At 43.4% G+C, this 503,815-nt stretch overlaps 5 protein-coding genes and 5 long non-coding RNA genes across 29 annotated transcripts; 5 read left to right on the plus strand and 5 right to left on the minus strand.

Moving 5' to 3' along the window:
- Nucleotides 1–18,200: 18,200 nt before the first annotated feature.
- LOC137857783 (uncharacterized) lies at nt 18,201–20,908 on the minus strand. The gene is made up of 2 exons (XR_011097278.1): nt 19,904–20,908; nt 18,201–19,506 (listed from the first exon to the last, which is right to left on the minus strand). It is a non-coding gene; the product is annotated as an uncharacterized lncRNA (long non-coding RNA).
- Nucleotides 20,909–21,232: 324 nt separating this feature from the next.
- Nucleotides 21,233–45,407, plus strand: LOC137857781 (uncharacterized). Its single transcript, XR_011097275.1, has 3 exons — nt 21,233–21,432; nt 24,896–25,017; nt 41,346–45,407. It is a non-coding gene; the product is annotated as an uncharacterized lncRNA (long non-coding RNA).
- Nucleotides 45,408–52,716: 7,309 nt separating this feature from the next.
- TSPAN18 (tetraspanin 18) lies at nt 52,717–170,725 on the plus strand. Of its 11 annotated transcripts, XM_068684729.1 has the most exons (12): nt 61,565–61,671; nt 81,528–81,633; nt 117,184–117,314; nt 119,154–119,332; nt 147,394–147,483; nt 152,317–152,408; nt 153,172–153,366; nt 157,852–157,926; nt 162,675–162,773; nt 163,906–164,085; nt 166,335–166,418; nt 167,178–170,725. In XM_068684729.1, exons 6-12 carry the CDS (start codon nt 152,346–152,348, stop codon nt 167,223–167,225), a joined length of 744 nt encoding a protein of 247 aa, XP_068540830.1. In that variant the 5' UTR covers nt 61,565–61,671; nt 81,528–81,633; nt 117,184–117,314; nt 119,154–119,332; nt 147,394–147,483; nt 152,317–152,345; the 3' UTR covers nt 167,226–170,725. The 11 variants fall into 11 exon arrangements, with proteins under 11 accessions (XP_068540828.1, XP_068540830.1, XP_068540826.1 ...); XM_068684727.1 differs by lacking the exons at nt 61,565–61,671; nt 119,154–119,332 and adding an exon at nt 52,717–52,740; XM_068684725.1 differs by lacking the exon at nt 119,154–119,332.
- Nucleotides 118,355–121,650, minus strand: LOC137857782 (uncharacterized). Of its 2 annotated transcripts, none has more exons than XR_011097276.1 (2): nt 121,365–121,650; nt 118,355–120,250 (listed from the first exon to the last, which is right to left on the minus strand). It is a non-coding gene; the product is annotated as an uncharacterized lncRNA (long non-coding RNA). The 2 variants fall into 2 exon arrangements; XR_011097277.1 differs by having other exon boundaries at nt 118,355–120,748.
- A 4-nt stretch (nt 170,726–170,729) lies between the features above and the next one.
- Nucleotides 170,730–339,519, minus strand: TP53I11 (tumor protein p53 inducible protein 11). Of its 2 annotated transcripts, XM_068684736.1 has the most exons (7): nt 190,886–191,037; nt 177,251–177,654; nt 176,371–176,429; nt 175,844–175,892; nt 175,316–175,412; nt 174,525–174,626; nt 170,730–173,967 (listed from the first exon to the last, which is right to left on the minus strand). In XM_068684736.1, exons 2-7 carry the CDS (start codon nt 177,377–177,379, stop codon nt 173,834–173,836), a joined length of 570 nt encoding a protein of 189 aa, XP_068540837.1. In that variant the 5' UTR covers nt 177,380–177,654; nt 190,886–191,037; the 3' UTR covers nt 170,730–173,833. The 2 variants fall into 2 exon arrangements, with proteins under 2 accessions (XP_068540837.1, XP_068540838.1); XM_068684737.1 differs by lacking the exons at nt 176,371–176,429; nt 177,251–177,654; nt 190,886–191,037 and adding an exon at nt 339,514–339,519 and having other exon boundaries at nt 175,844–175,894.
- On the minus strand, nt 202,668–209,398 carry LOC137857775 (uncharacterized). The gene is made up of 2 exons (XR_011097272.1): nt 208,435–209,398; nt 202,668–204,156 (listed from the first exon to the last, which is right to left on the minus strand). It is a non-coding gene; the product is annotated as an uncharacterized lncRNA (long non-coding RNA).
- On the plus strand, nt 270,673–317,096 carry PRDM11 (PR/SET domain 11). Of its 5 annotated transcripts, none has more exons than XM_068684719.1 (8): nt 270,673–270,920; nt 285,442–285,560; nt 286,029–286,132; nt 286,529–286,791; nt 287,755–287,822; nt 303,345–303,532; nt 306,713–307,363; nt 308,221–317,096. In XM_068684719.1, the coding sequence occupies exons 2-8, from the start codon at nt 285,445–285,447 to the stop codon at nt 310,383–310,385; spliced, it is 3,555 nt and encodes a 1,184-aa protein (XP_068540820.1). In that variant the 5' UTR covers nt 270,673–270,920; nt 285,442–285,444; the 3' UTR covers nt 310,386–317,096. The 5 variants fall into 5 exon arrangements, with proteins under 5 accessions (XP_068540820.1, XP_068540819.1, XP_068540821.1 ...); XM_068684718.1 differs by lacking the exon at nt 270,673–270,920 and adding an exon at nt 271,009–271,452; XM_068684720.1 differs by lacking the exons at nt 270,673–270,920; nt 306,713–307,363 and adding an exon at nt 271,009–271,452.
- On the minus strand, nt 320,640–340,042 carry SYT13 (synaptotagmin 13). Of its 2 annotated transcripts, none has more exons than XM_068684723.1 (6): nt 339,368–340,042; nt 334,398–334,620; nt 332,321–332,461; nt 330,409–330,722; nt 326,124–326,253; nt 320,640–325,898 (listed from the first exon to the last, which is right to left on the minus strand). In XM_068684723.1, exons 1-6 carry the CDS (start codon nt 339,548–339,550, stop codon nt 325,594–325,596), a joined length of 1,296 nt encoding a protein of 431 aa, XP_068540824.1. In that variant the 5' UTR covers nt 339,551–340,042; the 3' UTR covers nt 320,640–325,593. The 2 variants fall into 2 exon arrangements, with proteins under 2 accessions (XP_068540824.1, XP_068540825.1); XM_068684724.1 differs by having other exon boundaries at nt 332,321–332,455; nt 339,368–340,041.
- Nucleotides 340,043–359,888: 19,846 nt separating this feature from the next.
- Nucleotides 359,889–373,124, plus strand: LOC137857784 (astacin-like metalloendopeptidase). Of its 2 annotated transcripts, XM_068684740.1 has the most exons (13): nt 359,904–360,562; nt 360,795–360,819; nt 363,989–364,005; nt 364,715–364,739; nt 365,709–365,780; nt 366,821–366,955; nt 367,592–367,709; nt 368,520–368,698; nt 368,825–368,909; nt 370,089–370,216; nt 371,073–371,188; nt 371,607–371,832; nt 372,635–373,124. In XM_068684740.1, the coding sequence occupies exons 1-13, from the start codon at nt 360,473–360,475 to the stop codon at nt 372,667–372,669; spliced, it is 1,251 nt and encodes a 416-aa protein (XP_068540841.1). In that variant the 5' UTR covers nt 359,904–360,472; the 3' UTR covers nt 372,670–373,124. The 2 variants fall into 2 exon arrangements, with proteins under 2 accessions (XP_068540840.1, XP_068540841.1); XM_068684739.1 differs by lacking the exon at nt 372,635–373,124 and having other exon boundaries at nt 359,889–360,562; nt 371,607–372,487.
- Nucleotides 373,125–377,555: 4,431 nt separating this feature from the next.
- Nucleotides 377,556–470,032, plus strand: LOC137857785 (uncharacterized). Of its 2 annotated transcripts, XR_011097279.1 has the most exons (6): nt 377,556–377,782; nt 378,668–378,825; nt 401,163–401,313; nt 404,239–404,324; nt 468,639–468,769; nt 469,406–470,032. It is a non-coding gene; the product is annotated as an uncharacterized lncRNA (long non-coding RNA). The 2 variants fall into 2 exon arrangements; XR_011097280.1 differs by lacking the exons at nt 468,639–468,769; nt 469,406–470,032 and adding an exon at nt 427,830–428,051 and having other exon boundaries at nt 377,557–377,782.
- The last annotated feature ends 33,783 nt before the right edge of the window (nt 470,033–503,815 follow it).

The following is a 503,815-nucleotide window of genomic DNA, read 5'->3' on the forward strand; positions in this document are numbered from 1 at the left end:
TCATTTGTGCAATTCAATTACTTCTAATCATTCCTGAGCACTTAAATGTATGGCCAGATCTCCACTGATGAGAACAAACACTAAAAAGCTACCTTTAAGTGTTTTGGTGTCACTAGTAGTAATTTGGTGCAATTAAAATTGCACCAAAATGTGTACTTTTTATTTTTTTTCTCAAGTCCTAGTATGACCTTTGACTGAGGTCTGCTTCAGGCCTGTGCCCAGAATAATGAGCAGCTGGGGGCAACCAGTCCTTGGTAGGGCAGGGAAGACAAAAGTTCAGTCTGATCCTTCCCAGGCCTAGCCTTTGTCATAGCATGGCTGTCAGGGAAGCAGCTGCAAGCTGTGGGTTCCTATTGCAAGTAGTTCTTTATCCGTGGGAGTCTTTTATGTGTAAAAACAACACACGTTCTTCTTGTTTTCTGCAAACCCTGACACATCATCATGACTGCTGAGAGTCCGCATCTAAATAACACCCCTGGATGCTGCTATTTTCTTGTTCAACCTTCAGAAGCCTCAAGGACATAACAACTGGCCATGTTCTTCACTTTTCCAAAAGCAAAGCCTAACCCCAAATACAGCTCTAGTGTTTAAGACAGTTAGAAGCTGCAGGCTTAACCACAAACAAAGCACAAGCCCAGGAGCCCTAGTGCAACAGTTCTTACCCTCTTCTGCAAATTTCTGGGATTCATCAGCAAAAGGAGCTCCCAGCTACTTCCTATCCATAATCCTAATTTTAATCAAAGGCTGCTGAAGCTCTGTGTCCCTGAAAGTAATCATGGCTTAGAGGAGCCTTCTCTGGCTTGAGGTCACAGCTTACTTTGGGAAACCTACATGCAGGAGACAGACCGAAACTCTTTGATGCTTATATTTTGGAAAAAGGAGGAGAATGCCAATCTGAACCCTGGAGTTCACTTAGCACTGAAACAGGCCTCCCTTCAAGCTAGGCAGAAGTCACTGGGTCCTTGCCACAACTCTCATTATGTATGCAAGCCTTCTGGTATTCCAGTAAAAGCTGTTCTTTACAGCTGCCTAATGCTAGTCTAAACTGTGGTCTGCTGAAGCCCAATGTTCTCAAAGCAAGCAGTGGTAGTTCCTAGGATGTTCCTCGTGTCTGCTCTTCAGCATTGTGGCTGTGAATCCAATTTAGGGTTGAGTAATCATATTCCTAACTCTGTATGTGAGAGCACAGTCATAAGGCCTCTTTGAAATTAAGTGAAGGCAAAAGGATGCTGAACAGAACTGTTCGGAGGCTTTTCACCAGAGCCAAGGGCAGGATTTGAGCTAGGATTAAGATTTATCATTCTGATAGACAAGAATAAGGGCTGCTTCCAAGAGCACAACAGATGTTCAAGTCCCAGTCAGGGCAGCTTGAGGCAAGGCTGGGGTTGGGTAGCACTTGAGAGAGCTGGGGACTGAGAGGGATTTTGATGATCTATTCAGGATTTGTAATATTAAGATAGGCTGATGAAAGTCTCAGCATATGCATGAGGCTTACTGTGGGAAGTGGTCACTGTAGCTAGTAGTAGCTACTAGGAGAAGAGACAGCAGGCAATCTAGAATCCTCTTGAGGCCTTGGATATACTCGTTGTGTGAACATGAGTCTTAATGTCTGGAAATTTTTCTTTCAGAAAACTTAATGGCATTCAGTTCCAGAAGGACCAAAATCTAAACTACATCCTGCAGTCTTAGCAGTTCATCCCAGGCGCCTGCACATTTCTCATCTTACATTTAGCCACTACAGAGCCTGCCTCTATATGACTCCCATGAAATATCAGAGCAAAGCTCGTCGTGATCTGAAGTTTCACTTCAGCCACAAGCTGATCTAATCTTTGTGTGGAAATTGCACCAGAACAGCTTAGCTGGGTTGCTGCAGAGTCATCAGCTGCTGCTCTGGCTGTCACTATTGTCCTGCCATAAGTACCTGAAACAGCTCTATTATATGCGAGTACACAGTGTGTCAGAGTGGCAGTTCTGCTCCTTGGAAATCAAGAGTTATGCTAGGTGATAACTCGCGGATTTAGTTTCTCTAGCCTCATGCCAATGCTACAGTGATATTTTGTGGTAAATCGGTTTTCAGTTTCTGCAAATGTCATCGCTTCGTCTCCTAGTTGTTTTTCCTGGGTTTAGAAAAATTTCTCTCTTCCTCACTTACCCCTGTCCTCAACCATTCTCAAACTAGGGGCTTGAAGAAGAAGGAGCATGAAGGCAGTATTGTTTTATATATCCCGTTTTGTCATTTATGTATTGTCATATATATAGTTGCAGAATGAGCAGCTTGAATTGTTCTGATCTCTTAAAAATGCAGGGAGTGGGGTGCTTTGGCAGGAATCTCTCTTTTCTCTTCTCAAAGGTCTCAGACTTCATTAGACCTTGGAAAGGAGAATGAATTTCAAAGGCCTCTGAGGAAGTTGCTTTGATACAAAAGGGGCTCAAGTTCCTGTGATCTTGTGTGTACGAGGATTGCTTTCTTGGAAGCAGTTCCTCAGGCCCATGTGGCAGGCCGCCTTGTCGTCTTAGTGCACTAGTGCTCCCTTCCAAAATGCTCCAAGGGGGGTTGTTTTGGTTTAAGGGAAAAAGGAAGAGGGAGTTTCCCTTGTGCTTGCCAAGGTAAGAGGCAGCCCTCTTCTGAAGCCCCCATTACCCCTGAGTGCTTCTTGTCATCACCTGCTATTACCAGAGAGTTTATGAATTTCCTTAATGGCTCGTTTCAAACTGAAGTACCCGTGTTACTTCTAGAACCTGCTGCTTACCGACTTCATCCCAAGTACAAGGGCATGGGAGAGATTCTCAGAGCTTCAAACTTTGCCCTAGCCGTAAGATCTCAGCATATTCCATCAAGTGCTGCCACCAGCTTCAATCAGGGAGCACCGGGTGCCTCTCAGTAAGAGAAGATGAGAAGCTGGTTTGATTGGGACATCCAAAGCTGTGGACTTGATTAGGCCACCTTGTTCATCTCACCCAGAGAATCGCTGCACGTAGCCCAGAGAAAGCTTTATGAGAACAGTTAAATATTTGCTGCTACCTCTGGTGTTTTCCCACACAGGTTGTAGCTCTTTAAACTGATGCTAGGCACTTTTTACTTTGCCTTTTTTTTTTTTTTTTTTTTTTTTAATCATTTACAAGAGCTGCTCCCAGCACCCCTCCAGCAGCTTTGTGCCACATGCAGCTCTGCTTAGCTGCTTTCCCATGGGGACTGTGTTTTTCCTACATGCAATCTGTGGCAGAGCGCATCAAACCACTGTTTGGGTCAGACACCTCATCTAAAGGTAAGGAGATTCCCAAAGTATTCTCACCCCCGGAAAAACTCAGCAGTTTTAGCACCTTCCAAAGAGGTAAACAGGCTTGTTTTCTTTTGTCATTTATTCTCCTTCTGGCAATAATCTGCAATCACTTTTACATTTAAAAGAAGCAATGTTTTTGACTGAAACACATACAACCTTTTTTGTGAAAATCAAAAAATCTGGAATGAGAAGAATGAAGGGGATGTGCATTGCAGATTTTTTTCTCTTTTTCTGTAACTTAAAAATCTTCAAAAGAAATCTGTCATACATTACTCTTTCTCTCTAAAAACAAACAAACAAAAAAACCTCTCTTGTTTAGTCCCTGTGTTTATGTAAAACACCTTGCCCTTCCCATCTCTAATGTTAAGATTTATAGGCCTCCTTCCTGGCTGCTGGCCTTTCAACCACTGAAGAAAATAAAAACAGCAATAAATAGATTCACAGTACTAAGCCTATAAATCTATAAATTCACTTGCCAAAACTAATTTATCATTTTAACATAGTCACAAACTCAGATAAGATGGGGATCTGCAGAATTCAGCACATTCCATGAATTTTTATTTAGTTACTGAACTTAATCCATTGTGAAAAATTTCCATTTAAAATAAATAAATAAATTGGAGGGTAATTTCCCAACTGACATTCCCATAGCAGTATCAGAGGTGTTACCCACCAGGCCCATGTGTCACAGAGCTGTGTCTCTTTGGAATAACTGTTCTGCTGCTTTTTATTTACTTCAAGTCTCAGTCCTGGGTATATAAATTTAGAGTGATGTTTCTCCTGTCTTTCTGTTCCCTTTTCATTTATATGCACTATAAAAACCCACAGCATATATCCCAGGTCCCAGTAAATATTTCACTGCTTTAGATCTACTACACAAACATTTGTGACGGTTTATACACATGCATCGTTTTCTTTAGCTCATTATCCTAACGGGTGCTCCCTAAATTAACTTCTATTACCCGAGTACTGTCTCGGTATGTATAATTGAATTCCTGCTTTCGAGAATTTTAAAGAAGTGGTAAGTCTTCAAACTTACAAACTTGAAAATGTATATTTCAAAAATGTCTCCATTAAATGTATGCATACAAGTCTGATTTGCATTGAAACTGCATGAAATACAGTATGAATGCTCTGTGGACCTCAGTAAGCTTCCTCTGTATTTAATTTCTTCTTTGTTAATCGACATTTAGCTTCCTAACTCCTGACCTGACCTGAGGTGGTATTCGCTCCTTGGCGACCATTTAACCTGGTATACTTTGGATTTAGCTAAAGGAGGAGATGCTTGCTGTTATGCACAGGGAGCTTCTGTGAAAATCAGTTAACCAAAAGGGCTCCCTCAGGGCCTCACCTCAGTGGTAGTGGAGAGGGGAGGGGAGGAGCAGGAAAGGAAGGGACCGTGACATTTAAAGAAATGTTTAAAAAGCTAAAAGTCCCCCCAAGTGAGCTTAATCTTTCTGGCTTTGAGGGTGTAATTGAGGTGCTGAAATTGATGGCCTCATCACAGTTGAAAACCTAATCTAATTTGGGAGCTGAGCCCTTCGGTAGCTGATGAAGAGAGACTCAGATGATAGATTGGAGGCACCACTACGGGGCAATTTGTATCTCCTTTTCCATTGCCTTTGGGGTCTGAACATGGGTGACTCCATTACACTTAGTGCACACTGTTACCCCGCTCTTTGATTAATCTCAAATTTAGCTGATTCTTTTAAGTTTCAGCCCTCAAGTAAGATCTGGAACTCCTCATGCGACGCTCATTGCAAACATGTGTTGGGGTGTAGACCACATCTGTGCTGGTAATGGGGGAGAAAAAATGGTATGTGGAAACTTCTCTCTCCACCCTCTTTGTCACCAATCTATCTCCATGGTTTAACATTTGTGATCCGAGGAATCTGTTCCCCAGGCCCCATTTCTGGCTCGCTCTGCAAGTTATTCCATTTTACAAGCCTTGCCAAAAGTGGTTGATGCTAGCATGAGGGAAATGTCTAATGGCTTTCAGCTACAATATTCCTATTGAGCCTCTGCTATAGAGCTGATATTAAGCGAAATTGCTGCTGAACTGGAATTGTCTTGTATTTTACAGAACCTGCTCTTACTGAGGTGTCGCATCCTTCCTGTAGTGTCAATGGCATGCCACGAAACTGTGAATATCTGCAGGTCTTCCCTATCTACAGGATCATCTGGCAAATAGTTTTGCTTTGCTGGTTATGCTAGAGACGTGCTGTTTCCATTTCATTGAACCTATCAGATCCCAGACTACTAGTTGTGGGTTTTTTTAATTTTACTTTACACTACGGTTGGCTTGGATCTGAAAACCTCAGTTAAAATCTCAATCTTCCTGTCTATGCTGCCTGACACCAAGCAGGAAAGGCTATTTCAGGCACTGTCAAGTAACGATGGTGAAGACAGTCCCGAATTCCTTGCTGAAAGCAGGCTCTAAGCCGCATTGGTTGAAACCAGAGAAATCTGTTAGAAAGCCGTGAGAATTGTTTGCTGGGAAGCAGAACGATAGGGGTGGGGACAAGGTCACGTAACCACTGCTAATGTCTCAGTTCTCGAACTTTTGGATGTTTGTGAACTCAATATAGAAATCCAAGGGTCAGGTTCAGTGGTAATATGTGACGTGGGAGTGGTGGGCTGCTCTGCCATGCCGTTGCTTTCCAGATCACTAAAATGAGCTGTGTCAGCATGTGATAGTGAAAGGGAGATGAATGTTAGAGCATCTCTGTGTCCTATAAATTTGACTAGTTCACCGGCACTTCATAAGCACATGGTTAGTTCTCATCTAAATCAAAAACTAATCACAGTTTTTCAGCTCCTTCCCCACTATGCATTGCAGTAGCTTCAGAGTCCTCAGTTCTAGAAACAGTTCTTATCCTGGCCATCCTGTGACCAAGGAGAGCAACGGAGCTGGTCTGGTAGGTTCCAGATCCTAGCTGCTGGCCCATGAAAGGGCAGAAAAGTCAAGCTTTACTTCAGAGATCTTTATTAGACTACAATTATGAGTAGTTGTTGCTGGACAAGAACACTAGGCTTATTAGAAAAGTCATCCTTTCAAAATACCCCCAGAGCTGAGCAAGGTAAAAAGAGCATCTACCAAATAGGGACAATCATCAACATGTAGGCTGTTGGCAACAGCATGCAGAATAGAGGTACATCCTGGTCCTGCTCCCTAATATTCTCCATTAACAGCCCACAGGCATCCTGGGGAAGGAAACAGAACAGACCAAAGGCCGGGGAACAGACAAAACAGGAAAAAGGACAAGCACTCAAGACCCCTTGCAATGAATCTGATTTATTGCAATGCATCCCACCTTCTGTCCGAAGTTTTATCAAGTGCCCCCCTGACCCTTTGTCCCTCTTCCTCTCTGCTTTGAACCTGGTTGTCCTGTATGTCGCCTAGCTGTGAGTTCTGTCTCAGCATTCATAACCATCCCATTTTATCAAAAATAAATAAATAAATGAGCTTGTTCTTTAACCAAATGTTTTTCTCATGCCCCTTCAGTTAGGCCAGCTGAATTCCCTCTCTGATTTTCCTTGGTCTCCTGTAACTACTTTTTTTCCTCTGTTCTCAGTTAAGGAATGGAGAAGTTTGCCTTCTTTTTGTCATTTCTCTAACTCCTTCCAAGCAGCTGGAATTTATTTTAATGAAGTTCATTTCAATAGAGCCTGGAGCCATAATACATGAGGCTGTGATCTCAGAAGAGCTCATAAATTAAGTAGGGTCAGCTCTGGTCGATGCAAGCATAGGAGACCTCCAAGGACACCCTGTGTGCTGATGAGCCTGTGCCAAGGATGTAGGAACTGCCAGACTGCGTCTGCCCAGTAGGCTGTCTCTTTTAGTATGCGATCTCTAAACACTGCCAAATGCTTCAGAGGAAGATACATGATCCCTGTGGTGGGCAAGTTATTCTTAACTGATCATATTATCTTCTAGTCGTTTGTGGCATGCAGCTGTTGGTCTGCTCTCTCGAGTGTGCAAAGGTAGTTGGGGGGCACCGGACCCTGGCTGCTTGCACAATGCCTGCTCGTACCAGCTCTCGTGGGCTGCCCCATCCCAAATTTCACTGCCTGGATAGACACGTTACAGTGGTATCTTGACCTCACAAGGAGAAACATCCAGCTTGAACATGCCAGCCCAGTAATACTTTCCCCTGAAACTAAATAGCAAGCGTGTTTTTGAAAGATTCATGGTCTTGTTATAAAGTCGCCAGAAGATGGTGACCTCCCCAGCTAAGCTGTGGCAGTTCCAGCTGCCCGTAAGACAGAAATTCATCTTGTTCAACTTCCAGCTATTGGCTGACATTACGTCTTTGTCAGAAAGACTGAAAAGCCTGCATGCTTGCCGCTTCTTCCTATAAAATGCTTTTTCTATGTGTAAGTCCCTATATTCAGCAATTATGTCACCTCTAAACCTTCCCTTCTGTAAACTGAATCGAATACATTAAGCCATGCATTCTAAGTCTTGTTTTCTAGTTTCTGTGGTCCGTACTACAGATAGCCCCACACAGTGATGAATCCTGTGTGCTTTGAAATCCACAAAAAGCACTACTTTTAATTTGCATTATAAAAAAATCCACAGATTAATGTTAAAATAAACTTCAAAGCTCGTTGACAGTTTTTCTTTATCAGTGAACCTACTACTTTAACCTTTTCTCTTCCAAACCAGGGAAGCTTCTGAAAGCACTACGCATTTTTTCTAGTGCATGTTAACTGCTTTCCTACTACCTTGACCTTGTCCAGGTGGTTGAAATCAACTATGAGGCACGGTCTGTGTTCTGTGGAGCAACACGGTGTGGAAAGCATTGCCCTCGAAGAGCAGGAAGGCCTCCAGGTCAGTAACTCTCAAAAGCTGTCCTGTGACCTTCCCACTGTAGAGGGATGTGCCAAGCTCAGGAGAACCCTCTTCCCCTCTTTTATATCCCTGATGATGGTGTTGAGTGAGATAGGGCTATTTGTTTTCCTCCTCTTGTTGTTCTAGTCCCTTTCCTCTTGCCACAATGTGTTACTACACCAGCCCTGGCATCAGATTTTACCCAAAGCTATTACTCAGCAAATGATTTATGTCTTATCACTGCTCTGCTTCCCAGTTGTCTGTCTTGTTGTGCTTTTGTTTGTTTGTTTGTTTTTATAGTTTTAGGACTGTTTAAACACTTCTAAAGCAGAAGCAGCAAGCTAGGGCCAAATATTGTTTAGAGATTGTATCAGGTGAGCTTTTTCCACCAACAAAACTTCTAATATGTTTCTCATTTCTGTCCAGAGGTTCTTGTGACTACCTTAGTTTTTTGGTTTTTTTTTCAGTCTAGGGTGAAAAATCTGCTATCTTGCTGGACTGATGGTTCAGTTTTTATTGTTTTGAATGTGAAACACATCAGCAACAGGTTCTAGGGAACAGGCAGAAGCTGATCTCCAGCTCTCGCCTGATTTTGATTTTGTTGGATAATGGAATCCAAATCTCTAAGGGGCTGTGACAAAAGGACAATGTTAATTGGTGTCACCATTTAACATCGTCTTCTGGGTGTCTGTCTGTCCCATCGCCTGAGTTATGGTGCTTGAACAACGTAATAGCAGCATAATTCAGAGTCTGCATACCAGTGCTGATGCATGCTCCTGAAGTTTCCTCTGAGCAGTGGCAAGGATTCAGCCAGATGGCTTTGCTTGTAGATGACCAGATTTACTCAGTAAGGACTGCATTTTATTTTCTTCCTGAAGCAAAGAAGATGTTTTTCAGTGTGCAGCCTGCTTTTCAGTTGTAATTTTTCATAGGTTCAGTTTCCAGGGTCTACAACACATCCCCGTATACCCAATATCTCTTGTATCTTGTGACATCTGTATCAGGAGGCTGTCCCTCAGGATCCCAAGGCAGCATTACACAGTTTTGGGTACACTGCAGGAGCCTTCTAAGTAGTTATTTGGTGATATGGATGGATGGGTTGAAGTGGCAGAGACTGTTATGCAACTTTAGGTGGTTGATGTAGGAGAAAGGTATACTTAGCCAAGTCAAACTGAATGGAGAGTGGGAGGAAATTGAATCAGAAATGCTAAACATGCAGTGAGAAGGAAACTTCAGGCATTTTTTCCTTCTCTTTTGCAGAAACAAATGTAATACTGTAATAACCTGTAACATGTCTTGTGAAAGGGTGTGGGTGCAGGTGTCCCTGTTTTGGTGCCTCTCCTTAATGCGCTGTTTCTTTCTCTGTTTGCGTGTTTGCTTTGGAGATTTCACTCTGTTCTGCTGCTGAACCAGTAAATAGAGATCTATGCATTGTTTTCCAGACCATGATAAAATTGCATTTCCTTGCTCACTGGGCACCCCTTGATGGAGGTGTAGCACTCACCTATTTGAGATATACCACCTCTTGAGATTAAGAAGATTAAATGAGCTGTGTGAGAGCTGTGTGGAGCCTTACCAGGGGTCTTCCCCCTTCTTTTCCTTGTGGGAGCCACGTTTTAACTCTTTGTCCTGGCCTGAGCTACGTTGCAGGGTGCATTAAGTTGGACCCTGACCCTGTGACTTGAATTCCAGGCTTGACTTCAGACCTGCCTCATCTTTGTGGACTTGTCTGGCAGTCACTGGACTGAGGCTGACTGGTTAATGTCACCGAACCTGCCCTGCTCTCCTGCTTGGGTACTGTGGGCCTCTGCTCTTGTTGGCAAGGATCTGGCAAAGCTGCGAGTGAGATATGCAGGCTGCCCCTCGCTTGTACTAATAAAATAAAACCCCTGCAACATCCTATGCCACAATGCACTTTTGAAATGCATCAGAGAGTTAAGTGCTTGATTTGAAATACTAATCATGTCCTTTCTACAAAGCCAAGATCTTTCGCAAATATCAGTTTAGCTCTTCAGGGTTCAAAGCCTACATAATAAGCATTGGGAGCCTTTTAAAACAAAGATAGGCTTTTCATACCTAGGATCACACATTTGAAGTCTACTGGCTAGCACTAGTAACACATGAATTATTGCAAAATAGCTCCATGGGCTAATATGTTTTGAGAAGTCATCTGTGCCTTTTGTGTGCCTGTTTAAATATATTAGATTTTTGGAAAAACAGATAACAGCTGACCCAGACTCTATGGATTCATGAACCGTATGCTGCATTTACGCAGATCCAAGCCATACAGTAGGTACAGTGTCTCACATGACTCTTGGCATGTATCACAGGGTTCTGCACCACACAGACTGTTTTCAAATAGGAGGTCTTTATAGTTTTTATTTCTAGTCTAATCGATGGTGCTGACAACACTTCAGAGGCTTTGCAGTTCATCTGAGTGAACCCTTTACCACACTTCAAGCAAACGGCAGGAATTAGTCTGGTCATCTTCCACGTGTGCTGGGCTGAGCTTGTTACCATGGCCTATAGGAAAGAGTTTTCCAGCTGCTCCTTTATTATCTAACCAAATAGACTGAGAACAGAGGCTGGGATAGAGAGCACTTACGGGCCCCTGGAGGAGATATGGAGAAGCTGTGTGAGGAGGGAGCTTTTGGCTGTGATTCCCTTTCTTGCTTCCAGAGCCTTTGCCACATTCTGCATTCCCCTTAATCCCCCAGATTTATAGGCGAGCATCATTGGGGCAGTCTGTGGGTCCTTATCCAGCTGGCAAAGGGAGCAGCTTGCTGGCTGGGGATGACTGGCTCCTCATTGCCCGGAGAATCTCTGACTGCAGGGAGTAACCACCGTGCTGACTGAATGCACTTCGCTTACCGTATCGAGTCCTGACTTCTAAGATGAAGCCAGTGAGGAACAAAGAGTACACCAGCCAAGCTGATCCCAAACTCCCCAACATGCAAGTATTCTGAACTTGGGGAAAAACTCATCCATGCTTCTTGAAGCCTCCACAATCCCTTCTTTGTGTCCTCTTCCAGGGCAGAGCAGACAGGAACTAAATGAGACAGCAATCAGCCTGTATACTTAATTAGTGCAATTTCCCTTGAGTGGCCTGTTGCTTTTAGGCACAGATATAATCTGCTGTGTATGATATCCATAGCATAGATATTAGAAGTAAAGGGAAAAGTAGGTCTCCTGTTATTTTATGCTACCTCATCCATTCCTCTTTGGTCATTGAGGGGTTGTCCTATACAGTCAAAACAGGACTGGGGAAAAGTAGTAACGGGATCTCAAAGATCCTGTTATATCCAGATAGATCACAGACTAGTAGACCTTGCTAGAATAACTACTTGAGGAATGAAAGAGGATCTCCTCTGTCTCTGTAGCCTCTGAATGCAATAGGAACTGGGTGAGTTGTTCCTTCAGTGTGATTAGATGGTCTGTGCTTGTGTCTACAAGAGGGTCTAAATAGACCAAGAACGTGAGCTGGGAAGAAGTTTTGAATTCCATAAAGAAGCTGTAGGACTAGCAACTCAAGGAGCAGTTAGAGGTGCAAGACTGAAGAAGAAAATTTATTATGCAGTAAGTATTGCTCCTGTGCAGTATTGCCAACAGAAGCACAGCAAGACATCTAGGCAGCTGAGATACCTCACAGATCATTAAACACACTTAGCTTTATCTGCATTTCTACAGACCATCACCTGTTCCCCTGGGCAGCAATAGAAGTCAGCAGGGGCACTAACGTGTGTGTTCCCTGCTTGGTTCTCTGCTTGCTGCCTCCTTGCCCTGGCTTTGCTACCAAAGACCTTTGGGATTCTCTTGCTTTTCCCCTGTTCCTTTTGAAAAGATAGCACCCATAGAACTTTGCCCAATGTCTGCAGCAGGTACGCAGCTATATTCTAACGTGTTTAATTTCTGATAATCTCCCTCTTAGCCCTTGGTCCCCATTTACAAGATAGTTGCACCAGGCTTTCTCTTCTTCAAGGCTAGTGATCTAGGATCAAAGCAGCTCAGATTCATTGATCTCTTATAAATGAGCTCCACTTGGTCACTGCTCAGCAGTTAGTTTATTCAAACTGCATGTGGACACAAGGAATAGCACAGCAGCTCCTGAATCAAATGTAACTGTACTCTAACATCATTTACATATCCACTTACTAGTGTCAGCAATGGCTAACCCTATTATATGGCGTGAATTGCTTCACAAATGTACATACTTCCCTTGTTCCTATCCTCATTTCAGAAAGACAGTTTCTTAAACCCTGATCCCACTCCTCAGTTACTACCATTTCTATTTCAGGGAGCAGCCTGTATTGTCTTAAGGAGCTGTTGAACACACACGGGGAAGCTTAATGCAAACTTTCATTTAGAAGCCAGTAAAATGAGTCATAGTTTTTCTTCCCCCAGGGGATGAGGAGTAATTAGCAATTTCAAGAAAGTAAAATAGTGATTCTAAACAAGGGTCTGCAGCCCTTTCAGACTGAATTTTTGCGGTAGGTATTTGGAATATGCTTCCGAGTAGCAAATTGGAAGTATTAACTAGTGGTTAATACTTTATGACAGTGCTAGAGGGCACTGTGCTGTTGAAGGTACTGTTTGTGGATCACATGTAATAGCTACGAGCGAGACAGTTTAATGGCTTGAGATTCCTTCGCACTTCTTGTTAGAGAGAGATGTTAATCCTGACAGCACTGTAAATCATAATAATTGCATTCTTCCTGTCTCAGACATACTGTGTTTAATTCTTTGTTATCCTGACCCTGTGGACTCCTTTCTCCTGAAGATGTGCAAGAAAAATGTAAACGGCCGCCCTTCCAGATAGAAAAACATTCTGCATGCAGCTTGCACCAGTGCAAATGCCTATATATTGTTCAGGCAACACAAAGTCTGTAATGTCTGGAAGGCCAATAGCGCTGGCTTGTGTAAGTACAACTGTGGGTGGCAGAGCTCCATGGAAATGAACACCTAGTTCAGTTAGATCAGCGTTCCCGCTGATGGATAACAATGAGATGTTCTCCTAACTCTTGTCGGTTCTGATAAACAGGACCCAGGACCCTTTTTACGGGATGCCACCGGTTGTCTTCTGACACTATCACAAAGCTGATGTCCACCTCTGTGACTTTAAACAGTTCTCACCTTGTGCACCTCAACGTGTTACATCTTTCTCTGGGAAAAATTGCCTTGTATTTTTCACACTTCATCTCCTCTGCTGGGTTTTTAAATTGAAAATAAGAAACAGTGTCACTATCTGCATAATTCATACCTCATCTACAAAGTTCTTAGTTTTTCCATGCTCTGTTCACAGTGTGTTTTCATGAGAATGTTGTTTCACAAACAAAACGTTGGTATGTTTGTCTAAAATATTATGATAGTTGTTTGTTTTTTTTTTTTGCCTCAGAATTCAATTTCAAAGGAAGACATGAATTTTCACTTTTGAAAAATTGTTTTGATTTTTTTTTTTTAATTCTCACTTCCATTTTTTCTTAGTAGAAAGGAAAAAAAAATGGGAATTTTACCTACTTTTAGAACTTTTAAAAAATTATCAGATTTCCTACAAGTATGTGCTTTCTTCTTAAAGTTTTGAAATCTGATGTTTTCACTAAAAAAAGTCTTGTAAAGTAATTTGACAAGTTCTTTTTTAACTTCAGTCAATGTTTATAATGTTTGTTCCTGTTTATATAAAATGTGAGGAAAACTAAGTTATTCCTATTGTTGATTGACATCTTAACCTGAAATATCCATCCCTGACTGTGATATCATGACGGCGAACAAATCTTGAGTGATGAACAGGCTGTGTCTTCACATGGCCCCTAATTAGAAATCCACGGGGTTAATGGATCCATGCAATCCACTGTCAGGAAGATCTGTTGTGATGGGAGAAAGTGCCCTGGGAAAGAGCCTTCTGGCTGCAAGTAGGTCTGTGGGTTTGGACTTGGGTCACTACCCCTGAGCAGCGCAAGGACAGCATGAAGCTAATGGCCAGGGAAGCTTGAAGCTGCAAGGGCTGGCACCAGATGGGTAGGTGCTGCCATAAAATCACCGTAAATTTTAATGCGGTTTTCTTTTTTTTTTTTTTTCCTTTCCAAATTGTGTGGATTAACTCTGAAGAAAACAGACCTTACTGGAGACCTGGGATCTTTTCAGTGGTCTTCCCTACCCTGCAGAATATGGATTCTTCCTCCATCTTGCATAGCTGTGCCTGCAAATCCCATCTTGCACGTTCCCAGGCGCCTGTTTCCAGTGCAATTTCTGCTTGGCAGTGAACTGCTATTTTTCCTGCTTCCCTTCCCATCCCCCAGCTCATGTTCTGAGCAGCTGTGAGGTGGGCTGATCCTGCCTGGAAAAAATTCTATCTGTTGGCCTGTCCTAGGAAGAGAATTAGCTATCCATACTGCTCTGCATCCCATGTTTCTTTCTTCTTCCTTCCCTTTCCATTCTTATCTCAGTTTCCCTTTTTACTCCACTGCCTTACAAACTATAGTTCTCCCTCATTTTAATCTCTCCACCCCACCACCAGCTTAGTGGATTGAAGACATCAGAATCATGTAGCCAATTATTCCAAGACCCAAGAATTCTTCCTGGCAGTGGCTGGGAAATTTTGACATGTTGGGGTTTTCCGGGGAAATATTTTGTGAACATGTAAAGTTTGATTAAATTCTAAAATTTCAGCTCATATCTAGAAAGTAAGAGAGACACCCGCACTGCCTGACAGTCTCCTGGGAAGGTAGTAAAAGAACTCGAACCTAGATTTTCAACATTTCTGGCAGTTTCTTCCAGACTGTATACATCTTCCTCTCCAAAATATAAGAAATTTCAAAGATCTCCACATACTGGAACATATTTTCCATACTAGATGTTGCACATCTGTGGTTGGTTTAGAAGGGTTTAATTTTGATCTTAGCTTCTTATCCTACAGTTTGCTTAAGTATCTGTTTTTGTTTGTTGAGTTTCTTTTCTGCTACATTGCCAGTGGCTAAAATCCTTCTGCACAAAATCTTTCTTGCAGGAGATCTCATCATTCTGTATTGCAGTGGATGACACAGCCTCGGGTGCTACAAAACACCACAAAGCTGCAAAACTACTGGACTAAGACAGAGAAGTTTTCTGCTCATAAGAAAGCCTCAGGTAACAGCACTTGTAAATACTGCTCATTAATGGGTATGCACTCGTGCTTTCCTGGCTTACTCAGTCCTCTCACAGCACAGTTGCGTGCTCCTGGGTGCCATTTCTGGTCTATGCTTTACCCTTTTTTCAAAACGTAGATTAAGCATGGGATGGTGGCCAGCACACAGGGAAGCAAAGTAATGGCTGAAAGCGGGAAATAGCCAATTAGAGCATCAAAGTCAGGGAAATTAAGCTTTGAGAGGAAAGGGCAGAAACAGGGTGGGGTTGGGAAGAGCAGGATAATAGCAGCCCTCAGGGGAGACACCGGAGTAGGAAATGGAACTACAATCAAAGAAGCAGAGGGAAAAATGCAAGTGTTATCCCTTGCAGGGATTGCCTAAGAAGGGAGAGAAGCAGAACAGGGAGAGAGAAGCACTACTGTATAATACATCCATTGATTTTGAAACTTGTTTAGCTACTGCACTCTCAGTGGAGCCTACCTGTAAGCAGGGCTGTGCAAGCAGACCCTCCAGCATGGTTCAGCAGCTGATTTAGCTGCTAGTGAGTGCTCCTGCTTTGCTTCTCAGCAGCCTCCAGGCACCACTGCAGCTGCCTTTCTTCCTCTTTTCCCTAGTTCTTCCAAAGGCCCTATCATCTCACCTCTTCCTTTGAAATAAAGCTTGCTAATATCCTAATATCCCAGTATGACTGTGGTTTTGATAAGTCAGATCCTTGTTTCCAAGCCTTGATTATGTGTAGTTTGAGACCCTGTATAACTGAACTGGATATTTTTAACTTGGTGCAGCATGGCAGTGAGGGTATACATACTTGGAAGTAGTGGAAACCTACACTTACTATGCTTAAGTCAACACAAGGTGAGTGAAACATTCCAAAGATAAAATAAGAGAGTCCCTTCAGAGGTTGTTGTGTTTTTATTTATTTATTTATTTATTTGTGGGGGGGGGGGAAGGAGTTGCCCAAGAGACATTTCTGTTGTTAAAGGTTTTACAAGGAAAATGAGATATTTACAAAACAGGGAAAATACTGAAATGTTTGTTTGGGTTGATTATTCCCCTGAATCATTTTAAATTGCAATATGCAAAGCAAAGTAATTTTTCTTGTATGTCACACTGTTTCATTAAGGCACTAACAGAAGACACTTGATCTAGAAATTAAGATAAGTTGCTTCAATCAGTACTAAGTAGCAGGTGCCCTTAGTGATTAAATGTAATAGAGTATTTCCATTATTCTATTAAGCTTTATGTCAGCAGTTGTCATAGTTCCTCTCATATCCTGAAATACTGTGAAAACATGTCCAGAACAACATTTCAGAATCTTAGAATTGTTGGCTTTGGAAAGTGAGAAATAGAAGTATTTTCACTTCATTGAAAATTCATAAAATTTGGGTTTGGTCTATAGCTGATTGAAAACCAGGAAATGAAACATTTTCTTTTCCTGTGAAGGACAAATCATTGGGTTTAATGGTATTGCTGACACAGTCTAGGTATTATTCTGCTTCTTTATTTGCTGCATTATTTGTGAAGAACATGAAAGCACTGTTCTGCTGAGTAGTATGCTCTTTCCTGCCCTTTAGTGCTTCTCGTGTATTGGGGGTGTTGGAGGGAAGAGGAGAAAAAAAGAAAGAAAAAAAAAAAACAACCCCAAACCCATTACATAGCAAGCTAATTTACTATAGCAGCAGATACAGAAAGAGAAAAGCAATGGAAAAAATACTTGAGTGATGATTAGGTCAGTACCCTGGGCTTTTAGCTGCCATTTAAATTTAAATATGCACTGCAACATGAGGTAAATAGGGCAAATGAGTCTACAGAGAGCCTTCATAATGTGCAGTCTGAGACACTCATAGCAACATACCTTACAAAAGATTATGGCATGGGTTGTTGTGGTCTGGTGCTGAGAGTGGTCTATATTGCACAATCCCACATAAAGCATTCTCTGGAACAAAATAAAACTGTAAAAGCTGATAAAACTGTAAACATTACCTTGAGGTGGGTTATTGGGGCAGCAGCAAGGGGGCTCATGCTTGGTGCATTAAGCTCTCAGTCCTCTCATTCACATCATGTTTGCATTTAGGTTTGACAATATCTTTTCTGGGTGTATATTATATTACAAAACTTGACAACTGCAGAATTCCTTGTCTGACAACCCTTGTAAGTTAATAATGGACTTTTTTTCTCAAAGTAACCAGGAGGGAGGCATAGACAATGACTTATCTACTTAATTGAAATCCGAGGAGTTCAGTTCTGTTTTCATTTCTGTCAGTGCAATTCCAGGGAAGTCAATCATATGGAACCAAGTGTGCAATTTAATCCTAAATTGTTTGTTATATTCAAGATGCCTGTTTCCACACAGGGTGGAATACTACCAATCCTGAAAAAATATATATTAATTTCTGTCTCAGACGTGCTTTCACTGATTTGTTTAAACTCTTTCTTGACAGCTGCTGCAAGAGGGAGAGGTGGCAATGGTGGGGTGGGGTATGCACCCTCTCCCCAGCCTACCATCCTGCAAAGTGGGAGAGAAGTTGGGAAAGCTTGGGATAAGGCATGGAACTCCTTTTGATTCCTCTCCTACCAACATAATAACGTGATTCTGTTAATTTAGATAAATCTAAGCGCCCGGTTCTCCTTTGTCTTACATCAACTGTTTATTATACTAATGCGTAATATAAATGTTGTCACTTCTGAGATAACAGCTCTGGTTCAGTGCCATTTTGTCTGCATTGCTGCCCTGAGAGACACGCTGTTTGCCCAGAAATGTTGGCGATAAAAACCCACAGGCCAAGAAAACGGCATTCTTTGAAATAGTTTCTCAGTTCTCCAAATAGGCCCGTGCTGACTGAGATCAAATAGATAAATTGGTGAGATCCTGGCTGCTGTTTCACATATTCAAGAGGCAAATTCATCAGTCATCTGATTGCAGGAATTAGCCCAGCTCCTTCACAGAAAACTTCACTCAGAAGGGACCTCAGGAGATCATCTAGCCCTGCCGCTCCCCCATTCCACGTGGGGCCAGCTTTGAGGAGGTTACTCAGGGCTTTGTGCCCACCCAAGTTGTGAATATCTCTGAGAATGGAAATTCCTCTGTCTTTTGGGGAAACAGTTTAAGTATTTAATTGCCCCATTATGATTTTTTTTCCCATAATATCTAGTTGGAATTTCTCTTCTTGCAATTTGTGTCCATTTCCCCTCAGACTGTCACTGTTTACCTCAGAGAAATTTGGCTCTGTTTCTTCTATGGATGCCCGATATATAATCAAAGACAACAATAATACATTTCTTTAACCTCCTTCTATCGTACTGAAGAAATTCAGCTCTCTCAACTTCTCCTTGCCCGTCAAGCACTCTGGCTCCTCTCTCAATTAACGTGGGCCTCCCTCTGTTGGACTTGCTGCAGAATGTCATTGTCACTCTTGTGCTGGGGTCACCGGACAGACACAGCACTCCAGGTACTCACAACCAATGCATGGGGTTCTGCTATGTCCTTTGCAGGACTTCAAACTTGTCTTTCTTGAAATCCCATCAGGTTTCCCTCAAACCATTTTCTGGCCTGTTGGTGTCTGTTTGCACAACAGCTCTATCTTCTTGCATACTGACTGCTTTTTCCAGGTCTGGCACTACCCACAAACTTGCTAAGGTGCACTCTGTCCCCAGATCCAGATCATGAGCATAGACAATACTTGACATTAAAAAGTATTATCCCCAGTATTGGACCTTAGGGACCACTAGTTATCAGGCATCAGCTGAAATATGTAGCAATGCTCACAACCCTTTGAGCCTGGAGGTGCATCCTGTTTTCTACATACTTCAGAGTCCACCTATTCAAATCAAAATCTTGCTAGTTTGACTACAAGGATATTATGGGAGGCTGTGTCAAAAACATTTCTGTACTCAAGGTAAACAATAGCTGCTACTCTCATCCACAAGGAGAGTTTACAATTTGCTGAAAAATGGTCACTTAAATTCCAGACAGCAGTCCTTAGGGAGAGGCAGTGCTGAGCATGTTCCCACTGTTCCCTGGCTTCTGCCTTTCTTCCCAGAGGTCTTCCATGTGTGAGATTGGTTCCAGCACATAACTGCATTCTTCCAGGCCCCAAAGCTGTGCGCTAGTTTCCCATGCAGAGCTCAGCTTCTACATGCATTCCTTCTCATGTCAATAAGGAAAGACGCCAAGTACTTGAGAAAGTGAGTCGCAAACCACAGTCGCACGTAGGAAGTCTCATTTTAGCATCTCTTGATAGTGTTTTGTCTCCATCCAGTCCCTGCACATGATCTGAGGATGACAATGTTCTTCAGTGGGGAAAGCATGAATGCTGTGTCAACCTGATGACCCCAGCTTATCCTGCACCCTCTACTAGAGCTGTTTGTCTCTATAATATCACCTAGCAGCCCTAAAAGTCTGCCTCTCCCACCTGACCCTAATATACTTGTCACTGTGATCTTTAGAAAACGCATTCAGTTATCTTAACTACCAAAGCATCTGGAGTCAATGATGAAGTTTGTGATGCTGCTATGGTAGGTGATATCCAAACATCATATACCCAGCCATTTTTTAGCTAACGAAGACAAAAGAAAAACAAGAGGAAAGCAGAGATGTGAACTGACTTGTACAATATTGTTCACATCAGAGGCAAACTCAGGATCCAGGGATTTAAAACATATTTGATCACCTGCTAGACTGGAGTTTCTGTAAATATGCTGTGGTTGTTTTCTGTGCGCTCCACACCACAGAATGCCTTCTGTATTCATTTAATCCTTTCTTCTTTTTTCGTGCCTCAAGGTTACCCAACTCTTCCTAATAGCTACCAAACCTAAGGTCACATAATTTACCTCATAGGAACACAGGAACTGTGTAAATAAGTCTTAATCCCTGCTCTTACTTGTCCTGTGCATACCAAACTTTATCTCTGAGTCCTTTTGTTTGCCTCCCTGGACTTCTAGGTTAGGGCTCCACACTGCGTGTCTCCACACTGTACAATACCAAAACTACCTCTTGGTCTCAGGAGATGCTGATTATAAAAACGTGTAGAGTCCCCAGCCTTTGGCAGGCCAAGTCTTCTTGCATTACCTGCAGAAGGCTGACTTCCCTTGCTGGTCCTGAGAATTTATTTTGCTTCCAAACCAAAATTCAAATTATTCTGCTAAACCTTTTCTCAGGAAAAGACAGGAATATTCCTGGCACACTGTGATTAATCCTAGGAGTTTTTGCTGAGGTGTCCTCTCTGATTACTTTCCTATTTCCCCTGCAATAACCAGCACAGATATTGCCATAAACTTAGTCTGCATTCAGCTGCTGAATTAGAGCCCATGAAAGCCTGGGTGAGGTGAGCAGGAGTGCTGGTGTTGTATGTGTGTTCTGGGTCCAGGCTTTGGTTGCTGCAGGATCTAGGGGCGGATCCTGGCTCCAGAAAACACAAGCCAAGAACATGCTTCTGCTGTTGCCACAGCCTTCAGAGGCAGGAGAACAAAAGCAAGCAGGAGCCCAGGCTGGCCTTAAAATGCTGAGTGGGGCTTTCGGAAGGAAAGGAGAGAATGAGGTGATTGGGTTGTTTAAACAGCTGCAGTGAATCAGCAGCTCCCTTCCCCTGCCCACCCCTCGCTGCACAGCAGCCCCCTCCATGCCAAATAAAACAAAACAATCCCAAAAAGTGCAGTCTACCACAGTGCAGCCGTTTCACGCTGCAAGACAGAACCAGCCCCTAAGCTAGAGAGAAAGGAAAGATGCAAAGCTTGTGGGATAGGGGGTTTCTTAAAAGGAACTGCAAAGAAGGCTTGTTCCAGCAGCAAAGGAGAAAAAATAGAGGGAAACACAGAAAAGGGAAAGGGCCAAACTTAGCTTTACTGTAAGCAGAGCCAGCTAAGCTAATCACAGTGAAAGTTCCTTTTAGTTAGAGAAGGATGAGACGTGCTACTGCTGCCATCTGTGACTTGTGGTCCCTGGTTTAGCTGGCTAGCCCAGCCTAAGCTAAGAAGCTGCTGTTAGCTTCTGTGGACAGCGAAGGCCCTAAATCAATCGAGCTCTGTGGAAACTTAGAGCACCTGGAGCTAAGCTCAGGCCACAGCTGAGAAGTTCAGAAGCTTTGAAGAATCACACAGATTAAAAAGGGAGCTTGGGGGCTGGTGTCCTCTGCAGATCAAAGCAGTGTTTTGAGGAGAACCCCAAAGATGACGATCCGTAGGAAATCAGTGCAAGAGACAGGTGAGTGAACATCACTAATACTTAGCAAACAGCAGCAGAAAGGCTTAGCATATAGCCACCCAGCATTTCTCCTTCACCCTGCCCCCCTTCCCAGCCGCTCAGTTCAGCTTTTTGTCAGGCTGCTGTGTGATCTGCTCGGCCAGTGCCCACTTAAGGATAGTTATTGCAGGGAGTGCAGTTAGAGTCTTTGTAATTGCTCAGCTGATGGTGTAATGGTCTCTCTGAGGATTCAGCCCAGCAACAGTAATGATACAGCTGGCCTGTCTTGTCTGATGGGATCATTTCCACTTTATTATAACTGTGATTTTCAGCTCAATAATTCCAGAGTATTTTTAGACCCTTTGAGATGAAAGAATGTGCTGAATTTGCTATGTGTTTTTTTTTTTTCTTTCTATTTTTTTTCCTGTTCTCTCTTAACTGGTGACCAAGAGAAAAAGAAATTCCCAAGCCAAGTTAATCAGGGATCCCCCAGTTCATTTTTTTTTCCTCCTGTACCCTTTCCAAAAGAGAAGGGAGCTCTCAGCAGGCTGCTGAAAGAGGCCTGGATGTTCCCGGGGATGAACTGAGAGCCTGGACATAAAGTGAAGAGGAATTTCAGCTGAGACAACCTTCCGCTCTGTAATCTTATGAAAAAGTCTCCCACAGAGTGGTGAAGGGTGAACTTTGCTTCTTCATTTAGAGCCAGAGCAGAAAAATCTCCAACTAGAGGAGTGTAGGAAATAACGCAGTCCTAATCATCACCATCAGCAGCCATCCCTTTCAGCCTTTCCAGTTGCTAGAATCACCTTGATAGCCGTGTCCTTCCTCCAGGTCATTTGTCTCCCAACATTCCCAAAAGGAAAAAACAAATGGTTGCCCCTTGGCAGCTCCCAGAAGACACTTCCTCATCCTTCTGGCAGGTGACAGAGCACGACAGCTCTAACTTGTTTCTCTTGCACCTCTTTCATGCGGGATAAAGCCATGCCCTACTACATCGAGGGGAGGGGATACAGCTGTGAAAGCTGCTCTACTTCTCCTTTGCCATGTGCAGATCAGCAAGGGATACCCTGTCAGTTGTCATTTCTGTGTATGTCTGCTTCATGTTCTGGTATTAAAGCCCAGGGCCTCAGGCATCTATTGGATTTTGTTTAAATGCTTTATTGGATTTTATGAACCTCATATACACCAGACAGACCGTAGGAGACATGTCCTGGTGATATCCACAATAACCTATTAAAATCCCAGCCATGTTTTAACTCCATTTTCAATGAACTATGGAGACACAACCCTTTTCTCTATAGGGTGAACAGAGATCTCATTAACTGCATTTAATTGAGAGTGGCAGCTAGTGGATTTTATACATTAGGGAGCACTTCTGTAGACATTGCATCTTTCAAATGCATACACTGAAAAATTATAATGAATCCCATGATCGATACAGAATCATCTTTCTTGTTTCCACTGATGCTTCAGTTCCAAGGTTACTTGAATAGATGAGCTTCAGTTAATAAAATTCACATTTTTTTCACTCTACAATATTTTTTTATAAACTGCTCCCTACTTTATTTTTTCCTGTTTCTTTTGGCATCATCTTTATCAATTGGTCTTTCAAAACAGCTTAAAATACTATACACACACACACACAACCTTCTGGTTGAGGATTTCAAAGCTCCCAGGAGCTGCAGAGAATGCTCTTTTAAAGTGTATGGTATTGTTTCTATTTTGGAGATTGAAATGAAGGCAGAGAGCAGCTAGGTGTTTCTCACACCGTGTGGCACACAGGAAGGCAGCAGCTGGCTGAGCTGTTCACAGAGCTTTGAAACCCCAGGCCTCAGAGCAGGGCACTGATGCTGAGACATCGCTCCTCCACAACTCACTGGAGGTTCCAGGGAAGGTGCGTGAGCTCCTTTGTGTTAAGGAGTGAGAGAACCAACCAAGAATGTCATTTGAGGTCAGTAATCCACTGAAAGCAACAAAAAGGTAGTGGGAAGAGCAGCCATGTGGCGTGCGTGCCCATATGCACACGCTTACGCCCACGCACACACGCTGTGAATGAGTCACGGTGGCACCGCGTGGCACCTTCTCTTGGAAACCATGTGAATGGGAAGGGATATGTGAAGATGGTGTATTAGAGGCTGCTCTTAGGGACCGTGACAGCCTTTCTTCAATGGACTGCACTAACCCAGTTAATTTTAACAGAGTCAAGCACTGTTTTGGTCATTTGGTGCATATCTGTTAGAGAATCATCTTCATCATCGTAGGTCAGCCTTACCCTGTGGACCACCTCTTCTTACTGATGTTAATTCCCTTCTGAGCTTGACAGCTTCGTGAAGGTAGTTGCACAGCTCCTCTAGGACTTCCTACGCCCCAATTTGATATATGTTCGGAGCTTTGAAAACATCTGCTTTCTGACTCAAGTGTTTCAGGCTTGGTCTCTGAAGTTTGATTGTTTTGGAAAGTTTAAACAAATTCTTTTCTTCTGTTCGTCTTTTCGGGTCAGGAGAAGACGAGTGCTTGAGAGCCTCTCAATAATAGCCACAGTACCCACTGGGGATGGGGAGGTGCCAGATTCTCCCCTGGTCCACGATTTACAGGCTGTTCAGGCCTCAGTCTCTGTGCTGGAGTTGCTGATACCCGGGTGTCTGCGTCCTCCTGCCCTGCCACCTGGGTGCCGTGGCAGGAGGCGCAGCTCGTGCTTAGGAGGAGCAGGAGGCAGGGTGGCTCCCTGGCAGGAGAGAGGCGTGAGGCAGCTGCCAGGCTCTCCTGCCATCAGCTCAGTGGCTAATTGTTTGCATAGCTTCGCCTTTCCCAGTGGTCTCCCCGTGTCCTGTGCTCCTCATGTGGTTTCCATTAAGGTCAGGGTGGGGGAAGGGAAGCACGTGAATTATTGCAGTATTTACTCTCACTGATCGTGCCAAAGCTGGGAGCATCTCTGGCACAGAGGCTGCAGGGAGCTGCAGGCAGGGCACAGACACAGACTTCAGTGTTAACTGCACTGTCCGAAAAGCAGAAATCTCCCTCTCCCATCCCCTCACAAAGACCCTGAGCACCCCCTTTTCTCAGAGCAAGCTGTACAATAAGGAACATGAGGTTGACTCAGATGGGAGTGAGAATAAATCCATCATCCAGCTGAAAAGAATACAGCAATTTGAGCAAAGTGATCAACCCAGGGAGTGTGGCTACCATTTCCAGGACTGGGACTGCCAGGAGAATTAGTGTAAATTCAACATCCACAACAGGGCAATGGGAGGATCCCTGCCTTCTCTTCTGTGTGTGCTCCGTGGCTGGCCTAAGGACCAAAGCGTTCAGCTGGACTACTCCTTACAGACTTCCCTGGCAACTGATGAACCTCTCAGAGTATCTTAGTTGTTGTCTAGCCACCTCTGTCGCATAAAATTAACATTTTTCAACCCTTCACAAAATAGTTTTCAGATAGTTCAGGTAGGTTTTATTTGTCCTTGTTTTCTTCTTTCTGTGGTTTCAGTATTCCTTGGTCTTAATGCCAGTAGCGTGGGTAACTGGCAAAGCAAGTTGAAATGGGGACTACGTGCCTTCTCATTTGGCACTGCCTTTTACTGGAGATGCTGCAGATGCTGGAGTATGAAGGTCAGTGCTTCTCTATTAGAAGTCTGTATCCCAGGAATCCTAAGGACATCCTTTTCTTACATTAAGCTCCAAAGGATGCTCCTCTCCTGGTGTTTTGAATGCTCTCTGCTAAGTCAACTTCAGATGAGCAAGGGTACTGGGTGCAGGTCAGAGACTCAGAGCAGCTTGATACTGATGGCTGTTCTAAGAGCAGAAGAGCTTGAAAGGGAGATGATTACAGCCTGACAGCTCCTGGCAGGGTTTCTCTGGACAAGCTCCTCATCCTCATGCTTGGCTTTTCCTTTGATGGGCAAAAGGGCAAAGTTACATGTCCAGAGTAATTTTCTTAATGTTACATGGATAGGTTTCTGATAGGGGTTCATGGACTTGCATGGAAGAAAAAGCTGCCCAGAGTAAAGAGGGTAACAAGAACAAAAAGTAGATCAAGTGAACGCTCTCCCCTTTGACTGTCTTCTTTGAATTGTAAACTACACCTTGTGATGGCAGGAATATCCTGACATTTCCTTTGGAGGCTGAACTGTTTATGCAAGTCTTCGCACTCTGAGGTTAGAGCAACGCAGTGCTCTTTGGAAAAGTGATGAACCTAGAAGCTATTCACAAAAATGGCAGCAAGCCCAGAACATATTGCTGCTACAGGGCTGGAGTGCATCTGGGACTGGGCACGTCGGCGCTTGTATGTGCACAACAGCTGTGTGCCAGGGTGCAAGCACAGGGGGGGCACAGGCGTGTGCATCAGCGGGGCTGTAGGTGTCAAAGCCAGCTGGAAGCTGAAGCCGTGCATCAGCGTTTTCAGGCTGTTGGTGGTGTTGATTTCCAAATGGACTGATGGCATAGTCTTCATAGTTTGGGCAGAGCTATCATCTTCGCTACAATAGCACTCACAGGCCCTGTTGTGCTGGGTAAGACTCAGTGTGTGTGTAAAAAGGGACCTGCTGTGAAAGAGAGCAGGTGCACGTCCAAAAGGCAGAAAAGCTGCTACAAAGGGGCAGAGCAGAGCACTGGGTGTGTAGAAGCCCGTATGCCTAGGCATTAGGTCTGACCATGTGAAGTTGCTTGGGTGTTCTCATTTGTTTGTTTGTTTTCAAATAAAGATGCATGCTGCCTTCATAATCTAAGAACATCAGTTTTACAGCATCGAAAAATGGCTAAAAATACATAGTTGTGTGAAAATCTGTTTTTAGTTAACATTACAGCTCTGAAAAGCAGCCTGATGAAATAAACCAACAGCCACGTGGACTACTGATGCCTGGCTTTCTAAGATTCTCACAAGATTGACCCCAACAGGGTCTGATGTGTGGTAGGATGTAAGTAACTTTCAAAGATTTTCCCACAATGGGAACGTTTCCACCAATATTCTCTGCCATGGAGTCTCTGGTATCTAAGTCCCAAGCTCACCCTGCAGCATTTTCTCCTGTGCAGGAGGGGTGCACAAAAGGAGGGTTTCTCTCCTCTACCCAGCCACTGATTTTTTCCAAACCTGTAGAAGCTGCATAGTTTGGGGCCAAGAAGCCCTCTTTGGTTGAACTTAAACTGGCCAGCAAAGTCAAAAGTTTTGTTGGGATAGTATGGATAAGTGACAAAAGGAGAATTGGGTTTCTTGTGGTTTGTTTCTTTAGTAAACTAGGCTAAAAACAACTCTGAATGAAAAATTCCATCCAGCTCCAGTCACTACTTGGCATGTTATCAAAGGTTGCTCTCTGGCTGGAGAGAAATAGGCTTCATGGCTTCGTGAAGCTTAAGGAATGGACTGTAGTCTATACTACTTAGGTTGTTTCAGATTTCTGTTTGCCAGGGTCACCAACAGTAGGAAAAAAGACAATAACTGCTAACAAGACTCTCTGGGAATCTCCCTCAGTCTGTGTTAGTGTGCTGGGGTGGAAGTGGGAGGGGAGGAAGGGGTCAATTTCGTGGATTTTAGTCTTCCTGGATACGTGGAAAGACACCTGCAATTTGTTAGCAAGTCAGTAAAGGTGGCCTGGCAGTTCTGACATTTCCAGGAACGTCAGGAATGAAACCTTAACTAGTCACAGTTTGCAGAGAGGACGCTGTGGTGGTTTGTCATTGACTGGGCCTGTGCCTTTTAGGAGGAGATTCTTCAACAACCCCAAATTCCAGCAGCAGGGCCTTCCATCTGTCTCACACATGACGCGTTTTCCTCCCACATCTCCTGATGAAGACTTGGTAAACGAGAATCTCAGAGGCAAGGCGTTTGCTTGCAGGTCCAAGCCCTCGTAGGAAGGAGCGCTCTGCTCTGCACATCATTAGCTTGCGGTGAGCTGAGTTAACCCCAATGGTATCCCAGTCCTCTTCCAGTAACCACTGGATTCATAGATGGAATCATTTTGCCATTCACCAAGGTTTCTTGTATCTCTTCTTGTTGCAAGTGGAACCAGGCCCAGTGGGTTTTAAGGGACAGTCTAGCATTATCCCAGGGCCAGGCTCCTTAATTTAGCAGTGATTCTACCCAGAGGGGCCCCGGTGCAGAGGTGACTGTTCTGGAGAGCATGTCTCAGCCTCTTCCCAGCATGTTCGGATGGCACCAGGCAGGCAGACTGCATGGTTTTGGGGTGCTCTAATAGGGATGGGAGGTCACTGGCTTGCTGCAGGTCAATTACATGCAGGTAGAGCTGCCATTCCTAGGATGGTAAGGGTGCTCGAAGGGCAACATACTCCAACTCAAGAAGAATAACAAAGCTGTACAGTCCGGTGACAAGTTTTTGATTTAGTGATGGACCATTGATTCCTGAGGGAAACACTCCATTTGCTCCTCAGCAAACTCTTTTGCCTTTGGTGGGTGCTAGAAGTTTCACGAATGCTGGAACCTTTTGGTGAAGTTAGAGATCGCCATTAGACACAGATCTGAGTAACTGTTTTTGCCCAGGCAGATGTAAGGCAAATTTCTCACATCATTTACCACCACCTGCTACGCAGGACCTTATTGACTCTTGCTAGTTGTTGAAAGTTGAATCACCTTCTCCGGGTCACTCAAAGTCTGTGAGATTGTCAGTAAGCTTTAATGGCAGTTTTTTTGAGCCATTCTCATTTCCATTTTTTAGAATTAGAAAATCAAGTCACATTTTTGTTAAAGGGACTCCTCCCTGTCTTTGTAGCCAGCAGGACTCGGGTTTACATTCTGCTCAGGAAAGGCTAACTATTCTGTTCCTTCCTTCTGGAGCCATGCACTCTCACTGGAATTCGGTCTGTCTGTAATTCCTCTGAATTGTGATTTGGGATTTTTCTTGTGCGAGGTTCTTGTCTTATAGGCTTGGTTTGAAAAGACGCATGCTGTGGGTTAAAGGAAAAATGACAAAAGCATCTATAGCCAGAGAGAAGCAAAAGAGTTTGGACAGAGCAAGATATTACTTTTCTGTGAATCTCTAAAGCTTCTCTGAAAGTGTTTCAAGCCATTCAAATGCCACTTAAATCTGTCAGTCCTGGAGAAATACAGTAGTCTGGTGCCACAAGCTGCTTCCTACGTGGTTCAAAGCAAGGGAATCTATGCCTTTCTCTGTGCTTTAGAGACACTCGTGTCAGCTCTCGCCCCTCTTCTCGTTAGTGCTGCATATGGGCTGAAGCAGAGCCTGTGCTCCCCAGCAGCCATCAGAAGCAGGTGCCGTAAGCCTCCCGCTGCCAAACCCAAGATGCCTTGAAACGTTCAGCTGGCAGGGAGGCAGTGGAAGTGTGAAGCAGCAATTCACCTCTGCAGCTCTGGGATTAGCTTTTGACAAGGTCGCGTCAAGAGTTTATCTGATCGTCTCAAAATGTCTTGCTGGCGCAGACTCCTCCACAGCCTCGTTCATGCAGTTTTGCTACAGTGAGTAGTTTTTACTCCTGGAGGGGAACAGAGGGCAGGTTGGTCCCAGAACAGGGGTCAGTCTGAGTGCATCAGCTGGGGCCCTGGTCACAGGGGGCTGCAGGGCTCTGAACTGGAGCATCAGAAGTTGCAGGGAGCTGAAATGAATCAGCTGAGCTGCAGAACAGAACCAGGCACCATCAGTCTCTGATTCAGCAGGGTGCCGTGCAGAAACTCTTCTTCCCTTTTGTTCACTTGCAATAATTCAAGGTTTTAAAGGAGAGTCCAGGAAGCCCCAGATCCTGGATGGACTTATGGCAGATGGCTGAACTCCGCGTGCAACTGGCAGCATTGTGCCCCAACAAACCAAGCCGTTTTGGTGTCCGGATGCTGATCTGATGTCTTGGGTATCTAAATACTTTGTGGGTAGTGCCCTGCACTGCTCTCAGCCTTTTGTCTGTGAGCACAGCCTGTACAGCCACTGCCATCCTTCCTTGGTCCTGTTCCCTGCCACATCCCCTGAGCCTCCCTCACCTCTCCTGCTGTGGACACCACAGGTGATCCCCTTGCTCCCAACCTGTTTTGCTGCAGCTCCCCTCAGAGCAAACCTTCTGCTAATGGCACTGCCTTCAGAGGAGCCTTCTCCTCTACAGTTACCCTCAGCGCTTTCAAAGTCACCTCTCCCCAGGCATGCTCACAGGACTTCCTTTCCACTCGTTTCCTTTATTTGGGGGAACAGCTGGACAATTCCAGCTGTTTCCCTCCACAAGCAGTTTCGGAAATGAGGTGATAACCTCAGCCCTTCTTGAGCCGTGAGGTTAGCTGGGGGAGGGCTGCAGATTAAATTAACAGCCCAAAATATTTGAGGTTGAGTGCAGAGAGGTGGGGAACCAGTGGAATTTTCCATCTTGCCTGGGCTGTATCCCTCCCACCCTGAGCTGCTTGTTAAGCCTCAAGGGCACGCAGCCTGCCTACTTTGTCCAATAATTTTAAACCTTTGGTAGTGTTAACACGGGAAGCCTCATTACATCTGGAGCCTTGTGCATGAATTATCCCTGAAGGTCAGCAGGAGGCACTGTCAGAGGTGCAGCACGTTCCTTGGGGTCAGTGGTGAGATGATCTTACACAAGCACAACCCTTTTGGACTTCCCCCAAAGTGCTGGTGCTGAGGGAGGGATTTGCAGGGTGACTCACAGTGCGGGATGTACAGGACAAAAGGGGAATTTCCCTCTGTATGTCCAAACAGGAAACACAAAGCACAGCCATGGAAATGGCCACTGTATGTCTTAGCCATATGTGGAAAAGACACAGCAGCCAACAGCCCACGTTAAAGCATTGGGCCTTCTGCTTTCTCTCTCCTTTTGTATGCTAAGAGGCGGTGATGAACAAGGCTCCAAGAAAACCATGGTAAGGATGAAGTCAGTCGTTTTGGGAGACACCTGATGCATATCTAAGATGTCACCAACAACAGAGGAGGAAAGTGATTTACTGTATGTTTGGTTGTTTCTGGCAGCTGACACGAATGTATTTCATCTTCTGGAGGTGTAGGAGATGGCATCACCTGCCAGGTGATATCCTGGTATCCTGCAGCACTGCAGTGCACGCTGTCACTGCTGGAGCAGTGGGAGCTCTGCAGGGTTTGTAGGACCTGGTGATCTCCAGGCTCAAAGGGCACGATCTCTATAGGCCAGGCTGGAAGCAGCCTGCTTCTTTGTCTTGACTGTTCATGACGTATGAGGGAGGTCTAATCTGGTTGGTTACTTATAAAAATAAAAAATAATAAAAAGAAAACAGCAGGTGACCACGTCAGCTGTTCATCAGGAGGGCCATGAATGACTGGGCTGTGGTTTTCCTGAGGTCCGTGCATACTTGGATTGTTATGAAAGGTAAGTAAGAAAGCAAGCCATCTGACTAACGTTTGCTGTGCAGGGAAATTAGGTAGGGGGCTGCAAATTAAAACATCCTTTTCTTTGGCTTTCCGTAATGTTCCTCACTAAATTTTCAGTGGAGAACAGGTCTGTCTGCCATGCCAGCCCTCTCACCCCTCTCTCTGAGAGTCTGGGGTAAGTGTCATGTTGGCCAGGATGCTCTCCTGCTTTTGGAGTGTATGCTTATAACCCAGGCTGGTGAATCCAGGCTCACAAAGAAAGAAAGAGTTGTTGGTTTTTTATTTTTTTCCTGAGTTGATGAGAAAAACCCTGCTTGAATTGATGGCAATGTTTCTTTCAGGCCAGTGTTATCATTACATTAGTTCAGTCCGATTTGTATTGTTGCCACAAATATACGAATTTATTAATAAGGGTGATCAGCAGGAAGCAGGACAGTGGAGGAGATGGGGAGTTTTTTATCTGTAACTTCCATTTCAAATCCAGTTAAGCTCAGCAGTGACTGGTAGTTATTAGTGTCTGATATTTCTTGGTAGGCTCTGCATGAAATAAATTAGCAGATCTTTCATTCAGTTCTCCCTCAGAAAAACATCAACCATAACTGACATTAATTAGATGCTTCATTTGCTGTCTTGCAGGGAGGGAAAATCTGATAGAGACCGCGCTCTCATATTTCCTGAGTTATCAACAACATTCACAGAAAGGGTCGTTGCTGGTCAGGCCGGGTGTATAATAGCATCCTGAGCAATAGACTGGAAAAGCTTATCCTGATGTAGATTTAAATGAGATTTTGACACCCCGTGCATTGCCTGTAATACACCAAAGGTTTTGTTTGGCTAGAGAGCTGGCGAGATATCCCACCGCAGCCACCTACTGCTGGTGCCAGCTCTTTGGGAGACAGGACTGTTATTCCAAGAGTGACTATCTAGATGGTGAGCATCTGCTTCTTCTGCAGGAATCCAGCTGGCTCAGAGTCTCAGCCAGACCAAGGGACCACTGAGTATTTGCACCATGGATGACAGGCAGCTCTCAAAGGAGAAAAGGATTTCCTATCAGGGGCCATGAGTGCAGCCTCAGAGGCTGATAAGAATAGGGTTTATTTTGTTATTGTTGCTGAAGTGGTTAGTGCATGAAGCGTGAAAGAGTTCTTCACCTCATAGCCAGAAAAGGTGGAAGTTCGGAATTAGCTAGGATACCAGCAAACGAAGACCATTTCTTTCCTCCTTATTGACACATTCTTCGTTCCAGTCCAGGATGGTTTCTTTGGCATCTTTTTTGCTGCAATTATAGGACCCCTTGGAAAATCTCCCACTTACACACCTTTTCCCCAGGATATGGGTCCCTGGAGGAGGCTTCCTGCACACTGTTTGCTTAGGCACCTGTGCACTATAATGTATGTTTAATTGATATTGCATTAATGGTATGATTCCATTACAGGCAGGCAAGATGCTTGCTGCAAGAACACTCCCAGTGGGCCCTGAATCAGCTGCAATAGATAATTTTTAAAGTGCTATGGATCTTCTCAAAGCTCCAGTGTTAAGTACAGGAGACACAGGGCTATTCATTATTAACAAGATATTATGCTTTTTGCTCAGCAAAAAGTGGGGGTCTGGGATGAGCTAAGCTCTATCAAAGGTGAGATTCGAGACTGCCAGTTTGACTGAGCTATTCCTCAGACACTGCCTCTCAGCCTGTGTCAGCTTTTGAACTCTATTTGAAAGATAAAGTTCACATTCTGTTCTGACCTGGTATTCTGAGAGTTTTGTCAGTTCTCTTTGGATTTGTTTGCTTTGCATTTAAAATTTTATGAAAAGGCTGTGAGTGAAAGGAACTACCAGCTGCTTTCAGGTAGGCCAGTTGAAAAGGAGCCAGTTGAACTTCTCTGAGCGCAGTCTTCAGTCATCCCAAACCTGGGTTTCTTTCTCCACTTCCACATTTCTGCACATATTTCTTAGTCTATATCTTCAACAAGCTTTTGCTCTCCCAGCTACAGGCCACCAATGTTCTGACAGGAAGAAAGATGTGATCTCCAGGAATGAATGTTCAGTGTGATGGGAGGGTGGTGAAAAGGTATTTGTCTTAGTAGGGATTTCCAGCCTGAGCTATGGTCCCACACTGTAGAAGTGCCAAGTAGGAGTAGGGGAGAAAAATGTGAAAGCAAGAGAGTGGCACCTACTTCTGAATATTCAGCTCATTGTTGCTCTTGCTTGCATCCTCCCTTGTCTCCAAGTCTCATCTCCTCTCTCTCCAGTACCATCGTTCTCAATCCACTGTGTTTTGTATTTTTACATGTGGTGGTGTCCTGTCCTCCTGCAACAAAGCACCAGCAGGGTGACTGACCCTTTCACTCTCAGCTCCACCTCTCATGGGTGTGTTTTACTGAAGAGTATAAAGGTGTATGAGCAACCAAAGCTGCTTCAGCTTGGAAATTAAAGCAAAAATCGGTTTAAGATGAAGATGAAGACTTCCCAGGAAAGCTTTGTGTGAGTCATTAAGGATTCTCCAGGTTATTTATACTCTTTTCAGTAGTTTGTGGGAAACATTAGATGTTTTAATCTTCTAAAAAGAGAGAACATTCTTTGAAAAATTTTCACCCTCTTGACTGCTTTGTAATTAGCTCCACTAGCAAGTCATTAGCAATTGTTATTGCAACGGAGTTTGAAGTCAGAGGTGGAGAATCATTATGACCTTATTCTTCACTCTTCTCCCTCCCCTTTACTACATGTGTAGTCAGAGCTGCCACCAATGTTATTAGTAAAATTTTATTTTTATCTGTGCATTTGAGAGGGAAGAAAGGGAGGTTCTTTTGGCACCGAATCTTCCAAATCTACGCAGAGCTTTGGGTCTCTTGGCAGGAAGATGTGCATTTTTAAGGGGTCACACATTGAAATTGTCAGTTGAAAGTTTCCTCTCTAAAAGAAGAAACTTGGGAAAAGTGTTTTTTTTCAAATTCTTGTTTCTTTAAAAATAGAAGAAAAGCTCAGGCTTCAGAGCTTGAGAACCAAGATCAGACACTCACCAGGAAGTGTGGCCTTTTCAGTTATTTATTGGGTTGCATTTTTATTCATAGAGCTTGATGGTTGATCTTTATGGACTCCTTGATGTGCAGCTTCCTCTCCTCCCACTGTCTTCTCTTCATTTGTCCTTTACACAGCTTGGAGATTTGCAGGGAGAAAGGGACACATGCATTTGATGGTTTTAGCAGATGAGAGTCTGATGCAGGCTCTATCTAAAGCCATGGAAGAGAAGAAAGAATCAACATAGAGGCCATGAGGCTGCAGATCTGTACCATGCCTATCAGATCTATCCAGCAACCTCAGGGACATACAGCTGCACCTGCAGAAACCCATCTGCTGGCCTCCTGACTCCATACAGACATCACTAGGGAGTCTGGCTCTACTGTGTTGGCTCTCTAATGTTGTATGTTGCTTAGCTTGCCAGTTTGCTGCTTATCACTCTGGTATTTTTTTAACTAACGGGTGGCTTTTGACCCTCTGCTTTGGTTATTCACATAATCTATCAACACCAGTAGGCTGAGCAATCAAAAAACCCTTAGTAAGGTCAGCACGGCCCTCCCTTACCACCTGTCCTTGAAAGGAGCCCAGATGGGCTGCTATCAGCACGATCATCTTCAGAGGCACTGTCTCTCCCCTGCTGAGCCGTGCTCATTTCCTCCCTCACCTCCAGGTGTGAACACGAACCAACAGGGAAATTAAGACAGGAGGCTTGTCTGCAGGTCTGCCTGCAGCACAGAACCCCGCTTTGGGGAAAAGGCTAACATCAAAACCATTTGTCTTCCGTGAGACCCAAAGCTGTACATCCTAGTGGTGCAATCTGAAAACAGCTAATCAAAACGCTTTTCTCTGAGTTTTTTTAAATGAAGCAGACTCATCCAAATGGCTCAGAGTTGCTATCGGTTTCCCTCCAGGCTTGCTGCCACGCAGCTGGGCTCCTAGCAGTCCTGGTTGCCCTGGCTCAAAAAGGGCTCCTTGGATCCCAGGCTTCCTGCCAGGGAAACCTTCAGCATCCCAGCTGGAGCTAGGTTTGCCAGGCTCTCAATTCTGCTCGCTGATCAGGTACACGGGAGAGCGTGTGAGGAAATGGGTTGATTTCTGCCAGAAAATTCAATTAAGCAAGTGGATTCCCGTGAAATGGTTCAATTCTGTTAAACTGGCATTTTTCAAATGGAAAGCTGTTCCATCAGAAAGCTTATGTCCAGCTCTGCTCATTAGTGCACCCATCCATGAACAAAAGGTAGGTTGTGCTGGAGACCGCGCTCCAGAGCTGTAATTGAAATGCCCAAGTCCCTTCCATCAAGAGCAGAGCACGGAGTAACGTTTTAGCATCTGACTCCATTTTAGCACTTGCATGTTCGCTGCAGGTACAAAATATTGCAAGACCCCAATTGGATAGGGATCACTGTCCCCATTAACAGATGGATACAGGGCTCAGACACAGGGCAGGAAACATCTTGGTCGTATAGTGAATCACTGGGAAATTCTGCAAGAGAGCTCATGACAGAGCCTTCTGCATCAGCTTTGCCTTCTTAGACAAACTCTCCCAAAAGCCAAGTGGGTCAGACCCGCTTAGGAGTCACGTTACAGGGTTCATGTTACAGGACACAGATCGGGTTCAATTATAACACTCCCACAACAAATTCATGCCTAATTCTTAGCTCAAAATAGCAGCATCAGAAGATCACAGGGTAGCAGACGGTATGACATGATGCGTGATGAGGCTGTACACCCTGCTGCTACTGTATTATAGATACCACTGTGATCTAATTTTTAAAGAACTGTGTATATTCAAGGTGAGCGTAGGAGCTAATGTAGGAAGGGTGCAAAACTGGCTGCCTTTGACTCCTGGCTCCTTACTGCACTCCAAGTCCAGGTGTCTCTCACAGAAATTCAGAGCAGTTGTATTCCTCAAGAACTAGAGCCTCATGAAGAGTAGTCATCTCTGAGTCCTGCTCCTCGCTCAGCTCAGGAGGAGCTGGAAGGCAGGTGGGCTCCTTGAAAGGCAAGATGCTAATCGCAGCAGATACAACAAACTCCTAAGGCTTTTGAGACTAAAAACAGAGATTTGCAGATTTTGTGGCAGACATTTTCTCTGCAGCTTGAGAGAGAAAGCAGCCACTGAAATTCTGTTGTATGTCATCACCACCGATAGTCTCATATTGATTTGAAAAGGAAGATGCTGGAGGTTGTGCTTTTAGGTTAGCCCTGGCACAGTCTGCCCTCTGCCCATTTTTTTCTATTACTTAGTCTGTAGTTTGGTTCAAATATGGTGTAAATCAAATGTTCACCAAGTAGGGTAACTGGGAAAGGCTGAGTTGAATTCAAAACCCAGCCCTACAAAACTGTATTGACACCATGCAACTTCAGCATCCGTGGCATCGTTTTGCAGTCCAGCCAGCAAAAAGCTAGGAAGCAGCCTGCAAAGTCCCTCAGTGTTGGGTAGAGACACCTGCAAGTCTGTGCTGAACAAACACTTGCATTGATCATTCAGCCACTGCTTTCCACTTTCAGCCAGCTTTAATGTAAAAAGCACAAATGTTTGCATTTTTTCTGATAACATTTAAACTGATTTTAATAAGAGCCATCAGAAGCACTACTAATCAGGGATTGTAAGCTACTACAGGTTTTTCTGGAAGTGGGACACTTAGGAAGAGGTAAGTGTCCTTTCAAGGGTGATGGTTGTATTAGTTCACCTGCTTTTAGACATCAGAAAATCCATATGAAGGGAGAATTTGAGGGGGAGAGAGAGATAAAAAGCCTTAATTAAAGCTGTAACCATGGGGAAAGCTTCAAATGCATCTTGAACCTTAGTCATGAAAGCATAAACCCCAAGTCATGACAGGTAGCCGAGCTTCTTCAGTTCTGGTCTCTGTGAGGAGGCCTTCAGCAAGGTGAGAGTCCTGGCACAAAATGATGGATGTGAACCTTCTGGAAGCCACAGGAGCTTTTATTACTAACAAACACATGCCTCTGGACTTTCTTTGAAGGTTCTTCAGAAAGACTTCTCGCGATACTACCTAGAATGGTGTTTTTCTTTTTATTTTGACAGTGGTATTCAGAAACAATCTTGCTTCTTCCATTTAGCAGAGGGCTGAAATTGGTTGTCAGACACTTGCCATCAGAATCGCCTCTCAGTACTAACTCTCCTGCCTGAATCTCTCCCAAGCTGCTGGCACCACTTGCTGCCTTTGCACCCTCCAGTGGAACTGGACCACATGTTGTCTCGTGATGGGTCCAGGGCAAGGATTTGAACGGGAATCAGGAAAGGCAGGACAAAGCTCCTGCTGACACCCCGCTCAGCACTTTGTCTTTCTTTGACTGATGTAAGTGCCTCTTGCTGGTAACCATTGCCTTCCAGATTGCAACTCTGAGAGCTGCCTTAACCTATTCTTCTGTTTCATCTTGATTGATGGAGCCTTGCAGGTGAAGTGAAGGCAAGCCATGGGAGGAGGGGTTTATGAAAAGGCCCTCAAACTAAATTGCATGTGTGCAGTAAAACTGTTTTGTTCTTCTGCTCAGATTTTATGCTGCACCAGTTAACAGTGGCATATGAATACCTCGCCGGTACGGAGAGATGAGAGATTTAGGTGTTAAAAACACCAAGACCCAGCAACATGAAAGATATAATTTAACAGGTTCTAAGGTAAAAGCCAAATTCATAGCTGTGATTGCAAACGGATGATGAGTGGGGCGGTTTCATTATTTAACACTGTGATTTTTACATGGATGCAGACTGCTACCGTTCTTATTTAGCGTCACCTCACAGTCACTTTGCAATGGGTGTAAATGACTGCTGACAACTGGTAGTTACACCAGTCACCCAAGTATGAGGTTAGTCAGAGTGGGCAGACAAGTTGCAAAGGATTCCCTTGGTTTCCTCCTATCTGGAGGAGAGGAGAATGAGGAGAGAGAGCAGAGAAAACTGTCAATCCCACTGCACATTAGGTATTGCTTTGTGAGGACAAAAATGTAAATGGATTTTGGTTAGCATGAAGATGATAATTTCTAATAAAGACTTATTGGCTGGTTACCAAGCTGCTGTTAGAGATCAAGCCATTTAGTTTGGTACAATTGCATTTTAATTGACTCCTGTTGCATTTTAAGTGGGCTTTAAGTGGCCTATAAGCCTTGAGTTTAAATTTCCTAAGTCGGATATATCAGCACAATGCTTTTTAGCAATAAAGCAAAGTTCCTGTTTAGGAAACAGGGCTCTGCAACATGTCCATAAAGCTTTGTTATCCCTACTACAGATCCCCGGGACAACTTTCCTTCCCACTTGCTGATGTTCTTATCCCAAAAGTTAGACAGAAATGTTTTGCCTTTTTTTTTTTTTCCTGCTTTTCCCTCATCCTGCTTATCTTCTAGGGAAGCTATTTTATAAACAGTAATAGAATAGGGCCGAGAGGCTTCTTCACACAGAGAGGCAGGCCCAGTGTAGACTGTCTCCTCCATATGGCAGCATATGTTTCTGTGCATTTCCTGATAGAGCAACCATCTCCCTGTGGCATTTGGGCACGGTATAATTAGCTGTGTACAGAAGTAGAGTGTTGATAACATTTTGCTGGAAGAGTGCCATCAGCGTGACTGTTCTTGGTATTGGTTGCCATAAGTAACACTGTCTTTAGAGAACAGGCATTGGAAATTTGTGGGCTGCTCTGCACACCCCGAGCTCCTTTGTGATTTTATCAGCGGTGGTGCCTGCTAGCCCTGTGAATTTTGAATGTTTAATAAGGGAGGTGCTGGCCTCTTTGTTTAGCTGTGCGTCTTCTTGATTGTAATTTGACAGATCTAAGTCCAACAGCACATGAGCATCACAACTGGATATACAGCCTACTACTCTCTGTTCTTACCTACTTGCTCCCTGCTTTCTCCAGCTCCTGTAGTCAGTCCAGAACATGACAAAAAGGGAAAAAAAACCTCCAGGAGTATTTCTCTTTACAAAGCTAGGTCCATTGCTGGGTCTGCTACCTGCCTTCCCTATAATCGAATCTTCATGCCTTTTTGACTTCTAATGCAGACAGAATCTCATGATTACAGTGGATTATATGAAAATGCGATGTATATATGAAAATAAGTCTGTCTCAGAGGGTACCCAACAGCAGAGCTTCAGAGAGGAGTGCAGAAAATATAAGATAACTACTGATGAGTAGAAGAGGACAAATTTCATCTTCCTAGAGGCAATTAAAGGATTAGCACTTTACGGGATTATCACTTCTCTATCCATTTTACACTGCTTGCAGTAACCTTGCAAGCACAATTACCTGTAATCTTTTGAATTCTTTTAATTTGCTGGTTTCTGTGACAAAAGTAGAAGTGAGTCCCAACAGTTAGTAATACAATGGTCAAAATATTTTCTGATCATACATGTATTGTCTTTGGCTTTCTCTTCTGCACCTGTAAAATCTCCTTCTATGTTTGCACAATGCTCAATTTTCAGCAAAGCTGCTGAGGCAAGCCTGTAACATCTGGGGGGAGAGAGGGGAAGATCTAGTCCTGAGTCCTGAACCTGTAAGGCTGTGCGATGTAGCGCAGCTCTGTGACGGCTTCCCACTGGGAAGGGACATTTCTGCGTTTTCCTGCCTTCTCTTGAAATATATCAGGGTGTCCAGTAGGAAGCTAAAGACTAAAAGAAGCTGTTTTGACTCAGAAGGGCTGACTGAGGTTGGAGAAAGGAATGCTAAGGCCTTGAGGTATGGTAAAGTGATACAGCCAAAGGGAGTTCAGAGCAGAGTACTCAAATGTATTTTGCTGAGGTACTTTGGGCAAAGGCAACAGCAGCTTGTGCTTCTTCACGTGTACTGGAAGAGGCTTTTTGTATGCTCAGGAGGTGTTTTTATGCCAGTTTCAAACAACCTGTGTATTAAACCAGAGCATGAAAGTTCAGATACAGATTGCATCTGGAAAGATGAGTGGAAGGGAGCATATGCTTACTTCTCTGTAGGTATCTGATTTGGGTCAGAAGTCAAATCCTCAGGGCAGCCTCTGTCCTGACATCTTGTTAGGTCTGAATCTGAAGAAGCTATCAGGTCAGAGCAATGGGAGCACTTTCCAAATTCACTCTCTGTTGCTTACTCCCCGCTGACTGGGCCGTTATAGCAGAAGAGCAAACCTTACCAAAAGTTTCACCTGAAGCTGGAGGTAGATGCAGAGAAATTTGTCTTGATCTTTTGTGTTTCTGCAGTGTTAATAATGGTTTCTTCACTGCTGTGTGTGCAAGTCTGAGTTTGATTGCCTTGTGTTCTATGTGGTAGGTACATTTGGTGGTGGCGTGTGATAATCCCAGAATCCGTGTAAATTTTTCACTTTATTCCCCAGCCCTCTCGTAACTCTAGAAGCTGAGCAAATTAACTTTTGGCGTAGAGAAGGATATGGCTGGAATCTTGGTAACAGCAGAAGAACAACAACAAAATCACTGAAGAGTTGTCTGGGATTTGAGAAGCCAGAAAAGAGAAAACCAATGTTTTGGGGCTGTGTGCTGGGACGTTCATTGGAAGGGTCAGAAAAACTGAGGTCAAGTCCTCGGTGTGTTCTGTGGCTGTGATGCAGGAATGCTGGTTTGCTTGAAGTAATTGGAAAAGCAGTCCCAGCTCCCACCCTCACCTGTGTCCATCTCAACTACTGGTGAAAAGCAGCCGTGCCTGCCCAGGCACATGCATTGGGCATGTTCTCCTCCCCACCTGATCCCACACTGGGGCGCAGGGGCTCTGGGGCTCGCTCTGGGCTTTATTTCTTGGTCAGAGTTTGGCAGTCGCAGAGGTACAAAGAGCTTTCCGGCTTTTCTGACCTTGCAATCTCGACAGGAAATACAGCGGAGGGAAAGATAAAAACAAGAGGGGAGCAAATGAGGTTTTCTCAAGCCTGGGCTTCTGTGCCTTGAATTGATGCAGATAGAAGAATGGGAGGAAGCCGTCTTTGAGGGCTGCTTGAGAGGCAGGCTTCTATTAATAACGTTGTTTATGTGATCCCAAGGCATTGTTAGGAGGAATTTCTGCAGCCTGCGAGCCTCTTCTCTTGTTGCTCAAGATTTACCCACCTTGACTTTTCCTTTTACTCTAAGCTGAATTTTTAGGGAGTGCTTTATTGGAGCAGACTGCCTTTATGCCCCCTTCTCACCCAACCTTTGGTGTCTTCCAAAGAGGCACAAAAATCCTCGCCTCACCTCATATATAGACTTAAAAGAGACTCCCTTTTTAGCCACAATCCCAGCTGAGGAGAAGATTCCCTCCTTTCCGCTGCAGAGCAGAGAATGCCGGCTTGTAATTGCAAAAGCCTTTCCGTGCCAGTTCTCCTCTCACCTGCGCTATTCTCAACTAGTATTTCCTTTAGGCTCTCCCTATTTGTTCCCACCATAGCAAACACTGAGAAAAGAAACGTGGTTGTTTGTTCCACATCCTCACGAGCTGCCATTGTTTGAAGCAGCAGTGGACAAAGGCTCGGAGAGTTTAAAAAAAGAACATTCAACAGTAATCTTTGGCAAAGTGATAGCGTTGGAAAGTATGTTTTTGGCAGTGGTATATATTTTTTATTAGGATATATTGTAAAGTAATGAGTTAGGGCCCTCTTTAGCACTCTCAAAACAAGACATCTGTGATAAACAGTCATGTGATCCCTCTTTTTCCCTTTTTCTGCTAGTTTCAGATATTTTCTGGTGGTGGATACTCTACACACAAAAAAATTCAGTGATACAAGGAGGTAAGGGGGGTCTCCAGATCACAATCCCCGAGGAGCCTGGGAGTGCCCTTTATACCCAGTGCTATCAGACCCATGCTTCCACACCAAATCAAAAGTAGTTTTAACTCTTCCCGGTGAGAGTCTGAAGGGATGTGGAGGGGCACTGCAGCTCCTGAAATTGAGGATCTGAGGTTGGCAACAGGACTGTAATATTCTAGCATTTGCTAAAGAACTTTGAACGCAGCTGGAGTGGAGGGAAAAGACTTACTTTTGTGCTGCTAGGATGGGAGAGCTCTCCCGCAGGGTGGTTTCTGTGTGCGTGTGTTTAAATCTGTGCTTTATATTTTATTGAGATACTTTCTATATTAAATTAAATGAGCGACTGTATTAATTCAGGCATGCAGCTTCCAGCAGCACTCCCATAGTCACAGAGGTTTCTCTTTGCATTAACATATCTGCGTTTAAAGCTAGGCCATCTCAGCAACTTGCAGAGTACAATGTACTGTATAATTTAACAGGGAACAGAAAGCATATCAAGTAAAGCCTTTAAAATATCACCTCTTCCCCAAAGTCTACCAGAAGAAAAACCCGCAAGCCCTACAGTCTGCTCGTGGCCCAACACCCAGCAGCCACATAAATCTGTGTCACTTTGAGGCCTACTGGTAGCAGCCTCCCTGCGGTTTTGAAAAATTCAGGAATCCAAAGGCTCAGTAACATACAGCTGTCTGCGAGCTGAGGGAAGAGCAAGCTTAAGAGGACAAACATTCGTGTGGTCTGGTGACCAGGCTGTGGTCTGGTGTAGTGTGAAAGGTGAAGTCCGTGTGATGTGAAATGAAGCCAGACCTACAAACATCACTGAAGTCATATGGGGAAGCAGATTTTTTGCCTCCAGCTGCAGACAGAAGCTTTTTGGAGGAAGACAAATAAGTCTGAATGCTGCCCTTAATTCAGTGTGGCAGGCGGGTGGCAGATAGCTTGGGAATCCTTCCGCCGTGATACTTAACATTAATTTAGAGTCCACCTGCAAAGATCTGGGGGAGCAGAAGTCTCAGGGTGTCTGCTCCTGTGGGCCTCCTAGGAATCCCCTGCACCCTAAAGGAACTGGCTGGCTGGAAGTTTTACAAAACATCCCCTTCTGTACAGCCTCTGCTGTTCTCAGCCACAGGGACTGTTGTGCTGGTATTCTCTGTGCCTGGGCCCACTGGGAACCTATAGGAAAATCCTGCCTTCCCCCAGCTAGTAATGACTAAGTGCTGGAGGCACTTTCCTGTATGTATTGACGCTATGTCTTTTGAAGCTGCAGCTCCCACAGCGTATAAAGGCTGTATCCCGCCCTTTGATGCCAAATGAAGGCCAGGGTCACTGTATTTGACCTCAGTAACTCAAGGTTTAAAATGGAACAAAAGAGTCAGTAACCACTGGAAGTGGCTCATGAGGTCTGATCTTGTGTAATACAATACTCCATGACAAGCGCTTCCAGTGTTGCCAGAGCAAAAGGAGTAGGACATGCAGTGTGGGCAGTCTCATTTCTTCACAACAGGGCGCTGGAGCACGCGCATCTCTAGAGCAACTCAGACGTAAAAATCTCATAGCCCATCTGTAAATCCCTCCAGTGTGATGAAATTGCCGCTACCGGTCCCGTAACAGAACGTGTAGAGCCATCTGGCAAAATTAAGATGAGTGGGATTTGCTCCTTTTTGCAAAGGTAACGTCCATCCAGCCAAACTCCAGGGTGTTTATAAATTACTTTACATGGGAGAGGGCTGTGAAGACTTCTCTTTTCCAGCTTGTGGTATAGTAACCTAGCAGTGCTGACTTTCGTTTCTTGAATCAATCATTCTCATCTGGGTGATGATGCTTCCTTGGGCTGTGGCATTATGCCATCACGTTTTCCATAAGCCAGCATGCAGACACAAAGAGCCTGGATTGCTGGCCAAGTGTTGAACAAGGAGAAAATCAGCAGGTCTAATGTTGAAATTATTGATATTGTTTTAAAGTGGTCTAGTAAATACAGTCGAATCAGCCCTGTCATCTCAGTCAGAGCAATCAAAACAATCATTAAAGCTTAATAAAGTTGAGTGATTCATCTTTTGCTGTAATATTTTCAAATAATTATCCTACTTAAGATTTCAGCTCCTTGAGAGTTTAAAATTTAGGCAGACATGAGGAGAAGGGCTGAATTTTAATCCAGTGCTATCTCCTGCCCCCACTATCTCCTAGACTTTGTACCTTCTATTCCTGCTAAGGCTGGTTTCAAGCTCATTGTTGATGAGCACTGTGGATGTTCAAGCTGTTGGATGATACAGATGGGTACTTGGACTAGGTGGTCCAGGATCTCATCTCCATCAAACCATGCATCCTTGTCCCTTGGCAGTGGCAAATGTCCAATACTCAGCGCTTCTGGAGAACCTGACAGTCCCATCTCGCACACAGTGATGCGAGGCACAATGCTGCACAGAGGCACGCAAATGTGGAAGCCAGCCAAGTGCCACCTAGAGCGTAGACTAATGGAGATCTTCTCATTTATTCTGCCTGGCAGTTGTTTGCTTCCAAATGTTGATTAAAGCTTGGAACAGCTTCCAGCCCAGAAGAGGAGATAGCTGTGCACCTTGACTCTCTGATGCGGCAGATGGTACCGGCGGCTGTTGTGGTGCATTCAATGGTTAGATGTTTCCAGAGCCTCAGGTTGCTGCTCTGCTTGGCTGAATCTCTCTTCATAAATATTCACTTTTGAAAGAGATTTATTTAGAGGGAAAACATGGCACAGATAACTATGGTCACCAGAAGAAAGGATCTCAAAGGCAATATTTCCATTGCAAAGGCAACCAAAAAAAGGACTCAGCAGGTTAGTCATTTTATGTGCATATTAAATAAAAAGCATTCACTGTGAGCAGAGAGTGCACACAGTTACATCAGTTCAGCTGTTATGCACTCATTAAGCTGTAGTGACTAATTTACTTGCAATTGTTTCTCCAAGCCCTAAATCAGAGCCTTTCAAACTGTGTTAATGCCCTACCTTCCTTTCCCTGGCGTAGAAGGAGGGGCCAAGACACTGATTTATTAGAGGTGAAAAAAAACAATCTTGGCTAAAACTGAACAAAGTACATGTTAGATCCCAGCTAGGCATTTCAGCTTTTTCTCAGCCCAAACAGAAACGTAGTTAGTAAGAAATTTTGGTCACGGGGTCAAGAAATACTTTCCAAGCTTTTCTTAGTGCGTTACCTTTTATCCGTGTTGATGGATCATTGTAAAATGTCCCTGTATCTATCTCGCTCTCAAGGAGATTTCCGCCAGTGGGAATCTCATGTGGTTTCTTTGTGTCTGTGCTGAAACTATATTTCATGGAAGGAATCTGTCAGGAAGGTGAACTTTCTGACAGTGAAAGTCTGCACAGTGTTTACGCAGCAGTAGGACCAGGCATCTGGAGGAAGAGCAGCCAGCTTATCGGCTACCCAGCACCCCGGAGTGGGAAAGAGTCAGGCGTATGTTTAGACCTTGGAGTGCATACCAACCAGCATTACACTAACACGTCCAGCTACTTTGATAATAGCTGTAGCATGCGAGGGCTAAGAAGTGACTGAAGAGGACATGAAGTGGATGGTTCAGACCCTGTCTCAGCCATTCTGCTGTCACGGAGGCACCAGGCTGACGGGGTGTTGTTAACCACTTAGAGCTCTCTCCACACACTGACGGGAAGTGATGCAGAACTGAGTTGTTCTCCTTTGAGTGATGTGGAGAAAGTGTATATGGAGAAAACGGGCACCGCCTCATGTTGCTTCTTGATGGCTCCACGAAAATTGAACTGCCTGTGAAAAATGCTCTGCTAAGGATGGGAGAAGATTTTTTTTAATTATTATTGTTATCTTTATAAGGTGCTTGAAACCCTAAACTAGACAGTCAGATGTACCTCCCTTACCTAGGGCAATCAGAAACTCAAATACAAGGTATCTTTTTTGAGGAGCTGTTTATCCATTCTGCCATTCCAGGATTGTGTCATGTTTGTGGTACTGGACTGATAAAACAGAGATGCCACTGATCTCTCACAGGGGGCATGTGCTCCTTGACCCTTAGCAAGATAACCTTGCTTTTCACTAGGGAAACAAGTTTACAGGTAGGATGGGAAATGCCCTTCTGGGGAAAAATGGTGCCTGGTTTCAGACCTTTGTGTTGGGACAGAGCTAAAATCCATCCGCTTAGTTCATACAAAAAATTAAGTGGTGCTTAAAAGAATTGTAGTTTTCTAGCTTTCCAGTGATGAGTTATGTTCATTTTCAGCAAGCAATGCATTCAGAGGGAAAGTCCCTTAAGCCAGCCTCTGAACGCATGCATTTCTGTATTTTCAGTGCTTAAATATTTGCCATTTCCAACTCAGGAATGCTGATATGACATTAAATTTCTGCAGACGTTCCCCTAAATGGCTGTTTGGGGACATCCACAAATGCTTATTCTGGGTTATAGAGCTGGGCATCCCTGTGCTCTGATGCTTGAACCAACAAAAGAAAGTTTAGGTCCATTGCCCCCACGCAATTTCTTTTTACTTTGTGTGGCATGTGTCTGCCAACTAGCTGCTGAGTAAACTCTGTTCTAGAGCAATTTAGGGTTTTCTCTTCATTTTCAAGTGTAAGGAAAGGCAGCAAAGCCCAGCTGAAGATAGTAGCCCAAGGTTGGAACTTAGGATCAGCTTCTCAGTTGATATTCAGCAGGAGGCTTTGCTGGGTAGCTTGTGTCTTTGGAACTCAATTTTCTCCATATGACAGGAGGAACACCCAGCAGCCCCCATAATTCTGTCTTTGATGTCCCAGCACATTTTGCTTTCTGTTCTCTCAACAGGAGATGGAACGTCTTGTAAAATGGAGATAACTGTTTTGGTTTGTTCACCTCCACTGGGAGGTAAGAGTTGGGAGGCTCAGCAGGAGCAGCAGACACCAACCCCCTTCCTCCCTGGAAGCCACCATGAAAGGGAAATAATCTTGATCCCCAGTTTGAGTGACTGCATTATGTAAAATGCCTGGAAATCGCTGGCCAAGCAACAACAGAAAGGTAGCATAGAAGCATTTCTGCTGTTCACTCAGAGCTGTACCCCGTGAGCTTGCCTGCTCTTTCAAGAAGCAGAGGCAGCTCTGTGTGATGCCAGAGAGTTTACCCAGACATTTCCATAAGAACAGAGACAGGTGGACTAGGAATTGTATGCTCAATATTTATATTCCAGTAAGAGATGGGAAGAGAAGCAAGAGCCGAGCAGTGCTCCCCAACCCTGCCCCTTCCTGTATCCTGAGCTTCCACATAGTAGTGTCTGTTTATTTGACACAATCCAGAAAATGTAAACAGTTAGTTTAAAATTAGATAGAAAAGCTCTAGGGGATCAATGACACAGAAACATGGTAGATGGCTGGGCTTACGAGATGTTTTCCCTTAGTGAAGGAGGCACAGAGATGAATGCAGTGGCTTGTTTTTCACCAAGTGTATACGAATAATGTGATGAGGTGATAAGAGCATGATGTGCCACTTGCTAGTAGTCTGTAGAGACTGCACGCTCTGGTATGCCTTGAAACCAGTTGTTTTCATTTAAGGGGTGTGTTGGATGCTGGATTGCATGGTCTACAAAGGCTTTACTTTTGTATTGTGGTGGCTTGGCCCCGGCTAACAGCTAAACTCCCACCCAGCTGCTTGCTCCCTCCTTCCCACTGCTTCCAAGGGGAAGAAAATTTAAAAAAAAATAAAAAAAAAAAAAGAGAGAGAGAGAAAGCTGGTGGGTTGATATACAGACAGGGAGATCACTCACTAATTACTGTCTCAGGCAAAACAGACTTGGGGAAATTTATTCATTGCCAATTAAAATGTAGTTACTAATTTGGATAGCGGAAAACAAACAAACAAAAATCATTAAAACAGCACCTCTTATCCCTGGCTCAACTTGACTTCTTCACTGGACTTCACTCCCCCAGGCAGTGCAGGGGGACAAGGATGGAGGCTTACAGGTCAGTGCTTAGTGGCTTGTCTCTGCCACTCATTCCCCCTCACACCTTTCCTCTGCTCTGATTTCTGTCAGGAAAATCCATTCCCATGTGGACCTTCCCAAGGGCTGCAGGGAATATCTCTGCTGGTGCCTCCTCATCTTCCTCCTCCTCTGACCTTGGCCTTCTCACTTCCATTTCTTCCACCACCACCACCCCCTCCTTCTACATATACCTAATACGTGAATGTTGGATATTTTAGATCTCTGGCCACTAGAAATGCCTTGATGCTTGCATAAGCCCCAGGAAAGGCAAGCAGCATTTGTCCTGGTCCTTCCCTGTTTGCTGAGGAAAAAATCCTTCCTTCCCTCAAGTCCTGTTGCAAGGCTATGTGTGGGAAAGAAGGCTGAGAGACTGGCCCTGGGACTCGGGTGAAGTCTTTGTGACAAGGTTTTCATTTTTGTTTTTCCATTCATTAACAATACCAGAGCCACCCTCCCTGTTTACTGTGTGATATTTTCATTATGTGAAGTCGTAATTTTGTGTGAGGAGTGGCCTGAGCAGTGAACCTTTGAGAGAAAAAGCAGAAGCCAAGGAAACTATGTGCAAGAGATGATAAATCCAGCGGAATTAAGTAGGCAGGAGACAAGAGAAATATGCCAGTATTGTGAAGGGAATGATGTCTGGCATCATACTTTTTTTCAAATTGCCTGGTAGCAAATGTGGTAGGAAGACCACAGGTGTTTGGATCTACAGGAGGAGAAGCCTGAAGACTTACTGGCATTGGAAACTTGGATCTCGGTGAGTACATTTAGAAGAGCAACCCAAATGTAATTTCTAAACCGAATGCACATTCAGTGATGCTGGCAAGAGAAAGCAGCCTGCCAAGCTGCAGCTATGCAGGTAGCAAGGGAAGCAAACCTGGCCCCTTTGGAACTCCCTTAGGATTTCCTCCCCACCCAAACCCCACAAACGCAATGGCATGTTAGTGGCAGGAAAACAGTAAATAATTTTTTTTTCCATTCAAGGCTCCAGGCTACAGCAACCAGACCCCCGGGAATTCAGACTTCTTCTCCAGCTCAGCTGGAAGGATTAATGTGGCAGACTTGAGGGGGTTCCGCTTCAAATCCCAGCTCCCTTGCCTCCCTAATTACTTCCATGTGTATTTGTGCAAGGCTGCGTGTTGTCTGGGGTCTGCAGGTGGCATAGTGACCTTTGGGCTATAGGTGGGTTTTCCATGCTTTGCCATATGTTACATGAATGAGCCAAGCAGGCAGAAGGCAATTGTAAGCATCCACAGCCAAGCAATCGCTCTCCTTGTACAGTGACTGATGGATTCTGTTCCTCTGCCCTCGCTTCTCCCTTTATGCTTTCTCCAGCTGTGACAGAAGAAGGAATTTCTGGCCTTAGATTATAACATTTAATTAAAAAGAAAAACTTCCATGCGAAGATAGCTTGTTTCCACAGCTTTGATGTTGGTGCCTGTGGGAAATAGATGAGCTGGAAGTGAATTGTGGGTAGCAAAATGTAAATGAGCAACTCCACGCGGTCTTCTGAGTTGCTGAAATCTCCAGATCAGCAGAAGCAGATCAGTGCCTTCTCCCAGTGAATTCCATTGCACGCAATGTGTTTACACTGCTGATCGTACTGCTCCCTCCAGCCCCCTCCAAAGGCCTTCCCAAAAGTCCCCTCGGAGACATCTCAGTCTGTTCTTGGTGAGGAGACCACACTGCTGCCTGAGTACCCCACTGGAAGTGTTTGCAAGGGAAAAAGAAGCAGCAGTGAGTGCTAAAACCCGCCCCTCGGTGTCCCTAGGGAGCTCTCGCTGGGGTGAGTTTGGGCTTTGCAGCAACTTCTTGGAAGTCACTTATGGTTCTTTGAACATAACTGGGCCATGCAACAGAAATTCCCTCTTGATTTTCTGACCTTTTACCTTCATAACCTTTTGACAGAAGAAAAAAAAAAAAAAAAAAAGAAAACACAACCAGTATTTTAGAGAATATGGAAAACCTGTTGAGGGCTTTGCAGCAAAGGAAGTGGCTCAAAAGATTAGCTCGTCTCGGACCTTTGGAGCAGTGGCTACTGGTTCCAGCGGGATGATCCATGGCCAGCACTCGGTATGTACGTCCTGCCTTACATTCCAGGCAGTCTGGGATAGCAAACATGGGAATCTCAAATTTATGCCTTTCAGTGGTCTCTTTGCATATACTTTACTAAGATCTCTGGTCTAGTTTCAGAGGATATCTTATTTCAGTTTTGTTAAACTCACCTAAGAAACATGTATTATACAGTGGAAAAAATGATAAATACAGGTTATAGAAAGGAAACAGATTTGCTGGCTTTGAACCCTCCTGGCCTGCTTGCCCTCGCACTTGCCTGTTTCCTGCTGTTTGGTTGCCACCAAGAGGGGTAAGGCTGAACAAGGAGCTGCTGAGGCAGGGGAGAGTAGCCTCAGTGGGCATTGCCACTGGAGACAGCTCAAGTGCCTTGCTGCCTCAGTGGTCAGGTGGAGGAAGCCTTTTGGGATGGGCTTTGTCAAACTCAATGCAAGTTTTCTTCCCTAGGGCTCCAGCTGAGGCACTCTCCCACTTTCCCTAAGGGCTAGACAGTGGGGCAGGCAGGAAACTGGCCCAAAAAGCAGAGCCAAGCCCTGCAAGGGGCTGTGTGGTAGAGCCCTCGGTCCGTGGTGCTCTCTGCTCTGCGGGGTCAGGCGCTCCTCTCCCCTTGCAGACCAGCTGGGATCCTGATGGTTCCCTGATTGCGTTTGTGGGTAGGCTGAGTCGGAGGGAACATGTGCAGAGGACAGTGTCTGAGTGGATTAGGGCCGTTTCAATCCATTTGTTTTCAAATATGCTATGTTTGGTTTGGGCCATGTGGGGTTTGTTTGATAAAGGAAGAACCATTCTAATTGAATTCGCTGGGTCAACTGCAGTTCACCCGGGGGGGAGGGCAAGGGCTCTGCCAGAGGGATCCGCTGGTAGGCAGGAAACTGCAAGAGCTTGGCCTTTCGTCCTGGCCAAAATCTCAAAATCATGGGTCCTGCTCCCCCGGTGAGCCTCCCATGGCAGTGGGAAGCCCACTGCTGAAGAAAGTCACTGCTCTGGGAAAGCTCTCTCCTGATGCGAGGATAAAGTGAGCCTTTGAGCTGCTAGTCCTGTTTGTGGGTGGTGAGCAAAGGACCCAAGCTAGCTGAAGAAATCTGCTTAACCATTTTAGAGCCAGCCCTTTCTCTGTGCAAACCTTATGAAAGGAGCCTGGTGAGCAGCAGCAGCAGCTCCCCTTCCAGCCTCGTAGCACAATGTCTTTCTATTTGTGCTACTCGTGGAGATTGTGAGCCAATGAACAGGAAAAACAACAGGCAAACAGGAAAATAAACGTGAATGAGTGTCTGCACCACGGAGTGGAGATGGGCTCGCTAGGACTGGAAGCAAGAAGTGATGCAAATTATAAAAAAAAAAAAAAAAAAAAAAAAAATCAATGAGAAGAGGAGCTTTCATTTATCTGCTGGAAATTGCCACAGGCAATGTACAAGGGCAAAATCCATAGCTGTGTGTGTGCATTCTAGTGGGGAATATTCCATCTGCCCCAGTAACCTCTCTTAATAGTCTCCACTGGCTGCAGGGGAGGCTGGCAGCACGGACTGAGCACGACTCTAGTCTGATGTGATTGCCCTACAAATGGGCGGTGAGTGCAGGAGCAACGGGGAGTCCCTAATTACTTCCACAGAATATAAATCCGTGATGGCTTTGACAGCTTCTGGAGCTGGGAGCAGCGTCCCGCTGCCTGACACACCTCACGTCAAGGAGCAGCTGGCTGTAATCCCACCTCCATCAACACCACCACCAGTGCTCCGGGAGGAAGGGGAGAAGCAGGAACACATGAACAGCATGACACTTGATAGAGGAATTGCCTATTAGCTATGGTGGAGCTGGCCTGGTAGATCCTGAGGCTCTGCCGCTACCTGGATGGCGGTGAATAGCTGTACCTTTCCTCCTTAGCCTGTAGTTTGTGCTCTGTATCAAGTGTTCCTGCTAAGGATGTGCTCTGATGTGTGCAGAAAGGGTGTCTTGTTATTGTAAAGTCACACTAGGGTATGAAGATGTTGGTCACCCACTCAGTGGGGACTCAGCTTCCTTAGAGCGGTGGATTCAATTAATCCTCAGGACAAATCCTGGAAGATGGCAAGTCATAACTCTGTACTCCTTTTCCTCCTCCATAATTGCCCTTTATTGCGATCCCGCTAAAGGAAGCAAGCTTTAATGAACATGCCTGATTGATGAGGAAACCCATTGTGAAGAGAAAAACAGTTCCTCCTGCCTACTTTGGGAGCTGTTTTGTCTTCCTCTGGTGCGCTAGCCTATTCCAGTGCAAATCTACAGGTAGGGATAAATTGCTTCGGTGTGAGTTTATTTTGTTTCAGGCAATATGTTATGACAAAGCATTTCTATCACCTGACACTGTTGGCAAAGCATTGTTGAGGCATGACTGCAATATGCACAGCAAGTGCTGGTATGGATATGGCCCAGCAGCTATCGTGATGAAAGATAGTGGAAATTGGCTGGTACCTGTTGTTTGGAGAGCACTTCAGTGCAGTGTCTGGGAGCAGCAGTTGTTTCCAGGTGATAGGATTGATGGCTGCTGGAATCTGAAATCAGGGTGCCATAGGAAAAGGGTTTTTGCTATTGTTCTGAATAAATAGTTTTAGTAACATCTACTCTCTGGATGCAGACAGGAGCGCTCATGTCATCCATGTATTTAACTGGTTGGTTGGTTGTTGTTTTTTCCTACAGTAAAAGAGTATTGGTAATTTCACTGAACTAAACCTCTGAATTCACACAGCCTCTTGAATACATATTTAAATCTCATTCTGAACCTCACGGTTTGGATGCATCTCTAATGTAGTGGAGTTACTTTAGTCTTTATTAAAATGCAGTTTCCTTTGAGTGAATCACGGTAGGCTGGCAAAACAGTGTTAAATGACACTCTGGCAGGAAGTAAAGAGGATAATATTTCACTGAAGGAAAATTGCAGGAAGTCAGTAGAATGTCTGTTATCTTAGCTGGAGCTGGCATTTGGCCTGGTTACTAAAGATAACACCTTTTTTTCTTTTTTTTCCTCCAAGACTTGTCACTTGCTGCTTTATAACCAAACATCTTGATTTACCTCTCACTCACAACACCTCCAGCCACAGAGCATCACCCGTGCCCAGGGATGACTCGAGGCTTCTCAGCATAGACAAAGTTGAATTTTTCAGCCCTCAAGATGAGGGACTGGAGCACGATTGCTTTTTCCACAGGCAAGGGAAGAGCAGCAGGAAGGGGTACAACTCTAATTGCAGGCTGAAGGCACTGAGGAACTGGGCTTGCTGCAGCTACCGCTGCTAGACACCTGGGAGAGATCAGGTAAGTGAGTGCTGCATCTGTTCTGAATAACCCTGACTTCTGTCCCGGCAGCCGCAGACACCGCCTGCCTTTCCAGAGCTCCGGCTGAGGTTAAGTAGGCAGCACACTGTCCCTGAGCATACGGCTGACCTGGGCAGCTCTCTGTTTTGCTTATTTCTGTGATTGGCATCACACTGAAATTGTGAATTCTCATCTGGCATAGAAGAAGAAAATTATATCTGAGTCACAAGCAAGGTTTGAGAGCTAGATTTATTTTCCAAGGCCTAGTCGGTGCTAGAGGCTGCTTAGTTTCCAGGTCTGAATGGGACTGCTGCCCCAAAAAGATATGTGCACAATGTGCATGACGATCAGTTGGATGTCTCTGATAATTGTTTATCAGGAATAGGACTTACAAAAATTGTTGATTATGGATGTATGTTTTGTGCCTGTCAGGCTGAGCACAAAGGAAATCCCACTCTTGCTTCATAAATGGCTGGCAGGGTTACCAGGGAAAGTTACATGTCAGGGGACATGCATTTACTCTACAGCTTGAAAAGCAAAAAGGTTATACCTCCAGCTGATACTCTTGTAAATCAATTTGTGACCGAGTCCCTGCTGACTTGGGCAGGCTGCGGCATGAACTTACAACTTCCCTTAGTGACTGAGGGAAGTTGCCTCATTTCTACCACAGACATCTCGTGTGACCTTGATAGCAGCTCGTCTCAGACGGATTTCAAAGAGTTCAGAGATAGATGGTTTGCTGCTTTGGCATTTTTGTTCACACTCCTCTTTTGAACTCTCTTCCTAGTCTCCTTGAACTTCTCTCTCTCTCTGCTGCCAAAACTTCATGTGTGCATCTGGGAGGCATTCCAGCTTCCAGTTGCAGAAGTGGGTCACTCCTCACACAGGCACATTTGCAGCCTTTTGCAAATGCCCAAGCTGTTAGCACAGCACTAGGAGAACCTAAGAGGTGCAATCCTAGCCTGTTGCTTTCAAAGATTCATAGTATGGCCAGTCTGCATTAACTCTTTTATGTGTTCTTTCTGTCTGTCTGTCTACAAAAAAAAGGATCTCGTAATGATCGCCTAACTAAAGATGAATTATTAATTTGAGATGCTGAAGGAGATTTGTGTCAGAGCCCAGCTTTGGATGAGTGACTTACGCAGAGCTTAAAAGCATCTCTAGCTCATCTCCCTGCCTTATTCTGTATTCTGTGCCATTTCTCTCGCCGCCTCGGGGCAGAATGTTTCAGAAAGTTGGAGTGGGAATATTTTTATTCATCCTGTTACATGAAGTTAATCTCGTGTAGCAAAGCAGCTGTGTAATGTTTTGTATTAAATCTCATGTCTTCCCTTGGGTGTGATTAAAATTCAGGTGAAGGTTTTTTTTTAATTTTATTTTATTTTCCCACTCCCCATGCTCTCAAGGGGCCATTAGGCTTCATTCTTAGTTCCTTCATTCTTCATATATAGGCTGCACACCCAACTGCACTTCTCTGACTGATGAAGGGTGAAGGCTCTTCAGTGGCTCGTGCACATGCTGCACATTAGTGAAGCCATTTCTGGCTCAGGTGAAGGGACGGCTGCTCCCTGGCACATTGAATAAAGCCTTGGTTGGCAAATTCTGTGTTTGCCTGATTATAGCCCTGGAACATCGAGAATCCCCGTTGGAAGGCGACCAGCTGCTCTATCAATACCCTGGCCTTCACAAAAGTATTGCTTCATTTCAGTGGCTGTTTCCAAGGAAGCCAGAGTTTCCGTTCTCATCCTTTCAGCATGTCACTGCTTTTGCTTACAACAGATATTTGCTCCCAGTCTGTCAGGTTAAAGAGAAAAGGACATCACAGGAAGACACAGAGGAAAAGAAAGCATTAGTGCAAGTCCAGTATAGAAAACAACAGGGCAGGAAACTGGAGGAGAAAACAAGCCCAGAGAAAGAAGAGGAGATGAAAGTCTGAGAGACAGTGAGATGTACTGAGAAGGCGAGGGATGGAAATGCACAGACAGTACTGCAAACTGCATAGGGGGGCTGACCTGAGGGATTGCACTGCTTTGTTCCCTCTGCATACGTCTCTACCAGAGAAATTTAAACCGTCTTAAAAGCAGTGCTGCAGAAGTGATTTGGGCAAGCCCCTATTCCCCTCTAAACTCCTAAGTCTTGACTCAGCTGTACTTCCCGTGATTTCAGAGAAGTCCAGTTAACATTTTCTTCTCAAGTTTTTTGCTTTCACGCCCACTTTTGCAATTTGTTATCACAGCCAGGATCACAAATGCCAAAGCAAGGCGTTAAAGGCTGCTCAAAGGGGCTGGATACGAGAGGGAGGAGCAGGAAGCTTCAGAGCTTCTGCCAGGCTTTCCTTACTTCTCAGGTTTCAAGGGTTTGCTGGATTCAGCCTCTAGTGGTCTGGAAGAGCATCTTGGGGATGTTTGAGAGCAGAATTTGGATTCTGGATCCTTCTCTGTGGGTAGCTCAGAAAAACAGGAAACAAGAAGAGGCTTCTTTTTTCTTGCTTTGAAAGCTTTTGCAATGTGTGTACAATAAGTTAATGTCATTAGGTAGCTAGGAGCTACTTAAAGCATGTGTCCTTGGCATTTTTTTCATTCAAATCAGTTTAGTTAAACCAGGGGTGAAGTTGGCTCCAACCTTTAATAAATCCACAGTTATCTCTTCCTGATAGGAAACAGCAGCTAGTAACTCACAATGTTGTTTAAAATATTCACAGCAGGAATCAATCAGATAAGGGGCTCACAGTTCCAACCCTTGTTCCACATCGGCCTACAATAATTCATATTTTTCAGTCATAAAATAACCGTATTTGCATGACACTCATTCCAACTAACGAGTGTCCAGCCAGTGAAAGGGTTTCCATCATCAGGTAAAGAAACCTCACGTCTGAAGTAGCTGAGAGAGGTGCGATCCCATGGTTCGATCACAGGTTAGGAGCCGTAAATTCTAATCTTGATGCCTCCTAGGGGAAATCACTCCCAATCCCTGGCATTCGTTCGCCCTCACTTGTAAAAATGGCAGGCTAATTAATTAGTGCCTGCTGAAGGATTCACAAGGACTGCTCATTTTATTACTGCACTTTTAGAAATAACTGATCCTACCCTTGCACAAAGTGTGCCTCAGTCCCACCACAAAGCATTCAGCAATCTCCCAGCCTCACACCCCGCAGAGGTGCCCTTTTCTCTTACAAGTCTCCTTTTGTTGACAGAAGAGCAGGGCTCCCTTACGCACGCTTACACGGAAGGACTCTTGAGACTGAGGAAAAGGAAGCAAAACTTGTGTGGTTCAGATTCTGCCCTGGCTGTGTGTGCTTGCAAGAGGGATGAATGACAAGCAAAAAGAGGTCTGCAGAGAAATATTATCATCTACTAAAGAAAGAAAGTGATGTAACAGAAACCAAACCAAACCAAACAAACAAACAAACAAAACAGAGAAGCTTCAGGGAACAAAAGGAAGGTGTGTGCATTTCGGCAGCTATTCCAATTAGGTTATGGTAGCATCACAATCCAATCATTGCTTCATGGACTTCATGTCAGGATGTGACACCTCCATCTGTCACTGGAGATCAGCTCAGACCTTGAAAGCTACACTCGACTCAGGGCACTGAACTGGACCATGAACAATTCTGGGATCACGCTTGATGTCCAGCAGCCATTAGACCATGCAAACTGATTGCCAGTCATAACGCCCCAAGTCACTGACACTGCGAGTGCTTTGCAGCCTTCCTGCGGTCATTTTGCACAGCAATGAGCATTTATCCCAGTGTTCAGACACCAAACAGTCCAACTCTCTTGATTTAATAAAGTTCTATTTCATGTGACACCAGGAAAAATTGCAGGACCTTCCATGCCAAAGGTCATAATTTCAACAGTCTCCCAATGAACTTGGTAGCGCCCATGGAAACTAATTTCTGCAAAATGGGGACAAGTTCTGCTGTAGGACACCACACTTCCTCCTTTCACTGGATGGCTGATTCGGAGTTCTGATGCTGTGTTATTTTGCTTTTCTCCTTAGCCATGTTACTTCATGTGCTTCAGAAGAACGCGCCCGGATAGGACCTTCTCCCAGGTTCAAGGGGAGCTATCACCACCTTTCTGGCCAGGGATCCCTTTGTGCATAAGACATCAAGCTCCTTTGCTTCAGTTGGCTCTCTGGAGGGGGTCATTTGGGGAGAAGGGAAGCCGTGCAATAGTTTGATGAATGGCATCAATTTACATCCCCCGGGAGGATTCCATATGTTTTTAGCAGATGTTTAACAAGTTATGGCAACACAACTGGCTGTGTTGAAACAAATTGCAGGGTGACCATCTAGCTGTTGTCAGAAGTGAAGTTTTCAACACTTCCATCTGCCCCTTGGCAGTTACTGCTTTTCTCTGCAGAGATATCTGTGAACTGTGTACCTTTTCTTTGTCAGAAAAAAAAAAAAAAAAAAACCTCTAACTGTCCAATAAAGTGTTACTTAATTGGAACATCTCAAGGAAAAATAAACCCTGAAGCTATGTCTGTTAGCTTTCTTTCTCTTAAAGGAAGAAGTAGGTGCTTCATAAAATCTGATGAGAACAAAAACTGTTTCAGGATTTTAATGTGAGACAGGGTTTTAAAATTGCATTTGAGCCTCCTCCCTTAGTGTTACAAGAGAAATGCAAATGCCAAGAAGTGTCAAAACATTTGGGGATACATGTTTGGATGAATAAGGCACTTGTCTGGGATCCAGGATTTCCTAGCTCATGTCCTAGAGCTGCCACAGGCCTCCAGTACTTTTTCTTCATTAATTCTTTGTGCCTTGATTTCCTCTTTGTGAACAGGGATGACCGTTCCCCTCTATTTGTCTTTCTTGTCGTATGTAGTCCTGTAGGGCAGAGGGACTGTGGGGTGTCTGGTGCAACGGGGGCCTCCATGGTGCTTGTCCTTAGTGACTGAAAATGACTAAAAAGTTTGTGGGAAACAAATTTTGTTTAGTTGTGATGTTCAAGAAATACAGAAAAAAAAAAAAAAAAAGAAAAAAAAAAACAGCTGCAAATTTCAGAGGAAATAGGAAAGTTAAAAACTTTTGCATAGGATGTGCAGTTGGAAATCATGGGGTTTTGGCATAAACTTAATTTTAGGAAACTTAAAAAAAAAAAAAGAAAAAAATGACAGTGCAAAGCGTATTTTCTATTTTATCACTGTTAATTTGTTTCCTTCAGTATTATACAGCTTTATCTGTTAGCACTGGAAACGGGTATCATCTGAAATATGTTCATTTTTCTTTAAAAGAATGCCTTCAGCGATTAATATTAAAATTATTATAAAGAATTCTCTTAATTCAGATTTTTCTGGATGGGGTCCAGAGGCTCGTTCAATTGTTGCTTCTGGAGTTTTGGTTTCAGGCATCACTGCCAGTTCTTTTGTACCATCCTGCTACTTCAAAGTGACAAAGAAGGAGGGGGATGTGCAGAAAAGCAGTTAGCAAAATTATGTCTACCTATTTGTGTATCTCAGTGTGCACAAAGTGTTGTTCACGGAGTGGGTAATCTTCAGAAGAATGTTTTTTTTTTGTTTGTTTGTTTGTTTTTTTCCCTAGAAGCCTGCTTCCCATCTTGTAGTTTGTGAGTCACCAAGGGTCTGCAACGTAAGAGGGTGAAATTGTGACAGGACATGCTTTTCCCTTTGGAAAAACATACATGTGTGTTAACGTGAGCAAGTAAACATGTAACTGAAATTGGGAAAAATAAATCTGCAAATGAATATTCAAAACAGATTAATTCCTGATTGAAAAAAAAAAAAAAAAAAAAGCATGGCAAAGCTGCGTGAGGGCCTGTGATATTTCTTTCTCCAAAATGCTCATTGTAGCTTGAGCAAAAACGATTGGGAAATGCAGATATTGACAAAGAAACCACGTTGTAAGCATTGTAGCTTCAGTTTTCCCAGCTGAGCCTGAGAAAGCAAAACTGGGTTGAAAAATATACTGGCAAGGTTTTAATTACACTTTTAATGATGAAGCTTGAACAAACCTCTCGCTACCAGTACGTCAACTGTCCCCTCATGCTGTTTTCCCAGGCCTGATGGAGGGGCCCTGGGAAAGCAGTCTGATAGCAGCTGATGGAGCATAATGATGGGTGGGACGAGTGCTCAACATTTGGGAAAAACAAGATCGCTTCCTTTGGTGCCTTTACCTGGGAGCAGGTGATCAGCTTCAGACAGTCAGTTTGTCATCTTCGGCTTGCTAGGGCTAAGGTCTTATTTACTTTGCGCTCTCGGAAGCGCCGTTCAGCCTCATGGCAGAGTTAATAACACTGTGTGATTTCTACTGAGCACAGATTGCTCCTGGAATGTGCCGCAGTTATCTGGAAATAGACTGATACTCAGGTTCCAGCATGCAGATGCCAGAGAGTTTCCTTCTGCCCATCTGCCGAGGCAACGAGCTGGGCTGCGTGTCGGTCCAGCTCTCGGAACTGCAGCCAAGCTGGATTGTGCTTGGATCACTTCTTTATACGCCTTACGGCAAATTCGGAAAAACACGAGTAGGACTAGTGAGAGAAAATAATCGGAAAAGAAAAGGAGATGTCCGGAGGCAAAGGAAGCGGGAGGAAAGGTGGGGAGGAAGCAGAAGGGCGACTGCAGAGTTGAGAAGTCAGGCGCAAAGCACGGGCGGGAGAGGGGTTAGAAGCATTGGGTTAGCTGCATGGAGTTAAACTCAGTTCTCTCCAAATCCATAGTTACACCAGTGAGGAACCTGCCCCGTTTTGTTTATGGCTTCCCAACGTGGCAATTTCTGCTTCTGAAGACTTGTACCTATCAGAAAGGTACTGGGAGAGGCTCCAGATTACAGTACGTGGGATGCGATATTCACGGGGCAGCCCTTCAGCTCTTGGCACTGCCGAAACAGGAGGAAGTGGCTCCAGGGCTTTGGGCTAAGCCACGGAACTATTTCCTTCTCCTGATTTCATGTCAGTGATGTATTTAGCAGAAAACAAGTAAAACATCCCTCTTGCAAGCTTATCTATAGCAAAATTGTTTTTATCCAAAGTTGTTGGCATCATGTGCTCAGTTCGTGGGGGTTATACTATGTCCTTCATACATAGTGATGAATGTAAACCCCAGCTTTAAGTGCAAAGCTCAGCTCAGCACCGGCTGGGACTCACAAAGCAGCTCCTTCATGATAGTGAAAGCACTATAAGCTCGGGAAGCTCGTTTTCGGCGGCGGCCCCTTAAATTGCACATCAAGCATGTAAGAGGACTATTGTGTCTACGCGAGCTCGTGGAAGCTTGGGAAGCTGGGGTCACATATAGCTCCCTTCTGTTCATTTACAAAACAGTTTCATGGAATCAGGGTGGAAAACAGAAAACATGTAGAAGTCTCAATACATCACCCTGTACATTTTTCCAGAATAGTTTCAGAACAGTGATGTCACTGGAGCTGGGGGGGGGCAGCTGTTGGGAAAATGCAAGGGTGCCCCTGAGGAGGAGGGGAAGTTTTCTATGGGACGTGGAGCTGTTTAAAACTGCAGTGTCTGGAGCATGAGCAAACCCACTAGAAGCCCTCTGCATGCGATCCCACATTTTCACAGCTTATTCACCGTATATATAGCAAAATTGTGGGGTCCTGGCACAGGCCTGGGGCAGAACAGGGCTGAATATGGGGTGCAGGCGCCGTGTCGGGGGGGTGCAGTGTGACAGGTCTGCTGGGCACAAATGTCACCGTGGCCTGAAAGAACTACCACAATCTGCTGCTCAAGGAGTATGACAAGCCAGCCTCCTGGAAAATAGCACTCCGAGTCCTTTGCAAAGGAATCAAATGAGGAACAAGGCTATTACCTCGTGTCAAACTGTGCCTAATAAAGAAATGGAAATCCCCTACTCAGCCACAAAGAGCAAGGAGAGGTAGGCTCATGCTGTGACACAAATAAATGAACAGTGAAACAGCAATGGAAAAACACGGGCCCAAGCATTATAAGAAAATATCAGACCTGAAAATGATTGCCTGTCTTAAGCAATAGACTGTAACAAAACATATGTTACAAATATGATCTGGTTGTGCAATCTAGTTTTGCTATTACAGAGAAATGGATTTGGGGCCGTAAGTGTTAGCTTCTGTGCGTATCTCCCTATTTTTCTATCACAAGAGGAAAAAAAGAAAGCCAACGCCAATATTTGCACCTGGGGAGCCCTGTATGTGTTCATTACCAGATAGAGGAGGCATTAGCAGATACACGGAGATGCTGGCGCTTCTTTTTTCCTTTGCACTGCACTGCTAGGCGTGTGTGTTGCCTCCTGTTCTTCCAACAAGCTGGGAGGATCCAGATCCGCATCCCCTTGTCTTGTAGGGCAGTGTGAACAGGGCTTCTTGGCTGCAGCAGGACCTGTCTGCATGGGACATCTCACAGGGGCTGCCCCTTGCACTGCTACCTGTTATCAGACATGAGTGCCACATCCACTTCACTAACTCCTTGCTCCCGAGGTGCTGTTACTGAGAGCAAGCGCTACTTCTGCACACTTTTTCCTTACCACCAAGGCAGCAAGCACCTCTGTGAGCAGCAGGGCCCGCGTAGCATCGCTTCCCTGGGGCACAGCTGGGTTATCAGCGAATCACAGCACCAGGTACGTTGGAAAAAACCCTCGGCTCATCGCATCCAACCCCTGTGTGCACTCAGGCTGCGTGCAGGGGCCGGAGATGCCCCCTCCTAGCCACCCGCAGCATCTCTGCCGTGCAGCATCTCACCGGAGGCTCTCGGCGGGCTGTCCCCGGGCTACAACCGCTGGGGCTGCCGACCCTTGGGGCTGCCGCCCCTCGGTGCTGCCGACCCCCGGAGCTCCCCGACGGCCGGGGCCGGGCGCTGTGGGCGGTGGGGCCGTGCCGGGGGCGGAGCGGGGGGCACGGCCGGAGGCGGAGCAGCTCCGCTGGCGGCTCCGGCGCTCGGCGGCGGCCGGGCACGGGGCGAGCACGGCAGCGGGAGCCGCCGGGAGGTAAGGGGCTGGGGCTGGGGCTGCTGTGGAGGGGCTGCGGGACTCGGCACCGGGACCCAGCCGAGCCCCCCAGCTGCTGTCCGCAGAGATCCCTCGGTTTCTCGTCCCCGCTCCCGGTGCCGGGAGGGAGCGCTGCGCGCCCCGCTGTAGGGCTGGGGTCGGGGTGCTGCAGCCCCCGGGGTTGGGATGGAGCAGGAGGCAAGGGGGGAGTTACCCGCAGTTCCCACTTGTGCCCAGCCCGGTGAGCTTTGCTTTGCTCGCCCGCAGCCCTGCCTGCCCGGCTCGGTGCTGCCCGAGGACGGGGGTTTGTAGGAGCCGGGTTTGTAGGAACCCAAACTTCTGCGGTTGGGTATTGCTCGCTCAGAGCAGGCAGCGTTTGCATTGCGTTTGGGTGGTTTTCTGTGAGGTCTCTTTGGTTAAGCCTAATTTATTTCTCCCCAATGCTGCTCTCGGCTATTAGCGAGCCCTGCGTGCTTGCTGCCTGTGTTTCTGTAATAACAGAAAATGCAAACGCAATTAATAGGCTCCGGGCACGTATTTCATTGAATAGCCAGTGGCTACCAGAGCTGGTTGGACAGGAGCGTGCTGGAGATGGCTGCGCGCCTGCCTGGGTGTTCTCAGGTCGTGAGCACGGGCTCGCCCTGCGTTTTTACCAGTGGGTAAAAGTGAGCGCCTTTATTCTAGAGTTGTCTTAGCGAGATGTGTTCAAGTGCCTCGTGGGCTCTGCCAGTGAAATGAGCGTTGTGGTGCTTGGTGCGTTCGTAGGGAGCAGCAGTCGCTGGGTCTCAAAAGTGAGCAGGCTGAAAGCAAATGATAGGAATGTCGCTGGAAGACATAGGTGTGTGCTTTCTTTTTCATAATGGGGGGGGGGGAGAGAGATTTTTTCAAATTTTGGCTGTGTAGGATGGTGTATATGCTTCTGTTGTCTGCTTTTTCTGAAGTATTTGTGTAGTACGGTCAGATGATTCAAGCGGCTGACCCTCCCTGGAAGGCAGTTAATATTTCTGTATTTGTTGTGGCCGCAGCGCTGCTTTTGTTGGCGTTAGCTAAAGAACTGTGCAGCGCAGTTGCCATGAATTTAAGTGGAGGGGGATGAGAAGAGGGAAAAGAGGAGCTTTAACTTTTCTGAGACAGCCCAGACTTGCCAGCGAAATGGGGATACAATTTCTGACCGTCCCGTGCTTCCCTCAGAGCAGCCTTTCCCACACGTTGCTTAGCTGGGGAGCTGTGTCCCAGCCCAGGAGAGGTGCAGGTGAGCGTGTGGTTGTCTCTCGAGGAGCAAAGGGAGAAAACATCAGCCTGCAAAAACATCTGCGCTGGGGCAGGACAGGACCGAGCCCTGGGGTGGGCTGGGGGGCCCCAGCTGGGAGCCCCCAGCCTTGGGGGTGATCCCAAGCGAGGGCTGTGCAGTGCCGTGGCAGCCCCGCGCAGCTGCTGCGTTGGTTCGTAAGGCAAGTATGCAATGTTTCCTTTGTAAATCATGGGGAAATCCCTTTATTTTCTCTGGGGCGTAAGGATATGGCATGCTGGGAAGAGCACCAGGCTTGCGTTTCCAGGCTCGCCTAAAAAGTTAAGAGTGGAGCCCAGCAACTTCGCGTCCCCCCAGTGGAAGCCGAGGGAGGCAGAGCGGTGTTTCCTTGTTTTTTTCTCCCTGCAAGAGGAGTGGGATCGGGGTGCTTGCGTTCTCTCCTCAGCTGATGGCAACGAATGACTATCCCGGCGTGATCTCACTTTTGGCTGCTGTAGCGTGTATTATACTTCTCAGGGTGGGGCTGGGCAAAAGGGAAACGGGAATCGTTGTGTGCGTATGAAAATGCTGAGCTATCCTCAATTCTTCTGCCAAGTTGTCTGTGCGTTGTTTAATTCAAATAATTTCGTACACGCAGCCTTGCAGGTCTGTTTGAAAAGGCAGAAACAGGATCCGTAACCAGGAATAGCCCTGCGGTTCAGAAAAACACGGCTAGCATCTGTTACCACCACTTCGGTTTGTTCCTCTCCTGGCATCAGCAGGGTGACAGGTCAGTCGGCCAGGTCCGACGTCCTGTGCCAGAGACCCTGGGTGGCTGGTGGTGACCCCCAGAATTGTAGCCCCAGCTCCTGCTCGGTGGGACAGGGGAAATGCTTCAGGCCACCTGGCTGCCCGGGGCTGGTCCCCGATAGCAGGCAGTGGGCGGCTGGTGTGGGTCTCTGCGGGCTGGGTCCGTCTCTTGTGCTCACTGTTTTCGGTGTGACAGAGCCAGCTGGGGTGTTGGTGCTCCGTGTGCTGTAGGGGCAGCATTTTCTCTCCTAGCACCTTTTATCTTCCCTTAATCTATCCCAGGTTGAATACTGTAGGCAGTTGAAGCAGAGCCATTTCATGCTTTGATGTGTGTTTATTGGCTCTAGCTTCTCATTCTCTTGCCTTTTTTTGCTTTCTTCTTTTTTTTTTTCTTTTTAATTAAATTAGCTCTCTCTTTCCCACCCCACCTCCCCAAACAAAAAGAACTAGAGCAGAGGAGGCAAAAAGTGAATTAAATGACTTTGTGTTTTTGTTGTTTTTTTTGTGAATGGGTTTTCTTGCCTTCCCCCTGCCTTCTCTGCTGCCTTCTGTAAGATCCCTTCTTAATTAAAATATTATGACTATCCTTATGGTAGCCCTTCACTAGTGGCAAGGATCCTAATTTGACGTCAATGCAAAAATACTAGTTTCTGGCATAAGGGCAGATGACATTTCATCAGCTAGTGCATGCCCATTTTTTTTTTTAAACCACAGTGCTAAGACCATATGGGCAGATAATGAGTTTAAGCTGATAAACAGCTTACAGATTTGCCCAAATAAAGGACTTTCTTCCTAGAAGACACGTTTTCCTTTAAAATAAATAATGCAGTTCCTGTGTTTTTATTTAATTATCTCTAGTCCTGTCTGTTCTCACCAGGCTGCAGGAAAACAGACACAACTGCCCTGGAAACAGAAGCTACTGGATTTATGGGGCCGTGGGTCTTAGCTCAGGAAGGACTTGAAACGAGAAGCTCAGATGCTACAAAATTGAGGCTTTAAGTATCTAAATAAACAGATGGTGGTCGAAGTTGTATTTGAAGAGTGTTGTGAGGTAGTGCATAGTTCTTGACATCTTGAAGATGAGTCATTGCATGAGGTGTTTGTAGGTCCAAGGTCTGTCTGGGAGCTATAATTAAATGAGATGAATATCTGTACTTCTTGCTGATCCTCTGAGGCTGCTGAAGCAGCCCTTGTTTGGGGGTTTTGTTGCAAGATAAAGGCTACTTTTGCTTTTTTTAAGAGTCTCTCTGGCTAAAGTTTATGTTGATCCTCCCCCCAACTTAAACTTAAGCTCTCATTAGTAAAATCAGAGAGAAAGATTTTGGATCTTTTTTTTTTTTTTCCTATTAAAAAAATCACAATAGTACAATGAGTGCTGGGAAGCTGAGGTCTCTAGTTGTGACTTCAAAATAGTAGCTCAAAACCAAGTAATGTATTTGCATGAGAGGGCACAGCCCATGTATCTGTACCCCAAAATGCATAGAAGTGAGCTAGTTAGGATCTGAAATTGCTTATTCCCTTCTAAGCTATTTCATAAGGTTTTTTTTTTGTTTGTTTTAAACTTGAAAATGATTGCTAATCTTAATTCTAAATATCAAAGGAAGGAGGAGGAAGAAGGTTGTACAGAAAAATGAGTCCAAGCAATGGTATTGTTTCTTATGATGCTTACTCCCTCTAAAGCTTCCTTGAATATTTTGTGTTGTCCATTCCCTCCTCTCCCGCCACCTCTCAGCACTCGGAAGATTGCTGGAATTTAATCGTATTTCATATGAGGGTATGTTCTGGATGTCCAGACTGGTGCTTTCCGATGGTTGTTTTTGGTCCTACCGCTGCTTGGACTGTGCCGTTCAGCATCCCTTGTGTCCGTTCCTTCCCTACACCAACCTGTCTTGCTTTCTCATCAAAGTGGAGTCCTGAGTTTCCAAAATGGTGAATGAACGACCCTATCCCTTAGTTCCTGGCAGACGATTCAAATGGATTCATCACCTGTTGAATACTTTATGGGTTGTTGTTTTTTTGTTTGTTTGTTTTTTTTGGCCTCCACCTCTCACCTTGGACCTAACTTACCCCTTCCCCATTGGTAAAGATCTGCCATGGGCTGGTGTAGTACAAGGTGCTGAGACTGAAAGTGGCCACAGGAAGGCATTGTGTTAATCTTATTTTTGTTAACCACACCAGCCGCTAAAACAGTTTGTCAGCGTGTTTTTATTTATATTTTTTTTTGCACAGATAATGCTTAAAGAAACAAATAATTTAAAGATGTTTTACTCTTACAAATTGACCCCAGATGGGATTTGCTTCTGTACCTCTGCTACCTTCTGCTTATGTGGGTGCTTTGCATTTGCTGGACTGAGACCAGACTTACAAGGTGCAGTGGATGTTACATGACAATTGAGGGTATTCCTGTGGTATATTTTTTTTTCCCTCACCAGCTTCAGTTAAAAAAAAAAAAAAAAGTTGTAGCTGTCCTCAGAGAAGACAGAAGTGGGTTTTTGACCACCACAGGTTTTTAGTACGGGTTCTATTTCTGCACGGGATCCCTTGTAATCCTTCTTGGAGGGACTACGCAGATACTACAATTAGAACATCCCTAGAGGTTCTTACCATATTTGTGTCATTTGTTTGTTTTTTTGCTGTCAGGATGTTTGCTTTGATACATATTTACTCCAGAAACTTGGTCTAAAATGGAAGCATGCAGCTACTTGATAAATAAATTGAAAGGTCACTGTGGAAATATCTGATCTTGAGCCCAAATGAAGTTCAGTTTTCTTAGACCAGTGTATCACTTGAGGAAGAAACAGAAGATGCTTTGGATGAGATGCAGTAGTAAAACTTCTGTCCATGTACTTGGTATTACTGGCCTTTATGGCCATTAAAAAGGGGCTGCGTGATCTCGTGAGTCAGGGCAGAGGTCCGGATTTCCTCTGCTCAGCTGTTGATTGAGTGTTTAGTTAGTTAAGCTCTGTTCCTGCCCTTCTCTCTCTCTCATTTAGCTGGCATACAGCTGTGTCAGGACTTCTGAGGGTATCTGCATGGTGCCTGATGTGGTCTGGGGTTTGTCCAGGTTAGTCTTCGGGAAGCGGTGGGAGAAGCATCTCGTTGATCCTGGGGAAGTGGAACCGAACCAAGCTGCTAATGCGAAAAGTCGCGTAGCATAGCAGAGATAATAATAGCTCTTACATCCCTTCAAACTTCTCACTTGAGTCATAAACAGCTTTAAATGAATTTTATGCCGTTCCAGATGTCTGGAAAGCCAGCGGAACAGCTGAGCGGGTCAGGGTGTGGGACCATATGGCCACTTGTTCTGTGTGGTTCAGTGGCACAGCCCCACAGGGGCTGGGGAGCGGTGGCCGCTCGGGTTGTGTGTGTTGTGCATTATTCCCGTGCCGAGCCTTTCTCCAGCTCTGCGCTTCTCAGAAGGCTCAGCAATGAAATTGTAATGCTAGCAGCTTTTTTTCATGGCCCGATGCCCAGTTTGAAGAAGGGTGATTTTGGTCATGTTGCTAGACGTACGTATTTATGGCCCCATTTTATCTGTTGAATTTAATCTGTTCGGGTATTTTTAACATTATTGTGGAAACAGTTACTATATTTACTCTTTATGAAAAGCGCAGTGTAAGACGGTCCACGAGGAGGGAGTTCGGAGTAATAAAGATTGCACCAAATGATGGTGTCTACGCTTCTTCAGGGAAAAAAAAATGGACTAAATGAGCTGACTGGCAGCTTGCCTGTTCGTGAGACATGGCCCTCGCAGGGCACTGAACTGGAACGCGGTATGCTGGGAAAGCAGCGATAGGATTTGTTCTTGGCTCGCTTGATGGCACATCTCGTTTTCTTGGGGAGTGAAGAGAACCAGATCTTCTTGTGCACGGAGCTGTTACGCCTGGCCTGGGCTGGTTTCTCAGACCTGCTGGGAACCTGTTTCTCATGGAAGTCTCTGGGACCTGTGGGTACCTTTCAGCTGAACTTGCCAAAGCCCGCTGCCAGGGTAAATGGGAGAGCAATACGGAAACTCAGGTGGCATCTAGAACAGACATGCATTAGAAATAATGGAGAATGAAGGACTCAATGTCCCAAAAAGCTCTTAAGAGGGCTGGATTGGGATGTGATGTATTTTTGAACCGCTGGGTTCTTGTTGTTCCTGTTAATGTCAAGGGGGATTCTCAGAGCCGCCTGAAACGAGGCGCTTATCTTGTGTTGATCAACAAAGCTTTTGCTTCCTATGGGAATGTGGCTGAAGCACAGACATGTGACAAGCATCTTCTGGAGCTGCACCGCACTGTTTTCCAGAATGAGATGCAGGAAATGCTGGGAGTTACTTCTGCAAATGCTCAAGGCGTGAGGCTGGAAGGACCGATAGATCTTTGACCTCTGTTTTCCTTCAGCCGCCTGAGACCCAGCTTGCTGATGTGATGCGTGACTGGGTCGGCAGGCCTGGAAAAAGACCTTCCAAACAGATTAGGATTTGAGCTCAGCATGGTGCTTTGCCAGGTTACCAAAAACAAAACAAAAACAAAACCTCTTCTTTTAAACATTTGATGGGTCACATCAGTCATTAGCAAGTCTGATGAGATTAAGAAGAAACAGGCTTCCCAAAGGTGGATGGATGAAGGTTGCTATTTTTTCTTTTTTTCTCTCGCTGTGCTGAAAGGAACAGAAGGTTTCGTGCTTTGCATTTTGTGTGTTCATATTTTGATACTGCGCTGGGGAAGGCTTGGCAGGAGAAGAATCAGTTGAGTTTACAAACATTAATTTTCTTTGTTAATGCCACTACAGGTACTGAAGCATTGCAGTAGCCTCAGGGAGCAGAGGGCATTGGGCAGCGAGTGGGACTCTCAAGTCCTCTCAATGATTTTGGTGCTCAGAACTGGGGAGTACAAATACCAGAACCACCAGTATCAGCCTGATGTGTAGATAAAGCCTCTTCCTATGTGGGCAACTTGCGTTGCTTTTCTGAGCATCTGTTTGGCCAGCTGTGAAGATGTAGACGGTTGCCTCAGCATGTGGGTGTGATGCATGTTCCTGTTAGCTAATCTCGGCGATGTGCGTTGGCGTTGAGAAGCCTCATGGCTTGCAGTTTGAAACCGTGAAGGTTTAAAGTGGTGTCAGCCACAAGCTTGCCTCCTTAGGAAAGAGAAGTACCAGCTTGTCGTCCCTCTGGAGCAACAGGAGCCAAGGGTTTGTGGGCTGGAAGAAGAATTTACCTAGGATGGAGGACGTGAGAGAGAAGGGTGCCTCATTCTAGCCTTTTAAACGAAGTCTGCATGGTTTTACGTGGAGCTCTGTGAAGATCTGTCTGGGGCTGGATTTCGCCCTTACACCACAGGGTGATGCAGTTGCATTTCCTTTTGTTGTTTTTCCCATCCCGTCCCGTCCCCCCCACCTCAGCTTGCTTTTTATGATCAAAGCTCCACTCTTTAAAGATATGCCAGTGCCATGTAACAGCGCGCAGAAAATCCCCTATGGGGAACAGTTCTGATTAGACATTGAGGAATTCTTTAATTCTCTTCAGACTCCTTACTATTAGGAACATCTTGTTGACAAAAGGTGTGGCTTTTCTCCTTGCTGTTGCTGCCTCTTCCTTGGCTCTCTTCCTCCCCAGATGATATGCTCATTCCTTTTGCTCTCCCGTTGTCTTGTCTTATATCAACTTGGGTCCTTGGTTCTTGCATTCAGCTCATTCTTTTATCTTCTACAGCACTCAATGAATGCTTAAAAATAATAAATATTAATAATAGAGTTCTTTGAACTGGCAGGTTCTTTAATGCTTAAGCTCACCTTTTCCTGCTGCTTATCCCCTATTAAAAGTTGCTATAATCTGCAGACTGTAACCGTAATAACTTCTGCCACAGTGGTTGGGTCTGTGACAAACGTAGGATTATAGCTCCAGGTGGGGAAGTGGCAGTGGGAGCAGGTAGCCTCAAAGGCACAAAGATGTTGTTTCAGTTGAAATATTCTTAGCAATAAAGGAAGAGAAGCCAAAAAACGTAGATAAATAGTTCTATTCCCACACTAAATAGTCCTTCTTACATAGGTTTCCGCAGAGTGTCAGTGACCTATATAGGATAATCCTGTATTGCACGTAAAATCCTGCCTTTAGAAGAGGAAAAGTGTTCTTTCTGGAGAATTTATTTTAAGAAGGCTGTACTTTTGGAGATGCTTTCAAGTGAGCTCAGAGGAAGCATCTCAAAACAGCAAGACAAACTGTGTCATTACTGGGTGTTTTCTTTTAATTCCCTCTCAGTCAGGTTAACCTCTCGCTAGAGCTACAGAGGAGAAAGCTGCTGCCTGCCCCCGTGCACAGAGTTGTCCACGTAACGTCCAGGCCAGGCTCCAAAGTTTTCACCATGTGTATGTACACACACACACACACTTTTGGACATCAGCAGCATTTTTACTGTCTCAGATCACACAGACGAGGGAACAAGTAAAGTAAACAGGAACGAAGTGCGTGAGGCTTTCCCACCACACCTCCTTTCCTCTGTTAAACAATACAGCTAGAAGAAGAGAGAATCCTGAAGCATCAGGGCAAGCTTCAGGAAGCCTTATTTGTTTCCTGGCGTGGTGTTGGAGTGCCCCTGCTTAGGGAAGGCGAGCTGTGCCGAGGCAGAACCTCTGTGGGGTGGGTTGCTTCCCGGCTGATGTCTTCAGCAGAAACCACACAAGGTACTTCTTAAGGCTAGGACTGGCTGGGAGTTTTTCAAGGAGACTATTTGCATGCAGAAAATGCTGATTTATTGAAACCAATACTGCTTTGTGGGAAAGGGCTGGTCTCCGCTCAGTTCTCCTTAGGTGAATTTCTTGGGTTTGGAATAGAATTTCTTAGTCAAAACACAGATGCTGGCTGGGAGGCAAGTGGTTTCGGTTTTTCACCTATGCTGTCACAGATCCAAAACAGGGTCCTGAAAGCAGGTTTCTTACATGCCAGATATGTATGTCCTAACCACAAGACTGGTGTTCTCGTGCACATGGGTTTTTGCATGATGAATTCCAAGGTGGTTTCCATAGCTTAATACCTATGGGAAATAAAAAAAAAAAATAATCTTAAAACCTCCTCCCTCCCCAAAAAAATGTGCTGGGGTGAGAAAATAGATTGCTGTCTACATGTCCTTGTGTTTCTCTGTGGCCTTGCTGTCTTTCTTCCCTGGTTCTGCAGGTTTGTGGCTGCCCTGGATGTTATCTTTGCAGGGTGGAGAGAGAAATCTCTGGAGACCTTAAAAAATAATCAGCACATCAGTCAGGAGAGGGGAAGAGTGACTGTCCCTAAAGCACTTCTGGTATATTTTGGCAGGGTCAAGGCTATACAAGTGAGAGTCTGGTTATAGGACAAAAATGCTCCTAAACCCCTGCCCTCTCCGTGGAGTGCTGTTAGAAAATGACCTGAAGCAGCCAAGGAAAATATAGCTGAACACGGCTGATGTGTTTGTGCCTGGGCCATTGTTGTTGGGCAGGGTATGAAAAAATAACGCTTAGGGCAGGAGAGGAGCTTCTTGGAACAGGATGAAACACTCTCCTGCTGGTTTGATTGCTGTGAGCTCAGCAAAGGAGGGGTAGCACGTGGTTTCAGTACGAGGCCTCTTTCTTCCAGTTTCTTCCCTTCTCCTATTTTATGGAGGGGAGAGGAAAGTGGTCCTCTCTTCGTACGTTCTTAATTCTCCTCAGAGTGAAAAGAAAGCCGTGTTGAGGTCTCCAGAAAGCTAGGTGTGTGCTTAACTGGGAGATTTGATCTCTGTGGTTGTTGTCTGCAGAAGGCTCCGGATGTGGTTGTTGAGAGCAGCTCAGGCACCTGAACGCGGATGTGATGCTTGGCTGCAGAAGGCAGCTTCTTGGGGCTTCCTCTATGGTAAAAGGTGAAGTTGCAGAACTGAGGTGGTCGCTCCAGCTCTGACTGTATGAGAATCCCACTTTGCCTTCTCTTGGTATTCTTTCTTCTTCCATCTTTCAAAAAAGAAAAGGTGGGACGTGGGTGGAGGGGTAAGCTGGTGGTTGGAGCTCCAACATTGCATAGGCAAAGGAGAAACACTCCCTTTTAGAGGCAAAATGTTCCAGGCTGTTGCTGTGTAATTGAGGTTTAAATAATGGCTGTTTCTGGAAACCAAATGCATCCTCACGTGGTCTCTGCTAACCTGTTTAAAGAAGACTTCTGTTCGTATTGTGGTAGATGAAGAGTCTGAGCTTGCCTCCTTGGTTTACCTCCTCCTTCCCCGTCGAGTTGAAGTAGGAGGCGCAAGGTGTGTTTGTACCACACAGTATCACGGGGCAGCAGAAGGCCCAAGAAGGTGACATCCAGAACCAGGATGTCCATACAGCTCTTCTGGCTTCAGCAGGTAGGTCTGGAACCCACATCTTGGCTCTGGGACCCCCATAATGTCAGAGCAGTCCTGGGTGCGAGATGAAACTCCAACCTGTGTGTGACGATGCAGAGGTGCAGGCCCCAGGTGCAGAGTGTTTAAAGGAACAAATAAAAAACCTCTAAGCCTTGCTCTTGTGTTTTTGGTGATAGACAGGCAATACTTCTAAAATATTAGGCGACAATTATCTTAAGAAAATAAAAAAATATTTGTCTTAAATTAATCAAGTCTGAGACTTCTGTCTTTGCCTGAAACATCAGCAGATCTCTGCCTCTTCTTCTGGTTACAATCATTGGAAAAAAACCTCTAAAGAAGCCTTTAAGAAGCTGATTGTTAAGGTTCCCTAGGTCCCCAGGCGGATGACGATAAGCTGCTGTTTTTCTTCAGAGGCTTAGACTGTGCTGTTAATGATCACTGGAGCTGGGGATGATGTGAGACCTTTTTAAGGATTAGACCACTTACCCACTAAAGTCAGTTTGCATCTTCTAATCAGTGAATGACCAGGCTTCTTTGCACCCACTGCATGTCTGTATTCTGCACATTAGTCAAGTATACAGTATACTTAAATTAATGAGAAAAGCAAGCTATTGATCTAAGACTTCACACTTTTTTTTTTTCTTCTTAATCAGGGATGAAGAACTGAAAAAAAATCAAGTTAGTGAGAAAATAGTTTCATTAAGTTGAGAACTTGGATGCGTGTCTCAAAGATGTATGCTGGAGCTGGGTTGCAAATTCATCCTGCTGAACTAAGGACAGATTGCACTAGGACAGCGCTGGGGAGGGTTAGCCAAAATCCAGACCAGGGCTGCATGCCCAAACTGTTCAGTGGGGCTGCCTTGCAAAATCCTTCCTGCAGCTGGATCTGTACTGCGGGCTTCAGTGAAGAAGCCATGTAGTGGATCTGTTCCTGATAGCATCCTATAAAATTATACCTGTGGACTGTCCTTTAATGTGAAGCTGCAACCTTCAGCTGTGATCTTTGATTCTTTATAAAGTGCAGCGGTATGGAGTAGGACCAAAGATTGATTTTTAAACAGAACGTTATTAAGTGTAAGAATGCCTCAGTTCGACTGTCTTGCAGCTTCGTGACTTTGCATGGACAAGACTTATCACTTCCTCCACCTTTCCTGTTCTGCTGTCCGTGATCCCTCATCACTCTGATTTGTGATGAAGCAAGGCAAGGGTTTGTCCAGGTACTCTATTGCTTAGCAAGGAGGTGGTGAATCGGATGCTGTTGTTGAAACTCGTGATAAGGTAATTTTCTCACCCTTCCAATAGCTGTAAATGCATTCGAAAAAAAATTGACATTGCTAGTAGCATGTGTTATTGTGTGTATACTCCTGGAAATAAATCAGAGATGGACTGGTAGCTAATGAAATGGTGCAGCATTCCCGAGTGAGCAGCTTGGGCAGGCACCTGAGCTATCCATGTGCTCGCCCACCAGAGTGTTGCTCAGAATCCTCCTGGCAAATGCAGCCTTTCTGTTTTGTTTCACAGTGATTTTCTACCACTTACTTATTGAGTTTCTGTGCAATACACAGCATTTCAGTATCTCCCAGTTGCAAATGGGCTGTATCTCTGGTACCTCTTCCAGGCAGAGTCCTCTTTCATCAGTAAAATGGGCAGTGGTAATGTCAAATCGAAATGACTTGCCGAGGGTGTCGCAGGAAACTTGTGACAGACGAGAGAATGAAAAGCCTTGTTTAGAAAGAGTCACAATCACTTTCTTCCTTAATAGCACCTACCCAAATTCTTCTCCTATGAAAGACATTTCACGCTTGAAAAATGGGAAGGGAGTATTTCCTGTCTTACTGGAAGAGTTTTCCCAGCTAAATAAATAGCTTTCTCCACCGCTCTCTTGGCTGCATGTCCCATGCAGCTCAGTGTTCTGCTGTTGCTCTTCTCTTGCCCATATTAATTGTGCGTTCACTAAATTTGGATAGGACGCCCTTCTTCCTGTAAATGAGTCTTTGGGGGTGTGTGTGTTTCTCACAGGAAAAACAAAGAATTTCTGAAGTTTAGGGAGAACTGAGGGGAGAATCTTATCTCAGCCAAAACAGTGCGCGTTTTGTGGTTTGGGGATAGGCATTAGAGCATGGGAGACTGGTGGGGGTCATGGCCCTGGGATCCAAACCTCATTTTTCCCCATCTAAGCACTGCCTCTCTTGCCTTCTGACTGCAAACTTTTGACCTGTTAACTTTCTTGGAAGCATGCACAGGTTCATAACAAGTGCTCTCCTTTGAGCAGACCAACGTTTTCAGAATGTTTCCCCCAAAAAATATTTACAAGGAGGATCTAATTAGGCCTAACAGTCCTTAACACGTTAGCAACTCAAGTCCTACCATTTAGTGGCATCTCAGGAGTGCTGTGGTCCTGAAGCATTTACCTGTTTTCACTGCAGAAATCCTAATCAAAGGCACGAGGTAGTGAGATGGCTGCTTTCTTCACCCCGAGGCGATCCTGGGTGCTTCCATGAGAAAGCAGTGGTGCTTTGGAGCTGTTACAAAGGCACTTGCTGTAGAAACTTCCCAGGCACAGATGGGGAGTTGCTAAGTATTAATGCCAGTTGTGCAGTTCAACATCACAGCTTTGTTCCTGAAATTGTAATAATATTAAAAAAAAAAAATCATCTTTGATCCTGATGAGGAGCTCCGGTCCCCGAGCTTGTATCGAATCTGGGTCAAAGTTTTAATTTGATGCTGAGTACCCTTGGTGGCAGCTGAAATTAGTGGGCGCTGTGTGTGCTCAGCCCTTTGAAAGTAAAACTGTGTGTGTACGTTGTGTACAGGAGCAGAGATCTCGGGGGTTGCAGTGCCTAAGATGTTTCCCCTGTAGTAGTTTCTTAATGAAACCCCAGACAGTTTACATGGCTTCTCTTGAACTTCGGGACTCTGCTTTTCTTGAGCGTATTTGAGGCTTCTAGCCTGGCAACTCCTCAGAGCTTTCTATTAAGGTATTAAGGGGCAGAAAACCAGTTGGTTGCCTCAAGCTGAGGAGGAAATGCTAGACTTGAAGGATTATCTCAGCGCAATGAATTTTAAAGACTTTTTGCTATACATGTGCGGAAAGCTATCAAAATGCTAATGGTTCTGCGGGCTTTTTTTAACCATTTCGGTATAGAGAGCAGTTGGGGTGGTAGTGGGGAAGAATGGTGCTATTTAATGGCAAAAGGATGATCCAGCCAGAAATTAAGTGTTAAGTGGTTTTTCGTCTCTGTTAGCCAGAACTTCTGCAGCGATAAGGAAGAATGATGCTCCTGGCATCAGGACGGGATCAGGCTGGGTGACTCCTGCAGCTCCTTCCCAGGCTGTGGGAGCAGGCTGGAGGCTCGGTAAATAGCAGTAGGGACACATTTTTGGGACACACACACCTTGCCCACAGCTCTGGGGATGCATCTGTTGTGCAAGAGGTGTGCACGGCTCTGCTGTCAGCACAACCCATCCAGTTGAGTCCTGGGACCAGGTGGGTCATCCTGGCTGCAAATCCATTGCAACAGTGGAGGCATGTCCTTCGTGTGCTTGTTTGGTTTTTCACCAATAAGACTCAATTCTCCTGGCTTTCTTCCTGCACTGTCTTCACCGAGGGCAAACTCAGGCTCCAGGCTTACAGCTGAGAGGACTGTGTGTGTTTGTTTCTGGGCAGCAAGGCTTGTCTCAGGGGGGCGCACAGATCCTGGATTTGCACCAGCTCTGTGCTGCTGCGCCTGCCCACAGCAGCTGGGCTGGGTAAATCTGCCCAGGAGGCCGGCGGGCATCCTCCTCTTGGGATATTAGCTGTATCTGCGAGGAACTTCTGTTCCATTTGTTTAGGCTTTTGGCTGAGGTTTTGAAATGTCGGGAATATCTCATTCAACTCTGCAGAGATTCTGTTAATGTTATGCTTTTGGAGCCAGGTAAACACTTGGATAACTGGCGATATAAATAACTGAAATTATGAGTGTTATTAAACCCATGAGATTCTGTCATTGCTTTAGCTGTCTCTGAAATATCTTAGAGCAATGGGTCTGTCTGTGCTTATCTTTTTAATCAGGCCTAAGCAGGCACTTCCAGCCCCCAAGAGAGCCTGAATCACTGAGCTGCAGGGATATCTTTGCCATTAAGATTGCGACTTTTAGGTTTCAATGAACTTTCAGCGTATTTTTTTATTTTGTTTTTAAGGCGTATTTGCTTTTAAATAGTAGCTCTCTGCCAGCTTATTTCATATCTTCAAAGCATCGGTGTTTTCCATTTTGCAGCTGTAATCCAGAAGAGCACGGCTGCCAGCACATACCACCCGGGGGCAGGAGCAGGGGCAGACAGTAGGGGAAGGATTGCTGCAAGGATCTGCCTTGGGGCTGGATCCAGGAGGATGCCAGATGAAGCAAAGGCAAGGCAGATGGACTGGATAGCAGTAAGAGATTGGAGTAGGCTTCTTTCCCTTTCAACAAGGGTGTCGTGAGGTATTGCTTCGCTTGGGGCGTCTTGAGCTAGATTGGGTAGGACACTGAGGAAATCAGCTTTAGAGACAACTCTTTTTTTCTTGGATTGTTCTCAGTGATATGAAGACATGGCTGGTGCATAGTGAGCGAGGAATGGGGCGTTGGTGAAATTCAGTCTGTGTGTTGACCATGATTTCCTGTGTGGCTTTTAATGAATTGATTATTTTGAGTGTGTGTGTTTGGGAGAGGGAATAGATTTATTATTATTATTTTTATTTAAAAATCTTTGTGCTTTGTGTTTTTCCCAGCATGGACAGTTACAAGCTATGTACCTAAAGGCTGTTTTCAGTGTACTCATCTCTGCCTGAGTCTTACATTTCTCAGTGAGTGGCTTTAGGTATTGCGAACAATACCTTTCAATAAGAAATTATTCCCCCTGAAATGTTTCTGATCACTGGAAAAATCTCATTATGTTTTTCAATTTAGAGCTACTTACTTCCTTGTACAAAGTATATTTTGATTAATGTTGAAAATTTAAGACTGCATGCATAAGGAGATGGTTTTTATTGTGTCTGTGGTTGTTTTGCAGACAGAAGTAAGTGTGCAGTGACTTGCTTTTCTGGCCCGGAATTTCTCTAAGTACCTTCCAGTTTCCATTTAGTTTTGTGTGTGTGAAGAGAGTGGAGCCTGAGCTGCATTCTCCCACCCACCACAACCCCTTCTTCCATGCTAATGGATGACAGTATTGGCAGTGGGAAAAGTAGGACTTGGAGGAATGTATGTACGTGATGTATCAGCCTCACTTCTGTGATTAAGTATGCCGTTAATCTCTGCAGATTAAATACTAAACACAAATGCAAACCCAAATCCTTTGCCATTTATGAAGAAATCTGTTTGGAGCTGGGCTTTTGCATGAGCCTGAGAGGCAGGATCCTGGGCTGGCTCAAGAGGGAGGGGGACATGCAGTCATGGTCTGTGGAGGCCGTGTCTTAGAAGGGAACGGTGTTTCTTGGAAGGTTACCATCTTTGATGAAAAGCAGTGCAGGTGTTCATTTTATTTACGGTTGCCTTGGGAGAGTAATTCTTGTGTAAAATAGAATGGGAATGTCTGGCTTCTTCCTTTTTTTTTTTTTAATTTTTTTTTTTTTTTAACTTGCCCGCATAATTGAAAAGCCCCACTTGTGTTTGCTTCTGACTGAATGCAGAAAGAAAGGGTGCTGAAGTGCTGATTGCCAGAAACAAAACCACCATCCTGTACCAGCCTGCAGCTATTGGCCTCGCTTGCTAGAACCAGTCTGTTTCTGAGGTGAGAAGGGTCACAGGAGATCCAGCCCATGATAGTGAGCAGAGAAAGTTTTCCCATTTTCTCAGGCTGGACAGATCAGTGTCCCAGACCAGATCTCCCATTAGAGGAACAGAGGGAGCTATTTATATGGGAGCTATTCTTCCCTGAGAGATTTTGGTATTTATTGCAGCAGGAATTCTTTCCAGCAAGAATCTTCATATCTCCAGACTCTGATTGAAGAGTACCCAGGACGTGCACCAGCATGGTGGATAGGATACCTTCTGGGAAAGGGAAAGTCTTCGGTTCAAATTTTGGCTTGAACTTTGGCAAAAAGGGGATCTGAACCAGTTTGCAGTATTCCAAAATCCAGGTACTTGGTCGAATTACCTGCTGTTGGATGAGCTGTGGTGGTTGTCCATGTGTGGTCTTAGCCCATGGCAACTGCAAGGTAATGCAATTTAGCAGAACTCTCCCACTGCTAAATTAAATTACCTGACATCAGCTTCAGGGGATGAGCGTGCACATGGAGAGCTACCACAGCTCAGTTGGAGCACAGCCTACTGCTACTCCACTCTGCCATGGCTTTACTGGGGCCTTACTTGGTGGCCCAGTGACCAAGCAATAGGTAATAGCCAGCTGCAAGGAGAAGGGAGGTCTAGTTGTGCTTCCAGCTAATGGATATTGCCCGTCAATCTCGTAGTATTTTGAGGGGTTGCAGTCTGCTGAGTTTGGGGTTGACGGAAGTAGTGGTTTCCAGCAATTACCTTATCTGGTTAAAAAAAAATAATAATAATAGCTTGCCTTTCCAGCAGATGTTGACTCCTCTGCCAGTAGGGAGGGCCTGTTGCCTGTAAGAGGTATTGTTTCCAGGAGAATAAGATGTGTTTGGCACCGTGTTTCTCTGAAGGTCCCTTTCATCTCCAGTGAATTCTTGTGCTTCAAATACAGGAAACGTTATTGTTGTGGTTTTCACCCCCCTCACTCTCTCCCAAATAACTGTGAGAACTTTCTTTTGGTCCCATTTGATAGTAGACTAAGCAGCAGTCTGTCCTAACATTCAATTCCTTTATCTCTAGGAATACGAGAATGTGCTGAGTGATGGGGTCTTGCCCGTGGACAATTCAGCAAGCCATGGCAGCCTGGAGCCATGCACAATTTGTCTTCTGTAATGAGATTTTGGAAAGGAATTGGAGTCAAATAGTGTTGGAGAGGATCTCGGATGGCACTTTGGCTCTCGTGTGCTTGCAGTAGGAAGAGCTAGCTGCTAGTGAAAGCTTCTGTAGCAAGTTTGTGTCTGTGTTACCTGAGGAGACCAGGAGCTGCCTTTCCTTCAGTGGGCAGCAGGAGGACCACAGCTCCGCCTGGCCCCATCCCCATGGGTCGGTGGCTGAGCAGCACCTGGCAGGATGGGGCTCAGGGCTGGCACCAGGAGTGGGGAGCCAAGGCTTGCTCCGTGGAAACCTGCAGTCCTCTGCCTCCAGAGCTCATCTTGGGAGGGCGAGCACAGCAGCAGTGGGCAGTGCTTTTGGCAGTCCTGGCAGTTATGGTCTGAGCTGTTGGGTATTGATGATGGACACTGGCAGCACCACGGCATTATTACAGATGCTTCTGTGTCCTTGTGATTTGGCTACGTGCACTGCTTTCTTCCAAGCCAGGGCTGAGTTCTCCAATAATTGGCTGCTAGAAGCTTGTTGTAAGCCCTATTGTTCCCATTGTCTCCCAGAAATCATTTCCATTTGGCCCATTCTTTTCCCCAGCTCCCATCTTTCTCCTTTACTGGGATTCTCTGGAAACCACAGTCAGGATGTATTCCTTAAACATACATGAGGTCTAGCATCTGTTGTTTGTGACACAGATCATTGCACATGGCAGAATACATGTGCAAATTCATGCACAGCCAGCTCTCACTGCACAATGAAGATTTGGTTAAATGGGAATTAGGATTAATACTGGATTTAAGTTTCTCGTAGTTGGCTGGTAATAACCTAATCTCCTCAAAGGCTGCAGGCAGGCTGGCAGCATTCAGCTCAAGGCCGTTGTCTGCAAAACCTGAAAGAAATTGAATTTTGATACTAAGAGAGTTTAACCAGAGCCTTTCGAAGTAGTACATACACTTCCTATCCCTGTCTCAAATGCAGCCTTTTAATTTCTTTAATATATGACATTCACCTACGCTTCTAGGTCTGATGAGTGTTTGACAGTAATATTTTTTTCATTCCCTTTTGTGAAAGCTTAGAGATTCTGATTGGTTTTAGAAATGTATAAATTGCGTTCTGAAAACTGATCTACCGAAATCTCTGTATAGGCAGAGTGACATTATGTCTGTGTAGGGCAGCCAGCACTCCCTAGTTTGACGTGTGAGCCTACCTCACCTACCTAGCAGGGTGCTGAACGTCCTTCAGGTAAGGAGGCCCAAGAGGCTGCAGAACTGTGGAGCTTTTGTTGTGATGTGGTCAGTTCAGTCCAGTCTGGTTTGATTGCTGCTGTGGTACAGATGACCCGTGAGAAATGAGTTGGTGAGTCTGTGCAGGTCATAAAATGAATCACTGAATTTGAGGGTAAGGACCATGATTGGAAAACACGTTCTCAGGTGAATTCTTGCTTCTGTTTACTGTGGCTGCAATGCAATTTTCTGTGTACCCGGTCTGGACTGAAAATCAGATGTTTAGTCATCTAGGTAATCAACCTTTAATTGTAGTTACTAGTTAAGGTAGAGTTTTTGCAGGTTTAGCCCTGCATTCTCAAGCAGGATGGAGGGGTAAGGTTTACCTACATATCTGCTTTTGATTGCCTGCTTCCAGCCTTCTCTTGGATGGTAGATTTGACTGGTTCTGCCTAAACATCAAGAGCAAAGTGTTCTTCCAGCTGCATCGCTGCTAGTGGTAGCCTGAAAATGTGATGTGCTTATTTACTCTCTCTGCTTTTCCTCTGTTTTAAATCAACTGTCTGTCCTGTGGTCATGTCCCCTTTGCAGAGGGTATCAAAGATCTCTGTAGTGTGATGTATGGCACCATCAATCAAGGCGTCTACCTGGGCTATTGAGGCTGGAGGGAGAAGAGACATTGACTAGATTTGTGTGGAAAGCTCGTCCTGACACTGCCGATACAGCTCAATATCTTTATTATCAAAATGAAAATGACTTATCTGCAGAGGTGATGATGAGGTGCCTTTATCAAGACCTGAATCCACTACCAGTGTGTTTTTTTTTTTCCTCAAGTCTACTAATTCAGCCCCTACCCTGATGGATTTGATTTTTTTTTTCTGCTGCTTTGTGTTGGTCCTCCTTGTTAAGGTTGCCTTCCTCTCATTGCCACCTTATTCAGAACCTGCTATGAAAAAATCCCCTTAAAACAGATAATCTTTAAAACATCAAACATAAAGCAGGACAATTCTTCTGAGGTTTCTTAAGTTTGCTCTGTCACTGTGTTGTCATTGGATGTGACGTTGAGAAATGCACTGAAGTTTTTCCTTCCCAAGGGTTAGAAGCCCACGTGACGACTTGATTAAGATTTGAAAGACACCGACTTAATTTATTGTTGCTAATACCTCTGTCCCCATTGTTTTCAAAGAATATGAAAGTGTCAGAAACACGAGTCAATTGGAATTCAGATCTATGCAGTGGCTTACAAATCCCCTAAAGCACAAATTTGTTGAAGGCAGGTTAATGGGAAAGTGCTGTTTTGGTTTGTTTTCTGGTTTGAGAGACCATAAGCCATCCTAATCTTTTGTCTTTCAGCTCTATTTCTTTTTCTTATCTTCCACAGAGATTAATGGGAAGAAAAAGTGGATAAAGAGGGAACCCGGAGGAGTCCAGCACCCATCAGTGAAGGTTAGTAGAGAGCTGCATGAACCGTCCCAGCACGAGAGAAGGTTTGTTCTGGCTAATTAAAAGCATGCAACTTTCACTGTCCCTAGGAGACCATAGCCCTCTCCAAGGAGCCAAGCACCTTGGTTTAAGTCATGCCACAGTTCAAGGAAGAGTCTTGTGAGCATCTTAAAACTGTTGCTTTGTTCAGTATTACGAGTGGTTGGAGGGTTTGCTCTATGGCTTTTCTGTGTGTGTTTGTGTGTGTAGAGTGTTTATGCTTAGAACAACGCTGTGTAATGAGACAGAGCCACTCAGGGAGAGCCCTGGGGCGAGTGAAGCTCAGTGATTTCTAAACCTGTAAAAACTCCGAGAGCATGCGTTAATGCAGTTCTAGCCTCTAACGAGCAGATAGGGAGCCATTAAACCCCTCTGAACAGAGCTAGGGATGAGGGGGAACATCTGAAACTTCAGCTTGCATCAGTTGTATAAATAACTTGGAGAAGAACAAGCCTGGTGATAAAAACAAATCAACAAGAAAAATCAAAAACAAAAATCCTCTTACATCAGCGGATGTTTCAGCCCTGAAACGTGAGAGACTTTAGTCAGCATGAGGCCTCGAGCCCTCTTGGTCCTGACATGTGCATTAGCCAGCGGTTTGTCCTGCCACTTAGGCTGAGCACTTCTTGAAGTCAAGGAATTTATGACTGGTTTGGCTGAAGCTCTTTGTATTGCAAAAAAGAAATCGTGCCGTGTCTGTTCTTTAATAGCTGGTAGAGATGGATGGGTGCGAGTATGCTGCTATCTTGCTGATGGCACCTTTGAGAGCCCAGAATGATGGGTGGTATGTTTTACAACTGCTCAGTTGTAATTCCTTGTTCTTTCTCCAGTTGAGTCAGCTCTGTACTCAGCTGTAAGACCAAGAGGTCTGACAGAGACCCTTCACCAGCACTTGAAGCTGCACGTCAAAGCTAACTCTGCTCGGAGCAAGTCTAACTGATGGTGTTGTGCTTTTCAAAGCATTTGCAGTCTTGCCTGTGTTAGGCCAGCCAATGTCACCACAGCTAGCACAGCTCCCTCAACAGTTTTCCTTCATGATTTCCCAACTGTGACCAGGAACGCACAGCCCCTGTGCTCTGACATGCCCGGCCATCTCCGTGTCTCAATGCAGATGAATGTGGTGGGATGATCTGTAAACATCACTGGGTGTTCTGATGGTGAACGTATGCAAGCTGCTTGCACGGTGTGACTCGTTTATTTCCCCCTTCCCCATGCTCCCTGAAAGCCCAGCTGCTGCTTTATCACTCCTGATAAGCGGGTGTGTGATCCAAGGCAGAGCCATCAGCCAGAGCTGAAGGCAGGCAGGAGTCCCGCGTGCATAGTTTGGGGGCAGCTTGGTTTCTTTTCTGATAAGCCTGTGCCTCTTGTGGCAGTACAGTGCACACTCCTCTTAAACCGTAATCATAATCCTCTTTGCAGCAGGCGCTGCTATCCCCACAGGAAGCATTAGCAATATCATGAAGTGCGGAGACTTCATTGTTTTCCCCTAATCTGCGAAGGGAGCTGAGACAAGACAGAGGAAACTTTAACCTATTCCGTGCCTCAGTGGTAAATAATTAGTTTTTTGGTGGGTGGGAGAATGGGGGAAGCCTCTTACTTAAGATAAAGTAAGTGCAAGGCTCACGGGCTTATCTTGCTCTGTGGAATTCAGGAAAGGACATGTCCTTGAATTCGCCTGTCTGGCATGCCCTGTTTTTGTGTTTGGGAGAAATGAGGTCTATTAGAGCCGCCCTAAGTGATTGCTGGGTGTAAGGCACCTCTTGCCAGGAAATGATAGCTGCGCTTTTGTTTGAGGACCTTGAACAAAAGGCTTTGGATGCGTAATAATGTGCAAATTTGGGTGGGTGGGAAACGGAGAAGGTTAATAGGGCAGGCTAACAGAGGAGGAGCTGAGCTTGGGAAAGGAGGAGAGAAACACTGAGGACATGGCAGCAGACAGAGGGAGGTAAAACAGGAAAAGCAGACCCCTTTTGTCATGCTAAAGTTAATTTAGTCACCAGCGGAAATTTTGGGGTAAGTGCAAGCTGTGCCTGCTGCAATAACGGTGCTTCCAGCCTTGGCAGTGTGAGAGGCCACAGTGGCTGTTAGATCTGGGGGTGCTGTGTGCGGGTCTGTGTGCTGCGTGAGCGCTCTTCAGAGCCACGTCTGTCCCCAGGGACAGCTTGCTGTGACAGTGCTTGTGGGTGTGAATTCACTTTGGGGCACTGCGTTGCATCCTCAAAACTTCTCTTTGCAAGCTGCCTTCACAAAACCTGTCTTGTTGTGCTCGGTGCTGCAGCTGCGGTGGTGCTGCGTGTTCCCTGGATGGGGTTGACATCCAGGCAAGTGCCAGGGCTGCCCCTGCCTGGTGCTGGGGGGCAGGAGCCCGTTGCACGTCTGCACTGTCTGTGAAAGTTCTTGACTCAAAACACCCCAAGGAGAGCAAGGAAACAAAAGCTTCTCAAAAATAGCATGAGATAAGGATCTGGAGAATTTGCTTTTTGTTTCTTTCAAGAGTCCCCAGAGACTTCTTCTTTTAAGGGAAGAAATGTTGCTTTCAAGGTCGAGCCTTTTTTTTTTTTTTCCTCCAGACTTCAAAGGCAGTCAGCTGAGAGCTTCTTAGGAATGTTACATCTGTTCAGAGTAAACATGGATCGGCACTTTTTCCTCTTCCAGTGTCCAAAATTTCTGCACAAATTTTCTTGAGAGTGCAGTAAACAAGACCCAGCCTCAGAGGGGATGGATGATGCACAGTAGTAAAGGATGGAAAACCAGCAACTGGGAGTAGCTTTCTGCAGAGGTATTTAGTTGAGACACGGGTTTTATTTTCCTGGTGCCTTAATAGAAAACCTTTTAATGTCTGTGCCTTGAAATAAAATTGATTCAGAAATTGAAACTGAACAAGTGGACTGAAATGTAAACTTCTAATGCCTGCCTGCTCCTCCTTAAACTCTTCTCTTCAGCTAGTTTTGTAGCTGCTGACACATGGTCTTTTTTTTGCTTTTTATTAAATCGCTTATCCTTTTGCTTTTAATCTTAATCTCCGTGTATCAAACAGTGAAATCAACCAGTTTTGCTTTCTGGCTCTAACGCTGAACTACTGTTCCTTCGTCGTCTGATCCAAAGCCTATTGGCAGCGAAGGGGCTTTGGATCAGGCACCTGACATGCTGCAGAAAATCAGCACCGCGAGCTTGGCGGATGGAGCAGGTGGGGCCAGGATTTCGAACTAGTTTAACACAACCCTGCCTGAAAATGGTAGGAATTTATTGCTGAATTGATGAAAGCTGGCGTGTAGCATTGCTGAGAGCGTTTGGAAATCTCCCCCTCGGTAGGGTGTGTGGACACGATCCTGTCTCAAGCAGCCTTGTTCCTGACTGCCTCCTTACATCTCAAACTGAACTGCAAGTGGTTTTCACACCAATTATTTCCCTCGTGCTTCTGAATACAACTGGTGCGGGGAGGGGAGGTGGTTGTTTATGCCATTTCCCTGGTGCAGCTGAAACTCAGAGCAGCCAGCTCACGCTGAAGCTGTTGTTTCCTCTGTGCGCTTCCCGTAACGAGGCCGAGGAGTGTGAGATGTGCGATGCGAGCGTGTGGCTTTGTCACATGCATGACGATAGAGATCTTGGTGCTGTCTCGCTTCGGGTTGGGCAAGTACGTTTCATTTGTCGCTTTTGTGTGTTTTTCTTTTAAACTAGGCTTCTTAAATGAAGAAGAGCAATATTTAAGCTTCAGAGTAAATAAGCAGAGCACCCTGGCTTCATCTTGACTAATCTGTTTAACCTTCATCAGCCCAAATATTTACTCTAGGCATTGAACATCCAGGCAGTGTAATTCTGATGCTAAAACTCATGCGCTGAGAATGCTGTAGATTGACTAATCCTGCAGAATTCCAGAAATCCCTGTCTGTATAAATAAACTTCCTATGTGAAGGATTATAACTAAATAAATGCTGTGAATTCAGATGAGCGAGGCAGAAGTATAGCAGTTGGCTCTCTTGTGCCTGCTCGCTTCTGTATTTTTTATAAGGATATTCATCTTAGTCTAAAGAGATGTGTAAAGAAAACTGCAAATACTGAAGCAGAGTGCTGTCATATGCTGCAGGGAGAAAGTTTACCCCTCTGCCTTTTTACTAGCAACTTTTCCTTTATTGATTTTGAGATTGCCATCAGCTTTATTTACCTGGTCTGTGATTTTTATTCTTTTTTTGGGTGCGGTGTTTCTGGTTAATCTGTGTTCTGTAGGTCTTTGTCCCCTTCCTGCAGCTGGACAATGTAAAGAGTTTTTGAAACTGCTGTCCTCTGGGTTGAATAGCAGAGCACACAGCATCTGGAATTACAGCAACAAAGATGGCATCTTTGGCAGGCTGCTTTGTGCGTCCAGTGCAAGGAAACCCTCAGGGTAAAACTCTTGGTACAGGTACAGTGTAGGCAAGTCCTGAGCCATTTGGCTTCTGTCCTGTTACTGTATTAGTTATTCTTTCATTGCAAGATTTCTTATAAGTACAGACTTATCTGGGATCCTTATCTCAGGGATGTTCTGTTAATATCCCTTGATGTTGCCCTCGCTGTTACTTGAGATCGTTCCAGAGATGTGAAGGCTGTAAACACCCAGGGGAGAGGGATTAGGCTAGCTGTTATAAAGGGAGTAACTAAGAAGACGGGAGTTAAGTTAGAGACATAAAATCAAAACTGTTTCACGAGAACTTCCCAACAGTGTTGTTTGTTAGGTTCATGGAAAGCTAATGCATCTTGTGCCATCTGAGAATTTTGAGAGTAGTCTGCAAAAACAAAATAGGAGAAAGCATAGCTGGAGGGAGTTGTTCTCCCAGCTGATCTCACTGCTTTTGAATTCTGAGATCGTGCATAATGGTACAAAACAAGAAGGAACAAATTGCTCAACTGTGTTTTCAGGACGGCGTCTATCCAGGAACCCGGTCACTTTGTCCTACCAGACAACTCTCCCTGCTTGAAAGGGACCAGTAGGGGAAGAATTTCACCTACTTAACTTGCCATCATGCTCTGTGGGGAAATTCCCTCTATCCCATGTTGCATTAGTCGGTCCTCCTAACACTCAATCTGAGGAAGAATCACTGCGGCTAGGCAGCTAATCTCATTTCTGTCCTCAGATAAGATTGTTATCAGGGTAATTGTCTGTTTGCTCCCCCTCCTGAGTCTAATCAGAGTGGATTGTGCCAGTACCTCCTGGGGCAGAGGAACTCAGACACTGATTGCCCTCAAAAGAAAGAGAAAATCCTCAGTGTATATTTAACGTAAACTTGAGTTTTGTTAGATGTTCACAGGAAAATTGTCTGGAAATAACTTGCTCAGACATGTCTTGCACATTTCACAGTAATATATTTTGTTCTGGTTTACAATCTAGGTTCAGACAGGCAAGTTCATGTAGTGCATGCTGTGGTGAGGCTTTCAAAAGATAGTGCTGTGCACCAGGGGAACTGGTACTTTCCCAAGCCTTGGGATAGAGCAAGTTCATGTCTGCAGAGAATGCTTGCTCTTAGATGTTGATGTTCCAGCCAGCAAATAATTCTGAACAATTAGTGCTTTCTCCCTTATTTCAAAGCAAATTATGGGGGTGGGTGGATTTTGCTGATGGGGATAAAGGAGGCTCAAAGATATTAATTTTTCATACATCCTTCAAGTTGGGACTAGAGCTTTTCTCTTGATGTGTCTACCCAAGGAAGCATACTACTTGGTCTCTTTTTAGTGGTGTGCAAACCATGGATAATGCAGAACACCATCGAGATTTGGAGATGCTGTGTGCTCCCCCTTGTTTTATGGATGAGAAAGCTGAGGCGCAGAGGCATCATGAGCTGCCGTGGGGATTGCCAAGGCAGAGTTGCGTGCAGCAAGATAAGGGAGTGTGTGCCAGAGCCAGTAAATCTCGTGGCAGCTCCCCATGCCTTGTTGGGGCTACCAGCTCCAACAGCCAGCCCAGTATGGAAAGCAAAACACAGTCCTGCCCTTAGTGGTGTTGCAGTTGCAGAGATATGTCTGGCTCTATCAGACCTGTACCCTTGGATAGCTTTAACGAAGCTCTCTAGCTTCCGAGTGTGATACCTAAAGCAAGCTTAAAGGGTAAGAGCATACCAGCGAGGAGAAGGGTGCTCATAGCTGCTGAACTTGCATGCCTCGTATGTGAGAACCGCTGAGACTGTCTGATTCAATCAGGCTCAAAAGGCGCTGAAAGAAGCGGGTCCTTTCGGGCACATGCAGCAGTCTTCCAGGGGACCTTGAAATCGGTCTGGGCACAGCTGCCTCTAGCCTAATGCACACGTGGTGTGCTTAGTGTGGACGTTCTCTAAAGCTTCCATTGCGTAGTTTTCAGCTTCCTGCTCCATTAGACCTCAAATCACTAATTGCAATGGTAGCTTCGTGGCTGTAGTGACCCTTTTAGAAGGCACCATAAACACTTTACATTTGCTGGGTGACTTAACTGATGTTACTCTGCTCTTTACAAGAAGAGAAACAGAAGTACAGAGGGAGGGGAAGAGAAGTGTAAAGATGTGTAAAAGCTATTTTTACCCTTGACTATATACCACACTGAGGAGATGCCAGCGACAGTGTTTAGAAGCCTGCTTCTGGAACTGGAAGTAACACAGCTGCATCAGGGCGCCTAGTAAACAGAGCCTCAAATAAGTTGGGTGCGGGTTCACTTAGCTGCTGGAACCTGGGCTTGCATCTCATACAGCACTCCTGTTTCTTATAAGCACATCACCTTGCTCAGAGCCAACTGCAGTGTGTTTGATTTGGCCCTGCTGCACGTGCCATGGATGCGAACATCCAGCAGTAGAGCTTGGGGTCCTGAAGGCCCCCTTTTTCCTCCCCAACCCTCTCTCCATTGTGTGTGGCTGATTCCTTGTGGCTTGGTTTCATTTTGGTATGTTTTTTTCTGCACTTGAAGAATGTTTTTGGCAGCTGTTGGTCCTTTAGTGGGCGCTCATGCCATCAACCACCACAGCTGTACATACACTAAACGTGCTTTGTTACCTGGGTTAAAGCACAGCATTCAGTCTTTGTGAGCAACTCACATCTCAAACCCTTGACTCCAGCTGTTCTTTTTCTGCGATGGCACCGAGGCCAGTGCTGTAACTCACTCTGCTGCTTCTGCTGGCATAGCACTTCTGAGCTGTCCCCTCTCACATGCGTTGCTGCCTGTGTTGCAGTGCTGACGGTGAGGCTGTACATGAAGGAGCTGCTGGCTGATGTACAGAAAGCACACTTTTGAAGGCTGAAAGCAACTTCATCTGGAGGGACTAGCAAGCAGCAGCCCCTGCCTGCTTCCCTTCCCCAGCACGAGCCCTGTGCAGAGCGATACAGCCGTGGGGCTGTTCCCTTGCCTCACCCAGATCGCGGCTGCACCCACCTGCCTAATGCAGCCCTCCGGGCTGCCACCCATGGGACTGCTTATTTGGTATTTTGAAGCTGTAACTTAAATATCCCTCTAGGAGCCCCTTCGTGCCCTACCTTGGATTTATTTACCCATTTGCACAGTGACGAATCGCAGTTACTCCCTAGAAAAATTACCCCTCGGGTCTTTGCATCCTTAAAAATAGCTGTCCTGGTTTAATCCCCCCTCTGCCCAGGAGGTACAGGACTTTGTAGGGGATCTGCGTGGGAGAGGAGCGGATGCTTCACAAGAGGGTGAGATGCTGAGCGCTTGGGTTCATCTCCCGGAGAGCAGAGCCCTGTAACCTGAGTGTTTTCTGGTGAGGGGGCCTGCTTTGAGAATTTATGAAAGTATGCCATTAATCCAAACACTAACGAAGTGAGTGTAGCACGAACATATCTCAAGTTACTATTATTGCTGCTGCCAGCTACCATAAAAAGCTTTTCTAGACTCTATTAGCAAGTGAACAGAAGGGATGTCACAGACCTGTCAGGCCCAGACTGTCATCCTGGTCTCACCACGCTCAGGAGTACATGACATGACTGAAACGTCCCTGTATCAGAGCCGATCTAAGGGTCTGTCTCTCCCTTGCCTCCTGACTGCAATGCCTTCTTTCAGTAGCAGTTGGAGATGTTGGGATTAGCGAGTGATCACCATCCACTGGTTCTCCTCAGCCGTAGGAATGGCCATGCATAGTGCGAGCAGAGGTAGCCAGTCTTGATAAATGATAGCTTTAGGAGAGACTACACTGAGAGGTTTATAGTTGAGGCCAAGAAGTAAGCTCTGTGAGAAGCACAGTACCCAAAAGCAGAAAATATTGAGAAACATTTTACTTGTTACACTCTTGGCGCATTGCAAGAAGGTCTGCTTCATGCTACAGGGCTTCAGTTACCTGTGACAGAAACCTTTATTTGGTTGGATTAATCCACAGATGCTCTGTGCAAACTATGGACACGCTTTGCATGTATACACCATTTCAATGAAGATCACTCCAACTTGGAATTTGGTAGAGGAAATCCAACTGCTTTCAGTAAGAGCTGAGTCAGGCATTACCCTGTTTTTGAAAGAAAACTTACATGACTTTGTGTAGGTAGAATAAAATAGTTCAGTTCTTCAAAGATCAAGTCCAACCACCCGACCTCTTTAGGACCAGATATTAAAGTATATAATTGAGGGCATTATCCAAATGCCTCAGACAGGCATTGAGGCATCAACCACCTCACTAGGAAGCCTGTTCCAGTGTTTAACCACCCTCACAGTACAGACATTTTAACCAATGTCCCATCTGAACCTCCACTGGCATGGCTTTGTGCCATTCCCAGGCCTTCTGACTTTGGTTACCAGGGAGAAGAGACTGGCACATCCATTTCTGCTTCCCCTCAAAGGGAAAAATCTTGAAGTACTCTTGTGCCTATCACAGAAGTGCTACTTAACTTCAAGACACAAAAGTCAGGAGAAAAGAGAAGTGTTTTGTTTGTTTGTTTTTTAAACTAACTTCAACAATCAACATCTACAGGAATCAACAGCACCTGAGAAGGGACAGTGAATGGGAAATGGTTGGGGTGATCTGAGGAGCCATGATCTCTTTGAAAGAAAGACAGGTGCTTGGTGTGAATTTGCTGGTTAACTTTCTGGTGTCACAGCCTTTCCAGGGTAGATGGTTTGTTCCTAGCCTTGTTTGCTGTTAAGCATATCACGTTGTGCATATATACAACTGGATCATGCCTCTGTGCGTTGCTCAGATGGCAGATCCCAAAGAAGCTTCCATTCCTGTGTTGAAAATTAGGAAGGGGCACGGTTTCTTCTGGTTTGTTCCAGATTTATTTCTTTTTGAGTTGCTTCCAGTGGCTCAGGTCTGTCAAGAACATCGTGCTGGCAGTGAAGCAGAGCAACGCCAATATTTTAAGCACCATAATTCACAGCTTGCTCATAGTGAAAGTGCTGTCCATTTACACTGTTCCAAGAGATTTGTGGTAGAGAAAGTCTAGACAGAGCCCTGGCCTCCTACCTGTCTGGTTTTGTAAGTGGAAATGTGATGGCTACCATTATAGCTTGTACTGGGGTCTCCATGGGTTAAAACAAATCTAAATGTGTTGGGTTCAGTCCTGGCTAGGGTGGGGATGGTCCCTACAGATGGTCCCAAACTGCTGGAGGTGCTGTCAGACGTCTGGCGTGTCACAGGAGCCAGAGTATCCCTGTCTCATGGGTAAGGGAGTGCTGCTCATGCCATAGTTGTGTACCTTCACAGAGACAGTAGTGCCAAATAAATGTGACTGCCTCCCAAAATCACATAGTCCTGTCTCGGCCACAGCTTCTAGGAGGATCCTTTGAAAGGGAGGAAAAAAGGAGAGAAGATTGGTGCTTTCCTAGCCCTGTGAATTAGCCACTCTGAACTGCAAGCTCCCCAGAAACTCTTCAGTAAGGACTGTTGTCAGTAGATGGCTCTTCCAGTTTTGCTGTGGATCCTTCAGCTCTCATTGCCTGTGATGAGATTTGTACCTGAACAAGGGCTTTGGTCACCCTGTTCAATAATAAAAATTGAAAGCTAGCTTCCTGATGGCTTTTTGCTTCATATTTGCTGCTGCTTCCCATCATTAACAGCAGCAAAGTGGCATGGGGTGAAAATCAGCACTAATTTGGGAGCTTGATTGCCTGTGTAATAAGCTTCTCTGTTATTCTTTGGCAGGAACAGCAGCTAATATAAATTTTTTGCTGTCACTTCTGGATGGGCCGCGTACCAGCATCAAAGTTAATCCCTCAAAATTATGTTCCATTATAAATCTCTCTTCACAGATGAAGTGGGTGCAATTAGGCATAGAGGTCCAGAACTGTTATAAAAAAAAAAAAAAAAAGAAAAGCTCTGAAGGACAAAAGCAGTCTGCCTGCACATTGTGAAGTGGTGTAGCATCTTGCCAATCACCTCCACAAAACAGAAGCTCTTTGGCCACAGTGTTCCTGGGACTCGCTTGGCAGTGACAATATATTAGGAGTTGACCAAGTAGATATTTCACCTTTTCGTACCTACAAGTCAGGATCCTAGGGGTCGTTTGAAGCTATTTGTGTAGGTTATCCCACATTTCTTTTCTTCCAAGTACACACAGAATATTTAATGTCATTATTCCTGCCTGAGCCCTGGGAAATCAGAAAAAGATCATCAAGAGTCTGGTAATAGGCTGACAAAATCCCCAGCATATTTAATTAGAGATTATTCTTTTGATGTTTGGGTTTATTTTGATGCTCTTTTTTTTATCAGGTTACTCTTGGGTAACCTTCTGTATACAGAACAACTTCCCTGCTTTCATGAATGTCAAAGACCCTCAAGGTTTAAATGTACTAGCATGGTTAAATTACTTTCATTGTTAAAGCTTAATGCTAATATTTGGGAGGGTAGAAAAAAATGGAGATAGTACCAGTGTTGTGACACTCTGCCTATTCTGTGGGCTGTAGTATGCCTGACTTTCTGCACTCAACTTTGTAACTGTAAGCTTAAAAGTGGAGCCTGCTGAAAGCCCATTCTTGCTCCTTTCTGGAAGGGGATAACTTAATTCCTGTTATAGCACACCCTGCCCATAGTGTACCTTGGAAATGCAAGAAACTAAGGTGCATTTCTGTTCTTGTGCAACACAAACTCTCCTTTCATCCCTGCCTTCTGCCTTTTTCTTTGGGGTGCCAAATAGATGTTATAAAGCCTACCCCGAGCATGGCGCAGGTTATGCAGAGCACTGCCAGCTGTGGCACTGAGCTGCAGCGAGAGTGAAATGCAGACTAAGGATGCAATGATGTTGGGTTTTCCTGATGTGACCAAGAGGAGATATAGTCTGCGAACACTAGCAGTAGAATAAATCACTAAATTGGTTTTACAAGCAGTGGTGATTTTGTTTTCTGAACTTGTAGATAGACAAAGAATGCAACACAACATCTTATTTTAAAATGTGTGACCAGGCAGCAACTGGGTGCTACAGGACCCTGGAGTCTACAGGATTAGAAGTCTTGACAAGCTCAAAAAACAATGAATTAAGGTCAGTAGTTGATGCTCAACTATGGCCGGTGTTAAATACACAAATGACTTCTTCCCTGTGATGTCCCGGAGCAACACCAGGCTGCTGGTTGGGGTGGCAGAGAGAGTTCAGCTGCGATGCACCCCAAAGGGGTTGAGCAGTGACTAGCTGTCATATACAGAATCTGTCATCTGTCGTGAGGGATGTGACTGTGAAGTAGCTGACTTCTGTAAACAAGCTTTCCACAGATACTTTTTCCCACCCAACAACAAAGGTCTTGTTTGGGAATGCTTTTTGGCTGCGGTCCTCGTGACCCCCCTGGGAAATGCACTGTGCATTTGCTTGCACTCACCAAAGGAAAAAGTGAAAGTAACACAGCTGTAGTGATTTACTACAAAGTTTTGAGGCTAATTGCCTCATATGTTTAATTAATAACTGACACATTCTGTCCCTCAAAGAGCTTGGAGAACTTCCATCTGGACCCCTAGTGATTACAGCCTGGAAGCCATCCTTGTAATTAAGGAGCAGGCTATAGGAGGCCTGTTCCCATTATGGGCAATTACTGCGCTTGCTACTTTTTTTCTTCCTTTCTTACCAAAGGACTGAGAAACTAGGGCTCAGAGGCTAATCTGACACAAAACCTCGACTGAAGAGGTGCTTTGTGCTAACCCATGGTGGAACGGCAGGGTTATGTTTTGGTGCCAGCACTCTTTCTTCCAGCAGGCGGTCAGGAGGCAGGTTCTCCCAAAAGCAGAACGTCTTACACCAAATAGAAGCGTTTGTTGGTCAATATTAATCAGCCATTCAAGGAGCAGATTTTCCCAAAGAACTGGGCAGGGGAATGTTTCTGCTGTGATTTCTCTCTTTCCCTCTCACTCCTGACTTGAAACTTGTGCTGGCTTTGACAGCTGCTCATCTGCAACGACTCTGGCTGGCTCCGAAGCCCTCGGAGCAGAGGATGCTGTGTCTTTAAGCCTTCCATACAGTGCTGAAATGTTATGACAGAGCATCTCACAGGGGGATGCGGTTTCCGTGGCAACCTCACACTGTAAGATAAGCAAACTGTTTTTTTTTTTTGGTGTTTTTTTTTTTTTTTTTTAACTGAGAGGTTCAAGAGCGAGGAAGGAATGAGGCGATCTGTCAGCGGGCGAGACTTGAAAAGAGGAAACCATGTCCATTAATCCTGCAGCCCTGGCTGCTTTGTGTTTTAATTAGCGAATGTTATTACGGCAGACAGCACGGGCGCCTCACCCTGTTGTGGGTTTTTGAGGGCTTTTTTGTTTGTTTCTCTTTTTACATCCCCAATTAAAAAAAAAAAAAAAAAAGGCTTTTAAAAAAAAGCTTTATTAAGGCTTTGAATGAAGGTCTGAAATAAAGAAGCCTCACGGTCTGTGTTCAGAGCTGCTAGCCCAAGCCAGGGATGGAAAGTGTAGCATGGCTGGTGGGGACAAATCTGCTATTCTCAAATTGAGAGAACCCCTTACATTTATTTTGCCTGTCTTGCCACTGGTGCCACTGCAAAATGGAAACCTCCCTTACCCCTGTTTCCTACATATCCATGGCAATGTGAAGTACAGCAAGGGAGTTAATCTCAGTTTTGTCCTCCATAGCCTACTCAGAGCCATTTCTTGTTACAGAGCTACAATGCCCTCCTCTGCCATTGCTTTAGGGCAGTCAATACTTTTGGGGTCATCAGTTAGCCCCAAAGTGAGAGCCACTTGAGCCCCTACAGAGAATGCAGGCTGTGACAGTCAGCGGTGTAACACCAAGGACAGGGAGTAGCAAGAAGACAGCTCCTGCCCGGGCTAGGACGGCGTCTCAGCAAACGGAGACTCTCTTGGTAGCAGCCAGTGCACCAGCTGGGTAGGAAACTCTGCTGGTCTTGTAAATGTGCTGTGAGTAGGAGTTTATTATGGAAAATATTTTGACAACCTTTATTATTTTCAAACTCGTCTACGTGTCACCAGAAAATTGAAGTTAAAGTAAATGTTATCTCGCCAGCGGTCTTCTCTGCATAGTTTCCGTGTCCATCCTTTGCGGAGTACTGCCTGCTCCTCGCAGGGAATTAAAGCCTGCTGTAAACCTAAATGTGGAATGAAAAGAAAATTACTCTAGTCCTATGAGAAATGAATAGATGAAAGACATTCTTGACTACTTTCCTATAAGCAGCAGTATCTTTGCCTGTGTTTCAGGGGCTGGTGCTTACAAGGAATTCTTGTAATCATATTTCCTTTTACTTTCCTGTCAATGTCACCTTCAATGCTCTTCTGCCAAGATTTATCTAAATATTTTGTTCTCCGAATTAGGGTCCAAAGCCCAAGTGCAATAGTAGAGGTGTGCTTTTCTGCTAGTTTGTATTTTCTCCATAGTGCATGAGGTGGAGAGCTAACCTCTGTTCCTGTGACTAGGTGTGAGATTTTTTATTTATTTTTTTTAGGGGAGAGGGAGAAGCCTGTGTCCGTTTCACCCTCTAGCCTCTCACCCCTCAAACATTACACTTGTTTGTTTTTATCTCTTTGTTTACCCTGTTTGACCAGTAGTTTTTCCAGGGATTTCACAATTCATAAGCCCAGCAGATAGCAGAGTCGCCGCTCTTTATCAGGTACACATAAGGGTTTGGGGATTTCCCTCATCCCTGCAGTTTTCTCCATTGCTGTTCTCTGCTGTTTGTTTCTCTCTCCTCCTCTGCCCAGAACAAAGCAGGTGCCAGCATATTGAATAAACCAGGTGATAATTTCTTAGCTAAATACTGAGCATTTTAGTTGTCGCTCAGGTGTCTTACAAATGGAAGAGCATCAGTAGAAGGGTTTGAAGGTAAACAGCATCATCAGACAGTGTTTGTGCTGGCATACCTTTCTGTCTAGAAGTCTGGGGCTTTCATTCATCCTATAGCAGCTGTGCTTTCATATGACCTTATTACCTGTGATTCTGGCGTTCTGACCTACTCAGGAAAAATCTGACCAGCCAAGGAGAAAATGATGGAAGTCACCCCTGGACACACGTGTTTCCTGCATGTTTCCAATAACTTGGGAAATCTGTGGTGAAGCAGGGCTCCAAACAGGCTGTCTCACAGGAGCCATTCTTTCCCACAAACCACTGGACTTTTCCCCTGCACCAAGATAAGCATCAGTGGGAGCAAATGCAGGAAAGAAAAACCCTCTGGTATCAGGTATTGCCCGGTACTGTAGACTGACTGAAGAGCCAATGTATTTCCCTTGATATTTGAGGTTGCAATAGTTAGAAGTGACTTCCAATGAGCCCATACTCTTCAAGAAAAATTCAGCAAAGCAAATTGCAGGTTGAAATGGGCCAAACAGCCTCAGAACCCCTGGTCTGGGCTCGAGTAATTCCTCCTGAAAAGTGCTTTCTCCTGCGTGTGCAATCCACGTAGCTAGAACAGCTGCTAGCAAAGCATAGAGTCGGAAGCCAAGGAACTGTCAATGGGAATTCAGGGCTGGGGCAAAGTGGTATTTAGCCCCCTGTCGAGTAAGTCCTCAAATGCTGTAGCTGACAGGAAGCAGTTGCAGTTTCATTTCTTTGGAGACCATTCTCTTCTTTTTCTTCCTCCTGAGCGTGCAGGTGAATTCAACACTTCGGTGGCCATCAGCTGTATGTAATGGCTTGATTTAAGCAGCCTCCACGTCCAGCATTTAATCTTTCAGCAATTAGGGAAATGCTCCTGTGTTTGCTCTGGCCTTTTTGGTTACAGTTGGTGCCCCCGAGCCTTGGGGTGGGAAGGAGCAGCTGGAGAGCATTAGGCTCTGCTCCAGCTACGATTTACAGAGGGCTGGTGCTCTCTGGCTAACGCCAAGTCATCACTTTACAGGGTTTCCTTCCCACCTTTCTTTTTTTTTTCTTGAGCCCCCACCTCTCTTCCTGGAGGTGCTGAATTGCTTGTGCATTTCAGTAGTTTAATCTTGGATTGAGAAAAGAAATGTGTGTGAAACAACAGTGACTACAAGAATTATCTATCAGTTGTGCCCAGCACCTACCTGATCGATAAGTGAATTTCTGACCATGAAGCCATTGAGACACAAAGTCTTCTAAATCAATAGTAACAGATGTAATCCATCTGAAAATCTCCGTCCTGTAACTGCTTGCCAGACAAGCTTTAAACAAAAGTTCTAGGAAAAAAAAAAAAAAATCAGGGACCTTAAGCTTCCCTTCTCATATGTTGGTGATCCCGAATTACATCCGTGCAGCTGCACACATTGAGGACTGTAAGCCTCGCTTTGGGTCTATCCCAGCTGATTCGGAGGAATTCCACTTGCTACTACACTTGCATGCTAACTCAGCCTGGAAGTCACTGAGGTTTGCAAACACAGAGCTGCTGCTAACGAAGAGCTGCCTTGGTGATGCTGGGGAGCGGGGCTGGTGGCCAGCACCGAGCCCTGGCAGCAGGGTTGCGCCCTGCAGGGCCACTGCCTCCGGGCACTCTCCTGCAGCAGCCAGGCTTGCCCTGGCTTACCAAAGCCTTGCAGGGAGAAAACACACGTGAGACCCCATAACCTTATCATTACGAGGGAGCGTACGATCTGGAAGCAAAATTATTTCGTGTAGCTTTGTATTTAATTTGCTGGTTCAGCACGGAGCGTGCTGGTGCATCCTATTTATGTTCAGCTCCGTTTTAGGTTTCCAGCATAATTCAAGAACGTTGTAACTATGAATGCTTGCAATAATAATTTTTTTTTTAAAAAGTATTCTTTTCTACAAAATAATCAGTGGGTGTGGAGCTTGCTGTTTTGCAGTAACTTCAAGGCTTTTCCTAATGTACAGATTTTTTTTTTTGAACAGTTAAAGATGGCTGGGAGCTGTATTTGCATTCTACAAGTGCTACTAATAATATAGTATTATTTTTTTAAGCCTCTCCAAGCAATTTCCCTCAAAATTTCCCCATTCAAAATAGGTAAAGCGCGTGCGTGTGTGTGTGTGTACATGTCTGCTCTTTACCAAAATATTAAAGAAGTCTTTTGATGTTACAGCAAGCCATGGCCACAAAATAAATGAGATGAAAAAAGCTAGGCTGATAGGTTTCATGACATAAATGAAAGGCAGTTTGGAGGTCAGGGAGAACAGAAAAAGGAGCCAGTATTCCTTCTGGATAAGGCCTCAACATGAAAATGCATACAGCAAATGAATTTATTATTGAAGCCACATACATCAAAGCCGAGGTGACCGAGAAACGCTCTGACCTAACCTACAGTTGTTGTCTTTGCTATTATTAAATGTCATCTGGGGTTGTGCAGCTAGACCAGGATATTTTCCCAGTCGAGGGTTTTATAAATCTGGTGAAAATGGTCTTGGTTTCCCAAATCCTTGATCCTTGTATTGAGTTTGTACGACTGAAGTGAGCTGCAGAGCTTGGGCTGGCTCAGTTGCACTCTTAGACAACAACAGTGCAGAGCCTCAGAAAGTGAGGAGACACCAGCTTGAGCAGAAAATGGCCTCACAGCCTTGGGCTTGTAATTTAGAGGAAAAAGAAAGGAGTATTTCTCTAATACAAATATTTTCTTTCGACTCTTACAGTTGATGTTGTTTGTAGGAGGAGAGGGGAAGCTTGCTTTGGAAAGAGCAGAAACTGAGCATACATCTCCATTGCTCTTTAACTTGCATAAAGATCTTTGAGGAGAGCTAACTTTCTGAAATGGAAGAAAAAAATTGGTTTGGGAATTGATCGTGAGTTCCTTGCTATCAAGACTACGCTAGAGCCAAGACAAAGGTTTTGAATTTATAAAATCCAAAGACCTTTTTTTTTTTCCACGAGATCTGTTTAACTTGAATTTCTGGTTCTTTGGGAGGTGGGGTGAGGAATAGTGCCTGCCCAGTCTCATGCACATTCATTCATTACAAGGCTGTAGTGCTCAGCTCTTCACAGACCTCTAAAATCATTGTAAGTAATTGGGTTAAAGTCAGCATTTATCATACTTAGTTACCCTAGATCTAATCGTTCTTTCCAGAATTGTTTGCTGAATTGCTTGGCATGTCTAACCTTATCGGCCCCGTTAACTTCTTATCCCTGTTTGACAAATCTAATCTCTGTTTTTCCTTCTGCAAGGAGAGAGAGAGACATTCTTAGAGGCTTCTGTTACTTGGCGTGCAGCTAGCCAACAGATGTCCTAGAAACTTTCAAAAGGATGGTCGCAGCTGCTAGAGAATACCTGAAAGGGTTTCAGGTTTAATGGGAATGGAAAGTAGGCTTTCGTGTCTGCATAGTTTTCTCACTTACTCAGTTTTGTCTGCTGTAAATTTTGTAAGCTGTTTTGAAAACAAAAATAGAAATTCTGTTAAAGTTAACTGATGTTAGCAGTCAGAGATTGCTAAAACAAGTCCGGGGCAAAGGGGGCGCGTGGTATTTTGTGCCTTGTGCAACCCGTGCTGTGGTGCCTGGCTTGAGGCATTTTCCTCTAAGCTTATAAAAACACTCTTATTTTCTGGGAGTATGCCTGGACTGCTTTACAGGAAAACAGTTGCAGTTTGGTGCCCCAGCTGCACCCTAGGGACCTGATTTTTCCCTCCATTTAACCAGGATTGGCACCACCAATGCAAATGGAGTCACGGGGCTGTGAAGCTGAAGTCAGCAAGAAGAAAGTCTAGCCTGTATGCTATATCATTCGCTCATTTAGAGCTATTCTCTCTGGACTTGTGTATCCTGTCCTTTGGGGATTTCAAGGAGACTGCAGGCACATGCGGAAGACCTTTTGTCTGCCACAATTGGGAGAAGTTTGGTTCCCTCCCTCTCCCCGTGTGTCTGCATGCATAATTTTACATAATTTCTGTCCCGATGCATAGTGCTGTCATTTGCCTCCCTGACTTCCAGCATGCTCAGCACAGCTCAGTGAGATGGATGATTTTTTGCTGCCATCAGAGGGAAAGGAGGCTCAGCCTCTGCACGCTCTCCTTGTGTCCCTTTGCCTCCAGCTCCTGGGGAAGGACTCAGCATCTGCTTCACCCGTGTAGTCCAGAGCAGGTAGGCAGTCCAGAACATACAGACCCAAATGTAAACCTTAAATCACAGCTTGAATATAAATTTCAGACCCTACTCTTAAGACCTTTGGGCCTGAAGTTAACCTCTTTGTGCTGATGGGTGTAGCAGCACTCTCCCCAGCCTCCTGAATGCATCCGGCAGCACCCACGACACTCATGTTTGGAGGAGAGGCAGCAAAAACTCTGCTGAAGGTCATGTAGGGTGAAGTGGCATAAAACTACAGCCGGGGCCAGGCAGTCTTTCTCACCCGGTGGTGATGTATGAGATGAAGGAGGTGGGAGACAGGAGGAACTGCCCTCTGAGTAAATCCAGTGTTTTGCGGAGAGAGTAAAAACTCCAGACTTTCTAGAGGATTTTAGGTGTTATGCCTTAGAAACTGAGGAATGAAAATATGCAGGGTTTAGAGCCGTGTTGATTTAGCATAGTTCTTAGCTTCAGCTGAATGATTACCAGGGGACAGGAAAAATGAACTGGAGAAAGACTCTGTGTTCAGGGTCAGCAGGAGGTTTCCATTCTACCAGCACCAGTATTGATGGATGCTTGTACCTGCGGCCTGTGCATCCAAAAGTTCCGTGCACAAAGGGCAGGTCTGGTTATTAGACCCAGGGAGGCTTTGGAGAACACTGTGTAGCTAGCTGCAGTGTGGATGGATATCCATGTGGATGGATATCTGCTGTCTCCAGTTCTTCTCAGTGGGAAACTGAGCCAGGTTCTCCTTCCAGTAAAGCTTAGAGCACTTCCCTAGGGGTAGATTTCCCACCCCCAGTTTTTGTTCTGGTGTGCTTTGGGAGCAGCACATGATTGTGGATCTAACAGCTTGAAAAAGCCCCCAAGTCCATGCATTCCTATTTACTGCTATTAGACTCAGGATAGCTTTTGAGGATAGCTTTAGCTCATCCTCACTTGTGACCAAGAAGCGTGACGTTTGCTTTTGTAGGATGGCACCAGCGTGGCCAACAATGTGGAGCAAGTTGCTGTAGTTGCTAGCTGCCTTGCAGGACTAATTTGGCAGGTGTGTATCCATCAGATACAGGGTTACTGTACTGCATGTCACTGGCTGGGCACATCAATTGCTACCCTGTCTGTGTCAGGGCAAATTTTCTTTCCACTCCTCTGATTCTATCCTATCCTATCCTATCCTATCAAATTAAGATACATTTGCCACTAGAATCCCCCAAGTTTGGAGTGCCGGGTGATCACACTGCACAGGGGTTCCCATCTCTAGTTTTGAGGTAATCACATTAAAAACAGCCTCCTTACCAAAGGAGAATAAACATCCTCCAGGCTCTTCTGGCTCCCCGTGAGCGGTGCTCAGTTAGCTCCAAATATTCTTTGAACATTATTTTCTTCAAAGCTCCTTTTTGAGTAGAGTGATTTGAAAAGCAGGGAGAATTACCGTGGAACATTTCTCTTCTCCCTCGTTTTGGTTGAGAAAGTTTGCAATTCAAAATGTTTTGACCAGCTTTGTTTTCTGAAAAGAGGCACCAAATATAGATGTATTCTCTCTAGTATAGGAAAGGTAAAAGGATGCAGTGCTTTGACAGCGATCCATCTGCTGATTGCTGCATGTACCAAGTGTCAGGATGAGATTGATGGCCTTAGAATATAAATCCACTGAGGCAGGAAGAGTGCCTTCCTTTGCTTTTCTACAGTGCAAAGTGTGTGTATTGTCTGTGCTGAGCAAGTGCTGAATAATAATGAGCGACTAGTGCTGGAGTCCGAGTGGAGGGAAGCAAGCCCTTGCCAGCCAGCCATGGGGTAGGAGCAGTCGTGATTATTCAGCTCAGTTTGAGCCAGTGGCACACATTTTGCCTAAACTGCTTCATCTTTTCTCCCCAATTATTTTGAGACCTAGGAAGTTGCAGTCTTTTCTGTGCAACCTCTGCGAGATGGATATTTTTAATTTTAAAGCCTGTACAGTGGTGAGATGTGAGCTGTAGTGTTTTGGCTTGGTTTTAGTTCTGAGAAGACCTTTTGGCTAACAAATATCAGCTAGGCTTGTCACTGGGGGAAAAGAAAAGTCATTATCACTAAAACAAACAAATAATCTCTCCTCATTCCAACTCTTGTTTTGAAGAGGATGAAGTGTGGCAGGACTTTGTACAACATCAGAAGATCAGAGCAGGAAAAAGTCCTTGCAAAAGCCTTGTTCCCTACCTCGGTGTGCCTGGATGTTTCCCAGCCCATCTGAGGCCTGCAGCTGTGCCTGCGTAAGACAGCAATGTTTGTCTGGCTCATCTCGGAGACAGCAGTGAATTTGCAGTTTGTCACCTGAGGCAGTGAGCAGGGTGAGGAAATCCTAATTTCCACCTCTTAGCTAGATCTGACTGTGGACTTGTTTGAAAGGGTGTCTGCTGCAGTTCATACCCCCAGGACCCAGCAGATGCAGGAAAGAGATGAGGGATTCTGCCTAATGCAGCTGGAAGCTCTTGACAGTACCCAGTGGCAAGAATTTCCTGGTTGCTTTTGCAGTCTATTCCCTGTTTATTGCAGGGATTTGTCCTTGGTGACTACCATCCAGTAGAGAGCTGGGAGTCTGACTGCAGATCACTGAGCAGTTCTGTTTCATGGGTGTTTGGGGTCTTGTTTATTATCAGCTGTGTTTCATTTTGGAAACGTGATCAGATCCCAGAAATATAAGGCTCCTGTTTCCTTTGGGAAGGAGAGATTTGTAACTGTACATGTGGTGGCAGGTGGTTTCTGGCACCATGTTTTTCTTTCACATGTTTATGATTTTGACCAGGTCTATGGCTGCTATTTGTAAAATCCTCTTCTCATTATGTTAAAGCCCTTCAGAATTTCAGGGCCTGCCACCTTTTTCTATTTTCCCACATTTATTTTTCTCCCCTGCCACCTCTGTAGTCTCCACTGTGTGCTACATGAACCCAGTTGCAGTTAGTTGCCTGCGCCAGGGAGCTGATGGGGATGTTTTGCTGGGTGCCCGACCTGGGTGGCTCAGCCTTGCTTGAGGGAGCAAGGTGGTGGTTGCTGATACATAAAGATTTCGGTTCTTTGGTTGATGAGGAGGTTGCTGCTCCGTGTGCCCTAGGTTGGACAGAACAGGCTGTGCTTGCAGACCTGTTGGGTGCTGTGTTTTCAGGACAGAAACACAAAAAAGAGAAAACACCTGCCTTTTGTTAAGAATATGAAGTCATATTTAGAGATTGCTTTTCTGTCTTGCAATGAGCATTTTGTGAGTTCAGAGGCGTTTGGGTGCCTATTGATGTTTGAAAATATGATGTTTTGTTCTAAAAACAATGAGGATAGAATGCAGTATTTAGAAATAAATTTTGAGGACTGCATGTCTAAAGGGAAACAAATTATTCTCTCTCTCGCTTTCTCTCTCGCCCCCCTCCTGTTTCTGTTGGACTCGAGAGACAAATCAAATTGAGACTAGACCATTGGAGTTGCAGTGTAAGGAAATGAGAAGAACCTCTTTGATCCCAAATGCTTAATCAAGAAACATTTGCTGGCAATGCCAAGTGGGATTTATTTGTCAAGTCCTAGACAGGCCAGCAGGGCCTGGAAGCAAACAAAAGGAGGAGGTACAGAGCCATAAACTTGGATTCAACGTATTCACTGTTAATCTTCTTTTACCTACATAATGTGAAGGTTATTAACCTGACTGCAAAAGGACCTACTGGGGAGTTAAGTGTCACGTGGAAGGGATTATTATATTTTGAAAGGAATTTGTGCTGGTGACTGTAACATAATAAATGTATTAGGTGCCTCTTTAGATCTTCACTAAGTGGTAAAGAAGCATTGATCACCCTGTGTGATGGGGGCTGGGGAGCTTGTTTTTGATGTTTTAATACCGAGTCAGAAATAAGAGCTCAGAGTTGTTAATGAGAGGAGCACGTGCCTTTTATTATTATTCATTTTTCTGTCTTAAGGAGACCAAGGGGGAGTTGTGCACAGAGGGGTGAGAAAGAAATCATTAGCCTCTTCAGATTTGCACTGCAGATTAATGTGGGGACTGAGGCTGATGCCTTTTAAGCCTCTTGCATATTTGCCAGGTTAACTTTTTAACTTGATCCCTCTTTTTACTTTTTTTTTTTTTTTTTCCTCACTAAAAAGCTTTCCACTTATGGATTTAAAAGGTCTTAAGGTTGGGTAGAAATCAGAAGCTGATTTGTCGTATAAGTATCCTTAGCAGGCATTTTGGCCAATGCTGTATTAAACTTATTCTAAAGTTAATCAATTTTTTCCTTCCATTTTACATCTGAAGAAATGTGATTTTTTGTCTGTCTCCACTCCACTTGCCTCTTGCTCATTTTGTAGCACTTCACAATGTTCGCAGTGCAAGACTGATCCGCTGATTGTTTCCAAGTATACATCCAGCTCAGAAGGCTGGGGATGGCAATTCAGGCATTATTTTATGCTGACCTTAGTATTCACATTTTGTTTCTCCTGCTGGTCGGTACATAACAGGAAAGTCTTATGATGATTGTCAGGAGCGGAGGGCAGATCTGAGCTTGTGCTGTGGGAGGGAAAGGAAAACGCTCGCTGTTGCGGTACAACATGGAGCGAGGGCTCAGGCTGGGGGAGACGTGTTAGATATTTAGAGATGCATCTTCAGTGCAGACACAAAACAGAGATCCTGCCTGCTTATGAACGCTGAAGATCTCCTAACACGTGTTGCAACAGCAAGCGCCTTAGCCGGAGTATCTGAGGTAATTAGTCAGTCTGCCTGCATTCCTCCTGCAGCCTCAATTAATTATGAGGCTCTCTTTAACTTCTGGTCAAAATCGTTTCGTCGTGGTGTTACATGATGTTAACCAGCTGCCACCTACTGCTTCCATCGATACTTTATAAATACTGTACAAAGGACTTGAAAGCAAGGTCTCTGGCGTGTGAGTGCAAGCTTTGCTCCTGCTGATCTCTTCCTCCCTGAGCACTTGGTCTGAGAAAAGGATGAGAAGATCCTGTGCTTACTGGTAGCAAATACAGAAGCTATAGCAGGCAAATGCCATAGTGTGCTACAAGGGGAAAGCTGCTGCTTTTGGTGTTTCATCCTTTACCAACTGAATTACAAACACAGGTCGGTCGGCAGTGAGAAATGCAAGCAGCTTCAGTGGGAAGAGCTGCTCTGAAACACATCTAGTGGTGGCAGTTTCTTGGGCAAGGTTTACAGGGAAAGTAGGTTGCATCTTTGATTAGGCCTATTGATACTGTTGGGGGAGGTAACCTTTCAAACATGCAAACGTGGCTTCTCATGTCTGAAATAGAAGCACAAGCCTCCAAAACTAAATAAATACATGTTGAGAACACTTTCTCTGAGTTTAGCAAAGTTATGTTAATCACTTCAACCATCTGTTGGAGAAAATGTGGTTGTGAAGCTGGGGTAGGTTAGGGGTATGTTAGTGGAGAAGAGGTAATAAAGCTGTCGGTCCCTTTAGTATAGCTTTAAGTGGCCACTGTCAAAGGTCCTTGGGAAATGGGTTTTAATTGCTTGTTTTTCCTAGTGATGTTACAGTTCCTTTTTAAAAGTAAGATTTTCTGAAAAATGTGTTTCCTGTAAGGCCCCAAAAACACGATGTATTGGCTCTGTATCCTCACGGCAGCAAAGTTCCTCAGCCCTTCACAAGGCCAAGGCTGGAGCTCCCTCGTCTGCTCCCCCTAAATTCAGTCACCCCCAGGACTGCAGCTGGTGCCTAAAGGCTTGCTGGAGGACCTTTCCAGCCTGGCGGCCTCTCCTGTCCTTAAAGACATCGTGAAATGTCTAAAAATGGCTTGGATGTCATTATGACACTTGGGCATTTCTCCGGGAGAAGCTGTTGTTTGTTTAAATAAGGCCTCAGAGGAGACGCTTGCTGTCCTCGGACCACCGGTGATTGGCGACCCCAACAGGAGAAGTGTCCAGGGAAAGGACACCAGAGACGTGTGGCAGAAACGTGATTAATCTTCACCAGGCAGCCGTGTCAGAGCCACCTCCAAATTGTTGGACTCCACACTCAATGTGTAGCGAGTATATTGTGACCAGCCTCCTGTCCTTTTCAATTACCTTCTCTCTGTCTCCGAATTGCAAAGACATCAGTCTTGTCTGAATGCTTCCTTATACCATGTGGATGTGCTAATGCAAGTTGTAATCTATCCTCATGACAGCATTTCCTGTCAGTGACTCTCATGCGGGCCAGAAGAGGTACAATTACAGGGAAAAACAGTATTCAGCAAAAAGTAACCACCTGCTTAGGTTGTCCCGCTGCTTTTCTGGAGTTATCCAGTGACACCTGAGAGCGACTTCTTTATCTGATCTTGTATCTGATCTGAAGGAAACAGTACAAGTATTTGAGGCCACGTACGAAGTATTCTGGAAGTATGTTAAGTCTCATGGTTTATAAACATCTCCCCAAATGTGTAGTTTATGGAAGGCTGTAGAGATGAGGTGTGCTGAGTGGAGTTAGGAGTCAGAAACCTTCCGGGGGGGCAGGTGGTAGAACCCCGAATGAATAAAGATGCATGACTCCATGAAGAATAACAAAGTTCAGAGTTTGGGAGGAAAATTGCTCTTCTGCAGATCAAGAGAATGAAACTATTGCCTGGTATGACCATCTGCGAGAATGAGATTGAATAATGACATTACTACACTAAAGTATGGGTTCATTGACGTCAGATTTTGCTCAAACTTGGTGAGAGCGAATCAGGCTACTTAGCCTTCAAGTTTCATCATCTTCCCTCCATCACTCACTAATGGCTTATGCCTTGGGGATCAGCAAAATCATAGCTAAAAATATTATCCTAATACACCTGATCAGTTACAGAATATAATACATGAAAGAAAATGCCTTTTCAACCCCTGGTATAATTACTTCTGTCTCTTCATGATGAATCATAAATGTTCTTGTGATAGCTACATGAATAATTTGTAGCAATTTTAAAATATAATTTTCTATGTAAGTTCTTCTGTTGACAAATTGTCTACAAATAGCTTATTGACTTCTCAATTGCATGATTTTTTTCAAATTATTCATGGATTGTTTCTTGTTTTGCTGGTTGTTTACAAGCAATTCCTTTTTAGTATTCAGTAGCTGGTATTCAAGTGTTCAGCTTCCAGCTGCACAATTCTGTTTGGATTTTGACATATAGGTCACACAGTAGTATTTCTGGTCCTTGACTAAATGCGTATAATTCGTAGGATTTAGCTTTTTGCACGAATATTTGCATTGAATTACAAAATTTTTATTCTGCAGTCTCTCTTCAACATTTGTTTAAAAAGAATTGTTTCAGTTTCTGCTGATAATCTTATTTAGAGGGGTATTTATGGAAATACTAATACACGGTGGACATTACCATAAATGAGCAAATTTGCTGTAAAGCTTCTGCTATTCGCTCAATTGCATTTTTATGAATTTAACTGTTTGCCCATCTTCTTACTAAGATATTAAAATATTAATCTTTATTATACTTGTTTTTTCCATATGCGAAAAAAGCAATTATATGAAAAAGATCCACATCAGTATTGTTAGTAGTTATACACATGCCTGTGGAAATTGCCTTCAGTGACCTCTCTCATCACAGCTAGCTGCCCACTGCCTTACCTGTGTTCTTCCACCTAATATTAGAAGATTTTTCTTTTTATATATACCTGGAACCCCACAGTTCTGTTTAAAGCTGCAGTACTGTGAATATAAACCAAGAGATGCATAAAATCCAACACTATAGACAAGTCAGGGCTATTAGCCGAGCAATAGCTGGGCACCCTCCTAAGCCCCAGTCTTTGGGCTGTTGTCTCACTTGACTCTTTCTCCCTTGCTGTCCGCTCCAGAGAGAGAAGATACAAGGAGCGCATGTTTGGAGACCTTTCGGTCCCCGGGTTGCGTTGCAAAGCGATGCCGAGGACGTGTTTGAAATTCTTTTACACATTTCTAAAGTAACAGTGAGAAGCATACACTCTTGCTGTTCAGAGATAAGGGAAAATTGCCCTTGAAGAACTAAAGTGGCCGAAATACAAAATATCTTAGTGCATTTTGAATCATTTCAAAAATGCTTCTCTCTTTTTTTTTTTTTTTTCCTCTCTTCACGTATTCAAATAACCACAATGTGAGGCATTGTGAGTCTGTCCACTCTGGATTATGTTTGCTGTACTTCCCTACACCTTTCATTGGTCCCTGGGGCTCAGGGTTGTGTTTATTAGAAATGAATGTTTAATGTCTGCCTTGAAGAGCTACTTGTCTGGCTTGAATATGCTGGTTGCAAGACTCTGGGAATGGCTGTACGCAGAGAAGGGCCCTGTTGAGTACTGTCTGAGTACGCTGTTGCATCTCGCAGCTGTTTTTAGTGAGGACTTTTGTGTTGTATTGGTTGGCAGCTCCTTTGGTAGAGGAGAATGTGGTGAGGAGATGACCCCATTTATTGTGTTTGACCTTCATTGATGAAGGAAATCCTTGACTTGCCTGGCCCTAGGTAAGAGCAGGACAGCATGCCCACCTTTCAAAGGAGACACTGGGGAAGAAAAGATCATGGCGAGCCAAAGCTTCCTCCACCTCTCCTGGTCCTGAGGATAGGTCCAAGGGGGAGAAGGGCTCTGCTTCTAGACACGCATCCTGTAGTGTTGCTCTTACCACTCCCATCTGCAATGGCAGCTGATGCCTGAGCCTTATTTGTACTTCTCACCTGATTTTCATTTAAATACAGCTGCTTCAGGTGGTATGTAGGAGATAGGGTGGGTTGAATGCTTTAACAACACATATCCGTGAAGTCCTGGCAAATTTACTGTGAGGTGTACTTAGATGAGAAATATGTTACACTTCTCTGCCATTACTATCTTGAGACTGCGTTGCCTGTGCCTTGGAAGAGGTGCCTGATGCTTTGCCTAGATGGACTGAAGCTGTGTAAGTGTTAATGAACCTCTCAAAGGTTGAAACCCATCAGTACTACTTGGGCTGCATGTGTGCAAAAGAGGGAGGCTTCACAGCCTCCCTCTTTTGGGAGGTACATGGGCTCACTTCCTATGTACCAGAAGACATTTTTCAGCTGGTGGAAATTATTTATTATTATGGACCTAGTTTGAGCTCTTTGCAGACTGCTGTATCTTGCCAATTGGTAGCCTTAAGTAATCATGGGTTATAAGCAACAACTTTCACCAGGTAAGCCAAAGGGAACAAAGGTTTCCCCCTCGGGGAGCTCTATTCAGCTTATTGCAGCTAGAAGCTGCTTTCTGAAAGCCTTTAAACACCTAGCTCCATCCAAAATGGAGTATAGCTGTAGGAAGCAGGTAATGCTCTCGTAGCAGCTAAGCTGTAACCATGCTGAGAGCCTTTTTGTGTGCCCAAGAGTCCAAAACAAACAATTCAGCAGAGAGTTTTTGTGCAGTTGATACTTCTCTTGTGGTGTGGTTTGCTGAGGGCAGTCCCTGCCTAATTAGCCTTGATGCTGCCTCCTTTAGACTCTTGCAGAGTTGTGCAGTCAGAAGCCGAGTGCTTGTAAAAGCTCCTGTCGTTAATTGTAAGGCCAACAGGCTGTTTTGGTTCACACCCTTTCTTAGTCTTTTACAGTTAGTATTGGTCTCTTTTTTCCCTATCTCACTGTTTCTAGTCTGATGCAAAATAGTGAAGTACAGACGTGCCATTTATTAAAATGCTGAAAAAAGTTGAAGTTGAAATAAAAAAAATCAGAAGAAGGGTAAGGGAAAGGTCAGGCAAAGGTAAGTCCGTGTTCGTTTTTAAGAAATAGCTTTGCAGGCAGCTCCTAATAGAAAAACACAATGCACAGTCTTGGTTGGGAGGAATAGTTCCTACAACAAGCAAAGAGTATTTGTGGTCTTGTTGTCAGGAGCAAACCTGAGACTCAGAAGCTTTCCACATTGTACAGGCTGATAAAAAAATGTGTTTTGGCTTCCACAGCCTGTTACATGACCAGGCTCCAAGAATAACACAGACAATAAAATCAGCATGTGTTTTATTTTGGAAACCCTTTAAAATTGTGGGGTAAATCAGCAAGGCAGAAGTCCCGCCTTTCCAGAGATGTCTAAAAGTTTTTGGGAGTGCCGGAGGTTTTCGTGCTCCATTATTTCAGAGGGCCAGGTTTGTATACTGCTAAACATTTCTTGCCTGAAGACTCTTGGATAGACAGCTTGAGACGTTTTTATAGATGAAGCCCCCCTGAGCCACTTCCAAAACCTCTGTCCTTCACCGTGAAGCTTTTCCACATCCATCTATTGGGATCTGGCTGTGTTTCTGTTGCAGACATAAGGGTTTTGTCCTCAGTTTCAGTGGAGTTGTAGTTTCTTTCAGTCATCCCTCCTCTTGTTTTCAGCAGGGTCAGAAGCACTCCTCTGCTAACTGGCTAACAGACTTCTCCAAAAAGGGTATTCTCTGACAATTTAGTGGCTTTTACAGAATAAAACATTGTCTTACACTTCAGTAACTATGGGAGAGCGAGGAAGCAATGTTCCTGTGCTGACACACAGTGACAGCGAGCCAGAGAGCTCTCTTTGTGTAGCTTTTAGAAGGGTGGCATCCTGTTTCTCAAGGATCCTTTGGGAACTGGGTTTATTCAGCATTGTTACAGAACATGAAGTGTATTTAGTTCTGCCTATGCCCTGTAATAGCAACAATAGCTCCTAAACTAAGCTGCCTGACCAGCTCCACGCTTGTGACTTCCATTATGCAATCCTGCTCTCCGTTACTGGCTGCTTGAAGCTGCTGAATGAGAGGACAGAAGAGAGCAACAGTGCGATGGGTCGGGGGAAAAAAGAAGTTGATGAAAAACATTTGCAAATAGGGGATGTGCTCTAGAAATGAAAGCTGGCAAGAGTGCTCAAGACTTCCATCATGAGAAAGTACCAGCGAAAATTAAAGAACTGCCTTCTCCCTGCTCAGTCCTTTCTGATGTACTCTAATTTTGCCATGCAGTACAAATGGCTTTAAGCTGCTTGTACAACTTAGATAAGGAAAAAGTTACCTCACCTCTATATTTTTACCACGTGCTTGAATTGCTAATTTACAAGTAGTCATATTTCTTTTGGACCATTGAAAAGTTTTGACCACTTTTACATTGCACTCCAGACAATGTCTGTTAGCTCTGGTCTTTCCTGAAGGATTGATGATCAAAAATTATTCCTTTTTTTCCCTTTCTTTTTTAAACATACAGGGAGTAGAAAGTGAGAAGAAAAACATGGCTTTTAAAGTAATCATAATTTTATATTTGTATTTTCTGGGAGAAGAAGAAAAGAACAGATGCATCCCTTTGCTCCGCTAACCTGGTGTTCTTCCTTATCTGCTGCTGCTTGTCTGGCTGGCTCTGGATGTTGTGCATCCCTCCTGGTGACAGGCTTCCTGTGCTGAATGGGTGCCTTTCTGTTGTGCAGACAGAGTAAATCCTTTTGAGGATTTATCTTGTTAAGGGTGTTTACATTCTAGCATTTGATTCTTGGTTCTTGAAAATCCATTAGCTGCTTCTTTAGGGCTTGGCTCTGCACTGACTACAGTTTCCTCCCATGAACAAGCCTACAGTGCCGTTTCTGACCAGGTCAGTTAAAATATACTTCCACGTGTGCTACGTGTCGTGTTCCTTACGTGTTCCTCATACAAAGGAGTTGATTTTTATTGTGGTTTATTTGGATCTATGCACAGCTGGAGCCACCAGGAATTCTGTGAAGAAGGTAGCCGAGGACAGCAGAAGAAAGTTGGACATTGAGTGATGAAGGCTGGGGCAGCGTAGCATGTGGGCAAGGAGACCTGACCTGCTTGGTGCAGAAGCAAAACAAGGATATAAGTGTAGAGGAAGGTTTCCTCCATATCTTGAAAAATCATCTTCCTTTACTCTTTGCACTTGGCAATCTGATTTCATGATCACAAGACTCATTAGTCTGAAGGGCTGAAACCTGTGAACCCTGTGCTAGATGCTTGGAACATGATGAAAATGCCAAGAAGCAATATGTAATAGCTTTGTTACTGTGGTCAGAAGGATTTAGACTGAGTTGCAGGCATTGGAATGGAATTTCACAAGCTTTTACTCTTCATTTCAAGAGGATAATAGAACTGCATTGCATATCCTTCTCCATAACTGCCTATGACTTTCTCCTTGGCCTTTCTCACTTGATTATTAGTTTTGTGTGTGTGTGTGTGTGTGCTTTTTCCTCTTGAAATACTGTTACTAAGTCCTTTAAAATTATTACGTCTTCAAAGAAAAACAACCAGGTCTTAGGAGGCATTTTTGGAGGTGGTGGGAATCTGGAGTTTGTTTAAAGACAGGGGATCTGGAGAAGATAAAGCAGAGAGATCAGCTATGCAGAACTAATGGTGCATTCCAGAAGAGAATTGAAGAGCTGTACCGCTCGCTCCGGTCTGTATTAGTTTTATTTCACTCAGAAATCTTTTGAAGCGCCAGAATCGCACGCACCTATATTACACATAGACCTGTGGAAACTGTAAGCCCTTCCTTGGAGTAAGAAAATGATGCTAATTCTTGAGCAGGAATCAAAGGTTTTCCAGACTAACCTCTCTACCACCACGTGCTTGAACTGCTAGTAATAGACACACGCTCTCGCTGCACAAATAGCGTGTGCTGCTTTCAGTGCCTGTTTGCTTTGCACCCTTGGATGTTGCCGTAATTCTGGGAACATCCAGCTCAGAGGTGTCAGTGCATCTGCTCAGGTGAATCTGAAGAAAGAGTTCTGAGAGGTAGATGGGAGCCTTTGAAAAATCTGATAGAAAACAGTTGGATCACCAGAACTAAAAGAGCGATGGATCCAAGTGTGAAAACACAAGTGCTGTGCCACAGCATCCCAGGGAACAGCCAGACCTTTAGTTAAGGGAAGAGGAGAGAGCTGCAAAAGCAAACCTAAATTATAGTTCAAGCTGACAGAAAGCTTTATTTCTGCATCAAACAAGAAACAATGACTTGAAAAACAGTTAATTATACACTATAAATATTTCAAACGCTTATTATAAGGAGATGTAAAAAGAATAGAAATTGATATTAATAATGCAAATGCTTGTGTTAGGCAACCTGCTTCCTCAAAGTAGGTAATTTAATCCTAATGCTCAGGAAGTGCCATTGGTTTCTTTTTCCAATAGGTTTATTAGGCAAAGAGGGCATTTGGATTAATGAGAGGCAGAGTTGGTGGGAAAACACTCAGTTATCCTTACCTTTTGGGAAGCCTGGGTAATTAGTGAAACCTTTGCAAGCACTATCTTTCATTCAGCATAATTGCAAAGCAATTCTCTGGTAGGGATAGCATCTGTGTTGATTGATAACACACAGGTAATATATGAAACATCTGCTTCAGAAGTGTATGTGCTAGCATGGTCCAAACTGAGCTGGTCAGCTGAATGCCCCACAGTAAGGTATATTAAAAACCTCCACGAAACAGCACATACCAGCATTTGCTGTTCATTTTGAGGGGGGAAATTGGCCTCTTTAGGGCAGTTTTTGGTTGCCAGCTGAGAATTCGTTGTGCTCATTTACGTCAGAATCCATAAACCTAACCCCTGGAAATGAGAAGCAAGTCAATAGGTTGTGGATGAACTTTAGAAGCTGTAAAAGAAATAACTGCTGGGGAAAGACATGAGAATGGGAAACGAAGAAACAATTGTTTTTGTACTAAAGGGATAAACTTAAGATTGAAGATGTTCCCTTTCCAGGTCTGCCACTGGTTTCCTATCTGAGTTTTCCAGTATTTCTTTGGGTTTCTACTAGCCATCTGCAACAAGGGAGATACAAATTATTCCCACTTTGTCTTTTTAGGCAGCACCATTATTTATTTTTTTTAAAGGAACTCCTTTACCTTAGTAGCCAGGGGAGATAATTAATGCATTTCTGCAGTGCAGCTGTTAGCAGCTTGGTGTGAGGCTCCATGGCTGTTCACACTCCCCCCAGCTCATTGAATAAATACCACCCACCCTTAACGCGGGTTTCAGAAGGGTGTCAGCTCAACCCGGGGCTTTGGACGTCATGATCCCCAGTCTCCCTCGGTGTAATTTCTGTGGGAAAAAGTTACTTTGCTAGGGAGGTAGGTACTTTTCATTTCCAGCATCGTGTTGATACTGTTCGGCAGGGCGAGCTGTGGTCTGGGCTGCAACTGGAGCTGCATCTGCTGCTCTGGGAATGCCAAGCCTTGCATCTGATCTGGAATGCCAATGAGCCCATATAAAGCTGTTAATGTCTGTGTGAGGTTTTTTAGCCCTCATTACCAACCTGATAGAAAGATAATTCCTCAGCTGCTGTTCCAACCTGTGGGATTTTACCCACTTAATTAATTTTCTTTCTTGTTAAAGAAGATCTTTTTTTTTTTTTTTAATGCACAAGAAGCTGTGCTCGACTTGCTTTTGAGGGACTCTTCTCATGTCTATATCAAAGGCACTGAGGCCCCAGAAACTGGTGTATGAGCCCCAGGGGCAGCGTGCCTCTGCAAGGCTGAGCTGGGAAGCTTTGCCTCATGTGCCAAGGGCGGGATGCAGCAGGGCAGCCACCTCCATGCAGCAGCGGGGACCCTGCTGCCCTTCCCGGCTCCCCCCTTTTGCCACCTCTCAGCAATAAAATGGAAGCTTGTGATGTGACCCAAGGGTGACAAACTGCACGCCGAATGCCCGCTGAGAGTTAAAAGTGCCAGCCCACACCACCCTCCCCAACCTTTCAGCATGTCAGCAAGCTGTCTGTGTAAATAAATGTACATATCAAACAATAAGCAGATGCCTTTTTAACATGCACTGTTTCAGGCTGAGATATTCCTTTCTGGTGCTGCTCATCTCTGCATCTGTCAAGTTAATGCCAACTCCACAGCTCCCTTTCAGTTGTTTTTAATGCACAGAGATTTGTGTTGTGGTAAGTGTAAAATATAATGAGGAATTGGCTTGTTTTACATCTGTTTTGGTGTTACTTGTGATTTATAAAATGTTAAATGTGAACACTTCTGGGTGCCTCCCATCTCTGCATAAGTAAATAGTGCAAACTCTTGTTCCTTATGCTCGATTAAGTAGCTTTCTGCAAGGATACATATGATTATACAAGTATATGGGGATGGAAAAACAAAAAAGTCATTTGCAAAACATACCACCTCTAGGGCCCCAAAGTGAACAAACACTGAATTGGGGAAAAGGTTGTGATCAGGGTTGGATTGGAAAAAAAAACAAAACAAAACAACCCAAAACTTCATTCCAGCAGAGTCTGTTGTACTCCTTAAATCAAACCAGACTCGGGAGGCGCAGAGTCCAAAGCCCCCAGGCTGTGTCTTAGTGCAGTGCTGCGGAAGGGACACCCAGGAGCTGCTAGACTGGGTCAGATCCTGCCTGATCCAGGGTCCTGCCAGCAATGACGAGGGAGAATGGAAGACCAGGGCAGATGATCAGGAGAAATTTCACGTGAGGCTTCTGTTTTTGCTTTCATATTAAAAATGCATTGAGCCTAGATGACCCATAATCTATCTCTGTCCCTCTGCACCAACCTCAGAGAAGGTCCCTGGTTTTTATTGTCCCTCCCCATTTCTCACACATGCTGTTGCTTTTGCTGTAGTCAGATGCAAGGGAATCATGCTAATTAAAAAAGAAAAAAAAAAAAATCAGACTGCTTATGCAGGCACCAAGTCTTGAAGACAGCTTTGTCAGGATTTTCTGGGGTCTGCTGAGAGAATGGGAAATATTCCCGCTGCCTGAGATGCTCCGAATTGGATTAGATAGAAACAAAGCCGGGGGAGGGGAGAGGCACGATCCTCCTCTGGAGACGAGGATTTAGGTGACCTATGATATCTTCTTTTTCTTACTGCTCCTTGAATAGGGATGATTGAAATCTCTCATCTGAGCATGTATGCACACAAGACAAAATGCAATATTAGCGACCCTAAATGTATTAGAGCTCTCTGCTGCTGCTCACAGCGGTACGTCAGCTGGAATAGTAATAGGGAATGAATGTTTTTTGCGTACAAGGAAAACACTGTTCTTCCATAATAGAAAGGCAAAATTGGCACAAAAATTGCCTTTGAATCACATTTTTGATGACTCTTACTAGCTTATGCACCTGCCTGTGACACTTTCCATCTCGCGGTTTCAGAACACTGTACAAAAACAAATAAATGAATCTTCTTTTTCTGCCTGTCCCCACAAGCTGGGAGTTACTGTCCAATAATGTCTGAAAGGACTAGGACCGAGTTCAGTGGGAAGGTTTCTGTTAGGTTCCTGGTGGGCCCATGCTCAGCTCAGCAGACCACACTGCTCTTCTGGCACATGAAGTGAATTCTCAGGGTGCAGAGTGCCCTCGGCTGTAGCTCTTGGGCTGGACGCAGCATGCTGCAGCACTCCTGTGTCCCGCTGAGCCCTCTGCCTTTTCTGGGGACGTGCGAGAGAGCCCTGCAGCAGAGGGCTGATACCCGCATGCACGACAGGCGTTTCCTGCCACGTGCTCTGGTGTGACATTAGCACTTCCCAGCCACCTTGTTAGTGGCATTGTAATCTGCGGGATAGCCCAAAAATGCTAGCTCAGCTCAATGTGGATGTCTTCTCCAGACAGTACTACAGCGAATGGCACCTCGAGGTGTCTGGCTGCGGCCTGTCTCAGCGTCTCATGGGACTGCCGGATGGACTTGCTGACAGGACCTCATCCCCCAGCATTTCATCTCCCCCTGCAGCTGCTGTTAAATGCTGGTGGAGCAGCTGGTGCTCCAGGTGTGCATGCACACAGCTACCATGGGCTTTGGGATGTCGGAGGGGCTGGACATGGCAAAGGGCTTCATTTTCAAAAGGGAGCAAAGATGCGAGGTAGACTGGGGAGGAGAGGAGAGGTGGTGCTATGAAATGGATTTGCGTGGCGCCAGCTTCGTATCTGAATTGGAGCTGTCAGGGAGAACGAGATCCAGACTCGGTGCTGTTCTCTGGAGAGAAGCACTTAGGGAGAGATTGCTCTGTTAAGCGCTGGCTCCACCTCTCTGCCCCACGTCTGGCTGACTTTGGCAAGGGGAAAACTGACAAGATCTGGCACGAGCCATCCTCCCTTCCCGCTGGCCTTCCCTGCCTTTCTCCAGGCTCTGATTTGCCTTCTCTTGCTTACTGCTTTTACCACCTGAGCATCTCCCCCTGGACCCTCCTCCTCCTGGCTCTGTTGCTGTCTTGGTTCCCCTCACCACATTCAGGTGTGCAGGGAAGAGATAATCTTTAACAGGGTAGGAAGAAGCGATTAAGGCAAGGTCACAATCTCCTCCTTGAACCCGGTATTGAGGTATGTGTCTTATGTGTGTCATTGCTGTTTCTGACAGGTTGACCATCCTGGATCCCTGCTCTAGGGACTTCAAGCAAGGATCCTGACTGATGCGTGTTTCATACGACCCGACTTCTTGAGGCAAACAAGCAGTGCTCTGAAGGCCTGTCCCCTCGAAGCAGCACACAGGTAAGACAGGCGGCGCTGATGATGCTCAGACTGCTGCTGCTGGGCTCTGGCCATGCTGGGGCTTGCTGCAGTGGAGTGAGCAAAGGACTTGTTCCTTTCAGTTGGCTCAAGAGAGGTTTTGTCACCTCTGCCTGACATGTCTGTAAGGGTGAAACCTTACGTTGTGTTTACAGCACAGGGAATGTTTTTCATCAAAAATGTACTTTCAGAGGATCAAGACTGCTCATACAGTTGAGTTAAGATTTTTAAGAAAAGGAAGAAAGAAGCACGTATGGGGGAGAGGGTTTAAGTAAGAAATTAATTAAATTGTTTAGTTTTTGACTGGGCAAGATGTCTCAGGTCAAAAGTGAAAAGAAAAAAAAAAACAGATTGCCCCTCTAGTTCTGATTGCAATGATTCATGGCAACCAGATCTAGAAAAGCAGAGGCCCTTTAGTCCAAACCCTTAATCCCCTACTAGTATGAAACATTGTTCCCAGCAGTGCCTACCAGTCCTGTTTTAAATGATGGGATTTTTCCCTTGTCCCCTTGGGATACTATTCCACAGTCTAATAGAATTAATCTGCTTACTTCTCTTTCAACCCCTGACCACTGCAGATGCAATTAGTAGTAGGCGATGGGAGGATTCTGTTTCCTATGCTGTATTACGAAGGCTTAGGGCTGTATTGTGTTAAACCAGACATCAGTAGCAAGCATGTATGCAAGAGTGTGGCTTATCTGTCAGTACTCATTACAGCCCCATAAACGTCTCTGAACTACAGAGTTCTCAGACTCACAGGAGCTTTTCTACAGTCATAATTCAGGATCTGATAAGGCACAGACTAATGTATTTGAATGCCTGTGAGAAAGACTGTGTGATTGGAAACTGAAGTGAAATGCATTCATACGCTGCTTGTGCTAGAGACTCTCTGAGGCAATTTAGGTGTCTATTTCTGGAGCATTTGCTGGCCTCGCTCTTGATTTCTCTCCTGGACTAGCTGGTAGGATCTACGTGAAATAGCTTTTTGCTGTGTACCGTGCTGCTGAAAGCACCACTACACCTTTCCAGCTGTGAATTTCAGGACTTCCTTAGATAAACATTGTGGGCTTCTGCTGACATTTACTGAGAGGCTCTGGTTGAATGACTAGCTGAATACAATGTCAAATAAATTGGAGCTGGAATATTGTAGCTTCTCTTATTTAGTCAATATCTCTGCTCATCACAAAGTTGAGCTTCTGTCTGTAGCAATTCACACATTTTTCTCCTTAAATTTGGAAAAGTTCTAGTAGCAAGAACTGTCATTTATTTTCCAAAGCACATGGATGGGATTTGGACCTGTTTACACATAGAGGCCATGGCACCAGCTGACCTGTACAAACTGTTTGGGTGGACGCTTGGATTCATCCACCCCAAAAGCGAATTAAAACACACATAGTAATAGTGTAAGTTGCTACAGTGTAATTGCTGGTGGATGTTTGACCCAGACTGCAATGTGAAGCAAGGCCAGGGGTTGTGAAAAAATGCTTACATGCCAGCATTCCACATGGGCTGCTCCAGGGTACTGAAGGAGACATTTACAATCCTGTTCCTCCTCCCTGCCCATAAATCCCTGATTTTAATGTGCCGTAGCTTTTCTGGACTATTCCTCAAATAGAAAGCTTAAATATAAGCATAGTCACTGGACCGGCGTTTCATCATCAAGATAAGTTAGTTAAGCCTATTAAAATTTGACTAGGTCACCTGTGTTTGTCAGATCAGAATTTCTTAAACACCGAAGATCAAGTCGCAAAGCTTTGATGTGTTCAGTGAGTCCAGTGCTAATTTGCCCATTGTTTTTAATCAGTTGAAATTCTTTTCCAGCTTGGCGCTTGGCTGCTTCATGTGGTTTTGTAGCATACTTCAAGGATGGGGAGGTGGTGACTGAAGCAAGGTGTAATGATCCATAGCACATTAGATCATCCGCAGCTTATGCTCCCTGTCCCTGCTTTGCCAGGCAAGCTTTATTCCAGTGAAAGTGTCAGTAAACCCAAGGCAAAAAGGTACCATTTCTCCTCCACTCTTCCTTTTTTCTTTCCCTTGAAAGTTTATCTTGCTGCTTGCTTTTTAAAAGCTCTGTGTTAGCTGGGGGGCTGTGAAGTAAAAGGCATGCTTTAAATACAGATGCTGGTGATAGTCCTTTCAAAAGCTGCATTTCTCAAGCTGGGAGCTATTGACCCCTTTCAGTGCAGTCACAAAGAAATCCAAGAGGAAATGGAGGGTGAGGGCCAGCAGGGAATATATATATATATAATTTTTTCCCCCCAAGTTGTCTTCTTACTCTACCCCCTGCCAGACTGGCTATTGTGTGAGACTCCGCATGGGATACCAGTTGCCGAATAAGGAGAATAGCATCATGCTACATTCTTTCTAAAAATTGATTTTTTACAGTTGCCTTTTTTTTTTCCCTTGCTGAAAGTGTTTCTGCTTTTGTGGAAGATCTGGGCAAAAGGACAGCAGTAGGCTCCAGAACACGTGTATACAGTCTCAGACTCTGCAAAAGATTTTGCTTTGGCTTTTGTCACAGCTTAGGTGATTAGGCAAAGCAGCAACAGCAAATGAGGTTCAGCTACTAAGAGAGCAGAGGATGCTAGGGTGTATTTTCTTGCATCTTGAATGCAGTAATATTCCCCAGTAGTTTTTTGATTTTTCTTGCTTAAGAGGGTGCTCAGGCAGTGGGACGGAGTCTTCCAGTGTCTCCTCTGCATCCTTCTTCAACCACAACCTACTTTTTATCGAGTGTATGCTTCCAGTCCTGATGCAAACACACAGACCTTACAAGTTGACCCTACCTTTTGCTCCCATGGTCCTCCCTGAAGAATTTCAATGCTTGAAGTTTTGAAAGGTGAAAATGTCTTCCCACCAGAATTTTGTGATTTGGGACAAAAACGGCACCACTGATCTGGGGATTCCGTTCCTCCCTGTTGCATGAAAACATGGTTTATGAGCTAACCCTGACTGCACTGTGTTAGATGAGGACATGGGTTTTGTTTCCTGGTGCAGCAGTCATTTGTTAATGAACAGAAACTATGTGCATCATGGAAATAAGTCTCAACTCCAAACAAATCTAGTAAGGGGCTTGCACAAAGGAACAGCTGGAGCAATGTGAGCGTAAATCCCATGACTCCAGAAAGCAGAAGCAGGGTCTAGAGTGGGAAAAGCACAGCTCCAGGAGCTGGGAACAGAGCCAGCTCCTAGAGAGGAGTGTGGCTTTGTGCGTGCACATAGGAGCTGGCGACTCATCTTCTTGTATCCTCTCCTATCAGTAATTGGGATACAGTCTTTAGAGCTGCTCCCTGTGGTTGCCAGCACTTCTGGCTCCCTGTGATGCCCTATAAAAATCTGCTGTTTCTCCTATAAGGAATCTGTTGATTCTCCCTACAAAAATCTGTTCAGCAACCAGTAATGTAACAGACTTCCTAGAAAATAAAATTAAAAAAAAAAGAATAAAAGAAAAAAAAAAAGCAAACAAAAAGAACACTCCCTCTTAGGAGCAGCAGCAGCAAATCTGGGGGCTCATTTACCACAGTCGTGTCATGATTCTCAATCTGTGTTATGCTGAAGTGTGTTCACAGCAGTAGAAAAAAATACTTTCTATTAACACTTTCTCTTTTTCAGAAAATTAATTGTTTGATATCAGCAAGGACTGTGTATGCATTGGAAACCAACTCGTTCTTTTAAAATGTTGAGCAGTTGGACAACTTTTAAAGAAACTGCAATTTTGCAAAAATGGCATAAGGACTTTTTTAAAGATTCATTGTTTTTTATAAAAGCCTAGAAAATGGAGCTGTAATGACCAAAGAAAGCACATGTCATATTTGGGACGTTCTGATTTTCTATCATTTCTCTTCATCCTGCCAGCTGAATTGTTTGCTCACATGTCTTTGCAAAATTAGTCTCCCAGATATTCTTCCCTTAATTTGGTGGCTCCCAAACGCTGCCCACTGAGGTATCAAAATGAGATATTGCTCTCAGTGAACGGCGTGCTCAGTTCTCAGATTACCAGTGAAGCAGCTAATGATTTTTGACACTTACACGGTTGTCATTGTCCGCTCGAGTAGACGCCGTACCGAAAACCAGGAGGCTCCTCGCCCGACAGCTGTTGTCTCAAGGTCTCTGCAAGCTCCCCGGCCTCATGGTTTGGTTCCAGTTTGCTGACATTTATACCCGTGTGCTAACTGCTTCAGCCACAGACAGTACATCTGTTGTACGTACATTTATAGGTGATGGGCAAGTGCAAAGGGCAAGAGTCAGGCCCAGAGGGCAGAGCACGTTACCCCCACAGTGGCCAGCAGCAGCTGGCCCAGCTCAAGAGCTGGGCTGAAGTGGCAGCAGCTTTAAGCTCTTAATTTATCCCTGCTGCCTGCCCTAAGCCACACCACTGTTGCAGGTGCTGTAAGCTAATTCATCAGGCCGTGGGTGGCTGCTGAAGAGGCGAAGTGTGTTTGTTTCTTCTCTCCCTTACGTGTCTGGAGGTGACACGCGTGGCCAGAGGGCTCAGGCGGCTTCAGTCACCACAGGTCAGTCTGCCAGAGGGGGATTTAACTTCTGAGAGGGATTGCCAGGCTTCTGGTGCTAACTGTGGTGTGTATGACATGTGGCTGTGCCCGTCCTCCTGAGCTGGGGGCTTATGTGGCCTCCAAGTGACAATGAAGAAGGAGGGAACAAATTGCAACTAGAAATGTACCCCTATCAGTTACCATCACTTAGTTCTAATGCTATAGTGGTAATGTAAAGCTTTTTTCCTTCTTTTTTTTTTTTTTCTTTTTTCTGACTATATCATGGGTAAAGTGCTTTGTCAAGGGAAAATGAGGTTTCCCCGATGTGCCAGGGCAGGGACCCAAAGCTGTCTTTCATCACTGTGCTGAATCCTGGGTGGAAAGTCTGAGACGGCGTCGCTCAGAACAGCAAGAAGGGCTTTGCCTCTGTTATTCTGAGACCTCCAGAAGTACATTTGCGTTTGATTTGTGAATTTTGAACAATATTGACTGAGGCTTTGGTTAAGAGCTGTTGGAATTATTCTCTGTAGAGATTTCTCAGGCAGCAGATGCATGAGAGGGATGTATGTGCGTGTATTTGCAGCTTTTTTTCTTCAGCTTATGAATAAGAGCTGGGATCATGAGAAGTGATAACTATTAAAATCAGTAACGAAGACAGTATTAGCCTATAAGAGGTGAAGTGGGTTTGGGGAGTTTTGCATGCATTTCCTAGCTTTGCTCCTCTCTTTCTGACAGGGAGAAGTAGCTTGGTTCCTGTCTGCTTTCCTCTCCCATCCGTATAAGGATAGTAAGAGAGCTGTGAAGTTATCTGTTATAGAAAATAGTGATTAAAGTATTTCATTTTGTGCAGAAACTGGCATTGTGAATCTTTGCATTCATTTTCAGAGAAACCTGAAGATTAACAAGTTTTATTTCTTGTGCTTTTTCTTTTTTTCTTTTTTTTCTTTTTTCTTTTTTTCTTTTTTCTTTTTTTCTTTTTTTCTTTTTTTTCTTATCATGTTGCTTGTCCTTTCTGTGACAAAATGGGAATGGAGAAGGGCAGGAAAAAAGAAAACAAGGTGATGCAGAAATTCTCTCTTCTCACATAAAAACTGCCCATTAAAAATGTTTGTACATCTTGCATAAATTGCAAAACAGATGATTTTTAAACTTTCAGAATATGAAAAAGTTATTGCTGTTGAATGCTCTGAGTTGTTTTAAAGGTGAGGTTTCTTGCTTGCACTGCTGTGACTAGGGCAAAACCTTGAGACCTCTCTGGCAGGAGGAACCTAAGTGTAGGTGAGCCACAGCCCAGACTCGTGCACAGTAAAGCTACTGCTAATCCAATGCTTGCTTTGGCTTTGTAAAATGACACGTTTCCCACCTCGCTTGTAATGGGTGTGAGCTGCATCCTTGGCAGATGTTACACTTGCTGACAGAACTGGCAGATTAGAAATGAGGAACTGAACGGCCGTGGATGTGCTTGTGCTGGATGTTTGGATGGTTCGCCTGGGTAGCACGTGGCAGGAGTGGTAAGGCAGATACGATGTGCAGGCATTTTGTGCCTGGATAACGTGGAGTGATGCAATGGCAGTGCTTTGCCTCTATTTTAGCTTCAATGCCCAGCATATGGAGGTCTTGAGCTGAACAGAGACCTGTCTGCAGCTGTTTCTTTTCTGAAGAAGCAGTGCGCGGCACTCGTATGCGCAGACCCAACTCCCCCAGTAGCACATTCAAAAATAAATACATTCCAAAGCAGTATGTTTAAGCAACATGAACTTCCTTTTTTGATCGTGTGTGGAAGGTTTATTTTCACATCCTCCAACACTCGGTAGGTGCTAATTTTCAGATTGGTTTGAAATGTCAAAGTGTATAAGAGCTGTAGCGGACCCGGTCCTTTCATGCTGTATGGCATGAAGCAGCCCCTGAGCACAGGAGGGTAGGAGGAAGCTTCTCCTGGGAACTGGCTGTTCTGTAATTGCCATCTTGAACTGTTTCTGGCACCTTTCCCTGGCAATTGTCGATGACAGGATGTTACAGTTTATGGCTGTCTGACCCCACTCGTTTTCTCATGTTCTGCAGCAGGGGTTTGGGCAATCCTGCTGCCTGTCCAGGTAACCCCTGCAGATGCTAGGGAGATACAGGTGGACACAGTGCTATACAGATGGCATGTATTGCAGAATTTATTACCGACTCCTCAAACTGACCTGTACCATTTATAACCTTTGTGGCTGCAAAGTACATTGAAGAGTACATTTCAGAGGAGCTAAAAATAATATTCCCAGTTTAAAGCTATTTCTCTCCCAAGCATTCAGTCAATAAGAAGACAAGGAATCAGTTTGTCCTTTTTTTCCCATGCTTAAATGTTCAGCTTTCAGAACGGAGCTGTAAGTTTATCACAAGTTATTGGCTTGTTAGTGGAGTTGGCTTTAGAATATGGATTATGTTACTGGAAAGTGTAATCACTTGCCAGAACTGCCTTTGCTGTTCCATTTCCCTTTCCATGTCCCAATTTTGTAAGTTATCTGGTAGCTGCACTGAAGGCCAAACTCTTACTGAACTGATTAGAACCAGGAGTTGGCATTCTGCTCCTCTGTCTCCTTCTGCCAAAAGCCAGTAGGCAAAAGAAAGAATATACATTTTTTACTATGTACACGAATACAGTTTACAGTCATTTAAAGCACCTGAAGATGAGTACATCAAAGCTCTGATTCTCCTAGTGTCACAGTGTGACCACACTGTGGATAATATTTCGTACATTCAACAAGCCTCCATCCCAGGAAGGGGATAAGTGATGGTGGCTTTTAGAAATGAGTAATTAAATGCCTTTTTTTTTTTTTTTTTTTCCTTTTAAGATGTGGTTGGAAATGACTCATTTGGAAAACTTCAAACTAACCAGATACATGTAAACCAGAATTCAGATGTTTAGGACTAACAGTATAAATGCCTAGGGGTATTCAATAGTCCTGAGTATTAGGTGTACAATACTGAAAGAGCTGCCTTAGTTAGTCCTCTGCTTGAGATCTCGGTCTTTTACTGTGTGCATTTTTTATTGATCAAGAATAATGGCAATTGATTAAGTATGCCAGTCTGATGTTTCTTCTCCTGTGAATAGAAAACCAGCTGTGTGTATCAAATCTGTGAATCACACCTCTGAACTAGATCGTTTTTAGAAAGGAGAGAATAAATTACACAACCTTTTTTTCCAAAGTCTTCATAGAGACCATAGATCTTCAATAAAATCAAGTTGAAATTAAGCAAATACTTTCAGTCTGTGAAAGGGTTATATGCAAGTTTGTAAACATCAAGATATTTGATTCCAGAATTTCTTCATGGAACGTGATTTTGTTTTAGAAATGCAAAGCCACTCCTTTCAGCATTTAAAAACTAAAACCACATTGTTCTGTTAAAATTAGATCCAAACATTTTATAAAAAGAGTTGGGTTTGTTGGGTTTTCTTTTGAAAAGTTAGGAAATGTTAAAAAAAAAAAAAAAAACAAAAAAAACAGGTTAAAGATAACTTTGGGGCATTGATCTGAAGAAACATATTTGCATTGTTTTGTTTCATGAAAAAGAAATCTTCCAGTTCAACATGAGGCATTTTTTCCCTTCTGCTTTTTGGTTTTCTTTTTAATCATAGTTGTTTTGTTTCTGATTTGTCACCAAAACTGCAAAATCTGCTGGTCATCTTGGTGTGTTCTTTCGGATGATACTGACACAGTCACTCTTCCTGGTTTATGCTAACGTCATGTGTGTGATTCCTCACTGGAGGAGTTTGGGGTTTGTCTGGCAGGAGAATGACCATTAGGGCTTCACTACCACTGCTGCGGCTGAGCTGCTTTTGTCACCTGCAGGTGCAGGTAAGCCTCTTGTTGCTGTTTCCCCATTTGGCTCCGTAGTTTCTGAACACTCTCAGCTGCAAGTTAAGGAATTAAACATGAGCGCTCACGGTTATCGTTAAACATTTTATTTCCTAAGTCTCTTTGACTGTGTCCCGGTGACTGCAGTTGAGGATTAAGAGTAGTGCCTTCAGCACCGTCAGTAAGCTGTGTTTGAGACCTCCAGCGACAGTGTTTATATTTTCCCTCTCTTGCCTGCATCCCTCGCATGATACCTTGCTCGGTGAGCAGCTCTCTCCTCCCCATCCCAAGTGATGCTATTGCTGAGGAATGTTGGACGGAGACCATTATACACATACTGGAGGTGCTGCTGGATTTGGGGTTTGAGCTTGATTTCAAAGGGAGGAGATGCAGGAAGGAAATGTTGTTTTTAGTGGGGACCCAGGCCTTAGCGCTTTGCAGAACTGTTTTAAACACACTCCTCAGGCAGGGAGGTCTGTGAGAGCAGGGGAGGGCTCGGCGAGCTTTGCAAATGTTTCCATGCGCCGCTCGAGGCTGTTGTCCCAGGCACGTACTTCATTAATGCTGCTGGGGAAGGCATTTTTGAAATAATCAATCAGTGTCGTTCTGCATTTCTTCTCTGTTGGCGCTGCTCTGTCTTGTTTCAGTGCTGCTCATTTTGGTTTTAATTTCTGAACGAGGGATCGATCTGCACAGACCAGCACCAGGCAGAAGAGTTTGGTGGTGCGATGGGCTAAGCCACCTTGCCCCTTGTCTCTACAGCACTAAAACACTTGTTTGGAGTCATGGGTCCTGAAGAAGCCGGTGGTGCTTGGGCTTTTCTGAAGTGTGCTCTGAGCATCTCAGTTGTTTCCTAGGTCAGGATGAAGTTGTGCTCCTGGATGCTGTGAGCTCTCCTTCGGAGCATTCCTTCTCTCAGTTCTGCAGGGTGTTAGATCACAGACCTGCCACTTATCACACCTTCCTTCTGTCTTTCCTCTTCCCTCTGCCTCCACATTCTTTGATGCAACTGAGCTCTGCTGCAAGTGACTGCTTGTTGTTTTGCTTTGCTGAGGTGATGGCAAAGAGCTTTTTTGCTGAAAAAAAAAAAAGAAAGGCTTGTAAAGGAAAAGGCTGTAAAGAAAATTTCTGTGATGCATGACAGTTTTTGCATGTATAGGAACGGAGAAGATTTAGTGGGATAGCTGCTTTGGTGTAAAAGATCAAGAGAACTTTGCCTTTGCTCCGAGTGAATCAGTGGCTAAACTGGGATTAAATGGTAGAAACACCTGATGCCCAGGCAGAGCCTCATGCTTCTGTCAGCAAACTGTTGTAGAACTGGTGGACTCGAATGGGCAGGACACACCGTGTACTGCAAAGGATCTGGCCTCCTGGCACTAGGGCTGCACTTCACAGCAGTACTGGGGTTGCGTGCTATGAATTAATCATCTCAGGGACACCGGTATAACGTGCACTTTGGCCAGTCCCTTCTGATGCTCACAAAGGAGCAAGGAAGGATTGTACTTATTTTTCCCCAGAGTTCAACAGGAGGTAATGCTATATTACAGGGAGGTAGTTCTTCACCTCCCTTAATGAGTAACTTTATACTGTGCTGTCTCTTACAATAACAGCTGTCGCTACCAAAAGGCAAAGAAGCTATTTGACAAGCCGGGGAGGCTGCAAGAATTGTTAAGAGAGGAGGGAGGGCACAGGCAGGGAACTAAGCTCAGCACAAGAGCCATGAGAATTCCCAGGCTCCAAAGAGTGCTGCTGATTTTAGCATTTCACGGGCTCCTACGTAGTGTTTGTTTAACATTTCTGGACAGAGTGAATGAAAGCAAAATCCCAACTGAACTGCAGATCAGTACGGGGACAGCTAGGAAGGTCGGACTGTGTTATGTTTGCTGAGCAGTGTTGTGTCATGAACGATGCTTATAGCTCAGATCCTCAAATACAGACAGCAGCGAGTAGAATAAGGTGGGAACGGGCTGCTGTGACTACTTTTATCCTACTCGACACAGGGTTTCTTTGAGTTGAATCTGGTTTGAATCAGAGCATCTCGGTGCTGCAATTTGTCATAGATTTCTTTGTTCTGTTCCCGGTCATTTTTCCATGTTTGTTTACAATGATATAATGTCCATGTGGCAGCTCCAGCAATTGTTTGGGAGGCAGCTGAATACTGCAAAAGCTACATGAATACACTTTCATTTCTCTTGCAAACAACTCCATCCTCTGCAATTTGTTTTTGATTGCCAGTGGCCTGTAGATCATCTGTGAATCGAAGATGCTCGGGGAGCAGGCTTGTGTGGCTTTTAGCTCATCTGTTACTTTCTTACTTCATGGTGTTCTTTGGTCTTTCCTCAAATACTGTACCTCTGCCAAAGTAAGACCAGTTCAGACTCTGCCAATGTCAGTTGTTCAGGGGAAGAGAGCGGTGCCTGCCCTACCAGTGCTCCTGTGCACAGCCGGGGCTTGCAGAGCCTCAGTGCTGCCCATTGCCTGGGTCCTGGGCAGAAGTGGGAGGCTGCACAGGGAGAGGGGGATCATTAAGCCCCGTACACCTGAAGGCAGGGGCAGTAAACCCACCTGATGCAGCTGGTAAGCTCAGGGTTTCCTTTTACTTGCTATCATGATTATTATTTATCACTGTTATTGACAGAAGTGCAACCCAGCTGCTCGGTGCCGAGCTCGGAGGGCTCCTGCAGGGTGAAGTGCTCCGCACTGCTCAGAAAACCAGCCATTGTGCTGCCTCTTGAATAAGCGTTTTATTTCACATGCTCGTTCTGAGCCTCCTGCTGTCGCTCACACTACAACTGCTGACAAGTAGCCGTCCTGGCAATATGGCATCAGAGCCCGTGAGCTGCCTTCCCTCTGGCTGGGACTCTGGGAGAACAATATGAAGAAGACAAATGGCAGCTGCATATTTAAAGACAAGTATTTCCTCTTAAACATGAAATTGCTCTTTGCACTCCGTACGTATCCCTGCTTGGTGACAGCTATTGGCCACGTCGTGCATAATTCCTGTGTTGGGATAGGAGCGTGCTGGCTGTGCAGCAAAAACCTGCTCCTCGCTCCTCAGCTGAGCACTTGGAAAGCTCATCCATCATTAGCAGGACGTCCTGGTGTATAGTACACAGGGAACTGCCTATGAGCTTTACTAACTGAGGTCAGTCAAGCACCATTTTTAGTCTCAGTTACTTTAAATTTAGGCGAGTTCATAGTGGAACAGAACTGGTTTTGCTATGTAAGTCTGTAGAGCACTGTGCTCTACGGTATCTAACAGCACTTGGTAACTGTGTCAATGAGCATTAGTAAAGTAATAGAAATTAACCTTTACATTGAGGTAGTTGATCTCTAACAAGGCACCAGGGCCCCATTGTTATAAGCACTGTAAATTTGCATGACAGAAATACTTTCAGATCTAAGAACACGCACATTTGGCCGGACATGTGAAAACAACCAAGTGTGGTGCAGCAGGGGCAGGGGAAATGAACACCTGAGTGAGGCCACAGAGAAGTCGGTGGCCTTTCCAGTGACTTTAATAGCCACTAGGTTGGGTCTCACATACCTTCTGTGCTGGGCTTCTAAAACACATTGCCATATTCTCTGAGAGATCACAAAGAATCACACAGAATTTCTAGGTTGGAAGAGACCTCAAGATCATCGAGTCCAACCTCTAAGCTAACACTAACAGTCCCCACTAAACCATATCCCTAAGCTCTACATCTAAACGTCTTTTAAAGACTTCCAGGGATGGTGACTCCACCACCTCCCTGGGCAGCCCGTTCCAGTGCCTAACAACCCTTTCAGTAAAGAAATTCTTCCTAACATCCAACCTAAAACTCCCCTGGCGTAACTTTAGCCCATTCCCCCTCGTCCTGTCACCAGGCACATGGGAGAACAGGCCAACCCCCACCTCGCTACAGCCTCCTTTAATGTACTTATACAGAGCAATAAGGTCACCCCTGAGCCTCCTCTTCTCTAGGCTGAACAAGCCCAGCTCCTTCAGCCGCTCCTCATAGGACTTGCTCTCCAGGCCCCTCACCAGCTTTGTCGCCCTTCTTTGGACCCGCTCAAGCACCTCGATGTCCTTCTTGTAGCGAGGGGCCCAAAACTGAACACAGTACTCGAGGTGCGGCCTCACCAGAGCCGAGTACAGGGGGACGATCACCTCCCTAGCCCTGCTGGTCACAGTGTTTCTGATACAAGCCAGGATGCCGTTGGCCTTCTTGGCCACCTGAGCACACTGCTGCCTCATATTCAGCCGACTGTCCACCATCACTCCCAGGTCCTTCTCTGCCTGGCAGCTCTCCAACCATTCCTCTCCCAGCCTGTAGTTCTGCTTGGGGTTATTGCGCCCCAGGTGCAGGACCCGGCACTTGGCCTTGTTGAACTTCATACAGTTGACCTCAGCCCATCGGTGCAGCCTATCCAGATCCTCCTGCAGAGCCTTCCTATGGATGGAACTCATCTATGGGAATTTCATGGGAAGACTGGCTCATTCTTAGTGCTGAAGGACAAGAGCACCTTACTTTGACGGAGCTAATATTAAAACCAAATCTACTGGAAGACTGAAAATCCGGAGGGTTTCCAAGACCGTGGAAGCTCAGGAAACTTGGAGCAATTTTTCCTAGGTCTTTAGAAAACATTCTTTATAAAGGTTTTTGAATCTCTGCAAAATGAATGCAGAGCGATCGGTGACGCAAGCAGGATGTTCTGATGTTGGAGTTCATGCTTTGTGTTTCTGTTTAAACGTGCATGAAGAAAGGCAGAGGGTGAAGGATACAGTTCACTGCGACTCTTGGTGAGGCAGCTGTTGAAAGGCCAGGCTAGAATCTGCTTTGTCTTGGCTTTTCTGAGGGGAAGGGAAGAAAACATAATATATTCATAGGCTCTGTGTGTGTGTGTGTGCATAAATATACATACACATATATAAGAATGAAAATATGCACACAAAGCCACTGATTGTCAGCAAATAACACTATTCACAGAAGCTTAGTGTCTGCTGTAAGCAGAAATAAAAAGTCCTTCCCTCTTCTACTGAAGGCAAAGTTAGATATAAAATTGCTGTAGACTAGTACAAGTTGTTTTTTTTTTTTTTTTTTTTTAAATAGGTGTATTATTCCTGTCATCTTCCTGTCTTCTTAAGTGAAATTGTTAGGTGTTTTGCCAGCTCTTTTGTGTTGGTAAAACAAAGTACACGCTAACTAAGGGTAGCAATAAAATCCTAAGTCTTAATCAGAGTTTAGTATTAACATCCCTCTAACAGGTTGGATCAAGCAATTTATACCATATAAATTTTCCTTTTTAAAAGCAAAAGCACAACCCCTTTCTCTTGAATGTTTGGTGGGGTTTTTTGGTTTGGTTTGTTTGTTTCTTTTTGTAGAGGTGATGGTGTGGTTTTGTGATGGTTTGTTTGCTTTTCTTTTTTGGTTGGTTTGTTTTTGTTTTATGTAGACAGCAGGCAAAAGGGCTGTATCGTTTCTGGAATGAATGAGGGGGGTGAGAGGAGTGAATGTGCACTCTGGTTTCTGCTGAAATGAAGACAGAAGATTGGATTAACATCCTGTGATTCTGTGGGTTTTGCAAACCATATTATCATGAGGGGTTTTTAAAGGCAATGACCAGAGTGAAGATGAAATTCTTACATTCGTAGCCAGATCTGTGTGAGTGGCAAGGCTGGGCTCTCCTTCACTGGGAGAGTAAGGAACAATCTCTACTTAACTACCTCTTTACTGGAAAAAAAAATCATAGCTCACAACATACAGGAGGATAAATTGTCGTGGAACTGGAGCCAACTCTTAAAAAGCTGGTTTTAAACTTAAGAGTTTAAAAGTGGTGGTAAATATTCCACACAACTGTGCATCCTCTTCTCCTAGCAAGCTTACAGTACTAAGTGGCCTGATGGTAATTGAATTGAACTTACGCAGTATTGAACACTGAATTAAAATAAAGAAGTGCCTGATTTCAAGTTTTATTCCAAAGAAATTGGATTTTTTTTTCCTAGTGTGTTTACAACAGGTAGATCTGAAGGATGTCAAAACTTGAAGACTTGTCTCATTTTTATTTAGCAAATCCACAGGTGCGGTACACACTAAAGAATTTTTCAGCATGTGGAGCTTCAAATCCTTTGGGGAACTAAAAATAGGAAACAGGCAAAAAGGCAGCACCAAAACAGGCATGATTATTTTTGTAAGGTTAAACAATTAACCTCTCTTTCTTGATTCAACACTATCCAAAATTCAAAAGTGAAACTAAGGGATGGGAAATGGTACACAATTAGTGGACTTTTAACTGCTGATGTAGGATATCAAAGATGTACGAGCCTTCATTCTTTATGGCTTTATTGAAAATGCTCTTTTATCCTTCTGAGTAACGTGGAAAGAATGGGATGTTGCAGCTGGGCTTGGGCATGGCCTCAAAGCATTTTGCTGGTCTTTCATGACATTGCAGAAGCTTCTTTTGCCCATTACTGATTTCTGGTTGTTGTTCTTTTGGGACAATTTGCCTGGAAACCAGATCTCAGTTGCCCTCAAAGTGTTTATGTGATGATGATGAGTTAATGTAGTGGAGACATCATTTACATACATCTGGAGTTGGGTAAACTAAACTAAATTCTTTAAATAAATAAGACACGGTGTATCAGTCTATCAGAACCAAACCCACCTTCAACTCAGTAATTAGAGGAAAATGATTAGGAATTAAATGCTAAATTTAGATTTATCTGTACTTTACAGGAGTGCTTGTTAAAAGAAGAGCCAGCACGAGAAGAGCCAGAGCCTCTTGGCTCTGAGGATCACCAGGAAAAACGCCTCTCTCTATATTTTGGCCATGTAGCAAGCAATTCCAGCAATGAGTTGCTGGAAGTGACACGTCTGATTTATTGCCTGCTGCAGCTTTGAGAGTGTTTGCGAGCTGAAGTATCTGTTATGGTTAGGATGATTATAACTGTGTTCAATTTTATTTTGGAGAGAGAAAGAAAATAAATACTTTTTTTTTTTTTTTTTTTTTGTGGATTTTGGATGCAAATGACTTCTGTGGTTGCTTTTGGTCCTTAAGCAATGCCAGCCTGGACTGTTTGGTGCCACTTGTGCTTTCCCTGCAGTCAGGGCTGTGGCTGGGCAGCTGGACGAGAGCCTGAGCACGGTGCCCAGCTCTCACTGCATCACAGCATCGCAGCAGGGCTTTGCTGTGAGTGCACGGGTGGGTCTGGCAGTGCAAAGACTTGTATTGTCATCCTGGTGTGAATTGCTGAGCCAGTAGTTGGGATCCTTGCTAAGTCTTCTGCTGTCTCTGGTATATCAGTAAGTCTGCAGATGGTTTTGGTTCTGCCTGTTAAAAACACAGACATGTCAGTGCATCAGAGAGTATCTCCCAGCATCTGGCTGGAGTGCTCCGTGGAGGATGCTAAGATCTAGCCAGTCAGCTGTTTTGTATACTATTCCCTCCAGTGCTATCTTTCATCCATAAGTTCCCAACACATTTCCTAACCTGTACAAAACAGAATTGCAAGTAGCCTTTTGAATAGGAACGTAAGCACAAAATCAATGCCTCTAGCTGGAAAGCATTGCTTTGCAGACCCCAGAATCTAGAGCCTTTAATCCCTGTAAAACATTGCATCATCTTTAAGTTAGGCTCATGCAGAAGAGGCGTGTTTCTGTTTCATCTCTTCCATGAGCCAGACGCCAGGTTTTGAAGTTTTGGGGACATTCTCTCTGGTTGTGGTCCAAAAATACCAACCCTTCTATAGTTCTAAGTAAAGAAACAAAACCCAAAAATGTAGGTCTCTGTAAGAACAAGATGCCTTCTCCAAGAACCACCATGGTTTGGCCTGGTGGAGTGTTTGGCTCAATGGCCCAGCAAGGGAAATGTTAATTCAGTTCCTTGCTGAGAGCTGGGCTGACCAGGAACGTCAGTCTTAATCCTCTGTATCCCAGGTTAATGCCCCGTTGGCAGCACCTGGCTAGTTAAGACTTTCTTGCTAGAGAGAGAGAGTGAGAATATAGCAACAACAACTCTCTTTCCCCAAACTGAAATAAATTCTTAGCTGACAGATTCAAGTTTTATCTGGAAGATGCAAAAAGCTGCCCGGCAGCCTGTGATGTTCCATCGTGCAAAATGATGGGAAATGGGTGAGGAGTCCCTCTGAACTTGCTGCCACTAGAAATGCTGCCCAGGTAGCTGCATTTGCAGAGTTTTCTTCTGTTTTGTGTCAGAAACCAGTCAGCTGTTCATGTATCAGTAGTTCAGTGCACTCACATGCATCTCATACTGGAAGACAGTCTCTTCTTAGCTAGGACAGAAAACCCATAAAGGTGAGGTGGGCAGTAGAAGCACAAAAAGACAAAGAGATGTCAGGAAGTTGTGAAACACACCCTGGAGCACGTTTTCAGCTTCTGGTTAAGCTATTGTACCACAATCTGTGGTTGTGACCTTTTTCTATCACTTCTGATTTTGTGTTCAGGGAAAAGAAAAATAGTGAAAGCAAATTCCTACAGATAAGATCTATCTCCTTATATCACCTGTCTTGCCCATATAGGTCTGTGTTTTGCACAGCCCTGAAGAAAATTAAATGGATATCCAGCATAAGCAGGGAACATCCTAGCTAAGTTGACTCATAATGAAGAAAAGATGAACTGCCCTCTTATAAACTGACTGTTCACTGCACTTGGCTGATTCCCTCCTGCTCTCCTTTAATATCCTTGTCAGTCTGTTGGCCAGGAGCTGAAGCCACACCAGCCATGCAGTTAAAAGACGGAGTAGCCAGAAGTTTCAATTAACTCCCATTTCCGTGAACACTTACTGGCCACTCGTTCCAATTCCTATAAAAATGCCTGGGCAACTCGTTGCTTAGCATTTCACCTCGTTTTGTAGCCGCCACTTTACAGCACTCTGATTTTAAAATGTAATTTTACAAGTGTTACTTTTACTGACTATGTTTTCTGCTTCACTTTTAAATGCCAAAAGTATGAGCAGGGTGGAGAGGGGGCCAGTTTTGCAGCAGGTAATGCTGAGGTCTGCTCATTTTGGGTTCTGCTGCTGCTAAATACATTTCCACTGCTTCATCTGATTGTAAAAAAAATACTGTATGATGAGTATTCAAAATGTATTTTAAAAAGCAACCCTTTGTTTGCTCTGTTTAGTAAGAACATGGCTAAAAATGTTTGCTGGCCAAGTATCTTCCTGGACAGAATGTTTTTCCTCTTCTGAGAAAAGTTGTGTGGAAAGGTGCCTCTGGGAAGCCACACCTGACCAAGGGAAAGTTTTTTTTCCCCTAGGCACTTCTGTCCATCATGAAGCTGTGGGATTGCAGGATTCAGCAGCACGGTGGGTGCTTCAGCACAAGACACAGATAGATGGATCTTCAGAAGCATCTGGTGGAGCATGGACTAGAGAGAGGAAGGGAAGCAGCATGGGGACAGTGACACCATAAAGCAGTGCTTGGGTGCCCAGTGCAGGGCACGTCCTGGCAGCTGTGTGATGCTCTCCTTTGGTAAAAGGGACTGAGAAGGGAATGGCAAAGGGGCTGGTGTGTTAGAAGCATCAATGGCTCTGTCACTGTTGCAGGCAGCCAGGTCCATGCCTTCTGTGCTTCTATTCCTTGCTTTCCAGAACAGTAGCTCCCCAAGTTCCCCCCTTTAAAATTATGATGAAAAAATGGGGAGCAGGATGATTTAATGAAAATCTTAGTTGGAATGGAGCTGCATTAAGAAGCCAGCAGGCCTGATAAAAAAAGCCTCAACATGCTGAAAAATAAATCCCACTGAGTACTCGGCATCCTGCCTGAGTCACCAATTCCCCAAGGCAGAAAACAAAGCAAGGAAAAAAAAAAGTTTGTTTTTACACAGCAAAGCTAAAACACGTCCATTTCTGATTTAAGATGAGTCCTGGGGGACATCTCTTCTGTAATGCAGCATGGGGTCAGTGTAGGTGAGCTGACAAATGCACAAATTGATTTTTTTTTCCTCATCCTTTAGACAAAGCACCTACTAATTTCAGTGGGACTCATGCCCGCGTGCATTTTGTGACTGGAGCTATCCCAAAGCATTCAAGGACCAGGGATTGTTAGCGCTAGGGCACAGGGAGGGCTTAGATGCATGAGTCAGATTTTCCACAGCTCCTCCTCTGGCTCCAGTGGCAAACATCAGCAGGACTTTGTCCTGCTTCTTCCTCCTGTCCGGGCTCTTGCACGGGCTCTCTGCGTCACTCCTGCTCTGGTGCTTCTTGCCCCTTCACGAAGTCCCTGCAAAGGCTTCAGCACCGTAAGGTTTCTACAAATAATGTCTGCAACTCGTGAGGAGAGAAACAGCAAAGTATTTGCCTGGTTCCCTGAGGCTTTTATAAATACTTGCCCAACTAAAGGCAGCTTATAAATCCGCTCTGCTTCAGAATTGCACAAGTTGGATGGAAATTCTCTGCTTGTGATGGGATGAGAGGGCGGAGAGCGAGACTTTGTGCTACCAAGTGACCCCTGGCTGGCAGCAGTCCGCTAATGCTTTTAAATGAACTGCTGCAGAGCTGAGGGCTCAAGGCAGAAGCACAATGGAAGGTGCATTATTATCGCTGCTCTGATTATGGCAGATAATTCTGCTGTTCTCATTTACAGATTTAATGGTTTGTTAATAATGTCTGATTTGGGAATATGGTATAGTCTATCAAGTAGGGGTGGCATAATAGCATTAATAAGGGTAATTGAGGTTGTTGCTATAATCTTGTTTGCTCTTTGGTTTGTTAATTGAAAGTGACTTATCTTAATATGTGATAGAAAAATTGTTGCTCCTCTGTGCAGCCTGGGCACCTTGAAGGGAAAGGGATGTGTCAGTCCGCACTGGTTTTGTGTTGTTGTGGGATATGTACAGCAGTAAGCATCCAGAAGTGAATCAGCATCACATGTGTCAGGTATTGTGTGTCTGTGTTTACATTCTGTATAAATAACTGTGTGCTGTTACTCGTGACCATGTGTGTCTCTTTTTGCAAGGCTCGCTGTGTAAGTCTGCCCGCAACGCATGCAGTTGATTAGACGGCCTTTACAGGAGGAGCTGGAAATGAGACATCCAGGTTTTGAATGTTTAACCCCGGAGAAAAAACTTGGCATTTTGTCTCCCATCAGCGTTTGCCCGTAACTGCTATTAACATTAATTATGGAGATACTTACGTGAACACCCTGTTATCCCTAATTAGAGTTAATGGAAGATACGTGTGGATGTTAACAGGACAAGAGACAACCAAGCTTCCATTTCTAAGGTTAAATATTCAGTAGAATATTCCTCTTAGACACGTCCAACATCCTATAATCATGCAGTCAGACTTATGCAAAAGCAGAACAATTTCACCTTTTTCTTTTTTTTTTTCCCCCAATTATGGCCACCTTCCACTCTTTGGTTAAATTAAAGAGCAAACAACGATGTGGCAGTTACCTTTACTAATGTAATTATGCTACATTTTCTCTATTCATAGAGTACCACCGAATCAGACTTTGTAGCAGACCATTTGCTGTCCCTTTCACTGTCCTGGTAAGGAATGAATGCTGGCAGAGGCAGGGGAGCTGGAAAGATTTGGCTTTGTTCTGAACCAGCACCTTGTGAGAAAGAGCTCTTGAGTAGGTCACATTATAGTTTGTTTGTTTGTTTGTTTTTTCACCCCAGATGATCTGTAATACAATTATGGGGTTGTTTGTTCATCCCTGCCATCCCTTACTGCCACACAAGCTTGGTGCTGGGCCCCTTGGGTGCTGCGTGGTGCCCACCTTGCTATTAGGCAGCTCGCAGCTCCCCAGTCCTCCTTGGCTGGAGCTGGGGGCTGCGTCACCCAGCTTTGCAGCTGCTGCTTTCCGTGCAGCAATTCCAAGTACAAGAACTTGGCTCGGGTCTCAGATTCTCCCATTTCCAGAAACTGCACGAGAGCCCATTGCTGTCTGAGGTGCGTAATCGCCAGCAGCGTGGGGCAGCAGGCTGGCGAGGGGACTGCTGGGGACGTGACTGAAGCACTTGACCTTTGGGGCTCGGTACGAAGTCAGTCTCTGCTCACATTTTCCCCAGAGGATGAGCCCGGGGACAGTTGGTAGGTTTTGATTTAGCCATTTGTTTGTGTGTTCTGTTGATGTTTTTATGTGTTTGTTCAATCCTCTCATTACAAGTGCATGTTCTGTTTTTTTTTGGCGGTGTTCAAAGAATCCGTTAAGCTTTGTAATTAGTGGTACTTCTTTGATTTAATATATAAAGTAATGCTTTCACAGGTCAGATCCACATGGACCTTCTGTCCTTTTTCTTTTTCCTCTTTTTTTTTTTTTTTGTTCACGGACGTATATTTTGACCGGCTGTGTAAAGCTTAAAGTGCCTGTATTTAAACTGGTGTGAGCAAAAGGCTTTTGATGGTATTTTGTTCTGGGATTTTGGAGTAAGCTGTATTGGTTTGAAAGCTCATGCTGGACATTGTTTAAAGTGGACAGATGCTAAGAAACCTTGCTCTGTACTAAGCAGGGTTGCTAATTTAGCTGCACTTGTGTAGTTGAAGTGGCAAAATCCCCTTCTGTGGTATGGCTTATCCTAGTTTATGGGAGAGAACAATTTTTTTCTGGTGTATCTGCATTTAGATCTTTTAACAAAAAGGATACATCCTCTTTAAAAAGGCAAGTGCCCCCAAATTTTAGCATTTCAGTTAAAATGCCTGCTAAGCCTTCAGATGCAGTAGGAAAGAAATTGATCCTGTAAAGGGAACGCAGTCGTGACATACCATTTTATTTTAGCTAGAAAAACATGGCCTCGCTTGGAGCAGAAGCTGGCTCTCTGTTCAGGCCATGGTCTGGTTGCATGGCTGGGGAGGTGAAATACAGTCAACCCAAAGATATCACCATACCCATGGAGGTTAAGGGCCCTTCGCCCCAGGCAGATGCCTTTGTTTTTATAAGCCACTACAGCTAGGATGTAAGTGGGGGTCTCTTAGCAAGGCTAAGGTAATAACCTCAGGTGGTAACTTCAAACTGGCTTCATGAGCTAAATCCTGTATTTTGTGTCTTTAAAATAAAGAAGGGATGTGTGAATGAGATGACATTAAAAAAAAATCCTGTCTCCAGAGGGATTTATTTATTTATTTTTTAATCTCTAGACTGAGCAATAGTCCAGTTGAAGGGACTGATTTTGGATTCATTGGGCCAGTAGTAAAGATTAAGCAGTGGGTAAGTCATTATCCTGGGTGTTTGGTATAGGCTTAGCAGCATTACATTGATTTACAGCGTGAATCCCCCCGTTGTGTACTGATAGATTCTGTAGTTATCTGGTCACCTCTGACTTGCCTTTTTTTACCAGAAGGATATGCTGGCTATTACCCCAAGATGCTTTGGAGACACCTAACTGCTTTGTAATCCTCCAAGAATAGCAGGAAAAGCAGCAGATAAGTATTAGCTGAGAAACCTGAGCAGTTTTGCCCTAGGATAATTGAAAGATAAGGTATTATACAAGGACATGCCATCTCAACAAAAAATGAATTTCAGAAGCTGGTGTTTCCGTACAGAATAGGTGAAGTGCTTAACTGAGGGCTTGCTTGGCATTCCCTTTTACACTTTCATTCATTCTTTTTGACTCAGATTTTTTTTTTTTTATGCTTCTGAGCAAAATCAGGTTTGCCAAATGACAACTTGTATGCATGAATCTGATGACAAAAGAAGTATCATATGTGATATATGATGCAGATAACAGTATCAAGACAGTGCATTGCAGAAGGGAGGGGAAGTGCGGAAAGAAAGGATATCATGTAGCCTCTCAATCAACATTTGAGCTGATGGGGAGTGGTTTTGGTTGGGTCTGAGTGAAGCAAGCCCATGCTTGTTTCACCAGCTTCAAAACTGAGGCCACCCTTAACCTCTGGGTGTTCTTACACTTTGGGGGCCAAGTCTTTATAAAAACAGGAATTGCTGGACCAGATCTGACTCCATTCTTGCTTCTTAGGGGTGCGAAGGGCAAGGCGCTGTGCTGCCCAACCACAAAGTAGTGTTTGTGCTGTTTGAAGGCCATGTGAGCTGCTTCAAACTGGTGTTTCAGATCATGCCTTCGTCATTCACTGGTACATTTGTAATTAATCCACCATTCTGATTTGGATTAGAAGAAGTTTTGTCTTCAGTTACTAAATCGTGAAAGGTAAAATATCAACAAAGGCTGAGTAAAAGCAAATTCATCAGCATCCAGAGTATTTCCATGGTTAAATTTGCCGTTTCATTTTCGAAAGAGTCCTTATGACACCCTGTCAGCGCACACCGGTTCTTACGTAGAGGGATGATTGATGGTGCTTCAGGTTTTGCCCCAGGCTATTCCCAGCCTGCTTGCAAGCGATTCTGGTAGTGAAGTTTCCACTGCTGTGTGTTATTTAGATTAAATGGAGCTAAAAACACGCTGGCCCTGAACCACTTCACAACAAGAGATACAATCCTTTCTCCCCCTCAAAGCTTGCAAACCTTAAAACAAAGCCTGCCTGGGGAGACTCCTTGGCACTGTATTAAATATCCTTGCTGAGCAATGCTTTCTTATAATTATGGCCTTCCTAATAGGCACCGTGGGTAGTATCAACACAAAGCTATCTGTATTTCATGGTTTGACCTGCTTTAACCCCAGCCGGTCTCCTGGAGATGTAGCAAATCTCTCTTCCACACAAAGGTCTTGTCTTTCAGGCAAAGCAGAAGCGGTTACTTACAGGATGAGCTTTTTAAGAGCAGATGTGATACTTTTTGGGGGCAAAGTTCACCCCACGGGGAAGGCTGTCTGAAAGCCCCTTCATCCACTTCATCAGCACGTGGGCTGCGGTCCTTATCTGCCAGAAGGACCTGCTCCCCGCGGCTCTCCACTGAAGTTCCCCACAGATGCTTAGGAGTAAGGATACTTGGGGGAAGTATATAATTGTGCCTGGTGTTCTCTTCACTACGGGGAAAATCAGAGGCTCTCCAACACATGTAGCCCTTACTGCCTCGAGTTCCTGCCGTGTGGCAGGATGCCTTCTACCCAAAGTGGGACATGAGATGCCCAGGTCAGCCGTGTGGCAAGGACAGGGCTCCCAGCTCTCATCCCGCCTGCCCGGCTGACGGGAGCTGCAGCGCACATTTCTCCATGTCGAGGCGTCAGCGAAGAGGTTTAATTAGCCCTCTATTATTCCTTAATCCCTGGAAGTGCTGAAGTGTGCTGGCCTGGCCCCAATGGCAGCGGGAGCCGCCGAAGCGGAGGTGACGGTGTTGCCATGGCACTCGGAGGTGTCCGAGCCACACGGCTCCCAGCAGCATCTTCTAATTGCGGCTGTGCAGCAACAAAACAGATACGCGCAGGTTTCCATAAAGGCTATAATCAAAGGAGCATCCTTTGCTTTTTAATACGTGCTGAATGGGTTCATTTGTAAGCTTATTACGACTTCAGAGAGAGGAGCTATTAGGGCGATCATTAGCTGCCTGGGCGAATAGCAAGGAAAACCGTGACACGTTCCAGAATAACCCTTCTTTTAATGGCTGCACTTTGGGATGCATTAACAATAACCAGCCATGCTCTCTTTCATGTTTCCCTCGCCACAAGTAAGGACAAAGGAGAAGGGGACAGTGAACTGCGCGCTTTCAGAATAAGTTCAGATGGGGAGAAAAATGAGGTGTTAAGAGAGCAGCGAATTCACTAGCATGACATTGTGTGTCTTGATGCAGTATCTGTTATCCATTGGGAAAGCAAAAGCAGCTGGGAGCCAGCCTGCAAGTCTTGGCTCGTACCTCACTTCGTCCTGCCGCTCCTGTCATCTACGTATGAGTTGTGCCGAGGGTCTTTTGTCTGCCTGGAACCTGATCGCTGCTGGAGCCGTTAGATTATACATCTTCTGAAGGCAGGGGGAGAGCATTTAGAAACACGTATGCCAAGATTATGGGATTTATTAACTCTCATTTATTTTCCCGTAGAACATCTGAAGCTCTGTTGTGGGCTGTGGTCGCGGTGCTCTCCCTGCTCCTTCGCCTTCTTATTCGTTCTTGATCAGAAATACCAATAGCAAAAGACATCAGATGTTTGGGTGTTCGTACCGTAATTGGGGTAGGTGTGGTTGAGATCCCTCGCGTTGACCTGTAACACCACATTAGCTACAATTTTGTGTCCTGGAGTGAATTACAGGTACTGATTGCAGTGAAACTAAGTTCAGATTTACGCACGCAATATGTGCTACATGCATCAGTTTGGCTATTAACAGGGGAACTTAGATTCCAGGTTTGCTCTTCTTCCTTGGGCTGTTTCTCACCACCTCTGTTACATTCAAGTTTTACTTAAAATATAGCCCCTATAGCTTGTGAGATTTATATATTTCCTAAAGGAATAGATCACTTTGAATTGTGCAGGATAAAGAATCTCCTACTGTATGTAGCATCCGTGGCACTTTGGGATGTGTTATTCTTGTTTACAGATTTAAAAGAGGACCAGGATTACATAAATGATGCCACTGCTCAGATTTCCAGTAATTTTGTTTTATTTAGAATTACTGAAATCCTTCATTTAATATCATCTGTTTTTACAGGATGTTTTTCCTAACCTTTGCTTTTCTAAACTGACTAAACTGAATGTTTCAGTTTTGCATCTGTGTAGGCAGCTACCTGGAACAAAGAGAGATTATTTTTATTTTTTTGTGAGATAATTAATGCACTCATAGTTCTGTTTGGGATTTTTTAAAAGCAATTACGATTATTAGTCCCCAGTGAAATGGTGTTAAAGGGCCGGTTTTGTTCCCCAACTCCTCCTTAGGAAAAGGACAACAACAACAAAAAGTTGTTAACCTACTGATCTGGAGCTCTGTTCTGCGTTAAAACAGATGATAAAAGCACGGGTTTTCAAATTGCCTTGCCCACGGGCCGTTGCCTGTGCCTCTGCACAACTGCTTTGACGCTGTTTTTCCTTGCCAAGAAGAGATCATTATCATCTTTTTGATAGGCCAAGGCCCAGTGGCTCATAGTAATCCATTTTGATTGCCTCCTGACCTTAAAATCATTCGTTTTTCTCCACTGCATTGTTTCCCTCAAGCCTGCAAAGTATCAGGGAACTTCTTAAAATACTGGAAATTGTGGTCTGAGAGGACAAGGTTGCCACAGCAACTGCCCAGCATTTTGGAGATGTGTTCCTGCATCTTTCCCAGCAATCTCAAATGCCACAAACTGCTGAGGCATTTGCTGCAAACAAAGCAAGGCTATAGAAAAAGAGTGGAAAAGAGCACCAAGGAGTCAGTTGTAAAGGTGAGATGTGTCAGGCTAAAGGAAAAAGTGTCAGGCTTTTACACTTCATGTTAAATGCCCTAACCATCTGGAGTGCCATGCGAGTGTATGGAGTGTTTCAACACTTGACAGTATCTGACGTGACAGCAGGTAATGTCACTCGGCTTGTGATGCAACTGCACGATCCACTCTGGGGGTGACATTTATTCCATCTGAGGGGAAATATTTTCAGACATAGGAGGCCAAAGTTAGCTGCCTCCCTTTTCGTATGCTAAGTAAGCTTCTTTCTGAGATAGAAGATGCCTTTCAGAGGGTGGAACTTGTCAGCCAGAAAGAATCAACCTTTTCATGGGTCTCAGTATGGACTGGGGAGCAGAGTGCTGTCCTGTGGGTGAGTCAGGAGATCTAGCGCATCCATTCCCCTTTTTTCCTTGTTTTTTCTTATTTCTTAAAATGAATTAATATTATTGTTATTATCAGTGCCTATAATCTTTGGGATGTCTGCTTAGAAAGATAAGCTGTACCATGTGGTTCCCTTGTACTGTGGTTAGGATGAGGGAAGGTATACCTATGAAGCTGTGTGAGGACTTTTTTTAATTTATTTTTTTTTTTAAGGAACAGAACTTAAAAGAGTTGCAGGCTATCAGACACGTTGGTTCTGAATGCAGGATCTTCTTGTTTAGGGTGGCTGGTGTCTGTGTGTGAAAAGCCAGACATTATTTATTGAACTCAGCTTGGGAAGGAGCCAAAGAGAGCAGTTCATGTTTGGAATAGTGCTGTAAGCACAGCTCTACTAAATGAAGTGGAGTGGCTTGTGGCCTCATGCTATACTGGTACTTAAAGCATGTGCACTAGCACTTCGCCAAACGTTACAGCATTTGGGAGAATACGTTCCACTCTGGCACTTCTGAGTTTCCATTCTGAATTTTTGCATATGTGTGGGAGAGTTTGTGACCATATGATTTCATGTATTCTGTGCGCACATTGTGCGAAGTTGCAAATACAAAACGTAGCTTCTGAGTGTTGTATTATTGTTCTTGTTGCAGAGCTGGTGGTATTTATGTGAAGCTTAAAGAGGCTCAGTCCAGCCTTCTTTTTCCTCTTGTGCGTGGCTGATATGCTCCTAGGCACATTTGCTTTGTGGCAGAAATGTGTCTTCATTAAAAATAGACAGATGAGAGTCAGCAGCGGACATGGTCCAGTTGTCCAGAGTGCTTTGCTTGGCCAGAAAACTTAGGGTAGTCGTAACAGCAGCTCAGATTCATGTGAACACCATCCCCAGCCTCGTGCAATTGCAGCATTATAAAAGCCGATCTGGTTATTGGTTTAAGGAATAAGATGTAGAAGGGCTTTGCAGCTAAACTGTACTGAGGAATTAAATGCTCCCAGGCAGTGCACCTTGTTCACTCCAGTGCTGCATGGTAAGACAGTCATCGTTGGTAAATAGGCCCATATTACAGTAGCATTAGCATTTTAATGCAACTAAAGAGGAGGTAGATTGACTGTAATTTAGTATCTAGTTGCATGGCCTTGTGCAGGTCCCCTCGTCGCAGCTCCGCAGGGGCCGATTGTAGCTGCACAGTGCACTTTGGGATCTAATTGGATTTACATGCGGTAATGGAGTCGTGTCACAGCAATGACTCTGCTATGTAAGCACTATGAAATTCCAGGGCAATTAGTTATTTATTTAGAAGCTGTAGTTACAGGATAACACGTGGGGCTGACAGCTTGTGCCAAGCTCCAGTTCAGGAGTAGTAAATGTTTTACCTTCTTCTGAAGCTGTTGCACAGGAATGATGTTAAACAGAGCCTGCTTCTGCGGAGACGTTTCTCCTTACCCTGCAGCAGTAAAGCTGTGACCTGTTGCAGAGATCCCACAGGATGAGACTTCTGTCTTCAGCTTCTCCTCTGGCTGAATATCTGGGCTGGCACGTGTTTCTGTTTCTCTAGATCCTGCAAGTATGGTGAGCAAAGGGGTCTGGTAATAGCTAGGGGCACTCCTGAAGCAGAATACCCGTAAGCCATTCTTTGGTTGTCTTCCTGCACTGGCTGACATACAGGAGACTGAATTTCTCTCCTAAACCAGATGGATGTTTCCCCCCTCTCACACCCCCACTCCTTTCTTCCTTGCCTTGCAACCCGCTGACTACATCAGCTGCCTCTTGCCTCCCCTCTCTTTGCTCTGGCTCTCCAGCTTGGTTCCGTGCAGCGGGAGACCAGCAGGAGCCAGGAGCTGAGCCGCTTTTCCTTCATCAAAGCCTGCTCCCCACAAAGGGCTGCTCTGAAGGCGAGGAGAAGCCAGCTCTTTCCAAGGAGGCTTGCCATGGCGGAGGGAGGCAGGACGACGTGTGCCAGGCGCAGCTGCCCGGCCCAGCTGAGGCAGCGAGGCCTGCACGAGCCAGCCCCAAGGAAGGCGGCTTGGCCTCGGCCCTAGCTCCAGCTTCCCCCACATTTCCCCAGCGACTGTAATTAAAGGCATCAGCTTGCTCAAGTCACAATTAGGCACGGTGGTTTTGCACTTTCTGCAGTTCTCCCTAATGACAAAATTGTAGCTATTAACCGAAGAGAGTCTGTTTGGCAGGGACTTCCTCCCCTTTAGGGCCATAGAGTAAGATGGAGAATTGCTATTGTTTGGCACCAGACGTGCTCTTTCATCCCTTCTGACACAGCACCTGCTGGTACCTACTGAAGCATTTAAGCTCTTCCTCTCTGTGGTGCTGTAATTTCTTTTAAAATATTGTGACTTAAGAGGAATAATAAAAAAAAAATTCCTCTCCCACGCAGACCTTTAAGGGCTTGTATGGATGTAATTATATGCACACGCAGTAGGAGCAGGAATCCTATCATTCTGGTTATTTTCCTAATGATAGGTTTATGTAGCACAGTGTCATTTCTGCTTTAAAGTTAGAGCCATCTTCTCATGGCAGCAGCTGTCCCAGGGCAGAGGCATCTCAGGGTAGGACAACTGAAGAAATTGTCTCTCGATTGCATGTGCAAAACACAGGACAAAGCATTCCCCACACACAAAAAATAAGAGGCAAGGGTGGGTAGTGGGCTCTGAGTGTCAAAAAGGGGCCCTCTTCTGCAGGGCAATGACAGTGGCTCTTGTCCCAGCTGCAACCTCTGCAAGCCCTTCTCCAGAGGTTTCTGCATCTGCTGCAGCCATCTCGGCTGGCCCCGTGGCACCCTCTGACACCTGCACCACCAGCCTGAATGCGGTGTGGATTTGGGGCTGCCTTCCCACACGGCATCATGAAGGGGATGCTCAGCTGGTACCCGAAGGACTTGGCAGTGGAAATGGGGCAGTTGGCTGAGGGTGTTTGCACCCTGCAGGTTTCCCAGGGAGAGCCATCCCTGCCCGTCATTCAGAGATGTAGGTCCACCGTGATGTGACAAAGGACATAAAATAAGAGGGATTAAAGCAAAACAAAAGCTCTATGAATATTCATTAAATGTTTTATGTTGTACTAGCTTCAGCCACCTTGAAACTCTTTGTTCGCTTCCTGCCAACAACAAACGATAGACTTTTGCTCACAGAAGTCTTAATGGGAGGCAATTTTCAAAGGCGCATTCACAAATGTTTGTGGAAAACAGATGTTAAATACACCCTACCCAGAAATCACGCTGAAATTCTGGCACGCTTCTTCCGTGAGGGAGCAGGGCGAGACCCAGGTGACCTATCTGATGGCTCACAGCTAAGCAGGGGCTTCAGATTATCTGCGAGCATTCAAAAACGATGTGAGGAGGATGAATTACTCTCTTGCAGAGCACAGCAACCCTACATGAACATCGGACCCTCTGTGTGCTGATCTGTGGTCTCACCTCATCTTAGGTGAAGGCTGCCATTAGCACTGTGCAGGCAGAAATTAAAAGGGTACATCTGAGGAAATTGTTGCTGTTCACTCAAGGGCAGCATCGGTCTGCACCCAGGGCCCTCTGCCGGCACCAGTTTATCTCTGAGGCTTCGGGCAGGTGGTGCTGCGGCTTCGTGGCTCCTCTCTCGCTGCTCCACAGGCAGTGGAAATGAGGCAGAGGGAGAGGAAATAGTTTGCTCGAGTTCACGTGAGAGATGGCAGGGAGGACGAGGGGAAGCGCCCAGCGTCTCAGGCCGTCACTCCTTACGGCTGTGCTGCACCTCCCAAAGACACATTCCATCTCCATTCCTCTGCCTTTTCCATTTTCCCAGTAAATGGGCTGTAAAGTCACAGCAGATTAAAGTTTGTCTAAACCTCCTATAAAATATTGAAGGTGCAGCTGCTATTAATCTAGCACTGTTGTGGTATGAGGTGCGTATGCAATGGGACTATAGATTTACATGTGGTCTGTGGGCATTTAAAACACCCCAAATGTTGTTAAAGCGATTCTGAGGAATCAGATCCCTCACTGGGTATTAAAACCTCTTCATTAGTGCTAATGTACGCTAAATTAAGGTGGAAATTAGACCAAGCATATTCATCAGGATGGTTTGTTTTAATAAATTGTGTATTTAACAAAGTTGTATTTTATTCACTTCTGCAGTAATTGCATGTTTTTCTCTTACAGGACAAGCTTGGCAACAAAGAGATATATGGGACACACAGACGATTAAAGACTAGAAAAGACACTCTGCTACAAGTCCCAAGATTTCCAAAGGTGAACCTTGTTTGTGGTTCTTTCTTTCTGCGTTTCAGATCTTTTCTGCATTTCTCTGTGTCTCTGCCAGGGCTGGTTAGATGTAGCTGTGGTGTGCAGGAGTGGGGTAAGAAGTGCACAGCTCATCTGCTGTCATGTCACCTGTGTGGTGTACTTCACCAAGTGATCCCTCTTCAGTCTCCCAATTAAGTCTGCCCCTATCTCTGTTCTCTCTAGAGGGGCAGACTGTGTGGAAGTCATACTCTGAGAGGGTTTTCTGGAAGGCACCATCTACTATATAAGTTCTGTTAGCAGACTCCACTGCTTTGGTTTAAAAAGAAGCTAGGTACTGCTTGCAGATACTGAACGTAGAACTGCTTGCCTCTGTGAAGGAAGGGAAGCAGCCTGAGCCAAGTCCCCATACCTTCAAGCCAAGGGGTGTGTGCTGTGTTGGTGGGGAGAACTTCAAATATATCTTCTGCTTTTACTTGGTTGTGCTACGTGTAAATATGAGAGTAAGTGTGGGTTAGCAGCGTTTGCTCTTCAAGCCACTGGCTCATATTTTGTAGGAGGTGCAGCAGGGCTGGTTCTCAGGTCTTCAAGTAAGCAGTGGGATCAGTTCAGTGGACAAGGTCATCGTGTATGATGAAGGCAAGGAGATACTTATGTGAGAAGAAGAAATATATGGACAATGTGATAGAAGACAAGAGATTGAAAAAGTGTTTTGTGTGAGGGTTGGACAAGGTGACCTCTAGAGGTCTCTTCCAGTCTTGGTTATGCTGTGATTTCTATCCAGTTGCAGAAACCGTGAGACTCTGATGAGCCATCAAGCAAGTGCACAATGTCTGAATTGTATGTGGAAAATGGTTCACACACTTGTCTTTGTAGAGGGTAGGAGTAGTAACAGTATGGAAGAGGCAAGAATTTATACTGGTGATGATAAGGTGCTTCTGAGAGTTATGGTAGACTGCCACATCGGAGGAATGCTCTTGTTCTTTTTGCCACAAGGTAACTTGGATGCTTTTTGAACAGCTGTTGTGAAAAATATTTTCTCAGTGAGGGTGGTGAAACCTTGGAAAAGGTGCCGTGGAGACTGGGATATCTCAGCCCTGGGAGATACTCAAAACTTAACAAAATGTGACCCTGAGCAGCCTGCTTTAACTTTGAAGTTGGAACGAGCCCTGGAACTGGCCCAGGTTGGAGGCAGTGGGTGTTGTACTCAATGACATCCAGAGGTCCTAGCCAACCTACATTTTTCTGTGATTTCATTGCCAAGGCAAAGGTGGAAGAGCACTTGAAGGGAAACTGCAAGTTTCAGTCCAGTGTGAAAGGGGTTTGGGGGCAGAGGGAAATTTCAGTGGTAGCAGGGAAAAACACGTAAGCGGTTTTCAGGAGAATGGTTGAGCAGCTGCCTTGAGATAAGAGAAGTTCAAGGTAGCTTCAAGGCGTGCAAAAATGAATGTCAGAAGGAAGGAAATAAATGGTGGTTGTAGGACAAAAAAATGCATTGCCTTGAAAAATTAGATTTTATTCCTAACTGATTAGAGCAGCTGGGGCGTGTTTCCTGGCTACACTGCTGGGGTTTTTAGCCTCCCCATCACTTTGCCGGATAAAATTCATATTAGGGGGAAAATGTTGAATAAGCTGCCTAAGAGAAAGTGGAACATTTATAGCTACATTTCAGACAAAAACAAATGCATCTCATATGTCTCACAGGTCTGAGATGGGACAAGCCAGGGAAAGCATCTGTCAGCCGCTGTCTTCTGCAGTTCTGACTGTTAATGTTTGCTTAGCATTAAATGTCTCCTGCAGAGGAGAACTTAATCTGTCACAAATTTGAGGCCTGGAGGAGGGGAGAGATGATATTTTTAAAGGGTAGATTAAGACGTATGCGTTCAGATTTTATCTCACTTGCATCAGTGTGCAGTAAGAGTAACAAAAAAATTTGCCTTTTGTTTGTATGGATTAAAAGTGGAAGGAAAAAGCAGCTCTGTAGGTCAGGATTGTCCTTCCATGTTAGTTATTTTTTCCTTGCAGCCTGTGATCGGAGATATTTTCAGCTAATTAGTAAGGCAGCAGTTGCCACAAATGGTTTAGTAATGACATTGTTTGTAAGGAACATTATTTGCATTTTGCTTGTATTGTTTGTAAATAGCATTCGTTATATGCCCTTCCAAGTCTGGAGCACTACTACTTGTACAAACTAGATGGGAACGCATTTCAGATACGCTGAAGTGGCTGAGCTCTGACTTGGAAGAGTTTTAAGTGCTGTGTAAGAGGTCATATCACGACCTCAGATTGATCTGCCCTGTTTTAATCGGCGCAGTCAAAGGATCCAGATGGTGAGCTTTCATGTGCTGTTTGGGGATCTGTGTGCTCAGACGAAATTGGAAGGGGTTCATCCTGCTGCTCCGTGTGGATCTCTCCGAGCTGTAAGTTCCAGTACCGACAAAGACACTCAGGGCTCCCAGTTCTCAGATCAGATCAGTGGGTTGGCATTTTTTTGAACGTTTGTGTGCAGCTCTTATGATGTGAATCTCTGAGAAGCTCTATTCCAGGCTTCCCAGCCCAGTCCTCGTGCTGTCACCGGTGACACACTTCATTTGCACATCCTGAGCTGGACGGCTTGCGGGATTTGTGAGCCCACTAGGAGTGTTCCCGGCTTGAAGCACAGCACGGTGAGCTGGGTTGCACTTCTTTGTTTTGCTGTGTGAAGCATGGTGATTTTAGAAATCACAAATCTGAACCCAGCAGCACCACTGCAACAATTTCTGGGCCAGGCAAACAGGGGAGCCCTCACTTGTCAAAGCTGAGGGTGTATTTGTTTCTGCTGCTCCCAGGTCACTGAGGCTGCATGACCCTGCCAGCCCTGGCAGTGATGTTTTCAGGACCTGACTGCTCAGTAGATTTAGAGTCTGTCTCCCTTCCCAGCTCACGCCTAGAAAACATTTTAACATACCGAGTAGCTGCATGTGAAGGAGTAATGCAAGGAATTGTAGCTTAGGTTTGTCTTTCAAAAGAAGAGGAGGCCTGTGCTCAGCTAGGGTGAATCAGAGCTGTTCAAGGAAGCCTGCTCATCTTGCAGAGGAAGCAGACCCCAACACGGAAGGTAAAATAAGACAGGAATGTGATTTATCTACACTGTAAAGCAGCAGGACATGGCTGGACTCAGGAGTTGCTGCTTCTTGGCCTGTTTTTCCTGTGGGTGCCAGTGCAGTGAGATGAGGGTGCCTGATGCAAAGCGGCACAGTACAGCTGAACTGGTTTCCTTTTTATCCTTTTTTTTTGCCTAGGACAACTATGACATAGGTCGTGTGGGTGGGTGCTCAAGGCAGCAGGACTCAGAAGCTTCTCTGAGAACTTTCAGGCAGTGGCTGACAGAGTGGGATTTCGCTATCCTTTGTTCCACTGGGGCATAACTTTTTGTGTGTGATGATGGGAACATCTTAGCCCCTATTCTGGGGCTCTTCAAGTACCGATACTCTCTTCATTTGTCCATCTTCTCGTACCCTCTCTACCATAGCTTCCAAGTTCATGGGTCAGTGAAACTTGGAGGTTCACCTTTCACATTAAAATGAAAAATTCCCTCCCCAGCTCCTTTCCCTTCTGTTCCTCTGGATCTCCTCTCTCTGTAAGATTGGCAGACATGGCTTTAAACACCCTCAGGAAGCTGTGGGCATCTCCTTCAGGCCCACGGAAGAGCTCTGCACCCCATTCCACCTCCTGTGCTCACAGCAGCAGCTGTGAGTCTCTCTGGGCAGAACAGTTGGGTACAGGAGCTCCTACATCACACCACTCATGCCTCTCCCCGTTTTGCCACTAGGAAAGAACTGTTTTGATTTTTAAAGTAAATCAAAGAAGTCTGGCAAACACAGACACACTACGGATCTGGCTGTTCACCTCAGCAGCCCCTGGCTGGGAGCGCTGCCTGCCCTGGGTTTTCTCAGCCTCTTGGCTAAAGCAGAGCGTGGCTGCAGAGGGAAGGACCGCACGGGGCTTGACAGCACTCCTTCATTTTGTGGATTAACAGAGCAATGAAGGAAGAGTTTTGTTTCTGAGCTGGTGAAAACCTTGGATAATTTCTGGTTTATTCTTTCGAGTGGATTGAGTATACTTTGCTAACATCATATAATTGGGTGTAGGTCTGTTTTGGGAAAGGCATTTGTTGTGGCCAAGGGGGAAGAGATAGGTTAAGAAGCATGCAGGCTTTGGCAGGGCTTCTCTAGAGAGCTTAGCAAAATTGTGCCTCTGTGTTTGCATATGTGAGCATCCATCTGTGCAAGGTGCAGTGACTGCATTAGCTTCTGTTTCAGTGAAAGTTTTACTATTTTATGTATTCGTTTGTCTGTCCCTGTAGGGTGCTTGGTGATATAATTGCATATTGGGAGACACAGTCAATTCATTTAACAGCAAGCTTTTGGGGGCAGAAACTTTCTTCTAATGTTGCCTCACCTAGTGAAAATGTGTTGCTGCTCTTCCATTACAAGTACTGTCCTAAGCAGTTTGTGGTCTAATGCAGGCATATCAAGATGCAAAAATGACTTTTTTTTTCCCCCTGTGATTAAAAGCTTCCCAGCCCAGCTCCTCTAACCATCTAAATGTTTCCCCTGAAACATTTTTCTGCTCTTTCTTCTGTTGCAACCTTCCTCTTCCCATCTGCATTCTCCTCTACACCTGGAAGAATGCAAAGGGAATTAGCAGTGAACTTTATCTTTTATTAACCTGTGCTATGGTACCGTGTTCAGCTAAGAAATAAGCCCTTCTGTACAATGAGCTCCACAGGGTCTGGGGGGAATACAAATGGAAATTATCCTGTGTCATTCAGTGTGCTAAGGGAACTCTGGTGTTTTGCAGGAAGAATTGGATCAAGCAGCCTGAAGACCATGGAGGGAGACTGTCTGAGCTGCATGAAGTACCTGATGTTTCTTTTCAATTTCTTTATATTCGTAAGTATTTGGAATCAACTTTCTGTCCTGCATCCTCGTGTTTCCAGCAGCTTGCTACTCCCCAGCAGAACACACTGTAATTTGGTAAAGTTGCCAGAAGATGCCCTCAGCTTTGCACTAGCAACCACCAAGGTTTTTTTTTTTTTTATGACAGCCAAAGATGCTCAGGCATTCAGCAAGGCAGCACAGCAGTCACTGTTGTCTGAGTTATGTCCGTCCTTGGCAAGGGAAACCAGTGGAAAAGCTGTAACTAGTGGTGTACGTGGTCTAACCTTGAACGGCAGAAGAGGTTTTGACTAGGAAACAGCCATTATCCTACCACATGTAGAGTTGTTTTTGGTGACCCGTGTTGCTGCTGCCTTTGGCAATAAGGGTGGGAGCACCCAGCCACCCTGCCCAGAGTGGGGGCAAGGCGTCCCCTGTGTCGGGGAAGGTTCTCATGTGCTGCTTCACTGGTCTGTCCCCTGCAGACGTGGCAGCAACCTGAGATGCAATCTTTCAGGATTAGGCAGGGAATCGACAGTCGGTAGAGTGAAGTGTCGAGAAAGAAATGTGCTTTTACTGCAAATGTTTCATTTAATGAGTTAGAGACAGTAGGAGCACCATGTCAGCAATCACCTGCTCAGCAGATAACGTGTGTCACAGAGAAACACAGATTCTCCAGGACACCTCTGATCAAAAGATACTACTGAACCCAGTCTTCCCGCAGCAGTTGCTTATGTTGACCTGTCTCCCTCTCTCCCTTCTCGTTGTTCCATGACAGCTGGGAGGAGCGTGCCTGCTGGGAGTTGGGATCTGGGTCATTGTGGATCCAACAGGTTTTCGAGAGATAGTGGCTGCCAACCCTCTGCTCTTCACCGGAGCGTACATCATGCTGGCCATGGGAGCGATGCTCTTCCTGCTGGGTTTCCTCGGCTGCTGCGGCGCCATCCGTGAGAACAAATGCCTCCTGCTTTTTGTAAGTGCCCTTGCACCTTCTGCTGGCCTTTTGGTGTTTCCCAGGAACGGGGGTGACTTTTTCATTGAATAGATGATGCTGTGATAAATGCATGAATGGATGTCCATTATTGTAGCTGTTATTGCCTTAGATATTAAATAGACTTAGGGCACTTTTACTAGTGAGGCAGAGAATTTGCTGCTTCCCTGCACCAGGCTTGAGTCCAGTGGGTGCGGAGTCTGGGAGCATCTACTTTGCTCCTAAAATGAACCACATTTGTTATTTTCAAGCAATTTTCCCCTTGAATGATAGGGTTAAATTTCAGCCCATGTGGTCCTCAGGTAATATTTACAAAGAGCTAGCCACTAAAATAAGTCTTTTTTGACCTCTGCCATAAATTCTGATACTACACGGTTTCCAGCCGTTATCTCTGAGCTGAAGACATTGCCAATTATGTGTCAAAACACAAAGCTCTATAGTTTTATTTCTCACTTTTGTCAAATGTGACCTTTTGTTTCTCCCTCTGAGTCTGTTGGTTTGTTTTTATTTGTTTGTTTAAGTCTCCCTCTTACAGTGTTTTGTTATGATTGTATCTTGCACAGCTGCTTCACAGTGTGAAACAGGCTTGTCTCTTAACAGAATAGGAAAGTCCACTTTTTTAAAAAAGAGAAACATTTTTTTTTCTTCGAGGTCAGCCTGGCTCCACTGAGATTAATTCTTTCTGGCATTTTGCTCACCCACCCTTTGAATTCATGACCTGCACACGAGAGCCTTTCTCCAGAAGCCATTGTGGGTTTGATCCGTGGTAACTCATCTCAGAAGTAAATCAGAAAACTAAATATATCACCTGTGAAGTCAGGGAAATCTGCCTAAAGGAATCTCATAAAATGTGAAGAGTCAGGCCCAATGAGCCTGACGTTACTCCAGAGCCTGTCCCAATCAGATTAAAAACTAGCAGTTATGTTTAAGTATTGAATATATTTAAGTATGAGAAATACTGATTGAAAATGAACGGGAAAAAAGTATTTTCAGTTTGGACCACGTAAGCTGCATACAGATTGAGGAATCTGGCTAGAAAAGGGGCTTCTGAGCCATGCTCTTTCCTGACTTAGCATCGCTGAAGTCAGTAGCGTTACACCACAGTTTGAGTGTTCCTCCAGGTGTTTTAGTTATATTCCAGTAAACTCAATTTTGTGGTTATTACTTTTCTGACTCATAGAAGTAATTCCGAGCCCTGCTGCTTTATTTATTTATTTATGTTTTTATTTTATACTTGGGATGTGAGAAATATGTGGGCTGGAAGTAATGCCTGGGACTAGCAGGAACTCTAAAAATAATCACTGGATGAGGAATTGGCATTCCAGCCTGAGCAGGGCTTCTGGTGTCGAAGTCAACTCTTGTAACCTGCCATCCCGTGTCCAGTAGCAGCAAAGCACTTGCACAAAGACCTGCACAAGGAGAAATATTTTGCTCATTTCTGCTTTTTTGGGACCACACCAGCTGACCTTAAAAAGCGTGAAAGATCTGTGAAAGCAGAAGTCTGATGGGAGTAAGTTTCAGGCGTCGGAAAGGCAAACCATTCACGAGCGTATGCCAGCGAGACTGGAAATACCGTGGCAGAACTGAGAGTGTTAGGCTTCAGAGGTGGTGCTTGGGGAGAAGTTGCCTGATCAAATCAAGTCCGCTTACAAAGTTGTTAAAGAATTGATGAGCCAGAGCTGCTCAAGTGAGATTTCACAGTGATGCATAATGTATATCTGAAGCTTTCAGTCTAAATGTAAATAGAGGATAGAAGGGACGAGACAGATGCACACATGCATGTTCTCTAAGTTCTGGCTTCTGTATTTGCAAGGCCATTTATTTTACCTTAAGCTGCTTGTCTTTTGAGGAAAAAACAACACCCCACCACCACCACCACTGAAAAATCACAGTGGAGCCTAGCATGCTGCCTTAACCACAAGGTGGTGAAGTGTTTCTAGATTTCCCAGCATTTGAACCTGACTCACAAAGCAACAAGCATTGTGCTCTAAACTGAAGATTGAGTGAATTCTGGATTGTCCTAAAGACCCTATGGCTGCAAAAGAACACCATAAAAATCAGAATCCAGAATGCTGATGAATGTACAAAAAACAGTGTGCAAATATAAATATATTTTTTCATTTTGGCACAATTGCATTCAAGTCTGCAACAAGAGAAGTCTGTGTTAGCTTGATTTGGCTTAGTTGTGAGTGCAAATGTCCTGTTTTGCACTCTTATAAAATAGATGCAGTAGTCCCTAAAACTTTTCAGCATGAAAATATGTCCTTTAGATTAAAGGACAGTGGCAGCTCTTTCCAGAACAGCATTGCTGAAACTGGAAAGGCAGATGTGTTGTGAAAAACAAATGTGAAATGCTGATTTGTAGAAATTTCTGACAAATGTAGAGGCATCACCAGGAGCTGAGGTGAGGTTTTTGACCAAAATGGGAGACAGCACTTCCAAGGATGTTCAGGCCCTCACCTTGGATGAAGAGGGTACCTGTATTCAGGGTCTCAGCACCTGAATTTGAATGTGAGGCTGCAGTGTCCCATACACTGCACTGACCAAGTGGTTGTTTAGTGCTCTCATCCATCAGTAATTGCTTAATTTAATTCTGGGAGGCAAAACATAATAAGCAGATTTAGCCCTTCCTTAAAATGCAGAATGAGAGCAAGTTCTGAAACACTGATGATCCATCTCCTTTTTCTCATCAGCCCTAATGGCTGCTCATGTTTTTTCTACAATAACTATTTCAAATCTGTAATGGTAATGCAGACTACACAATGTAAGTGTAAATCAGTTTGGGAATGATAATGAAGCTTATCAGACAGAATCTGGGAATTGGCTGCTTCCACTTCTGCACAGACCTGTGCTGGAGCTTGGGTGAATGTGTGTCTCCTAGTAATCAGTAAATGAAATGCAATTAGCAAGGTGATGGGATTAATCACTTGATCACCACCTTAGACCTCTTAGTGACTATGCTGAGATCCCTTGATGGGTGATGATGTGGATTTGCAAAGCGTGGTTCATCCTCATCACTTGTTCTTTGCCCTCCTATGGTGAAATTAAAAACAAAACAGTCTCTGAGCAGGAAAAAAAAAGAAGCCACACGTAAAACTCTAGCAGAAAGAATAAATTATAGTTAACTAGTTCAGCAAATCAAGCCATGGTGTTCTGTTAGCAGCTGAAGTCCCTGTCCATCTGACTCGTCTTGTTTGTCATTTGAGCCTGGGAACCTTTTCTTTTGTTTCCATTGCAGAGGCAGGAAGACAAATGGGACAGGGTAATGTGTGCATTTTTCCAGTGGGGAAAAATCACTTACAGCTCTGATAATTGACACCAAAAGAACATTTTCATGTTTCAATTAGGTGGTCTGAATTTTCTCTCCATTACCAAAATACATGGTGCACAGCATTCCAGACATCGTTTATAAATCATTGCTTGGGGATCTTAATAGTACTTCTGGCCCCATCTGCCTTCCTTCTGTTTCAGAAGGACCTTCAATAGCCTTCTTATACAGGAAAAAAATTAAAAAAAAAAAAAAAAGAAAAATCAGAAGTTGTACTTCAAGTTGTGGGCCAGCTTTCTGTGCTGCCTCCAGGCAGGAGGTCCCAGTGTTCATCCTGGGCAGGAAACTCTGCAGCACCTGAGGGATCTTGGCAAAAAAGGTCCTGGGGATGCTTCCCTCCCAGCACAGCATCAGTCTCTGTGGGGATGAGGCCTCATAGGTCTGATTTACTTCTGTGGGGTGCGTGAGGAAGGCACAGTGAATCACTCTGGCCTGGTAACAGGAGAACAGCAACTGAGTGACTGATGCACCTAACTCAGTGCAACCCCATTGTGTGGATGGGGAGGCTGTTAACCAAGGCTGATTTTCTCCTGAAATAGAGAATGCTCCAAAAGGGTCCATTTTTTGGTCATAGGTGTAACTATTTCAGTAACTGCCTTCTTCCACACAAAATGAGCAGTGGTTATGTTACAGGACAGCTGTTTATGTTGTGGTGAGCAGGGCTGTGTGTGTAGGTGTGTGTGTGTGATGGGCTACCTGCATCAACTCCCCCCACTGTGTCAGGACAGCTTAACCCTATATGAGCATCTACACAATCACGTAACTTTTTCTATTAAAATAGGCTTTCCTGTTTTAACCTGGTGCAGATTTATCAGGGGATGATAAGGATCCTTAGCAGATAAGCCTTATCTGCTGTACCCATTAGAACAAGCCAAAACGTGCTGTGAGCTCCCATGTCCTGTGATATGATCAGAGGAGGGGCTACGACTGCCCCAGGTTATAGTCTCGTAGTTTTGTTTGTGTGTTTGTTTCTTTGTTGTTGTTGTTTTGTTTTGTTTTGTTTTTTAATTGGTAGGAAAATAAATTTCCTCAGTTATATTTTCCATGTCTTTGGTGACTTGCAAACTTTGTGTTCCTAATGCCTTTTGCATGCACATTAATGGTATGTCTCTTTTTTTCCTCTATCTTCTCTCCTGTAGTTCTTCATGTTTATTTTGTTAATCTTCCTGGCGGAGCTCTCAGCTGCAATCCTGGCTTTTATCTTCAGAGAAAATGTAAGTATCCTATGGTGGGCAAAATATGAACCTCAGTGGGATTGTACCCAGCTGGAGCGTGGTGTTCAGATGGTGGCTGATAGTGACTGTTTGTTTCAAATGCCAACAAACCTGCTTCATTACTATCTTCAGGCTGCAGAACTGCCAGCAAGCCAGCGAATGCTAACTAGTTTGGCATGTGCAAGGTGGATGGTTTATGTACAAAAGATATATATGCTGGGGGACCACTTAAGTCCTGGAGTTTTCAGTCTTCTCGGTTCTTTCACAGCCAAACCAAGTGCATGTTCCATCAGGGAGAAGCTTTATAATGAAGTCACACTAAGGTTAAAAGCACTGTTTTCTTTTTTCAATATAGCATATGTTTAATATTAATATTAATGGTGAAACCTCCCGTTTCCCCAGCAGAGCCAATGCTTGCTCTGTCTGCTGTTCCAAAAACTCTCTTGTGCATCTTTTAATATTTGTTTTGAATTTTCATCTTCTAATACTTGCCAGATTCCTCTCAATGCTGCTTGTAAGACACGCCCCCTAGCCTGCTCTGACCAAACCTCCCCATGTCCTTTTTTGCGTCCCATCAATGGTTCTCTTGCATGTTGTCTTGCTTACAAATTTCGAATCCTTCTCTCCACAGCTTTATGTGGTGTAGCCTTTCTCTGCACTGCTCCTGTGCATATTATTATATGCCCATCACCCCCCCCCATGCTAGTAGTAAGCGTCACCTCATTGTTTCCCAAACCTGCAAGAGTCTCTGCATTTTTCCACATCCTCACATGTACAAAGAAGAGCCTGACTGAAGTAGGTCCGTCCTTCTCAAGGCAGTCCATCTTTGAAATGTGACTCTGAGTGATGGCAGTGACAAAATATCAGCTAGTGATGGTGGTCACTGGTTAGTGACTGTTAGTTTTTATCTTGTTTGTTTGGCGTCTGCCAGCAGTAATAGAACTTACAGTGCGTTTCCTGTATTGATTGTCACAGAGGTGTAGCACGAGCAAGTAAGGACCTTTAAAATGATGATCATATTTTGATTTTCTTGAGCCAGGATATGCTTTTAGTTTTATTCACATTAAGAGATTTTGGTAAGCAAAGAATCAATACTTAAAAAGCTCACGGCAAAACAGTGCGGTGTTTGTACAGTAGGATAATCTGGGGAGAGGTAGTGGGAGCATTTTTTTTCCCCTGTATAAGCTGGTGGTCTTTTGTCTTTGCCTTGGATTTGAACAGTGGGGAAAAAAAAACTCACTTCGTACACAGTGTGGGCGCCCCATTACAGCCTAGGCTTTGAGACCATGCCTTTGTGGGAATAGCTGCAGCTCTGTAAATAGGCTGCAGCCCGGGGGGTCTGGTGTGTTCTGGTCATTACAGCTCTGCTGTTAGGAGCTCTGAGGGAATTCCTTTGGTACGGCACAAGCAGCAGACCGCACACGTAGAAACGCCTCGCGCCCGTGTGCTGCCCTGCAGGCCCAGGTACGATCTTCACAGAGGGGAGATAATGCACTTCTTCCCTCAGCCATGAGAGTCCTGCAGAGCATCAGGATCTGCCATTCCTTGGCAGCCGTGGGATGCGCGGGGATGTGGCACTCGCCAGATAAGATCGCAGTGGTTATTCTAGACTTCTGTGACATCTGGTGATGGTTCGTGAGGCAAAACTTGCAGGGGAGCAAGATATTCTGCTGTCTCTCCTGAGCTTGTCTCGTTTGCATCACCAGCTTCCCACTCTGTCAGAATGACTGACAGAAGAGGCAGAAAGGGGAAGAAATGAAGGGTGTCAGGATCCCAACATAGCTGCAGATAGCTCTATGCAGAAGTTAAACTCAGTCTGAAAATTCTTGTTGTTTGTCCTCTTTTAGGGTTTCTTCTGAACAAATAACTTATTTTGCTGTTGCTGTATGTTTTGGTGGTAGCTCCTCTGGCTGGGTAACCACTTGCAGCTAATTTTGCTGTTATCTTTGGGTTAGCCAGCTGGCTGGGCAGAATGCCCGTGGGGTGATCTCCCAGTGACCCTGTGTCAGGAAGAAGTCTTCACAGTAGTCATTTAAGGTCAGGTTCAGATGTGCTTTTCTCTTCCCTGTGAAACAAGAAGTTACTTTCCAGGCTTGCAGTGGTAAGAGCACATTTGGGCAACCAACATTTCCTGGAGGCCTACCAGGTTCAGTGATGGTCGTTGCACCAGTCCCTATGGCTGTAGCCACGCTGGGTGTAGAAAATGAGACAAAAGAAAAGGGCACGCTCTATCTGCTCGCTTTCCAGATAACATTTGGTGCAGTTTTCTCTTGTATGGTTTTACATGCAAACCAGTTCCCCAGCACGCAGCAGAGTTAAATTATTAATAGCTGTGGGAGTAAAAGAAATTTAGACGCAGAAGGAAGGGAGAAAAGAGATGTTTGCTGTTGAGATTGGCCGTGAGAGGAAGCGTCAGTGAAGCACAGTGTGGTGGTGACTTAGATGTTGAACTTAGTGATATGGTTTAGTGGAGGACTTGTTAGTGTTAGGTCAGAGGTTGGACTCGATGATCTTGAGGTCTCTTCCAGCCTAGACAATTCTGTGATTCTGTGACTTCATTCACTGGTGGTCACTTCATGCACTGGTGTGTAAACATACGCGCTGTTTCTGTACAGGAGATGTTCTCCCCTGATCAGCTAGGAAGGAACACGACTGAGTGGCTCTTTATTGCTTGCGGCTGTGGCTAATATATCTGCTTTGTCAGAAGCGTGTGTGGAAGATGTCATTTTATTACTAGGTCCTTTTCTCCCTTCTGAGCAGTGCTTGCACAGTACTCCAGTGTGCGCAGCCTTGGCTTCAGCAACAGGAGGACCGTGGATATGCGAGTAGGACTGTCTTACTGACTGCTGTCCTCCTTTGTCAGCAATTTTTTAACAGAATAAAGACACTTCTGCTGATCGATTTTTAACGTTTTTCTGAACTTCAGATGTTCAGGACAAACCATTTAAGAACAATGAAATGGAATCAGTTATTTTCCTGGCAGACTTACCCTTCCAGCACTAGGCTTTGTTTTGGGCCAAGTCTCGTAAAAATCTCACACAAACTCTGAACAATTTCCTCTGGGATTGCTGCTGTCAAAATAAAGGTTTCACTTTATATTTAAATGACTCTTTTGTTTTAGACCCGGCCAAAGGCAGCCGGCTGGGATTATTACCAACTGTAATATCAGTTTCAAAGTCTGTGCTTCAGAAACAGACAAGCATCAGAAAAATGTGCTGCTGTCTCTGCATGCGAGGATGCTGGGTGGGTAAAGTATGCTGAGAGGGAAGGAAAGGAGAAGACTGAGGGCATGTTTCTGCATCTTGAAGCCTGGCCTCCCCTTACTACACCAAATTCACAAAGGAAAGTGCCAGTCCTCTATGATCCTCTGGTATTTGAATATTTTGGAAGCAAAAAAACATGAGTTAAAAGTGATTTAGGAACTTTTTTTTGAGACAATCTCATTAAAAGGTAGTGAGACTTAGCTCCCTATGCCATGCAAGTTGTTGTGACAAAGTTTTACCCAGTGTCTATGTAGTCATTAAGTTTTGCCTTAGTTTGTATCTGTAAAAGAGAAACAATATTAAATGGTGTTCTGGGTCTTTTAAAGAATGACCACAGCCTTTTTGGCTTTCCTTAAGTTTTGTGATATAGTTACAAAGGGAACAGCCAAGCTTGTGCTTGTGCTTTTGTGCCCACCCTATACATCTCATGCATATGTATGCGTATGTGTGGTATTTCACGTTGCATATCAAGAACCTGAAACCAACTCATTGCAGATGCACTAACACATACTGCTACACTGTGTGAACAACAGGAAAAAGGAAAAAGAAAAAGAAAAAAAAGAAAAAAAGGAAAGAAAATATAAAAAAAAAAAAACTCTATTTTGAGCAGCTTAATTCCCAATCCTGCATGTGTGTAACACTGAGGCTTTGCGCTGGCATAGGGATGGTGTCTGTGTGGATCAACTCGGAAGGTATTTTAGCCAGGGGCCCACACAAGTCAAGGCCTATTGGGAGCCTGAAAAGGGGATTCCTTGAAGTTTTCATCCTGAAGTGATAGAAAGGGCCCAAGATTGAATCAAAGTATTCAATTTAACGAGACTATTAAGTTTGAATATTTACTAGTCCCCCGGAGAGTGATCCTACGTAAATGTAATTTCAAGGTGTCTAACTTTTTGAGGAGAGTCTGAGCAGAAATGTTGGCTTGGTTTTTCTATTTTACTATAAATGTAAACAGGAGTAAATGAAATTCCATTAGTTTTTATTGTTGACCTTAGGAAAAAAAAAAAAGTTTAAATTATCTAAACACTGGAAATATAAAAAGGGGATTTCTTTTTCTTCACATGTGTGGGTGAGTTTAGATGACCTAAGGCATTGTCAGGGAAACGGTCTTTTTTTCTGATTTGTAAGTTGACTTGAACATTTCATATTCATTCCATGTGTTTTAATTCATTTTCATTCCCAGCAAGTTTGGTATTAGGGCTTGATTCTCCTTTCTCACACATGGAGTTCCCCTGATGCTAGTAGGAAGATAACTGGTTTGAAATGAAAAATGAGGGGAAAATCATGCCTTGATTGCAGACCTTGAGTAATATAGTAAGTTAAGCTACTATTTGGATGTGGATTTGAAGATCTCCCTAAAATCTGTTTTAGTCTTGTTTTAATTTCTGAAATGCTTTCAAATAGCCCTGAATGTTAAAAGATGTGCTTTAAAGAGAGAAGTTGGCAGTAACCCTTTGCATTTCTGCCTGTGTCTGTGTGTTTCAGTTGACAAGAGAGTTTTTCACCAAGGAGCTGAAGAAGCATTACCTGAGGAACAATGACACGGATGTCTTCTCCGCCACCTGGAACTCTGTCATGATCACGGTAAGTCAGGCCACGCCAGTCCCATGCTGCTGGTGGTCAGCTATCAGTGCCGTGCTCAGCCAGCACCCTCAGCTCGCCTGGGTTCAGCCTGCCCCAACCACTCCATTGTGTCAAGCACAGCACCAGGGTTTGCGGTGGCAGCAGTGGGACAAAGGTGACAATTCCTTTGGCAGACAGGCTTTCTCTACACGAGCTGCCGTTGGTACTGTTCCCAGCTCACAAAGCTAGAAATAGTGCTTATTAAAGGTTTCTTACTACAGCCTGTTAAATGAGTTGGTAGGCGACCGATGAGGCAGGAGTATGCCTAATGGAATATTTTCAAAGCAGAAATATTTGCAATCAAAATTGACTTTGTTACTACAGTTCTAATCAGGCGGATTAAAGATTGGCTGTGTCATTGGAATTGGAATTTTTCTTATCTGCTACAAGTTGTTCCTTCCTGTCTGCTGCAAGAAGTTGTGTGTGCTTGTGTCTGTGTGTACACACATGAACTTTGGGCTCAGTACAGCCCACGTTGTATCTGTTCAGGAATGAAGAGTAAGATGTCAGGCTCTGCAGATGAAAAGTCAATTTTAATCTTATAAGAAAAAGATGATTGCTGCCCTTCATGCTGATTCAGGATTTTAATGAAGACATTTCCTTTTGCTGACTGAAAGGAGACAGACTATGACTTGAATCCTTAAAAAGGACCTGACTTGAATCCTAAAAAGGGAGCTTTCTTGGATCACCTAGCAGTGCCTTTGAACAGCAACAATCCTGACCATTATCTATGGGAGAACGGGCAGTCGGGAGCCTGGATTGCACTGTTGGCTCTTTTACAGACTTGCTGGGTGATCTCAAGCAAGTCATTCTGGATGTGCTCCAAAGCCCTGTGTAGATCATGGCAATATTCCCAGCGGTACCTTAGAGTCCACAGTGTGACATGGGAACAGTGGGACTTCATAAAGAGGCTTTGATGAAACAGAAGCTCCGAGGTACAAGCACAACCCACTTCTTTGGAAACAGCAATTGTTTTGTCTCTGCTTTGACTAAAGTTTTGATCCCTGCAAAAACAGGTCTTTGGGAGAATTCCGGTATCTCTTTTCAGGGCAAAGCATAAACTGTCTTCCTTTTTTTCCATGCCTCTCTCTAGTTTGCCTGCTGTGGAGTGAATGGACCAGAAGATTTTGAAGCTGTCCCCCATCTTCCAAACGCCTCTTTTGAAGAGGCAACACCAGAGGCTTGTTGCCAGCGAGAACTCCAGAGCCGGGAAGGGATGTTTATTAACAAGGAAGCCTGCCTCACAGGCGTCGAGAGATTTCAGAACCGACAGGTAAGGGGTGCCAAATGCCAGGAAAAGGAGTTGTGGGAGCCGTGGGTGGGTTGTGAAGATAGCAGGTTGTGCCATTCTGACTTCAGGTCAGCTTGCAACTGTGCTTACACTGGTAACAGCTTTTGAAGTCGTGGATATGTCTGATTCTGAACATCCCCCTTCATTGTGTGGACTGCTAAGTCCATGCTGTGCTGTATCGGCAGAAATAATGGAAATTTTCCCAGGGGATTAAGAAGTGGGGTAGAAGTTCATGTCAAGCTTTGCTGTGGCTCTGAAGGTTAGTGCTGTCTCTGAGAAGAAGTTAATTGGCAAGCCAGCACAGGTCAGTGATGATGGGATGAGTTTGGCTCTTATAGGCCGTGGTAGGGGCTCCAGTTTAGTTCACAAAGAATACTCATCAACACCATATTCAACTCAGAGATTGCGGGTTAAACAGCCACAGAAAACCATGTCTGCTTCCCAAGGAAGAGAAGTGTTGGAAAGCTGTGTTTCTCTGCCCTTTTACTGATTACAGTAAAAAGAGGGCTTTTCTCTGAGCAGGTCTCTTGACTTAGCAATTCTTTTCTATGCTAGACTAGAACAAGGCAATTCAGAGTAAAGTCGTTGACCCTGATACCACCAGCCGTGTTTCTTTATATTTTCCCCAAGACCTAAAGTTTCAAAAACTTTTCTAGGAAAGTTCTTGACTGTGTTCATCTCGGCATTCACAAGTCAGCTGAACTCTGTGCTGACTGCGTGTCTAAGCCTCCTTTTCTCTCCGGTCTAAGCAGCGGTCCTCTTTTCAGCACATGAAAACAGACTGTGAAAGGGAGTAAAGGAGTTTGGAAGCAGCGCATGAGCTGTTCCTTGTCTGGCAGCTGGAAACTGTTGGCAAAGGCACGCTGGGTGAGAGATCACAGCAGACAGCACCATACTGCATCTGCCAGGTCTGATTGCCACGAATAGACAGGGAAGAGAGAGAGAAGGAGAGATGACAAACAGCAGGGAGGAGAAAGAAATGCATTTTGAGAAACAGGGATAAAGCTGATTAAAAAAAAAAAAAAAAAGCTAAAATAGCTTTTCCTAAGCAGTAATGCTGAGGCCTAACACTTCTATGGGAAGTTTTTCTGTGAGCCCTTGTCACTACAGCGTGGAAATATGACAGGAACGGAGCTGCAGCTGAGCAGTCTCGTGGTGACAAAAGAGTGATTTTAATAGTTTGGCCACTGCCCCAAAATGGCCTTCAGTCCCTGGGGCTGTGTCATGAGTGGGTCCCCTCCATGCTTTCCCTTGCTTTCCTCTGTGTTTCGCTCCTGGTGAGTAGGGTCTGGGACGGACATCAGCATGGAAGTGTCATGCCATTTTTGCAATTCAGACATTTTCTTTTTGGGTGAAAGCAAAATAATCAGGTGATTGAAATGTGCCAGATATATGGATGGGACTACACATCTGTGTTTGCATGTGTAAGTGGACAGGAGAGGTACTTTTTACATTGGAGAAACTCCAATCTACTTCTGTCTTTATACGTGACCTATTTGCAGAAATTTGCTGGTGGGTTGGAATTTTAGGCTGGGAGAACTGAGGCCAGGATAAGCTGATGATTTCCAGAAACACCCTAAAAACTTTTCAGAGAATCTGCCCGCTGTTAATTGTGTGAGCAGTAACAAATGACATTAAAGATGATGGTAGCTCTGCTGCAGAAATGGAAGGATTACAGCAGTGCGTGGCCATGGGTTCTTAATGACTAATTCTCCTATATTCAGGAATCAGCAAGTGTTCATCCATGCTCCTGCTGGGGGAAGGCACAGAGAAAAGGTCCCAGGGTGTGAAATAGCTGCTGGCTGTGACTGAAATACAAGGCAAGAATCTCTTGCCTTGGCTTTAAATAAATAGCCTGTATCCCTCCTCAGCCTCAGCTGCCTGTCATATGCCCAGAGGGCCCTTTCCTTTGTGCTCAGTCTCTCCCCTCTGCAGATGAAATGTCTCTCCCCTGCTGCTCCCCTCTGTTCTGCAAGAAGTCACAATTCCTCTTGGTCAGTGAGGGATTGTGTGTGTGGATTACTCTCATTCCACTGCAGCAAAACCTTCCCCTCCCTGCCAATGTCACGCTGGTTGCTGCCTCCCTTGCTGTGGGGCTGGGTGGGGGAGTGAGAGGGAGCCGTGCTTTTGGTGTCTGGGTCTGACAGCACCTCTCATACACACAAGGGCTGTGCTGCGAGAGCAACGCAGTGTGCTGCTCCATGTTTCTCACCGTGTTTTGTCCTTCCTAGGGCTGCTACACTGTGATCCTGAACTCCTTTGAGACCTACGTGTACCTTGCGGGAGCCCTTGCCATCGGCGTGTTGGCCATCGAGGTACTGTTGTGTGATAAGGAACACAAGCGCTGCCAGTGGATGTCTGGCTGTGAGGCAGGGAGCTGCTCCTGTGGACGGGTTATCAGCTTGTGGTTTTTAATTGCCTGGGGAGAGACGGGCACTTGGTCCCTTGCCACAAGAGGCAGGGAAATAACCTCTGCTGCAAGCCTGCAGTGCCGCCTCGTGTTGGCCCTGCCGCAGTTTGCAGCTGTGCCGCGCTGGTCACAGAGGCTTTGGGGACCGTTATCCAGCATTAGCATCTGTCTCTTTGCTGGTGTTTCTGCAGAATAGGCTTCCACCAGACAGGACCTTAGCCCAGGAGTGCTACCCGACAGCATGGCTGGGACAAAGCCAGGTGTTTTCCCCAGCCCCACATCTTGTGCAAAGGAGAGGGAGCTTGGCAGGGCCCCAGCAGCCCCCCACGAGTGCACCCTGCCCCTAGGCAGTGGCAGTGGGGCGCAGAGCTCCACTGTGACACCAAGGGCAGCTTGGGAATGAAAGCAAGCTGCTGCTGCTGCAGCCAGCAGCAGCTCCGCTTGGAAGGGAGGGAATCCCCTGCAGGCAAAAAACATTTTCCCACAGCCTCCCCTGGGTGGTGGGAAGAGGCCTCTCGACACATCACATCGCTGACGGCTGGGCAGGAGGGAGGGATGGGAATGGTCCTGAGGCTGGGGAGGGCTTTGCCGTTCTTCTCGAAGACGCAGCTGTTTCTTGTGGTTCCTCATTTTGGTTTTGCCCTCTTCTTTCCCCCCTTCCCAGCTGTTCGCCATGGTCTTTGCCATGTGTCTCTTCCGAGGGATCCAGTAAGAGGCAGCCTGTGAACCGACACATTCCCCACGTGCTCAGAAGAAGGAAGGAAAATCAGAAGAAACAAAACCTGAAAACATCCAAAAAACTTTATTTTTTTTAACAAAACGGGGTAGGGGGGAAAAAAGGAAAAAAAAAAAAAAAAAAAAAGAGGGTTGTAATATATGAATGACCAAAAGGATTGTACTTCAGGGGCTGGAACTTTGAGGTGATGTGCACTACACTGTACACCAGACCCTTGCCCAGAGCCACCCGCAGCAGCCGTGGAGCAGGAGCCCAGCGCAGCTGATTGCACTAACGAAGGACAGAGCCTGCAGAGGGGAGCGGGAGGAGGAGCACGACTGCCTCTCCCACTCGTCAGCGCAAGGCTGTGCCTGCTGGTTGCAACTTTATCATGCTTTAGACGCAAAGGACTGAAGAACAGCAGCGCAGGGGCTGGATGAGGCAGCAGGTTGGCCGAAATCTGTGACTGCCCAGGTGGGTTTGAAAACAAGTGGTGGTGGTGGTGGTGGTGGCTCCTCTGAGGAACAGGCAGTTGTTGCTTGCACGATTCTGGTTTTAATTCCCAGCCACAAAATGAAAACACACGTGCTTCGGTGGAAGCTTTGCCCCTATCACCTGAAACTTGTCAGAGAAGTCAAACACTTCAGTGAGCCTGGCTTTTCTCTGGAGCCTCGAGCAGGGGCACAGTGGTCTCGCGTAGAAATGGGGCTTGTCTAAGGCTGGCTGATGGTCAAGAATTTGGTGCCTACCTTCCTGGTTTTTTTAGATTTACTGTTTGTTGTTGTGAAAGAGAGAGCAAGTGGTTACCTGCTGTGTTCCCGTCCCCTGGGAAAAATGGTGGCTCTGGTCAAGATTAGCTGACACTGATGCCTTCCTGAGAAGGGGAGGAAATAGCATTTAAATCTTGCCAGCCTTTGCCTTTCACTTTGTACTTGCAAAAAAAAAAAATAAATATAGTTTGTGGTGCTCTGTTAGCATAGATCCATGCAGTGGACTCCTACATGCTTTCCTGCCCCAAGGGGAGTTCCAGGCACGGTGCTGGATGGGAGAGGCTGAGGTTTGTCTGCCGCTCCCCTGCTGCTTGCCTTAAAATGCCTTGGGGCATCATTTCTGCTCTGGGGATTTCCCCTGAGGTTTTCCCATGGGCTCACAAGGAAGGCATCAAGTCAGAGCTGTTCCAGCCTGTGTGTTAGTCAAGAGCATTTCCTCACTTGAGATAGTTGTTATCTAACCGATTTGTTTGGAAGTGAACTTGAGAAACGTGCCTGGGAGTGATTTGTTTGGAAGTGAACTTGAGAAACGTGCCTGGGAGTGGGTAGTGGTCAGAGGCTGAGGTGGTGCTGAGGTCCCAGACTGTGCCTAAGAGCACTTTGGGAAGCTTCAGCCCCTGTTGGCTTCATTATTCACGAGCTCGCTCCCTGACCTCAAACGCTTTGGTCCCCCCAAGCACAGTGAGGCTGTTTCCTTGTTTAGCTCAGGCCTTTTCACAGTCGAGGAGTGCTTTTAGAGTTAAACCAGCCCCTCGGAGGGCTGTAACCACCGGTAGGGCTTACAGAGGGGGAAGGCAGCAGGGCTGTGTGTCCTTGGAGCCCTCCCAGGGGCACTGTGCCGATACACCTGCAGAGGCTGCAAGGCAGGGCGGCAGGCAGCTGAAAGACTGGTCCGTAGTAAACAAAGCTCCTGGCTAAACATCCAGGCTGGGGAATTGGGGATACGAAGGAAGAGGAAGGAAGTGGGAGAGCTTTTCCAGGCTTCATTTGAGAACAGCAATTTGCTCGGCAGCAGGAGAGGGCCCGGGCAGGTAGAGCAGCAGCCCCCCCTGCGCCGCCGTCAGCAACAGAGTGAGGTCAGGGTTGCTGAGTGGCCTCAGATGTTGCATTAAACCTCATGGAACGCTTTTCTGAACAATTTCCCTCTGGACCTGTTTTTAATGATGCATTTTAGCATTAAATTCTGGTCTGTTGGTTAATGAAGGAAAACAATTTCGCTAGCCAAAAAGCAGCAGTGTTCGTACCCGACAGCAGGTGCTGCTCTTAAGATAGGGAAAAATCTGTTGCATATACTGATCTTACAGGGCATGGGCTGCCACACGAGCCAAATTCGAACAGAGGCAAGCTTTGCTGTTCTGCTTCTGCCTCAGGAGCTAGTTAGTGATTGTTCTGGTAGAGCAATTCAGAAAGGGGGAACAAAACTGCGAGCAGAGACAGTAACTTGGATGCAGGTGAGCAAGAAAAGCAAAAACACCACCCCATCACCCCTCCAGGTTTTTTTTTTTCCCTTGAGTTTGTTTTGAAAAGTTCTGGCTGTCTCAGGGCAGAGCCTGGAAGGAGAACACCTTGATTGATGTGGGGGAGAGGGAGGGTGAAGTTAAAAACCAAAATCAACGCCCTTTTTTTCATGACCAGTGGTATGGGGGATTAACTCTCAGAGCAGCCAGCGCACTAAGGCATAAATATATCAGCCTGAGGTAGGATCGCTGCAGGCTTATTTCTCTTTGGCTTTCCTAATTCTGTACTATTTCCTCTGTTTTTAGCTCTTTCACATCTCCTCTCTCCCTAAGGGCTGTCCCTCTGTCTTCAAAAGATCCTTTGTTCTTCTACTGTTCTGGCCTTTGCACAGTTTCCCCTCTCTTACCTTGTCTGGTCCCCCTTCTGCTTTTTTCTGGATGAAGAATTCGCCTCCCCTCTGCAGCTGGCTGGCGTGCCCCTGGGAGCACAGCTTGAAACCAAAGGCCAGGCAGCACATCTTAAAACAAGAGGTGGAAATTGCTGTAAAGATCCATGCAAATCCGAGAGGACCTGTGCAAGTAGGTAACGGGTGGGAGGAATTTCTCCCCGGGGAATTGAATGAACAAGCAAGCCCAGAAACCAGCCTCCTGTTGTACGGCAAAGCATGTAAAGTAGTTGGTTTTGTCCCGTGGTTACGTGGCTGCCCCCTCTGTTGTACAGTAGCTTTTTCTCTTTTCAGAGCAGTAGGCAGGAGAAACATCTGTATTTTTCTATCTGTTTTTAACAGCTACGGCTGAGTTTGGTGGGAGCAGGGGCTCAGGCGAGCATCCCTGCTTGCTGGAGAGCTCTGGGTGGGCCGGGGACCGGCGGGAGCTGCTGGCTCCTTCGCTGTAGCACTGTGACCACAGCCCATGCACCTTGGATGTAATTCGTGGATAGCAGCCTGTGCCTGCCAGCCCATGGTCCCCGTGCGCACCCCCTGCCTCCCGGCTCTTATTTAATGCTCAACCGACCGTCACAAACGCCTGGGAAAGGGCTGCGTGTGAAATAATGATGTTTGAAATCTATTTTAAAGAAACTGTAAATGTTCTTTTTATTAGATAGTGGAGCTTATTTATCCCGTATTCCCTACTGTAATGCTTTTTTTATATTGAAAGGATTTTTTTTTTTTTTTGGTAATATAAACCAGAACACAAGCCTGAAGCACTCTCTGCACGGTTTTTGTGTGCGTTTCTTACAAAAAAAAAAAATAAAAAGAAATAAAAGAAAGCTATTGTGACAGTGAAGTGAAACGGCTTTAATTTTCACTATTTGTTTGGTGTTGAGTACAGTCACTTTCTTACTAAAGGAGGAAGAATAAATTCAGGTACAGCAGCCAAAATGAGGTATAAACTGAAGTGTCCCCTTCTCCCCTTCCCCCCAAGTAAAAACCCTTGACCAGAAAGAATTGGCCAGCTTAGGACAGACAGACGGACAGCCTCTCTTTTATCACCAGGTCCAGTTTGCCAGATGTTGGTTAGGCGTAAATACGGCGATGCAGAGAGTTATATGAACATGAGCTTTCTTCACCCTCAGATGCGAGAGCTCCAGGAATGCCAGGTTTGGGTCCCTCGCTGGCAGGAGATGAGGAAACTGAGTCCTGTGGCGATAGAGCTCTCTCAGCAGAAGGGCCCGAAGCGCTGTCTCAGGCTTTTGATCCCAATTTATGTGCACAACTGCCACCTGCAGCCACAAGCCCGAAACTGCTGTCCTCAGGGACACGTTTCAGTACAAAAGCTTCATCATCCTCCTCCCTCCTCTCCCCTGCTCACATCAGAGTGAAGACAAACAGCCACAGTTGGTTGCTGGCAGCGCTGCAGACAGACATCAAATGGCAAAAGGAGAAGTGGTTTGCTGCTCTAAGTTTTGCAGACAGCTGCTAAGCCGGGCACTGAAGAGGAATCTCACCTCACTTGATTTAAAGCTCCATTGGAAAGCTTTCGTTGCCCACCCCTACCTGATTTAACCATCAAGAAGTCTTCACAGAACTGTTCTCATGTAGTGTGCTAATTTTTCACCTGCTGGATGGCATTTTAAGGTACCCTACTCAGGCAGCCCTCTCTACAGCCCCAAAGTCATGGCTTAACTAAGATCCTAGGTCCTGCAGCCACCGCGGGTGGGAGAGGACAGCACTAAGGTGGCCCTTCATCTCCTTCTGTCAGATTGCTTTTGGCTTGGTCAGTTTTACTTGTCTTTCCTAGAAACAGTCTCCCCCCACCCCCAACCCTCCGATCAGTCTGTGTATACATTCATGTGACCCCCAAAACACAAAAAGAATCACGCTTCACTTACCTACACCAACACTTAGAGCTGCGGGGCTGCACTGAAGCCACGCACCCCCCGTGCTGCCCATGCAGACGGTGTGCAGGGTGAGAGCAGCAGCCAGCTCCCACATGCAGCACCCCTTGGTCTCCTTTGTGATATTCTGTGGGCTGCACAGCATCAGTTCCTGCCTCACAGGGAAGACGTTTCCCTCCCAGAGCCCAACTCCTCCACCTAAACAGGAAGGCTCCTCTTAAAACATAAATTTCAGTCGCTCGCTGTTGTAGTTTGGACATGTTGAAAGCAGCTTGGCAGGGATACGTGGGGAAGCTCCAGCATTTAGTCTGCTGTTGGATGTTGCCTCCGCGGTGGATTTATTTCATTGAGAAAATACTTCCAGTTGCAGGCTGAACCAGCCTCCTGGTCCCACTACTTCTGACCTGACACACATTTTGCATGGCCAGTGGGTGCACTGCACGCAGTGTCCCAAGTTGATGCAGCTGCTTCTAAGCGCCAAAAACACTAACACACCATACAGTAACTACCCGCTAGCTTCTTCTAACTACACTAAGGTATTAAACAGCAAACAGCCATGGATCCCAGTCTCACCAGTGGTTTGAGGTCTGTTGGTCACACAAGCACTTCTGTTTGCGGAGGCAGCTTTCTACCAGGATTTTGGGACAGCTCTTCTCCAGGGCATGCTTTGATCCCACCAACAGTAGCGCTTGAATAAGAAGTCCATACCTGTACACAGCCCTTCTGCCTTTAGGCCCAGAGAGAAAAGTGCAGCCTCCAGCTGTGGACAGGGATAATCCGCAAGGACAGCGCTAGGAAAATGGGCAGCCAGTGCTGCTAAGCCCTGTAGGTGTTGGAGAAACTGGCCAGTGACTGGTACAGCACATACATCCTGCCTTGATTGAGCTAGAGGACAACAAAGCCTTTGTGTCCCCTCATGCCTTGCTGTTCTTCATCCCAGTTAAGTAGTGTCCTAAGCATTGTAATGCTATGAACTTTGGTCCTTTACTCCCAAAACCAGAGACACCACAAGCTGTAGCAGAGCTGGAACACTGTCTCCTGCAGCAGGACTCTCACTGGAGGCTGCAGCCTAATCCAAGCAGCTGCACTGATGCTCACTCTGCTCTCAACACTGCAAACCACAGCAGCCTCCAGCCCCTATTCCACTAGGGTCAGGCCCTCTGCCTCACACCTACCCCTGCTGTGACCAGCAGTAGAGCTGCAGTTCTAGCAAATGTTCTGGGGTAAAGGGAACAGGAGCCCAGCTTAGAAAAATCACGGAACGTCCCAAGCAAAGGGACGTCTTTGTGCTCAGCATGCTTTTCCCAATAGCTTCCTTGACCTCTCACATACTATAGTTCAAGCTGCACACCATCATTCCCAGTGCTGTCTCTGCAAAGGGAACAAACCAGGAGTTTTCGCTGTCTCTCCTGCCAAGAGAGCAGCACCCACTGAAGAAAATAAAGCTGGGGTGGCACCTCTGGCAGCAAGGTAAACACAGCTGTTTGTGAATTCAGACAGCACTGAGCTGCTGTCAGCTCCCGGCCAGGTGAACAGCAAGTGCGTGCTACAGGGGACAGGCTGTACACACAAGGACACCCTCCAACAGGCAGGTGCAACACTTACCAGGGGGAGTAGCCAAGTCCTTCACTGGTTGCCTTAACTCCCTCTCTCCTCAGGGATTGTTTCTTTCTTGTTTTGTGCTTTTTATTCTCAATGGTTTCAGAGCCTGTGATCCCATCAGCCAGTTCCCCCGGGAGACCAGCTCTTTTCCCTGAGGCTGCCAGGCCTGTGCACCTCCCTGAGCCTTCCTCGTGCTCTTCGCTTGCCTCCCGCAGAGGGGCTGGTGGGAGGGGACCCGCACGACGCTGCTCTCCCCAAATTTTCACCTGGCAATGCCACCAGCATCAGGTTACACACTGAGTCATGCCAGTAAGTGGAAAAGGAAACCATTTTAGAACAAAAAGGGACTAACAAACAAAAAAAAAAAGTTATAATTATAAATGCAAAATTACCAACACAACCCCCCTCCCACCCTTCCCATGACAAAAAGCCCAGGAATTAGACTTTCTTGGGACGGCGTCCAACTTGGTAATAATAATAAATGCTGATGAGGACGAAGAGGATTCGGCTGACCAGGAGGAGCACAGCACCCGTGGCTATCCGGCTACTCTCAACCAAGGAAACCGTGGTAACTGGAGGAGAAGGAGGGAGATAAGGCAGAGGTTGGTGACGAGAAACAAACAGATCTGAGCAGCACAGAGCTGTTTTCTGCTGCCCTCTAACGTAGCTTTTTGGAGGGACCAGCTGAGCCTTGTGAATACAAAAGCTGTCACTGCAGGCCCACCAGTCTCACACTCAGCAAACCTGCAACACACAGCTCTTACACAGCTTGATTTGACAGCTTCAAAATTAGGCACAGGGCCTGTGGGTCACAAAGCTCCTATTTATAGAAACGCTTCCCTAAAGGCAATTCTGCCTTCAGGTAGCCAGCCTGAAACATGAACTCAAGCAGGTGTGAATTTCCCATTTGCTCAGGTCTTAATTGTGGAATCTGCATGTTGCTTTGTGGCTTAACCACTCCAGTGCTGATAAATATTTGTCAAATGCAGGAGCACGAATGAAAACACATAGTCCACTCACATTACCTGTTTTCTGAGCAGCTCCCTTTTTGGTTAACAGTGAGTGAACAGCTCCCTCCTCCCCACCCTGAGCACACAGCACACACCTCCTGCCCAGCCCAGCTACTCACCCAGGAACTGCACAGCGAAGTAGCACGCCTCCGTCAGCAGGGTCCAGCGGATGATGACTTTCTCAGCTGTGTACAGGGCGTTCCACATGATGAGCGAGATGCCTGCGGAGGGACAGCAGCACAGCTGCTCTGAGGGAAGGCGAGGACCACCAGGAAAGGGCAGCCCACCTGCCTGCCCCCCAGGTGAAACATTTTGGCCTCCACGGGGGAGGCAGAGGGAAGCAGCGCAGGCAGCAGCTGCACTTTTCCCTTGCCTGGTGTTGCTGCTGCATTTCCAGCCGTCCCCACGAGATGCTGCTGCAGCCTGCGGGAAGCAGCCAGCCACCAGCCTGCCAGTGCAAGGGCATCCCACCCTGGCTGCCTGCCCTCAAGACCAGCCACCCCTCCAAAAACACTCCCTGCGCATTCCCTTGCAGCCTGGGAGCAGCAGTGGCTGCAGCACAGGGTGCAGAGCTAACCAACCCTCTGCGTTTTCATTCCTCCACTCATTTTCTTTTCCAGAGGGTTTCTCCAGGCTCCCCTCAAGCCCCTCACCCTCCCATCTGGCCCCATCTCTTGTGCCATACGCGAGGTCCCCCCCAGGCACCGCAATCACAGGATGCGGGAGCCTGAGACCTTGCTAGGAAAAAGCAACAGAAGCTGAGCTTTACAAGAGACCCATAAAAAAAAAAAAAAAAATTCCAACAGCAGCTGTTTCCAAACACAGAATTTGTCTGCTCCTGCCCTTTTGGCCTCTCGCCCTATTGCTCTACAGGGCAGCATCACACCCCAGATACTGGCACAGCACTCACTGAGGAGGGCTCCTCCATAGAGCCGGATGGGAGTCTTGCTGCTCGCCGATTCCTCGTTGAAGACGGTGTCGTAGAGCTGGTCAGGGAAAGCGAGGGCCTGGCGGAGGCATGGGAGAGACTCAGCAGCACTTTCCCAGAGCCATCAAAACGCGCTGTCTCAGGCAGGGGAAAGTGGTGCTCTGACATTGAGACATGAGGTGACCAGAACCATCGGCCAGGAAATTGGGAATTAAGGAGGCGCGAGAAGTATCAGCGTGTCAGCTACTGGCTTCAAGGCCGGTTTCTGTGACCGAGGCTGCCGTGCCGTGTGTGGTTTATGAACCTGCTAATGGAAACAGACTCTGGCAATGGGAACAAACAGCCAAGGACACTGCTGGCGAGCCCATTACAGAGACGCAGGGAGGGCAAAGGGCTCTCACAAGAAAGCAGCGGCAGTTGTTGAAGGCAAAGGAGGGGGAATAAGCGGCCAAGGAGCCACGCTGTGGCATCCAGGAGCTGGTGGTGCCCAGGACTGCAGCCCTCACTTACCATGATGGCCACCCCGGAAAACATGACGGCGGAAACCAGCTGCCAGACCCTGCACAGGAGGGAAAACAGAGGGCCCAGAGTGAGCACGGGGGTGAGCCTGTTGCCCCTGCTTCACAATGCACTCCCAGCTGTCTGCATGGATATTAGCCTTTGTCCTCCCTCCTCACCCAACTGAGGCAGCCGTGGGTCTTCTGCATGAAGACGTGGTTCCCCAGACACTGCTAGCTCGAGCCTCAGTAGCAACACAGAGCTGAACCCCCCCTCACCCAAGCAGAGGAGAGAATTGGACCTGCAAAGAGGACAGGGAGATCCTCTGGCCTCTGTGGTTCCCAGCACCTGCCAAGGAACTGGAGCTCATGGCCCTCAGGCTGGTTTATGAGGGAAAAAAGCAGAGCCAGGATGGTCCTGCAGCTCTGAGAAGCTCTTCAGGGAGCAGTGAGGCTGGTGTCAGGGACAGAGCTGGTGTCAGAGACACTGCGGCCAACAGCCCTCTGATGGACCTGCTCTAAGGTGGCCTCACGTCTTACCTGAGCCCCAAGGGTTCCCGGACAGCAAACTTGATTTCATTTCCCAGGACTTGGCTAATCTGAAATTCAAACAAAAGGCACAAGGTGACTAGGCAGACCCTTCCCCAGCCTTTAGGCAGCATACCTCAGACCAGACAACACATATCTTAACCCCATGCAGCAGTTTATCTCCAAGACTGCTGAAAAGAGGATGAAGATGAGCAATTTCAGTGCGGGTTGGAATAAGCAAGCTCCATGTGAGCTCTCCTGCAAGCAAGCATCCTGCCAGCGACCTCTCCAGAGGGCATGCGGCACAGGGCTCCCAAGGGACGTGTCCTTGTTCTCCAGCACTGGTATTTTGCTGAAACTGACTGCGTGCCTTTGTTTGCGATTTGGGTCTCTTCAGAGAGGTGCCGCCGTGCCTCTTTAATTGCCACCCCAGATTCCAGGGCACGGTGCTGGAATACGGTGAGCTTTGAGCTGGTACCATGAGCTCCAAGCTAGCTAATGGGCATCTCGACAATAACATTTCACCAGGGGATTAAAGCAACTTAAAGGCAGAGCTCGCTGTGTTACTGTGAAAAGTGGTCTCAGGCAGCTTTTGTGCCTCCACCACGCTGCACAGCCCGTCTCTGCCAAAGGGCAGCATTAATCTTATCACAGCAGCCCTTGCATGAGCCCGGCAGAGCTGGGAGCTCTGGTGTTGCCAGAGAGGCTGCAGAAGGTAAAGGCTGGAAAAAAATTAACTGGGTTTTATCCAGTGGCCTGCCACGTGCCAGCAGGTGACACTTCACAGGTTTAGTGGCCATCCTCCCACAGCAGTGGTCTCCTGGCTGCGGGACAGCAGCACGGAGGACCCCGAGGCGGGATGGGGAACACGTCCCTGCCCAGCACAACTCACCTTGGAGCGATGGACCTCGCCGTCGTCGTCCTCGCCGCCGACCCCCAGGATCTTGCGCGTCTTCAGCCTGCTCACCAGGTCGGTCTGGCTGTGCTTCTTCATCAGCGGCGGCGGCTGCTTGGCCGCCATGGCGACGCGCAGGCCTCTGCCCCGCCGGCGGGACAGCTGAGGGGAGAGGCCGTGGGAAGCACTTCACATGAAACCTCGCCGGGTACAGAGCATCAAGAGTTTGTAAAAAGCACGGAGATCTCGCTGCTATGCCAGCAGACAGCTCCTCATCGCCCCGGCGCGGGTTGAACGATCCCCTCTAGGGCAGGGAGCTGGGGGCCGGCTGCAGGCAACCCATCGTGGGCTGTGGGGAAGCTGTCCCGGTCCCAGAGCAATGCACCAGCCGTCACCGTGACCTGCCAGACAGGGAACGAAACCAAATCATCAGTGTGGGGACAGAGGCACCGAAATGCTCCCCACCTTTCACCCTGGCTTTTGCCATCAGCCCTGCGAAAGGGGCAGGGGAACGGTGCAAGCACCAGCTTTCCACCCACCAGCATGTATCGTGTGTGTGTTTCCATGCTGAGAGCAGCCCTGAGCTTCACCAGAAGGTGCCCTAAGTGGGTTTGACCTACAAACCACGCTCCAGCCCGTCCCAGCATGAGGCAGTGTCCACGTCCCATTAGGAGTGTGGTAACTCTTTGCTGCTTCCTAGACTAGGGCAATTAAGCATCATTAAACGCTTCCCAGACAAGAGGAATTGAAGACAAAAAGCAGAGCATCATTTAATGACTTTCTCCTTGCCATACGTCACACCCTTCGGTTGCCATTTCAGGCAAAATGCCATGCAGATCTCAGACATTTGTTTGTCTTTCCCCCCAGATGCTGCAGCCCCTGCGCTGAGCCAGAACACACCAGCCCTACAGCTACAAGAAACCAGAGGCAAGATGCTCCTTGACAACATGTTGCTTCCTCAGAAACAGAAGATGACAGCAAACAGAGTACAAATATTGGGAATACTAGGAAAAGAACAAGCTAGAGGTATCTGACAGAAGCTAAGGTGGAAAAGACAACTTTCCTGGACACACAGAGGTGTCAGGAGTCCCTGAAAAATCCCTCTATATCATTATCCAGTCATAAAACCCTGGAAACTCTCGGTTCACAAAGTCCTTCCCCCCAATTTGTCTTCCTTTCATCTCGGCTCAACTGAACACAGAAACATTTTTTTTCCATTTGCTATTTCACCCTCCAAGAGACCCATAAAAATGTCCCCCTCGGGCACCAGACACAGCTCCTCTGGTCCAAACAAGGCCAGGGCTCAAGCACAGACAATCCCTCACCCCAGCTGCACTTTCCCATGGCTGTCCCAGGGGAACAGAATTTATGCTCGTGTCTAAAGGGTTCACAAGGCTCCAGGGAGTAATGAAGTGAGAGGTGTCAGTTATTTTGGCATCACGCACACAAGCGTTCTCCCGCTGCCTTGCAAAGGGTTTGCATCTCCCAGGAAAACTTCTCCGTTTTTGTCCACGCGAGCAGCCAGTCAGTTCGGCAGGCTCCCAGAGCACGCCAACATAAATCTTGCTGTGATGCAAATCTGAGAGGACCCGCTGTGACAATGCAACGACTGAATCCCATACTCAAACATTTACTAAGACCCTTTCGGATAGGGAAAAAAGGAAAAAGACATCTTCAGATCTAGAGCATCCCGAGGGCATGAAGTAACGGAAGGTGGTAGGGCTCAAAGGAAGGACTCACAGGCTGAGAGATAAATGGCTCTGTGATTACAAAGGCAGTTTTGCAGTTCTGAGCACAGGCAAACAGATCAAAATTTGGCTTCATCAGTTGTGTTTGCCAGTTGCCTTCGGGGCATGAGTTAGTAGCGATTTATCCACATCATTATTAACATCGCTCTCCCGTTCAGAATTTCCACTGATTTGTGGTAAACCGGCAGCCAAGAACTGGGACAGGATAAGCCAGCTAGAAACACCAATAAAATAATCACTGAAGGCCATTCTGCTACGTAAAAACCATGCTCCCACTGTGCTAAGCACAGCTATGGCACAGCCCTGCAGCCAATCCCACGTCTCATTATCCCCATCTTCCAGGGGAAGAGCCAGTCTAATGAGTACTGAATATTAATGAATAATGAGCTAACAAATGCATTAGCACTAATTCAATGACATTTGGATAGAAGATGCTGAGCGTTTGAAAGCATTATACTTACATTAATGTACCCTGACACACTGAGAATTTGGAGGATGTTTCCTATTAGCCTGTGCATTTACAGAATGGGAACCTCCACCTCCTCCTGTCGTGATTTTCTCCTCAATCCTCTTTCTGAGCATCCCAGTGGCTGCGTACATCAAACACTGCATAGAGGAAATTCCTCTGCCCCTCCCCTCCCCCCCCATGACTGGAAATGACCATGTGAAGCTGAAAGATGTTTTTTTATTATTTAAATTTCAATATCCCTTTTCTTCACAGGCTTCTTTCGGAATCTGTCCCCTCGCATACTGTACTCAGTGGTGACAGCTACTGCTTAGTGGTGCAAAGAAACCTCACCGGTGCCACGCTAAAGATAGCTCCATCTCTCCCCACCTCCACAGCTCTTCCCCCAGCATCTCTGCTTCTCTTCCAGCAAGCGGAGAGGATGTTTGACGATGCTTCAGCAGCCAGAGCTGCGTGCCCATCGAGGGAGGTCTGGCAAGGAGCAAGGTGCAGCGACAGAATGACCATCCCCTGTTCCTATGGCTTCAGCACGCTGCTGCTGAGCAGCTGAGAGAGCTGTCCTGCTGCTTGTGAGGGCACCACAAAGCTCGCTGCAAGGGTCTGAGGACACTCCCAGTCTGCCAGCAGAGTAAGTGAAAATAAAAACGAGCTGGAGTTGAACCACGATGAGTGAGAGTACAGTTTTAGTACATTTATCCTGACCATAAATTTGGTCTGCTCTGCCATGCTGAGGCCGGGGAGAAGACTTGCTCTGGTTTCAGAGCTCCCAAACCAACATGCCAGAGGCAACGCAAGGCCTTGAGCCCACCTTCATTTATAGATGTTGACCAAGAAGTTATTATACTCCTGTAGTGGATGTATGCTCTTTCTGACCTGCCATGCCCAAGCACCTTTCACGAAGCACAGGTTGAGAGACATTGGTAAATACGGAGATGCAGCACTGCCCCTGTACAATACCACGTCACCACTGAGCTCTGCAAGCCCTGGGTGCTCTTCACCCAACCTGAAGAGGCAAACACTGCTACAGGCATTTCCCAGGTGTGGGCACTGAGCCACGAGAGTAAAACCATGCCTTCTTGCGTCAGGGGAAGAGAGAGATGGCAGCAGAAGTGCCAAAGGGTTTCCCAGTCAGCAGCTCCCACAGAAAGGCCAGCAGGCTGAGCAGGACAGATCCTTCCCCGCTCCCTCCCATCACACCAGACAGCCCTTCAGCTGCTCCACTGTGCCGGCTTGTCGGGGGAAGATTGAGGCAACCGTGCCATATGGAGCAGCTTTTCATCCCTGATGCCACAGGAGCAGCCACAGTGGCCAAGGCACCCAGTGAGAGAGCACAGATGTTTACATCCTAATTACTGCAATTTTGGAACAGATGTCTCCAAACAAGGGGCTGTGGGAGCAAGAGATCCGTCTTTAGGGCCAGCAGCCAGCTCCTTTCCCGTGCTGAGCTGTGCCAGCTGCCCCATCGCCCAGCAGAAAGCAAGACCCAGGGCAGGAGGCCCCAGGAGAGGTCTCCAGGCACCTACATGGCCAGGGACAGAGACAAAGTCTGGGCTCAAGCACAGGGGCAGGGCAAAGAAGAGACGCAGTGGGTGCACAGGTCAGAGCAGTCATGCAAGAGCAAGGCCAGTCAGAAAGGGAAAGAGCTGTCTGATGGAAAAAATGTGCAAAGTCCTCTCTTCCCTCTTCTTTTCCAAGAGGCTTATTACCAAAGTATCTTAGTGCCTCCTGATTTCGCCTCACTGCAGCCCTGCGCCCTTGGGACAGATGGCATCCCCGCTTTGGAAACACCAGGAGACTGAAGACAGGATCCAAAGAGGTACTCGTCACCTTGGCTCCTGCAAACCTTTGACTTGCCTCATCAAGCAGGATCTAAGACACCTTCCCCACACACATATGAAGGCACAGCATGCTCGCTTTTAAGTGCAGAAAATCTCTTGGTTAGCAAACTGACATTTGAGGACTCTGAAATCCTAAGGGACAAAATAAATCCCACATCTAACCCAAAATGCACACCCAAGAGCCACAAGGCTCCTTTATGGATCCTATCCAAGCAACCTCATAAAAGTTTCCCTGGGATATCCCTACTGGAGCAGACCCCTGAGCCAGGGGTACTGAGGTACAGCCATCCCATGCTGTATTTCTGCAGCTGCACATTCTGAGTCCGTGCTGAGCGAGCCAGCCCTTTGCCTAGACTTCTCTCCAGAGCTGGGATTGGGATGATTAAGACCTCTCTGCCACCAGCCAGCTGAGGCAGAGCATCCCTTTGCCCACCTCCCAGTGGATATCCTCCTTGCCAGCTGCGGCACAAGGCTTTGCTACCAACATCTTCAAACAGTAACAGCATCGTTTGCATTTTTTGCAGGGAGGAATACACAGCAGCCCTTGCCCAGGGTGAGGGGTATGAGCTCACCAGCCCAGCAAAAAGAAACTCCCCAAACCAATTCTGCAGGTCAGGAAGCCTCAGAGAGCTACGGGGAATGAAACTTGATCTAGCCGAAATAATCGGATGCTCAGGCAGCAGAAACAATTAGCACTCAGCCGCCGTGGCAGTACGATGTGACTGCTGCTCCTGCCCAGTCTGGCACAGTCCGTACACCCACGCAACAGGGATACTGCAGATTCCTCACCTGCCAGGTACATAGGACTCCTTTCCCACGTGAAAAGCTGCCCTTTAAGTCCAGAAGTCCCTCTGCAACGCCAGCAAGAAACATCTCTTGCCAGAGGTTCATCCCCTGGCTCTGCCACAGCCCTGCTGCTTCCTTAAGCAGCTCCAGCAGGCACAGGCCCAAAGGCACGTTCGTTCAGCAGTGCCTCCGGACCATCTCCTGCAGAGAAGCCAGAGGAAACCTCGAAGCCCAAACCACCTCCGTTGCAGGCTGCAAACCACACAGAGACACCTCAGACACACGCACACACACAGGGCTAACCCCAGCTAATCCTTCGCTGAAGGGGGATTTTGCACAGAGCCAACAGGGGGCTGCCTGCACCTGGGTAATGCCCATCTTTGTAAGGAGCGGGGAAGGAGAAATGTGGGATCTCAGACACGCAATCCCTTGGCAAATGGACGGGACAGGGGCTGAGAGAAGAACAAAAGGCTGATGAGGCTCTGGTAAGGCTGGGCAGCATGGAGACAGAAATATCCTATCCCAAGGAGTACCACAAACCGAGGCCAAGCCACAGCCTGGGGGGTGCATCTCAGCTCCAGGATCTCACTGCCCACAGGTTTCCAATTTCCTCTCGCAGAGGGAACAGGAAAGTTTCTTCCCATGTCATGGGAAGTGTTACACAGCAATCAAAAGCTGCGAAGTGCTCGGTTTCCCCAGCAGAAGACAGAAACGCTCTGTTGCTCTATTAGTGTCTCAGACAGGAGCTATAATTAAACCCAGCAGCCCCGGTCCTGCTACCACCTGCAGCAGCACGCCAACGGCAAGAGCGAGCAGCTGGGCTCACCTCGGACAAGAAATGCTGTCCTGCAGCCAGCAGCAGCTTGCTGGGCTGTCTGACACATCCAGCACGCTCGGCCAGGCACTCCTGGCTCATTTACTCCTCTCTGGGTAACTCAGACAACTTGGGCATCATCAGCTGAACATCCCGAGCACTCGAGTTCAGCAGGACACAAGGGAGCCAGGAGGATGTGGAAGGAAATAAGATGCGTCAGGAACAGGCGCCGTTTTCCTTTAAGAGCAGTAAAAGACAAAAATTCTTCTTTTGATTTCCCAGCTGCCTTAGACAGGTGTTTGTGGGAGACAGCCCCAGCAGCTTAGTGGGCCATCTGTCCTGCAGATGATTTCTACAGGGAAGCGTTAGAAGCAGAAATAAAACCTATATATACACACAAAATGAAAAAAAAAAGAAAAAAGCACCAGTTAAAAATCATCCCCCCACAAAACAACTCCAGCCTCAAACCCTCAACAATTGTCTTTTGTGCACTCCCCAAAAAGCCAATGCCCTTTCCTCCCAGCCACCCTACAGCTCTGCCTCCTTCCAGAACTCAAAAGGAAATAATAAAAAAAAAAAAATTGCAATCAGGAAGATCTGGTCCCCTCCGCCACATGTGAAGGCAACATCTCTCTGCATACCACCACCGAGGACTGCAATTTCAAAGCCGTTCTTGATGGAGTCTCCCTCAAAAGATGACAAACTGCATCTACACCAACATTATTTCTGCATCTGCAGTCCAGTAGCTTACCCCACACAATGTAATAACTGCAATTTAGAGGCTACGAAAATGGCCACAAACATGAAATGGAAGATGAAATCAATCCGGCTGTACTACGCCTGCATCCTAAAAGCAGACTTTTGACCTGTGCTGCACATGGATTTGCAGCCCTGGCCTGGGAACAGCTTTTTCAAAGCATCCCAGCACCAGCAGGTTTTTATCCTGTTCTTTAAAAAAGGGCTCCTCTTCTGCCACCCTCTGCCACGATACGCCCAGATGTGCAGTCAAGGCATACACAAGCAGGGAAAAACGAGCAGAATAATAAATTTGCATTAAGCAGGGAGATTGCCTTTTGGTCTGATCAGGTCATTTTCTGAGCACCACACACGCAGACCCTCTCAGGACTCAAGTTTCCCATTGAGCAAGCAAGAAAATTTGCTCCTTGTCCTGTGAGTCAGGCCTGATAGGGGATGGCCTCGGTGACCATCAGTCAACAGCTGAATTCTCATCAACCCTATGTTATAGGGCATCTCATACTACACGTTCACATCCCATATCCAGTTAAATCACATTGCTGCACAAGAGGCAGATGCCAGCTCTCATCCCTCGGCCTCAGTCACCCTGCGCACTGCTCAGAGCCCTCACCTGCAGCTTGGGACCACATTTTCACTTCCTCCCTCAGCAGTTTGCCAACGTTAAGCCCTGCTCATCTGCACACAATTGCAACTTCAGGTTTATCGCTCCCTCGTGGCTCCTCAGACTCCAAATTAGCACAGGCAAGACTCAGGGAGTTGCTTAGCAAATAAGCAACGGGGACGGCCTCCCAGTACAACACATACTTCAGCTACTTGGTAGCCTACCCCCGAGTGGCAAAAATCTCCCTCTGACACCTTGCTGGTTTCTATAGCAACAGGTTAATGCTAAAAATGTTCGATGCAGAACTCCCCGTGTTGGGCAAACAGGGGATGGGACCGATTTAGACGAGGGAAACTTCTGAATAATCGGCTACATGGGAAAAGAGCAACCGCAGGCTTTGCTAACCCTCAAGCTGGCACTTGCTGGCCCTCCATGCAACCCCGACTCAATCATTTGACCCCTCTCTCCTCCATTTTCCCATTTTTCCTGGAAAAACAAAGCCATCGCCCAAGTTCTTCAAGGAAACTGCCCTTGCACATGTGCCAGAGGCTCTCGGCAGACCCTCCTGGCAGAGAAAACCCCTTTGCAGAAGACCAAAGCAGCCTCAACTCAGAGCAACGCCACAGGAGGAGGACAAGGAGGGCGGCCCCAACAAACCCGGAGTCTTCCCACACAAATGCTGTTTCACCCCCCAGCAAGCAGCTCATACAAGCCTGACTTTGCTTTTCTTTGCTGCTAAGTCAGGGGAAATCACCCTGTGCATGCACGCGTGTGTGTGTATGTGCACACGGTTGTTTATGCATGAGCTGTCAGCCCCCAAATTGTGCACAGATCAACAAGACTCTGAATTCCCCGACTGTGAAGTGCGTGACATTTAATCTCAACCTTCCTTTCAGATTTCGTAACGTGCATTATCAGCAGTGGGTATTCAGCACACAAGTACCCTTTCGAAAGCTTTCGTCGGAAGGAGGAGACAATATAAAGAACCTGCAGACTGAAAAAGAGACGATGCCTCGGATGTGAGAACGGTTCTCCAGCTTCCACAAAAGGCCAGCATGTGTGTGCTGCGAGGATCACGACGAGGTGGTTTGTCCCTGACACAGAATAAATACATTTCACAAGTGAAGAGAGCGGGGCTGGGAAGCATGAAATTTATCGGGAACCTATGGTTCTCTTCACCTCCCTATTTTTGGCTATCTGGGAAACAGGCAGGGGGAGCCATCCCCCAGAGGTGCCTATTTTAGGATGGGCTGCATCAGCTTCTGGGAAGGCTTATGCCACAGGCTATGAGTTAGACAAGGGTTTTCATTGCTTTTATACGTATGGGCAAGGCAAATTCCTCACCCTAGCATTCAACTTTTCAGTACACACTCCCAGGAGACACCACATCACTTCTGCACATCTCATACCAGAGTCACACTTTGGGATTACGAAAACCTGACAACAACCTCCCAGCTGCCGGGCATGGAGAAGCTACATCCTCAGTAACCCACTCTTATTAGTCACAGCCACGGAGGATGCACATCAGTAACCACACAAAACACAGCACTGCCACATCTCCTCTGTTGCTGAGGCAGGTTCAAAGACCTTCCCTTACTTCCACAATTTTAACTCTCAGACACGTGGACCCAAAAAGCCCCAGTAATACCAGCATCACCCATCAGCTTGTGTACGCACACTTACTGCTTTCCTGGTGTATCTATCAGCAAGCCTGTAACGCAGCCTCCAGCTCACGGCACAGAAGTGTCATGTTTTAGTCAACACTTTCCCATTACCTTACCCGAAATGCCACTCACTCACACGCAGCAGTGGCTCTGGGGACGGCAGGCCGGTCTCTCCTCCCCCCATGCTCTTTGCAAGCGCTGATGAAAGGCACTCGCTTTGCCCGGAAATGTGTAGCAGGGAATAAATGGGCTGGAGACGAGCTCAACTGCTTTACTAATTCCCCATGCACCAACCCTAAATGCAAGCTACTTGTCCAGAGAGCTGAAGGGCACACATCGACATGGCTCATGGAAGGGGCTTGTTGAACTCATGGTGTGCAGCACCTGGGCTGGTGCCAGCAGACAAGGCTCACACACCGCAATGAGCAAGTGACTGCACTGGGCACAAGGGGAGGAGGATGAAAGGGTGCATTACAGGTGTCTGCTTTTCACAAACGTGCACTCTCAGCCACCACAAAAATGACCTGGGAAGGAGCACACAGATGGTCCCAGTTCTTCAGCCCCATCAGGTGTAGCCTTTGGCTCCTGGCAGACTCCTGCTTGCTTGTGAAGCAAAGTTTGGGTGCTCTTGGTTGCTGCTAAGCAGCTTCTACAGCAGCTCCTTTCCCAAACACAAAGAAAATGTAGCTGTTTTCACGTGTCAGATGCCTGCTTGTGAAAACCCAATGCTGCCTAGCTCTGTTGGACTCAGTGCTGCTGTTTTGGAGTTCCCTCTCCTCTTCGCAGGAGGCAGCTCGTGTTTCTGTCTCTCAGGAACATAACCCTGAATTAAGTGCCAGGCAGCTGAAATTAAGCGTTCGATAACAGGATTCAGAGGGACTTAAAAACCGTGAGCCTTTAAAATACCTACTTTCCTAAGTGAATAGCCTGCTTCCTGAGGCTCCTTTACTGCCAGCGGTACCGAGTGCAGTTTCTCCAAGCACACCCCTGCCTTGCAGCTCCGTGCAGCTGGGCAGAGTGGCCAGGAGGGCTGGGCTCAAGGCATCTTCTTGGCCACGATGAACACGGGCTAGGTAGCACTGGCTGAGCTCGGGAAAGCTGCTGGCTCTTTGTCACAGCAATCTGCATCGCCAGCAGGCCCAGATGTGAGCCCAGGAGACTGCAGCATCTACCAAAGGCTGGAGGATCTGGGGGCTCAGCAGTGGGATTCCTGAAATAACCTCTGTCAGCTGGAAAAGCTGCTCGAGTCTTTCCATGACCACAAAACACCGAAGGCCAGGGGTTTGTACTTCACTTGTGAGATGGCACCAGCACAAAAGAGCACTCCTGCTGCCATCATGGGTTACTGAATGAATTCATACTCCGACAAAAACACTTGGCTGAGTCACCCACAGAGTTTCCTGAAGATTTGTGGGTTTTCTCTGTAGGTCTCTTGTTCGGCTGCTGACATGGCCTCAAACTGTTTACTTTCTCAACCCGGGCAGGATACAGCTAAAAATGACACGGCTGCAAGCCTTTGTGTACTGCTCTGCCTGCACCTGCTTTCCTCCAGGCCCTGCACTTTAAGTGCTGCCTGATTTTAATAAGAAAGGCAGGGATTTCTCTCCTGCAGGCAGCAGCAGCCAGCTGCAGTGGGGACTCTCTCTAATCTCCCTCTGAACACAGGATCCCTTCAGACCTGGCACTCCGGCGCACACATCTCCGGCGACATCGACTCGTGCTGCTAATGCCACTCCCCAGGGGACCAGGCCACTGAATCACTGCTTGATTTATTCCTAACTGCTTCTCTCCCCGTGCTCAGTGCCTTCGACGATCTTAAATCAAATCCCTAACAGCAACTTCGAGGAAGCCCAGCAGCCAGGAGCCAGCTACCAGTCCTCCTGCCCAGCCTTCTGAGCCTGTTGGGCCAAATCCAGGAAAGGAGCACGGGGCTCGCCACCATCAGTGGCAACCTCTCAGCTTCAGTGCTAAACCCTGCTAGCAATCATTTCGATTGCTTCCTCCTTTTGGCGACAGATCTCTGCTCCTTCATCCCCTGCAACCACAGTGGCTGTCAGGGTAAATCTGGATCAGAGCTTCCTCACAGGCTCTGCTTGTGTTGGGTCCCTGGTTTTGCCCTGCAGAAGGAGCTGGGTAAAGCACTGCGCACAAACCAAGGTCTGGTAGAGATTATTCATGTATAGCCCAGGCAGATTTCCCCATCAAAACCAACGCTCAAACATGCTAAAGAAACTCCTGCTTTGCATACGTAGGACTAGAGAGACACCTGTGGATGTACCTACCAGGAGCACACAAGCACTTTGCAGGACGAGAGCAAGAAAGGTTCGCACCTCATGAAACCAGGAGGGAAAGTTTGCTGCAGGGTTAACCCCTGGGAGCCGGGGCTGTGGGGCAGCACCGACTCCAGTGGGGTCATCCAGCAAGGCCCCACACAGCTCTTAAGCCTCCTGCTCCCCATCTGTCAGGCAGGGGAAGCCGCACCACCCAGCGCCACAGATGGGCAGTGAAAGGCACCGAGATGCATTAACCCTTGCAGATGGCAGAGCTTCACAGACAGAAGAAACTGAAGAAGGCCAGCAAGTCATCTGTCATTTCCCTTCGTGTTTTAACTCCAAAGCTGTCTTCAGCTGTAGCTGGAGCTGTCTTTGTGAACATCTTTCAGCATCTTGAGCAATAACCCTTCAAACACAGAGCAAACTCACGCGAGCCTGTGATCTCTAGGACAGAATCAAAACCACATTTTCCAAGAGAAGGCAGAGAGCGACGTCAATGGGGAGCACCTGGTCACCTCTTACATCTTGCTTTTGCTGATCTGGAGAAAGACCCGATGTATTTGGGGGCCAACACTGGGTCTTTTTCTCCCATGACTTTTTTTTTTTTGCACTCCTACGTCAAAAACACAAAACCCAGATGATCTTTCTATAAATAACGTCCCAATAGTGCCGAGGTCACCAAACCGTTCCCCCTGGCACGAGGCCAAAATCACAACATAAACAACCCCAACCTCTTTCTGCTGCACGTGTGCCTTTTTTATTATTATGACTATTTTTTTCCCCGTGACAGGGGATGGCTCGAAACCAAAAAACTTAGCAGCAGGAAGACGCAGACCCCCACCCCTGGTCCCACTTGTGCCAGGACAGCCCGGTGCTGCGAGCACCCATCCTGCCCGCCGCAGAGCGAGATGCTCTGTGCTGTGACAGCATTTTGAGCAGTTCTCATTAAAAGTTTGGGTGCTGAACTGATGAAGCATCGTCAAGCACACACATGGGACGGAGCAGACCACTATCCGGGCAGCTCCAAGGAAAATGGGTGGAATGGTCCCTCCCAGGGGCATCCCCTGCTGTTAACTCCAACCTTCAGAGAGTTGCAGGACAAGCAACCACCAGCTGAGGATGTACTCTGGGCATTTTGCACACTGTAGCACTCAACGCTCATTGGGAATAGAGAAACACCTCCCTTTGGATCAGGCCCCAGCCTCCAGCAGCTCCAAAGAAGAAGACCCCAGGCAGAGCATCTCTCTGGTTTATTCTCCCACAGATCTATGGCTCCCCCAGTCCCACCCAATACGTCTCTGGAGATGCTCTTCTGCCCCCTCCTTGCTGCAAATCCATGAGCAGGAGGGATAAGTTTGAGATTTTGAGTTTGGGACCATATGGCAGGCACCATCTCTTCAGCCTCCTGGCTGGGACAAGCCACCCAGGCAGCAAAGCTCCCTTTGCCTCGCTCTGCACAAGGCACAGAACAAGGAAGGAGGCATCCAAAAGCAACCAGATCCCACTTCTCCCAGCTGCCATCAGCACCCAGCACCCCTGCTGAGGGCACCAGGGCCCCTTGGTGGCTTCCCCCACAAAACCACCGTGCGCTCACAAGGTGTATTTATGCATCCCAGCTAGGAATGGTCACAGCCAGCTAAGGCACCTCCATGCCCAGCCCGAGGATCTTGTTTGGTTTTGGTTTTCACCACGACCTAAGACAATTTCCTCCCAGAGGAAAAGCTCCCCTGTCTAAAGGGTAACTGCTATTTACTTAAGCAAACACTTTCCTCATCCGCGGGCCCTGGACGTCATTACTCAGCAGACTGCTTTAGCGCAGATAGAGTTACCGAGCAAGTTATTTATTTTAAGTCCAGAATAGCCAGTGCTCCTGCATGCTCTGTAATTTCTCATGGCTCAGCTGTACCGCCGGTAGCCCTAATGTCAACAAGGCTTTGGTCGCTGCTGGCGTTTTTACCTCGCAGCCCGTGCAGACAGAGGGGATGGATCAGACGGTACCCATTGAACCACCAGCAGCTGGGGCTTGGCCCTTGGGCAGCTGCCTGAGGACTCGAGCTGCAAGGACTGGGCGCTGGATTAAAGTGCTGCTTCCTTCTCAGCCCAGTTTGCTGAGTTGGGGTAGAAGACACCTGGAGAGCCCGATATCAGCTGGGGGACAGCCATACCCACAGGTGGCACGGATAGAGCCAGACGGGGACGCAGAGCCCATGAAGAGCTGGCTCTCCTCACCTTCCCCTCCTGCCACGGGGAGCTCTGCCCCATCTCACCCTCCTCCACCCCCAGCACCCTACAGGAACTCAGTGATGCCAACATCCCAACCCACACACAGGACTCGGGTCGCAGCCTCCCCACCCGGGCACCATTTGGGGACCGCAGTCCTCTCGCCCCTTTACCAGCAAGCAAGAAAGGACGGGCACTGCTGGGGGGAGCAGCAAGGCAGGACCCCAGCCTTCAAGAAGCAGCGTGCATGTCCCCTCACTGGTCCCACAGCCACCATCCCCCCTGCATCCCACCTACCCACCACCAGCGCATCTCCCTCCTCCTCCTCCTCCTCCTCCTCCTCCTCCTCCTTCAGCCCACCTCGGGACCCTCCGCACCCCACGCCCCCCAGCCGGGGCTGAGCGGGGAGCCCCCCAAGCCCCTTCCCTCTTTCCCCCCGTCCCCCCCTCGCCGTCCCCGCACTCACCGGCCGGCCGGGGGGCCCCTGGGTGGCTGCCCCATGGGCGAAGCGCAGCGGCCGGCGCCGCGCAGCCCCGCGCACTGAGCCCGGCCCCCGCCGCGCCGCCGCTTTACCGAGACCGCCCCTCCTGTCGGGGCGGCCCCGGCCCCGCCCGCAGCCCCTGGTGCTGCCTCCATCACCCCCCTGCTGCCGCCCCGTCGGGGGAACAAAGGCAGAGGGGTTGCAACCCGCCGGGGGAGACCCCGAGGGCGCAATTTGGGAACCCCCCCGTGCGCCCGGTGTGGGTGCGCGACCCGGCGCACCTCGAGCTGGTGCCACGCGATGGAGAAGGGCTGAGGAAACAAACAGGCAGGGTGGGGGGAGAGGCTTGGAGCTGGCTTGGACCCCACGGGCGAAGCGTAATGGGGAAGCGCATCCCAAAATGTGCAGCACGATGAGGTCATCCCAGGCACAAGGGGGTCCTTGTAGGAACAGAAGGGTTGGCCAGAGGGAACCGGGGTGAAAACTCGTTTCACAGAGGCCAAGGAATGAATCTGGAGGAAACAGAGCGTTTCTTTGGAGGGAGTGTCGTTTCAGCGGCTGGGTTTGCTGCATAACATGGGAAAAAAAAAAAAAAAAAAAGGCAAAAAAAGAAAAAAAGAAAAGCTAAAGATTTTATATTTTCAAAAAAAAAAAAAAATTAAAATTCCAAAACAAATCCAGCCCCGACTTGGAGCTAGCGGAACATTTCACTGTGCTAGCGTTCAAAATTTTCAGTGCGATTATGCCAAAACGTATAGAGGAGCTGAAATATTGCATGTGCTCCATCTGTGCTCTGTGCTAGTGAAAGATCGTAATGTAATACAAAAGCACGCCGAACAAAGTGAGAAGGCAGAGCTGAAACAACCATGTTTCACTTTATTGAAATGAAATAACTACGATATTGTCAAACAAGGCAAGTCAAAATATGTCATGTTGACTTATTTAAATAGAAATTTGCATTCAAGGAAATCGCTCAATTTTTTTTTATTTTTTTTTCCAAAGACCTAATGAGCAAACAGTTTTGAGGCAATAGGTCCGGCTATTGCACTGGGGCAAGCAGTAAATAGCAAGTGTCATTTTGCAAAAGCGATTCAAGCATTTGTGCCATCATATGTCACAGGGAGCTCCAGTGTTATTTCTGAAAGCGGCATAAATGTGCTCTGGGAAGCGTTACCCTCAGACAAGATTTGAATTCGTAAATTGGAGCCCGAGGCCTTCTGCAGTGATTGCTTTGTCCAGAACCACCCAGCCCTCCTGCCTACCTTTTCCTCATTCAGGGAGCGGGGAGCAGCCTTTGTCCATGCCGCTAAACACGGCACAGCAGCAGCCCAAAAATGCCCTGCGAGGTCTGCCCCCATCCTGCCTCTCTTTGGGGCCGTGCGCTCAGGGCGCGCAGTCACGGCATTAGCACTGGGCCATGCAAACCAGCTTTAATAATTAACCCCGGGCTTTCGTTTGCATTTGGCTCCAGGTCCCCAGGCGACAGGCTGGTGCATGCAGGATCCGTGCCAGAAACCTCTCCCACGGACCCACACATGAGCTGCGGGCCGCTGGGTGCAAGCAGGAGCCTGCGGAGTCCCAGGATGGCGAAACAGCCGCCTGCCTCCTGCACCTCCACACAGGCCAGCCTGTGAACCTCCATGCCTCTGGTATGCCAAGGCAGAGAGACCAGCAGGATCTGTTCTCTGCAGCGCTGAGCACACTAAAACACGTCCTGGGAGGAAGCCGTGCAGGACCCTCAGTTCTGGGGGGGGCACGGAGGGCAGAGCATCTTCCTCAGCCCCCAGGGAGCGAGGCGGCCAGCTCTCACGCAGCAGGCAGCTGTGTGCAACAGGGAAGGAGGGGGAAATAATCAATAGTCCGTAGGTGATCCTGGTTTTGCTGTTATCACCTCTCACAGCTGGAGCCAGACATCTCCTTGGGTCCCCAGGGCACAATCCCGTTCCCCGCAGGCCCTGCTAGACAGCGCACAGTTTGTGCTGAGAGCGTTTCTTGTGCTTGGACCTCCTTCTGCCACCGAGGTGGGGCTTGGAAGGTGAAGATGATGACAGGGATGATGTCTTAACCCACAACAAGACCCAGGCTGCTTTCACAGCAACATCAAATTGAGGATGGGGAGGGAAGCACAAAGATCTGGTGTCCCCACTCTGCTCACATTTGGGGATGCTGCACAGTCAGACAGACAGATGTCACGGAAAAAAGCTGCAGAGCAAATTGTGCTTTCTGATCTGTGAGAAGTGGTGAGGCCTAGAAAGAACAAGTAGCTTCCAGATTGGCATGAGCTTTCTGTTCTTTTTTTTTTTTTTTCTTCAAGAAAATCTCAAAAACTGTTGTTTCAGGTCAAAGCATTTTGATTCAGTGCATGCAAAGTGTTGCATTTGAACATCTGTCTTTTAAATAATTCTGTGTTTACCCAATTAAGCAGAAAAATCAAGTGCCATTCAAATAAAAACTTAACAGTCTCTTCTAGTCTCTTCTATTTTTTCCTGAAGCAGCATAAGACATTCTCAATTACATTTTTTTTTCCAAAATGGCATTTTCAGGGGGAAAAAAATAAAAAACAGTCACCCAGCTATTCCAAGGGCATCATCTGAAGGACTCCGAAGGTGTCCTTGTGCACCAGAGATCACCAACAGGGGCTCCAGCACCTGCAGAAAGCTTTGTTGTCTCAGCAGGATGGGCACAAACTCAATCAACTGTAAAAGGCCACATCAAGAATGTTTTCCCTTTCTCTTGCCCCTTCAGCAGCCTCCCATACTCCTACATATTTTCAAAATACGGCTTTTTCCCTCCGACCTTTTAGCTGCTTTTGCCTCTGCCTACTCTCCACATCAGCTCAAGCCTCTCTGAGCACCCGTAAGAGTCCTCTTTTCAGCCCTTTTGGTCCTTTTGTGCTCTGTATCCAAGATTGTCTTGTTGTCCCCACAGCATGTCAAGATACTTGCTGACATCAATTCTCACCCTTTAGATAGTCATTTTCTCATCCTAGAAAACACTTCCTGCTGTTTCCTTTGAAAGATGCCTCAGAAAATGCGCTGAGTGGTAATCTGTAAGGTGTAAAATCAGAGAAGATGATTAAACTGCCCAGTCCAACCTCCTGTATCCATCACAGCTTCTCACATCGCGCCTGGTCAGAGCTGTATCGAGCACCACAACTCGTGCTTCTCCTCGGCTGCAGCACACTTTCCAGAAAGGCAGCTGGGACCAGTTTTTAAAGCAGCTCTGCAGAAGCTGCTTTAGCATTCCTGAATGCTAAAGGCTTCTGGTCAATGCACAGGGGAGAAAGAAAATGGTTACAGAAAATGGTAGAGCTCCTCCACAGGTGTTCCCCTCTCTCTGGACACCTGGTTTCGGCACCAGGTGGGTCTTGTTCTTAGCTCGAGGAGTAGCAGCAGGGTGGCTACTGTACCTAACGGCCCTACATGTGGTCCTCACAGAGGGCTGCTCTGGGAGCGTACATATGTTAGCACGAGATCTGTAAATAGATGGAGCCCTTTCTCGACATGCATGGCAAGGCTTTTGTAATTAATTTATAGGAGATGTACAGCCAGCCATGCTCGCACAGCGTACTACAGATTAAATTTAACATCAAAGAGCAATCCTGAGGCTTCTTGGCATATATAGGCCATCACATTTAACATCTCCGACATCTCTGCAGTTAACTGCTTCAGCCCCTGGACTCCGGCCATGGGCTGAGGGTTTCCAGCAGGAATGTGGACGATGTGTTGTTATACAGCACCGGTGAGGACACTTTGCCTTTATATCCTGTGCTGTACACATGTATTTATTTCTGATGCATCTGTGCTCTACTTCTGTAGCATGGGACTGGACAAGAAGAAGAAAAGGCACAGACACCATCTGACAGGTGTTGGCATGCCTTGAAATCAATCTGCAAGCAGCCCAGCATCAGCACCGACGGGGAAGCCTTATTGCAATTTAGAGATGCATATTTATTTTGACCTAAGTTCATTGTTGTTACGTGGAAGCAAGGCATGGAAGACCCATCACTGAGGTCTTTAACAATAAGGAAAACCCGTGAGGCTGAGCAAGGCGGGAGGTGCTGGATGGTGCCCAGGTGATGACCTGTGCAGACATCAACGCGTTTAGCCCGGAGCTCTTGGCAGCTGATGGCTGGATGCTGAGGACATCTCTCCCCTGTAAAGCAGTGCCTTGGTGACAACGTAGCGGGATGGAAATGTTCCACGGCCTGCTAGCTATGCAAATATCGTGCTTGGCACCTCTACTTATATACTTTTAATGCCATGAATGCGTTTGCCAGCTCCCATATTTTCCAGCATGTTGAGCTCTGCTCTCAGTATATTTTGCCAATCTACGAAACATGTTTTCAGTCCCATTAGGGTAAATAGAAGGCTTCCTCCAGCTGGACTCCTTGCATCCTTGGGCAGTCAGACAGCCGCCCTCACACAGAAAGGGAGCCAGGTCTCAGGGCGGCCATCCCCGGGGTCCAGGGAGCGAGGAGAAATGGGCCCCTTAAAAGTGGGAGCCAAAGTTAGGGCTAAGTTTGGGGAGGAGGGAACAAAAGCTAGCGCTGGCAGGAAGCATCGGGCGGATCCCACAGCGTGAAGTGATGCAGACTCGGTCCTTTCCCTGCCCTCCGCCCCGTCCCCAGCTGCAGGGATGTGCCCACACCCCAGAAGGAGAACAGCAAGCATAAGCAGTGAGCAAATCCAGATGAGCACCTGGCTTGAGTTTTAAATGTCATGCCTCCATTGAGAGCCAGGAGAAATTAGATCCTGCATCAGCTGGCCATGGGACTGTGGAAAAATGTTTTTCTTTTGAGATCCACAGGTTGTCCCCTAGGCCAGGCATGGCTCAGAGAAAGACGTTGGATTCTCAGATCGGCAGGAGCCTGGGCAGAGCGAGGCACCCACTTTACACACTTTTCCAGTGTGCCTTTGTGGGCAGAGGTGCCTTTGGCTCCTCTTCTCCAACACTGACCTCGCTGAGGTGCAAGCTGACCTCGGCCCACACTTTCTAGTAAAATTGTAATTGTATTTTTTCTGAAGAATGGAAAAATAGAATTTCTCTGGGACACTTGGAGGTGAGTAGGGCCAGGTAGTCAAGGAGACAAATGGCATAAAATTAGAACAAGCACTATCAGGGAGATGAGAGCCTGCTTTATGGGGAAAACTGGGAACTTTTTAGGGGAAATGCAATTAGCAGGCTACAGCTCTGCCTTGGTGGAAAGGACACGTGGGAAAGATTGAGAAGTCCATCATTTCAGCCCAAACTTGCTTATGACAAGTGTGAGCTCCAGCTTTTGTTTAGAAGCGGATGCACAAAGTCTGTGCACTCTCAAATTATACTGAAGTTAAGCAGAGGCCAATTAAAGCTTAGCAGCTTTCCTAGGATCACACCTGGCAGATTGCACTCTCTTTATCAGGAAAAATCCATATGACAAATTAAGGAAAAACCCACTCTTTACTTCTGAAGCCCAAAGTGATTTGCCCAGATAACTTCAGCCCAGGTTAGAGGAAGCCCCTTAGCTTGGTGCCCAGGGACCTAAGCCCCTTGCTATGTTCCCCCATATCTTTGTAATGCTTCTCTTGTCCAAGGCGGTTTTCTGTGTGTTTCTTTAACATGTGCATTAGTGCAGAGCTCTTCTGATGATACAAAGACAATTAACTCCATCCCAGCCAAAACCACGACCAAATCCATTTCCTCAATTGTGCTTTATTACGGTGAAACTACCACAGCAATTCAGCCTTGCGCTTCCTCATTCAGCTGTGCTGTGTGGCCAGATGCTCCACTGCAGCAGAACAAAGTCCCTGCAGGCTGAGTCCTACAACCCAACCCCATCTGAGCGCATCAGAAAAGCTGCTCAAAAGCTGCTGTGTGAGCACAAGCTGTGTCCGCTCCGAATTACCAAATCTGAGATGTTCAGACACCCAGGTCCCTGCTGCACTGGGTGATTTTGCCTTTGGGGGTGGGGTGAATGGGTGATGCCAGCAGTGGTGGGGACAGCCTGTGGTGGGAGGATGCTGGTGAAAAGGATTTGGGACAGCCGTACGCCCCGTTAATCCATCCATGAATTAATGCCAGGTGGAGGCAGAACCCAAAAGCAGCTCCAGCATGTGGGTGCTGGTGCAGGTTGCTCCTGCAAGACACCCCTGCTCTCACAAGAGGACGGGCTGAGAAAGCATCCAAGCACACACAATGGGATCACCAGGACACGTGTGACTCCCTGGCTGCTATGCTCAGATTTGCAATTTTCTTTTCTCCTCTTTTATTGGGTTTTAATGCTACCTGCAAATGTGCTGTTAGGTGAATGCCTGCCAGCGAAACGACCCCTCTGACTGTAAAAAATCTTAGTTTGAGTGGCCAGAAAAGCCTGCGGGCACTCAGGAGAGCATTTGCCTGGGTTATAGCAAACAGCAATCATCGTGATATTGTAAGCTGTCTACAGCAATGTATACATAAAGGTAAAAGTTGTGTGCTTTGGAATGGCTGAGCGGGCGTTTGTTAAGCCTCATATATTAATGCACTGCAAGGCTGGCACGAGCAGAGGCAAAGGAGAGGGACAGGGGCACGGCAGGGTGAGAGCAGCTGGGTTTGCTCCAACACCCCTGAAACTGCCTCCTGGATAAACCAGTGCTCATGGCAAATCCCAGCAAATGGGCGTAGCTGGGCTTGGGCAGGCTCCAGGAGGCTTGCTCAGGGGAGAAAAGAAGAAAAGGATCATTTTTTCTGCTAAAAAGCAGAGAGGAGTGGGAGTCAGGAGGAAAGTAAAGACCAGCTTGAATTCCATGGGGTCCTTGACTTTTAGAAATACTGTAGGTTGCATCTGTTTTCTTGTGTGTATGTGTTTTTTTTTTCCTGTTATACAAGAGAGAAACCAATTTAATTCCACTTGTAGTGAAGCATAAGATTAGATGGGACTAAATATGTGTGTAGGCTGTTTATTAGCAAATGGAAGAGAGCAGTGAAGGAAAACAAACAAGCTTGTTTCAGGGAGACTTTGTCACTGTATCACCGGTCACAGGGTTCCCAGGGGATAGCATGTACATTTCTAATTGGACTTGGGCAGCGACGAGCAGCTGGGGAAGAGCCTGGTTTCAGAGTAGGAGAATTGCAAAATTCTGCTCCATTGAAAAAAAAAAAATCACCATTTTGCCTAGTGAGGGCAACGTCTGAGCAGTTTGCACGCGTTGGTCATTTGGAGAGTTGGTTGCCCAATGCTCAGTGGGACCTGTGTGCCCAAAGCAGCAGAGAGGCAGCTCTGGGGCTGCTTGTGTAGACATAAACTGCAGCTGCTGTGCTTTAGAAGGCCTGGAAGCCCCCCGTGATGAGACTCCCCGGTCTCCCGGGCAGTTTGTGACAGTGCTGAGTGGTCCCTGCAGCTGGAAAGGCTTGTGCATTGTCTGGTCTGAGTATCTCTTGCTGTCCCTGAAACAGGTTATGCCTTGTGCTATCTGCTGTAAGCACAGAGAATGGTTTATTGCTCGTCCCGCTGCTTAAATTCTCAGAGCTGTTTACATCCTCTCTCTTTTGGGGTGAATAAACCCAATTCTTTCCTCATGGCTTGTGTTTTTCAGACCTTTTAGGATTCCTCTGGACTCTGACACTCTGGTCCACACCTTTCTGGAAGAGCTTTTTTTACCCACACTGGTAGGAAAGTTTTTCTTGGCCAAAGTAGACTAACTTCATTGTTTTACAAATTTTATTCATACATTCCAATCTCATTTATTTTTTTTCCATCAAAATGTAACTACGTTCTAAAGTCTGCATCTGTGATCCTTTATAAGCCCTTCTTCTTCCAGTAAGCCTGCTACTCATCCAGCCATCTCCACCCTGTATTTAAGAATTTGGTTATTCCTTCCTAAGTGTACTACTTTGTATTTGTCTTTATTGAAGTGTCTCCTCTTATTTTCAGGCTATTTCTTTACCTTATCAAGACCATTTTGAATTCTAATCTTATCAAATGTGTCTGCAGTCCCTCCCAGATTAATACCGCCTTCAAATTTAATGTGTGTTCTCATTCCATCATCCAAGTCATTAATGAAAACATTGAATAACATCTGCTACAGGAATGATCACTGCAAAATCTCAGCTGATGAATCATTCCAACCTGACAATTAACAGAGCAGTTTTAAGACCTCCTTATACCCAGTCTATAGAAGCTCTCTTTGGGCCACGATTCCCTAACTGGCTTATAAGTACGTCATATAAGACTGGTGCCATAAACCTTGCTGAAGACACATGGCATCGTCTGCTCCTGCCTCATCCACAAAGCCTATTATCCTGTCAGGGAGGAAATTGAGTTCTGTTGATGTGATTTATTCTTGACATCTTCCTATTAACTTCAACTTTTCTCAGCTTTATCACTGAGGTGCTTGCAAAAATTTTGTTCGATTATCTGTTTCATGATTTTTTTTTCCCCTGAAACTGAAGTTTAGCTCATGACTCTGTAATTCTCTGACTGCCACCACTTTGTTCGAATGAAGGGCTCTCTCTGCCTGGGGACAGGGTTGCAAAAGCTGTCTGTGGTGGCTGTTATCTTTGGAGATTAGCTTTAGTTCAATGTTTCCTTCGGGCTTTCCAAAAATCTCTTCTCCAAAAGACTAAGAAAACCAGGGAAGGTGCTGTTCCTGCGCTGTCTTTAATGTCATCCATCTTCATGGTACACAAGACAGGAGGGCTCTCCCCGCTGCCCTGAGCACCCAGTGATGCCTATTGCTGCCAGAGGAATGGAGAGGCTCTGCCACAAACCTGCTGAGCTCTCCCATCACACTGGGCTACAAATGCATGCGTTGTGCCTCAGCAGGCTAGCCAGCTGTGCTTGGGCTCATCAAAAACCCATGGGGCTGGTTGTAGGGCAACCCTCTTATCGGTCCGCTTCTTCTGAAGAGAGCTCTGTGGCTGAGAATCAGCAATAGGCGATGCCATCCGCGTCTTTCAGGGGGGACAATGAGAGAGGAATCAAAGGCGCCGGGATACCGCCAAGTATTATGATGCTAATTTTTCATATAAAGGGTCAGAGGGCTCGGGGAGGCTGTGAAAGGGGCTCTCTCTGTTTTCCCTCACCTCACTCCCTGCTGCATTTTAATCAGCAGAGCTCAGCTCCTGTGGGTGCTGGGAGGCCACCACCTTCGGGAGCGGGCTGTCACCCACCTTCAGCGTGGCACCGAGGGGTGGCCCTGCAATACAGGTTCACAGAGCCTTGGAAACAGCCTGACACGAGCAAGCTGGCAAGGCGGTGGGGCAAAGAGCAGCAAATCCATCCACACAGTGTGACGTACATCGGGTCTCCAAAATAAACGTGGTATGGGAACAGAGGAGCAGCGGAGAATGCAGGCAGAGGAGCCCGTTGGAGAGGTTTAAATATCTTCCGAGGAATCATACCCCTGTGCATGTGCATCCACCCGAGACCCTTTCATGCTAGATGTGCCTTGAGGAAAAGGGGTTTGTGAGAGGGGCTTCAGGCGGTCACCGGCGTGTGTGAACAAAGGCCCAGACGCTGTGGTTGAAATGAAAGCCTTTATCAATCAGCACACAGCTGAGCTGCTCCGGGGTTAGTCGCTGAAAAGTCCCTGGCATATGGGGAGGCCAAGCTCTTTTTTTTTTTTTTTAACCCTTCCCCAGCCTTCCCTGGGGACCCAGCGCTGGTGTTTGTGCTGGAAGGGGTCACTCTGAGCCACGCTTGCCATTACTGCTGGAGAGAAATGGATTCTCTGCGCTTAACCGAAGCCCTATTAAGCTGATCTGAATAAGATCCAATAAATGATCCTAAATTAATTCGGGCGATGGCCTCTGTATGAAAAGCCCAGCTAATGATGGTGAGCGTTGTGTCCAGAGGGTGGGTGGAGGACGGGCTGTGCCCTGCACAATGCTCTTCGCTGTCATATCCAGCACAGCGGGGATTTTTATTTATTTTTCTCCTTTTTCGTTAGGGGATGACACAAAGGAGGAGAAAATAACTCCTTTTCTACCCCCGAACTGGAAATGAATGTTGCAGCTGTGCAAGCAGCGCCCGCCCCGATTTGTCTGAGAAAGGCCCCAGCTACGCGAGGGGAGGCTCCCAGCCGCTGGCAAATTATATTACAGGGGAAGAAAGATTCCAGCCTCTCTTGTTTGATGCCAGTTCATTTATGGAGCAGCGTTAACCCTTCTGTCTGCTGCTTTGTTCGCTCGCTGGGAGATAGCCCCAGCCGGCCTCCCCAAAGGAGGTCGCGGGAGCCTCATCCCGGCGCTGCCTCCCTGAGGGTCAGGGGGTCACCGGCGACCTCCCGACAACCCCAGCATCTGCCACGCAACCTCGTTAGGGGAGCGATGCTAATGCCAGCTCCTACGTGCCCTACATTTGCAATTAGCCTCCCAAGGGGAGGACGGGGACCAGCTGAAAGAGGAAGACCCATCACAGGCAGGGGCTACCTTCCACTGCTGCCCATGCTGGCTTCCTACCAGATCCAGCTCTAACATCTTCATTTTGATCTTCTCCTGCTAGCTGAGCTTGCAGAGATTATTTGTCTCCTGACACTTTCCACTCTATCTTTGCTGTACGATGGAGCATGAGATGCAACGCTTCGTCAGGTGACTCAGGGGGGCACTGGTATTTCTGCAGAGGAAAGTGTGAGCAAGGTGAATGTTCCTGATGAGCAGACAGCAGCTCCAAGCTGGGGATGCAGAGGGATGTGGAATGCTTTTGTTGTTTTGGGCTGGAGATGAGCCTCCTGCATCCCAGAAAAAAAGACAAGATCTGGACAAGACGGGTTAAAACCAAACTGAAAATAGAAATTACTAAAGTGCTTACAAATGAAAATAAATGAGGATATTCTGTAGTTAAAAAAAAAAATAAAAATGAATACGAACATTGAGAAGTAAAATGTAGAGAGGCATGCATTATGGAAATAAACAGAATGAGTCAGGGTTAAAAATAGGTAAATATTGAGAGCACACAGTGTTTAACATGTACAAATTATAAGAGCAGGAAGGGATCCAGACATAAACAGCAATGAAAGAAGAGCATTTTAGGGAACAGCAACCTTACCTCCCCCCTAGTTAAGCAGCTTTAGTGAGGGGGTACAGGTGGGACGCTGAATGGCTGGGAAATAAACAGGAGATGAAGGATTGGGCGTATTTGGAATCGGACTTAATTGTTACTTGAATTAATAATATGCCTCCAACTATTAGGTCAGACCCTGATGTTTGTATTTTCCAATTTTCTCTCCTTAGGGAGCAATTGCACAAGTCGGTGTAAGGGTAATGGCTTGCAAACCTGAAGTCAGACGCCACGGTCTGCCAGCCGCGGGGATGCTGCATCCCTCCCGCCTCTCCCCCAGCCCGCATCGCTTCTGCTTGGTGCCCAAACAGCTCCGCTGGGCTGCGAGCTGCTCAGAGCTCTGCAGATTTGTCTGTACAGCCTCTAAGCTGCCAATGGAACAGCAAATCATATGAATTACTGGTTGGAGACAGCAAACTCGTCCTTTGTGAGAGCTAACGTATCCTCTTGGATTTGGGGATGCAATTACAGAGCTGCATACAGCGAGGAGGGTTGGTGTTCATATTGAAAGTAGGGGAAACCACAATAGCAGGACTGAATTCAAGAAATTTGCTCTGTTTTTTGATTTATGAAAGTGAGAACAGCATTCCTGATCTGTAACTCACTTCAGGGATCCTGAGGCTTTTGTCATATTCTGTAGTGTGTGTGAGGGATTAAAGAGGTTTTCCAATATATTAAAGATTATTCTCCTTCTTTAAATAAAATTGAAAGAGAAATAAAGTCCAGCTGCACCTTCTCTCACAAGAAATGAGCGCGACATGCTGCGATGGTCCCTGCTTTGATTTACGTGCACCAATCCTGTCCGAGGGGGAGCACAAAGAGCACTTGGCAGGCAGGGCCCGTGGCACATCCACCTCTCTCCTCATTATTGATCCAGCGGACAGAGAGACCCTGTCATTAACCTCCACAGCCTCACAGCGTCCAGCTCAGGGACTGCCTTCAGGGAAGAGCTTCATCGATCGGGACCAGACCTCTTGGTGCCTCGGGTTTGTGTGTGCCAAGCCTGTGGTACACCACACCTTGCAGCCATTGCCCAGCAAGCTGCTAAATCTCACCCATACTCCCAAAATAGTGCTAACATCACAGGCAGGGGCATTTCAGGCTCTAGAAATGTGACCAGAAGCACATCTAGAGCACCAGTGCCTCTTGTTTCTACTCATCTAGCCCCTTATACCAAGGCTTTCTCCACAAAACAAGTATGAGGAGAGTCAGATGTTCAGGCAAAGCTCCTGTTAGATTTTCCCTCCCCAGTCCCTCCACTGAATTAGTAAACTTTTCATTTTAAGAGCTATGAAATATTCTCATTGTGGCAGGAAGGTTTTGGAAGAGGGCTTCATAACCTGCAGTGGGGAGGGTCAGACCATTTTAGGCTCTGTGAGGAACACCATGGAGGAATCCAGTAGTTCTCCAGCAGGAAAAGATGAGATTAATTACCTGATGGGAATAATATGTGAATTTTCTTAGAGAGACAGAAGACTTCCCACTTTGAACTCATTTAGTCACAGGGTATCGAGTATTTTAATGTGAGTCCAGAGAATCTGGGGCTGGAACTAAAAATCAAGAGTGTGTCCTCACAGGCTGGTTAGGATTCAAAAGCTGAGGTCAATACCTGTCTTGAACTCAGCTCCGTCTGTGAGAGGACAAGTTGTCCTGCACAGCATTATGTTGGCTGTGACGGAGGGAGAGTTTCAAGGACACGGTGAGATATATGGATGAGGTGGGGGATGCAGACCCAGTAGATTTAGATTCCCGTATCATCTTAGCCAAAAATTTCTTCAGCATTGCAGCAGAATGGCATCCGCCCGGCACGAAGGCTGCACCACTCCTTCAGCAGATGGCTCGTGGAGGCAGAGGAGAGTCCTTTGCCCTCACCAGCATCATCCCCCAAGTCAATTGTCTCCTTCTGTGTTTGTGTCATTCCAATAGCTCAGCTCTCTTCCTCATCATAATATCGCATTTTTGCAGTGCCTTTATCCTTGTGTTTGTTTTCCTGGAGGTACTGCCTTTGGTGCCTGTTTCTGTTGGCTACGTAGATCTGCTCTGCTGGCTGCCCGATCCTGTTTTGGCCTAGTCACAAACTCCAGGAAGCTGCCCTGTATAGCTGTTGTCCGTGTGAATTCCTCTGCCACCCCCTGGAGATGTGGCTGTGAGTGCAGCAACCAGCCCCAGCCAGGGCATCACACGCAGCTCTCGCATTTCTTCTAGAGGCCTCCACTGCCAGTCATTTCGTCCACACCTGCCCCAGAACACGTAAAGAAACAGCCAACCTCAGAGCTGGAGATAAAGATGATTCAGGCTTCTGCAGGCCTGAAATCAGGGTGATCTTACATCCTACATAAAGCTGTGAGCAAGAGAGTTTGGGAGGGAGCGGAGCACCTGCCATGAGATTCACTCCTACAGCTGGGAGAAGTCAGCAAACCTTTTCAGGGAGGTTTAAGTTTTGAACAAAAACCTAAGTCATGTCAATGCGTCTCTCTTTCTATTCTTTATGAAAATATCATAGGTTGCCAATTAATTTCAGTGTTTTGGACTTTTGTTTTTTTTCTGGGGGGAGGTAAAAAGTGGGAAGTTAGGATAAGCCGCCCTTTCAGGTGTCATTCAACCTGCTGAAGCACATTATATCTGGGTAGTACCACATAAACACCACTGAATCAAACCAGGGATTGTATTTGGTCTCTGACAAGTCTGTCTCATTTTCTAATTTTGTGACATGAGCTACACTGATGCACAAGTGGGAAGAAAATATGGTGAGTATATAAACAAAACAGACAATATGAGTCAGATCCAGCATTCAAGACACTGGAAAGATGCCAGGTACTCTCAGGATTATGACAGTGGGGATCAGCAAGTTTTGGTGGACCCTATGCTGGGGGTTTGGCTAGTAGAGATGAAGACCTCAAGTCTTGCGTGTTGGTCAACAGAGCAGAAGCCTCGGGCCAGTATGATCACTAGAAGAAGGCTCTGCCCTGTACAGAAAGGACAAGAAATACATCGCCTTTTCAAAATCTAATAATGACTTCTTCTCCTCCTCCCACAAAATGCCCTTTGTGGGACACGCAGTCACAAGCTTCGCTAATTGGCTTCGTCTCGAGGATAAAGATTTCCTTTTTGGATTCAGTTGGCAAATATACTCCTGCATCTGCCTCCCTGGTTTGCACAAGTGACCCTTCCCTTGTCTCCAGTTATCAGAGCTATAAGTTCTGCTACTTAGCCCTGAGGTTTTTAGCAGCTTTTAGAGGCTTTCTTTGTAAGGAGAAGTAACATTACAGGGCATTTTAATTAAAGAGAGATAATAACCCAGCAAGAGCTGAGGCTGGATTCCACACTGGTTTTCAGCCCAGCTAATGACCAACCACCACCCTTTTTCATGCTTGCGGGAAGGAAATCACGGTTTCTGGAAACTGGCAGACCAGGGGCCCTGAGATCATAGTGGTGAGAGCATCTTTGGCAAGTTAGTCTCATTTTCTTGGCTTCCGACCGAAAATTGTGTTCAACATTCTTGAATAATGTTGCTAGCTGACCAGTTCTTCTCTTGACACTTCCTTTCCTTTTTATTTATTTATTTTTTTTTTCAGGGAAAACTCAGCTCTTGGCAGTGATTGTACAGGAAAACAGCATTTGTAAAGGGTTCCAGACAAATAACAAGCACACCCAAACCCTATCACAGCTATCAAACATGATCCCTGCATTTTGCCCCCTTTTTGGCTCGAGGAATGTGATAAAAGGTAAAAAGGCATTTAAACCATGGACTACAGCCTATGCCTAAACCAGGAGGTACCTCTGGTGTCCTGGGTTCAGAACAGCTAATCTCAGACAGAGCAAGGAGAAAGCAAAACCGAACATTGCCTCTCATTTTGTTGCCTCTATGAATCTCACAAAGTCCATTCCAAGGGGCACACTGGGATCTCTTCCCCATCACTGCCACCCTTGAGACATTGTTGGACTTTATTGCAGAAGACTCTACGCAGACGGTGAGCCCCTTGGCTGCTTCCCCTGACCAAGTGCACAGTCCTTTCATACCGTTCTTTTATTACTTTATGGCAGCTCCTATCTCTCCGGGGAACGGTGCTTCTTTGATATGGGATTAATATCAACAGTGACAGTTATGATGACCGTCCTCTCTTCTTTTGATAATTTATATTACTCCACTGTTTATTCACCTGTCATGGCTTACAGATATAGTATTCACCTCCTTTTTGGGTCAAGTCTGCTTGTCTTCAGTCCTCCTCTGTGATCACTACAATCTGTCTTGATCCAGGTTTGAAATGTGTAATGGAAGTTCAAGTGGGATTTCTGAACACTTCTTTCAAATCACATTTGTTGTACTTTTACACAGTATAAATTAAAAGAACAAAATAAAATAAAATCATCCAAACCCAGAGTTTGTCAGGTAGGTGGAATATGCAAACTAAGCAATTAGAATAATTAACACAGATGTCCCAGGCAAAAGTCAGATTGACTTTGTTTAGCTTAGCTCTACAATGCAAAGGGTTAAAAGCAGATGTTCTTCTTGAGCTAAGTGCAAGTTGTGGTTGGAGGGAGCAGCAGGTCCTCTGTATGTCCCGTAGAGCACTTGCCAGCGTGTCACAGCAGGAGCAGGGAGACCTTATCGGAGCTGCTCGAGGAGGAAGGCGATGAATTGCAGGGTGGGACCAAGGATGCTCTGCGATCCTGTTTTTATGTCCTTGTTTCTTTTAACAAAAACATGCCCAAAAAATAGTATTAAAAAAAATGCTAAGAAGGACAAAGAGAAAAATGCCTAGGAAACAGGGAGTGAAGAGAGACATGAGAAAGAGAAGAAGCCAGGCCTGTGAAATGCGAATCGTGCGTCTCAGAGTGATTGCAAGGTGTGAGGAGAGAGACTTGACGGGAGATTGTAAATGCTTCACAACAGAAGCCGTGAGGGAAGGGGAATTAATCACACAGCAGACCATAAAACAGAAAGAAAGAACTGGTGCTAAGGAAGGAAAATTGAGAGCAATATTTACTGTAGGAGTAGCTGAGCACTGGGAAAATCAGGACGCCGATATTACGAACTCTCCACCTGCATCCCACTGTCCTGCCCCTCTGCTAGCAGAGGGGAGCTGCAGGCTCTGGGTACAGACACCAAGTGGGCACCTCTGCTCATTTTAGGGGCTCTGGCACTGCTTCAGAGCCGGCGGCAGCACAGGGACATGCTCCCTGTAATTGCATTCGGCACCAGAGGAAAGGCAACTTGACTTCCCTCGCAATAACCCTGTGTGCAGCTGAGGACAAACAGAATAAAGGAGATTATCTGCCTCCAATTTAGGGAATACAGAGTTAGCAGGCTTCTCATATAGACTCAGCAGGTGAGTTTATCTGCTTCCATTTACTACTGTGCCATTTAAGCAGCGCAGTGATGCCCCCCTGGACATGTCCTGGCACCCTGCCTGGAGAAGACCAACCCGACCATCATTTCTCTGCACCACCACAGGGGGATTTTGTCTTGGTCTGACAAGGTCTCTCAGCCATAGAAAAATCCAGTGGTAGCCTGAGCAATTTGTCTTTTCTTTCTCTTTGTCAAATGAACATGCCACAACATCTAGGATGAAAATAAACCCAGTGCTACCTTCCTCTAATTAACACTTCATGGAAGATCTCAGAACATTTGCAGGCTGTAAAACAAATACCCAAAGCTGATTTCCTCCAAAACTGTGGAGACAGGATTCTTTCCAAATGAAGCTGAGCCACGTTACAAATGCCCTCATCATAACACAGATTTGCTGCAATATCTGTCCCCCTCACAATCTCTCAGGTGCAACCAATGAGCTCTGCCATAAACTCCTCATCATATGAAAACATGAACAGCAGAAGGTAAATAGACCTTGACTGGGCTTGGGATCACCTCCCAGGCACTTGCTCCTTGTGTCACCTGTCCCTGGAGGAGTCCCCATGGTGTACACAGCCCAGGAGGATGCTCCAAGAGCAGAGCAAGTGGCCAATTCCCAGATGGGGCAGGCTCAGCACTTGGCCTCCCTCGCTTCATCCTGTGCACAAGCCAAGAGGCAGCACAAGGCTGCAGAAAGGTCCTGCTGAGCCCTGCCTGTGAGTCGTAGCACAGCTGGTACTGCCCTGTTCCTGCCAGTGCAAACCAACAGTACCATGCTCCAATAACGCCTTGGCATCTTCTGTGAGTGAGTGTCCATACATGAGGCAAGGCACCCTCATTCCCCCCAGCATGGTTTTATTAGCATTTATTGCACACGTACAAAAGGCAGAGTTAAATTAATCTGAGAGAAATGGATGATGCTGCGATGTGTTTATGGCTGGAATTAGTCACTGGTGCCTTTACTTACTATTAAGCAACAAATGTTTTAGTGTTTAAGCATGAATATTAATGCTTTGGGTTTGATTTTTTTTTTCTTTGAGGGAAAAAGAAAATCACGGTGTTCTCTAGCTTGCACAGAAATCACAAATCGTTTCTTTAAACACATCACCTCTCTCCACACCTTTGACATTCAAAAAACGCACGCAAAATTCTGCCAGACCTTACCTGTGTTGTTACCCACCGAACTGGGTACCTTTGCCCTTGGAAGGTGCGGAAGTTTTCCATTCAGCCGAGGGGATGAGGATCCTCGCAGGAGGGCAGAGGCAGGTCTGCATGCAGGATGCAGCCCCTGCCTTCCCGTGTGTCCAGGAACGGCAGCACAGGGCTGCTCTGGGTACTTACAAACAACTGGGAAACTGCAGAGCAAAGGTTTATATCATATAATAAGTCCCAAGTGGTCTTAATTGGCAGTTTTGAGACATTGTTGCCTCAGATATGCATCCTATTACCACACAAGCACACAGGTACGGGAAAGACATTTCTTGTGTGTTTCCTTGCTTTTCCCTCATCATTTGTAAGTGGTAAGTGGTGAGAGCGTACTCCAGCTGTATTTAATGAGACTGATCTTTGACTCATCTGGCTTTGCCTAAGGTCCCTTCCCACCCCCAGCTCTAGGTGAGAGGTAACGAAGCATTTACCAAACCGCTACTAAAAGCTGTATTGATTTCCACTAGACAGTCCTATTCATACTCCTCATTGTATGTGTTTTTTCTCCTTTGAATTAGAGCCTGGCCTGAAGCCACATGACAATAAGCAATGGAAAATGTTCCAAGAATAGATAGCTTACTATTTCCCCTTTGTCAAACATTGCCACATGGGGAACAGAAAAGTTGAAAGTAGCAGCAAATTATGCAAAACGCTCGAACAAGAATTACAAGATGTGCCCAGATAATGATATATTTTTTGTTTGCAGGCTTATTCAACTATGGAGCATTAAAATGAGCCTTTGGTGGTACTTTCCATCTTAGGATGGGGCTTTCTCAGCATGCTAATGAGCCCAGCCCCGTGGTGCTCCACCACAGGGGCCACCATCATCCTCATCCTGATCAAACCACTGCAGCCCTGGCTGAAGCCACCGAGCATAGCAAAAGAGGCTAGGGACTGTTTTGGTTGGATCAAAGACAATGTGCAGTATGTTCTCTCATTATTATTATTATTATCAGTCATGTGTTAGAGGTCTGACAGCCAGATTCGATGTTATCTAGTTTGAGCTGCTTGCACAATGCATAGATTTCTTTCCTACCCCAGTATGAATGGATTTTAATCCCTGAGGGATTTTGGAGCTGGCTCTACTGACATGACAAATTGGAACATTCTTGGGACAGGTGCCATTACAATTACATAGATAAATGTGCAGAGGGATAAGGGAAGTTTATCCACTCCTATGGATAGGGGATGAGACAAGGAGACTTTCACGTATGGTGGATAAGAAAAGTGAGTCTGCAGTTCCTAATCCCTCACTGTTACTGTCATACAGATTCATCTCATTACTTCTCTGTAAAAAGGAATTAATGTGAAAAAAGGGTATAAAAAGGAATTAATGTGAAAATAAATGCACACCTGCATGTGTGTGTGTGCACAGCCATAGAAGAGTTTCACATCTGCACATCTCCAGATCAGCCCTTGATGCCCAACCTGCCTCCTCTCCCTGGCCTTCAAGAGCATCTTGAAAGGCCTGTGCTAAATCATGAAGGGTCGCACAAGTGCTTGGGTTCGTGTCTGTAATGCTGCAGCTTTCATCTCTCCATGAAGCACTTGGCAACTGCTGCACTTCTGCCTCTCTGTAGAGCACCAGGTGTCGACACACTCGAGCTGAGTGCTCAACCATGCAAAAGAAGAGACCTCTCCCCTGAGCTGGCAGAGCGCCGGTCCCTGGAAGGGCAGAGGGTTTCCTGGGACAGGAGGCATGCGGTGACTTTGGGCTGGCCAGGAGGGAGCCATCGTACCCTTTTTTGATGGCTATTCTGAGCAGAGACACCACACTTCCAGTCCCTCAAAAGACAGGGAACAACGATCCTCACTAGAAATGGCAATTTTGATGTTCGTTTTCTTTTCGTTCATTTTCTTTTCGTTCATTTTCTTGCAACAGCTGCTGGCCTGTTCCTCACCTTGTGCTGTACCTGGCAGGACCAGGCTCTGAACTACGAGCTCTCTCCCAAGGCAGGTTTTCCCCTCGCCCCAAATCCTGTTCATCCTTCAGCTGATGTTGATTTCTGCCCGTGTTCTGGCTGGGAAACAGCAAGAGTTGTTCCTTGTGCTGGGATTCAGGAAGGCAAGAGGCCCTAGTGGCAGCTCTGTCATTCTGCACACCTCCATTTTTAAATTATTTCTGTGTTTCTAAGCTGTATTTTACAAGGATGGGTTTTCAATACAAATTCAGCTAAAAGAGTCCACTGTCACAGTGAGACTAACTGTACCAATTAACCTAACACAAGGCATCCCCTCCCTTACAGTCCTTGCCTTGTTCTATTTACGACCTTCCTTCTTGTGGGTGATGGGGAAAAATGAATGTACAAATGGTGCCAGAACAGAGCAACCATTTTGCATTTCACATATATCACACAGCTTTATTTTTCTCTCACTTTTCAGCTGTTATCACAGCATTTATGGAGGGAAGAAAATGTGTGGATGATTTGTGGAGGAACAGAATGTGCCCTGAATAGATATGAAGGTTTCCAATGACTTGGGAGCTGTAAATGCTGCACGTGAAGTCACGCAGGGCAGTCAAGTTTAATCATTACCACTTGGGTAGAGGTTAGAAGGGCTTTATACACTGCCAGGGCTCTTTGAGCTTTGCTTTTTAAGAGGTGGTAGATGGGACCTTATGACTCTGGTTTATTCAGACTGAGGCAGTCTGGCACAATAGGCGGAGTGGTGTAGGGAAGGAAGAAAGTCAGCTCTGAGCACCTAAAGCACAGGGTTTCTGATGCTACTCCGTGGATTTGGCATGTCTCAGCTCTGGGGACACATCCTTCCATGTGCATCAGCTTTTCTGCCCCAGAGCTGAGCCAGCTCGTGGAGTTCCTGCAGGGATGCTGAAGAGGTTTATGAAGAAGTGGCTGCATGAACCTGAGGGGCGTGTGACACCATGGTTTCTCCACTACACAGCCTCTTGCTTTCCAAAATGTTTGATGGGCTATGAGAAAGGCACAATTCAACCTGCTGGGAAGAAACAAGCAAATGATTTGCAGTCAGTAAGGGCTTATTTGTTTAGTCTCTTCTCCCTTGACTCTATATTGTTGCATATTCTTTCATTTTGCTTGTTTTTAGACATCAAACGATGTTCACAGCTTTCTGTTTTCAGTCCCCGTTGGGCCACTAACAGCTCCCTGCAAGTCAAGCTCTGTTACTGAGACCGTTCAACAAAGCCACACTGCACCAGTTTCCTGCTTGGTGCTCCCGACATAAACACTCCTGTGCATAAATCCAGGGCTCCTTGTTTATGAATAGCTGGGCACACAGCTCTGCCAGGCCCATTCACAGCCCCCCCTGTGCCACAATAACTACCCTCTGCGAGCATTCAGAGGAAACAAACCCCAGCGAGAAAACAGCAGGTCAAGGCAAGTTAATTTAAATGAATATTCAGGAGGCATTTTTTGGCAGTAGCAGTCCATCCTAAATCAAAGGTGAAAGGCTAATTGAAGACAATTAGCTTCCAAAAGCATTGCTTCACACTGGTCTTGTTGCTGCCTTGCCTCCCTCCCCTCCAGCCCTGCATGCGCTACTCTCTTCCTCGTGTTGTTTTTGTACATGAGAACAGGCACACTGGTCAGAATAAATGCCCGGTTAATGCTGTAGCCCTTCCAGAAACCTGTAGTGGGAGTTCAGAGAACGTGCATAACATTGTCTAGTCCTATTCCCCACTGAAAACAGGGACAGCTTGGATCAAGGTGAGAGGGGCCTACTAGGCCTAGACAAGTTTTCAGCAGCTCCAGGGGTGGGGATTGCTTCCAAGAGATCCCACAGGTAACTGAGGTTTGGCTTCCCTAGGCAAAAACCCTGGTAGTTCCTCTTCCCTGCACCGTTCAACATCTGATAGTGTGGGCAACACAACTGCTGGTTTATGGTTTCTCACATCATCCCTTGAGTTCTGGCCTGGAAAATTGTGCCATGGTTCCCACTTCCCGTTCTTCCAATAAAAAGTCCAATTTAAGCAGCAGGTTATATCCCAAAATTTGTAGTTCAACCGTGTTGTATTTACACACCATTTAAGGGCTGGGTGAAAGCTGGTCATGGTGATTTGTTGCTGCTCATTGCATTAGTTTGTTCCAAAAATTTCCCTGCATTTGAATCTGAGAGAGTTCAACTCAGCTCCTGTTTAAAGTAACTCTGCTGTAGGAGCCTCCCTGAGCTCCTCTACCATAAACATTGATGCAAATCATTCCTTTTGTTTTCTTCAATTGTTTCTCCCCTGAAGTGCTCCTTTGACACCTTCATCATCTGCTGGACCTGGCAGCTCTCCAGCAGGCGGGTGAGCTCCGACAGATAACTTCCATGAGTGCTTTTTTTGGAGACAGAGCTGATTTTCACCATGGACCCATCCGATCAGTTCCTAGCACAAAGGATCTCAACCTGGATTCCAGCTCCCAGTGATTACTGCTGTTAGCTAGTCACTATTATTTACAACTAGCTTTTGGAGTTCTTGCTAAAAAAAATAAAAAAATAAAAAAAAAAATAAATAAAACAGTACCAGTTCTGATCCCCTGCAGATGCTGGATTCATACACAGCAGGACAGCCTGCTCTGGGAGGCTGAGTGTTCATCCAAAATGTATTTCTCAATGACAACAACTGCTTTGGGGAAATGGCTGTGTGCTGTCCCGCACAGGTATCATTTTCTTTTGTGTGAAAACAACTGGAAGCAATGGATCTGCAAACACAAAGAGCTTTTTGTGTACCCCTCTGAATGAGCACATGCATTAGAGGAAGGTGATGACAATAAACTTGCTATTACCTGCCCATGCAGTCCCAGCCCTGCCCTGCACACATGAAGCTCAGATCTAAGCCCCTTTGGCAGCCGTGACAATTAAGTTGCAGACGCAGCAAGGGCACAGTTTTTTTTAGGTAAAATGACCATATCTGCATGTTGTGGGAAGGGAGATGTTTAGTCCTGGCTGGGTTTGGAAAAACTGCTCCTGTTATGAATGCTGGAGCAAGGTTTTGTGGTCACTGGGTCAGCTGCACCTTTCAAAACACCTCCGTGGAAGTGACACCATCATATTCACAGCTTCAGAGGCAACCTAATAAGCCAGTGGGCACAGGTTGGCAGGCAGTGGGTGTTACTACACGGACTTTCAGTGAGGGATCTTCTGGAAATGCATCAGTGACCGAACCAGACAGAGCAGTTCATCGGGGACAGAAGCTGCTGCCCTCCTTCACCGACTAAACAGAGAAGTCACAACAGTTCAGATTCATGGATGAGTCCATTTTAAACTCATTTAAAGAAAAGAAAGCTGAATTTGACAGTTTAAGCGCTAATTCAACCATGCGCGTGACCATTTAGCAAAGAAGGTTAAAGGAAGATGAAAAACATAATAACACAGGCAAGGGAATTCTGAAATCTCATAGATTTTGTGAGACTGCAGAGGGATCAAAGCAGTAATTCTTAGTACTCTGACAGGAGAATAAACAGCCTTTTTTTTCGTGTCTTGATGAGAAAGCAAATGGGCAATTTGCAAAATAGAGTGTTTGGAAAAGCAGCACCTTGTCACTCCGCAATCAAGGTTTAACCCTTAATATCACAATATTAAAACATGCCTACGCAGTAAAGTCATCTCCACTAGGTTACACAGTGTGAAGCAACATATGCCTCTACAGCATAATGCAAGAGAAATGAACGTGCAGAAGCATCGCCAGGTTTCTGAGCAGTGAGCACCATGTGGTGCCACCAGAAGAGCTCCATCGACATCAGATGTGTCGTAGGGATACACATGAGGACCGAACAGTTGGGAAAGAATCAGAGAACTGGGATAAATGCTAGCTTTTATGAGGCAGGTTAAATTTCAGAAAGAATAAAAAGAAAATGGAGACCTATTTAAATAAGACTAAATCCTTTTGCTGGATTTTGGGCAGGCATGCAAGTATGCACCATGCCCCATAGATCACAACCACTTTTGTTATTAATAAGGCATTCCAAATTTGTTTATAAGGACTTTACCGAGTTTGTGTATACATAAAAGAGGAGCTAGATACCAAGAATAGATCGTACTAGAGATGACATGTCTAACTGTGCAAAAATAATTACTCTAGAGCATGAACCCTGGTTTCTGTCAGCTCGATGGATGTTACATGACCAGGGTGTTGGAGCTGCTCCATGCTATTCGTCACCGCTGGGCAATGTTGCACTTTTTTACTTGCACATTTTCTCATGTGCAGTGACACAGGGGCAGTACAGAAAAGACCTGTTTGGGTTATCCTATAACTGATCTGGACACTGATCTGAAGAAATGAGACGTGCTCTACTCGAATGGCATCATCAAAGTGCCCCTGATAAATGGATGCACTGCCTTCAAAAGAAAGTTATCCCTGAATGGTTTCATTTTTCATACTTTCATTTAAGTGTAGGTTTTGGATGATTATCCCTAAGTGCTAGAGAGAAACCTATCTCACATTTTCATGCATGAAATTTACTTTGGCAGGGGAGACGAAATCAGCAGAAGCAGTGATTTCCCTGCCTCTGAAGGTACTGTGGCTGAGTTGGATGGAAAGCTGAGACCATCACTTTGGGGAAGAGCAGGCAGGGCGACCTGTCACAGCTGATGGCCATCCCCAGCCTGCTCCCTCCAGCCTGTGCAGTGCCCACCCGTCCTTCCCCCACGGCCACGTCACCAGCATCTCAGATGGCAGTCCAGCAGCAGCAGGCTGGTAACGCAGAGGCAGGTGTGGATGCTCTGAAAGCTGAAGCCACAAAACTGTGCCGAGATGGCTCGGGGCCCAGAGCTGTTTTCTCCCAAGCTGAAGAGCAGAAAAATCTGACAGCCCTCCCAGTGACTGAGAACTTCAGTATGAGAGAGGATTTGGGAAAGCTGCCCTAAAAAAAAGTCTGTTTCATCTTTCCCAGAACTGACAGGAACCTCTCATAGATGAGATGAGTCAAACTTTACATCGACATATAGCATAAGCACGCCTGAGGACAGGGGCTCATTCAGTAGGTGCATGACAAGTGCCCTCCTCTGTAAGGAGCTAACGTCAGAGCACCACCAGCACTGGCAATCTCACCAAGGCTGTGGTGTGCTTGTAGCTGGTGGAGGGCACAGAGGGCAACACAAAGCCAGCAGTGGTCCTGAAGGCTTTGGATAAAACCAGGTGAGAAAAGAGGCATTGATCTTCAAACAAAACTCGGGGCAGCTTAGGAGGTCACAGCTGTATCAGCTCCACCTTGTGCAGGCGGTGACAGGGTCACTTGCAGTTGCCACAGTGAGGAATTGAGTCTTTTCTTCCTACATGTTTCAGAGAAATTACAAAACTCAGGTGAGACTGGCACAGAGAGCTGCAAACGAGCATGATATCAGCTGGAACAGAGGTTCAGGGGAAGAGGCCCACCTGACCTGTATACGCCTGGTGTGACATTATTGGAATTAAGTGGTGACAGCTCTTGTAGAGACTTGTCTTACAAGCTAAAACGTTCAACCCCCAAAATGTCAAATTTCCACTGGCATACTGTTGCCAAGATGGTTAAAGATGATATATGATGACCTGATTGCATTCAAAACAATCATTAACTCACCCCAAAAAGCCCAGCTGCAGGGCCAGCCTGGTTCCCTGGTTCTGTGCCTGTGGAAGCATTCATCACCACGACTGGACTTCATGCTGGAAATCACCATTAAATTAACATGGAGAAGGAATTGCTGGACAAAGACAGAAGATCACTAAAGATATTAATTGTGTCAAATACCAAGTGTGGTTAATAACATTTTTGTTTTATTTTGTTTTGTATTTCCCAAGATGATGAGTAGCAGAACTGTAATGTTTAACCAGGGCTCCTCTAATTGAGCAGCACACATTGTGAATAGCCTGTATGAAGCTTCAAATCTTTCAGACATAAAAAGTAAGTTTTATCTGTTGATTTTCTAAAAACTGTAGTTAAGCAATCGCTACTTTCATGAATGACTGGTACAAGGAGTCAAACTGGGCAATGGCAGAGATTTGGAGATCCCAGAACCATCCTCATTCAGGAGCAGGGCTGGACAGGAGGGCAGGTGTGTGCTTTGGCAGCCTCTCTTGGTCTTATTTGTTCAGTGCTCTCCCACCCGCCCAGCAGGACAGGGCTGAGTGGGAGCTGCACAACCTGAGCCCTTCTTTGCTTTTGGGGAGGGTGGGAGGCCTGCCTGGCTCTGCCTGCGAGGTACTCAGGGTGTTCCCCCCCATACAATACTCTCTCTCTCCTTGGGTCCTGCTGAGCTCCTGATTTAAGCATTACTGAGTTTCACGAGCTGACTGTGTGCTGTGTAATTTATTTTTTTTCCCCTGGTTTCGCATTTACCAAGCATCAGCTTCACTGAATTACTTCTTGTTTTTCTACTAGGGGACAGCATTAAGGATTTACTCTTTCTAACCTGTCCATACTTCACACAGTTGCAGTGCATCCTTCTTACTCATTTTCTTCGTAAACTGAACAGTTTCTATCTTTCCAGTCTGTCTTCCTTTAAAAGCTTTCTCATGTCTTTAACCAGCATTTTCATCCCTCCCTATACCCACCTCATTGCTCTACATCACAGCAGGAAGCAGCATTCTCCTAGTTAAGGCTGTGAGGGTTTTTCAGCTTTGTAGCTGAATTTTCCAAGGGCTCAGAAGCACACACATTTACTCGCATAACTCCCAAATTTGTCATGAATCACAGAGGTGCAGGACAGCACTGGAGGTCCAAATGTACAGCCATTAGAGACAAGGTTTGTAAGATCTAGTTCCTGTTTGAAAAAAAATAAAAATAAATCATTAAAAAACAAAAACAACAAACAAACATTTCTGTTTTCCTACTTAAAGAGTCTTATCTCTTGTCCAAAAATGTCAGGAGTTCAAGACATACACCAGCCAATCTTCCTCTGGATTTACATCCACCCAGACACCAGCCTGCCTTTATAGGTTTCATGAAGCTTTTTACCCCTCTGCTAACCAAGCCATTGCACAAACCTTTCCTTGCCAGGTTTTTTGAGCTGGAAACCAGAGCTGCCTTCATGTGTATAAAACAAATCTCAAAGACTAATGTTAGAAAATGTTTTGCTGACGCATATATTCTTAACTTAAGGACTAAAGAGAGGTGGTTGCAGATGCTTGTGTGAAAATTTGGATTTTAAGGGATGTCAGAGTAGGAGTGAGGAGGTGTTGGGAATGTCTGTGGTTTGTACTGATCTATATAAAAATGAAGTCAGCCCGGTAAGTCAGAAAAGAAGATGCTTCTTTTTGTCTTTGTTAGAACAGAAATTTTCTCCCCTCTCCAGTTTGAGATTATTTAAGTGTTTTCTGCGATGTGATGTTTCTGCTCAAGTTTTAACAAAGAACACTCATTAATAACTATCCTTTCCTGCTTATGGTACACGCTACTTGCAGGTGAACTATTCATCGATTTTTTTTTTCTCTGAGCAGTGGGAAGAAGAAAGGTGAATGCTCCCTCTCTCTCTCCTTGCTTTCAGCTGCGGTAATGACAAACTGAGGTACTGGGAGACTCATCAAGACCAACTCTGCTGACATTCCTGTTTGTTTTCTCACTTAGAGTGAAAGGCCATCATTTAGAAATAATTTCATATAATGGCACAGAATAAAGAGAACTTCTCCCGGCTGCCCTTTGCAGGAGTGGTTTCTTTGTGCTGGGATGCTTCAGTGTGTAGTTTATCAGAAAATCCTCTTTTTTTTTTTTTGTCAGGAGCAAAATGCTAGCTTAGGTCATTTAGAGGGATGAGGGAATGTCTGGAAGAAAATCACAGGCCATAGCAGCTCCAGCAGTTTTTAGCTGGTAGGGATCTTATCAGAAAAAAGTTGTTATAGATGTGTGTGTGCATGTGCATGCATGCAGATAATGTGGTGGAGGTCCAGGAGACCAACAAATTGCAAAGCACAGCCATTACAGGTTACTCACTAACAAGATAATACCAACACAGTGGGAATATTTTCCTCTGCATGTCCCTTTTCACACTCAACCCAAGTTGCTACATGCCTCGCTCTTGGAAATTGCCAACCAAACCCTGACTGAGGGCTACTGCAGAAGTGCACAAGTGCATAAGAACTCAGGATGAGAAGTTGTTCTATCTTATTACAAGTCTGAAGGAGATTTTGTAGTTACCTTAGCTGCACAAGACAAGTAAGTGAATCTCCACTGAGTTATGCCACTTCTGTCTGTCACTGTTGAGAAAGAATGACAAAGAAAAAAATTAACAAAATTTATACATTTCCGCAGGGTTTCTCCACACAGCCCCAGGACAGGTGCTCTCTGCTTTCCAGTGAAGGGGGGATTTTTGTTGTTGTTTGTTTGTCGTTACAACCTGGTGTAACCTGGTCTGTTCCCAGGGACGAGAACAAATTCTCTGTGACAGCTGTCTCTGTCACTGGGAGCTGTGCTTCAGGAAGCCTGGAGCAGGATGACCTATTTGGGGTATATGGACTTGTACTGCAACTCCAAAGACCCGTCTGCCATGCTAGCTGCAGTACAGCCTGGCTATCTGATGTTCACCGAGTTATTTCATCTGCCATTGTCTGTATTACGCAGTTAGGCTGAAAGTCATCCAGGTCAAGGCCTGCCATTTCCTACCGTTGCACGGAATATCTTGAATGCCTACAGGAAAAAATGATACTTATGAAGAAGACACCAGAGCAGACAGATAATTCCTCCCCAGCCATGTAGAGTTTGGGTGGGATAATTGTAAGAAGAGGTCCTGAATATAGTAGATTTTCTTATAGCAATTATCTGGCTTCAATTTTGTGTTGATCTCCTACATCCTGGTGCTTAGAGATCATTTCTCACTTTCTGCAAGTGGTATTTGTAAGCCATCCTCCTCCACATAACAAGCTGGTGTGGCTCCAGGTTTGGACAGAAGAGCTGTGGATGGACCTGTGGCCTTTCCAGCTGTGCCCACGCACACCGGGCTGCTCTTTCCCCTTTGCTCCAGATGACAACCTTCCCCATTCTTCTCCTCCAGCATCTGCTGCCTATTTTGATCAAGCCAAGCCTTCCTCTTCCTTTTCCTTGAATTGTGTTGAAGAAATGAGAAGCATTTGGCTGGGTAACATTTCCTCAGAAAGGCAAAAACATGTTCCCGTAGCAATGCTCAGCTTTCGGCTTCCTGCTCAAAGCAGGACAAGATCCTTCCCTCTTCTCCCACCCATCCCTCAGAGGTGATCTGAGGGCAAGGTGCCGCAAATGATCAGTCAAAACCCCATCAACTATCCTCTCCCCTAGAGACCTATTTACAACTGGAATTTGAGAAATTATCATTTTATACAGCACATATGTCTAGTGCCATGGGTCATCACCAGATTTCACTAATTCTCCCTTCCTCCATGTTTCACAACTTCTAATAAATTATATTTTCAGATTTTCCACAGACAGCATAATAATGCCCGGGAGGTTAATTAAAGTCATCTCTTTTGGATATTTTCAGGTTTCTTCATTGTCACTGGAACTGTGAGGGCATGACCATCAAGAAAGGATGTATCAATGTCTTTTGTTTTTCTCCCAAGGCTTTGTTTGTTTCCTTGCTTGCTTTTGGGAGTGTTTTGCTGATGTACTTAGGTCATAATATTGCTATTGTAGGCATAGATGACTAATTAGCCAAGAATTAAAAGAGCATTTGCGATCAAGGTCATGGCCTCACACCAGCCCAGGCTCTCTGCTGTCTGTCTGTGCCCTGGTGGGATGACCCCTTCCCTCTACCTGCCCTCAATAACACAACCCCATATTTCATGGAGGCCAATATTATTCCTTCTCCTAATCCTAAAACCCAGCGGCCACCTCACAGGCCCTCCCTTGCAGTCTGGGTAACATCTCCCACTGAAGCACAACAGCAGGACCTACCAAAAACAGGGGCCTTGTCTCACAACTACCTTCTTAGCTCAGCCACAGCCACCTGCTGTGTTTTGGGGAGGGCTGTTCACCTGTCACCTGAGGTAGACGCTCAGCTGGTGAAACACGGCAGGAGAGGGATGCACGATGCCAATCGGCCCCACAGGGTCTGTTTTCCTAATCTGCAATGTAAGACAACACCTGAGACCTTGAATATCTGTGCCGCTATTTGAGGATTGATGCCTGAGGCATCTGAGATTTGCTCAAAGGCCTGTGTTTATCCACTCTATTTACCTGGCAGCTAGATATTACCTGCCCCTGGAAGCATGGTGTCAGGTCAGTGAGGAGTTTGCAGTTCCAAGAGGGGCACTAAGCTGCTGTATTTTTGACAGGGTTAAAAGGTGGAGAACAGCTGGGTAAAATCCACAGAGAAAATGTGTGAGAAGAAGCTCGCATGCTTCTCCTTGATCTTGCTGCTCCTGGACATCTTTGCCTCAAGAGCTGTTTCTCATTGCTTTGATTCCTGTCCAGAAAATGCCTTCATCATGTATATGCTGTCTGTGCAGCCATCCAGGCAACAGCAGCAATACCTGTCAGACGGTGGGATCCGCCGGGAAATTGGTTCTGCACGTGCAGAAGGAAACAAACTGAAGAATGTGACAAGGCTCAGTGAAATGGAAACTAGCTGAAGAAGGTAAACCAGGAGGCAAGGCTAACCTGCCTGTGAGCCCAGAGCTAAACAGGGCAGGATGGCAGCTTGCACCGCCAAAACAAGCAGGGAGCTTCTGTCTTCCCTGTTGCCATCAGGTGGCTCGACATGGTCCAGACTATGGGTGTTGGGGTCTCCAGGTTCTCAAGCTGCTGCATCTTTCATTAGTGCAGTGGTAGCAAAGTGCAGGAGGCTGGCAGTGCTGTGCCTGCCCTGGGTGACATGCCACCAAGGGCACGTCCCAGGAGAGACAAATTCCCTAAGGACTTTGCAAATGCACTTGATAGATGTACACAGAAAGGTGTGCCCTCCCCAGAACAGTACTGGGGAAAAGGAGAAGGAGAATCAGAGGGTTTTCCTGGCTGTGAAACTGATGAGGAGGAAATCAAACTCGTGGTTCTGTGCCATCCTGCATGCCTACGCCCTCACCTGGGTGTTCTTATCAAAAGGATGTTCCTCACCTTCCCCTGTCCTGTGCAGCTTCTGGAATATATTTTGCCTTTGAATTCAGTCATACAACATATGAAATGTTACGCTAGCACAGCCAGCTTCCCCTGATGCATCTGAGGATTTCCTGCTGGCTGGGATTGCATTTCCCTGTTTTGTTTGTTCTATATATGTGTGCTTTTGTAGTGCAGGGTTATTTCAGGCAGAACAAGACATCTCCTCTGGAGGATGGCATTTGTGGCTGTCATTCGAGAAGACTGCTGTGAGTATTCATTAGGGCTCATAACATGCTCCAAAGCTAGACAGCGTATCAGTTAATACTGCTTCTGGATCTTCCCCTTGCTTTTCCACATTGGCCCCTGCCTTCCATTCACACAAAATTTGCACAAAATGTGTTTCCACCTGCTTGGCTTTGTGGACGTGTACCCAGTTTCCTTACCCTTGCTGAGCTACAGCAGCTCTCACTTAACCTGTAACCAAAATCTACCTCCTCCTTCTCCATAAGCTGGCCAAATAACAGAAGCTTTTAATTTGCTGTCTCTCCCATAAATACTCTAAAATTTTGCTTGGAAACAAACCCCTGCAATTTCAAACATTTTCTTCAAATCCAGAAAGTCCCAACACAAATATTGCTTCTCCCACATAGAAACATGATAACATCAAATATAAGTGATATTCCCAGCTCAGAAAATTGAGTGATGGCCAATTCAACTTACCTCTTTCCTCTGCAATTTGCAGGCAAAGGAAACTGAGGGGAGCAAGGGCCTGGAGATGCTGCTTGCTCATTGTGAGGTGTGGTTGCTCACTATTAGTTGGTAGCTAATTAACTTAGCTCTGCTTCTCCGCTCCTTCCCTGGGAAATGCTCTGCAAGGCACTGAGAAAGCTCATCTGTTCCAGTGATCCAGACACCCCTGTTAGCAAGGAACTCATCTCCTAGCAAGACTGCTCAAGTCAGGCAAAAATCACCGTGCAAACCAAATGACCTCCGGATTTGCACTGTGCGGTGCAGCAAGGAGTTAAAACCAGAGCTCTGCTTTGGGAGAGTGGTGCCCAAACTCAGTGCTATGGAGGGACAAGGAGCAGCACGCTTGCTGCCGGGGCTGTCTGCTGGCTGCTGTGTCCCTGCTAGCTGGGAGCTGGCCCTGCAGCACAGCAGCCCTGCCCCATGCACCCCACCAACTCCCCAAACCCACACCGACAGGGGCCAAGCACTGTGCAGGGCCACTGCAGTACTGGGGCAGGGAGTGGGAGATAAGCTGCTGGTTGTCCACTTCCAGCAGTTTCATCCAGGATTGTTTCTCCCTCCAAATCTGCCCCCAAAAAGCACACTGCTGATGGCAGGATATTAGTTCTGTGGATGGCCACATTATGCGTTGACCATATGTGTGGTGTGAAGCCACCTGCTATCTCTCGCTCTGGGAATGCAATCATTAAAATAAGGGCGGAGGGAGGTATTTCCTGCAAAGATAACCTCGCCTCCCTTTTAAGTTGCAGCCTGATAAGCTGCAGAACAGCAGGCACCCCTTCCCTTGGGGCTGCCTTGGGGCCATGCCTCCTGAAAGCATGGGCAGGGGGTCCCCCACTCCTTGCCCTGCTCCGGGATGAGGTCTCCCCTTCAGGGACACAGCCCAGCCTTGGCTGCTCTCTCTGTCACTGCTCTGATCCTCCTTGCACCCCCAAGGGTGCAGGTTGGCGTTTAGGTACTTCCTTCCCAGTTCCCAACCACGTGTGACCTGCAAGCCTGCAGGCACCTCTGTACCGCTACCCTGCAGCATGGCACAGCCCCAGCCCGCTGTCACCACTGTCCCCTTCCCATGCCCGCTGCCACCACCACAAAGCCTCCCTGATGCGAGCCGGAGCCCTGTGGCCGGGCTGGCTTGCTTGGGAAATGGCTGGTGAAAAAAGGCGGTGTCCTCAGTGGGTTTTTCCATTGTCAGCCGAAATGGAAAATATTTAAAATGCAAAGAAAACCCCAAACCGCAAGGCAGACTGAAAGGAAACAACACGGCCAGCAGGGTGAGTTTTTTTTAGAAGTCGAAAACTGCACAAATATAAGAAGGCTGCACTCTAATATGTCTGCGTTTTTTCAGTCCAAGCTGGTTACATCAGCTGATAAGTCCTCAGATGTGACTTGTCGTATTTGCCTGCCTTTTCCTGCATGCTGGACAGGGCTACATCCAAATGCTAATGCCATGTGTCAGCTCTCCTCTGACATGAAGAAAAAAAATTAAATTGATTTTGGTTTTGGTGGGCTCATACCTCATGTGTAGCAGGAAGTGGCCAGTAATTTACCTCTTACATCTCCCCTCAGTGCAACCAGAAGAGCACTGACAGGAGAGCTGGCAGGAAGCACCCTGAAGGGTAAATCCATTTCCTCAATCTAAGTCTTCTGCCAAGAACATCATGACATGGCTTGTCACAGGACATTTGCCCACAGGACCCGTATCTACCTGTATCTATCTACCTGTCACTATTTTGACCTTAAAATTTTGCTTACGGATTCCCTCATGATTAGAGATTTCGATCTATTTCTGGTAGAAAACACCGTGTAGGTAGGCAGTGCTGTTTTAACAGATTCCTTGTCTAATCAGACACAAACAATGTTGTAGCAATAGCGGCAGCAGCAATCCTGGACATGGCTTCAGACCAGAAACATTAAAGCCCTTTGATGCCCATGGTTCGGCAGTCAGCATGGAGAAGAGTTGCTTGTGTCCAGAGCAGCAGAAGTGCTCAGGGGCCACAGCAGCAGCAGGGAAGTCCCTGGGGAGAACTGCTTGCCCTGGTCTTCTCCCCACCTGCATCTTTCTGGCCCGGGCACTGATGCTGTCAACTCAGCTTAAGTTCAAAAAAATCCTCTCTGCTTCCTTCCACAATGGGCCACACGTGCTACAAGCTGCCAGGCAGAAAATAACTGCACAGGCCTCAGAAAGTTCCCTCAGAAAGGGCAATGGTGACAAACACACTTGTTCCCAGCCTGGTAAATTGGACAGGTCCAGCCCAGAGTGTGATCTGGGAGTGAATGGATGAATGAATGAACGAACCTATGTCAAAGCAGGGTGTGCAGGGCACCAGGTTGGCAGGGCATGAATTGTGGCTGCAAGGTTCCTGTGGGATAAATTTCCCAGGTGAAGCTATGAATATGAATGAATGAATCCCTAAAGGCTTCCATGGAGAAAGATGAATGTGACCGTGCTGGCAGAAATGCCAAAGTGTACTGCCTGCCGCGCTGGAGTCTGCTCTTCTTGTGCTCCCAGCTGTGTGAAGCACAGACTGCTGGAAAGCTGTCAAGACCATTCTCCCACAGCCTCTTTCAGACTCAGAAAGCTTGAAATAAAGATGATAAGATCTACTCTCTGCACTGTCAAGGATCAAAGTCTATCGTGTTCCAACAAGCTTCTCTAAATCTTCATAGATCTGTGGTATCAAAGATGCTTGTCTAAACGAACCTCTGAGCTGCGCGGAGTGCTACCCGACACCTGGTGGGCAGAAAGGAAGGAAAAGCATATCATTTTGAATTCTGGTTCTAATTTACATGATGTTTTATAAGTGAGCAAAACTCATTTTCTCCACGGATGTTATTAGATCTGGGAAATATAGACGACAATTTAAGGGAGTGGGAAAATCAAATTGGTGCGTTAGAGGCAAGCTAGAGAGGTTTTGATGAACCGATGTCTTTATCTCTTAGGGCAGAGATGGGGCACGTAACTGCATAAACCACTAGCCTGATCTTCTGGGCAGATGCTTCCTTCTAAGATGGTTTGGAGATATGATTTACCACTCCTTTGAGACAAGTGTCTTTCAGCCCAACAGAGGTGGTACGTACAGTGAATTTTCAGCTAAAGTATGCTGCCTAGAGCTAAGTGCCTGCAGTTTTGTCCGTTCCCACCTGTTTCACAAATAGCTTACAAGTATAGCCATTCATTAAATAGATGACTTCCCCTCTACAGCACTGCAGTCTGCTCCTGCTGTAATGTATCACATACTACAGTGGTGAGCGTACTGAAATGGTGAGTCCCTGTGGCCCACATACAATTCCTTCCGCTACAGCAAGTGACAGTGACAGGTTGTTTAAGATCCATCAGCCGCACTATATTTAGCATTTTTGGGATCGAGATTTGTCATGGAAGAACAAATTGTGTCATTCACTAGAATAATCTCTCCCGCAAGGAGACACTTTGCACAATGGAAATACAATGAGTGCTGTAATTACATAAACCGCAAACAATCAAATCACATCATATCGTTAGCTAAAACAATTTGTGCTAAATGACAAAGACTTAGGTACAGGTGCATATAGCTAAGCATCTACTGAGAATATCTTTTCCAAAGTTGATGTTTTTTGCTTCCTGCCACGCACACTTTGTGCCTTTTTTTGTTGCTTTGAAACCAGCACCGGCCCTAAACTAACCCCCACAAGGACTGTGCAGGATGAAGAGCAACACAAGCTAATTGTACAGAGATTTACCCATCTTCTTGGTAGGATTTTGCTGACTGCTGGGAATTTGGAGTGGACAAATTGTTATTCGGAGACGGTTACATAATTTCAATTTAACTGTAGATCAATTAATATATAATTTCAAGTAGAAATTTAATTATAATTTCAATTAAAATACAATTTCAATACAAGCCATCTCCACACCCTGACTCTATATTTTAGCATTATCTCTAGCTTCAGCATGTTTTTTTTTAGGAACTTTTATTCCAGACAGCCCCAGACGTGTGTCACTGTGTCTCTCTCAGGCATAGGGGTATCCTTTGCCTTCACATACATGTTTGCTTCCTGAGGAGGATGAAAAATTCTAAGAAACGAGCAACAGAAGTTTCAGTTTATTTAGAGAAGCTAAATTTTATGCTACCCATCTGTTTGCAAGGAAGCTGCAGGTTTCAGGGGCTATTTACAGTCTGCAAGGAGGGAAAATTTGCTGAGGTCTACCCATCTGGGACAGGTGCTATTTTTACCTGAAAATGGCAAAACTATGTCAGGCAGAGTACCACCAGCAGAGCAGGAGGGCTAAGTGGTCCCCTTGGCAGACCCAGGGCTGCAGCAAGTCCCAAGGGAAGGAATACACTCAGCAGAAAGCCTGCTGGAAAATGCTCGGGGGGATATTTTGTGCTGCACAACCAGAGCTTTAGGTAAGGCAAGGAAGTGGGAAAAAAAACAACTCAGCACAGGAATAGAATTCAGTTTTTAGAAGAAAAGACTTTATTCTGAGGCCTTGTGAGTCGGAGTGAGTAACTGAGTGAGGAGCAGAAGTGCCTCGCAGTGAGACCTGAGTCAGAGGAGCTTGTCTCTAAAAATACCAACTATTTCATTAGGCCCTGCTTTGCAGTAAAGCCAATGTGATTTTTCACTTAATGCTGGTTTATTGCTGCGAGTGGTTTGGGAGACTGGCAAAGCATCATCTTGCCTTTCTGCTGGGAGCGATAGGCTCAAACAGGGCTAACGCTGCATGCCCAGTGCGAGGCCAGCAACACCCAGCAGCCTGCAGGCTGTTCTGCTATCAGTGAGACTGGCTTAAATATAGCAGAAAATGTGGATTTGATAGAGCCCTCTCCCCAGAGGGAGTAAGCACCTCCTGATACAAGCTGGCCAGGGAAAGGCAGCTTAGATCATCAGGTCTCTCCCTGCAATTTTAAGAGTAAATATATTTCCAAGCCTGGTTTAATAAGTTTTAAGGCTTAGAAAAAAATTTTTGTTTGTTTGTTTTTTAACCCGAACTTTTTTTTTTTTTTTCCAAATTCAATGAGAAAAAAATTGAACCAGACCAGGCTTGGTGCCCAGAACCACTTCTGTGCACCATCAGACTCTTTTGGTATGAGGATGCTGGGGTTTCTAGCCTGATGCCTCCTCCAACCAAAATAGAAGAGCTCACACTGGCCCTACTCTTATACCTGCAACTGATGTAGGAACAAGTCGGGAAACACAATTGTGTTATGTTTCCTCAGAAGATATAGCACCTGGACAAGGATCTTAGGAAGATGGATCTGATTTCCTGCTCCACCACAAGCTTCCTAGGAGACACTGGGTAAATCCTGCAGCTTCCCTGCAGCCTGTCTGCCATCTGTGAAACACTGCTTTTGTACCTTGAAGAGATGTGAGGGCAACTATGAAAAGAGGTCAAAAGCACGGCCTCTGTGATGCCGCTATAATGAGGGCAACAACAATACATACAATAGAGTGTTCATTAATCATAATTGCTTGATGCTGTAATGGGGAAAAGCGTGTTTCAGGAGACATAAAAATATCTAAGGACAGCTAACTCAGATACACATAAGCAAGGGATGGAACAGATAGAAAGCGTTAGAGATTTACAAAGAATAGTGACATATTAGAGAAAAACAATGGAAACAGGCAGGGATAAAAGCACTGTCTTAACTGATGTGATACCTTCCTGCAGCTTCATGCTCCCCAGATGTATAAACCCCACCTTAAGGTCATCTCCAAGCGCCTCTGGATTGTAAAGTAAGCAGTTTCCAGTACAGAGGATGATCAAGTATTTCTGCATTTATGATCTGCTTTCTAGGACCCCAGGGTACTCTCTGGGCTTGCTTCCCCTTTAGAGTATCTCTGGGGTTTGAATGCATCTTTTATTCTTATATGCAAAGATAACAGCTGCTTTTCCCAGGCTTTCTTCCTCTCCTTTGTGTATGTGAAATTATCTTTCTCCCTGAAGAATTGCAACGAGGAAGAAAACGGCAAATTTAGACTCCTTTCATTTTTTTTTAACCCCTACATAGAAACAGCTTCCATCATTCCTGCCACACAGTCATGTTTCCCCTTAATGTGCATCCTCGGAGACATGTTTGTCCTTTTGGTAGGGAGACAGGGCCACGAACAGGAAAGGCATCCTAGCAATGACCTTTAGATAGAGTAGATTTATTTGCATGAGCGTATCACCAGCTACATATGAAGTGTAAGATATATGTGTGAGCAAACTACCAGTGGTGAAGAAGACTTTCTCAAAACTGCTTAAAGCACCTTCTGTTTTGAGGAAAAAACTTCAAAGGCATGGAGGAGGCCCTGCCCTCTCTCACGAGAGCTCTGTGAAATGCCTGTGCTAGTGTGACAAAGCAGCACGTGTCCCTGCAGTGCAAGCAGCTCCAGTCAGGATCCAGCTGCTGGCCACCAAATGGTTCTTCCTTGGGCTCAGACACGGGACTCTGATGCAGTTAATGTATTGCTGCTGTTCATCCTGGGCTGATTTTGAAGGAACCCTCTCTAGATAAAAAAGCTTTTGTGGGTCTCTCCACTGCTGCTGATTAATAGCAAGCCAGGAAATACACTGGAGTGAGCAGAGCTCAATACCACTTTAATGTTGTGTAAAGAAGCAAAGCTACAAGGGACAGGACTGGCAGGAAACCTAAGGCTTCCCAATATACAAGTCTGTTTTGCCATCTCCTGCCATCTGGCCAACTTCTTAGCTTTTTCTGCAGTCACAGATATCCCAATCCAGGATACTCTTTTTTGTCAATCTGCACGTTTTCCTTTTAACTCAGTATTGAATATTCTGTTTGTCACCAGCAAAGCCTCTGCAGGATGGGTTGCTTTACTTAGAAAATCTTCTGGGAGACAGAGACGAGAATTATTTTTTGTGGTATCCAAACTGGTGTGACTTGTACTTTAATCATAAGAAAACAAACCGGTGCTGATGGACAGGAAACCGATGGCTGAAACTGAAATGCTGCTGACTGGGCAGGCTCCCAGATCCCCCAGGTATGAGTCCTCTCCTACTTTGCTCAGCATGAGCCCAGGGCATAGCTGTGAGCTGTACTGCTTCATACAGACTCAGACCCAACAGGGGAATCATCAAGCAAAAGAACACGTGTACCTAGAGACTGTTAGTGCTCATCGCTTTAAAATACCATATTTGAGGAAGGTAGTGAGTTTTTTTATTATTATTATTTTTCCTGAATGCCAAACCTGTTTAAAGGTTAATTACAACTTTTTTTTTTTATCAATCCCCATCAAAAATCCCTTGACAGAGGACAGAATGCCACCAAAAACTTGAAGAGCACCTTTCCCCTCTTGTCCCTTCTCCACACTGTCCTCACCGGGACCACCAGGACATCCCCAGCAGGGACCTGGGAAGCAGCTAATGGGGTGACTTCAGTGGGGGACTTTCAGCTGGAAGCTGCTGAATGAAGATCAACAATCACCCTACAGACTCATATCTTTGGGTTTCTTTTCTTTTTTTTTTTTTTTCTTTTTTTTCACCTCTCAGTAACACAAGAGAGAGGGTGATGATACAAAAAATGAATGAGAAAAATAGGTGTGACCAAAGTATCCCAAATAATTCTGTAAGAACATGCCAGAATGGGATGGGAACCATCAAAAATTAGTGAAGGAAATTAATATTTGTCCTCTGGGAAGGTCCTGCCTGGACAAGAACGGCATTATAGGATGTCTGTGTCCGGTGCATGGCCTAGCAGCTGACCACCCATTCTCACCTCTCTGACACATCTGACGGACCCTTGTCAGTTCCCCAGGCACCGGGGTTATTGCTCGGTAGCTGAAGTTGGCTCCTGAATGGGCTATTTGGAAGAAATCTTGTTTCATAAATCCACCGTGCAGGCAAACGAGAGCAGCGGATGCTGAAACCACCACACTGCCTGGTGACACCACACGGTGCTGCCGCAGCAGGAAATTACAGACCCTGTCACTTATTCAGATTTTTAAAAGGATTAAATTATATTATTATTTTTGTATGGATGGGATTTGCATGTGAAATGATACTCATTAGGAAATAATTATGAGATAAGGCCATCATTTTGCTTCCCAGCAAGGCTGCTTCCATCTGCATCAGGAAGAAATCCATGCCTTCCCTTGCCTGGAAACACTCTTTGCTGGCAAGGTCATGATTTTTGCTACCAGGCACCATGACAGGGAGGGGATAATGACCCAGCAGGACCCTTGACCTGTCCTTTAATGGGGTAAGACACATCTGTGAGGGACCCTGCATCTGTCCAGGCTGCAGCCTAGTGCGTGGTGGGTGCCTCACCTGTGGTTTTTGCCTCCCCAGGAGCTCCTGAGCAATGCTGGGTGCTCGCAGGCTGTCAGCCTGAGTGTTTCTCCCCAGAAGCTCTCCCTGCCCACTCTGCCAAGGGTTTCATGGTGCTCCTCCCATGGGCTGTGCATCAATGGGGCCTGCAGAGAGGGACAACGGGGACGCAGGGAGCCCGTGTGTGCTGTGAGCTGTCCTGGAGGCAGGAATAAGCCAGCAATGCCCAGCCTGGTGGAGCCTGGTGTCCCTCCAGGTGAAGTTGTTTTGCTCTGTCTCATCGAGAGAGCCTTGTGCCACTTGAAAATGTTCTTTCAACTCAAAACACCCAAACACCCTCAATTTTTCCAGCAAGAGGAATAAAAAGGAAAGAGGGAGAAAAGAATGGCCCTGTGAGTACATTTAGAAGTGGAAAAGACCGTCTCTGTGAGAAACAGGCATCAAAACACTATGAAACCTAGTGCTAAGAGCACTAGAGTAATGCTACCTTGGTTGCACACTGAGCTCCTGCAGAGTTTTTAGGAGAGGGCTTTAAAGAAAACAAACAAACCTTATTGTGTCTCAGCCAAAATGCAACAACTCTAAAAGACCAGAAGAAATTATTCCAATCCAGCTTGTTCCCTGAAAATCCAGAAGATTTGGAGATTTTTTTCTGCAAACACTTACTTGGAAGCAAATGAGTGTTTGGCCCAGAGTCACTGAGTTTCACATAAGACACAGACTGGCAAGATATTTCTATGTGTAGAGGAAATCTGTGCAAGACAAGCTAATGTGCATGTGCATCTCCTTTCCACGTGCAGAGAAGCCCTGGCTTCTGAAAGAGCTTGCAAAGGTTGGTGTGGGCTTGTCTGCAGGTGTCCCAGAGAGAATCCACACAAACGGTATAGAAAGGAAGGTAGAAAGGAGAGATGCAACCTCCTGCAGGGGCACTGGCACGAAATCCATGTGAGGGGAGTACCGTCATGGTACCCACCTCCCCCAGGGCAGGGTTAGCACCAGGGTTGGCTTCCCATCAGAAAAATGATAGAAAAAAATTTCCCATGATAGAAAAAAAAAAAAAAGAGAGAGAGGGAGAGATAAAATAATGTCCTGTTCAACAACACTACAAATGGCATTACTGGCAGTGCACAGTTCTCAGGGAAAGGCAGAGACAAGGAGGGGCTGCAAGCTCCTCCGCTTTCCTCTGGCAGAAGCGATTCGTGCCTCTTCAGCAAGGTGCAATTTAGGTGTAAAATGTTTCCTCTCTCTTTCAGGTGGTAATGCGCGGAGTGAAGTGATATGGAATTTGGCCCGGAGAATTCATTCAGTAATAAATAATGGATCGCTTTTCATTTGAAGTAGACACATTACCATGACAATGCAGCGACAGAGACAGGGGTGTAGGAGAAGCCTGCCAATGCAGGGATGATCTGTCTCTCCGGAGTAGAGCAAGTCAGAGCACAGGGGTGTGCAGTGCACATGAAACCCTGCTACCCGAGGGTCAGGACCACTCTCAGCATCCTCCAGGTGCCAGCAGCCCCCTTCCTCTCCTTGTCACCCCCTTTAGATGAGCCTCACCTGCGTGTGCTGAACTCCTGATGTCTACCAAGGAGTGCTCACGAGCAGAAGGTTGGTCACCAAATGTACTATACCTGCTGGGAGACATGCAGAGCGAGGCCAGAAAAAAAATAGGATGCCCTGTAATGAGAGGAAAGGACTCTGGGGAGAACTTATGTCCCAGGAGGGAGCTAACGTGAAGTGCTGGGGACAAGTCGCACCTATTTGAGACTTTGCTGTGGATGGGAACCTGCAAACAAAGTCTGAGGAGAAGTAAAACAGTTAGGATGCCTCTGAGAGAAAGGCAGATCACAACTTGGCACAAAGCTGCCTTTGTTGGCAGTGCATAATTGATGTGAAATAAATTACAAGCCAAAAAAAAACGGAATCAGGCTGTTCTTCGGGGCACTGCCTCTAATGGGGGTTGAACACTTTCTATTTCTGGCTGAATTATTCTGATGTGTGAAGCGTGACAGATTGAATTGCTGCCCAGCATCTTATTAGGTTTATTTACTAAAAGGCAAAAAGCACGGGAAGACAAGATAATCATACCCGATTCCTGCCTCTCCTCCCCACTGTCACCCTCACCCAGGAGTGCAGCAGCACACTGCTAATTTTATTAGCGATCCCTGAGAAACACAGGTGGCAATCAGAGGCAGGGACCCTCGACTGTCAGGACGTGTCACCACACAGGGCATCGCTGACAGATGCCCTGCTGCTGTCCCAGAGGTCAGAGCTCTCGGTGGGACACAGCTTGTACCCTGTGGGATGATGCAGGAGAGGCACAGCCTGGATGCTGATGCTCTGTCCCACTCACTGAAGCCCACGTAGTCACCATGGGGGAGTCAGAGAATAGGGAGAGGGCTGGGAGATGGGCAGCTTTTCTCCCTTTTCATGTCTTTGAGGGTGAATCCAGACTAAATCCCTTCTAGTGGGAGGCTGTTCCGCTCTGTACCCAGGCTTCCCCGTTCAGAGAGTCCCCAGGTGCTTGAGATGCATCCTCACAGCCACACTCCACGGATGAAATTACATTTGTACGTGAACCCAGAGCTCCCAAAATGAGGATATTTGTTTATTAAAAACATATTTATTACTTTAAAGGAGTCCTCGAGCAGCATTATTATTAGCTGGTAATATTGCTGTTTGCTCCCCGTTGCCTGTAGCGCTCTTTCAGAAGTCTGAAAAGAACATTTCTTTCCCTGCCAATTTTCTCTTCTGGCTTCACTACACATTTAATGGTTAGTAGCAGTGCTGTTCACGACTGTTATTTTTGAGGAATTCGGCGCTGTGACAGGAACAGGAACAGTGTATGTACAAGCTCTCAGGCAATGCTTTTGCAGTTTCATTACATTTCGTACCTAGATGAGGCCCTCAGCCTGCAAAGAAGCGAAGACGTTCTCCTGACCCTGAACAGAGTCCTTCCCCATGCCAGCAGGAAGGCACCCAAGGACAGCTCCTGGCAAGGCATCCACCTCACCCATGCTTTAATCCACAGATGAATTGCACAGGACCTGCTACACGTGTGCAACCTGCCCACAGAGCTCCCTGCCCAGCAGAGAGGGCAGGAAGCAGGGAGCACACATCCTCACAGCCCCAGGCAGCAAGAAGGAAAAGAGCAGGCAACACTCTGTCTCCAAGGAAAAATTGAGGACCCTTTCTTTAAAATATCAAACAATGCATGAGCATGTTTCATCTCCACTCCAGACTTGCACCCCTGTGCTGTTCGGAAAAGATTCCCCGCTTTATGTAGCTAATGAAATTCTGCCTGTAAGCATGAGCTTGTCTCAGGGAGACAAATGCATTACCAGCATAACCGAGTTTTCTGCAGCTCTCTGGCTCATGGGCTCAGATCCGTCATTTCATTCAAAATACGCCGGGTACAGGATTTAAGGGAGTGTGATTTTGGGTGAAGGTTAAAGAACAAAGCTGGCGTTTTCCTCCAGCTGTCCTTCAGACCCTGATCCTGGAGCAGAGATTGGATCTCAGGTTGCACTCGGTCTCTTCTATACCAAAACAAATGTAATTAAAAACATTGGCCATGTGATGAACCAGAAAGGGCAAACGTCTTAACTCTGGTTTGCCCATACCTGAGATAAATGTTGTAACCACTGGGCTTTTGGATATTTCTTCAGGATTTATAACTCCTGGCTGTGCACTATGTGTTTGGAGGAGGGGCTGGTGTTATGTTTTTTCTTCCTTTACATTTTTTTTTCCATCTTTAAACAGCTCTTTGTTTGATCCCATGTGAAACAAATAGATTGAAAAATGAAAAATATTTTTTTGGTGAAAAGGCAGGTCTAGTGGGTGAATTAGATTTCTTCACTATTAAGTTACAGGGAAAAAATAAAAAACAAAAACAGAAGAATGAATCAAAGGAAAGGCTAAGTGAGCAGTGAAAGGCAGTGATGCTGTTAAAAGAAAAGACAGCCCATTTATATCGGTGGCTTTGGGCAGTTTGGTGACTTTCATTTGCCTAAAAGGTAGGAACTGAATTTTATGTGCCCATGTTCAAGCATTTTGCCCAGCGTGCTTTAGGAATATTCCCAGCTCGTTCAGAAGCCAGGCCACCCCAATGTTATCCCAGAGGGTCAGAGGCCAGTATAGGTTGGATGGGACCTCTGGAGATCACCCAGGGCTTAGGTCAGGTTTCAGGGCCTTTGTCCAGCCAAGCTGTGAGCATTTCCAAGGATGAAGCTCTCATGACCATGTCAGCTGGGCAGCCCGATGCAGTGCTGCACTACTTGCCACTCCCTTTGTGAAAAGACCACGACAAACAGAAGCTGTCCATCTATCAGAGAAATTCAGCTCTCATGCTCTAAATGTAAGTCCTGTGGCTAGGACCCAGCCACTGCTCCCTCCCCTCAGTCCCAGGAGCCTGCTCTCCCAGGAGACTGCCCTTAAAACACCTCTGCTGAGGCAATACCTCAAGCAGGTACAGAGAAGGATGTCCCAGATTGTAGCAACGTGTTGAGATGTGTATGGAATGCACTGTTTTTGTTTGGTTTTGTCCTACCCCTGCTCACCTCTGCTAGCAGCTGATTCAGGAGCAGGGGTGGTGAGGGTCCCGCTGCCAGGGGGCCGGACTCTGGGCAGGGACGGTGTGACATTTGCCTATGGCCCGTTCCCTCAGCAGTTTTCTGGTTGTTTAAAATTCCCTGTGGAATTCTAAATTCCAGCACTTCGATGAAAGAATTTAGCTGCAGGATGGCTTTGGTGCCCATCATCACCGCAGTATGTTTAGCACGATGCAGGAAGACATAAACAAGTGCTGTTTAAAATACTCTGCTGTCCTGGGTGGTCTTCATCTTTCCAGACAGAAGGCACCAACTCAGCAACCAAAAAATGCCCAATAAATTGCGTTCCGCATTGTTCTCTAATTACAGTTAAATATAAGGTCTGAGGGAGGAAAATTCCCAGAGATTAGCACCCGCTGCAGCAAGTTCAGCAGCCAGCACCCCTGCTGCGCCCGGCCAGCCCCATCATAACTAAAGATGACTGATGAACAAGCCAAGATCTCAGGACCGTGGGAGCTCCTGAACTGCATCTCCAAGTGTTTGGGCAGCCACTGCAGTTCAGAGAGGAGGAGGTGATGCTTTGAGCCTTTGCAATGCAGGACAACCCCTGCCTCCCCTGCTGACTGAAGCTACTGAGGCATTTGAAGTCTCAGGTTGGGTGCAATGTATTTACACTGCACCCCAGTAGCCTATGTCAGCCTCATGGCTCTGAGGGACAAAACTGATTTGGGAACAGAAAGGGACCATTGAGGGTCTTCGCTGCTCAGTTTCCATGGGTTTCTAAACTTGGAAAACTTGATAAATGGCCTCCAAAACATCCTATTCCCCTCGTTTTTTGAAGAGAGAAGTACAATCACTTTTGCATGTGTAGTGATTGCCATGCAGCCTTGTCTGTGAGAGCTGGAGACACATATCTGGACTAATTCAAAACAGTTTTTTTTTTTGCCTTAAGCTTACATCTCTATTGCACTATAGTCTACCCAGACTATGGGTGACAAGGCAGTGTTAATAACTCATTTCAATCCTCCCATCCTTCTTCATATTAATGCCTCTTTTTCTTTCTGATAGTATTTTACATGCAGAAGAGATCAAACATAGGTGTGTAGCCATGAAGCTAAAAGTCTGCAGAAAAAAATAAAGTCCATAAAATTAGATTATGTCTGAGAAAAACTGTCCTACTTACAAACATTTTCGCTTGCTGGTTTTGTTGGTTGCATATGCAAAATGGTGGGATAGCAAGAGGAAGAGGAGGGCCGTGTTTTTTGTTTGACTCACTTCTGTGCAGGACAAAGTGTCTGTGGTCATTTGTCTAAATGTCTTTCATGTGGACAAAGCAAGATCAGGACTCAAACCACAACTCCTGCTATATTCATTCGCATACAGTTGCATGGGGAGCCAGCCATTGAGGGACTGCTCTGCCAGCATTTCCCAAAGGTCAGGGTCCAAGCCCTGTGTTTGTTTTTTTTGTGTGTTTGTTTTTTTTTTGTTTGTTTTGTTTTGTTTTTTTTGCATGCTGGCACATGTAGTCTTTAGACTACTTTTCAAGCCTAAGAGCTAGCTAAGATGTTGAGTAGAGGCAGCCAGTGATATTTCTCTAGGGAGGTTCTGCATTGGATTTTCCTGTGCTATTTGTGAGCCTGGAGAGCTGCCGCCCTCCCAGAACAGCTGCTATTTCATACACTGGGAAATATTTCTTAATGATTTAGCTCAGTTAATGCAGCTTTTATAATAATTGAATGCTACAGCATATGTATCTACCTGAAAATTATGTTCACTGTGGGTCCACCATTGTATAGGCCAATTCCTCATTAAAGAAAGGAGCTAAAGGAAAGCAAGCACCAGTGGCTGGTGATTGTGAGCAGTCAGAGCATAGTGTAAAAAAAAAAAAGCAGTGTTTGTAATTACAGTGCTAGCCTGCACAGCTGGGGAAAAATTGCTGCCACTGCAGACAAATAACATTAGTAAAATCTCATTTCGCAAAAAACGATGAAGACTGCTAGTGACGGAGAGGAAAATATGGTTAAAGCCTACACTCAGTCTGTCCTTTATGACCTATCAATAGCACAGGTTCTGGTTCTCAATACCGACATTGGGTATATCAACTATCCCGTGTATCCTTGTCAGAGACCCAGATTTACCCTGGCTGAAACTAACAATTGTGTGTCCTGTTTGCGTCAAAGGAGAAAACCTGGATCTACTGAGGTCATGGAGCAGTTTTGTGCCTAGTTTCAGAAGTGACCGATATTCACCCCATGCCTCTAAGTCCTTCATTCACTCATTCATTCATTCAGGCCCACAGTCTGCTGACATCTTGAACGTGCTCTAGTCTGCACCCGAGTGCTGGCACAGTTCTTGCAATGGGATTTGAGGACATGGAGAAGGGAAACAATTAAATGCACTAGATCTCAAACAGGTGTTTGCTGGTCTGAAACTGAAATTGTTGGTCAAGACAGCCTGGCCAGACAGCTAAGCAGGTGGTCATGCTGAATTGCCATGTGCCTTCTGGTTTTAAAGGCTTAGAGTCTATAAATACAGAGGAGAAAATGGTGTGTGAATTATTTCAAAAGCATATGACAAAATTAATTATCCTTGAAGCAGAGCAATGCTTTGCATATCTTATCTGCCACAGTCTAATCAGATTACTTGTGTAAGAAACCGGGCAGTAAAATGGCACAGGCAAGCAGGACCCAGCATCCTGCAGAACTGGATGCAGAAGGACATTAGGGCTAGAGCCAAGCACCCTGATTATTAATGCTGCCATAACTTTTGCTGAGCCTAAGAACAGCTCCAAGAATATACCAGGCATGTTGGGGTTTATCTGCAGTGAGGTAAGAGACTGCTTTGAGCTCTACTTGTCCTCTTTCTGAAGCATGTGCTAATCAACTGCAAGCAGATTTCCCTTGCCTGGGCTTAGTTCTGTCCTCCTTGGTCATCTCGTCCTGAAAGGCCTCACCCTAGGGAGGCATTTCTTGCTTTGTCACCTAAATCTGTTTCTGTTGCTGTGGTTCTTCCCTCACGCATTGTGTGCTTCAGTCAGTGTGCTCTCCCTCTTCCTTCCTCACACCCCATGACTTTGCCAAGGCACATTTCTCCCTCTACTGTCCTCAGAGTCAATTAGTCAAAGTCAATTGCCAAAGTATTCTGTTAGCTTCTTTCATCTTTCTTTCAACTTTCCCAGCTCTCTGGTCTTTGTCACTGCTCCTCTCCAAGGGGCATGAGAAAAAAACCTGTTCTCTGACAGCATCAGTATGAGCTACTGTGAAGCGTATTCTCTTTTTAAAATCAAGAAATAATTTTCACTATTATATATATATATATATTATATATATATATATATAAGAGACTATATATATATAAGAGACTTCCAAGACCAAGGCACAGCATTTACCTCCTTTTCTGGGCAGTTTTCAAAGTGATAGCTGTTTAAAATTAGGTGAGAAATCCTTTTGATAAGCATCTGCAGAAACAAACCTTTCCATGACCAGTAACTGCCTTTTAAAATTGTTTTTAATAACCACGGGAATAGATTTTCCTCCAGAAACATACAGCACTGAGCACTTATCCTGGCTACATGGAAAGCAGCACTCACCTTCCCGGGCTGTCTCTGAGCATCAGGGAGTAGCAGTGCTGTTGGGTTGATCCAGGAGAGCCCTGAACTGATTGAACCACCTGGGAAAAGATAATCCCTGCTGCTGCCCTGCAGCTGGGATGCATTGCTCAGTGCACTGAAATGCATTCCTGGTAGAGAGCCCAGCACAAGCTGTTCTTCCCTTTGGGAAGTTGAGGAAGGGGAGGAAACCTTTGGTGTTTTTGTTGTTGTTGCTGTTGTGTGTTGTGTTTTGTTTTGTCTTTTTTTTTTTTGTAATATCTGCTATTAATATTTTAATATATTAATTGATGCTACTTGCTATTAACGATGGCTGATTTGTCAAGGGTGCTTACCCCTGTGCAGATGTAGTGCATGCAAGCTGCAGAGCAGGAGGAAGAGAGGCTATCTGGAGAGCAGCTGAGAGCTGACACGCTGGCTCTGCGTGGTGACAGAACTGAACTCCCTGATTTAGATGTTCAAACTGGAGCCGAAGCAGTAGTTCTCCAAATGGAGCTGTTGAGGCAGATGGGATATAGAAATGCAGAAGGGAGCACTGGCACGCATGAAGAACGCAATCCCCTCGTCCATAACTCATAGCAACACAAACAGGGAGCAACTGCAGAGGCTGAGCAAACAGCAAGCTGTCAAACGGTGCCAAATTTTAAGGCTGTCTCCTTGCAACTCCATCCCAGGTATCCCAGATGTATCTCTGCCCACTCCTTTGAAGAGCATTCAGCACAGCCAAGCTGGGGCCTCATTAATCACCTCTTCAGCTGCTGCATCCTCCTGTATGTAAGGAGCTGCTTCAGCACAGCTCATCTGCCTAATTTTAAAAGTGATGCAGAACCTCATTCCCCCCACATGCATTTATTTCATGCTCAGTCTTCTATTGAATTAACCTTTCTGCTGGATGTTTTTAGGATTGTCAGGGTAGCTCATTCTCGTAGGCGCCGTTTTGCAAAAGCCACCAGCACTGTTGCTCCTTCCTAGGTTGATGCTGAATGGAAGGCTGTGAGTAAAAGCAGCAGCAGCTGCACCAGCTTAGTGCTACATTGATGCTGGTAAAGCACATAGAGGACAAAACTGAGAGTTATCGGTGCTCATCATTAAAGAGAGACCAGGAGGAACTGAAGAAACCTGCCATTTGCAACCAAATGGATCCTTTCTATGCGTGTGGCCCAGCTTTAAAGGTCCCCAGAAGTTTGGCAAAATGGCTCCCACCCCTGCAACCCACAGACATGTTCAGTGTTTTACAGGCAATTTAAAGGCAAGTCTTGCTCGTTGAGGTGGCTTTTCTCTGATGAAGGCCTTCAAAAGCTTATCTTTAGTCTCTCTGTCCCTTGGTAGAATTGTAAGGCCCCTCTGCTGCTCCGATGCTGGAGATAAAATCAGCTGCTGCTGAGACCCAGTGCAGAATTTGTTTCAAGTTCTTCTCTGTCCTTCTGCCAATTTTAGTTCCCAAAAGCTCTCACAATCCATGGTGATAGGGAGAGGAAAGTAATGTAAAGAAAACACTGCTCCTTAGTGGTAACACACAGGAAAGGTGCAGGCAGTCTTTTTCTTTTCTAACTACAGCAAATGCAATGCAATGCATTACTGTATTCACTTGAAATATAGCGTTTATTGAGCATGCCAGGATGCTGTGACGGTTCAGCACTGAGGTCCTGCCCAGCTCCCAGGTGAAGCAGGGACAATGTTGTGCTCCAGCAAAGAGCAGAAGAGTCCAAACGTGGCAAGTGTTGGCCTGAGGAGGCCAAAGGAACTGACCTGCATTACTGGGATTGCAAGAAAATAAACAGAGGAGGCAAAAAGAGCAATCCTAAGCCACGCTGCTGAATTCCCCCGGTGATGACACACCTCCTCAGGAGAGCTGGGCCATAAAAAATGTTTTGCTTTTTTTTCTTTTCCAGAAGGTACCAGCTAACATTTGCTATTGGGAAGGCAGCCTCCCAAATAATACCACAGCCCAGGTTCGCACACAGAGTGGAAGCCCAGCTGGGTGGTTTCCCTTTTCAGCAGATTTCTTTAACACATGGGTATTTTTTCACCACTATCATCAGTGTTTAGCAAATGACAGATCTGCTGGAGTGCCTTGCAGACGGTTTTGATTCACTCAGGGCCCAGCTCTGTTTCCCTGAATCATAGCTGCTGGGGACAGAAAACACCATTTCCTCCATCTGTCAGGCACAGAAGTGCTTCTTTTCCACCCAAGAATATATTTTTCCAACATTTGGTTCCTCTGTTTAAAAGCCTAAACTGAGGAGGCTGTCCCTGTTCCCCTGTGGTCTTCTACCAGCACCTCATACACATCTGGTTTGGCCCAGCCCTACCATTTCTGACCTGAGAGAAGTTCCTCAGCCACATGTTTGTGTCTCTTAATCCAGTGCTACTCTCACCAGCTGCAGTGCTAGCAGCTTTAAGGGGTAGCTCTCTGATTCTGTTGCACCCAGTACAATTTCGAAATGTTTGCTGGCCATAAGGACCCCTCGTCAGCTGTTAAAATGAGCGTAGATCTTTTAGCTCTTCCATAAAAATGTTCTCCCGTATGTCCCACCTCCATTTCAAAGGAAGATGAGGATCACCAGCCCTGTAGGTGGGGAAGCTGATTCATAAGGACACCAAAATTATTTCCCTGAAATCACAGAGCCATAGCCAAAAGCGGACCGGCCCCTTGAAGCCTCTGACCATGCTCTGTCCCTCAGATCCCTCCCCAGGACTCAGGGACCTGCTTATTGCTCGTGCTAGGCTGCTGTACTCTTCCATCTCCTCGTTCTGTGGCGAGTGGTGTCGATCTCTGGTGCTACCTTTGCCCAAGTCACATATAAATTTGTCCCAGTATCAAGCCTGCTGTTTGCACAGGCCATTCATTAGGGATAAGTAGAGCAGGGAGCAATGAATGTGACTAATTGCATATAATTATAGATCCCAATTCTCTTCCTATGCTGTATGTGTGTGTCTGTTTATAGGGCAATTACACAGTAAATAGGATGCAATTAGAGTGATCTATGCTGAAGGGCTGCACTTGTATCACTGAGTGCTGAACTGGACAGACTCCAAAAGAGGATGCCATTGCCTTTCACTGGAGTTCCCCCAAAATCAAGATCTGGAGTCAGGTTCTTCAGTTTCAGCCCAGACCCTTGAAGGTAATTTTCACAAGTTTTCCTTGTTCTACCACCCCTGCTGCAAACAGATGTCTCAGTAATGTACTGCTTGGGCTAATTTTCCTCTTCTCCTAGTTTTGCTTTTTCTGCCATTCCTTTCCTCCAGGTTTAAGCATATGTACTACTCAGAAAGAGTGGAAGATGCCTTGGTCTCCTGGCCCTGCTTGCCAGACTAGAAGAGGCCATCTATTTTTAAAGCAGTCAGCAGAGGGTATGTAAACTGGTTGGAGCTCCTAAACACGGCTTCGCTGTGAATGTCAGGAAATAAGCACGGATCTAGGAGAGTACTGGGAAGGAAGCATTCCCTGTGCTGTCTCTTGTCTCTGTTCAGTGGAGAAACAAACCTCAAGTCCCCTCAGTTGTCAATCCAGCACTTTTTACCATAACTAGCATCTTGAGCAGTACAGATGATGTTAGGTCAATAAAATCTCTACTAGGAATAGCTCTGCAAACATCGCTTTGGGCCCTCTACAACATTTACTTGTGAACTTCCCTTCATAGGAAGGAACTTGAAAAGGAGAATGGTCATGGGGATGTTAGCCCTGGCAATACTGTTCGACTGGTCTGCATTTGCTGTGGGGAGAAAGCAAAATGATAACACTCAGAATGGTACCCATGCTCACAGGCAAATCCAGGACTTAGGAAAAGGAGCTTTTCTGTGAGAAAATCTGTGAGTGATCTCCAGTGGAAAAAAAAATAAATAAATATCTGAATGACAGAGCTCTGTCCAAGTCAACTTAAAGCCCAGAGATCAGCTTTAAACTTGGGTCATGGCTTGGGTCACGTCTTGGCTCAGCCACTTCATCTCTGGAAAAGAGCTGGAATGATGTATAACACCCAGCAAGCATAAATTCAAGATTTAATCACGTACACATAGGAGCTAGAGCTGGACAAGACTAGCAACCACATACTTTCATAGGCTTGATCAATCTCAGCTTCTGGGAATGAAAAATGAAGGTTTTCTTTCAGTAGGCTGCAGTTCAGTGCATAGATAATGGCTTTAACAACAAAGTGCCCTGTTTAGGGATGTTTCTTTCCCTCCCCAGCGATTGCTGTCTGATGGAGCAGTTAAAGAGTTTGGCTTGGGTAGGCAGCTGAGAAAGGAAAAACAACCCCGATCTATCTATCAGGAGAACCACAACAGCCAGAGACACTCTGTAGCCCTGCCACGGTACTCACAGGGGAGAAGATTTGCTTACTGTAGAGGAACCAACAGAACAAAAGGATGTGAAACTGAAATGGCATTAGGGCATCAGAATAATAATTGCAATCATTTTCATTGTCAGACTAAGTAGGGATAGAAGTGTTAAAAAGCAAACTGTAACTCGCGCTGAACTGCATACCCATTGCATTAAAGTCCCCAAATCTCTTTGACTTCAGAGGAAGTTCAGAATATTACGCTTCATGTCAGGACTGAAATTTTTGAAATTACTTCAAAACCACTCCTGAAATGATACTATTACACAGTCAGAGGCTTCACAGCGGCTGCACAGGCTCGTGCAGAATCCTCTGTGGCTTCGTTCCAATCCAAGCCACAGCCAGGACAGGACTGCTCCCCAGGTACGTGTTGTTTCTAAACCGAGGTGATCAAAAGGCATTAGTGACTTTGGATGTTAGGTAAACCCAGTCTCTGAACATTTGAAAGCCGGGCACTACTTTGAAACTCTGCGAGCTGTGAACCACCTGAACCGCAGAATGCACAGTGACCTCTAACGATGTGCACAGGCTTGACCTGAGCCAAGTCTGGCACAGCAGGTTGTCATCTTAATTTGTGACCTTCTCAGCCTGTTCTGTCTTGTTCCCTTTTCAGAAAGGTTTGTTGATTTCAATCCACCTACCTCAGATGGCTCAGCATGTCTGGAATCTTCTACCACATCCCCTGCCAGCCCCAGCGAAACTGCCTGACATGCTGAAATTACCTGTGAAACTGCTTCTTGGCACTAAATGGCAAACCCCTGACTGAAAGATGATACCTTACTTTCCCCAGGGAATATTTCTTTTTTTTTGTTATATAAGCACTGAATGGCTCTTGATGATCCTTCAAAGATTTGCATAGCAGGAAAAAAATAAAGAAAGAAAGAATGTGTTTGCCAAGAAACTGACAAAACCTTATGAAAGAGAGCATGAGAGCACTCAGAGGGACTCTAATGTGAGGTCCTCTGCAGCTCCTACCAGTGTGTATTCAAAAATTAAAAAAAAAAAAAAGGATTACTGTCACTTGTTAGACCACATTTTTAATTGAAACTCTCTTGGCTAGAGGTTTTCTATCCCCAGCCCAGGTAGAGCTGTTGTAGGGAGTGCTGAAATTCATCCCTATGACAGTCACACCTAGAAGACCTGGGTGTATGCTTTGTGGTTGTAAAAGATTTATGTTCTTGCCAGCACATGTCCAGTTAGAGGGCTATCCATGAAGCCTAATGAATCTAATGTCTCTCCTCAAGGAGTTTTTTTCAATGATTATAGAGGGACCCTGAAGAAATCACCTTTCTTATCCCATCTGTAGAATCCACGCTGTCATGATTGCAGCGATTCAAGCAACTCTTCCTGTATTGCAGTGATCAAAGTGACTTTGTCACAGCTCATCAAGACTGGGAGTGGCAATCTAGAAATGAAAGATTTCATCTCTTGTGCCCAGCAGCACTACTGTCAGTCCTGGTGTGCATTTCAGAGGTGCCCAAATGCACGGGTAATCAGGGCAGGCTGGAGCAGAGAAGCTCAGCAAAGAGCTGCAGCATTTCTGGGATGACATTTTTCCTCTGAAAGGAGTGAATTCCCTGCCATGGCACTCTGGATATGTTTTATCTATTTCCCACAAATATTTGAAGAAAGCACATAAAGGAAAGCTTGCACAGAGAAAATGTCATGCATCTGTTTGTGCAGGGCACATTCTCACAGCTATCCCAAAATACTGGAGGGCAGAGGGGGCAGCGGGCAGTTGAGGGATGTGGGTATCATGCTTGCCTGGGAAGAAAAACAGCAGCATACCCACATTCCCACAGTGCAAGCATTTGAAAGTCATTAATCGGCACAGTTAGAGACTGTCCATTTTGAGAGTGTCCATTCTGAACCATTCACAGGACCCATTTGGCAAGCATTTCAAAAAATAAATACATATATATTATATATATATAGTTTTTGGTGCTTCACAGATTCCAAAGGAAATGAAATCCTTCTAATAAATGGATCTTAGAAAAGAGTTCAGGTTTATTATACCAAGGGGTCAGAAAAACACCTATGAATATCTCCATTTGGGAGATAGATACTAAAATAGGAGATAGATATTAAAATATGAAGATAGATACTAGAAGCTATATTATCTTTTAGTAGGCCTAAAACCAGTTGCCTGTAGCTTTGTATTATAGAGGAAAATGTTTATAACCACTAACCAGAGAATGTTATACGAATATGAGTAGTAGTTTAGCATAAACGAGAAGCTGTAACAGGCATCTTTGTTTTAATTAAGCAAAGTGGAATTTAGGCGATGGACAAATACTGGAGGTGAGAGACAGAGATGAGTCAGGACTTTCCAGGAGAAAAAGGTCAAAAGAGCCAAATTGCTGGCAAGTACCAATAGACATACTTTTTACCTTAGTTAGGCTAAGCCAAGATGGTAGGAACATTATTAGCTCATCTGAAGTTCAATATTTTATATTATTGATCAAGATCATAAAAACAGGGTCTTGCATTGAAACTGAGTTCCTCTGACCTTGCACCTGCATCCCTGAGCAGGTCCCCAGCTGTGGTAGCTGAGCCTTCCTCGAACCTAATCTCTGAGCTTAGGTGAGGTAAGGCTTCCTTCTCAGTGAGGATTCCCTACTACTGCACTGAATTAATCTTTTATTTTGATTATTTTTACATTTCTTTCCTACTCTCCTTCTGTAACCACATCACCTCCACTTCTGCCAATTCCCACCAGCCCAGCACATGATCCTGATGTGTCACACCTGCAGTGCCTTACTCTCTGCCCCTCAGCATACCGCATGGCCAGATCATTGGGTTATCTTCTGCTTGCCTGTCTCCATGAAAGCCAGCTCTCTTTGAGGGGGCTCACCTGAACCTCTGTGCCTTTTCAGCTCACGTCTGGGGGTTAACACATCTCTCCTCTTGACTGTCACCTTCCTTGAGGCAGGAAAACTTTGCACTCTGTCCTTTTGGCATTAGGCAATTACTACCCAGCTCACTTCAGAGGCTTGTGTTCTTTTTGTATAGCACTGCCTCACTGATTTCTCCTTGCATGGAGCATCAATTATACCTCCAGCACATACCTTTTAGCTCAGGAGCCCTCTCTTAAACCTGGTGCTTTGTGGCTGCCTCCGATACGCACATTTAATAAATATTTAAATTCTGGAAGAACTTTATACTCTGTGCACTTAATCTTTTAAAATCACGTTGCTGTCAGAATGCCCCTCCCATGAAGTGCTGGTGGCAAAGTGCCTTATCTCCTTTGAAAGCTTTTTTGACTCCCAGCTGTACTCTCGCTTGTTTTTTTAGCCAGGCTTTCAAATGAAATACACAAACAACCAGCTGCTAGATATTTATGTGGAACATTAGCCTTGCAATTAAAGGGAGAGAAAAAGAAGCTCTGTGTTGGGGTCCTTCAGAGTTTCATTACTGCCTGTTCTGCTCCATTACTGCACTTCTTTGGGAAGTGAGCTGCATTAGGGGGCCCAGCTGCAAGCAGGTCCCATTGATCACCATCTGCCTATGGAATTACCCGTGCTAAGCCGAATGAATAAAGTCACACTGAAGGTTACAAGTGTTGTCCCAGTCCTACCCCCAGCTTCTTCCCCTGGTCAAATGAGCATGGTGAAGAAAGGTCCTGGGCTGGAAGGAGGTGGAGCACTTGTACAGAGACAGAGGCTACACTGACATCATTGCCCAAGCTGTTATCCAGCTTTGGTGTCTCCTTCTCAGATCAGACCAATCTGTCCTTCCAGTCCTGCCATTTCAGCCTGCACTTCTTCTGGACAGAATTTAGCCTGCCAAATTTCAGCCCACGCTGCTGGGAGCACTATTTAAGCATTTATCAAACCATCCTAACCAAGTCCTTGTGGGCCCAGCAGGCAGAGGTGGAAGGAATGAACTTTGAGAAAAAAAAAATGACTAGCAATAAAATGCAGAGCAGAAAAGCCTATAATCTGAACCATATGCTAAGTACCTAGGGAAGAAAAAGGGATTTTCCTGTCTCCCACCAAAGGATGCTTGAAGGACTCACTGAGGGCAGCCTTGTGGACAATGAACTGCAAATGAGATGTTTCCTTAAGACAAGAGATTTGAGAGCCATTCACTGTGGTCAGTGGAGAAGGGGAGCCAACACGAAGCTGCATGTGGGGAAGGAAATGTTTTCCTTGCAGCCTTCCGAAGCATTTCACCACAGAAAACTCATGATGCTCCTGCAGTAGCTTTTAATGTTCCCATTTCACATAAGAGGAAAATGAATAACACAGTGACATAACACAGTGACACACAGAGGGAAAAATAAGTTTTCTGGTTTCTATTTCTGGTGCTACTTTTGGCTATCTGTGTGATCTCCAAACTAGACATTTATCCCAATCAGAAACACTTTTCTGCAAAATAGGAGCAAAAAAAAAGAGCTGCTCTGTACGTCAATTGTGAATGTTCCCTTAACTGCATTTAAAGCATTTCTCGATTAGTTTTGAACAGCTCTTTATATATGAAAATAATTTAATTATTACGAATTTGTGCTTTGTAAAGACAGAGTTCACACAGCAACTAAGTGCAGTCGGCAGTCCTCACACCTGCTCTCCAGGTCTCATGCCTGTTGATGGGATGATCTCTGCCTAGACTGTGACACAGGGGGTGTTAGGACTCCAAAAGCCTTGCCATCTGGCAGGATTTAATTAAAATCAGGTTGCACATGTCAGGGTGAGACGTTCCCCCCATGGCTCTGGCAGGAGACCTCTGTGCTGGCCCATGATAGGGCTGGCCATGGAGGTGGAGGTCTTGGAGGTCTTTGGCTCCCCTGTGCCTCTGAATCTTCTTCCTTGGTTGAGGGCCAGGACACCTCCCAAAATGCCTGGCAAGTGCAGGGGAGGTTCCTCGCCTGCAGCAAGGCTGGCAGGAGGCTTCGCTCAGAGCCTGGTGGCCAAGCAGTGATGAGACCGCATCAGAAATCACTGACTTGTGAAAACTGGGATAGCTTGTGGGAATAATTCATCTCAGTTCTCAGAAAAATGTGGATTGCAAGGATTTGATAACCAACTTTCTGATTTCAGTGAGTTTTGATTTCTGTGAATTGTTTTGCTGTCTTTTCAAAGAGATTTAACTATAATTCAATTTTAATTGTGCATGCATATAGCAACACATATGAAAATTTGATAAAGAATGACACATCACATTTTCATATATACTGTTGTAGGTGTTTATATTATCAAAACAAAGTATTTTAAAAAATTAAAATGTGACCTAACTGTATATATTTCTGTGGTTCTAAACCTAATTCCTGGGTTTTGCCTTTCCATAATAAATTTTGAAACGATATTTTGCTGTAACTCAGAAGCCTGGATGTACGACTATAGACCTTCCTCTGCTCCTGGCAGCCTGGCATTCAACCCTTTGCCATCAATGGGAGGGTCTTTCAAAAGTGATCTGTGATTGCAAAGGTGTGGAAAACACAAATCAAGTACCCAAACTCCCACAAGTTTTACTTCCAGCAACCCAAGACATGTTCTTGGTATCAAAACATTTGGTAACACTTTGTGATGCATCTGCACCCCCGGCCCACCACTTGTTTAGCTGGGACGTGGAGAGTGCACAGGCTCCAAAGCAGACTTGAAAAGCTGAAGGAGTTTTTAGCAAGTGAGTTTCAGGACAGACATTGTTCTGTTTGGATTCCTTTCACTTTCTTTCAGAGTCATTATCTCCAATTTGTGTGTGGAAGGCAAAGCTTCTAATTATATACTGCAGAGAGTGCATTTTTTTATAAATAGCAACAATTGTTCTGCAGGGACATTCAAATCTGAATCAGCTCCTCTTCAGTTCTGCAGCCTCTGCCTTCCATGTGCAGGGAGGTATTTTTTACTAACAAAGCCCAAGTGGATCGTGTGTGACACAGGGGCTGAGGCACTAGAAGGGGATTTGGGAAATTTGGGTTCTGGTGTGGGCCAGTGGTGGTTTTATCTGCTGTGTGACAAGAGGCTACTTCACTTTCTTGTAATTCTTCCCCTTTATCAGCCGAGTTCTGGCTACAAAGCTATCTGGGTGAGAGATGCTCTTGCCACCACATCCAGTCTCACTGCAGATGGAAGCATCACTGTAATACCAAGAAAAATAACAATTTCAGAGCACTCTTCCCCAGCTGTTATCTCCCACAGCACATGCCCATATCAGGATTTGGAAGCACCAGCCCTCAAAGATCTGAACCGTGGGGTGCTTTGCTCCTCACTGTGCAGGAGAGAACACTTTGCATGAGCCCTTGCCAGTCCTGCTGGGTGATGAGGGAGGGATGCTGCTGGGCTGGCAAGAAGCTCTGATGGTGTGCAGGAGAGGTGGTGACCTCCACATGCAAGGGTAAAAAAGGTAGGAGAAAGCAGGTCTAACCAAGACTGATTTTGGAGATATTTCAAGGCCAGATGACAGAAGTCTTCATACTTGTGTTTTGCATTAGCATCTTCCTTGCCTGCTATCTTCTGTTTTAACTCACTGCATCCTTGGCTGTCCTCTGCTTTCTGCAGAAAAGCCTCATGACCCCACACAGGTAAGAGGGAGCTCTGGCCACCCACAGAGGGCTTTGTGGGTGCCCCCATGCGTCCCCCTTAGCCACTGCCTGTAGGGTGGTGGGACTGTCCTGGGCCAGGGCTGTGCCCATCTGACCCCAGCAGGTCCCCTCGGTGGCTCTGCAGAGCCCTACCCTTGCCACAAAGCCAACCCAACCCCGACGCAGCCCGAGGTGCGTTTATATGGCAGTGAATATGTCAAGGAGATGAAATCTCAAGCATGCTCGGGGCGAGTGATTCACAGGCTGCTCAGTTTATAAATACAGCTCAGCCAGGAGTGTATGTTTAATTGCTCAATGTACTGTAACACCCGTCGCTTCCTGCATTATCCACTTGCCCCAGCACCAGAGCTGCCACCTTCTCAAAACAGTCATTTCATGAAGTGAATTTCCTTTCCACGATTATCTTTTTTTATGCAATTAATATTTCCTCGGCAAATCACAGATCACTCTGCCTCCTCAATATCTAAAGCAATTAATGAGCCCCAGCTGGCAGCCATGGCTGAATGAGTCACTCTGCTGGAGGAAAAGATATCACTGTTGCATATTCTCTCCTCGTGCTGTCATTTGCCAGTTGGTATTTTGGATTGAAGGTACTTGTCAGTCATTCCCAGGACAGAGCTGGATCGGCTCTCCAAAGCTGCCAGGCCATCAGGCTCCAGGGAATAGGTGGGGAAGACACCTGCTACAAAATCACAGCCCACCTCAGTCCTCCAACAGGGATTATGAAGTTCAGAGAGCTCTTGCACCATAATTTGTGAAAGAAAGCACCTCTGCAGCTTCCTGCAGACAGCAAACAGGGACATACCTGGGGCAATTCATGTGCCATTTTACACAATGCTTTCAGAACATTTATCTGGCCAGACCTGCATGTCTTTTGATATATTTGTCACAGGCATGTTTCAGCACATTTCTCCATCCTGCCCCATTCATGCCCTCCCACAGTTAGCTTTTCTAACTGAAGTCAAAAAGTCCTTTTATGAACTGTCAGCAGTGATGCCTTGGTACCTTCCCTAGCTGACAGAGCTAACGTGGAAACTTTTATAATGTACAAACAGTCAAAGAGCCTTCGTGCATTGAGCCTTTAAAGAAAAGAAAGAAAGAAAGAAAAAAAGACATCGAATTTCTTTTGTTGCCATTTACCCGTCCAATCCTACATGAAGCTGCTTTGAGTCCCCTTTGATCTTTATGACTAAAAGAGACAGCTTTCTCATCAGCATATTGTTTGGTCTTTCTGTTCACTTTGCCGTCTTTCCAAACAACAGGAATGTGATTTGTAATGGGACATCTGAAGGAAATGAAGGCTCCTGGCTTAGCTCAGGAAAGCAATTGTGTATACATCTCAAGAAAGCTGGAGTTATTTTAAGTCTACAAGAAAAAGAGAAACGGAGTTTAGGCCAGCATCATGAGCAAAGAGGCAGCCTAACATGCCACGGTTGCCAATGAGTGGGATAGACAGAAGTCCTGGAGGCAAAGGTGGCATTGGAAATTTTATATGACACAAAAGGGGTCCATGGAAGAACTTGGGGAGAAGCATCATGTGGGCATGAGGAAAGCTGGGAAAAGAAAAACCAGCACAAAAAGGAATAAATTTCTTGGATGAAAATTTAGCTTGCAAGCAGAGGAAAATCCAGAACTAGAGAAATTTAAAAAGGAAGAAAACAAAAATCCAAGCACTGGCAGTTAAGATTCCCTTCATGACTTGGTTTCACATAAACTTTCCTCCTAATGTTGTAGTGTCACCTCTCCACATTAAAAATGGAAGCAGAAATGCACATAAGATGAGGTAACAGTGGGCAAGGGACCCTCAAAATCTACCGAGTCACACCATTGACATGTTGAAGTTTTGGTTTCAGTCATGAGAATATTCCAGGTCTGCCAGATTGTCATGTGGCATTTAGTCTGAAGCTGTTAGCCATGACTTCAGGCAGGAAGGAAAACAATCCCTCTGGACAGTTTTTAGATTATTTTTGTAGATGGGATTAGTGGTGAGCCCATCACTATTACAGTTTCTTTCACTCAGGAATTTCTATAGATCATCTCCCTGCCCCATACAAAGCAAGGCTCAGGAGGCCTTGTAATGCCCTTCCCTGGCTGCCTTTACCACTGGCTGTTAAATCAGAGATGTGTGTTAGAAAGATGCAGACTTTGCATTAGCTTCCTCCTTTCCCCAGCTTTGGACAAGATCCAGCAGAATAATACAGACTTGTACTTCCCACATGGCCCTTCCAGTTAATGTTTCTTCTGGGAGGGGAGAGTCAGCCCACCATTATTATTTATTAACATTTTCTTTATTCCAGGTCTGCATTTCTGACCTACATTTTGCTTGAGCAAAACTTTCATTGAAGGAGAATTTTGCCTGGAGTAAGGACTTCAAGTTTAGGTCTATTAATTATTAATTGCTGTATTTATTTATTAAAAGCCACTGGTGAAATGGGAATATGGGAATATCCTTCCTTATGAACTCATTCTCTCTCCTGGTCTCATCTGGCTTTGCACATGTTCTTCCTCAAAGAAATGACTCAAAAAGCGTGTGTGTTTGTGGAGGGAGAGGGTCAGATTTTTTGGCAGGCAGGTCAGGGTACAGTCACATTTATTCTTCTTACATGTTCCTTTGTAGAACAACAAGCTGGCAGATAGAATGAAATATTAGCTTCATTTCCTGCAGATCTGAGGGAAAAAACAGCCAAGGATGGAAGAGAGTGAATTTAGAACAACAAAGACCAAAGCCACAGAGACTGCCAAAGGAAATCTTTCACAGTGGTGATTTATTAATTTGGAAGATGCTGTAGAAGATCCTTTCCATTGAGAGCACGCACCCCTAAGATCATTTGGTTGTTCAAGGTTTGGAGGGTGTATCTGTGCCAGTCAGACACTCTTAGGCTTTCCCGGTGTATGCTGACTACATCATGCTTTCAGTTTCCTGTTAACCTAGAAGAGCAGGAGCGCATAACCTTCCCTTTTGTGCTTTCCTTCACATGATCTTCAGCAGGCTGTTGTGTCCTCCAGCCAAGCCAAGGAGGCAACATTTTCTAATTTAGATCCTTGTCATCTGCAGACGTTTCCTGGGGCACAAGAGCATTGTATTCGTGTGCTGCTTAATATCACCTACCAAGCTAGGAAGAGTAAAGAAACCTTCCAGTGTCTCCACTTGGGAGATACTTGGTTTATCTCCAAGACAAACCATCTGCAGGCTGCTGGCCCTCTGGCACTTGTGAGGTTGCAGGCATCAGTGTTAATAATCCTCATCTCTCCCCTCCAAACAGCACCTGAGACATTGTGCAGCATTTCAGCCCAATATCATGTACAATGATACTCTATGCTGTGTTCAGGTATGAGCTTTTCTCTCTCCCTTTCACATCCTGCAATGTTTGCTGACCCCAAACCCCACCAATTGTTCTATCAATGAGCTGGTAGCTGCCTGTGGCACAATGTGTCACTGCGCTGTTAGGAATAAAAGGCCACACATCCCTTTGGCAGTCTGCTTGTTTCATTTTTTGAATTGTGCACAGGGATTCCCTGAGTATGTTAAGGGATTATATCCACCCACAGTGTGAGCTGCAGATTAAGACATAACTGCAGGTAATGGCCATGCATAGAGGTGCAGACAAGGACACCACTGAGGACTCTATTCTCTGAAAGCAAAGCAAGGGAATAATCTTTCAGCTCTAAAAATCTGCCTGTTTGGTTTCCAGGCACAGAGCTGGTTCCCTTCCTCATCTCCACGCTCTCCGCCCCAAACCAGCAAGGCTGCTGTGCCTGGGCATCTCAAGCTCCTAAAAGCATGCTGAGATAAAGCAGGAGGCTGTGGAGAGAGCAGCTACTAACCAGCCAGCACCCCAGTGGCTTGGCATCACCTTCACAGGGTCTTCACAGGAAGGACTGAAAATGTCACGAACCTTCACCCATCGCACTGGCTCTGCAGAGCTGGAGGTAAAAATAACCAGCGCTGACAGACTGGAAACCCAAATGCTAAGAGCACTGCATTGGTACCTTCTCTCACTTCTGCAAACTCACTTTCTCTCTCAGAAAGTGTGATTTCTCCCTTCTTCCAGAGGCAACCCTCTGACCCAGAATGCAGCTGCTGGCAGAAGGGAGCAGGCACTTGCCTGGCCACGCAGCCCTCCCACAGAGCACTCAGTCTGTAATAAACTGCAAAGAAAGAAATGCGAGAGGCATCATCCATCACAGCAGACAAGCCCCTGATGTCCTGATCCAGGTCTGCGCCATTATGCTTTAACCCAAAGGCAGATGGATAAAACAATGTGATGTTGCATACAGCTCCTCTCTGACAATAACAGCACTCTGCCTAAATGTTGGGCTGAACAATTTCCAGCCCATCATTTCTTTGCTGATTGTTTTGCCTCTACATGTCACTGTTCGTGCCTGTGGATGTATAGCTGGTCAGTAGGCATTGTTTCCTCTCTCTAATTGTAGGCTTGAAATTTCTAAAGTGGAGAATAATAACTAGCAGAAGGTGAATATTGAATCTCATGCCCATGGTATCAACTCCCAGGTGCATAATAACTCATGTTAGATATAGTGGATCTCTAAGAGTTTCTGAATACTTTCACCACATTATGCTCTTTTTGTTAGGAGCATATTTGTTTTTAGTATTTCCTTTTATACCTGTGTGAACATAGAAAAAGCCAAAGCTGTGTCCTATGCATGGTATAACCACACCGGACAGCACATGTGAGGGGCAGGGGAGCACTGCTACTGCTTTGAAGCACAAAGCTCACAGCCCACGCTGATGAACAGGAGTGATGAAACCTCTTTTCAGGGATGCAGCTCTATGCTATCACTGGCTGGCTTTGCTGGGTGGCCCTCAGGGACTGGTAAGGAAGACACCAGGCTATCAGTGCTCAAGGAGCAAATGCCCTGCTCCCTAGCCTGTTACTTACAGCTGCTCTTGCAGGAAAGAGGGGCATATTGCTGGGTTAATGGCCAGAATAACGTTAGATGTGATGGTGCTGGAGCTGTGGATGCCAGCACACACAGAGGAGAGAGCACTGAGCAGAGAGTTGTTAGACGGGATGGCAGCAGTGGGAAAAGAGTGATGCCAGGGCAATGGCAAACAGCCCCTGAGCTGCACACAGAGCTGACGAGGTTGTGAGCATGAGTTGGAGGACTTGTGCTTCCCAAGGTCCTGGAGCTTCCTCTGCAACCAGCTCCTGAAGGCAGGGCAGGCAGGGGCTGCCTGGGACCCTGGAGGTGTGGAGTACTAGTGTCTATTATATTGCAAGTGTTAGCTGGGAATGGAAAAACCTCCATCTAGCTTCCCCAGAGGAAACCTACCGCATCATCGTACAGTCCCTCTCTGTCAGGAGTGAGAATTAAACAGCCCTAGTAGGTCCCTTCTGGGCCATTTCCCTGAGAAAAGCCGAGGCGGGGCGGGGGGAAGATTATCTCTTCCAGCTTATCTTTTTCTGTCACTTCTTCAGCCTTATTGAAATCTGGCTTCCCACCTTATCTCTGTGACACTGTCTCACAGCCACACACACAGAGCCCATATGTTGCTTCCTAAATCCTCCCGCCTGCAGTGCTGCCACTGCCAGACAGAGGTGCCCTGGGCCTGTTTGCTCGTGTGTGATCTGTTCAACACTGCGAGACCCTGCAGCAGGAGCACCTTGCCTCCCTGCAGCTCAAGGAAGGGGCGTGCTGGCATTTTATGGATGAATGAAGGCCGAAACTTTCAAAGCTAGCCACGAATGTAGCTGTGCCTCCCTCATGCAGCAGTTTTAATGGCAGCCGTGTGGATAAATCCCCTGGACTGCTTTGAATCCCTGCAGAAAGATCTTGAAGAGTGAGTCATCAAAGGGCTGCCTGTATTTCCCACAAGAACTGTTGTCCTGAGAGTATTCCAGATCAAGAAAACATGTTTGGCTTCCACCTTTCATTTCAGCCGTGTGCAAGATCAGACACACACCCTGCTCTGACACTGTCGGGTATTGCTGACCAGCCCCTGGGGGCCGCTTCCAAATACCCTTCCTGTCTGTGAACATGGATCAGGTCAGACAAAGATAACCCTCCTCTCCGCCACTGAGGAGGGAAGGGTGCCATCCTGCAGATTGGTTCCTCCTTGCGGTTCTTTAAAGCCTCCAAGAAAGGAATATTTTCCCCTACTTTCAACCCAGTGCTTTGTGGCTTTCCACCAATTTTGGTCTGTGGCCTCTGAATATGTTTAGCTGCCTGGGCAGACAGACAGCTGCACAGAGGATTTAGGCAGGGCCTTGGCCTAGTTTTCCTTTGCTTTTCATGGGTACCACAGAAGCAGCCCATAGATTTTGGCCTGCAGACCAGAGGCAGAAAACTAAACCAGCAAACGCTGCTCTGCGTCATATTTTAGCAAGCCTTTTTCACACAGCATATCCAAGCCTCTGTTCCTCAGAGAACAGGGAACTGTAAAGGCCAAAATGTGTTTCCATTTTAATCGTATCATAATTTCAGTAGGTGCCTGTGAAGCAGAAAGGAATGTCTCTCTTCCCATTATAGAGAGCTGAATAATTCAGACACCTTCTCTAGGCCTCCTCCTCTCTTCCAGGATAATAATCGTCCCACATTTTAGTGCTGCAACAAAACCAGCCACACAGGACTTCACCGTGTTCACTAGGCTTCGTACTGACAGGAGGAGAAAACACAGAAAAAAGAGTTTTATTTAATTGCTGGAACATGAGGCCTGGGTCATATCTGCACGTCTGGCTCTCTCAGAGGACAGGCAGTGCAGGCACCCACACATGTGGGTACGCGCTCACACGTGGGAGCGCATTCAGGAGGATGTTTATGCAGCCCAAGACTGGGGATTTGGCTGAAATGGGAAAAATCTTGCTGCAGGTTTTCCCTGTGGTTTTGGCCACATCACTTTGTCTGTCTGTGACTCATTCCTCCACCTGCAAAGGGAGCAGTGAAAGCTTCTGCCGATGAGCACAGGTGGATTCAGCCGACTAAATGGAAGTTCCTGGGCCATAAAATTATACCATTATATATTGTATATTGATCAGAACCGGCGCAAATTTGTAATGGCTGTACAGATTATGGTCCTTACCTGACCATGTAAAACAGGCAAGACCTCCAAGATAAAGTAATTATGAGGAAAAATGGTCAGGAAAGGAAAAGTGGTAGTTAAAACAAAAACCAAACACAAGAACAAACAAAAAAATCACCTCCCGTAGATACAAAAGTTACCATCATTTTTCAGTAGCTAAAAATATGTGTTCTGTTAAAAATATCCTGGCTGAGGGGAGCTCTGGAGACAGACAATTTGAGTAACATGCGTATAGGCAGACTGTGAGTAGCTGTGCAAATGCATAACAAAGAGAAGAAGAGGAGGCTCTAACGGGAGTTGGAAGAAGTGGTGGCAAATCTATGACTCAACAATATCAAGATGGATAAAGTGGATAAAAATGCTCTGAGAACAAAGGAAATCCTGAACTTGTTATAGAGTTGAAGATATCTTCTGATAGATCTAATATTCTTGTAGGGGAAAGAAAAAAAAAGAAAAAAGAAAAAAAAAAAAGAAGAAGCATCGAATTAATCTCTATTTTTGTGTACTTATAGAAATAAGGTAGTATATTAGTATCCTATGAGATTAATGAATTATACTACTCCATTATGTATTAACAATCAAAGTTGTTGAATATAATTTTCTAGTGTTAAATATTTCAAAGTCAGGACATTCAGATAATGTTTAAAAGGTTTATAAAAGCTCCCTAGACACCTCTCCATATAATTCACGCCAATTTTTAATAAAATTTGGAAAAACTGAGAAATGGCTGCAAACTGTCATACTATTAGCACTTTTAAAGTATGAACAGGACAAAAAGGGTGCCGTATCCTGCTAACCAGAAACAAATTCTAAGCAAAGCAATGAGCGATACAACACAGGATGTGGTGAGCACAAAACTAACCAGTGGGAGTGTGAGAGCATACACTTTGAATAATATTGATACCAAAACAAGAATAGTCAGGGTGTGAGGTGGCAGTGGAGGCTATGCACTTTCTCCTTCCTGCCCCATTCCCCTCTCCAGTTACCCCAGTGCTGCCCACAAGCACATTCCCTTTCCCAGCCCCCTTGCCCCTCTACACCCAGCTGCTTGGCTCCAGCACTGCAGTGGATAGCAGGGCACGCTGCTCAGCCAGGGGACGAAGGGAGGCAGGGAGATAAAGGCTGCCTCCAGCCCATTCCCTAGGGAAAAGGATGCAAAGAGGAGGCAATGACATGTGGGTATGTGTTATCATGGTGCTGAGCAGAGTGCAGAGCAGAGCTTACAGATACCGTGATGTTGTGGTTGTGTCTGAAGTCATCTGGAGCAAGGAGAACTGCAAATGTGCTGCTGGCCTGGAACAGTGCCCATCACTAAACTGGCTAAATTACACCAGGTCCCTGGGGTTGGTATTTCTTGCATTGCAAATTGACTGATTGATAGACCTAGGAGCATATTCGCCAACCAGGAGTCATCAACGTATGCCCACTATCTCACCAGATTTCGTAGAGGCGCCTTCCTGTCCCACTGCTTTCTCGTGTTCCAGCAGTCATCTGGAAGGGAACTTAAAATCATTGCCAGCAAAGTCCTCAGCTCCCACTGCTTGTAAGTAATGAAGAAGGCTGTGTATTTGCCCAGGTAAATTTTGGTTACAGTGACAGAGAAAAGACTGCGCTCTCTAGAAAATTGCATTTCTGAACAGCGCTGTGGGAGCACAAGCACACGCAGCACAACAGCTATGAGCTGCCAAGAGCTGCTATGGCCAGAGGGAAAATTTAGTCTTTGATACACCGATGTGGTCCTGCAGAGCAGGTGCCCTGGCTGGATTATCCTGCATACAGCTGTGCGAGATATTGGCCAGACCTGCAATTACTGGGCAATGTGGACATCTAAAAAGCCGGCAATTTTTCTGCAAGAGCAGCTCTTCAAAAAAGCTCACCTTGTTTCAAGACATTCCTGAGATGCTGAATTTGGACAAGGCAGATCTTCTGAAGCACTGAGTGACTGAGCCAGCTGAGAAGCATCCTGAATCCCAGGAAGGACATGGGCATGGTGAGCAGCTGGGATTTGGGTTCCCTATCACGTAGCAAAGCCTATGCACCTAGCACCTTCACGGATGCAGTCTGTGCTGGCAGAAGAGGAGCACAGCCTGGGCATGAACACCTCCGGGAATGGCCACAAATCTGGCATTGCTTCATCCTTTAGTATTAAGGCTTCCTCTGGTTTTGGATACTGGCTGTTTCTCAAGGTGCTTTGGGGTGTTGACCTTCCCACATGGCTCTTTTCTTCTCCCAGGACCTTCCTCAGGTGTCTGATCTCGCATGTTCCCGTGTAAACTGGAAACGCCTGGACATGGCCACCATGGCTAAATCCAAGATAAATACAGATATGCAGAGGTTATCCCTGGTTTTACTGCCCATGTTGCAACTCCAAACAGGTGAGGTTAACTCTTGCCTGCCTCTTCCTCACTGTTTGGGCTGAAACTGTAGGAGCCATCCCCTCTTTCTATTCAAGGTTTCTTAGGTAGCTTATGAGTATCAGGGATTCTGTTACAAAATAAATAAATTAAATTAAAATGAAATGAAATAAATAAAATAAAATAAAATAAAATAAAATAAAATAAAATAAAATAAAATAAAATAAAATAAAATAAAATAAAATAAAATAAAATAATAATAATAAGAAGATGGTCCTCCCCTTGTTTTTCCATGATGCTGTCAGCAGCTTTTGCTAATGGAGGAGGACCTGGGCACTTAAAGAGGCTGCACCTAGAGGTACGCTAATGCACTTGCTCAGAAGAGAGAAAACCTCAAATTTCTAAGGCACTGGGAGGGGCATAAGGAAGTAATCTCTGTGTGTTTGTGTGTGAGGCACTGCCAGAGAAGATACAGTGCTTTCTTTCGTGTATTTGAACACTTCCTATTTCTTTTGATACCTTGCTCTTGTCAAAATTTTCCCTTTGCCTGCAGATTCCCTGCTCCCTCCTGGGCATGAGGGCTGACTTATCTACCCACTGCATCAGCTTCTCTAGGCAGAGAGGTAAACACAGGCCCCGGGACAAAAAAGCTTTGTCAGCTTTTGACAGGAAGATTAAAAGCAGGCAGTTACCAAACCTAAGGCAGCACCAGTGCCCAACGCATGAATCTCAGTAAACACCACAAATCCCTTCATTTCAGAGGCTGCAGCAGAGTGAGAAATGTGCCCCACTTAGCTGTGACAACCCATCTGAGCCCCAGGGAGCTAAAGCTCAGTCAGCCATGGTGCTCCTTATTCTCTTGCCGTGATTATTGCTTTGCCTGCGCTACGCCAACACACTGACGGTATCGGCTGAGGATGTGCCATCCTCTGCCAACCAGCCTGGTGCTTCTGATGGCAAGGTGGGCCCTCCTGCAGCTCCTCCATCATCACTTCAACTGCATCTGGGCTTGGACTGGACACGCAAAGTGGCATGGACAGAGGCAATCAGCTGGCAGGTAATGTATGCCCATGTCCTCAGATGTGGTGATGGTGTTTTCCAGGGCAAATGCATCACTGGGGAGCTAGAGAGACATGAAGAGAGGGAAAATGGAAATGATCTTCCTGCGAAATATTGCTCAGGGCTTTTGCAGCGTTCACTGATACCACTTTGGGTGCGATCACAGCTGCTTTGAGGCTAGAGGGGTCAGCTGGCTGTTCAGAAAGTGAGGAAAGGCATCATACTTCAGTGCAAGGGGCTGTGAAACTGTATCATAAGACACCCACTTACAAAACGTGATGTGTTATGCCACCACGACTATCCAGAAAGACTGCGTGTGTGTCTACAGTCATGAGAGAGGAATATATTATTTTCCTGTCTCCTACAAATGAACCCACATTTGAATGGGCTCCTGATCCAAAGCGGTGTAACCGATAGCATAGGGGTAGTACCCGAGATCAGCCTAACGAAGCATCTTGAGAATTCATTTCATGCAGCCCTTCTGGGTGGCTCAGACACACGCACAAACGCACAACCTGGACTTAAGGAGCAGCTTTGCACAAAACCCACGCGGTGAAGCAGCTTCAGGCTTTAGCTGAAGATCTCTCATGCCCCTTGGTGGAGAAACTGTGCAACGGCAGAGCTCCTGACAAAGGCTGGATGTGAAGAAAATACAGCAGAGAATTACAGGCAGGTTTAAAAAATATATATAAATAAAAAATCGTGGATACATAGGTTTCCAGAAACTCATTTACAGAAGTAAACACTAACAAAGAAAACCACACAACCAAGATGTAAACTGGGACATGCCTGCCACATTTTGGCACTGCGTATCTGATGAAACAGTGCGAATTCTCATGTTTTTAAAACCAGAAGGAGTGATTCAGAAACCTGGAGTACACAGAAAATTATATTAGATGCTTATAAGAGATTTGGCATAGAAGTAATTTGGTTGCAGTGTAAAGGTATTGAAATTAGCTTCAAAATAAGTAGCTGGTGCCCTGCTAGCAATTTGGCTATCAGGTGTCCTGTTAGTCCCTGCTGGGCTCGGCATTGCCCCAGGCTGTTTCCATTGCTCAAGTTAGCAAGTTCCAGGCCAGCTGGGGAGTCTCTGCTTGGCACCGCTCAGAGTCTGTGACTTCAGCCTGGGCACAGCCAAACTGCCCGAGCAGCTCCTGCACACAGACTGCAAATGCCACGAGAAGGGCATTAACTTAAAAAGAGAAGTGGTTTGGATTTGTTGCAGTTATGTGGAAAAAGGAAACGCTATAAAAAGTTCCTCAAAAGTCAGTGAGACTGCTGTCCCTGGAGGTAGCTGGGGCTTGCTGCTGGTGGAGGGATCAGCAGTACTTGGTGGAAAGGGGCTTTGCAGGTTTCAGCATCACCATGTGACGAGGTAGTTGCATTTGCATAGTCGGTCAGCTCCTATCAGTGCTGTGTTGTTGGTTGTTTTTTTTTCCCTTTCCACTGCTCCACTTTGTTCTGTCCCACGTACAGGCTGTCCCAATCCCAAAATACCTTCCTGCCAATTTCCTCTTGCTTTGTCTTGTTTTCCATCCTCAGGGAGACACCTTCCTTGGAACTGAGCTTGCCTAGAAAAATGGGCAAGCCCTTGTAAGCAGAATCATGGCTGTGTTCACAAATCAGTTTGCACTGACGGATTCAGGAGAGGCAAAAGTGGCACCTGGCTTCGAGGGAAATACAACGCTTTCTTTGCTGTGCATCAGGTGCAGGAGCAGCACCAGGAGAGCCTTGCAGGAGCCCAGGCTGAGGCTGTGGTTCTGCACACAGTCTTTGGGAAGCTTAAAAAAAGCCCAATTTGCTTTAAAACAGCCTTTATTATTATTGTTATTATTGTTGTTGTTGTTGTTATTATTATTATTATTATTATTATTATTATTATTATTATTATTATTATTATTATTTGGTAAGGATGATTGTGGTTGTTTGCTATTTAATGTGTTCCTAATGGAGCATAAAGTGAGTGGACTCATCTTTTAACATTTCATTTCCTCCTTTCTGCTTTGTCTCTTGGTAGTGACAGTAACCAAGCAGCCCAGAGGGAATTGCTAATGAAATTTCTGTAGCAATCCAAAACAAAATTGTTTTTAATCTAGGTCCTGCATAAACAAATGACTAATTTTCTGATGCGCTTTGTTTTAATTTTCAGTTTTCCAAAGCTAAAAGCAGCAATAACCACACATTTCTGATAACTGCGAGGGAGGAAAAGGATTTTTACTCTCAAAAGGAATTCCTGTGTCCTATGAGAAACTCTCACATTTTCTAGTTTTATCAAATAACAAAAACGTTGATAAGGAAATAGAATCAGAATCTGAGTCTGGAAGATGTCTGTCAAGTAGGAAATTAGAAAGGAGAAAACAAGGTTGAAAATGGCACTGGGAACCAGTCAGAAACAAAGGAAAGAAAACAAGAAGGAAATACTTAGGAACTGCCAGAGATGTCTCCTGTACAAGTTGTTTTAAGTTGTGCATGTTGACTATGAGAGGGAGAGATGCTTTTCCAAAACACTTGGCGGTATAACATACCCCATCGCTCAGAGCTGTCTCTTGGAGACAAAACCCCTCCTCTGGTAGCACAGCTGAGGAGCTGCATGCCCCAAATCACAGCTACAGAATCCAGGTCCTTCCTCGTGTTCTGTCCCAGGCATGTAGAAGTTACAAGATGACTACATCTGCTTTTTGTAAAAGAAAAACAACACCAGGCTGAGCTTTTGCTCCCACTTCAGCTCTGCTAAGCCTCTTGTCACCATCCCTCCTTGGCACACAAAGCGAGGGTGTCCCTGGCTCTGGGGTTATCTCCGAGCATTAGAGGTTTGTGGGCGCCTGTAAGGATGATGCTTAGCCTCTGCGTGCAAACAGGAGCGTGTAGCTCCTCACTGAGTACACCATGGGTGGCCCTGCTTTCCTCCTGTCACCCAGGACTGCCACCATCCCCATGAACTTGCAGGCCAAGGAAAAATAATGTGCAAATGCAAAAAGCTCAGCCACGGCCGGTCTAAAGCCGGTAAAGTCTTCCGCCTGCCAGCGATTGTGGGCTTGCTGTGACATTTTCTTGGTCCTTTTTTAAAGACCCACACAAACAGGGGAAATTGCCTGAGTGCCCGTACTGGGGGAACAATGAAAGGGAATATACACAATGCGCTATCATATTCACAAATAAATTGGAAAAAGAAAAAAAAAAAACACACACAACCCACAATATTTTTTCCTCCCACTAAGAAGGCCACTTATAAAAACACAAGAGAAACAATTTTCAGACAAGTCTGGACAAAACTGATAGAGCCAATTTAAAAGAAAATGAAAACTCTTTCAGATGGAAAGTCCACCAAACCCACTCCATACTTCTAAGGCATTTCTTTGCCCATGCATTATGTGAATTGACTAAAACATGAAACTCCATTTTAGTGATTTTTTTTTAATGAAATGAAGTTGCTTTAATCTCAAAACAGGAAAAAAAAATATAATAATAATCCAGATCTTTTACTGGTTTTGTCTCCATTTCCATCTATGCTATTGAAATAATTGTTAAAAACACTTTTGACATTTTCTGTTAGACAAACACTTTGTTCCTTTTATGAGCAAATCCTTAACAATGTTACTAGTCAAAAGAAAATAGCATCCAACTTTTTGGGGAAAACTAAAGCTTTCACCTGGTGAAAACACAGTGTTTTAGCTAAGAAATTTTAATTGAAACAAATCAAACCAGCTGACATTTTCCTCTTTCCAACACAGTTTGAAAAACACACCTTAAAAATTAAGCTCATACACTAAAAAACAGAAGGAGAAGGAAAATGAGAAAAGAATCTTCAGGTATTTTTTGAAACATGTTGCAATGCAACACTTCCCAAAGAAAGCCACTGTTTTCAGTCATTTTTGTCCTATTTTCAGCTCAGTGGGACTTTGATGAAGGTCTCCATCTTGAACAGGATCTGTACTGTTAGTGTTAATGCTTTTGATAAAGTCATTTGATTAGCTTTGAAAATGCCCTGCACCCCAGTCATTAATATTACTTGTATTAATGTAAGATTTAGAGACTGTTAGAAGCCCCCAGTGCTGCACAAACACACAATACAAAGGTGGTTCCTGCCCTAAACACAGCACAGGAGTGCTGGCAGCATGGAGACAGAAGAAGAAAATAGCCAATAAATAAGCAGCCAGAGCTAGCTTTAAAATTATGGCATGCAAAGAAATAAAAATTTAAAAAAAAATATATTAATAAATAAATAAATAAGTTGCCTTTTATTTGCTTCTGGCTTGGGAATCTTTAAATATTTTGTGTATAAGCTCAGGCTTTCTGCAACCTCTTAGCCAAAGGACAAGAAAGCACTATTTTTAAAATGAAAGCTGAGAAACCCAAGTAATCAGAAGCTTTAAGGAAAATACCAAGTGTCATGAGAGTTGGCAAAACTCTACCACTGTTGGTTTTGTTTTTGTTTTTGTTTCCAGATACTGTTTTTAATGCAAAATTAAGGCTGTTTTCCCCTTACATTCTTCAATACTATAGCTAAGGGTAATGTGTTGCCCTTTAAGCAAACACTTCCTTAAAAAAGCAATTTGATTATCTTCAATTATGCTATTATCAACAGCTGAGAGCAGCAAAATATCAAAGGTTTATAATTATATTCAATTTTCCTCTCATTACAGACAATGAAGTCTGGATGGTCGTTTTCCTTTTTGTTTATAATTAGTTTCCAGTTACAATTATTTTCAGACTGTGATGCATTAGAACAACATGAAATAGTTTGGATGGCAAAAAAGCAGGAGACAAACTGCTTGCTACAAAATCTTTTTTTTTTTTTTCTTTCTCCGGGACTTCAAAACCACACGGAAGTATTTATTTGACACAGACAAATGCTTCCTTTAAATAAAACTTTAATTCAAAGCTAAATTTGATCTACACGTCTCTAACTTGGAAGGGAGAATCCTGAGGTTTATAGATCATGTTCTCATGATGTAGTGCTCGTAACATAATACGCCGGGGCAGCAGCGAGCGGTGGAGGCTCCGTCCGCGAAAATCTGCTGGAAGTATTTGCTTTAGTCCTCTGGTCACTCAGCTGAATTAGCTTCTTTTCGTAAAGTAGCCTGTAAGGGATAACACACAGCTAATAGATAACTGTTGCATAGACAGTCCGTAACGCGCTGTCCTAACAGCTGTGGAAGCACAACATTCCTGCCACCCCTGCAATAAAATGAATTATTAATAAATGATGTGTGTGGGAAGCACTCGGTCTGGCTGCACTGTCAAGCTGTAAGAAATTCCTGACCAGTGCTGTCCCCTCACGGTGCAGCAAGCCACTAAGAGGGTCCCCAGCCCCCCAGGGCAGCAGTCAGAGCAGAGCTGCCACAACCTGGTACAAGGAGTAGGTGGAAGCAGAAGGGTCAATGTGCAACAAAGCTATGGAACATACTGCAAAACTTGGGCTGGAGCAATGACAACATCTTGCAAATTGTGTCCCCCAGTCAGCAGCTCAGCCTCAAAGGTACAGTGATAGAGAAAATACTGGTGAGGAACCCATAAATATCCCAAGGAGAGGAAATGATGCAGCAGCATAGATGATGCTGTGGAGCTGAAAGCATTCCTAGCTCTCTTCTCAGTGATGTGCTCGTCCCACGGGACAGAGGAGCAGGGGGTATTGCATCCCACACTTTGGCGTGCAGCTGGAGGGAAGCCAATGCAAGGAGTTTGTACCAAGAAATCCCCTGGGGTAGGAATAAACTGCACATTACCACCATTACAGAAACCTGGTAATGTAGTGCTGATGACACTTTAATTAATCCGGAATAGAATGATTTATATTAATAATGCACCCATTAACTAGATTAAGAGCTCGTTCCTTTTAGATCTCAAAACTTAAATCGTCGACGGAGAATCCCCAGCAAACAGAGACGGTGCTGTGGTGGGGTTTTTAAAGGTGGGGTATTTATATCTAACCTATTCAGTATTTTAACCGGTACCAGAAAGTTAAATATAAAATCACTGCTGATAAAATTCAGAAGTGACATGCAGATGTGCAAGCTAGGGAAGAGGCAGTGTTATGCTATCTGATCTGGGAGTGTTTGATTTAACGAGCGTGGGCCCATTCACAAAACAGGGGGGTTCCAAGGGCAGTGCCATGCCCAGTGGTGCAGGCACAACCCGTCCCCACAGCGTGATGGACCATCCCCTGGCAGCACCGACTCTGGAAAGGGTGAAAGGCTGAAAAGGTCACTGGGAGCTAGCAGTGTAATGGCGTGACAAAATACTAAGGTGACCCTGGAAGCAAAGAACAAAGAAGCCATTTGTGTACACGTGTGTTTCAGGTTAGGTGGATCCTAACCACGTTTTAAAAGGGAAGTTGAAAAACTGAGCAGAGTTCACAGCAAAACCTGGAAAGCAATACAAAGACTGGTGAAAATGTCTTGCCATGAGAGCTTTAAAGAGATCAGTTTGTTAACTTACCCAGAAAGAAAGACTTTGTGTTCACTAGAACACAATTACAGTCTAGATATATATTCCCAAGAAGAAGGTACCAAGACGGTATCGAAGAATAAAGGAAAGCATCAGAACTGATGGCCAGAATGTGGACGCAGTCTAAGTCATACAGAGAATTAACACCCATGTTCATAACAGGGAGGGGGAATGCATAGGGAAAGAGAGGTTATTTGTCTCTTGATTCCTTCAGATCAGAACTTGGTGCCTTCCCTAAAGATAGCTTTTTAGTTAAATGCAAGTTATTTGGCTGAAGTCTGGGTAGCTGCTTGCGATATATAGAAATGCACATTCCTACGGACTGCCAAAACATGTGACAGATGCCTAGAAACAAACCGCTGAGTTTTTAAGTGCTTGTGAGTGGAGACATTCCTCACTCTGCAGCCTTTGGGGGAGCTACAGAGAGAACATTTCATACCAAAAAGCAGTTCTGATCATTTATTAAGAATACACCAGCGCAGATTCTCAGGCCCCAGTGTTTAAAAAACGGCATTATTGGTATGTGTCTTACCTAGACTAAAAGATTTCAGGACTGACCTCGGTCATCTCTTCTCTGGGTCTTTTGCTTTGGTTTGAGTGCTCGCTCCTGCTGCTGTCCCCGCAGCCCTGTCGTGGAACCATGCTGAGAACAGGATCTGGGCACCGATCTGGGTAAAAGGCAATCTGCATGCATACACCAATACTACAACAACTAAGGAGAATATTTTTTTTTCCATGGATTATTTTTAACCTGGTCCAGCTCACTGCTCCAGTTCCCGGCCTGCAAACAGCTTTGTCAGCACTGCCAGGGCTGGGCAGAGCAGAAAATCCTAAAGCCAGCACTGCCTCGGGGGCACACAGATGCTGAGGCTGATGCTGCCATGGGAGAGGTCCTGCTTTCCTCATCTCCTCTGACAGCAGTCCCACCACCACTTTGCTGGTGTCGGCACTCACCCGGCTAGCTTTCTGCAGGGTCAGCCAGCCCTTTCAAAGAGGACGGTAGTGCCAGTATGAGGGACCGGTCCTGCTGGAGCAGCTCTCCCTACCTGCAGCATCGCTCCAGTTTTGACAAAACCACAGCTCCAAATTCCCATACAGCTCTACAGTGCTCCCAGAGAGGGCTCCCTGGCTCCATGCACAGATCTAAACCCCAGGCAGGATCATCCCACCCTGCTCACTGACCCTGTCAATGCCTCGTCCTCCTCTCTTAGGTTACGAGGCCTCCAGGTGAGCAGGCTTGGGTGGGCTCTCAAGGTGGGCTCAGCAGATGGTGGCACAACTGCCGGGGACCAGAGGAAAGAAAATATTGGAGGGGGTTGCACCTATCAGTCTGAACTGAGATCAGCAACCTGGCAGCTTCTTGCTTTGCTGTTGAACTCAGCAGGATTTAGTGGCCTCCCAGGGGCCTGTTCATCAGGCTTAACCCGGAGTCATTCATAACAACCCTGCAGGGCACTGCATTTCCAACACATTCATACACCTCTGCCATTAATGGGGAAAGACTCATACCAAAGAGAGGAAAAAGACGCAGCCCTGCTGGGTACGGGTGCAGTTCTCCACAGACACCTGCTTTCAAAGAGCTCTTCCCCACACCTCCTTCAGGGCCTGTCCCACCCTGCTGCGGTCCCTGGGAGGTAACTGGGAGTTTCTGGCTGGGTTTCCTTCTTAGTCATGTAATTTCCTTTTTCTGCCTTTTTTTTTTTTTTCGTGGGACTTTTTCAGATTTTCAAAGGGAAAAACCTCTATTCTGATTCTCTATCCAACAACCATTAGTGTAGAAGAGAAATGCCCTTAATTTTCGTGTGGCTTCTCCCTGTTGCTTCTAGAGCTAAAAGCTGGCTGGCAGACTCACCAAGCAGCTCATTTTGCACTTCATAAGAGCACCAACGTGACAGTCCTGACAATCCGAGCCCTTTCCATGTGAGGAAAAAGCGTCGTTTAGTTAATGGCTGCACAATTTTCCTTTCCTTTTTCCTTCCTCGAAGCCTGGAGAGCAGACGTGAGCCCCCTGCTATGGACACCATGTCCTGTGGTCACATAGCTATGTGATGGACACTGTATGTGGACTTCTAGAAGAAACTGAATGCTTTTCGGCCTCTCCCTGGGTCCCCTGTGGTTGACAGCCAGCAGGAGGAACCCCCCACCCAGCCTGGCATCCCCCCTCCTCACAGGGTGCCTAAAAACCCCGAGGGTTTTTAGGGAATTTTTAGGGAATGCTGTGGTGCACAGAACATCCAGCAGCTCGCGTGGCAGGGGTCAGACCTTCCAGCTGAAAGAGGTCCCCACCAGCACCACAAATGCTGACGGACATTTAAACACAGTTGTTGACAAGCCAGATTCTGTTTTATCCACGTTTGTGCACAATATTTTTTACGCCATAGGCTAAAAGCTCGGTGTCAGTAAAGGAACCCTTTTGTCTCTCTGGGAGACCATCCAGCAGTTCATGAAGGAAGAGATCTGACGGTCTAAAACCGAAAAATTGACACCTAATTACCTCATTCCTAACTGACGTTGCCATTTATAATACTTTTATTTCCTGAGAGCGCAGCAGATGGAGGGGACTTGCGGTGGGTGGCAGAATGGGGTCTGAACACTAGTGAGTCCAGCAAGGAGAAGTGCTGAAGCACATGAATGCAAAAATTAATCCTATGTCTTCTTAATGAGGGAGGGGGCAGTTTGCAGAAGAAGGGGGGTGCCTTTCCGAGCCAAAAAGGTAGTTTTTTTCCAGAGATACCTCAGTCTGTGGTCCTTATGTGCCTAGTTTCTCCACAGAAAAGATGCAAAATCTTCTTTGCGGTGATTTTACTGCCTGACTATTAAACACATAGGGACACACTTTAAGACAAGAGAACTCCCTCCCAATAAATTAGCGTGCCCGTGTTTGCAAGGAGCCATAATAGCTGTTATTTATATTGTACTTAAATATTTAATTTTCTTTGTAAATAAAAGCTTTATGCCTCCCTTTGAGCCTGCTCTTACCGCCTTAGACTGCAACAGTTATGACAAAACTATTACTTCAAATTAACATGGCATTCAGCAGGCATTTGTATTACTTCCATGATTTTTATTGTGTTTTTAATTATTATTTTTTCTCGCAGTTCATTCATCAGTCATATTTACAAGCCCATTGTCCTCCTGGCTGCCAGCGGAGTGTTCTCATACATTTCAGCACATAGACAGAAACTGCAAACTAGAGCAGCTCTGCTAGGATCTCTAATATTTCTGAGGAGTCTGAAGGTGCTGACAGCTTATGGTATGCCTGTCCCAGGCAAGTGCAAGTGCCTCAAAGTCCATCTATCTGTGGTTACTGGTAAGGGTAAAATTACACAGCACGTTTACCCTTTGAGAAGGAATCCTCCCTGGAGAGGTTAGAAATGGGGAACAAAAAGCGTACCGCAGCTGGGGACCTGACGAACAGCACTCATTTAAACTTCAAAATAATCATCCGTGCTGCTGCTGTAAAGCAAGCTCGTTCTGCACTTGTGTTGATTACTTTCCTCATTGTTTGGCCAGACAGTATCTTTAGCCAATTCGAGTAACATACCACGACCTGGTCCTGAAGCCCTGCCACCCCCAAGCCCTCAGTGACAGCAGTGGAAGCAGCTCACGGGTGGCAGGAGCAGGCCTTGATTTTGCTGAGGTTATGTCCTCGCTATTCGCCATTCCACACCTCGTCCCGTCCCTTTACAGCAGGATGGCAAGGATTAGGGAAGATCTGTATTTCTTGGGACTGCAGACAAGGGTATTTCTCAGGGCTGCAGAAAAAGGGAAGTAGCTCCGAGCACCGGAGCATGTACATTGCCACCACAGCCCTGTTCACATACAAGCTCATTGTCAACCAAAGGAACTGAAAAATTACGGCCATTTATCTATCCCTCGCTTTACCCCCCACTGTGCCTCTTTTGGCAAAGCAGCCAGGCAGTTCGCATTGTTTCAAGTTTAACGCTCGCAGATGGTTTTATTTAGAATTTGCTTTATTGGTGAGACATGTTTCCTCTCTTTATTAAATTATGCCTACTTTTTGTCAGTCATCACGCTGCCCATGATTTCTGCGCAGAGCTCGGGGGGCCGGGTCCTTCTTATTGCTGTCGGGTGGGTTGTGTTTTGTTGGTGGTTTTATTTTGAGGTGGGGGGGAAAGGGGGGATTAGAAACGAATCCCTAGGCTCGCCTTTTGCCTTGCGGGGGGCAATGACACCCCGGCAGGACCAGGGGCACCCACAGCCCGCAGGAGCCCGCAGGAGCCCGCAGGAGCCCGCAGGAGCCCGCAGGAGCCCGCAGGAGCCCGCAGGAGCCCCCTCGCTGCGGCCGGGGGCCGCTCCCCCGCCTGTCCCCGAGCTCCCCGGGGGGGCGGCCCGGCGGGCCCGGCCCGGCGGCAGGTGGTGGCCGCGGCGGCGGGCGGGCAGCACGGGGGGAGCCCGGCAGGGCACAGGACGGGACGGGGCCCCTCGGCCGCCGGCTCCTCCGTCCTTAAAAGCCCCCCCCGAGTCCCTGCCCGGCCGGGGCGGCTGCGGGCGAGCAGATCGCCGCCGGCTCGGCGCGGAACTCGCAGGCTCCGGAGCAGGAGGTGGGAATTGAGGGCGGTTTGGGTTTCCTCGCTTTATTTTTTTTTTTCCTGCTTTGTGCATGTTTTTTTCTTTTTTTTTTTTTTTCTTTTTTTTTTTTTTTTTTCCCCCCGCTTCTCGCTTCACCTCGGGCGCCAAGCACCGGGGCGGGCGTTCACAGGCACGGCCCCGGGAGAGCCCCAGCGGGCCGGGCCGGGCCAAGCCAAGCCGGGCGGGCCGGCGGCGCCTCCCCCCGCCGGTTCGGGGGGTCCCCGGGCTCGGCCCCCGAACGCCCCTCTCTTCCGTTCTCCATGTCATTTCCTGTGCTAATAAGATGGTGGTCACGGCCGGGAGGGAGGGAGCCGCCGCCGCCTCCGCCGAGCCCGGCCCGGCCCCGGGACCCGTCCTCGCCTGCGCCTAGCGAGCGGGGCCGGCGGGGCGGCGGGGAGGCAGGGCGCAGCCAGCCGGGCCCCCCCACACCCCGGTGCGGAGCGGGCACCCCCCCCCCCCGCCCCCGGGACGCCGAGGCGGGCCCCCCGCGCCCGCAGCGCCGAGGTGAGTCAGCCCCGCTGGTAGCCAAGGTGGCCACGAAAATGGCTGCGGGGGACGGCAGGGAGGGAGGGAGGGAGGGCAGCAGCGCGGGGGCCCCGCCCGGGGGTCGCGCCTGGGGGTGGCCGCGGTGGGGCGGCGGCGACCCGTGGCCAGGTAGCGCCCCCTGCTCTTCCTCCTCCTCCTCCTCCTCCTCTTCCTCCCGGCCCCGCCGCTCCCCTCCCGCCCGCGCCGCGGCGGCGGGCGCGCGTCCGCTGAGTGACAGCGCCGGCAGCCAATGGGCGGCGGGGGCGGGCGGCAGGGGGCGGGGCGGAGCGGCCAGGGGCTCCCCGGGGGCCGCGGCCGGGAGCGCCCGGAGGGGAGGGGCTGAGGGGAGGGGAGGGGAGGGGAGGGGGGGTGCTGAGGTGGGGGGCTCCGCGCTGCTTCAGCAGCAGGAAATGTGTAAAGTTGGGGATATTGGGGTAACGTCATTAAAGTGGTCGTGGTGGGGTTTGTGTGGAGGCTTGTGTGGAGAGGCTGAACGTCAAAATGAGGGGTTTGGGGTCGGTAACCGAGTTATAACCGAGTTATAGCGCCACAGATGAGCTGGGGGGGCTCCAGGGGGAAGAAGGCAGCTGCTGGAGCTTGGTGTGGAGCCCCAAGGCTTGCTCCCGGTGGTGGGGGGGCAGGTGGGAGCTCTTGGTGTGGGTTCCCAGCTTGGCGTTGGGAACGTGCATCCGAGCCCTGCGAACAACCAGCCTTCCTGAGAATGCCAAAACAAGCAAAAACAGCTTTCCGTCCTCGATTTGGGTTGCAGCTTTCTGGCAGTTGGAGAAATCCGGGCTCTTTAACGGGGTAGGCTTGAGGTTCTCCTTACTGCAGCCTGGAGCTCTCCGAGCACTGGCCCTTCAGCCGCAGGGCTGAGGTAGGGACACGTCTGGTGACCAGGAGCCAGCACGTGTCCCCACGCTGTCACAGAGCAAGTGCCAGGGCCACGAGCGTCCCTGCTCAGCGTCTCCCCCGTTGTGTCTCTGCTTCTTGAAGTATTTCACCTCCAGCACTTCTCTGTGGCGCTGCTGCCTGAAGCCCTGCGGTGCAGGGGGAAGTGGCGTGGAGCAGAAATGCCGTGCCGCTCGCTGCAGGCAGTTTTAGCGTCGTCGTCTTCTGCGCTGACCTCCTCTGCAGTAGTCGGGTGAAGAAGGCTTTAATTTCACAGGCGCTGACTCTTCCGTTCTCCCGGTGACCTCTTTTCTGCTGCTGAGGGTTCTCGTAAATAGGAGAAAAAATAAAGCCTGTGGAGCAGTGGTCCTTCTAAAATGACGCTGTGAAATGTTGCTTTTCGAGGATCCCTCCTGGCTGAACTTGCCGGTGAAAGTGGATTCCAGTAGCGAGTCCAACCTCCTGAAATAAAAACAGAGGACAGGGCGAGAGGCGGGCTCTTGCCTTGCTGAGCAGCATCTTCAGAAAGAAGGTTAGGGAAAAGTGCTCCAGAAACAGAAAGTTTGCAGGTAGAAGAGGCTGAGCAAAGTGCTGTGGAAAACACAAAACAGTTGCATGGCTTCTCGGGAAGGTGAGGGCAGGCAAAGTGGGTGGAGGAGTGACCTGGTGAGGAGGGCAGCACGAGCATCCCACGTTAGAGATGTTTGTCTTTAAGATGCCCATCACGCGGTTGGCAGGCACTGCACTGATACCAGAGAGGATTGGGAAGGCTGAGAGCAGGGAGGGAAGCAAACAGAGGGGAAGGGGTGCAAATTTTGAGTTGTCGTCTAGAGTTGGGTTTGCAGTGTGGATCTTCACACATCTAGTCGCTGTCCTTACCATGTGGGTTTCTGACTTAAGCTAGAGCTGGTGAGGGTAGCACTGGCGTTTTTCCTCCTTCCATCCCAAACTGCGGACATAATTGCAAGAACCTCTATGTTTCTGCCGAGAGACAGTGAAGCAATTCAAAATATTGACACTTAAACCTTTGCCATTATGCTTCCTGGTCAATGCTGTGCTTGTGTGAGCAGGATAGCCTACATCCCCGAGAGCTGTTGTTCAAAGGGCTCCTCTGTCCGCAACACGGGGAGGCAGCCGTCCAGCCTTTCATACTCGGAACAGCTTCTCTGCAGTCAGAAGGTAAAAACATTATACATATAATTTAAGGTTTAAGCTGCAATCTGCAGAATCTGGCAGCCTCTGGAGAGGGATCGGTAATGCATACTGCAGAGCAGCGCTTCAGCACAGTCCCTCGGTCGCAAACAGCCATCAATAAGGGGCCCATCAGAAGGGTATCGTAAGGGAAGTCGTCCCATTTGAGCACGCTGACAAATGGATTCGTTTATTTGCCCCTTTTCTTTTTTTCCTCCTTAGGCTTTGGCTTTTCAGCCAGAATAGTTTTACTTCCGTGGTCTGATCAGTGAATCTATGGTTTCTGTTAGTGGGCAAATTGTACCATGTCCCACGCCGTGGTAGTTACTTGTAATTCCTGCATTTTCTGAAATGTGCTTTAGGCACTTGTATGAACGTGAGGATTACTGGTGAAGGAGTCTAAGCTGGTGGATCTTTAACATTGAAAGTGAGTGTCTTCCCTTTGAAGGCTTTATAAAAAGCGTAGGTGCCTCGGGTTGTGACTGTCAGAGGGAGGTGGAGGCAGGATTTCCAAAATTCAGCACCTCTCTCAGGAGCCTGCTCTCCAGTACTGTGCTGGCAGCGGTGCTGCAGGAAGGGTTAGCCCGAGGGGGCACTGAAATGAGCTTCAGCAGCGAGGCCAAGCACTGAACATCAGGAGCACTGCATCTGCGGGCAGGGCACACCTGGGAGCAGTGCTTGCACCCTTCTCAGCGAGCATCGGAGCGCTGCGGGCACGCAGCTTCGGAGCGTATCATTTTGAAGGCCAGTAATTGGAGCTGATGTTGGCCAGGGACATCAGCTGTTTCCAGGCTGATAATCGACTTGAAATGTTGTCCAGCGCATTCCCACTCCGTACAACGAAGCTTTATTTTGAAAATGTGTCGTGTAAACTATATCATAATAAACTGAGTGCAGTGAAATGCAGTCCTACACCCGGAGCCTCAAATAGCTGAGCAGACGAGGTGTACATACTGTATTTCTTGAAAGGTGTCCTAAGTTTGGCTGGGGTTACCTTTTCACTCCGAGCACATCCCTCTTCACACCTTTCATTTGGATAATCCTTGACTTGCTGGCGTCTGTGTACTCTGTTCTTGTGGTGTTTGTTTTGATTTTTTCTTTCCCAAGCTACTAGGGAGTACTTCATTAGGTCTGCTGCTCTCCTTCAATTGGAGACATTTTGCTTGGAAAGGCTGATGCAGAAGTTAAATATGCCACAGTTTGCAGAGCCCAGTCTTTTCATTCAGAGGAAATTAATGAAAGCACTTGGAAGCTAAAGGAAAAAATGGTATTGATGACATACTTTTGTGAACAATAACATACATTCTGGAGCTGTGTACTTGCCTAGGCATGCAGCGTTTGTTTTTTTGATTTTTTTGGTGTTGATTTTTTATTTGAGCCCATATGAGGTCAATCAGCTTTTGAAGAACAGAAACAAATCACTTACTGAATTTTTGTTCCCCTTACAAAGAAAACTTTATGTACAGTGTATAAGTTGCATTGTTCCTTAACAATTTTTTCCTAAACCACGTAGTGTCGGACTGACTGAAGAAGTCAGCAGTACCTGACTTCTTGTGCAGAACCTCGCCAGCCAGCGCTGCGTTGCTGTTGCAAGGCCAGCACCTCCAGAAAGGTGGATCCACTTACTGCGCCTCCTAGACGTGTTGAGAGCTAGCACCAACTAAATCAGATGTTAACGTGTGCTCCTTAGGTCTGAGGGACTTAACTGGTGGTTGTGTTTCCTTTTAACCAGGTCTCACTCGGTCGTCAGGTGTTGAAATGTTGCCTTTGAGCTCTCTTGGTGTAGTCAGTGAATTTTTGTAGCATGCCAGTGACTCGCGTGCATGAAGTCACGGTGACGTGCCCCCTCTTCTCTTTGGACGGGAATTGAATGAGCTCTTCTGTGCTTCCACTAATCAGCGTTTTAAAAATGCCCGTAGTGTAAAGGATTAGCTATTTCTGGGCAACCTGACACCTTTACCTCGAAGACACTTGACGGGGGGGTGTTGAAGGGGGTAGACCAGAGGCGCTTAGCTCCTGCTGGAAACTTTTTGCTGCATTAGGATAGGCAGGATCTGAACACCCCTTGCTCTCTGTATAGAAGGGAATGTGCAGATCAAGTGGTGGTGGTGGTGAATTCAGCACACGGATATCTGATTTCTTGGCAGATCTGACACTGGGAGTATCTGGACTGCTGCCTGCACCAAGGAAAGAGGGTCGGTGTGACCCACGCTCAGCCAGTACTCATCCAAGCGGTGTAACATGAGCCCCTAACCTGTAGACAGATTTACCAGCCCTGAATAATGTCTGTTGTGCTGTGAGATCTTATCTCCCTAATGGCCTGCAAGAGGGTACGAAACGAGGAGAAATAAATATGGCTTTTGCTTTTGCTTTCCCTGCATTTTGTAGAGCCGTTGATTGGTGCTCATTCTGCTCCGTGTGTTCATTGGTGCCTTTCATGGGGTGAGTTAGTTTGTTAGTGTTTTAGAAACAGTTAAGAGTACGATTTACGGGTATCTTTTCACTTTCCCACCAAGTAGCTTGGAGGGGATGGAGGCAGAAGGCTGAATCTGTACAAAGAAAGGAGCTGCTTGCTGTGTCCTGTAGCCCAAGGAGGGTGACACCACTATAACAAGCATCCAGGAGCTGTCACGTAACATCCTTCAACAAAAACGTTACGGTACCAAATGGATAAATGGCACCAGAGCAGGATTTCATATTGACATTACATCCCAGCTGAATGGGGACCCCCCTTGCGGCTGAGACAGCCTGCCTGGAGGTGTCACTGCTCTGGGCTGCAGAGGCTTTGGCAGCTGGTTCCTGAAGCTTTTCCTTGGGGTGGTGGGAAGGAAGGGGTCTTGCACAGTGGCCAGAAACCTACTGGAAGTCCTGAGGGCTGATGGAGGTGGGGGAGGTGTCTCACCTGCTGTTAGGGCAAAGAGCTGTGGGTTGTGATCTGTGAGTAGTGCCGGCTGCTCGAGAAACTTGATGTCACGTGGCCGTATCAAGGATAAAATTGTGTTTTGTGGCTTGTGCTTTCCATGTGACAGAATTTAGGGGCAGTTTCTCAAAAATCGCCAGCATTATTAAGGTGTGTGTATACACTGGTGTGCATAAAGGCGGACGGGGGCTCAGTTATTGCTGCCTTGGTGCAGGGACAGGGTGCTCTGCTGACATGCACTGAGCTTTCTGGCTTGATGGGTTTGGATTTCGTGCGTAGCTTGGCTGTGCTTTGCACGCGTGTGCAAGCCTGTCTGTCCTGCCAGTCCATCCCATCTACCACCAGTGGAAGAAAAAAAGGCAGAGTACTTCAGGTAACATTTTAAAAAAAAAAAAGAAAAAAAGAAAGCTCCTAGAAAAGCGTTGAGTGAAAGGCTGTGTTGTTGTAAGATGGATGTGCTCTCCAGAGGAGCTAATTTAGACAGTAAGGAAATATATGTGAGGCTGATCGCTGGCCGGATGCCAGTCACTGAAGGGCACCGGAGGCTGAAATGCCAGGCAGCGCTGGTAGTGCTGGCACTCCAGCCCGTGACGGTTGGGTTGCATGAATTATCTCTCTGCCTTCCAGCTAATTTTATCCTGTTGATTTTTCATGAATCATTTCCCATCTTTGTGGGTTAGAAATTGAGGTGGAAGTTTGCTCGCCAGAATAGCCACATCTGCTATTTAGAAAGCAGCGACTTGGGTTTGCTTCCTGCCCGCCCCCATGCCTTCCCTTCCCTTTCCTTTCCCTTTTTACCTCGCCAGTGTTAAACTTCATGAAACGCTGGTGTTGCTGACCCACGGGAGGTTTTGGGCTGGCTGGACACTGAGCTGTGGTGGCTCAGCCTGGCACCGAGCGTGGCCTCGCTCCAGCCTTTTTAGTCTTTCCACGGATGAGAGTAATAGAAGGCCACTTGAGCACCTTCCTTTGAAGCAAAGCAGGCGCTGTGTTAACGAGGGATGTCTCGAGGTTGCTGATGATCATATTTCATCTCTTTTTGTGTATCACAGAAGGTCCAGGAGACTGGAAGAGTGATTGTGTTGGGACGGTTCTGAAAATGGCCATGCAGATGGCCAAGGAGGTGATGGGTTGGATAGCGTGCTGTCAGCCCTGGGTAAATGTAAAGAGATTAATTAAACTTGACTGAAGTTCAGCTGAAAGTGATTGATGTTACAGGGAGTGTCTTCTACCCCTCTAACAGGTCAGTTTTTATTCTTCAAGAAACTTCAAAAAATTTGGTTTAAAGAAAGCTAAGTAGTCGTGATACACTTAGATACTACATAAGGCAGTTAACTCGGTGCAAGAGAACCCAATTAATATCCGATGCCAAAGAATACCAGTAAAAATACAAGTGGCTTAGGAACTGAAGGTAGTGACTGATAGAGAGTCAGCATCCAATAAATAAACTGAAGCGGCAGTATAAACAGTAAGGAGGATGAAGGATACGCTAAGCTGAAGGACAGCATTAGCACACAAATAAATCAGCCGTTTGTGGTTTAACGTTAAGGTGAATATAGAAAACGGTTTTTCACCGCTGAAAGATCAAGCCTGGCGTTGCCACCTTAGACGAAGGGAGCAAATAATTCAGCTATTTTAAGCTAGAGCTTGATCGTTTTACAGAAGAGTCTCCGCAACGTGATACGCGGAGCCTGCATTTTCAAAGAAGTAGACTTGGTGACCCTTCCCTTGAACTGAGGGGAAGAAAGAAGCCAATTCTGTTTGACACCTACTCAATGATGCAGAAGACAGCGTGACTCATCACCGGTGAAATGTGTAGCTGAAAAGAGTTTGGTGAACTGTAGCTATTGACAAGGGCAGGACAGCTTTGTGGAGTAATGAGTTTTGGTAAACGGACCCTTATATATAAAGCAAAAAAACATACAGAAAATAAAACCATTTTCATATAGACAAGTGGAGAGCTATGACCATGGAGAGGAACGGCCTGAACACAACCTGTGAAACGGGAGGCTGCATCCCAAGCCATCCCTTGCAAGAGCAGAGGGGTCAGAAGGGGCAGGCAGCTCTGCGGAGCTTTCTGTGCCAAGTCACGGCTGAAAAAGACTACCGCAAGTCTGGGCACACCGGCGGGGAAGTAATGAATAGGGGTACGGAGGCAGTTTTATGTCTGTAGCCCTTATGTTTACTTCAGATTCACTCTTACATCAGCGTGGCTTTCCAGTGCCAGCATCTTAAAATAACGTACAGCAAATTGGAACAGTGACACAGAAGAACGATGAAAATTGTTGGAAAGCTGAGAATGCTGGATGGGGACACGTACTGAACTGAGCCACCGATGTGTTTTTGTTCAGTGCTTATCGCTGCTGCTATCCAAACACCTCCCAGTAGTGCCTTAAGGAACAAGGCTTACATCTGCCACTTGGTTGTGTTCTTTCTCTGCCCTTGGGGAGAAAAATGTTGTTTGAGTGGCATCTTGTTTTAGTACCAGATTTTTGTTCCTGTTTGTTTAACTTCGTACACGTACGTATATATTATGCTGAGGAAGCCAAAGGCGAAGAAGTGCAACTGGCACTCCTGACCAAAGATGGTGAGGTTTCTTACAGCCATTAACCCTGGAAGCAAATCTTTCTGTTTGCTCAAAGCAGCCCCCCAACATGCTGGGTGTTTCAGCCTTTTCCACAAGGTTGCAGGGCCCTTTAAAAGAACTGCTGACTGGTGCCCAAAACTTGAAAGATTCATATATAACTTGTCAGCAGCAGTGATTAACAATTGAAATGAACTTCTGTTGGCTCCTCTTCCCCTAGCCAGACTCAGATGGAGATTTCGTCCCCTTTATAGGCTAAAGGTAAGGGCATGTGACTTGGAGGGGATCAGTCAGGTTGACCTAATTCTCCCTTCTGCCCTTAAACTATGAATCATGGAGATCAGTGCAAAGAGCCAAATACACCAAAAAGAGAAGCTTTCAGTTGAAGGGAATTTTCAATGTACGTTAAAAGTGCAAGTCCCTTGCAAATTCTTCTAGCTGCAGTGAGCAGCTGTCTTTACTCCATAGCGTGCTGCACTGTTTGAGAGGCTTAGGTTGCATGGGAGCTTTACTTTGTCAGCATCCTGCTGTGCAAATATCTCCTTACTCAACACTTAATGTGCAGAAGTTGCGCCAAATAATCCAGTTTGCAGAGACTGCTGTTGTGCCGTGATGCTCTTGGACCAACAAAGGGTAAACGCTCTGAACTGACCATACTACAGGTTTTTGTGGTAAATTCTGTAAAGTCAGCGGTGTTTTCCACCTTGACTAGGAGCAACCATGGGTTCAATAAGACAAACTAATTCAGACTAACTCAGGGATTATTGTAGACATTTGTTTTCCTTCTTAGTCCTCCAGAATTTGTCTGTCCTGATGTAGATCATGGCACATTTTGTTAACAGACCTTACAAGAGTGACAGTGAGAATGTGTCTTGGGTCTACTGGAAATGAAAGGAGGAGTTCCAGGCTGGCAAACAGGACTTTCCCTGTCCTTGGCCCTTATGCAGTGAGGATAATGCTGGGAACTCAGTGTCACGGCACCCAAATGCTGTTTGTCACTTCAGATGCTGGTCTCGAGCAGGTTGCTGAAACCACTGACAACTCTCAGCCTTCCCTGCTGTGAAACTGTTTGAAGTCCTGTGGTTTTGAAGGTTGTTCTTAAAACTTCTTCAGAAAACTGCAGCAAAATCAGTGGTGTTTCCAGTTGTCTTTCGTGCAGTCCTGATCTTCTTCAGTGTTTTGAGAGTTTAAACTCAAACAAAATGTGTCATACTTCTCTTCAGTGAGTTTATGGCTACCAACCGTAGTGAAGTAATTGGCAATGTTTAAAACAAGTCATGTTTGCAGCCCATGCTGCTCAAATCCTACATCGCCCATGCCACTATAATGTTCACAAAGTTTGAATCTGCGAGTGCCCCAGCTTTCAACCTTGTGCAGCTGGATGCATTTCAGCCCTGTTCTGAGGAAGAGCCCGGCAGCAGGTGAGGAGGCAGGTCACCGGTGTCACCGTGTCAGGACATTACTCAGCTGTGCCACCGGCTGCAGGACAGCTTCTCCCCCAACATCATACTTCAGCAGGGGGATGTTAAGCCAAGGCTGTTGACTTAGAAGCAATTTTCCCGTCGTAGCATGGGGTTAGTGTCCTTCTGTGGACAGGGACCTCCTCTGAACAAAGTGGTTCCCACTCTCATCCTGCGGGATCCAGTGGTGTTTACACGGGTTGCGGCCGTGCGTGGCCAGCTGTGTAGCCAGCTGATGCCTCATAAAGTGACCTGAAACGGTTGGCATGGCCAAGGTCCTTGGTAAGTGAATGCACCTTGAGGAAAATGGTCCTCATGGGTCATTCGTGGCTGTTGGGGGGAGCACAGAGCCTTGAATGCAGTGCTTTATTCCCCTTCTGCGCTCGTCAGTAGCCAAGTGTTCTGGATTACTATTTCTGGTAATAATATGCAACTGTAGAAAAAGCATATGAATTAAAGTCCATCTTTAACCATGGGCCCACACTTTAAAATGTTACACTAGCTATGCAAGATCTTTCTTAAAAGAAGAGGCGCTGACCTCTAGAAGGCCAGCAGTGAGAAATGGAGGGAACGAGCTGTGTACTGAGGAGGGGATGGATTCCTATATGGCTGTTTCACATGCAAGAATGTCCAAATCTGGGAAATGCGCCAGTAAAACGTAAAATTAAAGCTCTGTTTTGGAGCCTGATCCACACAGATAAGAGTCTGTGGCTGTTAACTAATAACTACAAGAGGGGCAGTGATAAAGACGGCATTCTTGAGGACAGGAATTCACAGGTTCGTTCATGCTTAACCCCATTTGGACTTTTCTTCGCACATTTGAGGTTAACAGCTCAGATGTGCTTGTGCCTTCTGTTTCCTTTATTGTTAGCGACATGGTAAAGCCACTGAAGATCTTTATGTGTGTCTAGCAGTGATGTTACAGGTTCTTGCTTGCTTTGTAGTGAAAAAGGGAGAGATGACATGGCACTGCCTGTGCCTGTTGGGATTTGCAGCAGCCGTGCTGGTGTCCCAGGCCTCCTAAGGGTTGTTGTGTGTCATACCATGACTGTCTGCTGTCCAAAGGACTTGGGATTGTGTGTAAACAGCAACTGGATATTCACAGCATCCCTTTGACCGAGGGATTGTCTTCCCTAACACACTGCTGGGATTTTGCAGTAGGCTGTGTGCGTGCTGACGTTAAGGGGACTGAGAGTGTTGATGGTGACAGGGACGTGTACATCCTGGGAATGCCTTCAGCAGTTAACCAAAGCAGCCTGCTCTGAATATGCATTGCTTATCTACGTTATCTGAAACACAGCCATAAAAATTGCCCAAAAATGAAGTGGAAGAAGGCAGTGAAAAGTGAAGAATGTGAATTGGAATCTTGTAATTGTGGAAAACTAGGAAAGAAAAAAAAAAACAAAAAAAACAGAGGGCGGTAGAATTTAGAAAAATTAAATACAGCTTTATATACATCAGGAACTTGAGGAGTCCTAAAAGCATGGTCATCTGCTGGTACCTGTAACTGGCGAAATGATGAATGTTTCTTTTCTGCAACCCAAGGAAAAGCTAGGTAAGTTGGATGATGATACCAATTACAGCAGCAGCATAGTGCTTTCTGTTGTAATATTAGCTTGGGAAATTACCAAACAACAGCTACTAAAGCAGAACATTTTGGCTGTTTTGGCTAACTTAAATTGAGGGATTTTAAAAGTGCTGGCTGAACAGCTCTCTGTGGGCTGTAAACGCTAGAAACTTTTTTTAATGTATCCAAAACAAGTTAGACTGACAAAAATAATGTTCTGTGCTAGTGATTTAAGTCATAAATAAGCAAGCTAATACCAAGTTTAATCTGTTCAAACTGGGATATTAGGCTACCTTTGGTCTGAAGTTGGCATCCAGTAAAATAATATGATAGCTGATAGGGATTTGATTGGCTATGATGAAAGGAAGCATTATTTGTAATAATCCATCGGTATAGATTTTTGGAAAATAGATCTTTGCAAGCCTGATGTCATCTTGTGATGCTGCTTTATTATTGCTCAGTAAAGGTGAAAGCGGTGGTGTGTCTTAAGTCTTCAATGCACAAAGTTGTACCACAGGTCGCTGGAATACGCAGCTAGAATGATTCAGCCTGTCACACTGAATAAACAGAAACCCAACTAAACAAAAGGTCACAGTATCAAGAAGAGAACCATCGAACCCATGCTCGATCAGGTGTATTTCTAGTTGTGTCCGCTGGGATTCAGTTTTTTGGCTCAATGCTAATCAACAAGTTTATTGGTGTCCTGGAAGAAAACACAAAATTAGTGTTGGTATTTGTGGACAACGCAAGGCTTGATAGAGTCACTAATGAAGAAAAAAAAACAAGTTACTGATAGGGGTGTGGTCTCATGCTTGCTAGGTGAGAAAACAGCAAGTTACATGAGTATGGTATGTAAAACCAGGCACCCAGGAGCAGTGACAGTAGGTGTGCTGGCAGGGGTGGTGTTCAGAGAGCTTTGCAGGAGCTAGGACTCTTACAGCAGCGCGGTGCTTTGCTGAACACAAAATCCCAGCCGGGCACGGTGGCCAGAAAGTAAATGTGGGACTTGGACACAAACATGGAAATCTTGAGCCGGAGCAGGGAGGGTGTTATCTTAGTGCAAGGTACTGCTGCAGTCCCTGCAAGAACATGGCTGTCAGTGCTGGGCAGGAATGTTGCTGATAAGTTGCAGCGAGTTCGGGGGGGACCATGAGAACAAAGAGCTGGAAAATACACCGTATGGTGAAACAAGGAACCTCCATTTGTAAAATCAATGCTACATTTCTCTTTTTTTTTTTTAATTTTTTTTCCTTGCTCTTCTTGGAGATACTCTGTCGTTTAGCCAGGAATTCACTGAAGGAAGTGCCACGGCCTGCATTGCGCGGGAGGTCAGGCTGCACAGTCCTGAGGTCCCTCTTGCTTCATAACGCAGGAATCTCCTCAAGGAAGAATGGGAGAGGAAGAGCCATTGTCTGTTCGCAGGGGCATGTGTCTGCAGCTCTTCCTACTAAAAGGCCTTGGGGTTTGCGGGCAATGAAATTCCTCATGCCCTGTCCTCCAAGCTTCCCGAATGTGTGATTTTTTTTCGGACAGTGTTCACTGCAGAACATCTGCCCCACCGCCAGCATCCGCCTCGCCCGCGCCAGCACAGGCCCCGCAGCTAGTCAGCTCTGGGGCAGCACCCATCTATTTGTTTCTTAAGCAATGCCCCACATACACACAGCTGCTGCTTTTTTCCTCCTGGGCTGCAGACTTCTCAGGAAAGACCTTTCCTTCTCCTCTGGTAGCCTTGGCTGTGGAGAGGGGACCTTTCTCTTTCCTCTCTCTCTGGAGAATGCAGACCAGGGGCTCAGCCTGATGAAATTACGTGTACCCCTGTCACTTTCTTTCTGACTGTCTATAGTAATTCTAAAAGAAAGTGTATCCTCTGCTGGATATGGTGTAAAGGCATAAATTGGGTGTCTGCATGTATCTGATTGTACTTAGGTTGAAGCTTTGCTTTCAGTGTTGTATGAACATTAACCAGTGCTTCCTTGATACACACATGATAAAGGTCTTTCAGGCTGCTCTTTGGCATGTGAGAAGTTGGGCTGGAAAAATTAATCATTTGTCCCTCGGCACAAAGAAGAGCCACAAAGGCTGGGAGTAGAGTTCCTTCTTATTGTAAACAGGGTACAAATGCAGACCAGATTTCCATGGTGCTCAGTCGTCCACAAAGCGTGTGTGGCATAAGAAAATTCCTGTCCTCGGGGATTTGTGACCTAAGAACACGAATTTCAGGATGTCCAGAGCAGAGTTGTGATGGGGATAGGCTCTTCCACCAGCTTCCCTGACAGAAGGGAACTGATCAGCTGCTGAGGCCCGTCCGCTGGGCGCTGCTCATATGCAACGGGTCATCGGGCAGCGGATGTGGAGAAGGGGATCACAGGAGACTTTGGGGGAGCAGCCGTGAAGCCTGTCCAATTTGGTAGCAGGCCTGAGAACAGCCAGTTTATGCGCTTTAGAGGAAATCTTGAGACAAATATAGCAAAGATATGAGCAACCCTCTGTTTTATTCATTGTCTCAAGCTCTGATGCTTAGCGGCCCTACCAAAAAAATTTAGATTAACTGAACTAACTCTTAATTATCATCACTTGCCACACCACTGTTTTCTGGTCAGCAGCACCCTGTGGCAAGTGGTGTGAGGGGTTATTGGTTTGACGCTTGCTGTCTTTAAGTGTCATTAAGTAGTTCCTGGCTCCTGTGATGGGCCACAGGAGAAGCATTTTTGTTACAGTGACCTGTGTCTGGAAGGGTGGTGATAGCTCAGCTCCATTCACTGCGAGGGACAGGAAGATGGAGAACACGACCTTGTGCAGTTTTGTCAGAGTCCTGCAGGGCATTGTTGGCACTTAACCTGTTTGTTAAAGGTGCCCAAAGCATACAGAAAGCTCCATCTTCAGAGCTGTAATATACCTTGCTCTGTTCCCAGAAGGATTCGGATGTGTTATATCCATCGACAGGGCCTGGTTCATGCTGCCACCTGTATTCCTTTTTCTTGGCGTTCTGTCCCCGAAGACCTGCACTGAAATAATTGTGCCCTGCCTTTCAGTAACACGTCCCATCAATCAGCCTTAAATTCTGTGTGCAACGTTTTCAGTGAGCACGGTGGAGCATACTTTGCATTCCCTGTGCCTCGGGTTGCTCCATGGTGTCTCACATTTTTCACCTGACCTGCGACTGAACTGCTGCTTCGTCCCCACTGCAGGAAGGGGTTTCCACCTACGTATGCATGTAGGTGCCCTCGTTTCGGCATGGTGGCTGCTCTTGATGCCCAGGGTTATGGGGGAACCCGCTGGCTGGGTCCTCACCTCAGGAAGGAAGGTTGTGATTGCCTGGCTGCTCACTTTTCTCCTCCTTTGCCTTCTTTTTCAGAACATGAGTGAAAACTTGAAGGACTGTTTGAACCAGACCCAGGCTTCCTTAGGGGAGATGGTGACAATAAAAACAGAGGCCTGCTCTCCGCACCGGGACCAGGAGTATGGACAACCTTGGTACGTGGCTGAGCTTCAGTCAGATGCACCCTCGCATCTTCTCTCCACCTCCCCATTAGCTTAAAGTTTGAGGGGTATGCTCGAACCTCATGAAGGTGCTAAAACCCTCTCTTGTGAGATCTGCCTCACACCCAGCCTTGTGCTGGCTTGGATTGAGGGCCATGCCTTGCCTTTGATCAGCACATTTTGGGAGCTGCAACAGAGCAGCTCAGCCTTTTCTGCCAGTCTCCAGTGGGTGGGACAGGCCAGGTGCATGTCATAGGTGGAGGTGCTCTAGCTGAAGCCACTAACTCCTGTAGGTTTAAGCCATAAAGCCTCTCAAGTATTGACTTTTGGCAGCTTAGATGACAAACTGAATCTTTGACTAAGTGTTGTTTAGCCCCCATGGCTTGATTGCCTCTGTTTCTCTTCGTTTAGTTTCCCAGGTCTCAGTAACTTAAAGTCATCCTCCTGTTGTTTTCTCCCCAGCTCTGGAAGGCCTGATCCACAGTCCATGGATGTAGAGCCCAAGAAACTGAAAGGGAAACGGGATTTGATCGTGACCAAGAGCTTCCAGCAAGTGGATTTCTGGTGTAAGTGTCTTGATGGTGGGGGAAAAGTAATGCCTCTTCTTATAGAGAGTTTAGGCTTTCCTAATTGACAACCTGTTGGTTTGGGGCAGGAAGTAAGGGCTGGTGCCTGGCGTGCCATGTCTCTCTGCAGAGCACAAGATGAAGGCTGTAGGTGAGGATATTGGTTTTCATTTCCCTCTGGTGTGTGGGGAGTCAAGAAGCTTCTTGGGTAGAGAAAGTCACTGCTAATGGGTAATCTGCAGGGGTCTCCCTGCAGATTACCCATTAATTAATGGATTTCTCACTGCATTGGTGGCTCCACTGTTGCTTGCCTGAGGAGCTGGGAGAGCATGTTGTAGGAGCTGGTGTGGGCATCCCATCTGCCTGACCTAACCCCTGCTCCCCTCACACCCACAGTCTGCGAGTCCTGCCAGGAATACTTCGTGGATGAGTGCCCCAACCACGGCCCCCCAGTGTTCGTCTCCGACACCCCGGTGCCTGTCGGCATCCCAGACCGGGCGGCGCTGACCATCCCACCTGGCATGGAGGTGGTGAAAGAGCCCAGCGGGGAGAACGACGTGCGCTGTATGAACGAGGTGATCCCCAAAGGTCATATCTTCGGACCGTACGAGGGGCAGATCTCCAGCCAGGACAAGTCTGCAGGATTCTTCTCGTGGCTGGTAAGTGAGGTGTCTCCCTAACAAAGTGGCTTCCCAATATCACAGCTCAGGGCTGGGACTTGGGGGCACATGTAGCCAGAGCTTAGCCATCTTCCCCCTTTACCAAAGCTCCTCTGCTGACCCATGTGGGCTACGGGCTAATGTTGACTTGCCATAAGGATTAGTGGCTTAAGGGCAGAGATAAGTGAAAGCAGATCAGGTGACATGAAGCCTGAGTTCAGTTCACAGCTGTAGGAAGCAGAGCTTGCTTCTCTCTCTCTTGCCATGTTTTTCTATCCCCACTCAGTCTTAAAGACTTCTCCAGTACCTCCTCTGCTCTGATCATCACTTTGAGGAGAAAGGAAAGATCATATTTAGAGCTTGCAGAGCTCACTCTCAGGCCTCCAACATCCCTCCCATCCAGCTTGAGCAGAGCAGGTGGCCCAGGGGGCCAGGAAAGAGGAGATACAATTCTCCCAGTCCATCAGGAACTGATCTACAAGCAGCCTCCAACACTAAAAAACATATTTTTTACCCTAGTACTAAAATCCTATATTAGTAAGGTAGAAATATCACTAGATCAACAAATATTAATTATTGTTAAAAATAAGATGTGGGACTTGAAATGTAGGTAGGAAAAAAGGAGAGCTTCTTGTATGAAAGGCTGCTCACACTGTGAAACGTGTGTCTCAGCTCTGCCCTGAAAAGGACGTTTTTTGTATCTTGGGACTTAACCATTTTGTCGGCTGCATCCATAGTTCTGTGTTACAGATATTTGTACGTAGGAAGAAGTCACCAGACTAGCTACAAGTTCCAAGTAGCCTCCACACAAATGCCCCGTGCAGCAGTCTATAACTATGAAAACTTAGATTCCAGCATAGTTTTGTGTCCTGACCTGAGGCTGAAACTGAAACAGATTTGGAAGTCAGACTTCCTTCTGTCTGAACCAGCTAGTTCACATGCTTGCATCTCTCTTTTCTGCAGATCGTTGACAAGAACAACCGCTATAAATCCATCGATGGGACAGATGAAACCAAAGCAAACTGGATGAGGTGAGTCCAGTTCTCTTCTACCTTCGCTTTTGGGGCTTTGTGTTCCAGAGAGAGGCCATCAAACACTCCTCGTTTTGTGTGACAGAAAAACAAACCAGAACGACACAACCACTTCCATAAAGGGTTTGCTTGTGCTCTTCAGCATTTGCTGTGTTAAGAATCCTTCAGAGTCAATGACAGGAACTAAAACAAGGATGTGTGTAGAGCATGGCTATTTTCTGGAATGAGAACAAATGATAAAGACCAAACTTATTTATCTGCTCTTAGAAATGCTGACAGATCTCACTACATTTTTTGTTTTCCTTACTTTATGTTCAAATATTTGCAAAATGCTTTGCATAAATCCCCGAGGTAGTATTTGTTCTGTTTGTTTTTTTTTGTCCTTTCCTAATTGACAGACATTGAAAGAGGTGTGTTTTTTTTTGTTTTTTTTTTTCCTTTTCTGGGCTTCACTTGAAATAGTTGTTTGTGGTGGCTGTCACTGGTAGTGTCAGCTCTGCTGTATTATGAGAAACGTGGAGTGAGTTGCTGCAGCTCCCAATGTAGACATCATGAGCATGCTTGTGCTCCCTCTGCCGGCCCAGGGACTCAAGAGAGCAGAACCCAAACACCAGTTAGTACTGAACCAGGAGTGTGGCAGGCTCTGGTTTGTTGACCGCAGCAGTAAGAGAAAATGTTTGAAAACAATGCAGTGCTTCGAATATCTGCGTATGTAGGTCACTCTTGCAGCCTCCTGAGGCAGAGGCAAAACACTGATGTGCCCTTGGGCATGTGGCGAGTCACTGGAACGGGACAGTGCTGTGTACTGTGGCCTGTCCCATCTCGGACCAATCCTGCCTTCAGGGGTGAATTTTGGAAGCGGTTGTTGTCAGGAAGGCATTTTGTACAACAGTTAGTCTGGGAGTTAACTGGATTGTTGGCCTGGATGCTGGGGATTTTCAGTTGTTGGTCACTGCAGGAAGCAAGAGCATGAAGTACAGACGTAGAGATGTAAAACCAGTGTAGCTGATCAAAGCTGGTAGCACAACATCTTGCTCCATATGAGTCCTTGCTTGGATAACAGCTGTTTTGATACTTACGTTCATGAAGTTCTGCAAATGATCTAATTTTTCTGTAAGAATTCCAGCCATTACAGTTGTTCACTGCTGGATGAGAGAAACTGCCAGTCCTGTGCTGAGACTGGAGTCGTCGCTCCCAAAAAAAGCAGTGGTATCGTGGACAGTTAGGTAGGAGATGCATATCTTGAAGTAAAGAGTGTGAAGTTCAGAAATCAGTGAGACTTTTCTGCTTGGATTATATCACCTCTTTACGTGATCTGGATGACAGTGAAAGTGGGGGAAAACAGTCTTGGAAAGCAAAAATCGTGTGATGAACTCTTCTTCCTAGTACCACCAACTTGGATTTGATATCTGGATTTATATGGGCATTACTCATGGTTCCAGCACCAAAGAACAGAGTGTTCTTGTTTAATCATGTATTTGTCATGGATAAGTCTTAAGACGAATGTGGTCTGGGCCATTTTGTACAGCTTTGAAAGGCAGGGAGGTTACAGTTTTGTGAGATGGGTAGGGAGTGTAAAGGGGTATTTGCAACTTATTTATATTTGCAACAGGAAGAGGACTTGTGCAGGCTATATTTACTGATTTTTCTGTTTTTACTCTTGGAAAATACTTGTAATATCAGTACCACTTGGAGTCTGACAGATAGTACAAGTGGAGATAGAGGTCCTCAAAAAGAGTCGCTTTTGTATGTTGCTGGCCTTCAAACAGAGATGCACTCGATATCGTGCACTAGGATATTGCCTGTCACGGAGATTACCCACAGAAATCATACTTCCAGGACGCTGTAGACAGCGCTCTTTTTGTTTTTCAGATGGTGCTCTTTGCCATCACTCACAGATGGAGTGCTTTGCAAAGCAGATCTACTCACCCTCTGGGTAGGTGGGTATGGCACGGGGAGGGCAGCTTGGGCTGACTCCTCTCTCTTCTTGTAGATCTGGCGATTGTTTTTGTTGTTTGACTACCACATCTGAGTCCATTTTCATGTTCCCGCTGAGAACAATTTGTACACCACAGCACTCGCTGTTTTAATTTCAAGTCCCTGTTTACCCAGGGCAGCGGAAGGAAGGAAGGAGTACAAAGCATAGCAGATGACATGGCAATGGCAATATCTTCTTGCCCTTTCCCTCTTCAGTCAGTCAGGATGCTCCTGATACTGCAAGCATCTTCCCCTAAGCTGGCCACTGGCACAATAACACACCCTTATCTCTGTCTAGCGTAAAGTGCTGTTGTTTCTGTATGAAACTCCACAGTTTTGAACTGCAGGGGCGTGTGTAAAGCTCTTCCTATGTTTTTTTGTTTGTTTCTGGGGACTCAGTGACCGAATACTGTGAATCACAGCAGACATCAAAAAAATTGTTGCTTTCTTGGACATAATTTCTTACGCTGCTGCTGCTGAGGTTAGGTCTTTGAAGGCTTGCACAGAACCAGCTGTTGTTCCTGTTTACTTCTGAGGAAATTCTGTTATTCGGTTGTTGGGGATCCTACTTTAAAAAAACGGATCTGACTGAAAATTGAAAGTCGTTCAGAAGGTCCAGGAAACGTGCCCCTGTGTGTCTGTCACTTTGCTCAGACCGAGGTGCAGGATAGGAAGCACCTGCAAGCTGGTGGTGCCTAAACGAATTGCTGGAGTGCAGTGCCTCATGTGGGGGGTCTCCAGGCTAATTTTGGCATATATATTCTCTGTCCATTCTTACATGGGACTGTCTCAGTTCTCAGGTTTTTAGTACAATTGAAATTCATCCTCTCCCTCAGCCCTTGTGAAAAGGCTACTGCAAATTTCATTCATCTCTTTCTCCGTTGCCTTCCTCTCTGTTCCCTTCCCCCTCTAAAACATGATGACAGAGAGGCCATGGAGAGCAAGACTGTTTTATATCTTCCTTATAATGGAGATGTCTGCGGGTTGATCTTCGTTCAGCACTAGAGCTTGGAAGGGACCTCTGGAGGTCATACATTCCAGTGGCTTACTCAAAGCAGGACAAACCCGGATCAATACAACTTTAAGCAATGAGTTTCTGCTTTGATTTTAAAGGACCTCTTTAAAAATACATATATATATATATATTATAACCAGGGTTAGTGTCATTATCCATGTGTTCAGGAGGAGTGAAAGCCACAAGTCATTTTGTTGAGCTTCATATACTGCTCTCTGTTACCTTCTTGCAAGTGGTGCAAATGTTCTTACGTGCTACAGACAGAGTTATGCAGAGCAAATGGATCCTAAACTAAAGCACTGCAGGACTGTGAGCACTGTAATTTATTTTTTTTCCCCAGGGTTCTGGAGCAACTACATGCTTGCTTCTTAGAGTCAAAGGTTTGTTAGAGGCTTAGAGTTGGTTGATGTCGTTGTAAGGGTGATCATTAAGTGCCCACTGCTCATGTAGTTCACAACTTCACTTTGCGTTTTAAAGAAACAGCTGTGAAGTCTTACACTTTCAGATTGACCTGGGCTACAGAGCAGATTAAAAGCCCCACAGCTGTGCCTCCTCTGGAGCTTGTAAAACCCACACAGCATCCCCAGAGAAGTACTTGCAGCTGACAGTGACTGCTCCTAGTGATAACCTGCATGTTAGGGGAAATGCATGAGCAGAAAAATCTGACAGAAACCAGTAATATTGTCTGCATTTTTAGGAGGAAGAGGTTAATATGCCTGCTGGGAACCTAACATTAGTTGAATTAAGTGATCAAAACTGTCCAGAACTCATTGCTCTTTGTGTGGCGAGTTTGCTATTGCAATACTTACGTTGTCGTAAATAGTTTTGAGCAGAGTCCTGCTGGAGCAGATGTGAGGAAACCCTGAAACCTGGATAGCTGGGTCTGCTAGACGTTGTGCTAAATGCACTTAATGGGAAGATTAAATTAAACGCACTGTCTGGGAAGAGTGAAAAGGGGCTCTAATTCCTCATTGGTGCAGTTGTGCTGGTGACAGCAGCCATAGGTGCAGCAGAGCAGAAAAAGCACAGATTTCCTGACCCCATCAAAGGCTCTGAGCAGCTCCTGAGAGAATTACGTACTGCAAGTTCACCTCTACCAGGACACACTTAGCGAAATAGCGTTACTCCTTTTCACCTGAGCAGCTTGTCAGTGTAGGTTTGTTTCCACTGCATGGAGGCATTGATGGTACTGTGCAGCTGTGGGTACTCAAAGAAAATGCACACGAAGCTTAGTTTTGCTGGATATGATAAAAATCAAATAGTAAACGTTCTCTTGCTCAGTGTTTCACATAGCCTTTCTTTCAGTGTTCAGCTGGGAAAACTCCTTTTTCCTTTTATTTATTTATATTTTTTTTTCCTGGAGATCAGTGTCCCAAGTGCTTTGCTGGCTCTCCATCATTTAATTACCATCTTCCCTAAATCTTCCTTCTGGCCCTACATAAATGAAGCTTCACCAAATCAGTATCTCAAGGATTAATTTACAGTTGTCCCAGTGAAATACTTCTGTGCACTTAGCTCCTGGCTCTCCCCATGTGTGTCTTGGGTCTGAGCAGCATTTCCCACTGGTGTTTCAGCTTCAACCAAGGTTCACAGCTTCTGACACTCTCCCTGATGGAAGGCAGCAGTGTCAGCAAGATTTGTTAAACAGAAGTGTAACAGTGCTAATAAGAAACTAGGATGATGACTGATGAGAGTGACTTTACCTTTCTGTGAGTTTTTCTTAGTCTGAAGCCTACAAGCTCCTTCCACATGAGTGTACCCCAAACCACCTCTCTTCTGTTGGGCCATGGCAGCGCTGAAAGGCCTGGGGTGCCAGCAGGGCCATCACCAGTGTGGGACAAGTGAGGCCTTTGGCTCATTCCAGCTTCCCAGAAAGTAATGTGGGGTGGCTAAAGTCTGGCTGTGAGACATGGGACATCCAGCCTAGATTTTAGGATTAAATGGCATTTCTTGGAATGGGAGGGTCTGAGCTATCCCAGTGAGATTTTTTTTCCCCCTAATATCACAATAATGCTAACAACAGCATTTTTGCTTTCATTTAATTTGGGACCAAGAACAGAAAACTTAGCATACAGGGAAGCCAATATGTTTTCCCTCCCACAGTGTCACTTTAGAGCAATATTAAGGTTGTTAGGTGTCCTAACTATGAAGATGTTTTACTTCTGTGTTACATCTTGATATCCTTTTTAAACATTAGTTTGCTAGGTTTGTAGTAATGGTTTGGGGAATGATTTATATTAAAGCTGAAGTCTTTTACCTCGGATGTGTTGTGTTCTCAACAAAAAGTCCACGCCGACGCAGATTTCTGAGAACTTCCTTTTCAAATACTTAGAATTATATCACATGAATGCTGAAAAAGTTGACCTCTCTCAAAAAAGTCCCCAGCATACCTGTTTTTAACTGCTTGAAGAGAAGAAAAAGCAATCTTTTCTAAAGTGTATAACACTAGAGGAACCGTTTTGACCTTTTACTTCACTCTGTTATAATTCAGATCAACACATGCACTAAGATATCCCAGTGGTTCTTCTCATCCACGGCCGCCTGATCCCTTCAGTGCTGCATTGCATGCTTACACACAGGTTCCCATTGCCCAGGCTGCGGATTATTCCCCTATCCACAATCCCACCCTGTTTACACACAGAACTGCATATTCACACAATCCGTTTCCTCCTTCCCTAGGGAATAGGTAAAGTGTTGGTTTTTTTTCCCCGATTAAAAAAAAAAAAACATATTCAGGACTAATATTTTGCTTATTTTTTAAAGTTTCCTTTGACTGTAGCTGGAAAAATGAATGCTCCCGACCCCCCCTTGGAGGCGCCACACAGAATTGCTGGTTCTCAGAATGGCTGTGGCTCCTCAGTGGGCTGAGGCTGCTGCGTGTTGTTCTTTTGAAGCACCAGAGGCTAGGCGCAGGATCCTGTCAGCAGCAGTGACAGCAAAGCCTAGCCAAGAAAAGCAAGTGGGTGGCCTCATTCCTTTTGAGAACAATAGGAAATGGCAACCATTTCTGGGTAAAACAAAAGCTTACTGTGAAGCAGACAGACGTTGGAGGCTCAGTGCTGTGGTGCTGAAGAAGAGACTTTTCCTTAGGAAAAACAAATTACAGAAATTGCCCATGAATCTGCTTAAAATCTCTCTCCCCTGAAAACAAAAATAAAAAAAATCCACTTTAGCGTAGCCTCTGCATGAGATCCTGTGAGTTTTAACAAAAAGGGTAGTGTAAAAGTTTCCATGGTATGTTCTGCCAGGCAGAACAATGAGATATGTTTCAGGCCTCTAAATTTCCTCAAGAACCTGTTTTCAAGCAATGACACCTTAGAAGCCAAATCATGAATATGATTGCGAATCCTCATGCTTTCTTTTTTTTCTGTATACAAACTGCAGCAACCGATACGAGGCTGTACTGAAATTCTGCTATGTAAGCCAGGGCATCAGGCTAAGTGTAAAATTTGTTTTTAACTGCTAAGCTGAGAAGGCTCCTTCACACTGCTCTCGCTTGGTGTTTGTCTTTCGTTGTTTGTTTTTTTTTTAAGCTTGTAAGTTGCCTCTTAAAAACAAAACGACTGCCTTTTCCTGGTGCGATAGAGGGAAAACGGAGAGGCTGTTGAGGGTGGGGGGGAGCTGGATCCCACCAAACTCCTCTGCCCAGGAGCAGCACTGGTCAAGTGGTTGGATGCAGGGGGATACTTTGCGCTGATTTCCTTTTACCCAATTGTGCTTTGTGGGATGTTCAACCCAAGGAACATGGCTGAACGAAAGAGGAAGCCCAAGTTTTCCAAAGAAGAACTGGACATTCTGGTCACTGAGGTGACCCGAAATGAAGCCATGCTGTTTGGGAGGGAGACCATGCGTCTATCCCATGCTGACAGGGACAAGATCTGGGAAGACATAGCCAGGCAGATCACATCAGTCAGCCAGGTCCCCAGGTCTGTAAAAGACATTAAACACAGATGGGACGACATGAAGAGAAGGACCAAGGACAAACTGGCATTCATGCAGAGGTCCCTCTCTAGCCCCAGCAGCAAGGGGCGGCCCTCGGCCATCGTCCTGACCGCCCACGAGAGAGCCATCGAGTCAACGCTGCATTCATCACGCCAGATGCACGGCTTCCGGAGAGCGGATCTGGACGTGGTTGACAGCCCGTCAACGAGCTGTAAGTATCATTGCCTTAACACCTCTCTGTCTTATGCTTGCCTTTCTCAGTTTGACACTGGAGGAGCGTTGTGTGTTTCTGTGAGGTGCGGGGTTGCCCGTCAGGCCAGGTCCTGCTGCAGTGTTCGGTTTCGAGGCAAGGCTCTGGTGATCGTGGGGTGATGAGATGGATTGAGGGAAGGTTGTTTCTGAGTTAAGATCATCTCCTTTATCTATTTATCTAGTCCTTTTCCATTCTGTCTTCTAAGGGTAGACATTGGATTACACTTTCTTAACAGGTCATAAGCCTGAACTAATCCTACAAGTGAGGGAACAGCAGTAGTTGAAGTGCAACTGCCTCCAGTCCGTGAAAGAGCGTTTGTGAAGGATTAGGAGTTCTTCATCTTGCATGCACCCCAGTAAAACTGCAGAGCTGTCAAGCTGTGAGCCGTGTGCCTGTCACTAATGGATCGCTGCATGGTAACCATCTTCCTTTCAAGAGGGCTCTTGGGTGTAGCTCAGTCATCACTGCCACTTGTGGCAGGAGGCCAGGCCACCAGTGGTTTCTTACTAGTGGTCTGAAGGCTCAGTGCACGTGCTATGAAAAAGGTAGATGATAATGGCTCCCTTCTCCACTCTTTTTTAAGAAACTACTGGCCCTGCTTTCTGAGTTAATCTTCCTGCATCACTACTCTCGGATACCTTCCAGTGCTGAACCACGAGCTGCTTTTTGCAAGTCTTTCCCCAGTTGCATATATATGGTTTTCTTGTGTGGTGGTGGTGGAAACTTCTTGGTCTGTGAGCTTGTAGAGATACACAGCAGAAAAAGAGGAGATAACTTCCTGGAAGTAGGCCAACTAATACATCACGGATGGCACTGTCCTATCATGTTAGGTCTTATCTCGTATCTGAAGTAACACTGTTAGTGGGAACGCAAGGACGAAAATCTTTCAAGTACTGGTGAAGTGGGACTTGGTCATTCTTTGCATCTATCTCGGGAGCCAGTTGTGCTATTTCAGAGGTAAAATTAATACAGCTTGAGCAAGGAGATAGTGGACAGTTGCAACAACTGAAATATCATCTCTTCTTATACTTGGCATGCCTCTACCCATGAACTGGCACATCACTAGATATTTATCAGACTAACAAGAGCTTTCTGGTAGTGTTTTGCTTTGATTTTGTTTTTGCATCAAGTGTGCTTGCCCGGTAAATATGAGGTCCTGTTGCTGCTATGCCTGACTGCCTGTTCACCTTACCCAGTGGTGGCAAGCCACATAGTGGCCTTGCAGTACAGACTTTGTGAGCAGCAAATGCTACATCTGTGTCTTTCTTGATGAGGAGGATGTAAGAAATAACGTGGGAGCAGGGGTCTGGCATGAGGAACCAAATGTGTCGGGTATTTTGAGGCTCAAACAAAAGGCCAGGCACCTTTGTCTCCCCAAAATACTGGAGTGTTCTAGCTAGTTGTGATTTTGCAGAAAGTGAGTCGTTGCTATGGTCTGAAATTGGTTGATCTTCTAGTAATGAATAATGCTATGTAGAAGACACCGTGGCAGCTTGGACTCCTCCTCAGTTGGCTGGGTTTGCCCACTCTTCAGGCCTCTTGTGGCTAAGCTTGTCAGCCAGCTGCTAACCTTGCAGCGCGTGCATGTTGAGTTACACACCAGCATCTACAGGCTGCAGGGGTGGGGGGGAACTCTTTTTCCAAACGCTTGGAGATACCTTGAAACAGAAGTCAGAGTTGTGAGGGTTTTCGCGTTAATAATTCATGCTTCCTTTTCTGTTTAAGCTGAAGATGAAGAGATGCCAGGCACTTCTCGGGAACACTGCTCCTCCTCGCTGAAGAGGGCCAGTGCAGGAGTCAGCCAGCTCTCTGGGCCCTCCTTCCTCCACACCTCCTCCTCGTCGGAGCACTCAGAAGCTATCAGCCAAAGGCAGGAATTGCACCGTCCATCACCACGCACCTCCTCGTCCTGCAGACCCCCACGCCCCCGCACAAGGAGCCCGCCCCTCTCCAGCTTCGATCGCCAGCTTCTTCATTCCCACTCGCAGCAAACAGAGCTGTTCAGGCAGTTCTGCCAGGAGCTGGTGGCTATTCACAGGGACATGGCAGAGAGCATGCATGTCATCGGTCAGAAGATGGCTGACCTCACCAGCCAGGTTGGCCAGATGTGCCAAACCCTGTCAGAAATCCGTGATGGGGTCCAGGCTTTCCATAGGATACAGGGGCCTAGTGTCGTGCAGGGATCTCTTCTGCAAGCAGCTTGCACAAAACCAGCCCCTGAGCCCAGTGCAGAGTCTAACCAAACCCCCTCAAAGCAGACTCCTCCTGCACGGACTACCAGGTCACGAAAGAGAAAGCACCATTTTTAGTCTGCTTCTTGTAAAGAAGGGTGCCCTGTGCTGAGCTGCTGCATGCTCGCGTGGCCTCTACATGTGTATTAGTACTATGTGGGGAAGGTCAACAGCCACCCCCAGCCCATCCATCCCCCAGCTAACATCTAATAAAGCACTGTGAATTATGGCAGCTGAATAGTAGTGCTGTCCCTCTGCAGTGGCAAAGAGGAATCTCAGACCTTATAGAGCTTGGGATGTAGGGCATCTTTCTATTCATAGAGATTAGGAGATTTCACTGTTTTCCCCATGCTTTAAACACTCTGTAAGCTAAGAGATACAGTAGGGAATCATTATCTTGATCTCTTTTTGTGCCTGTGAAACATTATTTACTGAGGCAGTGTCCTAGAGAGCTCCCTTTGCAATCAACCCACAAATCTACCCTAATACAGCCTTCCCCATCATCTTCCTGTGAATTAGTGTATGCGCTCTGCAGAGTCTTAACTAACAGATGCATCCTTACAGCTCTAAAGATTTATTGCTCATTATTTTTATCTTGTGTTCAGCAATAATGGGCAATTCAGGGCTTACTGTGACTGTTAGGCATAGGTTTGGGAAAAGGTATACAAAAGCAGAGCATATGCAGGGAAGGAAAAAAGCTCAAAGCTGAGAGAGCTTTCTGCCATCAGAATGACAGGAGAAAAGATCTGAGCTCTGTGTGGCATTAGACTGCTGAGAAGGGCTGCTATGGCATGTGCCTGGATGCTGCAATACCACGTGCATTTATATCAAATAGTTTAATCTTTGTCTCCTCCAGTCTTATCTGAAACCCTCACCTACCTTTCACAATTGCACTTAAAATACGGTTATTTCGTAATATGACAGATCTTAAACGAAATTGTATCATATTATTTCCTTGCATGTTGTAATCTTTAGTTTTGAATCACCTCTCCCTCCTCAAAATGTGAGAGACTGCACAGAAACAAGGGAAGATACAGGGCCTGCTTCTGACCTCAAGGACAATTTGGTTTTGTGTCACTGTAACTCTGTCAATTTCAGTACAGCTACTTGGGACTTGCTCAGTATTACTTAGGGTGGAATCTGTACTGTGTTCTTCTATCATGAAGAGTTTACAACCTCAGTTCCCAGCTGTATAGTTTAAGTTCTTGAACATGTTGGTATTATACTCCTTCCTTTTCCCTTAGAGATGCAAGAGAGAACTGTTAAAACATTTTAATTGCTTTAGTGCTGCATGAGGTTTCCATGTACAATCCCAATTCCTAAACTAATCTTTAATAATGTCACCTCAGGTGGTGATAACATATTTGGCAGCTTTTTTACAGCATCTCTGTTTTCCACTTGATTTGCACATCTGCACCTACTGTGCTGCCCCCATCTCCGGATAAATCTGGACCATTATCGTGTCATGCCTCAGCAGGGAAGAGGGCCGAGGTGTTATCCACATACAGTTAGCACACCACTGCTCTCTGGGCTGTTCTATTGTGGGGAAAGGTGGGTTGCTGAAAACTGTTAAAGTTAACATGAATGCCCATCATCACGTAACGTGTGGGCTACAGGCTTAGCCAAAAAGTTGTATAAATTTCAGCAGGAATGGGACATAGACAGCACAGAATAGCAGAAGGATGGCTCATTTTATGTCTTCTTGAAGGATCTTTTTCAATCTGTTGGCCTGTCCTTTGAAAGCATAGTGCACTAGCTTCTCTGATGGGAAGGTGACTGTATGTCTCCCGTGTCAGGCATTCCTGATGTTCTTTTCCTTTTTTTCTTCTTAATTGTTCTGTAATCCTAATTCAAGTAATTTATTTTTAGTGGTTTGGTAAAAGGCCCTGGCTCAAGGAAGTAGAGGTCTGGTAAAAAGAAAGACCTCCTTTCTTCTGAGGAATGACCCGGTTTGGTTTTGTGCAAAGGAAGTTCCTCATAGTGCTGGCACCAGACCAGGGCACTTACCTTCCTGTGAGGATGTCCTTTTACTTCTGTTGTACCGTTTGTGTTCTGCAAAACTCACAGTCTCTCTTCAGTTGAAGGGAAGATTGGGGAAAATGGTCTAAGTGGATCTAATAATATGAATCACAGAGAAATGAAAAATGGTGATATGTTTTAAAGGCTTTCTGAGTCAATACAGTGCTGCTGCTATATATTCGAGGTAGGATTTTATATTTTTATAATAAATGGTCCCTGCTGATGTTCTCCCATGGATATACTGATAGGATTAGTTCCTTTGATGTTGTCTGGGGGGATTCCATGCGGGAACCCTCAGGTCAGCAGAGGAGGAGGCTCCTGCCAGTGCTGAGCGCTGGAGGGAGTTAGGGGTGCTGTTGGCATCGTCACAGCCAACAGTTTGCCTGCACAGATGCCTTGAGAGAGAGAGAACCCGTTGTCCTTGCACAGGAATTGCAACCTTCGTACAACCCCCCAGAGGCTGGGCTCTGGTCTGGAGAAGGGACCTTGTACTATGGACTGCCTGAGTTCTCCCCCAGTTTCCTCTGTGGACTATTACAGATTGGCCCAGCTCTGGGGACCTGTTGCCTGCCCTGTGTAGACCCCTTGGTGGAATGGCTTTTCTGTACTGGCTCGCAAAGGATACTTCCTCCTGCACACAGCATGTTAACTGAAGTAAGTGCCCGTGTTAAAGCAAACTGCTGTGCTCAGCCCCGCTGTCTCCATGTCTTGTCCATGCTGAAGAAATCCTCTCTCTCAAAGTATTTTTGTTAAGATTGCAATAAATATATAACACTTTTAACACAGCTGCTGTTGAGTCATTTGTTTCTCTCATCAAATTTCTGCCTGAACACGTTACACGTCGCTCCAGACCCTACCCGTCACAGATGCTGAGTGTCCTCAGGAGCGCTCAGCATCGGAGAGCTGGGGCGGTGGTTGAGTGGTGGCCCCTCATGGTACCTGCCTGGGCTGCTGGCAGCTCTACTGCTGTACCTCCTGCCACGGCAGCCCCGTGACTTGACCCACCTTGACTTTGGAAAGACCCGTGGCCTTTTCCTGGTGGTGCTCTGATGACAGGCTATCCACAGGGCATAGCTGGGGCTAGCCAAAGGATGAGCAGTGGAGGGGTCAGCAGGGAGGGGGAATGCATGGGGCAAATCTTTGGGAGAGGAGCAGAAGCCTGAGCTGCTGGCTGCAAGGTCTCCCTTGCACCCCACCATCTCTCCCAGCGGCTCCTGTTGCTGCTGAGGCTGGGGAGGAAAAGGCCTTGGCTGCCAAAAAATAGTTTAACTTTTAAGTGTGCTCACTGGACTATCCTAAAACGTGTGACAATTTGGCTTTCTAAAAGGGCTGTGGCTTAGAAAAAAAGGATTATGAACACAGTCACAGACGGGGAACGTACCCCTGTGGAGGTGTGCTTCCACCAGCCATGGAGTTGATCCAAGCCTCCACAGCAGCAATCAGAGCTCGTAGATGCTCTCCTTTGGTGCCAGGACTGTCTCAGTGGCTGGTGCTGAGCAGCCTGGGCAGAATTTGTTGTCCTCAAGCCTTGCCGGGAGCCTTGTCCATCCCAGGGCCCAAGTGGATGGGAGGTCTGTGCCTCAGGGCAGATGAAGCGTCCTCCTTGGAGTTCCAGATGGCTGGGCCTGCCCCAGCAGTGGTTCCACCCCTGCTCCTCCTCCAGGGATCACAGTCCCACAGGAAACCTGCTGTGACAGCGGTGCCATTTTTGTCCCAGGTGTCTGAACAAAGGTTGTTTGTTGCCTTAGTACCAGTTGCGTGTTGGGCATGGGGTCTCCTCAGGCAGTTTGTGGCCCTGCCTCTCTGAGCAGACTGGGGTTTAGGAGTGGCTCAAACCATGACGTGCAGCAGCACTGGGCATCTTAGCCCAGCAAGTGGAATTTGAGTTTTATGCAATCCTTCCTAACCTGTGTAATTTGTGCCTTTGGGGCTGCTGGAGTAAGGGCTGGGCAGCGTTGGTTGGAAAGCATTTTGTCTTTGTGGATGATCTCATCCGCATTCACATTACCTCAGGAAATTATCGCGGATACAACCTTTCTCTCTCACAACGTAAACCAGCTCCTGGCTGCCAGCAGCCATGAAGAAACGTGTTAATGACCGTATTATTCCACAACTGTCTGCAAAGGGCTTTTTTAACCTCTCAGAGAGAGATCTCCAGTGCCAGTCGCTGCTGGGCAGCAGCGCTGACAGACTCTGGGAGGCAGAACCTTGGAGGAGCTCAGGGGCGGGAGGAGAGCCAGCAGGAAAAGCACGCTAATGCTTAATAAAATACTTCATAAGAAAAGTGGGGAGTGGTTTAACAGTCTCTCCCCTCTATGTACAAAATGGTGTTTTAGATAATTTTCTAACCCTCGTTGCTGGGAGGCATCCTGGCATTTTGCTGGTATGGGGGAGAGCAGCTCTGAGGATCACCCACACAGCAGAGCATCAGACTGACTGTGGAAAATGGCTGCATCTTCTGGGTGCGGTGGCAGGTCTGTCTGGATGACCACCACAGCTTTTGTGATGACTGACATCCAGAAGTGTCAGCCTGGCAGCAGCAGCTGAGCACCTTTGCTGGACCTCCTTCCCACCACACTGCTGCAGGCCTCTGCTCCTTCTCAAATGCATAAACCAGTGGTCTAAAGGTTTATTAGTTTTGTCATAAAAAATACATAAAAATAAGGGTTAATAAAAAGTCAATGTTTGGCTTATTTTGGCAATGTCAGAGCCTGTTTAAATAATTGCTGAAGACTGCAGAGCATCCCGGGTAACACAGCTGGGAAAAATGCAGCTGATTCCAGGCACATGCACAGTTGCTTAACATTAAAACCAGAACTGCTGCAGCCTTGGGCGGTCTGAGACACTGCCGACTCATTTTCTGTGTTTTGTGGGAAGTTTGACCAAGTTTATGACCTTATCTGTGTGGGTGAGCGTGGTCACATGCATGTGGGCTGGTGTCTTTATCTGTGCATGCACGTGGCCAGAGAAAAAAGGGCATTCAGAGAAAAATTGACAGCTTCCTTAAGCCAAGAAAATGCCCGTGAGCTAGAAGGGAACGTTTGGGCAAGGGCTGGTAGCAACACACTGCTCGTCTCCATCAATGTCACTGCAGCAGGGAGTGCTGAATAACTGAGGCAAATGGCATATGAGAGGAAAAAGTTTTCAGCTGTGAACCAGTCAGGTCTGCTTGCAGTTCTTCTAGACCTGGGCAGTTGTCAGGTTGTACACAGAGGCAGCTAGAGCCATTATTACCAAGCCTTTTCATGAATAGTATGATCCTACCTATAGATCTCGGTCTAACCAAGTTGCACAGGGTGCCAAGTGGTTGGAGTAGTGAATTAGTATTGCTGAGCTGAAACTTAAATGTTTTATATCTGGAAAACAAACAGCATGCTCAGAAAGCAACTTTTCTGTCGGCACTGCCCAGAGGTCCCCACAGCACGGTGCTGGCATTTCAGTTAGTGTTTCCCTAGACTTCAGGGCTGAATGTCGAAATGCAAAATCTTACAGTACTGGCACGAGCTTGGTTTCCTATTGGACTACCAGCAAATACCCCTGTGCATGTTGGATATCTGTCTTTCTCTCCTGAGTTATCTCATTCTGCTTGACCAAGAGGAGAGAAGCAAGGAAATCTGGTTTCTACTAAAAAAGAAGATAATGTTGGGAAAGACACCAGAGGAGTGGCCCTGCCATATTCAGGATGCCCCTAAGAACAAGGGAGGCCCTGGGATGTGAAATGCTGGTAGGGAATCTAGAAGTCCTTGTTTCCATCACCAGGCAAAGAATCTTCTGCCAGTGAGAACCTGCATCACCATTGCTGGCAGAGATACTCCTTCAGGTGGGATGTACAGTGTAGTAGTCACTTCCCCAGCAGAAATGGACTCACTGGTTTAGTGCTCCCTGGGTGTCCATGCTCGTTGTCCTGTACCTCTGGCAATTTGCACACCATTGCGTATAACTCCATGCTTTCCAGTCTGGCTGTGTCGATGGCTCTCTCTGAAGGTCATTCCAGCATCATCACAGTTGTCATCATGGTGCAAGGGCTGGGGGGGCGCAGGAGAGAAAATGTGTGCTTCACGCCTGCCTTCTCACCTCGCCCTCAGGTATGTGATCATCTCCCGGGAGGAGAGGGAACAGAACCTGATGGCCTTCCAGCACAGCGAGAGGATTTACTTCCGTGCCTGTCGTGATATCCGTCCTGGGGAGAAGCTGCGGGTCTGGTACAGCGAGGACTACATGAAGCGGTTGCACAGTATGTCCCAGGAGACCATCAACAGAAATCTCACAAGAGGTGAGTCCCTCTCTTTCCACCCTTTCCCCAGTCCCCTTTGGCTGCCACGTTGGTTGCACCAAGTGCAGTGGGTGAAGTAGGTGATGCCCAGGCTGTGCGAGGAGAGCTGCCCTTGTACACGCAGCTCACATCTGGGCAAGAGTCCCCGGCTCTGCGTGCCGTGGATGGAAGTTGCTGCACGAGAAGGACAATGTAAACACTGTCATGGGGTCGTAAAAGAAAGATTTGTGTTGTGTTGTGTCATGTTGTGTCATGTTGTGTCATATCGTGTTGTGTTGTGCCATCTTGTGTTGTGTCGTGTTGTGTTGTGTCGTGTTGTGTTGTATAGTCTGTGTGCTACCAGGGCCTGATGCAAAGCCTAGGAATCCCCTGTCACAAAACTTTCTGGCCTGAGGATCACCAAACTGGTGGTCCCAGAGACAGGCGCTGGGTTTTTCTTTGAACATACCACTTTCTCTGGCTCCCCTGAGCAGCTTGTTCAAGGGAGCTCTGGCTGGTTTTGCGTGCATATGAAAGAGAGATTTCCTTGGTGTGTTTGTATGTCCATTTTCCTGGCTTAATTTATCTCCTCTTTCTTCAGAAAGATAATTTGGGATCGGCGCGACATCAGCTCCTTAGTCTTACAACCTTAGAGTGCTTGTACAACGTACAGGAGGCTTTGTACTTGTCAGATTGATTCTTCCCTGGATAAAAATTGTTATCTTATCTTAGCAATAGTCATGCTGGAACAAACCCAGCGGTCCTTTAGGTCAGCGTAATGTCAGCACTACAGGAAGCTTTAGAGGAAGGCAAAAATTCTTAATGCATCTATTCATCTGTACAATGCTGAGACCTGAAGTTAATTAAGGGCATTTCTTTCCAGGCCTAGCCACAGAACAGCAGGGCCTCAGAGGGGCAGCCACACTAAAAATAACTTTCTAATTAAAATTCCCGTGTATATTATTACACAGCTGCTGTTGCTGCCTTGACTTGGTAAAAGGTGTCTCCTCTTTAAGCATGGGGTGGACAAGATGTCCTGAAAAAGCTGGTTGTCCTCCATCACCTTGGAGTTCTTATGCACTTGCAGTTGTTACATCTTGATGGCCGTGCTTGGGCAATTCCCACGTCTGAATTAACACCGGTATGAATGTGCATTTCTCTGTTAATGACCGTATTAATCACTGAGTGATCAGGTACACGCCGCAGTGGTTTTGCTGCATCCCATGCAGATGTTAGCTGTCCAGATGGCTTAGTACTTTCTGAAAGGACTGCAGCAGACAGGCTGTGCCCTGAGAGGAGCTGTGTTGCAGCACTGGTCTGGAGGGGCTCCAAGGCTGTGAGCTCTGCCCTACAGACTCGCCTTTAGTCTTGATTCATCATGGTGCTATGGTTTGTGTCAGCTGAAATGATAACAGTGCTGTGAAGATCTGCCTCTGAGCTCCTCAGGACCTGCCATATCCTGCCTCACACTTGGGCAGAAGCTTAGGTGGCTGTGTATACCATCCTAGAAAACTCCTGACATCTCAGTGAGCCCATCCTTCGACCAGCTGGGCTCCAGGCTGTGTTCGCAAGAGGAGCACAGGAGTGTTGTTAAAACGGAGCATCACTTAGGGCCACTGCTGGACTTTTGAGACATCGCATCCTCAGCTGGGAAGGCACTTGGGGAGGCGATCAGAGAAGGGCACAAAAATCTGCTGGGCTGTTTCCCGTTTAAAAGATTCCAAATTCCCTGCAGATGAACCAGTAAAGTGAAGTCACAAGCTTTACTAACTCACAGAAAGTAACATGGTTCCTGGGTTTTGTTTCTATCAGTGGTTTCTGACCCGCCTCATCACTGGAGTTGATATCAATAATATGAGGGATCGTCTTGTGATTTCTGGCTTTTCCATAGGGCCAAATCATTCAGTTGGCTAGGGGAAAAAATCACCAAGAAAGAAGAAGGATCTATTCTCTAAAACCCTACCTCTGCCAATAGTTCTTAGAGTCCATAACAGAGAAGATGTTAGGACAGAGACCCAAAGCTCTGCCCGTATAAATTCTCCAACAGGATGTGTTGCAAACATGGGCTGTTGTTATGGATTCACTCAAGAAGTGTCTGGAGTTCCCAGCCAGCATCAAAACCCAGTACAAAACCCCTGCCATGCAGGCCAACCCTTTTTATGGTGCCTTACTCTAACTGTTTTTGAGTCTTGCATCTTTTCTGCATTCTTAGCATTGCTCTCCTTAGAGAGGGAACGGTAGCTTTTACTCCGTAACTCTTATGAAAGCATGAATACACTTTAAAAGCAAACAAAACCAAAAAGCAGCATAAAGCAGCGTCTTGTTTGGGAAGCCATCAATGCTTGAAGTTATTTACAAGATAGAAGAATGATGGAAATTGAGCCAAACCTATCGTCTTTTGAATTTCCAGGTAAGGAAATCTGGCTATTCCCTTTATTTTAAGCAATTAATAATTTGTATGAGGTTGCTTTTATTAATGTGTTTTGTTTTTTTTTTTAATCACTGAATGGCCATGCTCTTAGACTCCACTGGCACAAGCTAGGTACCCCATCCTTGGAGGGCATACACCCATTGTAGCTCAGTTGACAATGCGTACCTTGGGCTTTAAGACTGCAAGTTATTTTTACTCCTTTGCCTTTGCATTTCTGGAGCAGCCTCCAAACTGAAAGAGAGTAAAGGGGGATGCAACCTTTGTGCTGTGGCGTGCACAGATGCTGGGGTTCTCGTGAAACAGTCTGAATCTCTCGCTGCACTGCTGTACACTCGATACCTTTTACCAAGTCAAAACAGGCACAGGTCTTCCAGCCAGCCAAAATGGCATTTGGGCTCTGGGCATTAGGTTCCACCATGATCAGTGATTTACCTCATAGGCTCCTTCCACCACAGGTTGGTTATACCGCTAGGTTAAACAGGCTGCCTGTAGTTTCTCTTCTCTTTAAAGTGTGTGGGTCCTACTCCGCTGTGGCTACCCAGGACTGTCTCTGTTTTTGCGGACGTGCCCATTAGCAGGGCTCCTCCTCTCGCGAGCCTCGGTTTCCACTGAGTCGTGTCAGTTCCCTGGTTTATAACGCAATGTACAGACCTGCAGGGATTCAGCCTACCTTTTTGTTCTTTTTTTTTTGTTTGTTTCATTCAAGTTTTAGATTGAGGGATGTTGCTCGGTTCCCGGTGATAATCCCCACCCCTCATTTTCCTTTCTAGGAGACAAAAGGTTACAGAGGGAAAAGTCAGAAAAGAATGTGGAAAATCAAGAGGACATGAGGGGGCCACTCCAGCTCACTACATTAAAGCAAGGGAAGAGCCCCTACAAGCGCAGCTGTGACGAGGGGGAATCTCACCCCCAAACAAAGAAAAAAAAGATTGACCTCATCTTCAAAGATGTCCTGGAGGCTTCATTGGAGTCTGCCAAATTTGAAGAGAACCAGTTAGCAACAAGTACACCACTTTCCATCAGAACAGCATCTAAATACCAGGCTGAAGACATTTTTGAGAGGTGTGGCACTGCCATGCAGCACGGCTCCCTGAACCTCAGCAGAAACCGGAGTGAAGAGGAGTGGAAGATCCCCCATGGTTCCTCTTTTAGTGCTGCCAAAGAAGTGGGGATCCTTGATGACGATGAAGAAGAGCCTCTGTCTCTGAAAGCAGACAGCCCAACTGAGCTGTCACTGGCCTCTGCGCAGGGCAATTCCCATGAAATCCCCACCACTTCCTTCTGCCCTAACTGCATCCGCCTGAAGAAGAAGATCCGGGAGCTGCAGGCTGAGTTAGACATGCTGAGATCTGGGAAGTTACCTGAGCCACCCGAGCTACCGCCCCAGGTACCCGAGCTCCAAGAGTTCTCAGACCCCACAGGTAAGCCTTGCCGAGTATCAGCCTTCTCCAAACCCTGCCTAAGGAAAGTAGGGAGATGCCTGTGTGCTGTGTACCCATCTAAAGCGTTTTGCTCTGAGTATTCAGGTGAACACGTGGTTCCGTGGAAGGTTCGTTGTCAGGTTTTGTGAACGGGTGGGACAAGAACTGATGCTGGAGGCACAGTGGAAGACACTGTCTGGGAAAGACTCTGTATGACGACTCGCTCTATTTGTTGCCATTGTAATCAATCATGCACTGCCAATAAAAGAGACATTCCATTGCAGACAGTTTGTTTGCTGTATTTTTGATGCATTCTCTTTCAGCGCAAGCCCCTCCCCAGTACCTTACATGCTACCAAGAAGCATTGCTTGAAAGTCCGAATGACTCAGTGGCAACACTGAAGTTTGCGCTCTTTGTGTATGAAATAGTGTGTGCCTGGCTGTGTCAGGAAGGCTGTGCCTTCACTGGAAGGCACTCTCTGTTTTCTCCACTGCCTTACCACAAAACATGTGCCCCTTTCTGAAGGTATTTCATTTCTAACAGGAGCATGCTATTGAGCAGCCAGGAGCCTTCACCAAAGGAATATTTGGGTCATATCATGTATTGTGCAAGTAGCCAGGATGTACTGTCATTTCTTGCTGTCCTTTGTGGCATGTTGGAGACAAAGTTCATATGCAGAAACGTTGATTTATTTTTCCTTCTAAGATGTAATTCAAATTGTACCCATAGTGTACTGTGGGCAGGGTATGTCCAGCTCATCAGGCAGTGCTCTACTGTCACAAATAGTATGCTTCTGTTGCTCAAAGTCTTGTTAAATACCTTATTTTTTCCTCCTTTTCTTTTTTTTTTTTTTCCAGCTTCAGAAAGCATCATCTCTGTTCCCACCATCATGGAGGATGATGATCAAGAGGTGGATTCTGCTGATGAATCAGTTTCCAATGACATGATTGCTGCTACAGACGAGCCTTCCAAGATGTCTTCTGCAACGGGCCGGAGGATACGGCGGTTCAAGCAAGAGTGGCTTAAAAAGTTTTGGTTCCTGCGGTACTCCCCGACATTGAATGAAATGTGGTGCCACGTCTGTAGGCAGTACACAGTGCAATCCTCTCGGACTTCAGCCTTCATCATTGGCTCGAAGCAGTTCAAGATACACACAATAAAGCTTCACAGCCAGAGCAACCTCCACAAGAAGTGCCTGCAGCTTTACAAGCTCAGAATGCACCCAGAGAAGACAGAAGAGATGTGCCGAAATATGACCCTGCTCTTCAACACGGCCTACCACTTGGCTCTGGAGGGCAGGCCCTACTATGACTTCAGGCCTCTGGCAGAACTACTGAGAAAGTGTGAACTCAAGGTGGTGGATCAATACATGAATGAGGGAGACTGCCAAATCTTAATCCACCATATCGCCCGGGCTCTTCGAGAGGACCTGGTCGAGCGCATCCGACAGTCTCCTTTCCTCAGCATCATTCTGGATGGGCAGAGCGATGACGTGCTTGCCGACACAGTTGCGGTTTATGTACAGTACACAAGCAGTGATGGGCCTCCGGCAACCGAATTCCTGTCTCTTCAAGAACTGGGTTTTTCTACAACAGACAGTTACCTCCAAGCATTAGACAGGGCCTTTTCCAGCCTGGGAATCCGACTGCAGGATGAGAAGCCAACTATTGGCTTGGGAGTCGATGGTGCTAACATTACTGCCAGCCTGAGAGCTAACTTGTTCATGACAATCAGAAAGACCTTGCCGTGGCTTCTCTGCCTGCCCTTTATGGTACACAGACCTCATTTGGAGATTTTGGATGCAATCAGTGGGAAAGAACTGCCGTGCCTGGAGGAGCTGGAAAACAATCTGAAGCAGCTGCTCAGTTTCTATCGTTACTCTCCCCGACTGATGTGCGAGTTGAGGGTCACTGCTGCCACTCTGTGCGAGGAGACTGAGTTCTTGGGGGACATTCGAGCAGTGAAGTGGATCATTGGGGAGCAGAATGTGCTCAACGCTCTCATCAAGGATTACCTTGAGGTCGTGGCCCATCTCAAAGACGTCAGCGGCCAGACCCAGAGGGCAGATGCTTCCGCGATTGCCTTGGCCCTCCTCCAGTTCCTAATGGACTACCAGTCGATTAAACTCATCTACTTCCTGCTGGATGTGATTGCTGTGCTTTCACGCCTTGCCTATGTCTTCCAAGGGGAGTACCTTCTTGTGTCGCAGGTGGACGATAAAATAGAGGAGGCTATCCAGGAGATCAGTCGGCTAGCAGACTCGCCTGGGGAGTACCTGCAGGAATTTGAGGAAAACTTCCGTGAAAGCTTTAATGGCATTGCTGTGAAAAACCTACGGGTGGCTGAAGCCAAATTCCAGTCAATCAGAGAAAAGATCTGCCAGAAGACCCAGGTGATCCTAGCCCAAAGGTTCGATTCCCGTAGCCGGACATTTGTGAAAGCCTGTCAGGTATTTGACCTTGCAGCTTGGCCCAGAAGCACTGATGAGCTCATGAGCTATGGGAAGGAGGATATGGTACAAATATTTGAACACCTGGAGACGGTCCCATCATTTTCCAGAGAGGTTTGCAGAGAGGGGATGGACACCCGAGGGAGCTTGCTGATGGAGTGGCGAGAACTCAAGGTGGATTATTATACCAAAAATGGTTTTAAAGACTTACTCAGTCACATTTGTAAATACAAACAGAGATTCCCCCTCCTAAATAAAATAGTTCAGATCCTCAAAGTCCTTCCCACCTCATCGGCCTGCTGTGAGAAGGGGCGCAACGCCCTGCAGAGAGTGCGCAAAAACAACCGCTCTCGGCTCACACTGGAGCAGCTCAGTGATTTGCTGACGATTGCCGTTAACGGGCCGCCCATTGCCAACTTCGATTGCAAACGGGCGCTAGATAGTTGGTTCGAGGAAAAGTCGGGCAATAGTTACGCACTGTCAGCTGAGATGCTGAGCAGGATGTCGTCCCTCGATCAGAAGCCGATGTTGCAGAGCATGGACCATGGCTCTGAGTTTTACCCCGATATTTAGAAAGGAATGCCTCAGATCAGAAAGCTGTTGAATAATTTTTTTAATCTATACTCTAAACTTTGATATATTATATAAAATATATATATATATTATATATATTAAGGAAAAACCCACACTGAAAATTTAAAAGTTAAGACGATGTGCGTCTGATAGAAGCTAAGCAGAATTTTAAAGATTGAGACAATGTTTAGAAATTTACTGGTGTCTCCAACCATGGCAGCTGCAGTGTAGGTGGCAACATTTCATTCTTTAGAAGCATGTGCTGGGGCCATACTCTACATGTTCAAACCTAACAATCTATAAGCTAGATGACGGGTCTTTGTCAGCCTCCTTCTCCCGGCGGTTTCCTTTGTATGTGTGTTGTTGGTTTGTTGGGTTGATTTTTGTGTCGTTGTTGTTGTTGTTGTTTTCCTCAGTTTTAATCTCTGCCTCTCTTTTCGTTGTTCAGTCCAGTTATTGAGCCATTTGAGCCTTTTGTTGACGACCGTCAGATTTCTGATTTCCGACAGAGCATCCTGTGCGTTCGTGTTGTCCCTGGCTGCCCAGCTCCACCTGGTGCTCTCTGTTCGAGTGGGAGCTTCTCGCACTCACAGAGGTTACTGGGTGGAGGGAAGGGCTGGGGCTGGGTTTTTGTTTGTTTTTTTTTTCAGAAACACATGCCTCCACTAAACTGTGATGCCCCTTTCTCAGTTCTCCCTACTTTTGGGCTGTAGAGTAATACTTGGCTTTCAGCTCCTTTTATGATAACCATAGTACCAGTCTATCATACATATATTATAACATGATGTCATGTGCAGACTATAAAATAGCAAAATAGAGAAGGCAGGGGGAAATTTTTGCATTTATATTTTTATATTGTAGGAAATAAATATATATATATATATATATACAACTATTCATTCAAAACCAGGGCTGCTGTGGAAGCTAGACAGCCAATGAGTCAAGAGCCATCTCTGGGCAGAGATTCAAAGGCTTAAAAAATTATATTCTAATTTACATTATTTATACTATGTCTTTATAATCCTAGATTGTTGTGGGGTTTTTTGTTTGTTTTGTTTTGTTTTGTTTTTGTTTGGAATGACTGAAAGAAAAACCTGCTGCAGTTTGGTAGCAGGGGCTATCAATGCAAGATTATCTTGGATTATAATCATGTGATGATGTCCTATAAAGGTTCACGTATTCTCTTGTGACCAAGGTAACATGTTCCACAGCACAGCAGACTGATGACAGCAGGAAGAAGGGATGCTCTACTTCTTCCTGTGAAACATTTCTTCCTTTCTTGAAGGGATGCGGAGTCCAGCCGAAATGTGAATGGGGGACTTGCACCTTCTATCACAAAAGAGATTGTTCTGTGGGCTTGGGGTTCTTCTTTGTTTTATTGTTGTAAAGTAAACGAGCTCCACGCTTTCACAAAAATATCACTTCAGGTTAGAAAAGCAAAAAAAAAAAAAAAAAAAAAAAAAAAAAAAGAAACAAAAAAGGTGCAAAAACTCCACAGATGCTAGTGCCTTGCCCCGCTGATGTGGCATGGACAGCACCAACCTGACCAGACCATCATGGGAGTGAGAACCTGTTGTCCAGAAGGTCTCCGAGCTGACAGGTTCTCACTTCCCAGAGGGATGAGCTTTGTGCCAAGCTGTGTTGTTTGGAAACATGATGGTGGTATCAGCAACACTGAACCTTTCCTTTCTCCTGTTACCCCCCTGCCCTTGGTCTTGGTGCTAAGATATCTCTAGAACCGTTGCTGCTAGTTGATAGCTTTTCATTTATATAAATATATATATATATATAATATTATTTTATTTTTTAAACTTTTTTCGTTTGTTTTCAATGGAGATGTAGCATGTTTGGAACCGATCTCTCTCGGAGTCACTTTCACTGCCAGGGTTCACACACTGTCTTCCCCAGGAAAACACACACCTCTACCTAGATCTCACTCACCTCCCACTAACCCGTTCGCCCTCAGCAGACCGGCACGGTTAATGTCGGTGGGCAACCAAGCCACTGCCTACCGGCTCAGCTCTCTGACCCACGGACACAGCCAGGCTGGTGTTTTTGTCCGAGCTTTGGAAATGCTTTCCCTCTATCCCCATGGCGAGGAGGAGAGGTGGAGCCTGGCTGGAGCTCTTGCCGTGGCCAACCCTTGCCTCCTCTGCCCCGACTCGGCCCCGGTGTGGTTTGAGAGGGGCAGAGCAGCTCCCGCACATGCCGCGGGATGGCCAGGCGGGCGGGCTGCAGTCCGTAGCACTTACTCCCTTTCCCTCATACCGTACCTCAGATGACGTGTGGCCTGCCGCGGGCTCGTTCGGATGGGGGGGAGCAAATGCGCCGGGGCCCCCCGTGTGCCTCCGAACAGTGGGTGGGCACGGACACTTCTCCCCGCTGCCTTCTGGCACGTTGCGGGCTAGGTTGGGGCATCGCTCTGTAGTGGTGCCAGGGCATCAATACACAGCGCCTAGCAAGCAGAAAATTGTTTCATTTGCCTAAACTGTTCTTGCATTTTTTTTCCCTGCCTTTCCCAGTAAATGATGTGATCAAATTGATCCATTTGCCTAAAGGCGTAAGAGTTAAGCCGGAAGCCCTCCGGCATGGTACAGACTCAAGGCAGCTCTTTGTGTGACCACAAAATAGGGATCTCTGTACACGAGCTGTTTGTGGCCCTCCAGACCCAGCAGTTGGTTTTTGCTCATGGTGCTGCCGTAAAGCTGACGGATCTGTTTCCTTCCAGGGAGATGGCAGGTCTCCTCCTTAATTAGAATTTGAGGAGGTGGTAAAAGCAAAAAGAGAGGCCCTGTAGAAGAATTGCTGCTCGGTGGGTCCCTGACCTGGAGATGGGCGAGGTAAACTTAGATGTTGGAGACAGGCAGATGTGGGAGAGTCTTCCTGCTCAAGGTGTGCACAGATGTCTAGGGAAGTGTGGCAGCAGGAGCAAAAATAACAAAAATATATATATACTTGCTGTGAGCTGCTGTAAGAGAGGCCAGCAAGACAGTTTCCCTCCTCCTCTTTTTTAATTTTCCTTTGCTCAACTCCATACCTCTTTGTGGGGGAGAAAAAAAAATCACCTGCCTTACTGTTTGCAGCACTGAAAACTCCTTGGCATGGGGCTTTTTTTCACGGAAGCCTACGTGAGGGAAGAGACACTTGGGAACAGGCTCCAGGCACCTCTGTAAACAGGAACAATTCCCCAGTGCTTGTGCTGAGCCGCCTAAAATGCCTGCATGCAGCCTCCACTCCAAACCTCTTTGCTTTTTTTGCCACTGGGGAAAAAAATGGTACCTTGCCTTGGTTGGCAAGGTAAAAGCTGCCAGAGACTTGTTCAGAAATGATTCCTGTAATTTGCCACTCCTTCCTTTTGGTTCATTTGCAAATCCCACTTTCATCAGCGACATCTTTCACTGGGTGCTCTTATTCCCAGCGGCAAAGTGAAACGTGCAGCGGGTGGCTTTTTCTCCAGGCAGCCAGCTGAAAAAGGGAAAGCGTTTGTTTCTTTTGCAAATAACTTTGCGTGTGTCCGTGAGCAGGGTCTGTGGGAAGAACAATTCCCCAGGACTGGATATTGCTGATACCCATGAGCGGGAAAGGTCAGAGACCCCTTGCATTGGTCATGGGGGGGAAATGAGCACTCGGTGCAGCAGCCGCAACACAAAGAACTCCCCATCACCCCCACATGAGAAAATAAACCCAGCCTTTGTACTAGACAAACGCAGGTGCTTTGCAAGTTTTCCCTCCAGGTTTATCCACCTATCTCAGATCTGTAGCTGTTACTCACATGGATAGTCCTGTGGATGGAAACGTGACTGCCCGCACGAGCAAGACTGGGGGGGGGGAGAGGAATAACAATGCAAAGCGCCCTTGGCTTTTCGGCACCCTGCCTGGCCAGCCTTTCCTGAGAGCAGGTGCCTTTCTGTGCCCTGTTTGCAAATGCAAGCAGCCGGCTCGAGGGGATGCGAGGCCGGGCAGTGGCAGTGGTAGGGAGGTCACGGTGCAGGGCAGAGAGAGGCCACCTTGGCTGGGAGGTCGCCGTGCACCGGCTTTAATCAGTGCCCTTCCCGCTGCCCTGACCCAAGGGGAAGGTTGTTTTGAGCATATTGCTCACAGCATCTTGAGCGGCCGCAGCAGCAGAGAGGAGGGTTTTGTTTTTCTCAGATGAGCTCTTTATCTTCTCCTCCCCTCCCCTTCCTAGCTAGGGCATCTGACTGTGAATAACACGCACCTCTTCAGACCCCCAGGGTTTGGACTTCTAGCCCATGGGCTTTTTGGTTGCCAATTTTTGCTCAAGCTCCTTGACTCTTATCACCTGCTGTGAAGCAGAACCCCTTAAGCACATCCTTCTGCAGGGCTCACCCGTGGCTGCGGGATCCAGGGCCCTCTGGCCACGAGACCGAACTCAGCAGGGATAATCCTCACGGAACAAGAGACCAAAGCTCTTCCCATACCAGCAGCAGCGCGCGGGAGCCATGGGGAGGAGAGGCAGTGGGCAGGGTCCCGGTGTGTTGTCCATGCTGGGGTTTGCGCTGACCCCAGCAATGTCCCCCGTGCCAGTTGCGCTTTTGCTGATAGGAATCCTCAGACGTGATTCAGGCTCCGTCTATTTCTTTCTCACAGCACAAACTCAACCAGGTGGCCCGCAGGGTCTTCGGTGTCCCCTTTCCTTTTTATCTCATTTGTATTGCTGTTTGACCGATGGGTAAAACACCTTAAACAGCCGGCTTGCAAATAAGCAGCAACATGCTCTGCTTTTGCAGATTCCCCTCTCAGCCCTGTCGAAAGAGGTCTTAAAAGCAGAGAAATGGTACGTTGCTCCCCCAGCCATTGTATTCAATGCAGTAATGCCTATGCAATTCCTGTCTCCCTTGGAGACATGTATGATGTGTGTGCATGTAAGCTAGTGTATGTATACAGTACATATGCATACAGTCTATATATTGTATATACGCACATCCCAGTACATATACACACCGTACAAAAGATAAAAATCACATGCTTATATATCTATAAATAAAATCCTATATATTTATATATTTCTATGTTTTCGATAGATATAAAGATATAATATAGAGATAGAATCAACCACCCTTGTGTAAGGCTGGCCCTGTGTTCTGGCACAAGGCATGTAACACTGAAGACTTTGGACTTTGGGACAGTTTTAGCCATACACTGAGGCCTACATTTACACATATAGCACTCTACAGAGAGGGGCTTTGCTGTGGTTAGGGCAAGGGGGCTCCTTGCTGGCATGTTCACCAAGTGCTCAATAAGGTTTGTGTAACACAGGAATGTCATGGTGTGGGAGCACACTCGAGTGTCCTTTTCTTCTGAGTAAGCCTTTGGTGAAGGTCCTGTGTGCTCACACTTGGACAGACGTGTACCCCACCCTCGTATGCACTTTTCTGTCTCTGCATGGATGTGGTTGGCAACTGAGCGTACCCGTGCCGCAAAAGCATGGCTCTACTTTTCCCACCTGCTGTCGCTAGCACAGCACGGGGCAAGAGAGCGCGTTTGCACAGGTTATCAGTCAGTCGGTGATCAGCGATGTAGCTGGAATAAAGCAAGGAGAGCCGATGCGTTGTGAGTTGAGGGACGGTCACACGGTCAGAGCTGGCAGGGACGCTCTATGGAGCCAGAGTGGCAAGCAAGAAGGGCTTGCCGCACAAACAGACCTGTGCTTACGTGCCCAGCATATCTGTGCTGGGACTTGGGGTGGGTCCAGGCAGTGGCTCCCGTGGTTCAGCTCCTCCACCTGCCCCCGTGCCTCTCTCCTCAGGCAGCAGCTGTCGGCACGGGCCCAGCAGTGGGTCTGGCGGTGACAGGCCACGAGCAGAGGCCTGGCTGGGCCTGGTGGCCACCTCACCGCACGCTCGGTTGTTTCCATTTTCACCTTCTGCTGGGAGGAGGGTGGGCGATAATCCCGACAGTTGGCTTACACTGGTATCGCACGAGCCGGCGCTGTGCAAGCTCCCCCCAAACTCCACATCCCCCCCCCCCCGCCATAACAAGGCCTCTCGCCTCCACACAACTGGTAATCCACCTCAGCCCGCAGCGGGCAGCTCCCGGCCCCGCTCCTCACCAACCTCAGAGAGGGTTTCCTCGCTCCCGGCCCCCTCCTCCGGATGCCACTGACACTCATGCAGGCTCGGCCAGCGGGCACGCTGCCGCCGGGCCACGGACTCTGATGCACTGCACCTCACGTTGAATAAGCTCGTTGGGCCAGGTGGGGGAACCGCGTCTCATAATGCTGTAATGTCCTGGATGCTACGGGAGGGCTGCAGAGCTTTCTGCCAGTCGTGGCGTCCTCACGGGCTCACCCGACTGCTGGCGAGATGCATTTCTCGTTCTTACTTCCAGAAAACAGAAGGTTTTGTCCCAAACCTCTCCGTACCCCCACCCAAGCACAGCCCTGCTGAACTGTTTCAAGCTATCTCACACCCACCCACCCACCACACACACACACACACACACAATGAGAGAAAAATATCTAGAAGTCTATTACTACATATGTATTAATATGTTAATATCACTCTTTTGGAGAACATTAAAATGTTATTACTTTACAGACTATGCTTTATAGTACCTGTGTGAAAGGACCTAGGACACTGGATACGAATAGAGCTATGTTGATATATCATAGTATGTACACGAGAACCTTCCTTTTGTCATATTATCCTTGTAATGTAAAATGATTGTTAATAAAAAAAACATTTAAATTTATCAAGTCGGGTTGCTAATGCTTTCTATTGTTATTGTTAACGTGATTTTCCCAAAACAAGGGCATCCAAACAGATGCACCCCCTTATCCCCAGCCCATTTTGGTGGATGGTGAGTGTAAGGCACGGGTCCAGTGATCATTCATCCAGCAGGGTAAGCTGCAGCCTCCTGAGCTAGTGGTAGCTCTCCCTCTTAGGTGACCCATTCCCAAACATGCTGTTTGTAATTGCAAAAATCCCACAAAATGCTCCTGCCAGCTGCTCAGTGAGCAGGTCCACCACCTCCTGGGAGGGAGCTACATCATTTTACAAAGGGCAAGCAGGAGCGTCCATGGATGAGCACTGTGAGTTGTGTTTCCTGAATTAACAGCTGTTAAAGCTTGAAGTATAATCTCCTCCCCTTGCCAGCTCAGCCTGGTAGCTGCTGGGGACTGAGCCCCCCAGGAAGGTGCAACGGGGCCCATCCTTCCTTTGCTTTGGTTCAGTTTTGCACGCCAGCCCTAGCACAGGCTGCCAACATCTGGTAGACAGAAACGTAGGCGGGCAAGGCCCTTCCAGCTCAAACAGTTACTCTCTCAAATGTAAATGTGTCTGTATGTCAGTGGGAGAGAACCAGAAAACACAGGAGGAGGGATACTGTATGCAGAACTACAACTGAGAGGGTTGGTACAGATAATATTGCTGAGCCTCAGTACTGAGACGTGAAAACTGTTGTAAACAGGACTGGCTGTTTAATTTAACTGGGTATGGGTGAATCTTGAGTTTTCCAGTTAATCCTGGAAATGGATACCAGTGAATCAACTAGTGTTACATGAGGTAGGCAAGTTATTTAACTGTTAGCAAACTTAATACAATGGATGTGTATGGTTTAGAAAGGGGGTTGTTCCCCCTTAGGGAATCCATAGGAATATAAATCCTCACAGTCCTGGGCTTTGACCTGTTGACTTGCTGTGTCTCACTGGTGCTGAGCACTTTGCTAGTCCTGGATGGAAGGAAACATGAGTACAAATTCTGGCCTTGAAGGAGGTTAGGGCTTAGAGGGCTCACAGGCTGTAGCTGATGGGAGAGCTGGGCCTAGGGGGAAAACGCACTCAGGAGCACAAATGACTGCCAGTGAGTAGCTGTACATCGGTTTCAGAACTCAGTGTCCCCAGTTTTAGCCAAAGACAATGACAGCCGTAGGGACTAGAAGCGAGAGGCAATTTCCAGACTGAAGTGAAAATAGCCAAAAATTAGTGTTCACTTAGGAAAGGTTTTTCTTAGTGACTTCCTTGAAGACACGGAACAATCCAAGTATTACAAATGATTTGCCATTTTCTGGCAGCTTTCACTGCACTGATTAAACTCGTTTGTTTCTGAGCAGTAAATAAGCCCAGCTAAACCCTGCCAGCGGCCAGGGCTTAGCTCCAGCTCCATGGGGTTGGGGTTTGCTGGGCACTTGGCAGCCAGCAGTGGAAACCCTGTCCCTGGGGTTTTGTCTTTGCTAGTCAATTGATAGCACACCAGGCAGGGTGATGCTTCACTTTCAGCAGATCAACCATGTGTGAAGAGTAAGAGCAGCATGTAAAATTCATTGCTGATTTGTAATTAATTTCCTAGAAGTGGTTTTGTGCTGCGGACACTTGACTGCTGCTGTTGGCAGTGATCGGCCTCCTTGCTGATAACTGCAGATTGAGGACTTAAAAGCAAGATTCCTTCAAGCAAAGTACACGATCTGAGTCAATGTAAGGAAGGGAAGCTTGCACGAATTTATCTGGTCTAGGGCTAAAGGTGCCCTTCATTTTTAGGACCACTGATTCCCATGTCAATACGAGCGAAAAGGAAATTGAAAAATTCCTCGGTGATGGTTGTCATAGCATTAACGCCTGGCATGCTCTTCCCCAGCTCTGCTGGTGTCTTGGCCGTGCTCCACAGAGATGGCTGTTGTTAGCAGCTGGCACTCAAAACTTAATTTAGCCAAAAAACAAACGTGCTGTCCCTTCCTGGAAACAGGAGGCTTGTAGGGGAAACAGGGTCCAGCCCCACGGCAGCACACAGCAGTGGGCACAGGGGAACAGATGCAGCTGCTCGCAGTGCTGTTGCCACACAAACAGAAGCACAGCTCGTTTACAAGGGGCTCTAAAAATATCCGACGGATAATCAAAGGCTCCTGCGGAACAGCATCTGCGCTAACGAGACTTCTCAGCTCTCTGAAGTCCCTCGTTTTAAGTTGTTTTGATGCAAGGGGAAAAACAAGCTTTCTGTCTGCACTGCTGTCAGCTGTCCCCGTTTCTGGGGAGACGGTGCAGGGTGGACGAGCCACGTGGAGGCGGCACAGCAGGCATACCAGGGCCAGGATAGGATAGAGATGGGGCTGGCAGAGCCAGCGGGTTTGTGTCAGACCTGAGGTGTCTCTCCAGGGACATTTGGGGCCCCTTCCTTTTTCAGTTTATCAGAGATCAGCAGTCAAGGTGCAAGGAAAGGGAGGAACAGGCTACAGACCTCTATGCCCAGCACTTGCCATAGCTGCAACAAATCCATTGGGTTAGGTGCTCCTCTCTCCTGGCACACAGAGGATTAAGGACCAGCCCCATTTTAAATATTTTTTTTTTAAGGACCAGCCCCATTTTAATTTTTAAATAATGGTGGCAAAAAAAAAGTTCTAATAAACCCAATGTGGCAATGAGCAGTAGGGGCAGAAGGAGGATGGTTCTGTAGAGGCTGTTGCTGCTTCTGAACAGGCTGGGCTGGCAATTACTGAGGAGCCCAGCACTGATCCCCTGGGCAGGGAGATTTGTCCATGTCAAACACGCTGCCCCTGTTCAATGCCCTGTGGGGCATACATGCAGCTCCTTTGCCTCCACCTCTGCGGTGAATGCTCCAGCAGCATCAGCTCTGTGGTGCAGCTGACAGACGAGCATCAGCCCTCTATGTGAAGCCAGCAACAGCCTGGAGCTCCATCAGACTCCGCTTTGCTGTTTCTTCTTGTGCTTTAACACTGACTGTGATGGGTGACAGATTGCCCCCAAACTGTCAATGAGGTAAATAGCTCCCACTCCTGCCCCCCAAATCTGTCTTCAGTTTCTTTTATGTGTAGTTTTTGATCTTTGTGTCTTGTTAGGAACCAGCTAATTCTGGTGATAGTATTAGGTCAGTTAGGCAGGTATTTGCTCCTATTGGTGCGTGGTTTGCAGAGTATCATCAGCACCCTCTGAAAAGTACTGAGATCAGCAAGAAGGCTGAATCCAAGTTCACTTCTTAGCTTTGTTTCAGAGCTGGAGCCTGTATCTGAGTGGAAGCTGACTGCCATTCCCTAACCTCTTCAAGCTGCAGGAAAGTCTTTACAGCTTTGCCTAGCTACCACCCTGCCGAAAAGCCAACAGCTTTCCAATGTTTGGCCAGAACAGGACTCCACTCCTGGCTGCTCCCCTTCTCATCACATACCCATCCCTTGGAGGTACCATTCAGAGGACCTCCTGTGGACTTATCCCAGTAGTTTGTACCTCTGGCTTGTGAGCCGCACGCACAGGGGACTTACCCTACAGCAAACAAACAGACACAACGCCAATACAGTTTGGAATTATTTACTTGTGGTGATTTACATTTTGTGCTGTAACATTAGACACAATGGTTGAGTCTCATGCTCTTGTTTGTGCTTTGGACTGTGCGTACAATATAGTCTTGACAAACAATATCTGCTCTGTACAATAAACACATTCAAACACTGAAGGACTGAGTAAGCAGAAAAGCCTTCTCATGCTGGAAGGCCACAAAACACTATTTCACTTTGCCGCTATTGTTGTAGAGTTTGCTATTACCAACACAAAATAAAACAATATAAAGTGTCAAGTATTTATATTTGCTCATCATGCTTATCTTTCAGCACACGAACCAAATTCATTTTGAGACATAGTTACATTCTGAAACACAAAAAAGATGCTGCCAAAGCTCTGCCCTTCAATCCAATCAAACTTCAAACTGAGCTCCTAAAGAGTGCAAGAAGCGTGGTCCAAGCTACCTTGGCTCCCGGATTTAACTAAACGTCATTGTGCTTAACTCAGACCCCTGCTACTGATACAGTTTTTAAACTATTTCCCACCATATTGCTGTCTATAAATCATGTGCTTGCCAGTGGTGAAGAACAGTTGAGCTGTAACGCATAGTATGCAATTTACAGCTATTGTGTCTTTATGCTGCAGAGGTGGCAGCACTGATGTGGGAAATAACTACACGGTTTGCCTTTTCAATGGTCATCACAGGAAGCAAGTAATTAAAGTAACATCCAGTTTCCTGCACACCATTTGATGAAGATCAGGTCCAGAATCTCAGATTCACACACATCAGGAAAATTTGGGCAAACCTTGAGCTGTATTTCTAGAGCCCAAATTACAACCTCCTCCATTCCAGTAAAAAATGTGTGTCTTGGGACACTACTCCCACAAAGTACTGATGACAGATGCTAAAAAAATGCAGAGTACCAGCTCCGAGGGCAGGCCAAGGCAAGACAACATATGGCTATCTTCTATGTTTTGACCAAATAGCACCTTAATGTAGCCACAGGTTACTTCTTCTGGCCTCTCAGTTCCCTCCTGTGAACAGGTCTCAGCAGAAGACCAGCTTTCTCCCAGGGGATGCTGGATGCAATACGGGAGCTGCGTTTCTCATTCTGTCTGACAGCAGTAGTCTCGTTTGGTTTCTGCGACTGGATGAGGAATAGTGAACCCCCATCCTCAGAGTCCCTGTCCCCTTTGTGAAAAGGACTGCTCTTTTTAACCAGATTGACTGCATTTTTTCCTTCCTCCTTACTTCACTTACAGCCATACTTGCACATTCATGTTAGTGGGTTATAGTAGGCAGAATGATCTGTGCAGCCGCTGAATCACCACTGGGGAATCTAAATACCTGGCTGCTTGGTCACACACAGAGCTTAAGAACATTAGTTGTCATAACTGCTTTTTTTTTTAGCTTCTTCTGGTACAATGCAGTTTATAAGCAGCAGCCCTTAATTTCAGACATGTCAGTCATGCTCGCTGATATTCCTGTATTTACAGCTTCAGGAACTGAAAACCATGGAGCTGTCTGCCTCAGTTCTCTGGCAATTTTATGCTGAAGTGATGCTTTTACTGCTCGTATTGCTGAAACTACTCATTATGATGACACTGAGGATTTCCAATACTTTTTGTTTATATTTATAATAACAGTAACTGCGTAATTCATCTGCCTGGGCCTGTCCAGCTCCTACCGTGCCAGGGCTCGGGGACATACAAGCATGGCTAAACATGTGATACAGGCAGTGGGTTACCTGGGATAAGGGCAGGGCCCTGGACAGGTGCAGGAATGTGATGACAAACAGCCCCTATTAACAGAGTTCAAAAGGGCCCGGGCTGGGCGTCCCTGCCCCTCCAGTACCACACGTACGCAGCATTCCTTCTGCTCATGGGAGCCAGCACCCTTAACTGCACTGCCTTTTAGTCCCTGAACAAACGGCACTCATTAAACCAACACCTGGCAGGTTGTTAAGACTGTGGTGAATGCAAAAAACATTCTTCCCAGGCTAAAATGCCAGAAAAACAGAAAAGATCGAACCAGAGAGATGCATACATTTGTACTGCTCTTCCCCATTTCAATTCTGATGCAGCAAAGGAGGGAACAACACCAGTCTTTAACACCAATGCCACCACTTTGCCCTAAGAAAGTTTTGTATTCATCTATATATACATCTTTTTCTGCGGTAGAAGAGGACATTATTCTTTTTCACAGCAAAATCAGATTTCAGGGGGCTATTTCTTAGATGCTGTAGGATTGCTATCTAATTACAGGGTGTGCCAAAATCACCAGGGGCAGAGGCAGATAATGCTGTTTACAATCAGTCACCAAGACGTTATAAAAGGCTCATTAAAATAAGGAGGCAGAACTAGAGAAATCTCTTGGCAGCAAGACAAATATTTGGCCCTTCAGGCTTTCAGTGCCAGCCAAATAGCACCATACCATGAAGTTATCCTTCTTATCATTATCCTAAAAAGAAAGAAGAAAACTGCAGCACTGCCAGAAAACTACAGGTAGAGCAGGCCAACATGACAACAAATTTTGCACTTAAATGGAAAACATTATTCCAAATCTATAGGAATACATACAGACAAATCATGAACATAACTAGGATTGTGTTGAAGCAACTAGTAAGAATGCTCTATCAACTAAATCTCTACTGTGTCTAGTTTATTCACAGAATCCTACATCTTTTTCTTAATAAATAAAAGCCCATAGAGCAAAAAAAATAAATCAATTCTGTTTTTGTTTAAATCCCCCCTAGCCAGTAGAGCAATATCAGAGATGAAATTATTAGTTATGAGTCACTGACATATTTTGCTTTTCTGTGTGTTTGCTTGGTCAAAGCTGTTTTTACCACTTTCTTCAAAGTGCTCCTGTAACTTCTGGCTACACCACCTATAATGGGAATAGCAGTGTATGGATAACGTTTTCCAGTGTACATTGACCTTGTTGATTTGTTCACAGAGTTACATCACTGAGGTTGGAAAGGACCTCTGAAGATCTCATCTTGTCCAACCCCATCCCTGCTCAAGCCAGGGTAAACTACAGCAGGTTGTCCAGCACCATGCCCAGTCAGGTTTGAGTGTCTCCAAGGATCAACAACCTCTCTTGGAAACTTGTTCCAGTGTTCGATCATCTTCACAGTAAAAAAGGATTTTTTCCTTCCTTCCTTGCTTCCTTCCTTCCTTCCTTTCTTTCTTCCTTCCTTACTTACTTACATGTACTTCCCTCTCTCTCTCTGATCTTCTCCAAGGATCAAACTCAGCAAGCTTGCTGAGGGTGCGCTCCATCCTGTTGTTCAGGTCATTAATGAAGATGTTAAGCAGAGTTGGTCCAAATACCAGCCCCAGTCAGTAACAGTGAGTGGCTTCCAGATGAACATCACCCACCCCTCTGTTCATAAACTTCTGTGCCTGGCTCTTCAGCCAGTTTTCAGAGACTGATTCTGGTTGTTTTCACTTTCTCTATTTATTTCTATTTGAAATAAATTAATTTATTGAAATAAATTTATTTCTATTTGAAATAAATAGAGGGACCCTCTAATAGCTGACCCCAGGGAATAAAATGTTCTCAGAGTTTTTCAGTGTTACAAACCATATGATTCTGTTCTCAGATTTTTAGATGTTTTGTCCCCATGCATGACCCTCAAAGCCGTGTCTACTACTTGAAATAAAGTGGTAGAACAAACAGTGTGTATTTGAGGTCATAACATCATTGCTGCCAATTCCAGCTTTTCAGTCCATCTAGACAATAAAAGGACAGTAAACAGTAACATTTAAGCCATGTCAAATCTTGAAAGTGTACACACACCAAAAAAAAAAAAAAAAAAAAACAGCCCTAGAGAGTCTGTCTGGTCAGTGAATTCCTTCTGTCTGAAAGTGATGAAATAGATGTCAGTTCTTAAGGGTTGTCTTCAAGTAATGCTGGTATGAGGATTTGAGTGTCATAGTTAACTGTCAAACCAAAACCATCAATCATCTGCTAAGGTATGAAATGATCCCACTTATTTTGTCTAGTCTTAGATGCTGCCTGGAATATAATTAGTGTATTTGAGACTTTTCCAGATCAGAAATTCACAAACAAAAAAATAAATGTCAGAAAGCAGAAGGATTTGGTCCAAGATTTTGGAGGTAACATCCACAATAACTGTTTGTCCATGTTTAGGGTCTTCCTGGGTGACATTATAGAAAGATAGAAAATATGGGTATTCTGTCATAGGATCATGAAACATTCATGCTTTCAACAATTTTTATGAATCTTAAATCTAAGATATCAAACACTTTAGGAAACAAAAGTGAAGGAAAGTATTTGACTTCTTATTTGGCAGTGTTTGCTTCAAAGGTTACACAGGATGATAGTATTGCCTGTCTCTCTTCTTCCTCTGTTTTCTCTATTTCTAGATATCCATCTACAGTAAATTGGTCTATGCTTCCACATGGCTTCTCTCTTTCCTTCATACTATTACTTTGGGTCAGAAGTCAACATTAATGTCGTGATCTTCATTTCTTATGATCTTATATAGCATTATGAAAAACTGTGGCTGGCAAAATGGCTGCTGCATGTTTGTAATAATGGAGCAGGCCCTCACCAGTAACATGGGTGACAGTGCCAGGTGCCAAGAAGCAGCTTAAATTTCCATGATTCCTCTGCTTCCCTCTGCTCCTCTACAGAAACAGGGACCTCACAGAAATGACAATGGGCAGGCTAATAAAAGTAATTCAAACCATCTAGACAGCCAAGCCCCTGTTTCAGAAGACCACTTGATTGGGTGAGAGATGGTCCTCTAATTAGATTTCCAGACATTTCCCTGGGCTATCATGAGGCATTCTTTTGGCAGGAAATCAGGGAGGGTGGCCTAAGAAAAATGCTGTGCCAGGCCACTTCGTGGATGGGAAGGTGGAAGGTGAAATGCAGCTTACTCCTCCACGCTCAGAGGCTGGGTGGAAATCTGGTTGGCAGTAATCATAGTGTACCTACATGTGGAGCTGGTGCCACATGGCAATTTGTCTCCTGGGATTTCTCAGCATTTCTTCCCAGTGGTTCCTCTCCGTTCCTGTGACGTGCAAGCCTAGGCTGCACTTGCCGAGCACATGGCTCTGCCCAGCAGCATCCTGGCTCAACATTTCCAGCTCCACACTGGAGGCACGCAGCAGCTCATGAGGCACCTCAAACATGATCATCTCGTTCCAGACAGGGTTGATCTTGTGTTTGGCACGTTTGGTCTGCTTCTTCTTTAGCTTCAAGGACTGATGCCTCAGTGTCACCTTGACAGAAACATCTGTGGAAGAAGCAGAGAGAGATCATGCAATAGAATGAATACAAGGGAAATTTAACTGATGACATCAGACTGAGTGAGAGAATATGATCTTGGGGGTTTTCGTTTTCACTTTTAAAAAACACTAAGTCTCTTCAGCTTTCTAAGCCATCCTCCCCACTTTCTTTGTAGGCACAGCAGAAAAAAATAATCTCTGTTTAGTGCTGTTCCACTCACTATTCCACTCACCATTTCCAAGTAGATCTTTCAGCTGCTTGGAATGGAGATTTTTAGCCTTAATAATCACCACAAGCAGGCGGTTAGCTGCTGGCAGGTAGCTGATTGACAGCAGAACCTCTCCATGGCCTGTAGATGGCTCCTGGAAATGGAGATACGGGAAGGGTTAATTTTTGATACAATCTGGGCCATAACAGTAAGAAAACTGACTACTAAAAGGGGATGAGAGTAAGGTCATAGACTGACCACGTTGTCTCTCTATCTCTACAGGAGTCTTTTCCAGTTAAACAGGATGAGAATAAACCAGAAAACATGTCTGAGAGGGATCCTTCACTCATAAGGCCCAGCTCACGTGGATTACCTCCTTCCGCTGCTGGAAAGCAACTGCTTCCCAACAGCTACTTTTTGTGTCATATTTAGTAAGAAGAAAAGAATTTGGGACTGAACTGTTGTGTATATAGGTGGATACTTGTTTTAAGAGAAATTATCTAGCTGTCCTTTATTTATATCCCCTACTTCCATTACTGCTTTTCATCATTCACTTGTCATTTGTGTGAGGGGGCTCTGACCAGACATGGAGGCAGGTTCCAGTAACTAACTGCCAAGCAATATCTTGGGGGTTGTGCCACACAAACATACTCTGGAGCCAGTGTTGAATCTTCTTTAACCCTTATCTGGTATTAAAAAAAAAAAAAAAAAAAAAAAAAAAAAAAGAAGGCCTAAAGCCCTCTGTCAGTTTTACCTTTCCTTCCTGGCCTGTCCTCCCTCAGCCTGTGAACAGCCCTGCTGCCCAGGTAGGATTTCCTCTGGGTCAAATGCTCTGAACAATCAAACATTCACTTCAGGAGGCCATGCTTTGTTGTTGTTGTTGTTTTGTTTTGTTTTGGTTGGTTGTTTTTTTGTTTGTTTGATTTTGTTTTGTTGTTTTGGTTTTGGTTTGTGTGGTGCTGTTTTTTTGTTGGCGGTGGGTTTTTGTTTGTTTGCTTGCTTGTTCTGTCCTTTTATTCCTTTCCTCCTGTCAGCAATTGGCCTCTTAGCCTCCTGACCTTTCTTCCCTTCACTCGCTCTGCACAAGTATCGCCGTAGGCAGAGCAGGAGGGAAACGATCGCGCCGGCAGAGGCTGCGGGCCTGTGGCGAGGGGCGAAAGGGAACGGCTGCTCTCTGGTGAGTGCGAGCTTGTGACAGAAATCTGTTTTAGTGTGTGGTTAACGACCCAGAAGAGTCACAGAAAGGCAATGTCAACTCAGTAGACTCCCTTTGGACTCCTTAGCGTGATCTACAAGCTTTAGGGCAGACAGGCCTTCTCCAGGCCATTTCTGTGCTCTCCACTTGACGTTTTAAGTGAGCCATAAATATTTCAAATTAAGTTTTCACCGGGTTTCTTGCAACAGGCAAGGACAGGCCCCCTGTATGCTCCCTGTGAGGTGATTGACTCTCCAGAAAGCGTGGCTGTCCTCAGTGTCTGCTTTGAACGATTTATTTGTCCTGCACAAATCAGGGGGGAGGCCATTAGCTGGGAAGCCTGAAATTCAATCCCAAATCAGCACAAGTAAATCTTCCTTCATACACTCAGGTAGCAAGGAAAGGCTTGTATGTGTTTCACTTACTGAAATCCTGTCCTAAATGCAAGTGAATCTAAAAAAAAGAAACACAAAAGCAGAGGCAGATTTAAGTGGCTCTGTGTCCACGACAACAGAGTAGGTGTTTGTACATGGAGGGACCAATCCAAATACCACCTCAATACAAGAACACAGTTTCAGGCAAGTTATAAACTGCTTTTTTTGCTTATGTATCTGCCCTGTTATCTCACCAAGTCTCACTCTATAGCTCTTGGCTTTAATAAGGTTCTTGTAGCTCCAGGAACAGTTAGATATAGTAAAGGCTGAAGGGTAGAGAGAGGGTGGCAGGGGGCTGTGAATGCACACATGTACACACACATATTGTACACACTCATTGCACACACACATCACATGTTGTGCTTATGGCTTTTTAGCCTCTAATGTTCTGATCAAGTTCTTGACCAGCCTGTATCCACATGAAACCAAAACCTGTAATGGTTGGTTTCTGCTGGATTTTTGCATGAAGAGACTCAGCCACAGGTACTTTTCCTTCTGCCTCTTTCTGTTGTGTTTGTTTGTTGTTTTTTTTTTCCTTGTAAATTCATAACCAGCATTTTGTGCTACAGCCTAGCGAATTCACACAACTGCCAGAGCTTCAGTCTTCCTTTCTGTGCTCTGAGGATAACAGGCATCAGGGGGTCATCAGTGAATTACGTGTGCAAGGCACCATGAAATCACAAAAGGGAAGGTGCTATGCAAGCAGCCGCTATCATCACTGTCATTAGCAAAGCAGTGGGAGGGAAGGAAGACAAGATAAGGATATCAGTCTGCAGTATCTATGTTTTGCATTGCTCACAGCACTCCATGAATTCCTGAATACTAATTGCACTACCTGGTTAGCTGTAAGCTTCCCTCTGAGCTTTTCCTTGTGTGGGAGAATTACCGGGAGGCTAGGAATAAAAATTCTGCAGCGCACAGCTTTTCAAGGAAATGTCAGACTTTAAACAAAGCCCGGTAACTTTGTTCCTGGATGGATGCTGTCAAAAATAGCTGCTCTTTTTTGATCAGCTCTTCCTCACTCCCTCCCGCTCTGGTTCTCAATGAATGATTCAGGATCTGTATATAAGCTATCTGTGCAATGGTTGGCTCTCTCAGGTCCCAGATGACGCAAATTCAGCTTTCACTGCACATCCTCAGCTCAAACTGGGGCACTGTTCAGCAGTACAGTTAGTGTTAACCTTGTGCTGTCAGCCTGGAGAAGTAATGAGTGTTGTCCTGTTTCTGTGTGTACCCTGAGTACCCAGTATGTCAGGACTTTATCAGGAGTACGAGTGAAAAATGACCATTGCCATGGACTGGCCACTTCTTGAGTATTGTTTACAAAGCAGATACTACAGTAGATTAGGGGTCTGGGGATTAAAATTCTTATGGTTTATATTGGAATGGGTTTGTTTTGGTTTTTTTTGGACCTATTTCTTGAAGCAACAATCTGGGATCTCAGTTCAACTTACAGCTAATAGGTACCTACTTAGCCTTGTGCTTTATGAAACTGATTCAGACCAACCATTTATTTCTTCTGCCCCTTTCTCTGCCAGAGTTTTTTTGTGGTTTGTTTGTTTTTTGTTTTTTGTTTTTTTTTTTTTCAGAATAGGCAGCCCTATTAGCATTCAAGTAGTGATCAGATAAATTAGCAAATCAGAAACAGTCTACTCTGTGACTGAGAGCTCTCATCCCCAATGGTGACCAGCAATATTTTTATTATAGCAGGGTTAGCAACAACGCTAACATTATTTTGCATCGCTCACCTTGTGCCATACCAGAGTACAGTAGGTATCTGTTTGTAGCCATGTACTATAAGCAACAATAGCAGTGTCCTGCTGCTGTGTTGTTAAGCATATTGCTGCTGTTAGAATAATCTAGTTCACTGCAGGGAAAAGGTTCCTGAGGAAATTTGCTTGTAAAATGTTAATACAAACGAGGCACTCCCTGTACATACTTCAAATACTGTTGGAATCCTTTCCCTTATTTTCCATGTCCATGCGACTGGGAAGATGTGGATAACAAAAGAAAGACAAGTTTTGTCATAAAAACAAAACAACAATGCCCACCAAAAAAATAAAAATTAAAAAAATACAATGCAATGGGTGATATTTTGACATCAGCCAGAACAAATAGTGCTGCTGGGCTGGTTGTACTGAGGAGCAACTGCTCCTTGTCTTCAGTTCAGCATTTTGGTCCCATCAATGTGTTTCAGTTGTACAGCTGAGGGCTCACTCAGTTGCTGCCATGTACCCTACCCCACCCAGCGCAGCAGAGTCCCTCCTTCCTGCTCTGTAGGCTCAGTCTGGTCGCTGAACTTTTGCTACCACAATCCCTGCATCGTTAACACACAGAAACTCACGTAACTTCTGTAACTTCTAAACACAGACTTTGAATTGCAGATATCAGTGTCAGATTGCCATGTAATTGAGGGAGGGGGAAAGGGAGCTTTGGCACACGTGCTGGGAGTTGTAGATGCAGGGACTGGGTTGATGGGCTTTTGACTGCTTTCTGAAATGGTGAGGTCAACACAGAGCAGTGCTAAGTGACCTCTGCAGTCACACATCACCTGGCCAAACCTGGGCCCAAATGAACAGAGCCACCCACCCAAGGACATGCAGCTGTTTTGGAAGAGGGCATCTCTTCTCCAAAAAAAACACTAGAGTTTCCGGTCTACCAACACAGACTTAGTCCGTACCTTCTCTGGCATCTTTAGCCTTTCCCACTGGGCCATCCCAAAGGAGTCCTCTCTGTCAGCAAGGCTCAGTTTGAGTTCCCCCACAATGCTGTGTCTGGAGAACTTGTCGCAGTTTCTCAGGGTGAGAGTCAGTGTCCCCTCAGGCATCTCCTCCTTGGTTAATGGGAACCGCAGGACCTCCTCCCAGAGGGTGTGCAGCACCTTCTTCTTCAGCTCTGTCTGGGCTTCAGCAATGCCAGACTTGCTCACCAGCGTGCCCAGTATGTAGCAATGGCAGCCAGCATCCTGGTCACCACTCATTCTGCCATGCATAGCTGGAAAGGAAGGATTGACTTTAAGGACCTCTCATAAAAGACAGCCCATAAATATTGGTGGGTAAATTGCTTATTTTATAAAAGCCATAAAATAAAACAGCCACATAGACACTGACTCCAGTTCCTGCTTGCACAGGGCAGACTAAGCCATGAGTCCATGCTGTAGTGTTTTCCTCATGGTGTACAATGTCTTTGTCCTTCTGTTGCTGCAGAAGGATGCTGTTGGTGTTTGGGAGACCATCAGCTGAGCTCAAGGAAACATGCTCTGTTGAAGATGCAGAGCAGCAATGAAATGAGACACAGCATGGCACAGAGACAGGGAGCTCCCATTTACCTTTACCTTGGCGCACCAAGAAAGCTTCTTAAAAAGTTTTAAAAGCAGGATTGTCACTCATAGGTGTCAGAGATGGGAGAGAGCTCTCTCCTGGCACATATCCACACCTGCAGGCCAGGGTGGGATATGCCTAAGGGTTATTACATTCTGCTTGTCCAGCCTCTGGCAAATAGCTCCTTCAGAAGCCACCCCACAAAGATCTGTGTCCAGAGGCATTGATCCCTAATTTTATATCCCTTTTATGTTGAAAAGTCTAGACTGAGAAAGGCATCTTATGCTCCTCTTCTGCATCAAGAGAATTACACTGCCTTCTGTGCAGCAAGAGGAGCACTCCTTCCCCAGAGGGGTCATGGAACAGCAGGACTCCGTGGGCTAAACTGAAGTCCCTGCTGCAGTCAGTCTGAGGAGAGCTGTTCCCGAGCTGCCAGGCCCCACGGAAAACTGGAGTCCCCTGATTTCTGGGGGAGAGGAGCTGGAGAGCAGAGCAGACACAGCTTGGGTGGCACTGGGGCACCCAGGGAGGAGGAGGCTTGCAGGAGAGCCATGCCAGCAGCCCAGGGCATCCACCCTTCAGGGCAGCAGAGGCTGTGGGATTGCTGCTCCAGTCACTCCACAGCAGCAGCCACCGCTTAGCACCCATTCGATTCTCGCTTCAGAGGGTGTGATTTGATTAGGCTTCCACAGAGATCTGCACTGTGCATGAATTATTCAGTCAGCTTATTTTACTTTCCCAGAGGAACCGATGATGCTCCAGCCCTGAGCAGGGAAGCTGTTACGGTTGTCAGTCTCCACTTCAGAGAGTGTCGCAGAGCCCAGCCGCCCGGACAGAGGGACCTGCCTCAGGGGCCTACAAGGTAAGTCTGGTGTCTACAACTCACCTTCTGACTTGGCCTGAGCAAGAGGCAGTAGGGAGCGGGTCATGTTGAAGATCAAAAGTCACAGAGAGGAAGGAGACAGCAGATCCCCTCCCTTATCCCCAAAGTAAAAATTAAATAAGAGGTGGCTTTCTACCAGGGCTGGGACTAGAGGAGTCCATCCTGGTTCCTGCCTTCTGCTTCTGAGCTGTGCAACTGATTGTTCCCAAGCTGTGCCCTGCACTGACATCTCGAGGTATTTCTGTTCTGCAAGTGCAGCTGCCAATGAAACATCCAACAGTTCTGGGGAAATATGTTGATTTTAATGTGTGAGGGGGAACTCTCTATAAAATCAGGTATCTTGTACCTTCCAGATAGGGAATCACTCGTAGCAGATCTCAGCCCCTTACCTTCCAGAAGGGCCACACACAGCTCAGCTTTTTGTTGATCGTACGTGAGGGAGTAGCGCAGTTCAGGGACCTGGTTACAGCTGGCTGCCCTCTCGGGGTTCAAGTGCTCCGTGACACACACATCTTTTACCACACCTGAAACTGAAGTAACCCCATTAGCAAGCAAGTCTTTGCCTTCCAAGGAGAACAAACCCGCCATGTCTCGACTCAACTCTTCTAAATGTCTTACTATGCCTGCACTTTGTATGCAGGAATATCGCTTATATTCCTTCTTCCCTCACCGAATCTCCTTCTTGCTCTCTCTTCGTACACTTTCAGGTCTTCTACAGCACCTGGACAAGCTTTCTGCTCTCTTCACCATTGCGTGCTCTAAGTTGCTTCATATGTTCGCTCTTTTACCTTGTGCCTAAGTCAAGGTGCTTAAACTACGCTCTTGTTTTATATAGTTTTTTGTTTGTTTTTAACTACACTACTGTTTTTATTGTTTTGTTTTGGTTTGTTGTTTGTTTGTTTGTTATACACATTGGTGAATTGCATCTTGTGTTCTTCTCTGCATTAATTCAGACCTCTATCATTTATTTTTTTTTAATTTAACTCTACAGTCTGTCATGCAGAAGGCCAATATGACACTTATTCAGATACCACTTAACCAAGCTGAAGATTATGAGCTTGGGAAGCTTTGAGGCAGTTTCTCCACATCTGATTTTGAAGCTGGGTACATACTTCATATTGAAATAAAGCAAATGGCAAGACCAAAAGGGGAGCCACCGCTTTTTGGTATCAAAATCTATTGTCTGCGAGGTCAGTTGTGACTCACACAGACAACAATAATGGTACCAGCACATTTCCTCTTAAAAGTCTCAGCCATGGTCTGTATCTGTTCAACGTGGCACCAAGGAGACTGCAACAAATCTGGCTTAATTTCATCAATACTTGAGCTATGAAATCAGGCACAGAAGGAAGCAAACTTGTGCTGTTACCAGCGCAGAGAGGCTCTTAAACCAACACACTTATGTAAAGCTTTATTCTACATGCAGCAATCATCCTTCAGGCTCTCCACCCTGTAATATTCTTCCTGACACTGAAGGATGTGGCTCAGACAGTCTTTTCCTCTAATGCAGCTGCTTCCCATGGTACTCCTCGCTTTTGCATACTCATAAGTCTCAGGGTGGAGGGATGCATGTGGCAATCCTTTTCCCTGAAGGACAAAAATATAATCTCAAGCAATTTTAAAAAATAAATGCTCTAAAATAAATCATGACAGATGGCATTGTGCCTCTGGCAAATCTTCAGTAAGGTTTTATTAATGTGGTAACACGGTAACCATAAGAGTCAATTATGCTGTTAAAAAGACAGCTGTGAAGGTAAAAATCAGTATGGAAGCAACCCAGACTAGCTGCCAGATGTATACAATTAACGTTGCATTTTCTTGTATGCTCCAGGAATCTTATGTTCCAGGCTTTGGCATGCTACCATTCGGGCTGGCTGGAAAACAAGAATTCTGTTTGGTAAAAATGTCTTAAGTGTCAGCCCTTGGTTTCACTTCACATTACAACAAACCAAGACCATCTCACAGAACTGGTGGAAGTAAAGGAGCAAGGAAACTAAAGTACAGGTTTGAACCAATGCTGCCGATGTCCCTGAGAGGGACAGTTGCTGGACAGCTAGCATTTCTTCTGGAGGAGCAATTCTGCCTAATTTTGGCCAGGTATTCCACCCATACTGTGGCAACTGCTCTCACTAAAACTTCACACTAAATAGATGTTTTTCTACAAAATGCCTGCTTCCATTAAGACAGATTCTTCAACACAAGAGTGCAATTCTTGCACATTTAGAGAAAAAAAAAAAAGTTTCAATTATGTCAATTATGTCTGAATGTCCTGATGTGCTTCATGATTACTTTCTATTAAACACATATATCTAAAATAGAACTCACAATGTTCATGATAAGAGTGAAAAGCACCCTATCTCTTCATTTCCATGTTTATTTCTCTAATTACAATCACATTATTCTCAAAAGTATTACAGATCTACACCCAGAAAAGCAATCTGTAGTCTGAAGACCAAATGTTCTTACCGTTTTGAGGGAGAACAAAAAGCTCTTCATTGACTTGTATCTTCATCCTGTTCTCATCCAGAACAGTATGTTTTCCAGTAGCTGGTTCTTCTGTTGTCTTCAAGGAATATTGTGTGTAGTTAACAATTTCAGGTGAAGTTACCACTGGTTTGGGGCCATAAATGTTGGGAAACTTCAGGAGTGGTCGAGGCTGGACTGGCTCTGCCGTTTTCTTAACATTGAACTGAAAATCAAAACGTTGTTTATTACTTTGCACTAATTCTTCTGATTCTTTCAGTGTTAAACGAGCTGAGACAAAGGGAGAAAATACAATGCCCTTGGTCATTCTTACTGTCATTATTTCTTTGGTTAGAGAAGCTGCTGCCCAGATTTTCTTGCCAAATCTGCTACCCTTCTACTTGGTGTACATCCTTTCAGAGTCACTCCTCCACAGATGTTTGGTTGCAGTAAGAAACATCTGTTGTTTCTAAGGACCAGAGCCCCACCTGACCCTCAGACACACAGTTCTCCTTTATTATATAGGAATCGACATTTTGATTTGTCTGAGTTTCTTCTTAACGTTTTATTTCCCTGTTGATTGCTGACCATGGTATCAATGGAAGAGCTTGAAAGATGGTGTAATGCCCAGGCAGACTGGAAAAGGTTGGCACAAAGAATTATGTTCTCCTCAAACAATGAAAAATGTTTTAGTGGAATGTAACAGTCATGTTTTCGTTATGTCCCAGGAAAGAATCCCCTCTGCTCACAACTGAAATCATTCCTGATTCATTTATATTTGAATTCGTCAATAGAACAAAAGCTGACTAGCAAATGGCTGACCCTCTCATCAGATTTTAGTAATGTTTCCAAAGCATGAAAGACAAAAAGGAGAAGTAAAACTGCCATTTTGGCTGATTACTGTGCAGAGGGATTCACTCCAACCCCACTGCCTGCCAACCTATTCTGCACTAAGTTTAGAGTGAGGGAGAGCCAAAAGGCATTCGTAATTGTAATTAAAGTTTTTCATTAGTCTCATTGTTTCCTGTTAATAATGAATGTAGATGATGCCCTGAGGCACTTGTCTGTGTTGGGACTTCGTGGTCCCAGTTCAGATGTCCTGAGGGAGCATACCTATTCCTTAAGAAACAGAGCTGAAGAAAGAGAGCGGTCTTGGACTGTAGCTCTTTCGTCATACCTTTTTTTTCGTCATACTCTGCTTGGCACTACAGTTATATGGACTTGACAGTGGTAAAGAGCTAATTAGGTCAGAGACGCCATCTTCTCAAGACAGCTGGTACGCTGGTGTTTAGGAAGTCTACTACATAACAGCATTTTCTCTTGTCTAATTTCAAGGACTCTGAAATAGGTGTTGAAAAAGAAACACGTCATTGCGTGCAGATCCCCACCTAGCATTCGGCTGAGTTTAGATATTATGTAAGTCATACAGTGCTGGTCTATAATAGAAATGTAGTGAGATCCCTCTTTTAGAGAAGTGAGCCTCATCAGTACTAAAATACATAGGAAGTTTGAAGTTACTTATCCGAATTTCACATGCTGTTTTCTATTCAAAATTAAAACAGACCAACCAAAGAAAAGTATGTTAGGAAAAGATAGAAAATAGCTTGAAAAAAAAAATAGGTCATTTTTATTCTGCAGGGACTCCTAACATGCACAAAGTACATGTCATTGGCAGCCAGTGCCTGCTGTTCTTTCTCTCCCAAACCCTCTGTATAAGCGTGCTGTCCTGCTAGCCACTGAGCATCACACCAGATCAGCATGCCTGGGTAGCTGTGTGCAGGAAGCACTTTGGGACCCTTTGGGATGAAAAACACTATACAAATGCGAGGTATTGTTAATATAATCTTTTCTCCACTTACTAAAAGCCAGACATTTAGTCAGGAAATCCATCAGCACAGAGCAACTAAGAGCTCCACTGGGTCTAAATATTCTTCTAGTCTGTCTGCTCTGCAGAATTAGAGATGAGAGACATATGCAAGCACAGTGGGACTAGCCCACCCGCTCTTCCAACTGCATCTGCTTCTGTTTATTATCTTTGCTGCCAGCTCTGTACCCAAGCGCTGTCTGCTAATCTAGTTACAGAGCAGTGTCCTATGGAAGTTCCCTTTGCAAATCAACAGCGATATCTTTAATAAAGAAAAACTCATACGGTTCTGCATAAAACGTGTGAAAGCAAGGAAAACAAAATTAGCTAGGAGGCTCCAGCTGACCCTTCTGGTCCCTGCCCAGCATCACTCAAACAATGCACTAGGCTGCTGCCACTGCTGGATGTTTTTAGGCATGTTTAATCTGCACCCATTGCTGACACTTTGCAAATTTACAGCACTTATTAATTGTTCTGTAGATGTATCTTTGTGTTTGAACTCTTCCTTCTCAAATATGCAGGGCATGTCCATGGGGAACCTCTATCTATAGCAAATACAAGCATCAGTGTCATGGGAGACATGCCAAGTGGATAAAACGCAGTCTTGCTTCATCTTTCTTTTGTCATCTCTGTTTATCAGAATCAGTGGCCCTGACAGGCTTCAATAATTAAGTATGCCAAACACCGACTAGGACATACAGTGTACTAATGCAGTTGGAAAAAAGTCCTGACAGGACAATTTATAAACATAGACAGAGATGATAAAACTGAGACACAGGCTCAGAACTCAATTTGAGATTCATTCCTTCAAGGAGTATAGACTAATTCTGAATCTGTGACAGGAGAATGAATGCATGTTCCTGGCAACAAAGCTATTTTAATTGGAAAGAATTGTTAAACATACAGAATATGCAAACTAAGAACATTTTGCACTTTCTCTGACAGAATGTTCATTCGGCTGCTATAATTTGACCAAATTTCTTTAAAAAAAAAAAAAAAAAAAGAAGACAAAACAACAAAACAGTAACATTAGGAGTCGTGCTTCGAATTAGAAAGTCTACAATACTGAAAGCATGCAATCATTCAAGAAAGAGTGATGCACTGAGGGTATGTTGAATAATTTAATTCTATATTGGTTAAACACTGGATTAAGTTAAGGCAAAACTTGACGAGTGTAAAAATGTTGTGAGGACCATAACCTATGATGTGCTGGGTACTGCAGGTTTAATTGGACACGAGGGCTTAACTGGACTTCACGGTGACTTAGTAGTTATTTCAGTCATGCAAGAGAGATGACAGCCTGAAGGACAAGCTCCAGACTGGATTAATACTTTACTAAAATATTTCCCAAAAAGCTGTGTAAAAGAAAACGTCCATTCCAATGATTGAATTAGGGTAAAGATTTAAAAGTTTTTCAAGCTCTTTCAAAAATATCATGTAGGAAAAAAAGGTGGAGAAGTTATCTGTAGGTAGTTTTGTCCCAGACACTAACAGCTAGAAAAAAATGCTATGCAAAGTGATGTGACTGTCAAAGTTACACATTTCTCATTCATTTTAACAGTAAACATGGAAAATCTCAACATTATTGTGCATCCTGCTTTATACAGGAGTACACTTGTATGGGTTAAACAAGAAAGGAGGCTAGAAAGGACATGACAAAACTATTAAAGAAGATAGACAAAAACTATTGAAGAAGACAAAGAAGATAGCAGGTTAAATTTTCCTAGGAAAATGCAAACCAGTATTGGCCATGCTTGTGGATGAATGCTCAGAATTAGCAGCAATTTCTGGAGAAGTCCTAAACTCAGTGCAGATGTTCAGCCATGGCCAGTGGAGCCTACTCCCATGCCCAGTAAATAGAAGCTAATGTACTGCTATTCTGCGCCAGCTTTTACAAATACAATTAGTAGACTTGGTCTTCTTTCCTCAGAACAAACTGCAACAGGAGCATGAGGATGCCAGGGCTCTTTGCTGAGAGCCTAAGAGCAGTATCAAGAGAGAGACTGAAAATGTAATTATAAGCATTACAGAGAAGTTCAATTAGGACTCCCGCTACACTCCTTAATAATACAAAAATAATAGGCACCTCAGATAATTAAAAGGCAAACAAAGACTTTTATACAATGGATCATTGGCCTTTGGACTTGGCTGCTCTGGCATAACATTTGGTTGAATGGCTAGATAAAACTGAAAAGGATTTAGGCACATAAAAACACCGAAAGCAACAGCCAACAGGTAATACTTTCAGAGACTGCCCAGTGCTATAGCTCCTGCTGAAGACCTTAGTCAACCGGAAAAATCAGTCCAAAATTTCCATTTGAAGGACAGCTTCCAATAATAAGCATACCAAAAGTGTCCTGTGATTCCCATTGCTCTCTCTTTCAGTAGGCTCAGAAATAAATCAGGGGATTTTTTGGATTATAACAAGACAGAAAGACACATGGGGATGCCTGACATTACTGGTCCATCACATTGCTCTTACTGTAAGTAAAAAAGCAATTCAGTGTGATGAGATCATTTGGTCCTCACACTCCAGATTCTCACTAGTGTTTTTATTATCATTTCAATGCCTGATTTTAACTTCACACACAATTAATTCCCCCAGTTAGAGGGGCAGAGGGAGGAGAAGGGACGATTTTCAGAAGAAACCAGCTGTTGACAGGGAACTATCCTGCAGGAACCATAGGATAATGTGAATAGAGTCAGAGAAATAGCTGTTACAGGAGATCCCAGCAGGAGTCATCTCCTCTTTACAATGCTGCGTGCCACCTGGTAAAGTCCAGCCTTCTCTCCTCAGGAAATGATTTCCCTTGTGATCTCGCTTGACAGCTGAGCAGCATTTCCAGTCCTCCTCCCCTATTTTTGCCATTAGCAGCTTTCTCTTTGGCAGTGTGGCAGCTGTCTCCTGCTCTGGTAATTCTGCGGGTCACCCAGCCCCTGTCTCTGTGCTCCCCTCAGTCCTCCCATTAACCTGCTGTTACATCCTGAACCCGGTAAGCAGATAAATAAGCAGAATAAATCACACGCTGAGTAGCCTAAGAGAGAAGTTGCATTCCCACCCTCTGCATTTAAAGAAAAATCACAGAGTAAAGAAGAGATCGTGTCTTACTTGTTGGGCTGGCTGAAGCACACTGGGCTTAGTATTTTCCATGTCCTCATCTTGGTCCTTTTCTGAGAGTCCTTTCCCAGGTTGCTTGCATTTGCAGAAGCAGGTGAGACCGCAGAGTGCAAGGATGCTAGTTGCAGTCCCTAAGGTAGCCCCAAGGGCTATAATTGGGGCAGATAAAACCATTGTCCTGAGCTGCACAGAAACAAAAAGCACAGAAAACCTGTGACTCCTTCTCTTCCCTGGGAGAGCAGCTCTCACACATCCACTGTGATTTCTAGCCTGGCTTCATTCTCCTTGGAAGTCTGAAAACAATTCTCTTGTGCAGCAAAGAAAAGGGACCAATCTAGAGACAGAGATAAATCATCCCACCTTTGCTAGGCAACAAGGCTACCTTTCTATCCTGATGATGGAGTTTCTGCTCCAGGTCAGGTGGAGGAAATAGTGATTGTGGTGCCTGCAATCTCCATATAGCTGCAAACAGGCAGTTTTCATTGAAGCCTGTTCTCCAGCTCCACTGGGAAAAGTCTGATGTGTGATAGAGAGGAAAGACGTCAGCAGAAGGGGCTGGGCCTTGCTAGCTAACTCACAGAAAGTGCATCCAAATGTTTAATCTGCTCTCTAGCTATCCTGATGTCTAGCCTGCTAATTTGCTCAAAAGGTTATTTTTTTTTTTTGCTGTCTTAAGGTAAAGATAGTGATTGCCAAAAGGTGCTGGTCTGAGAACCCCAGTTAGGATTTCACTGCATGATAGCACTACATAGTCGGAGCAAAGCCTGTGTGTATGTCAGGCAAAACTTTACCACTCTTCAGAGGCTGGGGAATGAACAGCTGCAAGAATTAAGCACCGTCCCACACCCCACCATCTTCCCCTCACAGCACAGGGTCTGCGCCGTTTGGAGCTGCTTTCTCCAGCATCAGTGCGGAGCAACACTTCTATTCAAAAAGGCAGCTGAAAATCCGATCAAACAAGACACACTGGCACATATGCTGCTTCCTCTGGAGAGGATGAGAGAGCAAACAACATATGCTGCGTATTAGTCATACCGCTTACTACACCGGTGTGAGGCAGTGGGCTGATGAGCAGAGGAAAGGAACCCACTTGAATAGACCTGAAGGGCCACACAGCCCTCTCAGGCAGCTTTCTCTTGAGGTGAGAGGGTGACTGATTTTCTTTGACTCATTTATTTTTTCCTTCCATCACAGCCTGCCTACATGTAAATCGGGGAAGAGGCGAATCAATGCCGTTTCTCAATGTGTTTTTTGTGACATATGCAACCATTTTCTGGGTCAATTCACAAGGGGTACCTAGTGGCCAGAAGATGATCATAATTCTGGGTCACTATATATCTGGGCCAGAGTGGAACTAGTAAGCAAGAAGCAAAATATTCCTTATATGGCTCTGGAAAAAGTAACCAGTTCTGCTGGGAGTTTCTTTGTCTTTCTATTTTGGAATGCAGCTGCTGCCTGTGGATCAGGGGAAAAAAAAAAAAAAAAAAAAAGTGAACTACATACATAAATATGTTTAGAAAATCAGTTTTTTGGATCTTTCTGCAGCTCAGGTTTTGACATGAATTTTGTATGATTTTTGGTTCTTTACACCTTAATCATTACCACTCACTCGGCATTTGTTCAATTGTAGATGACATGTTCACCTCCTCGCAAAGCTTCCCTCACACATCCAACTCTCCCTTTAATTGTTAAAGATTCCTCTTTAACACTGCAACTCCCTTATGGATATACTGCACATTGCATCATCTTGCCTCCTGCTTGCCCTACAAGGTTTGCCAGATACACATCTTGCCCCCCACTTCCCACCTCCTTTCAAGAAGAGAATCACGACAGACTCCTTAAGGAGAGACAATTCCCTGCTATGCTGCTGAGCCTGTGGAAATTGGCTTTTCCAGCTCAGCCCACAGCAGGAAAACCTTGAGCTTTGTCTTCTGTCTATAAGAGAACATAAAAGTGGTCACACCAGGCCAGTAGTGGGAAGAAAATCACATAAAGGGGATGGAGAAAGTCTGACCAATGCTTTCTTTGCTTCCTTTTCTTCTTGGCTCAGGAGCTTCCAAAGCCATGAAGAGCATCCTCATGGTCACTCTGCAGATCTGAACTTTCTCTGACACAGGAAGACTTTTGCAACCATTTGCTGACTTAACTAACACATGCAGCTACTTCATTCAGCCCATAGTTATGCAGGTAATGCTGTAATCATAGTACAATGAGGTCTTATCTTAAAGAATATGCCATGTCATCAGGGAGTTCTACCACTGATGTAGAGAGGTAGAAGTAAGGAGTCTGAAAAGGACTGGACACACTGCTTAGATGCCTTTGGGTACTTTCTCAAGGTGCTAGGAAATCTAACAGAGCTAAATCAGAAATCCCTGAGATTTGGAAACAATATGAAAAAGAAGATGCTGTTAAGGGTAGAAAATGTTGACAGAGTGGAGAAGCCATTCAGCCCATCCATGAGATGCATTTTTCATGTGTTTGCTTCAAGCTGTTCTGAGAATTATATAAAAACTGCTTGCAACAGGCTATGGAAGAAAGGCCAGATAAAAATCTCTCTGCAAGATAATAATTTAATAACATAGCTCTCCAAGATGTTTTCTAGCAATTCATATATGAAGTTTCCCTTGCCAGAGATTATATATGGTGTGAAATGAAAACAAGGAATGAAGATACCATATTTTAATAAATAATAGCCATGCAGCAGCCTTTTGCTGCTATTGCTAGGGAAAACAAAACAACTCTTGCTAAACATTGAATATTAACAGTATGCGAGCTCTTACAAGCCAAAAACTGAAGAATTTTTTGTGTGCGCTGATGGATGTAACTGGTACAGATACATAATTTAACTGTAGCCTTGGCACATACAGTCACTGCATCTATCTATAATCATTGCTTATTTTCAGCACATGCTGTTCTAAAAAATTTGCACCATAAATGTATTTCAAAGTCAGGTTTACACTTGCTGCTTGTTTCAATACCAAATAATACAGTTGCTCCTTTTTCTTTAAGGCAAAAATAAGCTAAAATAAGGCCAGGCTAGCAACCTTCCTTGCTGGCCATTCATGTTGCTGATGCCCAGAATCACCCTGCGTTTTTATTTGTCATCTCTGCCTTTGGAGAGAGACTTGCAAGGTGGAAAGATGAAAGCTTGTATTTGCAAGCTAAACTTTATGGGCAGATTCAGGACTGAAAACATATTTTACAGTCACTCTGACCATGTATTTTCTCCAGATTTTGGTACAAGAATACATATAAGAAGAACAAAAGCATATCCATGATTATAAGCTGGACCCCAGCTTATGACACATTTGTATTACTAACATTTGCCCGGGCTAGAATTATTAGTACAACCAAAGAGATGTAAGACAAGGAAAAAAGAGCACAATTCTTGGACAATGGCCTGCATCTTTATAGACAAAGCAAAGAGAGATGTGGCGCTCATTAAAAGAGAAATTGTCCCATTCCACCTCCAAGAGGCACTGAAGGAATGAAGCAGGGCTGGTGTGTCCCACCTTCCACCCCTGCACACTACAGCACTGACACTATTCTCTTCCGCTGGAGTCCTGTCAACTCCGGGACCATGCTATGGGATTGATAGCTTTGTTGTTGCTTTTTATAACCTCAACCTTTTTATAACCTCCAGAGCTGCGTGAGAAGTGAATTGCCTCAGGACAACATCAGTGCTGCCCACCTGCTCAAGAGTCCTCATGTAATGGTGAGTACGTATAAATCCAAGGATGTTCCTGTGCTAAAATTATGATTAGAAGAAAGTACGATTGACTTCCTTAGGCTTATAGTGCTAACAACAGAGAAAAGATGAAGCTGACTGTAACTAGTCCACTCCAGTTGTTAAATATTTCCTTAGCATGGTTTTCAGCTCCTGATACTTCAGACATTAATTTTTTTTTGATGACAAAATGTTAGGCACTGGCCAACCTTTTGTGCTTATAGATTCTTTATTCCTGTTTAGAGCTTTTTCACTGATATTTTTTGGGGCTTTCTGTGCATTGGTTATGTGACAGAGGCTTTCTCTGAATGAAGAATTGTTACTACAGATCACATGGAGAATTAGAAGGGCTTTTGTATTGCCTGGGTGCAGTTCATGCCTTACCACAAAAAAGATCTTTAGTGCAATTTCCAACAATTAAAATAATCAGGTGTAGGATTTGCAACTTCTATTCTAGAAATAGAAGACACAAATTAAACTTCCAGAATTCCTCACTATCACAAGGAAAAGCCCACATACTTCTGAATGAAGGATGGTTGCCGACTATTTTCCCTGACTCAACCCACTGTCAGGGGCTGGTATTTGGCAGATACTTTTACTGAGGCATTTCACAAGGCAGAGGTGTGAGTTAACAGAAGGAAATTGGGAAGAGAAATCCTTTTACAAGTCAGATTTAGCCTGAAGGTGTAAGCTCATGTTTTCTCTTGTATCAACTCGTTTTGAGAATCTGAGATTCTGTGCTACAGATACGGGACAGTTTGAACAGGATGGTGGTCCAAAAGTGCTTGCTAGACAATGGCAAGGTGTTTACACCACCCAACCTTAGGCACTGAAACTGTCAATTCATGACAGAGTGCCACATATGGCTGTCATGTGTTTCTTCAGCAACAAAAAGAAGCACAGCAAAAACAAAAGTGAAGGAAAAAGGCTTGTGCTTACAGTGACAACATCCACCTCCTCAAGCTTTTGTATTCTGTGGCCTCAGGTTGTAAATGCTTTAAGACAGGGGTTTTGTCTTCCTCCAAGTGAAAATACTTCAACAGATGGTGAAGTCTTACAGACCACTGAAAGAATCTTTCGCAGTGCTATTAAAATAAAGCAGTTGTCTACATTTTTATATGCAAGAAAGGAAGATTTTTGAGAGGAATGTGGGCTTGGCACATCCATCACTGTCACTGAAACAGACCTCTACATAAAAATCAAGTAAATGAAATAATTAAGAGAAGAATGAAGAATTATTTTCTAAAAGGGAGATACATGATGACCATCCTCAAGAAAAGTGGGTTTCAAGCTGTGGTGCTTCAGCTGGTGCAAATGGAGACAGTGGGATTCAGGAGATCTATGGAAGAAATCTGTCTGGTCCCTATTTCAGAGACTGTCACGTGGATTCTGCCACCAGCACCCGCTGTGAACCTGGTTGCAGTACAGCTCTTGCATCCCTTGTGGCAAGTTGGGAAGCAAAGTTTCAAACCCTACCGCTCTGCTGTGATTATGGAATTAAACCATACCAGATAACCTGGGACATGCTCTATACTTTCAAAGCTAATGAAGTGAGCACGTTTGAAAACACAACTGTAAGAGCAAACACCATCGAGCAATCTGCCCCTCTTGTATACATCTTTATTGGTGCCTGGGAGGAAGTCTAAAAGTGCCAAGTTGTATGAGTTACATGAAAACAGAGGGGTGACATTAAGGAAACAAACAGCCAGACAGGAGCAAAGAGCAGTGACAGTCTGATGGCCAAATGGAAAGTCTGATGGCGGGACAAAGAGCATGAGCGGTGCTCCCAGCATGGGAGGCCCAGCATTAGAAAGAAGAGAGAAGGAATCAAAGAACAGAAGTGGTCAGGATGAGTAGTGTGTGACCCACAGGAGAGTGAGAGGAAAAACACTGGGCAGAAATAGGAAGGGCCTGTAACATCTGTATCTGGCCTTGGTGGGACTGCTGTGGAGCAAAGCTGCACCCCACTCTGTCAGGCAGAGCACCAGCTCGCTGGGTAATTTAGAGGGCGTCCATGAAAGAGCTACATGAATGGATAGAGGGCTAGGAGGCAAGTGGATTGGAGTGTGGCTCAAGGTCAGTCTGTGAGTGGAAAGGCTAAGGGTTTACCCAGACAGAATCCATAAGTACCCAGCTGGGTAATAAATCTTTGATAACAGAGGTCCTCTTCTGTCAAGCAAGCAAAGCGTTAACAGGAGCTAATGGCCAGAAGCTGATGACAGACAAACTCAGGCTAAAAGCATGCTGCAGATTTCTAACAATGGGCATAATTTGTGCAGGAGCAATTTCCAAGGGATTGTGGAGGGTTCTCCATCGTGGGCAGTTTTGAAGTCAAGACTGGTTGTATGCAGCTTGTTTTTAAGGGATCTATTTTCATTCAATCACAAGTTAAACTGAAGAAGATCAATGGCCTGTGTGGTACAGAGGGTCAGACTACAGGACCACAATGAGTCCTCGTGGACTGTTCACTCACAAATTTATCCATCTGCTTCATATAACCTCCCATAAGGACTTTCCTGTTTACTTGTCAGTCATCTTATTCATGCATTAAAAAGACCCAAACTGGTTGTTGTAACAACTCCCTGGAAAACAGAATAACCGAAGTAACTGTGAGGAATTCTTTTTCTTTCCCTGTGCTATTAACCCATGAAGTTAGAGCAACTCACGTTGCTGAGCTGATCAGAAGATAAATAAGGACTCGATGATCTTGAGGTCTCTTCCAACCTAGAAATTCTGTGATTCTGTGATTCTGTAAAAGCTTTGTACATCAAGCATAGACAACACCAAAGCTGAGACTGAGGACAACTCACCATCATGAAAACTACTTAGTTTCTGAGGTCTGCAAAAGATTCAAGCCACAAACCAGCCTGGACTCCACCGTTGATCCATGTTTACATTGGGCCCACTTGGGATGTTGTAAGAGTATTAAAGTGTGAGGCAGATTAAAAAAAAATAAATAAAAATCACAAATCCTCTGAGAGCACCAAGAGGCCATCTCCAGAGAGAAAGGCAGCTGTGCCTCAGCAAGTCACACCACAAAGCCCAGCAGGAAAACAAGGTCTATGCTTCACCAGGTGAACTGCTTTAGCATGAGGTCTTAGCACCTCAGTAATAGTGAAAAGAAAGAAATTGCCATCTCCAGGTCAGGACAGAGCTGGGTGAAAGAAAACCAAACCACCGCAAATGCAGCTGAAGGACCTGGTTTAAGAAAGTGGCATGTGCAAGCTTAAATATGTACACATTTAGCAGGTAAGATTAAGCAAATGAGCAGATGTTTTCCTAGAGAGGGTATCTAGTGGAGAGCAAAGGAACAACCCGAATATTCTGCTTTTCCATCAGACTCTGCTAATTTGCTATTGAAAACCTAGGAAAACAGGAACCCAAGGAGTACATTTTATGCCTGATTATTTCTATTTCATTCTCTGGTTGGTTGGAGAAGCAGAACTCATTTTCACACATACAGCTCCATTGCAAGTGTAAATGTTTATTTCTTTTCTGCTATATATATATTTTTAATAATCACAGGAGATTTGAAAAGCCTGAAAACCTTCTGAAGTGTCAGGCACTAAATTATATGATAAGTGTATTTGCAATAAAATGCTGCCTCCTAGAGGCAACAATATCTTTTCTTAGACTTCTAAGAGTTGGTTATTATGCCAGATACTCATTTTTTACAATGCCATTGCTGTAAAGGACATTTTGCAGAGAAAAGCATCAAGATATCATGCTTTTAGCTAAAATGATGTCTTTAGCTATATTAAGGTCACAAAACCATGAAATTCAAGAATAAATGTTGGCTATAAAGTCTTAGTTCTATCCACTTCTTTGGCAGCCTTGTCTTTAAATAGGATAAAGCGTACAGGACGGCACACTATTTTATTTCCAAATAATATATCCAAATAATCTCTGGATAATTTGCTGATAAGATGCACCCTCTCCACAAATAAATCTGTGTTTTGTACTGAAAGCAGCTGTTTTCTAAGCTCCCCTCCATCTCTGTGAAGAAGTTGATAAAGAAATATACAATTCCAATTGCAGGCTGATCTTACAGTTTATGCAGCTAGAAATATACATGATGTGCTTCTTTCTCATTTTCTCTACATCCAACCTGATACCTCGTGGTCTGATACACTCGACCTGAGCGTTTGTATCTGCAGCAAAAGTCTGTGGGAGCCATGCCCAAGGAAAGTGCAGCGTGGAATTAAGCATTCTGAACAAAAGAAGCAGCAACAGGTCTTTGGGAGGTGTCATTGTGCCCCTAAATCAAGTAGGTGGATTCTGCTGCCTAATTGCTTCATAATTCAGTTCCCCATAAAAGAGGAGAAAATATATAGCTTGATCCCAGACAAGTGGCATCTGCATAGATTCAAAACAGGGGAACTGGAGAAAGGCCAAGGAGGCAAGCCGTCCTCCAAGTAGGACTTGAAGCCTGCGTCTCCATCCCACAGCCTCTCATATTACAGATACCACTGTCACTGCAGAAGAAACGTTCAGGGAAAGAAGGGGAAGATTCATGAAAAAGGCTGCCATGTTTTTCACTGCAGTGCAAGACGCAAACAAGCAATGTAATGGACAAAGCTGCATCTGCTTTTCTGTCAGTTGATTCTGTTTTGGGAGCAGACTGCCTTTCCCTTAACCATTAAGCGTCATTCTGGTCTCTTCAACCTAAATAAGGATGTCGCCAAAATGAAAAAAGTTCATAGATCAAAAAAGATGATCAGATGTGTGGAACAGCTTCTGGGTAAAGGATAAACAAGCCAGCTCTCCAGATTGGAAAAGAGATAGTGAACAGGGAAAACAAAGAGGTCTCTTAAATCCTGAGTGTACTGGGGAAAGTGGTTACGGATCAACTTCCCAATTTCAGTATAAGAACTACAGGGAAGATTCAGGCAGGATCCAGATTCAAAAGAAACGAAGGGGAAATATTTTATATACTTGCCCCATTCTTACATGCTTTTCTAGGCAGCCACCTTTGGCCCTTGTCAGAGAGAGGAGACTGGGTCAGAGGAGGCCATGGTCCAACCCTGAGTGGCTATTCCAGCAGATGCCACTGTACACATTTTATTTCCTACATTTTTAGGTAAAATCCTGAAAAAAATAATCAGATTCTTTTCTGGAAATGTTATTTTGAGTCACTGACTCATGTAAAGTGGCAGTTTGGCAGCAGTTCTTGGACTTTTATAATTTCTTTTCACATCTCCTTTGTGCCTCGGTCAGAATTTTCATGTAGTCCCTCCCTTTGTCATAGAGGCATGTATAGAAAAGCACATTAGACAGACTGTGAGCCGATCTGCTGTCTAGTCACTCACTGTGTTTATTGGGGTCTTTTGCTAGGCACTCCCATCAGCAGAAGCTGCCGGTACCTCAGCAGTCATTCTTAATGCAAGATTATGAATCAGTTTGCAGTGATTTTTGTACTATTATTAATATCAAGAATACCATAGGAGATATTTTCCCTAAGATTGCTTGATCCTATTTGTTGATACAGAGATAGAGAAAAGAGCAGAAGAAAACATTATAGATATGAGAGACTCTCAGATTCTAGTTCTTTTTATTTATTTTTTACTATCTTTTTATGTTTTATGTAAAAAAATATGTTTCTGTTCATGTTCACCTCAGGGGATTGCTTTTGACCCACATTTTTTTCTGTTTTTGAAATATTTTCTATAACACTGCTGCTATACAAATTTCAGTCAACACTGATATAAATAGTTGGTGCACATGATCACAGACCCAGACATTCCAGTCAAGAAACAAACAGACCTTAACAACACTTTGTACAAAAACAGCCTTTTCAGAAAACAGCCTTCAGCTGTCAGGATAGATATTTTCTATTGAGTTTATTGACAGTGAGTTAAGTGCGAAGAGTGGCAGGAGTCCATTTTTATGATATCCTTCCTGCTTCACTGCTGTGACACCTGACCTCCATGCCTTCCTTTGAAATAGTTGAGACTGGGAATTGTTTTGTTGTCTGCAGAAATATATCTGCTATTTTTAGCTTTTCAAATTGAGATCATAATGCAGATCTGGCCTTGTCCCGGTCAAATCTGACAGGTAATTGCTACTCAGAATCAATGTTGTCTGGTGTGAAACAGGGCAATAGGTCTTTCACACTTCACACTCCATCAGCACCATTAGGGACAGCCTTGCAGTCCCGCCTAATCTACATGATTTTGAGATAACCACCAGCTTCAAGATTTAGGCATTTCTGTGGTGGAAAGCAGAGGGTCATGCCTGTGATTGTCCCAGAGGACTTTACTTGCTTTTTACACAGTTTTTAATCTCCAAAGGAGACATGGCAGAACCTTCCTCTAACATGGGACTGAAAAAAATAATACATCCAAATTTGAAAGGATGCCTCCCATGTCTGTTTCTTTCAGTAGATCTGGGCAGTTGTTACCTTCATTTTCCCAATTGTCCAAAATACACTTCAAAGAGGACTAGCCTTTCCCCGATGGGTTCCCTGACTTGCAGCCCTGTGTCCTCAGCTGCATCATAGCCCCTCTCAAAACTCCTTTGGAGCTTTCAAGCTCCAAAACTGCAAAATTGGTCAGAGGCTCTTTGCTGGGTAAAGTAGGAAGAAATCCAACAGAGTTATGACAAAGAGTAAAACCCTTATTGCAAATTCTCTTTCTCAGTTATTTCCACTCTTGATTCCACAGTCTTGACTCCATTGCTTTGCTTACGCAGGACAGTTTACTCTGTCCTTTTTTTTCTGAACACATTTGTGACCTTTAAAACTCATTTATACCCTCCCTTTACCCTCCTTCTGCTTTTTCCTTTTACATCTTCTATCTGTTCATTTTGTATGTCTTCTCTTTCCCTCACTATATGGGAATTTATTATTTATTAAGACTAAAGTCTGTTCCATCTGTATTTTATCTCCACCTGACCTTTTCCTAATCCATTCCCACTGCCCTATTTCATCCCATTGCAACATCTGACTGATGTGTCTTTTTACAATGTGAAATCTCAGGTTAGCACCAATGTCTTCTCCCAAGAGAGATTTCATATGAGCTTAAGTTTAACATAGCCATATTAAAACTCCCGATTTTCTCATCCCAGTTGCCTTCACCATCCAACATCTGTCACAACATCAGTTATATATCAAAAGTCTTCATCACTTGAGCCCATACATCACTGATCTCTCCAGCATGATATGTGCTTGTCATACCAGCAGCAATTTGCACCTTCTTGGACAACGCCAGGCTCTTCTTGCTGCCCATACAACCTAGCTCCTCTGAAGTACCAATTCCACTGACAACATTTTGTGAGATTACCGGATCAAAATTTGTGGCTAAGATGAAATCACCCCAAAGCTGTGATTTAGGAGAGAAGACTGTTACAACAAAGTTAAAGTTTTGCCTTTCACCTAAATTGTGGCAAAATACGTGAATTCTGTGTCAAAATTTCTGCTCAAAGTTGAGACACACTTGGTACCAGACAGGAGGAGGGAAAGGTCAGCTCCTGTCTGTAGAACAGGAACAGTTGTGTAATCTTGTAATAACATGGCAAGGTAGATAGGAAAGACTTCTCCCTACCACTTCTTTTCCCAGTTTGGCTAACTCTGCACAGATCAGGACACAGAAATGTTGGGGCACATAAACCACGTTATGATTAGATTCAGAGGCTACTTCTCTATTTAGAAAAGAAATATAGATGGACTAAATATCCCCAACATCTTGTTAGGGTCATTCCAGCCATGGTGGAATAGATAGTGCCATTCTAATGGACCCTGAGAGGAAGATCCCAAACCCTCTTCTTCTCATGTCAGAGACATAGAAAAGGCAAGGCAAAAAGACCTTAATCTCCACAAAATGTAGTGCCATACCACATCCAGTGGCACTATGGATAGGTAGGACAGACTGCAGAGCTCAGACCTGAGTGTAGGAAGTAGGTCTCCTTCCCCATGTCATGAGCATAAAGGAAGATGAGGAGCAGGAAGGAAGATGAAAAGCAGCAACTTCCAAGCTGCAGCTAAAGGGAGGGCAGTGTCCTGCTTTTTCTTCAGCTTTTCTGTCACTTCCCTCCAGACCTAGCCAGGTGAGTGCACTACAGAATCACAAAATGGTTGAGGTTGGCAAGGACCTCTGGAGACCATCTTGTCCAACCCCCTTGCTAAAACAAGGCCACCTAGAACAGGTTGCCCAGCACCATGTCTAGATAATTTTTCAACATCTCCAAGCAGGGAGACTCCACAAGCTCTGTAGGGAACCTGTGTCATTGCTCTATCACCTGCACAGTACAGAAGTGCTTCCTGCTGTTTAGCTGGAACTTCTTGTGTCCCAGTCTGGGCCTGTTGCCTCTCTTCCTGTCACTGGGCACCACTGGAGAAAGCCTGGCTCCAACTTCTTTGCACCTTCCCTTTGGATATTTATAGACATTGATAAGATCCTGCCTGAACTTCCTCTTCTTCTAGGCTGAACAGTCCTACTCTTTCAGCCTTCCTTATAGGAGAGGTGCTCCAGTCCCTTAAACATCTTGGTGGCCTTATGTTGGGCTCTTCCCTGTATGTCTAGGTTTGTCTTGTACTGAGGAGCCCAGAACTGGACACAGTACTCCAGCTGGGGTCTCACCAGTGCTGAGCAGAGAGGAAGGGTATTCTCTCAGCCTGCTGGTGATGCTTTGCCTAATACAGCCCAAAAAGCTGTTAGCAGTAAGGGCATGTTACTGACTCACACTGAACTTGGCGTCTATGAGGACTCCTATGTCCTTCTTTTCCAGCTTTATATTTCATCAAGAGTGCTCAAGACTGGAAGTTTTTCACACACCTCACCTTCCTTTGGCAGACCCTTTGCAAGCCCAGTCACACTGAAGCTCTGTGATTTCTCTTTCCAAACCCTAACTGTAACCCCGTGACCTAACTGTATCAGTGACCAGGTCCAAAAGTCATCCGCCTGTGACTGCCAGAAAAAATGACCAAGACTGGAAGCTTTTGGCACACCTCACCTTCCTTTGTCAGGTGTTGCCGTTCCTTTTGGCACACTTCACCTTTCTTTGACATGTTGAGGGCTGCTAACCCAGACATTTATTCAGTGTATGGAACAGCCTGGTGCCTCCCCAGTTGTAATTCACAGAGGGACACAGAACCATTATATGGTCTCCAAATGTACTCAGACCTTCATTCCCAGCAGCATTTTGTTCCACTATTAAAAAAAATTGCAAGTCCATTGCAGCTTCAATGGCACAGGGCAGGAGAAGCCCTGGAGGGAGGTGATGGAAACCCTTGACCACCAGTGGGAACCCAGGCTGAGACAGGAGAGTTGCCTGCAGAAGAAAGACCCTGTTCTGGTGGGGTTGGAAGGGAAATGTACTCAATGTGTCAGTGCCTGACTGTCACTCTGGAGAAACACCACTGCTTCTGTATTCCTAGAGTTGGTTTGTTACTGCTAGCAAGCATCTGGAAGCAAATGTGTATGTGTAAGCGGCACAGTGTGAGGAATTTCAGTACAAATAGTTCTTACTGAAAGGCTTCTCTAAATCACCCTAGGCTAGCAGTCAAACCATCTGCTAGAGTAGCCATACACTGGAGTGTGGAAAAGATATTGTCTCATAACTGCTCATAATTTGGACTGACTGCCTTGTCTGACAGCAAAGGGCATCCCCATTAGTTTCAGTATGTGAGTGCTTTTATCAAGCACAGACATCAGCAGAGATGCGTGTGCTCTGTTCCTGTGGGGACTGGTAGGTCATCAAGACTGCAGCCCATTTAGTGGCATAATAAGGCAAAAAACAAAACAAAACAAAACAAAACAAAACAAGATTTTACTGGATAGTTCAGTTAATTGTTTAAAAAGGTTGACTTGATCATTTGATATGCATCTTCCTCTTTTTTTTTTTTTCTTATTTGTGTATTGTTTTGTTTTTGTTTAGTTATTTCATTATAAAATCCAGCACCTTAGTAGTGTGATATTTCTTCCTCAGACCTCAGGATACCAGAATTGAAGTGGTCTGAGGGAAGCATCATAATTCATTTAATGACAGGCCACAGAGACTGCCTCTATGGCCCTCATAAATTCTTGGACAGATGAACTCTGGAATTGTCTTCTCCTTTTTTATGATGGCTCAAAGTGAGTAACATGTGGGCCCCTCTCTCTTCTGGGTCAGAAAAGATTATCAGAATAAAGAAAGGGATAAATACTCCACCCTTCTTTCCTTAGCCAGAAAGCAACTACTTTGAATATTCCACATCACCAATTTCTTCAATTTCCTACAAGAAGAATTTACTTTTTCAAAGGAGGAATACATATATACACCCAGATTCCGTTTTTAATGTTCCTTATCAGAGGTAGAAGGGAGATACATATGTAAAGGATGTGAGCAGACCTCCACAGAAGCTTTTTCAGAGTGCCTTGACCTTGATTCCTTGATGAACTCACACTGTATCATTTGCAGATCTGCAATAGATCCAGCTGTAAGGAACTGGATCTTCAGTTCAAATCTTCCAGTACAAAAAAAAAATATGTTTTTCCTGCATAAAAGCCTGGAAAGCCAATACTGAGTCCACTAAGGAGAATCGTAACTACAGCAAAGATGAATTTGAAACCAGAAGGCTAGACTTGAAAGCCCTCAGATTAAAGTTTGGCCATGCAAGCCTCTATCAGCTGATTACCTAAATCTAAAATAAATGAAATAAGAAAATATAGCCTAACTTTTCCCTTCCTCAGGAGGCTTCAGGACAGCCTCTCTAATTTTTTCATGTCAGGTTCTTGAAGGAGAGGGCCTTCTCCATGTGTTTATTGAGCAACAAAGAGTACACTGGTGAGTGCTTGAAAAATGGCAGTCGTAGGTCATTTGGCAATGTCGCTTTAATGCATTCAGAAGCCAGTAGCAGAGTCTCCACAGATGAATGGAAAAGAGAGGCCCCGTGGGAAGCTTTTTATTTAATGCAATCGCAGCTGTAAGCCGAGGTTAATGTAGCCACAATTTCCCTGGGCAGCATCACGAACAGCTCGGTCACGGCTCGGGTGGCAGCCAGTCCCTGTTCCCTGGAGCACCCACCTCCTCTGGGGCCCTGCCAGGCCTCATGGAGAGAAAACCTGCACGCCCTGGAGAAACTCAGGCATGGGGCAGAGAGGGGTGCATGTGCTCAGCTCCTCCTGCTGTGAAAAGGGGGACAAATCTTCTTTCTTGTTCAGATGGGAGTGCTGGAGGGATAAATCTGTAAAGATTTATGGAGCTTTTGTGCATGCTGATAGCAGGTGCCTCGACGCTGAGCAATGAAAGGAATCCTTTACTCCTGGAACAATGAGCAGCCCTCGGAAACTGGAAAAGGACAAAGGGATTTCTCTGGGACAGACAACATGGTTAAAATGTGAATGATTTCCTTGCCAAAGCTAGACGTCAGCAACGAGCAGTGATGGCAGCAGCTGGGCTGTGCAGAGGCTGAGCATCAGGCAGCGAAGATGTCAGCCTCCCACCTTTCCTGCCTTCCACACTGCAGCCCTGTGAATGCTCCTCCATCACTTACAGCATGTCCTGTTGTCCCCAGCTCTGTCTTAGTGAAAGGGAGCCATGAGCAAACTGTGCCATTTAACAGTGTAAGGTTTATTATCAACCAGTCATTCCAATGTCAATATTTAGTCGCTGTTACCTGCTCTCTTAAAACAAGGCAGGGAAGGTTAGACTTTAACTTTCCCCAGAGTACTTTCCTGGGGATCTAGATAAAGTCAGAGGCAGCAGGGGAAGTGTCCAAACTCACCTGCCCAGGAGGCATGAGAGAAATGACAAATTGCCCTCCCCAGAGAGGAAGCAAAGCTATATACACTAAGCTGGTAAATGGGCGTAATTCACAGTGAGGCTCGCCTTGCGAAGGGAATCTGCATTCAGAAAAAACACTGACAGCACCTTCTCAAGATTCCCATTGAAATACTCAGAAATTCTGGAGAGAGGACAGTCAGGAAGCCACTAGGTGAGAAGCAAGCAGATGTATTGAGATAGATGGTACGGGCAGCCTTTCTGCTGAGGTACGGTAAAAGCAATCTGTGAAGTGCAGCTAGCTGATGCTGATGATCGTGCTAGGAACATACTTCTTCCAGGGTGAGAGATAATGTTTAGGATTATCAGTAGATTCAATCAGGCAGATCTAGGCACGGTAAGCCAGATATCGGTGCTTTTCACTCACAGCACACATTGACAGCTACCGTGCACTCATCTGAGAAGCAGACGTGAGACAGTGTTTTGATACCCATATTTAAAACATCAAAGAAATGCTTACGAAGGTAACTTTCATGTCACAATTAATGTAACCAAAAGCTCTCAGTTGGTAAGAAAAGACCCTTTCTCACAGAAGATGAAACCAAGCAGGGGAGCTGGCAGGCATTGCACAATCTGTCTCAAGGAGATAGAGGCAGGAGAACTCCCCAGTGTACAGCTTGGGCAGCACTGTGTGATGGCGTATCCCTGCAGAGGGCAGAGACCAGAGATAACCCCAGGCACTGCTCCAACAGCTCTCACCTTACCCCATCACATGGATTCCTTTGCAATCAGCCTAGCATTGTTCTGCAGGCTGGAAACATCATGTAAAACCTTTGATCCCTCTGCTCCTCACCTAAGGGCAGCAGACAAATCAGATGGCTTCTCCTGATAAAAGAAAGGAATTTGGTGTGTGTGTGTGTGTGTGTGTGTGTGTTTTTCAAGACAATCAGAAGTTCATTACTAGAGTTGTCCAAATTAAAGTTCCAGTTTCATCACCTCCCTTCTCCTCCCCAGCCCTAAATAATCGTCAGATCATACATCATTTCAAATGCTAATTTAATTACTGAATTATATGACCTTGAAATGTGATTTTGAAATGAAAATCAGCTATATTTATGCATTTATTTTAAAAATTACAATGCTTTGACTTTTTCGATTTTTCCTCCTTTTTTTTTCTTTTTTTTTAACTGCATATTTTTCTTTCATAAAGAACAATCCCTCACTAAAAAATCTTTTTCTTCATCATCCCTCTTTTTCTGATGACAGACTGAAGATCAAAGTTTCCAGGTTTGGCTCATTGAATAGAGAAGTGACTAATCAATAGCAAGCAAACATTCATCACTTAGATTCGCAGGAACACTGCTAGGGCTAGAACTACGATTGGAGCTAGTCATTAATATTATGGAGTATGTGCAAGTGCTCTGCTAAGGAACCTGCAAACAATGTAAAATTAGGAGCTGCTGCAGGTGGTGTTAGCAAGGACAAGGAAATCAGGAGCCTCTCAGAAACTGGAAGCATGACAGAAAGTGGAATAGGAAATGGGGTGAGGAACTGCAAGTCTTCTCTGGTAGGAGGATACAAAGGAATGTGGAGAGGGACATGAAGGACAGCTAAATTTTTTTTGATTCAACTAGTACGCTCCCTGGTATGAAAAAACACACACTTTGACTTATCTGGAGTTGTCTATTATGACACATCAGTCTTTTTCTGTACAAGGACTTGAAGTCTATGCTGGCTACCTATGAAACCCTCAGAACCTGCCATGGTTTAGTCTGCCATAATAGTCTGAACCAGCAAAGTGCAGTACTGGCTGGCATAAATTCAACCAAAATTATCCACTCCTAATCACTGCATTACCAGAAAGGTATGAGCAATTTGGAAGGAATTCAAAGACTATCAAATCTGACTGCAGAACCAAGAAGATTTTAATTATAAGACTAAAGGGCTTAAAATCCTTTAAGCCAGCCTAGAAAAAACTTGTGTGAGGACTGATTTATAGCTGAAAAGTATCACAGCTGAAAGGTAATAAAGACACTAAAGAAAAGGAAGCTAATTCTGTGTGACAGAGTGTTAAGACAGCTGCAAGTAGAGAGAGGGAAACTAAAAAGCATTGAAGTGGAAGAAGTGCATAGGAACAGACTTCCTGGCCAGTGGACTTACATTTAGAGTGAATGAGCCCAGAGCTGAGCTGCAACTGGAATTCCTATTCCAAAAAAAGGGTGAACCAAAATAATGAAATGCCCAACGTGGCAGACGTTCCAGAGAAATGATATTGAACAGTTCTTTCTAAAATAATACATTATTGGTTAAGACCTGTAACTAACACTGAACTGTATATGTAGTGGTGTGGTGTTTATTTAGGTGATGCCAGTAGTCCTCAGTAATTTCAGTTATGTGTTGTGGACCATACTATTGCTTCAATGGCTGGTTTTGGTAATGTCAGATGATTTAAAACCTTTAAGATCTTTTAATATTTTAACATTATTTGGGTAAGGTAACTACCACATAACCTCCTTTAGCAGAACAAACATATTTTTAAATCAACATAAAATTGACTACTTTCTTATTTCATGGAATTATTTTTCCTGCATTTTTCTACATCACAATTAGTAGCTAGTAGTTATACTAGTTAGTAATTAGCAATTACAGACATCTGATTTCTTTTATGTAACTGTCTTGATGTTTTACACTGTATTTTGGGAGCTGTTTACAATGAAACACTCCAAAGAGAAAAATAACTGTATAATATATACGCCTAAAAGGTACACAAATGAGCAAAATCTGAAAGGTGTCTACAGAAGTGTTGCAACTTCTGTACATCTGCTGTTTTGATTTTGGCTACCTATACTTTACAGTGAACTCCCACATGCAACAGAAAACTCTTTAATTTCTATGTCTGTAAAGTCTTTTCTTGCTTATGCATGCGGTTCTCTGCAGATCGGCATATGTCCTCAGGAATAACTCCAAGTTTTGTAGTGGTCTCTCAGGAGTAGTGCTCTTCTTGCTGATGGATGTCTTGCAGGTAACGTCACTTGTATTTTGGTATAGTACTTGGTATTTTATTGTTGGTTTTGGACACCTGACAATCATTTTTCACAGTTGCAAAGTATATGTCATTCCTACTGTCCACCAGAATCTAGGATATATGGACAGGAGAACTCAAGTCCTGACAAAATTTCCCAGATGCATTCCTTCCATACATGCAAAAACAGGCTCGTCTTTGCTAAGCCCTAGCTTGGTTCCTAAAGGTTCCAATAAAATTTCTTTGGCACCTTTTCTGCTAGAGGTACCAGCTTTACTGGATCAGGTAAAAGCAATAGTTTTTGCAGTATCTTGAAAAATTAGATAGTTTTTTGATTAGCGTAAACAGGACTGCTGACAATTCCTCCCCCGTGAATAAAGCACGTAGGAAAACAACCAAATACTGAATCCAAATCACAGGGACAAACAGAAGCTGATAGGATCATTGAGATGTGCAGCAGGCATGATGCGTCAGCACTCCCCCTTGCTCTGTTGTGCGTGCTTTGCCAGCTGTAGCATTCACAGCCACATTCTTGATTGTAACAGCAATCTCCCCCATCATCACTAGTGTTAGCATATGGAAAAGGTGGCATGCAGCAATCTGTCTGACAAACTACTTAATATGTCAGCATATTAGCAATTGGCACGTCCAGCACAAAACCTGCAGCATCCTTTTTGCCAGCCCAGTTCCCTCACCCTTTCCTAAGCACAGGCAGTTAACCAGTTACTTGGGAGGTTGTAGTGTTTTCCCAGCAAGAAGCAACAAAAATGCTGTTTACTGATCTTCCTGCCCTGCAGTTTAACCCCTTGCTTTATTCCTTCAGTATCTCTGATCTGTCCTTTTGCTTCTGGACTGGTTTTCCCTGAGGGGAATCTGACCTTTCCTTTCTTCCTCTAAACTCTAATGCAAGCAGATTATACACAGGTCCCATTCTGTGGTGTCTTTTTGATACGTTTTAGCATACCAAGGCATTTGTAAGCAAGGCCATCCATCTTGCCCTTGTATTGAGTGAGAAGCCTGGGGAAATCACTCCAGGACTGCAGACCAGAGTTGCACCACTTCGCTTCAGCACAAGGAAGATTTTCATCACTGAAAGCCCAAATACAAAGCAAGGCACTTAGCATTGCTTAGTGCAAACGCTTATGCACACAGAGGGACACAAAGACTGCCCGTGTCAGCAAGATCAGCATGCTGACAGTGCCTGCTTGATCTTTGTTCTTCCACAGTGACAAGGGCCATGTGCTACCCTGCTTTTTACTATCAGGTGTCTAGGGCACGCTGTACTTCAGCCAGAGAAGGAAAAAATAGTATTCTCCTGTGCTGCCTCCCTGTGGAGATAATGAAGGTTTATCCCTGGACTTTGTCAATACAGACTCTCCTAAAATAGCCAGCGGTGCATAACTGTGACCTTCCATCCACTAAAATTAAGAGTAATCCCTGACAACGCAATTCAGATTACATTTCCCTGTAACTCCTAGCCCTGGCTGGTTTTCATTTGGTGAAAGTTTTCTCCCACTCCACCCCTTCTTGATTCTTTCTCGGTTCATTCACCAACATGGATAACTTCTAACAACAGATTATTGTGGAACATCTTATTTAATACAGAAAGAAACAGTGAAAATGTGAGTGCATTTAAACTCACTCTGAAGGTATCTGAGCACTGGCATGGTCTAAAGATAGAATCTCTGCCTTTTTAATTTCAGTTTCTTTCTCCACGCATGGAAAATGTACTCCGTCACAAAACAAGCATGCATTAGAGACCAGTCAATTCCCCAGGCACAGCACTTTCAGCAAATATTTCAACAAGCAGCACTTTGCTGCAATAAAGAGGTCATGACAAGATGTCGCTGTGACAAGAGTTTACCTCCTACAAGCATTTCTTGACAGGTCTGCTCATTGCTTCCTACATCCTTTTCTGGAAGTGAGCTCCAGTAGGCAGTGGATCCGTGAATCACCCTCAAAATGTGAGAATGACAAGTGCTGCTTCTGCTGCTGTTGTCTTTCATCCCCTCTCTGACTGCTGGTCAGAAGCCTACCGGGTACCTGTAAGTGTCAGACTGACAGAAATTATGGAGTCCCTATAACATCAGGAAACAGTGGAAGAAACAGAAATTCTACTTGTAGATCTATAAGCTGAGAACATGAAGGAAAACTACTCAGGGAAGATATGGACATGACCACACTGAACAGGGATTTCTTACACGCTCCAAAGCAGCATAATACTGTTGTGGCCTTCTGTGCTTCCTGTGACATAAAGAAAAAATCACCCACCATCAGAAATCTCCAGAATTACTCCAGAAAGCAATCCAGGCCTTCCCAGGTGGTACCAGTTAAACTGAACACTTAAGGAATGCTCCTCCAAGAAGCAGAGAAAGTGCATGGCAGCACAAGCACGAGGCTGATCCAGGTCCAGAGAGCAGTGTGAATGGCCATATGAAGACAAGGGATGCTATAGATCACCCTGACAGCAGTAGTGCAGCACTGGGAGATGCCTTGAGGCTAAATTGGCTCTTGAGGCTACAAAAGAAGCTTGCTTCCTGCCTGGATCCCCATTGGCTGGTGAAGATTTTTTGAGCCCTGGCAGAGCAGGCTCTACTGGTATATCTAGCAGCAGTGCTCCTGGAAGGGGAAGAGATAAGGACAAGCACTGATGGTCTGTCAGAACTGGAGAATGGATCTGAAAATGTTCCTAGTCTTCACCGCATTTCTGCTTCACACTACCCTGGGCTTCCCTATTCAGGTGAGAGCAGCTCCATGCTGCCCAGCTCTTTCTTCTAATTGGCATTTTCTTCCTGGAGTGAAGCTGTGGAAACCCATTTTGATGATTTTCCCACAAGAAAAATGGTAGTAATATAGTGCTATATTAAGACAATCTATTACTTTAGCTCCTCTTTTTGACCTCGTTTTGATGCTATTGTTGCTGCATTTATGAGCTATGGAAAATTAACACCTTTTACCTATTGATTTTGCAGGACAACTCTGGAAACAGTACAGCAAGTAAGTAGGTTTTATATTGTATTTTAATTCTTGACCATGTATCAAATAAATTACGTAGCAGCAATCTTGAAGCCTGGGCATTAGCTGATGCAAATAATGTAGTTTCAGTAATACTTTGAGATATGCAGTTTTTACTAGCTAGAAGTGTAACTACAGACGTTATACTGCCAGAAACAAACATGCCACTACATTGTATGTATGAGGGACTTAGAGAGAGTATGTTTTTTTGTTTGCCTACTTACTAATGTATGTATTTTGAAGAGAGTTATTATTACAAATTGTATGGCTTCCCAATGTCTTTATGGAATGAATAAAAAAATCTGAAGTAAGGGGAAATTAAGATTCAAAAGCAGAGTTCAAAGCAGAGCTTCTTCAGGGTAGAAAAAGTTAAGGCTGTCTGTCAAGATTTCAAGGATTCTAGCAAGGGTCTGTCTGGGAGCAGCAGCAGCAGAACAAAAGATTTTAAGGAAGAAGCTCTATGCTGCTCATACTTAGTGAGGAACAGGGAAATAGAGGTAAGATCTGTACTATGGAGAGAACCCCGTGTTTTGTAGGTGCCGTTCTGTGCAGCGTAGTGGATCCTGAAACAAATGATAAGCTGATTTATGATGCTGCCAGTGATGTAGCTACATACAGTTGTACAGCTGAAGAATGGGGCTGCCAAAGAGACCTCGGGAAAGAGGAACAAAAGCAGAGCTGCAGCAGTGAAAGCACCTGCATGTCATCAGCAGTGTATGTGTTGTGGTACACAAAATTGTTGAGCAATCAGTTTTACTTATAGTATAGACAGATGAAAGGTCTGAGTCAGAGCAGACTGAAGAGCTGTGTGTCTGAGTGGCTCCTCCTGTAATCCTGGGCTGCACAATATTGAGAAGAAGCTTTGACTTCACTGTGTCACAGCACAGAAAAAATGGAAAAGGTGTCAGAAGGGTATAAAAGATGTATAGACTTGAATTTCACCAGTGTGGGTAAATATAGGTGATAACGCATAAGACTAATTTGCTGCTGAGTGACAACTTTAGAGCACCTGAAAGTACTTTTATGTTTCCCAATTTGCTATCTGGCTGAATGCAGATGTGCTTTCACACAGATGTGCGCTTACATATATGTACTTTCTGGTTGTGGTTTGTTAGGTTAATTCAGCTGTGCTTTGACAGGCTTGAAAAGTACATTCTAACATTGTATTTTGATACTTCTCCTTTAAACTGAGCATTAGGAAAAACTCAGCCACTTATTTGTGTCCTTACCTGCCTTGATGCAGCAACGAGAAAAAGGTACATCAGGTGCTGGAGAAAGCTTTGCATTGTGCTGAGAAAGAAAATGAATAGTATGGGCTTAACAGAACAGCTTTTGTCACTTTGAAAAATAGAATGGGGTCATTGCAGATTTCCAGCGAATGTCAATGGAAATAAAACCTTAACTACAACAAGAAACTGCCAAGTCAGGGGTGACGTGCTACAAAAGGAAGAGGCCTTGGAAAGAGTCGCTTGAAACACTCAGAATAAGGCAGTGACTAATGAAAACTGAGCAATTTTTCTTTTGAGATGTAATTTATGGCATGGAAGCAAAGGGATGCAAAATTAATGTTCAGTAAATCCAAAGCCAGTGGAGGGACATGCTTGTTGGAACTCTAAATGGCAAGGTTAATGGGCCAAACACATACAGTGAGTTTTAATTTACCATTGTTACTGCTTTTTGTGCCACCTTTCAGTATCTACAGTGCAAGGAAAACTTGAACTGCAACATTTTGAAATCTGTATCACACCAGATGTTCATTTGATGAGGCACATAGCAGATGCCTTCTACAATGTCTCACTTGAGCTTTAAAAAGGGGTCCTGGGCTGTATGTGCCTAGGAATCTGGAGCCTAATTTCCACTGACTTTGACTAGTCAATTATTCTAATGCTTCCTGTGTGCACAAATTTTGAATTTGGTCAACCTATCTCAAAAATGCACTTTCCTGAATAAATTTTTAGATGCCATAGACCTCTCTATTGCAGCTCCTGGGAAATGACTGAACTTTTGCATAATAAACAGAAGTTATCATAGTGGAGTTTCTTAGGATGCAATTGAAGTAACAGTCTGAAAAGGCAGATTTAAGAATTTTTGGCTCAATCAAAGCAATTCTTCTGCAGGTTCTAGACCTACTCTGAATAGGAAGAAGTCCCCCCTACTTTTGGGCAATAACCACTTAGGTCAATGGAAGCTGTGAAGAGGAAAGTTGCTGCAAGGTGTGACAGCTTGGCATCCTCCACATCTTCTGTTGAAAACACATGCTCAGAAAGTTAAGGATGGGCTTAGAGATATGAGAACTATTTGCATAAGTGTTGTCTGTGTTGGTGTTGGGTAGAAAATTAATAGTGGTTTTAAATTTTGACAAATACAGGTGTGATTATTAGCAACATGGAAGAGATTGCCAGAAAGGTGTGCGGCATATCCATCATACTTAAGAGCAGGTCAAGCAAACTGTGTTCAGGAATAACATAGATAAAACTGCTTCTGCCTTAGGGAAAGCACACAAACTGGATGACCTTTGGAGGACCTTTCAATTTCTGTACTCTTATGATGCTATAGCAATGAAGTTTCTCTTCAGAAATACATATATCAGATTTTCCCTTCTATGCTGGTATCTAGAAACTGACTTTTGGCAGAAATAAGAAGATGCCACACTAGAAAGTCATGTTAGGATAGTTACAAGCTGCTGTCAGGTGCATACTGAAGCCAAGATTATTTGCCTGGTGCTAAATTATAGCCTTCATCCCATTTTATAACTTTCCTCTTTGACACTGTGAAACCAGAGAGGATTGTTGAGCTGGTTAGCCTGCACCTGTTCCAGTGGAATCTGGGAACAAAACAAATTTTTGTCCCTAGTTTCCTTTGACATTTTTCACACTGACGCTGAAAAATGCTTTGCTGATTCTTATACAGGTAATGACCAGGATTCTGTTCCTGAACATGGAACAGTTTCGTAGGTGTTTGTCTGAACCTCAATTGAGTTTCTGTGCATATGCATCAGTTAGTGCACCCTCTTACCTCTCCAAGCAAAGGCACCTGCCAAAGGCATTGCCATGGCTGAGGAGACCTGTGCTATTGAGACCTGTGCTGTGAAGTTGCTTTCAGAATCTAATTTGCTCCTTTTGCTTGTCTTTTTCTTCCTTGCTTTTTGCAGCAACAGAACCTACTCAGGTGAGGACAACTAAATCAGCTCCTTTGTTAACTTTGGGGTCCAGCATTGACTTCAAGACTCATCTACTCATCCATATCCCCATCTGTGCAGGAAGTCTTCCCAGATCAACAATGTACCAGAGTGTGCAGTTTCCATCTGTATCTCATTTGTCGTTCCAAAATGCCCAAATATGGCCAAAATCCCAGGAAGCTTTTGCCTTCTTTGTGGTTACAGAGAAAATTCAAAACTGCTTTTTATTTCTACTAGGCAAAGGGAGTATGGCAATTTGTTTTGCTACTAACATGACCTCCACAGCTAGGTACCAGCCCCACAGTTCCCTGCAAGCTGTAAATGCCATGGCCTTTCACCACTGTTGTGAGGTGATGCTGGGAGGATTTCATCAGAGATTTCATCAGCTTTGTACTCAACCATCAGGGACATGAATGAAGCTATGAAACTCTCTACATGCTTCAAATTGCATTTCCTGAATCTCCTATGCCAATTTGCTTTATGATATCCATACATACGAAAGTACATCAAAGAAAAATATCTACCACACGTGTTAGTATTTTTTTTACACATGGTACAGTAAATAAGACCTCAGGACTGCACTACTGAAAGATACACAAAACAGTAGCCCAAACACTTTTGATCCTTTGCATGTTAATTTGTTTCATATTTATGTTATACTGTTAATTGTGAGATAATACTTATGTTTCATCCTCCTAGGTTACTACAGAAGAAGAAATATATGGTATGTATTATTACATCTAAATTTAAGTGTTTGCTAGGATATACTGATTGTTAGCTACCCGGTTACTCCAGAAAATAGCACATGATTAACACAAAATAATCTCTGGGAAGAAATTTTAAATGAATGCATTAACCATAATAATTTATGCAAAGTAGAGTCCCTTGGTTGTGGCCAATTGCCCAGCCTTGATAACAATCTCAGGTGTTAATTTTGCTAAAAATGGTTCTGCTTAGATAATATATTGACTTAAGTCACTTCTGAAGGTTAAAGGAAGCGCAGAAGCCATCTGCCTGTGCTGTTCATGGATGTCAAGACTCATAGCATGATGCTCAGATTCAGCTGATTTTACTTCTGTGAGGCTCAAAAGTCTCTGATGCTGGGCTTATCTGGGGACCTCAGTCTCAATCATGGAATAGGAATTAAGTCCTGATTTCATTGGTTTCAAGGGTTTTTCAAGAAGAGTGTACCCAGCAGTAAGCAGCAGGAATGCTTTCCATCAAATTTTGCTCCTGATACGTTGGGGGATGAGTGTGATGTGTGCACGCAGAAGGAAAGCTGTGCTGTCTGAGCACAAAGAGGGAGCCATGAAGACAAGGGGAATTGCCAGCTGGAATTGCCTGCTGTCCAAGCAGGACAAAACAGACTCAGAAGAGCTGAAGGACCATTCCTGAGAATGCAATGACTAAAAAACAAAGGTAGAGAGAGAAAAAGATCAAAAAGGAATGGCTCTCGGGACTGGATTGATGCCAAAACAACCACTGCTGTTGGGAGGTTCACAAGATTGTGTCCCTGAGCAAATATCTACATGACTGAACACCATGCCAACACATAAATAGACTCCATGAGTTTGACTACATGACTGTAATTGGGGCCAGAGCAAAAAGAGTGCCTGGAAACTTGTCAGATTAAAAATCAGGATTCATTTTTCCCTCGGGAATGACAAAGTGATTCTCTGTATTTTCTGCACAGAATCTCCATCACCTATAGAGACAGACTCTGAGGATGAAGTTATTTTTAACAGAATTCTGAAAGTTAACAAAGGTAATACCATCAAAGCCCGGCTTCTACTGGGTCTCTCTGATTGTTATTATTTTGGAGGGGGGCTAGGGGGCTGGTGAGGGGGCAATGGGGGAGATACAATATCTTACCACAGTCTGTGCAAACATTTTTTCCTATCTTACTGATATAAATGTAAGAAACCCTCAGCAACTGGCCACGAATTCTTTGTGCAGTCTGCTGAAGCCCTATGGTATCCTAAATCTATCTTGTCAATATTGAAGTTGATTCCAGATGTAGACACAACTGAACTATGCAGGGAGCTTCTTCAGCTTTAGCTCTCAACATCTTGGTCCTTCTTTGGACATAAAAAGAGAACTTGGTTATATGGTTGTTTTATTATTTAACTACCTTTCTGCTGAATGAAAGTAATACATGCATTCAGTCACCATATGGCTTTGTAGGACAGACTCCTAGATGGCCAGTTCCAGGCTTCCTGCTCTAGACTTCCTGTTTCTTGATACTTCCAAAAATATTTGCCACTTTTTATCAGCTTCTCTTTCTTATATTTTCTCCTTTGGCGAGGGGAAAATGTGGTCATTCATGAAGCTCTACGCCTGTCTGTAGAAACAGACAGCAAACACTCCTACAGATGTCTAAGACAGAAACACTGTTTTTGATTTGTCCCTCTGTACTCTTGCCTTCCTGGGTTTCCTTACTTTCCTCCTGCCTTTGCCCAGCACCTTTCCTGGGCACTCACTCAGTGTGACAATGTGGTGAAGAAATAGTACCAAAGTACAGCATTCCTCTTACTGCTTGAATTGCTTTCAGACCTACCTTGTCTTGCCTGAAACCCTACCCAACTGAGCTGGTGCTTCTCACCTGCCCTCTTAGCTAAGGACACTTCAGGGAAAAGTAGGGAAGCAAACAATGTCCAATACCCCACTTCCAATGTTGACCAGGAGCAGAAGCTTGGGAAAATAAGCTTTCAGAAGGACACATAGAGTGACACTTTACCAAGTGTGCCCTAGACAGCTCCCAGCAGTCTATGGCTCAGGTACTTCCACCCTTTTTTCTCACCACAGACTGCTCTCGGTACTTGCAAGAAGGTGACATAGTCCCACAGAGGAGCCGCAGTGCCATCAACTGTCGCAATTGCTACTGGCCCCAGTCCAGCGATGGGATTGTTCGTATTCCCTATGTCTTGGATCCTACTTATGGTGGGTGTAAATTTCCATATATATACATGTATATATATAGGAATGGATTTTATCCAATAAGCTTCAGATAGAAACCTGCTTCCAGCTGCTACAGTGATGAAATCTATTCTAAGGGTTTATTTGTGCTATGCAAGCACAGATTAATTTTAAATACAAAGACACAAGCAGAAAAAAAGAGATCAAATTTCCTTGAGTAGTTTGCATCCATAATATTTTGTGTCTGGTCTCTTGAAGACAACAGTGATCACATTCTCTGATAGTATCTGCCAGAATACCTGCCTTTATGCCTATTGTGGTGTGGTTTGAATGGCCTACTTTTCATTAGCAAAATAGCTTCCCATAGCTGCCTGCAAGTGCACAATCAGCAGCTAGAACAACAATCACCCCTATAATTTAAAACAAGTTGTTAAGAAAAAAGGGCTCCCACCTGAATCCATTTGGACAAGGATCTGGATAAATAGAATCTCATGCCAGGCTGTAATATCTTAAATGAAATTCATTAACGAGCAAGAAGCAACAAAGAGACTAGGCTAATATTTGTGTCTCTCATTTACCCTGCTTTTGTGCACACATGAGATTTTAATGGCACCTGCTATTATTCTTTGTGACCCCCAAAATTAACCTTTTCTTCTCCAGAGGAGAGCCACATAAGAGGGATTCAGGAAGCTATGGCAGAATTCGAAACACTGACTTGTATTAATTTTGTGAAGCGCAAGACAGAACGTGACTACCTCAGCATTAAATCTGCTGATGGGTAAGTTCAAAGACAAATGAACAAGTTGTTTCTGTATTGCTTTTCAATTCCTCGCTACCTTGTGTGACTTAGAGAGGAAAGAGGTGTTGATTTGGAGAAGAAACTTTATGTTTTATCACAGTGCAAGGTATCCTGCAAGTGCAAGGACCCAGCATTTACTTCAGTGAGTCAGCAGAGAAACTGAAGTGACTCAGACCATAGAAAAACACCCTTAAGGTGGAGAACATGCCTTAGCTCATGTTTTCTGTGTGGTGTTTTATATATATACACATATGTATATATATACATTATATACACGTATACATAATGTATACTTGAACACAACATATAACAAGGTACTGTAGTTCTTGCAAAGGCAAAATCAATTCCAATTTACGAAATAAACAGTTCTCTGAATCAGGCATACAGTTGATTGTCAAGGTCAGAATTAGAGTCTGTGAGAGAATTGTTTAACATCTGCCAGCTTTTAAGTGCTATTCATCTTAGTTCCAGCTCTGATATAGGATTCGGTCATTCAGATTAAAAACGGTTATTTCTAGGGAGTTAAAATCCCTGCGTATAGAAGGTCACTATGCAGGAGCCTTTGTGCTAATGAAGGTCTTCCAGGAATCTTTAGTGATGACCATACTGACTGTTGTTTTGTACAACATAGTCAGTTTTGCCTTTCTGTAGACACTGACTATCCCAGTGGACAGGAAGTAATCATTTCATTCCCACAACACGTATGTGAAACAAGATTCTCTGTAACGTCCCTTTGCCTGACAATAAAAATCCCATAAGTCTTCTGTTGGTGTTCAATGCCTCTCTCAGCTGCTGGTCCAACTATGGAAAAGTAGGAGGTGGACAGACTGTTTCTGTGATGAAAGGAGGATGCATGTGGAAAGGAATCATTCAGCATGAACTGGACCATGCACTGGGATTTTTGCATGAACATTCTCGAAGTGACAGGGATAAATATGTAAAGATCATGTGGGAGTACATCAGCCCAGGTAAGTACTTTTGATTTCCTCAGTGTAGACAGTAGAGTAGATATGTCCTGCTGTTTCCAACTCTTCCTTGCTCCATGAAGGGAGTGGATAAGAAGCATACTCTAAGAACAGTATCTTATATTACAGCTGACAGACCAGACTTCAAGAAATTTGAAAACTCGAACAACCTGGGTCTTCCATATGACTATTCTTCAGTAATGCACTATGGCCCGTAAGTAGCAGCATGACATTGCTTTTGTTGGAACTCAAATCTCACATTAGATCTAACTTCTGTAAAAACTCTGTCCTACTACTAATGGGGAATAGTTTCCACATTTCCCCCTCTGAGAAAACCAGTGTAAGTCAGTTCAGATAAACCATTCCCCACGATTAATTCACTATCCTTTAGCTTTCTTTAAGGAGTCATTCACAGCTGAGCACGTGGCAAAGGAGGGCATCTGCTAACTGCTGGACTTCGTAATCAAACTTATTTGAATAGCACTGTTAATTATAGCAACAAAGAAAGCAGTCTCGGAGTAGAGTTTCTCCTTTGCCATCTGAAGAAAAGGATTACATAGCCAATAAGAGGTCTGCAAGCCATCAACCGCAGATAGGTGTGTTAGGGAGAGCTGTCTTTTTTCCTCTGTTACTCTAGCACCTAATATACTGGGGTTCTAGGCTAAAAATAGTTTTCTGAAGTGGTATTAACACTGCAGATCATTTAACCAGCAATCTAATTAGTGTTATTTGTTTAATATTATCAGTCTAAGATCATGGTAAAGTAAATCTGTGCACAAATTTAAATAAATTAATACAGAGGCAGCCAAAGGTTGTTTTATATATATTTTTTTTTTCTATTAGAAGAGGCTGACTTACCCCTCCAATAATTTCTGTATTAGCACCCTCTTGTGGGACTTCAGAACCTTAAACACCTTCACAATGTATGTGACAACAGTGTTATTACTCCCCAGCCACCATGGCTAGGGCTTGGAGGTTTGCTTGAATTTTCTTCAAGGATGAGTTTGGGATTAAGATAGTTTGTTAATCCCTGTTTTTTTTTTCATATTTAATAAAATTTCAAAACAATAGCAAAGGTAACTGATGAGCTCATTTTAAATTTAGCTCTCCAAACAGCATAGTCTGGGGGCCTTCTTGTATTATGAGACAGCAAGCAGACATGTTTTGCAGGTTCCATTCTTCCTGGACAGGAGATTTCCCCATTCCTAGCTGCAGGAACATGTGTCAAGAATTGGCCAGAAGAACAATCCACTTTTCAGATGGGATTTAGGAAACTTGCATACAACTGTTGTTCTCCCTCTAAAACATGTAGATTGTGCCTTTAAATCCTGAAAGAAGTAATTTTACTTAAAGAACTTTTTTTTTTCTTTTCTTTTCTTTTTTTTTTTTTCAGATACACGTTCACTAATACCACTGGAAAAGCAACTATTGTACCAATCCCTGATGGAGCAGTACATATTGGACAGAGGCAGGGACTGAGCAACATGGACGTGGCCAAAATCAACAAGCTTTACAATTGCAGTAAGTGCCTCAAAGCCACCCTTTCCTCTGAGGATACCCAGCTCCTTGACAGAGGTGTTTGGGCAGTCTGCATTGGCAGCAACTTCACATCAAAGACTATGAGACTACTCTCCTAAATCTATGGTACCCATTATGGTCACTCCAGGAGAGAATGCAAAGGTGAAGCTGGAAGCATGTTGTGATTAGTGAAATGTTATCTTTTGGCATATGTGGCTACTGTGGCAATAGCTTATCTGCATACCATGTCATATGCTTCACTGGAGTCATCAGGTTTGTTAGGGCTCAAGAGACAATGATAAACCCCACAAAAAATCAGACATCTCTGTCCCTCATTGCAGTTTGTATTTAAGACCTGAGACAAACAAAAAAGAGTTGTTACGCTCTTTTGAACTGAAACTGTTTCATGATGTGCAGCTCTAGCCTAATAGTTTTCAAATGTTTAAATTGTCATTCTAAATGTGTATATATTTTCTACTTCTTAAATTTAACCTCTGCTTGAAGAAATTCTCTGATACAATCAGAGAAATTTATTCAAAGCTAAAAAACATGACAAATAAAGTATTATCCCTTGCACAGAGGAAAGCCCAAGTCCTCTTCCTAAACTTAGAATTTAGGTATTGCAGAGACACCATAATTTTTTGATTCTTCTCACACCACTTGACTTCCTTATATCAGTGGAAAACCATGTGACCAAATGCATCAAAATGAAACCTCTGATATTCTTTAGTGTACCAGTCCCCTGAAATGATGCTCCCTTGTCAGAAAATCAAGACTTACATTCTGAAGAGATTACAATTTTCAGTGAGTGGAAGTTTCTCTATGCCTGGTGCTGAACTAAACATTGTTTCTCCCTCAGGTCGCTGTAGCACTATTATCGATGCAGCATTTGGGTCACTGAAATCTGCCAACCATCCAAGAAATTACTCAGATAACACCAACTGTGTCTGGCTTATCCGTACCCGATCAAGAAAGGTAATCATGAGTTAATAATGGTATTGGAATATGGTTGGACTTATACCTTTCTTTGTTAAGAATTTTGCTCTTTATCTGCATAACAGTTGCCATATAGCATCTTTTTCATGGGAGAGATTGCAAACTAGTCTGTACTTCTTTGTGTACTTAAGCCAGGTACAGGCCAAAACAACTGCAGAAATGTGGTTTTGAAAAACTCCAATAGTTTTGAAAAACTCTAAGCAGCCTGAACATGGGAGCATTCAATTAGAGGCCCATTAGATCTGAATCCTGCATCTTCAGGGGATGAGAGGCAAGGCATGGCAAGCAGTACCAGTTTGGGCTTGGCTACATCTTGGATTCTGTCTGGTTTAAAGGACATTCCATGAAAGAACTCTCATATGTGTGTATGAAAGGCCTGGTTTTTCTTCCCTTCCAGATTTCCCTGCATTTCCGTGCCTTTGAGCTGCAGAAAACCAGAGGCTGTCAGGGTGATTATGTTAAAGTTTATGATGGATCCAGCAAGTCTTCTGCAGTTTTAATGGACAAAACCTGTGGATCAAAGATACCCATGGATGTAGTTGCTTCTAGCAATCTTATGCTCGTAGAGTTTGTCACAGATGGTGCTGGTACAGCTTCTGGTTTCCAAGCCACCTTTACTTCTGGTAGGTCTGAGAACAAGGAGAATGGTGGAGAAAGAAAAATAATCTATGTCAAGTCAACAAGTGTTCTACCTTCCTCTTCACATGTCTTTTGGAAAAACACTGTTGAGGAAATGGTATCTATGAGACCCATCACTTCCTGCCTTGCTTTTGATCTAACGGATCAGTCCTACACTAGTGCCATTTATTCATTCAGAAAGATGAGGCCATGCTCGGGACAAACTGTCAGCCAGGTGATTCCCAGATTCCACAGTTTGCCTTGCCTTTCAGATACACACCGTTCCAAAGCATGCACTGTTAAGGGTATGATCAGTTTAAATCTACAGCTAGGATTACTAGCACAGTAGGATGAGAATAAGTCATAATGCAGTATTTAAATATATTGCTCTTCTGAAAAAAAAAAAGATACAGTTTTTAATCAAACAGTTCAGAGGGCAAGAAAGATTTGTGGTAAGCCAGGTCACCTAGCCTAATGGCAAGAAAAGAGGCAGTATTTCCGTGGTCAGGATCCATGAACATATTCACCTAAAACACATTCTTTTCAGTCCTATTTAATTAATGACTAGTGTCACAAACATACAATTAAGTTACCACAGTAATGGTGACTCTGTATAGTATCTATTTCTGTAAATTGTAGCTATGGAAGGAAAGAAAAAGAGGAAAAATCACCATGCCACTTGTGTCATTGACTACAAAATGATCCCAGTTTTTGGATAAAACATGATTTAACTTTTACATACTTTAGAGATACTACTGTTTGTTCAGAGAGCTCTGAAAGCTAAACATTGTCTCATTTCACTTACAGTAAGGATCCAAAGAAAACCTAGCAGCCACAACTGACTTAATGGAGAAGAATCTATTCTGTGAATATTGAAATTATGCATTTCCAACTTTGCTCCTATCTTGGCTTGGATCAGTATGAAATTTAATTCTATTAAGAATCGAAGTCTTCACCTTCCTGAGAAAGTTTATTCCCCAAGCCATACAAATGTATGAATTCTATACGTCTGGTATACTCCCCCTTTCATCTGCACAGTTAAGTTATTACCTCCTTCTATTTAACAATTTAATAAAAAGCTTCATAAAAAAAAAGTTTCCATTTCTATTTTCCAGTAGTCCCTTCCAGCCTCACACAATATCAATGTTGTCTTACTTCTTAGCACCCTTCATTCAGCCAGAGGTATCTCTTAAGAGTATCATAAAGATGTTATCATAGGTTTAGACAGCTGAAGAGACCAGCTGTAACTTTACAAATTCGCTTTCTATTCTCCACGGTCTTCAGCATGAAAGAATGTCCTAGAAACAGCCTCTTTTCCTAGCCTAACATTCTAGCTTCCAAAAATGACATCTCTCTTAAGTGATCCCATTACATCCTTAAATCACAAGAAAGACAGATATGACAAAATTGTTGCCATAAAATATCAATACACCCTATTGCAGTTTTCCTTGTACAGTTCTGGTAGGCAGGGACCACCTAAGGGTGCTTTTTTATCCAGAAGCCATTTTTACTCCACAGACACAGTTAAGCCTGTGGCAGGATAAGAGCTGAACTAGATAATGCTGCCAGAGTTCATGTACTTCTTCAGTTCAGGTAAGAAATCTTTTGTGAGGCAAGAAACTAAACTTTCCTGTTCTGATCTCTCAAGGAGAGAGCTGTAAGATTGGCAGAGCCCCTGGAAAGCTCATTTCTTAGTCATTGTATGTAATGACACTTTGTTTTTTTCTAACAGATCTGAGAGCAAAATAGGCCAATATTTTACTCTTGTAGAGATAGTTAAACAAATGAGTAACCTTAGCATATAACACTTGCATGTGCAGGTCTGAAAAAAGGCAAATGCTTTTCCTGGTCTTATTCTGTAATGCTAGGAACCTTGGAAATTTTGTACAGAAATAGAATTCTAGAAAAAAACAGTGGGAAATTAACTTGAACTACAACTAAGGTTTATACAGCAAGTTATTGATTTATTTTCTTTTGTTAAAGGAGGCACCAAAGAGAATGCATTTACAAGAGTTTGCTCAAAGCTTGCTCTGTGTTTATATTTGATGAAGGATTGTCCACTTCTTTAAAGTTAGAGAAACCTTAACCCCATTGAAGATTGATTCCTCATCCACAGTGACAAATGGCTGTGCAAATGCCTCTGAAGACAGGAATTTTGAGTCTGCTTTAAAACAGACATTTCTTTAGTTCTTAAGACATTGGAACATAGGTTCAGCTTCTAGTTATTCTACTTCTACTTCTTAGCACTTACGTGTTGCTATCAGTACATCATATAAGAAGTAGTCTTTCTGGAATATTGTTAAAAATGCAGTTCTAGAGAAAAATATTTGAGTGCTGTGATTCCCGAGCCCCTACAAAACAAAGTGGAGGAAACAATACCAGAAAGCAAGAATTTACTGGTGGTTTGGTGAGGACCAATTTTGTTATTTCTGATATAAGTAATGAGGGCTGTTTTTTGTATGGAAATACAAAATGAAAAACAAACAAAAAACATTGATCTGTATGGAACACTTAAGATACACAATTTTCATGTACTTCAGTCAGGAGTGCACCTTCTAAAAGCAGAGGTCTCTCAGTTCTCTGTCAACATATTTTTCAGACTATACTTAAATGCCTTTTCAGTCTTGTGCTTCTCTTCTGAGATTTCTGCATGGGCCTCCATCATAATGATATTTTATTATTATTATTATTTTTATAGTGACATCCCCATAGATACCTTTATACACAGCTTTACAGTTTTTTATTTTTTTTTTTTCCGTGGCTTAAACAGGATCTGGCACCAAACTTCTGAAAAATGAATGCCAGAAAACACAACGTCTGCTTAAAGAAACCCTAGTACATGAAGGAGTTTGGAGAGTTTCCAAGGAAAAGTGCCCATTTACTGGCTTATTAGCTTTTATGAAAGCTTCATGGAGCAAAATCTCTTTCTTCTGTCAGGAATGACAGACTTCGATGAGCATGGACATTTGCAACTTGCAAGCAGGTAGTGTGCTATTTACCCCTCAAGATTTTATGGCAGTGGAATTTCAATGGCTTTCAAAGAGCTTTGGCTTGTAGGTGGAGATACTCACAAGGAAGCACAGCTGTGTTCATAAGGGCTGCGCTGAAGCTTCTCAGCGCCATGATATGCTCTCTGAATTTATATTTATTTTTATTTTTTGACAAATTATAACTTTTGCAAGTTGACATTTGCAGGATCAGGTTCAGAATACTCGTCCTACCCCACCCTGTTGGCAGAAGCCATCCTGTTCAGAAGGATCATATCTCCACCTCTGACCATATAGCACTTAGAGACATTGAAGGTTTCTAGTTTTGGGGTTGTGCCACAGAGGGAGAAGCTGAGGTTTGTTTCAATGCTGTCATTTGATCCAAGCAAATTTGGGCATATGGAAACCTTCACATATGCAAAGCCCCCCAGGGATGGAACAGAATATCTCTTTTAGGACACCAGCTCTTCTTCCAAACTACATCCATAGCAATCCAGCCAGGCCAGTCCCTGCGGAGAGATTCTTAACAGAAATACAAAGATTGGTAGGAATGTTGTAGGGATGGACGTGTGCACGTGTGAGAAAGCACTGAAAGAAGCAGCAGAACAAGGGTTACAAGAACATCCTGTATTGATAACAAGGGACACCATTCCCATGACACTGCTCCCACGACACTGCACCCAGGAGGATCATAGAGGAATGCGTTGTTTCTGGCATGACCACAGGGCCTACGCTCCGTTCAGGTAACAGCACAGACGATTTGTCAGTGGAAGATCTCATGCCTTCCTGCCAGCAAGCTTACAGCAACCTAACATGCCATTTCTTTTCCTGTTACCCCAGCAGGAAAACAGACATATCCTGCCAGCAGCAACAAATGAGCTGCCCAAACACCAGGGACTTCTGTGGGAAGGCACAGGGCTGCAAATCCCTTGTCTGTTTCAGTGGTGTTTTCCTTCGTGATTCAAATTCCTCTTCACAAGGCACCACGCAGGTATGGGACAAATAGACTGTCACCTTCAATTCCAGGCCTTCCACACCGGGGTCTTAGGGTGCAGTCCTCAGGCACATGCAGGATGCCTGTACTGTGAAGCACCCTGCCACACTGCCCATGCTGGCAGTGACAATGCAGCCTGTTGGATCCTGTACCTACAACTTCTGCTCCTTTCTGTCCTGGAGCTTCTTCCCCATCCTGCTGCCTGTCTTCATTCCCCAAACACCCTCTCACTGAGCTCACAGAAGAATCTTCATAGAATGAGGAGATGCAGAGAGGGAAAACAGATTTTGCCTGAATTGGCCTGTTTTATATCTCTTTCTGGAAAAAGGCAAAGCCAGTATCTGAAAGAATACTCATTTCCTGATTATTTTTTTTAATTTTAATTATCATGTTTTCTTTGCTTTTACTTAAAGAAATCCCAAACATTTTATTCCGTTTATTCCTATTTAATTCCAGCTTTGATAACATGAGACAAACGCATTTAATTTGGCATATTGTATTGCACATTATATTTTAGCCATAATTTTTCAGTGACTATTGTTTCTGAACTCTCAGACAGTAAGGAAGTTCGTCTGTATGTTTAGCATATAGAAACAATGACAACCAGTGTTGTCAATCCAATCCATGAATTACAGATGAAAAGCATTATACTATGGTACACTTCATATTTATAAATAACTTCTTGGAGCAAGCATGGGAAAAAACAAACAAAAAAAAAACCCAAACAAACAAAAAACACAACACATACATTTTAAAGTTACTACTCTATTTTCATTATTATATGTTATCATATATTCTATTTACTACTGTATAATTACAGTACCTTGACTAAACTGTGGCCCAATATTCAATAGGCAATTCCAGTGAAATGGACAATGACAGTAAGAATTATTTTCCTTCAAAAGGGTCTAAAAAATATAAAATTGTTTTAGAGAACTTTTTTCTTTTTTAATAACTTCAAAATTTGGCTTTCTGAGTATTAGAAGACCAACGGATAAAATGTAAAATCCATTTTCTGTCTTTTATGGGGATTTGCAGACATAATAAAAGGAATATGGAGTAATGCACGTACTTAAGATGTCACCTTGAACTGTAAAATTGTACAAAGTGTTACTTATATAGAGACACTGATACTATATAAATAGCTGTTTTCATAAAAAGATACAAGTAAAAATTAACCAACTATAGACCTGCAAATCAATATGCAAACAAGACTTCCAAACTGAAGACCACTTTTACAAGTAAAACTGAAGAAAAAAAATTCATTCAGTTGGGTTTTAGCATGGATGTAAAAACAGTCACTGTCTTCTTCACCCCTTTCATTCACACCAGACTGACAGTATACTGGACGTCACTTGTTTCCCTGCAGGTTTCTGTCCTCTGCAACTGATGCAATTTTCTCAGTAGCAAGCTGTTTTTTCTAACTGTTGCTCCTGTGCTGGTGTAGTTGACAGCTTTGCTTTCCATCGCACACAGTGTTTACAAGGTAAAATCCATCTTGAGATCAATGTAATTTCACTTCTGACTCAAGTTTCTGATTCATATTTGCTGTAACATTAACCACATGGTAACCAATTTTAACCCGGTGCCTAAATGAGTCATATTGAAAACTACATAGTTGTATGAAAACATTAACTGATGGCTTTTAAGCAGATTTAATTCATTTTCCTAATATTTATCTCAGCTGCTGGCCGCCTCAGGCAACGCCTCTCACACACCTGGGACAACCGGGTTGGAAATAATTTGGTTAGAAATTAACCCGTTTGGTTGGAAATGAACCCATTTGGTTGGAAATAACGAGCCCGCGGCTGCCCCGCGCCGACCGTTAACGGCCAGCACAGCGGCACGCGCTCGGGGGCGGCTGTCCGTTAAATCCCCCTCCCCGCCCAGCGCCATTTTGGAGAAGCGGCTGCCGCTGGGGGCAGGAGGGAGGGCGTCAGCGGGGCTTGCAGGTTGAGGGAGCTAACTTGTGAGGTAAAATGTAGAGGGTTTTTGTTTGTTTTTTGCTTAAATTCATTTATTGCTTCAGTGAGGGCTTCAGTGTAAGAGTCAGGTTCTTGTCTGGTCATTAACGCCTCCCCCAGCTCGCTTTCGTAATGCATGCTTCAGTGTGGACCATCTCTTCTCCGAGTACATCAGTTATGCACCTGTCAGAGCTTCTATAATCCAAGAGGTAGAAAGGGCAGTAGCAAGTGAGAAGTTTTCAAACTGCTTTGGAAATGCAAGCTGAAAAGTACTGGTTAGTCCCATAGAAACAACACCGCTCTTGTCTTGCAGGAAATGTCTTGACAATGTTTCCATTTATATCAAACATACAAGTGAAATGTTGATACTCCCATGCAACTTTTTGTTATTCTTGCTAGTTTAGTCAGTAATCACAAAATAAGAGGCCATTTCTGATGGATAATTTATTCAGTCCTCTTTTTACTTATTTTCAGAAAATGCTCAGAAAATTTCCACTTTTTTTTTTTGTCTGAGTTTGTGAATTTATTTGGAAAATATTTTCCCTGAATGAATATTTTATGAACAACTTGTTGTGGATATTTATTAGTCAAATTTTAGCATTAATTCAGGGTTGGTTAGGCGCCTAAGTAGTATGGTTTCTGCATCATAATTGAGTGACTTGTGCAGCTTACCCACACATTTTCCATTTAAAGTGTGAATAATCACATTCAAGCATGTATTTTGGACTATTTACGCTTTCACGTTTAAGTTTATTTTTGCAAATTTATGTAAAGCTACATTAAAAAAAAATCTAAAATATTAGAGGATTTTTTTTTGCATTGCTTACTGATGACTTAAAATTTTTCCATTGCTTACTACTTTCCGTTGCTTACTAATTATTTTTTGCTGCCCTAGATTTTTCCTGCAGTTTCAGCAGAGTAAAGCCTTCTTTCACTTCATCTTGAGAAGTTCCTACGTTCTGAGAAACGTTTGTCACAGTACACTGCAGAGGGATCTTCACTCCAGTGAAGTCTGTTTATCCAGTGAAGTCCTGTGGGATACTTTAAAGAAAGGTATCTCAAGATGTCATTTTTTTTTTTTCCATATTTATTCTAAAATGACATTCATCGCTCTTAAACCTAGGAATATATTGATTAAAATGAGGCATTTATGTACATATTTATTTATATGTTGAATAGAAATAATTTTTCAAATTTGTAGATCTTCAGTTTCATTTAAAGTCAGTGACAGACATACTTAATGCTTACTGAAATAAATAGCTATTCACATGGTGATATTTAAGCATTTAGCTCTAGCATGACTGCGCCTTTTTATTCTCTAGCTGTAATTTCTAGATATCCTTCATCACAAGGAGTGCAAAGCAAATTTGGTAATATTGACCATGTGCAGCAGAAGCTATATTATCTACAAGAATTTTCTTAGTTTTGTAATAAACTTCAGTTAAATCTACGGATTGCTAGTGTCTGAAAAAACATTTGCTTTTGGTGGTTATAGGTGAGAAATGCAGAATACCAGGGAAGGTTTTTCACTGAAGTTACAGCAGAGCATTGCTATGTAGGGATAAACATCTTGCTTCCTAGGTAATTAAATTCCTCATTGCTGGTCAGCACTGCTAGTTTAATCTGTCTCAGTGCAATTAAGAACCCTATGTCTTCCGTGTAAGAATCAGATATTAGCAAGGACCTGGAGTTGTCATGGCAGTGGAGAATCACTAGAGAAAGCAGAGGAAAGAATTTGGGGTAACTCCGTTACTGTGGGGATGGCAGAGCACTAGCACAAGTTGCTCAAAGAGGTTGTGGAGTCTTCCTGCTTGGAGATGTTCAAAAATAATCTGGACACGGTCCTGGGCAACTGGCTCTAATTGATCCTGCTTGAGCAGGGTGTTGGACCAGATGGCCTTTGGAGGTCCCTGCCAACCTCAGCCATTTTGTGGTTCTGTAGCTGCAGGGGAAGGAACGGCGTGCTTGAAGTAAGGAAAGAATCTGTAGTTGTACTTTAAACAGGAGATTATAGTGAAAGCATAACTAGGGGAGAGAGAAAGAAAGTTTAGGAGGTAAGGAAAGGCCTAAAGTATTTCAGGATACAGAGTAGTGTTCAGGAACTGAAAAATAATTTTCGTCCTGTAAAAAATGGTTTGGAGTTATTGATTACCTCACATCTGAAATTTTGTCAGCAAAAGCATCAGAGAGTATTATCGGTGTCATTGTAGAGTAGTCGAATGCTTTTTTTTTTTAAATCCCTGATCAAGATCACTTCTTCCTCTGACATAGCCAATTGACATATTCACTGTCTCATCTTGTCATTCAGGGAGATTATGTCATTTTGATGAAAGAGCCATTTATGAATCTCACATACCTACAGGACAGCAGAGCATATTGCCAAGCTGTTTTTGTCTCCATACAGATGCATTATTTCACTTTCAGTTGGCTTATTATTTATTTCATGACTGCAGGAGTAATTTTTCTCTGTAATGCGTTCTATATGTAAGGTAGTTGTGTATTTGTCTCCTGGATGTTTAGAAATATACTAGTTGTTTCCTGATGAGATCTACCTTTTCCTTTACTGGAGGTGGAACCATTCCTACTGAAGGGGTGCCATAATGTCTTCTGGGAGGAAGAGCAGCTGTCTCAAGCTCAACTTGGGAAAAACTGAAGTGGTATTGTCCAAAATACTCATTTTCTTCAGGAAACATTTGCCTTTCCAATTAGTCCAAAAGCCCAGGCTCTGAGCATTATTTCATGCAATAGACAGCTTTAAGGGGCAGTAAGAGACATGGGGAAGAGGTACACAAGGAAGCACAGTCACTATCATTTGTATCTCAGATATTGTCTCCTCTGCCAGAACACTGGTATTTTGACTGAATCACAGAGTTGATCACAAATCTGCCGTGGACCTCCAGAAAATGAGTTATGGAAGCCACCAAAGCAAGTTATGCTCTCATAGACAGAGCTTTTTCTTTGTGAGGATATTCATAGCCCTTTTATGAAGATATTTGACTGGCTAGTTTTATTTGGTAGATATGGAATGATATGGCAGAAGTTTTTACTGACATTTTTAATGGTTAGAATTTTCAGTATGAGTCACTCTATGACACCCCCCACACAATCATTTCCAAACAGCTTCTCTTCAGATGTTTGTCAAATTCCCTGACCAAGTCTCATGCTCTTTATAGGAGCATTACAAGGAATTTCAAGCAATAGTCTATGAAGAACTGACATCTAAGATCTGATTCTTCTGATACTAGAGATTAATCCATAATGCGTGCTGCATCTGTAACCCATTTATACAGCAGTGGACGCCTCTTTTTATTGTAGATTTATGCAACAGTGGTCCCAGTTCATTGTTTTTTAGGGCTGATTCATTTTTTTTTTTGCATTTCACAGTGTTAGATACTTTGCTACTTTTAAGGATTTATGTCACAACATGCTAGTTTTCAGAATTTGAGGGTTTTTTGATGCACACCTATGACTCCATTTTTATAATTTGATTTTTATGCATATCAGACATTCCCTGGCTTTTTGTTTCTCCATGTGCAAGAAACACAAAGAGAAATGAGTTTCCTGGGTCATTTTGTCTAGATACAATCTCGTCTGAACACTTGATGTCATTGGGCAGTTTGGGTTTGTTATCTGGGAGAGCAATTCTTACATTTCTCCAGGGGATGAGAAGATATTCTGTACATTACCGTCAGTCACTGTATGAGAAGCAAACAGATGTCAGAAAGACAAACTGATAACTGAATTAGCACATCATATTAATGGTTATGCTGTTGGAAATGGTATAAGCCGTCTGATGAATGAAGACCAACTATGTAGTAAGGTAAATCTACAAAAGAAAGCAACTAAAACATAAGGAGGTATTGTGTAGAATCATAGAATATCCTGAGTTGGAAGTGACCCACAAGGATCAGTTACTTAATTAGTTATGTTTAACCTCAACTTTACCACTTCTTTTTTCAGTATAATGTACTCTAGAAAAAGCTCTGCAGTTTTTTGTTTTTGTTTGTTTGTTTGCTTTTCCTGGTAAGGTTTCCATTGGCTGAACAGATTATAAATCAAGAAAAAACTTATTATGATTAAAATAAAAAATGCAAAGGGCTGCAAGTAGCAGAAGCGGTACAAACAGTGAAAGGGGAATCTTAAAAGTGAGAATGGGAACGACACATGCTACTTACCTCTTATCATCTGAATTGTATAACTTTCCTTGTGGTTTTGTATATAGAATACCAGTCTGTCTGGTAGAATTACATCTTCTGTTTTAGTAACTGACATAATATTAAAGGAATGACACCCCAAGAAATCAGTATTTTACAAAGTTTAAAACAGATCTTGTTTCCACTGCTTACAGCTTAGATTCCTATCATTTTAACCAAAGTACATGTAGGGTGTTTTACAGTGTTTACTGCCAGTTATTCTTTTTTAAATGACAACTCATGCAGTTATGGATGCATTGCATGATCTGTAGAGGATTCATGAGAATCGTGCGTGTTCATGGAACAGAAGAAGGAACCACCAACCACAGGCAAGGAAACAGAAAGTTCTTTTTAGATTATTAACTTTGCAGATTGCACCCATTCATTTGCTACCTCTTAATTCTTTCCCCTGGGCCCATAGCATGACATGTCAAGCAAAGGGCAAAAGCATAACTTTGTTATCTGGCAGATGTCCACATTATATAGTTCAGTGCTCCATGGAAGGTGAAGTAAAAGCTATGTATAGATGTGACCTTAGACACACGCAGATGCTGCACGCAAGTACAGTAATGCTAATCAACCAAGTAAAGCTGCAGTATCAGGGACTAGGTGAGTCAGCAAAGCTTCTGCAAAGAGAACATCAGGCATAACAGTTGCTAAGATACCAAGGTTGCAACAAAAAAAAAAGTAATACTAAGTGAGTTTCCTTATTAATAACTTGCTGCAGCATGTGTGTAGTAACAGTGGCAAGCAGAAAAAACAATGGACATGAAGAGCAAGTTCAGTCATACGGTAGGGAAGAGCAGGGCCGTAAGTGGGACTTCTGAGGCTCATCCTGCTGGAAAAACTCGGCAGCAGTGGCAGGTTAATAAAGAGCTATTACATGTTCATTTTCGTTTTGTTGTGAATGTGGCTGTTGGCTTGAATTTTGCTGGAAAAGTATGGGTTTTATCAGGTACAATATCTGAATGTTAGCATCTGTGTAATGGAAACGATCTTAAGCTCATTAATCCATGCCTAGGACTTGCCTTAACATTTGGCTTTACTAAAAAGATGCTTGTTCTTGTTGACTGGAAAGTGATAAAGTGATTTCAGTGCAGGAACCACTTTTTAGTGGCAGACATTGTCATTTGTATTTGAAAATGTTGTTGTAAATAATGCTGTACTTTATGAGCTGATATGTAATATTTTTTAAGTAATTGAGAAGTTGGGAAATCTGCCTACTATCCTCAGCAAGCTGCTTCTGCTTAAATATATATTGTTTTTTGTTGTTGTTTTGTTTTGTTTGTTTGTTTTCCCAGTTCCAGAGTGTGAAGAGAGATTTATTTTTCTTTGGATGGCTAATACAGACTATATGGATAATAAAAATATGGCTTGCTTTTCAAGAAGAAAATGTTTACTAGATAGTCTGAGGTCTTGAAAAAACAACTAAGATTGTCCAGATGTTTAGGTTCTCTGACCTGACTTGCATTGTGTTTGTATTGATTCTGGTAAAAATGCCACGCGTAGCACAAATGGTTTTATTCAAATTAGCCACTTAACGTTTTGAGACTTTCCGTAATGCTGACTATTAAAATGGGTTATGCTTTAATTACATTACAATTTTTAAAGAGCATAATGAAAGCCTTAAGCAAGTTCTGCAGAGCAAGATTGAAATACTTACCCCTGAACTTTAAATTCACAAACTTGCCTAAGAGAAAGTGCACAAGAGATTGAACAAATAGGTCTTTGTTACCAATACAAGTATATGAAAGTAGGAAGCATGGAATATACAGAATTGTGTGTGTGTGGGGGGGGGGGGGGGTGGTGGTGCAGAGTGCAGCAGAAAAAAAAAACAGAGAAAAATGAGGGTTCTGGGAAAAGGAACATGGATTAGAGAACAAGCTGAGCATCCTTGGGCTAGCAGTGCGGTTGTTAATTATTTATGGTGAATTGCAGATTAACTGCGCTGTGGATTCAGAGGCAACACTGCAGACTCTGTGAGGAGCCAACAAGGGTCTTTAGAGTTTGTTAGCTTAGATGCATTGTGGTGCAAACACGGCTGTGGAATGGCCATGGCCAGCTTAGCAGCTAATGAAAATTTTGCAAGACCTTATTTTTCCTAAAGTGCAATCTAGAAAAACTTGCTTGGATTTGCTGTTGTTCCTTACAGTTATATTCATGGAAATAAGGCTTTTGACACATTCTTAGTAATACACTGTATTGCTCTGAAGAAGGTTGGCCTGTCACAAGCTGCTTTTGCTGCTGTTTATAAATCAGTCTTTCTGAGAAGAAAAACAGTTACCAAATAAAACAAAGTTGAATGTGGGAATGACCTTACCTTCGGCTTACACAAAGAAAAATCTTTTCGACCTGTCCTGAATAAGTAATTTTCTCTCTTGTGGAAGTCATCTTGTGCTGAATATAGGGTAGAAAGAGAACCCTGTCAAAAATAAATAAATAAATAAATGAAGAAGAGAGAAATTGACCTGAAACTGAACTGTGGAAGAGAGAAACAAAGAAAGGCGATCTGTTAGATGTCAAAGAAAAGTCAGAACTTTGGTGGAGTCAGTGGTTAATCTATGTCTTCAGTGCTGTTGTTCAGGAAAAACAGAACTTGTGTAATTAGTATTTTTGCATAAAAGGAAGGCTTGAAATTTTTACAGTCTTTGCAAAAGCAGTTGTGTGCTTGCTGTAGCTATTCTACTTTGGTCTTAGAACCGAGATGTAAAGGGATCAATCTGAAATGCATACTCAACCTGATAATTGAACTCATTATTTTTATTTTCATCAATATATCTATAAATTATATCTGAGAAACAAGTACAAATCCCTGTAATCATCTGGTGTCTTTAGCTCACAGTGTAACATTCTGTATTCCTGAGTTTACGGACTTTTCAGGACAAGTAGCTTGTGCCTCTGTGACAGCAGAATGGTTCTTCAGCTTGTTCTAGACACAAACCCAAGGGTTTATGTCTAACTCCATGACTAATTTACACATAACACAAGCAGTAAATACTCCCATTTTCTCATGTTTACTGCCCTACTGCTCAGTCCCACATGTCATACTAGCTTTATCCATTTTTGTCTTTTTCCTCTGTCTTCACGTGATCACATCCCTAAGTCTTTCCAGCTAACACTCCTTATGTCTTTTGGTGCAGACAGTCCACGTTGTGTATAGCTCCATATACCACCACTAACAGTTGGACTAGGATTGGCTCATTTAACCTCTATCTGTACCAAATCCTAAATTGTTTATTCCAGGCTTTTTTTGTCTTCCCTAACATAGATTCCTCCTTTATTCCTTAGAATCTAATGTGCTTTCTTTAAAATAAACAGGTAGGATACAAATCTGTTAGAACATATAAGACTAGCATCAGACTGAGGGCAAGATTGTTCCATGTTAAGAGGCAACCATACCTCTCTTTATGGAGTGAAATTTCAAATAAATTTATTTTTTGACCAGGTTTCAAAATGTAATAATAGGCTAATAGTCTATTTTGTAGTACTAGAAATAAGCTCACAGGAAGTGCAATTGTAGTGAAATTGCCATGTACAGACACAGTTTACCTTTGAATAGTTTGAAGTTATGCCTTGTTTAGCCTTCTTGTGTCCAAGTGAAGGTGATACAAACAAATGAGTGATCATGATGTACTGTCCACGCTGTGATGATGCTATATTGAGAAGTTTCCAGAGAGGAGTTTCCCACAAGTTTATTGAGTTTGAAATTATATCACGGATAAAACCCTGCAGATGGCAGCAGTGCTTTATAGTTCAACATTGCAGCACAGCACTTGGTATGGTCTGAGGCAAAATCCCATACTGAAGACACTGATTTCCAGAGACTATTACAGTGACATGTTTTGCTAAGTAGTCAGCATATTACCGATGCTTTATTTATTTAGTTAGTTTAGTTTAAAGAGGAAAGTTATAATACTTCTCAAGTTGCAGAAGGCTGGTTTTGCGCCTTGCTGAATCTGAGTTCATGATGCAGACATCTACCTCTGTTTCTGAGGTGGGGATTTTTTGTGTGTTTTGCTTTTTTCCAAAATGTTTTGCATCCTTCAGGTTTGCAGTAGGAATTTGACCTAGCTGACTTGGAGTAGTACAGCATACTAATACTTCTGTAACAGACATTCGTTCGTAGCAAAATTAAAGTGACTATTGAAAAAAAATCCTTTGTGTGGCAAATACCTAGTTCTAAGGACACTGCATCAAACAGAATAAGTGATGGATCGAAATACCTGACAAAATATCCTTGCTTATCTACTTGGATATGAAATATTATTTCCCTTCTTTTTGCTAGCTCTGTTGACCTAAGCTGATTTCTTGAGTCTATCATGCTGCTTAGGCTCATTCATCCATAATCTAATGCTTTTATCTCCTTTTTCTCATTCTGTTCTCAATAATGCTAATTTGTCTCAAAATTTGTACAGTCCACCTTTACATCTTCATCATCTCTTTGCAGTTGTTAATGTTCAATTTTGTTAAGACATAAAAAAAAAAATCCAGAAGACTAATGATCAAACAGAACGTTATGCAGGTAAACCACTCTTTATGGTTTCTTTATTTTGTGATAGTCTTTCTATACCTAAAGCAAAGTTTAGTAGAAATCAGGTTTATGCAACACATTAAATATTTTGGCTGTTCCTCTTCAGTCTTCAAGTAAGAAGCTACTGTTTTCACTAACATTACTTTATCTGTGTGCTTATATTGTAATTTATTCAGGGCAATGACAGTACCTTTTTACTTTATGTACAAAGTCTCTGCGTATCTTGACTGAATGACTGGTTGTAAGCAGATGACTATTTTGACACAGTTTCCTAGCTGGCTTCATCAAAAAAGATACAGTATGAAATAGTTTACTTTCAAAATATATGATAAACAGAGACTATGAAGCTTGAATATGTTTTTGATTCAAGATACGGATGTCTTAAGGGCAGTTTTGAAGCAAATGGATAGGACAGCTCTGCTGGACTGTTTAGAAGATTTGTTTCTTCAGGACTGAAAACTTTTGCCCTCTGCTAAAATCTCTGTATATTGCTAACTATCCTCTTACTTAGTCTGGGCACACAATTTTTTTGTGTGTTCCATTTCCTGGTCCATAATATTATATAATATTATTTGGTCCTAAAGATTATTGCATTTTAACTGTAGGGAAAAAGATCCCTGTAAAGCCTTTGGGATGCTTCAAGATGAATGATGTTATGAAAATTGTTACAAGTTTTACTGTTTCATATACTGTGAACTGATGAAAGACAGCAAGGCAGTTACTTCTCAGGATAATATAAAATTTGCCTTAGGTGGGACTATTCTGTTTACTGAACACTTCATACACTCCCAGTGGAAAACCAGTGATGGCATTTGCTGTTTTCATAACAACCCAAAAGGATGCTCTGCTGCTGACTGGCTGGCTACCCCCTGCTGGCTAAATAGCAAAGAAGTAATATGTGAGAAACTGCCAAAAATAACTTTAGCCATCATCACTGGAGCGCATAGATTCATTCCTACTATAAGGCTGCTTACCCTACAGCAAATCAATTTGGTTCACCTCCCATAGTGGTAGCTTACTGCCATGACTCTCTTGGGCATTCCTACTTTCTTTTTTTACTTCATGAGCAGCAGAAGAAGACAGGGTAAAGGGGAAGGGAGTAGCTGTTGAAAGAAATCTGTCGTTGTGTAACTGAACTACCGATATTAGCTTTAAATCCACTTTGGACAACAAATGAACATACAGCATGTTAAGCTGTGCATATATATATGTATATGGTATGCCCTCATTCTGTGTAGTACGTTAGATGAAAGTTCAGCTTGGCTCTGATTTATATCTAGGAGGCCGAGAAGAAGTGCAAAGGGGAAATGATAAGAAGCAAGAGCATTTGACCTGTAAGGAGCTGTACTGTCGCGTTAAAGGGGTGTAGCTGATTAACCGTTACGGGCCCGGTTGGATTCAGAGTACTGAACCAGTCGGACATTCACCAAAACTGGGGGTCCGTTCGGACATTCACCAAAAACGTAATAACCACCTGGGGGTCCGCTCAGACATTCACCAACAATGCATTAACCGTCTGGGGGTCTGGTTAGATTCAGAACACTGAACTATCACGGATAACCACCCTCACCCTAGTTGCATTAATGAGAGCTATCACAATGCAATCAAGTATGGTTTATTACAGCAACAGATAATCAGGTTCTTTTGGATTGCCGGTGATAGTGACTATCTGCAAAAGCAAGCTAGTATGCATGAAATACACAGGTGTTACAGGTGTTCTAGGTGCGGGTTCTAGGTGCGGGTTCTAGGTGCGGGTTCTAGGTGCGGGTTCTAGGTGCGGGTTCTAGGTGCGGGTTCTAGGTGCGGGTTCTAGGTGCGGGTTCTAGGTGCGGGTTCTAGGTGCGGGTTCTAGGTGCGGGTTCTAGGTGCGGGTTCTAGGTGCGGGTTCTAGGTGCGGGTTCTAGGTGCGGGTTCTAGGTGCGGGTTCTAGGTGCGGGTTCTAGGTGCGGGTTCTAGGTGCGGGTTCTAGGTGCGGGTTCTAGGTGCGGGTTCTAGGTGCGGGTTCTAGGTGCGGGTTCTAGGTGCGGGTTCTAGGTGCGGGTTCTAGGTGCGGGTTCTAGGTGCGGGTTCTAGGTGCGGGTTCTAGGTGCGGGTTCTAGGTGCGGGTTCTAGGTGCGGGTTCTAGGTGCGGGTTCTAGGTGCGGGTTCTAGGTGCGGGTTCTAGGTGCGGGTTCTAGGTGCGGGTTCTAGGTGCGGGTTCTAGGTGCGGGTTCTAGGTGCGGGTTCTAGGTGGTGTTAGCTATAGGTGCGCAGCCTAGAAATAAACGCGTTAAAAGGATCAAAGACTCTATAGAGATTTATAAGCAAATATTCAGATCTCACCCAAAGGCGTCCCAATGGGGGGGGAAGAGAGGCTCAGCCCGTCGACTGATCCCAGGAGTCAGGAGGTCCTAAGGATGTTGTATGTCCTTGGGATGGTATCTCCCCTGACGATGGTATCTTCCCTAACATCCCCTCTCTCTTGGGCCAATTTATATTATTTTCTATCTTTTAGGTGGAGCTTGAGTGGCTCTAGTCAAGCATATCTTAGTTATGATTGGTGTAAAGTTTTCCCGTTTCCGTTTAAAGTAATAGGCTCCGAGAAATTCAGAGCGCATGCTCAGTGAGGGGTGGTCGCACCTTGGAGGCGGGTAGCTTTTGGGATGGAGGTGTGTTTTGGTATTATAATGATATTATAATGAGCAAAAAGTACACTAGGGTACAGCATTTGTCAAAACATGACAGGTCTTTGGCTTAGGGTGGCAAAAAGTGCAGCTTTGTGCACAAGAACAATCGAGGCCCTACCTGATTACAGAGCCTAGCCGTGGTGTCTCCACTCCACTCTACGCTCCGTGGTGTTCCTTAGGGCTAGCACACCAAGTTTCCCCAGCGCGATAGCATCTAAGGTTGGGAGCCTAGGGAATGCTCAGATAATGCAGTTATGCCCTACCCTGAAAGCCTCTTCAATGCTGTACCTTTTCCTTAAAAGTGTGAATGTTAGTTTTATTTTCCTAGTTACTTCAGGCATTTACACCACAGGAGCCAGTTGTAAAACATGGTGTTTGTTTCTTCCTAAAATGCATTCCCCAGCTGAAACAGTACATTGGGCCATGCCTGATCATTCATAAGTAGAATGGCATGGGTTATCCCTGTCTCCTTCCTTCTCTACTGATCAGTCAAAGGAAGCAGGGGAAAAGGGCAAATCTAACCTAAAACACTTCTAGAGACATACAGTTTACGTAAGTCAGTGGAGTTAATATGGATAGTTTAATGAATGAGAATTTAGTGCAGAGCTTTACAGAAACTTTTTCTTGCCCAGAACAAAACTTGAAAATTTGGCTTTTTGAAAACATGGGTGTGGAACTTAGAAATGCTGGTGTCTTGCTACCTCTCTGAAGTCTGTTTGACTATTCTGAAGTGATGTAATTATATTAATTCAAATGTTATATTGTTATATTATTATAGATAATATATTGGACAAACTTGTGTGTTTCCTTGCTGACCTAACGTGTTCTCACTGAAGTATACTTACAGTTTTAAATCAGGAGGTGCTGGTTTATTACGACCCCAGTGAAAAAGGTGCTTTGACTCTCTAAAGTATTTCTTAAAATGCCATTTATTTGAGCTAACACTATAAAGAAAGAGAGGATAGCATATATAATATGTATGTGTGTGTGTGTGTGTGTGTGTATATATATATATATATATATATATATATATATATATATATATAAATAATTTTACATTCCTTCAGATGCTGGGAACCCTGAGTTACTCAGCGCTGAGGAACTCTTTCTGATCAAGGCACAGCATGCTGTGCAGATCCCGTCCATGGAAAGGTTATTGAGCATTTTGGTCTTTTGAGCTCTTACAAGATTTTCTTGGAAAAAAAAAAAAAAAAAAAAAAAAAAAAAAAAAAAAAAACTTTATTAATTTTATAAATTTCTCTGTAAAAAAAAATAAAAATAAAAAAAAATTCACATGAGAATTTGTTGCTGCACTTTAGATAAAGGCAAGGACATGTCTGTGGTGTAGTCACTGGCACTGTGTGGAAGCTGCCTATGGGCTCCTCTGTTACATTTAGCCAGCTGTTTTTTTTGTTTTGTTTTTGTTTTTGTTTTTTTGTTTTGTTTTTAATTATTATTATTTTTGTGGCCCAGAAATATGCACGAAACCATCCTGAAGGCCAAGCTGTAAGTTCAACACAGCACAGCACCGGCCTGCACCTACTTAGATTAACTATAAAGTGGATCCTTGATGTACAATGGTCTTCTGGTTCTGATCATTACACTTAGGATAATTCAGAGAACAGCTAATTACATACTTCCCTCCTTCTCTAATACATCTCATCATTCTCTCTCATTTTCAGGGATTTAGCTATTGTGGGGAACATGTACATTTCTTTATCCTTTGTTAAGTAAGGCTTTAGAACAATTGCAGTAGGCAGGTTCATGAAGAATTAATTCCAGGTTTTACAACGTACATGGTATAAGTACGGACAAAATGCTCAGAATTTTAGTCAGTCTAGGAAAGCTTTCAGTATGGCTGGATTTTAAAGATTTATCAGATCTAGCTTAATACTGAACCTTAGCAATTAATCTTTGTCAAGAATGTGATATGGCCCTCAGACAAACTGTCATCCAATGTTGCTGCTGTAAAAGATTTTTTTTCTAATAACCTTTCTAGGTTGCCCTAGCTTGTTTATATCATATTAAAATGCGCTAAACTGCAAAGATTTCTCTCCATTTCTGGTACCTCAAGCACACCTAATGAAATGGAAACGGTGCCAAAGTAAAAGATGAAAACGTACCATTTACGGTTCAGTTCATATTTGGGGACAAAATAGTAATTGTGTTAGAAACCATGTGGTCCAGAAGAGGCAACTAGGTCTGTTTTTTCTCATATGGAGTGCCCAAATTCTACCAGAGGTTAATGACAAAGTCTAGGCCTAAGATGAGTTTTACTGCTCACAATATGCAGTACTAATTACAATAGCTGCTTTCTACCCCCCCCCCCCCCCAAAAAAATTGCAGGCATACAATGAAACTGACCATTCAAAGAACGATGTGAAATGTTCAGAAATTCTAGTCTTGTTTCCTCCCTGCTCTTTTACTCATTATTTTTCTTTACATCTGACCTTAAACTTGCAAAGATGAGTAAATCTTTTGTTCTCCTTTAACAGTTTTTGGCATCGAAGCTTTGCGTCTTTGATACTTGTTCCTTACTTGTCTGACCACGTGACTTGTGAAAACTAAGCTGTTCATCTTCTTTTCCACAGTCCTTTGGTGTGTCTTCTTGCCAGATGGCCAAGACTTTCCTGTGCATTTTCACTGCCCAGATGCACTCCATGAGCGAGCCCTTTGTATTGTTCTCCTGTTTCTGTCTTCTTGTCTTTTCACTCTTTATGCACTTTTTTTTTTTTCCACTAGTCCTTTACATTTTTCTAAAGAACAGTAGACAGACTTTGAGAAATTGTTGTCCAGGTTTACACTACTATCCTTCTCCTCTCAGCATTTCATGTACTTAAATACTTGATGTATTTTATTGAAACTATCAGATGATGGGTTTTTGGTGCCAAGGAGTTGAATCTGATTGGATGTTAAATGTCAAGATAAGACAAGTGGATATGTGATCAAAAAGGGACACTTCCATAACTGAACTTTTTTTTCTTTTTATTTTTACCTTGAAGGAAAAAGTGAAGATGTAATCAAACACAAAGCTGACCATTAAACATGCAATTTCTTACAATGCAGCCCCTAAATGCTACATTCAGGGCCATGCTGCTGCTGAGACCCTTTTTTCCCCTCTAACAGTTTCTGAGTATCTTATTAATTAAGCTTTAGAAATCCTAATGGGGTTTAATTTTCAGCCCTATCCTATTATTTCACTCTATTCCTCTTCCATTGCAGCAGTGCAGTAGTGACTTGCTTGCCAAAAACCAGGCACACCTTTGTATCCTTTTGCAGTTCTGTGTAACAGCAATACACATAAAATAGATGGCTAGTACATACAATGAATGTGTTTGAGTTTTTTTGCTGTCTTTAAAAGTGAGTTGGCAGTGTTCAACTTTCTTTAACAAAATGTTCCTCAGTTATAAGATTCCAAGAAATGAGAACTCTAGAGACTGTGTCTACATCAAGATGCTGTAGAAAATTGTGTTAAAATTTCCTCCCCATACATGCTTAAGCTTACCTCAGAAATGTTGTGGAATAACTCCTGGTGGGAATGTGGACTTACAATAGCTCTTGGCTCATATAGGAACAATTATTCACTAATGGCCATTTAAATAATTTTAAATATAGGCAAACTGTAGTAACTTCTGGTAGTAACTTAACCAGAAGCATCAGGCTTGAAGCTGCTAGAGTAAACAGAGTGCTGACATACCCCTACTTTCAACTGTTTTTAAAAATGTTAGTCAATGCCTGGAGCACAGCTTACAGTAATGCTCCTGCGATTGTTTAGGCTGGAGAAGAGAATGCTTAGGGAGCACATTATCAACTTGTACAAATACCTGATGGGAGGATATAAAAAGGATAGACCCAGACTCTTCTTAGTGGTGCTCCATGACAGGACAAGAGGTGATGAGCACAAACTGAAAGACAGGGAAAGTAAACACTTTTCTTCTGTGGTTGAACACTGAAAGAGGTTGCTCAGAGAGGTTGCAGAGTAGCCTTCTTTGGTGATGTTCAAAACACAACTGGATACAGCCTTGGGCAACTTGCTTCAGCAGACCCTTCTTGAGCAGGAGGATTGGACTAGACAATTTCCAGAGATTTCTTCCAACACCAATTATTCTGTGGAAAACAAAACACCTCTGCTGGATGAAGTGTCTTCATGTCTAGAAGCCATACTCTTCTGAATTGTTCTCTTCTGCACATATCTGTACCCTGTATCCCTCCACAACTTCAACTGGAAAAAAAAAAAAAAAAAAAGGAAAAGAAAAAAATCCCCAGAACCTTCTAAATCTTAACTGACATCAAATTGGTTCCATTATCTGTCAGCTTCATATTCCAAAAACTGCTCCAAATAAATATTTGTCAACTAAACCCTGAGACCTCAACTTCCATCCTCCTGCCTGATGCTGCATGTTGAAATGTTGTTGGTCCTTAGAGTCCTTCCTAACAGCTTGCATTCTGAGTCTAGAATCTGCTATGCCCTTCCCTGCATTATATGTACTCCCATGTTTCTTAATTACTGAATCTTTCCACAGACTGTCATGTAGAGTTTGTGAGAGGGAAGTGCCACACATTTGTGACTGTCATCACAAAATAGCCGTCTGTTTTCCTTGACAAATGTGTCTGCAAGTGCCACAGGCTTCATCCAGCCATTAGCAGAGATCTAAGCTTTTGTGATGGTGTCATTAATGCAAGAGGACTGTTGTGTTGGGCGTTTCTGTCAGTTTTGACCCTTTCTTGCTTGATAGCTTTCTGCCAAGAGATTTTCCACCTTTTTAGGATCATGTGGCTGCTAGCCTGAAATTCTATAATGTCCTTAAAATCTTGTCACTGTAACTTCCCATCTCCGTGAACTCTTCCAGTTCAGCCAAGGTGAACTCAAGGGACAATAACTGTCCTCAGACTGTCTGTGCAGCATGCACATTTATGCCATTTGCCGTTGTAGCATGTTACAAGATACATGGCATTTAGGGATTTTGTCATCTTCTCAAGGAGTGAGCACTGAGAATCCCGTAACTTTCTCCATCCACGGATGAACTTGCACTGCATGTGAGCTCCTCTTTGTCTTTTCATGCCTAACATAGGTCTGGTTATAACACTGGATTGCAGTTCTGCTTGCTCAACATTTCCCACGTGAGTGTCGTAGATAATACCACGCTTCGATGATGAACACTGCTTTGAAAGGATACTTATCAAAAATATAATTATCATAGTGATCAATATAGTGATAGATATCTGGATTAAATTTATGATTAACAAACAATTTCAAAACCTTGCAACTCTAGTAAATAGTTTTCTTAAAATAAACTTGTTTTAAGAGAATAGGAAAAAAAGAAGAAATTTTGGCTGCTGATGGGAAAGTTCTGAAAGAGGATACCTGAAAAGTGGGAATAGGAAGAAAGGATGATTTGATTTGAGAGGTCCATGAAACAAGTTAGGGGATTCACAGGAAGAATATGTCCATGGGAAGCATTTCTCAGTTGCATTCTGATAAAGTTGGAGTGCCATTAAAAGCCTTAGGGGACAGGAGAAACTGACTGTTCTACTTTATACTACATGTGCACATGTAACTTCTTGAGGAAGCTTAATTCCTTTAATCCTTCGCTACCAGCAGCAGTAGGACAAATTTAAAACAAGCTGGTACTTGTAATAGTGTCAGCTGGAAAGTCAGTACTCACGATAACTTTAGTAAAAGTTTTACTGGATCTTGTGCCAATAATGAATTTATCAAGTATATGACACTTGTACCTTGTAATATCATGTGTTATCTGAGTGCATTGATTTCCTTTCCATTTCAAGATGTCAAGAATCTTTTAGGTAGTGGGATTGTTTGCAGCCTGTGCAAGTCTTTTGAGAGGAAAAGGTGGTGACTGCACCAAATGTGAATTATTCAGCAAGAGTACTCAGGAAACCTGAGTAGTGACTCTGCCATGCAGTGTTTTCTTCTCATAGCAGAGATTCACTAATTCCTATATTTTAAGTTTCTTTAAAGAATAACACATACCTACTTTGTTATTGCTCTTTAATGATGCCCAGGCTTTTCTAGAAGACACAAGCAATAAGGACTCTAATTACTTGCTAACACAGCTATCTCACATTTCATCCCATTTAAAGCTGTCAAGAGGTATCTCTTTGGAAATCTGTGTGAATATTCTACCATTTTTAAATGTCCGACACACAGACCAAGAGTTAGACAACCTGATTTCACAGGAGAGACTTTTGAATGGAAGTAATTCAGCCCCATGCAGGTTTTCTGTGACATTTATTGTTACCTTTGCCCTTAAGAGGATTCCCCATTTAATTATCATTTTTTGTCATGTTTCTGGTGGATTTCCTGCAGGGCATGTATGCTGTAGTAATAGCTATTAGAGAAACAAAGGGAGAGGTCCACTATGTTGTGCTTTGCCCAGCAGCTAGTCCAGAGTGTCTTTCACTCATACACATGATCCTGTTACGGTATTGTTTCAGATCTCAGAATCTGGGGGCTGAGAGGGAGAGAACAGACCATGAAACAGAAAGAACAAGCTGGGGAAAGTTCTTGATCTTCCCTACCCTACATTCAAAGAGAAAGACAGTCACTGTAAAACAGGCTATTTCTGTACCATAGGAAACCTTACTGAGAGGAATCACTGAGGACAGAGATAGATAGATTAAAAGAGTCAAAATCTCTATAAACTCTAGAAGATGGAAAATGCAAACTCTCTCACCATTCTCTAGGTGATGTCCTCAGATGTTTCTAGAGGTATTCTCTCCCCAGACTTTCTGTTCACTACAAATGCAACCTTTATCATAGAAACCAGGGAAAAATGAGACCTACCTAATTAACCAGTTCTGGAAAGATTGTTCCCCATCATCTTTTCCACTATTTTTTGTCTCGCTGTATGTTTTGAATGAATCCTAAATTCCTCTTTATTTCCGAGGGAATGTTCCATTTGCACAAATTAAAAGTTGAAGACATTTTTTCTAAAGCCTATTAAAACCTATTCCTGCTATTAATTTTATTTCAATACTTTTCAATACTCAGAAATATTAGACAAATTTTAAAACATAAGACCTGATAACTGCAGAATTAATTGCTAATTTCTATAGACTTTCATGTTTCTGGACACAGTTCAAGTAAATGTAAGGATGGAACTGTATACTTAAACAAAGAGAATTTGATTAATAAATAAATTCAGTATTCTCCAGACTTATACAGATGATCAATGCAATGCATCTTAACTTGTGTTTCTTGTTTTACATTATGCTACAAAGTCTTCAGTCAGCATTAGTATTAGTTCTGTAAAAATTGTGAATATAAGGTTTGAATGTTCACGGTTGAGCAGGAGACATTCGTACTGCCAGATGAAGGATGGGCTGAACTACAGGTAGTCTACATGCTGCTTAAACTTTTAGACAGGAGGGATGTTAGCATCTTTTTTGCCACTGAATTACAAAAGCTTGGAAATGTAATGTTTCTGTGGCAGCATAAAATCTGAAGTTCCTTATTAATGCTTGATCAGTACACAGCTGCCAAGCTATCTGGCAGCATAAATTTGACCTCAATTTGGCCAGAACACAACAGTGCTTGTGCCAGCTCTGTATCTTATGATGGCTTTATCTTGTTAGAGTGCTACATGACCTGATCTGGCATACACTTACTGGAATAAAGTCATTCCTATAAATATAAGAACAAATCTAAACCAGGAGAATAAGATGGAGTGGCCTACCTGCAGTGAGCAGGAGTTGTAAACTGATGTGGTTACAGCTGGGGCTGTTGCAGCCTGCTGTTGCCTACCACTGCCTTTTCCCATGCTACAAGAAACTACAATCCCTTCAGATTTGCCACCAAAATTCATATGTGAATCTGCACCCTAACCTAGTTTATTTTGAGGGATCCAATGTTGAGCATGTTTATGCTAGCCTGGATCATTTTGATAGAAGTAGGTCAGAGAAGCAGTACTACAGACAGGTCTCAAAGGATGGTAATCTAAACAAGAATATATGCAAAAGAGTTCAGTATTTATTTATAACTGAGTCCTAATTAGATGTCATGTAGAACTGAAGAAATCGCTGTATGAAGAAATCACAGTGCCTCAGTAACTTTTGTTGCACAATGGCTGAGGAAGACTTATTAAATAAGACTAATTTCAATCTAGCTTTATTTTTAAAATTGATAGATGCTTTGCTTGTTAGCTAGAGAGCTCCTAGGATAAAAACAGAAATACATACACTGCTATAAAAGGTTACAGGTGGTGGAAGAAGATTCTGACACACCAAGTTGCAGGGACAGGGAAATTCTGCAGTTCTCTAAATCACCGTATTTATAAGGTCTTCTTGAGCTCACAAATTAATACAACCGTATGGGAGACAGTAACTCTTGGAGCCAAGAATACAGAACATACTGGTAGAGGAAGTACTATTTTGCAAAGCAGTGACTGACATGAATCACAATTATACAAAGGAGGCAACAATCTATTGTGTAATCTATCAGCAGTGGAGTATCCAAAATACATAGTTTGCTGTTGCTATTATAGACAGTGACAAAATTAAATGAATGCATTAGAGGTGACTTGTCTGCATTGTATATGCATGATACCTTGGGATAAGAGGGCTCTTAAATCTACTACACAAAGCTATACTGAAGACAGAAATTAGACTCAAGTTTTTAATAAAGAGGTACTTTAACTGCTGCAACAACTTTATGAATGTGGTAAAATCATCTCCTTGAAGTCTTTAAATCAAGACAAGACCTATTCAGAGAAAATATATACAGTTCTGCTGGAGGATATAGGTTTTATAGAGGAATCAGTTGATAAAGTTCAGTGGTCCATGCTAGACAAAGTCTGAAAAGATTATTGCAAGAGTATTCTGGTCTGAAAAGCTGTATCAGTTCCTGGGAGATTTTAACTTCAGAGCTACAGAAAATCCATGTTTGTGTGAAGAATTCTGAATTCAGCTATACAGATTTGGTTTTCTGTGAAACTTGCACGTAAGATAGGCAAGTTATTGGCACCCATCTCTGAAACAGCTACATATGCTAATCGAGTTGGTGTATACACAGTACATGCTTGAACTTTCAATCAAGAAAAGACCTGCCTTCATTGCAGTCTGGCCTCCAATACAGGCTACTCAGGAGAGTCAAGCAAGGTAGTATAGAAAGTATTTTGGCAGCAGTGGAGAATGTTATGTCAAAAATAATCCTTTTTTAAAACAAACAAACAAAAACCTTATTTCAGCAATATAGTGGGTATATTTATCAAATTGTACCAGTAAAGGAAGCTTACTCAGGAAAATAATCCTTCATGTAGCCTCATTCATTTTGTTTTGGCAGAAAATTCAGATTTTTTCTGATGTAACGAATGTGCTTTTTATTACAACAGATGACATATATCTCAAAAATGAAAAAACAAGAGTAATCTTCTGATGTTATGCCACTTTTAATGCTACACATTAGAAAAACAACAAACTGTTCCTGAAATTTAAATTTGTGTATTCATCTCAGTACAAGCTGCGATGCTTTCTACACTTGAACTGCCCATTGTTAGTAAACTGCAAAATGCTTGCAGTATCAGTGGAGAAAAAAACTTATCTCCGGAGGCATGTGCTCCAGTTCTGAGATGTGAGAAAGAGGCAGGTTGGTAGTTGCATGTATTTTATCACATTCTCCAGATTTTTAAAAAGCTATGCTTATACTGAAAAGAGCATGTAGATGCATATACAGCATCCACTTTACCACAACTATATGTTGATGAAATATTTGGTGTGGAGTGAAAGAAAACAGACATGTACTTCTCATCCAGGCTGGATGTGGCCCTCGGCGGCCTGCTCTAGTGGTTGGCAACCTTCTCCAGAGCAGATGATATTTAAGATTCTTTTCAACTCAGGCCATTCTACAATTCTGTGATTCTATGATTTTATCTGTTTAGTCTTAACTTGTAATTCAAAGATAATTTACTGTTGGAAAAGAAATCAGAATATACAATATCCTATGTTGTTTTTCTTGTTAAGATTTTAATAACCAAGGACTCTTCTTTTCTAAAATGTTGCAGTTTTTTGAAAAAATCACTTGAAACATGCTGCGTGTCCCTTCATAATCTCAGTGGAATTTGCTGCAGTTTATAGCCAAATGTGTCTTTGGTCCCTGTTTGGAGCAGTGGTGTGAACACCAGCTGCCTCAGAAGTAGCTGCTCTTTAGTAGTGTTAAATAGGATATGCCGTACATAGAAAATAGTTTAGAAAATTCGATTCCTTTTTAATTCTGTTATTTTCCTTTTGGCTACCCTTTAGGGAAGCAGTTAGGATTTGTCCAGTTTTGTCTTCTACTTACACTGCTTACACTACTGAGTTCATATCTTATCTTACTCTTCCAGTCTTTAAGTAGTCTTTGCATATGATTTTTATGATAAATAAGAAATGTAGGAAGCTACAAGGTATTAGGTTTTATAGATTCTGTTACCTGATACAACTTTATTCCTTGGAACTATGGTTGCTGTATTATCGAGTATCTGAAAAAGAATGATGTATCCCACTATTTCAGCAATTCTCCCTTTGGCAATTACCATCCTTTCTTACATTATTTGAAACTATCCAGAATATATTCTAAGAAATCATGGAAATAGTATACTTTTAACTGGTTTGTTTATTTTATCAAGCAGGATGTTTTGAGCTAAGTTTTCTTTTACTGTGTTTGTAAGGTGTTATATCTGATACTCTAACTGGAGATCTAACACTAGCTAGACAACTTTGAGATAGTCATGAAACAGTAACTTGGACCTTAAAAGATTTTATGTAAGGATTACCATGACATCACTGTATTACCAGAAACCTTTTATAAAGGAATCATATAGAGACTCAGGACTATAACTGTATCTTTGGAGAAAACTATATGCAGCATAACTATCCTAGTGTCTGAAAGTATCTCCTCCAGTATTTTGCTTGCAATGGAGATAACAAGATTGCTAAAAACTGTTGGACTGAGCATTGAAGTTGTCAAGAGAGACTGACTGGCAAGGAAGGCACACTTCAGTTTATTGGATGCAAGAAGAAATGTCTTATGTTTCTAAGTCACTGACCTTATTTCGGCTATTGACTGTTAAAAAGTGAATTGGCTTTTGACAGCTTTCCTTCATCTGAGGATATGATAACTTGGATTGTAGCAGGAAAAAGCTTCTTTCTAAATGAACATTCAGAGTACTGTACGAGAAACATGAAGTGCCTTTGTGTCAGCAGTGAAAGAATCATCCAGAGCTGCAGTTCCTTGGCTCTGCCTTTGAAGGCAGTTATATACAGCAGATAGAATCTGAAATGTCCTTTTTCAGATATAGGAGGCAGGTGAGAATTCCTGGCAACAATTTTCCTAAAGAATTATGTACAATTATAGGAAGGATGTAGGACAGACTTGCACAGACACTAAGTTCCTGTTTGGTTTTAAATGTTTATAGAGTAATTGCTCAAAGAAATCTCAGTAAAGAGCAGAATAACACCATTTAAGATATTCATGCATATTCCCAAAATATCTGATCTGAATCGGAGATGTCAAACACTTGGGCTGATAGGCCAGATACTGTGCACTTGATGTATTTAAATAGCCCACATAGTATATTCAAAATGTGTGTTCACTAAAAGGGAGATTTTTAGTCCTGGTTATTGAAAGGGTGACATTTTGGTTGTAAATGCATTGTGAAGTGGCACAGTGTTCTCTTTCCAGACCTTCAAATTGACTCCAATAGTGACTGAAAACTATGAATCTCTTATTCCTTATTTTGATGAGTGGGTTATATCTCTCTACATTTTTATATGCATCTATCTTTCTGACTCTTCAGTATTAATTTTTAAAAAATGATTTTGAAATAACCTTACAGTTTCAAAGGCAAGTCCTCAAATGTGAAGAAACTTGGCAGTTCAAGCAGGATATGAAAGCTTGATTTATCATCAGTGCATATACATTATGATATAGATATAAATAACGTATGCTGTCAAGCATAGATTTTACTAACATGACCGTGTGTTTTTTTTTGTTTATTTCTACAGAACTCTTGCCTCATTTAGCTGATGGAAAGTAAGGGAAATAAAAAGCAAAAAGAGGAAAAGAGATAAGAGGACGGATGCATGATCAGATGAGGGAACACAGAATGGAACATGCAAATGGAAAAGAAATAGAAAAATTGAGCTGAGCGTAAAGGTAACTTGTTTTCTATAATGCTGAGTAACAGTATGTCCAAAGCTATTTTAAAGGTTTATCAGAATACGAAAGTTAGGTTCATTCTTGCTTAGTTTAATTCTAAGTGAGATTGGAGAACACAGCAATTCACTGCTGCAAATTGCAACTTCCCCAATTGCTACTGGGCAGAGTAAATGTTACCCTCTGGATAACATCCCTACTCTGAGAGAGAAATTCAGAAGAGGTCATTATCAAGAACTAGTTAACTGTGTACCTCTGATCAGCTTTAGTAACTAACCCCTAGAGCTACGAAGGCCTATTATCCCATCTGTAAGGATGAATCTCTCCTTCTCGGTAAGAAGAAAATCCCTTTGCCTGCAATTATTTTCATTTTACATGAGTTTATAAATACGCTAATTTTACTTCTGCATGTTTTAGTATATGATATTCCTTGTTTGCAGAATTGTAACTCCTTTTGATGTCATCAATAGAAGTACTTGTAGTAAAGCATCAAAACCCATCTTCTTTATCTCTGTGGCAAGGGGAATACACAGTGTAGTCTCCTGATTAAAATGATAATAAAACATAGATCTTCCAATAGATTAAGCCAAGGGGTAGCAGGAGGGAAGAAGAAAAGGGAATAAGTACTTTTTGGGGGGATTTATTGGTATTACTTTTGCTATACATTCTCCTCTGTTTCTTTAACTTACTTATTCCATGGACATTCCCCTCCTTATCTATTTGCCTCTTTGCCCTTGCTTTGTTCTCTAAGTGAAAACAGACACAGTATGAATAGTTTAATGGTCATTTTTAACTTCACCCTTCATTGTGTTTGTTTTGAGCTAAGAATTATTGGATAATTAAGAATCTACCTATAGAAAGATGCTATTTAATTAACAGAGAAGTATGAAAAATTCCAACTGTGATAGAAAAAGACAAAGAAAGGTGATTAAAAATGGAAAAGTAAACATCAGACATTAGCAGGTGTTTTACAACTTGTGAAATGACATCTTGTGGTCATAATACCACCATAGGTATAATTTATTCTAATCAGAAGGGCCACTGTAAAATTAATTTTTTATTTTTTTTAAAACTAGTTCAGGGTGACTGCAATTTTCTAATCAGAACCATGATACAAATACAACAGACATTAGTTAAAAAGTTGGCAAGCTTTTCATTTTGGATTTTGACTAATACGAAAGAAACAGTGGTATATATTAATTTTTAACTTAAATATTTGATGCTATTACAGGTATATAAGCTAAGTATTTCTGTGAGTTATATTTCTTCTGCAGCTGAATACTAGATTCCAGCTTCTTTGAAGCTATTTTCTCAAATGCTTTGTTGCATATTTTCCTGATTTTGCTAGGGAATTGTTACATGTATTCCATGTATTCTTTCTTTTTTTTTTTTCCCCCTAAAATTGTTGGATACTGTCAGCCTCAAGACACAGACCAACAGATACAGTACATACCTAATTTCCTATTTCTTTTGAATATTTAACTGGACAAGCTCTCTTGTACCTTGATCAGGCAACTGGTTGGTTTGAAAACTTTGGGCAAGATTTTACCCAATATATTTTTATTTCTATTTTAGTGGGCCACATAATCTAAGTTACTTGAAGGGACCACCTGTTAGTCTGTTAGCAGTACTGATCATGTTTGTACATATGTACTCTTGAAATCTACATGTACTGTAGTGGCTGTGTGACAACTCTGATGCCAGTGTGCATGGCAGCATATTGTTCAGAGTGGTTCAAACTGCTCAAATACATTCTGAGCATCTTTGATGTTTTTATAGCCATTACATAGATGTATGATATCGGAACTAGACTGTCCCCAGTGCTCCAGCTAATTTATTTAAGATTAAGTTGATAATATCTTCAATTTACTCTAGAAGTGACTTCAAGTAAGTGTTACCTAGGATCTTATTGTTCTGTCTATTCATGTCCTTTTAATATCCAATACTCAATATTATTGAGTGGTCTGTACTCACACCACCCAAGGAATTTACTGTTACTTTGAAAAAGCATAGCTGACTAGATCATGCATCCTAAACAAATTAAAATTATTTATTTACAAAACAGGAATTATTATAAAATAATCAAACATGACAAACAATTAGAAAATTATTTTTTCCAAGTTAAGGACATGACAGAAAGAATCAGCTTTATAATTGCTTTGAGTATTACTGAAGTGGACAGATATCATTAAAAAGTCCACCTGTTATTGCAACAGGAAAAGCCTTGCCAGCAGATAACGAGAGGTATATTCAATGTCGTCTTCATTAGATTAGAGTCTGATATCTATAGACTGCCTTCCATAGCTCCACTGCACTTACGCACATGTACATGTATGTCTTGAAACATTCCATCAAGAACAGAGATTTGCAGGGATTTGGCATGGTTTCTTCTTGAGGAAATTGTTATGTATTTATATTTGATGTCTCCTCCTTATAGATGTTGGTTAATAAATGATCTGCTTTTATACATCATTTTGAAGTTCGAAAATCTTGGAGAGCACATACGTAGAACTGTAGCTCACCGAGATCTTTTTATCTAGGACAGATCTGTACTTCAGGAAAGAACCTGTGTCAGTCATTTAACTTCAGAAGCACATTCCCCCTTACAAGTTCACTTGAGAATATGCTCTTAACGCTGCTGTTCTCAAATGTTTGTTGCATTTGATCTTAGCAGCTATAACCATAGTGTAGCCAACAGATGATTAGCCATGTCCAGTAAAAATCAATGGCACAGTGCTCACAGAGGCCGTGTGCAGCCTCTGAACACCATGGTGATGGTGATTCTTGCTGATTCTTACTGGATTTCATAGACTACAGAAGATAACACTGTTGGTGCAATTATTCTCAGTAGAAATCCCAGACAAAATGTTTGAGGAGGATTGTAACAGAAATAATTGGCTATTTATTTATTTTTTTTGGTCACAGGGACCCAGAAAACTTGCAGCAAAAGAAATGAGCAAGGCAGCACCTGGAATCAACCAGCAATCTCTGCAAGAAGTCTAAGGAACCAGGTAAAATGTTGTCACACATACTGAATAAAATGGTGGGTCTTCATAAAATCTTACCTCATAATGATCTGAATATTGTTTTCTTTACGGTACTAATAATAGGAAATAACAATTCTAGTGGTAATATAAGTGGTAATAGTGAAAATAAGTGTTAGTCTTAAAGTAAATAACCTTGAGTCCCTACTTTTTCCAAAGCAGAGAATGGATCAGACCTAGAAAGGTATAGATGTCTTGAAACTGAAGTTTGCTTAAAAATGTAGACAAAAAGCAGTAATTTTCATCATGATTTTTTAATTGTAGTCCTGTTTAAAAAATTAAAAAATATAACCTTTGGGACATTGCTCATAAAAATTCAATTTATTTTTTCAATATGTTTCAATTAAACATTGCTTCATTTTCTGTAAAAGGTACAGTTCACAGTGCATTGTTGAATAGCACTAGTGACATCAGTAGTCACTAGTAACTTTAGTCTCAGAGGTAAACAACTGCATTGGAAATTATTGCAATAATCTGTAAATCTGTAATACTTCCGCATAAGGAAAATAATTTTCACTGAGAACGAGTGAATTTTCTTAGACTAAATTAAACTGACCTGAACATTTTTGCCTACTCGAAACCCCTGAAACTGGTATAAACTCAGAGAAATTCTGGTAAACATATTGTAAGTTCTATTTCTGTAGTTAGTTCTGTGCTTCCAAAATGTGGAAGAAACAAATGTACCAAAATGCCAAAGCAAGGCAAAATCTGATGGTATTTCTGTCTGTACTGTAAGCAAAGAAGACCAATCCAGTAAATTTCAAGACAATCCAGGAAATTTCACTGTCAGTATTTCTTCGTGATAGTCAGCTAATTTTTTTTCTTAATCTTTTTCATTAATCCTAGTTCTTCTCTCTTATCTTTGTTTAACCCTAAATGTTGTTTTTATTACTTTGCTTTTGCCTGAATTAAATACTTGGGAAAAAAAAATACAATTCTACCTGGAATTTTGCAGGCTGAGGTCATAATATGCCAATTTATTCAGTTGTCTGAATGCCTCTCTGTTAGTGTTGTCATCCTTGTCTATGTGGTTCTTACAGTAATGACAAAAAAGCCTTCACGCGGTAATCTAATGGGAAGAATTCTAACAGTCTACCTATAAACAGCTGTCTCTCTCCTCTCTTCTTCCACAAAGGGAAGATACAATGCAAAAACATTGCATTGTGTTGCTTACTGGTGTGCAGTTTGAAGCTGTGCTGTCACTTATATTTCCTTTTGCTGAACATTTCTAGATGGTTGAGATTAAAGTGTATCAAGTGAGCATTTTATTTGATTTCTGGTGAGGCAGTTCTATTATGTTAATTTACCATTCACTGGACTCTTCACATAGCTCAGCGTGGCTGCAGAATACAGGAGACATACCTCAAGCTGCTGCTGAACTACCTTTGGAGTTATAAAAGCAGTAGATGCATGATTACTGTATGTCTTAATACATTAAAAAGGAGATGTGTAATTGGCACTTCAACAAACAGCAGCAATGAAATGACAATTAGTGTTAGCAATGAGTTGGTATCACCTTTCTGTAGCCCCATCCAGTACTTCTTGTACAAAGCTTATATAAGTGAGATAAGCTTATATCAGTGAGAGAATAATTATGTAATTAGGCAAAAAAACAGGGGAGTGTTTGCTTACAAAATAATAAAAGGTTTCTCTCTTTTTTTTTTTTTTTTTCCCTGTGGGGTTTGTGCAATTTGACATTGATAACGATCAGCACTTGTACCCTGCAAGAAGTTTTCGTTCTAAGGGAATCTAGAGAGCTTTGGGAACTGTATGCAACTGCAGACATTCATGTACCCATAATTACAGTTCCATTAAAAATTCATATATCCATTAAAGTTCACATTTGTGCTAAACTGGTAAAGATTGGTAAGATGGTATCTCTAAATTGTAATTCTCTCTGAAAAGTAGAGAGTAAATATGTAAAATAACAGAAAAAGTACTTCTGGTTTGCAGAGAACATAAAGGTGCTGAAGTTGACCTGCTGGATCTGCTGATTGTTTAATTACAGTGACTAGTCAGAGACTCTGTTTACATGTCATGTACAGTACTTCTAGCAGAGAGATCCTCTGCTAGTAGTAAAGAAGTATAATCCTGCTGCTAGCAGTAGAACACATTCTGGTAGAAGACCATAGTGGGGCAACAGTTCAGTAAAGACAGATGTTATTTCTTTAATCATTTTTGTTCACTAGAATCTCAAACCTCACCAGGCAGGAGTACATATAATTTAGGAATGCAATTAAGCAAATGGAACTTAGACCCATCTACTACTGTTTTCCTGAGTATGTCTGAAGCTGTAATCTGAACTCAGTTGCCAGAGTCCAGGAACCAATGTACTTCCTTCATGGATCAATCCTTAAACAGGGGTTCATACTTCTTTCTTTTCTCTGATGTGTGACAGGAATTAAACAGAAAGTTCCAGCAGATCGACTTTCCTGTGTTCATTATCAGAACAGTTACAGACAGGCAAGGAACAGAATGGGCCACCTCAGGAACATCTGTATGCTGTATAATTAGAAAGGCCAGAGGCCTATTTCCTGTTTCTTGTCCACCCACCCTCCCACAAGACACCAGAACACTCCTCGTCTACCTTGAAAACTCCCCTGAAGGAGGCATAATTCTTTACAGTAGCAGCCAGAAGCCATTAGCAACAGCAGCAGTCCAAAGGAAAGGATTAAAACTGCTTCTAGCTACCTCCAGTGCTGCTTTTGTCAAGTCATCAGGGGTTTCCTGAAGTAGGCTCATGCATTGCAGACAAAACAGCTTCTTCCTTTAATTGCAGCATAAACATATGTCAGTGTGTGGAACTTAATAGATGTGTTTCAGGTATGGGGCAGGAGAGACTGCAAATGGGCAGAGAGGTTCAAATGAAGTGGGCAGCACTGCTAATTCCAAACGCTAAAATATCCTAAACAGACTTTCTTTTGTTAGTTCTTAAAAAATGAGACTCTTCCAAGATTTTTTTGTTTAACATTACGGACAAGAAGCTTGTTACTTCTGCTTTCGTTTCTTCTTTTAAAATGAAGTTTTAGATTCTAAAATAATGATACCACTTCAGAAGCTGGGACTCTATAAAAAATCAGGCAATGTGATGGTGAGTTGATCACCAGGTGCTTGCTCAGTCCTCCTGCACAGTGGAGCAGGGGAGAGAGTAAGAAAAGGAAAAGCAAGAGAACGTGAATCGATAGAGGTAGTTTAATAAGTGAAGCAAAGAGGAAGAAAACAAAAAAAAAAAAAAAAAAAAACCAACCACAAAACAAGGCAGTCACTCAGCACGTTCTACAAGTAGAGTGATTCCCAACCAGTCTTTGAGCAATGGGTAATTCCCTTGAAGCCCCCTCCCCCAACCGTGGCATGGAATATTTCTTGGCTCAGTTTGCATTCCAGCTGTGTCCTCTCCAAAATTCTTGCCCATCCCCAGCCTACTTGCTGTGGAAAGGGGGAAAAAGAGAAAGCCTTTTCCCACATCCTTTCCTGCTGTGGGAAAAAGAGAAAGAACTGACACAGTGCAAGAACTGTTCAGCAACAACTAAATCATTGGTATGTTATCAACACTGTTTTAGTCTCAAATCCAAAACACAGCACCATATGGGCTGCTATAAAGAAAGTTAACTCCATCCAAGCCACACCCAGTACAGCTGTCAATATTCAGAGGGCAGATTGACATGAAAGGGCAGATACATATGGGCATAAAAGCAGAAAAGGAGACTTGTAAAGAAAGATTAAAAACCTTCTATAAAATGAAGAAAAGTAAGTGCATCTAGCAAAGAGAAAGTGGAAAGACTGAAAGAACACTGTAAGAAAGGTGGATACTGTGTAAAAAGACTCAGAAAACCCAAAAGTAAAGAAAGAAGAGAAGGAAAGACAGGGAATCACTTTGCAAGAGCAAAAAAAAACAACAAAAAAACAAAAACAAAACAAAACAAAAAAAAAAAAACAAAAAAAAAAAAAACAAAAACAAACAAACAAACAAAAAAAAAAAAAAAACATGAGATGCCAAGGCAGGAAGGCAGGAGAGGTACAGAGGAATACACAGAAGGAAACAATAAAAGATGAATAAATTAGAAGAAAGAGTAAAAGGATTGTGAAAAGCAGCAGTGGAAATATGATAAAAAAAATATATACATTTTGCCATTTTTGCCATAAACCTATGTGTGCTGTTGGAGGGAAATAACAGGTTAGCAGCAAGAGAGGGCTGCTCTGCAAGGGAAGGCAAACTGGGAGCAGAGGGCAACAGCAGGACAGTCAGGTCAGCATCCTCACGGGCAAGATCAGAGTCTTCCTGTATACGAGCAAAAGGAACAGAGCACGTCTGGTGGCAATAAACAGGGCCATTGTTATTTTTAACAATAAGGGAAATAGAAATATCAATATATCCCACTTTCCCATGTATGCATAACGAGTGAGCTAGTAATTCTCCTTTTTTGGTGTTTAAATGGTTCAACAAAAATAATGAATCCCACTTTTCCATAACTCTCTGACAGATTACACTGAAACCTTCCCTTTTAGTTTTTCATTCATTTTCAAATGTTATCACTCTGCTTCTTTGAAACAAGTTCTTGCTTCTTTATAACACCTTTCTAGTAGTGCCATTCTCACTCTTAAAATCCCAAACCTCTTTAATACGATTTCTAGTTTCAATTGCTATTGGATTCCTTTATCAGTAGATTTTCCCTCAGTGCTTCGGGTTGTAAACACAATTTTCTGGACACCTAGGGCTGAACATTAAGGACCACATAGCTGAGTATTTACAACTTTGTCAAAACAAATCATATTTTGAATTACTTTGAGATCCACCTTTTCATCCTGTCAAAAACGAGACATTTATTAGAAATGATGGGAATTTTACAATTTAAATTTAGATCACACCAGGAATTGGGCTACTGTTCGTGCCAATTTTGAATGAAACTCATTAAATTCATTTCAAAATGCAGTTGTGCAATTTTTGCCATTTTCCTGTTTAGATATCCCATGCAAGATGTGTCAGTGAAACACCACTGACCTCCTAAAAACTCTTCCAACCTGAATTATCCTTTAATCGTTGATATCATCATTGCTTAATCCTCCTGACCATCAGATATACAACTGGCCTCTGCAAGCCTGGGGTACTCTAAGGGCAGTAAATACACCTTTCCACAAAATTTTAGGAAATATTATGGAGGTCTCTTTTACTTAATTTTATAGAAGATTGATAGTGGCTAGGGTTGGTTGCAAAGAAAATTAACTCAAGGTAGAATGTGCTCATTGTGTCACCGAGGGTTTGATCCAACCAAGCTTTAATTATCACCTTTCACTTTGGGTAATTGTAGATGATAGTTATATACATCTTTTTGCTTTAATGAAACACAAGTGAAAGCCTGCTTAAAACTACAGTGCCATGTCAGAAAGGTTTTAGTTAGGTAATGCTCAAATAGGACTTGTACATTTGTGAAAAAACTGAACATGACTTCTGTGCTTCTGAGACAGATCTAAGGAGAGAATTTTTAAGTGTGATTTGAAAGGGACTCAGAATTTGTCAATGAAGACTTTGGTGTTCATTTGTTGATTTTTATTTTCTGCTGCGTACAAGACCTTGTATATTCTTGTGTACATAAATAGAATTGCATCTTGACTTGGTCACCTTTTTCCCTTAGGCCTTCATGCAAAAGTGCAAATTCCAGCAAAATACTCACATAAAAAGTGATAACAGTAATTTATATAATAACTTAAATAAGGCTTGGGCATATAGCTCAATAGCAATGGAAGCTGAAATGCCTAGAAATGCATGCAGTCTGAATGGTAGTTGTCAATTTAGAGAACACTTGGGAAAAGGATTGATATGGGTTTATTTAATGCATTATTTTGAATTACTATAAGCACCCTTCATAACTCACATAAGAACACAAACCTCGTCTTACAAGATTGTTCGTCTTTTGCAAATATGAATGCCATGGAGGACAGTCTGCTTTCAGTATTCAGCTGATATTAGCCTAAAATTTTCATATCTGGTTTATTTAATAATGACATTTATTTTCTGCATACATTATAGCAGCTCTTTTGATATTTTTATTAATATGTAAAAATAAATGCATCTTTCACTTTGAAACTAATTAAATTTTACATATTGATAGAGAGTGTTAAGGAGGATAAAAAATAGACCAATTTTCCATCAAAACATACCGTATTATAACATCAGAGGGTTGCAAGCTATATTCTGAAAAGCTATAAACATGCTGTCTACCAGTACAATTAAAGTTGTTTTAATAACTATCTTCCTTTTTTTCAAATATCATCCTGAAGAAAAAATGATACCCAACTCAAAAGTAAAGAAATGTGTCCTTTCAGATTGTTTTGAATTAAAGCATTGTTCAGAAATGACAAAGGGAAACATGTTACTCTGAAAATTAGTTTAACAATTTTCTAGATTTTTTTACATTTTTTTCTTTGTTTTCATGAAGATGAAAAGCCAAAAAGAAAAAAGAAAAATGGACTCTCAGTCTTTGGCTTTGTTCCAACAAAAAACAATCCATAATCCATAAAAAGAGATGTGGTCTTTGGTTGGGGCAGACAGATGCATTGTATTTCAGCAAGCTGTGTGAAGACCCAGGAGATATTATTGGCCTGTTATTCATCTGTTCTGAGCTTTTAGGTGCGATTACCATAATAACTTAGTTTGTTACTCTTAATGTTCTCTGCTTGCTTACATGGAAAGTATGTGCAAGGTGTGCAATGTGATTATTTTTATGACTAGGTGTAGCCAAACAGCTGCACTAAGCTAATTGCCAACTGAGATAATAGTTTGGGAAAACAGGCAGAGAGAGGTCAAAAAGTTTTGATTTGTACAGCAGAGAGGATTTACCCCTTTTTCACATCAATTTCCGTAATCTAGGGATCATATTAAATACAACTCCAAGTAGGAGTGGCACGGCTGTCTAAAGAAGGCATGTGACTTCTGTGTTCCCAGATTTGCACTTGCTTGCTGCAGTCCCTCCAGAAATGACCCTACTTTTCTTCTTACTGCTTAAATGTCATGATAGTATGCCCAAAACCATAGCCTGAATCCCAGCAGGCCTCTATCAAGCAACCTAGTTACTCTTGGCTATTGTTAGTGGACCTTCTGACAACTAATGTGGTCTAAATTCATTTTGGCTTCCAATCCTTGTAGTTGCTTCAGCATGCCCCACACATCCTTCCTAGTTCTTTCTATAGCAGACTTCCAACCCTTGCTCTTAGCTGCAGTTTCCATCTCACATTGATTCAAAATACCTTGTTGCTCCCACCATTAAAGCTGTTCTCTAATATACTGTCTGATCTGTTTCCAAGATAGCACTTAGGAAACTCAGTATACCTCTTGTTGTCCCTTTCTCTACACTAGAATTAATTTTCTCTACCAGATCTGCTGACAGAACTGCAACTACTAATTAGAAGCTAAATCAGTCCATCACATGATCCAGATCAGTGTGATGTAGTCATAACAGTGTGTGGCTGACAGGTTTAATGTTGCTCTTTAGTCCAGATCATTTTTACAGACTAGACTAGGCAAGAGGCGATGAGTGTAGACTGTCAACAGATGTGAAGGAACAGCAGGAGGCTCTGTCAAGAAAGCAGTGATGAGTAGGTGAAGTTGGTAGCATCTAAACACAGTTTAACTGCATTCCAAACAAGGTGTCTGACTGCTTTCTGATTTCCACTAAGTCCTTGTCAAACTCTACTATTCCACTTTTCTTTGGAAATCTCCTCCTACTTGTGATTCCTGCCCCATCTGCTAAGCCTTTATGCCATCTATCCCTGACAAACAGCTTAGATACAGCTGCCACCAAAACCCAGCTTGACTAATAACCTGACATTTGTACAGAGTTGTCTAATGCACCTATAAAACTGGGATAAAAGACTTGAGTAAAGCCCTTCTGAGATTTGTAGCACATTCTTCTTCTGCCTGAGTTTCATTTTGAAAATACGAAGAAACCCCATGTTCAACAGAAGTTGACGTGTGGAATCTTCTGTTATTTGCAAAACAAGTGGTGACAGCCGGAACATAACACAGCTCTCAGAGTTCAAAGTATCTGCACTACAATTAATTACTTACTGTGATGTTCACTTTGCATGAAACTCTTGTCTCAGTAATTGAACACATCACAGGGGGAGACAAAGATGTAATTTGCTACTGCTGACTGTATCTGGTTATGTCTAGCCTGTAAAACTGAATCAGTCACTTTCTTGGATCTGGTTTGGTTTATTTTGTGCAGCGTGTCTTCTGCCTTTTCTGCTTTTCTCAGCATGGGTGCCCCATGTGTTAAACTCCATGTTTTTAATTCAATGTTTTTTTTTTTCTTGTTCAGCAGTTTCATTGCCTGTCTGAAAAAAATTATTACCAGTGTCCAGAGAAAGATTTGTGATGGTTACCAGTCTGGGGTTTAATCTGCTTTTTATGTTTGGAGTCCAGCTCATATTACATCAATAATTAAAGCATATTTACATTTGCATAGAACTCATCTCTCCTCTTTCATGTTAGTAAATGTTGGTCAGTGACTGGATCCAAGGAAAGATATGTTAGCAAAGACACCTCTCTTGCAAAAAAAATAGCCAAACCAACAACAAAACTTTCTGTTCATCAGGATACAGCATTATGCACAAGGGTGTTCTCTTTTTTTCACTGCATGAACCTTGAATACTTTTCATAGTATCAGAGTTTATCTGCTACAGAGTAGCAGAAGGGTCTCCTGCCCAGCTTGGCAGCTGGCAAACTTTCCAATCTGCTTGAGAAATTAATGAAAATCTACTGCTACCTGAGCAAGTGCTTTAACTAAATGGGTATCATATAGAAGGTAGGCAAGACCTTCTTTGTATCTTAAAAGGAAGAAGTTACTGATGTGTTTCTTGAAAGGAAGTTCCAATCTATTGGAATTTTCTGCAACTGGTACCACAGTAAGACACTCAAGGATGGGAGGATAATACAGGCTTGACCAAAGAGTGGGCTGCTCTTGCTGATGCACTCCTGGACACATGTAGAAGCAGAATTCTAACTGCTTGGGAAACTTGAAGGTTAAACAAGGAGATAGCTAGCTATTTCAGATGCCTCCAAGCACAGACAGCAGCTGTCTGTGGGTGTCTTGGACTGTAGCTTTGGATTTAGGAGCCTCACTTCTGCTCAAGTCTCGCCTCAGGCACTGAAGTCCTTGGCTGGAGCTAGCCCCAGAACCCCAGCTGGTGCACATCAGTAGAGATCAGTTATGCTCAGAAGCATCGTAGCACATGACCCTACTTGCTGCAGGCAGAAATAATTTCACTTGTTGTTGAAATGAACTGGTCTAGAACAAGCAGATGAAGAAGCTGCCTAACAATACAAAAACATATACAGTGACATTTAGTTCTGGTATTCCTCTCTAACTCAAAATTTGCAAAAACATGTCTATTTTATTTCTTTGATTTTGAGGGTTTATGTTATCAAGGTCTGTAAGAACTGTGGCAAGTTTCAAGGTTAACATTATTTTTCCCCATAGCATCTGTCTTGCCAGTACCACTTCTTCTGACTCTTTATATATACCTATATATTCCTGTATCTGTAGGAAAATTAGCGTAAAAGTCATAGCTGGTGGTAGCAGCTCCAACAACATGTCAGAACGGATCAAAACAATCCTCTATCAGAATGAGGAGAGGTTCTCCAGGCTTCTTACAGGTCCTATTCCTCCCGAAAGATGCCAGTGTAAGGCAAGCATATGCAGCTCTGGGTGCCTGTGATGCACTTGCTGTAAGCGTTCAACTCTCCAGGAGTGGCCACCAGGCACTTCCACCAGCAGGAAAGCCTGTTGTGAAATTAAAGTGATTTGAATCCAGTTTTATTTTGCTTTCTGGAATAATCAAGTGACTTCATATCTTACAGAGTTAATCCAAACTTGTTAGTTCTTTAAGAAGTCCTTCTTGGATGGCAGCCCAGATTAGTATTATATTCCAGGGCCAAGAAATAAAGCTTGAATAATTTACAGTGTGAAAGATAGAAAAAAAAAATATAACGTTCACATACTGTGCTATAAATTCGAAAAATATCATCAGGCTTTCAGCCAAATGCCATGGTATGCTAGAAGTGCTTATGCCACATATGCATAATAATTCTTGTTAACGCTGAATGGAACTGTTGTTACTGATCATATTTTGTTTGGAAGAGATTAGCAGTGAGTAACTGTGCTCTGAAAAGTGCCCAGAGCTTGGTTTTAAGATTGTTTTATGTCTGCAGTTTGAATGGCAGTTAAAGCTTATCAGGTGGGATTTTTTGTGTGTGATTTTTTTTTTTTTCACTAGAAAATGCAGTTTGTTTAAAAAAAAAAAAAAAAAAGTCAATTTCCTTTTATCAAGCTCCCCTCTTAGAAGTCACATGGTTTATATACACAGTTAAATATTCTTTAGCTCATGGTAATTTAATAGCCTGCTGCTAGAAATCAGTGGTTAGGTTAATTACATGGAAGATGAAGGCCAGAAGTTCAAATCTTTTGTAGTAATTGATGCAACTTTCATTCCATGCAAGTGCCATAACCACTAGATTTTCTGAAACCTGTTTTTTCTGCTAGCTTCCTCTTGAGTAAAATTCTTTTTCTGTCTCTGTCTGCTAATAGTGATTGCTCCCATCAAAAGGAAATTCTTCTGAACCCTGATCCTCTAGTTTTTTCCTCTAGCAGTACCAGTTTCTGACCTTGGGTTGTAATAGATAGGTATTCTGTGCCCAGTGGAATAGAATAGGGAAGCTGTTCTACCTGAGATATTTGTGTGAAAGTGGAATAACAGAAATATAATGAATATGCTTAAACAAAATACAACATCATGTCTTAAGGGACTACTGATAGGATTTACATTAACCATAGCTTGGAAAGTGACAGGGAAGGAGTGATATTTCATAAATATTGTTATTTCTACCCTTTTGTTCCCAGCCCCCTTTGTCACAAAGACAGGCAAAACAAGATAAGACTTAAAGAAATACGTAAGAATGATAGTGTTAGGAGCATAGATGCTGATATGATAATGTTTTAAAGAGAAGCAAGAAAAAAATAATATCTAAATTTCATGTCCATTTGCACAGCTTTCTGCCCCAGGCAAGCTTGTTTTTTTCCTCACAAACAGTGTGTAAGTCTTTACCAATATACTTGTAAGAATATCTAAGAAAAAAACAGAAGTAGTGCTGTGGTACCAAAGGAAGTTCTTTCTCTTTCTGAAGGTTTATAGGTAGGATTGATAGGATCTAGGTCAATAAGCAGGTGAGTGACTTCAAATTTGCACATCACATCTGTGAGAGAAATGGATAAAACAGCAACACCTGTTTACCTGCAGTTGGTTTCATTTGTGGTCTTGTTAAAACTCTGCCCTCACGAGTCTGGCAGCCTTCCTTTGTATTAATGAAAATGATTATGGTTGTTTAAAGTCAGTAGTTAGGAAATTAATACATGGAACCTAGAAAACCTTTTTTATAACCCAATCCCTATCCAGAAGAGAAAAGTAAAAAGTGTGACAACCAAGTATTTTCAAGTGTAATAAATGAAATAAATGGAACAAAATGCAGTATCTTTGATTTTAAACCTTTGAGATTACAAAATTCACAGTGATGGACAGACAAAATGGCAGTCCATTCAAATACTTCATTGGTCTTCTGCCTTCATTCACACCCTGGGAAATTAGGAACTCCTCTGGCTTCAAACAGTGGTGCAGTGATTCAACTGAAATTATTTCTGGTAGTGAAAATGTAACTGTAGCAGAACTTAGGAGAATTAAAACCCACACTCCAGTTGATTGTATGAACTTTGCTCTTCCAGAAGTAGTTACTGTGCACAGCTTGGCCTCCTTAGTTTGACTATGTCAACAGTGTTACTGGCTAAAGTACTGTATTTACACAAGAACAGGAAATCCACATGAACAGCAGAATCCATGATCTGTATTTTTCTCCATGTAGCCCAGTCAGGGTATGCATGTTACGTGTTTCAAAGAGTAAAGGTGAAACAAACCAAGATCTGTTTATTATCAACTGCTGTTAGGACAGTAAAAGACTGTACCCAGATTATGATGTCTGAATAGTGAGGGTAGGAACTAAGCTAACACTTCCCTGGCATACTGTGTTCATGGATAATCATCATCTAAAAACAACCACAGTAGTTCACTGCCTCAAATACCTAAATTCATGTCCTTTGATATCTGAAAGCAATCCTTCTTCCCCCACCTGCCCAAAGCCTTTAACAACTATGCCCTCAAGATTTCACATTGATACTGACCTGCAGTTTGAATGAATAGCCCACTGTGTTTCTTACAGGAAAATGATTAAAAAACAATAGTGAAAAGTTCCAGTAAATGATGTTTGATATCACTTGCAATTTTTTTTTCCTTTATATATATAAAGGAAATATATATATATATATATATATTTTTTTTTTTTTTTCCCCCTTAAAAGTGAATTTCAAATGCATCCATACTGGCTAGTGGCATACGTTGTATGGTAATGTTTTTATCCTCATTCCTCAGGAAGAGGACAAATGGGAGGTGGCAATGACTCTAATTTCACTTTCTTCAGAGAGCCCAGCCTTTTGAGATAATTGTTTTGCAATAAAGCTCATTCAATCCATTAATTCTTCCATTAAAGAGTAGGTTGTAGTTGTATCTGAGTGCCATTTATAATTGCAGAGAAGTAAAAATCAATCAGCTAATTCCTTGAGAAATACCATTTGGTTCCTAGTGTAGATAAACATGTAAAACAATGCCGTTATTCTTATACAAGATTAACGCATATCTGATCCATGACTCATTGGGCCATTGTCTTTCAATGCAATTCGGAATAACACCAATATTCTGAATTTTGCAGCTGACTCTCCTAAGTAACCTTTTTCTGCATAGAACCATCCTGTAGCCTTATCTACAAATGCTGTATGAAATAAGAAAGTGTGTCTCAAGGCAGAAATAGTTTTGGGATCAAAACTGTGCTAGCTAATTGCACCATCAACTAGTAACTGGTGTTCAGTTTAACCAGCATCTCCAGATAACTTCAGCTAGTGTTACTACAGAAGAACCTAAGACTGTTAAACTAGGATTAAATTAAACATACATAGACACACTTTACTTACTGGGTTGCTGATTACTACAGGAATGAAAAAAGACCGAGGTGTTACTAGCCCCCTCAAGATGTTAGTTCATCTCCCCAGGCTGGCTGTGATCTGTAGCTATATGGATATTGAAAGTGTAACACATGTTGAAGGTGAGTCAGAGCAGACTTCACCATAGTCTTTTAGTAGTGCAGTGTATGTACAGTTCCTGCGCATCATTCTCCACTGCCTGTAACTCATAGTCGCACAAAGTAGCTATAAAATGGTCATCAGCTTGGTCATAAATGACTCCAGAAAATTCAGAGGAGTGGAAAATACGATCTTTTGTCTTCCACCAATATCCATACAAAGAATTTTATTGTACCAATAGAGAGAAAATACTCTCTCTGTCCAACATGCTAAAAATCTTCCAGAAATTCATTTTCATGAGTGTTTCTACTGACCTTCTTTCCCACATGAATCTGGGCATTCCATCAACTTTAATTCTTCATGATTTTTCTGTAAATATTTGATGTTGTCAATTACAGGCTTTTCCTCCTGTAGTGCTTAAAGCATGTCATGGCCTTTCAAGCCACACTTTCTGCCACATTTTCACTCCTCACAGTCTCAGTAGTGTCAGGTTGTCAAAATGAATAAAGCTTTTGTAACACCTCACTGAAGAGGTGTTTTCTGACTTCTTTTTTTAAGCTTGAGGAAGGTTGAATTGAGTAACAGCTGAAATGGGTGAACTATTTAACAAACTATTAACTGTTTTCTAGCATGGTAGAAGGAGATCAGTTGACTCCACACTGTCCTTTTAATTGATCTCAATATGCATAGCCACCCACTGAGCATCTGAGAAAGGTACAGTACTTTGCTTATCATTTTGTTCTGTGATTTTTGGCCTGTACGTAGTGCCATTAGTACTGCAAAGGCTTCTAAGATCTTTTCTGAATCAATCATATTATTTATATTTTAAGGACCAGAGGCTAGGGTCTCATTAAGTTAAGCCCAGGCTCTTCAAATCTTTCCCATTTAAAAAGCTTATTGATTTCATTCCATCTTCCCCATCTTATACCGGTTGGACAGTGTATCCAGTAAAGATGTGGTGTAGGTTTTCATTTTATTTTCACCTCATCTTACAGTAATCAGATCCTGGATATGATGTGTGGATTTCATTGTTTCTTTTGTCAAATTGGCTTAAGAAACTACTTCCAGTATCATAACACGTGGAAGCCACTGTCATATAGCAGCTTCTCCCTTTAGGCCGCCTTACCTGCTCCTGTGTCTAAGTGACCTCCAAGGACAACTGAAGTGGCATGGAAATATGGTGTGAGGTTGGATCTCTTTATAATTCTCAGTACTTCTTCCCATTCCAAGCTTTTCTCTGAGCAGAGGACTCCTGTGACTGCTGAAGCATGGAACCCGCTTGCCTAGTAGGAGGGCGTAGGGCAAATGTCAAGATAAAGGTTGCATTGCTGCATAATAGCAAACATTGTATTTAAAAATGTGAAGAATAAAAAGTTATACGTGCACCTATTGGATAGCTAGTATGCCTCAATAGTATGCATGAGGATATTGCCTATGAATGAGGCACCACAGCTATGGTTCTACTCTCTTCTCACCCTGAATGCTCACCTACAGCTTCATGTCTGGCTTGGGACACCTTGTGGCAATTTATAAGCAGCCAAGCCAAGAGACTTGTCACGAAAGACAGCAATATCGGAAAGGACAAAATAGGATTAATGTAGCTCAGTGAGCTGCATAGTGGACTATATTATACCAACATGTACACAAACTTGATTTGTACTGGATATTCTGTCCAGCTGGCATGAGCCAGCACCACTCAGACTCAAACTCAAACACAAACTCTCTATGTGCAGTTTTGAAGAAAAAAATAATAATCCCCTGTGTACATAAGAATTCTAGTTGCCAGTCATAAGCAATGCTGGAGCTGTGTCCTTGCTAATACATGCACACGCACAATTGTAGAATCATCCACTTTCTAAAACAACCTTCCAAATGGTTGTGTTTTTATATGTGTTAGCCCTTGGAAATTTCTTCTTGGGACTGACGGGCACTGCTGATAAATTTCCCTGTGGCCCATTGATCCTTAGGAGTGTATTTAAAGAACTCTATGAACTTTTCTTTTGGGTATGCCCCACAGGCAATTCTCAAATGCTCACAGCTTTTCAAATTCTCAAATCAAAGTAATCTGACTTCATTCTCAGTGCCTCAGCGATGATTATTTTCATGCCATATTGCAAGTCTGACCTACATTTTATCTTCAACCTCCTTTCCTTAGGCACAGAATCATTATTTCTTTTTAAATAGTGAAAAAAAAGCTACATTTTTATTTACTGTCTTTTCACTTTTGCTTAGATAGAAAAGAAATACTTCTAAAATACCTATGGCATCATATTGCTCTAGATAGAGTTATTCAAACAGTTTGATCGGTTGAGTCTGGTATGTCAGATCCTCAACTAGGAGAGAAGCCATGGATTGTTCTGGGAATCTGTGGTTTGCCAGCACTGTGATTAGAGTGTATGAGACAGGATCATATGGGAGAGTCCCACAATCAATGCCCAGGACTTGACAAGTGTCTGCAACACAAGACTGATCCTAGGAAATCTGAAAGACTTGTGGTGGTATATGCCAAGAGTGTGATCTAATTAGCTTTGAAGCATTGCTTTAGATAGCGTTTTTACTTCATGCTGGGTTGGTTTTAGATTATGCTGTTTTGGCTAACCCATTATTTGATGAGAATTAGCATCTCCCAATAACACTTTTTTCTAGTGTGACTTGAGGTTGAAAAATCAGTCTTAATGGAAATTGTCACTAGAAGAAAAAACAAATATGTAAAAATACTAAGTGAAGTTTTCCTGCACAAATCCCAGTGATTCCCTTTCTGCATTTTATTTTATGCTATTTACAAAATTTGTTTCCAGACATGATGGAAAGTACATTCATTTTTATCGTCAGTGATGTGTAAAATTTGCTGCTATCACTCATATTACTAGACACTTTTATTGTAGAAAATGGAAGGTAATTGGTACCTTAGGCAGGCTACAAATCTTTCCTGGCAGCACTGTATCACTCACAGTACATTGATTGCAAAAATTAGTTAATTCAAGATGAATATTATATTCCTTGAGTCCTGGCATAAATCTCTCCAAATTCTACATGCGTTCCTGCCATCAGATTAAAAGATGGATTTCTGTCAGCCTACTTGACTATGTGTGTTCCTGATTTAGATGCTCATCATTCCAAAACCTCTTCTAAAAATGATATATATTGCCTATTAAGTCCATCAGAAGAGACTTTAAATGGCAGGAATCAATAATATTGGGCTAATCTGTTGCTTTTATTTACCGATCTTCTTAGGGTTGTAAATCCTCAACTACCTGGTGTTTCCTACCTCATTATCTTTGTGAATAAAACTAATGAGACTGCAGTGCTTATGCATTGTTGAGAATCTTTCTCTCTGTACATATAAGATAGTCTTCATTTTTAGTGTTAAGGAAATAAGGTTTGAAACTTCTCTAACAAATATAAGGAGACATTTTCTCCATATTCACTGAATGAGAATGCATCTGGATTTGATATAATGATTTCCTATGGCAACTTGTATTTATCAGCTTCTACAAAATGTTTGCACTTTAAGCGTTGTTGTAAATTCCCATCATTCTTCTGACATACCTCAGCTTCAAGGAAAAGATAATACAAAATGCACAAGTATTTGCAGACAAATTAAAATTTCTTTTCACTATGAGAAATCAGTTTGTACTGATCATAGCATCCCAGCACTTCAGACAGTCTTTGCAGCTCAGAGAAGGTCTACCTGTGCTTTGTGAGATTGAATGCCTTAATGTTGTTTGTTTATGACTGTGGTTTGCCATAATAAATATTTTTCATCCTTCTCTGGATTCTCTTCTAGCAGAATTGAGTCACTTGTCGTGGATAGGAGACATCCTGCTTCAAATGAAGCACAAACATTAAGTGAATCTGTCTCTGCTGTGGTGTTTCATATTAAGTTAAGCAGTTGTGTGGCTTTGAATTTAATCTCTGTCTTAACAACACCCTGCTAAGAATGTGTCTTAGACTGAGTCCTCTGGGTACTCACAACTAGCATCTAGGTATGAACCTTGGTGGGAAATTTCAGTCTGCTGAAGAGATATGGCCAGTGCTATTTTCAGTTCAGACTGAATTTTGTCAGAATGTAGAGGAAATGCATTTTCAAGACAAGTAACTGTTTTGCACATCAAGAACAGTCTTTGTTTCAATGAACCATCACAGCTAGCAAAATTCAAAATTTACCATCTTTTTTTTTTTTTTTTTTTTTCCAGTAGAGTACAGTGCAGGAGCTACAAGGATTTTAACTTGTAATGAAGAGGCTCTTGCATAAATCATTTAAATGAGTCGTTGCATAGAAGTTAAGTTTAAGCAGTGCAAACACATTAACACAACATAAACAATGAATGAGGTTGATGTTGACAAATTCTTGGCTTTAGAGTGATCACTGATTAAGAAGACTGCACAAAACAGATCTAAAATTACTATCACATCTCAAACCTGTGAAATTGATGAATAGTAACTGGAAAAGGACTGAGCATGTTTTTTTTTTTTTTTCAAAAAAAAAAAAAGAAAGAAAAAAAGAACGGTCAATCAGACTCTTGATAACAGCTGTTTAGGGAATGCCTGATCTTTACATTAGTTTTCCACTAATTCTGGTTAAAATACGCCATTATGAGACTATTATTGAACTGCACAGCATACTGGATGCTATACAAAAATATGGGTGATGTGTATGAGAGAATATAAAAAGAAGATTAAAACATACAAGGATATGCAAATTATTAAAGCTAGTGAGACATTACGGTCTTTTAGGGAGCTAACTGTGGCACAGATCAGATAAGAAATTGCAAAACCTTAGGCTAACAGGCAAAGAGAAACTGAAGACAGAAGTCAGCATCATAGTAAATTGTGCTTCTTGTGACAAATGCCACAAGCTGAAGAAATGCCTGGTACTTGGAAAAGCATGGCAAATGCAATAAGCTCATAGTAAGTTGTGATAATTTATGCCCACAGCATGAACAGAGAATGACAACAATATCATTGCAGATAGGGAAACTCAGAAAAGTAATAGACAGTTTTGAACAAAGTTGGAGACAGTGCCAAATCAACATGATGCCAGAAAATATTAGCACTGTAGGAGAAATGCTGTAGTGTAAGATAAGTGGGTAAAACTGAAGATTTTGCTTACACGAAGACTTATTGCAGTTAGCCCCACTGAGGAAGCAGATGAAATAAATGCATGGGTAAATAACAAATGCTTAAAGATTCAGCTCCTAAGATTACATAGAATAAGATGTATAATTAATTAAAACATGTAAATTTTTGGAAGGCAGGAAATTGGAACAAGTGAAGTAAATATCAGAAAGGTGTTCCAGGATACTGGGAGGCTTTCTAAAGATAACAGTTTAAAGTGGAAAATGCTATTTGTCTTGTGATTCCTGCCCCTTGGAAAATTCTAGTCTCTCAAAACACAAGGTGAAAGACAGACTGGGAAGAGGCCACTTCCCCTGGAATCACAGAGCAAGCAAGGGAGCCAAGAGAAACGACATTACACATCAGTCACTGTGGACAAAAAATTGTTTTATTTCCTCTCTACTTATTCACTCCAAATAACAAATGAAATATATAAAAATGAAGGACATATATATATATATATATATAGTATATATAAATATATATATAAATAAGGACATTCTTAGAACAGTCTTTTATGTTTGATGCATCAACCATGGAAAAATATCTGGTATCAGCAGATTTAGCTGTTAACTTCAAGAAACAGCATGCTTTCTTAGCATGAGGTATTTATTAGGAAATACTGCTTATCCAGACTGGCTTCTAGGCTACGTTTGGCACCTGACTTTTTTCACCGGAAAATAAAACACATCTTTAATAGTGTTGAGAGTTATATAAGTCTTCACAGGAGATGTTTTCATCTGTGGAAATACAGTGGAAGAGCATGACCACTGGCTCCAAGTAGCTTTGAAAAGCTGGCAGAAGATAAATAAAAGTGAGAATTATATGTAATAGAAATAACATTCCTAGAAGCAAGATGCTCAAGCAGATCCAGTAAGGATAAGGCTTTTACTAGCATTCTTGTACTTGTCGATAAAATAAGCATTATGACACCTGGAGATGGTCATGAACAGTGTAGGGAAACTGTAATTGTAATTGTAACTAATTTTAAATGCTCAAACAGTGGCCTTTGAATACTCTGGCAGTATGCAAAAGTGAATAGAGCAGACTGAAATGAAGTTACTAAATTCTTAAGTTGATGTCCTTACAAAGTCCTTAGACTTAGACTAAGGTTGTCGTGACACCAACAACAGCATGTTCAGGACTGAAGACTATTACTATAGTGTTGAGTATCTCATATTTAATCTGTATTTATGAGAAGCTTTGTGTCTATTCACAGAGGTCCATGTTAGCTGAAGCTCTCCATAAACCACCTATTGCCATTGACAGAGAGAGGCCTGAAAAGAACACAGATTAGTGTTATATAAATATGTATGTTCTCTGTATATGTTTGTTCTCTATATCTATCTATATGTTTATATAAGAATATAAGCTTGTGCATTCTTTGTAGCTAGCATACAGAAAAGCACAGTTCCAACCTAGATTGTAGAAGTCCCAATCTTCCTTTAAAAGAACACAGCTCTGTCTGAAACAAAATGTGAAATGAGATTGCCAGCACTAATGCTGCGAATGGAGAGTCTGCTAGATGTAACTGAAATTATTAGCACTGTGGGATTTAGAAGAAAGTTCTGGGCCTCCTTTACTTGTTCAGGGGGGAATTTTCAGGACTAGGATTTGAACATTAAAATATTACACAAAAACATTGAAAAAGATACACAAAAATCATCAGAGAACCAAAAAGTGAATGGAGGTCATCAGTACTTTGGAAGCTTTGAAGACTTGTGACCTGCAAAAACACAGGTGGAATTCAGCAACATTTCCATATTGGTAACATAAGAAAAACATGGCCTTTGAGACAAAACAGATTCAAAAGGACATTTTTCTTTCTGTGAGGTAACCTTTGCAGAACGTACTACAGTTAAATAGTGCTTACACATATCCAGTTTCTCTAGAGATGATATACCTCAAGCAATAAAGTTTTACAATTGGGTGATAATTTATTTGGCAGTGAGGTTAAACATTCTGCAATTAAATATGCGTATAAATGTATTACTGCTATTCTGCATTATCTCCAGTCCAATAGTTTGATGGAAGACAATGTCAAAATGTTAAATATGTACACAAAGGATTGCCAAGTCAAGGTGGCTGAACTGCAGGACATACCTCTGCTAAAATGGACCACGTCACTAATCTGACTGTAGCCACCATATAGAAATCTGCAGGTTCTTATAACATGCAATATCTCAACATTTGTCTGAACTTTCCTAGTTCCTAGACTTTTTTATAGATTGAAAATTCAAAGTTAACTATTGTTACTAATGTTAATAGTAGGATCAACTGCTAGTAAGGTCTGGATGTATGACCCAAGAAAGATACTCATGAAAAAGTCTAGTTCAGAAGGTGGCATTGTTTGCGGCATTTGTTGTGTGGAAGCTCATAATGAGCATTTAAAACAGCAGTCCTGAACACCATGTAGATTCCGCTAGCTGTATCAAACATCACATGAAAAAACAGTGATAGTTTCTCCGCACTTTTTGTCTTTCTATAACAAAAATATTCCTACTTGCTGACAAATAGTAAGGCTGTTAATCCTAGAAAGTATATACTAAGAAGCTTCTTAATTCATAGTGTTTCCATGCAAGGACAAATGAATTAGTGTCTGATAGGATTATTGAGTGCCAGCTTCCATTTCTACTGTTTTACACAAGCTTTGTAGTGTTTTACATCTTTGAGAAGCAGTTCCATTCTATTAATTCCACCTCTCAAAAGATTTGCTGATATCCAGCCTAAATTCCAGCTGCTTAATCCCAGTTGCATCATTTTGCTTTACCCCAGTGCTCTTGAAGTCTGCAGAAGTACTTTCAACTCCTTACTGTAACTTACTTAGATGCCGTAAATAGTGAAGTACAAAGCCTGCAAGAAATAGTAGCCTTTGTGCTTCTTTAGCCAGATGCTTTGTTTTAGGTTCCTCAGGGCAGTGAAGTGATGGCTGATTGCAATAGCAATGGCAGATGCCTTTCTCTCCCTGCTATGAGGCTTTGCCTGTTCTGTGGCTCTGGCTCAGTGAAGTGAGAGGAATGCCTTCTCCAACACGCACAGTTTTCCACTGGCTTAGATGAAGCCACTGAGCGAACATGCACTTCAGGGTAAATAGTGTCTTCGCAAATGTATGTCAAGTTTTGTTCTCTTTCATGTACAGAAGCCAAAGATGAAGTGACAGACTGGCTAGACATTCAAATGTGCTGATTTTCTCTGCAACCTGAAACAGCCAAGACAGGCAGGAAGAAGACTGCAGTCAGTTGTAACAAGAACACTGTAGAGTTAGTGCATGGCATGTTTACTCATACATCCTTCCTTAATGTAGTGCACCATAAAATACATAGAACTTTGTTCAAGTTGTTTTCTTCCCTAAGGGTCAAAAGTATTTTGTATTCATGAACTACTTCAACAAACTAAAAGGCTTCTCTGAGGTGAGAAATGAGAGCTGTTTAAGGCAGGTAACAAAGGAAACTGCTGTACACAGATAAAATTGAAGGTTTCTTCAGGATTTGTAAACTTATGTACAGTAGTGAATGTATGTTCATGTGCAGTAGAAAGCCATCTGAACAGAAGACGTATTTTAGCTTTAAGGAAAGCTGTTGATCAAGGCCAAAAAAAAAAAAAAAAAAAAAGGATTAGGTTGGTCCTAAAGTGTAACCAGACTGTGTTGAGCTCTCCTTGGCATCTTGCAGATGACAGGTTTGTTTCCTACCACCTGTTAGAATCAAGGTGAGGAGAGGCACACCTCATTAACCTGAATAAACTAATAAGCAGCAACAGCAAGGAAAAAGCCTCAAAGTTGATTGTCCTATTATCACAGCTTTTGTGCTAAAAAATAGAAAAAGGAAAAACGATTAAATTCCTACCCCTGCTGGATAGTTGTACCATTTACTTTGAAAATTTCCATTAACTTATTTATTCAGATAGAATAGGTTATATCAACTTAACTTAACCCTAAAGACATTACTTATTGCCTCTGTGAAGACTAGCAAATTTTGTAGTGTCCTGATTTCCAGCTTCCTGCCCCATTTCTATTTCACTTCCAGCATCTGTGGCCAGTTGTGATGGACAAAATGTTATAAGGAGGGACTAATGGAGGTTCAGCAAATATGGTGGCAAAACTAGAAGAGTAAAGTCTGTGTTCTTATGCTGATAGAGCAAGAGCAATCACGTGGGAACAGCTCTTAAGTTCACCCCTTCTATGAAGGCATTTCAGTAGTTGCTATAAAGTGTGGTGAAATAGTGTTTTGGAGGAACTGGGTTATGTTTGAATCTTATGTTTATATTGAGAGGTCCTCTACCTGCTCTAATGAGAAGATCTAGCTCCCCCTGATATTTTGAAGTATGTTATTTGTTGCGTTTTCAGTTTGGCTTTTTGTCCCATAAATAGGCAGATAATAAGTTGTTCATGCTAGAAGCTTATACTTAAGGTAGAAGAGTTGGTTAGGAGGCTGGAGGGCCTTAATTTCGGCCTAGAGAAGTTTCACTAATATGAGTAGGCTGAAACTGTGATCTCCTATGTTGTTTAAACAACAACAAATGTGGATTAGAACATATGTTAAACTCATTACTGCCTAAAGACTGCTTAATGTTTTTGTAAATATGATAGTGTTCACATCCAATCTATTGTCCAACCTCCCCACCCTTTTTGATGCTTGGCATCATGAAAACAGAAGTTTTAAGAGATTTGCGCATCATTATTTGTTGCTCATTTTTTTAAGTTACTTTAACATTAGTAGTAAATATGTTGCATTGAGGAAGCTTTTGCTGAAGACCTAATACTCTTTTCTGGAAAAAAAAAAATCAAAAAGTTTATAAAGCAATTTTTTTCAGAACTTACTTGAAATATTTTCATTATGATGCAGAAGACAGCATTACTGGTTTGGGTTCTGCATGGACTCAGAAAACAAGATAGCGTGTTCTGATTACTAATTATGACCTTGCATAGTCTATTTGGTACAAGCTATCAAGGCTGAACCTTGAAAAGCTGAATGACACTTCGTCAATGCATGGAGCTACACAGATTTATCACAGTGTGACAGGTTGGTATTGCACTGCCGTATTGGTCTCAAGATGTTTCATAACCAAATCGTAGTATGCTAACCCCATTCATCTATGTTAAACTGCTACTGGACTTCAGGATGTGGCCTTTAGAGTCATACCTTTTTGTTTCCCTGTCTTCCCTTTGTTTCCCTATTAGGGTCTACATGTCCATTTTACCTCTGCTGCTCTGCACATAATGAAGGAGTTCAGGAACATCTCTCTACTTATAGTACAGGGCTCAGCCAGACTTTGCAAAAGCCTCTTGAAAGGAGCGAGTGTGTGTTGCTATCCTATATCATACTCTGGTAGTAGACATAAATCTAAATGCTCTGATGGGTAACACTGATTAAAAGCAATGATTTTTGGTCATGGCCTCTTTTAATCTTTTGATATAACCTTCTCATCAGATTCTTCTGCTACTAGCTACAGAAATGAAGATTCTCAACCCCCTTGTGGGATGTGGATTAAGATTAATGTATACCCATGATGGTAGCCTTAATTGCTAGCTACATCTAACCCTTTTAAAGTCTAAAATCTCTTGTATTGTATCTTGGTTATGCAAATATATTCGCATATCCAAAGCCAGATGTAGTTCGTATTCAGACAAAATACATAGTACCTATTAAAAAATACATTCTTTGGAGCATGAAATGGAAAATGAACGGCTAGCCAATTAATACTGTCTTTTGTCTACGGGGCTAAAGTACATGTGAATACAAATAGCAGCAAGGTGATGTTGAATTATTAACAAGGTAATATTTATTGGACAAGAGATGATTGGAAGCAAGTAGTAAGCGACTTGTCGTTAATTGATTCTAGAGAAGCTATTAGTACATGAAATGTTCTCAGTCTTACTCCTTCAAAACCTGGTGTTATGATCGGGGAAGGCTGGAATTTCACATGTGACTTAAGGGAAATTAGAGTGGTTGCCGCAGCAGTTGTAATGCCTCTTTTAGCACAGTAGTTTTATTCCCTTTGCTCTGGTTGTGAAACACTTTGTTTCCAAGGGCAAACAGGTTAGGGACTTACATTGAGTGTGAGGTACAGGAATATGAGGTGCAAAATAAAGTTTGAGAAAACTTTGGTTTTAAATAATCCCACAACCTGAAAAGACAATGATTCCTTAAATCATGAAGTCCAGGTTCTCCCAAGTACTCAACTTGCTGAAGAAACCACCAAATGAGCAATAATTTGTTGTAGTGTAGTTTAGCCAAAAACAAAAACAAAACAAACAAACAAACAAAAACACGGGGAAATATCTTTGGTAGTAGCATTATAAAAAGACTTCAGTTTTTCTCTACTAAGAATTTTTTACAAAGACTTTTAATAATCAGCAGAAACACAAACTGGTGGTAAGATTCCACCTTGTGCTAATTGGACTAATGTTTAAGTAGCCTGCTTATTTGTTTTCAATTTCCATATAGGATTTGTGTCCTTACTTCTGCAGACATAATTCAGCACTCAATAACAAATTGTTGAACGTGCACAAATTTTACTGAAAGTGAGTCAGTGGTTTCTAATATTTTCCCCTTAGCATGTACACCTGAGTCATTCTGGTGCTGCAAATCTTACTTGCCTTACAGAATTCTGTTCACAATACAGAGGTTGAAATGGATGGAATGGTTTAATTAGTCAAAGATGTTCAAAGTAAAGCCTGAAAATGATGTAACTGCACCATGTTGGAAGTAAACTAAAAAGGAGAAGATCAAAGTTGTTATTTTCGCTACTGATACTGGGCATATTTTATTTTTGTCTGCTGTTCTATCACACTTTGCCTAGCTGCTGAGTTTCTGTTTCAGTGATTGTTGAGATGAATGAAACAATGTTTTTTAGCATTTGGTAAAAGGAATATAATTCAGGCAGTGCCTCACATAAATGTTTGCACAGACCTCAAAATCCCTGATGTACATCTGGCACAAAAAAGGCACATTTTTAATTTGAAACAGCCAAATAACCGTGCCATGTCCACAGAGCTGCTTCAGATAACCCTGTCCAACCTGATAGCTCAAGTGATTCTGCTGTGGGTGATTAAAGACACTGCTGGGATATTTTACTGTTTATTTGCCCAAACCACATGGTATGAAATGTGAGATGTCATGTGCTGCACAACCAAATTTGGTGATGTAATTTAAACCAAACAATAAGATAATGTTTGTGACATTCCAAAGCTTTACTGAAAAGAAAATTTCTGATCGGTATCTCTCAACTTCTCTGCAGCCGTATGCTCCCGTTCTGATTATAGCCTGGTATATGACAAAATTAGAATGAGATAGGAGTTTGGAAAGGCAAAACAACTGTATACAGAGACTCGAACATTGCAAATGATGGGGTCACAATGAATCAGTACTCAGGAACCCCGATCTGCTTGCATTGTCTTTATGTTGCTGCCAATATTTCTGCCCTTTTGAGAAACCTAAACTGAATATTGTGTGAATCTAGGATGTATTGCAACATAGGATTAAAATCACATGAGTTTCATTTAGAGGTACTGACCTTAGTAAGCCTCAAATCATGGAATTATTGTCTGTGGTTTTGGTTCCCTGCCCCTTACAATGTGAAAGCATTTTCTGAGAATCTCTGGGGACAAAAAAACTGGAGCTTGTGTGGAGCTAGCAGGTGTCCTCTCCTGACATTCTTTCTGACGGCCATTTGGCATGATATGCTTCCCACTTCCCCCTCCCTTTACCTATTGCACATACACCTCTGGATTACTTTCTGCATTCGTGTGTTGACAGGACTGTGAGTAGACATGAGGGGAAATGGAACAGTGTGTTGAAAAGGGTTGATAGGGTGTCGCTGTTACATCTCACGGCAATTTTTTGATTTTTAATTTTGTTAAGATGCAGGTGATGTCTCCATGGAGATGAGAATTTGATTATTGACAGTATCTTGCATAGCTATTTTTGCATTAGAGCTGTAAGAATAAATATATGTGATTAGCAAGGATCAGTGTTCCAATACACATGTGCATAGTATATGTCAGTCATCAAAAGAGGTTATGACAAGCAGGACGTAATATAGGAAAAAGATCTATAAAGAGGAATAGTTTATCTATCTAATTGGAGGCAATGATGACCCATACAAAGAATGTGATCTGATCACATCCATAAATGTCAGATATAACTTGGTATTTTCTGACTGATTTTTTTCTTTATTTAAGAGGGTGAATGACATTGTAAGAATATCTGAGGGATAAATTCTTATGCCTATCCATCCAACATTTTAGGTATTCCTCATAGTGTTTTAAAGGATCCTTTAAACAAGAAGGGTGGAGTTCTGCTGTAGCTCAATAATTCTGTGCAATAATTATAACTAATCAATTTTTCCATACTAATGCTTTTGAATTTGTCCTGATAAACTTCTCCCATGTTTACACAGCATTCTTGTTAATGTTCAGCATGGTGTTACATACATGGACAATCTGCAAAGCCTTTGGTTGCTATCTTGCACACTAATGCTTTAGAATATTATAAACAAATGCAAACTTATTATAAAATTATTATAAAAAAAGGTGAATGTTGTTCTGAAACTTAGATGCTTGCTAGAACTCGCTTTCTTAATATTTAATGCTTTCTGTTGTTTGAGATTTCTACTTGGAAATGGACATCAAAGGCATGTTGCAGATGCATTTCCGAAGAAATCTAAGGATTTGGGATTCTGGATTGAGAGAAATCCTGAGTCTTTTGAATATGGCAGTATTGAGTTCCTGCATGCTGGGAATAAATAACAGGTGTGATGTTCTAAACTTGATGAACTAGTCTATATAGAAGAGCACAGTTTATGCAGTTGATTAAATACAGTGGCAAAGCAAATGATCTTTACTGCTAGATATTGATGATTGCTCATGACCAATAGTGACTTATTGACAATTGGTGGTAGTAATTAGAAATGAATAACAAACAGCCATGAATTTCTGGTGGCAACTGATGATGATGATTCATCTATGTCTGATTGCTGGAGTGTGGTCAGTAATTGCTGGAAATTGATTCACAAACAATGAGTTTGTGGCAACATTCTGGGTATGCATTTCAGTGACAGATTGTTGTTGCCATACACTGGCTGATTGTCAATGAGTGTCCTTGTACCATTGCCAGCAATTATCAGTGATTGTTGTTGACTTTCAGAGGTAGGCTGTGCAAAACACCTGCTAATAAGCATAAGTAAACAGTTGGGTAGAAGGCCAAACCACAAAAGAGCAGCAAAACAGTCGTGGCCCTGCTGTCTGCTTTGTGGAGGTCTACGTTGAGCAATGCCAGCCTTCCTGCTGTTGATATTAGGAGGAGTCAAGATGGGTGGGGAGGCTGCTGTGAAAGTGAAAAGGAAACATCCTCCTCCTCAAAAAAAAGGCTCACTGTAGGCATCCTATTTTGTGTTGGCAGCAAAAGCACCTCATGCAGGCAGTATCTCTGTCACCCACCTTTGGAAGCAACAGACTCAGGCACTCTGCAGCCAGAGACGTGAACAGCCACATCTTTGTGCAGGTACTCGGTCTGGATTGCCACAGTCTTCTTGGCGAGCGCTTGCTGCCTGGTGGTGACCATGGCTGGGTTTGCCTTCTGGGAGGTAGTTTTTTGTTGCTGAGTGCCAGCTTCTGCCTCTTTCCTTGGTCTTCATTGCAGGTACTTCTTATTTCATGTGACAAACTTCAACTGTTCCAGTGCTGATACAGGTCTTGAGATGAGTCTGTATGATGTAATTTAGTAAACTATAAGTAATTAGTAGGATTAAATACCAACAGTTAAGTTGTTTATTGTCTTTCTGTTTATGGAGGTCATCCAGCTAGTCTTTTGATTTTGGGAGGAAACAAAAATTGTAGGGACAGACTTAAAGAAGGATTTAGGAACTGACTCTTGGTTGTTCTTACTGTCAGTACTGCTTGGAGCATTCTCTGATCGGGGCCAGGTGCTGCCTGCTGACTGTTAAAGCTTGTTGTGCATTTTTTGTCTCCTAACATAAACAGAAAGCTATACCATAGAGGTAGGAATAGGGGGGACGAGGAAAGTTGAGGGAGATAAGTCTCACACCAGTGGCAGTTGCTTCCTATGAAAAATCCACTATGACAGCAATATGAGGGACTGCAGGTGCAAGACTGTGGGAATAACAGCAAGAGAAAAGCAGCATGGAAACAGCAGGGGGAACACTATCACAGAGGCCCTGGAAAAGCACTGCCTGAGCAGCTTAGAGGAAATGCTTCAGAGCTGTAAGTGGTGCATGGCAAGCCTACAGAATTGTAAACAAACAACCCTTACCGTTATAAAACCAAAGGTACCTAAGGCACTGTGAAAGGAAGTAAGTTTTAGATTTGAAGGCTCTCCATTGTGTGAGTGCTTATTGCCTCTGTCTGAGCAGCCAAAAAAACACTTGACTGACCAGCATTTGAGGACAAGGTACTATTGAAATTACGTTTTTTTGTCCTTGTCTGCCTGAGTGCATATCCCATAGTTCTTTGGTCTGAGATTTGAGGGCTTTTTTTCCTCCCAGCTGTTGTGAACTTGCCTGTCAGCAGGGAAAATGTTTGGAAAGGAATTAGAAGTATATCAGAAATTCAAGGGTATTATGCCTGCTCCTTTACTCTAGAACAGGTAGATAACAGCTGAAGTTAAAAATAAACAACAAAGGCCCACTCTCTAATCCTTGTGCATATCTGACAAGCCATCTAGAGATTAAAGTACTTTCCAACTTGAATGTTGCAATAGCTTGGGCTGAAATCCAGGAAGAGTTGAAAGTAAGATCAGCAGAAGAGATATATCTTAAGGCCCTTTTTAAAATGGAACATAAGATATCAAAAGGCTGAACTCAAAATAGAATTTAGATAGGATTTAGGCATCTAAGTCCAAGAGCCTGAATCCATAGACCCTGTCTAACAGCTTGAGTGCCTGAGAGCTTGTTGATTTTTCAATCTTCAGCAATAAAGTTTCTTTTTCACTCAACTATTGTTGGGTTTTGGAAAAACAGACATGGTGGTTTAGGGTTCCTCCTTCAAATTTATAATTGAGAACATGTTATCCTATTGAGCTTTCTTTGGAGGGGAGGGAAGCCCTCGGGGTTGTAAGTCCATTATTTTGATGCAGTATAGTAGAATGGTATGAAAACATGTACAGTAGCAGAATCAGAAGGTGTACAGTGCACTTTGTAAAGTTTCTGACATAAAACAAGTTTTGTTTTTTTGCAGCCCAAAATTTGTTGCCCGCATATTTAGAAAGACAGAACCACCCACCTAGCTTTTATAGATGTCTGGCTTTTCAGTGATTCCATTAGTGTTCAGATCACTAAAATGAAGACGATATTTTTTTTTGTCATTCTGTTTTTTGGGGAGTAATAATCACTAGTGACTAGCTGTAGTTTGCAATTTATGTATTCAGAACTTTTGAGATGCAGCTTCAAGCATCTCACTCTACAACCAGCACATATAAGAGAATGTAGCTACATGCTAAAGTTGCATTTGTGTGCAAACATGTATGTTTCTCAGTTCAAAGAAGTAACAAAAGCTCTTAACAGCCTCCAAAAGAAACCAAAAAAACAACCTGAACTGCCACATACTCATTTCTATCAAAATGGTTGTGCTACTCGTTTGGTAAAAGATTATTGTCCTTTGAGGAGTTCTAAACTGTTTTGAGGGTATCACCCGCTGAATATCTTGCTTGGAAAAATTCCTCCTGGCTGGAGGAAATCAGAATTGGACAGGAATTCGCTTAAAAATGTTTATGTAAAAAATTGTTTACCTAGAGTTGATTTCAGGCAAAATGTGGGAGCTAGAATTTTTAGTCAGAAGTTACAGTGCTAGGCAGTGATAGACAGTAGCTTAGTAGCTTTTATATTCTTTATTTTATTAAGGGACAGGCACATTTTGACCTTCCCTACTATTGCCAGGAGTCTTGTCTCATTTTGTCATTTTCATCCTAACAAATATGTTTTCACACTGAGTCTGCTCCTTTTACTCAACCTGAATTGCACATGATTGAAAACTAGTGCAGAGAGTTTATGGAAAGGAAACATGAGTAGGAAAGTAAATTCAAAAGACTGTGAAGGATATAGGCTCATAGATAAGGGTCATTTTGGGAAACAGGTCCTCTGTAGGATCAAAGGGCAGAGGCGTAAAATGGTGAAACCCTGTGTAGGAGAGGAAGGGAAGCAGTTAAGTATCAGTCTGGATAATACATCCAGTCTTCATTGTGTTACAGTTGGGCTGAAAACCAAGCAAGGGTATCAGCGAAACCTGTGCTGTCTCCTTTGCTTAAGTAGTTTTAGACCTCCATTGGATTAGATGTCGGTTCTGTTCAAGAGATTGTAATTATCTTCCTCCAGAGGCTGAATCCCACAAGATCATTGAGTGCCATACTACCAAAAGGCAGTGTGGATTTTTCCTTTTTGACTCCTCAGCTGGCTTATAGCATTTAATTAGAATCTATGGTGTGATAAATATCAAGAATATCAACAGGTATTTTCATCTCTTACTAGCTACCTTCCTCAGCTGCTCTAAGTTCCTTTAACTTAATTTTAGCTATGATTTTTGGAGCAAGTACTGGCTTTTGTTTCTATCCAGTATAGTTTTTGACTGCCTTTATGTTTCCAAGAGCTGCTACACACCTATGCTAATAGAAAATACCCAGAGGAACACAGGCAAAACAAACACTTTGCTCTTTTTTTCCCTTTCATCTTTAACAACATGACCATTTTGAAGAGAGAGACCCCCATTGTTTTGTGCCCTTCAGATAAAGAAGTGATGGCATAAAATGTCTGATGTAATTGCCATTTTAGATTTAAAATATATATATATATCTTCCTTCAAGCTTTACCCCTAAATAATTAAATCATCATTTCACATTCATTTGTGTGAATTTTACACTTTACAGCATCTGAAATTTATTTTTAGCTTAAGGCTTTCACCCTTTATGTTTTCCTGAAAATTCTTTTTTTAAGAACTGCTTTGCTCCTATTTCCTTATCAGGGAGCATCTTCTGTGATTGAATCCTCTTTCTGATCAATTCAGTATCTGTTCCACATTGGCATGATTTTTAAGTATCTTAAAATAGGCCAGCTAGAGCCTCTAAGCAGTATTGCTACCTATTTATTTTTTATTTAAGATAGTAAACCCATAGGAAATTATTAAATCAAAATGCTCAAATATATAAACCAAGCAGGGTAATTTACAAACCAATCTCTGGAGGTGCATAAGCAAAACTTATTAATCATAACCACAGCAGACTACAAAACTCTAGTACAAATATTTGCACTTCTGTCACAGCCGCTTATCTGATCCATGCCAAATGCTGACAGATTTTAAAGACAATCACATTAAGTATTAATCAAGCTTGAAAGATGCAGCTGAGTAACAGCATACTAAAGAGATATGCATCTCCAAAGACAACTGCACACTCCGAATATTCATCCTCCTATTGCCCTGAAAAACGCTTGAGAACTGTTTCATTCCTGTACAGTTTCCTTGAATCTCTTGCATCTTTTTTCTTTCTGATGTATTTTCCCAAAGCTTCAAATATCCCACCCCCTGTGAAATGATTAAATACACAGAACAGGGCTTCTGACTCAATGGTTTCACTTCACTTAAGAAGAACACTAGCAGAGAGTAAACCAGATGGAAGTGTTTTATTTAAACATTTCTCTGCCCCTGTGTACAACACTGATCACATTTCCACCTACACATTTCCGTCCTCCCTTGATAGGATGCATTTTTTTTTTCTCCTTGTGCTTCTATAGCTTCTCTTCTCCATTCTTAGCTTTGTGGGTTTTTTCCATAGCATCTGTTAGACTGGGGATGACTTTATGTAAGCTGTGCTGCTACACAACCTTCTTCGTAGTCCCTTTTAAATGTTTTTCCATGATGCATTCCCACATTATTTCCAGTGATTTCACCCCAACCCATGTTCCATCTTTAACATTGCCTTTTTGTCTTTTCTAGCACCAATTCTGTTTGCTTAGCCATCAGCAGGTGCTATTTTACTCCATTACCAGCTGTGTTATCTCAATTGCTGCATCTGTTTTGCTCTGTCAGATTGTTACCAAAGACTATACTGGTGGCAGCTTTCTGTGATCCTCCCTCAGGCTCTGTCTGGGCCTGTATCCCACAAAGAACAGTTGCCAGCACCCATTCTGACAGAATTTGGCCTGCCTGAATGCCTTCATGGTTCAAGATGGCTCTTCTGCATTGCAAAGCCGAGGCCTGAATGCAGTGACAAGCCCTATATGCTCTTGCAGTCATTTCCTTGCAGCAGACTGAATGTTCAGCAGTTTCCTTCAGGAGATCACAACAATTGAAAGCTATGGCATAGGCCACTAGATAGGATTTCGTGTGTGTGTGTTTAGGTAGAAGACAATTTAGTCAGGAGACAAAATACATTTTAAAGCTGCATCACAACAAGAGAGAAAAATAAAACAAAATATACACTTTTGTAATAAAACACTTTTCCTCAGTCTCAGATTCATATAGTCTGTGGGCAAAGAAAAATCCTTACAGTTTTCAAATAACACTTGTTAGGCACAGGGGGCACAAGGCAGGGGAGATTCTGTGTTTTCATCTATCTTGAAATATTCTGAAACAACACGCTCAGAGAGGACCCAGTTATTCCGTAGCAGGGCTCTGGACAAAGGAAAAGCATACAATACCCAGAGCAGCTATACCAGTCACAGTCCTTTGGAGGAGCTCTCAGTCTCTGGCCTGAACATAAAGCTATCTCCGTGCAAGTCCATGTTCCATCTTGCCAGTCAGCAAGGTTTTATAAAGATCATGGGTGAGAGCAGCAGATGGGCAGAGAATGGGTGGGATTGAGCACTGGGCAGAAACAGACATATGTTGGAAGAAATGATTTGTAGCCAATGACCAGCCTCTGATAGTATTTATATATGTGTGTGTATATATGTATATATATATATATATATATATATATTTTTTTTTTTTTCCTACCTATGTGCATGTCTATCTGTGCAGATCTTATGTTGGCAACACTGATGCCTGTTCAAAAACATGCAGCTGGCTGGTAACCTTCCCAGCTGGCAGAAGAGGGGAGCCAAATACACAAACAGTGCAAACGGGTTGCCTAAGTTAAAAAATGGCATCACATGCAACCCAGTGTGCTGCAGGGAGGGCTTGAGTGCTACATATCTGCTCCCATGCTGATCTGGTTGACTTATTTATGGATTGTATAGACTAGTGAAAATTTGTGCTAATTTGGTCACGTTAAATCCCCTGGAAGCCAGGATGCACTCTCAGGAGATAGAAAAGGCCTTAGTGTTTCAACTGCAGTGCATTCGCTGACTTTATCATGTAACTTTAAAGTTTGCAGGATGGAACATAAGGATGGCACAGACTAAATTTAAAGCAAACACCTGTATAAACATCACAATAACATTTTAGTTTACCATGTGCTTTAGTGTAAAGCTGCTAAGTCACTTCTTGGGTTCTGTGCTTCACACAGAGTCTTACATCTTGAATGGGAGCAAATCTTTATGATGTTTAAATTGAATGATATGTCAGTTGTTCTTAGTGACTTGGAAGGGTGTACAGACTTGGACCTGGATTTTTTGGGTCTCTAATGCAAAAGATTCAACTTTTATCTAAGCTACTCTGGTTTTCAGAAAAAATTGCCCAAATGTGTGTGCTTTTCGATGCTTTCTCCAGAACTGTTTACTCATGCACAGTTGTACTGTCCACTTTCAATGGTTGGTTTATAGAGATTATTCTGTTGGTTTAGAGAGAATAACAGCCTACTAAATCTGATCCCCAGTGGAATTATTCCTCATGTTGAAGAAGAGGTCTCTTCAGAACTCCAGAGGTGAAAGATCCACTTCTGGCTCTAGCAAGAATCTGTATTACTTCCTAACAGAATATGATTTTTCTACATTAAAAGTATTTCTGCATTGTAGAGCCAGAAAAATCATATTTTTCCTGAAACCAGAGTTGAGTTAATAGCAGGCTTGTAGTGGAATAATAATCCACTAGAAACATTTTCTACTGCTGGTTCATATGAAGAAACATAAAGGCTATATTCAAATCATTGAAAGCCAAGAGATTATTTAAAATAGGAGTGTGAGGCATTGCTAGTTTGTTTTAACAGAGTTAGGGAGTTTGTACATCTTACTGTAGACATTCCCAAGAGAGAAAGCATCAAAAGTTAGTCTAAGAATAAATAGATTAAAAAAATAATTGAAGCATATCTCACTACATTTCCTCTGATGCATACTCTGTGAGAGAGATCAGTATTTGCTTTAATTGCCACCACTAGAGTAATTACTCCATTTGACAAGGTCAATTAAAAATAATTTAGTAACACCATCCCATATTAGAGTGAGGAAATTGCACATCTAACAGCACCTTTTAAAGGATTCACTGGTGTTTCTTAGTCTTTTCAGAAGGTATATCATAATTATATTCCAGCCTAACAAATTTAGCAGATTTAATGTATTTGATAGGTAAATCAATACACAGGGAAAAAGTTAGAGTGAATCATAGATACTTGAAGCTCATTTCAATCATTTTTGGATCTGCTCCTAAATCTAACATTTTAATCCAAAAAGCCTTGTTTAGTTCTTGCCTAATCCTGTGAAGCCTCCAGTTCTTTAGGAGCCTTCCCATTAAGACTGAAAGCTCTCTAGGGACCTGCAGCTGTGCTTTCATACATGCTAAGAATATTTACAGTCTGGGCACCTAGTTTTTGCAAGTCTTGCTGAGATCCAAAACATGAAGCACAGAAGGAATGCATCTGCAGTGGACCCAATGCAACAGGTGTAGTCTACTCCCTCATCCTCAGGGATTCTGAAACCCATGACTTCACAACGTGTTCTGTCTGACGTGCTGAAGGCTATTCACGGGGCTGAAGGTGGGATGTACTCCTCCTCTTAAATTTATGCCTTTATGCAGAGCATCTTAAGATTATGTGGAGGAGAAAGAGAACACAAGGGTGTGTGCTCAGCCTAGTTGCTACCATGCTTATTAACCTAGTTGGGTAGCAGTGCTGGGTTCCTACTGCCAAGCTTGTTTCTGTATTTTATTATTTTAGGCAGTCACTGCGTAAATATATAAATAGTGCTTAGGCAGTGAACTAGAATGCTCTCCTGTGTGGAATACATCCCAGGTACTGGGATATATATATAAAACTGTGAATTCCTGATAGCATAACAGAATTCAAGATTACTCTATGTGGCAGCTTCCCAAAGGAGGATGGCAAGCACTTCCACCATGGGTAGCTTAGTCTGCTGATCTGTTGTTGCCTTGGGAGATAGGACATATAGATTTTAACCTCCCCAAAATGAAAAATAAAAATCTACACCTGCCAACTCCTGCTGTGTGCCAGGCTATTACACAAAATACAGGTGCCATCTCCTTCATCTGATAGATTTTTAGAAGATAGCAAGCCATGGTTACATAATGTAGTTGCTGTGAGCCTGATCTTATCAATGTACAACAGCTGTACTGGGAACATTTACTGTAATTAGGCAGATAAACCTATAGTTTCTTTTTTCTTAATTGGCCATAGTGGTGTGTTAGATGACAGGCTGATTGGTTCTGTGTGCAGTATACCAGCAAGGCCACAGCTGAGCCAGACCAAAGTTGTCATTATCTGTGCCCATCACTACTCACTCTTCTTCTTCGTGACAATTATTTACTCAGTGTAGTTGCCAACAACCAATTTGTTTCTCAACCTAGTTCTGTGAAAATGGCCCAGGTTATTTTATGCGCTTCTAATAGCAGAGGTTTTCCAGGGCCTCCTTTGCTTTGCCAGAACTAGGTTAGGGAGCAACCATGCATGCATGTCTGATAAGCCACAGGCATATGGGAGCTTAGGCTCCTCTAGGATTGTGACAGCTGATCAGAAGTTTTTAGTATTGGGTTTTTGAACATAAGCACCTGAAATGAAGCATTTGAAAAATGCTTTAAAATTTTTAAATGCTTGAAAAGTTTTGATTTTTAAAGCTAAGTAAATATTTGGCTAATTACTTAATTTATTTCAACAGTAGAGAAATGACTTGGCACTGCATTTGTAGCTTACAAAAGGGGACAAGAAGAGTATTGTTTTTAATCCACTGATTCTAAAATGCAAAGAAGCAATGTGCACCCCCTAGCTGGTGAATGCCTCAGCAGGCTGACTGGTTAGATGTTAAGGTACAGGGACCTCTGTCATCAGGGTTATGTATTAAAGCAGAAATTCTAGTGGCTACATTTCATCTGCTTTGTAAGTATGATGCTTGCTTGTCTTGGTTTGTCTTTTTTCATTTAAATCTTGCTGTTCATGTACTGGAACTAAGAATAAGATACTGCTTAAACTTACTTAACTACCTCTGTGTCTTGACTTCAGATAAATGCATTTCTCTCCCTCCTCCTCCTCCCATTAAAGTAAAAATTGCACATAATGTCATTCAATTGAAGGAGTGACATTTGCCATTTACTTTCATTAGGGTGGTTTGGCTCAAGGGGAGACATCCAATGAGAAGTGATTATCTCAATTATGTGCCTTGGAAATGAAAGGAGCATGTGGTTTAATGTGACTCCTTTTTCTCTGCCTCAACTTCTGTTCTCATTCTTAATTCCAAGAGCATTTTCTTACATTTTTTATAAGCAATGTAATCTAGTTACCTGTCATTATATTACAAAACATCTACACAAGGGGGGGCTGTTACATCTGAACTGAGGTTCCTCATAGAGCTTCTCCTGGACAAGTCTATTATAATAAATTCCACAAATGGGCAGCAGATGTCAGCTCTCCAGCCCTGATCAAAAGATGATCCTTAAAACTCTGTCTTGCTTCTGGTATTCCCTACAGTCTTTTGTTTTATTGCTTTCCTGAACCAATCATTTCATTCTGTTTCCTTGAGCATCATCAGGAAGAAAATTCATAATGGTGAAATATCAGCCACGGGTGTTGTTTGTTTATAAACAAGCAACAGCTGTTCCAGGAGAAACCTATGGGCAGTAGAGATGTGCACAATGTGCAGATGGGGGGAAAAAAATAAAAGCAAAAGGTATGGTAGAGGACAGGCACAAAAGGGGTCTAGGAGGAACACAACTATGAATAAAAAGTTTGGGTGCTAGCATTAGCTAACAGGATCCAAACCATCCTCCTTTGCTTTAATTTCTATAAAGAAAACATACTGATATTAACTTTTTGAGAGTATCTTGGAATCTACTGTGATAAAATCTAAGTGATTAAGACCTATTTCCACTTAAAAAAAAAAAAAAAAAAAGCCTTCTGATGCATCAGAAACACATATTAACTAAAACTAGAAAAATGTAGCCAAATAAGAGCCCATTTTATCATGTGCAAATCAAAGCATCCATCTTCTCCTTCCCTTCCTCCCTTTGTGCACATTCCCCACTCTTCCTGCCCCAAAATAAAGAAGTGACACGAGAGGGAATCATCAAGCCAAGACTCTCTACTTCAGTAACCAGCAATTTCAGCAGCTCCAGGAACACAAACTTTCCCATGAAAAGCATCTGGAAATTCGTGTTTTCTTCCTGGAATAAACAGAGCAAGTGGGATAAGGAGAGTAAAGACTTCCCTGTTATATAATGAAAAAATCCCTTAAGGAAAATAATGAGAATGCCATTGTGGGAAGCATTTAAAGTTAGGCTGATCAAAATAGTCACATTTCAGTGATGGAGAAAAACTTCTGTTTTGATCTCTAGGCAGGGTTGGGTTAGGAAACCTTGTGACTGACAAATTTTCGTCATTCACAATATCCACCTGGGACTATGGCAAGCATGGGTTGCATCACAGAATGGTCTCAGTGAGAACAAGTGTTTTGAATTATCCTCAGTGGATAACTATTTAAAAAATAAATAAAAATGTAAGAACATATAGTGAATGAGTGGCACATCCAAGAGCAGAGCATTGAAATCCTGCTATGCGGTCTCTTCATGGAACCATTGAGTCACACACATATACACTTTAAGTATGGAAATATATTGCTGCCCTGATATAGGGGAAACCATATATAGGGTTATTTCTATATATCGTTTGTAGATAATGTTGTTTATGTATAGTAGCATCGTGTAACGGATAAATAGTACTCTATAGAATTCTTTGCAGAACCAAAGAAATCCTCTGGAGTTTGAGCTGTTTCTGGCTAAATCCAGACTAAATAGCACTTGGAGACTATAATTGTCCTATTTCAGTTACCATCTTTAATCCTCACTTTAACAAGCAAGCAATTACTGCTGTAGGATTCCACTGTGATACTGTAACACAGTTTCTGTTAGTCAAAGAGATTATGGCTAACAAACACCATAATGGACTACATGTAAAACAATTTCTGTGTATCAACTGGATGTTTGTACAAGCAAAACTACTATATATCTATAGTCTAGTTATCAATAGATAGGAACAGAGATTTGGAGGACTCGCTTCCTAAGTACTAGCTCTCACGTTCTCCCCCTTTTTTCCTTTCTGAAGAAAAACCCCTAACCAACCTGCAAAACAGGAAATACCCTATGGAAAGAATTTGAATTAAGGACTAGCATGTGCCCTCATTTTCAGGCAATCAAGTTAAAATCAAATTAACAAAGAGCAAAATTAGGCCCCAAATGTTCTTTGAGTATTTTTTTAATTAACTCTGTCTTCATTATTTTTTGCAGCTGCTTCTATACCTTCGGGTTCTGAGTGGAACTGGAGGTAACGAGCTGAAACAGAACAGTTGTTCTTACATAAGACAGAGTGATCTTGTGCATTTTTTTCTGCTAGGATTTACAGTTTCAAATGCATATGCTGATGGGGATTAAGGGAAGACATGAGAGAGGAGGTTTGAATACTGCTTTAAAGCTTGACATACTTTTCTGAGTTCAACACTTCTTAGTCTAGTCGTAGATTTGTTTAGAAATCTCCTATGAAAGGTTATTTTTCTAGCAATTTTTTTTTTCATTTTAAATGGCTTCTGACCACAGCATAACTGCTCAGTATGAGAAATACAGGACAAATTTGAACTCTTAGTTGGTAAGTAACATTGGGAGGTCAGGTGTTCTTATATTCTTTGGATATCTTTGGCCTCTTTTCAGCTTCAGGCTGAAAAGAGTATGCTGTTGAGAACTTATTCTCAAAGGTTCCCCTCATTCATGAAGAGCTTCAGGTCACTTCAAAGCATAAAATAATAATGATGAAAAAAAAAAAGGTTAATATTAAGGAGAGCTTCTAGTTAAATTGGTTTACTCATTTCTCTTTTAATAACAAGCTTGAATAATTATTTCTAGTATATATTTCTGTATTTCCTTCCTTGGAGATCCTCAAAAGCCACCTGGACAAGATCCTGAGCAGCCTGCTCTAGTATACCCTGCTTTGAGTGGTAGATGGACTAGATGATCTCTAGAGGCCCCTTCTAATACCAATTATTCTGTGGTTCCTTCCAAGGCTTTTTAAAATGCTATTGTTGAAATTAGCCTGGAAGTCTTTTTATTGGCATCTGGGAATATACAGCAAGTGTTAATGGTGTTATTTATTTAAAACTCTTTCTACCACTTTTCCTAACGTAAGCAGCTTTATCACAAGATAAGGGGACAGATTTTCGGTGAAAGCAAGACTGAAATTTGTAGAACTTAGCTTGGAACTTCTTTGTGCTTAAACTGCTTCTGTTCTATAATTCTGTTATAGCATACAATGCTCTTTCTCACCCCTTCCAGTCCTGGTTCTTTTGCTCAGCATTTTTAAAGGTTGTATTTCCTAACTGCCCACGTTGCCTTTGCCTGAGAGCAGACAGGAACACACATGAAACTTATGCACCTGAAACTTCCTCAAGAGAAAAAAAAAAAAGAAAAAAGAGAAAACTGTATCTTCTGATGTGCCTACAAAACTGATGTAGGTTTTAGGCTGAGGTTAAAATCTGCCATTGAACCAACAATCAATATTTATTGACTATGGGGGTAAAATAAATGGTTTGCTTCATCTAACTTTCCAGACGTAAATTATCATGTCCACCTTGTGTCCTAATCAGTTAAAAGGTTTTTTGTGTTTGTTTGTTTTGAAAAAAGGCATTGCATATTTAGGAAGAAATATAATTTATGATTAATAAATGCAGAAAGTGTATGTAAAAAAAGCCTTAGCATAAATTAAGCTGTGGTGTTACTGTAATATATTGTAGGGTGTGACATTGCCATCCGTAACAGAATGGGGAGGGGATGTGTAGTTGTAAGACATCAGTGCTATTAGGAGAGATTGTGTACCTACTAAGTGTTAGCGTTCTTAAATTCAGAAGTTGGAGGCTGGTGTTCATCTCCCCTTATTGTTGTCTAAGAAATCAGAAAAGTGAGCAGCAGAACCAACATACACCATTTTTTATAGAAGATAAGGGATATGTCCTTTGTATCTAGGTCATGGTAGAAATAATTTTAAACTGGGTACCTTCATTAATACAGAAAGACATAATACACTCTATTCACATAACCATTTAATCTTCCCTCTGGACAGAGTATAGGAAAAGCAATGTTGCTGTTTTCATTTCATGAGTGTTGAAGGGCTCAAGTGCCTCTTTTCTTGCGAATGTCTGTGAGAAGAAGCAAATTCAAATCTGCTTAAGTTTACCTTGAAATGTGGATGTATTTTAATGTTGTAGCTCCCACTCCCTCCAGTCTACCATCCCACTGTTAACTGAAAAAAATGCAGTTAACATATTGGTGGTATTCCACATTTACTGCAGGAATGAATTTGAATTTAGGGAGAGAGTGTTTGAATGGAAAAGCAAAATTCAAGGTAAAATTATCACATACCTTGAAGTTGACAGTCTATTAATCTGTTCTTATGAACGAGAAACTTCATGATATCTAATGCATAAATACAGAGCAGTCATTCACTCTCTGAAGGACCATGGGAGTCTCCATTGCAAAGGTCTATTGCAACAGCATCTTCAGCTAGATTAGATGAGAGTCCCTGAACTGCTGTTTTAGTGTATTCTCATAACCAGTTAGCAAGTCCTGGATACTTAAAACTCATTATTGTATAAAGATCACTGCAAGTCTTATGCATTGACAGTGTGTTGGAGTGACTTCATATAAAAAAAAACAGATTTATTTTTCATGTGTATGGTGACCATTTGTTGGAAAGTAACACCAGAAATTCAGATGATGACTCAAAATCTGCATTGCTACTAAAAGCAGTGTTCTGTTGGTCACAGTGCCAGAGTTAAAGGGACTACATACTTGCGGGTGTTAGCTTGGTCCATTAAATATAGTAGTCATTGGCAAGTGTATTAGTAAAGACTCTACTCCATCCCATACAAGTCTCTGAAGACAGGCTAAATCCTTTGGCTTTCTGCTGAATGTAAGTCTGCTTTCAGTGTGAAATATTTTCCTTTGGGCTGATCTTCATCATTTGGAAGTCATTTGTGGAGCTCCTATCTAACATCCTTACCCTGGCAGTTCTCTCACTGTATCGACCCTTAGCACTTGAACATGTAGCCTTCTAATATGACAATATTTTTTATTTCATTGTTAGTGTAACAGAATCCTCTACCTTTTTTCTTCTTGTTAGGTACTTCCCTTGGTGCCACTGGTAGTGATGGCCCCAGTCCTGTCCTATACAACATATCACACTAAACCGACTTTCATAATATTTTCCTATATTTTAAGAAAACTTTGTCCATATGATTACTGGGTAAATCGATTATGGATGGGCATGTAAGGACTTGTTTCATTTAAGAAAGTGGGACGTGATAATGAAGCCTACCTGACTCTCTTTTAAAGGGTTTGTTACTACAGAACACTCGGGTTAGAGCTTACCAGTAGAAAATAGGCTCTGTATGTAAAGCAAGCAGACTCACATGTACTGTCAGTCCAGCTGGAACCTTGTCTTAGGGCAAATCAAGTACAGTTGTTGAGTTGTTGTTAAAATGTTTTTTTGTTTGTTTGTTTGTTTTGTTTTGTTTTTTGTCTGCTGGGATCCAGACTGAAGCCATCAGGTATTTTTCTCTAACCAATTTTTTTTTGTAAACAGTGAGTAGAAGCAGCAGTTTTGTTACTGGCAAGACAGGAACACAAATGGTAATGCAGTGAGTACTAACTGACATATCTGGCTCTGCTGTCTTAAAAAATATTACATTTTAAAGTGAAATAAAGGACAGGTTTTAGTGACAGGAAACATTGTGCTGGTAGGAAGCATTTTGCTGAAATAAAGAGGCTGGTAGGGGGACAAAGACATCTCCTATTCCTTTTACAAATATTTATGGCATTTCCTAGCAAAAAACTCTTTGGAAGAATAATATTAGTGTCTCCTAAAAAAATCCTCTACACTGGCTCCATTCAGCCTTTCTCTGATCTTGCACTTGTCCCAATGTGACATCAGTTGTGAATCTCATTTATTTGTTTCCTAATTGGTTTTTCTTTCCTGCTCAGTTCACCTTATCCTTCTCCTTTGTTTTAGAACACAAAGAAATGAGGCCTTGTTTCTAAGTCCTTCTCTCCATTTGTAAGCTTTTTTACAGATCTGCTGCTTAGCTAACATCTACTTTCCTTTATTTCCTTACCAGCTATGACTGAGAGAAATGCAATTGTTTCATGTATCTTCTCTGAAGAGCTGCAGATCTAGTGCTTCTCTCTGTTTGTCTTGTGAATATAGGAAAAGGGAAGCATAATATCATTCTGCCTTGTAATACATGTATTCATCCAAGGAGGAGAGGGAACAGTCTTTGAAGTCCATCCCAGGAGCATAAGAGCTTTTAAGAATTCAGGTTTGTAGAATATTTTTGATTAGATATAACAGTCAAGTCATGTTCCTGCTTTTTAAATACAAGGAGGATAAATTTTAGTAGAAATATGGGCCATGTTTTCAACGTATCAAGAAGGAGGGGGAAAAAATACATTATTCCAAGTGCCCCACTGCCCTTTTTGTGTTCTCAGTATCTCAGTAATCATGGAACAGTTGGAGAATAATCCTATTTTAAAAAAAAAGTAGGACAATTTCCTGTTCCAGCATGGGGTATAAGTACAATTTCCCTGTCTGGCTTCTTGATTGTGGCAACCTCCTCAGGCTAAATTGAAGGGCTTCATGCTGGGGAACTAGGATTGAAGAGAAAAACCCCTTCCTTTGCAGATCACAGAACTTTCCTAGGCTGCATACAACAGAGGACAAACCTGCTATAAGGCCAGAGGTTGGTGATTAGACTGTGGGAGAACAATTACTTGACAAATGTTTTTTGTATAGAAAATTCAGGATTTGTCAAAATCTGTTGCCTGTCCTCCTTCACCTGCAGCTCAAGGATACCTGTCAATACATTAGAGAAAACAAGCAGATGTGTGATTTGTTCGGGTAATGAGTCTTTGTGCTCTTTTGTCTACAACTGATGGTGTTAAGCTAAAGTCCATGCTGTCCTGGCACTAAGTTGGTGGGAAGTTCTTGGGCTTCTTAAAATAGCACCAAGCTGTCTCAAATGTGCTGGACACAGAAATTTAACTGTTCGGTGCTGCTGTACAGGTCATTTGTGTGAGGAGTATTTATGCTTGAATTGATGTCAGCAGTTCATGGAGTCGGATGTTCTAACATATGACGGAGGCTAATACGAAGTCATTTGGAAACTAGTACAAGAGATTCTATAACAAGAACTCAGTTAAAAGGCAACCCCAGCTCCTTAAAGTTTCTTCACTGGTCCCATCTTCCTTATCTATCAACAGGTTATTTTGAAACACGCCAGTGTATACCTTCTTTACTTTTTTATCCTCTATACTGTCTTAGATATAAAATCATATAGTTGTTTGGTAGGATGCTTCCAATGGACAATTAACAAAATCCCTTGCTTGTTCTAGAGATGGTGTTTTAGGGCTATAACAAAATTGAGTTAAGCTACCTTAAACTACTTACCAGCTAGAGGTCTAGACTTTGAAATGTCAGAGGACAAAAAAAAACCAACAACCTACAACCCTGGAAGTGTTGATCCAGCACTGAAAGGGTTTAGCAGCAGAATCCAATTGCAGGAAACAAAGTACCAACATAGAGAACACCAGGTAATGCTTTTCCTGCCAAAATTAGCATACTGTGCTGATTTAGTATGGGCTTCATATACTGCTTCTCTGTGTTTATATTCCTCAGAATCAGGTGCATGCTGAATGGCTATGAAGAGACTGTTTTCATGTTCAATGAGGCTTAAAAATATATGGAAATCAGTGGTAGGTCACTCCAAGATGACTTCCTATTCTCTCATAGAGTAGCAGCCTCTGGGACCTGTTGGTAAAACTTGGTTTGTTTTCAAAAATATATAGCAAATTTGGTTCTTTTTCTACTGTGATAATGTCAGTCCAGTCCAGTTTGATGTTTAAATTAAGCTCATGACATTAAATATATTTACAACAAAAAAGGCAGATTCCAGCTGTTAACTTTCCCCTCTTCCAGAGTGAAACTGTTAGCATGTATTATTTAATCTATTCTTCACAATTTCTATACCAAACATACATCCTGTGGGGGGGAAAAGGTAGATGAGACAGAACTTCTCAGGATCTGTTATCTGATCAACACTCACAAGAATATCAGTACCTGTCTGACCTACTCCTTCCCAGTTCTACTTGGCTCTTGATCTCCAGGAGTACAGTCTCCCCGCAATGCAACCAATATTCAGATTCAAATGAAAATGGCTCAGCACTAGATCAACACATTTAAATGTTACTAACTTTGTACTGGAGTGGATTAATGCAGTACCCTTCATCAGGATGGTGGTAATATCTTCAAATACTCCAGATATTTCTAGAGCGATTCCTTGGCTTCTACCAGAGGACCTGTGGTAGTGGTAACTTATGATGTGGCAAAAAAGTCACACAAATGAGGTGCCCATTTTATTTTATATGTGGTGTTCAAATACTACAACACTGAGCTGACCAGATTGAAACTAAAAATATCATTTTAACTTTCACAATTCTGGCACTCAGCTGAACGTAACTTTTAACAGATTTGTATTCTTAGCTGTCCACTCTCTCATATGGCTTTTTGTCATTCTCTGTCAGTCTCAGACTGAAATATCTTTGAGGCAAAATGCCCCCCTCCACAATCAAAAATATTTTTTTTTATTTCCATTTCTGACTTGGACTTCAAATCCGTTGCCTGATCTTTTTCCTATTATCAGTGCTGTCTTAAATACTGGATGTCAGCAGGCTTTGTACACACAAGCCTATCATACAACCTGTTTATGGTTGTATGATAATACAGTGTATTATCATAATACACTGTGTAAAGTGTATGCAGTTTAGATTTCCTCTTTATGGACATTTGGACATTAGTCTTTATGGACATTCAATTCTGTCTGGTGTCTATCATATCGTTCAGTGAACTCCCAGATTTTGCTATTTCCTAGCACTTTTAATTTCAGGATATATAGACATATGACTTTCTATAGTTACCAGAACACTCAACCTCACTATTGTTTCCCTAAATAGTTTCACAAGCTCACTACTTAATGTCAAGATTCAGTCCGGGACTGGTGTTCATAGACTTGTTGTAGGTGATTTCACAGCACCTCTTTCTTTCCTTGTCCCCATCTAGCACCTGCCTTTTCTCTGATACAAAGTTGTATATTCTAGCAGTTACTCAGTTGGGTAGCATCTGGTATCCCATCCCACTTTTTACAGCTCTTCACTTTGATCTTTCCCATGCTTCATTTTTTTAATCTCAAAACAGTTTTCTTCCTTTCCTAGAAATTTCTCTTTGGTGTTGAGGAGCTTCATGAATGGAAATCTTTTTATGGCTTGCTGATGTCACCCATTTCTGTAATTTAAATTCAATTATGTTTTATTTCTTTTAACTGTCTGCAAGCTTTTACGGTAACTGTCCTATTTAGAGCTCAGTTGTGATGTATTATTGTTTGATAACACTGTATGTCTTATTACCAATTTGTAAAATCTTTCCTTTCTCTTTCATTTCTACAGTGTAGTGAATCTACTCAAAAAAAAACAAAAAAACAAAAAACAAAAAACATTTATATTAAATGAACACACTATTTTTAAACTGACAACTTTATCTTGGAAGAAATTCTCATCTATTCTGAGTGCCCATTGTGACAGAGCTCTGAGTGTTGGACAAAGGGGAGCACTACTGCAGTGGTCTATACTTTTCATCTCTCACTGAACATCCCCTATCTCATAACTGGCTGATTTGCCTCCTCTGTTGGTCTGTATTGCGCATTTTAGTTTCATACCTGGTGCTGGAAGTCACCAGCTCTGAGTGATTAGTGACTACTCAACACTCAAAATGTTTTATCTTTTCTTACTTCTTGTTCCCCTCTGTGACTGTGCTCGTATACTTTTTAAGAAAACATTAAAAAAAAAAAAAAGCTTTTAGCTATTTGCACTTCATTACACTTGTGTGATCCAGGACTGGATTTGAGCCAGGTTTCCAGTAACAAAGATCAAACAATTTTTTTTTTTTTCTGAGAGCCAGCATGTACCCTCCAATCTATTACCCTCACTAGATACTTCAGGTTTCAGCTACTGGTAGTCCATGACATCTTATGATGAGCTGTGATAGCTTTTCTAGTCTGTGTAGGTATAATATGAGATAAACTTTATCTCATTTTGTTTGTTTGTTTTAGCACACTCTTTTTGCTGAATATCAGAGAAATGGAAAAGGCATATAGTGCATTTGATTTCCAGGTAATAGTGCCATCAGTACTCAGCAGTTCAGTAAGTGTCAGCAGACTGAAGTACAGGTTGGCTGTAGCCAAAAACAGTTCCAAGCAGAGTAACACCCTTAATCTTTCCCCCACTTTAGACTTGTAAATTGTCTCAAATATATTGAAGTCCTGAAATATTTTTCTCATAATTGGAGGGAAAAAAAAAGGTATTGGCAATGGTCAGTACTAACGTATAGACACAAGCTTTAGGGAAATATAGGGCATGCAGGGTTCTTATGTGAAACTCGAACTTCAGAGTTATTGAGACCTGCTCTTTTGGTCACTGCCTTGCTCCTCAGGCAGGGTATTAGTCTCCCATGTAATTACAGCTTAGTGTTGCAGCTTCTGATACAAATTAGTCATCCTTGTCATGGCCAGAGTCCTGAGGTGGGTTTGAAATAGAACTGTGCTATGTCAAACAGGAAAGTTCCTTCCATAGGTTAGTACCACTGGTGTCTCCATTTGTACTCATGTGACAATTTTGTGCTATTCCATGCTCTAATATACCTGATAGTACAACTACACAGATACTAAGAAACTCCAGATGTTATCAAAAACTGAGACACAGAGTGTAAAGGAATGCAGATACTCATTAGTGCATGCCGAATGCCCAGCTTACAGTAGCAAGGAGATGCTAGGAGAATATTTTCCAGCCATGTTCTAGCTCTTTGTGGTATGACAATGTGATGGGCATCTAAACTTACCATCTTGATACCCAGGAATATTAGTCTCAAACATCAAATAACTGATTCCTTTGTAAAACTGTCCTCCAGAAGAAAGGCTCTTTAGCTAGAGGGATGGCCTATCACTAAATAGATGAGGCAAAACATAATGGGTGGATTAAACACAGTTTTGAAGAGTATTGTACATTTTGTTCCCATTCTATTACAAGGTGCTTGGAATTTTCTGAAAGGGAATGTCAATAATTTGCCTGAAAATATGCCTGAAAAAAATATAGGACTTTCAAACAAAGCTTTAAGACCTGGGCAGCTACAGATTAGACCAAGGACTAAGCCTCAAGGTGAAGTCAAAATATCCATGCACAGCCCCAGAGCTCATCAGTTACTGAAAAATATTTCTTGACTGATGTTTTCTTCTTTTCCTGAGGTCTAGCTGAACCTGTGCTTATTGACCTTCAAGGCATACAGCAAAATCTTTCTTACTCAGGCCTTTGCCTGAGGGGCAATTCAAAGACAGACTGAATTGTCATGCTGGGAATTTGGCTGGCATTGTGTCAGTTTTGCTTCATGTCAATTTAGGTAACTCGAGCTTATCATGTGTCTCTATATTGGGATAAGTATATGATATTTACATATAGTTTTAATTTAAAATACATATTCTGATAATTCTGGCAGCAAACTTATGTAAATGTCAACTGCGAAGCTCTTTTATGTCATTAAGAACGAAAATGTGCATGCTGGAGTTTTTAACCCTGTGCCTGAGCATAATATATTCACAGTCATATCACATAGCATGTGTGTAGTTGCTTTCTTTGTGTATGAAGACACTCCTAATATGAGTAGGGCTTGTAGAAGATGGATTTAAGGCTTATCACATGAGATTTCTGGTAACTCAATTTCTGTTTTTAACACATCAGGAAACCCTGAGATTAGGTCTATCATTAGAATGTTTTTCCAATTTCTACAAGTAAGTTTGGGAAAAGCAAGTTATTTTGCAATGCTAAGTAATACAGATGCCCCTTTCTTTCAGAGGCTCTACTGCATCCATGCTTTAGATGAAAATGTATAGCTTAGAAGAAGGGTAGTCTTTACAAGAGAGTATATCTGCTATGAAATGTCTATTAAAGAGTCCAAATTTTGCCAAATCACCATAAACTAAGCTTCTTAGTTTTATGGCTGTGATATTCAGGATGTTTAATCCTTTTATAGCCCCTGCTGTTGTCCAGACTATGTTTATTGCCGAACAGAAGGAATAAGCATGACTCATTCCCTGACATCTCTGCTATAGGATTGGGATGTGCATGTGGAGACACACAGTTCCTGCTTAGACTGAAATACAGTGAAGCACTGAATTTGAGGAAAAAATCCGCTTGTTTTTCTGGGGGAGTAAGAGAACCTTTGAAACTAAAGGAGAATAAAGCTTTTGGAAGTTGGCAGATGAAATAGCTGTGTACAGGAGGGAAGCTGTGTCTGGCTGGGGAGGGAGAAGCTGTGATTCAGCATCTTTGAGAGGAAATGGGATAGGGGAAATATCTAGCTGGCAAAATGTTGCTACATCCCAGCTACAACAGGGAAGAAGGTGAAGGTCTCTTCAGTTAATCAATGCTGCCTGGGCAAAGAAAATGGGGAGAGGAACACGAATCGAGAAACTGATACAATGAAGAGTCTGAGGAGAGAAACAAGAACTTTGTGAGAGGGAAGAAGCAGATATATGAGGTAAACAACCTCAGAAAGGAGGAAGGGAGAGAAAAAGAACTGTGAGGGGACAATATAGTATGACTGGACTAGGACATCAAAGAATGAAGGGAGAAGGAAAAAAGTGGCAGGGAGGTCTCTGAAATAATCTTTGAAACCTGTGACAAAAGGGAATTTACAGGCCTGCAAAGAGATGAAGAAGCTGCTGCTATTACTTATTCTGCAGGCTCAGGTATTTCAGGTTTGTGTGGTGTCTCCCCCCAACTCAACATGGCAGTTGATGTTACAGGCAATGTTTTCTCTTTTTCTGCTTACTTAAAATGTCCCAAAATATTAAAGATACTCCAGATTTTTTTTATTTACAATTATAATTTATCTCTTCCCCTTTTGAAGTGTATACTGAGTTACTGCTCTGACTTGATTACCTAACTTCCTTTCCATAAGTTCTTAATATCTGTTAGGTTACTGTATGAATTGTGTTCACTTAGTGAACAAATATTTGTTTTTTATTTTGTTGTTCAGTATGTACTATAGGCCTTATATACTGTATGCTATGTAACTCCCTGCTGTGAAGATAGTTAGATTTTTTTCTTTTTTCTAATCATTGCAAACATACCTAAATGCATCATAAATGGTAATGTGTTAAGTCTCATAGCATGAAGAGTTTCCATTTTTTCCAATTGACTGATGGGGAGCCTATTCACGGAGATTAAGGTTAAGAGTGCCACATACTTGTAGGTGTTCACTGTGATGCTTCTGTACTGTTTTTTAAGAGCTCTCTGTATTATATAGGCTATTATCTGTTCAAAGCATAATTCAATTGCAACTGGGAATGCTCAGCTATTACACACAGCAGACCCGGAATCTCAAAGCAGGCACCCAGAAAATAAAGTGAGGAACACAGTCAGTGCCCAGATGTGGAGGTGAGTGACTTGTCTGACACTGCCCAAGCATTCTGCAGCAGAGATGGAAGATTCTCATTTTCTAGGGAATTATTTGGTTAGCCTAAACTGTAAACAGCTCTTCAGCTCTTTTTCCTCCTGCAATCTCATCTTTTTTTACTGAAAATTTTCTGATTCATGTTTTTTCCTTCCTATGCTCCTCCTCTTTTCTCAACTGAGCATGTTTGTTTTTCAGTGAGGGCCTCCTTTTCGGGACTCCTCACATTTAGCAAATGTGACTTTCACTGTAATTGAAACTGAGCAAAATAAAGGGAACTATTAGGAAGATTCATTAATGCGAGTAGTGGTATAGGAGACTGAAATTTTGAAAATAAAAGCAAATTATGGTACCAATAGTTTTGGAGAAAAGCTGAAAGCTTATAAATATAATTAAATGCATTTTAAGCATTGCTCATAATCCCATCCTAAAATAAAAGGAAACACTGTTAGGGGAGAGAGATACCAAAAATAAGAACTGTCCATTACATTGATGGCTTGTCAGTTCAATTCTCATTAACTTTGGGGAAATGCCATAAGGGTGTTTTATGCCTCCAGAGAACAGTAAAAGTCTGTCAGTGTTTCATGTTACATCCTCAGATAAATGTGTATTAGCTCTCCTCCCATATAACTACTACCTGGAAACCATGCAAAAGAAAAGGATAGTTTAAAGAGTCTGGAAAAATGATGTGATGGGGTCTTGTCCATTTTCTTGTTCCCTGTCTTCCTCTGCCTCTTTTTTTTTGTTCTCCTTTCCCTTATTCCATTTTGATGGCCTAAAAATACTCTTCAAGACTGAGATACAAAGGCTATAAGGACCCTGTGTCATGTTAGTGTCACGTTCAAAATCTTGTTTCATGAGCAAAGAGGAACCACATGGGCCATTGCATATTTTATATAAATAAGAGTGTGTATATACAGTAATTTTATATGGTATGTATATTGCACAATAAATTGACTTTGTAAAGCTTCAGATTTGTGGTTTAAAAAAAAAAAGGAAATCTGGACCATCTAATCAATGAATAACTGTTATAGTATATTATTAGAGAGGGGAGAAAAAAAAGTAATACCATACAGAATAATATGGTTAAGATAGTTATAGGCACGTTTCTTATTTTCTATCCCATTTTCCTGGTTTTATACTCACCCTTCCTCTGCTCCTCTAAGTCCTAACAACAGACATTTCATTTTGGTGTGTAATGGAAAATGCAGTGACTTGTCAATATGTGGAGTCCTTTACTGTCAGGCAGATGATGTTCATGCATACGGTTTCTTCTTCCTCTGTCCAGGATTTGTTAGGGGCTATCTGTGGCTGTTAACACACTTTTACACTTTTGATCTTTCTTCAGTGGTCTGCAGCTCCACAATACATGCAAATTTACCATATAAGCTTTGTTCTCTTTCTTAGCCCTACCACCAGTTTTGTCCATCTCCAGGTCCGCGTTTCTTTAACTGCCCATTGATGAGTTTATAGCTGTGTGGTTTCCAGTGCTGAGCCTGTTGCTGTTAAAGCTAAATCAAATAAAGCAAAACCTAACGAGCTATAGTCCTGAGGTCTTGCAAATTTACAAAGCTTGTGTTCTTCCAAAGCCTGTGGCCTGATTTTAGCAATGGTAATATAACACAGGGCTACAAGGTAACATTAGATAGGTGCGATTGATATTACCGGACAATACTGGAAAGGTAATTATCCCTTACCAAAAGGGTAGCTACCATATATATATTACTACTAGTGCTTTGGAGGGTTGAGATTTACCAGTATCACTTCATTTTTACAAGTAAAACATCCGTGATACAGGTTCCCATATCCTTAGTTTGTTTTCAACAAAGTAGAAAGGATGACACTACATTTTATAGCAAGTATTGCCATAATTAATCAGGCCCATCATGCGTCTGTTTTGGATAATTGCCAATACCTGATGCCTCAGAGAGAAGCACAAGAAACCCCAAGGTGGGTAATTACAGAATAACTTGCCCATATGGAAGGTTTCTTCCTAATTCTCAACGGTTAAAGATTTGCTTGTTTTCTGACACATGTATACTTACAAACCTTTTAAGAGTTTTTTATCTTGCTACCTGATATTACTGTGGATGTCTTCATTATTCATATGAATATGAAGTCCTACTGGGAGCCCTGAGTGTTTGGCATCAGTGATTTCTTTTGGCAGTGAGTTCTATAGCGTAACTGTGCAGTGCAATAAAAACAAAAATATTTTATTAGGTTCATTTTATTTGGTCCTTGCTGCATTTCAATTTCACTGAATGTCTCATTGCTCTTGTTTTATTAGCAAAGTAACTTTCGATATTCCTTAGTTGCCCAAGATATTTTTGAAAAACATGTAGAGAAATTTAGGCTCTGTATTTAAGCATCAGCCTGAACAGTTTTTTTTGTTTCCTTTTATTTTTCTTCCAAACATTTAGAATCTCTGATTTCTTTAGTACTTTTGAAACACCTTCTAGTTATTTAGGTGCCTAAAGATTGAGTGGTCTGATGTTTGAAACAAACAAACAAAAAAAAAACCAAACAGTTGAAGATGTAGGGTTTCCTGTTTGGTCAGTTGTGTATTTATTGGTCTTCAGTATTCATCTTTCTCATGTATCAGTGCCCTGTTGGCCAGTACAGCAAAATCAGTGCTTTTCTCTAGGGGCAAATCTCCAGTCAGGGATCTGGGAGGTCTTTCTCCATCTGCTAGAGTGTTAGGGTAGATGCTGCTGCACTGTAGATTATTTTCTAGATTATTTTCCTATTATATGGCAGCATATGAGCATATGCTATGACAGTCTCTGACTTAAGTCACTTGCTTGGATATACCCTCTTTGCTGACTGGTGAGGAAGAATGAGGCAAGAAGTGCCTGTGACTTGTTAAAATTCGATTAAAGAAGCAGGGGCAAAGCTGAGTGTGGCAGTTCTCTGTTGAATTCAGACATGTATTTTTGATTCTAGGCTGTGTTTTCTGCTCTCTGTAGTATGAAATAATGTTAATCCAGTGTTTTCACTCCTGTGATCATCTGCTCATTTAAGGATTTATTTTTAAAAGCTGTATTTTTCATGCAGTTTTGAATCAAATACAAGCATCTGTTTATTTCTTGAGTTGTTCTATCTGGTTTAGAACAGTTTCCTTTTCCTTAAATGCATTCTTGAATTTACAGAATTTGGGCAGTGTTGATGGATATTGTGAGACAGAAAAGAAGGGCAAGACATTAGATTAATCTATCTGCTTGGGAGTGCTAGCTGTCTATTTAATGTCTTTTAAAAGTACATTTACCCGGTCAACTTTAAAAATAATAATAATAATAATAATTTAAGTGTATCTGTGGATGGGACTTGGCCTGGGAAGATATATATAGACAATTTCAAGTCTGTATTATTTACATTTAGATCTAGTTTCGTACTTCATTTTGATCCTACAGATTACAGTTGTGTCTGTGAGAGTGGCCAAAGACCAAATGGTTCCCAGGGACTAAATTACCTTCATTCCCAAAAGGAATTCTGGTAGGCCAGGAGCAAGAGTGATAAACATTTCACCACTTTTCCAGGGCTTCTGCCAGTCTTTTAGAATCCAACAGGAAAACAGACATCTGTCAGCATCCCTTTGTCAGCATTTGTCTATCTCTGAGCAAATTATTTTCATTTGCTCTTGATATCATCAGACTGTGGATGGTTGAAAATGCTGAGAAAGACCTTCTGCTTTAAAGGTAACCTTGAGTAGACTGCAAGAGTGACATACTAGAAAATACTTGAAGATTGTTTACATGAGACTTCCAAGCCTTGTTTTGTAGGCTCAGGGCATCCTGTGCAGTAGGTTATATTAATTTGCTAGGGCTGAACTCTCGTATTGCTGTTTACTTGTAGTTTTGTTATAGCTAAGGTTGTGGAAAATACCCTTTCTGCTCAGTGTTTTACTCTAAGTGTACTGGTGCTGAGCTAAGAGATACTAATGTCTCAGAGAGAAGCTTTGAGTGCTTCACTGCATAGCAATACATCTGGTAATAATCCAGATTTTCACCTGCATCCATCAGTCAGCCCATGTTTGCCCCAGTGGGACAGATTTCCTGTCAGATCCATCACTCAGATGTTGGATCATCACCACATAAATCACCTGTGTAAATCAGATCAAGCTGGAATCAAATCCAGCATGGCCGTTAATGATAGATATCATCTCTTAAAATACATAACATGTCAAAGCTGACATAATACTCACTGAGAAAGGAATATAGCCCATCCATTTACTAAATGTAATAAATCAAGAGAAGGAAAAGAATTAAGCATGCATCCCCGCTACCTTTAATGGAGCAAAGGTGACTTGAATCAACAGTAGTCATAGAAGAGCTCCATGTAGTTGCCCAGGTGATCCCTAGTTGCCGCCCAAATGACTTCTGACTGCATCATCAAGTTACAGAAGTCTCAGCATGCTCAAGTCATAGCTACTGAGCTAGGAGCTCAGCTCCAGCTGCTGAGTGTTTATTTCTCACACACGCAGTCTAACTGCCTCACTACTGGCAAGACCGACTACATGACTGAACAGGCACTTATGGCATAATGTGTGCACCTACACTTGTGATTGCCCAGTTGTCATCTCACTCCAGAGGCATTTAGGCTGTTTGTTACTAAAATCACTCCAAATGAACTTTGCTAGAGTCTTTCAAATGAGAAAAATCTAGAGTTTTGGCCAGAAGGTGAATGGAGGGCAATACTTAAAGCTTTTTATTTGGTTGGTTTGGTTGGGTTTTGTTTGTTTGTTTGTTTGTTTTTTCTACTTGTGTGTGTATGGTTTGAAAAAAATGACTGCCAGAAACAAACTGGATATTGATGTCTCTTCTAAAGTCAGTGTCTTATCAATTAGGCTATAATCATGTTCCTTCCTCTAGTGCATATACACTTTCCCTGGGAAGTAGCTCTCATTTCTTCAGGATAACATAGCCATAATTAAATGGGTAGAAGAAACTGAGGAGTCGACCCCTCAGCTGTAGCACCTCCTGACTGGGGTTGCTGGCTGCTTTGGCTCCTCATTGAAAGACAGCTGCGGTTTCCTAAGCATTGGCCAAAGAGTGAAGACTCTAATGTACTCTTGCAGGTTTGGTCCCAGCATCCAGGTACATGAGTGCAAGGCTCTGCAGCACTCAGCCACTAGAAGCCTAAGCCCTCCTCCCCCCCCTCCCTTTAACCATGAATCATTCTTAGCCATTTCTATATCTGATAATGCTTCATACTGTCAACTTTACCAAGCTAATGCATCATCTTTATTTGCTTTATCTAGCCACAGCTTGGCATTTCTCTCCAGTTTACTGAGTCACTCATTTTAGTGTGTCTTGCATTTACTGTTCTTCAACATGCCCTTCTTAGCTGTCATCTCTTCTTTCCTTTTCCAGGCCATTTTCCCCTTCTCCATTCATTTGTTTTCCATTTTGTTTTACCCTCTGTATTTCTGCTTTTCTACAACTGCTTGGTACCTGCTCTTAGGAGATAATGAGCACCTCAGTCTAAGTGTCATGACTGCCCCTTGAAAAAGCTTTCCAGGTTTTGGTTCCTATTTGATCTATAAAAGAAGCTCAGATCAATGAGATCCAAATTTTATCTGGTTCCTTAGGCTATCAAAGGAATGTTTGTTAGTAAATACTGAAGAACAGTCTCACCTCTTCAGCTGAGCACAGATACTCTGATACACAGCTGAGGATTGGGTACCTGACCTTATATAGATTTTTTTTTTAATGTATTTTAAAGCATGTAGTAAGGGTTGATAGAATTATTTGATACATTACATTTTATTAATTTATTCCTTTTATTCCCAGCTATGGCTGCTTATTAGATGCTCCTGAAATCATCATGACTTTTTAGTTTTCAGATATGGGTGTCCGGCAATTTGCACAATCTTTGCTTCTGACAGATGTTTTCAGGCTGCTTATTTCAGCTGTTAACAATGTGCAACTAATCACTTAAGTCACCTGGAGTGTTGTTTCTTTACTCTCTTAAGAGGAAGGTCTAATCAGAAAGCTGAAATTTTATAAGCAGGAAAAAACTAGAAGATTAAAATAAGTCCCAGGTGTAACAAATGTATATATTTGTGAATTATGTGTGCAGGTAGAGTTCATGTGTTCTTGTTGGGGAGATCATTGTAATTTTCCCGTTTAATGACATTTTTTGTTCAGGAACCCCAAAACTCTTTTAAAGACTGATCTGATTTCTGGGGGCCACTTCTGCATAGAACATAAAAGTCTGCAGAATTTTGAGTAAGAATTGTCAAAGCTGGCAAAGAAAGTCAGGAGGAACAAAGTGCTATCTTTCTACTGTCCCAGTAAGGTCAACGTAAGTGGATGTCAAATAGTTCTGATGATTATTTATCCTGGGGAGCCATTATAGGCAGTAGCCAGGATTAGACTTTCAGCTGAGACACTGCTTCTGAGAATCTGAAAATGAGGGATTATTTAGGTGAAAAGATGATGGCTGAAAATGCATTTGAAACCACAGAGTCAGAGAAAAAAGACCAGGGCTAGAGAAACAGAACTGAATAGATTAAAGGAGAATTGATAAGATAAAAATGACACAGTAAAAAATCTGTGTCTATGTTACTAAAAACATATGGGACTGTCTATTAAAATGGAATGCCTCTCAGAAATTTAATTTATTCTCCTGCTCTCTGGATTTCAGATAAGTGTACTCTCATTCTGAAAATGGGAGACTGTGTAAATAGGTTTTAAATAAGTGTTTAAATTTAAACTTTCTAATTTAAATGGAAAAAAAATTTTCCTTGTTATAAACTAGGTATACAAGCTGATTTGAACAGCCAGTATTTCCAGGTGTCTTTGGCACTGTAAATGGAAAGTGAGGTTATGATCATCCTAGTAGTTGGTTTAAGGAGGGAGTTCTTAAAGTTATTTCTGTAAAATTAAGACAAAAAACTAATCAGTACAGTCAGAAATGGTAAATAATCATTTTACCTCTACTCTTCCTAGTATAGATAAAAGAGGGAAGCTGACATATGTAAGCAGTGTATAAAATATTCCCCTGAACAAAATATAAGGTAATGATCTGTTTCCCCTGCTGTTTCGACTATCCAAATGGCAAATTCCCTTAATGCATCAATTTCTGTTTTGATTATATAATGCTGCTAAATTCATGTCAGTGTTATAGTTTCCAGGTCCTGAGAGACTTGGGGCAAAGCTGACTCCAGTTCTCTGGGAATTACAGTTCAGAGGCTTCTACATCTAATATTTCTTGAAGTGACATCTTTCATATTTAGTAGCAGAGTAAGAAGGACCTTAAAAGTTCAGTTCTTTTCCCAGTGCTTAAGTAAATCATCATTCTAGCGTTTAGCAGCATTCCAATTTATGCTTAATGGCATGTATCTATAGCTAAGAGGCTTTAGAAGCACCAACTTTGCTTGTTACCTGAAACTCACCTATTACTGTACTCCCTTTCTTTCCTACTGCTTTCTCACCTGCTTAGGAGTTACCTGGATAAATATGAAGAAATGGATTCCTTGTAGAGCAAAGAGCTCCTTTCCTTATGAGACTCTGTTGGTCTGAAATTCTTGATAAATAAGTTACACACATGGGACAGCTTGGTGACCTTTTTCCCTTTGCATGCTGCTGGATGCGTGCAGAGGTCCTTCTGCTTCTGGCCCAGGTGCTTGAAGTTGAACATAGTTCCAATTTACCATTCACGTACAGTTTACAGTTAAAAGAAGCTTCCTTAAAATTTATTTTTGTTCTAGCTGTTTTCTTTCCCACCAAGTTTTGTTAGGCCTCATATGTCCCCTGCACTTCAGTATTTGGTGGGTGTTCTTCTCACTAACTCTCTACAACGCAAATAGTGGATGCTGTGATGTTGTGGATTCCTAAAACATGAGTGGTGGCAAACTGGATCATCTGCTTTTGTTTTACTTTTGTCCTGTCCTTCCACACAAATAAACAAATTGGGTTAGAAGAATGAATTTAATTTTTTTCTTTTGGTGTTCTTTTGAATAGGTTTGGTTTATAAGTACTTCTCAACAGATAATCAACATGACTTTGTTGTTATAACATCCAGTCACTTTGTGTCACTCTCAGTAAACAGCACCTTCCTTCATTCTTATCCGTTTTACACTAGCAGTTAAAGAGATGAGAACTATCTCAGATTACTTTGATTGTTTCTCAGCTTGGGTGAATACTTTACAAGGTCATCCTGATCTTGCAGGAGGGGGTATAAATTAAGAAAAAATACATGATGTTGGGGAACATTGAAGAAGCTTCAGCTTCATTTTATTTTCCATGCAAGTTGCTTCAGTATGAATGTTCATTTTTGCAGTCATTCATGATTATTTCCATATGGCCATATTGCAAAAATATTGTTTACTTGTAATTATACTCTGCTGAAAATCAACACTGAGTTACAGTGACATCTAGGAGTGAATTGCATGAGAGGCCAAAATTAGACAAATAAAGAGTATTCATTGTCCTGTGTACCACATTGTGTATCAGCATGAAGATTCATGGAAAAAATCACTTTAGCCTTGGATATGGTTTGTGGAGGACAATGCGACATATTCCACAACAAAATAGGATTTTGTGAGCCATGAGGAATCTTTATAAGCCATAAAGGAGACAGCAAAGAGGCAATTTCATTGAAGTATGTAGACTTAATGGTATCTGTAATGTCAGTATGAATTATTAGAGCTATTCTGGCCCTGATGGCAATGAGGAAGTAAGAGGGGGAGCATGAAAGTAGGAATGTTATATGAATAAAAAAATAAAGAGGTGGAAAGCTTATATCTTGCAGTGGAACAGATGAAATGTTACTCTGTGGAAATACTGCTCCAGTACAAAACATCTGCTGGAGTCCTTCAAAAAAACATAATTAGACAATTAAAGACAGGAAAGAAATGGTGTTTGGGGATCATACAAGCTGCTTCAGAACAGGAATCAAAAGCCTTCCAAAGATGGTGGTGGATTTATTGGTCTATGACAAATCCTGACCAATTTTCCTCCTCCGAGAGCCCTGGAAACAAGAACTGTATTTCGGCTCTTCACAGAGACATCAACTTTTGAAGCCCCAAACTTCTGATATTGAGGTCAATACTATTTTGTATTTCTCTTTATATTTAGAAATGAAGCAAAAGATGCAAAATAAAGTGATCCTGCTCAGGATCACGTAGAAATCAATGGCAATACTGGGAATAGATAATCATGGGAAATCAGTAGTTGCTGGCTTTAAACTTTGGATAAGAGTTTGAATCCAAAATTATAATGGTAGACACTTGGACTGTGGAATTAAAAGATAGTCTTCTGACATTTATTCTTGGTTTTATCTCCTAAAAAAAATGCCCTGAAATAAGAAGGTAAATGAAAGTATCCTGGCTGTCTGTGTGACTAGATTATCAAGAGGTTTGCTGTTCACAGTTAGAAGGAATTTCACACTGCTAGTAAGCAACTAGGACGTTTTTCATCCCCTGCAGAAGAGTAAGCCTTGAGAAGTCCTTGTACTGTCAATATATGAGACTTGGACTCCCAGCACAGACAATACCCAATTTACTTAGGGTTGCATAGTCAATCTGTCCCATCTTTGACTCTACAAGGTTCTGGCCATGTGCTCAAGGTGCTCTTAAGGAAGTAGATACCTGATCATGTCTTGATTTTACACAGTCTGATGGCTCATGGTACCAGCAGGCATGGTAAAATTGAAGAACTTTCTGTGGAAGGTGTGTACTGTAACATCTGTGTAAGATGGTGTTGCACGAACAGTTTCCTGATATTAATGTGTAATATTAGAGCAACAAAAAGCACATTTGAAATTACCACAGTGTGAACTTTGATCTTTAGATCAAAGAGTTTAGATTTCAGAAGAATTTTGTTGCTTAATTTTAACTGTATTATGAAATCCATTGTAACCACTGTTTATTAAACAAACAAACAAAAAAAAAAAAAATAAATAGCTGATTAAAATGATATTTCCCTGGGGGAGGGGGGGGTTGAGAGAGCTCTGACTTTCTGACTTTTTTTTCTGACTATACTTTTGAAGAATACAGAAATTAATAAAAACCTAGAAACTTAATACAAACCTAGAAAATAATATTCCAAGTTGTCTTAACCAACTGGACTTGTTTGAATTTTTGGGAATATTGTACCTGGAGATTGTTTTGACTAAGAGTTCCACACCAACCTTTATTATGTTATCAATGTGGATCCAAAAACTGTGTAGAACTTTCTAACCATCCACAAGTTTAACATTTTTAAAGAAAATGATTTTTTAATTTACGCTTCAGCTTTTTCAATACCATTTGACAGCTGGTGGATGGAAGATGTTCTCAAGTGCAAATACTGCTCAATAGATCTGATATGTGCCCTGGAAGGTAATTTTTAAACTCAGGGAACCTAACACCTTGTCTCTGATAGCAATGACTTCATTTTCAACCTCTAGGTGTAGACATAAAGCTTCATAGTTAAGATTTCTCTTAGCAACTGTTTTATATGCTTAGTCCTATAACTTATAATAGTGCTGAAAGAAATTCAGCAGGTATCTGTGTGCCACATTGCGCTCTAATTTTTATATTTTTAAACTGTCTGTATTGCACACAGCACTGTAAAACAGAGATATCCACTTCTGTTTTTAATGAGCTAGTCTGGATATTACAGCACATCAGAGCTCAGTAAATTAACCCATGCAGAGCTCTGTCTCATGTGGTTAGACTCTAGTCCAGTGCAAATGCAGTAACAAGAATCACAGTTGAAAGTAATAGATTGCACAAGGCAAAAGCACTGTGGGATAAACACTGCCACTCTAAAGCCTGCAAGTGGTGGTGGGTGTGAGGGTGAGCAGTATTAATAGCAGCAGCGCTTACCAGAACAGTCCTGGCAGTGTTGCTGTTAATTGTTTGCAGGAATAATAATTACTTTTGATTAGGGATACAACAGCAACAGTGTTCATGTATTCAGTAGAATGCCATTGGAGTAGCACAAGGATGCTGTTTCAGAACGGATATGAGCTGAGAAACAAGGAAACTTTGAAGGAGATTTCAGATTCAAGGTGTGCTGGTTGCACTGGTGTTAGACTGGGAGAGCTGGACTGGTGATGACACTGGCATGGTGATAGCAGTAGTAATTTTGTGGTGGGTGTTAACAATGGCAGGCATTGAAGCAGTGCTGGCTGTGGCACTAGTGTGTGCAGGATATCATGCATAGAAATGCCATAGCTGCTTTTCCGTACATTTTTGCTGCACTGTCCTCCACCTGTCCGCTACATCACCAGAAGAGATTATACATTTCTCATTAATCACCTCTGCTGTGCACTTGGCTTCTTATCTGTGAGAATAGCTTTCTTAGGGGATGCACGGACTCCTGCTTGCAGGAGATTTCAGAGTATATTCTCCAAATATCTTTCAGATAAGAAAGAAAATTGACAGTCTTAAAAATGTATCAATTTTTCTTTGCCACTTGAGGCCTGTAATCTCTATAGTAGGAAAATATTTAAAACATTTTAATAATCAATGTGAAGCTCCTTTTATTGGTTTGAGATTCTCATCAACATATTTCTGCTACAGGAAAGTATCATTGAAACAACTGCTTTTCTCACATAGTGTGAGAAATATTTCTCTTAGAGAGATTTGCCACTGTCTACATTCTAGAATACCAAAATAACCATTTGCTGAAAATGTGAACAGTCTCACTAAATATTTACTTTACATAGATATAACTCAACTCAAAAGTCTTTATGGTGGGATTGTAACTGAAGTGGGGTAACTGAAATAAAGACCACAGGGAAGTCCAGTGCTTTAAAAAAAAACACAAATGATATTGAACTGAAAATATCTTTCTGTCAGTGTGTTTTAAGTAAATTTAGTTAAAGAAAAAAAAAGGATGCAGTAACTGTGACTGAAACCACCTTATGAGGTTTACATACTATTAGAAAAGGAATAATCCTAGACTTTTGTATGGGCAATCATAAGTGGAGACTTGCAGTATTTTTGTTTACCATAAAGCCACAGTTTTTAGAAACCTGTAATTTCAGTAAAAATGCTGGTCTTCATTTTCTAAAAGTATGGTTCTAGCCTTGAAAAGAAAAGTTCAAAAATTCAGATCTTAGAAAGAAAAAAGCTGTATTTTCATTTACTGTGTATTGCAGGAGTTTAAAGTTGCCAACTTCTACAGCCCAATTCATGACATTTCAATAAAATTGAAAATAGTAGAAAATTATATTTTATTTCAAAAATTTGTATGATTCCAGATCTAGATATTGGATGTTATACCTTTGTCAGTAAATTTTAAAAGCACTACCCTACCAGTACTTGATGTATAAATAACAAATTTAAAGCAGAGGCATAAAAACATGTAAAGGCTGTAAGCTGAAGTTAGAAGCCAAGGATGTGGGCAGATGGAAAGACCATTAGGCAAAGGGAGCTTGTTTTGCACAAGGGCAGGGAAACTGTACCCTCTCTAGACAGTATGTTGTCGCTGTTAGAGCTATCTTTAAAAATAATAATAATAATTATAGTAAATTCTGTAGGTTCTATTAAAGGACTCAGACTAATGGCCATGATGGAGCCAGCTGCGTTGCCATAACTAGAAAGGAGGTTATACTTAAAGAAAAACATGCAGAAAGAAAAAATATTCCTTAGGCTGAGCACAACAGAGAACTTCCCAGAACACGCTTGCTTTTGGCTGTCTTTCAGGTCTCAATCTCTGCCTTTTATTGCTTTGGCTCTAGCCTGCACAGCAGGGATGGAGGATGAAGCTCAGTAGCTGTAAGTTAACAACCAGAAGCAATTTTGATTGATTTGTCCTTCTCTTTGCAGTATTCCATTGGAAGCATCCCCAGGGCACGTTACTAATTGTTTGCCCTTTACTTTGGGACCACTGGATTAACGGCTTTATATAATTGCCATTTCTTCATTGTTAATACAATAATGGTGTGATGAATTTTGTAGTCAAGCAGTTCTTGGCTCTGACTATAGAGGGGAAAAATTATTACCATTTGAAAATGAAAAGAGGTTCCCCATCCCAATGTGTGAAATGCTACAGTGTGATGGGACAGCAGCTTCTACAGGTACACTGCCATTAGACTGGGCAGGACTTCCAGTCACTGTGAGGCTTGGAAGTAGAGCTAGCAGAAAAACAGACGTCTGTAGGTAGTTCTATTTTAGACTGATATTTTTTTTTCTTTCCCCTTTTTTTGGTGTGGTTATTGTTGAATCTATTTTGGATGCCTTCTACCTACATGTTTTTAAAAGTGATGAATAGCTCCTAGAAATACGTACAAACATTTGGACTGTGGAGAGCTGAGTTCAAATTGCACAGAAATCTCATCTTTCCTGTCTTGTCATGGGATTAAGGACAGAGGGCAAAGTAGAGGTGTTTGTGTGAAGTACATGCAGCTGGCTCCATCCACACAGCAGGTAACTGAGTCCTGGGTGAGCCCTAAAGAAAAGCTCGCACCCTGAGCTTATCAACTAAGAATTACCTTAGAGACAGCCAAGAGAGTACACCAGCAATGTGGAATTGGTGTATTTGGCCCTTTGACCTAACTCAAGACTACTCCTGCCTGGAAATGAAGACCAACAATACTGTTTTGTTGCTTCCCACACCTACAGTGTGGTTGTGAATGGTAGTGGCCAATTGGTCTTAGAGCAGGAAGACATACACAGTAGAAGTTCTCCTTTGTTATTGTCTTTCCTTTTTGTGATACTGCACCTGAGCAAGACTATTTTTGGACCCTTTATATAAAATTGCAGCATTACAGGAAATAGATATGTTGCCCACTCTGCAGAGGTGGCAAGATAATTTGTCAATTAGAACAAAACAGTTCTAGAATGACATTTATGTCTCTGCTATTTCTGAAGCCTCTTTAATTAGATCTGAGTTCATCCATGTGTCAGCTGAGGGAAAGGTTATTAACTATCCCATGTGAAGATGTTGGAATGAGATGAAACACAGTTTGTACTGGACAGTAAGCATTGGGAAATCCCAAGTTTTACAGTCAAAACATGTCTGCAAAGGTTTTTTTTTTATTTTTAATCTTGTATTAGAAAATGAATTTGGTGCTAGGCTGCCAGCCTTGGATACAGAAACTCTGTTTATCTCCTGAATGGGTATTACTTGGCTTGACAGCTTGACAGTTCCAGCCCTTGCCAGTATGCCTCAGTCTTGATGAGAGGAGGAGACATCACATCTGATCATGGGGAGGATGAAGGACGTACTAAAGACTGTTCAGTCCCTGACTTCTGGGTTATTTTCTCCAGGTTTGTGAGATCATCTCCTATTGAAGGGTCATATAACATGGCAAAAGAACAGAAACTCCATGCATAGTAGCATCTATTCTGAGTGGGGGTTATCCATCCCTACATGTATTTAAACATATGGGCAGTGGCCAGCCTAATTTCTTTTTCTAAATGGAAAAAACAATCAAACAAACAAAAAAATAAATAATAAAAAAAAAAAAAAAGAGCTTTTCTGTATCACACTAAAAGCAAGAATGAGTGGGTATTTCTGCTGATTTTCAGATTCAGCTACACTTTCTTGTATGAATTTCTCCTGATTTAGAGACTGGACTGAAAAGGGAAACATTTTTTCCTTGCATTAAAAAAAAAAAAAAAAAAAGTAAATATGGTAAATATTAATACCTCATATTTCTTAAAGTTTTATGTTTCATTTTCCATTTTATGTTTCACGTTTTCCATGAATTACTGTTTAGTGTTAAATAAGTTAAAATTATGCAGCTCTAATCTATACAAAGGCAACTAAAATTAAGACAAATTCAAAGACAAGAGTATAGGAACCGAATGGCTTCCTTAGCAGCCAGGCATTTTCTCAGCTATTTACTTTATTCCCAATCCTTCAATCTGACACTAAAAAGAAATTTCCTGTCTTTTTCTTAGAACTGGCTTGTCATGCTTTTTTCCCTGAGCGTCTCACTAGAAGTGATTTTGCTGTATTTAACCACATCCTGTAAGAAATTCTAAAATGTAAAGTATTATGTAAAAGGATTTTCAAAGGAGCCATCTGAGTAAACAGCCCAGTGAAAATGGGACGTGTTTAAGAAGATTCAAATGTATTCCCAACAAGACATTAGAAAGTTTAAAGGTAAGCAATCAGATTGTGTACTGCCACAGTTGCGCTCCAGGCACAGGGCATTACCATGGAATTAAAACCAGTTCAGGAACTTTCTAAAGATTTGAAAGCTTCCTCAGTACCCACAAAGGTAGAGCATGAGCAGAACATCAGAAATGCAGTAGGTCCTGTATGGCATTTTTAATTTGAGTGATGAGTAGTTCTTAATCTCTGTGTACTGGTTCTCTGGTGCTAAAGGGAAGAAAGTCAGCCTGCCAAGTTCTGTTGCTTGATCTCACTAACTCTCTGTAAAGCCTTCACCAGGTTATTAAACTCTGTCTTTATCACCTGTGTGATGCAGATAGTCATTATCTACATCTTACTTGATTTGCTGAGATTATGACATTTGTGGGACTGAACCTGCATAAGCCATACTGAGCCCATTGAGATGATGTACGGTAAAAGGGCAGTATGTATTAACAAATCTGATGTATTTATCCTTGTATAAATTGCTTAAATCCGCTGCAAAGGCTGCATGATGTTCTTACTCAGCCTTGCGTTTTGGTTTGGAAATGTACAATGACTGGAGGGGAGTAACTACTGATTTCATTAGCATTACATCTACTACAAAGGCTCGGGAGTGAAGGGAGACTAAGGTACGCTTTCTTGGCCATTTGTGCCAGGATATCAAAGGGCATTTATGTACATCTGTGGGCTACTGTTCAGACAGATAAGGCTTTAAAGTATTTAACATCTATAATCAATATTTCATATCAGTCTCACACTGTTTCTCTTCCTTCAGTCTCTGTTTCTGGCCCTCTTTGTTTCTTCCTTTTAATGTGTGTTGGTTTTCGTTTGTTTTTTAACATCTGTTAACCTGAGAAGTTTTTTTTCACTTAGTGCTTCAAATACTGCTTCAAGGTAACCTTATGGCCTTTCCTGAGAAAGGATCTGTGAGACTGACACACATTCTGGGAAGATGTGCATGTCACAGATGAAATTCTTATGAGGTTATGTAAGATAGTGTATGAAAACTGGGGCAGGGATGTCAGTCAGCTCTGCACTACAACTGAAATGAGAGGAAAGGGAACCTGATGTATAGAAGTGCAATTACACAGCACTGCAGCAGAACTTAAATGCTGTTCGGGGAAAAATGTTTAATTGGGCAAGGGAATATGGAACTGCAGCTGCTTTCCTCTAACCCATACCAACAATCTGATGTATTCCAGCCTCCTGCCTTACCTTTCTCCAACTCAGTTCTTGTTCAAAAAATAAAATCAAAAGTAAATAACAGAACTTATACCTACTACAAAGTTCTGGTTTTGGGTGCTTGTTTAAGAACCATTGAGTTTAAAGCTTTTTCTCTCCTCTCACTCACTCGCTCTTATCCTCAGTGCTACTGTCCTAGGGCTACACTTCCATTCTTGGCAGGGATATCACTGCAGATCCATGAAGATCAGGCAGAAAGTCATTTCAGTTTGTGCTCTGCATCTGCTACCAGTCTTTGGCATTACTGGCTGAGGTCCTTTGGCATCTCCCAGCATTTGTCTCCATGCATTTCCCCAATCTCCATAATCTTTTCCCCGCTTCTAGGACCCTTCCTCCAGGCAGTGTCATTACTTTCTTAATTCCAGGCCCATTTCTTATTTATTTCTGAGACCACTACCTTTTGCGGACTCAATCTAAATAGTCTATGTGTAAAAGCACAAGTGTGATCAACCTCCTAAGTGGTGATCTTCTTTTATGTCTCTCTATTAATTTGAGGATTCACAATGTACTGCTTCTTTAGTCCAGCTGTTACCAAAATTTACAACCAGTCTACACTGGTTGCAGGTTTCTGTTTGAGCATTTGAATGTTCATTTTTGGATACTCACCCCCCACTTGCATACCCCCAATTATCTGCTGCCTGCAAGTTACATATTTTTTGCCTACAACATTTACCTTCTCATGAAATGTTCAAACCATTCCACTGTAGTTTAGTGTTTTGCATTGCCTGAAATCTTCTAAGTACAATTTAGCCAGCAGTTAAGATTATTAGAATATAATATTATGCACCAGCCAGAGGAGCTTTTATATACATGGATTAAAACTCTTTCCAGGTAGAGTCGACCAGTACTTATTTCTCTGAGTAAGAAAGTCCAGGCAGAATGTGTTCTGCATCTGATCTTCAGGAGGTTATCACCACAATATAATGACACTAGTGACAGCAGCAGCCAGACAGTTAAACCTTTCCTTGTACAATGAAAATGTTCCCTTGAGAGATCGTACATAAGGTCAGATCATGCTTTGTTTAGTCCTTTCAGCTGAGATGACTGAAGTGTAAAGTCAGAGAGGACTGAATTCAGATAAGTGGGAAGATGGATTATGAGCATGAAGTATAAGAATAAAAATATTATTTGGGATGAAAAGATAGGTGTCAAAGACAAAGGTATACCAGCACTTCACTTACATAGATAAAACTTTCAATAAAGCAGAAAATTATTATAATGTACTTAAAGAAGTAGAACTGAGATTAAGTGACTTTTACAGCACAAAACAAACGTTAGCAGACAGCCTTTCTGAGATAGCATAGTGAAGTGAGGATAGCGGGCAGTCGAGAAGAAATGACACAGTGCCCCAGGAAGGAGTCTCCTAGGAAAAGAACAAAGGCAAAACAAATGTGACTCCACATGACCCTACTTTGTTGAAGTTTCCAGTATCAAGTGCACTTTGGAATAACCAGTGGGAAAATTACCCCCTTAAAAGAAAGAAACAAAAATGAAGTAAAAAGTCTTTTTATTATTATTATTATTGCTTTTTTCTTTTCTTTTTTTTTTCCTAGATGAGTGAAGACAGGCCTCATTAGTTTTGGAGAATGGGGATTCCACATGCTTGAGTGACACAAAACTGTTTTTTTTCTTGCTTTGCTTTTTCCTTGAATTGTTTTTCCCTGACAGCATTCCCTTCATCTTCTATGACTTTCATTCCCCTTACCACCATTGCCTCTTTCATTCTCTTGATTCCTAATGATCTCTTTCTTCTGTTTATATAGCTAACTTCCTATTCCTTTTTTTTACTGTTGATTTGATATTCCTTATTTTTTCTTTCATCATCCCAACCCTTTTAGATTCCATCATCTTTCTTTGTTTGTCACGTTGTTTTCCAGTTTTTCATCCTCTTCCATTACTTCCTTCTCTCTAGCCTCTGGCGTCCATATCACACATTTTCTCAAAAATACTTCATTTTTGATATATCACCACTAACTTCTTTCTTAATCCTATCCTGTCATTTTACTGCTGACTTAGATTCACTTTCAGCTCACTTACCATCATCATAAAGTGATTTGCCCTAGGGCCTGAGCTCATAGAAAGTGAGAAAAGGCGGAAAAATGGCTGTCTTAATATCACCTTCTTGCCCGGCAAAGTTGCTTCGTTTCTTTGTAAGCTTCATATGTTGATGTTAGCAGTAAGCATATAGTCCTGCACATTATCCCTGCAGAGGCAATACCAGTGACAATAAGTAAAATCTACTTCTTCTGTGGTAAATAGTTCTGGAAGCACTGGGTTTGGGCTGATCAGATAGAGCTGAGCATAAATTCTGATGTGACAGGATGCTAGTTGTGTTGCTGAATCTGTTCCAAACTGTTCTGTTTGGGTCAGTGATGCCCTTTACTGCTACTAGTAGTGCAGAGAATGAAGAATGGGCCTTGTCCTGACTGATTCAGATTGCCATGGTAAAAGAGGCGGGTTAAGAAAGATAATCTTTTAGCTCCAAAGTGAGTGCATCTGGAGTGAAAGAAGTGTGGTAAACTAGGAAGTCCACAGTGGCATTTTTACACGGATACTTTTCAGCACAGAATGCAGTTTAATTACTACTGTACCCTTTTTTCTACGCTGGGTGCCTGGGTCTGAAGGGCTTTGCTGTTGTGCCCTCTGTAATTGGAGAACAGGTTGTTCTTTGGGCCATTAGAGGGCGGCTGTGATACAGTGCCTGGGACCTGCTGAGAGTGTGCCTTTCAAAAGGGGTGTGTTGGTGAGATATTGCTAGAAACCCAGGTGCACAAACTAATTCCTGTAGATTTTCTATCAAACCGTCCAGACCATCTCATAATACTTCAACACTCTGCATCTAGTCCCTGTTCTGCACTGGTTTAGGATAAGCTGGATCTGCTGTGATTTTGGAAGTTGAGTAGGGATACCTGATACTCATTTACCTTACCCATTGAGCATCTTTGTCAGCTGCAAACCATCAGGTATGAAATCACCTCCAAAACAGACTTCATGAGTGCCTGTTGCTGTCTGTTTTTACTGTGTACTGCAAGATATTTTAGGAGCAAGGAGATTTTAGTTGTAATGGTTAAGGCTCCTTCATTGCCTGTATATCTACTCTTGTTCTATCCATTCTTTATTTGGACTAGATTAGCTGACAGCAACTGACTGTGCTTATTTGCAATATTTGCTTCTATTTTTGAATGTTGTTGTATCTTGCTGTCTTTGTTTTTAACATCCTGACTTCAGTGTTTATTGCTTAGTGCTTAGACACCTCTAAGTAAATGTTTTTATGAATAGGCGAAATAAATGATCTTCCTGCCCCCTATTTCATTTCTGTGGGCAGAAATAACCTTGGCACAGGGTGTTCCAAGGATTATTGATTACTGGAGCTGTGCCTCAGGCCATCAGCTCCTTCAAGGCAATTATTAATGTCCTGCATGTCAACAATTATTGGAAAAGCAGTGAATGCATTTGCTGTGTTCTCTGATCACTTTTCCAAAACAGCAAGGTTCTGGCAAGAGTGGCTAACTAAATTAGAAAGTCAGGGGACAGAGCACTAGGTGGAAAGTCGCCCTTCTGGGCCAGGTGAGGAGAGAGATGCCTTGGACTTTAACCTGTAAGGTTAAGTCACAATGAAGTGTGGAGTGGCAAGTAGTTCTGTGATCCACAGAGCTAATGGAGGTTGATTTCTTGCAGGTCTGTGTGCTGCGTTCCTTTAAACACACCGTAATGATATATTCAATCCTTTTTGCGTTCCCTGAACAATTGTACAATCCCTATCCCTTTGCTTGGGAGAGCGGCAGCATGTGCTGTGGATGCATTTAATCTCTACGTATAGAATCATGCTGTTGGCTGCTGCCTCGGGATGGAAAAAGCCAGAATTCTTCCCACAGGACCCAATTTTCTTCTGTCCTGTATTCAGCTGCATTCTGGCAAATTTTCCCTAATCACTAATTTAAGCCAAAAAGGTTATATGAGGAAACTATAGCTGAATAGTCAGTTGAACACACAGCACAATCATGTGAAGTAATGTTTTCTTAGCGAGGCAACCAAGAGGGGAAAAAACAGTTATGGTACATAATTGCTGGAGGTACTTATCTATGGTTTTATCAACGTCCAAAATAAAAACAGTGATGTTCCTTGTTTGTAAATAGCAGAAATTGGCAGATAATGGCCTAGTGTTTTGAATGAGGAGAAAAGCAATTTCTGCAGGCACTTGTGACAGCTCTGTAGAACTTTAATATGGCTGTAATAGGGGAGCAAAACCAGCTCTAGAGTACTATTCATCTTGTGCCTGTTCCACATGCAGCCTGTTATTTCAGCGTTGGTATTCCCCAGACATTAGAGTCCAAATGGTAGTAATAGGCTCTTGAGTTCAGAGGTTACAATTCCCTGCAAGCTGCTGCTGAAGAGATAAGGGTATGAACTAGGGAGAATGGAAGTGTGGCTGCTAGACCCCCCAGACCTGGTTTCCCTGGAGAAGCACTTGTCTGGAAAGTGTGTTTCTACTGCACAAGTTCTTTGAAACAAAAATGGCATAAATTATTTAGGCATTGCAGCGCTGCCCACAGCTTCCATGCAACTTACAGACAAAATCTAGGTTCTAGTTTGTAGCGCTCTAATGATCAGAAATTGTCTTAGAGGTGTCCACAACCACCAAGATCAACTGACTTGGATATATGCAAGTGGGATTTTGGTCATGTTTATTATTATTATTAATGTGTGCTGGTAAGTGCTGAGGGATCTTTACTATTTTTTTTAAGGGCAACATTTGAGTGCACTGCAACTTAGTGTCCTTGGCCTCATTTAGCCATTTTAATCAGTCTGGCCTCTGGCTTGTTTGAGTCCAGTGTTTTCTTTGTCTTGTGGCAGGAGATAGCACTAACTCTAACCAGAGCTGTATGAAAGTTAAAATATTCACAGAAATTTCTGGTAATACACCGCGATGCAATAAATATCTGTGTTTAAAATCCTGCAGTGTGAACCTGCTTCAGAAAAACAGAAGTAGTAGTTGTGGTATTGGTATATGGTGCAGATACCTCCTGAAAAAAAAACAATAGGTTCATTAAAGTAGGTTATCTAGCTTACCGTGCTGGGAGAATAAGTTGCTTGTTCTTTATCATCCTGTTTTACCTGATGGAGAGTACAAGTGCTCACAGAGTGTGTAAAGAAGACAGATAACCTGTCACATGCAGCTCTGGGAAAGCACGTGCCGTTCTCTTTGATAGTGTGATTTTTTTTAACACATGAAAATTGTTGTTGCAGTAAATTTGGAACAAGTTAGAAGGTCCAAGCCCCCCTGCTCAATGCTTCCTAGCTTCTGTATGCTCATTCTTGTGTCTGTGTGTACAGATCCCACACTTCCTCCTGTGCCAGGCATTATATGGATGTGTAAAGCTGGCCAGGCAGAGGAGCTGTCATTCCCTCCTTGTATTCTTCTGTGTGATGATCAATAAGAATTGCAGTCCCTGCTGTCTTGTGGTAAACAGCAGCTATTTAGCCTGGCTGTGAATGAAGAGGAGAAAACAAAAGTTTAGCTTTAGTTCCTATATTTTCTATCAGACTAATTGAACAAACAGCAAATGCAAAAATCAACCATACCACACGCGCAGGCAAGATTTAGACTTTCTGGAAAAGGCAGATTTGCTGTATATGCACCATGCAGTTAGAGTTCTTGCTCCTTCTTTCACTATCCATCCTAAATCATGGATGGACAATGGTGTTTGGTCCTAAAACCATAAAGTTACTGGGCACCAGTGTGCCCTTGTACAGAGTTAGATAGTGTGACTCAGGTACAGTGGACCTGATTCACTGATGTCCTCTTGGCCTCTGCACCATTCAGACACTTAAGAGAAGCCGGTAGTGCAGACTCTTAGCTCACTGATTTGATGTACTACTTGTCTGCACAAAAACAGTTAATTATTTTAGAACTGTGAACTCCTTCTCACTAATTAACAGAAATGCAAATGAAAGACTAAATTACAAGCAAGAGAGAGTCTGTTCTTAGTCTGTGCTTCAAAACTGATCCCAAGGGTAATAAAATAAAAAGGCCTGAGCAGAGCACATATATTCCAAAAGCAACTTGAAGGTCTGGAGTGTAAGTGGAGATAAGAGAAACAGAAGAAGCTGCCTTGAGTCATTTCATTCTCAGGTGTAAAATAAAAACAATATTCTTGCCTTAGAAACATCTTCAGATTCAGGAAATTCTGAACTTACTTGGCTTTAAGAAACTCATCACTGTGCTCATAGTGCCTATTGAACAGACAACACCAGCGTCCCATCTGCAGTGTTTTATCACATGCTTCTGGGGGACTGATGATGATTTAAGTAAAACTTTGCCATCTCTTTCACCCAGGCTTCTGTAGCAGAGTTTTCCAGAGCCTCTGTGGAAGCATTTTTTCCTTTATTTTTCTCTTCTTTATTTCTTCTCTTCTTCCCATTCTTTTCTCATTCTTGTCCTGCTGTTCTCAGGGTCTTGTTGCCCCTATAAGAACGTAAGAACTACCACCCTGGTTCAGAGCAGACACATCTAGTTTAATACCCGGTTTATGATGAAGGTCCAGCACAGAGCACCTAGGGAAGAAGTATAGGAACAAACCAGTTGTAGGAGGATACAGAGAGATACCCTGTCAGCTCCCAGCGGTCTGCATTGTCTTAGCTGGAGGGTAAATTTGCATAAATTTTAATAGCCCTCACTGGAACTTTCTAATGAACTTGTCTAATACCTGTTTGAAACTATTTTTTTTTTATTTCTGGCATTTAAAATAGCTTGTACCTTTGGGTTCATGGTTTGATTGTGTTGTAAGAAAAAAACAGGTCCTTTCCCTTGCATAGATCTGCTACAAGATAATTTCATTTGTTGCCATCTTGTTCTTGTATTATGAAAAACTGTGACAAACCATTTATCCTACTCTTTTCTGTATCATTACTTTTCTCATTCATCAGGAGAATCTTTTCAAAGAGTTCTAGTCTTTTTCTTTTTTTCCTCCATATGTGAGCTATTCCAGATAACTGATCACTCCTCTCTATCTCCTTTTTAGTTCCAATTGTAAGTGGAGGGAGGATTTGGGAAAGTACAGAAGACAGAAAAGTACAAGTAGTTTAGAAACACATCTTTGCATGTGTTCATAAAAGGGTCTTTCTACTTTTCTCTTTAGCTGCTTTTTTTTTTTTTTTTTTTTTTTTTTTTTTTTTTCCTGAAAGATCCTAGAGTTTTGTTTATCTTCCTGGTCAATGCTGAGTGTGAAGCTGACATGGGCAAAGTACTATTCACAGGGAAGCTGGCATCTTTTTTCAGTGGGGAAAGTGGAGAGTACATTGTGTATGTATGAGTAAGATTTTTATTTTTTTTTTCCAGGAGTGCACTGCATTCCATTTATTACATTTAATTTACCATTTTATGGTCCAGTCTCTCAGTATAGTCATATCTTTCTTCCATTCTTTGTACTCAGTTTTCTTTTAACTAAATAATTTGTCATCAATTTTATCAGTGTGTCATTCAGTCCACTCCCATATTATTTTCAAACAAGTGGAATGGGTCCTGGTACAAATCCCTAAAGGATTCACAAAATATATTCCTTCCACTGTTTAGAAATGCGAAGAAAAAGTGCTGTTCTTGTATTTCTGGCCTGCGGGAAATCATGGGGTGTTACAGTCAAACAGTCTGCATGAAGGTTAATTAAGAACCTAGACTTTTAGATATTTATGCATCATTTGAGATTTGCCTGTCCTGAGCACAAGGAAAAAAAAAAAAAGTTCTTTTTTTAGAACAAATTAGAAAGAATCACAGATCACACTTTTGCAGATTCACAAAGAAGCTAAAAATTCTAGTTTTCTTTCACATTGTTGTGTTTGGCTTCATTGACTTTGGCTTCTCTAGGGCTTGTTCACTCTGTGCTTCATAGCAGGAATTTAAGGATGAAAATTAATACAAAGGGTGCTATCTCAATCCCAGTTAATTTTAAAGGAATTTGGCCTCTACTGATATGCTTTTTCTGGTCTGAAGTTGAAATCATTAGACACCAGTGGGTTTCTAATGGTCTTCATTCAAATTCATAAATTCAGCAAAGCTTATTTATAACTCAGCTTCAGGTTTATGCAAAAACATGGGCCAAGGTTCTCTAAAAATTTGCACACAGCAGATAAGGAGTCTCTGACCACTCCAGGTAGCTTTCATCTTAAAGTAACTTTAGATCTGAGGCAACAAAGAATGTCAGATGTCTTGATGTAATTTGAAGCATATTAAAATAGCAAATGAGATTAATTTCAGTTTATTATCCATTCTCCACTTAATGAGCTGACCATCTACGTGTCTTTAATGCATCCTATTGGATCCTTAATCAAACTTAACTCAAAAGATGATAAAAACACCTTATCATCATAAAAACATCTGGAGTTTTTCCCTTGGTAGATAAAAAGCAAGCCTTCAAAACCTAACTTACTCAGCTTGTATGGAATGCAGAGATGAACCTTCTGATTAGAAAGGGTTTAGTGGTAAGAGTACTGGTATACAGGTGAATGCAGGTTCAGAAAAAAAGGTGACAAATTGCTTCAAAGTTTGCTTTGTATTTGCAAGGTATTTCAAGGACTCATTTAGGTTTTCTTTAATCAAGGTAATGAAACTTTAACTATGGGATGGATACAGCATGCATCCAACTTTTAGGGAAATTAGTCAGATTTTTGGAGCAAGAAAGCACTGTTACATATAAATAGCCTGTCTTTTAGACATAAAATCATGCTTGAGCCTGAATTAAACCTTTGAAACTTTTAGTTGAACTGGAGAATCTCTCTTGGACATACAATCAAATTCAGATAATGGAAATAGGCACAGCCTGAACTGAACTACATCAGTGCTCAGACAGTTACCATTAAGACAAAATGCCACCTTCTCTCCAACCTGTTTTTTCTGGTTTCATTGCTAGTTACTGGATTTTATTCACATAGCATTCTTCAGTTTGATTAAAGAATTTTATGATAATCTCTAATTATTGTGCAAATTTCTTGTCCATTTGCTGTGGTTATCTGTATAATGCACACACCCCTTATACTAAGCAAATTTGTACTCCAGAAGTCATTCACCATAAAAATGTTTTTTGGTCTTCAAATCATTCTTGTGAAGGGAAGTGAGGAATGAGAGCACTGTTACATTTCCATAACACTGACTACTGTGTCAGGCCTGGGGTTTTCTAAATAATTCCTGGATATTGCCTAGAGAAACAGAGCCTTTTGAAGAAGCAGGTGGAAGAACTTTTGCTCTGAGATATTCATCAAGGAATGAATACTCTGAAAATTCTTTCAAGGACTCTACAAATGCCTACAAGCAAAAACCTGGGCAGAAGACATCAGTGAATTAGTTTGTATAAAAAGTGGTTAACTATGTTCTTGAGTTTAACAGAAGGTGTGGGCCCTGATTTGTCTGGAAATCTCAGCGGAGTGAAACTTTCCAAAACAGCAATTGGTCTTTTTAAACCATTGGGGTACTCAGGAGGCTCAAATTGTGCTTCAGCTCAGGACAAGCAAGGTACTGAGTGATTAGAATAGAATAAAGTAGTTCAGTTGGAAGGGACTTTCAGAGATTGAGTCCAACTGCCTAACCTCTTCAGGGCTAACCAAAAGTTAAAGCATGTTAGTGAAGGCATTGCCAAATATGTCTTGAACACCGACAGGCATGGGGCATCAACCATCTCTGCAGGAAGCCTGTTTCAGTGTTTGACCACTCTCATGATAAAGAAGTTTTTCCTTATATTTAGTCTGAATAGTGGCTTGTGTAGTACTGACTCATACTTGCATTGCTTTTTTTTTTTTAGCATAAGTTCTCAATTTCTGTTTCTTTCTCCAGGCTCTAGCCAGTTTCCTACCACCAAAATATTCAGACTGAGTCAGGTTCCTAACTGGGTAGGATTCCATGTGTTTTGGTTCCTGGTTTGTCTATTACTTAATTCCTGTGTAAGTAGAGATGAGTTGTTCATCACTGGTACTGATGGTGAAAGGTAATCCCAGTGAAATAGTTGGACTAATGTGATAAACATAATAGGGGCATTGCTAGTGGCTCTACTAAATGTAAATGAACTCTGGAATCTATAATTTCTGATCTGGTTTTAATGAAAGTGATGTGATTTGAGATACTTAATTTTATAAGTATTTCCCAGAGAACAGTTTTCTTCTCAGAGTTATTTAAGGCACTGTTCAATAATGAGGGCTTTATATTCATCTTTCTATGCAAGAAGATATACTAATAGTAATACTAATTGCATTTTATGCTGTTCCCATACCATAATCTGAGACAGAATGGCCTTCAAGTTTTCTTCTAAGGATTGAATGTTGGTAATGTGCATGTAAGGAAAAAAAATCTAGCAGGTCTTTGTTCTCTGTGAGCTTGGTGTGGCTGAGCTGCCAGTCACAGGCTTCACATAAGCACAATTAAATCCTTTTTTTTTTTTTTTTTTCTCTTTTAATGCACAGAAAAAGAGGTTTGAGGGCGTAAATGTCACTGTCTTTGGCAAGTACTGCCTGTTTAATGATAACCTATAGCCACAAGACAATGTAAAGACACAGGAATGAAAAATCTGTAGATAATCATGTTCTAATCTAATTTATATTCGATTTTATATTTATTATTATTTTTATTTATATATATATTTACATTAGATATTCTAATTCAATCTAATTTATATTCTTTGTCATCCTCTTCAGGCATTGTACTGGACATAATGGACATAAGCAAATTATATGCACTATGTCCACACCCTCTGTCCTCTAAGTGCATAATAGCAGAACTCTGCTTGTTCAAATACCAGGAAAAAAAAAAGCAATCAGAAGTTACACCTAAATTTTCATCAGTTCAAGTACCCCATTTCTGATTAGATATTAATACCAGCTCATCATTTTTGAGTATGTATTAAAACTGGCATTAGGTGTGAGTCTTTCACATTCACAATGCATTGGCTAAAATCAAGAAATAAGTGGTCTCTTTGGATGACAATTAACTATATTATTTTCTAGCAACTGAAACTGTAGGTTAGCTTGTAAGACAAGAAAGGGAACTGAACAACACCCTTTTCTCCAACCTTGACTTTTGTATGCTGATGTTAGTCATGTAATTCCCCCCTCCCCCCCCAAAAAAAAAACACCACACAACCCAACCAACCAACCAACCAAACAAACAAAAAAACATAACTACAAGCTGAAGACATATGTAGAGGAATGCAGGGCAATTCTCGTAGTTTTACTGGCTTTCATACAGGAAACTTGACTGGAAATCTTACAACTGAAAAACTTTTTGCTGAAGAATGCATTTATCAAAATGCAGTCCTGAAATCAATCATGTTAACAAGATTGAACTAAGTTTCCCAATCATATAGATGAAGTATTTTCATTTATTTAAACCAGGACCATGTTTTATAAGAGCCAAAAAATCATGGATATTGATATGGAATGCACTTTGTCTTTTTTTGAAATACAGCTTCATACTCTTCAAAGATGAAATAAGTCTCAAATCCATCCTGCTGCATAGAGTGCTCCATAGTTGTTGGTCTTTGGTTTTCTTCATTAACAATAATTAAAGTTAGTTTTGTTTCTGCAGTCATACAATTTGAGGAGGCTTCCAAAAAGCCAGTGAAATTCAATAGGCATCTGGAATTCCAGTTTTAGCACTGAATGTATTTCTTGACAGATTATAGAACTGAATATTATTCAGTATTTATTTATGGAATGGCATGATTTAAAATAAGCGTGTACACAAAAATCTGATTACATCACCTTAGTGCTTCACAGTCAGCTTGTGAGTTATTCTTTGGAATCAGTGCTTCAATGTAGTACCTATTTCTTCTGGAAACATGACAGGCTTTTGAATCGTGTCACTAAGAACAAAGAACAACAAAAAAAAAGCTTAATTTCACTGTGTTTGTTTTGAAATTTGCTGAAGTTCTAGTCATATAACCTAGCTTTCCTTGGAAACGATATTTTATCTTCTCAAAACTTCATCACCACTATTCTACAAACAGAATATTCATCTTGAAGTTATGGATTGTGTACCAAATTTTCCTTGCAGTTAAATAATTTGAAAGTGAAGACTGCAGCTTCTGTTGCAAGGCTTTCTGGCCTACAAAGTAGTTCAGTGGTATCTTCATTAACCATGAAATACAGGCATCATTTTAGTGTAATTTTTTCTTATTTTCCAGCTGGCTCATAGGAAACTAGTCTGCATAAACCAATTTCTGATTCATGCCATTCATTCCTAATGTTTCTTCCACATTTTTTTTTGGTTTTATGTAGACTTATTAATTATTGCTTTCAAGTAAAAGGACATAGTTGGAGAGGTGAAATTTTTATTCTGCCTCTGTTTCTTAGGCTCTTCATTTCCATTCACAGTGGTTAATGCTTTTGGCCTAAACCAATTTAATAAGATTTCTGTCACATTTATCCCCATTTCACATCAGAGTAAATGCCAGTCAATTAAAGATGATTACTCCTGGCTTCCAGAGGTTAGATCAGATTTTGCCCCCTCATTGTGCAAGCACAGTCTGAGAATGCCTTCCTTGGATGTCACAGAAGAAATATCTCACTGAATGTTTTCATTAAAAGCTAATTCAGTCTAATATTAAAAACCCAAATGACAGATGAAGAAGTATCTTCAAAATCCTGTCTGCCTCAGTTTAAGGTCTCTCATGAGTGTCAAGGAAATTAGACCCAATTTATCCTAGACTAGTTATATAGATGAAGTGTTCATTGGTGCCTCAATTTAGACTCTTAAAACAATTTTATACCTATATTTCTGTATGAATATGGTCATTATTTTGTCATTCATTGACATGCAGGGTGAGAAATATAGAGCAGAATTTGACTTCTTCAATATCTGTTTTCGTTAGTTAAAAATCGTAGTATCAGTACTCTTTTCAATATGGACTACTCTCATAAAGTTGAATTAGGGGCAGTCAAAGAGCTATATTGAATTTCTGTCTATTAACTAAGCTTAAGTTGAGAAGCAGTGTGTATTGGTCCACCTGCCTTTCCAATGTAGTACTACACATGCAGTTTCCCTTGCTAGGAAAAGGAAAGAGAATTGCAAGTGATGAACAGTCGCTTTCTAGTTGTTCTTGATACTCGCACACAAGCAATTGTTGAAGTAGCTAAATACCATGCAACTGAATTCCAGCAACAGGTGGGGACAAATGGCTCTCCTTTGGCCTGGCATGTGTACCCATACTAATGTGCCTGAAGTGGGCAAGGGGCTGCTGAGATGGTCTTGTTTGAATGGCCTGACAAAAACCAAATCTGAGCAAGATACTAGGGTGGCTGTTGAGGGAGTCAGGTTGAAGAGTTTTCAGCTGAAATGCAGTCTTCCTTGAAAGGCTATGTACTACAGAGCTGCTGAGAATTTCTGTAAGATTCCTAACTGGAAACTGAACCAGCAGAAATGGTTTTACAAGTATTTATTCAGTTTAAACTTTTATTTTTACTTTTTTTTTTTTAATAATAGTGAACAATGGTACCATGGTGATAAAAAAAAAAAAAAAAAAGAAAAAAAAAGTATCTGGTCTAGTAGAGGTAAATATTTGGTGGTATATATATATATAAAGCCCACATTTTCATAAGGATAATACATGCAGTCCTCTAGTGGTTGAGGATTTAGTGGCCAAAGGAGCTTCTTATTTTTGGAATTATCCTGGGGTAAAACATAAGCTAATGCTGTTCAAGAGAGGTGTCTCCTCCCTGCCCTTCCTTCAAGGCCCTCAAATTTTCTACTTATCAAATGTATTGATGCAGAGTAGATTTGCAGAACGTTTTGTCTCTCTTCCTGTGAAATGGAGGTTTTGAGGATTTTCCCATTCTGCATGTACAGAAAAATATTTTGATGTTTCAATAATAAGAAAGTGCATTTTCCAGAGCAGCCAGGAATGGATTGATTAGAGCATTCACCAGTGATGTGAGAATTCTGAATTATGCAAAAAATAATGTAGGGAATCGAGGTGGCTCTGTCTATCACAGCCTAAATCCCAAACTGGAGCTGAAGGGCCTTTATTGAAGGATTCATTAAAACTCATGCGTATCATTGAAAAGTTTGTTTTAATGAATTAGTATTTTCAGACAATAATATTTCACTAAAAAGTTACAAAACCAACTTTCAGACTTTCTCATATATTCTTTCCAGGCAGCCACAAAAGATCAGCATTTTCAATATTTCTGATTAACTTTAAAGCTGACTGAAATTTAGAATGAAATGTCAGTATGTGATATGCCCATAGTGTGGCTGAACAGGCAGAAGTGCTAAAAATGGAACAATATCAAGGAAATACTAAATTAAAAATACTCTGGTGTTGTGGTTTAACTCAGCAGGCAGCTAATATTACACAGCTGCTCGCTCACTCTCCCCAGGTAGGACGGGGGAGAGAATTAGAAAGGTAAAAGTGTGGGGATTCATGGATTTAGATAAAGACAGGCTATTAGGTGATGAAAAAGCTGTGCACACAAGGAATTCATTCGCTACATCCCAGTGGCAGGCAGTTGTTCAGCCACTTCGAGCAAAGCAGGGCTCATCACGCAGTTTCTTGGAAAGACAAACACCATCACTCAAATATCCCCCACCCCCCTTCCTCCTTCTTTACTCTAGTTTTTATTGCTGAGCACAATGCCATATGGCATGGGAGATATCTCTTTGGTCAGTTTGGGTTGCCTGTCCTGGCTGTGCCCCCCTCCCAGCTGCTGGTGCACCCCTAGGCTGCTCACTGACAGGGCAGCTCGAGAAGCTGAAAAGTCCTTGGCTCTTTGTAAGCACTGCTCTGCAGCAGCTGAAGACATTGGTGTGTTATCACCACTGTTTTCATCAAAAATCCAAAGCACAGCATCTCTGAAGAACATCAACTCTATCCCAGCCAAAACCATGACTGGCCAAAACCATCTGGCCAGCAGTTTCCTTGTTTCCGGTCACAGCTAAGTGCCAGTTCCAATGGAAACTAAAAACAATTCCTGATGGTGCAATGCTGCAGATACTATATTTGGAGGAGTGCTTGACAATTTAAAAACTTCTTTACTTGACTCCTTTCTTCTCAGTTCCTATGACCTAGAGCCTCATTGCATGCAGATTTCTTTCCTGCCTATATCTGGTCTAGGATCTCAACAGCATCCTGCTCATCAGAGCTGTCCAGTTAGGTCAGAGGTTGGACTAGGTGATCTTGAAGGTCTCTTCCAACCTAGACAACTCTGTGATTCTGTATCTCATGAGGGCTCTTGCTGTTGATTTTGTACAGGAATCATTATATCAGATCAAGACACATCTTCCTTCCATTTTTGGCCCTAGTGGTGGCCAAATCCTGGTGTTTCAAAGAGTCAATCCCCACTGGAAATATTCTTGCCTATCATGGCATGGTACATGGAGGAAAGTTTACTTGGGACGAATTGTGATTTCTTCAGTGCCTGCAGTGATCTGCTTATGCCTGATGAATATCAGTACCCCAAACAGGAAAGGAACTGCCTGCATGCACAGAGTAAGTATCACAGCTCAGTTTGTCATTCTCCTCCGTTTTCTTCCATTGATTCCATTTTTATTCACAAGTAAATATATACACGTAATATATTAAATTAGATAGAATATATGTAGGAATGTATATCTGTATAGCACCCTCCCTTCCCAGAGTCACCAGCACTGAACTTTTTTTATAGTTGTTCTGAACTGTCAGTGCTCTGAGGCTTTAAAATCTGTGTTGTTGAACACAAATCTTGGTGCTTTACAAATAGAAATGTAACGTTGTCTCAGGCAAATACTTAAATATATGATTCTGAATGGTACAGAGTGCTACAGGCTGAAATTAAACTGCATGATGATTTGCTGTTGCTGACTCTAAGTAGACCTCCTTTTACTTTATATGAAACACATTTAGTTCTCCTGTCATAGGATGCCAAAATGAGGTAATACTTTGTAAACCTATTAGTCATTCAAACTTACTTACTAACTGGAATTTTTCCAGAGCATTAAATTTGACATACCTCTAGGAAAAGGTTACATACAGTGAAATGTTTAGGCAGAGGGGGAGAAAAAAAATCCAGAAAAAATCAAAACAAAACATTCCAATATTTCCAAAATAGTTCTTTCAATTTTTCACATTGATTAATAAGGAAAAGAAGAGCTATTTCCAAAGATATATTTAGGCACCAATATGCCAGCTGAAATCATTGGTTTGGGGTTCTTTTTTTGCCTTATATGTCCACTAGAGCTGTAATGAATAAATCATCCAGAAAACTTGTGTAAATCATGGTACTTTTTGTATTTATGCCCCTGTAGTTCACCTTAAGATAGAGAAGATCTGAGTTCAAATGTCTTCTTTCTGATTTATAGGAGGGATGTCAGCTATATGTGTGAAAAATTCTTGTTTTTGGCTTGTTCAGGTTTTCTGATGAATTAGTTTTGTTCTAGAATAAAATGGAGCAGAGCTTCCGCCTGGTTGCTGTACATCCCTAGTGTGTATACCAGCCATTGACACTTCAAGCCATTTTCATTCTCACTCACTGGCACAATGAACACGTTGTTATTCTGTAAGCAGGAATTGTTTTCACAATATTCCGTGGGAAATTCAGAGAGAAATTTTCAAACTGTCTGAGAGCCTGGCAGACTGGATGCCTCAGTGGGAAGTGGGAAGCTTCAGCTGAAACTCCTCAGCATTCCTGGACAAGAGAATTAATTCTGTGTTGCTCGTGTTCCTGGTGAGAATTTTAACTCTTGGACTATTTGTTCTAAAGCACCAACTCATCTCCTTGGTTTAATGAGTGGCATATAGGCTCTCTAATTTACCTAGCTCTTTTCATTTTATTTCAAAGATACCCAGGAAAAAGGCATCTTGCTGTGAATGAAATATTATGTTCCACTGAAAATGGAACATTTGGAATGTTTATTCCCATTACATTTTACCAACTTTTATGAAAAATTGCTGACCACTTCTGAGTCAGCTGTTACTGTCTGCTTACAATAGGTACTAGTGATGCTTGTGACTTTGCTCTTTTGTGTCTCCCTGTGCTTCTATTCTATTTTTAATTAATTTAACTCCTTCACTTGTAAAAATGCTACAAATCAAAAACTACCTATTTTTCTAACATATATGAAATTTGTTTCATGTGTCATAGGGTGGTGTCCATCCCTATATCTGACATTGATTTAGTTGCATTGCATAGTGAAAGTTGGCTTATTCACAATTCACTGCCTAATTGCGGTGTATTCAGGCCTTGTCAACACTCAAAATGCATTCCCAACCTTATCTTTTACTTTTGTTAGGTACTTCTGGCAGGCTGAGATGCAGCTTTCTCTAAAATGAAATCTAAGGATTACCTTACATTGTTCTGCTGCTATAATTTGGAAACATCAAGACATCAAGTTCAAAGAACTCTAAAACATGTTGCTGACAATACCAGCTAACCACAGTTGACATGCTATCAGGAGTTCTGGTTCCAATTTGCTTGTTTCCAATTAGAGAAGAAACTCAAGAATGGGCAGGACTTGCTGTCCATCTGTCCCCCGCCCCTCAGTGTATGACTGAATGCAGACGTTAGCAATACACTCATGTTCAATCAGTTGGCTCTTGCTAGTGTAACCTGTCAGCAATCTGTGGCACTGCAAGCTTGCACTCCACCCTACACACCCTGCTGACCTCTCATTCCACTCACCCCTGCTCACTTACCACACAGATGCACTTAACCCTATTGCTAGCAGATCATAACACGGAAAAACTTCCCAGCTGTTCATTTAGACTTCACTTTTGGGCTTTCTAGGCTGGGCGGTGAGAAACAAATCCTTAAATAAGCACAGGGCTGGGGGCATAATATGTGTGTAGGGCAACACAGAATTTGGTGTGGATAAGCATGCCTGGTGAGGAGGACGGAAGATAGCCAGAATGACCCTTTCACAGGATTTCACAAAATATCCTGCAAAATCAGAACCTGACTCTGCTCTTTCCTCCTGTTTCAAACAATATATTTATCTCTCCATTTCTCACTTTGCTCCAGTACATAGTGATCTATATTGCTCCCATCCTTCTTTCTCCCCCTCAATCTGTAATATTTGAAGCTTACCCTTTAGACCTGTCCCTCTCTTTAATAATTCCATTACAAACTGCAGTTGTGACACGAGCTGTCAGATTAGTTCCCATTCTGCGCTGCTGAACAAACAACACCATCATTAATTCCTCTGTGTGAAGATGCTGTAAGCATAGAGACAAGAAAATAGTAGGCATAAAGCTATTCCCCTACTTCATGTGGAATTCACACAATATAGGAGATGGTGCTGATAGCACATTAAGGCAACACTTCATTTAATGCATCAGTGCCTCAAATGCACATGACCCACAGCCTTGCCCACACAAAGTTGTTTTAAGATTTTTAATAGGGTTGACGTTCACTATCTAGTTCTGTTGCTCTGAAGAAACAAATTGGTTCTAGGCTATATTCATCTATCTGCTTTTTTTTTTTAACAATGTGTTCATGCCTATGTGCTTCACATTTCCTATCAGCTCAAATAAAGATGAGCTGGAAGAAACCTCCAGTTTCATAGCCTTCTTAAATTACCTGTGAGCTGGTGTTAGGATAGTGATGTGCAAATTGCGTTTAAATTTCTTGCTTTAAATGTAACTTTTGCAGACCATGTGAATGCTGGGAAGAGCTCCCACCCCCTTTGGAGGTCACATTTTGGAGAGGAAATTGCTAGTTTAGGCAAAAAGAAAATTGCTGATCTAAACTGGACAGCATGTGTCTTATGGTGTGTTCTAATTTTGTTCTTTCGTTGCATCCTGAACAGCTAGGTCTAGGTTCAAAAACTTGCAGCTCCTTCTCATGCACCCCTCTTAATCTGTAGCAGTATTTTTTCAGCTACTGCCCTGACTAATTTCACCATATATGTGAAATGTCTAATGGTTCTCTCTAAAAAATTCCATGAGAGCTTGAAGCTGCTGTTTTACCTGGAAATAGGAAATGGATAATTGGAATTGGAAAACCATATTCCAGCTTATTCCAAGTTCTGGCAACTCCTTTGTATTTTACACTATCTCACATAAAGGGTGTTTGTATAATAAACTGACTAGCATGTAGGAGAGAGAGTTCCATGAAATAAAGACAAATTCAGGGGGTGTTTTCAGTGTGCTTTTCTATTAACTCCATTAGTTTTAGGTATTCTAAAGTAATTCCTGATTTTGCCCCCATCCAGGAATCTAATGATACACCTACATCCTGACCAAAATCTTTCTTCTTGGGCTTTTTCTCCAAAGCAAGGCTCAGGACTAGAAGACTGCAATTTGTAGCACCCTGACAGCCTGTATGTCAGGAAAGAATTGACACCGTGTTATTTTCATTTTTCCCTGCATGGAGGCCCTTCCTCGTTATACAACCTGGCATCAATACCGGGCATTTTGCTGGCAGACTAAACGTGCTGTGTGTGCTGCCCTGAGGCATCTCCCTGGTGTCATGGCTGCACACCTGCGTAAGGGCTGCAGCCTTTGACTGAACCAGATTTTAGCTCCCCAGAGCTGTACTTATTTGAAAGGATGCCCTGGTCAGCAGAACCCCTGTCAGTGGGGAGAGAGGAGTGGCCCCCAAGGTAAACAGTTCAAAGTGAGGCATTTAGAGGAAACACTCTGTGATTGCAATAATGGGGTGGACTGTAAGCACCCTGCAGGACTCCACGTAATGTTCTCTTCATTTACCAAGCCATTAAACTGAAGCTGATTTTATTATCATAATTTTTTTCCACTGGCATCTGAAGAAGTTTTATAGCATTCAATAAAGCCTTCTCTCTACTCAGAGTCTTGTTTGATTTTTACTATAACATCTTCTAGTGAGATTTATGTTCTTGTGTTGCTTAAGATTCACATTTTATTGTAGCCATAAAAATAACTTAGATTTGCTTATATCAGGGAATCTTATTTAGTTAATTATCAAGCACCACGTGGCAAATCATTTAATTTGGCTTCTATTGTGCAAGGGTTGTTATTTGTTTTCTTGGCTTACTTCACAGTGGGGAGAAGAAACAGAAAAACCAGAGCACCAGAACACAGTAGGGAATCTTTGCGTAAGAAAGTAACCTATTTTAGGTAATGGGAGTTTTCCTTTTGACAAAGTACAGAGCTTCTCTCAAAATGGTCCTCCAAATTTGGAGTGAATACTGCGGTCCTAGATCTTTTTCAGTTTAACTTTGTGGTATCTTCATATTTCATTTTGTTCTTCTAGTCAGTAGAATCACGTGTCTCATTCTTCTAACACAATAGATTTTAAAAGCTTTGGTCATCCTAGATTGTGTGAAGTCTGCTTGCAGACTAGCTTTGAGGTTCTTAACAGTCTAAAAGATTGGACTAAATTTATGATAATTTATAAAATAATAATTTGTGTATATTTCTCTTAATGGAACAGAAAATACTAATATTTGTCTTATTGACTCCTATGTTCCTTAAGTCCTAAATTCCCTAAGTGAGTCCTAAAGTCTATAAAACTTAAGTGGGAGCTTCATGCTACAAAAATATTTTCTGTTGCATTTTGCCAGAAAGCAAGTGGCAACATTTATTTTCATCAATGGGAAATACAATTTATATCTACCATTTTCACTGAAAGTTTTAAGAAAGGTGGATGTGAGCTGATCCTTCTCACTCTGTGTTCAGTACTGAGTCATTCTCTGAAATGAGAATCTCCTGTTCTGAAAGTGCATTGAGACTTGTGTATTCCCCAGCCTTAAACTACTTTTCTAGAAATGTCATGGGATGGTTTTTGGTTTTTGCTTGGTTTTTTTTTGAAAGCTTAGAGGATCCTTTCATAGGATAATACTATTTTATATTAACCAAAGGAGGCCATGGAGATAAGTCATGCATCCCAGATAATCAGGAATTAAAAAAGATGGGAAAAGACTAAGGATTTTGCTCACATAGTGGATGAACAACCAAATGCAGACTGAAATGAATGAAGAATCTTCTCTCCAGAAAGGGCAATGCTGGTGGCTGAAGTCTGTCACCTTTTTGTTGATCTTTCCATTAAGATTCAAAGACCTTGTTTTACTCAGTCTATACATCTTATTCGTTCCTGAGAGAAATGTAACATTCCTGTACTCATTTAGTTGTACTTTTTTTTTTTTTTAATTAATGGAATCCAGTCTTCGTCAGCTCCAAATTAATTGTTATGGTGCTAGCAGCAGAGAAGGTCTAAACTGTAAATGAGACTTCTTTGATCTGCGTTCATTTTCAGCACTATTGCAAATATATATATGCAGATATTGTTTAAAAAAAAATCCCAACTGTATTTATATTCAACTTTTAACATGACTATTTATATTTACTTTCTAAAAATTAAATTGAACTTCATTTCAAAGCAAAGCATTAATTTTAAAATAATTCTGCAGTTGACTAGAATACCAATTGTTAGGATTTTTTTCTAAACAACTCCCCATTCCCTGAAATTCTATTTGACAAAATGAATATTCTTTTATTATATATGCCAGGTCACCCAAATTTGTCTGTTTTGGGTATAAAATCAGATTAGATTCAAAAGTTTCCCCTTGCTCTATCACTAAACACCCTATGTTGACTGGCAGTACGAGTTTCATCCTCTTTAAAAAGTGGTGTCAGTAATATTGTACCCTTGTGAGACATTACTTCATTAGTGCCTTCAAATTCTTGAGGTCATGATGAATAGAAAGTGGAATAGTTGACCAGAATCGATCATCAGTCCAATTTGATCTATAATCATAGCTCTGACCTGTGCCATAGTGTCCCTGGGGCACCAAATGATTGTGAGCAGTAAACTGCAGGACACACCAAATTGCAAGAGCTGCTGACCACAAAATGCCCTGATAAATATGCTTTGGCAACTTCGTTTTAGCACCTGTTTTTATAAGCAGCACAATGGCCTATTTTTTTTAATCCTGATCATTCCCGTAACACTGACGTATCATGGTTCCATTTCTCTCTCCAATATAAAATTTGTGGTATATATTTCACCTTTCTCAAGATCTCTAGAAATAGCAGGAAGATGTAGAAGAAAATATCTCCGATAAAGTATCACACACAATCACAGCTGCAGCTCTTCAGTAGTTGTTAAGTATCTCTTGAAGTGAAGCTCTTGAAGTGATGCTGGCAGGTGACGAGGTTCTGGTCCAGGTTTAGTTATAATCTATTATACAAATGGATGAAACAAGTGTTTAGACTGAAGTGATTTACCTAACTCAATCATCAAGTCAGAGGCAGGACTCTAGCTAAACATGGCATTTGTGAATCTTAATACCCAGCTCCCACTGTATTCTGCAATATGCTTTGTTAGAAATACATGCCTAGAGCAGATGAGGGAAATAACAAATTGGAGAGTGCATGAACAAAGAAATTGAGTATTTCTGAAGCATTTCTATCAGCAGCATCTGCACAAGATTATTCTTTTTTCCATTTGTTATATTTGTCTTAATTTGTGTCTCCTTGCCATTAACTATAACAGCGTATTTAGAATTTAAAATCGTGATCATGTCCAGGGACCTCAGTCATCCAGACAGTCTGGACATTAAATATATATATATATGTGTATATATATATATATATATTTATCAAATGATTGTGCCTAATCCAAAAAGTTTCAGGCCCAGTTCTCAAAAGTAATTAGTGTCTATCTCCTGTTGAAATCAGAGTTATATGCCTGCAGGCCAAATGGAGAATGAGAGCTGTAGATTCCAGAAAACAAGGCATAATAAAACAAGACAAACATAAGTGTAGGAAAAGCTTTCTTATTTCTTTCTCGTCCCTAATTTTCCTTCAGAATTTATCTTAGTTCATTCAGTGTCATTTTGGTTTTCTGTAGAGGTAACTGCAATGCTGACTTAAGCTGTCCATGTGGGATATTAAGAGGTAGTTTTCATGGCTTTTTGCTGACTTACACAAACTAGCAAAATTTATAGTAGCAACAGAGCTACTCAGAAAATTAACAGTCAATGAATATTTACTGGAACTGAAATGTCTGCCAGAGAAAAATAATGCCTTCTGGCTAGTAGCATATCAGAAAGCACCAGAGTCAGCTGATACTGGTTTTTGTCATGTGGCTGGGTGTTTGCCTTAGAACTCCGATCCATGGCATGGATTCAGTGAATAACGTATCTGTTTATCGATAGCACTCCTTTATTTTATACATTTATTACTAGGCATACAAGGAAAACTAAAGGGTTCATCAAAATGCCTCCTGAATTCTGTTATCCTCAAAAGAGATTTGCAAATACCTGAAGGAGGGATGTAAGAAAAAATTCCAGACATCCCTCAAAGCTTGTCATAGGAAAGAGTAACTGGAGATGTCTGTGATAATAACATGTTCTTCCACTGAGATTTCTCAACTCAACAGTACTATAAATGTATCAGACTGCAAAGTATTGGGCAAAATGTAAAGACACTAATAGTATTCTAGTCCCATTTTAAAATGAGACTTGGACATTTAGATTCCCAAATTACATAGAAAAGCAAACTGCTTCAACTCACACTGGAAAACAGAATGCTTCTGATTTACAGGGATGCTTCAAAAGATTTTTTTATTGTAGACCTTGAATGTTTTGGGGTGGATTTCTATATATATATATATATATATATATTATTATTATTATTATTATTATTATTGTGAAAGCAGAAATTTTGTAAAAGCAGGTTAAATATTTTTATATGAAATTTGCTATTAGATGAGATGTTTGGTCATTATTTTATATACTTCTGATTTAGCTTGTGTTATGTGTCAAAGTGAACAATTAATAGATTAATTGACAACAACACTATATGCAGTGTAATTAACAGTTAAGTCAAAGCAAGGTTACACTAGAAAAGTATTTGTCACTGCAAGCTGTGAGTTCTGCAGGGTTAGTATGAATCACGTTTCCCAAACAGGTGCAGTAACAAGCTGTAAGTGACCTGATGTATGTCACCGCTAAAATGCATACCTAGGCACAATGAGGTTGATTCTAAATTGAAAAAGTTAATGGGTGCATATCCATTGACTTAATCAGAAATTGGGCCAGTTCCAAAGACAGAAAGCAGAATGAAAAAAATATCAGAGAACACATTTTTCTGTGAAGGTTGTGTGGAATCTAGAGTGGGACACGCAGAAGACACACCCTATGCTAGAAGCACTTGCTCTTGTTTTCAATAAAAAAGGTAATTCAAGTTGTTTTTCCTAGAAGAAATTCCTCCCTCATGTTTTCCCTTTCCTTCTGTCTTCTCTCCTCTCTTTTTCCTGCTCTTTTATATCCAGAGTATTTGTTTGCCATTTTACAAATTTGCTTTTTACACTTGCAAAACAGTCTAGTGAGCCCTGAAATGACTGGCAGAAGATGGTCTGTTGCTTCAAGCCTTGCATAAAATTCCATAGTCATCTATGCATAGAAGCTCATATATAATCTGTAAGAATTAGGCACCCGAAGCACGTTAGAACTGGAATGTTCCATCCGTGGCCCACCCGAAAAATGACTTTGGCAGCATTCATCCTAGAATCCCTTTTGGAAGGGGGAGGTTGGATGAGTACCTCTAGTACTGGCAGCACTCACTTCTGGCCAGGTTAGCTCTCAGGGGCCTTCATGGACCTCCTTTCCTCAGATGAGGATGAACAACCCATGATGCAGAAAGGGAGGAATTGCAGTACCTGGAAGAGTGACGGTGTCTGAATGCAGACTGCTCCTGTCAGAATGAACTGACTGCGCTGCCCCTGAGCAGGCGATGTTGCCCATGGGGAGCGGATGCCACACTCAGTCCTCTCCTGGCACTGAGGTGACCCTTCCTGGCCGGGACTGACACTGCCCTTGTTGGTGCTGGCCACACATATTCTCATCAGGTCTGGGACATGCTACAGTCCCATTGTCATTTCAGAGTTGTTTAATGGCAGACAGAACTATCAGCCCAAGCCTTTTTGCCCTTTATGATGTTTCAAAATCATGATCTGAGTATCAAAATAATACTTTTTTTTTCCAGCAGCCACTAAAGAGGTTATAGCAGTTAGCCAAAGAATACATTATTCATTGTATTGACTCATATTTGCCACTGGATAATTTTTAGATATTCAAAGAGTATGTGCGTCATGTATCAGTAAGGCTTCTGAAATACAGTAGTTATTTTCAGCACAATGAAAGTGCCTGACTGTTCGGGGCATTGTTTTTGTTTATTTGTTTGTTTATAAAAACACTGCATGATATTGACAGGGAATCGTTGTCTTGGGCATATAGACGTGAATTAACTCTCTTCATCACTAAAATCCAATGTTCTTTACTTAGGAGTAAGAAAAAACAATTCTCTACAGTATTTAAGCAGACCAATTCTAGTAATGAATGACATTTTGTCAAAAGGGAGCAAAGATGAATTAGAAAGAAAAGAAGTGAAATTTTAAGTAATACAGCAAAAGTCATTCATGTTTAGACTTAGAGGTCTTACATAAATAATGATGGGATGCGATAAATATCTTAATCCTTTATTAGAGGTGATTCCTCTCTTTATGAAGAGCATATATTGCCATTATAATGCACTGTTGAACACTGGACTTTTCCAAATCAAGATTTCTGTTTTGCATAGGAGCTAGCTTTGTCTTAATTCCTAATATGTCATTTACTTCTCAGACTGAAATCATTTATTCAGTCAAGTATCAGAAGCCAATAATAATGTGTTATTAGATTTATACAGTGATTAAAAAACATGAGAATATACAGAAAAAGTGAGAATATACAAAAAGCTTTCAAAAGCAGTGTTAATGGGGCTTTTTTGTTCTTGAATATTTTATTGTATTCATCTTCAACAGAAGGTAAGTAAGGTGAAAATCCACTGAAAGGATTCATTAGAAGGATAACCATGCATGTGCAATAGCATTTAGCATCTGCAGTTCCTAGAGTAATCCTTACTTTGGGGGTAAAGTTTAATTTTATATTTTGTTGCTTTGTTTATGTGGCTGTTTACAACCAGTGTGCTGTCACTGCTCAGAAACAGAGTTGGCTTAGCCACGACTGGTTAGCTCTGTCACACAGCACACTCAAATTCGCATGACTGCCACCAGGAAGAGCTTTGATCCTCAGACAGTCTTAGATCTGTGTAAAGCAGATGAATATTTGGTGCCTTGATTTCAATTAAAAGTGATTAAGCTTTGGTTATAGAGGGAGAGGAGACAAGTATAAGTAATAAAAGCTTCAACACTGTACCAAGTGACATGGTCAAAAGTGAAGCAAGCATCTTTGCCAGGTATTCTACTAGGGTGAGGGAGTTGTTTAATGTGCTGGGGCAGGCAGAGTAAAAGAGGAAGATGGCGGGCAGAGCTTCTTCTAGCACAGAACTGTCAGAAGTTGGTCTGTGAGATAGTGTGATCCAGATGGTGATGTTCATTCATTCTGCATCCAGAGTTACAAGATTTTCTCACTTCCTTTTTTTTTTTTTTTTTTTTTGTTTTGTTTAAATAAATATATGGCATGAGAGAAGTACCTTTCTTCCTCCTAGTAACATCAGACCACTGTGTTAGCAGAGATTTTGACTGAATGAGCAATCACATGGTTTCAATAATGTAAGACATTCAGAGCTGGGAATCAGCTATAAAGAGTCTCAGAGAAGCAAAAAGTTGCAAAGCAAAATGTCAGCACTGTATAGACAGGAGCTGATGAGGTGCTTCTCCATTTGCTGATACCCTTACTGCTTCTGAAAGCTGTACCTCTTGTTGGTTCATGTAATTTCTGTTGTTGTAACACCTCCGGTGTGGTGCTGATATTTTGATTCTAGGACCTTGTGAAGTGGTATATGACAGGAGCGCATCTGCCTCCCCTTTCTGTGGGGCACTGTAGAATAACCTCCTTATATTAACCCTTAGCTTCTTCAGGAAAAGCAGGGTCTCTTGGAGCACTTTCTCCAGTCAGCTAAAACTTAGGATCATGTAAACATGTTTTGAACACTGTTGTTCAATGCTATCGTCTGTATTAACATTCTGAGCGGTGACTGGTATTAATCCTCAGGGTTCAAAAGGCAACTTTCAGGTTAGCTAAAAGGGACAAAAGGCTATTTCTATAACAACTTGTGAATAATTGTTAGCTAAGTGAAATCTCTGTTTGTGGATATGGCACTGGTTTGAGAAAGGGCCTTTTGTAATGTTTGGAGTTTAGAGATACCAATCTGGAAGATAAAGCCTGTGTCTTCTTTTGCTTCAGCTACTTTTACAGTGGGTACCTATGACTAATAAAGTAGGTTAGTGTATCTTATACAAGTGGCTGTTTAAGAAGGCAAAGATCTAGCTACATCTTTTAGTGTTTAGGAACTCGCACCTCCAGGCAGCACACACACAACTATTGCACCAAGGGAAGATTAAATCTAAATATTTCACCTATCCAACAAATCACACAAACTTATTTTTCTAGTACAGAAATGCGAGGCATAACTTTATAGTTAAGGCTGTTTTGAGATTTCCCCTTAAACAGGATTCAAATCCCTCTGTTCCATGCTTTCAGAAAATCCACTAAAAATGAATTAATTTCCAAATATATCACAGTAATTCTCCAGCAGACATTTGAAATACCCAGTTAGTTTTTTAGATGAAAAACTTCTGTAACAATAAAATAATAATAATAAATAGTATCATAATAAAATAATATAATAATATATAAATAGTATCATAATAATACATGTCCCAAAATGGCTTAACTGCTTTTTATTTGATCTTTATTAACTTTTAAACCAAAAACTGTTTTATACCATTACTTTTCATGTGAAACTCGACTGGTAATTGTCAAATAGTAATTGTTGAGTGGTAATTAATGTGTGTAAATCAACTGTGTAGTTCTGTACTTCAAGAAAAGTCTACATAAATATCATGTGTGGCAAAAATGTCATGTTACTGCTTCTTCTGTCTTTAAATTTGTAATGAAGACACTGTAAGGATTTTAATCCCTAGCTCAATGCAATTTTCCTCTTCAAGTGCCCTAGGAGATTTTTGAGGAAACAAAGAAATGCCTCATGATGCTATTGTAGGAGGTTTTGTTGAAAGAAACTGCTTTTTCCGGTAACATTTAATTATTTAACAGAATACGTCTTCAGTGGAATGCCCTTTATGCAATCGTAATAAAGTCACCATGACCAGCGATGTGTGTACATCCTGTTTCAGAAGCTAATGTATTTAGCTACTTTAAAGGCATACCAGAAGCTGAGGAAACTCATGAGGTAAAGGTTAAAAGAATTAAGTGTGCATAAAATAACTACAAACTGAGGGAGCAGAAGTAGAAAATCTGCCTGTAAGTACGGGAAGGGCAATATTAAAGAGATGAAAAGTATTGCTTGTGAATACAGGAAGAGAAGTATCTATTAAACAAAGAAAGGGGAAACTAAGGCTGAAAAGCTAGAATTATTTGCCAAATAGAAAGACTAATTACAGTGTTATCAACCTCTTAGGGGAAGCATTGGAAAATCCCTTCACTAGAGCTGTTCAAATTTAGGCTTTGGCAAAGCATCAGGGGATGTTCTGCAAAGAACAATGCTCTCTGGTGAGGTGAACAGGCTGGAGAGAAGCTGATAAAGTGACAGTATTAACATGGGGCACAGCTGTACGGGAAATACACAGTAAATGCTGAAATCAAAAGTAAGCGGTTTTGTTTGAAAAGGGCATAGGCAATTACTGGTGCTTGAATTCAGAAAGTCTTGCTGACATTCAGCACAGTTGAAGAAACTGGAAACTTCTAAACCTTTCCTCTATTACCTCTAGAACAGGCTGCTTTGGTTCACTATGACCAACTGATTTAATAGTCACTTCATCTCTCTGAATGGCTACAGACTGTGAAGCATTACAAAGGACAGTACTCCACATCTTAGGAAATTAATTCCATACTATTAAAAATGCCATTTATGCAAAAATGAAGGCACTCCAGATAGTGGGATCTGATAAGAGCTGCTTCCTGTTCTCGCAAACAGTTTGAGAAGCACTGATGGATTTAAAGATGTAAGGAAATGAGAGCAATACAGCTGTTGGTCTTTCTGAGATACTTTTCTTGTGGCTTTGTTGGGAGTACATTGGCAGAATCATTTAATCTTACTTTCCATGCCTGTGCCTCTTCCTCTGTTGTTATTTATCTCATTCAAGATTCTATAGTCATTTTAGGATATCAGTTTGCATTAAGGTTGGAAAATTAAAGTTGTTCTGTATTATTTTATTATCTATTCTTTCTTATTCTTTATTAATTTTTTGTCACAACTTGTCAAGTTTTAGCCTATACAATATTTATCTAGTTTAGTTTTACAGTTTTAAAAAACAACTGTTTTTAATTGGTAGGATAGAGCAACTTAAGTAATTCAGCTAGTCCCTCCTCACATAACCTTGTGTTTGTATAGAGTAGGAAATAAATACATTAAAAAAAAAAAAAGGGAGAGTATTTTATACCTGTGCAATTTCACTCTTTGTATATGTGGAGATGATCGATACCAATTTACTGCATGGCTACAGTACCTTAGGATCAATTCCTTGTTATACAGAATGTGAGCAGTTTTAAGTATTCATTGGAAAGCTAGAGATGAAAGATTTTGTTCAGGCATTTCAAGAAAAGTACAAAATGAAATGAGTGAACCTGGCAAAGATGGGAGCAACTATTTTATAATTCCTTTAAACACTAACTCACCCCTATAGTCAAACTTGACCAAAAGCTAAAGCTCAGATCTTTGTGGGAATGCTGTTGAGACTACAAATGTAGAGGCAAACATTTCCAATCCTATATCTTAAGAAGACAGGATAACCTACCATCTACAAATGTTGAAACTGTTTAGATGCAAAGGATTTACATAAGAAAAGCCAAAAGATTATAGCTTGTATAATAACAGCATGTAGCTGAGCAATGGAGAACGTGAAATGGTTATTTTGTGGAAAAATAAAACCCTCTTAAAATAATCCAGGAAAAGCATAATGACAAAAACGTCTACTTCAAAAGAAATACCTCATACTGGTAGTAAAATAAGCATGGGTGGAGTTTATAACACTTATTTGCTTCCTTTCATTGTTCTAACAATGTTGCTCATGGTAATCTCACACTTTGCAGGATTACAATTGACTTAAGTGTAGCTAATTGAAAAGGAAAGAATAAACAAGGAAAAATAAATGTGGTGGAGTATCCAACAGTTCCTAGCCAAGAGATAGGGGCAGGCTTGCATCCCTGCTGTTGAAGACTCCTGTTAGGATGGCAAGGTTGAATCGACGTTACATATCAACATGAGAACACTATGGCAATTGATCTGTCAACAAAGCTTTGCGTCTCAGCTATAGATGCTTCTTTGGACTGCATCCTTCTCCTCAAACCATGAGTACTGCAGTGTGTTCTGTGAGATGCTGTGGCTCAAGTTCTCCTCTGCACTGACTACCTAGTTTTGCTGCCTCTTAATGCCATGAGTGCTGCCATTATGCAGGTGACAGATCAGACCATGGAACAGCACCTCATGAAATAACATATTCTCTAAGGTAGTCCACAAACATACCATATGCTAAGGAAAAGCAGGTCTGACCTCAAGGGATGCTGCCATTTACTTCCCCAACAAATACTGACCAGCTGTGACTGGGAAGTGTGATTTCCCAAGTGCTTGTTCCATATATGCCGAGCAGGAGCTCTCTCCTATCCCAGAAGAAAATACCCCAGCTCTGGGAATATTTAGCTCGTCTGAGAGTAAATCCTAAATTGAAACTAATATACAGGTACATGAATGGTTAGGGAGTTACAACTGTTATATCCTGTCAGAAATCATCTAAAAGTACCCTCAGTCCCAGTTCTTAGATAAGCGAATGAGAAATGTTAAAGTATATTTTGAGTTGTTCTGAAATCAGCTCAGCTAATCTGATTTACACCCACAGAAGTAAGCTGCTACTTTTCATCAGTCTAATGCCTCATGGCCTCCCTTTCTTCAGCTCTTTGAAGTTGGATACAGTGCCCACTTAGGTGCAGTCAGAGACTTTGCTTCTGATCTCAGCAAACCTCTGCTATTAGTATAATTTTTATCTCTAAACACCTGCTGTTTTTTAACTCAAGCATTCTACAGCAGCAGACCATTGGATAAAACTAAAAGGCTATAATTTTCCTAAAACTAGCTTTTCCAGGGAAGCCAGTAAAATTTTTCACTTAAGTAGCTATCGATGCACACACACCTGGCTATAGCTATAGATATATACGTGTTCTGAAATGGTAGCATCTGCTCAGCCTAGGTGTGTTAAATTTCACTGTGAATCAATGTTGATACTAGTCTTCCAGTAACCAGTGGGGGTTCATTAAATCAACTGTAGAGAATACAGTGGGATTTAGATATGAGAAGTTCTGCAGACATGTCACTAGTGCCAAAAGCAAGTGAAGTACTATGAAGTACAGTGCAGTCAGGGGTCACTTGAATATACTGACTTGAGAATCTGAGGATTTGATTTTTCTCTGCTCTGCAGCTTAGACAGTCACCACTATCTGGGGAAAAAAAATCGGTGTGAATGCCATCATTCTAAATTGGTGGCCTTTTATAACCCCTTTGCTTGAATTTAGTAGAAATGGAAATGACCCCACAGGAATTGTGTCAGCAGATAATGTAGGCATAGGATATTGATTTAAATACAGAGAAGATACTGGTAGATAAAAGGACACAAACTGCACAGAATAGAATAGACACAACAAACGTTGAACCTGAGAAGAGATAGCTGGATTGGGAGATCTACAGCTTGAATCTAGTGATATTCATTAAGATACAGGTAGAGTTTAGACTGCTAGGGAAAGGGAAGTAAGCTAGAGATCTAGCCATTTCAGCAACCCTTGTTTACCAAGGGCTTTCCTTAACTGTCTGTTATTTCAGAGGTTATACTTTAGTTAGTAAATCAAGTGTTCATGTGATAACCTGTCCCTGGGTGACCAGCATTTTTAGCAAAGGAGAAAATAGTAATGAAAGTTGAAAATTCGTTTTAACATGGCAGAATAATCCTTGTAGATAATTTTGCTGTTAAAACACTGAAAGCTTTTTTGGCCCTCCTGATGAACAAAATACAATTTCAATAATGCTCTACTGCTTGATCTACAGCATATGTGTCTCAGGCAAGTGAGCTGCCAGAGTCATCTATGGTTTCAATGAAGATTTCCATGGGCAATTTAGAAACTTATTAAGTTGCACGCATATTATGTAAGCATGCATAAGAGCTTGAGGTAATTATAACCTGACCAATTTAGCACACTCACATAAACCCTATTCTGTCCACCCATCTTATACTCTTATACTGATCTTTTTCCTCAGACAGTTTCTGCAAGTAAGCAAACAGTGTAAAGATATCAGGAAAACCAAAACATACGCCTTCATGCATTTTGTGTGGACTGCAGAAGGAATGGAACAGGCAAAGGGATCCGTCAATAGGCAAACAAAAGATCAAAAAGGCAAATTCTTGTGGGTATATAAATATGTATACACACATGTTCTTTTGGGCCCCCAGAAAACCACTTATCCCACTGTGTAAAATAATTACATGGGCATCTCCAGCATCACTCCTCCAGTGAATGGAGACAAATTTCAGTGAAAGATTTGTTGACCCTCCTCCCCTGCATTTCTTTAAGTCAGCCTCAGCAAATAAATCCTGAAATAAATTTCCTCCTCTTTCATTTTTGTTTCCAACCTTATGACAAATTTTAAATAGATTCCAACAGATTGGGAATGAGAAAAGTATTTAAGAATGGCAAAATACATACGTAAATATGTAAAGCACATGTACAGCTTTATTTATTTATTTAATCAGAAAACTGCCCAATTAAATGCAGTCAGTGTCTCATTTAATGCCTTTCTGCCAGAAATGAAAACATTTGGCTATTGGCCAGTTCTATTCAGTTCTTTGTGCCAGACTCCAGCATATTGTATCTCATTTCATCTCCTCTGCTCTTCCTAAAGAACCCAAGAATCTCCCCATGGTAATGTGGTTGCAGACATAGACAGAGTCAGTGACAGATCAAATACTCACAGACATGCATATTTCCTCCCCACATTGAGAATATTTAAAGCTCTGTAATTAAAATACAAAGGGGG

This window comes from Anas acuta, chromosome 5 (genome assembly GCF_963932015.1).
Source record: "Anas acuta chromosome 5, bAnaAcu1.1, whole genome shotgun sequence".
Classification (NCBI taxonomy): Eukaryota; Metazoa; Chordata; class Aves; order Anseriformes; family Anatidae; genus Anas; species Anas acuta.

Bases quoted from the DNA above. Each gene is read 5' to 3' on its own strand.
- TSPAN18 (XM_068684727.1), top strand. From the start codon at position 152,346: ATGGAGGGAGACTGTCTGAGCTGCATGAAGTACCTGATGTTTCTTTTC. The intron at 164,086-166,334 runs GTAAGGGGTGCC...TGTCCTTCCTAG, and splicing joins AGAGATTTCAGAACCGACAG to GGCTGCTACACTGTGATCCT. The intron at 166,419-167,177 runs GTACTGTTGTGT...CCCCCTTCCCAG, and splicing joins TCGGCGTGTTGGCCATCGAG to CTGTTCGCCATGGTCTTTGC.
- TP53I11 (XM_068684736.1), bottom strand. From the start codon at position 177,379: ATGGCGGCCAAGCAGCCGCCGCCGCTGATGAAGAAGCACAGCCAGACC. The intron at 176,430-177,250 runs GTGAGTTGTGCT...TTTGAATTTCAG, and splicing joins GCGAGGTCCATCGCTCCAAG to ATTAGCCAAGTCCTGGGAAA. The intron at 175,413-175,843 runs GTAAGTGAGGGC...TGCCTCCGCCAG, and splicing joins TTTCCGGGGTGGCCATCATG to GCCCTCGCTTTCCCTGACCA.
- PRDM11 (XM_068684719.1), top strand. From the start codon at position 285,445: ATGAGTGAAAACTTGAAGGACTGTTTGAACCAGACCCAGGCTTCCTTA. The intron at 287,823-303,344 runs GTGAGTCCAGTT...CCTCGCCCTCAG, and splicing joins ACCAAAGCAAACTGGATGAG to GTATGTGATCATCTCCCGGG. The intron at 307,364-308,220 runs GTAAGCCTTGCC...TTTTTTTTCCAG, and splicing joins AGAGTTCTCAGACCCCACAG to CTTCAGAAAGCATCATCTCT.
- SYT13 (XM_068684723.1), bottom strand. From the start codon at position 339,550: ATGGTTTTATCTGCCCCAATTATAGCCCTTGGGGCTACCTTAGGGACT. The intron at 332,462-334,397 runs GTAAGAACATTT...GGGTTACTTCAG, and splicing joins TTTTGTTCTCCCTCAAAACG to TTTCAGGTGTGGTAAAAGAT. The intron at 326,254-330,408 runs GTACGGACTAAG...CTCCATTTCCAG, and splicing joins GGCTAAAGATGCCAGAGAAG to GAGCCATCTACAGGCCATGG.
- LOC137857784 (XM_068684739.1), top strand. From the start codon at position 360,473: ATGGTCTGTCAGAACTGGAGAATGGATCTGAAAATGTTCCTAGTCTTC. The intron at 360,563-360,794 runs GTGAGAGCAGCT...TTGATTTTGCAG, and splicing joins CCCTGGGCTTCCCTATTCAG to GACAACTCTGGAAACAGTAC. The intron at 368,699-368,824 runs GTAAGTACTTTT...CTTATATTACAG, and splicing joins GTGGGAGTACATCAGCCCAG to CTGACAGACCAGACTTCAAG.